This window comes from Dermacentor silvarum, chromosome 2 (assembly GCF_013339745.2).
Source record: "Dermacentor silvarum isolate Dsil-2018 chromosome 2, BIME_Dsil_1.4, whole genome shotgun sequence".
Taxonomy (NCBI): domain Eukaryota; kingdom Metazoa; phylum Arthropoda; class Arachnida; order Ixodida; family Ixodidae; genus Dermacentor; species Dermacentor silvarum.
Window position 1 is genome coordinate 6,034,167 of NC_051155.1, and position 576,716 is coordinate 6,610,882.

At 48.0% G+C, this 576,716-nt stretch overlaps 1 protein-coding gene and 2 long non-coding RNA genes across 4 annotated transcripts; all 3 read right to left on the minus strand.

Moving 5' to 3' along the window:
• Positions 1-13,788: 13,788 nt before the first annotated feature.
• LOC119441294 (ATP-binding cassette sub-family C member 4-like) lies at positions 13,789-464,299 on the minus strand. Of its 2 annotated transcripts, XM_037705919.2 has the most exons (27): positions 464,132-464,299; positions 367,722-367,832; positions 366,455-366,572; positions 343,045-343,263; positions 334,402-334,491; positions 308,395-308,558; positions 294,071-294,196; positions 284,186-284,435; positions 271,095-271,211; positions 270,930-271,019; positions 266,344-266,535; positions 265,555-265,649; positions 255,340-255,426; positions 221,647-221,743; positions 212,075-212,347; positions 159,529-159,728; positions 158,948-159,297; positions 150,537-150,616; positions 150,279-150,429; positions 149,353-149,583; positions 117,920-118,023; positions 113,965-114,162; positions 85,027-85,182; positions 56,172-56,261; positions 48,084-48,256; positions 37,561-37,666; positions 13,789-15,048 (listed from the first exon to the last, which is right to left on the minus strand). In XM_037705919.2, exons 1-27 carry the CDS (start codon positions 464,206-464,208, stop codon positions 14,728-14,730), a joined length of 4,266 nt encoding a protein of 1,421 aa, XP_037561847.1. In that variant the 5' UTR covers positions 464,209-464,299; the 3' UTR covers positions 13,789-14,727. The 2 variants fall into 2 exon arrangements, with proteins under 2 accessions (XP_037561847.1, XP_049517084.1); XM_049661127.1 differs by lacking the exons at positions 366,455-366,572; positions 367,722-367,832 and having other exon boundaries at positions 464,132-464,253.
• On the minus strand, positions 419,832-428,099 carry LOC125942880 (uncharacterized). Its single transcript, XR_007465395.1, has 4 exons — positions 427,447-428,099; positions 426,501-426,604; positions 422,565-422,783; positions 419,832-420,297 (listed from the first exon to the last, which is right to left on the minus strand). It is a non-coding gene; the product is annotated as an uncharacterized LOC125942880 (long non-coding RNA).
• Positions 464,300-496,172: 31,873 nt separating the features above from the next.
• Positions 496,173-499,887, minus strand: LOC125942881 (uncharacterized). The gene is made up of 3 exons (XR_007465396.1): positions 499,248-499,887; positions 498,116-498,253; positions 496,173-496,309 (listed from the first exon to the last, which is right to left on the minus strand). It is a non-coding gene; the product is annotated as an uncharacterized LOC125942881 (long non-coding RNA).
• Between the last annotated feature and the right edge of the window lie 76,829 nt (positions 499,888-576,716).

The window sequence follows — 576,716 nt, forward strand, 5'->3', positions numbered from 1 at the left end:
GTCCACACCGACGCAAGCAGCGTAGGACTCGGCGCCGTTCTTGTGCAGAGGACTGACGGACTAGAAAGGGTTGTAAGTTGCGCTAGCCGGTCGCTATCGAAGGCGGAAGCAAATTATTCCACAACAGAAAAGGAGTGCCTCGCCATCATCTGGGCTACATCAAAGTTTCGTCCCTACCTCTATGGCAGGCCCTTTAAAGTTGTGAGCGACCACCACGCCTTGTGTTGGCTAGCTAACTTGAAGGATCCTTCAGGTCGCCTCGCACGATGGAGTCTTAGACTTCAAGCATTCGACATCACCGTCGTTTACAAGTCCGGGCGAAAGCACTCTGACGCCGACTGCTTGTCTCGCGCCCCCTGTAGAACCGCCGCCACAAGACGTCCAGGTTGAGGACACTTTCTTGGGACCCAACAGTGCCGACGAATTCGCCGAACAACAGCGAGCCGACCCCGAACTAAGGAGCCTTGTAGACAACCTGGAAGGCAAGACCGTCATTGTCCCGAAGGTGTTCAGGTGAGGATTGGCGTCGTTTTTCTTGCAAAACGACATTCTCCTAAAGAAGAACTTCTCGTCCCTCCGAGCCAACTACCTCCTCGTGGTACCCTCAGCATTGCGTCCAGAGGTTCTGCAAGCTCTCCATGACGACCCAACGGCTGGACACCTCGGTTTTTCCCGCACGCTCGCGAGGGTACAATAAAAATACTACTGGCCTCGCCTCTCTGCCGACGTCGCCCATTACGTAAGGACATGCCGAGACTGTCAGCGACGCAAAACACCGCCGACAAGGCCAGCCGGACTTCTACAGCCGATCGAGCCACCTCGCCGACCGTTCCAGCAGATCGGGATGGACTTACTGGGGCCTTTTCCGACGTCGACGTCCGGGAATAAATGGATCGTCGTAGCTACGGACTACCTCACACGCTACGCCGAAACAAAAGCCTTGCCCAAAGGTAGTGCAGCCGAGGTAGCCCGATTCTTCATTGAGAACATCCTCCTGCGCCACGGTGCCCCAGAAGTCCTCATCACCGAAAGAGGTACGGCCTTCACGGCTGAACTAACTCAAGCCATCCTGCGCTACAGCCAGACGCCATCCCCGGACGACCGCCTACCACCCGCAGACGAATGGCCTCACCGAGCGCCTAAATAAGACCATCGCCGACATGCTGGCAATGTACGTCGACGTCGAACACAAGACGTGGGATGCCATCCTTCCGTACGTGACCTTCGCATACAACACGGCCATGCAAGAAACGACGCACATGGCGCCGTTCAACCTGGTCTACGGAAGGGAACCGGCAACGACGCTTGACGCCATGCTACCGGATGTCTCCGACGAAGAAAATCTCGACGTTGCCACCTATTTGCAGCGTGTCGAAGAAGGTCGACAGCTCGCCCGCCTGCGCATCAAGAACCAGCAGAGTACCGACAGCCGACACTACAATCTTCGACGACGCTACGTCGAGTACCAGCCCGGAGACCGTGTTTGGGTCTGGACTCCGATACGCCGACGAGGACTTTGCGAGAAACTGTTGCGTCGCTATTTCGGACCATATAAGATAATCCGACGTATTGGCGCACTGGACTTTGAGGTCGTGCCAGACGGCATTTCGCAATGACAGCGGCGCCGCGCACGACCTGAAGTCATCCACGTGGTGCGTCTTAAGCCTTTCTACGCCCGCTGACGAACTGAGGTTCTTTGTTGCTTTGTTATTTTTGTCCCTTTCTGTACGCGTGGTTTTGTTTTCGCTTTCGTGTTTGTAGCATCGGGACGATGCTTTTTAAGGGGAGGGTATTGACACGTATACATGTTTATCTTTCACCGGTGGCCGCTTTCCACCGGCTAACAAATGTTAAATGTTATTGCTCGGCGCAGGACGCGCCTGTATCGGAAGTTTCTAGAACGTTATCGATGCTTCTTTTCGTTGCCTGTTTTCACCGACGCTTATGTTATCTGATTGTGTGACCGACGCGAATTGTCTAGAACTTTCTGGAAGACACGCCGGCATCAGGGATTAATCTGGAACCTTTGATGACTCAGGTATAAAAGCCGACGCGTCTCGCCGCTGATCAGATTTGGACGACCGCCGACTGTGTTCGCCGCTTTCGTTGTGCTTCGAGTGTAGCTTGCTTTTGTGGGCACAGGTTCGCGCAATAAACAACCAGTTTCGTCATACACAGTTTTACTACTGTTTACTTCAGCGTCACTACTACGTGACAATATACAGCAGCATCGTGACTACGACAGTAGCCTTCATGCCCGTCGACGCGACGGTAAGCCTGAATGCTTTCTCCCGACAGAAACTCAACTATTTCTTCATCAAACTTGCCCCTGGACTAATCCAAGAAGTTCGCGTGAACCACTGAAAAAATGGCATAGTCGTTGACACAACAGATGGTAATATGGTGTGATGGAATACTTCGGCACGTATGTCTGTGTGCAGTCAGGCGGTAATGAACGTCATAGACGCACGAACGGATGCAAACAAATATTTATCTAACGTGATAGACTGAGACAACACAAGCACTAAACACAAATACAGAGGAAATTCTATAAAACACACGTCTACACTAATCCTACTCGCAGCGTTCGAGGAAAAAGCAGTACTCTCACATCTTCAGCTCGTCTGATGGTCCTCGTCGATCGGCGGTTAGATCGTCTGAGCTGTCGTGACGATTTCCGTTGAGGCAAGCCAAAGGCACGATTACCCTCGTGGGAGGCGAGCCAAGGAGGATGACAGCACGGGTCATCAGGTGGCAGGCGACAGCCCAACAGCTGCATACTGTGGCCAGAGCACTCGCACGGGTTCGGGCGGGTGCTTACACCCAAACCGCCAAACACGCACTGGCCCCTCGAGCACAGAGGCGGCCTCAAAGTAAAGGCCTCGGTTAGGCCTCGCCCCGGACACAGCCTGAGCTTCTCCAACAGCGGCTACGAACAGCAACAGCCAGCCTGCTCCAAACGCGCCACACCAGTCGCACTCCGCGTCTGCACCGACAGGCAGGCGCATTGTCCTCAGGGCCGCCTCAGGTACCGTGGAGGAGCTCCCGGAAGCGCACTGGTCCTTCGTCTTCCAAGTCACGAGCCCCCTTCCGTTCGGCACCGCCTCTCGTCTTCATTTTCTGTTTCTTTTTTACGCTGCCAAGCGCGCAAGCTGCCCCTGGCTCGCCTTCTTCTGCTTCTTCATTTCTTCATTCAATGTCTCGAGAGTTTCACAAACAGTCCACGCACATAAAACAACACTAATAAGGTCCCTGCTACAGATGGTGCAAACTCTGCTTGGTTTGTCTGAAATTGTGGTGTCCGCACACGGCCCTACAACCTCAGGGTGCGGATATTGCAGCTGGTGTTGTCTCTGATGTCGATTGGATCTCAAGACGATGTTTTTAAGATCATGATCGTTTGCACACCACCATGCAAAATATTAGCGTTGGTAGTTGGGCTCGCAAAGGTATGAAAATATTGTTTTTCTGGCGGAAAGCTGCCTAGTCATATAAGGCGGGACTATTGCGCTATCCTGTTCGCCCCTTCGTACGTGGGCCCTTACAATGCCATAAATGCCTTAAATTCGTCATGTTCAGGCTTTTGCACCCAAAGATCTTGGTGTGTGCCAAATGCGGTGGAATCACCATGTAGGTGCTTGTGAAAGTCAGACATATCAGTGCCCTAACTGTAAAGGGGGACATTTGGCAACGACGAAAGGATGTCCCTCATTGAAGACGTACAAAAGACCTAAAAGAGAAAGCCAAAAAGAAGGCCAGCAGGAGATGAAAGCACGCGTCTCCGTAGTGCTGGTCCAGTGACTGGAAATTGCCTCGACTAAGCAAAAACTGTGCTTTCAAGGAAGCCAAACCACAATGCATCGCAAGGGGGATGGACCTTCTACCTCTCGGAGTCATCGTGGCCAGCGCTGCCATCGAAATCGTCGGAACAAGTCACTACAAAGACTGCGACCACAGTGGAGAACATTGGAAACACAGTGAAACCGGTCTCAGCCAACAACCAGGCGCAACTTGTCAATCTTCTGAAGATGCTTGTCAACATCATCAGGTTCTATCGCCCGTCGTCAGACACCAGCAGCATCAGCAGCAGAGCAACTTTTGGAGGCCCTCGTTCCAGTCCTGGACGGCTTCACTAGACGTGTTACCGGAAACAATCTTATCAGTTTGTCGCAGCAGCCCTCGCCCCTTTGTGCTGCAATGGAATGCCAGATCGCTGCGACCACGGCACGCTGATCTAGTTCTCTTCGACTCGTCGCTATGAAGACTCCACCATATGTTATAGCGCTTCAGGAAACTAACGTAAGGAAAGACGAATATCGACTGCCAGGCTTCATGGTGTCCACAGTAAGTTCGGTGCGCGGAACCAACCTGGGCTCTTTCCAGCGTGTGGACGCGACGCATACGCGCAATGCTTCAAAAGCATTAGTGTACGTACGCGCTGACTTGGATTTCACGGTTCTTAACACCGATGACATCTGTGATGATGAGTTAGAGTGCGCAGGTGTTACCGTGAGCCTCAAGGGTGTGACTACGACGGTGGCAAGCATTTTACATCCGGCCTACACGTTTTCTTCAGATACCTCACTACTATGAGTGCTTAGTGTCTCGGTGTGGTGCGTCGTTTGTGTTATGCGGAGATTTAATGCTCACCATCCGCGATGGTGTAGCCGCCCCCAAGACAATCGTGGCGCAGAAATTAACTAGCTTATTATCAAGAATGATCTGCAATTACTGAGTGACGGTTCACCTACATTTATAGGTAGAGGAAAGGAGCATTCCACTATAGACCTTGTGATTTCAACGAGAGATGTGTGCTTAGCCTGGTCATGCGAAGCTGACCCGTGGGGCTCAGATCACCTGACCATTTGGTTAACACCAACACATACCGCGGGCCAGGAGACTACCGTCTATACAGTGACAAACTGGGATAAGTTTCGTCAGCTTATCTCAGAGGCACCATCTCAAGGCAGTCTGTTCAAACGGGCGAGTGAGTGTTTACGACAAGCTACAATACAACGACTACGAAGTATCGGCAAACCAAACCCCGATCTTAAGCTTTTGCGGCTCCGCGCATGTCGACGCCGCGCTTATAGGCGGGCACAGCGCTCTAAACGACACACCGACTGGACTCTGTATAACCGCATTGAGGCAGCCATACGGCGGCATGCAAAACAGCTTCGTCGCAAGAGCTGGGCCGCCTTATGTAGTTCGCTGCATACTGGAAGTGGTTTTGGAAATGTGTGGCGCATACTGAAGGCTCTCCGCACTCCCGAAATCTGCAAGAACCCTACGGCTGCTTTGTGCATAGCGACTGGCTATTCACCAAAACTTCTAGCGGAGGAATTTGCAGACCTTTTCGTCTCTTCTATGTTCAGTGACACCACAAATGGCGACCTTCCTTCTTTGACAAGTCAGAGTACATGACTGCTTTCTACAGTCCAGCCTGCCAGATGGACGAGGCAGACTTCACTCTTGAGGAGCTGCTACACGCGCTCAGCCTCTCCAAACGCCGCACTGCCCCAGGTGAAGACGGTGTGTCGTATCAAGCATTACGGAACATTGATAACAGTTTTCATGACCGTATACTGGACGAGTATAAGGAGGTATGGAGAACTGGTGTAATCCCTGCTGAGTGGAAATTGTCCATGGTAATACCAATTTTAAAGCCCGGGCGCCCTGCACGACACCTCAAGTCCTACCGGCCGATATCCCTAACATCAAATGTCATCAAGTTAATGGAGCGAATGGTCCTATTTCGTCTAGATGACAGGCTATAGAGACGCGGTTTTCGTCGCCGCCGTTCAGCTCTGGATAGCATTTCAGACCTTGTCTCTGCGCTTGAATGTGCTAAAGGAAGGAAGCGCACTGCCTACATGCTCTTCCTAGACGTACAGCAAGCTTTCGACTCGGTGCCGCATAAGGCGATTATTTTCGCTCTTGCAACCGCGGGAATTTCGGGTCGTCTGCTCCGCTTTGTGCAATTTCCTATCGGAGCGCCGGATGAAAGTGCGTGTCGGAGCAATAACGAGTGAATCCCGCACTGTTAAGTGCGGTGTTTATTATTTATTCATTTTATTTATTTATTTACAAATACTGCCGTCTCAATGTGAGACATTGCAGGGGTGGGTACATAAGTAGCCTAAATAGGCAAAATCAAACATTATATAGCATACAGTCAGTATAGCATGTTACATATGTGCATGGTCAGTACAAACAATATTGCGTGTAAAGAAAGGCATGTATTCAAAGCTACAAAAAATAAAGAGTACACCAGCAGGTCTTAGGACTAATGAGAGATGTGATAGATTTCTTTCGCGAATTGTGCGGGAGGTAACTGTCGAAGTGAGCCGTCAAGGCCATTCCAGAGCTCGAATGTTGACGGGAAAAATGAAAATTTAAAAGTGTTCAAGCGTGATTGAAATGTAACAAGGTTAAGGGGGTGAGTGCTTCGAGTTGCACGCGCAGGACACTTCACAAATGAAACCGGTGCCGCAATAACCAACGACCCGTCTCTGATTTTATGCAAAGTGATAAGACGCTCACACGGGCGTCTGTGTGCAAGTGTGTCAAGCGATAGGTTATGGGCATGTGAAAAAGGTGAAAAATGGTGCTCATATCTGTTATAAATATATCTTATCGCTTTGTTTTGCAGAGATTCCAATTTGTTAGCGTCACAATAAGAATACGGAGACCAGACAACGGACGCATACTCCAAAACTGGCCTGATCTGTGTCTTGTATGCAGTTAGTTTGCAATCCCTAGTAGCATGTTTTAATGTACGTTTTAAATATGCTAATTTGCGAAGTGCCTTCGAGTGGATGCAATCTATGTGTTTCTGCCATTTCATATTATGAGCAAAAGTTACCCCGAGATACTTGAATTCATCTACATGTGCAATTTTAGTCCCGCTGAAACCATAATTAAAGTGCAAAGGTGTTTTCTTATTAATGAAGGTCATCGAGACTGTCTTTGTTAGGTTAGGTGCTAGTTGCCAAGTATCGCTCCAAGCACAGAACTTAGAAAAAAACTTCATTTAATACTGACTGGTCATTTGCATTCGACACTTCGGAATACAATACACAATCGTCTCCGTATAACCGTAGGTTCACTGGCGAGTTTTTAGTGACCCTCACGGCGTCATTGATAAAGATTATAAATAAAAGCGGGCCTAACACAGATCCTTGGGGCACACCAGATGTAACTTCGATAGTATTGGACTTACTTTTAATAAAGGAAACGTACTGGCTTCTGTGATGAAAGTAATCAGCAATCCAAGTAATTAGTTGATCATTTTTAATAACCTCACGAAGCTTGAGAAGCAGGTTTCTATGACAGCAAGAGTCGAAAGCTTTAGCATAGTCTATAAATATAGCATACAGCTGGCCTCGGCTATTTAGCACCGTAGCAATATCATGCGAAACCTCAATAAGTTGTGTTATTGTCGAGAAACCGGGCCGAAAACCCTGTTGACACGCTGAGATAACGTTGTTCTCTGTTTAGTAACTAACAATGTGTTTGTGAATAATGTGTTCAAGTAACTTACAAGTAGTACATAACAAGGAAATTGACCTGTAGTTAGAAATGATTTGCTGTTTACCAGATTTAAAAACTGGGACCACGTTAGCCGTTTTCCAAATGCTTGGAACGGTAGATGTCAGAAGTGATTTCCTAAAGATAATTGCGAGGTAACGTGCGTTCCACTCAGAGTATCGCTTAAGAAAAGTGTTTGAAATATTGTCTGGACCACAGCTTTTAGTTGTGCTGATGTTGAGTAAAAGATTAAGAACACCTTCGAAAGTTATGGTATTATCGGGAAGCGCTGGGAGGGCAAGAGGGTTGAAAGGTGGATTAAGACCATCGTCGGTGACAAAAACGGACTCAAAGAAATTATTGAAAGCCTCTGAGATGCTGGAAGGCTTCGTACAGGGGATACAGTCGATAATAAATGACGAAGAACTAAAATCATTAGGATTGATGGTTTTCCAAAACCTCGAAGGATTATCTTTGAGAACAGTCGCTAGGGTCACGTTGTAGTAGAAGTGTTTCGCCTCGTACATTTTAGCCTTTAGTGTCGTCTTCAACGTACTTAGTAGACTGACAAAAGTATGGTCTTTGTGACGACGCTTACGAACTCGTTTTATTCTTCGCAACAGGTGAATGATTTCGCGATTGCACCATGGATGACGCCATTGCGTTTTATGCATTTCTTAGGAACATGACTAGAGATACAGCTTGGCAAAATACCATGAAACATGCTCACTAAAGAGTCACCATCGCACTCGTCACTGCAAAACAAAAAATTATCGTACGCAGAAGCAAGCGCATTTACAATGGATCCATTGTCGGCTTTGACGACGTTTGGTACGTATTTAAACACTGGCTTTCTGGCTTCGCACGTAACATTCACACTCACGTTCACTGCCTTGTGATCAGACAAGCCTTCAACAGTGTAGCAATGGTGTCCATTCTGTACAAGCTCATGGTTTACAAAAACAAGGTCTAAGATAGGATTCTCGCGTGTTGGGCAATCAACACGTTGGGTCAGATCAAATGACAAGGACATGTCGATAACCGACTCACAAAGCTGTTTATCGCGACCAGTTGGCTTGAGCGGTTGCCAGTCGATATGTGGGAGATTGAAGTCGTCTGTAACTACTAATTTCCCATTGTGTAGTCTATACTGTGCAATATAATTTCTGACAAGGCAAAAAATATCACCAGGGGCATCAGGGGGACGATAAATAGCACCCATTGCAACAACCAAGGATCCAACCTTTACCTTACACCAAACTGACTCGGTACCAGGAAGGTCAGGTAGTAGGAAGAAATCAATGCCTGTCTTAATAAAAATCGCTACGCCACCCCCTCGGCTACCGACTCTGTCCTTTCTTAACACAGCATAGCTTGGGGGCGAAACTTCACTGTCCGTTATTGCATCGTACAACCAAGTTTCATAACGCATATTAAAGTCGGATTATGGGATTCAATGAGACAATTAAAATCGACGCCCTTGTTGACCAGGCTTCGTGCATTTACATTCAAGACTGTTAGCTGCTTTTCAGGAGGCAGTCAGTCAGTGCGCCGAGAAGCTGGTGCTTTGAGAACACACTGTTTCACTTCGTCCCACTTGTAGCGAGCGTTATCAATGATCAGCGTATCGAAACACAGCTGAACTGATTTTGCGCTTATTCTTAAATCAGACGAGTTCTGCCATAGATTTCTGCGCAGCTGGCGGACACGCGCCGAGAAATCCTCATTAATAAATATATTAGTGTTCTTGAGTTTGTGTGAGTTTTTCAATATTTCAATTTTAGTCCTGTAATTGAGTAGCCTTATTATCACCCGTCGTCCTTTGTCCTGCCTACGAGAACCGAGTCTGTGGCAGCGCTCTATAACCATGTTAACCAGCGCTCTATTCCACAGGGCAGCGTTTTATCGCCGCTTCTGTTTAACACAGTACTCGCCGCGCTTCCAAGTCACTTGCCTCGAGACAGTGACTTGCCTGTGAGCATAGCTATCTATGCAGATGATATTGCTCTGTGGATAAGCGGCCCTTCGCACCTTGGCCCACGGCTTCGTGCAAGCTTGCAAAGAGCTCTGAACGCGGCTTCGGAGTACTTGGGTGAAGTTGGCCTGCAGATATCACCTGCTAAGTCGGCTGCAATAGCATACCACCCTAAACAACGCGCTCGTCGAACAATGAGCCGACTGTACCTTGATGAAACGCCGATAAGCTGGGTGCGACAACACCGTTATTTGGGCTTAATTGTGGATGATCGCATCTCTTGGTGTCCTGCCGTTAAATTCCTACGACACAAATTGCAATCCATCATTAAGTATGTGGCCGCCTTGACTGCTAGAGGTGCTGGCTGTGACCAAACAATGGCTCTGCAGGTGTACCAATCATCTGTACTCTCAGGCATGATGTATGCGTTACCATTCCTGAACATCCCACCTAGTTTGATGGACCAACTGTGATCATCGCGTTGCCCTTCGACTAATGCTGGGATTACCTCGTGAGGCGCAATCAGTTCTATTACTCACTGAAGCACATCATTTACCTCTGAAGCTACAAGCAGACCAGAGAGCTCTATATCATATTGAGCGTCTGCACCGCGCATCGAATGGTCAAATGCTCCTCGATCATCTGATTCACCGCCCGTTTCCTCGCATTGGAAAAATGGCGGCATTATTTATGAACCTTACTGACATTTCTGAACATGATGCTTCAGTTACGCCTTCGACTCCGCAAGATATCACGAGACACGTACTGCCCATTTACCTTATAATCCCTGACATACACAAAAAGTCTGATATGCCTGTTTCGGCCATATTCCAATTGGCTCCGTCGCACATGTTCGACAGATTTCTCGATTACCTTCAACTATTTACAGATGCATCTGTACACAGCGACGGTCAAGGCGCCTCTGCAGCCTTTTTCTGCCCTTCGACTCAAGTACGGCGTATATTCCATATAGTGATAGGAATAGACCATGTTTGAATTGCGCGGCCGAATCTGCGTGATTGTTCTGGTGCGCAATGGACGAGGAAGAAGAAGAACGGGGCCAGGCACTGAAGGGGCAGCAATGTCACCAGTCTGAGCTGCTTGGTCTGGGCTTACGTCCCGAACGAGCCGAGCAGTCCACCTGCCCCAGGCCGGTGTTCCTGGTTGAGCTGGGAGAGTGGTCCGGGCTGTCGCTGTACCTGGGCTGAGCCTATGCTTGGTCCGGGCTTTCGTTCCGAACGAGCCGAGCTGTCCATCTACCCTGGGCCGGTGTTCCTGGTTGAGCTGCAAAACAGGCCTGGCTGTTCGTGTGCCTGATCCGGCCTGCTCCACTGCTGTGTGGGCATATGACGCCGGCGTGTTCTGGTGCAGCCTTGGCGGGCTAACGTCCCGACCCAGCTGTCACGCGAGTGGCTCGTCGTGTGCCGGGCCTCCGCCCCGGCCTCCATCTTCTGCGCCAACCGCTGCTAGAGTCATCACTGCGACTCCTCGTGATGTGAGTGTGTGATACTGACACGCTATTAGACTTCAACCGAAAGTGACGCTTTATAAGCGACAGACAACTAGAAGTGCATTCTGTGTGTTATCGTGTACGTCGTCCTAGTCCCGTCTCCGTGTAATCAATGCCTCTCTGTGTTCATTGTGCCATCCTTGTGTGTTTGAGGCCTGGGCCCACAACATAACCAACACACATATACCCTGTCCAGCCTCGCCAACAAATGCGGAGCTAGCAGCAATTAATGTTGCGCTGAAATACGCGCAAGAGGAGTTAACCACACTGATGATTGTCATATTTATGGACTTCCGCGCTGCACTTAGCGGATTACAACGCAGACAGGTTGATTGCCCAATTGTGCGCAGCATTACTGCTTGTGCCAACAGAATTTTATCACGTGGGGTATCTCTCGTTGCTCAATGGATACCTTCGCACGTAGGGATCGCCGGAAATGAAGAGGCTGATCGGCTGGCTTCAACTTGCACTCATAATGAGTGTGCTTGCCCTGAAATTTTGTGCAAGCTTGATGACGCTCGTCTGCTGATTCGTCGCCACCTACTCAAGCAGCATCCAGACCAGCGCGTCGCAAATGGAGCGTTCCCGCAACGTGTTCGCGGTCGAGGCTTGCCTCGTCGCGCTAGAGCGCAACTACTCAAGCTAAGGGTTGGCTGTGTGAACGTGCGCGAACGTTTATACCGACAAGGACGTGTGACCAGTCCATCGTGTACGTCTTGCGGTGACTGCGAGACACTTCAGCACCTGATAATGGAGGGTCCCGCTTTCAGTGCGCAACGCATATCGCTAGTGAGGGATTATCATCTCCTTGGCCTGCGGTGTACGACACTAGACGAATATTTATACCCCAGTGGTTGTGCGTCTCAACGTGATCAAGCTCATCGCGTTCTCCTTACTTTTCTAGAAGCAACGAACTTAGGGGTGTGTTTGTAGCCCAACAACTATTTCTTTTATTCCACATTCTTTAGTGGCTTGACCTGCAGGGACGGGCCCTACTGTATGTTGTACTTTATTATTTGAGATTTGTCATCTCGCTCTTTGTTTCCTCTTTCCTCCCCTCCTTCCTATCTTTCATTTCTATATTTCTCTCCTCCTTTCTCAAGAGTATAGGCAGGCGTTGTGCCCCTTCTGGTGGCAGTTGCCAGCCTTGCTCCTCACTTTCTCTTTCCTGTGTATATGTTTACAAACCAAATATAAATAATAATATGCTTAAACTGTCCAAATCCCTTCAGCTTTCCCTAAAATGTTTCTCTATGTGATACTATAAACTGTATTCAGGGAAACAATTAACTCAAGACCAAGTTCCTAATGCATTTTGCAGAATACATGAACTTAATTTATGAGTTAACACTTCCCCGGCAGCATTATGCTGATGTGCATCATACGGGCTTGAAATAAATACATTGTGTAAAGGATGAAGTGCACGAGGCAGCGCGGTCAATATGCCCCTTGCACCATATATTAACGCGATAACGTTAAGGGCCCCGTGTCGCAGAAAATCGGGCGGCGGCGCCGACGTCAAGGTGGATGTCGGCATCCGTGGCGGACAAAATAATCCCCAACCACCCCGATCGCGCAGGCCCTCCACGTGGGGAACAAAAATTGAAATTCTCACAGTGAAATCCGTCAGAAAAATGGTAAAGTACGACTTAACCACAACCTACAGACATGGTGGCAGTGGATTGTAATTTGTAAGTACGAGAAAACATAATTATGTTGCGAGGAAACACAAGCACGATCCACTTTCCCGGACTTCTACCATACCAACAGCGGCGCGCTCGAGTAGTTTATTTGCGAAAATGCTATGCAGATGGCGATGACATCCTCGGCAGGTCAAATTGGGACTTGGCCTGCCTAATGCGTTTTGGACACGCGCGCGCGTCGGGGCAATCGCAAATAATTAGTAAAATAATAAAAAAGGTGCTAGGGCCTTCACATTTTAATATAAGGCCACTTATATTGCCCCTGGAAAAACGTATTTCCAGCAATGCATTTCTGTTTAAAAGTGAAGCCGACTTTAAGGGGATCGGTGTAAGCTTGGTCTTTGTAAGCTGACTTTCCCACGTTCTGTGTTGCAGTGAAGATTACTGAAAGAAAAATGCGATACGAACGGGGCCCCATAACGCTATCGCGTTCCACTCTTAAAGGCGAAGCTTAAGTGTCCTCCAATTTTTAAACTACAAAGGCAGTGAAGTTGTTCTCGCTTAAGGATCTTGCGTGGTGCACGAAGACGGCAGAATTGCCTTCTCTCTCTCCCTCCCTCTCTCTCTCTATATATATATATATATATATATATATATATATATATATATACATATAGTGTCAGAGGTAAATTTTTGTGTTCTGCAGGCCTTCTTTAATGCTTGGGACAAACTGTTATGTAGCACGTATTAAGCAGCAGAAAGATGGATTGGAAATTTTTCCTAATGACCTACTATTTTCTGATTGAATGTGTTTCTTTCGTTACAATGTTTTAAACGTTAAATAAATATGAAACTAATTATGTCTTTAGGTAAAATACCGAAAACATTGTCGGACTTGCTCCAACCGACGCCAAACAACAAACAACATTACGATGGTTTTGTCTAGTTACGTGGCACTCGCATATAGCCTCCAAGGTAGTTAAACACGTAATACCCCAAATACGAGTATATAAAAAGCCCGTTGTTCTTTTAATCGTGAGACGAGCAGCACGAATTGAGCAGCACATTGCTCTTGCAAGTTGTGCATTCAGAAGAGCGTAGAAGCTCCCGGCTGAATGAATAATCACAAGAAACGTTTATATTAGGCAGGTTTTATTTGGCGCATGCAATTGGCACTTCATAATTCCGGCGCAGTGTAGTGCTCAAAACCAGTCGTGCACATAAGAATATAGCATGTTTTTTTTCTTGTTTACTTGGTATACATTGCAAGTTGTACATAGACACCACATTAGCCTGCGGAAATATGCCATTCGCATACTAAATAGTCAAAAGGATTATTTTTCAATATCTTTCCAAAATATTTTATTCTCCTGGCCAATAAGCTTGACTGTCTTGAATTAGATCTAGAAACTCGGTTTTATGCGCAGCTTTATTGTGCATTGCAAGCGCATGGACACAGTGTGGATATTTTGCCTGGCTTGTCAAGGACCATATTCTTTAGGACAACGAATGCGCATGCATGTCATACATCATAGACAAGCATCGCGTATGACACATGTGACTTCAGCAACATCTGATTCTTCAAGATCGATCTGCGATGTTTTTGAACAGCGTGTGCAAAGGTAAATAATAGAGCAAAATATGTGTACCGGATAGTCACTTATAACTGCCATGGTTAACGTTGTGTCCCACGAATGTTTTTGAAAATTATAACACCTCTTCGGTGACGTTTAACAGGCAACATTCAGCCTTGGTTCTGCTAGCCTTCTTAACGAAATCACATTATTCTACCATATAAGAAACAACGACGGAGAATTATCTCTCATTAGGCGTCCCAATGTCTGCTTTATAGCCTTTTTAATCGAATATTTTCTTGAAGTCGGCTGACAAATTCCAGAATTGTGGCTCCGCGCCACCTCGGAGTGCGATTCACTATTCCCAGGGGTGGAGGGGATAGTGATCTTGTTGATATGTTGGCTTTTTATATGTTACATGGGTAGGCATTCCCGTAAAGTGCGCGTGGTATGCTCCACGTGCCACGTATTTGGTTGTACAGAGTGTTCGCTGGATCAGAGGCTCGTATAGCACTGGCCATCTTCCGTGTCCCCATCTTCTTCTTGAATGACTTCCGTTGTCCGGCCAGAAGTCACAACGTCCGGGCGCGAAGGCACAAACCACGGCGGCAATTCTTCTATGCATTCGATTTCAGGACCATGACCTTCATGATCTGAGGGTTGCCGCCTCTGCGCATGTGCTTGGCATGCCACCTTCCAGAGTTGGCGTGCCATCGAGGGGCCCGTGTGCTGAACCATGGTTGTAAATTGGCTGAACTCGTTTTTCATCAGTTCGTAAGGCTCATCGAACTCCATGATACGGCCTGCGTCAAGGACCTGGAAGATATGCGAATAAAAGTACATTGCGAGTAAGTAACATCAACCCTAAGATTCAACGCGCAATGTTCAACAACATCCACGGCACTGCAGAGGTGATTGAGCACCGCGGAATACAATCCACAGCTCTATATGACCGTCATAGATTATGAAAAGGCGTTCCACTTTCTAGCGGTACCAGCAGTACTAACATCGATGTACAAGTTTGTTTTGCATCTTGAGGCAAAAGGCACGACGCAAGAATTGTGCAAACTGTTTATGTATCGTCGTCTGTTAGCATGCTATGACCGAAGCTGCTCAAAATATTACGTCACATTTACTGGCCACCAGGCCAGATACACCTTTGGGTATATAGTACTTGCTGTTAGTTAAAGTACTGTTTTGTCATGGTTATCCGCGCGCTTGAAGGAAGACCGCTATTTAAGATTACTGTGCAGTAATAACATGCGGGATTTGTCTGTTCTCCACACTATGGAGAACATAATCGACCATGTTTCTGTTCCGCCTTTATAATATAGCCGCAAGGTAGACTAGTAGATATTGAATGCCAAAATGGCTGCCTACATACTCAAAGGCCTCGCGCACAACTCTTTACACTTACTTGTATTCAAGAGTTGTGCGACTGTCGAGGACATCATTAGGGAATGTTGTCAGTTCAAGGAAAGTCAGCATAATTTGTTCGTGTCCTGACCGCGCGAGAATCGGTACCAGCCGTCGAAGAATGACACTGTATTTAATGTGATGGCGTCGCAAATTTCAGACCCGACTCACCCTGTAACGTCTGGTGACCAGGCATCTCGCGTATATGAGGAGGCACTTAACGGTTGCCGGGCGTCGGCCACAGGACATACTAGACCTCGTGCCGACGTTCTCACCTTATTTTGCACCAACGGGTTTCAGCTGAACTCCTTCTACAGCCAATTTATTTGTTCCAAAATTTAGCCACCCTGTCAACGGGATGATTTTTAACAGCGAAGCTGTTAAAATCATCACGTTGACATCATCAGTTAAGGTTGGCAAAATTCCGATGTGCAACGATAAAACTGGTTGAGCGGGGAGAAGCGCGCCTCTCGCGAGAGAGGAGGCCAGACATTGAACTCATAGGTGCGCCGAGCACGTGTTCAGCAGATTCATGTGACCGCGCTAATGAAAGCGTGCGCGCGCCGGCGCCCAGGCATTTCTCTGCTCTACCGAGATATGGCTGGACCTAAGCGCCCCTTGACGCCGGAAGAAGAGGCTGCCCGACGAGAGAAGCGACTTCAAGCCACGTGGGAAAGGAATCGCCGTGTTCCTGCTGATCCAGCATACCTTGCCAACAAAGCCGCCTATATGCGACGTCGCTGAGCCGATCCGGAATACCCAGAACGCGAGAATCAAGCGAAGCGTCAACGCCCAGCCTTCTAGCCTTGCCCTGATTGCCCAACCTTGCTTAGAAAAAGCCAAGTTAAGCCACGTTAAGCCTACATCAACTAGTTGCTAAGGAACGTCGGCCAGCGCCGCTGTTTCCTCAGATTTGGCACCGCTAGTGTCAAGCTGGCCACGTTTTTTGTAGCCTAGCCAAGCCCGTTTCGCGCGGCACATCAAGAGCCGTGCTGCACATGCGCAAGGATCAGTGATGTCACACGGCTTGCGCACCGGAGCCGGCACCTCTCGCGCACTCCGCCGCCGCCGCGCGCGACTCACCGCCGCCGGTCTGCGCATTTCAGAGGAGTGACGTCGTAGCCGTGGTAGACGCACTGGCGCCGGCGCGCGCTCGGTGTGCAGTCGCCGTCGGACACTGCGCTCGAGCCGCTGCGCTTCTGACTGGCGTTTGCCAGTGTGGTATAGCCATGGAGAAGGAGAGCGCAAATGCTGCTCAACAGCGCAGAAGAACGGACAAGCTTGACTGATCGGATCCCGAAGTAGTTGCCTGGCAATTAGCGGTTGAGCGTAGGAGACAACCAGGAAAGCTAAGAATAATTAGCTGAACCTTTGCTGACGCTACGTATATCCTGGCATAGCCTAGCTAAGCCACTGCAATTTTTTATCTTATCCTTTATATTTAAATTAGTGTGTCCTGAGATTTAAAGCGGTTGCAGCTTTCCGAAGACGCCCCGAATGCGTACGCATTCTTTAGTGAGTACCACCACAAAATCTGTCACGCAAAATGTGTAATGCCTTGTATCTGCATATAAAAGCCTCATTTGCGAAATTAATAGATTTAATCGTTATTATAGTGTAAGTGTAGATGGCTAGTAGCTTTATAAGCGATCAGGAACAGTTGAAGAAAAAAAAACTGATCAGAGAAAATACCCATATGATCAGATTTATGCATACCCTTATTGTTACATAGGGTCACAAGAAAATGTATGGGGAAGCCTATAGTATGGCTAGGTCAACCGGTATTTGGAGTTGGGCCAACTTGAAATTTATTGGTAGGCCAACTTAAATTTGGGTGTGTGCCAACTCAAATTTTGGGGTGGGCCAACTTGCAGTTTCGGGGTGGGCCAAATTAAATTTGGGATGGGACAACCTAAATTTGAGGTTGGGCCAACTGAAGTTGTAGGATGGGCCAACTTGAAATTTGGGGGTGGGTCAACTGAAATTTGCAGGTATGCTTACGCATACTTAGACAACTCCAGCGGAGTTTCTGCATAGTTTTTGTCGGCCTCTGTGCATATTTTTTGGGGAGTTTTGATAGACCTTGTAACCATAGCATGCCCCCTAACCATGCTGCTCAAAAAGTCATTTTATTTTCCTGAGGCCTTCTGCAAGCTTCTGCTTCTTGCCGTTCATCAGCCTCCTGAATTCAGTATCAATTGCAATCCATTTTGACGACTACGATCCCACGGAAGTCCGCAATGATGCAACGGCCAATGGATTGAAGCCGTTTAGAGAAACTTTACCATAGCCGCTTTTGGCCCCTTCGAATAAAACTATTACATTAATGAGTGCGATTCTTATACATATAAATTCGCAATTTAAAAAATTGGCCGCATATCTGCTTGCTTCACTGCAAAGGACGTCGAAAGACGATAGTCTTCTGCCGCCCCTGATACGCAACACCCTCTCTTCTCCTCTTCCCACTCCTCACGCTCTTCCCCTCCCCTCTCAATCGTCCCATGATGGATGCAATGAAGGTTTTTCTGAATTCAATTCAAATTTCCCGCGTTCGCCCTGCTCTCGCTTCATCTGTTGGGACCTTTTATTACTCTTGGCTTAAAGCCGGCTACAGAGCCGCGGCTTCAGTCGGTTTGTTTTTAACGCGTTGCGTCTCTTCGACACCATTTCTAACGCATTGATTTTTCATTTACTAACGTAAAAACCAGTCCAATCTGCATTCTTAATAAAATGAACACTGCGGATCACGGTTATGTAAATATATTTTGCCTCAAATAGGCCTGAGGTTTCCTTTGGGCCGTTTAATGTTGACGTGTATCACCCCGTGCCACCAGTGCTAGTAGCTCGCTTGGTTTTGGCCGGGTGGTTGAAGCGGTTTTGGCCGGGCGGTTCAATCGAGTGACAGACAGACAAAGTGTTTCGCGTTTAGGAAGCCCAAGAAAGACTATCGTCTCTAAAAAGTGGTCTGTATTTGTAGGCGTACAGTCGCGTGTCGTCGTGGCGTCATCGCGTCCTTTCTTGGTATGTTATTTATTTGGATAACCTAAAGGCCCGGAAGGGCATTACATAGGGGGGGGGGGGGGTGAAACGAGTATAACGAAAATAGTTACAGTGCAGGTAAATATGGCAATTAAGAAGACACGAGAATGCAAGGCTAATTATAGCATGGTGAACAAAAACACAAAACAAAAAAGGTACAGTCGTAACACAGCCAGCTCAATATAAAAAAAGGAAAAGGAAAAAAATCATTTTTCAAAGTACAATCATGGCAACACTTCCCAAAACAATGAGAGCATCAGGTGGATAACTTTTATCCTTTAGTTTCTAATGAAAACGGCAACAGGCACCTCAAACAAAAAAGAAAGCTATTGTGAAATGCCTTGACGTTCGAAATAAGGAGTGAAGCGCTGACTGAAAAGATTCAGAATCGTTGATGGTGGCAATGCTAGATGGCAATGAATTCCATTGATCTATTGATGTTGCGAGAGGTGAATTCTAGTATTTTTCAGTATGAGCGAAAATTGGTTTTAAAAAATTTAATTATGGGGTTTTATGTGCCAAAGCCAAGATCTGATTATGAGGATTAAGAGATTAAGATGGTCAAAATTTCTGGAGTCGCCCACTACGGCGTGTAGTGGGGGACTCCGGAAATTTTCACCACCTGGGGTTCTTTAACGTGCACCTAAATCTAAGTACAGGGGTGTTTTCGCATTTCGCCCCTATCGAAATGTGGCCGCCGTGGCCGGGATTCCATCCCGCGACCTCGTGCTCAGCAGCCCAACACCATAGCCACTGAGCAACCTCGGCGGGTGAAAATTGGTTTTACTTTGTACGCGTGATCTAACCTTCTGGAGATTGCCGAAAACACAGCGCAAAAAAACACGGACACGAGAGAGCGACACGCACACAGCGCTGTGTGCGTGTCGCTCTCTCGTGTCCGTGTTTTTTTGCGCTGTGTTTTCGGCAATGAATCACCAACACGCCCAAGCTTCCACGCTAAATCACTTCTGGAGATGTGATGCACTGGAGAAATTTTCACGGCAAGGCAGAAGTATTAACAGAAACATGCTTCTTTTGTGCTGCCAAGGACCACGGGACCGAACGATGCACAATGACGTTAGCCTCGAAGACAAACACAGCATGCTCAGGAAAGATGGTCGATGCTTCAAGTGCACGACGAAGGGACATCTTGTACGCAACTGCCGTCGCAGGATCCAGTGTACCGCACGCAAGCGTCGTCATGCTTCCACGATATGCAACGCTGAGGTTAACGAAAGCTCGCCTTCTTCAGCACCAGAAAACACGCCGGATGTTGCCATGCACATTGCAACGAACGTCGCAACGCCTCAGATTGCTGACGAGATTCTCCTCCAGACGTTCCGCGCATGGCTGACGACTTTGACGTACTGTTGTTACGTCCGTGGAGTTTTAGACAACGGAAGCCAGAGAATTTTCCCGCGAGAAGACGTCTGCAAGAAGCTTAAGCTTACTTCGATTAGGGAGATAGATTTGGTCATCAACACGTTTGGACGATCTCTATCCCAATTAACACACTCGTTGTGCAAAGATCGTCAGTGTTACGCTTCGGAGCCGACACGAGAAACCGTTGGTCCAAGTTGAAGCCGTTGTCGTTCCGTTTATCTGCGATGAGATGATAGAAGCCCCGAAAGCGAACAAGTTTCTGCAAACCATCGTTGCAGATGGTAAACCATTGGCAGACACGGTTGTATTCCCAAGCGTCACCTGCGAGCCCGGAGTGAGCCTCCTGATCGGATCCGACCAACTATGAAAAATGATGCCCGATTCGACTGAGATCAGACGGGATCCTGACAACAAAACGTTAATCGCATCCAATACAAAAATCGGCCGGACTCTTCAAGGACCATCGTCTTCCAATGCCCAAGTCAGCATCAGACAAGCACGCATATCTGCGTTCTGCGAACAGACACCCGTGAGAATGAAGAACTTGTCTTACCGATACAGCGAGTTTGGGAGCTTGATGCCATTGGTCGTGTGGACAAGTCTCTATCCAGCACCATTACGCCCCCAGAAACGTGGCCAAAACAAGAAGCAAGCTGCGCGAACTAATCTGAACTGTTAGTTTGATGAAAGAACACCGTCGGATGAGTCTATTCTGGTGGTTCAGAGTAGTAGGCCTGAACATATTTCCGCTCAGGAGATATCAAAAGGCGAAGACACATGGCTCAGGACTCTACAAGCACAAAGCTTTGGAAATGGCATTGCTGCACTAACCACGAACAAAGCTCTCGACAAGACGTCGAACATACTAGACCTTCACCTGTTCATGAATACCAAGGGCATTATCAGGACCAAGACTCGCCTTGACAATGTAGCTGCTTCGGACAACGTAAAATGTCCTGTACTCCTACCCGAAGATCATCGCTGTACGCACTTCATCGTGGACAGTGAACATCGACGCCTTCTTCACAGTGGTGTCGGTGTTACGCTCACCGAGTTGCGTGAGAAGTTTAGGATAGTGCGCGGTCTCCAGTGCGTTAAAAAGGTGCTTGGCCAGTGCGGTGTCTGTGCGAGGTTTCGTCTTAAAGCGGCTTCAGCTCCTACAGCCCCGCTTCCGATCGACAGAGTCTCGAGGTCTCATCCATCTCAAGTCACGGGCGTCGACTTCGCTGGTCCAGTGTTTGTGAATAAAAACGGCTCTGTGAAAGCATTCATTATATAGTATTACAAATACAAATAGTATAGTACAAATAGTATAGTATAGTAGTATAATATAGTATAGTATAGTATTTACAAATACAAATAGTATTTACCTGTGCTGTAGTGCGAGCTGTTCACTTCAAACTTTCCAGTAACATGACTGTGAATTCCTTTTTTATTGGCCTAACAAAGTACCCATGATGTTTTAGAAATTAGGTCAAGTTGTTAAAATCTTTAGGGGGAGCGATGGGTACGTCAGAGCATGCAAAGTCCGACTAGCAAACGACACGGTGCTCACGAGACCGTTTCAACTTCTATGTCCTCTGGAACTGTGCAAGTGACATTGTTGGGCGCGGATGGTGTTGGAAATCGCGCTCGAGCACGAGGTCGCGGGATCGAATCCCGGCTACGGCGGCCGCATTTCGATGGGGGTGAAATGCGAAAACACCCGTGTACTCAGATTTAGGTGCACGTTACAGAACCACAGGTGGTCCAAATTTCCGGAGTCCCCCACTACGACGTGCCTCATAATCAGATCGTGGCTTTGGCACGTAAAACCCCATAATTAATTTTTTTTGGAAATCATGCTCGCGCGGCGCATCGAAGACGAAGAGAGATGGGAAGAATGCTGAAGTTAGGCTTGTCACCTTGTAGTTTGCCATGTTAGGACGGCTTAGCGCTCTGCGCCAATAAACCTCGCAGAAGTGTCTTTTCCCACAGGCCGCTCGGTTCTTGTAGTTTGCCGCATCGGTGTATCTGACTTCTCGTTTTTTTGGTCCTTCGACTTACGTAGAGCTTGTACTCTCGCTTGCCTCCTTTCTCTGTTGTATTCAGGGTGCATGTTTCTCGGGAGGCTGGTATTCTTCTTCAGGAGAAGAGGGACCGCTGTTTTTCTGGATTCATATCTCGACTGGTAACTTGAGATTAAGATAATTAAAATAATAATGAATTAAGATAATTCAGATTAAGATAAGGTTCACGGCTTGAGATTAAGATCATTTATTCATTTCTTTGTTAGGTCAACCGATGGTGCGCTCACACACGTGTCCCCCAATATAGCGATGTTCGCCGCTTCTGTTATCTCGCGTGTCAATTTCGTAGACCTCCTTGCCACTGCGTAGCACTGCTCGTACCGGGGCTTGCACCCAGCAACGCCTGCAGCGCCTTCTTCGTCGGTTCTTCCACTCGGTCCTTCTGTTCTGTGTTAGATGCAGAAATAGAGCACCAGCATGCCCAAACTTACGTTATTCACGCAATTCTTAGTATAGTTCTATACAGTTCCTCCACTGTCTTCTCAAAGACATTGGTTTTGTCTTTAAGCACTCATGCTTTTCTTATGTGAGGAGAGATAGCTCCCTTTCTTTTAAGGGACAGTAGATGTGGTATCGTCAGTTTCGGTTTCACAGTGTTTTATTACTAGTGCCACCTCGCGATAAACGTTGTATGACATTACGGTCACGCCTGTTGGCGCGGTGTGCCGCGCCGTATTCCCCTTCCTCTCTGCGTGAATAAAAAAAGTGTTTGCTTGGCCCCCAAGTAGGAAGTCGTTCTTCTGCGGCGCTTCGCGCCCCGACTGTCCGGCCTCGATCCGTAGGCCTCGCGTTTCGGCCACCCTGTCGAGGACCACACTACACTATGGTGGTTTTCAGCGAGACGGGAAGCCCTTCAATCACACGCTTGGACGAGAAGTGGGCTGTCGACTTGCTGGTCGGGAAGTTGCTTTTTTGGGAGCCTACGGGCGTTCAGGAGGCCAGGGTAGGTAGTTATGAAGTAGGTCCCCTAGGGGAACCTCAGACTAGCATCGCTGTCAATAACAGAAAAAGGCGGAAAAGGAGAAAGAAGAGAGCTCGCCATGCAATAGGCTACATAAACATGCAGAGCGGCAGAAGAGAGGAAACGTTGGTAGAGATTGAGGGCCAGTTAAATAGGAAAAAAAATAGGTGTGTATGCGGTTACGAAAGCGCCCCTTACAGACTTGGAAGAGCCATCAGTGGTTGAGAATTATTTTTGGAAAGGGTACACCAGAACTAAATCGAAAAGAAAAGGAGGGGGAAATGGAATGCTCATAGATCAGGAAGCCGAATGGGAAAGAGCAAATTCGAGGTGTCAAAATCACCGTTGGTTATCAGGCACAGTGAGTGGAAAGAAAATTTGACTGGGCGTAACGTATTTGTGGACCGGAAAAAATTGCAAAGAGAAGAATCAAGAGTTAGTGACATGCCTATAAGAGCTGTTATTAGGGGTTCCGGGAATTAAGGATGCCGAAATTATCCTGGTAGGTGACATGAATGCCCACATACATGCGATGGGCAGACCACGTGGGACGCTGGAAATAGGCAATGAACCTTTGATTACTGTCTGATGACCGAAGGAATTTATGATTAGTTGAGAGAAATGGTCATTGACGAGGAAGGTCATAGTAGCATAGGGTGTGACCATAAACACGGAAAATTTAAAATGGGATATGCAATTGGGGAACTAAGCAAGGAGTGAAGGAATCACCAGTTCGAACACTAAACAAATAACAGATATAGTCACAAAAGTCGAAAAAAGTTTGGCAAATGGCCAACTAAAGAGTGGGAATATAGTGAGCTTCACAGTGTAATGACGAGAGAAATAAGGAAAGAGAAGCAACATGCTTGTTGGAAAGGAAAAAGGAAGCTGGAAATCTGGTGGAACAGGGAGATACGGGAGGCGATCGATGAACGACAGAAAGCATCACAGGGGCAGAATGAGGCAAAAAAGAAAGCGCCATAGCCGCAGAATGAAGTAGAAGCAGAAGTGAGAAATATACCGGGAGAAAAACACCTATGATTGAAATACCGGTTCAAGCAAAGATAACAGGTGAAAGTGAATGTTGGTTATCAGCTATACGTGAGAAAAAGAATGTCGCACCTAGAATATTTTGGAACCACATAAACTTATTGGGCAGGAAGTCTGGAACAATACGATAAGATATCCTAGCCAAAGATGGAGACAAACTGGAAGGGGTTGCGGCATTAAATTGCATCTGAAAAATAACAGCCGAATCATTCCAAGGCAATGATGAGATGGTATTTGAGAAGAAAACAAAAAGCATGAACGAGAACCAGATGAAAACGGTGCTGAGAAACTTGAACTGGAAGAAGGCCGAAGAGAAAATTCATAAGCGCACAGCCACAGGGTGAGACAAGGTTCCCGTTAGGCTGATTAATGAACTAGGACCAGAAAGTAAGGAAGCTCTGTTGCAAGCAATAGAAAAATACCTTACAAGATAGACGAACACCAGACAGTTGGTGACAAAGTAGAACAAATTTAATTTATAATGGTAAGAGAGAACAATAGAATTCACTCATATCGACCGTTGACCATTACCCTCGGTAATATACAAGTTTGCAATGCAGGCGATTAAACTGAAACTGCAAGCATGCACAGAGAATAATAGCATATTGGGAGAACTTCAGAACGGCTTCACAATCGGTAGGGGTCTGGATGATAAGTTATCTGTCCTTACTCAGTGTATTGAGATATCCAGAGAAGAAAGGAGGCCGCTATACGTGGTTTTTTTAGGCACTACCGGAGCGTATCACAACGTAGACCGCAAAATCTTGTGCGATATTCTCGAAGGGGAAGGTATAGGCAACGACTGTATATACAACTTCTGAGGAACATTTCGCTAGAAAAATACCCTTTGTGTTGAATGGAAAGGGATGAGGAGTGATGAAAAGCTGATAACAAGGGACTGAGATAGGGGTGCCCTCTATCTCCGCTGCTGTTTATGATGACATGGTAAGGATGGAAAGGGCACCACAGGGAAGCAATATCGAGTTTATTCTCTCATACAAACGGGCGGGCGCAATTGTAGAACAGCAGCTTCCAGGTTTGTTTTATGCTGACGATATAGCGTTGCTTGCTAACAAGCAAGCCTTAAGGATTGAAATGTTCAAGTTCAAGTTTATTGCTTCAATAGTGGTACATATATGCAGTAGAAAAGATACATAAAGAGGTCCCCCAGTTAGAAACTGCAGCGGGACCTCTTGTTCTTAGTAACATAAGATTATATAAATAAAAAAGTTGTCGCAGTTTCACCTGAAAGGCGAAGCATCAATTGCGATAGCAAATTTGTAGAGAGCTATACGGAGTAATTATATTAGCTTTATCAGCTGTATAATCTTGGACATGCAGCAGCACCGGCAACACGCAGAACTGTTGTCGACGCCGTCGGCGTTTTGGCCGCGTTCGCACAAAATGCGTGCGGCGTTGGTGACTGTTGCCGGAGCCTCTGATATAAATAGGCACCTGGTGCCGCAGCTACACGTTGCCTCCCTTCCCTCCCCCTCCCCCCTACGGCCTTTCGTGCGTCAGAAGAAGGCGCGTTTGCTCTACATATATGGTGATTGTAAAGGAGGAAAGAGACGCCTACTTCTGCAGCCCTTAAGGGAGCACGGCACAGAACGCGCGTTTGTTCTCCGCCGTTCGTTCACTCCCCGTGAAAGCGCGCGTCCCTCGCGCCCTTTCACTCGCACATACAGCGTTCGGCGGCGCGCGGCGACTATTTTATCTCCATTGACGTCATACGGAACCTCACGGCGACGGCGACGCCGACGGCAGAAATCTGCTTTGGAGTGTCCATATAATTGCTATCGCAATAATAAAGGCATAATACAATGTCAGGAGAGTGTGCTTTTGAAAGTAGTGTCTGGCCTTTAAAAGCGGCTTTCTTTTTTATGAAGCTGACATGCAAATTAAATTTTAGAAAGGAGTCTAATTCAACACCTAAAAATGAGCACTCATTAGATGGTAATATTGGGTGAGAAGCTATGTACAGTGGTGGAGGTTAGGGCGAGGTTTATTGTGTGAACTGAAAACCATAAACTTCGTTTTCTGAGGGTTAATTAGCAATTTATTTTTTTGCACTAACTACTGATATTATTTAGTTCATCATTTAAACGCTCAATTAGCGTACAGATGTCGTTATGGGAAGCGTAAACAGTGGTGTCGTCCGCGTACAAAAGACATTCTGTAGAAGTTAGACAGTTTCGGAAATCATTAATGAAGATTAAAAATAAGAGGGGGCCGAGTATGGACCCCTGTGGAACGCCAGTGTTAATTATTTTTGTGTCAGAAAGTACTCCTGAAATGCAAACCTGTTGCTGTCTGTCGAGTAAATAACTGCGCAGTAGCTCTAAAGATGGACCTGTTATACCATATATGCGCTGAGTTTAGTAAAAAGAATGTTGTGATTAAGGGAATCGAATGCTTTCGAGTAATCGATAAAGACAGATCCTACGAATCTGCCCCCATCAATTTCCGCTTTGATCTTGTAAGTGAGGGTGATTAAAGCTAGGTTAGTAGAATATCCAGCACGAAAACCGAACTGTCTTGGTGATAATAGTTGGAACTTGTCCAAACAGTTAGATAGGCGCTGTGCTATTAGTTTTATTGCGATAGCAATTATATGGACACTTAAACCGGATTTCTGCCGTCGCCGTCGCCGTCGCCGTGAGGTTCCCTATAGATAAAATCTTCGCCGCGTGCCGTATGCCCGAGCGGAAGCGTGCGGGGACGCGCGCTATCACGGAGAGCGAACGCCCTCAATCTCCCACGCGCAAGCAAGGAATCGGGAAGCCAGCGCCGGAGAAAGCGGGGGGGGGGGGGGCGCACTTCGACTCTGCGAACAACCGCGCTCGTCGCTCGCTCGCACCGTCTCTTATCTCCACACGGCTCTTACCTTTATGCGCCGTGCATTCGTCGCTCAGTTTCCGTTGAAGCGATAGACCGCACGTACCTTCGCCGCTGCGGCGTATCCGCTTGCTGCCAGAGTTATGACGGGTCGTTGTCTGCAGTCATTCAGTGTGATCTATTCATGTTTGTTTGTGCGCGCTCACACCACGCTTGTTCATTCAGTTAGTAATAGTCGGGCCACATTTTCCAACGCACGCTACACATGCAATGCTGCCCGGATCGGCAGTGCAGCGCTACAGGTGTGTCCCTTCGCACGCGCTGCCCACGGGAAGCGCTTCTCATCAACACCACCGTTTCACACGCGCCTTCTCGTGGTCATCGAGTCTCTCTTCATGTCGGTCTACTTACGCCGCAGCACACCTGCTTACTTATCAGCTCATGTTTACTACAATTCATACTGCTACCAAAGCCGCTCACATTACTTCCTATGACATTGCTGTGTTGCTATCGCATTCATTGCTTCGCCCTTAGGGCGAAACTGTGACATTTTTTCTACTGCTTTACTGAAACACGGCAAGATGGATATAGGCCTGTAATTTGCTAGTAAGGTGACGTCTCCTTTTTTGTACACAGGAATTATTTCTATTCTTTTCAAGTCACTAGGGAAAACGGCAGTTTTAAAGATTAAATTGACAACGTGACTGAAAGCCTCACATATGATGTCAACAATTTCCTTGATATTGTCACGTAGTAGTGACGCTGAAGAAAACAGTCGTAAAACTGTGTACAACGAAACTGGTTGTTTATTGGGCGAACCTGTGCCCACAAAAGGAAGGTACACTCAAAGCACAACGATAGCGGCGAACACAGTCGGCGATCGTCGAAAATCTGATCAGCGGCGAAACGCGTCGGCTTTTATACCTGAGTCATCGAAGGTTCTAGATTAATCCCTGATGCCCGCGTGTCTTCCAGAAAGTTCTAGACAATTCGCGTCAGTCATGCAATCAGATAACATAAGCGTCGGTGAAAACAGGCAATGGAAAGAAGCATCGATAACGTTCTAGAAACTTCCGATACAGGCGCGGCCTGCGCCGAGCGATAACGTTTAACATTTGTTAGCCGGTGGAAAGCGGCCACCGGTGAAAGATAAACATGTATACGTGTCAATACCCTCCCCTTAAAAAGCATCGTCCCGATGCTACAAACAAATGTGAAAGCGAAAACAAAACCACGCGTAATAAAGAAAGAAAAAAAAATAAAGTAACAAAGTACCTAAGTTCGTCAGCGGGCGTAGAAAGGCTTAAGACGCACCACATGGATGACTTCGGGTCGTGCGCGGCGCCGCTGTGATTGCGAAATGCCGTCTGGCACGACCTCGTAGTCCAGTGCGCCAATACGTCGGATGATCTTATATGGTCCGAAATAGCGACGTAAGAGTTTTTCGCTAAGTCCTCGTCGGCGTATCGGAGTCCAGACCCAAACACGGTCTCCGGGCTGGTACTCGACGTAGCGTCGTCCAAGATTGTAGTGTCGGCTGTCGGTCCTCTGCTGGTTCTTGATGCGCAGGCGGGCGAGCTGTCGACCTTCTTCAGCACGCTGCAAATAGGTGGCAACGTCTAGATTTTCCTCATCGGTGACGTCCGGTAGCATGGCGTCAAGCGTCGTTGCCGGGTTCCTTCCGTAGACCAGGTTGAACGGCGCCATGTGCGTCGTTTCTTGCACGGCCGTGTTGTATGCGAAGGTCACGTACGGAAGGATGGCATCCCACGTCTTGTGTTTGACGTCGACGTACATTGCCAGCATGTCGGCGATGGTCTTATTTAGGCGCTCGGTGAGGCCATTCGTCTGCGGGTGGTAGGCGGTGGTCCGGCGATGGCTTGTCTGGCTGTATCGCAGGATGGCTTGAGTTAGTTCTGCCGTAAAGGCCGTGCCTCTGTCGGTGATGAGGACTTCTGGAGCACCGTGACGCAGGAGAATGTTCTCAACGAAGAATCGGGCTACCTCGGCGGCACTGCCTTTGGGCAAGGCTTTTGTTTCAGCGTAGCGGGTGAGGTAGTCCGTAGCTACGACGATCCATTATTCCCGGACGTCGACGTCGGAAAAGGCCCAAGTAAGTCCATCCCGATCTGCTGGAATGGTCGGCGAGGTGGTTCGATCGGCTGTAGAAGTCCGGCTGGCCTTGTCGGCGGTGTTTTGCGTCGCTGACAGTCTCGGCATGTCCTTACGTAATGGGCGACGTCGGCAGAGAGGCGAGGCCAGTAGTATTTTTCTTGTATCCTCGCGAGCGTGCGGGAAAAACCGAGGTGTCCAGCCGTTGGGTCGTCATGGAGAGCTTGCAGAACCTCTGGACGCAACGCTGAGGGCACCACAAGGAGGTAGTTGGCTCGGAGAGGCGAAAAGTTCTTCTTTAGGAGAATGTCGTTATGCAAGAAAAACGACGCCAATCCTCAGCCTGAACACCTTCGGCACAGTGACGGTCTTGCCTTCTAGGTAGTCTACAAGGCTCCTGAGTTCCGGGTCGGCTCGCTGTTGTTCAGCGAATTCGTCGGCACTGATGGGTCCCAAGAAAGTGTCGTCATCCTGGTCGTCCTGTGGCGGCGGTTCGACGGGGGCGCGAGACAAGCAGTCGGCGTCAGAGTGCTTTCGGCCGGACTTGTAGACGACGGTGATGTCGAATGCTTGAAGTCTCAGACTCCATCGTGCGAGGCGACCTGAAGGATCCTTCAAGTTAGCTAGCCAACACAAGGCGTGGTGGTCGCTTACAACTTTGAAGGGCCTGCCATAGAGGTAGGGGTGAAACTTTGATGTAGCCCAGATGATGGCGAGGCACTCCTTTTCTGTTGTGGAATAATTTGATTCCGCGTTCGATAGCGACCGGCTAGCGTAACTTACAACCCTTTCTATTCCGTCAGTCCTCTGCACAAGCACGGCGCCGAGTCCTACGCTGCTTGCGTCGGTGTGGACTTCGGTATCGGCGTTTTCGTCGAAATGCGCAAGAATGGGCGGCGATTGCAGGCGTCGCTTCAGTTCTTCAAATGCTTCGATTTGCGGCGTCTCCCACCTGAACTCGACGTCGGCCTTCGTGAGGTATGTCAGTGGCTCGGCGATGCGTGAAAAGTCCTTGACGAAGCGCCTGTAATAGGCGCACAGGCCAAGAAATCTACGCACTGCCTTCTTGTCGGCGGGCGGAGGAAAGTCAGTGATGGCCGCCGTTTTCTGTGGGTCAGGGCACACTCCAGACTTGTTGATGACATGGCCCAAAAACAATAGCTCCTCGTATGCGAAGCGGCACTTTTCTGGCTTCAACGTGAGTCCGGAGGTCTTGATAGCTTGAAGAACTGTTTCAAGGCGCCGGAGGTGTTCCTCGAAGCTTGAGGCAAACACAACAACGTCGTCCAAATAGATGAGGCAAGTCTGCCACTTCAAGCCTGCCAGTACTGTATCCATGACCCGTTGGAAAGTCGCAGGTGCCGAACAAAGACCAAAGGGCATGACCTTGAACTCGAACAGTCCGTCTGGTGTTATAAAGGCAGTCTTCTCCCGGTCTCTCTCGTCGACTTCGATTTGCCAGTAGCCGGCTTTGAGGTCCATCGACGAAAAATACTTTGCGTTGTAGAGTCGATCCAAGGCGTCGTCAATCCGTGGGAGAGGGTATACGTGCTTCTTCGTGATCTTGTTGAGGCGACGATAATCGACGCAGAAACGTAGGGTTCCATCCTTCTTCTTCACTAACACCACGGGGGACGCCCACGGACTCTTGGACGGCTGGACGATGTCGTCGCGTAGCATTTCGTCGACTTGTTGCCTTATGGCCTCGCGTTCGCGCGCCGAAACTCGGTACGGGCTCTGACGGAGTGGGCGGACATATTCGTCGGTTATGATGCGGTGCTTGGCGACCGGGGTTTGTCGAACTTTTGACGACGACGAGAAGCAGTCCTTGTATTGCAGGAGCAGAGCTTTTAGCTGCTCTTTCTTGTGCCAAGGAAGGTTCTGATTGACGTCGAAAGTTGGTTCGAGTACTACAGTCTTCGTTGCAGGTGCACTAGAATCCGTGAAGGCAAAAGCACTGCCGGCTTGTACTATTTCGTCGATGTAGGCGACCGTTGTGCCTTTGTTAATGTGCTTGTATTCGTCGCTGAAGTTCGTGAGCATCACTCTTGCTTTCCCTTCACGTAGCTTAGCTATGCCTCTAGCGACGCAAATTTCACGATCGAGCAGTAAGTGATGATCGCCCTCGATGACGCCCTCCATATCTGCAGGCACTTCGGCACCGACGAAAATCATTACACTGGAGCGAGGCGGAACGGTGACTTGTTCTTCTAGCACATTCAAGGCATGGTAACTGATGTCTGTATCCGGTGGTATCGCGTTGTGCGTTGAAAGCGTTATTGACTTGGACCTTAAATCGATGACTGCACCATGTTGGTTTAGAAAGTCCATGCCTAGGATGACGTCCCTGGAGCAGTGCTGCATGATTACGAAGCTCGCCGGGTAAGTGCGATTGTTAACCGTGACTCGCGCTGTGCAGATTCCAGCCGGCGTTATTAGGTGGCCTCCCGCTGTCCGGATATCAGGTCCTTGCCAGGCCATCCTCACCTTCTTCAACTTGGCGGCGAACGGGCCACTGAAGACGGAATAGTCAGCTCCAGTGTCGACGAGAGCGGTGACGCTATGACCATCGATTACCACGTCTAAGTCGGTAGACCGTCGTCTGGCGTTGCGGTTAAGTCGTGGCGTCGGATCACGGCTACGTCGCGTCGGTAGGTCTTCTTTCGGCGGCGAAGTGTTGTCGTCAAGGCTCTTGCTAGGCGGTGTGCTGGTACCTCGTTGTGATGATGCGTGAGTTGTCGTCGTCGGTGGCCGCGGAGGATCTTCGGTATTGCGTCGTACAGCAACCGCACCTCCATCGGTTGCTGCCTTTAGTTTCCCGGATAGGGGCTCACGGACCGGCCCCGCGCTGGGCCAGTGTATGGTCGGCGCTGCGGCGACAGGTAGCGTCCTGGTGACGGCGAGCGTGAGGGTCGTCGTGGTTGCCACTGGGCTCCGGCGAGGTAGTCAGCGATGTCGCGTGGTCGCTCGCCAAGCTGTGGACGTGGCGCGTTGACGGCGAACCCTCGTAGGCCCATCTCGCGGTATGGGCATCGGCGGTAGACATGGCCGACTTCCCCGCAGTGATAGCAGAGTGGGCGGTGGTAGGGTGCGCGCCAAATGTCCGTCTTCCGCTGGTAGCTGCGCTGGGCGACGGGCGGGCGTGCTGGCGGCGGTGGCGGTGGACGACGGAACTGCGGCGTTACGGGGCCCTGGCGCGAGCGCGGAGGGGGGCCTTGACGACGGGCGACGGCGGCGTAGGTCATCGCTTGCGGCTGTAGTTGAGGCGATGCCGGAACTTCTGGCACTTCCAGAGATCGCTGAACCTCTTCTTTAACTATGTCGGTGATTGAAGTCACCTGAGGCTGCGACCTTGGGAATAATTTCTGTAGTTCTTCGCGTACAACAGCTCTGATCGTCTCGTGCAGGTCGTCGGCGCCTAGAGCTTGAGCTTCGGCGTAGTTTGTCAGCGCACGGCGGTTGTATTGTCTGGCTCGCATTTCAAGCGTCTTCTCGATCGTTGTCGCCTCCGAAACAAATTCTGCCACAGTCTTGGGCGGGTTGCGCATGAATCCAGTGAATAGATGCTCTTTGACGCCCCGCATCAAGAACCTAACTTTCTTTTCTTCAGACATGTCGGGGTCGGCGTGGCGGAAGAGGCGAGTCATCTCCTCCGTGAAGATCGCGATGTTCTCGTTCGGCAATTGAACTCTGGTTTCCAGGAGAACTTCAGCCCTTTCTTTTCGTACGACACTCGTGAAGGTCCTCACGAAGTTCTCGCGAAATAGGTCCCAAGTCACCAGGGTGGTCTCCCTGTTCTCAAACCATGTCCGAGCAGCCTCATCCAACGAAAAATAGACATGGCGCAGCTTGTCATCGTCGCTCCATTTGTTGAATGTCGCGGTCCTCTCGTACGTCTCCAGCCATGTTTCAGGGTCTTCAGCTGATGATCCACGGAAGGTCGGTGGCTCCCGAGGTTGCTGCAGCAGGATGGGGGACGCTGGGGCTGCCATTGAGGTCGTTGACTTGGCCTTGATCGCTGTGGTCTTCTCGGGAAGAAGTCCGTATTCTGGCAAAAGACCTTGCTGCCTACGGCTAGCTCGCTGGTCCTTGGCGACGTTGGTCTCGTCCTCCGGTTTCGGGCTTGGGTCGCGGCTTTGCGGGGGCGTCCGCTGCATGGACACAAAAGCACCTCCACCAGATGTCACGTAGTAGTGACGCTGAAGAAAACAGTCGTAAAGCTGTGTACAACGAAACTGGTTGTTTATTGGGCGAACCTGTGCCCACAAAAGGAAGGTACACTCAAAGCACAACGATAGCGGCGAACACAGTCGGCGATCGTCGAAAATCTGATCAGCGGCGAAACGCGTCGGCTTTTATACCTGAGTCATCGAAGGTTCTAGATTAATCCCTGATGCCCGCGTGTCTTCCAGAAAGTTCTAGACAATTCGCGTCAGTCATGCAATCAGATAACATAAGCGTCGGTGAAAACAGGCAATGGAAAGAAGCATCGATAACGTTCTAGAAACTTCCGATACAGGCGCGGCCTGCGCCGAGCGATAACGTTTAACATTTGTTAGCCGGTGGAAAGCGGCCACCGGTGAAAGATAAACATGCATACGTGTCAATATGATACGAGCATATCGAATCTAAACTAGGACTACAATTTTTAAGATTCATAATTACTGCGCGAAATTCACTGGGTGTAGTTGGGAAGAGATAAAATGATTGTTGGGACAAGCGCGACATGTTAACGTCTTTACCGCCAGGGATATCAGGCACAGTAGCAAAAAAGTTGCCGAATGCGCATGCAATATCTTCAGGATTTGTAAGTATGCAGTCTTGTTCTTGAATTTTCGTTATTCTATTCCTTGTCGGATTCTCATTCAGAAACGCATTAAGTACCTGCCATTGCTTTCGGGAATCGTTCCCGGTTTGATTTATTACATTTTCATAGTAACTTTTCTTCGCTTTTATAAGTAGATATGTCAGTAAGGTGCAATACTTCTTGTACCGAAGCTTAAGAGATTGGTTAAATGGTCTATTTTTGCATTTACGATACAGATTTTCTTTCTTGCGCATGCTGTTCAACAATCCTGGTGTAAGCCAAGGGTTTGAAGGGGATGCAAAAAAAGCATAAAAAAATCGGGTGTTATAGTATTCAATAGAAACACTGAACAGACAGTGTCAATGCCTGGTCAGGAAATACCAGGAAATACAAGTACTTTGGTATATGGATAAAATAGGACACTAGGCATATGAAACACAGGAGAAATCAATAACAGCAAAGGGGAAGAGCAATGCGGCCATAATCAAACAAGGAGCGCTATGAGGATACAAGACGTATGACGTGCTCTGGGGTACGTGGAAAGGTGCAATGGTTTCAGGGCTTACATTTGTAAATGCTGTTGTTTCTTGAAGTCAGAGGTACAACCAGGACTCGATGGCAACCAATGGTCAGTGGGATGACTCACATTGGGCGCTCACGGGAAGACTACAAATGAAGCTGTGCAGCGAGATATTGGCTTGACAAGTATTGAGGTGAAGAAAGCTCAGAGCAAATTTGATTTTGAAGAATGACTGAGGAGTATGCAGGAGGGTAAATGGGTTGCGAGTGTGTTCAGATATTTTTACAGGAAGAAAATTGGCTCACAGTGGAGCAAAAGAACTAGGAAGCTTACGAACAAGTATGCGACCGGTGTAATAAGTAACATGGCAACAAAGAACGTCACACGGCGCGTAGTCAGAAAGGCTAAGGCAATCTCATGGGTGACAGCAAATAAACCTGGTGTGAGTAAACAGGTAAGAGGAAAAAAAATGGAGGAAAAAAAACAACTTATGATAAATCAAAGGGAAGCTCTTTATTTTTCGAGGCGATATCAGAATGCCTTAGAACTCGTAACTATAAAGCGAGGTAAAACAAGGAAGAACATGTGCGAAAGCTATAGGGCAACGATGGACCATATTTTATCAGAATGTGAAGATATCTGCCCAGTAGTCAGTTTATGCTCATCCACATTCTAAAATCACGCAAACCAGCATATGCGCAGTGGCAGGCGATCCTCCGTCGCTCAGAGCCTCGGTCTGGCTGGCCCTGATTCGACGAGCAAGAGCGGTGGCGGCAGCCATTGGTGCCCTGGGCTAAGGGCCCCAAGCACATTAATCATTTCACGTTATAATAAAGTTTATTATAGCGTAAGCTCATTCATGGGCTCATTCTCACAGCAGTTTCGGTTGGCGTTGTTGTCCGCTGCCGCGGAACCGCTATCGCCCGAAATGCGAAACAAAGTACCCGGTCTCTGCCGGGATCGAACCCAGGCCCGCTGCGTGGCAGTCGGATACTTTACCACTGAACCACGCAAGCGCTTGCTCTCAGCTTCAGAAAAAGGCCCTATAAACACGCCCTAGGCAGGCGCGCAGGCGCAGACGACCCGAGCCTCCACCAGTATGGTGGCGCCATCTAGTTAAGGCGCCTGCAAAAGCCGCGTGAACAGGCGCAGACGACGAGATGCGATTGAGACGAGGCGCGCAATAAACGCGATCCCAATGTGAGATGTGCGCCACGTATTCTCGGTACCTCTTCGGTAAACGTTATGGCGTCTCCATACAAGGTTCAAACCGCCGCTGAAGAAGCGAATCGCAGAGCTACGTGCGCGGCTACAACCAAGCGTCATCGGGCTCAGTAGACTGCTGTGCAGACAGCATTACAAACCGCCGCTCGCCGTCGACGCCGGGCGGACAGTTGAGATCGCTCACGTCAAAACGAGGCGAAGAGACTCTGCCGCGAAGACCCTGTTGTGCGTGGTGCCGAAATTGCTACTCTTAAGCCGCTCCATCAGCTTACGCTGTGACTGTGCTGCGTGTGCCGCGCAGGCCTGTGACTTTTGCTTCTTCTTCGAATTGCGCTACGTACAACCGTGAGCAAAAGTATACGGACCACAGGGTCGCCGAAAAACCTGAATTTCTTCGTAATTGACAAGCTTAAATTGCACTTGACGAGTGCACTGAAAAGTTTGCAATGCCAAGTTTGGACTGCAGTCCTCAATTTCAAGTTGCGTTCACAGGCAGAGGAAAAAATCGGTGTTATCCCGCAACCCCTGCTCCATACTTTTGTTCACGGGTGTACATATGTGCATGCTGCGTCTGAAACCATGATGCGTTCAAGGCGTCCGTCGTACTCGCTAGTAGCCAGCGCGATTCCGCTTAACAAAAGACTCGGCAAATTGTGTGTGTGTGTGTGTGTGTGTGTGTGTGTGTGTATGTGTTCGCGTGCGCCTGTGTGTATTCGTGTTCCTCCCCCCCCCCCCCCCTTCAACTCTTTACTTACGCACACAACTCTTCTCTGTATATAGATTCGAACTGCGGCATTAAAAAAATCGGTTTGGTCATATTTTCATCATGATCTGCTTCACGTTTGCTTTTTTTTATCAATTGTTTTTGTTAGCTTTCTCGTCTTGACTGGTTATCTTGTTTCTGAAAATTTATTTTGGATTTTGCTGTTCATTTGTTGTTTTTAATATCGCCTTGAAGATGAGATTTTCCCTGTCGGATGAATTTTTTTTGACAGTGTGTGCACACTTCCTGATAATGGTGGCAATATGATTGTCTGGTCGTTGCGTATCCGGGTGGCACGCGTTATTATGTTTCCTCTTTCATGCGCTTTGTTCACAGTTGTGCAAATCAACACCAAAACAAATAGCACTCACTAAAATATTTATTTTTTAAACGTGTCGCATACATGTTGAAACACTGCTGACTGGACATGTGTTGCCACTTTAATATTATTTCTAAAGTGCTTTTGTAAAACGAGTTGGAAGGCAGACTACTGCATGTTTGCTCGTGATACCAGCATGTCGTCATGTAGCGGGTTCACTTCTTTCATTGTTTCTGACACTGTTTAACATCAGGCATCAGTTTCAAATTGTCAGACGTCTTTCCGCGTGTGGAAGAGATGAAATAATTTACTTTTCTCATATCTTACATTTGTGTAGACAGTTCAAGCGTAGAGTACACATTCGGTAAGCTTCACTGAACTCACTGAAAAATTAAACGTTTGCGTTCTCTTCTGCAGCTGTTAACTTTTCCCGGCTCGGAAGATGCAAGAAATGTGGTTAAAGCTATGGACGGAATCAATTCTCGTTTGGAAGGGACTATTGCAGGCTTTCTGTCGTTTCATGAAATAAAGCTGTTAGTCTACGCTTTGCCCCATCCTTTTTTCTTTTCCTTTGCAACATGCGCAGCACGTTAATAACCGGCTGGATTTAGTCCGTAAGAAAGCATTGCTGCACCATGAATGTCTAGTGAGCCGGCGGTTGCGTTTAACGTGTTTGAAAGATGACGTCACTTTTGGAATAGACCGCAACCATAGTATTGGGGGCAAGCTGTGTACTTATAAATTCCATTATTCTTATAAGGAATAAAATAACGTTTACCTCTTTGCCATGCGTAAAATTCGCATAATTTAAGCGTTTCTTCACTTACAATGACACGATCTGAGTCCATGATCGTATGCAGCCTGTGGGCGATTGTGATCACTGTGCAGTTGGCGAAGTTCTCCCGAATAGTAGTCTGGATTAGGGCATCAGTCCTGCAAGACATGGCCAAATGTCTTAAAAATTGGTCAAGGCCAGCGATTGCACAAGCGTCTCCTCGCTGGCGTTAATGGGTGAATAAAAGGCATTCTTCTGGTGCGCAAAGAAATGAAATTAATCACCTAGGGGATCGGCCGGGTGTGCTTGTAGTGACATATTCTCTGTTGCTGAATACGCACACACAAAAAGCGGAAAATTTTCAGAAGCAGTAGATATATTCGAATCAACAGCAATCGCGCCAATGGGTGAAAAGATGTCATATATTGCGCGGCCATACTCATGAGTGGCACTAGCTTAAGTTCCACGGATGGATTTAGTGCGCAACTACCCTGAAAAGTGGACGGAGTCGACGCAGTAGCTCATTCGAGGAGCGACATGGGGACGTTGCCGGCTCGACTTCTGCTCCAGCAGGTTTCTTTTTTTTATTGCTATAGCAATTATACGGACACTCCAAAGCGGATTTCTGCCGTCGGCGTCTTTGTCACCGTCGCCGTCGCCGTGCGGTTCCGTATGACGTCAACGGCGATGAAATCCTCGCCGCGCTCCGGACACTGCATGTGCGAGTGAAAGGGCGCGAGGGACGCGCGCTTTCACGGGGAGCGAACACACGTCGGAGAGCAAACGCGCGTTCTGCGCCGTGCTCCCCGAAGGGCTGCAGAATTAAACGTCTCTTTCCTCCTTTACAATCACCATATATATAGAGAGCAAACGCGACTTCTTCCGTCGCGCGAAAGGCCGTGGGAGGACAGGAGGGAGATAGGGAGGGGAGGTGACGTTTAGCTGTGGCACCAAATGCGTATTTATATAAAAACGTTGCGAGGCGAGAAGGTGGGTAAGATTTCCGACGCTGCTCGACGAGCGTCCCATTCTGATCTCGTCGAAAACCTCCGAGCCGCCCCTAGAGGCACCGGCGACAGTCACCAAAGCGGCGCGCGTTCGGTGCGAACGCGGGCAAAACGTCGACGGTGTCGACAACAGTTCTGCGCGTTGCTTGTGCTGCTGCATGTCCAAGATTATACAGCTGATAAAACTACTATCCTTAGTCCGTATAGCTCTCTACTAAGTTGCTATCGCAATTGATGCTTCATCTTTCGGCTGAAACTGCGACAATTTCTTTTTTAATTTTTTTCTCAATAGAGGAGTCTCCCTCCTATTAGGATCATGAAGGTAATAAAAATTTTTACTTTTACTTGTAATGTTGTTTTAGAATACGGCGAAAAATTTTGTGGAAATTACGCACTGTAGTGAGTCAGGTTATGAGACGCATTTTGTGGGTAGGTCTCCATCCAACATCGTTTGGTTATCCGCAAAACTTTAGCTGATGGACATTCATGTTCGTGTAAGGCGAGCAATTGCATGTCTTCGACGCGAGTGTGTGCGTAAGACAGAAATAAAATGACGACAACGATGACAGTTTCCCAAAGTAGCAGAAAGACAAACTTTTTTTTTCTTTGCTCAGGCGAAGAAGCGCGACAACCTGTCCCGTTGTGACATCATCCAGTACAGTGTCAAACAGGTAGCGCCGCTAGTTGCTACGAAGGTATATAGGGAACGGTAACGATGACTATAATATTCGCGTTAAAAATTAATTAAAATATGGGGTTTTACGTGCCAAAAGCACGATCCGATTATGAGGCACGCCGTATAGTGAGGGACTCCGGAAGATTTAACCACCTGGGGTTCTTTATCGTGCACCTAAATCTAAGTACACGGGTGTTCTCGCATTTCGCCCCCATCGAAATGCGGCCGCCGTAGCCGGGATTCGATCCCACGACCTCGTGCTCAGCAGCCCATATTATTCGCGTGTTTCGATGCTGCGTTTGTGGCCTAATGGATACTGAAGAGCGCGCACGTGCTCGCACAATATAGTAGGATTTGCATAAGCACAGGAAAAGAATGCGTGCGATTGTAGTGCAGTATTTTTCTTTAATGTTCATCCAGAAACACTCTCGAAAAAAAAAAAAACGTTTTGAAAGAAAATACTTGTTTTAACGCATGGTTCAATCTGCACACAACGTGCGACAAAATGTATTGTTTTCTTTCCTCGTTGGATAAATATGAATTTCTGTTAATGTTACAAAGAATACTTCAAAAAAGTTGCAGTTTCGCCTGTAAGGGGAAGCATCGATTGCGATAGCAAATTAGTAGAGAGCTATACGAAGCAAGGATACTAGTTTAATGGGCCGTATAAAGTTGTAAACACTCGCTTTCTAACTAAATAGACAATCACGGTGACACATCTTGCTTGATGACCGCGGAAACTAGCTGTGAAAACCCCGAATTCAGAAAGCGCGCCAGCAGCAGCGGGCAAATTGACCTTCGTGCTGTCTCTCGTCCGCTTCAACGCGAACTAACGTCGAAAGCACAGCGCGTACGAAGCTACTGGCACTCGGCGCATGCACTTTGTCCCCATCGCAGATCGCTTTGAAGATGAGGCCCGCGTGGGCGCGCACTTCGCAGATCGCTTTCATGACATGGCGCCCGCGTGGTCGCGCTGTGAGCAGCAGCCGATGAAGCAGAACGCATCACCCCCCCCCCCCCCTTCTCCATCGCCTCGCCCCCGTGCCTCGCGCGCGAAAGACCGCGTGCTTCCGGCCTACCTTCCAACCGATATAGCGTGCGCTATATGTGTCGCGAATCCCTGCTCACCCTCGTACGCTTTCACTCGCACACACAGCGTAAGGCGCGCGGCGACGATTTTACCGTCGTTGGTCTTTATACGGAACCTCACGGCGACGCCGACGGCATAAATGCGCTTGGAGTGTCCATATATTGGCTATCGCAATAAATAAAAAATGTCACAGTTTCGACCTAAGGGCGAAGCAATGAATGCGATAGCAACACAGCAATGTCATACGAAGTAAGGTGAGCGGCTTTGGTAGCAATATGAATTGTAGTAAACATGAGCTGATTAAGTAAGCAGGTGTGCTGCGGCGTAAGTAGACCGACATGAAGAGAGACTCGATGACGACGAGAAGCCGCGTGTGAAACGGTGGTGTTGATGAGAAGCGCTTCCCGTGGGCAGCGCATGCGAAGGGACACACCTGTAGCGCTGCACTGCCGATCCCGGCAGCATTGCATGTGTAGCGTGCGTTGGAAAATGTGGCCCGACTATTACTAACTGAATGAACAAGCGTGGTTTGAGCGCGCACAAACAAACACGAATAGATCACACTGAATGACTGCAGACAACGACTGTCAAAACGCTGGCAGCAAGCATACGCCGCAGCGGGCGAAGGTACGTGCGGTCTATCGCTTCAACGGAAACTGAGCGGCGAATGCACGGCGCATAAAGGTCAGAGCCGTGTGGAGGTAAGAGACGGTGCTAGCGAGCGACGAGCGCGGTTGTTGGCAGAGTAGAAGTGCGCCCCCCCCCCCCCCCTGCTCCCTCCAGCGCTGGCTTATCGCTTCCTTGCTTGCGCGTGGGAGATTGAGTGCGTTCGCTCTCCGTGATAGCGCGCGTCCCCGCACGCTTCCGCTCGGGCATACGGCGCGCGGCGAAGATTTTATCTATAGGGAACCTCACGGCGACGGCGACGGCGACGGCAGAAATCCGGTTGAAGTGTCCATATAATTGCTATCGCAATAAAAGAATTCCCACTACATACTGACGGCATATATGTAGAGATCGCAAATGAATATGGGGTTCAGTTTAATAATTCTCGTAGGCCCGGCCTTTATAGCTTCTCGCGCTGTTGAATGGTCCGGTGCTATATTACTCTTGTCACGCATGACTTGCGTTGGTGCAATTCCGACAACGCATGAACTGCGAAAAATCAGGAACCTGAAGCTGCGAGAAACGCAAGAATGCGTTCACCGATGGTTGTCGATGAGTCACTTGTTAAACGTTTAAGTTGTTTCAGACGTTAGAACCCTTCAAAGCACCAAAAGAACTTTAATATAATTATGACAATACCACCTCGTAGATGTTATCGCGCTCTTAATACTTACTTGGTTTGTCAACACAAGTTTTGGGAATATGCGTATGTGCAAATTATACAATAACGAAAAATATAGTGACTGCAACGTAATGGTCAGAGAGTCGTGCTGTTTTGATTGATGACCGTGGTTCGATGCAACCAACGAATAAGTATTATGCTAAAGACGAAGTCTGTCTTATCCAGTTAACGCCAGTTCTCTGTACCTGGTATGTTTATAACCTCTTTCATGGGCCGATCCCGGAGATTGTGCAGCTTAATAATGTGGCCCATATCTGCAACTGAGTATGCGCCCCTGAGACCAGTGGTCGCCGCAATGTTAGGAATATATATATAATTAATTAAATCATAATCATCAGGTTTGTAAGTCCACTGCAGCACGAAGGCCTCTAGCAGCGATCTCTAATTACCCTTTCTTTGCGCTAGCTTATGTCAAGTTCCGCATGTGAGTCATGCCAGTTATGGCATGACTCTTGAATTTGTAGTCGATTCGGTCTCGAAATGCACTTTTAGCACACCCGTAATAATTAGACATCAAAATCTAATTGCTTTATATTTAACACGTTTTCTGAAGAACATCACTCACATTAACTGTACGCTTTCCCTTTGCGTCCAAAGTAGAACACCAGGTGGCGAAAATGAATTCAATTCTGTTGTTTTACGTGCAAAAACCACGATTTTATATGAGGCATGCCGCACTGGGGGACTCCGGATTAATTTTGACCACCAATGCAGGGGCGTTTTTGCATTTCGCCTGGATTTGATCCCGCGATGATCTGGTGCTTAGCCACGCAACGCCATAGCCGCTAAGCCGGCGGGTTGCAAGACGCGTTCCAATTGCACACATCAGGTTAGACAGGTTTTCTTGCTAGAACCAAATGACAGACAGCTGTCATTTGACACCGACCACGTCGCACAAGTGGTCGGTGTGGGCAGTGAAGCACCGCGTCCCTCACAAACATGCCTTGGCGCGTTAATGTTAAGAGCGCCAGCCGAGAAGCTTCTGTGAAACGCTAATCGCACTGAAGCAAGCAGGGCCGGCATACGCTCAATGACCGTTGCTGCAGAAACAGTGCGCTGCTACGCGCGCCCTACAGCTCAACGGTGGGGCCACGCAGATGTGGGGCTGATAGAACTGGGGGCCGAGGACGTCACCAAAATACTGCAGTTCAAAAGCAGACGCACACATCGTGTCCGGCGTGAGCATGTCGCGGTACGAGAAGGCAAGGCAACGCCGGCAAAACCCTGTACACTAGCCGACGCTGCTCGCGGTCACCGAGCCCTTTCTATGCATTTGTGTACGCGCACAGCACGCCACGCATGCTTACGGCCAGTATATGGTTAATGCAATTCATACTGCTAATTAAGCTACGAGCCTTACTTCGTGTAATATTCTAAAAAAGTGGCTATCGCATTCAACGCATCGCCCTTGTGGCGAAATTGGGATTTTTAAAGCTTTACATGTATAGGCGATATCGCATATGGCTGGGCTAAATCACCTGTGCACAGAAAACTATCATCATCAGCATTGCCTCGAGCGTCGTCGTCTTCTTCCGCAGCTGGCTCGTTGGCACCACCTCGGGTTGCGCTCCTGCCACTACTCCCGCGTTCGTCGTCTTCTTCGACAGCTGGCTGCATTGAGGCTCATCAATCCAGCGTATCCTTCCTTCTCAGCTGTGTCAAGGTGCCTTTGGGCAAACGTTGCCTTGTAGAGGCTTTTTGGTGCTCCTTCGAGTGTGCCTGCGCATCAAGAACTTCCTTTGCTAATTTCGGAACATGTGTATTATCTTTGTTCTCGGGTTCCGTGACTTTGAATGACGCAGATGTATTAGCGTGTGTCTCAGTCTTAGTTCTGGCAATTGCCTGGCGGCGTGTGAGTGACGGCTGCACAGCTTGTTTGCGACAAATGAGTAGTTCGCGTTTGTAGTGTGGGAAGCTGGGATCGCCCGTAACATGTTCACCTTGGCTATGTAGACAGCGTGGTTTCGTAGCGGTGCAGATTTCGCCTGCAGTGTGTGTTCCTCCGCATCTGCCACACCGGGGCTGCAACACTACAATTGCTAGTAGGTACAGCGTTTGAGCGCTAGCGCCACGCTGCGCCGGCTCGCGCGTACCGCGTTTCTAGGTGGTTTCTTTCGCCGAGGGCGCTCGAACGCAATCATATGGTTCGCATGAATGCAAGCGTCGGAAGCGTGGCTGTTGGGGTGTTGTGGAGCGCGTGTCGTTGGGGTGTTGCGCAGCGCAGCGTAGCAACACCCCCAAATAAAAGAATACTGCTCCAGTCAGGTAGACTGCTCCCTCCCTGATAGTGAGATTATATTTGGATCATCAAAACAGTGATGCGTTTATAATACCACCGATCCCAACAGCAGGCTAGTCACCACCAGCCCAGCGTTTTGACCGTCAACGCCGCCTCTAGAGTGTACTAGAATTCACTGTAGCCTCCTCCGTTCCAACGGCGGTGGCTATAAACATGTTACGCGCGAGCGGCGCAGCGTGGCGCCAGCGGTCAAACGCTGTACCTACTAGGAATTGGAAATACGCCACCGGGCTTCATGTGGTCAAATGTTCGCCTTCTGACCAACCCTTTGACAGTGCGAACACAAGATAGGCGTCGGGCGAAAAGGTTGGACTTGATGCGCAATATATACTCCATGCGTACGTGACGCGGGAGCTTATTTCCGGCAAACACCACGAGAACAGTCTGCGTTGTTTTACCAAGCCGGTAGGCATTCAAAATTTTTGGCTCGCCTTGCAGGGGGCGAATTGTAGCTCGAATGTCTTCGTCAGTACATTCGGTGCTTACGCCATATATGACGCCGTTGATCGCGTCTCTCGGTGGAGCGACGTAGGCTTGCAGTGGAACAGGGCCGAGCTTCTCTATCTTTAGAAATGGTTGAGTTGCTACATCTGCAGGAATATCCACTGCAATCAGGTTTGCGCGAAGCTGTTTGCGGATGGTGGCCGGCGTTTCACTACGGAGGCGTTCTTTGAGCCAGGCGTTTAGCACTGTGTCTAGAATCGACAAAATAGACGCTGCGGTCTTAGGTATGACTGTAATAGTGGTGGTGCCCTGCAAAACTTCATTCGGATAAAGGTTCGCTGTTCGTGTGGCTTTCTTGGCCAGCGCGGGGGTCCTTTAAGTGCGTGTTTGGCTGGTAATCTCAATTTCTTGATCCGAATATGAGCCGCATTGCAGAGCGTCCTCTGCAAAGCCACGCGTCCAGTGTCGATTGCGCACGTGCTTATCAGCGTCCCGCGGTCGCGGCCGGTTTCCTTGCCTCCGCGTTTGCTGTTCCATGTCCCAATTGGCAGGGTCATTGGAGTCATCAGCGGGAATAGAAAAAAGGGTTTTCTGCTTGCCTTTGCAGTTGAGTCATTTCGACACCGTCAGCCGTGAGTGGGGGCCACTGAGTCGTGGATGTTGGATCAGGGATCGTAGGCCCAACAGGGCTGCTACCTGCCGCATCGCTGGTGGTGATATCCAGAGTGCCTGGTCGATTCTCCATGCCCCCTTAGGGGCACAGATAGTCTCGTTAGCTGCCTCTAGACTTCCGGTGGCTGTTTTGGAGGTTCCTCTGGGTCCTGAGTCCCCGCCTTGTCATAAATTTCAAAAGAAACACGGAGCTGAATTGCGCTCATGCAAGTGATTGGCTTGGCTTGGCTTGGCTTCGCCCTTGTGGCGAAATGGGATTTTTAAAGCTTTACATGTATAGGGGATATCGCATATGGCTGGGCGAAATCACCTGTGCACAGAAAACTGTCATCATCAGCATTGCCTCGAGCGTCGTCGTCTTCTTCCGCAGCTGGCTCGTTGGCACCCCTCGAGTTGCGCTCCTGCCACTGCTCCGGCGTTCGTCGTCTTCTTCGACAGCTGGCTGCATTGCCGCTCATCAATCCAGCGTAGAATTTCACTTCTCTTCCGTCGTCGTAATGGGAGGCCGCGTTACGGGGGTATGAGCAATTGATTGTCTTACGTAACGGACAGATTTGATTTTCGAGCAATTTAATTTGGAAGAATCCTAAGCTGCAATGGCGGGTGATTGCTGCTAACCACGCCGCCGAGGAAAATCGAGACAGCGAACGCAAGCGACAACGGCGTACTGCAGGTATACCGTTAGTGACGTCGTTCTCTCCGTCGCTGCCGAACCTCATGATTGAGACGTACTTAAATGAACCCTCGGGACTAACCCAGTGATAAACACTGAGACCGCACGTTTCAGCTTCGCTGGTTAATTATCTTCACGGAGCGGAAGGGCCAACGCATTTTTAAAAATAAATAATTCAATAAAATTGTGCAACGTCCGGATTCTAACATGGGACATCTAGCACAGAAACCTGATACAGTAACCATAAGGTGATAGACGCCTTTCCCCATAACGACGCGCCATATAATCGGATCGTAGTTTTGATGCGTTAAATCGCAGAAATTATTTGAAATAAATTAGCACGTCATATAAATAAGGGCCGATCCCGAAGGCAGTGCAGTGAAGAATTTCAGTCCGATGCTGCTCCCCTCACGCGATAAAAGTGCAGTGTGCATTGACTCCGCGCCTATGTCACCCCCAACTCACTTAGGATTGACTTGAACTGGAGGTTGAACCACCTTCCTACATTTCTGCTTATGTTCACAATACCGGCTTGTTTACGAGGTGTGAAAGTTTTGCACAGGCGAGAAACTTTACATGGCACAGACAGGAACAGATACGTTATAACGAGATGTCAGTGTTGTGTACAACGATATGACGACACGAAATAGCTTCAAGCACTTCCCTTTATTAGGCCATTTTCCACCACTTCTGCATAAAGAAGAGCTAGTAAATTATACCGACAATCATTCTTACCAACAATTATCCTCAATGAAACGTCCCACTTATGGGATTTTGCCCTAGAAATTACATTAGGAGCGCATTGCTAGGAGCAAGATATTTTGTAAACCATACTTCTTGGCCAAAGATACGTACTTCCAAACTGAATACGTGACCTTCAGAGTGTAAGCACTGCCTTGCCACCTCCGTTTTTATTCGCACTACATTTGTCACGTCCAGCATTTACTACAGTAAACTTTCGGGCGTCCAATAGTGCCAGCTACAGCGTAACCCGTGATCCTCGTTTAAAGCAAAGCTTCTTTGCCTCACTGCCTGGCTCGGCGCGTCGGGGTAGCTCGAGGGCGTGGGTATCACATGGCACGAGGGCGCCAGAGCTGACGTCAGAAACTCGTTTGGAGTCTACTAAACCTTTACAGCGCGTCGCCACCATGACCTCTGGAGCTCTTTACCACAATGCCCTCTAGACTGCTGTAATTATGCGTGAGTTCCCCCCCGCTCCACACACAAAGAAAGTGAAGAACCTGCGGCGCTTACAGTGTTCAGAGAGAAATCCGCGAATGGGTCGAGCCACAGAAACGAGTGCCTTGCCGCTCGTGGCAGCTCGTATACATGGCCCGGGAGAGGGGAAAAACCGACGTCACAAAGCATGCTTCATTCGGGCTCTCTGAATACAGGAAAACGCTACAACTATACATCAGAACAGGTGCGGATAAATTCAAGAAATGTAAATTCAAGGACCGCTACGATACGTTTCTCCTATTACTGGAAAATAACCCCCAGCAAGTTTGCTAACGCGGACAACTAGAGCAGGGCGTGCCGAAAGCAAAAACCGCAGCGTCGAGATGACACTACGCAAGTGGCCGCACAGCTAATCAACACCCGCCGCTTAGTGTCTATGGCGTTGCTCGAGGTCGCGCGTTTCGACCGCGGCGGCTGCATTTGACGGGGCGAAATGCAAAAGCACTCGTGTGCTTAGATGCACGTTAAGGAGCCCCAGGTGGTCAAAACTAATCCGCAATCCTACACTACGGCGTTCCTCATATTCAGATTGTGGTTTTGGCCACCTAAAGGCCCCTAATTTATTAAAGTAGTACATTCTGCCACGATGCGATGTGAGGCATTTACAGTGCTTCTCCCAGGATTACCAATGTCGCACAGCTACACCTGAAACAAACACGTCTGTGTTCTGTGTACTACCTAGACAAGTAAGTGGTGCTCGCAAAGTAAAGTTCAACTCACCACTTCCATATTGCACTAAACTCCGAAGAACCCGATCATTCGCTGTCACATCACCGCCAATTGCCACCAATCGACGCAGACAGCACAGAAGGCTTCGATTAGACCAATTCCCACAGTTAGTGAGATCCGCATGATATTTTTTTTGTCTTCTTACTCCACGTTTCATATAAAGACAGAAGAACCCTCCCTTTGCTATCGACATCTTGTATAAGCCTACGCTGCTCACCATTTCGAAAGGGGCAGTGTAGCCCGGAAACTCTGGGTACATTAACTGCCTGTTTTGTTTACTGACTTTAATCCATTCATAATTACCACAACAGCCAGGTAGAAAAATATGGCTACCTGTCCGCACGACCGAACAGCTTCGCCTTTTTTGGTAGAACCTGGCAAGGCAAGAAAGGTCGTACCTAGGGTCCACGTTCGCCGTTGCCTCGTCCATGACGAGTATCTTGTTTTGTCGAAGTACGGCCCTTGCAAGACAAATTAGCTGGCGCTGACCCACGCTGAAGTTGCCGCCCCCTTCGGACACTTGCGCCGAGAGGCCACCGGGAAGGTCTTCAATGGAGGCCTTCAAGCGCACCTGCACAAACGTCCGTTGTGACCATTGTGACCGTTGCGAGCTGCAGGAATGTACCACATAGCTTTGCTATAGGTTATCTATTGCATTTAAAGGCGGAGAAAATCAACCCGAACGACGCAGGTCATCCGCATTTCGCAGAGACGTTAGTGAAATAATTGAATTTCTCAAAGTAAAATACGTCCGAAAAATCGTAGAGTACGACTTAACAACAACCTACAGACATGATAGCGTCGGATTGTAATTTGAATATATGAGAAAACATAATTCTGTTACGAGGAAACTCAAACACAAACCCCTTTTCCAGCATTTCTACCATTCTTACAGCGGCGTGCCCGGGTAGGTTACTTGCAGAAACACCATCCAGATGGCGCTCGCTTCCTCGGCAGCGTAAAATGACAGCGGCGAGCACAGGCGAAGGTGGAGAAAAAAGAAAGCTACAGTTGCCGGGAAGCCTGAAAAGCATTCAGGCATCTTTGAATGCTATCGCCTTCCACTCGAAAAGGCGAAGCTTAAGCGTCCTGCAAATTTTTGGAGACACATAAAGATCTCCTACATAAAGATCTCCTCATAAAGATTCAATAACTTTTCTTGTGCACTACTTATTTATTAATTGTTGAAGAGTCTGAACGCTTCCCTACATGTTTGATATTTGCTTTGCATATTTCATTGATTTTTTCAGTTGCTTCTTTTCTTAAAGTGGACACATTTATGTGCAGGGTTTATCAATTTTCTGGCCATGCCAGAATTGCTCAATGATACAAGTACAATCGGCGTCAAATGAAAGCCGAACAGAGGAGCGCGTGCCACAAGCATCAGAAACAGGATAGTGCGCGCCGTCCAGTGCGCCCCGCAAACAGGATAGTGCGCGCCGCAGACAGGCCCACACATCCGGTTTGGTAGCGCAGCGCCACCCCACTGAAGTGCGATTTTTTTTTTGCCTGCGTTCCCACTCGGATTTTTGAAAGGAAGAAGAAAAAAGAAAACAGAAGCGAAACCTGAGCTTCTGAGTGTTGCTGAATTTTCGCTTCTGTTTTCTTTTTTTTTCTTCCTTTCAAAAATCCGAGCGGGAACACGGGCAAAAAAAAAATCGCACTTCAGTGGGGTGGCGCTGTACTACCAAACCAGATGTGTGGGCCTGTCTGCGCTGATGACTGGACGGCGCGCACTATGCTGTTTCTAATGCTTGTGGCACGCGCTCCGCTGTTCGGCTTTCATTTGACGCCGATTGTACATTGATACTCAGTGCTCGCCATTGGGTGTATTTGTTTGTGTGTAAATTTAACTAATTAAATATATTGATGTACGTGCCCAATGAAGTTAGTAAATTTGCAGGCGCAAGTTGGAATAGGCTAGCGCAAGACAGGGGTATTGGAGATCGCAGGGAGAGGCCTTCGTCCTGCAGTGGACACAAATATAGGCTGATGATGACGTGCCAAAAACCACGATATGATTATTAGATCGTTGATTTTTAGATTACTGATTTTTAAAATTCTGCAGAGCTTAAAAATGATCACTCTGTACGTCGGACCGATGAGGGTACTTTACACGTGCATGGAATTCTGAGTGCACCTTTCCAGTCTGTCTTTCCCACGGCAGTCTGGGATCAAACGCGCAACACTCGTCTTTAGTAGCAGAACGTCACACTCACTGAACCACCAAACACCACGTAATAAAGTTACGTTTTGACTGCCATAAAAAGTTCAGGTTCATTATAAATAATATTGACACGTATACATGTTTATCTTCACCGGTGGCCGCTTCCACCGGCTAACAAATGTTAAACGTTTATCGCTCGGTGCAGGTCGCGCCATGCATCGGAAGCTTCTCGACGTTATCGATGCTTCTATCCGTCGTCTGTGGTCACCGACGCTCATGTAATCTGATTGTATGAGCGCGCGACTTTGCTTCGTCAGTGAGTAACTGGCCTTAATAATGCCGTTTGGAAGTAGCAACCCGACGAAGCGAGACGGTGCAAATACCAAGTGGGCAGCAAGCGATTGCGCTCGGCCTGATGGTAAAAAAAAAAAAAAAAAAAACAGCCTTTTGCCCTCGCCTTGTCGGTTGCGGCAACTTAAGGTGCAGGAGCATGCCATCACAACGAAGTTCTTGTACCTAGCACGTTTGATGCGTTTGTGCGTACAGCACTTTCGTCGCACAGGCCCGAGAATGGTGGTCGGAGCGCGCTAGAAAGAAAAAAAAAATATTCAAAAGCGCAACGCGTGCTTCCACGTGACACGGATTGGCCAATGGGGGAGCGGAGGCGGCTGGGGCGACAGGAGGTGGCGAGGACAAAACGCCGGGGTGAGCGCGGTGGCGGCAAGATCTAAGAATGACGCTACATTTTATATATTGTAAGCACATTTCACGTACTTCATCGTTCTCATTTGTATATAGCCATCATCATCCCTGTTTCTCTTCTTCTTCGTGTTTGAGCCTCGGCCGTGCCGGTGGAATAAACGGGTCTGCCAGTGCTGCCTGTCCTGGTCGTCTTCCGTCTTTCAAAGTGGTGGAGGCGCGTCAGATCCCGACGTCTTCCTGCGTTCCTGCCCTACCTGTAGCTACGTTCCGGTCGCCGCCTGCGCCCGGCCACCCCCACAGCTAGACCACCCCTGCGTCGGCCGCCGGCACTATCGCTACCCCTGACGCTCCTGCTCCTACGACATCGGCTGCACTGACATCGTGCACCATTACCACCCCTCATCGTGATCCACCAGGCTTTGCGGGTCGCCGCGGGGAAGACGTCGACGACTGGCTCGACAACTACAACCGCGTGAGTTCGGCCAATGGGTGGGACCGATCGACAGAAGTTGACTACCGTCGCGTTCTATCTGACCCACGTTGCGAAGACGTGGTATTTTAACCACGAAACTGACTTCACCGACTGGTCAGCGTTTACTACCAGCTTGCGGCAAATTTTCGCGTCTTCAGCTGGCCGTTCAGAAGTCGCCAAACAGAAGCTCGCTGCGCGTGTTCAACTTCCGCAAGAGTCATATACATCGTACATCGAAGATGTCCTGGCTCTATGCCGCCGCGCCAACGTTGGAATGACGGAAGCCGAACGCATTCGCCATATTCTTAAAGGCATTGGTTCCATCGCATTCAACGCCTTAGCTGTCCAAAATCCTACCTCGGTTCAGATATTACATCGACGTGCCAGCGCTTGGACGAGCTTCAGGCCCTCCGTCTTCACCGTGACAGCGACCTTCCATGCCACCTCATTCTGATTTACGTACTCTTATCCGCTCTATTATTCGCGAAGAACTTCAGGAGCAGACAGCGGCGATCCACTGTTGTTCCCGCCCCATCGCCGACGTTCGACTTGCGCAACCTTGTGAAGGAGGAGTTGCCAGCCATGACGACACCGACACGTCTGTTGCCCCAGCAGCGTTCCCGATGCCCACATACGCGGAAGTCGCTGCAATGCCACCTGCTACTGTCACTCCTGGGCCTCCTGACCTCACCTGCGGCCATTTGGCCTCTATGGGCGCCCGAGCACCTGCTGCACCTTCGTATACTCCGTGGCGTCCACCTCGTCCGGTCTGCTTTTTACTGCGGTATACGGGGCCACATATCGCGTTACTGCCGTCGCCGCCAGCTGGATGTAAGCCGAGGCTATGCCGATTTCGAGCGAGACGAGAACGCGCGACACGATGCTTACTACCCAGGCCCGTCCGCTTTACGCAGCGTCCGTTCTCCATCTCCTCCAGCGTCTCCACGTCCTGCCTCAGGGCTCCGTTCGGCTAGACGACGTTCTCCTTCTCCCTACCGCCGCTCTGCATCACCGCTTCGCCCCATCTCCCGCCTTGCTGACCAACACTCGGGAAAACTAAGGATTGCAGTTTTGGAGGGAAAACGGGCGTCCTGTCCGAACTTCGGAAAGACCTCCTTGTCGCCCGGCCAATATGCTATCTGTAACTCTCGAAGGTGTTCCTGTGCAAGCTCTCGTCGATACTGGTGCCGCTGTTTCCGTTCTGCGTAGTGATTTGTGCTCACGGCTCCGTAAAGTCAGAACGCCTTATCTTGGACCCGTTTACGCGGCGCTAATAACGTACCCATTCACCCCGACGGACAATGTACGGCTCGTGTTTTGATCGACGGCATTCGTCACCACATTGAGATGATTGTGCTACCCGCGTGCATCCATGAACTTATTCTCGGTTGGGACTTTCTGCATTCTGCCTCCGCTGTCATATCATGTAGGGAGAAAGTCGTCCACATCACAGATACCACGGATGCACCTATTTTGGAGTCGTCACCCTCCATCTTGAACTTGGCTGTCGCTGCAGATTACGTCCTGCACCCTGGTCACGAACACATTGTAGCTGTCACATCCGGCCAGCTAACCGATGGAGACGCACTGGTTACCCCCTCTTCACGCTGCACTTCACGAGGAATTCTAGTCGCCCCTTGTCTCGTCCGGTTTTCATGTGGCCGAGCTCTCCTGTACGCCTGCAACACAACCCCAGATCCTGTGCTGTTGCCCAAAGGGATGACCGTGGCAACCTTCACCGACCCGCCACTGATCTCTGTCGCAGCGCTTTTCCCCTTCTTCGTCACCAAGTACCAACCTCAGGTTTGGATTCTTCTCTTCTCGAGCCCTAATTGGTTCTGACCTAACCGCTGCCCAGTCGGTATGCGTTACTCGCCCTTTTGGCTAAGCACAAATCCTGCTTTGATAGCTGTGCCACCGCATTGGGCCAGACTTACGTAGCTGCACACCGCATCGAAACCGACGGTTCTGCAATTATACGCCGTCGCCCATATCGAGTTTCGCAGTCGGAACGGAAGATCATGAAGACCAAGTTGATGACATGCTAGCACGAAATATTATACGACCTTCATCCAGTTCCTGGGCGTCTCCTGTCGTTCTGGTGAAGAAAAAGGATGGTTCCGTTCGCTTTTGCGTTGATTATCGAGCGCTCAATAAGATTACACGCAAGGATGTGTATCCCATGCCTCGAATTGACGACGCCTTAGATACACTACAAGGAGCGGAATATTTTTCCAGCCTTGATCTGCGGTCGGGATATTGGCAAATTCCCATGAACGAGGCTGACAAAGAGAAAACCGCTTTCGCCACGCCGGACGGACTTTATGAATTTAATGTAATGCCATTTGGCCTGTGCAACGCTCCAGCCACGTTTGAGCGTATGATCGACACTGTTCTTCGTGGCCTTAAGTGGAAGACCTGCCTCTGTTATCTGGATGACATCGTTGTTTTTTCTTCAAGCTTCAGCCAACACCTACAGAGACTAGACGAAGTCCTCCAATGCCTTTCAGATGCTGGTCTCCAGATTAATCTAAAAGTGCACATTCGCCAGCAGAAGCATCAAAGTGCTGGGTCACGTCGTTTCAAAAGACGGCGTCCAACCTGACCCTGAGAAGATTGCTGCTGTGCTTCAATTCCCTTGCCCATCAAATCAAAAAACATTGTGCAGCTTTCTCGGCCTGGCGCTCTACTTTCGCCGTTTTATACGCAATTTTGCTACAATAGCAGCTCCTCTACATAAGCTCCTGGTCACCGGCGCCTCTTTCACATGGTCCGAAGACTGTGAGTCGGCATTTCAAGCCCTTAAGAAACATCTCACTTCCGGACCGGTGCTTCTTCGCCATTTTGAGAGGGCACCCACTATACTCCACACTGACGCAAGTGCGCAAGGCATCGGAGCAGTGCTCCTACAACGGGGTCCCGCGTCTAAAGAGCAGGTTGTGGCGTATGCTAGCCGGACCCTCTCGCCATCTGAACGGAACTACACGATCACAGAGCAGGAATGCCTGCTATTGTTTGGTCCATTCAGAAGTTTCGCCCGTATCTCTATGGTCGCCACTTCACCATCGTAACCGACCATCATGCTCTGTGTTGGCTGTCATCTATGAAGAACATGTCAGGACGCCTGGGACGCTGGATACTGCGCTTACAAGAATATGATTTCACGATAACGTACCGGTCTGGCAAATGTCATCATGATGCCGACGCACTGTCTCGATGCCCGCTTTCACCTTCTATCGATCGTGCGCACTCCCCGTCTCTACCACGTCACTCTGACGCTACGCCTGCCGCCCACCAGCTCACGCTAATGTCACTGGATCAAGCTCAGCTTTCTTCACGCTCCGATTTAGCTTCCCTTCAGCACGCAGACTCCTACTGTCGAACTCTCATTGATCGCCTTCGCGGCCTAACTAAACCACCCAACAGCCGCTTGCGACGCCAGCTTCAGCAATTTCGCCTTCAAGATGGGGTGCTTCATCGTTATATTTATCATCCTACGGGTAACAAGTGGGTCCCAGTCATACCTCGCTGCCTTCGTCTTCGAGTTTTAGAAGCATTTCATGATGACGTTGCCGCCGGCCACTTAGGCTTCCTCAAGACCTACGACCGCATCAAGACCCGCTGCTTCTGGCCTGGATTGTCCACAACGGTAGCCAAATACGTTGCCTCATGTGCGTTGTGTCAGCACCGCAAACGCTCCACATCCCCGCCTGCCGGTTTTCTTCAGCCTCTGCCATGTCCGACCGAACCTTTCGAGTGCGTTGGAATTGACTTATACGGTCCCTTGCCGTTGACGCCCTCCGGTCACCGCTGGATCGTCACAGCGGTAGACCACTTAACAAGATACGCCGAGACTGCGCCTCTTCGATCTGGTGCTGCTTCTGAGGTTGCTGACTTTTTCCTGCAATCCATAGTCTTGCGCCATGGTGCTCCTCGCGTTCTTTTGTCCGATCATGGCAAAGCCTTCATGTCCCACGTCCTCGAAGAAGTCTTGCGGCAGACTAATACGAGACATAAAACCATTTCTACATATCACCCGCAAACCAACGGCCTTACTGAACGCTTCCACCGAACGCTCTCTGACATGATTTCTATGTACTTACGTCCTGACCACACAAACTGGGACAACATCCTTCCCTGTGTTACATTCGCTTATAATACTGCGACACAACGAACTACCGGTTACAGCCCTTTCTTCCTGGTGTATGGACGATCTGCCTCCTCCGTCTTCGACTCCGAATTCTTTTTCTCTCCTGCTTCGCCTAACACCTCCCTCCCAGAAGAGTTTGCAGCTCGACTCGCGCATTGCCGTGAAATTGCTCGTCGCAACACCGCCGCTACCCAAGAAGAAAGAAAACGTCGCTGCGACAGTAAACGCCGCGACATCGCCTTCCATGGAGACCAAGTCCTCCTCTGGACGCCGGTTCGAACCCCTGGACTTTGCGAGAAATTCCTTCACCGGTACATTGGGCCCTACACAGTCCTACAACAAACTTCCGCAGTGAACTATCTCGTCACTCCGCTTCAATCCGTCGAGGACCGCCGTCGTCGTAGTGCAGAAATTGTTCACGTCTCCCGCATGAAGCCCTTTATTCCCCGTTCAGCCGATCTTTAGATTGCGGCCAGGTTGGCCGCTTCCACGAGGGGGGGAAATTAGTGTAAGCACATTTCACGTACTTCATCGTTCTCATTTGTATATAGCCATCATCATCCCTGTTTCTCTTCTTCTTCGTGTTTGAGCCTCGGCCGTGCCGGTGGAATAAACGGGTCTGCCAGTGCTGCCTGTCCTGGTCGTCTTCCGTCTTTCAATATAGGGGCTTTAGTCACACAGGGTCCCTCTCCCTACCTTGCGCTACACGCTGTCCCAACTCATTATGACTTAACCTGTATTTGTGTGGATACAACAACGGTTCCCTATTGAAAAATCCATATGCTCCATAACCGCCATATCCAATAATCCGATATGAAATATATACGATAATATACAAAAGATTGTTTTCCTTCCTGTAATTGGATATAGGACTTATGGGGAATACGGGGGTTTTTCAGTAGGGTTGCATCCCTTGGTTCGTTTTTCACCACCATATAGTGCATGATTAACATACACAGAGCAAAGCACAGCACTGAATGCCTGGGGCATATTACCTCTTCCAGGGCCTTCCAGAGCTGTTCGTCACCATGTTCGGAGAATGGATCCAAGTTCCGCCTTACTGGTCCCGTGAATAAAACCGGATCCTGCATAGGAACACCAGACACTGCAAAATGCACTTCACATATGACTCGAAGGCAAGAGCGATATTGAACGGCTCAAGAGAATGTAAGAAAATGTCAAGAACTTCAAAGATGCATACGATAACTGCAAAGTAGTATGTATGTATGTATGTATGTATGTATGTATGTATGTATGTATGTATGTATGTAGTATGTATGTATGTATGTATGTATGTATGTATGTATGTATGTATGTATGTATGTATGTATGTATGTATGTATGTATGTATGTATGTATGTATGTATGTATGTTTAATTAGCCACAGCGAAGTTTAAAAACACTAAGGTGCGGTTATCCTTGCTTTTATTGCCCAAGAGCTTCATTTGGTAGGCAACCCTTCTTCAATGTTTTCAAAAGCTGCTGCGATGCGCACTTTTACGCGTTCAAAGAAACTAAACAGAACCAGATGCCATTGAAAACGAGGAGGAGGAAAGAGAGACAAGGCAGGGATGTTTACGAGAAAGGCGTCTGGTTGGCTACCCTGCTCTGGGGGACGGGAAAGAGGGAGAGAAGGGAGAGAGGGAGGAACGACGCGATGAGCTTGCGCACTCACGTGGAGGGCCTGAGCAAGTTCACATAGGCCGGTCACCCTCAAGCAATACAAAAGTGCCCCTTCAGAGCTTTGTGGACCGACGAGCGATGGGGACGGTATTCAAGTAGCACCTGTACTGACACTGGTCGATCGTCCAGTCGTCACAATGCGATAGATAATGTTTGTATTGCCGACTGAAATCGATGACCATGACACAAAAAATGTTCGATCTTCTCTTCGCCGCCGCAGACGTCGCACGCAGCACTGTCGGTCATTCCAATCAAAGTAGTGTACGCCTTCGTGAAAGCTAGTTCCAACCACAGCCGGTATAGAAGCGATGCTTCATGTCGGTGAAACCCGGGTGGAGGTCGGAGTTGGAGCGAAGGGCGTGTAACCTGGCGCATCTTGTATTTGGGGTGTTTCACTATGTGAAAGAGAGCTTGCGTGCCAGGTGTCGAAGCTGCCTGCCAGCCTCTGTCCTGGAAAGTGGAATGGGAACGCTGTGTTGTTTTTGATGTGACTATCTGGCAGCTTTGCGTGATCATTTACACTGATCCTGCAATGACTAGGTAGCCACTGCAAAATAACCTTGTGGCCTTTCTTTTTGACGTCGTGGTGAAGTTTGACACCGTATGTTAGCTGTTCGTGAGCTCCACATCAGAGAACTGACTGCATACTCTGCAAAGCCGGTCTCGAGTTTGAAGACACGGCCCATGTACCAGGTTTCTCTGTGTCAATAAATTGAAGTGCACTACGCAGAGCCGTGAATTCTGCAGCCGTGTACGTCGTGAAATATGACGTCTTGAATGGCAGCGTTATTCCTCTCGTCAGTATGAACACAATCAATCCGTCAGTTTATATGTGCACGTGCCTACTACATCTCGTACAACAAGAGTAAGCTCAATTGTTTATGTGTAGACGGTGATATATCTGACTTTTTCTGAAGCCCTTAATTCCGAGGTGTACTTCAGGACGGTACAAACACCATGGAGGAGACACCGACCCGGCCACAGGCACGTACCCCGATGTAAACGAGGCACGACATGCACTGACAGTTGTCCTATATGACGTGTGGGGTCTTTCCACGGTGAGTGCGGCGAGTTGGTGCCGAGGGGTCCGGACAATGTGCCTCACATGTGCACGCATTGTCTCGACGCCGATGTGCGTCGTGATTGAAAAATATTGAGGAATGGCAATAGTTTGCCGTTTGCACTGCTGCGTACTCCAAGGTATATCCTAAGAGCTTGGACCTGAATGCTCTCAATTATGCTCAAATTAGTTTTGCAGGTGTTGGATATAACAGGTAGGCTGTACCGGAGGAACCCAACAAACAAAAGCATCTACAGCTGTAATGTGGATTGTGTGTACACCCCCCAGTTCTTTCCTGCAAGGAAATTGAACAGATGACAAATAGCGATCAGTCACTTTTTCACGTGGTTCATATGAGGAGTCCAGGACAGGTCTCTGCCAATCACAATCGCCGAGAACCTGTGACTTCTGCTGGACGATCTCACTTGTCCGTTGATTGATATGCCGTATGCAGATAACAGATTCCGGGTAAATGCCAAATCTGCGCACTTTTCCCATCACCTCCAGTCCTTGCTCACGAAGGAAGCATGATGTCGATGAGGCCGCCTTGTGAAGCCGAGCGCTAAGCTGAAGCCGTGTCACCCCCGACGTCCAGATACAGATGTCATCAGCGTAACTAGAGAGTCGAGCGGTGCTTGCTGGGTTCTCGGTTAGTCCAATAAGGGCTAGATTAAGAAACTCGCTGCTCGAATGACCCATTGAGCGGAATGCAGCTTCATAAACGTGAAACCTGGGGAGGTGTGAAGCATGCAGTGATGCACCGCAAATGGGCTCATATTGCCTTTGCCTTAAGCAATGGCTCATAAGCCCGTGAACGCGGCCTCCCCATTACGACGACAGAAGAAGTGAAATTCTACGCTGGAATGATGAGCGGCAACACAGCCAGGTGTGGAAGACGACGGCGACGACGAACGCGGGAGCAGTGGCACGAGCGCGTGCAGAGCGCGAGCACGAACCGCTTGCTTCAACACAGCCAGCTGTGGAAGACGATGACGATGACGACGACGAACGCGGGAGCAGTGGCACGAGCGCGTGCCGAGCGGGAGCACGAGCCGCTTGTTTACCGTGACTACGACGAAGATTACGACAGGAGACGCCAACAGCCCGAGCGCATAAGGTGGTTCGAGCGCGAGCACGATCCGCTTGCTTACCACGGCTACAATGACGACGACGATTACGACAGGAGACGCCGACAGACTGGACGCATAAGGTGCTTCGCACCTAAAAGAATTGGGCTTAGTACTCTGCCCTGAGGGACTCCGCGGCTACTGTCATATTGGGGTGTCCGGCCATCCTCGGTGAGCATGTATAATGATCGCATCTGTATCTGTATCTCTACGAATCAAGAGATATATCTTGATACCAAGTTTTATTACTTATAACGCGTGAAGGATGGTTTCATGGGTCACATTATCGTTAGCCCCCGTAGTGTCTAGAAATAAGGCAGCAAAAAGCGTTTACAGGCCTTTTGGAATTCGACGTACGTTACCAAGTCGACAACGTTGCCTATAGATGAACGGTCGCGGCTGAATCCTGTCAACGTGTCTGGGTAAATTTCATAGTGATCTATGTACCACTCCATATGTGTTAGAACCATTCATTCCATTAATTCCTCTACACAACTAGCAAGCGCGATTGGACGGTGTGACGCAATGTCTAAAGGCGACTTGCCAGCTTTCATGAGCGAAATCAGGCGACTTGACTTCCATTCCTGGAGAACCGTGCCACTCTGTCACGAGTCGTTGTGAAGGGACAGGAGTGCCTTTCGAGCTCGTTCACCACAGAGCGGCCAGATGGCATTACTAACCGTGTTCTGTGCTGTTAGTAATGCCATCTGACCCTGGCGCTGAGGAACGCCTGCATAAAGCAAGCGCAGTTCGTCCAGAGAAAAGGGGAACTCCATACGGGGATCACATGAGGATGGTGAGTGGTCGGGAGTCTGCGTTCCAGTGAAACGTGCTTCAGCGGCAATCCTCCTACAGAAGGATTCTTCGACATCAATCTCGGCTCATTGTAGGAAAAGAGCAAATGAAATAAATGGATTGCGCTGTCCAGGGGTTGCACGGAGGCCACGTAGAGACAAAGGCTTTCGGGGATCCAGGGACTCGTAGAAAGACAGCTATCGTCGTGAAGCCAGCTTATTCATAAGACGCTGTAATTTCTTCTATGAGCGTCTGGCCAATCACAAATTGTGATTGGATGTTGTGCGCCTATATCTTCGTTCCGCACGGCGGCGAATTGCGCGAAGTTTCTCTAGCTCGATCTCGAATTCTGTGCGTGCGGAGTTTTTCAAAATCGAATGTGTGGCAACCTGTAAGACACCTTGTATTGCGTCCCCTAGGCTGAATGGTATGTTATCTCGATAGCAGTCTTCCAGGATTGATTTAAATTTCAGCCATTCAATGCACTAGACGGCTCCGGAGAACTCGGAGCTAGTAAGCCCCTCAATCATGAGATTAAGTTGGGATGTGGTCACTTCCCCGCGTTTCCAAGTCCGATAACCATTGAACTCTTTGCTAAGGGAGCGCGAAAAAAAGCTAAGATCGAGGCAACTACAATACGCTGTTCCTCACACATTTCTGGGGCTTCCATCATTAAAGAAACAAAGTTTTCCTTCAGACGCACCTGTAGCAGCACATACGACGCGGCGTGCAGTGCTGCTGCCTGCGCCGTCCGCGTTTCCCCGCGTTCGCACCCGACGCGAGCGGCGTCCGTGACTGCAGCCGGTGCCTCTGGCGGCGGCTCGGAGATTTTATGAGCAGAACTGGACACTCGTCCAGCAGCGTCGGAAGACGCTGCCCCTTCTCGCCTCACGATTTTTCTATATAGATAAGTTCCTGTTGTAGATTTGTGCTGATTTGTGCTTAAGCAACTGCTTCACATGAAATACATGCATGCTACATCTACAATATTGGTGACCACGGACTTTGGAAACTTTGCGACTAGGTGCTGACTACGCTAAGAATGGAATCCACCGACGACTCCAGACAGATAGAATAAACATTTTATTACAAAAAGAAAAGGTAGTGAGAGTGTGGGAGAGACCCCTAGTCCGGGGTCCCTAGAACGATCTCAGCGACAGCACGGGCCCATTGAACTAGGGCCCGGCGGACCTCGGGAGGCCCGTCGCGGAGGGCATCCTCCCGCAGATCTTTGGTGCGGAAGGGGTGCGGGATGACTGGCAGGGGAGGGAATAATTTTGCGGTGCACTCCAACGTGACATGGAACGCCATGAGGGAGCTGCTACAGCCCAGGCAAGAGTCTGCGTAGCGGTCAGGGTAAAATTTATGTAGGGAGAGGAGGTTGGGAAATGTGTGTGTTTGGAGTTGGCGGAGTGCCACCTCTTCCTCTCTCGAGAACGACAGCGGTGGCGGACCCATGGTGTGTCTAGCTCGTGTATAGTATTTTAATACGTCTCTGTATGTGAGTGGGGAGCCGACCTGATCTGGACTCCGATCCTCGTCATGCCGGGCATCTCGGAGGGTAATTTCACGAGCGACCGCGTGTGCGCGGTCATTACCCGGCAGTGAGGCATGGCCAGTAGTCCAGAGCAAGTGGATGCGTTGTGACTCTAGACAAGCCTCTCCATCCCCGCAGCGTCCCAGGCAGTCTGGGATTTCTCGTTCCGCCTTCCGAAATTCTTGCCAGCCGTCTGGCTAGCGCTAGTGAACAGCCAGTTCGTGAGGGTCAGGATAACATCACAGACTTCAAGATTTCATCAGGTTGTGTCTGCGCTTCCTCCAAAGATTGCCGCAGAAATCCGGGACCTCATTCTTACTCCGTCCGAAACAAACTCTTATGACGTTTTATCGGCTGTTCTCCTCAATGGCGACCGCAAGTCGTCGCATATTTTGGGCCGTCTTCAGCAGCTCCTCGGTGATAAGGCTGCATCTTTCGATCAATACTTACTGCCAGAACTGTTATCGCAGCGCCTGCCTTCCATTGTCAGCATAGTGCTCGCCTCTGCAGCTGGTTTATCTCTGGCGAATCTCGCGCAGCTTGCCGACTCCGTGATGGACGTCGCCTCCCCACCCATTTCTTCGGTCGCGACGACGTCCGCAACAAATGAGGCCTCTCGTCTCTCGGCACCTGATCTGCAGACACTTTGCGCCGACTTTTGCAGCCTCATAAACCATCTATCCGCGCAGATTGCCACCCTAACTGCACGCTCTCGATCCCTGTCACGCCGCCGCTGCTCGTGACGCCAGTGTTCCTCATCTCGATCGCCGCGTACCTTCGGCGCAGCCGCCCGAAAGTGCGCGTTTCTATGCCATTTCTTGCGAAACTCTACGGCTCACCACTAGAAGCAGTGAGTGGTGACGGTCCAACAAGCATCAGGTGATTCTTCGTTTTCGACAAGGCGTCTGGGCTCCGTTTCCTAGTGAACACGGCAGCCGAAGTTAGCGTTGTTCCACCCTCGCCTGCATTTCCGAAGAATCGTCGATCTGCAGTTACCCTGCAAGCTGCCAACGAGAACAGCATCGTGACCTACGGTGAGCGCACCCTCACATTGAATTTTGGACTCCGGCGTCTGTTCCGATAGGTTTTCCTCGTGGCGGACGTGGCTTACTTGATTCTTGGTACAGACTTTGTTCATCGGTTTGAACTGCTTGTGGACATGGCCCACAAGCGTCTTGTCGATGCTACGACACACCTAACGGTGGAAGGTATAGCGTCCACAGCCAGCGTCCGCACTGTTACCAACAAGCCACCTTCATCGGTCTATGAGCAATTATTCGACGAATTTCCAAACTTGCTTCACCCATCCACTTTCATGCGTCCTGTCAAGCACTATGTCACCCACCATATTATCACCACCGGACCACCTGTCCTGAGTCGTTCACGACGCATCGCACCCGATCGACAGAAGATTGACAGCCGAATTTGACCATATGCTCGAGCTTGGCATTGTGCAACCGTCATCAAGTCCTAGGGCGTCTCCTCTGCACAACCAGTGACAACCGCGCCTTGAACAACGCTACTATTCCCTATCGCTACCCCCTGCCTAAGAAGTGGATTTCCCAGCACCACTTCATGGAACAACTATCTCATCAAAGATAGACCTCGTCAAGGCGTATCATCAGATACCTGTCGAACCCTCGGACATTTCCAAGACTGCTGCGATAACGTCATTTGGTCTCTTTAAATACGTGTGGATGCACTTTGGTTTCCGCAACGCCGCTCAAACTTTCCATCGTTTCGTGGACACAGTCACCCGAGGTTTTCCGTTCTGATTCGCCTACATTGATTACCTCCTCATCTTTAGCCGCGATGCAGAAGACCACCTTTCACACTTTTGACAGCTTTTCCAACGGCTTACGGGTACCACCTACTCGTCAGCAAAGCCAAGTGTACATTCGGCATGCCTAATCTTGACTTCCTTGGACACCACGTTTGTCGTCATGGCATCCGGCTGCTCCCTAACAAAGTGATAGTCATTCGCGACTTTCCTCAGCCCACTTCCGTACGTAAACTACGCGTGTTCCTGGGACTGAAAAATTTATAGCGGCGTTTCATCCCCCTGTGCTCACTTGATTCATCCACTTACTGATCTACTCGAGGGAACCAAGAACTCCTACTCCCATTACATGGTCTGAGAGTACGTCCAGCTCTTTCGAGCCTCTTAAGACACAGCTCATAGACGTCGTCCTTCTTGTTCACCCAATACCGGACGCTCCGCTCTGTCTCATGACGGACGCGTCAGACGGGGAAGTTGGAGCCACCTTAAAACAGTACGTCGACGGATTGTGGCAATCACTAGCGTTCTTTTCACGCAAGCTCTCCTCCACCGAAAGCAATTACAACATTTTCAACCGTGAATTCCTCAGTGCTTACATGGGTGTGCGTCACTTCCGGCATTTCCTCGAAACTCGAAGTTTCTGCATCGCCATGGACCACAAGCCGCTGACTTTTGCCATCAAATCTGCCAGCAGCAATTTTCACCCCATCGAAGTCGTCACCTCGCTTATATCGCGGAATTCACGACTGACATCCGGTACGTACAAGGATCTGCAAACGCTGCCACCGATGCGCTCTCTCGACTAGCGCTGTCCGTATCTTGCACCGCATCGCCAAAAACTGTCGATTTCAGCGTCCTCGCTTCAGCGCAAGCACAAGATGCAGCAATCGCTAAACTTCACCTGGACTCTGGAACGCTCAAGGTTCGTGAAGTTCCCCTTCCGTCCTCCACTGTTCCCATTCTCTGCGACGTGTCGACTGGCAACCCCACACCTCTGGTTCCCAGTGATTTCCGTCGCGCTGTTTTCGACTCTCTCCACAGCCTCTCCCATCCTAGCATCCGCGCTACGCAACACCTTATCACCCGGTGTTTTGTCTGGCCGAGCATTAACAAGGACATTCGTGGGTGGGCTCGCAATTGTCTTAAATGCCAGCAATCCAATGTCAATCGTGATACTTTATCTCCGTACGGTGCCTTCCCACCACCTTCGGAGCGTTTCGACAAGGTCTAGGACCTTGTCCTAGGACCATGGCCTTCTCTAGGACTATGGCCTCGACCATGGCCTCGACCATGATCGAGGCCATTCTAGGACCATGGCATCGATCAGATGGAAACACCTACCTCCTGACGTGCATTGACCGTTTTACTCGGTGGCCAGAGTCATTTCCTATTCCATACATCAAAAATGAAACCATCGCCAAAGCTTTCCTCGCGGGATGGGTGTCACGTTTCGGCGTTCCATCTCCCATCACCAACGACCGAGGTTGACAGTTCGAGTCTTCCCTTCTCAAAAAGCTAGGAACTCCGCAGATTCGCACCACAGCATACCACCCGATCGCAAGTGGCATCGTCGAACGTTTCCACGGGACACTGAAGGCATTCTTGAGGGCCCGATGCGGTCAGCTGGAGTTTCCCTGCCTCTTGTTTTGCTTAGCCTTAGGGCAATGTTAACGCAGGACATCAAGTGTATACCTGCTGATCTAGTCTATGCTTCGTCATTCCGCCTTCCCGGAGAACTGTTCGACCCTATATTCACTCCCCTGTGCGCTGACCCGTCCGAGTATGTGATGCTGTTGCGCTTCGCTCTGCGCAATCTTTGTGTCCCGCATCCTAGCCCACAACACCGTGATTTGCCCTACATCCCTCCTGACTTGGAGACGGCAACACATGTGCTTGTCCGTCGCGACGCAGTCCGCAAGCCTTTGCAGCGCCCTTACGATGACCTTTAATGCATCATCAAGCACAGTTACAAGTTCTACATGCTTGATTTGCCCGGGCGCCACGATACCGTGTCTATTGCCACCTAAAGCACGATCATTGAAGACCCACTGCCCCAAACAATTCCTGACCTAGCCTCCCTTTCCATCTCCGTCGCCGCTACTTCGTTGCTTCGCGACCCCTTCCATGGCTACAAACAACAAGCGCCGTTCCCTATCGCTCAGACTACCGACTTTCACCGGGCGTCTTCACTACCGGGGCCTATGTAGCAGCACCAACGAGGTAACGTGCAGAGCTGCTGCCGACGCCGTCCGCATTTCCCCATGTGCGCACCGAACGTGCGCGGGTCTGTCACTGCAGCCGGTGCCTCTGGTGGCGGCTCGGGGTTTCACAAGACAGCAGAACTGGACACTCTTCGAGCAGCGTCAGAGTTGCTGCCCCTTCTCGCATTAAAAACGTTTCTATATAAATAAGTTCCTGTTGTAGATTTGTGCTTACTTGTGCTTAAGCAACTGCTTCACGTGCAATACATGCAGGCTACATCTACAGACACCAATCTTCTTCCCCTCGAGTTAATCTCGGACTTACCCAGAGACAATGATGGCGTTGAAATCCCCAGGATCGCCACGGCTGTGGGATCGTGGCTGATCACTGTTCGCAGTTAGTCGCTTGATGGTGATAATTAGGCATCCAGAATTGTGAACGGACCTGCCTGTGTTTGACCTTTCACAGTCAACACACGTGCTGGTTTTCACTGTCAGGCGACACTGACTGATGAACATGTCAAGTTACGACGTATTGCCCATGGGTGGAGGACATAATGCACTCATACCCGGACATTATGATGGCAGATGACAGGTTTGGCTGACAAATGACATAATGGGAAATTGAGTCACGACTACAAACTCCGAAAGTCAGACATGGCGACTTAAGTCCTCTGGCGTTCCATTGAAAGACAGATACATTCTGCACCTCCTCTCGAAATGATGGCTTCTGGCGGCCATTGCTTTAGCCTAGAGCCGCAAGCACAGGTCCCAGGGTGTCCATCACCTGCAGCGCACTCTGCGTCGACAGGTTTTCGTGTTGCTGAGTAAACAGGCATAGCGTCCATCAGTGACCGCAACATTATTATCACCTGGCGATCATCAGTCGTCGTTGCATCAGCAGTTGGTGAGGGTGTCGATGACGGTGGTATTCGAAGTGTCTCCGTTGGAAGGTTGTGCACTTGGAAGTGCAGACCACTCTTCAGTATAATCGAGTCTTGCCACTTTTACAGCGTAAGCTGTTATGGACTCATTCCAATAGCCGTTTCAGTTCGCGATGAGCCGCCACCGGCGTTTAGCCGCCGTAACAGCTATCGCTGGAAATGCGAAAAAGGACGTGTTTCCCGCCAGGATCGAGCCCGCCCCGCTGTGTGGAGCCAGTACTCTACCACTGAGCCACGCAAGCGCTTGCTATCGCCAGCGAATGTCCCATAAGGCAAGCGCGCAGGGGCGACGACCCGAGCCTCCGCCAGTATGTGGCTCCATTAGGTAGGTGCCTGCAAACGCAGCAGGCGCAGACGACGATATGCGATTCAGACGAGGCGCGCATCAACGCGCTCCCGAGCTGCCGAGCTTCCACCAGTATGGTGGCGCCATCTAGTTAAGGTACCTGCAAACGCGGCGTGCCCTACATGTAAGTTGTAGTTGTAAGGCTTGATCGGGCTCAGCAGACTGCTGTGCAGAGAGCAATAAAAGCCGCAGCTCGCCGTCGACGCCGGGCGGACAGTTCAGATCGTTCTCGTCAAAACGAGGCGAACAGACCTGCCACGAAGACCCTGTTGTGCGTAATGCCTAATTGGAGCTACTCTTGAGCCACTCCACCAGCTTACGCTGTGACTATGCTGCGTGTGCCGTGCCGGCCTGTGACTATTTTAACCGTTAGGGCCCCGTGTCACAGACAATCCGGCGCCGGCGCCGGCGTCGGCGTGGATGTCGGCGTTCATGGCCAATAAAATCACCCCCAACCCCACCGACACGCAGGCCCTGCGCGTGGCGCAAGGTTTTGGTGAACAAAATTGAATTTCTCACAATACAATTCGTCAGAAAAATGGAAAGTACGACTTAACCACAACCTACAGACATGGGTGGCGTCGGATTGTAATTTAATGTACGAGAAAACAATTCTGTTACGAGAACTCAAACACAAACCCCTTTTCCAGCATATATAACAGCGGCACGCTCGGGTAGTTTATTTAGGAAAATGCAATCCAGATGGCGCTCGCATCCTCGGCAGTCAATTGGGACTTCGCCTGCCTAATGCGTTTTGGACACGCTCGCGCGTCGCGGAAATGGCCAACATTAAGAAAAATATAAAAAGATGCTAGGGCCTTCACATTTTAATACAAGACGACTTATATTGCCCATGGAAAAACGTCTTCCCAGCAATGCATTTCTGTTTAAGTGAAGTCGACTTGAAGGAGATTGGTGTAAGCTTGATCTTTGTAAGCTGGCTTTCCCACGTTCTGTGTTGCAGTGAAGCCCACTGAATGAAAATGCGATGCGAACAGGGCCCGATAACGCTATCGCGTTCCACTCTTAAAGGCGAAGCTTAGTGTCGTCCAATTTTTCCATTGGCTTTGGGTGTTATCTTTATTCGATTGCTCATTGTCATTTTTTGTGAGCAATGCTCATGACTATGACGCCTACCAGCATCCTTTAGTGTTTCCTTCATTTAGTACCCCCATCCGAACCCATTTCAGTAGTGTTTGAGTGTTAATCTTCTTTTGCTGTGCTGTTATCAATTTAGGCGGCTGTTTCATGACCTACATAACACCATATCATGAAATTTATGTCATGATCTATCATTTATGTTCGTCATACATTATCACCATACTATGCCAATTTTGGTAACTACCAAGTTAACGAAACGACCATGAGATCACCAGACCTAGGGGCTTTTTTATGACCTATATGAGACGCATGTCATGACATTTACGTCATGAGTCCTCAGGATTCCCTTTAGCATCGCCTAGGAGACCTTAAGGCAAAAGCCTTAGCCATGCTCATGACTATGAATTCACCATTGACCTTTAGCCTTTTCCTTCTCTTAGTACCACATCCGAACCAATTCCATTGGTTCTTGAGTGTTAACCTTATTTTCGCTGAGTTATTGTTATTTTTGCTGAGTCATGTTCCTGTCTATGGCTTCTACCACTATCCTTTAGTGTTTCCGTCCCTTAGTACCCACGTCCGAACCCTTTCAGTGGTTTCTGAGTTTTAATGGGTTTTTTTTCGCTGAGTCATTGTCATTTTTGCTGAGTCATGCTCATAATTATGTCTTCTACCACCATCCTTTAGTATTTCTTTCACTTAGTACCCACGTTCGAAGCAATTTCAGTCGTTTTTTGAGTGTTAATCTTTTTGCTGAGTCATTGTCATTTTGGCTGAGTCATGCTCAAGACTGTGAATTCTATCACCATCCTTTAGTGTTTCCTATTTCGTACCCACGTCCGAGCCATTTCAGTGGTTTTTGTGTGTTATATTTTATTGCTGATCCTTGTAATTTTTGCTTAGTTAAGCTCATGACTATGACTTCTGTCACCATCCTTTAGTGTTTCTTTCACTTTGTACCCACGTCAAAACCCATTTCAGTTTTCTTCTGCGTGTTAATATTTTTTTCGCCAAGTCATTGTCATTTTGCTGAGTCATGCTCATAAGTATTTCTTAAGTATTTCTTCTACCACCATCCTTTGTGTTTCCTTTACTTAGTACCCACGTCCGAAGCCATTTCAGTGGTTCTTGAGTGTTATCTTTTTTTTGCTGAATCATACTCAAGACTGACTTCTATCACCATCCTTTAGTTTTGCCTTCACTTATTACCCACGTCAGAACCCATTCCATTTGTTTTTCAGTGTTTATCTTTTTCTCTGAGTCATTGTCATTTTTGTTGAGTCATTCTCATGACTTTGACTTCTAGCATCATCCTTAGTGTTGCCTTCACTGAGTACCCACGTCTGTACCCATTTCAGTGTTTCTGGGTGTTAATGCTTTTTCGCTGGGCCATTGTCATTTTAGGCGGCTGTTTTATGACCTACATGACACGCATGTGATGTCATGACCTATCATTTATGTTCGTCACATACTGTTATACTATGCCAATTTTGGTACCAACCAAGTTAACGAAACGGCCATGAGAGCACCAATGCGTAAGCAGCTGTTTTATGACCTACATGCACACTTGTCATGATATTCATGTCATGACCTATCATGTATGTTCGTCATACACTCTTTTCATAGTATGCCAATTTTGGTAATTCCAAGTTACGATACGACCATGAGAGCACGAAGACGTAGGCGGCTAGATAGATAGATAGATAGATAGATAGATAGACAGATAGATAGATAGATAGATAGCAGTGGCGTAGCCAGAAATTTTGTTCGGGGGGGCTCAGGTTGCAGCGCGGCCTCCTCCTTATAGAAGTTGTCGAGGGATCAAATACATGAATAAACTGCATTGCCAATGCAATTGTATATTAGATGCTGCAAACGAATTATTGAACGCTACGCACTGTCAAGTAAAATATGTATTTTTTCATAAAAGAATATACTCGGATGTCCTAAAATTCTGCCAGAAATAACTGATATCAATGCGGCCGCGTTTTTTTTTTTTGTCTATTTAATAAGGAAAGAAAATATCACACGGACATTAGAACTATATGAGTTCGAAACCAGGAAAGCAGTGTATACAGCTGATATGAAGAACGTAAAGGCCATGAAATTAATAAGTTGAGACAATATTTTGATGAATCTTCGCCATTCAAGAACCTTGTTTATATTTTGAACATATGCAACGGCCAGAAAAACCTCATGACGCTGTCCCTCGTTGCAATAGATTGCGCAGGAGCAGCTGTTACCGGTCGTGTATTGTAATTACACCGAGATTAAACTCGCAACAGTGAGTACAAATAAAAAGTAGAGAGAGAGGAGAGAGAGAGAGTCATAAGGGAAAGGCAGGGAGGTTAACCATGCTGAGCCCGGTTGGCTACCCTGCACGGGAAGGGGGAGAAGGATGAAAGAGAAGGAATAGAGAAGTTCCAGTTCACACGTTGCACATTTAAAGTTAAGCGTTCATCGCTGAGTTTCGTCACAGGCGGTCATACAGGCATGCGCACTTCAAAAAACCAGCAGCGCCTTTGTAGCCCTGCACACAGCAGACGCACGAGGCCACGCGCCCAAGGTCTTTTCCTCCGTAAAGGCCTGTCGTCTAAGTGCCCCAAAGCCGTCCGAAGGGCAATCCTCTCATCTTCGTATCTGTAATCACATAAAAGTACAGTTCTGCAAAATATACATTAGAAATGCGAAGATAGAATGGAATATATAATGCGAAGATACAACTCGCTAAAGGGCAAAAAGAGTCGCTGGAAACAAAGTTCACTGCTTGTATACACAACACCTCGCAACAAGATTTAAATATACGTCTAAGTCTCCAATAAATCTACGTATTTAAGCAAACGTCACTGTATATTATGCGTCAAACAAGACAAATAACACGTGGCGGAGTCAGAGATAGTAAACTTTGCGCGCAGGAAGACAGATGATCTAGGCAAGAACAAAATATGATCGCAGAAATCGTGATATTTTCTCGGCCATGCAGCGGTCGCGACAGCACCATACAGGTATAATAATAGAGGAATAATGCAGAAACCAGTACGAAAATGTGTAATTTAACTGTCTGCACAGCGGCAACAATTATTCTGCACCCAAAATTAAAGGAGGGTTTGCTTCGTTTCAAAAAGAAATAAAGCAGGTAGCTAAAAGGAAAGAAAAGGACAAACGAAGCCACAGATGATGCGGCAAGTTACTACGCAATATCCGAGTGTGTTCTTGGCAAACGCCGCTTGGGCCGGGCTTTGAATGAGCAAGGTCGGTCAAATTGGTTATTGATGCCCTCGTAATTTTCGTATTCGCATGATAATTTTGATCATGATGCTAACTGCTAGATTAAAACGGCTAAAATTTCTGCGGTTTCAAAGCTAACGAACAGTCATACGTTTTCATAATTACGAGATTATGGACCTGAAGGAACAGAGCTTTTTACTTGCATTGATTTTTGCTGCTTCGCTATCTAAAGGACAAACTTCGCGGGGAAGTTGAGCGAAGCGGTCAATGACTTCGGACACGTTGATGCCGACGTCTCTGTGGGTGTATAGAAGCACCAGTCTAACCATGCGTTCCACAGACATTGTAGAGCGCAAGTAGTTTTTTAGTAAACTCTTGTTAAAAATATTCTCTCTGCGCTGGCAGTGGTCACTGGAAGGGTGACTAGAATCTGGAACAGTTTGTACACATTTACATAGAACCTGCAGTCGCAAAGGGAGAGGGCATGTATCCGGTGATAAAACCTAAACACACTCCTTCGATGTTGTTTTTATCCTTTTTTAGGTACTTTGCACAATCAGTAGGCTGTTCGATTCCGGCGATGTCCATCGTTTTGTCAGGACGTATGGAGAAGCAGCCATCTTTTGCAACTAGGCTTTCTTTGATAATTTCGCCACAAATTTGTATAATTTGGTTTTGTGCATCTGGGCTTAAATACGAGGCATTACTGGGGCAACTTTCCAAATGGTTCTTCAGATATGTATCTCCACAATCAGCTCGCATGCGAAGAAGCGCTCTGAAATACCTGTATTTTCAGCGGGGCCTATGCTTAAATCCATAGGACCACTGTCCCTGTGGCCAACGAGAGCCAGACCTTGTAGCCCGCAAAAAGAATTTCCTCATAATAGGTCATTTCCTTTCTCCTGTTTTCTCAAATTTTACTTTGTCTGCCCTGGTCCAGCTGATCGATCACATTGGGCACGCGTCCTGAAAATGTTTGGAGAAATTATCAGCTGCTAGCTCACAGTCACGGTAATATTTAGTATTTTCGTGCGTGTGGAAGATTGCGAGCGCGTGCTTTCATTTCTGGAACGGCTTGGACAAGAGGGCTCCAGTGCACGCATGTTGGTCCAAGTTTATAACAGCATTAACCCCATAAAGTTCCAGAATTGAAAATCTTTTAAAGCACGCCTTTGGAAATGTCAGTGCACCTTTCACGTCAAAAGTTTATGAGAACGTTACACCCATACAGTTTCGGAATTGAAATCCATGCGCTCTGCAGATTCCGCGGCCGCTGCGAGATGCCGCAAGGCGCCCGCTCGCTATCGAAAAGCCCTTGAAAGTTCGTGCTCGGATGGGGCTCCTTGCGTTACGTGACCCCAGGTACCACGAAATCCACCCCAGGTGCCATGAATCCAGCCCGAGTTCGCAATGTCGTGCCGAAATGTCTTTCGAGCGTGAAAAAGACATTGCAGACATAATGCAGAATGATTGAACATAGCTCGCCTACACGAACATGTCGCAGCCTATGACACTGTGACACCTGAACAATGGAACATTCCGCACTCAAGAACGAATTATGGTCAACAAATGCTTAGACATACACTTCCGACTTTACTCAATAACCTCGCCTTACGAGAAATAGACCTTCTGTCCTTATGCAGCCTGCACAACTACTTTCAGTCAAACTAATCCTTGTTGTTTAATGAGTTTGTTCATATACCATACTGTATGACTTTTCCCCCCTTTATTTGATTTAGTTTATGCTGCACTGAATATAGTGCTATGTTATGTTTTTCCCTATTTTTCTTCCTGTTTTGTATAATAAGACTTTCTTTGTGTAATCTATAATGCTCATGTATACATTCAATATTTCCTTGTTATGCAGGCTACTTGTTTTCCTAATTGTTAAAGTGTATTACTACCTGTCTCGTAACACATTTTATTTTTTTGTAAATTGACACCTTCGCATCTGTTTACTCACATGTGAGCGCCCGACGCCCTCTGTTGCCTTTGATGGGTTTTGGGCTGGTCAAGTTGCCAGCGTGCAACTTTTTATCCAGAACCCCACCATGTAATTCTTTTCATGGGAAATAAATTATTATTATATTATTATTATTATTTATTATTATTATTATTATTATTATTATTCCCGGCGTCGGTGGTAGTTTTGGTCGGCGGTGCATGCCAGCACGAAAAAATTTCGGGGGGGGCTGAAGCCCCATAAGCCCCCCCCTGGCTACGCGCCTGATAGATAGATACTGTCAAAGTGGCAAATGTTCGACAAGAAATGCTTCGCATTTAAAAGCTGCGCTAGGGCAGCTTGCAAGGTAAATATACCTGGTAGCGAAGCTTACATAGAAGCCCATACATAGAACCGCTATGTTCGAAACATGGCGGTTCATCGGCGGCTCATGGGGCTTAGTGGCATCTGTGTGAGGAGTGAACACTTACGGCGGAAGAAAAAATAATTTGACGTGAAATCCGTGAAAAATAGAAGTGACGTGATTTTGTTCTCAAAGGTGCGAAATTTTGTTTTCGGAGGCCTGCCATTAGAGCTGTATATTCAAATGCCCCGCCATTCGACTTGATGGGCGTTTCGAGCTTTGAACGCGGAAAGCGATGCAGGAACAGTTCAGCCGTACGGGTGTCGAAATCGCATCGCTGCACAGAACATACTTTCTTTGGAGACCGACGAACGCTTTGGGCGTAGAGCGCTCTTCCTTTCGTCGGATGCCAAGCGCGTCGGCCAGCGCTGTCCGACGAAAACAACTACAAGTATCTGGCGTTCGCAAGTCATTACTTTTGACTGAACAGGTTAAGAAACAGTGAAACCACCCACGTCACCAAATTCAGACAAACGTCGACAAGCAAAGCAACACAACATGTGAGGGGGGCGTATTGTAGCAGGTGAACTTTACGAGCACGCCTTTCTGCCCACTTCAAGAGCTGCACAAGGCAAACTGGTAGCGTAGCTTCCATAGCAGCCCACATGTCACGAAAATGGCGGCTCGTTGCAACCGTCACCATCTACGTATCGGGGGGACAACTTACAACAAGCAAAAATAAAAATTGACGTCACAACCGGAAATGGCTGTAACGTCAAGATCTTAGGCTTCTTGGCGCGAATGTTTGAATTTCTTTAGCGTCCGGTATTTCGACCGCTACGCAGTTATTATTATTATTATTATTATTATTATTATTATTACTTTGAGGCTGAGGCGAGCTTGCGACTCGCCTCAGCTGAAGCACCAGCGTGTCATTAAACTTTAGGAGTGGCGTATGTCTTAATGTCATTATAATTAGGCTGTTATTGACGGAACTTGATCCAGTAGATTCCTTAGGAAGGCGAGCGTACCCGCCGGGGTGGCTTAGTCAGATGTTGCGCTGCTGAGCACGAGGTAGCGGGATCGAATCCCGGCCGCGGCGGCCGCATTTCGATGGAGGCGAAATGCAAAAACGCCCGTGTGCTTGCGTTGTATTGGACGTTAAAGAAACCCAGGTGGTCAAAATTAATCCGCAGCCCTCCACTATGGCGTGCCTCATAATCAGAACTGGTTTTGGCACGTAAAACCCCAGAAAGAAGAAGAAGGAAGGTGAGCGAATAGGTTGGAAATAAACGGCAGTTCCACAGAGGTTACAAGAAAACTTGACTTTTATTCGTCTAGGATAATGCAACCAATATAACTGACCAAGCAAAACTTGTTTCAATGTATGGAAAGTAATATGGCCAGGACACAGTCGTAACTTATAGCAACATATGTGAAACCTTTTCACAATATAATTCGCAATTCCGTGCGACACCATGTATTCATATCCAACGGTTATCAGACCAGAAAAGACAACATTGCCCCACATTATCATATAGAAAACATTCGACTGACTAATTTTGCTTCCTGTGGGACACTCAGAGCCTGTGTTATGGAGAGGGAATGAACACTGCGCGACGTTTCTTCGCGGAGCGTTCCGCATTTATTGTCACGACAATACACAGCTCGTCCGATGCCGCAGCGTGAACTTGCACGATAACAAAAAACCTGCACTCGGACATTTCGCCAATAAATGCCGTGCGATAGGTCACGCAAAATTTGAAGTGAAGCTCCCGCCACACTTTCAACAAACAGGCAAGGAAATAAAAAAAAAAATGTGGATGCTCACTTGAACCGCCGCGTTCAAGTGAGCAACGCCATTCCCATGATATAATAAGTGGCTTCCACAGTCTTGCCAAGTCTTGCGCTAGAATCACTGGTTGGTAGGGGTCACCAAGAACGAACTAATAAATTTTGAAACAGAAAAAAAATTTACATTGCTTTGTTTCGTACAGCAAAAAAATTTCAAACGGAATATTTACTCGTATGACAGTATTCTGATTAAAAATTTGCGAACATTTTTTTTTCACATAGGTTTCCTAGCTTCAGTGGTTGTCCCCCCCCCCCCCCCCTTACCTAGTCGCGCTTCAATCGTGCACCACTAACTGATATATCTGGCGATAGGTTTTGGCACGATTTTCGCTCCAAGCTTCGCGACCTATTTAGATGGACCTTGAGCTGCATTCTATGCAACTTCGACGACATGCAAAATTTTCGAACACATAATCTATAAGCATGTAATTGGTTTTCTTGATGATCACTGCGTGCTGACGAACGCTCAGCACGGATTTCGGGGGGGCTTTTCCACAAGCACTCAGTTAGTAGAAACAATTCATGATTTTGCCAATACAATAAATAAACAAAAACAAACCGACGCTATATTCATGGATGTCAGTAAAGCATTCGACAAAGTAGCCCACAGCAAATTACTTCACAAATTGAGTTTTTACTTAGAAATGATAAACTATTAAAATGGATACGCAACCGCTCCCAATTTGTTAGGATAAACCAGACTTCCTCTGACACATTACCTGTTGTTTCTGGCGTTCCCCAGGGATCCGTGCTGGGTCCTCTTTTTTCTTGCTTTATATAAATGACATTGTGAATAATCTATCTGTCAAAATTAAACTATACGCGGATGATTGTATACTTTATGCCGAAATTGAATCCCCCCAAGATCAAATCAAGCTAAATAGTGATTTTGGCAAAATGGTTGCATGGTGCCATCGATGGCAAATGTCTATTAACTATGAAAAAACCGTCTTTATGAGAATAACACTAAAGAAAAAGCCATTTCTCTTCGACTATTTTGCCAACAACAGTTATATCTCCGAAGTATCTCACTATAAATATCTCGGTGTACACATATCTCACAATCTTTCCTGGTCAAAACATACTGACACTGTAATGGCTAATTGTCTTAGCAAATTGTTTACCCTAAGACGGTCGTTGAAATTTTCGATACCTGCTGTCCGCCTTCTGGCATATAATGCAATAGTTCGACCTACTTTAGAGTATGCAATAATCATCTGGGACCCTACACAAAAACAAATTGTAATGAAGAAGAGTAACCTGTGCCTCAGCAGCATCGCCACCGGCATGAGCTCGTGGTTGCTGTCCTTGGCCGAACGCTTGTGAGTGCTACCCGTTCGCCTGCATCCGTTGCCAATAAACCTCTTAGCAAGAGGTGGAGTCTGCTGGGTTTCGACCACCCTGGAACTTCGGAGTCGAAATCTACCCCCCATCATGCCCGAGGACGTAAGCGGGACTCCTCCAAATCCTCCAACGGCGCCGCCCAGCCTGGTTTGTGCCGGCGCCTTACGTCTGCGAGATCCCCCTATCTTCTCCGGCACAGATGAAAAAGACGTTGAAGATTGGCTCTCTTCATACGAGCGAGTGAGTGACCATAATCACTGGGACGATGCTACCAAGTTGATGCTCCTTGCTCCACCGAGGCTCCTTTGATGCTCCTGCGGCTTCTCCTCCTACGGACCTTAGTGCACTTTCTTGTGACCCCGCGGTTGATCAGGCTCTCCTCGACGCTTTCAACCGCTCCATCGACGATGAAACGTCATCTTCACAAAGAAGCCAGCTGCTCACTCTGCTGCAGAAGTTCCGCGCCTCTTTTGACAGCCCTGCTTCCGGTTTGGGTCGCACATCAACCGTTTTTCACCAGATAGATACCGGCAGTCATGCACCTCTACGGCAACGCCCTTATCGGGTTTCCGCCTCGGAGCGCCGTGTAATTGATGACCAGGTTGATGATATGCTCAAGCGCGGCGTTGTACAGCCTTCGAGCAGTCCCTGGGCGTCACCGGTCGTTCTTGTTAAGAAAAAGGATGGCTGTATTCGGTTCTGCGTCGATTACCGACGTCTGAACAAGATAACGCGCAAGTATGTTTACCCGTTACCGCGCATCGACGACGCCCTCGACTGTTTGCAGGGAGCGGAGTTCTTTTCTTCGCTGGGTTTACGTTCCGGATACTGCCAAGTCCCTATGGCACCATCTGATCGACATAAAACAGCATTTGTGACACCTGACGGATTATATGAATTTACCGTGATGCCTTTCGGCCTGTGTAACGCTCCAGCCACTTTTGAGAGGATGATGGATAATATTTTACGCGGCCTCAAATGGAACACATGTCTCTGCTACCTGGACGACGTCGTTGTCTTTTCCGCTGATTTCGATACACATCTCAGCCGTCTCAAGCACGTTCTCAAATGTCTCACTCACGCGGGACTTCAACTCAACTTTAAAAAAATGTCGTTTTGGTGCCCGAAAGCTCACCATTCTTGGCCATGTTGTCTCGCGAGACGGCATTCTTCCGGACCCAGCCAAGCTCCGCGCCGTCGCTGACTTTCCAAAACCGACGAAGTTAAAGGAGCTTCCAAGTTTCGTTGGTTTATGCTCGTATTTCCGACGTTTCATTCGAAATTTCGCATCCATAAGTGCACCCCTGACAGACCTTCTAAGCGGCGACAACGAACTTTCAGCTTGGTCACCCGTCTGCGATGACGCCTTCACGAAATTACGCCGCCTGCTAACCTCGCCACCTATCCTCCGTCACTTCGACTCTGCCGCCCCCACCGAGGTCCACACCGATGCCAGCGGCGTCGGACTCGGTGCCGTACTCGCGCAACGGAAGGCGGGGTTCGATGAATATGTCGTCGCCTACGCGAGCCGAACTCTGACAAAAGCCGAGGCTAATTACTCGGTTACAGAGAAAGAGTGTTTAGCCATTATTTGGGCCCTTGGGAAATTCCGCCCTTATTTGTATGGTCACACTTTCGACGTCATCACTGACCACCATGCCCTTTGTTGGCTGTCCACCCTCAAGGACCCACCTGGCCGACTGGCTCGCTGGGCCCTTAAGCTACAGGAGTACGACATCCGCGTTCTTTAGCGTTCTGGCTGCAAAACACGGACGCCGACGCCCTTTCTCGATCACCGGTCGCAGCTGACAACGCTTGCCTATCCGCCCTGGAGCCCGCACTTACATCACATGCACTGCACAACATGCCGTCGGAGCAGCCCAAGGATCCCTGGATAAGTGCTCTCATCACCATCCTTTCTGATCCATCCACCTCTTCATCTCGCGCTCTTCGCCGCTAGGCTACCCACTTCTGCATTCGCGATGGCCTTCTATATCGTCGTAATTACCTTTCTGACGGACGCAAGTGGCTTCTTGTGATACCCCGACATCTCCGTGACCTTATCTGCGACGCTTTCCACGCGGACCCGCAGTGCGCACATGCCGGCCTCTTCAAGACCTACGCTCGACTACGCCTCCGATTTTATTGGCGCGGCATGCATAACTACGTGCGAAAGTTCGTTCGCTCCTGTACTCAGTGCCAACGCCGTAAATTACCTCCCGGACAAGTCTACCCGTCACAACCCCTTCCTTGCCCTAGTCGTTCCTTTGATCGTGTTGGTATTGACATATACGGACCGCTACCATCCACTCCAGCAGGGAACCGCTGGATTATTGTTGCCGTGGATCACTTGACCCGTTATGCTGAAACCGCCGCTCTGCCGACTGCCACCGCCCGCGACGTTGCATTGTTTCTGTTACACCATTTCGTTCTGCGCCACGGTGCCCCTCGCGAACTTCTGAGTGCTTTGAAGGCACTACTCGACGAATGCCGAATCATTCACCGCACAAGTACAGCGTACCATCCGCAAACTAACGGCATGACAGAACGTTTCAACCGTACTCTTGGTGATATGCTATCAATGTACGTCGCCTCTGATCATTCAAATTGGGACCAAGTTCTCCCTTTCGTGACGTATGCGTACAATACTGCGGCCCAAGCAACTACTGAATTTTCCCCATACTTTCTCCTATATGGCCGAGAACCATCTAATACGTTCGATACAATTCTTTCATATCGACCTGATGCGTCCGAAAGTACTACGCTGTGTGAAGCTGCTCGACATGCTGAGGAATGCCGCCAGCTTGCCCGCTCTTTTTCCACCGAGGACCAGTGGCAGCAGCAATCCCGTCAACCTGCCGACTGTTCCGCACCAACATTTTCTCCTGGCTCTCTGGTCTGGCTTCGAGTACCCGCTCCCACACCCGGCCTCTCCGCAAAACTTGTCGCGAAATACCTCGGACCCTACCGCGTTCTGGAACAAACGTCATCCGTCAATTACATCGTGGAGCCCCTCAAGCACCTGCGCAATCGCGGCCGCGAACTTGTCCACGTCTGTCGCATTAAGCCGTACTACGACCCAATAGTAGTGTCTTTGCCTTAAGCCGCCAGGATGGCGCCTTTTTCGGCGGAGGGTGATTGTAATGAAGAAGAGTAACCTGTGCCTCAGCAGCATCGCCACCGGCATGAGCTCGTGGTTGCTGTCCTTGGGCGAAAGCTTGTGAGTGCTACCCGTTCACCTGCATCCGTTGCCAATAAACCTCTTAGCAAAATATTGAAAAATTAGAACGAATTTCAAAAGAAATCTGTTCGATTTATCTACAATTCTTACGGTCGAACTTCTATAACAGATCTCCTTAAACGTAGTGGCTTCTCTTCGATTACAGAACAAAATCGTGTTTCCCGATTAAAATTCTTTTTTCAGTTAGTGAATGGCCACTACCGTATTGATACCTCACACATTTTAACACCTGTAACTGGTTATGCTACCCGTGATAAACATTCCCAAGCAGTAGCCCCGTTAACGACGCATATCAACTGCTTCAAATACTCTTATTTTCCAAGAACAATAGTTGATTGGAATAAACTTCCTGACGAAGTCGTTACACTAATTTCTTTAGCCCTTTTCAGGCCCGCCTGCATTCTTGACTCTGTCGCACATAATTTACTTGCTTCTTTTTCTTGCATTCCGTCCTTTTATTTGCTTCTTTTTGCTTGCATTTTGTCCTTTTGTCATGTTCAATTCAAGCGTCGGCAAGCTTGCTTGTATATATGTTTGTATGACTGTACTTGTATGTTCCCACCCTGCAAAGATGTTGTAAGAGATCACAGTATCTATAAATAAAAAAAGTGATAGCGGCGTCAACGCCCGCCGCTATCGGTGGGCGCTGAAAAAAGGTATTTATTGGTAATAGTCCAGTAAAATAGAGTTTTTCTTTTCTCGCCAAGCGTATATTGTCGCGGTACAACGCCGAGAGAGGACAGGGAGACGTTCTTCAAGAACAGCAGGACAACCTGTTCAAGCAAAAGAGAGCAGAGACACGTCTTCTTCGTCGTCAGCCAAAATCCCACTAGACGGAGTCCGTTAATGCTCCCATCGTCGTTGTCGTCTTCCTAGAGCACACGCGTCATTTGTCCCTCCCTAGAAGAGCATCGTCCCGATGCTATACCAGAAATGCCACTTGCGGAAGTGAGGGCGCCTCGTACAGTTGGGTCTATCGGGGACGACCTCGTAGGTGACATCACTGAGTCGCCGCAATACTCGATGATGGAGTTGATGGAGCTACGGGTGCAACAACCCAATGAGCCGGTCACAATGTTCGCCGAAGACATGGCTCGTCTCTTTCGTAGAGCCGACCCGCACATGACCGAGGATAGGAAGTTACGCTACCTCATGCGAGGTGTAAAAGAGCAGTTGTTCGCGGGGGCTTGTGCGGAATCCACCAGTGCACCGTAGCTGATTTTATCAAGGAGGCTACGGCTATTGAGCGGGCCCTTCATTAACGATGCAGGCAGTACGATCGACTGTCCACCAGCATCGCAATCAATGCCGCCGCATTGCCTCCACAGTATCAGAGCTCCTTGCGTGAATGATAAGAGAGATCGTCAGAGAAGAAGTTCACCGGATCCTGACACCGACACTGGAGAGCCCCGTCGCGTCAATTGCCGAAGTGGTACGCGACAAAATCAGGCAGGCGTTACCGTTACCGGCCGCCGATCTTGCCAACCACCAGCGGCCCATGAGTTACGCCGCCACTGTCCGATGTTCCCCACCCGTTACAGCCACACCCCCGTACAACCAGCCTCCGAGAGCCGCTCCTTGGTCGCCGCCGCAAGAGGAGGCATCGCGGCGCGCACCCGTGATGCCGATGCAGTCCAACCGCCAGCCGTCATTCGCCGCGCCATGGACCACGCCGCAAAACAACCCTACGAGACGGCCACAATTTCGGAGATCCGACGCGTGGCGCACCGCCGATAACCGCCCTCTCTGTTTTAACTGTGGGGGTGCCGGCCATATTTCGCGCCATTGCTGGCATCGCGACACATCATTTCGACCTCTTCGTCCGTGGTCTGATGGTCGACGTGCAGATGGCGACTCCCTGCTACGCCGCGACGACGCTGCTTTTCAGGGACCTCCCATAGCGCACCCGAATGACGAATCCATGCCAAATGATTGAACTGATTTCGGCCATCGGTCGCGCTCTCCGACCCCTCCACGCCAGATGCCTGCTGGACGTACTTTTGCTAACCTTCAAGGCCGAAGGTCGCCCAGCCCCCGCCGGGGAAACTGAAGGCGGCGACCTCTGGGGGTGAGGTTGCAGGCCCGCCGCAAGACAATAAAAAGCCCCAAACTCGCCCGCTGCTGAACACCGAGAAGCCGATAACCACCGACCCCGAAGAAATTCTAAGCGCCGACCTTGATGTTTTCGTGGATGGGCAGCCAGTGACAGCATCAGTCGACACTGGTGCTGACTTCTCTATAATAAGTCAGGAACTCGCCCTACGCCTGAGGAAAGTAAAGACGCCATGGACGGGACCTCAAATAAGGACGGCAGGGGGCCAATTACTGATGCCTACTGGAAGATGTACTGCAAGAATTAGCATTGGAGATTCTTCTTTCGTGGCCGCTTTCATCGTTCTTCCTGCGTGCTGTAAAGATTTGATTCTTGGAATGGATTTACAAAGGGAATATGGCGCCGTAATTAACATTCCAGACCGCATGGTGACGTTTTCTAAGAGCCCTGGTTTAGTCCATTACTTATCGCCGCAACACAATGCTTTTCGTCTAACAGAAGATGACGTCGTAATCCCACCTCGGTCATGTATTCTTGTTTCGGTGGCCTGTGACGTACCGTTTCATTGCGAAGGAGTTTCCGACCAAATAACCATTTTGTTGCTTACTCACGGTATCTCGGTCGCACGAGGAATTGTAAATGTCACCGACGGGCGCACGAACCTATTGATAACATATTTTAGCACGGCTGTGGCTTATTTTGACGGTGTTGCGGATGTTCGCGACTGCTGTTCACTACTCGAAGGAGCGCCTACACGTCAGCACTGTTTTGCCGCCGCTCGAACGAGAACAGCTTTTTACGCTATTGGCCCAGTTCGTCGACTGCTTCAAGAGTCGCCTCTAACTAAGCACCGAATAATTACAGAGGATACGGCGCGACCCATTCACCAAAATCCCACTAGCGGAGTCCGTTAATGCTCCCATCGTCGTTGTCGTCTGCACACGCGTCAATATATAACTGATTAGGAATTTTATTTTCGTTGAATGAATCTAACTGCGTCTCGCTTTAATTTAAAAACGCTTTTCTTCCCCAATGTTTGTTCCCTCCAAACATAGTCGCGCTTCAATCACTGCTCCCATAAGCACCCTTGCTGATGTCGGTCACAATTCGTTCTGAACCACTTTTCGCCTGAAGCTTCGCGACCTATTTGGATCGACCTTGCAGCTTGCACTCCAGTACTCTTCGAAGTACTTTTCTACTTCCGTTTTTTTCCGGCACATTAACTTATTTCACCCTCTACAAAATGCCAGCAAGCCTTTGACATCTGGACTTCTGATATATTCGCGTTTATGTTTGTTGAAGATTGAAATTTTTCCTGGAAATTGTGTTCTAGTCTCATTAAATTATTGCAAGATCTTTTTAACCACATCATCAGTTAGTTTCACGTTCATACGAATAAAGACGCCATTTAGCCAGGAAGGTGACGTATTCATAGTAATGGCAAAATATTAGACAACTACACAAAATAAGGTTCGTAGTTTTATCGGCCGTCGAAATTGCAATAAGCATTCACTTACTAATTAAATTAACAAGCATGGTGTCATGCGCACACAGGTAAACATAAACAGATCTCACTCGATGACTCGGTGTTACATGATCAAAGGGGAGGAAGGATTGCCAGTCGCTTCAAAGCGTCTCGGAAACACGAGATTACGCGACATCCAAGACTAGGTGCGCGGAAACGCCGGCGCACATGGAGCAACCAGCTGCTCGTCCTCAAAGATGCATGTGCTTTTTATCAGATATGTGTGCGGGAGTTCTTTCTTGCTTATAGGTTTGTTGTTACTTTAGTTTCATGGCTGTGAATGTCATTGGCGTTTCGATTTGGCTTGTTTCACTGCTAGTTTATTACGTCACGATTGGTAGGGCGGAGATCTACGCTGTATTTACCATTTCTAGGCGATATATTTATATGTATGGACTGCCCTGTCCGCATACAAGCACGCATGCATAAGCGGGCATGTAAAGACTGTGATGCGCAATTATAATAAACTTACTCCTTCTTTCTCTCCTGCGTTCGCTGGTGCGCTGTTGCTTACGATTAATTACCAACTAGCCTGGTCACACTCCTTGCCTCGGAGAACGGCGCTCCGTAAGCAAACAGCAGCGCGGGCAGCCACGGCCGGGCTACAGAATGCGAGACGTCCATTCACCCGCCACCCCATGTAGCGCTTGCTTGTTCACATGACCTCCTGGCCTGCATCAAATCACCATCCTTTTCGGATCACCGTCGCACGCTTTTGCTCGCATCCGAGTCTCGCGGTGCGGGAAATACGATATGATCTATCGCACTTGGACTGTATACGGAGCATCACGGCTACAGCGACACTCGCCTGTCGTAATATATTTGTTATTGTAGTAAAAGAAACTGATGTTGGCAAGAGAAGAAGAGATCTCACCGGCTACTTGACAAGCCTCAGCAACCCTAAAGCTAATAATGTCAGCAATTCATAAAAGACATGCTACAGTGCACATAGCACTATGACGTAGGTTCCCGACTTATAATATTAAATGATACAGGTTTATTATTGTGATAACCAGAATCGATGATCAGATTAATAAATAGATTGCATTGCGTAGTTGTCACCACATAGGCACAATAGCAAAAAACAGCTTGAATTCATATATAGCAAAACTGCAATTATTATACACTGTAACAAGTGTAATAGGGGAGACTTAAATGCTGCATAATAAGATATTCTACGCACAATATAGTCATTGCTAAATGCACATAAAAAATAGCAGCGGAGGGTATACGGTAAACGCACACTCTATTTTATAATTCTTATCCTCAGGGAAGCGCACGACGTTGATCTTAATTGCTGGTAGAGTGTAGCATTGTAAAGTTTTGGTAAAACACTTTAGCACGATATTTTGAGCATCTGAAAGCCATGCTTTGTTCTGTACTGATGCAAAGAATCACGAATTGCGTCAATAGGCATGTAAATAGGAATGTAAACGTCATTCAGCGGCTGATGTGAGCTGAAATGGTAAATTGTCTATTTCAATTTTTCATACATGCGACGACCATCACGTAGAGTTTGAATGTCTGCCATCGTCATTTTTCGAATATTCGTTTTCGAGTATTAGGTTAGTGAGGCGCTCTTCTGCCGGCAAAATTTCAAATTCGGCTTCAGCCCACTCAGTTACAAAAGTTCTCTGAAACTCAAGCCGGGAAAGAGTCTCAGACTTGAAGCTTTGGTCTTGTCGGGAATCCCTCAGTGTATATCGCACATAAAAAGTCGATCACCTGGGGAATGATTGAGACCTTGCTGCGCAGGTCGTGCAGACCGATGAATCTGATGTCAACGCCATCAATGAGGATGGGGCCGTCTGGCTCCGTCATGCGGAACAGTGCGGCGATGATGGAGCTCTTGCCGGCACCCGTGCGGCCAACGACACCGACCTGCACGGCGAATAAACCCACATTGTGCAGCGACACCCGAGCAACCACGCAAGCGGCGCACGTTGCCTGCATGCACGTTGAAGCGCCGCTTCATTCCCAAGAACGTAGCTGGCAGCACTAAAGAAAGAACTGCACACACACACACACACACACACACACACACACACACACACACACACACACACACACACACACACACACACACACACACACACATATATATATATATATATATATATATATATATATATATATATATATGTGTGTGTGTGTGTGAAACGTACTTTTTAACGCGATAGCATTAAGGGCCCCGTGTCGTCGTTGTCGGGGAGCGACAATTTCCGTATTATTCATGTATATTTATATGCCACGCCTTGCTATATGACAGGCGGTATATGCGGATCATATTGCCACACTATTCTATCACTAAAGTTGCTCACACCTTGTATTACACTGTTGCCAAAGTTATGCTTATGAATTTTGAGAGTGACAGCCCACAAACAAATGTAACAAAACAAAACCGCGACAGCGCATGCCTTTTATGTTACATTCTTTTTGGCCCGGCTGCGCACTACATCCGGGATCAGCCCACGCAAAAAAAAAAAAAATAGCAACACAGCAATGTCATACGAAGTAAGGTGAGCGGCTTTGGTAGCAATATGAATTGTAGTAAACATGAGCTGATTAAGTAAGCAGGTGTGCTGCGGCGTAAGTAGACAAACAAGAAGAGAGACTCGATGACCACGAGAAGGCGCGTGTGAAACGGTGGTGTTGATGAGAAGCGCTTCCCGTGGGCAGCGCGTGCGAAGGGACACACCTGTAGCGCTGCACTGCCGACCCGGGCAGCATTGCATGTGTAGCGTGCGTTGGAAAATGTGGCCCGACTATTACTAACTGATTGAACAAGCGTGGTGTGAGCGCGCACAAACAAACATGAATAGATCACACTTAATGACTGCAGACAACGACTGTCAAAACGCTGGCAGCAAGCGCATACGGCGCAGCAACGGGCGAAGGTACGTGCGGTCTATCGCTCCAACGGAAACTGAGCGGCGAATGCACGGCGCATTAAGGTCAGAGCCGTGTGGAGATAAGAGACGGTGCTAGCGAGCGACGAGCGCGGTTGTTGGCAGAGTAGAAGTGCGCCCCCCCCCCCCCCCCCCTGCTCCCTCCAGCGCTGGCTTATCGCTTGCTTGCTTGCGCGTGGGAGATTGAGTGCGTTCGCTCTCCGTGATAGCGCGCGTCCCCGCACGCTTCCGCTCGGGCATACGGCGCGCGGCGAAGATTTTACCTATAGGGAACCTCACGGCGACGGCGACGGCCACGGGGACGGCGACGCCGACGGCAGAACTCCGGTTGAAGTGTCCATATAATTGCTATCGCAATAAAAAGATCGCCTTCGTGCCTAGCGTTCGCCGCTAGCGTTTCCCGGTAAACACTGCGATTACATAAGCTGCAGTTGCAGAGAAGCGTGAGAAACTGTCGGGGATATTTCAATGCTATCGCGTTCCACTCTTAAAGGCTAAGCTTAAGCTTGCTCCAGTTTTTTAAGGCGAAGCTTTATATGTCTAGGGAAAATCGTATGTGGCAAGGCGAAATCGCCTGTGTACGGAAAACTATAATCATCAGCATTGGCTCGAGCGTCGTCGTATTCTTACGCAGCTGGGCCGTTGGCGCCCCTCCGGTTGCGCTCGAGCTCGTGCTCGGCACGCGCTCGTCCCTCTGCTCCCGCGTTCGTCGTCATCGTCTTCTTCCACAGCTGGCTGCATTACCGCTCATCATTCTAGCGTAGAATTTCACTTCTCTTCTGTCGTCGTATTGGGTAAGTCGCGTTTGCGGGGATATGAGCCATTGCTTAAGGGGCTATGAGCCATTCATTGTCTTACGTAACGGACAGATTTAATTTTGAAGCAATTTAATTTCGAAGAATCGCAAGCGGCAATAGCGGGGGAGTGCTGCTAACCACGCCGCCGAGGAAAATCGTGACATCGAATGCAAGCGACAACGGCGGACTGCGGGCAGTCCGCAGTGATGACATTCTCTCCGTCGCAGCCAAATGTGTATGTAACCTCATAATTGAGAAATACTTTAACGAACCCTCAGGATTAATCTAGTGATAAACAGCGGGGCCGCACGTTTAATCTTCGCTGGTTAACCATCTTCACGGAGCGGAAGGGCCGATGAATTTTTTCGTTGGATCCGTTGTTTATTAAATTGAATAAAGCCCAGGCACACGTAGAAAAGCAAAGCCAAACTTTAATTAGAAGCTTCGGTCGGGTTCCGGCCTTCAACCCTTCATGAAGGACGGACCCCGGAAGAAACTTTATAATTAAATGTTTGTTTTTCTTTGGCTTGAGCCTGCACTTTTTTCTTCTTTCAGGGTTATTACGTGCCAAACGTGCCAAACCAGTTCTGATTATTAGCACGCCGTAGCGGAGAGTTCAGGACTAATTTTGATCACCTGGGGTTCTTTAACGTGAATTACAACGCAAGCACATGGCGTTTTTGCATTTCGCCTCCATCGAAATGCGGCCGCTGCGGCCGGGATTCGATCCCGCGATCTCGTGCTCCGCAGCGCAATGCCTTAGCTGACTGAGCCGCCGCGGCGGGGTGTACCAACTGTCATGCCACGTAGCTGGACAGAACCAAGATACACCCGTTTGGCGTCGGTTGGAGATACTCAGATTATTTTTTTGCATTCCGCCTAACTACATAATTAGTCCTAATTACTTAATAAATTTCTCAAATAATATCATTACATTAAAAGTGTCAATGAGAAAATTGTAATGCCAAATGAAAAACTCCCGATACAGCTTTCTGTCGCTCAATACGTGCTACACAAAGTGTTTTTCTGAGAGTGAAAAAAGCGGGCTTCTTTGACGCCCGTGAAAGCGCCTTTATGTAGCACGTATTGAGGAACAGTAAGCTATATCGCAGTTTTTAATTATCATCATCAGGCTATATTTATGTCCACTGCAGGACGAAGGTCTCTACCTGTGATCTCCAATTACCCCTGTCTTGCGATGCTGATTACAACTTGCGCCTGCAAATTTCCTGACTTCACCCCATCTAGTTTTCTGCCATCCTCGACTGCGCTTCCCTTCTCTTGGACATCCATCCTACGCATTACATGGCCTGCCCGGCTCCATTTTTTTTCTCTTAATGTCGATTAGAATATCGGCTATCCCCGTTTGCTCTCTGATCCACACCGCTCTCTTCCCGTCTCTTAACGTAAGGCCTCACATTTTAACACGAAAGTGTTTTATTCCGGGGTCCACCAAGACTTCACTGACGTATTTCCGTCACGGAAATACGTCATAGAACATAATACAAAGAAAGAAACCAGAAGAAAAAGTTCCACAAACATGCAAAATTTGGGAATCGAACCCACGACCTCTCGGTCCGCGACGATAGATCGCCGAGCGTTTAGCCCATTGCGCCACAAACGCATTCGCAGAGAGCTACACAGACGCGCCTTATATATCTAACACTCCTCCGTGTACCCGCGCTCTTGCTCGGGCGGTGCCGCCGCCTATGAGCAGAAAAGAGAAGTACTGCATTATGACACTAAAGCCCGGGATACATGGAGCGAACTTTCTCGACGAACTTCACGCGTCAAGTAACGACGCGGCGACACGACGCAGGATGTTTGCTGTGTTGCAATACATGCGGCGAACGCCGCCGCGCGTTGGCCGCCGTGTTGGCGGCGGTCCCGGCCGCCCGCTTCGAACTGAATTTGGCGTTGTCCTTGTAGAATTCACTTAGTTGGAAGCAAATGACTGCGTAAACGGCTTTCGCTTAGTCTCAGGCCGCTTCGACGACAGAGTATTATGGATAACCTTGAGTAGTTTTCGAGATCGCTTCTCGTTTCGAACGCGTCTAAGCCTAGCGAAAGAAATATCCGATGCCAACGCCATCTATCGGGGAAGTCGGGAGATAGGCATGACGACAGCATGTGGCCTCTGAGATAAGAAGATTTCTGTTGAAGGTTGTTGTAGAGAGCTTGCACTGCTTGTCTGTTTCCTCGCAGATCAGCGGATATGGGATGTACAAATACAACGCGATTCCTGAGAGATCATACTAGGAACTACTCAATCGGTGCAGAGACATGCAGACACGGCAACACCAACGCGATTGCAGACGACGCGAAAAGGCGCGCGCGCGCGAAACACCAGCATGCATTGCGACCGGAACTAGTGCCTCCTGATTGGCTGTCGTCCACCGCTGCGCGCTAGACGCTTCCGGCGGCGGCGTTCGCCCGACGAAAATGTTTGGACAGGCAGATCGGCTGCGGACGGCAAATTTCTTGACGCCGGCCGTCGGACGTTCGCCGCCCGACGAAGTTCTTCGCTCGGACGCCGGTTATTCGCTCCATGTATTCCGGCCTTAACGCGCACCGACAGTGAACGCTTCGGTGGTCTCAGTACTACGACACCTCGATGCCAGCATTCGAAGGGACGCTGGCATCAAGAAGCACTACCAACGCCACCTAGGTGGCGTTCACCGTACTCAGCACAGCGGAGCGTGGCCTCCGCAATTAGCTCTGAAAATGTTTCTGAAGTTGATCGCGGAGGCTGCAATTACGACGCGCTGTACGCGCTGATTTGACTCGGTGACGATTCAGTTACGTGCTTTGTCTTGCGCGTTGTATTAGTGTGTCAGTTACGTGCTTCGTCTTTCGCGTTGTGCTAGCGTGTGCAGCGTAGTGCAGCTTCCATATGCACGACGGTTGCTCATGGTCATCGACGTTGGTAGTCGTGATGGAGGAGACGTGCCACCAGGCGTCAGCGTGGGTGCATCAACGCCTAAGGGCGCTTTAGCCACAAAACACCAATAGACATTATATATCAATGTGCAATAAACATTACACTACTTCTGTGAAGACACGTTTCACTTTCGTGTTCTATACCGATTCCTATATAAGAGGGATCAACCACATTTTTTCATTCCATCCCTCTTTGTGCGGTCCTTAACTTGTTCTTGAGCTTTGTTAACCTCAAAGTTTCTGCCCCATATGTTAGCAGCGGTAGAATGCAAAGATTGTACACTTTGCTTTTCAACTACAGGGGAAGGGCTCGGAATTTTTTTTTTCGCTGTGGTAGTCTTCGTTTTTCACTGTCAGTTTTTCATATTGCTCGGCAATTTTCTCATTGACACTTTTCATTTATTTATAATATTTGAGAAGTTGCTTAATTAATTACGACATTTTATGATGTAATTCGGCGGAATGCAAAAAAAAATAATTCCAGTATCTCCAAGCGACGGCAAACAACGGTACCTTGGTTCTGTACAGCTGCGTGGCATTTGCATATCTTTAAATCTTGGTGCATGATAGTTGGGACACCCTGTACACGAACGAGAAAAGAAGGAAAACCGAGGGGATCGATTTTTCGTTGATCACGACCATACATATCCAATCGACAACGAAGTCAAGGAAAGCATCGGAGAAATTAGCTGTGGTTGAAACTGAATTATACAAAATAAAAATGGCAGCCAGTTCTACGAAGTGAAATCTGTCGAAACAGCGGAGCTGTGATCGCTCCGTTTCTGCGATTGTCGCGAATGTTTCTTTTTTAAGCGAAGCTTTATAGGCTCACAAGTGTCGGCGCTGGCACGTTAAATGTGGGCCGATCCTGGCGATAGTGCAGGAAGGGCCCAATCTCAGTGGGCTCGGGGACCTGTAACACCCCCTTGAACTACCCTTGTCACACGTGGGACCCAAAGCCCTTCCGTTGTCGAGAAAATGGGTTAAGCGAAGCTTGTCGTCTGATTCTAGCTTGAGGGCTTCCGAAGCCCAGGTGAAACGTCAGCGAAGAGCCGCGGATCCCGAATTTAAGGCAAACGAAGCGGGACACCTGCGACAGCGCCGTCTTGCCACAAGCTTCGCTTACCCACAGTTTCTCGACAGGGGAATGCCTCGGAATTTCTTTTTCGCTGTGGTAGTCTTGTTTTATACCGAAGGAACGTCCACATTTCCGCTGTTACGACAGATTGCGTCCCATCCTCCGCAACGCGCTAGGAACGCCGTCACCCGTGCAAGCCAACGCGTCCCATCCCCCTCAAAGCGCTAGGAACGCCGTCGCCCGTGGACGCTGACGCGTCTCAGCCCCCGCAAGTAGCACCGTTCAGGCAAGCTAAGCGGCCGCGCATGCCTAGCTTCGCCGTGGTCGCCTCCTCCTCGCAGCGCGCGCCCTCTCATTAGTCGACTCCTCCTCTGCTAGTCACGTGACCTGCCCTCTCAAGGTGCTGCTCTCATCCTCTCCTGGTCATGTGACCTCTCCGGCTCCACTCCTGCGTGGCGGCGGTCGTCATCGCCGGCGTGCGCTCAACTAAGAACAGCTCCACTGTTAATAAAGAAAATGGAAATGAAAGCGGACGAAATGATAACGTGTCGGCGGTGAGAGCCGAGCTCGTAACTTCCTCATTGCGCTTGCGTTGCACTACCAATTGTGCTATGGCGACGGCTATCAATGCGTCCACTAACTTGGGTATTTATGGAGGCAAAAGGCGTAGCGCATCAAAAACGGGACACGAGAGGAAGAACACAGACAACACACACGTTTGGCGCTAACTTTCAACAACAATTGGTTTTATTGCGGGATCACGCATGTATACCACTCTCTCGCCTGCAATAGAACTCGTGCTCCGAGCATCCTGTTTTTGATGCGCTACGCCTTTTGCCGCATCATGTTATACCAGTAAGCCTAACGTGCAACGTTGGGTATTTATGTTTACTAGATCTAGACCTGGGAGTGTTAACCAGCACCGCTCAAAGTCATGGTGCGCGGGTGAGGAACATCCTTTTTTTTTGCCCGATGGCGTCTCGTATTACGTGATTAAAAAGCCTCGATAAGTTCTCTTTTCGACCAGTCTCATTTCCCTTTTCTTTATTATTGTCTACATTTCAATGTCAACCACAACTAATTGCCCCGATGGTGTCCTTAGCTTCATTGCCGGTTGGCTTTATATGGTCATGATTATATATATATATATATATATATATATATATATACGGGAAACGGCTCCGCAGTAGCTCAATGGTGAGAGCATCGCACGCGTAATGCGAAGACGTGGGTTCATTCCCCACCTGCGGACAGTTGTTTTTTTGTCCGTGTTCATTTACATTTATTTATCATTTCTTTAGTTCAATTAGTAAGTACTAGTAATTTCCGTTATGTTGTCCTTGGTGTCATTGTTTGTTAGCTTCTTATATGATTAATAAAAATCGGGCCCCTCGGTTCCCTTTCTTCTCGTTCATATATATATATATATATATATATATATATATTGTAATGAAGCAGAGGCGCCTCTGTGTATGTGCCGACTGAAAAAAAAGACGAAGGACCGTGCTGTGATCGCGAGGGAACCCCGTGCTACGAACAGCCCTTGCAGTGCGTATACCTGTACCTAGCGTTCTTGCAACGTTATCGACGACAATAAAACTCGTCGCATTTAGTGGAGGTTGCTGCGATCCTTCGCCTCGTCCTGGAGCCCCGCACTCGAACCCTGCCAACACCAACACGATCACCCTGCACTATGCCTGATCCAGCCACTTCGTTGCCTGCACCACTGGCTGCCACTGTCGTCTGCGCCGGCGTCCCTCTTCATCGCGACCCACCCATTTTCAGTAGGACCGCCAAACACGACGTGGAAGACTGGCTCTCATCGTACGAACCTGTAAGTGCCCATAACAAATGGGACGACCAGTCTAAGCTGTCCCACGTGCCTTTCTACCTCGCCGACCTAGCCAAACTGTGGTTCTTCAACCACGAATCAGACTTTTCAATCTGGTCAGCATTTAAGACCTTTTTTTGCCGAAGTGTTTGATCGCCCCACTGTGCGTAAGCTACGCGCTGAACAGCATCTGCGCCAGCGCGCACAGCACCCGGGAGAGACATTACCCAGCTACATCGAGGATGTTCTCGATTTGTGCAAGCGGGTTAATCCCAGCATGTCAGAGGATGACAAGCTCAAGCGTATCCTCAAGGGCATCGAGGACGGCGCATTCCAGATGCTGCTGGCAAAAAGCCCAACGAGCGTATCCGTCCTTAGTAACCTATGCCAGAGCTTTGACGACCTGCGCCGCCAACGTTCCATCGCCCACCAGAACATTCAGCACGCCGATTCAGTCTGGAGCATCGCGGTTTCTACCGACCTTCTGCCCAACTCGACCCTATAGCAGCATATCAAAGATTTTATTCGTGAAGAGGTGGCCAGGCAGCTATCGCTGCTGCCTCACAGTGACGCACCTACGGCAGCTTTGACTACAACGCTACAGCAACCCATCCGGAATCAGATATGGGAAGCACTTCCTGCAGCTCCTACACCCCCCCCCCCCTACCCAATCCTATGAGTGTGCCGCTGTCCTATACCGACTTTACCAATAACCCTACGTCGCTGCCGCTCAGTTACGTAGGCGTGGTTGCACAGCCACCTCTGCCGACAGCTTCCTTTACATCGCCCATGTATCCGGCTTCATTTCCAGTTACCCGACCGTCACCACAATTTTTCGGTCCAACCGCAACGTGGCGCACTCAAGACAACCGGCCTATCTGCTTCGCCTGCGGCATTGCTGGCCATGTGGCGCGCTTCTGTCGCCGCCGCGCCCAAACAACGCATACCACCTTTGAAACGCCCACCTACGCACCACAATACGCCGCCGCGCCTCCATTTTCATCGAGACGTCTTGACACTGATCGCCGATCAGAAACTCGTCGTTCCCCTTCCCCTCGTCGGCGTTCGATTTCGCAGCTGCGTCGTCGAGCTCCCACTGAAGAGGGAAACTGACGGGTGCAGTTCCTGAGGCAAGAACTGCAAATACATCGACGTTCTCAAGACCATCCATCTTCGCCGCCAAATGTTATTACTGTTTTTGTAGAGGGAGTACCGGCAGTTGCGCTAGTCGATACCGGAGCCGCCGTTTCCGTCATTCACGAGGACCTTTGTCGCAAACTCCGAAAAGTGACTACAGCTCCCTTTGGCCTGGTGCTCGCCACTGCCAGCGCGCAGCGAATTTACCCTTCAGCTGTATGCACGGCCCTGTCGTCATCAACGAAGTTCTGTACATAATGAAGTGTTTCGTGCTACCATCGTGCTCTCACGACCTCGTCCTTGGTTGGGATTTCCTGTCACGTCTGCTGTCATTGACTGTTCTCGTGCAGAAGTGTCGCTTTTACCACTATGTGAATCACAGCTGACCGGCTCTCCTCACGTTGCCGATAAACTCATTGTTGATGCCGACACAACCATAGCCCCTGAGTCGTCGATGGCTGTTGTCCTATCATCTGCTGCCGACTCTGACGCCACTGTAGTGTTCACGCCGCCCGATGTGTTTGTTCAGCGCAAGGGCATCGTTCTTCCGTTTGCCGTGCTCACTATAACATCTGGGTCAACTGTGATGCTGGTGGTGGTGGTGGTGGTGTGAGCTTGCGTGGAGAGAACCTAGGATACTTTCAGGCGGTCGGCTACGTTGACGATCTCGATGTCCCTACCGACTCCCACCGTTGTTAAGTTGACGCTATCGCTTCTGTCTCAGACTCATCGTCTTCAGGGGGGCTTGACAATGCCATCGACCCTGCTCTTTCCCTATCTCATGGCCGCGAACTTCTCGCTCTCCTTCACAAGTTTCTTTCTTCTTTCGACTGCCATCAGACGTCATTGGGCCGTGCCAACGGTGTTTCTCACCAGGGGAGTAGCCAGAAACTTTTTTCGGGGGGGGGGGGGTTCACCGGCCCGACCGGGGGGGGGGGGGTGGGGGGGCAAGCTTCTGCTGTTTTCTACGTCACGTGATCTATAATAAATATGAGCTCTTTAAGCAGACTCTATACATGTATATCAAAGTCATGGGACCGCCCCCCCCCCCCCCCTCGCGTGTGCGTGTGCTTGTGAAGAAATTAAGTAAAAAGTAAAGTAAGCTCGGTAAATACAGTAAGTACGACAGGTACAGTCGGCGTTTGGAGCAACGGTCTCTCATCGCGCCACTGAATGGACCAGTCTTCGAAAACGCATCATTGAGACGACCTGTGCTTTCGTAGAAGACATCATTAATTGTTAATTTCCGTTAAGCGTAGATGGCGTCATCCTCGTCGGGGCGAAGTGCGCTTCACAAGTCAAGGACGGCTGCACGCGTGAAATTGCACGTGTGAACTTGACAGTATACTCGACTCGTTTGTTACGAAAAAATTTATAATGTAATTATTATAGGGGACATTAACATTAACATCATAAATATCAATGATAGTTCCTGTGTAAAGTACTCTAAGTGCTTCAGTGGACATGGTTTGGATTCTCTACTGGATTCTCCGACGCGATGTGCTCCTTCCGGTCGGAATACGCTTATTGACCACATACTCAGTAACGTCATGTCTGATCAAAAATCTGGTGTGGTGAATTTTAATCTGACGGACCATTATCCGGTTTTTCTCTTATTGAATACTCAAAATAAATGTAAAAATAAAATGGTTAATAAGTGTTCTTTTGATTCTGTGAAATTTGTGGATATGGTATCCCGCTCTGACTGGGGGCTGTTATCTGAAGAGTCATGTGTTACCAAAGCAATCATTAATTTGACTGAGAAACTAACATATATCATAAACTCATGTACGTCTGTATCCTCCATATCTCGTTGGTATTCTACCCCCAGAAACCCGTGGATCACTAGAGGCCTACTGCGCAGTATAAATAAAAAAGATAATCTTTACAAAAAAGCAAAACTCCAGCCACTTAACCTCGCCCTAAGGGCCCGTTTTAAATTGTATTCACAAACTCTCACCGTCTTACTGAAACAGGCTAAAAGAACCTACTACCAAATAAAGTGCTCGAAAATGGGAATGACTGCAGAAAGAATTGGAACGTAATAAAAGAATTTTTAAATCTAAATCAACAGGAGGCGCTTGTAAGAGAATTTACGGACGGCACGAGCACTATAACTAATCCTATAGCTGTCGCCAATTCTTTTAATGAATCATTTTTCAAGAGCCCTGCATCTGTTGTCACTAACTTGCCCAGGTTGTCTCGCTCGCCTCACTCTTTTTTCCTAAAACCCACTTCACCAGATGAAGTTCTTCGCACTATAATAAGTCTGAAGACCACAGGCTGTGGCCTAGATTCCATTTATCCATCTAAAATCAAACTTGTTGCTCGCGAGTTATCTTTTGTTCTTTCTGATATTATTAACACTGCATTTCGTACCAGCGTTTTTCCAACGAGTCTCAAACAAGGAAAAGTAACACCTGTATTTAAAAAGGGTGATCGACATGTTTTTTCTAATTATCGCCCTATTACCATCCTCCCATTTTTCAGCAAAGTAATTGAGAAGCTCATTGTTAATCGCCTAACAAACTACCTAACAAAATTTAGCCTTTTGACACCTAAGCAGTTTGGTTTTCGTGCTAACTTCTCAACCGAATTAGCGTTGATAAAACTAACTGACAGCTTAAAGCAGTTTATCGATAATGGGCTATGGGCAGGGGCGGTATTTGTTGATTTAACTAAAGCTTACGACACTATTAACCATCCGATTTTGTATGCTAAACTTGAATCCCTCGGAATTTGTGGGCCTGCTTTAGCCCTTTTGAAAAGCTACCTTACTAACAGAACCCAGGTTGTTAGTTACGGAAGTGTTTTATCAACTCCAATAACAACTAACCAGGGCGTTCCACAAGGATCAATTCTGGGTCCTCTACATCAATGACAATCTACATCAATGACTTACCATCATCACTTAATTCTTCTGACTGCATCCTCTATGCTGATGATACAACCATATTCATTAGTGATAAAGACATTAACAGTCTACTAAGAAAGTTAAACGCCGATGTCACGAATCTTGTTTCTTGGTGTACGGATAACTTGCTAAATGTAAACCCTGTTAAAACAAAGTTCATGTTATTTCACTCGTCCCAAAAAACGCTTACAATGACCCCTGAACTATACATCGACAACTACGTCATTCCTCCCTCTAATTGTATTACTTTTCTAGGTGTTACATTAGATTCTCAACTTAAATACAACATTCACATTAATTCTCTTATTAAAAAGATTGCTTTTGGCATCCGCGTGCTCATTCGAACACGACATTTTTTTCAACAACATATTCTAAAATCGCTTTACTATGCTTTCATTAACAGTCACCTTACTTACTGTATTTCATCATGGGGCAACACATACCCCACACACCTGACATCCCTCAATCACCTTCAGAACCGGGCAGTCCGAATAATTGCCCATAGTTCATTCACCGCATCAGCGCCACCCATTTCTCGCACTCTTGAAATTCTACCATTAACCTGCACATTTCAACTCAAACTAGGTCTTTTATTGTTTAGAAGTAGAAACTGTGACATTCCGACTGAGCTACTTCCCCCAACGCTACTTTACAATACAAATAACACACGGTTTTCTGAAAATAATAACCTCTTGCTTCCAAAAGTAAACACTAACTACGGTAAAATGACAGCCTTCTTTTCTGCAATTTCGTTTTGGAATTCTCTGCCGTCAAATATTAAATCAAGCCCTTCGCTACACTGTTTCCGTCGACTTCTAAAACAGTTTTTACTAACAACATACGTTAACTAAAACATATATGTGTATGTGTGTGAGTATGTATATATATATATATATATATGTGTGTGTGTGTGTGTGTGTGTGTGTATATGCGCATACATTATGGTTTATCAACTTTTTATTGTTTTTCTCGGTTTGTGTTCCTGTATCTGGCAATTGGCTGTATATACTGGAATATTATTGGCAATTGGCTGTATATACATTAAGTTTGTTGCTGTGTTGAATTGCGCACGGTTGATGTTATGTAATCATTATATTCCTATTCAATTATTCCTATGTTTGAAATTACATATGTATTTCAAAGTAGAATTGTTGTTGCTCTTTTCTGTGTAATCTTCAACTACCGGATGATTGATTAATTACTTCTATTTTGTTTATTTGCATTTTTCCATAATCGCAAGCCTTAGGTGATGTGATATTTTTTTTATTCATTTACTTTGGTTATATTGATTGGTATTCTCCCGCTATTTTTACCTTAGTTGCTAATCGTATGCTCTACATTTTTATGCATGTACTAACAGGAGGTCCCCCTGACAGTTTTTACTTTGGGACCTCCTTCTGTATTATTATTACTTTGTAACTGTTTTAATGTATAATAATAAAATGATTGATTGATTGATTGACCAGGCTATACCTACTCCCATAGCAATAGCTTGTTCGCTGCGTCTTTGCGCTAGAAAACTTAAATACGCGCAAAAACGCGTAAGGCTTTTCTTTATCGAAGCTTTCGTCACCTTGCTCCCTCATACGAGTGGGTTGCATTTCCTGCGGCAAGTGCATGGGCCGCTGTGTCTTCCGCTGTGTGCGAACGTGCAGCCGTCATTTGCCTTTACGTCAACAGATTCAGAATTGTACAGAATATTTCACCGCACAGCATAGATATGTACATAGGCATGTGTATCCATTTTAAGTAGTGCGTGCAACTCAATTCTGCTTCACTTACGCCGGTGTAAAGAAGCGGCCTTGTACTTCGCAGCATCTCGACTGATTGGTGTACTAGTGATGCAGGAATGAACTCCGGTCTTGTTCAGTGCATAGTTCACATAATCGATTTCTCAGGACGCGTGAACTCCGACGAGAACTGTCAGCGCCTGCAACAAGAGTTTACTTACGCTGTACTGCGCACAGCAGTAATTCATGCTTGTCGGCTGTCTGTTTCGTACATTCTGTTTCGAGTCGGTGTAATTTCACTGCTGTCATCAACCCCTTCGTGTGTACCAGGCGCGTAGCCAGGGGGGGGGCTTATGGGGCTTCAGCCCCCCCCGAAATTTTTTCGTGCTGGCATGCACCGCCGACCAAAACTACCACCGACGCCGGGAATAATAATAATAATAATAATAATAATAATAATAATAATAATAATAATAATAATAATAATAATAATAATAATAATAATAATAATAATAATAATTTATTTCCCATGAAAAGAATTACATGGTGGGGTTCTGGATAAAAAGTTGCACGCTGGCAACTTGACCAGCCCAAAAACCCATCAAAGGCAACAGAGGGCGTCGGGCGCTCACATGTGAGTAAACAGATGCGAAGGTGTCAATTTACAAAAAAATAAAAATGTGTATACGAGACAGGTAGTAATACACTTTAACAATTAGGAAAACAAGTAGCCTGCATTAACAAGGAAATATTGAATGTATACATGAGCATTATAGATTACACAAAGAAAGTCTTATTATACAAAAACAGGAAGAAAAATAGGGAAAAAACATAACATAGCACTATATTCAGTGCAGCATAAACTAAATCAAATAAAGGGGGGAAAAGTCATACAGTATGGTATATGAACAAACTCATTAAACAACAAGGATTAGTTTGACTGAAAGTAGTTGTGCAGGCTGCATAAGGACAGAAGGTCTATTTCTCGTAAGGCGAGGTTATTGAGTAAAGTCGGAAGTGTATGTCTAAGCATTTGTTGACCATAATTCGTTCTTGAGTGCGGAATGTTCCATTGTTCAGGTGTCACAGTGTCATAGGCTGCGACATGTTCGTGTAGGCGAGCTATGTTCAATCATTCTGCATTATGTCTGCAATGTCTTTTTCACGCTCGAAAGACATTTCGGCACGAACATTGCGAACTCGGGCTGGATTCATGGCACCTGGGGTGGATTTCGTGGTACCTGGGGTCACGTAACGCAAGGAGCCCCATCCGAGCACGAACTTTCAAGGGCTTTTCGATAGCGAGCGGGCGCCTTGCGGCATCTCGCAGCGGCCGCGGAATCTGCAGAGCGCATGGATTTCAATTCCGAAACTGTATGGGTGTAACGTTCTCATAAACTTTTGACGTGAAAGGTGCACTGACATTTCCAAAGGCGTGCTTTAAAAGATTTTCAATTCTGGAACTTTATGGGGTTAATGCTGTTATAAACTTGGACCAACATGCGTGCACTGGAGCCCTCTTGTCCAAGCCGTTCCAGAAATGAAAGCACGCGCTCGCAATCTTCCACACGCACGAAAATACTAAATATTACCGTGACTGTGAGCTAGCAGCTGATAATTTTCTCCAAACATTTTCAGGACGCGTGCCCAATGTGATCGATCAGCTGGACCAGGGCAGACAAAGTAAAATTTGAGAAAACAGGAGAAAGGAAATGACCTATTATTGAGGAAATTCTTTTTGCGGGCTACAAGGTCTGGCTCTCGTTGGCCACAGGGACAGTGGTCCTATGGATTTAAGCATAGGCCCCGCTGAAAATACAGGTATTTTCAGAGCGCTTCTTCGCATGCGAGCTGATTGTGGAGATACATATCTGAAGAACCATTTGGAAAGTTGCCCCAGTAATGCCTCGTATTTAAGCCCAGATGCACAAAACCAAATTATACAAATTTGTGGCGAAATTATCAAAGAAAGCCTAGTTGCAAAAGATGGCTGCTTCTCCATACGTCCTGACAAAACGATGGACATCGCCGGAATCGAACAGCCTACTGATTGTGCAAAGTACCTAAACAAGGATAAAAACAACATCGAAGGAGTGTGTTTAGGTTTTATCACCGGATACATGCCCTCTCCCTTTGCGACTGCAGGTTCTATGTAAATGTGTACAAACTGTTCCAGATTCTAGTCACCCTTCCAGTGACCACTGCCAGCGCAGAGAGAATATTTTTTAACAAGAGTTTACTAAAAAACTACTTGCGCTCTACAATGTCTGTGGAACGCATGGTTAGACTGGTGCTTCTATACACCCACAGAGACGTCGGCATCAACGTGTCCGAAGTCATTGACCGCTTCGCTCAACTTCCCCGCCGAGAAGTTTGTCCTTTAGATAGCGAAGCAGCAAAAATCAATGCAAGTAAAAAGCTCTGTTCCTTCAGGTCCATAATCTCGTAATTATGAAAACGTATGACTGTTCGTTAGCTTTGAAACCGCAGAAATTTTAGCCGTTTAATCTAGCAGTTAGCATCATGATCAAAATTATCATGCGAATACGAAAATTACGAGGGCATCAATAACCAATTTTGACCGACCTTGCTCATTCAAAGCCCGGCCCAAGCGGCGTTTGCCAAGAACACACTCGGATATTGCGTAGTAACTTGCCGCATCATCTGTGGCTTTCGTTTGTCCTTTTCTTTCCTTTTTAGCTACCTGCTTTTATTTCTTTTTTGAAACGAAGCAAAACCCTCCTTTAATTTTGGGTGCAGAATAATTGTTGCCGCTGTGCAGACAGTTAAATTACACATTTTCGTACTGGTTTCTGCATTATTCCTCTATTATTATACCTGTATGGTGCTGTCGCGACCGCTGCATGGCCCGAGAACATATCACGATTTCTGCGATCATATTTTTGTTCTTGCCTAGATCATCTGTCTTCCTGCGCGCAAAGTTTACTATCTCTGACTCCGCCACGTGTTTATTTGTCTTGTTTGACGCATAATATACAGTGACGTTTGCTTAAATACGTAGATTTATTGGAGACTTAGACGTATATTTAAATATCTTGTTGCGAGGTGTTGTGTATACAAGCAGTGAACTTTGTTTCCAGCGACTCTTTTTGCCCTTTAGCGAGTTGTATCTTCGCATTTATATATTCCATTCTATCTTCGCATTTCTAATGTATATTTTGCAGAACTGCTACTTTTATGTGACTTACACAGATACGAAGATGAGAGGATTGCCCTTCGGACGGCTTTGGGGCACTTAGACGACAGGCCTTTTACGGAGGAAAAGACCTTGGGCGCGTGGCCTCGTGCGTCTGCTGTGTGCAGGGCTACAAAGGCGCTGCTGTGTTTTTTGAAGTGCGCATGCCTGTATGACCGCCTGTGACGAAACTCAGCGATGAACGCTTAACTTTAAATGTGCAACGTGTGAACTGTGAACTTCTCTCTTCCTTCTCTTTCAATCCCTTCTCCCCCTTCCCCGTGCAGGGTAGCCAACCGGGCTCAGCATGGTTAACCTCCCTGCCTTTCCCTTATGACTTCTCTCTCTCTCTCTCTCTCTCCTACTTTTTATTTGTACTCACTGTTGCGAGTTTAATCTCGGTGTAATTACAATACACGACCGGTAACAGCTGCTCCTGCGCAATCTATTGCAACGAGGGACAGCGTCATTGAGGTTTTTTCCTGGCCGTTGCATATGTTCAAAAATATAAACAAGGTTCTTGAATGGCGAAGATTCATCAAAATATTTGTCCTCAACTTATTAATTTCATGGCCTTTACGTTCTTCATATCAGCTGTATACACTGCTTTCCTGGTTTCGAACTCATATAGTTCTAATGTCCGTGTGATATTTTCTTTCCTTATTAAATAGACACAAAAAAAAAAAACGCGGCCGCATTGATATCAGTTATTTCTGGCAGAATTTTTAGGACATCCGAGTATATTCTTTTATGAAAAAATACATATTTTACTTGACAGTGCGTAGCGTTCAATAATTCGTTTGCAGCATCTAATATACAATTGCATTGGCAATGCAGTTATTATTCATGTATTTGATCCCTCGACAACTTCTATAAGGAGGAGGCCGCGCTGCAACCTGAGCCCCCCCCGAACAAAATTTCTGGCTACGCCACTGGTGTGTACATTGCTGGTTTGGGATTCCACAACAAAACAGCAACTACCAGCCTTCCGTAATTGCTGGTTTAGGATTCAACAACACAACAGTAATTACCAGCCTTCCGTAGGGGTGCAATCGCAAACAAGAGACGTTTCTCGCGCAGACTAAGCCTACGTTCACACTTGTGAAGCGGCAAGCGGGCGGAAAGGCCAAAGCGGCCGGAAAATTTTTTCCGCGCCTGTCCAATTTGTTCCCATTTGTTTTGCTACCGCCGCGGCCGCCGCTGCCGTTTTCGTCCAGATCTATCTAGTCTGCGTACGTTTGTCGGTGTGGTGGCACTCATTATCGCCTTATTTCGAGCGGTATGTTCATTTATTGAGCCACGTACCGTCATCAAAAGTGATCATTTTACGCAACTTCGCGTTTCATCTGCGATCTTCGCTAAATTCCTCGTAGGCGTTCCGTAATTCTCTTCACACGGGCGCGGTAGCGCTGAGTCACAGGTTGGTGCCTAGGGGTAATAATATTTCTTTAATAGCTTTTATTTACAAGTTGTAATAACATTTCATCATTTCGTATTGACGGCGCCTCCAGGACACCAAAGGGACAACGGGAACACCACAGCTAAAACCCGGGCTGGCCCTTGTGTTGGGGCTGGCCAAAGCCTGCGCGTCCTACGTGAGACCTACGCTCTCAATCTGTAGTCACGACGAGAAAAGCACCCCGCGACTTCTGCAACATACCGTACACGTGCGAGAAGAATTATGGAGCGCCAGCGAGGATTCCGCCTAACTATTGTCTGCCATGGAAGTGGAAGAAGAAATGGCTTTTATACTTCTACCTACTTGTTTTCTAGAAATGGACAATGCATAAACGGAAGACGCGGACACCTCGGAAACGGCGGTGGTGGGTTCGGCTGGCTTTGCAAAAACGCGAGAAGTTGGGTCACGCCAAGGCTTCGTTGCCGCACCTCCGGTCGCGCGACGTTCAATACTATCGCGAGTATTGCTGACAGTACGTTTTAGTGCCACTATTGTCGTAGAGCAAGGGCTGGTTCTTGGTCGCATCGATCAGCATTACAGCCTACACTTTTGGTGCCATGTTCAATTTTACGACCGGTTGTTTACATGCTAGTGTAGCTTCCAGTGAAGCAGAACGACTTTCCGCCGCGCTTCCACTTCGCCATGGCAAAAAAATCGGCCCGAGACCGATTTGGCTCGCAGCCTGTTTTTCTGCCTGTCTTTCTGCCTAGGCGGGCGGATTTTTGCAAGATTTTGCCACTTCCGACAGCTTCGAGACCAAGTGTGAACGTAGCCTAAGATCCTGCGCGAGCGCGGCCTAACCGGCACCTGAAGGGAAGCGGCGTAAATGTATAGCAGAGATTTCGACCACCTAGGGTCTTTAACGTGAAATCTAAGTAAATGGGCCTCGAGCGTTTTCGCCATCATCTAAAATGCGGCTGCCGCATTTGTTGCTGCATTTGTTGCACATTTGTTGCTTCAGAATGCGGCCGCCACATTCTCGCCCAAAACTTCACAGAGTGTCAAAGCCTTGACAAACACTGTGACAGTTTTTTCCATATGCAGACATGATTCGCTGTAAATTACCAACCCAAACGGAAGCGCCCAGGAATGAAATTGTGATAGTAGCACCGGTTTCATGAATTATGTCGTCAGCGCGAAGCGACAAGAACAAAGGGTGGGTAAGGGGGGGGGGGGTGCGGAAAAAATTTTGGGGGGTGTTGGAACCCCCCCAACCCCCCCCCCCCTGGCTACGCCCCTGTTTCTCACACCATCGACACCGGTTCCCACTCCCCCTTGCGACAGCGCCCGTATCGTGTCTCGGCCAAAGAGCGCCGAGTCATCACGGAGAAAGTGGACGACATGCTCAAACGTGAATTCATCCGTCTTTCTCAAAGTCCTTAGTCTTCACCTGTCGTATTGCTAAGAAAAAAAGATGGCTCCATTCGCCTTTGTGTCCACTACAGACGCCTAAACAAGATAACAAGAAAATACGTGTATCCACTGCCTCGAATCGACGACGCTCTCGACTGCTTGCAAGGCGCAGAATACTTCACTTCCTTGATTCTGCGCTCCGGGTACTGGCCAGTTCCAATTGCCGAACCTGACCGTCCGAAAACCGCATTCTTTACACACGATGGCCTCTACGAGTTTAACGTCATGCCCTTCGGCTTGTGCAACGCGCCTGCTACGTTTGAGCGTATGATCGATACCATACTTCGAGGCCACAAATGGAAGACATGTCTATGTTACCTCGACGACATTGTCTTCTTCTCAACCGATTTTCCGAGACATCTCACTCACCTGCATGACATTCTGACCTGTCTCGCCTCTGCCGGCCTACAGCTCAACCTCAAAAAGTGCCGTTTTGCTGCAAGCAAGTTAACCATCTTGGGTCACGTAGTCTCAAAAGACGGCGTCCTCCCGGACCCAGACAAGCTCCGCGGCGTTGCAGACTTCCCAACGCCCACGTCTATCAAAACCCTTAGAATTTTTATTGGCTTATGTTCCTAATTTCGTCGCTTCGTACGCAACTTCGCATCCATCATGGCGCCCTTGACAAGTTTACTTTCCGCCAGTGACGGCATATCAGCGTGGTCGCTTGAATGTGATGCGGCATTTCAACAGTTGCGCCACTTGTTGACCTCACCACCAATTCTTCGCCACTACGACCCTGCTGCTCCTACGGAAGTTCACACTGACGCCAGCGGAGTTGGCCTGAGTGCGGTCTTAGCGCAACGGAAAGCTGGCTATGATGAATACGTCGTCGCTTATGCGAGCCGCACTCTAGAGAAAGCAGAATTAAATTACTCCGTGAAAGAAACGGAGTGCCTAGCGATCATCTGGGCACTAATCAAGTTTCGCTCATACCTTTACGGCCGTTCTTTCGCCGTAGTTACTGACCACCATGCACTTTGTTGGCTTTCTTCCTGGACAGACCCGTCGGGATGCTTAGGACATTGGGCGCTTCGCTTGCAAGAGTACGACATCCGCATCATGTACCGCTCCTGTCGCAAGCACTCCGACGCTGATGCGCTCTCCCGCTCCCCACTGACGCCTGACTTGGCGTCTTTGTCAGACTCCTCGTCCACCCTGCCACCGTTGACCATCACAGACATGCTCACAGAGCAGCGAAAGGACCCAACACTTGCAATGTTACTTGACTACCTTGCCGCTCCATCTGATGTCCCTTCGACACGAGCACTGCGTCGCCAAGCAATCCACTTTTCCGTGCGAGACAACATTCTATATCACCGCAACTATATGCCCGACGGTCGGAAATGGCTCCTTGCTATACCTCGTCATATGCGCTCTGACATATGCGCGTCTTTTCACGCTGATACCCTAAGCGCTCATGCCGGCGTCCTCAAAACTTACACAAGGTTGCGTCAGCGCTATTATTTGCGAGGCATGTACAACTTTGTGCAAAAGTACATTCAGGCTTGTACTACTTGCCAACAGGGCAAGACACCAACACACCGCTTCACAGGACCGTTGCAGCCGCTACCACGCCCGGCTCATCCGTGCGACCGCGTCGGCGTCGACCTCTACGGCCCGCTTCCATGCAGTGGGTGTGGAAATCGGTGGATTATTGTCGGCGTAGATCATCTTACTCGCTACGCTCAGACTTCAGCTCTGCCGGCAGCAACCGCCCGTGAAGTTTGGTTTTTTATTCTTCGCAATTTTGTTCTTCGCCACGGTGCTCTCCGCGTACTACTGAGTGATAGGGTCCGTGTCTTCTTGTCGGAGGGAGTCGAAGCCCTCCTCGCTGAGTGCAGGATCATTCACCGAAAATCGACCGCATACCATCCCCGAACGGTTCAATCGCACACTTGGCGACATGTTGCGGATGTATATTTCATCCGACCACTCCAACTGGGACACCGTACTCCCCTTACTCACGTTCGCCAACAACACCCCGACGCAAGCGACTACCGGCTTTTACCCTTTTTCATTGTGTATGGCCGTGAGCCTTCATGCCCTTTGGACACCATACTGCCGTACCAACCTGACGCCGCAGAGTACACTCCGCTTTCCGAAGTTGCCAAGTATGCTGAAGATTGCCGTCAGCTGGCACGTTCCCTCACTAGCGAGACTCGAGAACGTCAAAAAAATGTGGTTGATCCCTCTTATATAGGAATCGGTATAGAACACGAAAGTGAAACGTGTCTTCACAGAAGTAGTGTAATGTTTATTGCACATTGATATATAATGTCTATTGGTGTTTTGTGGCTAAAGCGCCCTTAGGCGTTGATGCACCCACGCTGACGCCTGGTGGCACGTCTCCTCCATCACGACTACCAACGTCGATGACCATGAGCAACCGTCGTGGATATGGAAGCTGCACTACGCTGCACACGCTAGCGCAACGCGAAAGACGAAGCACGTAACTGACACACTAATACAACGCGCAAGACAAAGCACGTAACTGAATCGTCACCGAGTCAAATCAGCGCGTACAGCGCGTCGTAATTGCAGCCTCCGCGATCAACTTCAGAAACATTTTCAGAGCTAATTGCGGAGGCCACGCTCCGCTGTGCTGAGTACGGTGAACGCCACCTAGGTGGCGTTGGTAGTGCTTCTTGATGCCAGCGTCCCTTCGAATGCTGGCATCGAGGCGTCGTAGTGCTGAGACCACCGAAGCGTTCACTGTCGGTGCACGTTAGTGTCATAATGCAGTACTTCTCTTTTCTGCTCGTAGGCGGCGGCACCGCCCCGAGCAAGAGCGCGGGTACACGGAGGAGTGTTAGATATATAAGGCGCGTCTGTGTAGCTCTCTGCAAATGCGTTTGTGGCGCAATGGGTTAAACGCTCGGCGATCTATCGTCGCGGACCGAGAGGTCGTGGGTTCGATTTCCAAATTTTGCGTGTTTGTGGAACTTTTTCTTCTGGTTTCTTTCTTTGTATTATGTTCTATGACGTATTTCCGTGACGGAAATACGTCAGTGAAGTCTTGGTGGACCCCGGCATAAAACACTTTCGTGTTAAAAATTTTAACAGAATGCATTTTAAATAACACTACAATAACAATACTAGCTATACAAAACAACGCAACACCAGCTATACAACATAGCATGAGACTGAATTTTACAAGATCAACATTTGCTAAGAAAACCAAACAGGATTTACATTATATACTCAGAACCATACACAAAGACAGAATAATCACGTCAGATACATTACAAGAGACCAAAGTTTCAGCTGAGTTCTTTCTTACTGAAATTACCGCCATTTTTGTGTCTGTTCAAAGTGAATGGCAGGTAATGTATTAACGACTGATACTTGTAGAGTGTTCTGAAGTATGGAATTGACCATATCTCAGGATTTCTTGTGTTCGCATTAATGCGACGACGCTCTAAGGAGGCTAATTGTTTTATGTAGTTCCAAGCTAATTCTGACATGGATAGCCTAATGGATGGTCAAAACGCCTATTTGAATATTTAACCTAATTATGCGAATTGACTTTTTAATTATTTAGCGGAACATCTTTCAAACTACGAATTATAGCCGCTTAGTTTGCAAGGCGCATCCACTTGGAACGAATTCTCAGGACTGAACTAGTTTCAAGATAATAATTTTCAAAGTGTCCGACGAAATGCATGGGCGTTCCAGTTAACTTTTTGAGGAAAACGCTGTTTTATGCATTGAAGCACAAAAGTAACTGGCCTTAGCACTAAAATAATGCCATAGTATCGACACTGATAATAGTGCGATCGCAAAAGCGGTAACACGGAAATGATTTGAGGAGTGGTCTTTGTATAATTTATTTTTCCTTACGCGGAAACAATGTTCGTTTTTGCGGAAAAGAAAAAAAAATTTCCGTAGCTTGCACTGGCGGCGCAATGCTAAAGAGACAGCGGAGATGATGGGCACCTAGCTAGTCCTGGCTTTTGGGATAGACTGAGCCCTACCAAGTCATCCAGCATTTCCCTGAATTTATTTATTATTACAGATTATCCATTAGCTATTGATTGGCTATCGATTGTCTATTACAAGATATTGGCCACGTACTTGGGATACGCTAAGCACTACCAAGTTATCTGAATTTATTGATTATTGATCCATTATTGATTAGCTCTTGATTGGCTGTTGATTGGTTATCGTAAGGTATTGGCCACGTATTTGGGCTAGGCTAAGCACTACCAAGTAATCCCCAGCATTTTCGGGAATTTATTGATTATTGATTGATTATCGACTAACTATTGATTGGCTATCAATTGCCTATCGATAGACAATTAGTCCCCACCATTCTTAGCTAGACACATCCAGGCTCAGCTTTGCTAGTTCACAGGTGTATGTGCCATTGCTCTTGGACCCTTTCTGCACTACTGCCAGGATCGGCCCACATTTTTGGATTCAGCGGACACATTAGGCCCGGCTGAAACAGCTCCGCTGTTAAAAATGAGAACTTCATCTGTTTTACAATTTTCTTTGATGAGATATAGTCATCTGATAAGATATGCAGTCAAGAGAGCGGTGTGGATCTGTGAACAAACTGGGATAACCGATATTCTAGTTGACATTAAGCGGAAAAAAATGGATCTGGGCAGGCTATGTAATGCGTAGGATGGATAACCGATGGACCATTAGAGCTACTGAATGGATACCAAGGGAAGGAACGCGCAGTCCAGGACGGCAGAAAACTAGGTGGGGTGATGAAGTTAGGAAATTCGCAGGCGCAAATTGGAATCAGCTAGCGCAAGAGAAGGTTAATTGGAGATCGCAGGGAGAGGCCTTCGTCCTGCAGTGGACATAAATATAGGCTGATGATGATGATGACAGTCATCTCGCACATGTCACTTCAGCTTGGCACAGAATGCATTGAACCATGCAATGCATAACGGTCGCGTGTGCTCGAAGGCCTACTTAGGCCCTTCAATGAGCGGGCCCGTGTCTGGCCCGGGCCCGTGGCTTCAAGCCCGAGTCCCGCCCGGGCCTGCGGCCTCAAGCCCGAGCCCGGCCCGGGCCCGGCCCGAGCCCGCCGACAAACGCTTCAGACAGCCCAGCCCGGCCCGCGGGCCGGGCCGGGCCCGGGCTTTCGGGCCGGCCCGGGCCCGTGCAGTGCTCTAGGAGAGATACAGAGACAGCACCCGTTCCGGGGTCGGCTGTTCTATGCTCTGCTTCGTCTGCGTCTTCCCCTCTTTCGGCCCCTAGCGCCCGCTGTCCGAGCACCCGAGCCCAAGTGCATGTCTTCATCTTTACACTATATATAGACATTAATTTTTTACAGCGACTACCAATGCGAAGCGGACAAGGAACTCGCGGTTAACACAGGCTTCCGAAAGCGAGAGTGAGGATGACGTGGCGTTGCCGCTATGCCTATCACCCGTCACGCAACACTAGGCGTGCTAGCGTGGCAAAAGATGTTCCCCTCGCCCGCTCTGATCCGTCGTGGCGCGCGTAACGTGGCGTAGTAGCCAATGGGAATTCAGGTGCTGTTTCGCTGCCACATACGCAACCTTTTTCGCTAAGTGAGCCATTTGATGCTTTCCCATCAAAACTTGAGCGGAGACGTCGGACTCACCGTTAGCCACAGCCTTGTGCGATACGTACCGTTGCACCGTCGCCAACGTCGAAAAAAAAAATCAGCAGCAGCAGCAACCTATTTTATGTCCACTGCAGGACGAAGGCCTCTCTCTGCGACTTCCAATTACCCCTGTCGTGCGCTAGCCGATTCCAACTTGCGTCTGCAAATTTCCCAACTTCATCACAGAACCTAGTTTTCTGCGGTCCTTGACTGCGCTTCCCTTCTCTATACTATACAGAAAATTCCAGAGAAACAGCTACCCACATCTGGGGCGATGGCATGCCATCTGGCCAACCAGACATGCCAATCAATGCCCCTGGTGTGGAGGGAGGCCATCTTTGCCCCATGTGACATGGGAGTGCCAATCACGGCCCCAAAATTCAACTTCACCCCAACTAGCACAAAATTCTTTTCGGGAGCCTTGAGCAGCAATCCTCGCCCGGACTGACCTAGAGACTCAATTGAGCCTCTTCGACGAGGCACGGCGCGTGGCGGAGGCCACTGGAGTCCTAGACTCAGGACCCACCCTCCGGCCCCCTTAACAATTTTACTAAATTTTACTTGAATAAAATTATTATTGCGATAGCAATTATATGGACACTCCAAAGCAGATTTCTGCCGTCGGCGTCGCCGTCGCCGTGAGGTTCCGTATGACGTCAATGGAGATGAAATCGTCGCCGCGCGCCGCCGAACGCTGTATGTGCGAGTGAAAGGGCACGAGGGACGCGCGCTTTCACGGGGAGTGAACGCACGGCGAACAAACGCGCGTTCTGTGCCGTGCTCCCTTAAGGGCTGCAGAAGTAGGCGTCTCTTTCCTCCTTTACAATCACCATATATGTAGAGCAAACGCGCCTTCTTCTGACGCACGAAAGGCCGTGGGGGGGGGGGGGGGGGGAAGGGAGGGGACTTTTAGCTGCGGCACCAAGTACCTATTTATATCAGAGGCTCCGGCAACAGTCACCAACGCCGCACGCATTTTGTGCGAACGTGGGCAAAACGCCGACGGCGTCGACAACAGTTCTGCGTGTTGCCGGTGCTGCTGCATGTACAAGTTTATACAGCTGATAAAGCTACTATCATTACTCCGTATAGCTCTCTACAAATTTGCTATCGCAATTGATGCTTCGCCTTTCAGGTGAAACTGCGACAACTTTTTTCTCTCTCTCTTAACTTGTTCTCGAGCTTCTTTGTTAACCTCCCAGTTTCTGCCCCATATGTTAGCACCGGTAGAATGCAATTGTACACTTTCCTTTTCAACGACAGTGGTAAGCTCCCTGTCAGTATTTGGCAATGGCTGCCTTATGCACTCTAACACAAATGTATTCTTCTGTAAATTTCCTTCTCATGATCAGGGTCCCCTGTGAGCAATTGACTTAGATATACGTACTCCTTTACAGAATCTAGAGGCCGACTGGCGATCCTGAAATTTTGTTCCCTTGCCAGGCTTTGTCTTTTGCATATTAATCTTCAACTACACTCTTACACTTTCTCGGTTAAGGTCCTCAATAATTTGTTTTAACTCATCCCTTTTTTTGCTGAACAGGACAATTTTATCTGCATACCGAAGGTTGCTGAGATATTCGCCGTTCATCCTCACTCCCAAGCGTTCCCAGCCGAAGAGCTTGAATACTTCTAAGCATGCAGTGAATTGCATTGGAGAGATTGTGTCTCCTTGCCTGACTCCTTTCTTGATAGGTAGTTTTCTACCTTTCTTGTGGAGAACCAATGTAGCCGTGGAATCTTTGTAGGTGTTTCCCAAGGTATTCACGTATGCCTCCTGTACTTCTTGATTACGCAATGCCTCTATCACCGCTGGTATCTCTACTGAATCAAATGCCTTTTCATAATCTATGAAAGCCATTATAGACAGGTTGATCGTACTCCGCAGATTTCTCTATTGCCTGATTGATGACATCGATATGATCCATCGTAGAATATCCCTTCCTGAAGCCAGCTTGTTCTCTTAGTTGGCTGAAGTCAAGTGTTGCCCTGATTCTATGGGAAATTACCTTGGTGAATATCTTATACAATACTGAAAGCAAGCTAATGGGCCTATCATTTTTCAATTCTCTAACATCTCCCCTTTTTATCACTTAGTATCATGTTGGCGTTCTTCCAGCTCTCTCGCACACTTCAAGTGGTAAGGCATTGCGAATAAGGGGCCGCAAGGTTTTCAAGCATAATATCTCCTCCATCTTTGATCAAATCGACTGTTATTCCATCTTCTCCAGCCGCTTTTCCCCGGGTAGTGTATTGCAAGGCCCTTCTAACTTCATCGGTAGTTATTGAAGTAGCCTCTGTATGCTGTTCGTCACTACTTCGAATTAAAGTAGCTTGGTTGCTCTGGAGCTGTACAGGTTAGTATAGAATTCAGCTGCTTTTACTACGTCATCGAAATTGCTGATGATATTACCCTGCTTATCTTTCAGTGCATCCATTTTGCCTTGTCCTATGCCGAGTTTTCTTCTCACTGATTTCATGCTGCATCCATGTTTTACTGCTTCCTCAATCTTTTCCACGTTATAATTTCGGATATCCCTTACTTTCTTCTTGTTGATTAGTTTTGACAGTTCAGCGAATTCAATCTGATTTCTTGAGTAAGACACTTTCATGCTTTGTCGTTTCTTTATTAGGTCCTTTGTTACTTGGGAGAGCTTAACTACTGGCTGCCTTAGTGCCTTACCTCCCACTTCAATTGTTGCTTCTGAGATCAGCATTGTTACGGTTTCATTAATTTCCTGTATGTTATCTTCATCTTTCTCTTCTAAAGCAGCGTATTTGTTTGCGAGCGCCAGCCTGAATTGGCCGGCTTGTACCCTTGCTGCATCTAGGTTGGCCTGTTTCTTCTTGACGATTTTTACTTTTTCTCTCTTCAAATTGAGAGGAATCTTAGACCTCACTGACCTATGGTCACTGCACTTTAACTTTCCTAACACTTCTATATCCTGCACTATGCTGGGATCGGCAGAGAGTATGAAGTCTATTTCATTTATTGTTTCTCCATTAGGGCTTTTTCAGGTCCACTTCCTGTTGCTGCTCTTCTTGAAGAAGATATTCATTATTCGGAGCCTATTCCTTTCCGCGAATTCTACCAACATCTCTCCTCTAGTATACCTAGAATCGATGCCGTAGTTGCCAATTGCTTGTTCACTTGCCTGCTTTTTCCTTACGTTTGCATTGAAGCCGCCTATGACTACAGTAAACTGAGTTTGCACCTTCCTAATCGCCAATTCAAAACCTTCATAAAACTGTTGTATTTTTTCATCATCATGCTGGAGGCTTCTACTGCTTTCATTTCATACGTCCTATTCAGCTTGGGCGCGACGACTGCTAGCCTCTCATTCATGTCGAAAAAAATTATTCAGCTCTAAATTTTAAATGCCACTACGTGACGCAGCACTTCAGAATGAAAAGTGGTGTGGAAGTACCATGTGTTGATAAACCTGTATGCTTGTGTTTAGGCAAACAAAAGGCGCCTTTGTCTGGGCGAACTAGTGCAAGAAACCATTTATCCACACAGGTGCAGTGACGGATGTGTCCGTGCGATCTGATCGACTTTGTTTGGTCTGAAAATGTGGCGGCAGATTCGTTCCGTTGTGACACTTAGCGAACAATGAAGCGTAGAAACGCGTCATTGATTATCTCGACTGCATTATTGAACCGTACCTTCTCCCTGGCCTTTATGTGACAGTGCAGGTCCTTAAGTACGGGAGTCTCGTCCTTCGAGTACGACAGGGACATGCCGTCAAGCGTTATGGCGCCATGCTCGGGCCACGTGGGCGGCGGTTTCCGGCCTGGCGAAGACTCCAGCTCCGCCTCGGGTTGCACGTTGCTGTACTCGAGCACGCGTTCCACCGAAGTCATCTGCGCCACAATGCCATGATGTGAGTGAGTTGTCCCGTCTCGTCAGTGTTCATAAAACAGCGCTAAATACGAGCACTAAAAGCAGCGCCCATCGAGCTGTTCTTTTGATCCTCCCCATCTCCGCATGTCGCCTTATTTATTATAGCGGCCCAAAGCCAGGCGTTGCTACAAAAAGCGCATCGTTAGCAGAAAATTCAGGATCGTGTGGCGATTCTATTTCGTTCTTCGACTGAATGCGATGTGCAAATGAAACTGATTGGGCAATACAAGTAGCTCGACGACTGTGCCATGTTTGCCAAGTATTTGACCAAGGTTCCTGTTTAACATTATTTTACTGCGTCAATAAATCAGTGCTATTGCCACTTATTCCGCCATAGAATTTTGTTGTGTTGACGGATTGAGAAATACAAGGTTTAAAGGGGCGCTGATCCACTTTTTATCGAATTGTAGAAATGGATTTGAAGTTGAAATAGGCTATTTCAGAAATAATTTGCCGTAAAACGTACTTCAACAACTTCGGCAGACGCGGATTTATTGGCAATCAAGCACACTCTTTGCGGTGCTCCCGCTCCTTCTTCCATGCCTTGCACTGCCAAGGCTACGGAGGAGCGGGCGTGCCCACAATGCCCCGCCTACTGAACATCACCGTGGCACGCAGTTCAAGTGTGATTTTGGATGTTAACATTGTCGCCACTACTTCCCATTTTGGCGCCTACGACGCGCCAAACGCGGTTGACCTCGGCGAGCCGCAGTGCGCTTGGCAAGTCGCGGCGACAGCGGTATCTACGCTACGCAGCAGACCGCAACTCTTGCGACAACTTTCTGTGGCAGCACGGCCAAGGAGCCGAAGCACGTAGCCTTGGCCGTGCTCCCACAGAAAGTTGTCACCAGGTATACACGCAACCATAGTGCGCATGCGCAGCCTTTACTTTGTGCACGAGAGGGCTTGAGTGCGCGTTCACGCTCATGCGGCCGTGTTACATGGTGCGAACATGCTTTGTGCTTCAACAGCTTGACCGCCGGATAGTAGCCACATCCAACTTGCGCATTTTGAAGCACTATCAATATGTCTACCAAGGCGTCTAAAGGTATGTTCAGACTGCAGTCGTAACGTTAGCAAAGCGTGCATCTGTCATAAAGACCGTATCGCGCGTTACAAGCGTTAAGATCGTTAACAATGCTGGTCGTTCACATTGGCAGTTGCATACGTTACGCATCCTAAGACCGGCCAATCAAAACGTGAGCTGGCCAGTTGCGTCTCAGTGGATTTCAACATGGCGCCTTTAAACAGACTACGCACACAACTACGCACACAAGCTACTACGCACACACGCAGCCACGTCCGTTGGGCGGTTGCTCTAACTGGGTAGGTGATGCTGGTAGTCGCGTCACCCGAAATTTAAGACCGAAACTGCGGCGCTTATTGGGCACGCCGTAACTGTCGTATCTGTATGAAACGTAAAAGTAGCGGGCCTTCCAACAATTACGCTCGCGCGCGTGACTACTGTTGCGCTCTTAACGCTTCATGCGATTGTAGTCTGAACCATTTAGTTGCGCTTCTTGCGTTTGCGCTTCCGTTTCTTGCAAAATATCTGCACATTACGCACGTAGTCTGAACGTACCTTAACCAGGCCGGTATTTTGTAGCGATGCCTTATGACTTATTCTATACTAGTCTTATCATCCACCGCTCACGGCCGGCTGATCCCGTTGATAACGCGAGCGGACCGTCGTTGTGACCACTGACAAAGCGCGATAAGCGCGAAAAGGCATTAGCACCGGAAAAGCATCGCTACAAAATACCGGCTCAGAGGCAGCCAGGAGTGATCGCGCGCTGGCAAGTCTGCATTGGGTCTGACCTTAGGTTTCGCGTGGTTCGAGGCTAGTTGAGCATTCAAAGCTAGTCGAAATTAGCGGGACCCGACGGCTACGACACTGATAAGCAGGGTGGCCAAAGTTTAATTCCTACGCGAGCGGCCACAGCCAAGCTTCAGCAGACTATATAGTCGGCTTCTTCCGGAAGTACGTATTTCTTATCAAAATTCGCAAGCAGATTTTCCCATATTTCAGCCTGTTTATTAAACTTGCTCAATAAATATACACAGTAACAGTAGGAAGAAGCGCATTGATCACAACACCATTTTTGATTGGTGTCAGCTAAAGCTGCTCCAAAGTACTACTACCGCTGTCAGTTAAGTAGCACGGGCCTGCTCTCCCCCTCATCTCTAACCGACGGAAGCGGAAGTGCCGCCATGATCTTACTGTCGGCCTTTCCGCCGCAGCCGCTTGATCGTGCGTGTTCTCTCGGCGAGCGCGGAAACAACATGGTAGGCCAGAACGGAAGAAAGCGGCAGAACCGGAAATAGGCGGCTCCTCAAAGGTACTTTAAAAAAAGCGTAAGCTGATGATGGAGGGGCGTTAGTGTCAGCTATTGGCCAATAGCAGCCGTGGTCCCTGGATGCTTTATTACGAAATAAACCGCCCAGAAAAGAGTGAGGAGCAGGAGAGAGATTATAGTTTATCGTTCAACTGCGCGTCCAGCCAGGCCGTACGCCGTTGTTGCGACGCCGAGGCCACCTTCAGGCGCCCCAGCGCCCTTTGCGAAAACGAAGCGCGCTGGGGCGCCTGAAGGTGGCCTTGGCGTCGCAACAACGGCGTACGGCCTGGCTGGACGCGCAGTTGAACGATAAACTATAATCTCTCTCCTGCTCCTCACTCTTTTCTTAACGGTTTATTCAGCAGGCTTCTCTTTAAAAGAGAGAGCGTTTAAGAGAAAGGTGACTTCGCGCTCCACTTCCGAGTTCCACGCGCCGCGTACGACTGCAAAACGTGGCTGAGATGTTCGCTGCAGCTTATGCTATCCACGTTTTTCACCAAGTGCAAGGAGTGGTTCAAAACCCGTTTACGAGCGCAAACAATTTCGGGCACTCAGTATGTGCAGGTGTATTCTTACGTGAACAAGCTGGTCACCATGAACTGTGGCGAAACAAACCAAACGTCGCGGCAGTGGCGTCAGGAAGATAAGACATGCATTCTTGCTAGCATCCTCCCCAGCAACTATATCTGCATCATTTTCAGGCACTCGTATTCTCTTGGAATTCTGGACGGCTGGTTCTTTTCAAAGCTTAAAAAATTGTAAGCTGCGCGCACATGTTACTAAACATCTGGGGCGCTCGGGTTTACTTTCACATGTAGGTTTGCCATAAAGTTTCCCACATATTTCTATACGTTGATTTAGGTGACGATTATATTTCTCCCAGGGCAACGGGCTAAATTCTGTGCCGTTCGCAAAATGCAGATGTAACTGTCCGGGCGTTTGCATACGCGAATTATTGCACAGGCCCTCATTACCTCATACACTTCGACCTGTCTATACATAACGTACATCATGCCTGTTGTTTTGAACAAATGAAAACTTTGTGCAAGTCGGTTTCAGCAATCTCCATTTAGCCTCTAATTAACCACTAAGCAAACACTTCGCTGCATGTCCCGCTAACGTTTCCCCATTCACTTTCTTTTTTTTTATATATAAAGCTTCGGAGTGAACCACTTTTTTTTCATGTAACTGTGAAAGCTGACATATGACGTATTTCAGAGCTTGTGGCCGCCCTAACAGCTTCGCGTAAGATGCGCGGCGCTGTTTGTTAGTGAGAAATTCTTTGCAAGATTCCGCTTGGTTGATTCAGCAGGCGACTTGCCATCTACAGTTGAATCATCAAATTTTGTCAGAAACAGCGCCATGCTGTCCACTGACTCACCTGACTTTCGATCTCTGCCGACTGTCGCACACCCCACTGGAACATTCCAGTGAGCATAAGAGCATTTGCGATGGCTAGACCGACACCACCACCCGACACTGAACCTGGGTTTGGGAAAACATTACAGTGAATAGCCAGTACTAAATCAAGCACATTCTCATAAGCCCCGTATTATTCGCAAGGCAAGAATACTGTATAGTAGAGCACTGCACGGGCCAATTTTTTCAGCCCGAGCCCGGCCCGGGCCCGTTTTTACGTTGGGCGGCCCGCCCGAGCCCGATCAAAACTTTTTTGGTGAGACCCGGGCCCGGCCCGGGCCCGGAAATAATCTACGTTACCCGCCCGGCCCGGCCCGCCACCCCTTTACTTTAGGCCCGAGCTCGGCCCGAGCCCGGCTCGAAACCGGCCCGCACCCGGCCCGAGACCGAAAAATACACGTTTTTCAGAGTTGAGACGCCCGAGAATAACTCGCTGCACGTCACATGCACACCACCAGAAAGCCCGAGCCCGGCCCGGGCCCACGTCAAAAAACCTGAGCCCGGCCCGGGTCAAAAAGCACATGCCGTGCCCGAGCCCGGCCCGAGCCCATGAAAAAACTGCTCTACCCGGCCCGGCCCGGCCCACGGGCCGGGCGGCGCCCGATCTTTCGGGTAAGCCCGAGCCCGTGCAGTGCTCTACTGTATAGTGACAACCGTAAAGAACACATATCACATATCGCTATGCTGCTCTCTTTTCGTTAGGCAGAAGTATGGCATCAATAGCACTAGTTGTGATTGCGCAAGTTTGTCAAGGCCCATATGTCGTACCATATGTCGTACAGAAGCGCACGGGCTGGTTGCTTCACGACTTTAGCAGGAGAGAAGCGCGCCAGAAAGGACGTGCAGAAGTGAAAAAGTCGCTGGCCAAATGTCTATTCTTCCAGGAAGCGATGTACAGCCGTTATGCCCAACAAGAAAAAGTATCATGCGGGAACTTCTGAAAATGATTGCCAATGTAAGCAAATAGCTTTGTGAATCTGCTGAATTATGTGAAAGTTGTTGGTGCGAATTTTGTTCCCGTCCCTCTGGGGTCATGGCGTCTGCACGTTCTTGCCGAGCACGGAGGAAAGAAACAAAATAGGAGAGGCCCTCACATCTCGTTCTTGAAGCTGGAAGTGCAGCCATGTTGGTGTGCCATCTCAGCTCGCCGCAGCAGACGGCGCGATCTTTGAACTTGCATTGCTACGAGCCGCCGGAAGTGTGCACTGCTGGCCCACCTCACAATAAAACCCACAAAAGTTCTGTAGCAGCTTTAGTGAAGGAGACGCACCCCTGCGTTTTTCCGTCGGCCGTTGAAGTAGACGACAAAGACCCGCGCCTTGATTACGTGAGTGTTTCTGTTGCTGGCGAAAACACTCGCAGACGCTAAACACAGCTTTCAAGCTCACGCACCCCCCTCCAAACTCAGCTTGTGTCGCGAACGGAATGTGCTTCGAGAAAGACCGAAAAATTTTTGGAGGCCGAGAGCTTCACGAGCGCTACTGCAACTAGGATGTTTGGGACACCAGGGGCGGTATTCGGTAAGAGTCTACCTAGTGGACTGTCCATTTCGGCGACCGTTGATTCGCTGCAGCTTGACGTGCAGGAAGGAGAGACTGGCTGGCACCTTCCTGCACGTCAAGCTGCAGCGAATCAACGGTCGCCGAAATGGACAGTCCACTAGGTAGACTTTTACAGAATACCGCCCCAGCGCTCCTTTGCGAATAACATCCGCCACCTTCTCTCTGAAACATCCGGGCTCACCGGGGCCGCTTTCCTTCCTCCATGTTTCCGAGACTCGCGTTGTTGAGGCAACACATGGAGGAAGGAAAAACGGCAGAGGCCCTAGCCAGTCCGCACGCTAGGAGAAACGTTGGAAGAAGTCACGTGGGACTTTTCGCTGTAACATCCCTGTTGTCGGGGCGCAATGGCGGTTCCGTCATAGTTGTGTGGGCTCATGTGCATGTACCAGGGTGCGTGCCTAGGGCTCGTACCCTGGTAAAGGCGCCATGTGTGCAGGTTTGCGTTTGTCTCCATGTTTCGTGCCGCCGTGTCAGCTCTCCCGGCTGTTCTTGCGGCCAGGTGGGACTCGAAGATTGGAAAAAGCGTGAAAAGAGTTCACATACAACGCTCTATATAGTCGGATACAACTTTAGAAGACAGCGGCATTTGCCCCTCAAAGGCGGATGGACACGAGCCGGCACCAATAGGCGCGCACTTCAGGTGACGTCATGAGCCGGACGGCCGGTGTCCCCGCCGACGGAGAACATGCCTAACATGGGCGCCCTCGCTTCGAACTGGGCCGAGTCGCGTCAGCTCTGTGCGTCTCCTTTCGTCAGAGTGAATTCGAATTGTTTGTGGTGGTCTGTCATGCCGGAAATATTATTGTGAGCTTACGATGCACAATTTGTGCCGCGTGCGTTTGTTCTGAGCCGTGAGCCGGCGAAGAAAGGTTGCAGCGAAGATCGGTGGCGCTGCGCTGCGCTTCGTGTGGAAACAAGATCCCGCGGCGGCATACCGCTGCAAACAAACATCGTACGTGTTTGTTCCGCGGTGTTTTGTTTTGCTCCTAAGTGAAGTTACGACGAGGAGAGCTCGCCAAACTCTTGTACCTACTGTGAGCGGCGGGTGTGTTTGTGTACTGTGCCCCTGCGTTTCTCGTCGGACGTGGTGAAATGATGGAGCAAAACCATTATCAGGATAAATGAGAAAAGCATGCGCGGATGAAACCAACCTGCGAGTTTCTCAACAGAAAACATTTGTGAAAGCAACCTCCAACGCAAAGATTCGTTGCTGTCAGCTCAGCGTGCAAACGACCGATCGTTGGCAGCAGTGTGATAAGATAGCCGAGCGTCTAGCGGCGTCGTTCGAGTGTTGTGTAGCACCGTCGATTGATTGCATTCCACCAATGCTAACAATCAGTGACTAACACGCGCTGCTTGAGCGAATGTCATTGGATTGTTAACGGTCAGGTGTTTGGAAGCAGTGTTTGTTTCCTTAATGTCAGCCTGAATGCTAATATAAAATTATGACTGATACACTGGTGCCGTTGCAAGGGAGCTTGGCATGAATTCGCGTCGCTGTGTGGCTTAGAACTCTTCGCTCACTGCACGCGCCAGCTGTAGAAAGCCTGCTGTGACACAATCGCGCATAAGATGTGCTGTCAGCGCTCGACTTGCTTTCCCACAACACAGCTTTGCACTTTGTCGTGATATATGTCGCTACTAAAAAATTCCTATGACAGTGAAGGCAACATAGCCAATGTGTACATTAAAAAAAGTACGACAAAGTAGGCACAGCTGCTTGTGAACTGACTCGTAATAGTTCTACTCGCGTCTGCGTTAAATGTGTGTGCGTGTTTTCTTGTGTGTTTGTGTATATTTGTTATTTTGCCCTTTTTTGTATTTTATATGTTAGTGTTTGCGCTCGCGTTTGTGTTCATGTGTGTGAATATGTGAGTTCTTCCGTGCGTGTATGTATTTGTTCCTATTTCTATCCTTTTATTTTTGCATTTGTTCTTGTAAGCATGCTGCAGTAACGACTTTCGACAATTCCATTAACTCGTCTCATTCAAAGCACCAAGTCCAGTGAATAGCAGGGCTGGCCTCTTCGATGTCATTAAAGCCATTCTCTCTTGTCTACCTTGCCTCCTCAGTTTGCCACCTTGCTTTGTTTTCTCCTACCATTCTGACCTTGCTTCTTGTGCTGTTGCTGCAACGTGATTAATCAACTTGCACCAAAGAAAGTTCTATCAGCTGTGACAACAGAAACATTGACAGATACAAAACGTTAAAAGCATCACGTGGCTTGCACAGTTACTTCGTCTCTTTCCCCTGTTAATGTGTTTATGCATCAGTGCATACGGTAGCTTACCAGAAGTGCACATGAAAAGGTGCCATACTGTGAAACAGCACCTTGCTATGTTGTGGCATACAGTCTTAATAAACAGGTGGTTTTGCTGCCCGTCACATGTAGTGGTACACATATATAACATTGTGCAGTGGGGTATCATTTCCTGTCATTAAGCTTTCATCATTACAAATGCAGTTTTCTAGTGAATGGAGTCCAGCAAAGCAGTGCTCTGAGAGCTTTTGCAATTTTCACCATTTATTACTTCCCCAATATCAATGTCTGAATCTGTCCGTCACTTAGCCTATGGCTTGTAATGAACAAAGTGACTCACTAAAACACGTTCAACTTTACTGAGCATTTTTCCGGTACATAAATATGACAAAAAATGCTAGCAAAGATATTCACGTTAAAATTGTGCTTGCATTCGCATTACTTGCTCGAGTCAGATTAATAAATTGAAAATTGGCTATGACAACACTTCAATTTTCAGTGCAGACTGCTAACGGAGCTATAAAGCGTGCTCCGACTAATTTCACTATGGGGCGCGTCAAACTCGACGGTGGCTGCGTGAATGAGCAGTTTGGGCCTCACTAAGCTAATGATGTTTTATATTACTTATGCGCGTATTTCCTTTTAAGGATATCGAAAGCTTCCTATATCTGTCGTGTGCGGCCATCCTGGTAATTTGACGCAAAGATACAACTTTTAAAGAGTTTGTGCGATCACGAAGTGATAAATTCCAACATCATCATCATCAGTCTATATTTATGTCCACTGCAGGACGAAGGCCTCTCCCTGTGATCTTCAATTGCCCCTGTCTTGCGCTACCTGATTCCGACATGCGCCTGCAAATTTCTTAACTTCATCACCCCACCTAGTTTTCTGCCGTCCTCGACTGCACTTCCCTTCTCTTGGTATCCATTCTGTAACTCTAATGGTCCACCGGTTATTCATCCTACGCATTACATGGCCTGTCCAGCTCCATTGTTCCCCCTAAATGTCAATGACAATATCGGCGATCCCCATTTGCTTTTTGATCCACACCGCTCTCTTCGTGTCTCTTAACGTTAGGCCGAACATTTTTCGTTCCATCACGCTTTGTACGGCCTTTAACTTGTTCTCGAGCTTCTTTGTTAACCTCCAAGTTTCTGCCCCGTATGTTAGCACCGACAGAATGGAATGATTGTACACTTTTCTTTTCAACGACAGTGGTGAGCTCCCAGTCTGTATTTGGCAATGCCAGCCGTATGCACTGCAATCCAATTTTATTCTTCTGTAAATTTCCTTCTCAGGATCAGAGTCCCCTGTGAGCAATTGACCTAGATAAACGTACTCCTTTACACACTCTAGAGGCTGACTGGCGATCCTGAAATTGTGTTCCCTTGCCAGGCTATTGAACATTATCTTTGTTTCCTGCATTAGCGCACCGACGGGGGTTGTTTTGGGGGTTGTAACCCCCCCCCCCCCCCCCCCCCCGAGGCCGAGTTAACCCGCAATTTTGTTTAACCCCTTTTCTTTCCTTGCGCCTTTGAGTACTGCAACTACGATGTAAGAAGCGCAATCGTCTGCACACTCGCTAACTTTATCAAAAATCGCATTTTTTAGAGGTAACAGGGTACAAATATTTGGGGCTACCAATGAGCTTTCCTGGACGAAACACATAGATACTGTTATTGCAAATTCTTTCCGTCAACTGTTGTTCTTGAGGCGTTCACTAAAATCATCTACGTGTAGTGTTCGTTTATTGGCGTACAATTCCTACATTCGTCCATTGTTGTAATGCGCCATAATTATTTGGGACCCATTCACTTTAACCAATATTAAAAAAAAACTGGAACGTGTACAGCATAAGGTAGTTAGGTTTGTTTTCAATTCATACGGCCGTGCGTCTGTTAGTGAGCTCGTAAGACGCAGTGGATTATCCCCGGTGACTGTGCACAACCGTATCTGCCGATTAAAGTTCCTCTTTCAACTTGTAAACGGCCATTATAACATTACCACTTCCAAGTTCCTTACTTACTCATCAGGCTTATAACACAAGACGAAGGCACGCTTTATCAATAACGCCCTTGAACGCACGGAATAACGTTTTCAAATATTCTTTTTTTCCTAGGACAATAACAGACTGGAATAATCTTAATTCTGAGATTGTCACGCAGAATTCCTTAGCAATGTTTGAAAAATGCTTGCAAACGTTATGAATTTATGTGAGTTATTTGCTTGTATATTCGCTTCTATGTTTTTTATGTATTCTTCACCAGTGTTTGAAAAATGCCTGCATAGTTTTCCCTGCAAAACTAAGGCTACGGCCAACTACGGCCTGCAAAACTATATGCCTGCAAAACTACGGCCTGCGCCGTAGTTTTTTCCGTCTGGCAACGTGGGACCGAGTCAGCTGAGCGGGCAGTACAAAAGTGCGCGCATTCTGACGCCACCCTGGGCCACGGCACCGCCACTGTGATCCTACGCTCACCGCTGATGTTTGTACAGGTCCTGTTGCTGATTTTCCTGGGCCGGCCATGGTTCGTTTCTTCGATGCGGCCGGTCCCGACGACACCCATGCGTGAATGGCTCAACGACACAAGCTCCCCCTGGCTCGGCGCATTTTCGTCAACGGACTGCGGCCTATCAATGCCGTTTTTGGCCAGTTCGCCTCTCCTCGATGCTCCGCCACTTCTGGACGCCGTACTTTTTTCCGTCTGGCAACGTGGGACCGAGTCAGCTGAGCGGGCAGTACAAAAGTGCGCGCATTCCGACGCCACCCTGGGCAACGGTACCGCCACTGTGATCCTACGCTCACCGCTGATGTTTGTACAGGTTAGCTACTATGATGCTTATTCTTATCGTGACGATGATGTTTGTCTTTTAGCGGTGTCGTGGCCACCTCATGTTTTGAAAAGTGCTCGCGCTTCTGTATTGTATCTGATGTGCCTGCTTGTTCTGGGAGGCGATGTCGAGCTCAACCCGGGACCCATGACCAAGGTTCAAGAGGAAAAGCTAGACCATGTGGCTGGCTCTATCTTGCGTGTTGAAGCTAGCAATTCAGTACTTCAAGGTGCTTCAAATTCACTTAGAGTTAAAGAATGATTTAGAAAAACTGACAAAGCGTGTCCTTGATCTAGAGCAGAAATTTGCTGCAGCCCCTAGTGCTCAGTCCATCGCGTGCAGTGACAACGGTCTCGTAGGTGTACAAGAAGAAATTGACGACCTGGAAAATCGCTCTAGGCGGTCTAACGTTCTCTTTTATGGCATAACAGTTTCGGCGAAGTCTGAAACTTGGGAAGAGTCAGAACGATTCGTAAATAATTTCTGTACCGAAAAACTTGGGCTTACCGTGACGTCAATTTCAAGAGCACATCGTGTGGGCTGCTTTTCGTTGGAGAAGAAGCGGCCTATCATAGCCAAATTCTTCAATGAGAAGGAAGTTGAACTAGTTCTGAGCCGCGGCTTTAAGTTGAAAAACACCAATTTGAGCATCTCGCGAGATTACTCGGAAACACTTCGCGAAAAGCGACGAAAGCTTCTCCAGTTCTCGCGAACTATGAAGAAAGACGGGGATCGAGTACGGCTTGTTTTCAACAAACTGCATTTGAACAATGACGTTTACGAGTGGAACACCAATGAAGGCCAGGCTGTTCTTGTTTCCCGGCGCAGGGATGAATGATGTTCCTCCTTCGTTTCCTTAGGCTCAGGTTCATCTACCAGCTTTCCCGTAAAATTGCATTGTCGCAGTGATAAAAAATTTCCATTTTTATACACCAACGCTAGAAGTGTTCTCGCTAATGCTATTGCACTCTTATCGCTCATCGATTCATTTCAGGATTCTTTAGTGGTACTTACGGAGACCTGGCTTAACGATACCATTCACGATAACAGCATCTTTACGAGTGAATCCACTTTCAAATTTTTTCGATGTGATAGACAACAGCGTAGAGGGGGGCGGTGTGCTCATCGCGATAAAGGAAGAATTCATTGCCGCACCCATCATTATCGATTCTTTTCTTGAATGTACTTGGATGTCCTTGTAGGGTACTGCATTTAGTGCGATCATTGGCGTTTTTTACCGTCCACCCCACATGTCTGGCGCGTTTTCTGATGAGTATCATCGGGTGCTGAGCGAGGTGTTCGCGCTGTTTCCGAGGTCGGTAATTATCATATTTGGTGATTTCAATTTTCCAAATATCAATTGGTCGTCACTCTCCGTATCGGCCACGGATGCGGCCGCACATTCTTTTCTGAGCACTTGTCTTGACTTTTCATTAACCCAACTTATTAGTCAGCCAACACGATCCACTGAAACTTCTGCCAGTATAGTAGACCTAGTTTTACCTACAATCCTGATATATTTTCTGACATAACTCATGAAGAAGGCATCGCAGATCATGATGTTATAACTGGATGCATTAACTTTTGCGTGAGCAAAAGAACAATTACCAAAAAGAAAATAAGATGTTACGGTAAAGCCAATTTCGACGCAATTAACAATGAATTAACCACACTTTCAGATCAATTTCTGCATGATTTTCATTCACGCTCCATTGAACAGAACTGGGCCCTCTTTAAAGCCAACCTCAGTTCTCTCATTGACACGTTCATTCCTATGTTAGCCATTTCCTGCAAAAACAGTTCTCCTTGGTTGACCAGCAAGCTTCGGCGGCTTAATAACAAAAAGAAGAGACTGTACAGGCAGGCAAAACTGACTGGTCTCGCGAGTGCCCCTGACAAACACAAAGCGTGCGAAAAGGCTTATAAGGCATTGCTAAAATCTACTCGCCATAACGTTTTTTCACATGATTTACCATCCATGCTAAAAAATAATACTCGTCGCTTTTGGCGTGTTGTGAATCCTGTAACTCGCGCTGACATCAGTCTTATTGATTCTCATGAAGTTCCTATCCCCGATTCAGATTGTGCTCAACTTCTTAATGATACGTTTGTAACAATTTTTACTCATGAAAACGTTAACTCATTGCCAACTTTAAAGGCATTAGTAGGAATCACAATGCGCGAGGTAGTCATCAGTGAGTCTGTGTTTTAGCTCTACTAAGCAATCTTAAAACGTCATCTAGCGCCGACCATCTAGGCTTCAATAATAAATTTTTAAAGAATACATTGCATAGTATTTGTCCTATGTTAACCGCTCTATTTTCTCAGTCACTATCAACTGGCGGTATTCCTAATGACTGGCGCATTGCTAAAATAATACCCATTTTCAAATCAGGTGATCGTGCTTGTCCGCTCAATTATCGTCCCATCTCCTTAACCAGTACTATTTCTAAATTACTTGAACATATAATACACACTCAAGTCATCAACTTCCTTGAAGACCATAACATTATTTTCAAGTATCAGCACGGTTTCCGCAAGGGCTACTCATGCGAAACACAACTAGCCGGATTTATGAACGACATACACGCACTGATAGACGCTGGGTTTCAAGTTGACGCAATATTTTTAGATTTTTCTAAGGCATTTGATCGTGTTCCACACCATAGGTTGTTACTTAAACTTTCACAGCTTAAGGGCCCATTCACACATGCGACAAGGCGAGGTCGCGCGACCAAGTTGGTCGCAAAGCGACCAGTCGCAAGTAGTCGCAAATGGTCGCTTTTCTCGAAATGCGACCGTTTCGGACCAGTCGCTCACTGCTCGATATTTTTGTCGTGCGACCGCAGTCGCAGAACATCTGAACCAATCAGATGCGAAGGAACAGGACGTCCGTATACGCTGACGCTTATTTTACGCGGCGATTACATTTCAAGCAGACGTGAACGGCATATCGTGATACATTTCGGTTTAGCGACTCGTCGGTCGCATTTGTAAGTGTGAACATCGTTCGTCTTGAGTAGTTTTCTGATCGCCAGTTGCAATTGGTCGCGCGACCTCGCCTAGTCACAAGTGTGAATGGGCCCTAACATTCACCCTACTATAATTGCATGGATCACCGATTTTCTCTCATCTAGAATTCAGTTTACATCAGTTAACAATTCTAACTCATCTTATGCTGATGTTACGTCTGGAGTTCCACAAAGCAGCGTACTTAGACCTTTACTCTTCATAATCTATGTGAATGATTTACCCAGTTGCGTGTTATCCAAAATCAGACTATTTGCAGATGATTGTGTACTTTATCGATGTGTAACAAGTAACACTGACAATCACTTACTACAAACTGACCTGGAGGCAATAAGTGCATGGTGTTATAATTGGTTCATGCCATTAAATATTTCAAAAACTAAACTCTTGTCTTTCACCAATAGGCCACGAATTCCAACCACCTACTCCCTTGATAACAACGCTATGGAACTCGCCACAACTTAACCTTGGCATCAATCTTCAGCCAAACGTATCATGGAATAATCGTATTAGTCTTACCCTTGCCTCTTCTAACCGTACTCTCGGACTTATTAAACATAACTTAAAAGAAGCCCCAATGCATGTTAAAAAACTAGCGTACACAACACTAATCCGTCCTAAATTAGAATACGCGTCTGCCATTTGGGATCCCGAACAAACTTATATTATCAGTAACATCGAAGCCTTGCAAAACCGTGCTGCGCGACTCATTTTTTTTTTCAGATTATTCACGTTACACCAGCGTCACCTCGTTAAAGAATAAGGCTGAGTTGGACACCTTAGCACTTCGCCGCAAAATTTCTTGCCTATCACTTTTCCATAAGCTTTGTCACCATCCATCACTTCATGATGATTTCTTTCAGTCACCACCAGTTATCTTTCGACGTCGTGGCCATCCATACAAAGTCAAACGCATTAACTGCCAGTCATCCCATTATGTATATTCATTCTTACCACGCACAATAACTGAGTGGAACGCCTTACCATCAGACATTGCCACGGAACATGACTTGACAAAGTTTCAAGATTTAATTCGCTCACGACTTGTCAACTAATCTTATTATTATTATCTTCGGACTTTTACGGTGTTTTCGATGTTTGTTGCTGTTTTGCTTTTCATTTCAGTTGCTTTATGTTCTCCTAATATGTATTAATGTTTTCTTTCAAATAATTGTGACTTATTTTTGTATATTACCTATGTTTCACTCTATTATTACTTTTGTTATATTGTTTTGTTTTTATTATGATGTATAATCTATGACCAGTGCCTGTGCGCCTGTGATACCCCCCCCCCCCCCCCCCCCGATGTAATACCCTCATAATAAGGGCCTTTGGGGGTATTTTGAATATTTGAAATATTTGATGAATTTTCCATGTGTTTACATGCTTGCATATGTCTATGTATACCCACCCTGCTATGATCTGATTTCAGATCGCAGTATCTATAAATAAATAAATAAAAAAATTTCCCGTGAAGAAATTGAAATGAGTGCTGTTTAGATGGTATTGGCAAACTAAACCCCCCCCCCCCCCTCCCCCTGGCAGAGATCCTGGGTGCGCTACTGGTTTCGTGCATATTATTCTTCAACCCCACCCTTATGGCGAATTCCATTGGGAGAAGAGGAGCAGGGCGCCGCGCAGTGCGGAGTCGGGTGACAGCGCAGTGAGAGCAGGGACACTCGACCCGCCACTGGAATACGGCGTGCATTCGGAGAGCAGGTGGGAGGGCGACGTGTGAGGAGAAACGTACCATGTGACTATAGCAATCGACGTCCGACCATTCTCTGCAGGAGAGCGGCAAAACACGCGTGATCGTCTTGTAATTTGTCGGGTGTAAGGCTGTCACCGTTTGCGGCCACGTACTGCATACTTTTGTGCAGCGCCGACGCATACCACAACGTTTCCGCCTGCGAAGATCACCTGAAACTGCAACTTGAATCTGAAGTTGAGCTCCAGCAGCTATCGCTGCTGTCAGGCCGAGCGTCTCAAGCACTTCAGCAAGGCGAAGACGCTTTGCTGCCGCTGTCCCCCGCGCATCCGACGAGAAGCACGGCGGACTAGAAATGCCAGGATCTGTCGCTAAATCGCTGCGAAGCTCGCTCGTATCACCGACGTCAAAAACAGCGGTGCCAAAGCACCAACTACGCTTAGCTGCCGCCATTGCCGCCGCGCGCGCCGGCTGAGCAAAATAAAAAGAAATAAGAAGGATATGACGGTTTAAGTCACGTGACTTCCTCCATACTCCGCTTTTCAGGCGAGAGCAGTCCGGACTGCTCCCGGTTGCTCTCGGCGCAGCGAAACTGCTCTTGTTCTACCACTGGATGACGGCTCTCCCACTCCTGTTCGACCACTGAAACACGTCGCCTCTGGAACGAGCACTTTCAGCGTGCTTTTGAGTGCTCCTGTTCTCCCAATGGAATTCGCCATTACACTTTCTCGGTTAACGTCCTGAATCATTTGCTGTAATTCGTCCCCATTGTTGCTGAATAGGACAATCCCAGGCAGCACATCACATGGGGCCAAGTAGGGCCGATGATGGTTTTCAGCCGGCACTGGCTGGGCCGCGAAGGCCCGCCGTTGCCTCCGTAATGCCAGTGCTGGCAAAGCCACTGTAACAGACATCCAGCGCTGGCCCTACCGTGCCGGTGAATGCCCGTTAATGGCTAGGCCGGCCGACGCAACTGGCTATCCCGGGCCTGTTTTGCCGTTAGAGTGCCCTCATTGGCTGTACATCTCCAAACATTGGTTAACAACGTCCGTTCAAAGCTATAGGCATAGCCACCTTGTTTAGCAGTTCTGATAGACCCGTAAATATCGGCCTGTCAAAAAGAACGGCATTTCAATATTACTTTTCACGCACCATTCGCTGGCCAATCCTGATTATATTGTTATACAGCACGCAATATTTATTTGAATTTTTAACCGCTCACTCCAACTACAACGAGATCACTCGGGTACTTTTTTTTGTTTCTTACTAAATTATTATCTATGTTCTGCATATTTTTTTTGTTTTATTACAAAGGCTGTTAACTTTCGCGTAATTTTATTTATTACGTTGAATCATTCAATCGTAGATTGTATACAAGTGACACAAGGGCACTCCATTATAACGCAGCAATGCGCGTTTGCCGTGTGCATCCTCGATAGGCACAATAACAAATTCAAGGGGGTGTATAATTAAAAAGCATGTGCGCTTACATGCGCGTCGTTTAAATAGTGTTGCGGGTAGTGAATTTCAAAATACTGCATAACTTTATGGTGCAATCATCTGTACCGCTTGCCAGTAATGCCCTTGCTAGCAGAACTTCTGTAGCGGCTGTAAATTTTATTGCTAGTACGATACAAGGCATTTTGGATTATTTTTCTGCATAGAGAGCATATCGAACCGTGTAGTAGTGTCTCCTGCGGCCCGCTTCATTATAATCTTAGGTGCCTTTCCCGGAAAGCTCTCGTGCGTGCTTTTTTTTTTTTTTTTTGATGCCAGATGATATTTTCAGACCAACTGGCACAGTAGGCGTAAATTTCTCCCCGCAGAAAGAACCGGGGGAAAAAATGAAGTGGCGCCATGTTGGAGAAGAGGTTCGTACTGGGCTATTGGAGCATATTTCCAAAAAAAAAAAAACACAGCGCACAGAAGGGACACGAATGTGAGACAAGCCCAACGCTAACTTAAAATGAAATGCTTATTTTGCACGACACCAAATATATCTACACTGAAGAGAAAGCGGAAGGCAGAGAACAGAGACAACGCCACAACAGATATACGGGGGTGGGAGGGGGGAAGTGAAGAGAAAGGTTTTGTCAGACGACCAAGACGACTACACAAGACGACTACACAAGGCGCTCTCCGTTGGAAGGGAACAGAAAATAAAGAAAAAAAACAGGAATGTTCGTGGCCCGCCGCGCCATTCCGAACCTTGACGAATGCCTGAAAGAGTTGAAGGTACCGACCTAGGACTGAGAACGAAGAACGAGGCTAAGATTAAGGAGAATACAGGAATATAGAATGAAAAAAAGAAGGACGCTACTTGATAAAAATGTAAGCTACTGAATAAAATTAATTTCTGATTAAAAAGTGGAACACGCATAAAGAAAAAAACTACTAATATATCTATATATATTTAAAGTAGGTGAACTCTTTTTGTGAGAGCAACACAGATTTGAATAAATTTTTTGCTGACGTTTGCATCTTATATCAGCTAATAACTAAACCTATCGTTGTTTTGACTTTGCAAGGAGGCATACATAAACTTCCTTATTCCTTATTAAATTCAGGCTCCCACTTGCACCCTCAACGACACACCTCTGGTAACTTCTTCCTCTTGTAGATAAATATCTTGGTATACACATCACACACAACATTTTTGGAATATGTATGTTGAGTTTTCAATTTACCAATGCCAACCGCATGTTTGGTTTCTTGCTCCAAAATTTTCTCCATGGGAAGCTTTTATCTTATAACTCTATGGTGGGGTCTCAGATCTTCGAGTACACCAGTTCTGTCTCACAACTCTCGAAAGTGACCAAAACCTTGCCGTCCTTGTTTTGTTACATACAATTACTCACGTGTAGCCAGTGCGTCTTCTACAAAATCATCGCTTGGTTTACCTTGTCACCGTATGCGATCTCGCTTGTGTTTGTTTATTACGATTTATTTTATTACTCCCGCTGCTTAAAGGACATATTTTTCTACCTCCCACCTACGTTTCTTCCCGCAGCGGCCACGTTTGAAGCTTTCTTGTTTATGAAAAGAAAAAAGAACTGCCCGCTTTTTTTTATGTAACGCCTTCGGGCTTTGACACTATACTAACATAATTAAGTAAATTAATATGGCGAACTTGAACGAGATCCTTGTACTTGCTTTTTGGGCTTCACTTATATGTTATGGGCCGCGTAATGTATTGTCGCGAGGTTTCTTAGATACGGCTGCCGCTGCTTTGTGTCTATTCATTTTTTTTCCGAAGGGGGAGGTTGTATTATTTAACTAGAAGCAAGAAATGCATGGGGCATGTTAGCAAGTGATGTGCGCCGGACTACCCCTTTGCGCACACGTTGTCTTGCTCTACCGTTCTCCTGGGATAAGCAGCGCAAAAAAATAATTTAAAAAAAACATTAATTGATCACTTTGAGTTGTTCTACAGGCCCATGCATTTGTCATGTTTTACATTTCAGCTATAATATATCATAAAATCAGCACAAGTGCTACTGCTCCTTCAGCCGCAGCAGCTTTTGGAAAAATAAATAAATAAATAAATAAATAAAAATAAATAAATAAATAAATAAATAAATAAATAAATAAAAGAATAAAAAACGTGCGCGTGTCGTTCTTCACTACTATCAAGCGAAGTGACGTCAAAACAGCAGGAATGCGTTTCACTCTCCCCACGTGTTCCCTGCGTCCCCTCGCTTTGCAGTGTCGAAGGTATGCACGGTCTATAATGCGCACAGCCGAGCCTGCGTTGCTAATCAGAACCGGATGGGCGCACAAAGAAGCGTGAATAATGCCCTGTCAAATTTGTTGCTCCCTGCGCGGACCTCGCCCGCTTCCAAAAAAAAACGTGGTGACTCTCGGAGGACGAGGGACCCGTACACATTCTGCTTCTGCCTGTGAGCTGTCGTAGCCCACATTTTGTGCACCATGTTTTGCTTGCGAAGCATGCATCAACTTGTCCAGCAACGTGTTCAGTACCAGCGGCTTGACCTTCGCCACTACAAGCTTGGTTCCACACTGCTATTGGGTGAAACATGAACAACTAGCCAAACGTTGAAAAACTGCATTTACTGCGAAATAAACTCAATTATCGCAAGGTAAGTACAATTGTCTTATTTATATTCTCAAGTATATTATTTCAACTAAGTGCATTGCCTAATACGTGTATTTTCTTTTTTTACAGAGATAATGTACGGCCACTTTTTACTACGTACGTAGACGGTGCTGCACCGCTTCAGCGTCAGCTGAAACGCACTGTCTGTTTGAAAACACGCAGCACGGCACATTTCGGCTAGTACACTCAAGAAGACCAAAGTTGGATTGTCGTAATTCCTTACTCAGGAAGTACATTCTGCGAGCTGACTGGTGTTCAGAACTTCCTGCAAGAGTGTAATCTGTTGTATTGCAGCTTGCTTAGGTGTTTATCATGAAACAATGCACCCTTTCTTTGCTACCTCTGTTCTAAAAGATTACGCATTGCCAAAGGCTAAGTACAGCTACCCACAAGCACTTACGAGAAGTCTTGTGATGAAGGTATAATTCATCATAATTGCCTAGTTAGAACAAAAATCGCATATTTAGATGCAGCGGCATTTCCTACCTAATTTTTGTGTATTTCTGCTTCTTTTTTTCAGCTTCAACAATTTGTTTGAATGGAGAAATCATATCTGTGGGAGATTGCCTTCAATATAATGAACGCCATCATGGACCATGCAGTTCAACTGCCGTACAGCTTGCATGGGAAGAAAACCGAGAGACTGTTTAACATGCGGCTATGCAGAGTGGGAACAGGTGATACCTATTTAATTTCTCAGTTTTGTACCTTTTGCTTATATTATGCACTGCTGACAGTGTTGGGATAATAAAGATATATGTATTGTATGCAGATGGTGCCTGAGAGACGCAGACATCGACATCAACCAAGCGCAAGACTTCATAAGAATGTGGCTGCCAGGCGCCGTCGACTATTGCAGAAGGCGGCGTTACGCCGAAGCGGCTCAACCCCCCCGTAGCGTCATAAATAAAGCTTTTGTAGGTGGCCCACAGGATTGGGGATACGAGCGACAATCTGTATCAACCTATTTTAAGACCAATAAAGAAATTGTGTATATTATTTGGTGATTTTATAGTAGATTATGGCATGTTGCATCGAGCTACCGTGCAATATTTGCGTAATTTAAAATAGTAGGAAATAATGGCATCGCCCACATACATCACAATATGTCAATATGGCCATGCCAGTGGGTAATGCGGGACAATAAATTGACTAAAAGCGGCATAGCCGGCTATTGACCAATACCGGCGCTGCCAGTAGGCAAGGTGGGACACTAGAATGGCAATGAACGGCAGAGCCGGCTATCTGCCTGTATTGGCGCTGCCACGCGATGGCCGAAATAGGCCCTTTAGTGGCATGGCCGAGCTGGGCCATTCTTGACGCGGGTAGGGCTGCCGGTTTCGGGCCTATATTTGTGCCGGTGTTTGCCGTGATATTGCCGTGCTGGGGCCAGCCTGGTTGTGCTGCCTGGGATGTCATCGACAAACCGAAGGTTGCTGAGATATTCGCCGTTGATCCTCACTCCTAAGCCTTCCCAGTCTAAGAGCTTGAATGCTTCTTTTAAGCATGCCGTGAATAGCATTGGAGAGATTGTGTCTCCTTACCTGACCCCTTTCTTGATAGATAACTTTCAACTTTTCTTGTGGAGAACCAAGGTAGCTGTGGAATCTTTGTAGATATTTGCCAAGATATTCACGTATGCTCCCTGTACTCCTTGAATACGCAATGCCTCTGACTGCTGGTAACTCTACTGAATCAAATGCCTTTTCATAAGCTATGAAAGCCACATAGAGAGGTTGATTGTACTCCGCAGATTTCTCGATTACCTGATTGATGACATGGATATGATCCATTGTAGAATATCCCTTCCTGAAGCCACCCTGTGCTCTTGGTTGGCTGAAGCGTTGCCCTGATTCTATTGGAATTTATCTTGGTGAATATTTTATACAATACTGAAAGCAAGCGAATGGGTCCATAATTCTTCAATTGTTTTCAATGTTCTATTCAATTCCAACACATGCGGGCTCATTCTTTTAAAAAATAACGAGGGAATCAACCGTATTACAGCAGTAGCCGTAGCTACGGTCCGGCGATCTGTTATTCCATGGAGCAAGTATGCTCCAGTGGTACATATGGTAAGCAGTGGCTTTTTCGTGGCACGCGGCCTACGAAAGGGCCACTCCGGCGTTTCTTTTTTTATTTAACGGATGTCAATGAAATTCGCTGGGTGTGTTCTTCTGCACACTTCCGCCGTGTCCTTAAAAAAGCAGGTTTGAGAGTTGCCAGATTTTTTACAAATGAATTTTGTTAATTTCATCAAACCAACTGCCTCGTCTGCTCCGCAGCTACTGTCCGTATTGTGTTATGCCGCAGTGGGTGGCATTCGCACGGCATGCTGGGAATGAATGGCAGGTGACAGTGTCGAGGCGCCGGCGATCATGAGCTAGCGTTTGACGTCAGAAGTTACTGTCGTGCTACCTTACGTTCTATGCGGACGGGAAAATGATGGGTGGGAAGCCCTCGCCAGCCGCGCACAAAGTTTGAGCCCATCTCGATCGCGTTCGGCGGACCTGAGCGATTGACCTGAACCTAATTAAGACATTGGGATGGAGAACACTGCTTTTGGGGTTGTAGAGCGGCTGAAAAAATTATTAGGTTGATTAAAATTGTCGAGCCAGGGCAGTCTAGAAGCAGAGATGACACGCAGAGAAAACGCGTTGCTGTCGTGCCCTATGTCCATCGCTTTTCCCACGGACTAAAGAGCGTTGCCAGCAGGTTTGGTGTTCACGTCGTTTTCAGCGCCCCTGACAAGCTGCAACGAATATGTCAAGCAGTGTCTAAAATTATTGATCAAACTAACAAGAATAAGTGTGTCTGTGCCTTAAAAGAAAATTCCAAGCTCGTAAAATGCAAAGTTGGTGTAGTATACATGTTGCCACTAACTTGCGGTAAAGTTTACATAGGCCAGACCGGCCGGTGTGTTAATACTCGCCTAAAAGAGCATCAAAATTCACTCGACAAAGACAACCACTTACACCTAGCCAACCATTGCAAACGCTGTCATTGTAAACCTGTCTATTCTGATACCATGATTTTGTTTACTTATACAGACAAACACGCGAAATAACCGAGGCCTTCCATATCAAAAAGCGTGCTGACATGTGTGTAAGTGAACCATCTATAACCCTAACTGACAAAGAATTTGCCTTTTTGAGCGCCACCTGATGTTGTTAAGATACGTAGAAGTTCTGTGTGTATATATATATATATATATATATATATATTTTTTTTTTTCAAGGTGTCTATTATTTTTATTTCTATTTCTATTCCGCATGCTCTTGCACATGCTCAATTTAGGCAGACTGGATATATATATATATATATATATATATATATATATATATATATATATATATATATGTATATGTGTGTGTGTGTGTGTGTGTGTGTGTTTGTGTGTGTGTGTGTGTGTGTGTGTAATTTTCCTCCAAAAATAAACTGAGTTGCGAATCAGCGCCTGTCTGTCACCTTCGCCTTATTGTCTTCGTTTCTTGTGTGTGCGCTGCAGTTTCAAGATGAATTTGGGGTTAAGTTTTTACCATACGGCCTTGAAATAACTTTTTCTTAATTTCGCTCAGTGCATGCACAACAAGCCAGAAGCGACGACACGGCGCACTATTAACACCGGCACGTTGTCGTGCTCGACAGAAGGCTGCCTGTCGCATTCGCTGGCACTTTCCTAAGTGCCACTACACGCATCGCGGAATTTTTACGTAGTGTTATGCCTAATAATTATTTAGCTTTTGAGGTGCACTGTTTGCCTCTGACCCCGTATGGGCAACACGCGGAGGCCCCTTCGATACAGCCGCGTTAACAATCACCTCGTTCAGCAGCCAACGGCGTCAATACGGGCATCGGAGGTACCGCGAGAAAGCTGATCTCACAGTTCATAGCACTGATGAACTGCGACAGCGCTCTGTGTGTATAGTGTCGGTTTCTAGGAATAAATTTTGTTGGAAGTGGCGCCGTGTGTGTGTCTCTCTCTTATATGCGTCGTCGTCTACGTGCCTCAGAATATGCTAAAACAACACGCCCAGTTTTCCATTCTAACTAAATGAAAGATCGCACGAGCAGTCTTAATATATGTATACTTTACGCACATGAATTGTGCGCATGAAAAGAGTACGAAGAATGATAAGTAGGCAACATAACGCGTACTATGGTTTCCCGCTCACTGTTTTCCAAAGTGTCCGGTCGCTGATACCAGCGCGACTCAGAGTGATGCGACAGTGCTTACATGCACAAAAGCTGCGTGTTTCGCTATGTTTTGACATTATTTGATGCCACTAATGCGTGGCTTGCATTATTAAGGCGAAGCTTCATATGGCTAGGCGAAACAAAAAAAGCATCTGTCAGTCGCCTTTCCACAGAAAACCATCAGTATTGGCTCGAGCGTTGTCGTCTTGGTCCGCAGCTGACTCATTGGCGCCCCTCAGGTTGTGCTCATGCTCGTGTTCGGCACACGCTCGTGCCACTGCTCCCACGTTCGTCTTCTTCCACAGCAGGCTACGCTGCCGCTCATCATTCCAGCGTAGAATTTCACTTCTCTTCAATATTGCCATGAAGGGCCTCTGGGAGCGACTCCCATGGTGCGCGGACGATATCACCGTGTGGTGCATGGGAGGGTCCGACGCAAGGGTAGAGAAGGCCCTTAAACAGGCACTAGACATCACGGAGAACTTTCTAGTCGGTTCGGGCCTGAGCCTGTCACCGGCTGAGTCTGAGTTATTGCTGTACAGAACCACTCGATAAGGGGGGGAGGAACCTCACTCCTTTGGAGCAGATTCTCATAGCTCTATACACACGGGATGGGCTGGTGATCCCCAGGGTAGACTCCATCAGGATCTTCGGACTCCAACTGGAGTCCAAGGGGGGCAACTCACAGACTATAGCCCACATCATCTCCAAGACGGAGAACATGCTTACGCTCCTACTCAGGGTCTCGAACCGCAGGGGGGGGGGGGGGGGGGGGCTGAGCTAGAGCAATCTCCTACGGCTCTACCATGCGTTTCTCATGAGCCACATTAATTACGTCGCTTCGGCGCTGCACTGGTCCAAAGGGGAAGAGGCAAAAATCGATGCACTAATGCGCAAAAGTATATAAAGCGAGTTCTAGGCTTGCCTATAACCACCAGCATCGAGAAGCTCATACAATTAGGCATGCATAACTCCCTCTAGGAGGTGATCGAGGCCCAGAATATGGCTCAGGTCATGCGTCTATCGTCCTCGCGGGCTGGTAGTCGCATACTGGAATCCATAGGCTGCGGTCTTACGCCGACTAATGAGCGTAAAGTGACTCTACCGTCCTCAATCAGAGGTACGTTTACGGTAGCTCCACTTCCAAGAAATGTCCACCCGCAATACAATGTAGGGCGCCCCATAGCTCGGGCCCATTCTTTATTGAAATCGGTTGCAGATAGTCGGAATCTCGCAGCCTTTGTCGATGCAGTCCAGTACGGGCGTTCCAATTGCTTCGCAGTTGTTTCGGTCGACCATACTGGCAAACTCCTATGTTCTGCCTCAGGTAGAAATGTTTCGGCAACGGTGGCTGAGCAAATGACCATCGCTGTAGAAATGAAGGACCCATAGCAGCCAAATATATTCACAGACTCGCGGTCCGCAGCTAGGGCTTTCGCCTCGGGCTTGATCTCGCGGGAGGCAGCGGCCATCCTCGGCATCGAGGGGGCTGCCGGGTTTCACACTATGAAATGGTTCCAGGCCCACATGGGGGCCAACGTACATTCTGATGTTCCCAACGCCAATGAATTTGCCCATGACCGTGCGCGAGGTTTCGCTCACCGCGGCGGTCCCGGCGGATTCGAAGGCGGGGACGCCGGGAGGTACAGGGACTCGCTCTTCACTTTCCACGAGATCTTGACTGATTATCATCTTTCTCGGAGGGCTTTTCCAATTCCCCATCCTAGACTCACTCGACCGCAATCGTCGGCCTTTAGGATGCTCCAAACGGGGTCTTTCCCTTCGAGGGGAAGGTTTAGTCCCTTCTCGCCCAAAATCGAACCGCAATGCCCGGACCGCGGAGAGGCGTATTGCTCATTAGCTCACATGCTCTGGCAATGTCCTGCGTTACGCGACAAAGAGTTCATCAAGGAAGCGGATTGGGAGGAAGCCCTTAAATGTGGCGACCTCTCGGTTCAACTTCGGATTGCCCAGAGGGACTGCGAGAGGGCGGAGGGACACGGTCTTCCGGTCCCTGCGTGGGAGCGGCCCGCGACTGCTACCGACTCCCCGTGAAAGGGGGTGTCCCAACGCAGTTCCTCAGGACCTGAACAAAAGTTCTCTGTCTGTCTGTCTGTCTGTCTGTCTGTCTGTCTGTCTGTCTGTCTGTCTGTCTGTCTGTCTGTCTGTCTGTCTGTCTGTCTGTCTGTCTGTCTGTCTGTCTGTCTTGTCTGTCTGTCTGTCTGTCTGTCTGTCGTCTGTCTGTCTGTCTGTCTGTCTGTCTGTCTGTCTGTCTGTCTGTCTGTCTGTCTGTCTGTCTGTCTGTCTGTCTGTCTGTCTGTCGTCTGTCTGTCTGTCTGTCTGTCTGTCTGTCTGTCTGTCTGTCTGTCTGTCTGTCTGTCTGTCTGTCTGTCTGTCTGTCTGTCTGTCTGTCTGTCTGTCTGTCTGTCTGTCTGTCTGTCTGTCTGTCTGTCTGTCTGTCTGTCTGTCTGTCTGTCTGTCTGTCTGTCTGTCGTCGTCTGTCTGTCTGTCTGTCTGTCTGTCTGTCTGTCTGTCTGTCTGTCTGTCTGTCTGTCTGTCTGTCTGTCTGTCTGTCTGTCTGTCTGTCTGTCTGTCTGTCTGTCTGTCTGTCTGTCTGTCTGTCTGTCTGTCTGTCTGTCTGTCTGTCTGTCTGTCTGTCTGTCTGTCTGTCTGTCTGTCTGTCTGTCTGTCTGTCTGTCTGTCTGTCTGTCTGTCTGTCTGTCTGTCTGTCTGTCTGTCTGTCTGTCTGTCTGTCTGTCTGTCTGTCTGTCTGTCTGTCTGTCTGTCTGTCTGTCTGTCTGTCTGTCTGTCTGTCTGTCTGTCTGTCTCTTCTGTCTGTCTGTCTGTCTGTCTCTTCTGTCGTCGTAATGGGGAGGCCGCGTTGACGGGGATATGAGCCATTGCTTAAGAAGGTATGAGCCATTCAGTGTCTTACGTAACGTACAGATTTAATCTGGAGGCAATTTAACTTCAAAGAATCGCAAGCGGCAATGGCGGGCGGATGCTGCTAACCCGCCGCCGTGCAAACTCGAGACATCGAACGCAAGCGACGACGGCGGACTGCGGGCACGCCGTTGTAACGTCATTCTCTCCGTCGCAGCCGAACGCGTGTGTAACCTCATTAGGAACACAAAGATGTAACCAATAACTGAGAAATACTTTAATGAACCGTCGGGACTAACACAGTCATAGACACCGGGGCCGCACGTTTCAGCTTCGCTAGTTAACCATCTGAACGGAGTGCTTGGGCGGAAATTTTTTTTTTACCGTGGAGCTGTTTAAGCCGGCCGTAATGTGTGCCGCTTGCCACTGCGTTGCCTAGCAACCACCTCGCGGAGCGGCGTGTGCTTCGCCTCCTCTCCGTGCCGTGCACATGTTGCCTTGACATGGGACGTTAAGGAGAGGGAAGGAGAAGATGCGCGCGTCGCGCGCTATGCTCGGGAGAGAGAAAGAGAAAATGAGAGCGAGCGAGAGAGCGAAACAAATTGTAGCAACACCAACAAGGCAACGCGCAGAGGTGCTGCCGACGCCATCCGCGTTTCTCCGTTTCCCGGCATTAGCGCCGAACGCTCGCGGTGTCCGTGACTGTAGCAGGCGCCTCTGGCGGCGGCTTTGCCGAGCGACCACTAGCTCCGCGCTACTGCGCATGCGCCGTGACGTCATCCCGGCGTTTCGTCTGCTGCGCGCCGCCCGTACTCTGTGCATACCTTCCGCCCGTGTGCTAGGACTGCAAGTGCTTCGCGAAGGGTTCCCCGATGCCACGGACCACGAGGAAATGCTTATACACTTCGTATAACTTAGCATCACTTCGCATAACTTAGCATCCCTTCGTATAGCCAGGAACAGCTAGGAACCGATCAGCGCCGCTGTGTCTTTAGCCTTGCGCCACTAGTGCAAGTGACCACGAATTTTTTCTAATTGTTTTTTTTTCTTTATTATCCCTGGTTTTCTTTTCGCTTTCGTGCTTGTTTGTGGCATAGAGACGATGCTTTTCAAAGGGGGGAGAGGGGGGGTAGTGACACGTGTACTTGTTTATCTTTCTAGGGTGAACCGTGACCGCGTTTCGCCGTCTAACAAATGTTATCGTGAGCACAGGACGCACGTGCATATATCGGAAGTTTATCGAATATTATCGATGGTTCTACGCGCTGTATGTTGTCACCAAGCCTTGTGTAATCTGATTCCATGCATGCGCGACCCGAAATGTGTAGTATTTTCTGGAAGACACGCGGGCACCAGCGATTACTCTGGAACCTTCCATGACTCTGCATGGTATAAAAGCCGACGCACGTGACCCGCTGATGAGATTTTCCACGACCGCCGACTTTATTGGCCGCTATCGTTGTTCTTTGAGCGTAGCCTATTTTTGTGGGAACAAGTTCGCCGAATAAAAAGCTAGTTGCGTTATTCGCAGTATTGGTGCTGTTTTCTTCACCGTCACTACTACGTGACATTATAATAGGTTTTGTTCGCGAAAGAAATAGCACTTGGTGTCCATCAAGGGCCAATTTGTGGTCCACTTTTTTATTATATATCCGCAAACGATATTGTAAACATGCCGCTTGCTCCAGGATTGGTTTTCTATGCTGAAAACACAAGAGTGTTTTTTTTCTCAGGTAAAAGCCTACGCGTGATGGAAGTTGCAATGTTAGATCAACCTTTAGCTTGGTTCGCAGCGAATCTTCTGCTGTTATTTCGTGTCTTTCCTTAGAATTTCTCCCTAGATTTAGGGTGAAATCTTTATGATCGCTGCCCAAGATACTTTTTTCATGTTTATTAAAAAAAATTATTCTGGGGTTTTACGTACCAAAACCACGATCTGATTATGGGGCACGCCGTAGTGGGGGACTCCGGCAATTCGGACCACCTGGGGTTTTTTAACGTGGACCTAAATCTAAGTACATGGGTGTTTTCGCATTTCGGCCCCATCGAAATGCGGCCGCCGTGGCCGGGATTCGATTCCGGCCGTCATTCGTCAAATCTATCGTCATTTGGTACAGTCGTTCATAGAATGTTTCTGAAAATGAGGGTAGTCGACACATGACTGCCTGATTCTGCATTGCCACGTTGCCTGTTCATAACACTTATTAATTTGAAAGCACTATTGAGCCTTTTCGCGGCGATCCTGTTCGCGCTGCCGTGTTTGATCACGTGGTGACGCGTCCATTGCTTGCCTTAACTGCCTCCGTTGCCTCCGAGTTTACAATAAATTAGTATGACGCCGGTGCGGCTTAGCAAACCTCTGTTTCAGGAGATATCGTAGATGGTGACTGGGTGGACGACACGAAGCTTTGACCAATGCGTCAGAGAACATGCAAAAGCGCTTTCGGAGCTAATTAAGCTACGTCCAAACGGCGCGAGCAGCGTGCTTGCTGTCGAAGCGCGACTAAATATGTATTCGGAGCTATCCAAACTTTCCGCTCATAAATTGAATCAGGATTAGCGTGTTTTACTCTTCGTTCTTTATTTGCCAAATATTTTGAAGCAGAGGCTTGTCACGTTTTTGACTCCGTAAATTAAGTTCCTCGGCGCGGCCACTATCTGATTATTTTCTGCATAACAGCTTGCGGGTGTGATCAGTTTCATTAGATTTGTTCTTGATGCGCACAAGGCTTGATACGTAGCTGTTCTGTACATTGTAATACCTTGTAACAAAGACATGTTATCGCTAGTAACTCGCTTACTCTTGTGGACCGTCACGAAACATTCAGCTTCGTCTATTCGTGCGCTATCGGTGTAGTACCGTCATTTATTGTGCATATATAGTGTGCATATATTAAAGTGTGCGCCGATTCACTTATTGCATCTTTGGTTAGCAGCGCGACGATGTACATGGAAACGAGAGAAGGGATAGGAAAGAGCGCTACTTACAACAATTTTATTGTTGTCAATTTTATTGTCAGTGCCCCTTGATTGTCACTGTGCGATAAAGAAGTGAAATATCTAACAACATGATTTGCATATTGTATGTTGGAAGCTGAGTCCCGAACACGTGCTACCCTTCTGTTCTTTCTATTGTGCCTTAGCATGGTATTTAAACCTTGGTTGTGTGCGCAATAAAGTTGTTAAGCGCTCTTCCCTTCTCTCGCTTCCATGTAGATCGTCGCGCTGCCAACCAAAGATGCCACTTTACCAAAACGCCCGTTCAGCCACCCTTGCACTTATTGTTAACACGTTGGCGAAAGAGTGGGCGTACGTTTCCGTGCCGGTTGGGGTAAACGTGTGTAGATACTGTGCGCGAAACCTACGATGACACGAAGAGGCACTACACCCTTTATCATTGTTCAACGAGTGGTACTCACTCTTTCCGACGTTCTAGGGATGAAGCCCTTTTTTTGAAGGTCAGCGATACAGCGCTGCCGGATGAGCGAAATTTTTTGTATCCTCGAGAATAGCCGGAAACACGTACGGAGAGTTGCAGCAGCGGTTCACGAACTTGGCCCCACATATTGGTTACATTCTTTAATATGCCACTCACTATTTTTGCAGTTGACTACTGCACACGTCTTCAATCCACATGATTCAATCCAGCGTGATTGAAGCCCAGTGCGTTAGCGAAAACTCAGTTGTATTTCCGACAGCTGATCACACAGAAGCAAGGTAGAAGTGGTGATGGTTTCGTATTCGTGCGCGGTCGCTGAGGTGACGTACGGCGCGCCGCCAAAAGCGCCACCTCGTCTCTCTAGAACAAACTGCTCCGCGAAAAGGGTCAATATGTCCCTTGAGGCAGAAAATCTGGCGTGATCAAGCGAAGGTTCTATATATATGGCCGACGGCGGAAAGATTAAAAACACGTCAAAAAATGCTCGGATTAACGTCAAATTTCTCAGGGAGGTGCCTGTAAGAAAATGTAATTAATGGCTTTGAAAACAAAATTTGCTAGGATTGGGTTTGGGTGGGAATCGATCCTGGGCCTCCGGAGTACGAGACTTGTACGCCAGGGCGGCTCCCTCGGTTCTGACTCACTAAAGGTGTGCCTAGTGCGTGCGTCATTGTACTCGTCCCTGCTGCTGCTTGACGTGCAGGAAGGAGACTGGCTGGCACCTTCTTGCACGTCAGGCAGCAGCCAATCAGCGACAGCTGAACTGGAAAGTCCACTAGGTAGACTCTTACAGAATACTGCTCCTGGTTACATCTTCGGTACACGTTATGGTGTCTCCTCGCAAGGTACGAACCGCTGCTGAAGAAGCGAATCGTAGAGCTACGTGCGCGGCTACCACCAAGCATCATCGGGCTCAGCAGACTGCTGTGCAGAGAGCATTAGAAGCCGCAGCTCGCCGTCGACGCCGGGCGGACAGTTCTGATCGTTCTCGTCAAAACGAGGCGAACAGACTGCCGCGAAGACCCTGGTGTGCGTGGTGCCGAAATTGGAGCTACTCTTGAGCCGCTCCACCAGCTTACGCTGTGAGTGTGCAGCGTGTGCCGCGCAGGCCTGGACTCATTTATCTCTGCTATCGCTACCTGTCCATAGGTAAGCCACGTCTTTATTCTTTCGCCATGTGCCACTAGTCCATAAATGTCTCGTTTATCCGTTGCCACTTCATAACTCGCCTAATTATACTGCGTTTCATACATCAGGTGCAACGCTGTGGAAGCTACGCACGAAGTACGTTCACCAAAATCCGCGCGTTCCGTCTATGCTTCGCTGCGCGCCAGCAGCGTTTGCTCGCGCGAGCTTGCACGTGAGGCTGCCGCAACGGGCTGCAAAAATAAAGAACAAAGAAAAGCAAATTGACATAAAACAACGTGTTAGCAACCGTATGAGTACACTGTTCGTTTGTTTCTAAGGGTAAATTAATTTTTCTGTTCAGAACTGAGCTTATATGAAGAACATTTTCATAAAAATCGGTCAATAAACACCGAACTATTTCTAAGGGGGAACGCAGCCACTGAAAAATGTATCTCTAGCCTCTACAGCGTTGCACCTGATGTAGCAAACGGAGTATAGCATGCCTACGCCAACCCACCCATAACGTTGTACCCGTCCTCTACAAAATTGCTACGTTCACTCGCGCGCTCTGGCGATCACATTATATAGCTTCGCAATAAAAGACTGTAGGACGCGCCGGAGTTACGGTAGCAAAATCACAGGGTACCTGTTGTCGCGCAACCTAATAGCGGAGAGGGTTCTTCGCCGAAAGCAACGCGGCTCTTTGAGCCGAGCGCAAGAGCTTTGTGACGCCTCAAGATGTTGTGTTCGGCGCTGAGGCTCTGTCGCGTTTTCCCACCTCAACGGGTGACGTGCGCGTTCGTCGCCCAAACCCGCTGTGCGTCTCTTGCCAATATGCGTCGTGCCAGATCACCGAATCTTCACCTAGGCGAACTCTCACAGTGCATTGCACGCAGAGGTTGTAAAAGTATCGTAGAGTAAAGCATCGGAGAAGAAGTGCAGCCGTCGTTGTTCCGCTGTCGTCACTTCTTGTCGCCATCATTCTTGCTTACGCGGTCACAACGTCATCGTTGTCGTCACAGTGTCATGCCGTCTACGAAAGCGCGTCAGCAATAATTTGCGCCGTCATTATTGAGGTCAGAAGTATACGTCAAAATAATATGTCATACTCTCATAAGTAATCCTAGTGTGAGGAAGCGCATGTGACCTCTGACGTCAGCACAAGCTATTGTCTTAGTTTCATGGTTTCGGAAACCGTTATATTTCTCTACGCTGTTTTCTTTCTTTGTTTTGCCGCAATTTTTCTAATTCCGTAGTGAGGTGGGAATGTTGTGCAGTGCAAGTGGCTCCAAGCCGCGTATGTATGGACGAATGGACTCGTCTTACTAACGAGTTGTCAATAGCGCTTGTCCTTCTTTGTTTCGTTTTTATCTTTCCCGCATTTTCGCGCTAACATACCCAACTTACCGGCAGCACTGCAATACGCTGGTGTACCTTTGAAGCTGGATTCACCCGATGGACTTAATTGCGTGTACGGGCATGACGTTACTGTAACTGAGCCAAGATTAATTGCGCCGCCAGCAGAGCTTGTATGCGGCGTGATTGGATAGTACTGAGCTACGACGTGCGCGGAATCGGTCCGTCGTGTGCTTGGATGGCGCTCTACACTATAAGCATTAATTGGAAGGAAACAAGAAGGAGCGCCTCTTACGCATAATTACACGGAAGTGGTACGTGTATTCGCTCTGTAGCAGCCGGTTTCTAAGCATGTCCCGACTCCCAAGTGAGCATGAATTAGGCCGCTGCTACAAAGGCCGGTGGACTCCATCTCACAAGCTGTTGTCAGCACTGCCGAAGGTACGAGGCAATATCCTTGCGCAGCGGTCGGAGGCTGATTATTGGCGACACTAGAGTGTTTCTTTTTTGCTCGCTACTTGATACGGTACCGCCATACGGGACATGCCTTTGCGCATGCATATCGCATACGGAAATTACTGTGGCAGTTACCGCCGGTAACCGTAATAGCCACCCTAACCGTGATCACGTATAGAAACATGGCAGCACCCATACAGCGCCGACCACCCGCTTCGATCCGAATTTGCGCTTTTTACTGTCTCTCCGCCCTGTCAGCAAGAAACAAGGGGGAGGGAGGGAAACAAGCGCGGGAGGGAGGCGGGGGGCGCAGCTTCTACTCTGCCAACAACTGCGCTCATACTTTGCCCGCGGCTGTGGCGGTCGCCCGCACCGTCTCTTATCTCCACACGGCTCTGACCTTTGTATGCGCTGTGCATTCGCCGCTCAGTTTCCGTTGAAGCGATAGACCGCACGAACCTTCGCCCGCTGCGGCGGCTGCGCTTCGCTGCCAGCGTTTTGACAGTCGTTGTCTGCGGTCATTCAGTGTGATCTATTCATATTTGCTTGTGCGCGCTGACACCACGCTTGTTAATTCAGTTAGTAAGCGAATGTGTTCAAGTTTATGCAGCCGATAAAACTACTATCCCTACTCCGAATAGCTCTCTACTAATTTCCTATCGCAACTGATGCTTCACCTTTCGGGCGAAACTACGACATTTTTTCGTAACCGCGAAAGTGGCGTTGTGTGCGCATGATTTTCTTTCATTTTATTGCTACCAGACTGAGCTGATCTGAGTGATTTTGTCTCAACGCAAAAGTGCATATGCACTTTTGTTTTTCTTCATGGGTAGAAAGACTAGATGCCACTGCTTGGAAGAGTAAACATTTCATTTCTAACCCCGTTGTCACTTCCTCACGTCCTGTCCAATACGCTGCTCCTCTTGTTAAAACAACAATATAATGCTCAGGCTGGTTCTGCCTTTCAAAGTGATATATGACTGACTGCGCCTAACTAGTTACAATGTTCTCTGAAAAAAAATGTCTATCAAAATTGTGCTATTGTGAGTTGTTTGGCTCATGTTATAGCGCAACCTAAATGAAGTCCACGGGACATGCCGCCTCTGAGAATATATAAACTTAAGGGGAGGCAGAGTAGGCAGCAACCTTGAAGCGCACTTCTCCCGATAATCGTGACACATCGCTCAATCAGTACAGGATCATCATTACCAACTTGAGCCTATTTTACGTCTCCTGCAGTACGAAGATCTATCTTAGAGATCTCCGTCTACATTCCTTTGACTTCGACATCTTGCACGATGAAAAAAGAATACCATTCGCAGCAATCACGCAACATACTTACAGGGTAGAATTTCCTCTGCATCAAGACAGCGGCAAGCATTGCTGAATTCATTGCGACAACGAAAGGGGTAATAGTCATTGTAATAAAGTTACCTAAAAGTAAAATAAAAGTGGCGCAATCAACGAACTGCAGCGAGCATGATGAAAAATAATTAAATAAAACAATTGTAGACTGACGTTTGAATAACACTTTAAAACATCAACGCCGACTACCTTGTAGTCATGACCGACTTAAATGTGGAAGTGAGGAAGAAATCACCGGCCAAGCACTCCGTACAAATGGTTAACCCGCGACACTGAAACGTGCGGCCCCGGTGTTTATGACTGGGTTAATCCCGACGGCTCATTAAAGTATTTCTGAATTATTCGTTACGTCTTTGTGTTTCTTAATGAGGTTACACACACATTCGGCTGCGAGGGAGAGAACGACGTCACTGACGGTATGGCCTGCAGTCTGCCGTTGTCGCTTGCGTTCGTAGTCTTGCGTTTGCTCGCAGGCGTGGTTAGCCCCATTTGCTCATTACCGCTTGCGATTCTTGGAAATTAAATTGCTTCAGAATTAAATCTGTCCGTTACGGTAAGACAATGAATGGCTCACACCCCCTTAAGCAATGGCTCATACCCCCGTAAACGCGGCCTCCCCATTACGACGACAGAAGAGGAATTCGACGCTGGAATGATGGGCGGCAACGCAGCCAGCTGTGGAAGAAGACGACGACGACGAACGCAGGATCAGTGGCACGAGCGCGTGCCAAGCACGAGCACGAGCGCAACCAGGGAGGCGCCAACGAGCCAGCTGCGCGGACGAAGACGACGACGCTCAAGCTGATGATGATAGTTTTCTGTACACAGGCGACGGACACACGCTTTTTATTTTCGCCTAGCCATATAAAGCTTCACTGTAAGAGCGGGCTCAACAGCAAACAAGATGTCTCCTGTGTCACATGACAAGAATGGTAGAACCTGAAACTAACAGAACCTTTAATGCATGTAGTGTTCCTTAGGCTGACGTGCGCTAAAACAAGAGCTTCTAACAACGCAATTCGAACAACAGAAAATATATGGTGGCGGGAGGCAACGTACCGTCCGATGACAAGGCCAGGGACATTGTGACGATGGTAATGTACGCGAAGCAGATGGAGTCCAACGTGATGCCGAACCACCGAGCCGTGCAAAGGAACATGTACCAAGCCGAGGTGTGATGGTCTTGCTTCAGGTCGAACATGCGCTCAAAGGTCCGCTGTGCGTTGAACGCTCGGATGGTGGTCAGGCCGTACAAGGAGGTGCTCAGGTGGGAGAACACAGGGCTGCGTGCTGCGATTGTGCACACAGAACAGGTCGCAGCAAGAGAATGGACAGCGCAAGAAATAACCGCTCGTGCACATTGTCCAGTTCCTGCGCTAGGTTGAAGCTAGAGCCCTGGAATGTGACGTCGCACCGCGCCATGCATAAACGCTCCTGCACTCTTGCGTAGGAGCTGCTCCTAATGGTGTTGGCGATTTCCAGGGCCATTGTATTCTGCCAGTGAATGCATACCCTTTAAGAATTAGTTGTGCCTTCTAATGATCACCCTCGGCGCACCCTATTTGCATGCTCCTTTTACGTTATATCTATCACTTGCGGCTTTCGTGCCATGAGGTGCGTATATTGGGAAACTAGAAATTCATTGGCGCGCTCTAGTGGAAGCCCGCCTTAGCCATAGAAAATGCTACACCCAGATTCATAATATGCAAATCTTAATTGGGTACGACAAAGTGTGGGATAGACTGCAGAAGTCAATCTTGCGCTCCTTGCTTTTCATTCTACACATAAACGACACCACAAACGTCTTGTTCACTCATCACAGTTTCAGGAATGCTGATGAGATTGATGTCTCTTTTTCTGGTGTACATTTGAAAGAGATCACATTGCTGCTTACATCACCTAAAGTGTACTTCGTGCATACTAATAAAGCCACCTACCTGTTGGTCGTTATCGGAGCTGCGATAAGGTTGAAGAAAGGTACTCACTCACTCCCTCCAGCCGCTTAACGTCTCTGGCTGTCCGCATGTAGAACCGGCGTAGGTAGAAGAAAAGCACGAATAGGATTAGAGTGGGGATGATAATCCAGGGGCTGATAACGGCCACCACCACCAGAACACCGACCAGGTTCAGGAATATCTGCGAACGTTCAGTGGCAGATGTGCCTCGGCTATCTAACAGTTCAAGAAAGCCGCCTTAATTATTCACCGCCAGTAACTGCGGGTGCCACGGAAACCAATACTTACAAAAGTGATGTCCAGGCCGGTCGGTGGAAGAAGGTCATCGATGGTACCCAAGTCCTTGGCAAAGCGATTTTGGATTCTACCTGCAATGCGCAATTTTTAGGTGAAATCATACTCGCAATACTTGCGACTTTTGTATAGCCGCAAATACTGAGCACCATGAGAACCAAACAATGAAAACCAGAACTTGCTTGGCCGTTCTTGAAAATATTTTACTCTCAGCACTCATACAACTTTTGAGCTTCCTTCACTGGATGGCGTGCTGCTCCTCACCGCGGTTTTTATATCCAGCCGTAGCGGCAGCATTTTGATGGGGTACGTGCAATGCAAAAACACTCACCTCTAAGGTTTGTGCTAATGTTGCTCTGGGACATTAGCTCCACGGTGGATCAACTGAACTCCTGAGGAGAAATGTTTTTTTTTTTAAATTTCGATGGAAAGAAGTTGTTGGCACATTGCGAAATGGGAGCCGGTGTGGCTTGCTTGGTGCGTTCTTCTCGTGCGAGTGCTCCTTCGCTGTCGCGGATGTCAGGGAAGGCCCTGGGGATATTTGACGTTAACTATATGCCGATATCAGTCATTTGGGCACAATGACGTAGTTCACGCCACAGTTTGCAAACATAAAATCACTGCTGACTGGGGTAGTATATGCACTACAGGCTTCGACCCGCCGTGGTTGCTCAGTGGCTATGGTGTTGTGCTGCTGAGCACGAGGTCGCGTGGATCGAATCCCGGCCACGGTGGCCGCATTTCGATGGGGGCGAAATGCGAAAACACCCGTGTACTTAGATTTAGGTGCATGTTAAAGAACCCCAGGCGGTCCAAATTTCTGGAGTCCCCCACTACGGCGTGCCTCATAATCAGAACTGGTTTTGGCACGTAAAACCCAATAATTTAATTTTAACTACAGGCTTCGCTGCTATCCCTCGTGACGCGCACCTAATGTAAAGTCAGTGGTCACGCGCTTTGTCGATCCTCTTGAGTTCGAGAGCGTGAGCACAGCAGTGTTTATGAGCAACTCGGCTGTCCCCTCATTCGTAAGCGGAACATTTGCGGCTCTATCTGATATAGCACTTCCGTTTGCAGTGCACCCTTGTCGGGCTTAAAGTCATTTATGTTTTATTGATGACAACGTAAAGCATATTCTAAGACCACGGAGCCGTTACATTCCTTGAGGAGCATTTTGCGATCTAAAGTAATTTATATATATAGGTAAGCTAAAGCAAACACAACGAGTCTTGATCTTAGTGTTGTTAGGTTTTGCCGAGCAGGGCAAAACCTAAAGCCGAGTCAGGAACACGACGCCTGCACGAGGAACAACGTTTTTAATACAGCATAACTACCGCCGGAAAATGCACATAATCCGCTCGGCGTGGATCCGCTATCCGTTTTAGCAGTCTTGCCTTCACGAAGGGAGAGGGACGCAGAAGCGCCTCACTGATAACAATCATGCGCGACGGCGCATTATCAAGCTGAACAGAATCGCCGGGTTTCGGCGCTTGGTGAACACAGACGCATGCGCGCGAGCGCAACAGTGCGAAAATAAGTAGCCCTTCCTGTTATGTCGCTTATATGTTATATTACTCGCGAAGATCGTAAACCTTCGGTTCTTGAATATTGTATGAAAACTGAACCAGCAGAAGCACATGCGCAGCGTCATAGATTTTATGTTATAATTTTGTATTTGCATTCGTGCAGTAGACGAAAGATGGACTATTTGAGGAAGCGCACATTGGAATCCATATGATGGGAAACGGTAACCTGGCCTTTTGGCGGCAGTTACCTAGTGCGCTGCAGACGCCAATGTTGCCAATGAAATCGAAGCGAAAAAAACACTGCATCACCTTACGCGCCATTTGCCCCATGATTGACCCCACGCACTAACTTTCAGCCAACACGTGCAAGCATGAACCACTCTTGTGCAGACAGTACAAAAGGTGGGCGACAACATAGCAACGGGGCAAAACGTGTGGTTTTAGACTTGTATTCAGAAAGAACCCATACGCGAGAATTATTCGCAAGGACAAATTCCAGCCAGTGCTGATACTGCCCACAATATTAGTGACAGCGGCTCATGAATGGAAAAGAGCACTTACGAACGAGAAGTTTCGTGAATTGGGCCCCTGTCATAGGAAAACCATTTGCGTCATTGAAACTGAGCTGTACAGTAACACCAGCAGTGACAGCGGCTATATTAACAGCTGTGTGAGGAAGAAGATCGACACGCTGAACAGCCCCGTTGCCATCGTGTGGCTCGTACAAAGTTCGCTCTCTGGCTACACCCTACCTGCTGGTGCTGCATTTGTCGCTGCTGCTCTACGACCCGAATAAACCCTCTTCACCATTGGTGGAGATGCTGGTTACAACAGGAAATCTGAAACTTCGCAACCGGACACTACAGTCCGTCTTCATTAGGCCGGAAGAAGTACTACCACAACCCGCTGCCCCGGTGACTACCTTGGTCTGCCCTGGCCCGTTACGCCAACGCGACCCACCCATCTTCAGCGGTACAGAAGATAATCACGTAGAAGAGTGGCTCGCTCACTACGACCGGGTGAGCACCCACAACCACTGGGACGACACCTAAAAACTGAATTACGTGTCGTTTTACCGAAACCACGAACGTGATCTCACGACGTGGGCGGCCTTCAAAGCTAGCGTAACGGAGGTATTCGGGCGCCCCGCCGTTCGCAAGCTTCGCGCCGAGCAACGTTTGCGTGGTCGTGCACAACAGAGCGAGAAGACATTTACCAGTTATATAGAAGATGTTGTTGACCTCCGTAACCACGTTGACGTCGCAATGGCTTATGCCGAGAAGATCAGGCATATCTTAAAAGGCACTGAACATGCCGCCTTCCAGATGCTGCTGGCGAAAAAATCCGGCAAATGTGCCCGAACTCATCAGTCTCTGCCAAAGCTTCGATGAACTACGCAAACAACGCGTAGCCACCAGCCAATCTCCTCCACAGGCCACTTCAATGTCGAGCTTGGCTGTTGCCTCGGCCAGTGGTACAGCATGCGCGACCTTAAGACCATTGGTGCACAGAAGACAACCATCCGATTTGTTTTTATTGTGGCCGTGCTCGACACGTGGCACGTCACTGTCCCCTACTTGCACCGAAAGTATCCAACAATGTGCGTCCATATGCGCCTCGTTTCCAACAACGTCGCAATTATTCGGACAGCTATGAATCACCTCCTGCCGCCGAGACCGCCTTCTCCGCTCGCCGTTCACCTTTTCCTCACCACCGCTCCCTTTCGCCCATGCACCGTCGGCGGAGCCCTCTACGCCAGCAAAACGAAATATCGCAGTTCATGATCCAAGAACTGCGGTGTCAGCAAAATGTACTTCCCCGAAAATCGTTACTGAAGTCGCAATAGAAGGAATATTGACGCTAGACCTTGTCGACACCGGCGCTGTGCACTTTCAGCGATAGATGCCCGTATTTACCGCAAAATTGGAAAAGTTTTGGATTATCCCTTCGGACGGCTAACGCGCAGCACGTCGAGCCATCCGGTGCGTGCACCGCTCGTGTCGTCCTTCAGGAGGCTCTCTATGTCATCGAATTCATCGTGCTGTCATCATGTTCTCAAGACGTCATATTAGGTTGCGACTTTCCCTTCACACATCATGCGATCATCGACTGCGCCCCCGCCGAAATTGAGCTGTTTCCGTTTTCTCCAGATATCATCAATGCCAAAAAGGACCCTTGTCGCAAAATCCCCGTTTCAGAAGACACCGTTATACCTGACTGGTCTTATGCTCTTGACAGTGTATCTTGTGACTGTATATACCAGCACAGTACTCGTCACGCCGTCTGAACTCTTATTTCGCCGCTGATCACTACCACTGCTGTTCGCTGTTCTCGAGTTCACCACTGACCTCTCTCTGATGTGTGTGTGTCAAAGCCAGCGGCAGAAGCAAAAATGTCACAGTTTCGCCCTAAGGGCGAAGCAATGAATGCGATAGCAACACAGCAATGTCATACGAAGTAAGGTGAGCGGCTTTGGTAGCAATATGAATTGTAGTAAACATGAGCTGATTAAGTAAGCAGGTGTGCTGCGGCGTAAGTAGACCGACATGAAGAGAGACTCGATGACGACGAGAAGGCACGTGTGAAACGGTGGTGTTGATGAGAAGCGCTTCCCGTGGGCAGCGCGTGCGAAGGGACACACCTGTAGCGCTGCACTGCCGATACGGGCAGCATTGCATGTGTAGCGTGCGTTGAAACATGTGGCCCGACTATTAATAACTGAATGAACAAGCGTGGTGTGAGCGCGCACAAACAAACACGAATAGATCACACTGAATGACTGCAGACAACGACTGTCAAAACGCTGGCAGCAAGCATACGCCGCAGCGGGCGAAGGTACGTGCGGTCTATCGCTTCAACGGAAACTGAGCGGCGAATGCACGGCGCATAAAGGTCAGAGCCGTGTGGAGATAAGAGACGATGCGGACGAGCGACGAGCGCGGTTGTTGGCAGAGTAGAAGTGCGCCTCCCCCCCACCCACCGCTCCCTCCGGCGCTGGCTTCCTGCTTCCTTGCTTGAGCGTGGGATATTGAGTGCGTTCGCTCTCCGTGATAGCGCGCGTCCCCGCACGCTTCCGCTCGGGCACACGGCGCGCGGTGAAGATTTTATCTATAGGGAACCTCACGGCGACGGCGACGCCGACGGCAGAAATCCGGTTGAAGTGCCCATATAATTGCTATCGCAATAAAACTTGACGCCGCCGTGAAAGCCTCGGGAGAGCAGAGCCGCAGGCTTCACCTTCAATCTTTGGCACAACGGACCATTCCGCTTACCTTGCGTCACTCGAGGCGTCGCCTCCTCACTCAATGCCACGTTCTTTTACGCCGTCTATTGCCACTGACCTTACGACGACGCCGTGAGCCGGACTTCTTCACTTGCTACAACATTTCTCTTCCTGTTTTGACTTTCAAGCAACGTCACTCGGCCGCACAGCGACTGTTTCGCACACTATCGACACTCGAAGCAACGCACCCATTCGGCAGCGTCCCTATATACCGAATATACCGAAAGAAGCATTATCGGTGACCAGGTGAACGATATGCTCAAACGTGGTCTCATCCAGCCTTCTACGACTGGTAATGTCCAGCCCTGGACATCAGCAGTCGTCCTAGTTAAGAAAAAAGGTGGCACCATACAATTTTGCGTTGATTATCGAAGGCTTAACAAGATTACTCGAAAGGATGTATCCCCGTTGCCACGTATAGACGACGCACTTGACTGTTTACAAGGTGCGGAGTTTTTTCCTCCATAGATCTCCGCTCTGGCTACTGGCAGGTGCCCTTGGCTGACGCAGACTGTTCAAGAACCGCGTTTGTAATACCAGACAGCTTGTACGAATTCACGGTAATGCCGTTCGGTATGTGCAACTCGCCCGCAACCTTTGAACGCATGATGGACGGCATCCTGCGCGGCCTGAAGTGGCATACTTGTCTCTGCTACCTCGATGACGTTGTCGTCTTTTCCCCAGATTTTCCGACCTATCTTCGCTGTTTACATCAAGTTTTGACCTGTCTCCGGAATGCTAGACCCCAGCTTAACTTAAAAAAGTGTCTATTTGCAGCTAGAAAACTGACTATACTTGGCCACGTTGTCTCCTAAGAAGGCATTCTTACCGACCCTGCTAAACTCCGTGCGTATCCGAATTCCCGAAGCCCACTAACTTGAAGGCACTAAGCCGCTTCATTGGACAATGCTCCTATTTTCGACGATTCGTTCGCCATTTCGCTACTGTGATCGCACCCCTAAACTAGCTTCTCCAAGGCGACAATGCACTTTCTACTTGGTCGGAAGCCTCTGATGATCTGTTTACGACTCTCCGCCGCCTACTTACGTCTCCGCCCAAGCGCACCTACTTCCTACCGACGCCAGTGGTGTCGTTCTTGGTGCTGTGATCGCACAACGTAAGAACACTAATGCCGAATACGTCGTCGCTTATGCCAGTCGTGCCCTTACATATCCTGAGGCCATTTACTCAGTAACAGAAAAAAAGTGCGTGGCCATCGTATGGGTGCTTCAAAAATTTCACCCATATCTCTGCGGTCAACCCTTTCATGTCGTGATAGATCATCACGCTCTTTGCTGGTTGTCTAACCTCAAAGACCCGTCCGGTCGCCTCGCTCGGTGGTCCCTTCGAATCCAGTAATATGATATCCGTGTCGTCGATCGCTCGGAACGCGGACACTGTGACGCCGATGCACTCTCGTGCTTCCCAGTTACTTCAGACGCCAGTATTTCTACCGACAGTAATGATATCTCCCCTCTTGACATTATGGACATAGCCTCCGAGGGACGAAAAGACCTATGGATCGTCATGATAATCAATATTTTGTCAAACCCTCCGGCAGCTTAGGCAACTCGAGCTTTACGCCGACAGGCCCAGCATTTCGCCATCCGCGACGGACTTTTATACCGCCGCAACTGCCACAATGACGGCCGCACATGGCGCTTAGTCGCGCCCCGCCACCTTCGAAACGATTTATGCTCCGCTTTTCCCTCCGACCCCCAGTGTGGTCCCGGCAGAGTATCGAAGACCTACACACCGCTTAGCCTACGATACTATTGGTGCGGGATGTACACCTTCATCTGCAAATACGTACGCTCCTGCATTGCCTGCCAGCAACGCGAATGTGTCTCACGTCTCTCCACCGCACCTCTCCAGCCACTTCCCTGCCCAGTCGGCATTGATTTATACGGGCCTCTACCAGCTACTGGCACTGGTAACCGATGGATTGTCGTCGCAGTAGAACATTTAACACGATATGCTGAAAAGGCCGCCTTACCTGCCGCATCAGCAAAAGACGTCGCCTCGTTTATTCTACAGAACTTTGTTCGCCGTGGCGCAGTTCATGAACTGCTGAGCGATCGGGGTCACGTATTCCTTTCGGACGTGCTGCAGTCACTCCGATTGGAAGTACAAATTATTTACCACACCCCTACCGCTTATCACCCACAGACGAATGGCTTAACAGAACGATTCAACAGAACTATTGGTGACATGTCATCAAGGTATGTGGCGTCAGACCACTCCAAGTGTGATCGTGTAGTTCCCTTCGTCACATACGCATATAACACTGCCTCCCAAGCCACTACGACGTTTTCACCATTCTTTCTGCTTTACGGCCGCCAGCAACCCGCCGAGGTGGCTCAGTCAGCTAAGGCGTTGCGCTGCTGAGCACGAGATCGCGGGATCGAATCCCGGCCGCGGCGGCCACGTTTCGATGGAGGGGAGATGCAAAAACGCCCGTGTGCTTGCGTTGTAGTGCACGTTAAAGAACCTCAGGTGGTCAAAATTAATCCGGAGCCCTCCACTATGACGTGCCTCATAATCAGAACTGGTATTGGCACGTAAAACCCCAGAAAGAAGAACGGCCGCCAGCCCTCCAGCACCATTGATACGGTTGTCCCGTACCGGCCGGACCTGTTGCTACGGTAGCTCAGCACACCAGGAAATGCCGACAACAGGCCCGTTCGTTGACGTCTGCTCAACAATGTCGCCAAAAACAGCGTCATGACCTCAAACCACCTCCTCACCCGTTCGCCTTCGACTGTCTCGTGTGGCTTTGGTTCCCGCCTGTTGCTGCTCCTGGCCTTTGGTCGAAGCTTCTTCCCAAGTACGACGGGCCCTACCGCGTGGTTGCGCAAACATTAACAGGTAATTACGTGGTTGAACCCTGGTCGCCATTTTCCGATCTCTGTCGTCGCGTTCGAGAGACTGCACACTGACCGGCTCAAGCCGTACTACAAGCCGCTGAACTCTCCCTAGGTCACCAGGATGGCTACTCTTCCATACCGGGGGTGATTGTGAGGAAGAAGATCGGCACGCTGAACAGCCCAGTTGCCATCATGTGGCTCGCTGGTGCTGCGTTTGTCGCTGCTGCTCTACGACCCTAATAAACCCCCTTTGCAGCTGCAACGTATTCATCAAAGTGGAATTGAAATTACGGAAAGCGGTACTCGTACGTCGATCCCTGAGATTTGCATACGTGACATTTGAATGGTGATTGCAAATAAGCAACTGTGATTACCTGTTCTGAGTGAGCCAGAGTAAGTACATCTGCACAAGCCTGTTAGGATGACGGAGCCTGTCCGAGTATCATTTTTGTGAGTCTGAGCCTGACTGCGTGAGGTTGATTAGGATTTAGGTGATGCTTTGTCTTGGCAAGCCCTAAGGCAGAAGCCTACATTACGAAACAACGTTGACCAAACGTTGCTGTGAAGTTAGTGACTGACACTAGACTTGTATGGTTAGCTCTCCCCTTAATAAATCACGGTATTTATGACTTGCTTCTGGTCACTGCATCTAGTTTTTCAGCATAGTAGTCATAATGCTTCACAATGTTATGCAGCACCGTGACGGAGTGGTGTGGCCAGCTAACTCACCGATTGGGTTTGTGTCGAAGAAAAGTATGGGCGCACGGATGATGCAACGGAACATGCGGTTGTGCAGGTTCACCGATGCCCGCATGCACATGACGAAGAAGGCCACCGTGCGGGCCATGGACGAGAGGATGAGGCCGCCGATGATGATAGCGTACACGACTACGTTGTACGTCACGGTGTCCAGGGAGGACCACCATTCTGCCCAGGCAGACAGCAGAGACGCCACTGGCTCCGTGCTGTTCAGCACGCTGACTGTTGTCGCCATTGCAGCAGTGCCGTTGTCAACCTCAAATGCTACCTCGGTTGCGTTTAGCAGGATGGCCCTAGCAGCACCCTCAGACTGGCTCGTCCTGCAAGGTGAGATGCATTTTCGTAATACAATGAACGGCGTTTACGAATCAAAGAACGAGGGAAAGCTGCTGAATTTGCGGTCGGCCACAGCGTAGTCTTTTGTACCCTGCGGCGTGAAACGCGGGCACTGTGTCACAAAAAAGTTAAAAAAAGAAATAAACAGAAGACGTCTTATAGCAGCACCGAAATATCCGCCAATATTAAGGAAGCCATGATGGCACTCTCCATACCAGTATGTAAGCCAGAAGTCGCTGCCGTTGAAGATGGCTTGCGCAAGTATGCTGCTAACGAAGAGTAGAGGCATCAGTAGCGGACCCGCCCCAGCACGCATGTAGCTCCAGTAGACGTGGCCCTTGACAGAGCCCGTGCTGCGAGCCTCTTCGGACTCCACGGGCTGCTTGAATTCACTGCCCTTGAGGTCTGACGTGCTCTGAAGCAGAATTATTGCCGAGTCATATGATTGCTGGTATCGGCGGCGGATGCTAGAGAAGCGTTTATGAAAAATTAATAAATAAAATACAACCCTTGTGCTGCGTCCGGCACGGTGCCTTTATTAGGTTTAATGCTGCGCTCCTCAACAGCTGTAGCAGCAAACGTTCATTGTGGTAACCCGTCACTTCAAGGGGATTGTCTTAAAAATTAATTGCAGCACAACACCTTGTTAATAGACTTCCCTGACATATCTTATAGGACGAAAGCTGGATTTATTTTAAAACCTACTCTGGTTTAGACGGCCACATAAATGGGTCTATAGGGACCGAGGTTAGGTCCACTGCAGCAATGTGTTAGTCAGCGAACGAACGACCTGAGAACCGTTGGGCCGATGGCAGGAGCCGAAGAAGCTCTTTCTTTTTATTATTCTTCCATTTTCTTCTCGCAGCTCGCAGCAAGAGGCACGAGACACACGAGCCGGAGTGCGCCATATATAAAAGGCGGCCGAGGGAGACGACGATGGCTGCTAGATGCCTATATAATTTCACTTCACGAGCGAGCAATGCTCTCACTGCCACCAACTTTGTCATTTGCAAAAAGCATCAATTCATGTTGCGGAACGTTGCACTGGGCAGCCATCGGACTGCAGATATTCGCCCCCGAAATTTGGTAGTGTGACGAGCCATGCCATATATGTTAATGAACTGGCATATACAATGCATGCACATGTGAACGTCACGTGAGAGACAAAGAAAGTGAATGCTAGGAGAGGAAAATATTAACTCAGCCTAGGGCCTATTCCACACGTCACTGCCATAATTTTATTCGGTATATGTTTTACGCTTCTATACCGCGATTTGTTTTTAGGCCCCTTTACAGCCACATTGCACCATATCATCGGAACTCACTGATCATGGCAAACATACCATTCATTGTCCTGACGCTCTTTGGCCAAATTTGGCCCTTGCGCCACAAAACACCAAATATAATCATCATCATAATCATCATCAACCTGGCGCCTATGAGAAGAAGCATTTAATACCTATCGAAAGTAATCACAGAACAAAAATGCAATCTCAGGAATGCGCGACGGAATAACTGACCTTAAAGAACCAACAACAGTGATTTTCTGTATAAAACAAAGTGTCACAAAAAAGTGGAGGACGCTTTTGCTTCGCCTTTAAGAGTAGAGCGCGATAGCGTTATCGGGACCCGTTCACATCGCATCGTTCGCATACGGCAAGTAGGCTTCATTCACTGCAACACTGAACGTGGGAAAGCCAGCTTACAAAGACCAAGCTTACACCGATCCCCTTAAAGTCGATTTCACTTTTAAACTGAAATGCATTGCTGGAAAGACGTTTTTCCAGGGGCAATATAAGTGGCATTAGATTAGAATGTGAAGGCCCTGGCACCCTTTTTTATTTTATTAATTGTTTGCTATTGCCCCGACGCGCGCAGGTGGGGTAGAAATGCTAGAAAAGGGGTTTGTGTTTGAGTTTCCTCGTAGCAGAATTAGGTTTTCTCGTACATTCAAATTAGAATCCGAAGCCGATTGGTAAACAAACCGACGGCAAATCCGACGCCGAATGGTAAAGTCGTACTTTACCATTTTCCAACGCATTTCCCTGCGAGAAATTCAATTTTTGATCACCAAAACCTTGCACCACGTGGAGGGCTTGCGCGGTCGATGTAGTTGGATGATTTTCTCCACCACCCGTGATCACACGCCGGTTGCCAACGCCAGAATTTCTGCCACACGGGGCCCTAAACGCTATCGCGTTAAAGCGTCGCAGGTTTACCCGAAAGGCGAACCATTAATTGCGTTAGCAAATTAATTGACAGCTACAAGAAATAACGTCAGTAACTATATCGGCCGTATATACCGCCATAAACATTCGCTTACTAATAAATTAACAATCAACAGTCCTACGCGCACAAGCAAACATGTATACATCTTACTCGATGACTGCGGACGCTCGCTGTCATCATTATGGCGTGATGAAGAGGCTGCGGCTAGCTAATTCCCCTTTGTGCTGTATCTCTCTTCAACGAGGACTTGGCAAGCCAGAGCACAGCGCACGGGAAGCCATAGGGCTTCTCGGGTCGCCTAGCATGGGCTTCCTACAACGTCTACACCATTAACAGCATGCACCGGAACAACTTGACGATTGTTGGATTAGATCAAAGCGAGAAAGACAGAAAAAAAGAAGTGCTGGCCTCTCGTAATCGAGAGTAGATGCAAGCATGAAACGGTTACCGGCAAAGCAGATTGGTTGGAGATGGTACTCGCGGCAATCTTAAAATGGTTATAGTGCACGTGCGCAAGGGCACACCCCACCGCACCACACCACACAACCATCCACGGCGCGCCGAACGGCCTAAAGCCCCTTGATAATTTGAAAGTAGCGACAATCTCCTCCCCGCGGCGCTTCCATCCTCAATAGGATTCTCCCTGTTTCCAAACAGCGTGACGTCACTGCGGGGACACCTCCCCTCTGCCGCGCCGCCGCAGCGGGCGCTCGTTGGCAAAAAGTGTTCGTGCGGCCTGTTCTCTCTGCATAAGAACGCTGTTTGTATATCAACTGCCGCGATCGGAAGTCCGGCATATTGCGATTTTTTCAAGTGACAGCATTTCCGAACTGTGCTTAGGAAGCATAATCATCCCCGTTTTACCGGTACGACAACTTAGCGTTGTTGCCGAGTGCATGGTTCCCGTAAGTCAGCGTGTGGTGATTTATTAAAAGTGCGCCTCTTCCGCAGATAAAACATCTACAAAAATGTATTACTCCTCGAAAACGAAAATTTTATCACAGATTGTGCACATTTTCGCGGTGAAAAAGTGCTACTTCTCTAAATTATTGGTCTTCGAACACAAATTTGCATTGCATTGTCGTGAATGCACTGATTTGCGCCCCATTTACACTGTACCAAACGATATACAAGATGAAGTTTGTCTACGACTACACGGCGGCTCAGTGGAGCCGTACCAAGTAGCAGCGCCTAAATGCAGATGAGGGAGAAATGCAGAAAAACTTATTAGCCTGCTTTAGGAACATGGTAACATACCCTAGTTGGACAACATTATTCCGGAGCCTTTCGTTACACTGTGTCGCATAAGCCGCTGTGTAGCTTAGGGATGTTAAACACCATAATTTAATTTTAATTATTAGTCTCGGTCATGTGAATGTACAAAGCAAAATCTTACATGAGTATATAATCCGTTGCGCGCTAACGTCGCTGTGTCTGCTGCACGCTTTGCTGCTCTCAACTTTACAAGACCCAAGTTTTGCATGTTTATGTGCATCATCACGGCATAAAGTCCATACCATCAAGGTGAATGCACCAATAACTAAAAAAAAGAAAGTTCAATTTTATTTAAGACACGTTAGATATGCGTTAAATCACAATAATTTCAGTGGCTTCTCTTTAGGGCATTCCCCGTGGTTAAATGCATACACGCAGCTTCGGCAGCGGTCAAAACATCGTAGAAGTTCGTTCGTAGCCATACCTCTCACTCAATATTTTTTTTTCTGCACACACCGCGAATGGTCCTGAAATACATATGCTCACTAATCATCGCGTCTCATTCAATCTCACCAGTTCAATAATTACATTTCCTGAAGTTCTGTCGGAGCCTGATCACTACGACTGGTTTTATTACACGCAACACGCGTCCACAGTCTCGCAAGCGAGATGTATTGCTTATCGCGTAGTACACCACACGGGCGCGCACACACACACATAATGTGGTCCGTTTCCCTACGCTAAGATGAGCCGATATCGTCGCTGTTGTCGTCGCACACTTTACCACAAAAATGTGGCACACTTCCTTGGAAAAGCCGATATTCTTCATTGCACAATCAATCACAGACCACCACTAAGTGGTTCATGTTCGCAAGTAAAAAAAGGCCAGCGTCGCCACATTTTCATGATGCAGTTTCATCACCAACACGCCGATGTTCTCATGCACAAATTAATGCTAATCTGGCTGGCAAGAGAATTGTGGAGGTTCACGTAAAAATAAAAAATAAATATAAGAAATAGAAATAAGCGTCCACGTGGCCCCCACCTACACCAACTAAAGCGCGACTGCACCACGCAGAAAGCCAGCGGCGGCTGTTTTTTGCCAACCAGTCACCGCACGTGCGCCGGTGACGTCACGCTGTGACGTCGCCGGTGCGGCGTGACGTACCCCAGGATATTCTCCTCGCGCGCGTTCTGCGCGCGCTGCGCACGGTATGCTTTTTCTCCTTGGCTCCCGCGGACGGGCCACAGCATTCGATTGAGGTGCACGATTTTGGGCCAGTTGCGCTTCCCAGTGGAGTAGAAAATTTTGAGAAATGGCGCTAACAGTATTGAGAATGCTGAAGGTAACGTTCATGGCTAGGTTGGCTTCTTCTTAAAGCCGTATGATTGGGGCATACCCAAAGGAGCTTTGAGGCGAGTTCTAGACTCCAGACATCTTTTCTGCCACATGATAAGACGCTTTATTTTGTGCATCTGATCTAGTATTGCTTGTGGAACATTCATGTCTTTGGCTTTTTAATGCGAAAGCATTATATGGCTTATGAGGCGGAAAATCGGGCGTTGTCTGCGTCGGCGTGACCACGATGGTCCAAAAAGTAAAGTGAGCCAATCGAGGCATTTGATGATGTCAATTAAGGCAAAGTTAATTAAGGCAGAGTGAGTTGAGGCAGACTGAATTATGGCGAAGTTAATTAACGCCGGGTTAATTAAGATGGAGTTCATTACGGCTCTCGAACCCACGACTTTTGGTGCTAATTAAGATGAAGTTAACTTGGGCACAGTTAATTAAGATAAAATTCATTAAGGCACTCGAAGCCATGACTTGGTGGGAGTCGAAGTCACGCCTTTGGTGTTAATTAAGGCGAAGTTAAATTAAGACGACTGAAAGAGCATATACATCGCGCGGTGGTCGCAATGCTTTCGCATTCATCCAGGTAGGGATAACTAAGTCCCCCTTAAGTGTTTAAGGCATTACATTTAATGTGCTTTCCTATAATGAATTAGGTAGTCGCGAGCGCATCGTCCGTCCATGTGTACGTCTTCTCAATGGAAAAGTAGCTTTTGAATATCAAAAGCTACTATAAACTGAATATCACGGTTTCGCAACTTCAGTGCGAGCAAGCGTGCGCGATCATGTGAACACCCCTGCACATTCCCTGTATCAGTGAGAAAACCAAATAATAATCGTCACCCACTCATGCGCGCATGGCAGCCCAATTCAAAGCAATTCAAGAACTGAAAAAACGCAATGTGGAGTAGCTAGCGCTCATCGCCTTAATCGATTTAATGGCCTTAATCGCCTTAATCGCTCATCGCATTAATTTTTTTTTCAGGGCCTGCATTCATTGTATCTATGTGCCTGACGCACACAACGAAGTAAGGTGGGAAGAAAGCTCCTCTACAAGCCGCCATTTCGATTTTCAGTAAAACAGTCAACGGATCCTAACAATCACGAAAAGTGCGATCGAGAGGCTGTACCTTCATACATAATTGTTCAGAGCGGAAAGCAGAACCTATAGTGCTGCATTTCCGACTGAGTGACAGTTGACCACGTGCGAAATGATGAGTCTCAGCAGAATATTCAGCATACTAAGGACCACCCCATTTTGATACAACGTACAAATTGTCGCAGCAAAAACGCTCGTGAACAGACCGGAAGAATAAAAAAAACAACGTAGCATTAGGGGATGCTTCCATACGAGCAATAAGAAAGGCGCCTTTCATCCCAAACAACACTGTTCTTTGCCGTCACGCTTTCCTTGTGGTATCATAAAAACTGCATAGCCGTCTTCAGGTTTCTTGCTGCATTTATATCCGCTACTGCACGGCAAAGCTCTAGCGCAAAACCCCAGGAAACACAGCGTGCAACGTTCTCTGCGCCGAGCCAAGGAGAAATATGGCGCCAACGAAAAAGAAAAACAAAGCAAAACGTAAGATCCTCGCGTTTCCAAGGGCAATGGCAGCGAGACCAATCGTCGTGCAGAAAAACGCGCGCAAAGCCGGTTCCCGCGGAGGGGACGCGCAAGGGGCGAGGAGGAGGTAAGGAGCTCGCGCAGCGGCGGTGGAGTTCAAAGAGTGGCGGTACATTAAAATTATCAAGGGACTTTATGCCGGCCTGGTCACGCAGCGTAGCGCCGTCTCGAAGGATGCGGCGCAAATGCCGCGCGGCCGAACTCGCGGACCGCTAGTGTTGAAATGAGCACAGGCAACCCTGTCTCAGGGCCAAGAGATGACAATCAAGTATGGTGCCCTGCATCTGCCTTTTCAACGTCGCTATTGGAAATGACAAATAAACTTGAGCGCACTAGAAGTTACAGCTTGAGTGACATTGTGAACAAACAACATGAAGAACTCTGATCCAACATTTTTTGTAACTTTTAGGCACTAACTAGCGTATTTAATGCCGTCCAGTACAAAGGTTTTTACTGCTTGCCAGGATGATCGTTTTGTTCTCGCAGCGATGCCCGAATGTTCTCGTTTGAGTGCCCGCATAACGGCTCTGGCTTTTGGCTCAAGGTCATTTGAGGGTCGCCGACAACGGGAGCTAAAAGCATTTTATGCTTAAAAAGTATTTGCTGATGACGATTATGGCGCATGACGAGACATGATGAGAGTCTGAGAGCAAAGCTGGAATGATGACGATGCGCTGACCACGATGGCATCACGATCTCGAGCACATACGCAATCACCCAAACTGGTAGGGCGGGCGTTGAAGGCGTGACGACGGCATGACGATAACGGGATGACGTTTATAAAACGAGATGGCGACGGCCTGACTGCGTGACGACGACGGTTAGTCGGATGTTGTAACGGCGACGATGCAACAAGTGCGATGACAGTATGAAAACGGATGCATGACAAAGACTACAGGTATAACGACGAGGCAATGGCATGGTAACGAGTGCATCAGAAATAGTGTATCACGATGATGGCGTGACGTCGAATGACCAAGCTGGAAAGGTGACGATGCACGAATGTATGGCAGCGAATGCATGGCGACTGTGTGATGAGGATGGCGTCACGACAAACGCATGACGAAAGTAGGATGACAACGCTGGAATGACTATGATAGAACGACGGCCTGACGACCACATACCTAGTGGCACAAGATCGTAGACAACTCGGGTCGGTGCTAGAGGCTACATTATCGATAGGCTGTGGTAGGCAAACAATGTTGATCACCTTATTAAACAAAAAAGTCGCAGTTTCGCCCGAAAGGCGAAGCATCGATTGCGATAGCAAATTGGTGGACAGCTATACAAAGTAAGGATAGTAGTTTTATTGGCCGTATAAACTTGTAAACATGTCATGCTAACTTGCTTGAATACTAAATTAGCAAGCATGGTGTCACGCCCGCACAAGCAAACATGAACGCACCTCACTCGGTGGCCGTGGAAACTGGCTGTCAAAACGCTGGAGTGAGTCAGCGCAGCAGCAGCAGCGATCGAAATGAGCTTCGTGCTGGCGCTCGCATCAGCGCGATCTTAGCCGCGAAAACACAGGGAGGGCGGACTCTGCCCTCGCCGGAGATGGCTTTCAAGATACAGCCGCGCGGGTGGGCGCGCGCTGCGCAGAGCGCGCTGCGAGCGCCAATTAGGTTGGTAATGTCAATGCACATTGCCAACATAAAACTAAGCTAAGCTCCAAGGGCTTTGGTAGATGAAAATGGCACTATACAACTATATAATAAAGAATCATGTAAAAAATGTAGTAGAATACAGAATAGAATTTTAAAGCGCAGCTACAAAAGCTTCGTTAGCAAGTATACTAACTACGGTAGCAGGCAGTCGATTCCACTCAGAAATCGTTTTGGGAAAAAAGGTGCTTTTGAAAAAATTTGTCCTACAACTATATTCCCTGACCTTGAGCTCATGATCTGTTCGTCTAGATATAAAATGCGGCTGAAAAATATACTTATTGTGGTCTATTCCAATTTGGGCATGAAATATATTGTGCAAAAACGATTCAAGCTTAAAGTTTTCCCTCGCTTTTCTAAAGGCTCCCATTGCAAAGTTGGTTTTGTAGCAGAAATACTGAGGTTTCTTGCGTAGTTACTGATTACATACCGTGCTCCTATATTCAGGACTCTCTCAAGTTTGTCTCAGTCGGTACGGGTGGGAGGGTCCCATATAGTGCATGCGGACTCTAAAATTGGTCTGACATAGCTTTTATACAGAAGATCGCGGGCCTGCTGGGGAAATAGGTTCGTGTTACGCCGTAAGAATCCTAACATTGCATCTCTTTGGTGTATCGAAATGGACGTGCCTTCGCCAACACACAGATGGTGTGAGAAATATCCCTAAGTACTTATACTCGGAAACAGTCGGCAATGGAGACCCGGATAGATTATAAACTTCCGCTGGCATATGCTTCTTCGTGAAATGCATGTGGACAAGTTTTTGTGCGTTTATTTACATGTGTGATACACCAGTTTTCTATTTTAGCTAAATCATTTTGTAAGATAACGGTATCAGCAACGCTTGTAATTTCCTTATACATTATTAGGTCAGCAGCAAACAATCTGACAGAATAAGCGATGGTGTCGGGAAGGTAATTTATTAATATTAAAAAAAAGCAGCTGGCCCAACACCGAGCCCTGAGGGACACCGGACGTTACGCTGGCCACACCAGATTCTGCAGCATGTGGTGGTAAACACCACATGCTGAGACCGCAAGGAAAAGTATTCCTGAATCTGTTCATTGATATTAAATCCGCGCAGTTTGCATACAAGCAATTTGTGATAAACTAGGTCGAATGCTTTTCTAAAATCTACAAATACCGAATAAACACACGAACACGCATCCAATGCACCCCAAACTTCATCAACAAATTCTGTTAATCGGGTCATACAGGAAAGTGCTTGTCTGAAATCATGCTGTGTTGGAGCAAGGAGGTTATGATTGGTTATGTGTGTCATTATGTTAATGCAGAAGACGTGATCTTATATTTTGCACATGCTACTTGATAGAGGTCATCATCTTGAGCCTATGTTCCTGTCCACTGCGGGACGAAGGCCCCTCTCTGCGATCTCCAATTGCTCGCTGATTCGAATTTCCACCTCCAAATTTCCTCATTTCATCACCCCACCTAGTTTTCTGCCGTCCTAAACTGAGTGGATAAGCGCCACGGATGAGGATCAAGCAAGCAAGCTGCTCTTTCTGTCTCGTGAGTTTTTGTGTTTTTTTGTGTAATCCGGGGAACATCGTTCTCCTGCGGGCGGCGATGGATCCCGACCCCGTTGTACGTACTCCTGACATGGCATTGCCTTCGACGTCGGCCTCACGGAAGCGGAACAGCCGAGATGATGACACCGCCAGTGACAGCATTGAACTGTATACGGCGAGTAGCGATGACAGCGAGGACGGCTTTGTCCGTATGGCGAAACCCAAGGCGAAGAGGAGAATCCTCGGTGGGTCTTCGCCGGGAAGTACGTCAACCGTGAAGGCCTCCTGTGGTCCGCCGCGCCACACTATCTTGTTTGTTCCCGTTGATCCTTCGGCCAACCTGAGGAGCATGAATAGGCAAGTCATCTCGGTACGTCTTGAAGCTCTCGTGCCGAATCAGATAATCGACATTCGAGTTAATCCCCGCAAGAATGTCCTGGCCATAGACGTCGAGCAACCGGCCGCTTTGCATACCTTGCAAACTGTTACGGAGCTTGGTGACATCAGAGTCCGTGCTTACATCCCGCAGGACAGAGGCATGACAACGGGCGTCATATATGATATCGACATCTCTATACCGAATACTGACCTTCCTGTCCTGGTCAAGCCAGCTGCTGACACTACGGACATACTGCAAGTAGCCGAATAGGCAACTCCCGTTGCGTCAAGGTGATCTTCCAAGGCGACTGCCTTCCTTCACATGTGAAGGTTGGTCATTTTCGCCATGTCGTTCGAGCATATATTCCGAGACCTCTTCAATGCCACAAGTGCTTGAGAATGGGCCACGTGAGTGGGGTATGTAACAACAAGCCAACTTGCCTGCGTTGCGCCGAACCCCACAGAGCAGAGTCTTGCAAAGCGACTACCCTGAAATGCAGAAACTGCAATGGAGATCATGATGCCTCATCAAACGACTGTCCACTAATCAAGGAGAAGAGAATCCTGAGGCAAATGGTGAAGGACGGCTCGTCACGAAAGGAAGCGATAACGACTGTTAAAAGACGACGTTCCCGTCGACGGTGCACTTCCAAGAAAGAAAAAAGTACTGTTTTGCCCCCAGAGCGCTCCTTCACACTACCACCACCGCCACAGTGCACTGCCAAGCACCCTACACCTACATGGTCAGACGAATACCGAAGCTCAGGAAAAATGTGAAGCTGCTTGGCCTGCTCTACCCCAGGCACACTTCTCAGAGGATCGACAGCATCGACTACCGCCGAGCGCTAATTCGGCAGCAGATAATCAAGCTGCCCAAGATGTCCAGGTCGTTGTTGTTCTGAGGTCCCTGGTGAGTGTTATCCGCTCCCTTCTGAATACCATGCAAACACCATCCGCTAAATGCGCACTGCAAGTCCTGGACTCCCTTGAACCAGTACTTGCGGGTCTACAGTAACAAGAAGGCTTGCCATCCACAACCACTGCGACCTTTCCGGGAACAAGTCAAGTGCGCTTCCATACTTCAATGGAATGCCAGAGGTCTGCAGTCACGGATGTCAGAATTTCGGCACTATGTTTTTGAGAACAAGTTCCTGATTATCATCATTTGTGAACCTCATTTTTCAAAATCAATTCGACTCTCGGGTTACGAGTCATTTGTTTCTTCATCATGCGTTGAACGAAGTCAAGTTGTGTATATTCGGAAGGAGCTCACATACGTTCAGCAAAAAGTGCAGCCTCACGACGACAATCATTACGTATGTCTCCGTGTCAAAAAGAAGAAGGTTTCATTCACACTAATAGGCGCCTATCTATCACCATCACGTTGATTTGATCGACAGAGACTGAATGACATATTCACAAAAACTCCAGGTCCTTGGATAATCATAGGTGACTTTAACGCCCATCATCCACATTGGGGAAGCTTCAGGACTAATCAACTAGGCACGATTCTAGTTGATCTCGCTGCCAAGCACGGACTGAGAGTTTTGAACGATGGCAGCCCGACTTATCTCCAAGGAGCGACTTACAGTAGCTGTTTGGACTTGACATTAGTGTCTCATAGTTTACATTCTAAAGTTCAATGGTTCACAGACATTAAAACTCATGGCAGCGACCATATGCCTACCTAAATTAATGTCAGAGGCTTTGACAGTTCTATTACGCCTATGCTGTCAAGACAGACTGACTGGCAAGCGTACCGACTTTCCATCGAGGACAAGTGCAGACATGAACATCCCGAGCCCCTTGAAGACATTATTATACAAGCGCTGCAGGCTTCTACGCGGACGTATACACCATCGACAAGACACACAGATTTCGACCAAGAACTGGAGAGGCTTCGTGCGATCCGCCGGCGGGCTGAGAGACGATATAGGCGTACTAAGTCCATTTATGACTTGAGGGAAGCCAGACGCATTCAGAAGGAAATTCAGCGTGGGATGAACAAACTTCAGGACCGACGATGGAAGAGCTTCTGCGATTCCTTGGATCCTCGCAAGCCGCTACACCGCGTGTGGAGAACTCTTCATGGTCTTCGATCACTTCCACAACAACGTCGTCCCTTCACAGCACTCGCTCTACATCAAAGTCGACCAGAGCTTGAAGTCGCTGGTGATTTTTGTGTAAAGGTTACTTTTGTGCAAAGGCTACATGACGTTCCTGTCGCGAGAGATCAAAGTATGGAAGTGCCTTTTGCTATGGAAGAATTGCAAGCGGCTTTGGCTATGTGCAGGCGGTCGTCATCACCCGGTCCCGATGGGGTGACCTACGCTTCCTTAAGACACTTGGGTTCAACAACGCAACGCTGTTTGCTGGACATCTTCAATAAATATTGGCATGACGGCATAGTCCCCGACGAGTGGAAGTGCAGCCGACTGGTGCCTCTACTGAAGCCTGGAAAGTCTCCGCTGGACCATACATCGTACCGACCGATTGCACTTGCGAGTTGCATCGGTAAGGTCATGGAGAGGACGTTGCTGACACGTCTGGAGTGGTACCTTGAATACTATAACATCTACCCTAATGCTATGGCTGGTTTTCGACGTGGACGGTCTTCAATAGACAGCGTCATTGATCTTGTTACCTCCGTGAAGCAAAAAAAGCTATGAAGCGTCTCTCTGTGGCACTCTTCTTAGACGTAAAAAGTGCCTACGACAACGTAACCCACGAAGTTATTCTCCAAGCTCTTGAGGCTGCAGAACTTGGAGGCCACGTTTTCAGATGGATTAGGAGCTATCTCTCAAGGAGATCGGTGTTTGTTCTTACAGAAGATCGCCCGACAAATACATATATTTCCAGTCGTGGTGTACCACAAGGCCGAGTGTTGAATCCGACTCTTTTCAACCTCGTTCTAGTGGGGCTTGCCGAAACGCTACCACAGACCGCTAAAGTCTCGCTTTACGCAGATGATATTTGCATCTGGGCGTCCGGCGTGAGAGGGCCACAAGTGCGCGCTAGAACCCAGAAAGCATCAACCCTGACAGTGGTATACCTTCGCCGACAAGGTCTGACAATATCTACGGAAAAATGTGCACTAGTGGCATTTACACGAAAACCGATGTATTTCTACCCGGTGCGCATCGAGGGCCACTCAATTGCATATAAGAAAACTCAAAGATTTTTAGGCGTTATTGTGGATCGAAACCTCACCTGGAGTCCCCATGTCTCCCACATGAAGAAAAAACTCATTTGTATTGAGAATATGTTTAAGTTCATAGCTGGAATATCGTGGGGACCATCCGTGCGCTCTATGTTACAGCTATACACGGCACTATTTCTCGGATTTCTTCCCTGCAGTCTTCCAGTCTTGTCGAACACATGCAAGACTAATCTCCTTGCACTACAGAGCGTACAAGCCCAAGCACTTCGGACATGTCTTGGCCTCCCGAGATGTTCTTCGACAGCTGCGACGATTGTCATTGCACAGGAGCACCCGATCACCGCCCATATCGTCGCAGAGACGCTAAGAGCGCACATTCGACACCTTTCACGACTACCATCCCACCATTTATCCGGTTTTCCAGCGCGACATCCACAGGCTACATACTGTAGTATTGTGACGAGGCAACACGAGTCGATACCTTCTGGCTTCAAGCCTGCAAAACGCCCAACATCGGCATTGTGGTGTCTCCGACAAATTCGCGTGTGCCTCTCAGTTCCTGGGATTGCTAAGAAATCAGACCTGTCACCCTTAGCCCTGAAGCAGTTGTCCCTGCTTTGCCTACATGAGTCTTATCTTGACCGAATATATATTGTCACGAAGACAATTAATACGAACTCGCCGAAAGATAACAGCCTTCTTTAATGATAGCCGACAATCAAGAGAACGCGCGCACACCTGCGCCCTTCGTCGTCTTCTCTGTGGCGATCTTGTGCCTGTAATGGGCAGCTAGCTGACTTGTGACGATCGGTGCCTGTAGTGGGAAGCTTACTTCGCGTCAATATTTACACGGACTGTTCCACCAATTCCAACAGCTCTACCGGAGCAGTGGTTGTTCCATCGGACGCCGTCTCTTTGCAATTTAAGTGCTCTCACAACACCACGTTGACTGCAGCAGAACTTGCGACTCTTCAAGGTGCAATCCATTACGAGCTCCAGCAACCAACAAATCGTTGGGCCATTTTCTGCGATTCTAAAGCAGCCCTACAAATTCTGCAGTTAGCCCTACGTCACGGGTTACACGAACTGCTAGTGTACGAAATAAGGCAAGCTCATCACCACGCGATCGAGAAAGCACACGACATCGTATTTCAGTGGTTGCCGAGCCACTGCGGAACTGTTGGCAACGACAGCGCCGATGAAGCTGCTCGCTCGGCTCATCAAAAACATCAGGGAGTGCCTATACCACTCTGAAGGACGGACGCTGCGCGGCAACTTCAATCACTTGCTCGCCACATTACACTTCTAAGATGGAATTCACCAGGTTTCAGCAACTCACGCTTGCATTCTCTCGACCCTAAATTGCGACTTCGCCTGCCACTTGGACTCTCCCGTAGCGAAGCAACTTTAGTGTGTCGCATGTGGTTGGGCGTCGCTTTTACAAATTCCTATTCAATCCTAATAGGAATGGCTAACAGTGCGGCATGCAATTCGTGCGGGTGCGATGAGACGCTAGAGCACCTTCTGCGTCATTGCCCAGCTTTTGACGCCCAACGACGTGATTCTTCAAGCTCAACTCAACATTTACATAGCAGAGTGCTGTCAGAGTAAAAGATTCTGGGACCATTGCACCCGCGCACTCCTCTCTCCCCGGCAACGAGGCGGCTCACAACGTAGCTCAAGGACTTACTCGCCGATCAAGTGAGCCCGCCCAGCCGGGAACGAGAGGAGACCGCATGGTCAGCTACAAAGAAATAACCGATTACTATCGGCTGGGAAGGGCCCGGTACCCACCAGCTCATCCCGCGCTAACCAGGAAACAGGCGGTGGCCTGGCGCCTCCTGCAAACAAACATGTATCCAAACCCGGTGGCCTGCAGCAGATTCTATCCAGGGCAATACAACGATCATTGCAAATTATGTAAAGGTAGGGCGGATCTGCCACATATTCTATGGGCATGCTCGAAGGCGGCTCCTTTCGAGGGCCGCAAAATTCAAAACCGGCAGCAGTGGGAGGACCCTGCTGCTCAGCTCAGACCAGCAAGACCAGGTCTGGGCCGTCCAGCTAGCCGAGGCAGCCGCTGAGACCCAGGGGATCTCGGCCGTCTGCTAGGCGGAGGGACGCTGCATCCGCTCTCGTGAATTGCTGGCACAATTAAAGCTCAATCTCTCTCTCTCTCTCTCTCTCTCTCTGGGACCATGGCCTACGCATTCTTGCATGTGAAAGGCCACAAAAGCTCTTCTTCACTTCTTGAAGGACACTGGACTGTGTGAACGCTTGTGACAGTGAACCCTCCTCTGCGACTGACTGTGTGAATCACTGACTCTTTATGATTATTTATATTGTGGCTCCTTATCTATTCTTCTCCCTTCCCTCTCCCCAAGCGTAGGGTAGCCAACCGGCCACGTCCTTGGTTAACCTCCCTACCTTTCCCTTCTCGTTTCTCTCTCTCTCTCTAAACTGCGCTTCCCTTCTCTTGGCACCCATTCTGTAACTCTAATGGTCCAGCGGTTATCTACCCTAAGCACGACAGGCCTGCCCAGCTACTCTACTAGAATATTCACTATGCCCGTTTGCTCTCTGATCTATACCGCTCTCTTCCTGTCTCTTAACGTTACGCCTAAGATTTCTCGTTACATCGCTCTTTGTGCGGCCCTTAGCTTGTTCTCGAGCTTCTTTATTAATCTCCAAGTTTCTGCCCCATATATCAGCACCGGTAGAATGCAATGATTGTGCACTTTTCTTTTCAACACCGGGGTAACCTCCCAGTCAGGATTTGATAATGCCTGCCCCATGCACTCCAATCCATTTTTCTTCTTCTGTAAATTTCTTTCTCCTGATCAGGGTGCCTGTGAGGAAGTGATCTAGATAAACGTACTCATTTACACACCCTAGAGGCTGACTGGCGATCGTGAATTCTTGTTCCCTTGCCAGGCTATTGAACATTATCTTTGTCTTCTGCATACTGATCCTCAACCCCCCTCTTATACTTTCGCGGTTAACGCCCTCAATCACTTGTTGTTGTCGTCTCCAGTGTTGCTGAACAGGACAATGTCATCTGCAAACCGAAGGTTGCTGAGATATTCGCCGTTGATCCCCACTCCTAAGCCTTCCCAATCTAATGGCTTGAAAACGTCTATGCATACAGTGGGGACCACATTGGGGAGATTTTGTCTCCTTGCCTGACCCCTTTCTTCATATGTAACTTTCTCTTTTCTTGTGGAGAACGTATGCCCCCTGTACACCTTGATTACGCAAAGCCTCTACGACTGCTAATATCTCTGCTGAATCAACGGCACTTTCAAAATCTATGAAAGCCATATAGAGAGGTTCATTGTTCTCCGCAGATTTCTCGATTACCGGATAGATGGCATGGATGTCATTCATCGTAGAAAAATTTAAGGACGCTTAAGCTTCGTCTTTAAGAGTGGAACGCGATAGCGTTATCAGGCCCCGTTCGCACCGCAAACACAGAACGCGGGTAAGCCAGCTTACAAAGACCAAGCTTACACCGATCCCCGTAAAGTCGGCTTCACTTTTAAACAGAAATGCATTGCTGGGAAGATGTTTTTCGAGGGGCAATATAAGTCGTCTTATATTAAAATGTAAATGCCCTAGCGCCTTTTCTTGTTATTTTATTAATTGTTTGCTAATGCCCCGACGCGAGCGCGTGTCCAAAACACATTAGGCAGGCAAAGTCCCAATTTGACATGCCGAGGATGCGAGCGCCAACCGGATAGCATTTTCGCAAGTAAATTACCCGAGCGCTCCGTGTTGGTGTGGTAGACATGATAGAGAAGGGGTTTGTGCTCGAGTTTCATCGTAACAGAATTATGTTGTCTCGTGCATTCAAATTACAATCCGACGCCACCATGCTGTACGATGTGGTTAAGTCGTACTTTACCGTTTTTCTGACAGATTTTTCGATGAGAAATTCAATTTTTGTTCACAAAAACCCAGCGCCACGAGGACGGCCTGCGCAATCACGGTGGTTGGGGATGGTTTTTTCCGCCACGGACGCCGACATCCATGCCGGCGCCGGCGCCGGATTTTCTGCGACACGACACCCTTAACGCTGTCGCGTTAATATCCCTTTTTGAAGCCAGCCTGTTCTCTTGGTTGGCTGAAGTCAAATGTTGCCCTGATTCTATTGGAAATTACCTTCGTGAATATTTTATACAATACTAAAAGCAAGCTAATGGGTCTATAATTCACCTCTTTAGTGTCTCCTTTCTCATGAATTAGTATAATGTTGGCATTCTTTCAGTTCTCCGGTACACTTGAAGTCGTGAGGCACTGCTTATAAACGGCCGCAATCTTTTCAAGCATGATGTCGCCTCCATCTTTGATTAAATCGACTGTTATTCCTCCTTCTCCAGCAGCTTTTTCCCTGGTCATGTCTTGCAAGGCTCTTCTAACTTGATCGCTAGTTACAGAAAGAGCCTCTGTATCCTGTTCACCACTTCTTCGAATGAAATTAGCTTGGCTGCTGTGGGAAATGTACAGGTCAGAATAGAGTTCTTCCGCTGCTTTTACTATGTCATCAAAATTGCTGATGATATTGACACGGATACATGTTTATCTTTCACCGGTGACCGCGTTCCACCGGCTAACAAGTGTTAAACGTTATCGCTCGGCGCAGGACGCGCCTGCATTGGAAGCTTCTCGAACGTTATCGATGCTTCTATCCTTCGTCTGTGGTCACCGACGCTCATGTAATCTGATTGTATGAGCGACGCGAATTGTATAGAACTTTCTGGAAGACACGCGGGCATCAGGGATTAATCTGGAACCTTCGATGACTCAGGTATAAAAGCCGACGCGTTTCGCCGCTGAGCAGATTTTCGACGATCGCCGACTGTGTTCGCCGCTATCCTTGTGCTTTGAGTGTACCTTGCTTTTGGTGGGCACAGGTTCGCCCAATAAACAACCAGTTTCGTCGTACACAGTTTTACGACTGTTTTCTTCAGCGTCACTACTACGTGACATCTGGTGGAGGTGCTATACTATTTCATACTATGCCAATTTTGTTTATCAAAATTGGCATAGTATGAAAATAGTGCATGACGAACATATATGGTAGGACATGACATGAATGTCATGATATGCGTGTCATGTAGGTCATGAAACAGCTGCCTAAAATGTCAATGACCCAGCGAAAAAGCATTAACACTCAAAAACCACTGAAATGGGTTCGGACGTAGGTATTAAGTGAAGAAAACATTCAAGGATGGTGGTAGAAGTTATAGTCATGAGCATGACTCAGCAGAAATGACAACTCGGCAAAAAAGATTAACACTCAAAAACAATGAAATGAGTTGTGATGTGGGTACTAAGTGAAGGAAATACTAAATGATGATGGTATAAGTCAGTCTTGAGCATGACTCAGCAAAAATGGCAATGACTCATCGAGAAAACATTATCACTAAAAAAACACTCAAATGCGTTCGGACGTGGGTACTAAGTGAAGAAAAAGAACAAATGTTGATGGTCGAAGTCATAGTCATGAGCACGCCTAAGGCTTTCTCCTTAAGGTCTCTTAGGCCTAGCTAGCTAAAGGGACTCCTGAGGAACTCATGACACAAATGTCATGACATGCGTGTCATGTAGGTCATGAAACAGCCGCCTACATCTTGATTCCCTCATGGTCGTTTCGTTAACTTGGTAGGCTCGCCGCACACTGATTCGCATAACATCGATACCCCCAGTGCGTGTGGTCTGCCGGCTTTTCGATCAAAAGATTCACAAGCCCTTCCCCTGTCGAGAAAATGTGGGTAAGGGAAGCTTGTCGACTGTGTATCTGACCTTCGTCAGGGTAAGCTAAACTTCACGACATGTCACGCTAATAAAACATAAGCGTTTATTAAAAGTATGCATCGAGGGAAGGAAACGTACAATCCAACGGAAAGTTGCACGAAAGGGAAACAAAATTAAAAGGAAAGGGAACGAAAAGTAGTAGGAAAGGGAAGGGAGTAGGTCAAGTGTATACACGATAACCTTTGCTTACCCCCATTTTCTTGACAGGGGAAGGGCTCGTGATTTTCTTTCTATTCTCTCTCTCTTTTTCTTTCTTTCTCCCTCTTTATTCCTCTCTCCCTCTTTCTTTCTCTCCTCTCTCTTCTGTCCCTGATATGTGCCATTGAGCTTGGACCCTTTCTGCACTATCGCCAGGATCGGCCAACTTTTCAGCGTGACCACCACCACCGCCGTCGAAACTTGTGAGACTATAAAGCTTCGCTTAAAAGCGAAGCAGTCACGCTGCACACTATTAAGACTAATATTCGTGGCACAAATAAACATAATGAGCGCCATATAATACGCTGTGGCGAAACACCACTGAAGGAAAAGATGTTTCAAGATAGACGCCTGCACGTTTTCGGAAGCTCTGGTTAGTCACTGTTCAAATTTCTCTTTTATCGCAGCCTGAATAATTCAGAACAGTTAAAAGGGTCTGTTTCATGTAACGGAAAAGTGACGTTTTATGAAAAACAGGTACTCAATACTCAAGGTTCTGTAATATAATGCGTAGGGTAGATAACCGGTGGACCACCAGAGTTACAGAATGGGTGTTAACGGGACACTAAAGAGAAACCGGAAGTTGGGCTTTAATGGTAGATTATCCTATCACAATCAAAGCCATACCATTCTTACGGCGAGCAGATGTTTAAGCCAGAAAATAGCGAAAAACTGAAGGATAGGTGCCGACGCCCCTTCGAATTTCCCGCACTACACGTTCATGACGTCGGAGATTACAAACGCAGGCCAGTCGCGATTGGTCGAGAGCGATTTATCGCTGTTAATAAAACGCAAAATGAAATACATCTTAAACGTACATAAACAGCATTTGCCAACTTTTTAAACCGTTTCAAGCGGGGAAGTACAAGTTTAGCGCAAAATTAAATAATAAAAAAATGTGGTTGATCCCTCTTATATAGGAATCGGTATAGAACACGAAAGTGAAACGTGTCTTCACAGAAGTAGTGTAATGTTTATTGCACATTGATATATAATGTCTATTGGTGTTTTGTGGCTAAAGCGCCCTTAGGCGTTGATGCACCCACGCTGACGCCTGGTGGCACGTCTCCTCCATCACGACTACCAACGTCGATGACCATGAGCAACCGTCGTGCATATGGAAGCTGCACTACGCTGCACACGCTAGCACAACGCGAAAGACGAAGCACGTAACTGACACACTAATACAACGCGCAAGACAAAGCACGTAACTGAATCGTCACCGAGTCAAATCAGCGCGTACAGCGCGTCGTAATTGCAGCCTCCGCGATCAACTTCAGAAACATTTTCAGAGCTAATTGCGGAGGCCACGCTCCGCTGTGCTGAGTACGGTGAACGCCACCTAGGTGGCGTTGGTAGTGCTTCTTGATGCCAGCGTCCCTTCGAATGCTGGCATCGAGGCGTCGTAGTACTGAGACCACCGAAGCGTTCACTGTCGGTGCGCGTTAAGGCCGGAATACATGGAGCGAATAACCGGCGTCCGAGCGAAGAACTTCGTCGGGCGGCGAACGTCCGACGGCCGGCGTCAAGAAATTTGCCGTCCGCAGCCGATCTGCCTGTCCAAACATTTTCGTCGGGCGAACGCCGCCGCCGGAAGCGTCTAGCGCGCAGCGGTGGACGACAGCCAATCAGGAGGCACTAGTTCCGGTCGCAATGCATGCTGGTGTTTCGCGCGCGCGCGCCTTTTCGCGTCGTCTGCAATCGCGTTGGTGTTGCCGTGTCTGCATGTCTCTGCACCGATTGAGTAGTTCCTAGTATGATCTCTCAGGAATCGCGTTGTATTTGTACATCCCATATCCGCTGATCTGCGAGGAAACAGACAAGCAGTGCAAGCTCTCTACAACAACCTTCAACAGAAATCTTCTGATCTCAGAGGCCACATGCTGTCGTCATGCCTATCTCCCGACTTCCCCGATAGATGGCGTTGGCATCGGATATTTCTTTCGCTAGGCTTAGACGCGTTCGAAACGAGAAGCGATCTCGAAAACTACTCAAGGTTATCCATAATACTCTGTCGTCGAAGCGGCCTGAGACTAAGCGAAAGCCGTTTACGCAGTCATTTGCTTCCAACTAAGTGAATTCTACAAGGACAACGCCAAATTCAGTTCGAAGCGGGCGGCCGGGACCGCCGCCAACACGGCGGCCAACGCGCGGCGGCGTTCGCCGCATGTATTGCAACACAGCAAACATCCTGCGTCGTGTCGCCGCGTCGTTACTTGACGCGTGAAGTTCGTCGAGAAAGTTCGCTCCATGTATCCCGGGCTTTAGTGTCATAATGCAGTACTTCTCTTTTCTGCTCATAGGCGGCGGCACCGCCCCGAGCAAGAGCGCGGGTACACGGAGGAGTGTTAGATATATAAGGCGCGTCTGTGTAGCTCTCTGCGAATGCGTTTGTGGCGCAATGGGTTAAACGCTCGGCGATCTATCGTCGCGGACCGAGAGGTCGTGGGTTCGATTCCCAAATTTTGCATGTTTGTGGAACTTTTTCTTCTGGTTTCTTTCTTTGTATTATGTTCTATGACGTATTTCCGTGACGGAAATACGTCAGTGAAGTCTTGGTGGACCCCGGAATAAAACACTTTCGTGTTAAAAAATGGCATGGCGATACATCCGGTCGTGATAGTTTCGAAGTTTCGTTTTTGGTCCATGCATCATCGCGCGTGCCTGTTCCGCTCTAGTGTTTGGTTGCGTGGCTCGAAAAACGTTTACTTCGCGGGAAACAGCCAGAAAATGCCTCGTGTGTGTAGTGTTGAGGGCTGTATAAATGACCCAAGGCGCTTGCTCAGGGGCAGCGGCAGTGTTGACCCGATTGTCTTCTTTCATGTGGTGTCGCGCGCAGAGCCCCGGCTCCCCGGCGTTCGCAATGGCACAGTGCTCTGCCGATGATAAAATGGCAAAAGAGCCAGAGAAACCGATAGTGTGCGTGTGCTCTCTGCATTTCTCGCCCTCGGATTATGTATATAATCCTGCCCTCGGAAAGTATCTTGGCGTGCCCCAGAGGCCAGTCCTTTCTCGAGCAGCTGTTCCCTCAATGCGGCCTTCAACCCCCCCTATTGGTGCCCCTGCAGCAGCAAACTGGCGGCTCGGTGAGTGCTGAATGCCATTAAATAAAGCCACGAAATAACCATACCGAGTACGTGCGCAACTTTCTACGCTTGTTCTGTCGGGAACATCGTCGCCTGGTGGACCGTACGGCTCGCCTTCCGTCGACGAAAACGAAGCTCTGCTTCCTGCCGGCGCGGCCGGCGGCTCACTGCCATCGCGCGCGGAAACACCTACCGCTCGAGCACGGAGGATCATTTCGCGCCCGTTTCACTGAATATCGCTAAAATGCAGTCCTGCTTCCCTGGCGAGTTCTTCGTTGCAAGGTTCAGCGGCAGCAACGGTATCCATCGCGGCGAACGCAAACGCAGCGGCCATGCAGCCATGATGCAGCCAGCGCCTCGGCCGTTTACGCAAGCGGTGACGTATCATGGTGCATTCTGATTCACTGAGAGCAATGAAATCTGTCACGACACTGCTTCAGCGCCAAATCTGGGGTGAGAGAAATTGAGGAAGAGATATTTGGTCTTTGTTTACGAATTTCTCCGATAATAACTCATATTTTTGCACCCAACAAAAACTGCATGCATTCCTGAAGGTCCCTCTTTTATTCCAGCTGAACTTCCCCGTTTCTCTTTATTGTCTCTTTAAGAGAAGGGAAGCGCAGTCGAGGACGACAGAAAAGTAGGTGGGGTGATGAAATTAGGAAATTTGCAGGTGAAAATTGGAATCAGCTAGCGCAAGACAGGGCAATTGGAGATCGCAGGGGGCCTAGGAGAGGCCTTCTTCCTGCAGCGGACATAAAAAAATCACATCTCTCCCTACGGGCAACAATGGTGGGATGCGAAAGCATCGCCGGGGTTGCCCACCGACTTCGGCTTCCCTGGCCCGAAGTTCGGGGTCCGCTTGCCAACGCTGACGTTCGGCTTCCCGAGCCTTCCTCTGCTCCGCGGCGGTGGCGCTGCCGCTGCAACTGGCGCCGACGTTGACGTTGTTCATGGCGTTTCGCACATCGTTGCACAGAGAGAGAATGGCGGAAGCACAGCGAACGCGCGCGCGCTTTATAGTGCGCCGCGACACTTGCGCCGCCTACCGGCGTACCCTTAGATGGAGAGGGAGAGAGAGAGTTATATGCAATGATTTGCTGCGCCGCACCTGTGGCAGAGAGGGGAGGAGAGCACACACCTGCGTAGGAGAGGAGAATGAGGGAGAGTTGCGCATGCGCAGTACGGGTGCGGCCGCCGCAGAACGGACACTGATCCGAGCATAAGATGCTCTCGCATCTAAAAAAAAAAATTGGCTGATGATGCGGTGCATCCACTGTTGGCGCTATGTGAAGCTATATCATAGCGTTACGCGGGATCTTCGTGACATAATGAATTGTATTGAACAACCCGGGTTAGACTCTATGGCACATTGCCAAATAATCGCTGTGGAATAAGTCATTGACAAGTCGGTCTATTGGAGTTAATAGCGTGGCTACTCCGTAAGAACTAACAAAAATTCATCACAGCGTATTCAGCGCACGAATAGACGAACCCCTTCACCGTGTCTTGAAGGGGTTCGTCAACTAGCTTAGACGGACATGATTAAAAGAGGTGCTGCTTTAACTCGAGGCAATCCAGAGGGCCCAAGAAAGGGCGGAACGTCGCGGTATTCCTGCCCCGACTTGGACGCGGCCAGCGGCCTCCGCGAGTCCCCGATAGGGGCCCCCGAGGAAACTCCTCGGGATCAAATAAAGTTCACTCTCTGTCTCTCTGCTTTCTTCGAGCATTTTTCAGCTTACATGGTGTCCAACTGCGTGTACAGACTCGGTTGGATATGGCGGGTTAAACTAGTCGGGATTACTGATATCACTGTGTGGCGATATACGCGACATTCCACGAGCATGCGCTATCCAACGGGTGTAGCCTTATCGAAGGATTAGTCATGTGACATTACGGACACTCCAACTAAGGCACTTTGGTCGACGGTTTATAAGAAAGCAACGGATTATACCTCAGGGGGGACTCTTCTTCGCGATACTGCAGAAAGTACACGTGTGCGTGGCGTTCGCCCCGCTGAGGCCAAGGATAGCCTGTAAGCTCTGCGTACGCGTTTGGCAGTCTTGCAGTGCGTCCTTTGCTCGTTTTCTGCTCCTACGTTTGTTCTCCGAGGCTGTGTAGGTAGTGTTAAGTTCAGTAAACCTTATTCTGTTTCTTGCGCCTCCCTTTCCTGTCCCTGAGGGACCACTCGCAATGCCTTCCAAGAAGCAACCCGCTTCAAACTGCATTCATGTTAAATAGTTGCCAACTGACTTTAGCCACTTGGCTCGATATAGTGCTCCCTTTCAGACATTTAGGTTTAGAGTGCTCCTTATTTACAACTTTCTCTCTTGCGTTTTCTTGCGATATCCATTATACGGACGCTCGAGTCGTGTTTGTGCCTTTGCCGTTAGTTTTGTCGTTGTTGTGTCGTCCGGCTATTGATGATTGTGTCGCCGGAAATGCCAAGTGCGTTTCGCTGCAAAAATGACGGAGCGCAGTAGACGCGCCATCTGCTCAATCGCTTTGGTGGTGGAGCCACGACGCCGGAGTTCTGCCTTCGGCTACTGACATTGTGCGGCCGCATACTGTGAACACACTATAGGGTTCCAAATGAGCTGTTCGGTGAATGCCCTGGTCTGAGCGGCACGGAGAGCAAGGACGAAATATCTATAATTTCACTAGCTGCCGACTAATGTTTCCACTGGTGAGGTGCGATGCCACTTCTTATCACACCAGCGTTGTGAGGCGCCTGGCAAGGCGCTATTCCTTCTGACCTGCAGCGTTGCATCGCGCGAACATGACCCACTCACGTGTAGCTAGAACCTCGTCCGATGGGTTCAAGCGCAATGCTTGCCAACACTGTCGGTGCTTGGCCCTTCTGGCGAAATTTTCACCCGATAGCATTGAGGGTCCCGTGTTGCCGAAAATCGGGCGTCCTTGTCCGTGAGCGAATGTTTTCGTATATATTTAGGTATGTGCCACGCTATTCCCTGCATGATTAGAAGAAATATTTGAGCTCTTAGATTGGGAAGGCTTAGGAGTGAGGATCAACGGCGAATATCTCAGCAACCTTCGGTTTGCATATGACATTGTCCTGTTCAGCAACACTAGGGATGAATTAGAACACATGATTGAAGACTTTAACCAAGAAAGTGTAACAGTGGGGTCGAAGATTAATATAGGGAAGACAAAGACCATGTTCAACAGCCTGGCAAGAGAACAGGCATTTAGGATCACCAGTGCAGCCTATAGAGTCTGTAAAGGAATACGGTTATCTAGGTCAATTATTCGCAGGGGACCCTGATCATGCGAAAGAAATTTACAGAAGAATAAAATTAGGTTGGAGTGCATACGGCAGGCATTGCCAAATCCTGATTGGGAGCTTACCACTGTAGTTGAAAAGAAAAGTGTACATTCATTGCATTATACTGGTGCTAACATATGGGGCAGAAAATTGGATGTTAACAAAGAAGCTTGAGAACAAGTTGAGGACCGCAACAAAGAGCGATGGAACAAAAAAAATTGTCGCAGTTTCACCCGAAAGGCGAAGCATCAATTGCGATAGCAAATTATTAGAGCTATACGGAGTAAGGATAGCAGTTTTATCAGCAGTATAAACTTGGACATGCAGCAGCACCAGCAACCCCCAGAACTGTTGTCGACGCCGTCGGCGTTTTTCCCGCGTTCGCACCGAACGCACGCAGCATTGGTGACTGTTGCCGGTGCCTCTGGGGGCGGCTCAGAGGTTTTCGACGACATCAGAATGGGACACTCGTCGAGCAGCGACGGAAATCTTACCCACCTTCTCGCCTCGCAACGTTTTTATATAAATACGCATTTGGTGCCGCACCTAAACGTCGCCTCCCCTCCCTCCCTCCCTCCCTCCCTCTCGCCCCCCCATGGCCTTTCGCGCGACGGAAAAAGTCGCGTTTGCTCTCTATATATGGTGATTGTAAATGAAGCAAAAGAGGCTTAATTCTGCAGCCCTTCAGGGAGCACGGCGCCGAACGCACGTTTGCTCTCCGACGTGCGTTCGCTCTCCGTGAAATCACGCGTCCCTCGCACCCTTTCTCTCGCCCATACTGTCACGTAGTAGTGACGCTGAAGTAAACAGTCGTAAAACTGTGTATGACGAAACTGATTCTTTACTGGGCGAACCTGTGCCCACAAAAACAAGCCACACTCAAAGCACAACGAAAGCGGCGAACACAGTCGGCGGTCGTCGAAAATCTGATCAGCGGCGAAACGCGTCGGCTTTTATACCTGAGTCATCGAAGGTCCCACATTAATCCCTGATGCCCGTGGGTTTTCCAGAAAGTTCTAGACAATTCGCGTCGGTCATAAAATCAGATAACATAAGCATCGGTGAAAACAGGCAACGGAAAGAAACATCGATAACGTTCTAGAAACTTCCGATACAGGCGCGTCCTGCGCCGAGCGATAACGTTTAACATTTGTTAGCCGGTGGAAAGCGGCCACCGGTGAAAGATAAACATGTATACGTGTCAATACCCTCCCCTTAAAAAGCATCGTCCCGATGCTACAAACACGAAAGCGAAAACAAAACCACGCGTACAGAAAGGGAGAAAAATAACAAAGCAACAAAGGACCTAAGTTTGTCAGCGGGCGTAGAAGAGCTTAAGACGCACCACGTGGATGACTTGAGGTCGTGCGCGGCGCCGCTGTGATTACGAAATACCGTCTGGCACGACCTCATATTCCAGTGCGCCAATACGTCGGATGATCTTATATGGTCCGAAATAGCGACGTAAGAGTTTCTCGCTAAGTCCTCGTCGGCGTATCGGAGTCCAGACCCAAACACGGTCTCCGGTCTGGTACTCGACGTAGCGTCGTCGAAGATTGTAGTGTCGGCTGTCGGTTCTCTGCTGGTTCTTGATGCGCAGGTGGGCGAGCTGTCGACCTTCTTCGGCACGCTGCAAATAGGTGGCAACGTCGAGATTTTCTTCGTCAGCGACGTCTGGTAGCATGGCGTCAAGTGTCGTTGCCGGGTTCCTTCCGTAGACCAGGTTGAACGGCGCCATGTGCGTCGTTTCTTGCAGGGCCGTGTTGTATGCGAAGGTCACGTACGGAAGGATGGCATCCCACGTCTTGTGTTCGACGTCGACGTACATTGCCAGCATGTCGGCGATGGTCTTATTTAGGCGCTCGGTGAGGCCATTCGTCTGCGGGTGGTAGGCGGTGGTGCGGCGATTGCTTGTCTGGCTGTACCGCAGGATGGCTTGAGTTAGTTCTGCCGTAAAGGCCGTGCCTCTGTCGGTGATGAGGACTTCTGGGGCACCGTGACGCAGGAGATGTTCTCAAAGAAGAATCGGCCTACCTCGGCGGCACTGCCTTTGGGCAAGGCTTTTGTTTCGGCGTAGCGGGTGAGGTAGTCCGTAGCGACGACGATCCATTTATTCCCGGACGTCGACGTCGGAAAAGGCCCCAGTAAGTCCACCCGATCTGCTAGAACGGTCGGCGAGGTGGCTCGATGGGCTGTAGAAGTCCGGCTGGCCTAGTCGGCGGTGTTTTGCGTCGCTGACAGTCTCGGCATGTCCTTACGTAATGGGCGACGTCGGCAGAGAGGCGAGGCCAGTAGTATTTTTCTTGTATCCTCGCGAGAGTGCGTGAAAAACCGAGATGTCCAGCCATTGGGTCGTCATGGAGAGCTTGCAGAACCTCTGGACGCAATGCTGAAGGTACCACGAGGAGGTAGTTGGCTCGGAGAGGCGAGAAGTTCTTCTTTAGGAGAACGTCATTTTGCAAGAAAAACGACGCCAATCCTCGCCTGAACACCTTCGGCACAATGACGGTCTTGCCTTCCAAGTAGTCTACAAGGCTCCTTAGTTCCAGGTCGGCTCGTTGTTGTTCGGCGAATTCGTCGGCACTGATGGGTCCCAAGAAAGTGTCGTCATCCTGGTCGTCTTGAGGCGGCGGTTCGACGGGGGCGCCACACAAACAATCGGCGTCAGAGTGCTTTCGCCCGGATTTGTAAACGACGGTGATGTCGAATGCTTGAAGTATCAGGCTCCAGCGTGCGAGGCGACCTGAAGGATCCTTCAAGTTAGCTAGCCAACACAAGGCGTGGTGGTCGCACACAACTTTCAAGGGCCTGCCATAGAGGTAGGGTCGAAACTTTGATGTAGCCCAGATGATGGCGAGGCACTCCTTTTCTGTTGTGGAATAATTTGCTTCCGCCTTCGATAGCGACCGGCTAGCTTAACTTACAACCCTTTCTAATCCGTCAGTCCTCTGCACAAGCACGGCGCCGCGTCCTACGCTGCTTGCGTCGGTGTGGACTTCGGTATCGGCGTTTTCGTCGAAATGCGCAAGTATTGGCGGCGATTGCAGGCGTCGCTTCAGTTCTTCGAATGCTTCGACTTGCGGCGTCTCCCACTTGAACTCGACGTCGGCCTTCGTGAGATACGTCAGTGGCTCAGCGATCCGTGAAAAATTCTTGACGAAGAGCCTGTACTAGGCGCACAGTCCAAGAAATCCACGCACTGCCTTCTTGTCAGCGGGCGGAGGAAAGTTGGAGATGGCCGCAGTTTTCTGAGGGTCGGGGCGCACTCCAGACTTGTTGATGACGTGGCCCAAAAACAAGAGCTCCTCATATGCGAAGCGGCACTTTTCTGGCTTTAACGTGAGTCCGGAGGTTTTGATTGCTTGAAGAACTGTTTCAAGGCGCCGCAGATGTTCTTCGAAGTTTGAAGCAAATACGACGACGTCGTCCAAATAGACCGAGGCAAGTCTGCCACTTCAAGCCTGCCAGTACTGTATCCATGACGCGTTGGAAAGTCGCAGGTGCCGAGCAAACACCAAACGGCATGACCTTGAACTCGGACAGTCCGTCTGGTGTTATAAAAGCAGTCTTCTCCCGGTCCCTCTCGTCGACTTCGATTTGCCAGTAGCCGGTTTTGAGGTCCATCGACGAAAAATACTTTGCGTTGTAGAGTCGATCCAAGGCGTCGTGAATCCGTGGGAGGGGGTTTACGTCCTTCTTCGTGATCTTGTTGAGGCGACGATAATCGACGCAGAAACGTAGGGTTCCATCCTTCTTCTTCACTAACACCACGGAGGACGCCCACGGACTCTTGGACGGCTGGATGATGTCGTCGCGTGGCATTTCGTCGACTTGTTGCCTTATGGCCTCGCGTTCGCGCGCCGAAACTCGGTACGGGCACTGATGGAGTGGGCGGACATATTCGTCGGTTATAATGTGGTGCTTGGCGACAGGGGTTTGTCGAACTTTTGACGACGACGAGAAGCAGTCCTTGTATTGCAGGAGCAGAGCTTTTAACTGTTCTTTCTTATGATTGGGAAGGTTCTGATTGACGTCGAAAGTTGGTTCAGGTACTACAGTCGTCGTTGAAGGCGCACTAGAATCCGTGAAGGCGAAAGTACTGCTGGCTTGTACTATTTCGTCGATGTAGGCGACCGTGGTGCCTTTGTTATTGTGCTTATATTCGTGGCTGAAGTTCGTGAGCATCACTCTTGCTTTCCCTTCGCGTAGTTCACCTATGCCTCTAGCGACCTAGCGACGCAAATTTCACGGTCGAGCAGTAAGTGATGATCGCCCTCGATGACGCCCTCCATATCTGCACCGACAGAAATCATTACGCTGGAGCGAGGCGGAACGGTGACTTGTTCTTCAAGCACATTCAAGGCATGGTAACTGATGCTTGTATCCGGCGGTATCGCTTTGTGTGTTGAAAGCGTTATCGACTTGGACCTTAAGTCGATGACTGCACCATGTTGGTTTAGAAAGTCCATGCCTAGGATGACGTCCCTGGAGCAGTGCTGCAGGATTACGAAGCTCGCCGGGTAAGTGCGGTTGTTTACCGTGACTCGCGCTGTGCAGATTCAAGCCGGCGTTATTGGGTGACCTCCCGCTGTCCGTATATCGGGTCCTTGCCAGGCCGTCTTCACCTTCTTTAACTTGGCGGCGAACGCGCCACTGAAAACGGAATAGTCGGCGCACAGTGTCGACGAGAGAGGTGACGTTATGACCATCGATGAGCAAGTCTAGATCGGTAGACCGGCGTCTGGCGTTGCGGTTAATTCGTGGCGTCGGATCACGGCTGCGTCGGCTTGCTCTGCTACTGCTACGTCGCGTCGGAAGGTCTTCGTTCGGCGGCGATGTGTTGTCAAGGCTGTTGCTAGGCGGCGTGCTGATATCTCGTCGTCGTGATTCGCGAATCGTCGTCGTCGGCGGCGGCGGAGGATCTTCGGTATTGCGTCGTACAGCAACCGCACCTCCATCAGTTGCTGCTTTTAGTTTCCCGGGTATGGGCTGGGAGATCGGCCCCGGGTTGGGCCGGCATACAGGCGGCGATGCGGCGAGATGTAGCGGCCTGGTGACGGCGAGCGTGAGGGTCGTCGTGGTTGCCACTGGGCTCCGGCAAGGTAGTCAGCGATGTCACGTGGTCGCTCGCCAAGCTGTGGGCGTGGCGCGTTGACGGCGAACCCTCGTAGGCCCATCTCGCGGTATGGGCATCGGCGGTAGACATGGCCGGCTTCCCCGCAGTGATAGCAGAGCGGGCGGTGGTCGGGGGCGCGCCAAATGTCCGTCTTCCTCTGGTAGCTGCGCTGGGCGACGGGCGGGCGTGCTTGCGGCGGCGGCGGTGGACGACGGAACTGCGGCGTTACGGGGCCCTGGCGCGAGCGTGGAGGGGGGCCTTGACGACGGGCGACGGCGGCGAAGGTCATCGCTTGCGGCTGTGGTTGAGGCGATGCCGGAACTTCTGGCACTTCCAGTGATCACTAAACCTCTTCTTTAACTATGTCAGCGATTGAAGTCACCTGAGGCTGCGATCTTGGGAATAATTTCTGTAGTTCTTCCCGTACAACCGCTCTGATCGTCTCGTGCAGGTCGTCGGCGCCTAGAGCTTGAGCTTCGGCGTAGTTTGTCAGCGCACGGCGGTTGTATTGCCTGGCTCGCATTTCAAGCGTCTTCTCGATCGTTGTCGCCTCCGAAACAAATTCTGCCACAGTCTTGGGCGGGTTGCGCATCAATCCGGTGAATAGATGCTCTTTGACGCCCCGCATCAAGAACCTAACTTTCTTTTCTTCAGACATGTCGGGGTCGGCGTGGCGAAAGAGGCGAGTCATCTCCTCCGTGAAGATCGCGATGCTCTCGTTGGGCAATTGAACTCTGGTTTCCAGGAGAACTTCAGCCCTTTATTTTCGTACCACACTCGTGAAGGTCCTCACGAAGTTCTCGCGAAATAGGTCCCAAGTCACCAGGGTGGTCTCTCTGTTCTCAAACCATGTCCGAGCAGCGTCATCAAATGAAAAATACACATGGCGCAGCTTGTCACCGTCGCTCCATTTGTTGAATGTCACGGTCCTCTCGTACGTCTCCAGCCATATTTCAGGGTCTTCAGCTGATGATCCACGGAAGGTCGGTGGCTCCCGAGGTTGCTGCAGCAGGATGGGGGACGCTGGGGCTGCCACTGGGGTCGTTGACTTGGTCTTGATCGCTGTGGTCTTCTCGGGAAGAAGTCCGTATTCTGGCAAAAGTCCTTGCTGCCTAGGGCTAGCTCGCTGGTCCTTGGCGACGTTGGTCTCGTCCTCCGGTTTCGGGCTTGGGTCGCGGCTTTGCGGGGGCGTCCGCTGCATGGACACAAAAGCACCTCCACCAGATGTCACGTAGTAGTGACGCTGAAGTAAACAGTCGTAAAACTGTGTATGACGAAACTGATTCTTTATTGGGCGAACCTGTGCCCACAAAAGCAAGCTACACTCAAAGCACAACGAAAGCGGCGAACACAGTCGCCGGTCGTCGAAAATCTGATCAGCGGCGAAACGCGTCGGCTTTTATACCTGAGTCATCGAAGGTTCCAGATTAATCCCTGATGCCCGTGGGTTTTCCAGAAAGTTCTTGACAATTCGCGTCGGTCATAAAATCAGATAACATAAGAGTCGGTGAAAACAGGCAACGGAAAGAAGCATCGATAACGTTCTAGAAACTTCCGATACAAGCGCGTCCTGCGCCGAGCGATAACGTTTAACATTTGTTAGCCGGTGGAAAGCGGCCACCGGTGAAAGATAAACATGTATACGTGTCAATACAGCGTCCGGAGCGCCGCGACGATTTCATCGCCGTTGACGTCATACGGAACCTCACGGCGACGGCGACGATGACGGCAGAAATCCGCTTTGGAGTGTCCATATAATTGCTATCGCAATAAAATCTTAGGCTTAATGTTGAGAGACAGGAAGAGAATGGTGTGGATCAGCGAGCAAATGGGCATAACGCATATTCTTGTTGGCATTAAGGAAAGAAATGGAGCTCGGCAGCTCATGTTATGCGTAGGGTAGATGACGGGTGGACTATTCGAGTTACAGAATAGATACCACGAGAAGGGAAGCGCAATGGAGGATGGTAGAAAACTAGGTGGAGTAATGAAGTAGAAAATTTGCAGGCGCAAGTTCGAATCAGCTAGCGCAAGACAGGAGCAATTGGATATTGCAGGGAGAGGCCTTCGTACTGCAGTTGACATAAAATATAGACTGCTGCTGATGACGATGATATGCCACACCTTGCTATATGACATGCAGTATATGGAGGGTTATATTGCCACACCTTTTTGTCACTAATATTGCTCATACCTTGTCGTACTTTCTTGACAAAGTTATTCCTCGGAAGAAGAAGAAGTTTCGGCAGAACATGCTCTTTTCACATGGGCTCCGCCTACTATCGACGTTTTAGCCGAAAACTAGTCAAGTGCACCTGCCTCCAGTACCCGATCGGGTTCCACTCGACAAACGCTTCATTTCAAGACCAAGTTCAAGTCCGTGAGTGAATTTTACGTCATCCCACGCGACTTTGAAATTTCGAAGTGGCGGAAGCCCTGTTAGGCCTCGACAGGCTTAGCGCGTGAGCGACCGCCTCACCACTTGTTAATAACAGGGTTGCTCCTGCCAAGTGTTTGGAGGTCCATATCAGAAGCTATGGACCTCCAAATAACTCCGCCGACTCTGAATAACAACGCGGACGAAAACGGGGACACAAGACTAATTTCCGAAGCGGGGACTAGCAAAAGTCAAGGGATCGCCGCCCACAACCAGGCGACGGACGGCTGGCAGTTAGTCCTATCGCGGCGGCAGCGAGAGGCTGCCAAACACAACGACAGGGAAAAGGTTTTAACAACAAAAATAAGATTAACGGACAACGATCAGCAGGCGGCGCGAAAGGAGACGGGCATTACGGCGAGACAGGCACCGGTCGTCGCAACATGCGCCCGACGAAGTGGAAGCCTCTACCACAATTACCGAGGAATGACATCAAGATAATACAGAAGCCCCACAAGGGACTAATGCTCAAGGAATATCTGAGAACAGAAATACCACAAGCGATTATTCGGTCTACCGGGACGATAATCACAGGAAACGGACCGAATGAACGAAAAATCGCAGGAGAGGATTTCATACTGCGAATTCGAGAGGCAACGAATATCATAATCGTCTCCACACCTTCACTGGAGGTGGCGGACGTCATTCGTCGAATCACATGCATGGAGCTGCGAGGCAAACAATACCCCTTCAACGTGTATGTAGCGGATCCAGACGATAGCTACAAAGGGGTAGTGATCGGATTCCCAGCACACACCTAATCAGCAGATCTCGAGCAACACCTGCGAGTCAGGACCCAAGGAGTCAGCATCGAAAGGGCCCGAATGCTAGGAAGCTCAAACCCCGCTCTCCTCACCTTCTCGGGAGGCACGCGCCCCAAATGCGTGTACTGCATGGGAGTAGAGAGGTGGTGTACGGAGTACAAGCCGACAATCCAAATGTGCCTAGAGTGCATGCAAGAGGGACACCGCTCAGATGTGTGTCCGAACCCCAAGAACATAAGCCGTGGCTGCGGACTCGAAAATCCGCCCCCACAAGGACACGAATGTGAAGTCCGCCATGTGCAGGGCGGCGGGGCACGAGACGCGTCGGTGCCCGAACAAACTGATTGCCGCCAAACGCGGGAAGACGACTCACCAGTCTCGATCGCGGGAGCGGTCGGGACAGAACACCAAGAAAGCACCGGGGCGCTGGTTCGAGTCGACGGAGGAGGAGGACCTCTACCGACACACGAAAGCAGAGCGAAGAGCAATACCCCCTCGAGGTACTTCAAGGGCTTCGCAGCGGTCGAATTCGCCACTGCCTAAAAAACAGCAGGTGAGCTGGGCGAGGGTCATTTCTCCCACTGCTCCAAAACAGAATACTGCTGAAAATGATCAACGTATTCTGAAATTGGAAAAGGAAAACGCGCGACTAAGAGAACAGCTCTCAGGAGAAGAACGCAAACGAAAATCACTTGAGAAACAAATGTCAGAGTTAGAGGCGCGCTTAAATAGCACAATACACCAGCTGGAAACGCCGCTTCAGCCTAAAGAAATAGCCAAAAGGAAGGCGGCGGCAGCTATAACCTCGGTCTCTGCGCAGTCTCCGACAACCCAAATCTCAAATATCGCACAGATAACGGCAACGCAGATCCGAACAATGATCGAGGAAAACCTTAAAATATTCATGCATGAAATGATGACGTTAGTTAACCAAAATCTAACGGAATTTCAGCAACTATGCACGAATGACTTCGAGAAACACAAGGTATTCGTGGCGGAACAGCTTAGGGCAGTCTCGAAGGCTGTTCCCACCAAAAACCGCGCAATTACAATAGGAGCGGGTTCGGCAAAAACTAAAATAAGCCACTGCGTAACAGAATCCGACGGTTCGAACACGGAAACGTCACGGGCTTAAAATAAGAGTGGGCAACATGACTAATCACGCTAAGAAATCCCAACGAATACAAAATTCAGAACAATTAGAGATATGGCAGTAGATATGCCGCTCCTTCTCCAGGAAAGCGGCTGTGCTCCACCAGTTTATTAAAAACTCCGAAATCGCTCCGGACGTGATATGTCTGCAGGAGGTCGGGGCCAAGCCGCCCAAACTGCAGGGATACTACACTCTGAGCGATCCTCAAAATTCGAAGGTCGCCACGCTGGTGAGCAAGTCGATAAACGCTCAATTATTAAGACTTCCGCAAACTGAGAGAGATACTAATTCCATAGTTATCAGTGTGATGCTGTCACGGAGCGGCATATTTTCGAATGGTTTGGACGCTGATTATCGACGCGCCGAATTACGAGCGTCAAACACGTGGGCTCCTGACTGTGCAGCGTATAATGCACTCGACATCGACACGCCGAATTACGAGCGTCAAACACGGGGGCTCCTGACTGTGCAGCGTATAATGCATTCGACATCGATACGCCGAATTACGGGCGTCAAAAGCGTCGTGGCCGCTCGGGCTGCCATCTCGATTCCAGACGCGTCACGCCGATTACGGACCCCGAAGTGTGCGCGTACGGCCACATGGTAGTGCCGGGCTCAACCTTGGCCCTTGACATTGGGAGAGAGGCTAATCTGCGGTTCTTCGTCCATAGTGATAGGTCGCGGCCAAGATTGTTGGGAGCTAAGAGAGCTGAATTCGGAGAATGCTACGTAGCGGCAGTTTCCCTACCTAGGGAACTAGGGAAAGGAGAGGCTATTTAGGCGCATGTTTTGGGCCCTGCTGATTAGTCTAGAAGCTGAACCTATGCGCTGCTGAGAAGCCGTTGGGGGGCTAGCGTCCAGTATCGCCTGGGCCGCCTGGCCACGTCGGAACTCCGAGGAACTTGTTGACGTACGAGACGTCAAACCAGCGTCTGCAACGAAGCTCACGGTAGTTCACCTCAAGTTAGCTCAACCTGCTTGAGAAAAGTCGTCAGATCTAGACTCCCGGGAACCCCAGCTCAGCAATTCGCATCCACCTCGACAAGATCGGACCGCCAGCCTTCTTCGGGAAAGCTTTGTGCACCGACTTCCACGGTTTATGGACTTGCTGCTGCTGCCCGGCAATGCGTATGACACCATTTGTTTTTTTTCTTTTGAACTTTGAATTCTTTTGAACTTTGCTTTAGTGAAATACTGTTAAGTGTATTCTTGTATATCTGATCCGCGCCATGTTTCATATGTATATGTTCTGTTAATTGCTCGTATTTATTGGTCTTCATCATTGTGTGATATTAAGTTCAGGTGTGTTAGTCTGTCTTGTGTTTTTTTTCTTATTATTTTATTGTATGAACTTGTGTATATTTATCAGCCGATAAATATCTTGTTTTTTTTTGTTTACTCCCGACTCTGACTCTCTTCACTGTGCTCGCTTGCGTACGGAACGACCAACCAGCTTGTCTACCCGTCGATTGACTTCGCGCCGACGACGAATCGGGGACAGCTGTGACAGATGCCAAATAAACGAAGTAAGGCACACACAATAATCACAAATCTGTACAGTCCTCCCAAAAGCAAAGGGAACGACCTACCCCGCATTCTCTCAGCAACGAAAGATTTAGCGGGCACCAGGGCTGTGATAGAGGGTGACTTCAATGCGCCCCACATACTATGGGGATACGCGAAAACGTCGCCCAAGGGGTTCCTACTCGAGCGCACCGTAACGGCCTTGGGCTTACGGGCAATCAATCAAATCGGCAAACCGACCCGCACGAATAACAGCGTCAGCAGAGACACGGCGCCCGACCGTGCCTTTACAATTAATGTCAGAGAGGCCCAATGGGTTTCCCTCGACGAAAATCTGGGATGCGATCCCGACATAATCCGAATAGCGCTCTCGACGCCCAACATACGCAGAACAATAGGAATCACTAGGTTAACCGACTGGCCTCGTTATAGAGCACTCCAGAGGGCGCTGGAGGAGTCGGATACCGCCCCAACCAACATCCGGGAATGGACTCAATTCCTTCAACGAGCACACGGGGACACCACCAAAGCCATTGAGCGCACAGCAGAGGTGCCGGTGATAGACCTGGTCAGCCTATGGGAAGAGAGGCGGAATTTGGCCAAGAGGTGGAAAAGACGACGTCTAAACAAACACCTGAGACAACGCATCGCTCTCTTGGCAGAGCAAGGCCACGCCAACGAGCTAGCTAAAAACGAGTGGGGGACGTTCTGTGGAACCCTATTAGGAACTCTGGGAACGACCAGTACGTGGCGAATATTACGGAGCATGCTGGACCCGATGAGCACACGTACTGAGAATAACAAGAAGTTCCAAATTATACATATTTAGAACAGCGCCAAAAACACGGACAAGAAAGAACACAGGACGAGCGCTGATCCTGTGTTATTGTCCGTGATTTTGGCGCTGTTTTAAATATGTATAATCAGTACCAACTAGCTCGCACCCAAACCCGTCTGAGACTCCAAATTATAGCAGACAACTTCGAGGGTACAGACCAAGATCTAGTCGATGCTCTTCAGAACAAGTACATAGGACAATCACCCACGATGGGATCGTCCTACGCGACGAGACAATACGCGGGGGAGGCCAACCCTAAATTAGACGAAGAACTAACGTACGCGGAAGTCTATGAGGCTGCACAATCCGCAGTTAAAAACTCGGCACCGGGCCCAGACTCGATCACCAATTCAATGATTCGAAACATGGATTCGGTAGCCCTAGCAAAAATAGCAAAGGTTTTTAATAGCGAGTGCTGGGCCAAGGGAGAGTTTCCCCAAGAGTGGAAATTGGCTAAAATAATCATGATCCCAAAATCAAAAAAGAATCCTTCGATCGATACACCCCGGCCGGTATCGCTCACGTCCTGCCTGGGTAAGCTCTATGAAAGGGTGATCCATAGCAGATTCCAGCGATACCTGGAAGAGCGGAGCTGGCTCCCGGACTCCATGATAGGATTTCGCACGGGTTTATATTGCCAGGATGCGTTCCTCCTACTTAGAGACGAAATTCTAACTAATATACCGTACGGCGACAAGAGATTAGTCCTAGCACTAGACCTCAAAGGGGCCTTCGACAACGTCTCTCACGCCGCAATATTGGAGGAACTCGAACTCGAGGGTTGTGGTGAGCGCACATACAATTACTTAAGAGCGTTTCTTTCCAACCGCGAGGAGAGCATTAGTATTGGCCAAATAACATCGGATTTATTTAAAATGCCTGCAACGGCCAGCCAAGGCAGCAACACTGTGCGAACAAAGAGAGCAACGCTGTGCGCAAGCGCTGCTATATATGCGTCCCCGTGTCATCAATAAACGCTTCTGCTTGTCGCGACCACTGTGTGCATTACGCTCGATACATGGTGTCAGAAGTGTAGCTCGCTCACGGGACCATGACCGACCTACGCCGTTCTGAGCCACTGCAAGTGGGCGACAACGCAGCGACGTCCTGGCAGACATTCAAGCAACGCATCGAGCTGTACCTGATAGCAACGGAGCCCACGAAGCCACGCAGTGAGGAGCAGAAAGCTGCAATTTTTTTGCATGTTGCGGGTCAAGAAGCTATTGACGTGTTTAATACTCGGAACCATCACCGGAGGAAGCTAATGACTACGACGCGTTGGTTAAAGCGTTTGAAAACTACTGCTTGCCTAAGTGTAATGAGACTTACGAACGCTATGTGTTCCACTCGCGTCGTCAGGCACACGGAGAGCCATTTGAACAGTTCTTTCGAGATCTGAAACTAAAAGCAAGAACGTGCAACTTCGGGGATTTGCGAAATTCTATGCTGCGGGACCAAATCGTGTATGACATTTGCAGCACTTCCCTGCGAGAAAAACTTCGAAAGAAAGACCTGATGCTGGTCACAGCAGTGGAATTCTGCAAAGCTGAGGAACTTGCCGAATCGCAAAATAGGGCGTGGATGGAGGAAAACAAGATTGAACCTGTTTCACGAACGCAAGCTAAACGCGGACGCCGAAAATGCCGGTACTGCAACTTGTCGCACGCGCCAAGGAAGTGTCCGGCGTTCGGCAAAACATGCAACAAGTGCACGAAGCCTAATCACTTCGCCGCCTGCTGTACAAGCAAGCGAGCAGCCGTTGATGACGTAGTCGAAGGAGCGGAGAGTGACAGTGACTTCGACGTTCTGGAGATCCACACGACGGAAAGTAAGCGTGGCCCCGAAAGTCGCGACTGGATTGTAACAACGAACATTGAGGGAACTGATGTGCAGCTGAAGGTCCATACGGGAGCGCAGGCTAACTTGTTACCGCGCTCGCTGTTCAAAAGGCTGGGAACTAAGCGGGGGGACGAAGACGAAGTGCCTTTCAGGCAGAACGCCGAGTCTTCGAGCTCTACTTCTTTTGTGAATTTTCTTGGACTTTGCCGGTGAACTGCTGTTTCCTGCTTAGTTGCGGTGGAGATAGACTCTCACGCGCGTCCGCCGGACTCAGTAGTGCCCGCGGCGGCTGCCTCCAGGAAGCGCAACGGCACCGAGAGCGACACTGACAGCGACGACACCATGCAGTACTATGTCAGCAGTGAAGAATCTGGTGACGACACCTTCGAGCTGGTGCGGAGCCGTAAAGCAAAGAGAAGGTTTGTCAGCACATCATCGAATTCGAGTGCGTCCACCATGAGGTCATCACGGATTACCGAGGTACTCACCATCCTTTTCACGCCAGTTCTCGCCACGGATAACCTGAGATGCCTCAACAGGCAAGCCGTGTCTACACATCTAGAGGCACTGGTCCCGAATGAAATCAAGGACATCAGAGTAAATACCCGTAAGAACGTCGTAGCGATCGACGTAGAACATGCGGCTGCGTTAGATTCCTTGCGCAAGGTCACGGAACTTGACGGGATTAAAGTCCACCCTCATATTCCGCTGGGAAAAGAAAGCAGTACTGGCGTAATTTATGATGTCGACTAAACCATTACCGACACCGATTTGTCGATCTTAATCAAGCCGGCTACCGAAAACACCGTCATCGCAAACGTTTTTCGTCTCGGCACGTCACGGTGTGTAAAGATCATATTTAAGGGCGAATCCCTACCAACACACGTAAAGGTGGGCCACTTCCGACACGCAGTTCGGCCTTTTGTACCAAAACCACTACAGTGCTGGAAGTGCATGAAGTTAGGCCATGTGAGTAGTGTGTGCAAAAACACTTCCGTGTGTTCTCGATGCACGGGGCCGCACACCACTGACACGTGCGAGGCCAGTGTGCTGAAGTGCACAAACTGCAGCGGCCCTCATGATGCATCCTCAAAGGAGTGCCCCTTAATTCGAAAGGAAATGGCAATTTTAAAGAAAATGGTTAGAGACCACTCGTCTCACCGAGAAGCGGCAGCATCTATTAAGCGACGAAGATCACGTCGCCGACGCCGCTCAAGAACCTCCAAAGCCTCTGTACCGCGCGAGCCACGTACATCACCACCCCCTCTCCCGCCCAGGCCAAACGCAGTCAGCTCTAAGGACAAAGGAGCTTCGAACAACACGTCAGCTGACGCTTGGCCTGCACTCCCGAGGCTACATGCACCTACGGAGCGGGAACAGACATCTACAGCAAGGGACACCTCGTCTGTTCCTGATAAATTGACAGACCAGGATCAACAAATTGTTGTTATGCTCAGCTCTCTGGTGAGTGCTCTTCGTGTTCTTCTGGACAAGCTGCAGACACCAACAGCTAGGAGTGCATTGCAAGTGCTGGATGCCATCAATCCGGTTCTCGCAAGCCTTCAGAAGTCCAGTGCTTGAAAACTTATATAGCGGAACCATGGCTCGTCGACAACAGCAGCGATCGTTCCGGGATGATGTCAGAAGCGCCTCCATATTCCAGTGGAATGCGAGAGGCCTGAGGTCACGTATTTCGGATTTCCGGCAGTTCGTGTTTGAAAACCGCTTTCCTGTACTGGTCATCTGTGAACCGAATTTATCAACTACCTTGAGACTATCAGGATATGAACCTTTCGTTTCAACCACTTGTGCCCGAAGTAGTAAGGTTCTGCTTTACATTCGCAAGGACCTTACGTATTTCGCCCAGCCCGTACCTCCACACGACGATAACCAATATGTCTGTGTTACTGTGAAAAAGAAGAGGCTGTCTTTTACACTTATTGGCGTCTACCTTTCCCCAACAAGTCAATTCGATAGCAAAAGACTAAAAGATCTTATGGCTGCGACTCACGGTCCTTGGATAATAACAGGAGACTTCAACGCTCACCACCAGATATGGGGAAGCTCCAGGATAAATTCAAGAGGCAGGTCACTCACATCCTTTGCATCAGGCCACAACCTGCGTCTTCTAAATGACGGAAGCCCGACATATCTGCGAGGAACAACGTACAGCAGCTGCCTAGATTTAACACTGGTATCACGTTGCCTAACTTCGAGAGTGCAGTGGTTCACTGATATCGAAACCCATGGAAGTGATCATATTCCGACCTATGTGAGAATCGATGGACTAGAAGCTACATTACCCAATATATCTCGCCAAATTGACTGGTCAGTCTTTGAAGATCTTGTGGAAGACGCATGCAAGAAACCAATCGCACGCAGGCTAGAAGATATCATTGCAGACGCAATGCACGATTGTACGCGTAGCTTCACACAATCATCAAAGCGTACAGAGTATGACATTGAATTGGAAAGACTTCGTGCACTACGTCGTCGAGCTGAAAGGAGGTACAGGCGCACGAAGTCAATTCTTGACCTCAGAGTAGCTCGGCGAATGCAAAAGAAGATACAGCGCCGGATGGATAAGCTAGAAGATCAAAGATGGAAATGCTTTTGTGAGTCACTGGACCCCCGAAAGCCACTGTCCCGTGTGTGGCGTACCCTAAGGGGTCTTCGCTCATGTCCCCAGCAACGACACCCATTTAACGCCCTTGCTCTCCATCAAAACCGCCGTGAGATAGACGTCGCAGAAGAGTTTTGTGCGAAAGTCGCCGGTGGAACAGTTCCACTCCCTGACATGGTTTTAGGCGACATTCCTGGTCCACGAGATACAAGTATGGACGCTCCTTTTTCTATGGAAGAGTTAGAGGCTGCTATGGCGCTATGTAGGTGTTCGTCTTCGCCAGGGCCCGACGGAATCACATATAATGCTATGCGCCACCTACGTCGAGAAGCGCGACGAGAACTGCTCAACCTTTTTAATACTTTCAACCTTTTCCTGCTAAAAGCAGGGAAGTCACCGCTAGAACTGTCATCATATCGGCCTATAGCACTCGCCAGCTGCGTCGGAAAACTCATGGAGCGCATGATCCTCATGCGTCTCGAATGGTATCTTGAACACCACAACATTTACCCTGACTCTATGGCGGGATTTCGACGAGGTCGTTCATCGATTGACAATGTCATCGATCTAGTGTCATCTGTCGAGCAGCAAAAGTCTTGGAAACGATTATCAGTAGCACTCTTTCTTGACGTGAAAGGCGCCTACGACAACGTTTCCCATCAAGCCATCCTAGACGCACTTTTGACATTGGAATTAGGAGGGCGAGTATTTCGATGGATCCAAAGCTACTTGACACAAAGGTCCTTGTTTGTACGCACAGAAGATGGTCCGACTACTGACCACTACACATGCCGTGGCGTTCCTCAAGGCGGTGTTCTAAGCCGTATTCTCTTTAACCTCACACTTCTTGGGCTGGCCGATTCCCTACCGGAAACAGTGAGTGTCTCCATCTACGCCGACGACATCTGCATCTGGGCATCAGCGGTGACTCGCCCGCAGGTTCGTGCAAGGTTGCAGAAGGCAGCAACACAGGCAACTGGCTATCTTTGCACACAAAGCCTAACCATCTCGACAGAAAAATGTGCGTTAGTCGCTTTTACGCGAAAAGCGATGTCTGGTTATCCAGTGTGCATCAATGGCCAGCGTATCTCCTACAAGAGAAATCATCGGTTTTTGGGTGTCTTTGTTGACCGAGACCTCTCCTGGAGCCCTCAGGTAGCCCACTTGAAGAAGAAGCTCACATCTATGGTTCACGTTTTCAAATTCATCGCCGGTAAAGCGTGGGGATCATCAGTGAGCTCTATGCTACAGTTGTACCGAGCACTTTTTATCGGCTTCCTACGCTATAGCTCTCCCGTGCTTGCTAAAACATGCAAATCAAATCTTCGAGCCCTTCAGAGCGTGCAAGCACAGGCATTACGTGTTTGCCTCGGCCTTCCGCGGAGCGCCTCAACAGCAGGAACAGTTATCACGGCTCAAGACCATCCGATCACAACTTACATGACCATCGACACGCTTAGGGTCCATATTCGCCGCGTTTCACGGATGCAATCAAGCTCTCTTGCCTCCCTGCCAGAACGACGACCACGGGCGTCATTCTCCAACGTGGTCAGCATTCATAGTGCCTCCCTACCATCGAAATTCACACTCTCGACACGTTCACCGTCAGCGTTGTGGTGTTTAAAACAACCTGAAGTGCGCCTTTACGTTCCAGGAATAAGAAAAAAGACGGACCTGCCCACTTTGGCCTTGAAGCAAGCAGTTCTCGATTGCTTGCACTCTTTCTACTCTGACCGAATCCACATATATACGGATGGCTCTTCCACTCAGACCAGCTCCACCGGCGCAGTGGTTATACCATCACGATCAATGAGCATCACATACAAGACCTCTCACGTGACATCATCGACCGCTTCGGAGCTTGTTGCCCTCCGAGGTGCCATTGATTATATTAACAACCAACCGGCTAATCGGTGGGTAATATTATGTGATTCAAAGGCGGCCCTACAATGTCTTTTGTCAGCTCTCCGTCGCGGGTCCTGCGAACAACTCGTCTCGGAGATACGAGAAATGCACCACCATACGATCGCAAAAGGACACGACGTCGTGTTTCAGTGGCTGCCGAGTCATTGCGGTATCACCGGCAACGACATCGCCGACGAAGCTGCTAGGAAAGCACACGAAGGAGCAAATATTGTTTCTGTACCTTTATCGTGGACTGACGCAGCCCAACACCTAAGCAAGCTGGCGCAAACTATGACATTGGAGAAGTGGCATACAACTGAATTCGCCCAACATTGGTTGCATTCTCTCGACCCATCTATGCAGCTGCGGCTGTTGCCTGGACTTCCTCGAAATGAGGAAACAATGCTGTGCCGCTTACGCTTGGGTGTTGCATTCACCAATGCTTACACGTGTTTGATTGGAATGGCTGATAGCGCCGAGTGTAATGCCTGCGGTGTCAATGAGACTATAGAACACCTACTATGCTACTGTCCATCTTTTCAAAACGAAAGACATGACCTCTGCAACGTTCTCAATAGGCTAGATAGAAGACCGTTCACTTTGAGCAAGATCTTGGGACCATGGCCTCGAATATCACAGCTGCAAAAGGCCACAAAAGCGCTGCTGCGATTTTTAAAAACTACAGGACTGAGTGACCGTCTATGACCCGGACTGATTGATAATCAGTGATAGAACAGAGATCTGTTGCTACGTCGGCGATATCAACAGTGGACTTTCTATTCTTCTCTTAATCTCTCTCTCCCCTTTTTCCTTCCCCCAGTGTAGGGTAGCCAACCGGGCTCAGTCCTTGTTAACCTCCCTGCCTTTCATTAAATCATTTTCTCTCTCTCTCTCTCGGAACTAAGCAGCAGCCGTACCCCACGAGGAGCATCCTGCGCCATTATGGGGGTGGCGAAATACCACACAGTGGAAAGGTTCGCCTCCCCGTGCAGTTAGACAAACGGCGTGTGCTACTTGACTTCTTCATAGTAAAGAAGCAAGCCATTCTGGGCCTCGGGGCAAGTGAGCAACTTGGTCTGGTCAACAGAGTGAACGCGGTGGACAGCAGCGAGGCATATGGAAGCCTAAAGCAGGCATTCCCAAGGTCATTCACCGGCATTGGCAGGACGCGGCGCGAGTACAAAATGGTGCTTCGAGAGGACGCTGTCCGTGTGGTACAGCCAACCCGGCGTGTACCTCAAGAAGCCGCTTAAGAAGAACTCGACCGGATGAATGCTGCGAACATCATCGAACATGATACTTAGTAGCGCAAAACTCGAAATAAAAGACAACAGTGAAAGACGAGAGGAAAGGAAAGACGAGCGCTACACTCACAACTGTTTATTTCGGAGCAAGGCTTGCTATATATACACAAACATACGCATGCGCAAACGCAAGAAACACACAAAGGGCGCCAGTCAGCCGAAGGCAGTGTAGTCACTTTATGATTCAGAAATGAGATTGTTAAGCATATAAAGTGTCACGGTCGTTTGACTAACGCAGGCTAGACCATTGATTTGGATGTGGTAGGCCTCTAACAGTTCACGAGCGGTTTTGTTCTTACTTTTGCCTAGGATCCTGACATTAAAAAACAGCGGTTCACAGTCGGGACAAGACCTGCAATGCGCAGACAAGTGCGCGGTGGTATCCTTCTTTAAAAGATTTGCGTGCTCTCTTATTCGGTCGTTGACGCAGCGCCCCGTTTGCCCAATGTAGCACTTGCCACAGCGGAGGGGAATGAAATAAACCACTCCAGTGGAACAATGCACGTAGCGCTGAACGTGCTGTACTGTGCACCCGTTATTAGCGCCACCCGTGATTCGAGGGCAGAGACGGGCCAGCTTGTTCGGGGTGGAAAAAACCACTGGTACTCCGTACCTGTTCGCCACCTTCTTAAGGTTGTGGCTAACCTTGTGAAGGTATGGCACCACTTGTGCCTTTTTTCGAGCGTTGCGCTCGACTTCATCGCCCACCTTAGGCTTTTTGGCGCCTTTCAGCTTCTGGAGCAAAGATTCCCCTACGGACGTCCCCTACGGACGTCCCTACGGATTCCCCTACGGTGTTGACGTCCGTAGGGGAATTTTTGCTCCAGAAGCTGAAAGGCACCAAAAAGCCTAAGGTGGGCGATGAAGTCGAGCGCAACGCTCGAAAAAAGGCACAAGTGGTGCCATACCTTCACAAGGTTAGCTACAACCTTAAGAAGGTGGCGAACAGGTACGGAGTACCAGTGGTTTTTTCCACCCCGAACAAGCTGGCCCGTCTCTGCCCTCGAATCACGGGTGGCGCTAATAACGGGTGCACAGTACAGCACGTTCAGCGCTACGTGCATTGTTCCACTGGAGTGGTTTATTTCATTTCCCTCCGCTGTGGCAAGTGCTACATTGGGCAAACGGGGCGCTGCGTCAACGACCGAATGAGAGAGCACGCAAATCTTTTAAAGGATACCACCGCGCACTTGTCTGCGCATTGCAGGTCTTGTCCCGACTGTGAACCGCTGTTTTTTAATGTCAGGATCCTAGGCAAAAGTAAGAACAAAACCGCTCGTGAACTGTTAGAGGCCTACCACATCCAAATCAATGGTCTAGCCTGCGTTAGTCAAACGACCGTGACACTTTATGATTCAGAAATGAGATTGTTAAGCATATAAAGTGACTACTCTGCCTTCGGCTGACTGGCGCCCTTTGTGTGTTTCATGCGTTTGCGCATCCGTATGTCTGTGTATATATAGCAAGCCTTGCTCCGAAATAAACAGTTGTGAGTGTAGCGCTCGTCTTTCCTTTCCTCTCGTCTTTCACTGTTGTCTTTTATTTCGAGTTTTGCGCTACTAAGTACCATGTTCAGTAAACACCAACTCGCCCAAGAAGAAGTTATGTTGATCATCATTGAGAAGGTGGAAGAACCGCCAGACTGGGTAAGTCCCCTGGTTATCGTGAGGAAGAAAAAATGGAGACTTAAGAGTATATATGGACCCGCGGGCAATTGATAGGGCGATAAAGAGAGAGAGAGCACTTTCAGTTGCCATGCCGGGAAGAAATCGAAGGGGATCTAGCGCATGCAAAGTATTTCAGCAGACTCGATGCCAACAGTGGTTTTCATCAAATTCCTCTCGACAAAAAGACATCAGAAATCTGCACATTCAGTTCGCCATTTGGCCGTTATCGGTATCTCAGACTGCCTTTCGGTATTGCATCTGCACCCGAAGTTTTCCTGTGTACAATGAGCCAGATATTTGACGACCTCCCGGGAACACGTGTGTACATTGACGATGTGCTAGTGTGGGGTTCTACACAAAAGGAGCATGATGAATGCCTGTACAAAGCGCTGGAAAGGGCACAGGCAGAGGGCCTAACTTTGAATGCAGAAAAGTGCATTTTTGGACGCACTGAAATAAGCTTCTTGGGTGATAAGATTAGTTACAAAGGTATTGAGCCCGATCCCGACATGATAAAGAGCGTTTTAAACCACCCTCCGCCAACGACCAAGAAAGACGTTCAACGTTTGCTTGGCACCGTGAACTATTTCGGGAAGTACTTGCCACTGTTGTCAGCCCATACTGAGGCCTTGCGCAGCCTGATTAGAAACGACACAGTTTTCGAATAGACGCATGTTCACAAGCTTGAGTGGGCGCAGGTCAAAATGATGCTGACGGAAGCACCCGTCCTGGCTATCTTTAATCCCGAGCATCCCACAAAACTGTCGACGGATGCGGCAGCATTTGCACTCGAGCCAAGATATGAAGTAACAGCGCGTAATGAACAATGACGAGAAAGGAACGAAGACTACAGGACAAGCGCTGACTGCCAACTGAATGTTTATTACAAGAAAACCAGCCTTATTATACATACTCAAAATACATGCGCACATCAAACACTCGCTAATCACAATGCCAATCTTTCTTTCAGGAAGTTTATTTCTTTCTCCGATAGTAGAAGAGAACGCGAACTGACACAATTGTCACCTTCGATGCTGATCCAAAAGGCCTCTAAAATTTCTCTTTCCTTCTTAGATTTTCCTTTTCCTATAAATTTCGTTTTATTAAACATCGGAGCGCATGCGTGTTTCGTACAATGGTCAGCTAAATGGTTACCATATCCGTTATTGCAGTGTTGACGAGCACGATTATTGAAACATTGTCCAGTTTGACCTATGTAAACTTTTCCACAATTCAAGGGAATCTGATACACTACATTACTTGTGCAATCGGACAAATATCGGGTTTTGTGATTGACAGTACAAGCGGGGGACCTGTATCTTGGTTTCATGCGTGCACAAATCGAAGACAGCTTGCTGGGGGCGTTGAAAAGCAAGTTGACATTATGATTATTTGAAACTTTCTTAAGATTGTGTGATAGCTTGTGCACGTACGGAACAACGTGCACTGGTCTCCTGTCTTGATTGTTTTCTTTTTTTGCCTAGTTCTGCTTTTGCTCTCTGCAGGATTGTCTCACACACAGATGTGACGACATGTTGGGGAAAGCCTGCATCTCTTAACCTTGCCAGCTGATTCATCAGGCTACGCTCACATTCGTGCACGCACGACTTATTTAATGCTGCCTTAATACACGTGGTGGCTATGCCCCTCTTAATCAGTTTTGTCTGTGCGCTGTCATATGGCAACAAGGTTTTCTTGGATCTAGGCTGATAGGTCCAGCATATATGCTTACTTGATGAAAAGTATAGGTTAATGTCAAGGAATTGAATTCTGTTATTCATCGCCAACTCGTGCGTGAACTTGAGTCCTCCCGAAGATTTGATGAAAATGTCTAGTATGTTATTAACTTCGTGCTGTGAAAGGGCGCAATCGCTGTTCTTCATAACAACTAGGTAATCGTCATTTGCACTCGGAGCAGTGCTTTTCCAACAACATGGAGGAGAATGACGCTCGGTAGGCTACGCGTCGCGGGCACTCACAGAAACCGAGCGAAGGTACGCCCAAATAGAAAAAGAGGCCCTGGACATAACATTCGGCTGTGAAAAGTTCAATGATTATGTCAATGGAAGACATATCGTTATCGAAACCGACCACAACCCATTATTGGCAATTTCAAAGAAGGAAATAGGCGACATGCCACCGCGTCTGCAACGACTATTTCTTCGACTGCTGAAGTACGAATTTGAGTTGCAGTATGTTCCAGGCAGCAAATTGGTTGTCGCTGACACCTTGTCATGAATCCCATCACGGGAACAACCAGAAAAAGGCACAACGGACGTTGAAGTTCATGCCGTGGGCGCCCTGACTGCCGTTGTCGGACCAGCCACCCTATCCCGCCTGCAGGCAGCAGCTGCCAGTGATGCAACGGCGCAAGACGTCCTCTCCAGGCTGCAGTCATCAATGCCTATAGAAGGTGAGCTAAGTCCTTCACACAAGAACTTTGTGTAGTCAATGGCGTATTCCTCAAGGGAACCAAAGTAGTCGTGCCTGCAAGCATGCGAACAGAGATGCTGCGACGAGTGCACCAAGGGCATCTCGGCTTAGGATCGAGGGCTCGCAAGTTGATGTATTGGCCAGGAATGTTAACAGATATTGCCCATTTCAACGACAGGTGTGACGTTTGCAAGAAGTTTGCTTATCGACAGCCTGACGAGCCCCTGTGCCAGCGCTGCATTCCAGAGATGCCATGGGCCAGAGTTGGTACAGATCTTTTTCGATACGCCGGAAAGTATTTTTTGGTTGTCTATTACGCCTGCTCTAACTTTCCAGAAGTTGAGCACCTGAAGGAGACCTCTGCAACAACTGTCATTCATAAACTACGTCAGATCTTTGCAAGGCATGGAATACCACTAGAAGTTTGCAGTGATGGCAAACCGCAGTTTGCGCCAAAAGAGTTTAAAGATTTTGCGGCTCGTTATGACTTTGTGCATACCATTTCAAGTCCACGTTTTTCCAGGTCCAATGGACTAGCCGAGAAGGGCGTCCAAGTGGTCAAGCGGCTTCTGGGCAAGACTGAGACCAAAAAAGAGGACTTGTATTTGGGCCTTCTCAACTACAGGGTGTGTCCTCTCGAAGATGGCCGTTAACCATCGGAACTGCTAATGGGTCTAAGAACGCTACTTCCAGATCTTTCAGCGTCATCCTCAGGTCTCGTTCAAAAACATGTTCAAGCAAGGATCGCAGGAAGACCACTAGCTCCACTACAGAAGGGAGACGTCGTCCGAATCCTCCGAAATGGTAGATGGGATATCAATAGCCCCGAGATCGTACACCGTTCTGACTGAGGATGGCCAGATTTTCCGTCGAAATAGACAGCACCTTCGCAAAACACCAGAAGCGTTCTATCGAACCATCCATTACCAGGCGGACGACTGCGACGACGCCCCTGATTCATCTCCGAGCGCAGTCACACAGCAGCGGCAAGAACCTCCGCAGGCCACACAGGACCGATCACCAGCAGGCACACCAGGCGTGCCCAACATTGCAGATTGACTGCGACGATCTACCAGACCGCGAAGATCCCCAGACCGCCTGGCCTACACGCACGAGTTCCAGCAGGCTGAAACAGCCTAGGAGTGTCGACTGCCACGCATCGTTGTTGAGTGCTTTCCGTGCTTTCAGTGCTATCTGTGTTTTCAGTGTTTTCGTTCTTCAAAGAAAGGAGGATGCAACGGCCAGCCAAGGCAGCAACACTGTGCGAACAAAGAGAGCAACGCTGTGCGCAAGCGCGGCTATATATGCGTTCCCGTGTCATCAATAAACGCTTCTTCTTGTCGTGAGCACTGTGTGCATTACACTCGATAAAATGCCTAGCAAAAGACCACCTCAAGGAGCGATAATATCTCCTCTGCTCTTCAACATGGCGATGTGTCGTCTCGCGCGCGATCTGAAACGGATACCTGACTTAGGTTACAAGCTCTACGTGGATGACATCACGCTGTGGACGAACAGAGGTTCACTAGGGGATAAAGAATATACGCTCCAAAGCACAGTATTAATTAGCGGTAGAGAAATTTTCTAGATGGAGCGGCCTGAAGTGGACGCCCGAAAAATCTGAGGTCATCCGGATACACGCGAAAGGCTGCAAATCCAGAAGATCGATTAACGTCGTAGTTGAGGGCCAATCAGTCCGAGAGGTATCCACGATACGAGTCCTAGGTTTGTGGCTGCAGAGCGACAGGAGAGCAGTACAGACGCTCAAAACCCTGAAATCCACTACCCCCAACATAGGTCAAATGATACGTCGCGTGACGTATCGAAAAGTGGGAATGCGAGAAGACGATACCCTAAGGCTCGTACAGGCCTTAGTGGTTAGTCAAATCACGTATGGCTTGCCCTACCAAATCTTGAACAGGGAAGAGGAGAGGCAGGCCAACACTTTAATTCGAACAGCTTTCAAGGCGGCTCCGTGCCTGCTTAAATGTACTTCCACGGAGCGCATGTTAGCTTTGGGAGTGCACAATATTTTCGACGAACTGAGGCAGGCCACTCTGATGCGACAGAGGGAACGCCTCAGCTTCACAAAAACTGGTAGAGCAATATTGGCTAGGCTCAATTTCCCAGCATATCCCATTTATCTCGCCGAACAGGCCGTACCTCTCCATCCTTCGGTGAGATCTAAAATTACAGTAGCCCCAATTCCCAAGAATATGCATCCTGAGTACAACAAAGAAAGGCGCAAAGCACGCGCACAACACATACAATCAACGTACTCTAATAACCATAGGTGCAACACGTACTACACGGACACAGTTCTGTATGCAGAGGCGACCGGACAGCGCTATCAAAGGAGGTACGCACTGGCAGTCGTGAACGTGATCTACCAGCAGCAAATAACCGCATCAGCCACGGCGGGATCCCCCACCTCGGCCGAAATATTAGCAGTGGCGATCGCACTCGCTCACGCGGAGCGAGTGCGCACGTTCGCAAAGGGACTCGGTCGTTGTCACGGACTCGCAGGAGATGTGTCGCATGTTTCTGAAGGGGCACGTGAGTGCGGCTAGCCTCCCGATAATTCCCAAATCCTTCAACCACCGTCATCGCCTACTCTGGTGCCCGGGCCACGCGGGGGTACTGGGTAACGAAAAGGCTAACGCGTTAGCTCAAGGGTTTACTGACCGAGCGACCGACGTCCTCTTCTAACCCCAACCACTTGCACTATCCCTCACAAAATTCCACCAATTTAAACGCCAAAGACATGCTTGCTCATCAGCGTAGAGTCCGCAGGAAATACCCGCCACAATATCTACCCGAAAATGGGTATTCCCCCATTTAATATTGCTAAACGCCACGTATCCCACTCGTTACAGGGCCAACTGTCCTTGGTGCGGTGGCATACCTATACCTTAATACATGTAGCCTGGGAGAGCGCTAAGCACCATCAGAGACCAAATACCAGTAACACAGTGGGAGGCACAGCTCGCCCGCTCCGTCCTGGCAAGACAAAAGTCTTTAATTAGCCAGGTCAGGCAGGCGGCAGAAGCCAGTGGGGCCCTGGACTGCGAGGCTCCGACCACCCCTCCTTAATATCTTTTCCATTCCAATAAATTTTCTATTAAAGTTTCTATTATTCCTCGGAATTTTGTGAATGACAGCCCACAAACAAATGTCACGAAACCAAACACTGACAGCGCATGCCTTTTATATTAAATCTTTCCCGACTAAATTATTAAAAGTGCGTAGCAATACCGGAATGCCTGAAAAAGATGTACTATTTTCTAATTTTTTTTGGCGCGGCTGCGCACAACCTCCGGGATCGGCCCACGCAAGAGGGCGCATTTATACCAGAAAGCTCGCCTTCGTGCACTGCGTTCGCCGCCAGCGTTTCCCGGTAAACATTACGCTTACATAAGCTGCAGTTGCCCTGAAGCGCGCGAAGCACTCGGGGATCTTTGAATGCTATCGCGTTCCACTCTTAAAAGCGAAGCTTAGGCGGCCTCCAAGTTTTTCACTCTTGTGTTTGTAGCGGTGCCATATTAAATAGCCTTGTTAAGCACAGGCTCATGGAGCTCAAAGGGTTACGTATATTTCAAACCTCCTTCGTTTGTTTCCTACCTGGTAAATGTCGGAGCGCGCATCATCGTACGATCCGGCCAGAGACAGGTTGGACTCGTAGAAGGCACCAGGCGAGGCGGCGTCTAGCGTCTCACTGCCCACGGGCGCGGTGTAGACCTCCTCGACCAGGGGGCTGCCGTCGAACGGATCGACGCCATGCGAGCTGCGGCGAGACTCGAGCACGGCGTCAGTCGCCTTCTCCTCGAGCAGCGAGACGAAATCGATGCCAGCGCTCTGCAGCTGCCGGTAACTGCCCAGACCGAGCATCTTGCCCTGCGCAAAAGCATGCTTACCGTTCTGTCCCGGACACACGCTGATGCCGGAGAGTCGTACACGTTTGTCCCGACAGCCAAACTCGCGATGCAGTTTCAGGTCCAGAAACGCGCCATTTGGTGAGTGTTATGCCGCTTACGCATCCGCTATCACATTTCGCGCACTTTCTGAACATGGCACCGCTGACAAGCTGCAGTTCTTGATCCACGACGACGAGATCGAGGAAGTCGACGTGCGGCCACAGAGTCAGCAGCAGCGGTTTACGCTTGCGATTCAAGACAGCGGGCAGCAGGAGGACAGCCTTATGATTGGAGCCGTGCACAATTATGTGGTGCACGAATTGTGAGGCAAAGAACTAGTCATCGAAGAACGACTATTTGGTTGCTTGCCAGTGCGTCAGACTGCACGGATAACGCGGTCTGAAACAGGAGTGCGAACGCGAAACCAAACAGCGCGCGCGACGCGCCAACTACGCCTTGAAATGGTGAAAGTGCAAGGAGGGCGGAAACACGTCATGTTTTAGGAAGCAGGCACGAGCTCCCGCCCATCATCACCCAGCCTGGAGCGCGTAGAATACCCTCCCTTTTCGCGCACCTGAAGTCGCTTCCAGCCGTTAAGTTTACTTAGAGCGCCTCTGGAGACTAGAGAACGCTCGAGCTCCTTAACTTAGCGCTCCCAACGTTTACAGATCAAGCAGCAGTTCAGGAACCGGAAACCGCGGAAGCCGAACTGGTGTGTGCGACGAGTCAGGGACCAGCGGCGCACACAAGGTTGGCGTTACTTAGCCAAAGTGGCGGTGGCGCGTGGATGCAGAGGCTTTAGATTCTTCCTATGGTATCCACCAAAAACAGCAGGCTTCACCCGTGGGTCATGCATATTTGGTTGTAACCGCAATAGTGGCCAGGCTACTGTTTCTAGGGGCAATGCTTCAAGTTACATAAAAATCCCCATTAAAGACGCGAGTGGTGCTGTTGCATTCCAGAATGCCGTAGGGATGACCGTAGGTGCTTTCTTATCGCTTCTCGAGTTTTACCTTCACGCCACCTTCAGCAATGTTAATGGCGATTCTTATGTACACAACGACAAGCCATTTGCATATGCTCATGTGTCACTCCCGTGCTTTGCAATGTGGTTTTCGCAAAAAGTGACCGTGCTTGCACGAATATTTTATCGGGGGGGGGGGGGGGGAGGTTCTGAAAGTTTTTAGGTACGTTAACGATTTTTAATTGGTTTAAGACATCAAATGACCGCCTCATATTACCCGTTATCGATGACATTTTAGCGATCTTTTGCCGTCCCGGGAAGGGTTTGCTTTTTACTCCCGACTTCCCTGTTCACAATTCCTTGCTGTTTTTAGATCCTAACATCACTTTGCCTAAGGGTCCTGTCTGTTGGCTTTAGTCGCCTCGGACCACTAAGGCATTGCTGCCATATGATTCGGTGCATTCAAAGACTGTTAAGAGGTCCATCGAAACACTGCCTTAATTGAACCCGCTTTCGTACGGTCGTGCTCTCACGCTATTCGAAGGAGATTTCAATTGCGATTGGATCGTTCGTCTTTGGCTGGGCTACCCCGCACGCTATTGTCGCCGTCTCAGAGTCGCTCCTTCAGAAATTCAAGTGCGACCAACCAAGCACATGGGTGCAGCAAGCGCCGAGTAAGACCAGTGGTCATACCCTATGTGCACCGAGTTGCCCACAACCTGAAGAAGCGGGCAAACCGGCACGGGGCGCCAATTGTTTTCTCTGCGCCACGCAGGCTCGCCCAGCTCTGCCAGCGCATACTGTCTGGTGGCAGCAATAGACGTGGCTGCGGTAATGAGCACGGCATGCCGTATATGAAATGCGCCACAGGAGTCGTTCATGAGATACCTCTTTCTTGTGGCTTGACTTATGTCGGCCAGAAGGGAAGGTCCGTTAACAAACGTGCGAGGGAACACGAACTATCTTTAACTGCAGTTCACATGATTGCGAGCCACGTCTGGATAAGGTGCGGATTCTGGGTAAAAGCAAGGACGCCACGGTACGTGAGTTGTTAGAGGCCTTTCATATTAAGGCACATGGGCCATCGATCATGTATCAGTGATACGTCAGTTTCTCTCTTGCAAGCGGAAAAAAAGGATTTTTAGATAATTGGTTGTGATGACGCGCCACGCGTATGATGTTTTTTTTTCTCTATGCTGAGCATGCTTGTGCTCGACGACAAGCGACTCAGAAACCAGTGCCGTAATAGCGACGTCGCTTCCGATTTACGTGTGTTTGTTGACGGTTACGAAGTGAATGCGTTAGTGGACACAGGTGCAGATTACTCGGTAATAAGTAGTGAGCTTACCAGGAAACTGAAGAAAGTGCTGACTCCTTGGAAAGGGCCACAAGTACGCACTGCGGGAGGACACCTCATCGACCCGACGGGCAAGTGCACGGCTAGAATAGGAATACGAGGCTTCACTTACGTCGTTAGCTTTATTGTGCTTCCCGAGTGCTCAAGGGACTTGATTATTGGTATGGACTTCTTGCAGGCTAACGGTGCCGTAATCGACTTGCGGGAATCACGTGTTTCCTTTTCAACGAGGCACGCTCTCGCAACATTTGACACTGAAGAAAAATTCGATGCCCTCTGCATTGCTGACGGCGACGTGATGATTCCTCCGATATCCAGCGTAGCTGTTGCAGTAAGGAGCAACGAGTTCAGTGACTACGAAGGGATTGCAGACAGCAACACCAGGCTCTTGCTCGAAAAAGGGATCTGCATGGCAAGAGGCCTTGTTCAGCTACGTGGCGGATATACCAATGTTTTCCTCACTAATTTTGGAAATGCGGTGCAACATGTCGCGAAGGGAACCGTTATTGCAAGCCTTAATAACTTCGTCGAAGTTACGGACCTAAGCATTCCCGAGATTGCACTATCGAATTCCCAAGATGTGGATTCTGTCCTTGCATCAATCGACATTGAACCAGGTCTACTGCCCGGACAGAAGGAGCAAATAGAGAACCTCATAAGAGAATTCGCCGAATGCTTTTCAACTTCATCCAAGGTCCGACGTACATCTATCGCCAAACATCGGATAATTGTCGATGAATCAGTGAGGCCTATTTGCCAGCATCCCTACCGAGTGTCGCCAAAAGAGAGAGAAGCCATCGGAAGTCAAGTTAAGGAAATGCTTAAAGACGACGTAATTCAGCCGTCGGCAAGTCCGTGGGCGTCGCCTGTGGTACTTGTAAAAAAAAAGGACCAGACCTTGCGCTTCTGCATCGATTACCGGAAGCTGAACGCCGTCACAAAGCGGGATGTTTACCCACTTCCAAGAATTGATGACACTCTAGATAGACTACGAGATGCAAAATTCTTTTCCTGCCTGGACCTCAAAAATGGGTACTGGCAGATAGAAGTGGACGAACGAAATCGCGAAAAGACCGCATTTGTGACGCCAGACGGACTATACGAGTTCAAAGTACTTCCGTTTGGTCTTTGTTCGGCACCCGCAACATTTCAGCGGATGATGGACACTGTGCTCACCGGTCTGAAATGGCAAACCTGTCTCGTTTATCTTGATGATGTCGTGGTTTTTTCCGCTACCTTCGAGCAGCATGTAGAACGACTGCGGGCTGTGATGAAAGCTATTAGATCAGCAGGTTTGACGATAAAACCGCAGAAATGCCATTTCGGCTTTCACGAGCTCCTTTTCCTTGGCCATATCGTCAGTTCAGAAGGCATTCGCCCAGACCCTGAGAAGACTGCGGCTGTTGAAAAATTTCCGAAACCAACCGACAAAAAGGCCGTTAGGCGATTCTTAGGACTCTGCGCCTACTACAGACGCTTCGTGAAAAATTTTTCAAGGATTGCCGAACCGCTAACGCGGCTAACAAAAGACGACATGCCTTTCGTCTGGTCAAGTGAACAGGAAGATGCCTTCAATGAACTACGAACGCGTCTTCAGAATCATCCAATTCTTGCGCATTTTGACCAGGAAGCCGAGACTGATATCCACACAGACGCAAGCAATTTAGGCCTCGGGGCCGTCCTCATTCAGTGGCAGAATGGAGAGGAACGAGTGATTGCGTATGCTAGTCGTACTCTTTCAAAGGCTGAGGTGAACTACTCAGCGACAGAAAAAGAATGCCTCGCGGTGATATGGGCCATTAGCAAGTTCAGACCGTACTTATATGGCAGACCATTTCGAGCTATCAGCGACCATCATTCGTTGTGCTGGCTGGCGAATCTTAAAGACCCATCTGGACGGCTTGCAAGATGGAGCCTGCGACTGCAGGAATACGATATAACCGTCGTATACAAGTCCGGTCACAAGCACAGTGATGCTGATTGCTTGTCGCGTGCACCGATTGAATCCACGAAATCTACACCTGCTGAAGATGACCAGGATTGCCCGTTCCTAGGAGCTGTGACATCATCGCAAATGGCGCAGCATCAGCACTCTGACGCGGAGTTACGTCTGCTCATTGGTCACCTAGAAGGACACACTGTCGACGTTCCACGAGCTTTTATCCGCAGCTTGTCGTCGTTCGTACTGAGAAATAACGTCCTGTACAAAAGAAATTTTGAACATAGTGCTGAGACATTTCTGCTCGTCGTACCTTCAAAGTTACGCCCAGAGATATTGGAAGCGTGCCACGATGACCCATCAGCAGGACACTTAGGAGTGAGCAGAACCTTCGCACGCATCCGTGCGAAGTATTACTGGCCAAAGTTGTTGAATTCTGTGCAACACTATGTGAGAACCTGCCGGGATTGCCAAAGACGTAAAATGCCACCATTAAAGCCAGCAGGTCTCCTACAACCCATACAGCCTCCGGAAACTCCATTTGCAAAAGTGGGAATGGATTTACTTGGCCCCTTTCCCACATCGTCGTCAGGAAAGCGGTGGATCGTGGTTGCAACTGACTACCTAACTCGATATGCCGAGACAGGGTCTCTTGTTGTGGGTACAGCCATTGAAGTAGCGGAATTTTTTGTCACGCACATTGTACTACGGCATGGCGCTCCTAAAGTTCTGATCACGGACCGAGGAACCATATTTACTGCGCATTTGACACAGTCCATTATGAAACTGACGCACACCAGTCACAGAAAAACCACCGCATATCATCCGCAAACAAATGGACTGACTGAACGACTCAACAGAACGCTGACCGATATGTTATCAATATACGTGGACATGGAGCACCGAACATGGGACAAGATCCTACCATACGCAACGTTCGCATATAATACCGCAGTGCAAGAGACGACTCGAATGACACCTTTCCAACTCGTTTTTGGCCGGACCGTCACCACACCCTTAGATGCAATGCTACCTGTAGATGAGACCTCGGAAAATGACCATGATATCAGCGACTTCACAGAAAGAGCTGAAAAGGCACGGCAGCTGGCGCGACACCGCATTCAGCAGCAACAGCAAACCGATGCGAATCGGTATAACTTGCGACGAAGAGACGTCCAGTACGCACCTGGAGACAGGGTATGGGTGTGGACTCCTGTACGGATGCGCGGCCTATCTGAAAAGCTTCTTCGTCGTTATTTTGGCCCCTACAGAATAATTCGCCGACTTAGCCACTTGAACTACGAAGTTCTTCCAGAAGGTCAAGTAACCTCTTCACGACGGCGGCATCGCACCGAAGTCGTTAATGTCGTCCGAATGAAACCCTACTACGACAGACAATAACAGACAATTGGCCAACAAGCTTTCCGAATGACAGCCTAGAAACCACCGCCTTCTTTATAAGCATCGGGACGATGCATTCTTGGAAGGGGGACAATGACACAAGGTGCCTTCAAATCTCGCGCGCCAGCCGTCTCCCGCGCCCGTCTATGTGTTGCTACGTACGAAAGATAGCAGCAGCGAAGCGGCCAACACGTGCGCACAAGGCACGTGCGATCGGAGCAAGAGATCATCAGGCGGGGCACGAAGAAGAAGAAGACGCGTGGAACGCTTGTGAGACGACCGTGTACGTTGGAGCGAGACTCTTGCTTAACTGTTTGTCGCGCACAAGTTCGCCCAACGTAAATCAATTAAAGCAACTTTAACCAACTGTGTGTTACAATATATATTTGTTGAAAAAAGAAATGCATGAACAGTCGAAAGTTTGGCGCTCCCCTTGACCTCTTTCATTTTTTGCGCTAAACGACCACATGCTCAACGATATGACATGAACCGACTAGCCACGCAACATGATTTATTAAACAAATGAATAATTGCATTATTTTTCATATAACTTGTGAAGCATACTGGTGATCTCACATTATAAATCGCTGACGTCCGCGTCAGTAGCGGGTGAATTGGTCGAAATACAATTAACGACCTGCTTTTATTATTTATTAAATCAGCGCTCCTCCGCATTAGCAAGGTATACGCCTAGTCCGCTTCTGTTGCTTCTGTTGGTAGACTGACGCAACGCCACCCTGAAACACGCATCTCACAATTTCGTCGGGCGATATTTAATTTAATTTTCTTAATGAACAAAGATCAACACGCCTTACAGGAAAAACTACGCATACAGCTGTGGGACGGTGCTTCAAACGCACCTTCTGCACACAAACTGTCCGGGGCTATTATTCTGGACGCTCCGAGTTCTGCCGTGTTGGCAACTTCTGCAATGGCGCCGTTCTGGACCGACCACAGAAGCTCTGTGGCTCAATCGCAAGTTATGTACACAATGGCGAATTAGACAGTCTTATGGAATTTGAGAACATCCCGAATAGCATCTAGGCTTCTTCGCCGCTGCCCCGTCAGTGTGCATAACGACGTGGAAATAGTAGCGACGACGTTCCTGGTGCACTAAGCTATTGGAGAAGCGATGTATGGTGTGGCGTGCAACTATGGATTACGGCACTAGTACGTTGTAGCCGCCACCTACGACATTCAGCACGCAACGAGACAGCGTGCTCGAAATAATTTCATACTTTGAAAACGAACAAACGAACGTGGTCAACGCGCAGGTGTAAGTCATTATTATTTTTTTTTTGCACCACGTTACTTGCTTGGTGTCTGGTGCAGGGCAAATTCACAGATGCGGAAGCACCACGAATGTGAACCTTGCACGCCCACCATTTTGCTGTAGAAAGGGGCCTATGTCTCATACATGAACGCAACCGTTGGCGTCCAATTCGGCTGTGCGAAGCGGTTCGTTCAACACCTACCACTAAATAAGGGTCCACCAGCCTGGCACCAGACTTTTGTACAACGAAGCTGTTAACCTACAGTTGGTCGGGATATTTCGTGTCGTGCGCACCCGAAAACGGCAGCTTCGTACGAGTTTCCGCGTAACAGAATTGTTTTCTCCTATATTCGAATTGCAATCCGATGTCTGTAGGTGGTGTGTAAGTCGTGCTTTACGAATCTTCTGACGCATTTTACTTTGAGGAATTCAATTAGTTCAATAAGGCGCTTGGCGGACGGCCTAGAAGAATGCATGCTGCACTTCCGCGCACGTGAGCGTGACGTACGCCGCTTGCGGTGCTTGTGTATAAAACGTCGTCTAACGTCACTAGGGTCTAACGTCCGCACCGGCTTCGTTGTGCATCCACTTTCACGGAGTGCAATGGAGGCGGAAGTTTTTGGTGTGTGCGCCTGGGAGAAGCCTCGCAAACCCGGCTACGCCCTCGGGGGGGGGGGGGGGGTGGATGCATAAATGCATCCACCGCCATTGAACGCCATTGAACGCATTGAACGCCATTGAATTAAGGGAACATAACTACACTACATCCAAAAATTATGTATCGGTTATTATAGTTAGTCATCGCCACCAATGTGACTGACCCTGTGTTTCAGCATAAGCGTCTGGACACCCTCAGACAAGCATCAGACATCGCCCCAACAAAGCCTGCCGCAAGAAACATAGGATGCGCTACGTGTCCTGCAACACTATGCTTGTTTATCAGATACCATTTCATGTAAACACTACTAGGGGCAAACGGGTGATGTCTGAACGACAGGCTTAGAGAGCACTACAATAACGTTAACAAATGAAGTGGTGGCTGGTTTGGTACGCAATGCAGCACGTGGTTGCTCGTCTGTGTTTCATAATTGCGTTGTGTACAGGAATGAAAACAAAATGGGCAGATTTACTCGAATGAGTAAATGAGCATGGCCAAAAATGTGGTGAGCACTACTTCGCTATTCTTATCGAGAAAGACCTGTCATAACTAGTTATTATTGTTATTATTATTTATTATTTCCAATACTGTTAGCCCTTGCGGGCTGTTGCAGGGGTGGGGAAAAATAATTTTCAACGAACACGAAACGCCAGTTCCGCAATAAATAAACAATGCATTCAACAAACAGATAAGTTAGGGCTCTAAGTTACGGCATGCTTGGTGCCTGTCTCGCGTAAATAAAGCCGTGAACCGGCTTCTAATAAACCATTGCTCAAAGCAACAATTGCACGCGTCGCCACTACTGTTCACTTTGTTCCATGTTTCAGCGCTAAACACTAGAAAAGATCCCTTGCGCTGCCACCAATAGTACGGGCTTCAGCAGACATAACAGACGACGCAGTCATTAGTCAGCACTGTTTATGCTTTAGCAGTTCTTCTAACATCAGTAAGCCCAGTGATATCTCCGCCAATGTCTGACAGTTCCTCAAAGAAAAATTCGTAAAGTAGCTTCGCTCATGAGGGTTCGTGTGCGGAACGTTATCGAGTTCAGTTTCTAGTGATGGAGTTTTCGGATCCATAGACTCTTAGCAGTTTATGCTACGTCTGAGATCTTCAAACTGCTTTGGTGACGTGCTCGGCAACCGCTAGACACTGAAACCCCAGGGATATCTCAAGATTCATGTAGAAGCCGAATACTGCACCAGGGAGGCCAATTTTCGTTATGGCGAGAGAGTGTTTTTGAACGTCGCTGGGTGTTCCAAATTTTTCTGCACGTGGACTAGTATAGGCCCATTGGTTCTAGACTATTTCCTTGCCTGTTTCAAGCGCCACATCAAGGCTGAAGATGTAGTGGCCTGGACTAGGATTCGAACTTGGGACATTAAATATATGAACCGAATGCTCTACCTCTACTGCACCGCAGTTAAAAGCTAATCAGAATGAATACGCAGTTGTATAGGCAAGCAGAAATGGAAAGATGCCTTAGTGTGGGTTTCTTTTGCACATAACAGTCCCTAACCATCTAGCCTAACAGCAGGATCTTGCAAACTATTTGTCTCGCCAAGGACGGGAGCAAAGCAATGATGCTCTTCTCAAACCAAACAATGCCACGTCCAAGGAAGCAGTATTCAATATGGCCAACTTACTGAACTATCGACTAAGCTGCTATGTTTGGAATCCGCACTACCTCTTTGAGGACGAGGATGTGGTTCGCAGACTTCAGAAACTGCAGCTGATGAGTGCAGAGTATCACGATCTTGTTCTTCAGGTATCCCCGGATGCAGCTGCAATAGATTGAACAATAGAAGTCACGTATTTCACCTGCATGCTGCAAACATATAAACATTAGTTCCGCTAATTAACCTTAATGTTGCTTCGAATAGCAGTTATGAGCTAACAATGGCGAATCATGTTCCTTCGTTTAATACTCTAACTCTTCATTACCGCGTACACGATATAAGATACACAATTTGCAGGATTTATTAGATCTGTATCCAGAACCTAGTCTGGGGTTTAATGGTATATTACATAAAAACGGGTAAAATGTACCGAGACACAAGGCTTTTCATTCGTAGATTGTTTAGCTATATTAAAAGGCATGTGAAGGCTTTCGCGCTTAATAAGGCAATTCGTGAAAGATTTTGCCAAAACCACCGAACGACTGGCGCTTCTCATGAAAACCGACGTAGGCTTCACCTGGCAAAGAAAGTAGGAAGAGTCCTTCAGAGAGTGCCTGAGCGGCGTACCTACAGTCACCACCAATCTTGGGGCACTTCGACGACGAAGTAGACACCACACAGGTGCAAGGACGCTGCCCTGGTGTGCCCTGATCCGGTGCTCATCCGGGTTTGCTGACAAGTAGCCGGCGGTTACTTTTCTTACCTTTATTGTTTCGTTCGTATCCCTTTGATAGAAAGTGGTGCTTATTGATAAGGTGATGTCTGTCTCATCTCCGGACCAGAGGGCTACCCTCTGGTCTGCTTCTATTCCCCCTCGGGATCTACCGGTGGAATTGTTTCTTCGCAGTGCAATCAGTAGCGTTCCTGTGGCTTTGGTGCCTAACAATGGAGGAATTATCCGTATGAAGAGCCCCAAGGCTATTCAATCAGAACTTCGAGCATTCTCATCTCGCTTTCAGCAAATTACCGAGGTCCGACAGTTTGGACGTGGGGGAATCCTTTGCTGTTCACCAGACCAGGCCTGTGTACAGGACCTGCTGAAATGCACTAACTTTGCCACGCAGCCGGTGAGCTCTTTCATCCCTCCTCATCTAGCTTGCGGCAAAGGCCTAGTCCGTGGTGTGGACATAAGCTTAACTCCACCAGAAATCCTAGAAATATTTTCTGCAGCAGGTGTAGTTTCCGTGTACCACTGTACCAGACTTGTAGACAGTAAGAGGGTCCCTACAGAAACAATCATAGCGACATTTCAAGGGATGGTTCACCCATCAGAGATAAAGGCATGGTCATTAATCTAAAGGGCTGAACCCTTAGCTCCACGACCACTACAATGTGTCAAGTGCTGGCGGTACGGACACCGCGCTGATGGCTGTCGTTCAAGTGCTCGATGCCGATTATGCGAAAAGGACATATTGCCAACGATTGCACGTCTCAGGAGCAGACATGCTGTTTATGCAATGCGAATCATGCTGCCGACTACCCCAACTGTCCTTCCAGATCGAAAGAAATCCAGGTGATCGAAATAATTGAGAGACGGTGGTGCTTTCGTCGAGAAGCTCTTCAAGAAGTTCCGAGCAGGGCCCAGGGTTATGCCGGTGTAACAGAGTATGATGCAAAAATTTCGCTTCATACCCTATCATCCGAATGTGAAATATTAATATTAGAAATAACTATTTCGGGTTGCGCCCCCCTCTCTATAATTAACGCCTACTTTCCCGCTGGAGTGCAAAACGTACGCCCACTTGATGTCGCAGTAACATACTGCAAAAAGAACACATTGTTTGCGGGTGACTTCAACTCACATCATGCGTCATGGGGCTTCCGCACGGACTCATCTAGAAAACGTTTATGGGATTGGACTAATGTTACAATTTCACATGTTGAAATGCTAAAGTTTCCACTTTTGTGCATTCGTAGTCACAATCTGTATCCTAGATTTTACATTTGCTAGCTCAGGCATTTCCATTTCTTCTTGGACTGTGGTTGATGCCGCCACTAGTAATGTATTCCCACCCCTTATGTAATACCCCTGTCAAGGGGTCTTTAAGGTATTAAAATGAAAAATGAAAAATGAAAATAATGACCACCACCCGATTGTCATTGATATGAACAACCCCCTCATTTCTTTAAATAAACATGCGCATACATTCGTGGACTATTCAAAATTTAAAAATAATTTACAGTGAAATTTTTATTCTAGGACAGATATGGAAAGAGATATTAAAGCGATGAGCCTTTGTACAATTTTGAAGGGTACTATTAAAAATCTGAATTTGTAGAATCATCAACAAAAGAGCGCACTGATTGTCCATAGTGGAATGGTGATTGCGCACGAGATTATCGACGCCGAGATGCTGCATGGAAGAAACTTATTTCCACTCAGTGCCCTACTAATTGGATGATGATGATGATGATGAAATAAACTTTAATTTTCGAGACGGTGTTCCCGAGCGTTTGAGCTGTGGATCACTCTAGGTGGGAGGGTCCCTCATTCCAGGAATCCTCTGGCCGTGATAGCATCCCGGGCTCTGGCGACAAGACGTCGTTGTTCGTCCAGGGCCGGGGTGGAGATCTTGGCCTCCCACGTCTCGGCGAGGAGGTTCACGTCTTCGGACGTTGTATGTTTGGTAACGGCATCTTCGGGGCGCCACGGGCACTCGAGTAGCAAATGAGCCAGAGTGTCTGGCACGGCGCAGATCGGGCAGTTGTAGGTGTGTAGTGTCGGGTGGATGCGATGCATGAGGATCCCATGGGTGTACGTATTGCTATGCAGTCTTCGGAATGCGGTACTTTCCTCTTTCGTCAGTTTTGGATTAGGTGGCGGGTACACCCTGCGTCCCAGTCGGTAGTGTTGGAGGATGGCGTTATACGTGGGGGGTATTGTCTCCGCTTTCGCTGCGTCACCAGGTGGTCGGGGGTCGCGCGAGGCGGCGAGAGAGGCCCGGTTGACGTGATTGCGGGCCGCGGCGTGTGCCGCTTCGTTTCCCTCGAGCCCCTCGTGCCCTGGTACCCACGTGACGCAGGTGTAAGGGAGCGGAGTGCTTCTTTTCTGAAGAATTTTGACAGCTTCCACCGATATTCGGCCTCTCGTGTAATTGCGTACTGCGGATTGGGAGTCCGTGAAGACTGCGACCGCGTTCGTGCTCGTGGTGGTGGCGAGGGCGATCGCCGCTTCTTCCGCTGTCTCCGAGTTCCGCACCCTGACTGTGGCGGATGCCAGTTCTTTGCCTCTCGAGTCAACCACACTCAGGGCGTTAGCGGTTTTTCCCGGGTATTTGGACGCATCTACGTAGCGAGCATCTGGATCGTGTTGGTGGCGTCTTCGGATGGCGTCGACTCGAGCGAGCCGGCGTCCCCGATGATGCTCGGGATGCATGTTGCGCGGTAGTTTGTCGATGCTCAAGAATTCTCTTTAAGCATGGCGGTATCTTGACCTTGCGGTCCGCGTCGGAGATGTAGCGTTCTCCGTAGCCAAGGCGCTCAAGGACCGATCTGCCCGTCGGCGTGAGCTTCAGCCTCTCGAGTTGGTTGATTTTCTGGGCTTCCACCAGCTCTTGCCAGGTGTTATGAGCACCCATTTTGAGAAGTCGGGTGGTAGATGCCACGGGTGGTAGACCCATGGCGAGCTTCGTAGCTTTGCGGATGATGACATTGAGCTTGTCGACTTCGCAATTCTTGAGAGCCAGGAACGGGGTTGCGTACGTTATTCTGCTGGTCAGTAGAGCTTGAACGACTCTCAGGGTGTCTTGCTCCTTGAGGCCACTGCGTCGATTGGCTACTCTCCTTACGAGGTGTGTGAGTTGGGAGATTGTGCGTTGGAGCCGTGGGAGCGTGGCGACTCCTGATCCATCTCGGTGCAGGTGCAAGCCTAGTACTCGAAGCGAGGCGACCTTCGGTATTTGGATCCCGTTGAGCGTGACGCATGGGTCTGGAGCTTCGCAGGTGGGAGGTCTACCCCTCGTGCGTGCCTTGAGTACGAGTAGCTCCGATTTCTCAGGTGCGCAGTGGAGGCGACAGCTATCAAGGTAGTGCTCGATAACATCAACCGCTTCTTGAAGGCAACGTTCTTGCTCTCCGGTGCTCGTTCCTCGCGTCCAGAGCGTGATGTCGTCCGCGTAGAAGGCGTGACGCAGGCCGGGGATGTTTTCGAGAAGCCGGGGGAGCTTGAGGAGTGCTACGTTGAATGGGGCGACACGACGGAGCCTTGCGGCGTTCCCCTGTTCGGCAGCTTGAATTCCTTACTGCGTAAGTTGGATATCCCCACCATGGCCGTCCGGCCGGTGAGGAAGTTACGGACATAGCCGTAGGTCTTTGAACCGCAGGCGGTCTCCGCGAGGTTTTGTAGTATCGCTTTGTGACTGACATTGTCAAATGCGCCCTTCACGTCGATGGCAAGGACGCACGACTTGGTATTCTTGCTTAGGTGGTCAATGAGGTCATCCTTTAGGAGAAGAAAGACGTCTTGCGTAGAAAGAAGCTGGCGGAAGCCGAACATGGTGTCTGGATAGTGCCTATTGTCTTCGAGGTGCGATGAGAGCCGGTCGTGGACCATATGCTCAAACAGCTTACCAACGCACGAAGTGAGAGAGATTGGTCTCAGGTTCTCGAGAGCTGTGGGCTTGTTGGGCTTCGGTATCATGAGCACTTCCGAGTGCTTCCACGCGGCCGGCAGCTCTCCTTTGTCCCAGCACTCGTTGTAATACCGGAGGAGAGCCGTCAAGGCCTGTTGGGGTAGCTGTCGTAGGTGCTTGTTCACTATCCTGTCCTTGCCTGGGCTCGTGTTTCTCGTGAGCTTGGAGATGGCTGCTTGGAGCTCTGCTGGTGTGAAGGGCCGGTCCAAGTCAGCGTTGGGTCTGCCTTCATATCCTTTGAGTGGCGGGGTTGTCGCTGGTTCGGAGGGACCGCGGTGCTTGTTGCATAGTCCGCGGAGTAGGTCTTCCTCCGAGCCGTCGTAGTTGTGTGCTAATCGACGGATGTGTTGCCGTTGCTGCGTCTTGGTGGGGCCTTCGTCGAGGAGAGCGCGCAGCAGGTGCCACGTTTTCTTGGTACTGAGCGTGTCCTGAAGCTTATCGCAGAAGGCGCGCCAGTTGTTTCTGGCTAACTGTTCAGCATATTCCTGCGACTCTTCTGTCAATAGGGCAATTCTTTTCCTGAGTTGCGTGTTGAGTTTCTGCCTCTTCCATCTCTTGAGTAGGGCCCTTCTGGCCTCCCAGAGGTGGAGTAGGTGGGTGTCTATGGCGGGGTGATCGTCATCCAGTTGGATGATTTTTGTGAACCGTTCGGCGGTATCCAGGATCTGTTTGAGCCAGGCGTCGATGTCCGATATGGTAGTTTGATGGTCGAGATCGGTTCTGAAGGCATTCCATTCCGTTATTCTTGCCCTGCCAGTCCTGGCCGGTCGACGTGCGTGCTCGATGTCGAGTTGAACGATGTGGTGGTCACTACCAAGAGTGTCTGGGAGACAGGTCCAGATCGCGTTCTTCACGTCCCGCGTAAAGGTAAGGTCGGGGTTGGTGTCTCTTGAGACGCTGTTTCCGACTCTCGTAGGCTGGAGCGCATCGTTCCACAACGTGAGGCCGTGTTGCTGAGCGGCGTCATGGACTCACGCGCCTTTCTTCGTGGTGGTGGCATAGCCCCAGGCCGTGTGCGGGGCGTTAAAGTCCCCTACGACTACGAGCCGGTGGCCTCTTGTGCGTTTTCGGAGTTCGCGGATGAAGTGATCGTAGTCCACGAGCTGGTCTCGCGGTGGGCCGTATACGTTAGCCACGTAGAGGCTTTGGTGCGACTTGCGGTCGGGTATGATTTCCACAATAGTGTTCTCAATCGTGGTGTCTTCTATCCTGTGTTCTTGGGCCGTAATTGTCTTCTTGAGAAGTATGGCGATTCTTGTGGTTAGGGTGAGGGTGTTGTATCCTGGAAGCCTAACTTTTTTGGTGTTGGTCTCTTGGAGGGCGATGATGTCTGGTTGATTTGTCTTTAGATATTCTTGTAGATTTGCTAAGCGGGGTCTGTAGGATCTACAGTTCCAGTGCCAGATGCGGAAAGTCGATTGCGAAATGGGAGTTTTGCAGTTAGAGTTTGCCATCCACAGGAGTCGCAGGTGCGTTAACGTGCTCCCGTTGAAGAGAGTTCGAGCGGGAAGGCGTCTTGCTGTGTGGCCGTCGTTTCTTCCTTCCGTGCCCTTCCTCAAGTTCCGCGTGGCTCATGTAATTGTTCTTGACATGGGCTATGAAGTTAGTAAGCTGGGATTTCATCTTGGGCTGTATGAGTGTCCATGGTGTGGCTGAGTATCGTGAACTTGTTGCCGATTTGGGTATAGATTGGCTGCAATTTCGCTTGTAAGATTGCTTCGAGCTTGGACTCAACTATCACTGTGATCTACTAATTGGAGTAATTATAAATATGCTGCTGTTACGTTTAAAGGAACAGTTTCCTTAGCGAAGGATAATTATGATGAAAAACGCTACAAATTTTTATCGAAGAGTGATAATAAAAAAGCACTATTTAGACTTCTTCGCTATCGTAAGGCCTTTCCCGTGCCCATAAATATTGACTCCGTTGTTCTCTCACCAAAAGATTTATTAGAATAATTAAATAAGATCGCAAAAGGCTTAGAAGAGCGTTTTACAACTCAGCTGCATGCAGGTAAACTTCGTAGGGGTTCTATCAGGGGATGACTTTATAGAGGTATCAATAGAAGAATTTCAACAGGTTATTCGGCTGCTCCCTGGCACAGCTCCGGGTCAAGTCGCATTACATCAGGCATGTTAAAAATACTGTTTGACCTCTCCAATATAGTTAATATTCCCTCATGAACGCATGGGGTCCTCCTGACTGGAAACTCGCAAAAATAATCCCCCTGCTCAAAAACCAAGGAGCGGAAATGGACCAAGATAATATATGACCAATCGCATTAACCTGGAATGTTATGAAATTTTTAACAGATTTTAACATTATTGAGCCCATGTCAGACTTGAATTATACCCGGATGCTCGATATGGTGCGCACATGTTGATTTAGAGGAACGCATTAAGCTTGCACGGCACAGGCGGCAGTACGCAGCTTTAGTGACCCTTGATTTAGATAAAGCGTACGATAGTGTACAACATGTCATACACTTTAACGTCTTAAATAGCATGGATTTCCCTCGATATATTATGAACTGGATATGTGAATTTTTAAAGGATAGAAAATTTTATTGTTCTCAGCGTGGTTTGGTGACACAAAAATATAGTCAAACAAGAGGAGTTCCCCTGGGCTCTGTCTTCTTTCCTATTTTGTTTAACATTTTACTAAGTTCAATCCCATTGTGCGATAGTGTACAAGTATATGTCTATGCAGACCATATAGCATTCTTTGCGTCTGCGATTGATATTCACTCATTACAGAGTAGTACCCTGCAGTCATACTTGGGAACACTTAAGCCTGGTTTGCGAATATTCGAATGTCGCTCAATGTTAACAAAAGCGCCTTGATTGTGTTTCCATTGAATGTACCAGATAATATCTCTCTCCAATATCACGAGGAAATTATTCCGCAAGTTGACTTTATCAAATACCTCGGTGTAATATGCGACACAAACCTGAGCTGGCAAAATCACATTGATGATGTTAAATCTAGGGTGACACGCGCTGTTGGCATGATAAGCAAACTTGGCCGACATCGCTCTGGGCTACGCAGAGACACTTTAATGATGATTTATCGCATGTACGTTCGTCCGATATTGGAATTTGGGTTCGTGCTATTCTCTGGTGGGCCAGCGTACAAAATTAACCCCCTAGTTCTTCTAGAGCGGGAGGCAATTCGGAATTGTCTCAGTTTGCCAAATTTTCTAGCTAACAATGTTTTATATCAAGAAGCACGACTGCCTACACTTCCCTGCAGATTCCGCATTCTAACAGTAAAAACACATGTAAACATTTATGCATCTTCTTTGAGACGATCACAATTTGTATTTATTAGAGAAAATGAGGGCGTTTTTCGATTAGCATTGGTGCCGCCTACTTCGACCTCAAGTTTTGTTTGTACAAGCTGAGCTCGATCCATTAAATGTTAATATACGTGAGATCGCTTGCCCAGACAAACGCTTGCCTAATATAATGATTGAATTTGACGATATATTTCCATCGAGTGCCAAACTCCTGCCCACTACATACTTAAACGGCATGTTACAAGATCATTTAACGCAACTAGGAATAGATCATGTGATCGCGACTGACGCGTCAATGAATGAAGAGACAGCGGTTGTGGGTATTTTTTCCGAATCACTATCCTGGTCTTATGCAATACGCCTTCCGGACTTCACACCAATATTTTTGGCTGAACTAGCAGCGATTATCTTAGCTCTGCGGAAACTTCCTTCAAAATACTCAACAGTGGTTATAGTGACTGATTCACTGTCAGTATGCACATCGTTCATTTCATCTGCAGACACTACTGTCTGCAGATGAAATTGTTAACCCCTCCTAACTTAAGTCTGGTATGATTGGTATGGGTTACAGGCCATCGTGGCATATTCTTAAATGAAATGGCTGACACACTTGCGCGGATATCTCTTGATGGACCAGTTATGTCTGTCATGCCTAGTTCGGCTTATGTCACTGCGGCTAGGTTTAGAAAATTTTCCCTATTACAAGATTCTACGAAACTGAAAATCCCAACGTCATAATTTAATCATTTGTCCTCTTCGTGGGACAATAAATGGTGCCCCACGCGTAAATTAGAAATCCCCATAACAACGCTGCCGAATCCCACCATTCAATTTTTACCTATACAGGTCCTCTGTGTCGTACCTGCTAGGAACCCGAAAACACTTTCTATTATCATGCCGTCGCTTTAGGAATCGGAGGCAGAAATTGGAATTCCGGAAATTGGGTATTTATCTAACTACTCAAAATATCCTTTCCTTCGGGGCTTTTTCATTGGGTTTTAGCCACAGGAACATCTGCGTGACCCTCTGTGACTCTATTTGTGACACAAAAAGACTACCTTGTTAATTCTGGAAATAAATACTTGCATAACTCATTCCGATTATTGTACTTTGTACAGTGATATAACTTGTCAGAATGATCAGATTGTCCTCGAAAGGAATTCAAATAACGTATTGAAGTGGTGCAATGAATGGCGTACGTTTATTAACGCTGATAATTCTTCGTATTATTCGTAAAAAGAAACACTAACTTTTTTGTCAGCTCTGCGTGACACGAACAGCGACAAATACTTCGGTGTTACTTTGACTTCCACATTGTCGTGGAACGTGCACATTAATGATATTTGTTCTGCTTTCCACAAACTCTGTTTCCTAAGACACAAGCCGAAAAATTTCCCTCCTAATGTCAAATTACTGTGTTATTTTTGATTTATTAGACCAAAATTAGAGTATGCATGGAATCCTTACACTAAGTCAAATATTGCGCGTCTTGAAAAAATGCAAAAAAGGCAGTCAGGTTTATATTTCATAAATTCGCAAGACTGGACTCTCCCTCTAAAATTATGGCAGAAAATTCCATACCCACTCTTGAATCACGCCGAAAGCAGCTGAGGCTTGAATTCCTTTCCCTCGTTCTCAACAACAGGCTTGAAATGCAACCATCAACTTACATAACGCCTCCAATAACACGGCACACAAGACAGCATCATCCGGTCTCACCAACACCCTATTATGCTCGAACTGATACGTTTAAATTTTCTTTTTTCCCCAGAACAATATCAGACTGGAACGACAGTTTCCAGACAAAGTGTGAGTAAATATTGTATAATTTTGTACTTGCTTGTTCCTAATTTGTTCTCTTTTTTGTATCTATTCTGTTGCCCCTCCGCTTGGACCGAAAGGTCTGCAGTATGTACTAAATAAATAAAGTAAATAAATAAGAAATCGCTAATTGTTGTTTCAAAATTATTCTAATACCACCAAAATTTTTGCTTTTTATATACAATTACAATTAGTTTAATTCTGTCTCTGCGCTGTAAACCTCTTTCCAAATTATCATAAACGCTATACTTCGCCCTGATTTCGTCTAGTTTGTTTTTTCTTCTGCCCTTTAACCGCCGGCTTCTTGGCCAATCCCCCGTAGTGGGTAAGCGCCAAGGATGAGGATCACGCAAGCAAGCACAGCGAGGCACGGAGCACAGAAGGCTCTGACAAGTAAACGCGTGTGCAAAGCACTCGTTCTCCAAAGCATATATGAATTATTCAGCCACAGAAAAAAAATTCCTTGAAAACAACTGGACTAAAATAAAGTTCTGCCCGTTCTTTTCTGCCCGTATTCAGATATGATCCAGCGTAAAATGGCGGATACCAACCTTAGGCTGTGTGAAATGACATGCATGAAATCCTTTTAGCTCCCGTTGTCGGCGACCTTCAAGTGACCTTGAGCTAAAAGCCAGAGCCGTTACCCGGGCACGCAGAACATGCCGGCAAGTTGCGAGAACAAAACGAGATCACCCCGGCTACCAGTCAAAACTGAACAAAATGCGTTCTCTGGCTTCCAACCCTTTGTACAGGGCCGCATTACATACGCTAGTTACTCTCCAAACAAGTCCAAAAAAATATGGCTTCCGAGTTCCTCTTAATGTTTCCTCACAATATCACTCACGCTGTAACTTCTAGTACACTGAAGTTTTATTTGTCATTTCCAATAGCGACGTTCCAAAGGCAGATACAGGAGACCTAAGGCCGCACATTTGCAGCCGACCACTTTGATGCGACAAGGAAAAGTGGCGGCAGACGCTGAGCGCGTTGGACTGTAGCTAGAAAAAAATCACCTGCCCTTCCCCTGTCGAGAAAATGGGGGTAAGCGAAGCTTGCCGTGTGTGTATCTGCTTTCGTGATGATTTTCTTTCTTTCTCTCTCTCTCTCTCTCTGACTTTCTTTCTTTCTTTCTCTTTCCTTGTATCTCTCTCTCTCTTTCTTTCTGTCTCTCTCTCTTTCTTTTTTGTCCTTGGTATGTGCCATTGAGCTAGGACCCTTTCTGCACTATCGCCAGGATCGGCCCACTTTTCAGCGTGACACCGCCGCCGCCGCCACCACCGCCGACACTTGTGAGCCTATAAAGTTTCGCTTAAAAACGCGGTTGAAGGCGGCGGCATCACAGGCAGCAAAAGACGCCATATAGTAGCCATATTAGAGCCCTGCACGTGCTCAGTCCTACCCGAAAACCCGGGCCCAACTCGGCCCGTGGGCCGGGCCGCGTCAAGTAGCCTTCACGGTGGGCCCGGGCCTGAAGCTCCGGTCGGGCCTGAGTTTGAGGTCGCGGGCTCGGGTCGGACCAGGCTTGTTCTTGCGTGGGTGCATGCACTTTGCCGCGAGCGTTTCCGTGCTTACACTTCGCGTCGTGGACAAAAAAAAAAAAAAAAAAAGCACAATTCTTTCATCGTCCACGAACGCCTGCCGCTTCAATTTTACTTCTATTTCACTATGATTCACTTCACGAATTGAAAATGCGTTGGCACAACTGCCCGGAACTCTTTAATTTGAATGCTATGTTTCGCCGGTTTCTCCATGCTATAACCAAGAAATGAGTTCAATTAGCAATGTGACGAAATCTTAGTGCTCATTTGTACTATCCCAACGAAGTGCGCGGTAGCTAAAACGTCCTTGAGACGCGGCCATATTACTCAGGTCACAAATACAGGAGCCCCAACAAAGCCCTCGCATTGGTACACCTCTTGGTATACTGAACACTGCGCTGCGCCGTCCATGCACTTTCTTCCATTCGCCTTGCCTCCTCACGGCGTCTTTTCACCATCTCCATCTGCCTGGCTCTGGAACGATGGTTGCCATTGCAACTGCCGTCGCGTAATTTCTTTATGCGTTTCAAGTTTTCTCTCGGGATGCGGCAGAGGCTTCGCTTTACAGAAATTATGTGGACAAAGAAAGCGATTGTCCATACCGCCATTGGCACCTAATATAAGCTCACTTTTAGCTGCTATGACTGTTTAGTGCGCCGTCTCCACAAGACAGCCTGGTATTGCGTAGAAGCTCGCGGAAGTATTCGCTGCTGTATTGAATGATACAACTATCCGGCGCTGAGGGCGACAAAGGCTGACCGTGTCCGTGTGAGGCAGAAGCGCATCACTCCGGCTTGCATAGGCGAATCCCAGCATCAGCTGACCCTAAGATGGCTCGAGCGCAGCCAGAGAAATTCTAAAGACACATTTTTGATATGAGGATAACAGGTGCCCCATACAAATGGGGCACCTGTTATACAAATAATAATTTGCAGATTTTTTTATTATATAGATAACAAACATATATATTTTGAATTCCTTTTTAAAAATAATCAACTTGATATTTTGGTAATCGTAACAGCAATCGTAACAGCACCTGGTAATTTTACATGTATGCAGCGGACAATGGTTGAAGGAGTACATTGCTTGTGGGAAACTGAAGCTTGTGTCAAAGCACTCCCAAAAGAGTAACGTTTGGAAGAAGCTCCTTTGGGTTGTTGACTACAACACTCTATCTCCAGCAGGACGTGTGTAATGCAAAGAGTGCAAGGCCTTTCTAAGCTTTGACACCAGTAAGACCGGAACGTCTCACCTGCACAGGCACAAGTGTAAATTAACGGGGAGATCTGCTTGCGTCAGATGGTGCGCTAAAGATATGAGGCCCTGCGATGTCATGTGAGATGATGGATTTTGTAGCGATAGCTACATTACGCCAGCTTTTCGCCTCTTCGCCGTCGCCGCACTTTGAGCCGTGGCCGCACTGTGACGTCACACCACGGCCCTTGATTCTCCAGCAACTAGGCTCGTCGCAGTCGCCGCGCGGCCACTGCTCATGCTGTTGGTTAGGCGCTCGCCGCGCCCTCTGTGTGACGTCACACCACGGGCCTCTATTCCCCCCCGGCGACTCGGCTCATCGCTAAAGTCCCTAAAAAAAATAAAGTAGCGCCAACCGCACCCCTTCGCCTCTGCCTCCTCTCTCAGTAGCTGCAGCAGCGCCCCTACAGCGCCCAGGAGGAAACTACGGACACGAAAGCGAAAGCGGCGCGCGGCCGCGCTCGGGCAGCCGCTCGGCGAACGGTACGCCGGTGTCGTCTGTGGAACGCGCGCTCGTTTCGCGGCTCTTCGGGTCGGCATCGCGTGCCAAAATAAACAACGCAGTGGACAGACAAAATGGCGCCTTCACTACCTTCAGAAGAGCTAGTGCGTCATGCTTGCAGATTCTTAGCGCCGCCGAGTTTACACGGCGATAGTGGCGCTGCCATCGAGAGCGTCAGCGCCGAGCGCGTCGGCTGTCGCATCGAGTGGCTCTCGCATCGAGTATTGCTTGCTTGAGGTGATGTTTTTTGCAGTGCAAGCGTTTTTATTATTTCACTGGTCTACAAAGCATGATACTTGCCGTATTTCTCTCTCGAACACTCTTTCAATGAATCGCTTTAGACCGCAGCGCTCTAGTCCGTTTAGCGGAAAGATTTGAACAAGCCCATCTTTTCGGCCAACAGCCATGCCACTCCTCAACTGGCTCCATTTACAATCTGCAAGACACGCGGGAGAGGAGGAGCCTGCATGGGCGACACGAATGGCGCTACTTTATTTTTTTAGGGACTTTACTCATCGCGGTCGCCGCGCGCCACCACTCCTACAGGCGCGCGTCCGCCGTTGCCTGGCAACCACCACAGCTGGCGCGCTCGCCGCGCTCTCTGTGACGTCACAGCACGGGCCTCAATTCTCCGGCAACTCGCCTCGTTAGAGTGACCTACAATATGTTAGGTCACTCTCTCCTCGTCGCGGTCGCCGCGCGGCCACCGCTCCTGCCGTTGGGCACTCGCTGCGCCCTCTGTATGACGTCACACCCCGCGCTCGGCAGCTTGAATAACCGGAAGTATAGATGGGGAGAGCTCGCGTCGCCGCAGACATAGTTGAGCCCGTACAAGCGAAGCCTAAGCGCAGCCGGGGGTCTGTAGCTATCGCTACTCGACTAGGTTTAACCAGAGCTAAACCACAGCCAATTTTTTGAAGTTTGCCCATGAGCTTGTCGCTGCCGGTGCGCAGTACTGAACCATATCCGCCGAAGAATCCCTGGCGCACCCCATGAAGGTGTCCCGCAAGGCAGCTGAAGTGGCCGGTGATTTATGAGAAAAGCTGAGGCCAGTGGTCAACGCAGCGATTCGGGAAGGCCGTTAAGGACTGACGATTATAAGAAAACAGCGTACATCACAGCTACTGCTCACTACGTGAACGACGACGGGGAACTAAAAAGTTTTCTATTATTTACGATTGATTTTCCCCCCGAGCAAACGTGTTCAGCGCACTTCGACCATACAGGAGCATCAGCTGTGCCGCACACGTCCTCAACACCATCCTCCGCCACATCCTTGAATGCTTTCTTGAATGAGCATCTACCACACGTGCGTGGGCAGTTGCAAAATGTGAAGACGGCCGTCACCTTCCTGAAGCAGAGCAGGCTTGGTAGCCAGCTCCCCCCGGTTTAAATCCCAAAGTGAGTACCAGGTGGAATTCTAAAATAACCACGCTGAATTCTGTGTACACGCAGTACGAGGAGGCAGAAGTCCTCGTAGGTTCCAGAGAAAGCTCGCTAATGGAGTAAGTTAGGAAAAGTACTATAAAGGAGGTAATTGACGTTTGGCACCGTGTAAAGAAGCAACTTACATGCTCGAGGAAGAGAGGCAATCTGCCCTACACCACTCGTTCTGCTCTGTCAAGCAAAGCTCCAACAAACATTTCACGGTCATGCCAGCTGACGCATGGAGAATTGCACCAGAGGAAACTGGAGCTGTGTGAACTCCAAAAGACAATCTGCTATTAAAGTGGGGACACGTTCTACAAATCATTTTGTGTGATACAAAATCTGCTCCAAAATGCCCTTGACGATCCCACTACTGTATTTGCAGAAAAATAGTACAGTATGCCGCAGCAGAATAAAGCCTCCTCGTACTTCTATATCTGATCATCTTTTTCCACCATGACGACGTTTTGTCAAATAAATTACTGAAGGGTAAAGTACCTGTTAGCGAAGCATGCGCCAACAAGACACCGGTTGTTGCTATTTCAACCACCTTGCTCTCGACGGCCTCCATTCGGGCCTCCGTGGGCCTGGTTTCCAAACGGGCCGGGCTGGGTCGTGTAGGTGAAATTTTTTGTCGGGCTCGGGCCGGGCCCGGGTCTCCCTTTGAGTCACCGGGCGGGGCTCGGGCGGGCAAACTTTTACAATCAGCGGGCCCGGGCCGAGCCCGGGCCAGTAATAACGGCCCGTGCAGTGAAGCCATATCATGCTTACATCTACTCTTGATTACGGGAGAGCCAGCAGTTCTTTCGTTTTCTTTTTTCTTTTTTTTCTTTGTTTTTTTTTTAGGGCGAAGCTTTCTTTGCCTCTTCTCCCAGCTCTCCGGGTGCTGCTGCTGCTGCTGCTGTGAACTTGCTCACTCACGCCCCTGGGTCTCTCGCAACACCCCCCAGATGGCGCTCGCCTCGGCGCATCCCGGAGCGCGCCGCCGCGGCAGCGCTTCACAGTTTGTGTGTGTGGCACGTTCTGCGCTTGCTTTCCTATGCGACAAAATGCAGGTGCTGGGCTGTGGAGGTCGCGTGCTCGGCTGGGATAGCGTAAACACTACAATCGTCCATACCCTGAGAAGAGAGCTTGTAGGCGGCGTCTCAACAGCGTGCTGACCACGTATGCAGAACGAACACTTAAACACGCGCCAGCAAAATGGCTCCAAAGCGTGCACTCAGCGTCACAGGCCCAAAAGAAGCGTCTTCGCTACGCAGCGAAACGTGGTGCAGACGGCGAATGTCTGCCGACTCGAAGACGTGAGGCAAGGCAACGACGCGTGGCGGCCATGAAAGCGTCGTGAGCACTACGACCACAAGCGAGACGCGGAGCATGCAACGCGTGGCGGCCATGGAATACGAGGAGAGCGGCGAGCATCGTGACCAGACGCGACAATCAGAAGAATAATTATCGGCAATCAAAGCAAACAGCGTACAAAGCTCGGCGAATATAAATTACGGCGAAGTTAACCAGAACGCAATTAAGGCATATGAATTAAGTAAATAAGACACAATTAAGGCGAAGCTAAGCAGCGTACAGTTAATTAAGATAGTTAATTAAGGCACTCGAACCTACGACCTTTGGGGTTACTTAGGGCGAACGATAATTAAGATAGAGTTAAATAAGACACTCGTAAAAGAGTGCTTTAAAAGAAAACAAGTAAAAGCAAGTAACAACGTATTCGAATGTGAATGTCAAGTAATTTAATGAATGTCACTTGAGCGCGCAGGCTTTCGCCTTCGTCCTCTTTAGCGTATGCTAAAGTGACTGTCCACATTTATGATGGAGATTCAGTGAAGACTGGGCAGATAGTAGAGCAACATACTGTCTGCGTAATATTCATGGAGAAGCACCATTGACCGGCAATTGTTGTCCCATGGCGACCCACCCATGTACCTGAATATTTGCATACGGCGATCTTGCTGCATCACTTCTTTACCTATCATGAGTACTCCACCCAGATACCTTTGAGCTCTCACATATGCATGTGTGCGCCCACCGACCACCCCTGGGTATCGATCTGATCCGTGAGCCTACGTGTAAAGGCTGTTGCAACACTTTTCTCTTCGGACAGGTCAAGGTATCTGGGTCTCAAACAAGCCGATATTTTAGCGAGTGATTTCTGGAAACGCTGCTCGGTGGTATCGCGCGAACATGACGTACCTCAAATAGAGATGTCCACATACAATGTGACACAGACACCATATGACAGGACTCTCTTCAGGGGCATAAGAGTGATATTAACTAATAGCGGCTCAAACAGCGTAATAGGAAGTTCGGCCTCTCGGTGTGCGCATAAATAGCTGTGCTATACATAAATAATCTGCGATATATTTGCCTAGAGCCCAAGGAATTGCCCGAAGTAGGGCCTTGATCGCCACCAATATCGTAGGAATCAGAAAATCTGGGATGCCCTATACGTGAAGGAGTGCTGCCTATAAGCTTGTTATTGACGTAGAAATATAAGTGTGAAATGGATTAATGCATAGTTATGTGCACAGTCTTCGTTTTTCCCGAATAATATGCAAGCTTTTCGTGATGCTACATAATTTGCAGTGAAAAACAAATGTTTATGCATCGCTCATTAGCTAGTCCAATTGGGTTTTATAAACGCCATATCATACTGCGGCCCACAAGGTGTATACAGTGACGGTGGTCGGTAGTAGCTTGATAAGCTGGTTGTAAGATTATTTTTATTATATATTCTACAGGCTCTAAAGGGGTTTGTTTTCCAGGTTTTTCGCTATGCGAAAGCGCAGTATTGGTAAATGCATGTTTTACGTAAAACGTTGGAGAAATTAAACTCAACTAGCCTTTTATACGGCTGACGCATTGTTGTCATATGAACGCACACTATTTCCTCAGAGTCTTAAAGAACGCGCAGAGAAAATACAAGCTCGCCTGCACGCCCAAGCGTGCTGCCAAGCTTCTCCGAGCAAAGCTTATAATCCACCTAGCGATCTAACTTACGGACCTTCCCAGAATATAAACCTCACGCCATAATGCATAAACGCACGGCATCGTTCCTACTCAATCGGGCGAATAACGTTAGGTTTTACCAAAATGACAACCATTTGAACCAGTTGGCACGACATCACGAAGGCGAGTTTAACACTTGAAGACAATAAACAGAACTAAGTCTGTCATCATGTATTATTGGAATGAAAATAAAAGAAAGAAATGTAGTGATCATATAGTAGCGACGGTTTCATTTTTTTCGCATAATAGTCATAAAAATAACTTTGAAAGTATTTTAAAATAAGAAGCAACGTCATAGGGCTGGAAATTGTCACCTTCATGTCTCCTGTCTTCAGTTCAGCTGGTTAAACGCGACTTGAACAGCTTTTACATTTTGTTTGATAGAAGTTATCCCTGCAATGCATAGGTGGCGACCATCGCAACAAGGCGCCAATTTCCAGAAATACGGGCTTCTACTGAGACTTCACTGCCAGTATACAAAGTGTACCTTGCCTTGCAGCGCATTGATCTAGCAGCAGTAAGTACGACGTTGGCGAACGCGGACTGCGGCGCGTTCTTTCTTTCTACCTGCATTCGCATTTACGCGCATGCACTTTCTGAGAGACTTAAAAAATGAGCAAAAATATGCAGCAGAACAATCTGACGATGTCTGTTAACGGTGATGCGATTCGCATTATAGCCCTGTACCGACACGCCATATTCCTGAAGACACGTTTCTTTAGGATCTGTAGAGGTCGTACTGAGGCACCCGCAGCGTCGGATATATGCGACATACACTGTCTCGGTGTCGGACCACTTTCCTATGAAAGTCCTTTCCCAAGGTCCGCCATGACTATGAGCAACGCGGCATGACAACGATTGCGGGACGTCGATGGAATGACGGAGAAGGAATGACATAGATTTACCGACGATGGCGATATGACGACGGCGGCATTACCACGAATCTGAAATAATAACCATGGTATAACAACGACGGCATGAGGATCGACGACCAGTGGATAAAAACGATGGCCTGACTGTATCGCGAAAGCTGTCTGAGGAACGACGGCACGACAATGACAGCATGACAAAGAATGCATGACGACGATTGCATGAGGACGGTGCCATAATCACGATTGAAAGACGATATCATTATTACGCTGAATGGTGAAGAAGACGTCGATGAAATGACGGAGAAGGAATGACATAGATTTACCGACGATGGCGATATGACGACGGCGGCATTACCCCGAATCTGAAAACATTACCATGGTATAACAACGACGGCATGAGGATCGACGACCAGTGGATAACAACGATGGCCTGACTGTATCGCGAAAGCTGTCTGAGGAACGACGGCACGACGATGACAGCATGACAAAGAATGCATGACGACGATTGCATGAGGACGGTGCCATAATCACGATTGAAAGACGATATCATTATTACGCTGAATGGTGAAGAAGACGTCGATGAAATGACGGAGAAGGAATGACATAGATTTACCGACGATGGCGATATGACGACGGCGGCATTACCCCGAATCTGAAAACATTACCATGGTATAACAACGACGGCATGAGGATCGACGACCAGTGGATAACAACGATGGCCTGACTGTATCGCGAAAGCTGTCTGAGGAACGACGGCACGACGATGACAGCATGACAAAGAATGCATGACGACGATTGCATGAGGACGGTGCCATAATCACGATTGAAAGACGATATCATTATTACGCTGAATGGTGAAGAAGACGTCGATGAAATGACGGAGAAGGAATGACATAGATTTACCGACGATGGCGATATGACGACGGCGGCATTACCCCGAATCTGAAAACATTACCATGGTATAACAACGACGGCATGAGGATCGACGACCAGTGGATAAAAACGATGGCCTGACTGTATCGCGAAAGCTGTCTGAGGAACGACGGCACGACGATGACAGCATGACAAAGAATGCATGACGACGATTGCATGAGGACGGTGCCATAATCACGATTGAAAGACGATATCATTATTACGCTGAATGGTGAAGAAGACGTCGATGAAATGACGGAGAAGGAATGACATAGATTTACCGACGATGGCGATATGACGACGGCGGCATTACCCCGAATCTGAAAACATTACCATGGTATAACAACGACGGCATGAGGATCGACGACCAGTGGATAAAAACGATGGCCTGACTGTATCGCGAAAGCTGTCTGAGGAACGACGGCACGACGATGACAGCATGACAAAGAATGCATGACGACGATTGCATGAGGACGGTGCCATAATCACGATTGAAAGACGATATCATTATTACGCTGAATGGTGAAGAAGACGTCGATGAAATGACGGAGAAGGAATGACATAGATTTACCGACGATGGCGATATGACGACGGCGGCATTACCCCGAATCTGAAAACATTACCATGGTATAACAACGACGGCATGAGGATCGACGACCAGTGGATAACAACGATGGCCTGACTGTATCGCGAAAGCTGTCTGAGGAACGACGGCACGACGATGACAGCATGACAAAGAATGCATGACGACGATTGCATGAGGACGGTGCCATAATCACGATTGAAAGACGATATCATTATTACGCTGAATGGTGAAGAAGACGTCGATGAAATGACGGAGAAGGAATGACATAGATTTACCGACGATGGCGATATGACGACGGCGGCATTACCCCGAATCTGAAAACATTACCATGGTATAACAACGACGGCATGAGGATCGACGACCAGTGGATAAAAACGATGGCCTGACTGTATCGCGAAAGCTGTCTGAGGAACGACGGCACGACGATGACAGCATGACAAAGAATGCATGACGACGATTGCATGAGGACGGTGCCATAATCACGATTGAAAGACGATATCATTATTACGCTGAATGGTGAAGAAGACGTCGATGAAATGACGGAGAAGGAATGACATAGATTTACCGACGATGGCGATATGACGACGGCGGCATTACCCCGAATCTGAAAACATTACCATGGTATAACAACGACGGCATGAGGATCGACGACCAGTGGATAAAAACGATGGCCTGACTGTATCGCGAAAGCTGTCTGAGGAACGACGGCACGACGATGACAGCATGACAAAGAATGCATGACGACGATTGCATGAGGACGGTGCCATAATCACGATTGAAAGACGATATCATTATTACGCTGAATGGTGAAGAAGACGTCGATGAAATGACGGAGAAGGAATGACATAGATTTACCGACGATGGCGATATGACGACGGCGGCATTACCCCGAATCTGAAAACATTACCATGGTATAACAACGACGGCATGAGGATCGACGACCAGTGGATAAAAACGATGGCCTGACTGTATCGCGAAAGCTGTCTGAGGAACGACGGCACGACGATGACAGCATGACAAAGAATGCATGACGACGATTGCATGAGGACGGTGCCATAATCACGATTGAAAGACGATATCATTATTACGCTGAATGGTGAAGAAGACGTCGATGAAATGACGGAGAAGGAATGACATAGATTTACCGACGATGGCGATATGACGACGGCGGCATTACCACGAATCTGAAATACATACCATGGTATAACAACGACGGCATGAGGATCGACGACCAGTGGATAACAACGATGGCCTGACTGTATCGCGAAAGCTGTCTGAGGAACGACGGCACGACGATGACAGCATGACAAAGAATGCATGACGACGATTGCATGAGGACGGTGCCATAATCACGATTGAAAGACGATATCATTATTACGCTGAATGGTGAAGAAGACGTCGATGAAATGACGGAGAAGGAATGACATAGATTTACCGACGATGGCGATATGACGACGGCGGCATTACCCCGAATCTGAAAACATTACCATGGTATAACAACGACGGCATGAGGATCGACGACCAGTGGATAAAAACGATGGCCTGACTGTATCGCGAAAGCTGTCTGAGGAACGACGGCACGACGATGACAGCATGACAAAGAATGCATGACGACGATTGCATGAGGACGGTGCCATAATCACGATTGAAAGACGATATCATTATTACGCTGAATGGTGAAGAAGACGTCGATGAAATGACGGAGAAGGAATGACATAGATTTACCGACGATGGCGATATGACGACGGCGGCATTACCACGAATCTGAAATAATAACCATGGTATAACAACGACGGCATGAGGATCGACGACCAGTGGATAAAAACGATGGCCTGACTGTATCGCGAAAGCTGTCTGAGGAACGACGGCACGACGATGACAGCATGACAAAGAATGCATGACGACGATTGCATGAGGACGGTGCCATAATCACGATTGAAAGACGATATCATTATTACGCTGAATGGTGAAGAAGACGTCGATGAAATGACGGAGAAGGAATGACATAGATTTACCGACGATGGCGATATGACGACGGCGGCATTACCACGAATCTGAAAACATTACCATGGTATAACAACGACGGCATGAGGATCGACGACCAGTGGATAAAAACGATGGCCTGACTGTATCGCGAAAGCTGTCTGAGGAACGACGGCACGACGATGACAGCATGACAAAGAATGCATGACGACGATTGCATGAGGACGGTGCCATAATCACGATTGAAAGACGATATCATTATTACGCTGAATGGTGAAGAAGACGTCGATGAAATGACGGAGAAGGAATGACATAGATTTACCGACGATGGCGATATGACGACGGCGGCATTACCCCGAATCTGAAAACATTACCATGGTATAACAACGACGGCATGAGGATCGACGACCAGTGGATAAAAACGATGGCCTGACTGTATCGCGAAAGCTGTCTGAGGAACGACGGCACGACGATGACAGCATGACAAAGAATGCATGACGACGATTGCATGAGGACGGTGCCATAATCACGATTGAAAGACGATATCATTATTACGCTGAATGGTGAAGAAGACGTCGATGAAATGACGGAGAAGGAATGACATAGATTTACCGACGATGGCGATATGACGACGGCGGCATTACCACGAATCTGAAATAATAACCATGGTATAACAACGACGGCATGAGGATCGACGACCAGTGGATAACAACGATGGCCTGACTGTATCGCGAAAGCTGTCTGAGGAACGACGGCACGACGATGACAGCATGACAAAGAATGCATGACGACGATTGCATGAGGACGGTGCCATAATCACGATTGAAAGACGATATCATTATTACGCTGAATGGTGAAGAAGACGTCGATGAAATGACGGAGAAGGAATGACATAGATTTACCGACGATGGCGATATGACGACGGCGGCATTACCACGAATCTGAAAACATTACCATGGTATAACAACGACGGCATGAGGATCGACGACCAGTGGATAAAAACGATGGCCTGACTGTATCGCGAAAGCTGTCTGAGGAACGACGGCACGACGATGACAGCATGACAAAGAATGCATGACGACGATTGCATGAGGACGGTGCCATAATCACGATTGAAAGACGATATCATTATTACGCTGAATGGTGAAGAAGACGTCGATGAAATGACGGAGAAGGAATGACATAGATTTACCGACGATGGCGATATGACGACGGCGGCATTACCACGAATCTGAAATAATAACCATGGTATAACAACGACGGCATGAGGATCGACGACCAGTGGATAAAAACGATGGCCTGACTGTATCGCGAAAGCTGTCTGAGGAACGACGGCACGACGATGACAGCATGACAAAGAATGCATGACGACGATTGCATGAGGACGGTGCCATAATCACGATTGAAAGACGATATCATTATTACGCTGAATGGTGAAGAAGACGTCGATGAAATGACGGAGAAGGAATGACATAGATTTACCGACGATGGCGATATGACGACGGCGGCATTACCCCGAATCTGAAAACATTACCATGGTATAACAACGACGGCATGAGGATCGACGACCAGTGGATAAAAACGATGGCCTGACTGTATCGCGAAAGCTGTCTGAGGAACGACGGCACGACGATGACAGCATGACAAAGAATGCATGACGACGATTGCATGAGGACGGTGCCATAATCACGATTGAAAGACGATATCATTATTACGCTGAATGGTGAAGAAGACGTCGATGAAATGACGGAGAAGGAATGACATAGATTTACCGACGATGGCGATATGACGACGGCGGCATTACCACGAATCTGAAATAATAACCATGGTATAACAACGACGGCATGAGGATCGACGACCAGTGGATAAAAACGATGGCCTGACTGTATCGCGAAAGCTGTCTGAGGAACGACGGCACGACGATGACAGCATGACAAAGAATGCATGACGACGATTGCATGAGGACGGTGCCATAATCACGATTGAAAGACGATATCATTATTACGCTGAATGGTGAAGAAGACGTCGATGAAATGACGGAGAAGGAATGACATAGATTTACCGACGATGGCGATATGACGACGGCGGCATTACCACGAATCTGAAATAATAACCATGGTATAACAACGACGGCATGAGGATCGACGACCAGTGGATAACAACGATGGCCTGACTGTATCGCGAAAGCTGTCTGAGGAACGACGGCACGACGATGACAGCATGACAAAGAATGCATGACGACGATTGCATGAAGACGGTGCCATAATCACGATTGAAAGACGATATCATTATTACGCTGAATGGTGAAGAAGACGTCGATGAAATGACGGAGAAGGAATGACATAGATTTACCGACGATGGCGATATGACGACGGCGGCATTACCACGAATCTGAAATAATAACCATGGTATAACAACGACGGCATGAGGATCGACGACCAGTGGATAAAAACGATGGCCTGACTGTATCGCGAAAGCTGTCTGAGGAACGACGGCACGACGATGACAGCATGACAAAGAATGCATGACGACGATTGCATGAGGACGGTGCCATAATCACGATTGAAAGACGATATCATTATTACGCTGAATGGTGAAGAAGACGTCGATGAAATGACGGAGAAGGAATGACATAGATTTACCGACGATGGCGATATGACGACGGCGGCATTACCACGAATCTGAAATAATAACCATGGTATAACAACGACGGCATGAGGATCGACGACCAGTGGATAAAAACGATGGCCTGACTGTATCGCGAAAGCTGTCTGAGGAACGACGGCACGACGATGACAGCATGACAAAGAATGCATGACGACGATTGCATGAAGGACGGTGCCATAATCACGATTGAAAGACGATATCATTATTACGCTGAATGGTGAAGAAGACGTCGATGAAATGACGGAGAAGGAATGACATAGATTTACCGACGATGGCGATATGACGACGGCGGCATTACCACGAATCTGAAATAATAACCATGGTATAACAACGACGGCATGAGGATCGACGACCAGTGGATAAAAACGATGGCCTGACTGTATCGCGAAAGCTGTCTGAGGAACGACGGCACGACGATGACAGCATGACAAAGAATGCATGACGACGATTGCATGAGGACGGTGCCATAATCACGATTGAAAGACGATATCATTATTACGCTGAATGGTGAAGAAGACGTCGATGAAATGACGGAGAAGGAATGACATAGATTTACCGACGATGGCGATATGACGACGGCGGCATTACCACGAATCTGAAATAATAACCATGGTATAACAACGACGGCATGAGGATCGACGACCAGTGGATAAAAACGATGGCCTGACTGTATCGCGAAAGCTGTCTGAGGAACGACGGCACGACGATGACAGCATGACAAAGAATGCATGACGACGATTGCATGAGGACGGTGCCATAATCACGATTGAAAGACGATATCATTATTACGCTGAATGGTGAAGAAGACGTCGATGAAATGACGGAGAAGGAATGACATAGATTTACCGACGATGGCGATATGACGACGGCGGCATTACCACGAATCTGAAATAATAACCATGGTATAACAACGACGGCATGAGGATCGACGACCAGTGGATAAAAACGATGGCCTGACTGTATCGCGAAAGCTGTCTGAGGAACGACGGCACGACGATGACAGCATGACAAAGAATGCATGACGACGATTGCATGAAGACGGTGCCATAATCACGATTGAAAGACGATATCATTATTACGCTGAATGGTGAAGAAGACGTCGATGAAATGACGGAGAAGGAATGACATAGATTTACCGACGATGGCGATATGACGACGGCGGCATTACCACGAATCTGAAATAATAACCATGGTATAACAACGACGGCATGAGGATCGACGACCAGTGGATAAAAACGATGGCCTGACTGTATCGCGAAAGCTGTCTGAGGAACGACGGCACGACGATGACAGCATGACAAAGAATGCATGACGACGATTGCATGAAGACGGTGCCATAATCACGATTGAAAGACGATATCATTATTACGCTGAATGGTGAAGAAGACGTCGATGAAATGACGGAGAAGGAATGACATAGATTTACCGACGATGGCGATATGACGACGGCGGCATTACCACGAATCTGAAATAATAACCATGGTATAACAACGACGGCATGAGGATCGACGACCAGTGGATAAAAACGATGGCCTGACTGTATCGCGAAAGCTGTCTGAGGAACGACGGCACGACGATGACAGCATGACAAAGAATGCATGACGACGATTGCATGAGGACGGTGCCATAATCACGATTGAAAGACGATATCATTATTACGCTGAATGGTGAAGAAGACGTCGATGAAATGACGGAGAAGGAATGACATAGATTTACCGACGATGGCGATATGACGACGGCGGCATTACCACGAATCTGAAATAATAACCATGGTATAACAACGACGGCATGAGGATCGACGACCAGTGGATAAAAACGATGGCCTGACTGTATCGCGAAAGCTGTCTGAGGAACGACGGCACGACGATGACAGCATGACAAAGAATGCATGACGACGATTGCATGAGGACGGTGCCATAATCACGATTGAAAGACGATATCATTATTACGCTGAATGGTGAAGAAGACGTCGATGAAATGACGGAGAAGGAATGACATAGATTTACCGACGATGGCGATATGACGACGGCGGCATTACCACGAATCTGAAATAATAACCATGGTATAACAACGACGGCATGAGGATCGACGACCAGTGGATAAAAACGATGGCCTGACTGTATCGCGAAAGCTGTCTGAGGAACGACGGCACGACGATGACAGCATGACAAAGAATGCATGACGACGATTGCATGAGGACGGTGCCATAATCACGATTGAAAGACGATATCATTATTACGCTGAATGGTGAAGAAGACGTCGATGAAATGACGGAGAAGGAATGACATAGATTTACCGACGATGGCGATATGACGACGGCGGCATTACCACGAATCTGAAATAATAACCATGGTATAACAACGACGGCATGAGGATCGACGACCAGTGGATAAAAACGATGGCCTGACTGTATCGCGAAAGCTGTCTGAGGAACGACGGCACGACGATGACAGCATGACAAAGAATGCATGACGACGATTGCATGAGGACGGTGCCATAATCACGATTGAAAGACGATATCATTATTACGCTGAATGGTGAAGAAGACGTCGATGAAATGACGGAGAAGGAATGACATAGATTTACCGACGATGGCGATATGACGACGGCGGCATTACCACGAATCTGAAATAATAACCATGGTATAACAACGACGGCATGAGGATCGACGACCAGTGGATAAAAACGATGGCCTGACTGTATCGCGAAAGCTGTCTGAGGAACGACGGCACGACGATGACAGCATGACAAAGAATGCATGACGACGATTGCATGAGGACGGTGCCATAATCACGATTGAAAGACGATATCATTATTACGCTGAATGGTGAAGAAGACGTCGATGAAATGACGGAGAAGGAATGACATAGATTTACCGACGATGGCGATATGACGACGGCGGCATTACCACGAATCTGAAATAATAACCATGGTATAACAACGACGGCATGAGGATCGACGACCAGTGGATAAAACGATGGCCTGACTGTATCGCGAAAGCTGTCTGAGGAACGACGGCACGACGATGACAGCATGACAAAGAATGCATGACGACGATTGCATGAGGACGGTGCCATAATCACGATTGAAAGACGATATCATTATTACGCTGAATGGTGAAGAAGACGTCGATGAAATGACGGAGAAGGAATGACATAGATTTACCGACGATGGCGATATGACGACGGCGGCATTACCCCGAATCTGAAAACATACCATGGTATAACAACGACGGCATGAGGATCGACGACCAGTGGATAAAAACGATGGCCTGACTGTATCGCGAAAGCTGTCTGAGGAACGACGGCACGACGATGACAGCATGACAAAGAATGCATGACGACGATTGCATGAAGACGGTGCCATAATCACGATTGAAAGACGATATCATTATTACGCTGAATGGTGAAGAAGACGTCGATGAAATGACGGAGAAGGAATGACATAGATTTACCGACGATGGCGATATGACGACGGCGGCATTACCACGAATCTGAAATAATAACCATGGTATAACAACGACGGCATGAGGATCGACGACCAGTGGATAAAAACGATGGCCTGACTGTATCGCGAAAGCTGTCTGAGGAACGACGGCACGACGATGACAGCATGACAAAGAATGCATGACGACGATTGCATGAGGACGGTGCCATAATCACGATTGAAAGACGATATCATTATTACGCTGAATGGTGAAGAAGACGTCGATGAAATGACGGAGAAGGAATGACATAGATTTACCGACGATGGCGATATGACGACGGCGGCATTACCACGAATCTGAAATAATAACCATGGTATAACAACGACGGCATGAGGATCGACGACCAGTGGATAAAAACGATGGCCTGACTGTATCGCGAAAGCTGTCTGAGGAACGACGGCACGACGATGACAGCATGGCAAAGAATGCATGACGACGATTGCATGAGGACGGTGCCATAATCACGATTGAAAGACGATATTATTATTACGCTGAATGGTGAAGAAGACGTCGATGAAATGACGGAGAAGGAATGACATAGATTTACCGACGATGGCGATATGACGACGGCGGCATTACCACGAATCTGAAATAATAACCATGGTATAACAACGACGGCATGAGGATCGACGACCAGTGCATAAAAACGATGGCCTGACTGTATCGCGAAAGCTGTCTGAGGAACGACGGCACGACGATGACAGCATGACAAAGAATGCATGACGACGATTGCATGAGGACGGTGCCATAATCACGATTGAAAGACGATATCATTATTACGCTGAATGGTGAAGAAGACGTCGATGAAATGACGGAGAAGGAATGACATAGATTTACCGACGATGGCGATATGACGACGGCGGCATTACCACGAATCTGAAATAATAACCATGGTATAACAACGACGGCATGAGGATCGACGACCAGTGGATAAAAACGATGGCCTGACTGTATCGCGAAAGCTGTCTGAGGAACGACGGCACGACGATGACAGCATGACAAAGAATGCATGACGACGATTGCATGAGGACGGTGCCATAATCACGATTGAAAGGCGACATCATTATTACGCTGAATGGTGAAGAAGACGTCGATGAAATGACGGAGAAGGAATGACATAGATTTACCGACGATGGCGATATGACGACGGCGGCATTACCACGAATCTGAAATAATAACCATGGTATAACAACGACGGCACGCCGATGACAGCATGACAAAGAATGCATGACGACGATTGCATGAGCGCGGTGCCATAATCACGATTGAAAGACAATACCATTATTACGCTGAATGGTGAAGAAGACGTCGATGAAATGACGGAGAAGGAATGACATAGATTTACCGACGATGGCGATATGACGACGGCGGCATTACCCCGAATCTGAAAACATTACCATGGTATAACAACGACGGCATGAGGATCGACGACCAGTGGATAAAAACGATGGCCTGACTGTATCGCGAAAGCTGTCTGAGGAACGACGGCACGACGATGACAGCATGACAAAGAATGCATGACGACGATTGCATGAGGACGGTGCCATAATCACGATTGAAAGACGATATCATTATTACGCTGAATGGTGAAGAAGACGTCGATGAAATGACGGAGAAGGAATGACATAGATTTACCGACGATGGCGATATGACGACGGCGGCATTACCACGAATCTGAATTAATAACCATGGTATAACAACGACGGCATGAGGATCGACGACCAGTGGATAACAACGATGGCCTGACTGTATCGCGAAAGCTGTCTGAGGAACGACGGCACGACGATGACAGCATGACAAAGAATGCATGACGACGATTGCATGAGGACGGTGCCATAATCACGATTGAAAGGCGACATCATTATTACGCTGAATGGTGAAGAAGACGTCGATGGAATGACGGAGAAGGAATGACATAGATTTACCGACGATGGCGATATGACGACGGTGGCATTACCACGAATCTGAAATAATAACCATGGTATAACAACGACGGCATGAGGATCGACGACCAGTGGATAACAACGATGGCCTGAGTGTATCGCGAAAGCTGTCTGAGGAACGACGGCACGACGATGACAGCATGACAAAGAATGCATGACGACGATTGCATGAGGACGGTGCCATAATCACGATTGAAAGGCGACATCATTATTACGCTGAATGGTGAAGAAGACGTCGATGAAATGACGGAGAAGGAATGACATAGATTTACCGACGATGGCGATATGACGACGGCGGCATTACCACGAATCTGAAATAATAACCATGGTATAACAACGACGGCATGAGGATCGACGACCAGTGGATAAAAACGATGGCCTGATTGTATCGCGAAAGCTGTCTGAGGAACGACGGCACGACGATGACAGCATGACAAAGAATGCATGACGACGATTGCATGAGGACGGTGCCATAATCACGATTGAAAGGCGACATCATTATTACGCTGAATGGTGAAGAAGACGTCGATGGAATGACGGAGAAGGAATGACATAGATTTACCGACGATGGCGATATGACGACGGCGGCATTACCACGAATCTGAAATAATAACCATGGTATAACAACGACGGCATGAGGATCGACTACCAGTGGATAACAACGATGGCCTGACTGTATCGCGAAAGCTGTCTGAGGAACGACGGCACGACGATGACAGCATGACAAAGAATGCATGACGACGATTGCATGAGGACGGTGCCATAATCACGACTGAAAGGCGACATCATTATTACGCTGAATGGTCAAGAAGACGTCGATGGAATGATGCAGAACGAATGACATAGATTTACCGACGATGGTGATATGACGACGGCGGCATTACCACGAATCTGAAATAATAACCATGGTATAACAACGACGGCATGAGGATCGACGACCAGTGGATAACAACGATGGCCTGACTGTATCGCGAAAGCTGTCTGAGAAACGACGGCACGACGATGACAGCATCACAAAGAATACATGACGACGATTGCATGAGGACGGTGCCATAATCACGATTGAAATACGATATCATTATTACGCTGAATGGCGTCGATGGAATGACAAAGGTGGCATGACGAAGGCGGTTTGAGAACAAATGAATGTAGACGACATTGCGAAGGCGATGGCATGACAATGGTATAAGGACAATGGAATTACAACGATGACGTGACGACGGCTGTATGACAACGAGCGTGTGGCGGCGATGGCGTGACGACGACGGCACGACGAGAGTCCGATGACTGCTGTCACGATGCCACGACCGCAAAATGTCTACGAAGATAGATAGATAGATAGATAGATAGATAGATAGATAGATAGATAGATAGATAGATAGATAGATAGATAGATAGTCGACCCATCTAAAAGTACGTCCACACTAGCGACAAAAACGCGCGCGACACGCCGCGCGCGGCGAGCGGTGCTGTCCCGCGCGGCAAGATTCACGAAAAGCGGCAGCAACGCGCGGCAAACGCGCGAATGGGTGCGAGACACATTTTTTCGCGGCAGCCGCAAAACGATCACCAATAAGAAAACGAGCCGCGCTGTTGTAGCGCCACCTGTCGCATAAGCAAAGAATCATAATCTATGGGCTCAGAGATTGAACAGTGACACGAACGCCGTAAAATCTCAGAGGCCATTTCCAGTCAAGGGGGCTGTTTTTGTTCAAGCCTTCCCACACCGCCACCGAGACGTCGACGAAGAATTCGCCTCTCAATGGAGGCGTTTTAGAAACCGTTCGCGGATATGCGTGCCTCTATGACAAATCGAACTTCGATTTTAAGGACAAGGAGCTGCGTGCCAACCGCTGGCACATGCGGGAAAGTAGAGTGTGCGCCTGGCTCTCAGTGTACCGCCATATAGGGCGCACCCAAAGATTTCTCGTCCGTTTTCTGGCACGTCGACATCGCACAAGTAAAGAACAAATAAGTATTATAGTGTTCACAGTCACCAGTACCTCCTCGTCCGTATCCGACATGGCTGAGCGTGGCCGGCAGTGGCGCAAAGAAACACAGACACTTCCAATGGAACACGAAATCGGCAGAACGGAGAGCGCGTTGTCACGAGAAGTATCGAATGGAACGAGAAAACGCGGCACTCCACGAGCTGTTGCCGCGTGCCGCAAAACGCGAGTGTGGACTTGCCCGCGCGAGTCTGCCGCGCAGGCGCTTGCCGCGTGCGGCGTGTCGCGCGCGTTTTTGTCGCTAGTGTGGACGTACCTTAACGATGACTGTAACGCATTACCGTCGACAGTCATGCTTAGCATTACCGTCACAACTTAATGTCACCGTCGAAACGAGTGATGCATGAGGCGTGTATTGCAGCGGGACTCCTCTTTCGCACTTACCTAAGAACACTCGGAGCCACCTAGCGCCGCCACCGCGAAGCCTGAGGTGGCATCTTAAATGCAGGGCGCATAGTTACATGCGAACGCTGAGAAACGGGTAATGCGTCTTCCGTCTCTGATGATTTAATGGCATCCCCTTTGAAACGGGGCGGTAACAAACAGTCACCCAGCCTGCTTGATTTAATCAGGTATGCTACACAAGAGTTTCATCTGGCATTTTTGTATACACCTCCTGAATCTTTTTTTTCCCTTCAAAATCTACCTGATACCGCTAAGAGTTTCGGTCGCAACAATATCTTTCCTGTTTTTTTTTCACCAATACTCTAAACGTATCTTGTTTATCTCCACTGCTGATCGGTTGACGCTTCCGTCCACTTCAAACCTTCAAAGGTGTACGTTACCTACGGTTCTCACTGGGTGAATCCCTTCGCATTCCATTAGGATGGGCTGAGTGACCTCAGGATTTTCGCTGCAGCATACACATCCCTCACCTAGTTTCAAACATTTGCTCCGGTATGTTTTGGTCCTTAGGAAACCGGCTCGAGCCTCAAATAACAACGCCCTTTGCCTTATTATACAGATTTTCCCATTTAATCTTTTTCTTCGCATTCTTTTGTATCTCCATGGTTGTTTCCATTCTTTGCATCCAATTCACTGTCTTTCTGGTCACTTGTCACGCTGCGCCATCCAGTGGCGTTGTCGAGAAATGCGCGCCTGGCCTTCGAGACGAGGAGCGTGGCGCTCTGGTGTCTACGAACGCTGGGAGTCATTTCCTCGTTTGCCTCACACGCATACCGAGTAACCGGTGAGACGTTCGTTGAGGAGTGGCACATACCCAGTGCATTCATGGCAAAGCTCGCTAAAAAGCGTTCGTGGAAGGCGTCCTTTGAAAGGCGGCACCTACCCAGTGCATTTGTGGCACAGCCTGCAGAGACTGCTGCCTTTGAGGAACTCTGTGAGGTTGCTTCTATTCCGCTGAGCGTCGGAGAAATTTGAGGGACTTTTTCCGTCATTGTAGAACGGCACATTCCGAGTTGCGCATGTGTAGTTACACAAGTTTTCGTCAAATACTTTCATTAAGGACCGGCACGCACCTACTGGCACATACCCAGAGACGCAAGTTGGCATCACAGAGGTTCACTTGAGAACGGGTGGCAGTGCTCCACGTGGGCGTCAAAGAATTTCTTCGAACAGCATCTACACACAAACACACACACACACACACACACACACACACACACACACACACACACACACACACACGCACACACACGCACACACACAGACAGACAGACAGATCGATAGATTAAAAGCAAGAACATCGCTCACAGTAGTGGTAAGCGACAAGAAGTGATGGCACTCACACTTCGAAGAGATGCTTTGCGACGGCAGTGTCCACGGCACTCAAAGGATCATCCAGCAGATAGATGTCCGCGTCGTAGTAGAGTGCCCTAGAGAATGAAAATGGGTATTAACTGACAGCTAACGATATAGTACCGACTCTGTAATGCCACACCATTTTGAGCAGAAGCCGCCTTATCTTTCACCAGCCCGTCTTTTTTACCGCGACATCCACCTATAGTAATATTTGGGCTGAATCTTATTTCCTTTCAATTATTCACCAGCCGAAAGCAAAATCATCGTACTTTCACGGAGAAGCAGGGCGTTCCCTGGCGATAAATATGACCACCTGACATCAACGAAAGAAGTAAATGTACAAACATAAGTAAACTACGAGAGAGTGCAGTGGTAGCGCTGAAGTGTGCTATCTTCATTTTTAAATGAACCACACGACACGAACAGAGAGAATGTAGCAGTATACAGATGCGCAATTGCACGACAATGTTATGCAGCTTCTACGCAATATTATTGCTTGCTGAACATCTGCTCGTCAATAGCACACGCTCATGCATGCGAAGAAACACCTACCGACGATTTTGGCGGACCATGTCCTGCAGGCAAGCTTCTCGCTGCTTTCGTTGCTATTTTTCTCGCCTACTATATACTACTTCCTTGCTCTCACTATCATCATCATCAGCCTATATTTACGTCCACTGCAGGACGAAGGCATGCGATCTCCAATTACCCCTGTCTTGCGCTAGCTGATTCCAACTTGCGCCTGCAAATTCCCTAACTTCATCACCCCACCTAGTTTTCTGCCGTCCTCGACTGCGCTTCCCTCGTATCCCTTCTGTAACTCTAATGGTCCACCGGTTGTCCACCCTACCCATTACATGGCCTGTCCAGTTCCATTTTTTTTTCTTAATGTCAATTAGAATATCGAATATCCCCGTTTGCTCGGCGACCCACGCCGCTGTATTCCTGTCTCTTAATGTTAAGCCTAACATTTTTCTTTCCATCTCTCTTTGTGCGGCCCTTAACTTGTTCTCGAGCCTCTTTGTTAACCTCCAAGTTTCTGTCCCATATGTTAGCACCGGTAGAATGCAATGATTGTACACTTTTCTTTTCAACGACAGTGGTAAGCTCCGAGTCAGGATTTGCTAATGCCTGCCGTATGCACTCCAGTCCAATTTTATTCTTCTATAAATTGCTTTCTCATGATCAGGGTCCCCTGTGAGTAATTGACCTAGAGAAACGTACTCCTTTACAGACTCTAGAGGCGAACTGGCGATCATGAATTATTGTTCCCTTGCCAGGCTATTTAACATAATGTTTATCTTCTGCATATTATTCTTCAACCCCAGTCTAACATTTTCTTGGTTAAGGTCCTCAATGATTAGCTGTAATTCGTCTCCATTGTTGCTGAATAGGACAATGTCATCTGCAAACCTAAGGTTGCTGAGATATTCGCCGTTGATCCTCACTCCTAAGCCTTCCCAGTTTAAGAGCTTCAATACTTCTAAACAGGCAGTGAATAGCAATGAAGAGATTGTGTCTCCTTGCCTGACCCCTTTCTTGATAGGTAACTTTCTACTTTTCTTGTGGAGAGCCACGGTAGCTGTGGAATCTTTGTAGATATTTGCCATATTTACGTATGCCTCCTGTGCTCCTTGATTACGCAATGTATCTATGACTTCTGGTATCTCTACTAAATCAAATGCCCTTTCATAATCTAAGAAAGCCATATAGAGAGGTTGATGCTTTTCCGCAGATTTCTCGATTACCTGATTGATGACATGGATATGATCCATCGTAGAATGACCCTTCCTGAAGCCAGCCTGTTCTCTTGGTTGGCTGAAGTCAAGTGTTGTCCCGATTCTATTGGAAGTTACCTTGATGAATATTTTATACAATACTGAAAGCAAGCAAATGGGTCTATAATTTTTCAATTCTTTAACGGCTTCCTTCTTATGGATTAGTATAACATTGGTATTCTTCTGGTACACTTGAATTCATGAGGATTTCGTATAAAGGCCGGCAAGTTTTTCAATCATATCTCCTCCATCTTTGGTCAAATCGACTGTTATTTCATCTTCTCCAGCAGCTTTTCCTCTGGTCATGTCTTGCAAGGCCATTCTAACTTCATCGCTAGTTATAGAAGGAGGCTCTGTATCCTGTTCATCACTACTTCGAATGAAAGTAGCTTGGCTGCTCTGGGGATGTACAGGTCAGTATAGAATTCTTCCGCTGCTTTTACTACGTCATCGAAATTGCTGATGATATTACCCCGCTTATCTTTCAGTGCACACATTTTGCCTTGTCCTATGCCGAGTTTTCTTCTCACTGGTTTCATGCTGCATCCATATTTTACTGCTTCCTCGGTCTTTTCCACCGTAGAATTTCGGATATCCCTTACGTGTTGATCAGTTTCGACAGTTCAGCGAATTCAATCTGATCTCTCGAGTTTGACACTTTCATGCTTTGCCGTTTTTTGATTAGGTCCTTTGTTACTTGGGAGAGCTTACCTACTGGTTGCCTTGGTGCCTTACCTGCCACTTCAATTGCTGCTTCTGAGATTAGCCTAGTTACGGGTTCATTCATTACCTCTATATTGTCTTCATCTTCCTGTTCTAAATCTGCATATTTGTTTGCGAGCACCAGCCTGAATTCGTCTGCTTTTACCCTTACTGCGTCTCGGTTGGCCTGTTTCTTCTTCACTAATTTTATTCTTTCTCTCTTCAAATTGAGTGAAATCCTAGTCCTGACTAATCTATGGTCACTGCACTTTACCCTCCTTAACACTTCTACATCCTGCACTATACTGGGATCGGCCGAGAGTATGAAGTCTATTTCATTCCTTGTTTCTCCATTAGGGCTTTTCCAGGTCCACTTCCTGTTGCTGCGCTTCCTGAAGAAGGTATTCATTATTCGAAGCCTATTCCTTTCCGCGAATTCTACCAACATCTCTCCTCTAGTGTTCCTAGAACCGATGCCGTAGTTGCCAATTGCTTGCTCACCAACCTTCTTTTTCCCAACTTTTGCATTGAAGTCGCCCATGACTACAGTATACTGAGTTTGCGCCTTTCTCATTGCTAGTTCAACATCTTCATAAAACTGTTCTATTTCTTCATCATCGTGACTAGAGGGGGCATAGGCTTGTACTACCTTCATTTTGTACCTCCTATTCAGCTTTATTACGACGATTGCTACCCTTTCATTAATGCTGTAGAATTCATCAATGTTGCCCGCTACGTTGTTATGCACTAGAAATCCTACCCCGGATTCTTTCTTATCTGGAAGACCTCTGTAGCAGAGGACGTGGCCGTTAGTCAGCACTGTGCAAGCCTCACCAGTTCTTCTAACCTCACTAAGGCCAATAATATCCCAGGAAATGCCTGATAATTCTTCAAATAGTCCTGCTAAGCTAGCCTCACTCGAGAGGGTGCGCGTGTTGAAAGTTGCCAGGTTCAGTTTCCATTGGCGGCCTGAATTGGTCTGCTTTTACCCTTACTGCCTCTAGGTTGGCCTGTTTCCTCTTGACTAATTCCACTCTCTCTCTCTTCAAATTGAGAGACATCCTAGACCTCACTAACCTATGGTCACTGCACTTAACCTTACCTAACACTTCTACATCCTGCACTATGCTTGGATCGGCAGAGAGTATGAAATCTATTTCATTCCTTGTTTCTCCATTAGGGCTTTTCCAGGTCCACTTCCTGTTGCTGTGCTTCCTGAAGAAGGTATTCATTATTCGGAGCCTATTCCTTTCCGCGAATTCTACTAACATCTCTCCTCTTGCATTCCTAGAATCGATGCCGTAGTTGCCAATTGCTTGCTCACCAACCTGCTTTTTTCCCACTTTTGCATTGAAGTCGCCCATGACTAAAGTATACTGAGTTTGCACCTTTCTCAATGCGAGTTCAACATCTTCATAAAACTGTTCTATTTCTTCATCATCGTGGCTGGAGGTTGGGACGTAGGCTTGTACTACCTTCATTCTATACCGCCTATTCAGATTTATTACGACGACTGCTACCCTCTCATTAGTGCTGTAGAATTCATTAATGTTGCCCGCTATGTCTTTATGGACTAGAAATCCTACACCGAATTCTGTCTTATCTGGAAGACCTCTGTAGCAGAGGACGTGGCCGTTAGTCAGCACTGCATAAGCTCTCACTATAACTCTGCAGTATTCACCGAGAATCGCGTAGCACCAATACAAAATACAGGAATTGTGGAATGTGTGTTGATAACAAGGATAACTTCAAATTTGCTGAAGGCGATCGTTTGAGACCCGACAATAGAGCAGCGGACAGGACCACAATGTGAAGGCGGCGTACCATGGCACTGGGCTAAGAAATGAACGGTAATATTGATATTGGTCGAAAGAAGTACATACAACGCTGTCAAAGCAAGGTCAGTGGAAGAGAAAAGCAACTCGTCTTAAACAGCGCCGATTTAGTGAGAGTATACTCATCAGTCTTCCAGGTGAAGTTTACTTAAGAATGACAGGCACGTTTACAATGGAGTAAATGTTTTTTCTGGGCTATTGTTATATCTCGCCAGTTACGTTGTTGGCTGCGCCATCTACGTAACTACGCCATCTACGTAAGCCCTTTATTGGCTCTCTCTCTGGAAGAGGGGTGCAAACCAATAAACTTACAATTAGGTTTAAAAAAAAACAGGAAATGATCTTCAGATGACATTCTAGTTTTGTAGGCATCTCGCTTAGGCACCGTCCAGCGTTACCACCGTAGTGTTTTATGTATGTATGTATGTATGTATGTATGTATATCTATATATATATATATATATATATATATATATATATATATATATATATTGTGAGCCGTCGACCGATTGATGCCTTTATTTCCGAGCAGCCGCCCGAAGCAGAGACGAAGCACCGCGCGAGACAAAAGATGATGATGAGTCGTATGTACAGATGACGACGACCATATGCCCAACATGCGCTCACACTAAGTCCCCCCCCCCCCCCCTTCAGAAAAGCGGTCAGCAAGACCGCAAGCTAGAAAGGGTAGGTACGGCGAATGAAGGCTTTCAGGCGAGATACGTGAACGATTTCCGTCGTGCGGCGGCGGCGGTCAGTAGCTGAGCTGACAGGAGTGACGCGGTAGTTAACGGCCGAAGTTCTTTGCAAAACGGTGTAGGGGGCGAGATAAATGTGGAGAAACTTTTCACAGAGGCCCGGTGCGCGAACAGGTGTCCACAAAAGAACTTTGTCGCCTGGGCGGAACGAAGCAACGCAACGCGTCGCATCATAGCAAATTTTCCTTTTGTCCTGAATGGTAGCGGTGTTGGCGCGGGCAATTTCACGGCAGCGGGCGATGCGAGCAGCAAATTCTTCAGGAAGAGACGCGCATGGAGCAGCAGGTACTGAAAGGAGTGTAGTGTCCAAGACGAAAGACGGCGCACGATCGTGCACAAGGAAGAAGGGGCTGTAATTGGTTGTACGTTGCACGGCAGTATTATACGCAAACGTCACGAAAGGTAGGATGGTGTCCCAGTTGGTGTGATCGGGTCGAACATACATTGACATCATGTCGGACAAAGTTCGATGAAAACGCTCTGTAAGACCATTTGTTTGCGGATGGTACGCTGATGTGGTCTTATGGGTGGTGTCAGAGGCCTGGAGGACTTCACGAAGGACGTGCGATAGCAACGTCTTGCCACGGTCACTCAGGAGGACACGAGCTGCGCCGTGGCGCAAAACGATACCGTGCACGAAAAACTCGGCGACTTCGGAGGCAGTACCAGAGCGAAGAGCCGCTGTCTCAGCGTACCGCGTTAGATGATCCACTGCGGTAACGATCCAGCGTTGACCAGCGGGCGTGAGTGGGAGGGGTCCGTACAAGTCTATGCCCACAATTTCGAAGGGGGTGGACGGGCATGGTAGAGGCTGAGAGGACCGGCTGGAAGAGATGTCGAGCGCTTTCTGTGTTGGCATGACGCGCAGGAGCCAACATATTTGGTGACTGAGGTGGAAAGGCCCGGCCAGAAACAACGCGTTTTGATGCGGTCTTAGGTCTTATGAAAGCCCAAGTGGCCAGCCGTCGCGTCGTCGTGAAATGCTTCCAATACTTCGAGTCAAAGTGAGCGAGTTATTACTGGCACCCACGGTTACCGGAAAGGATGGTAGATTGATCAAAATAACGCTCCCCCTTGAGGTTTAAAATGTGAAAGTTGTCGTCTTAAGCGACTGTTGGGGGGTCGTGCCAAGCCAGTAAGTCGGTCGATCAGCGTACGGCAGTATGGGTCAGTACGTTGCAGTGAGAGGAGGTCAGTAGACGGGAGAAAGTCAACTGAGGCAACTGACTGTCCCGGGCTACTGGGCGTGTGCTGAGACGTGTGGCTAGATGGTGACGTACAGACCGAAGGTGAAGCATGGCCGTTTGGGGATGGCGGGAAGCGCGACAAAGCATCGGCATCTTGATGTTGTTTGCCGGACCTATACGTGACAGTGAAGACATATTCCTGCAAGCGCAGTACCCAACGGCTGAGGCGTCCAGACAAGTTTTTCAGGGACGACAACCAACAAAGAGCATGATGGTCGGTCACAACTGTGAAATGGCGGCCGTAGAGATAGGGTCGAAATTTTTGTATTGATAACACGATGGCGAGGCCTTCCTGTTCTGTAATCGTGTAGTTGCGCTCAGAAAGAGAAAGAGCACGACTTGCAAAAGCCACGACTTGCTCTTCAGACTTCTGATTCCGCTGCAGCAGGACAGCGCCAATTCCATGCCCGCTGGCATCAGTGTGTAGAATAGTAGGGGCGGTTGCATCGAAATGACGGAGCGCGGGCCCTGGCGTGAGAAGTCGTTTGAGGGTCTGGAAGGCGGCTTCACAGTCGTCCGACCGCACAAAGGACGTGCTCGAAGTAAGATGTTTATGTAGAGGAGCAGCGATGGTGGCGAAGTCACGAACAAAGCGGCGGAAGTGGGACGCCAGTCCTAGAAAGCTGCGGAGTTCTTTAAGTGTGGTTGGTGGCGGAAATTGCAGCACTGCAGCGATTTTATCGGGATCAGGCTGGATGCCATGCTTACTGACGACGTGGCCCAATACTTTATTGCTTCGGCTTGCAAAGCGACACTTTTTAGTATTGAGTTGGAGACCAGCCTTTGCTAAACACGTGAGAACTTGGTCTAGAGGTTGTAGGTGCTGGGAGAAACTCGACGAAAAGATGACAATGTCGTCCAAGTAACAAAAACAGGTCTTCCATTTTAAGCCACAGAGTACTGTATCTATCATGCGTTCAAACGTAGCTGGTGCATTGCACAGTCCAAAAGGCATCACGTTAAATTCGAAAAGTCGATCAGGTGTAGCAAACGCAGTCTTTTCTTTATCTGGCTCATGCATTGGAATCTGCCAATATCCGGAGCGCAAGTCAAGGCTTGAGAAGCACTCGGCACCTTGTAAGGTATCCAAAGCATCGCCGATACGAGGCATTGGATAAACATCCTTACGGGTAATTTTGTTTAGCGCCCTATAATCGATGCAAAGGCGCACAGAACCATCCTTTTTTTTAACAAGCACAACAGGAGAAGACCAAGGGCTTGCTGAAGGCCTTATGATGTTGCGTGTCAGCATGTCGTTCACTTGTTCTTCTATAACTTTCCGCTCCGAAGGTGACACACGGTACGGGCGACGGCGAATGATGCGAGAGCCGTCTGTTTCAATGCGATGAGTAGTTACAGCTGTCTGACCCAGGCCTGCGAAGAAACGTCAAAACAAGGTTCATGCTTCATTAAAATGGCGAGGAGTGCATTGGTCTGGGCCAGATTGAGATCTGCACTCAAGGTGGCCTTAATAGCACTAGTGTGGCCTGCTGCGGGCGTACAATGCGCGGAAGACGTGGCAGGCGAAACACTGACGACACATACCGGCGCAGCGTCGGCGAGCTTGGCGACAGTAGACCCTTTCGGCAGTAGTAGTGGCTCAGGAGTCGTATTAAAGGCTGTGAGGCTGGCATAGCCACTCGAGAACCGGACCAAGCAAGAAGCGATCGCGAGTCCTCGATAAATGCAGTGCTGAGAAGGTACAACCAATGCGTCTCCGTCGACAATGTCTGATGACTCAACGGTAAGAATACGTTCTGCGTCCGGTGGGACAACAAAATCCGCTGCTGCAATGACGTTGGGACACAGGGAATCGAAAACGGGATAAGTTTCTGTGTCGCTGATGTGAATCCTTGGGTCGCTGCACGAAATTAATACAGAAGCAGCGGACAGGAAGTTCCATCCTAATACCATCTGATGAGCGCACGTCGAAAGCACCGCAAGTTGCACATGATGACGAATACCGTCTATCAGAACGCGAGCTGTGCACTGTCCGGTAGAAAGATGGGAACGTCATTGGCACCACACAGGACCGGACCGACATACGGCGTTTGCACTTTTCGCAGACGGAAGCACAGTTCACGATGTATAACAGAAATAGCGGCTCCAGTATCTACAAGGGCGTCGACAGAAACACCCTCCACACAAACGGAGAGCAAGTTGGCGGGGCGAGCAGGAGGAATGAGGACAGTCTGACACGAAGCAGTTTCTCCTCCAAAAACTGCAGCCTCTAGTTTTCCAAACGGGTGTCCACAACATGGGAAGCAGCACGCAAGGGCGATGAGGAACGGCGGTAAGGTGAAGGAGAGCGACGCCGGGGCGAGCGGGATGCTCGAGCCATATCCTGGGAAGGTGAAGGAGAGCGACCAGAAGAGGTTGTGTACAGTCCGGGAACGTAGGAATCCAACCCTGGTGTCCTGTCTCACTCAAAGGTGGCGTAGCCTCGCCTTTCACCTGGGTGACGCCCGGGAACGTAGGAGTCAAACCTAGGAGCGCTGTCCCGCTCAAAGGTAGCATAGCCCCGCCTTTCATCCTGCTGACACCGACGGCAGTACCGAGAAATGTGGCCGCGAATACCGCAGTAGGAACAAACCGGGCGCGACGACCGCCACGGAGAGTAGTACGGCTGTGCAGGAGTATTCGCTGCCAGGGAAGCTAGGGGGTCGCGGTAACCTTCGGCAGGTGGAGACTGAACGGACGAAGGAGGCCGGGAGGCAATTTCGGCATAACTTAGACGACATGGTCCAGTAGACTTGTCCATTTGGGCGTTTGTCATCGACGCCAGTTCGTCCTTGATGATGTCACGCAGTCCATAAGGAGCGGGGCGAATGGTCGCAAGCGTCGCAGGTCCCGAAAGATGTCCGTGAAGTCCCTGATGAGCGTGCGTATCAGGGCTCGCAACTCAGCATCACCGTTGAGACGAGGGTCGCAAGAGGCGCGTAGCAGGCGAATAGACTGGAGCGTGTCTAGACGTTGGCATGCTGTGATAATATCACCAACGCAGTTTGGGCTCTGCATGACGAGAGAATTAAAGGCGACTGTGTTGATGCCCTTCAGTATGTGGCGAACGCGGTCAGCTTCCGCCATGTCACTCTGTGCGCGGCGGCAGAGAGCGAGGACGTCCTCAATGTAGGATGTATAGGACTCGTCCTGGTCTCGTACGCGCGTTGCCAGCCTCTGTTTCGCGATTTCGGAGCGTCCAGACGACATGCCGAATATCTGGCGAAATTGCTGGGTGAATGATGGCCAATCCGAAAAGTCACTTTCGTGGCTAAAAAGCCACGTCTTCGCAACTTCGGTTAGGTAAAAAGAGACATACCGCAACTTGTGCGTGTGGTCCCAATGGTTGACGTCACTGGCTCTGTTGTAGTGATCGAGCCAATCTTCCACGTCATCGCCGCGGAGGCCTGCAAAGACGGGAGGATCGCGGTGTTTGGTGTTCACCGTCCAGGTAGGCCCAGCTGGCTGAGCAGTGGTGGTAGCAGCAATGGTGGGTGGGTTGGTTTCTGCCATCACCGTGGTAGGCGAGAGCAAACGACGACCGGACCGGAGCTCCAGGGGAATCGGGAAAGTAAGAGGACGTGGGAATCGGAAGCACACTCCACCACTTGTGAGACATGGACCGATGCGATGCCTTTATTTCCGAGCAGCCACCCGAAGCAGAGACGAAGCACCGTGCGAGTCAAAAGATGACGATGATTCGTATGTACAGATGACGACGACGATATGCCCAAAATGCGCTCACAATATATATATATATATATATATATATATATATATATATATATATATATAGCGACTTCCATTGTCATAAAGGAGTGGCGCCTATGCGCTAATGCACGAATTATTGCGAACAGTTTCCGACATGCGGAAGACAATTACCTGGCAAGGTTGACCCTGGCTTTCTGGCCTCCACTAAGAGAGACCCCTCTGTCGCCCACAAGGGTCCGATCCCCATAGGGCAGCAATGTTAGGTCCTGTAAACAATGCACGAGGCGTGAGACATGCGGACAACACCACTGGCACAGCGCTTCGTTGCTTTCTCCTGCCGACCTAGCCTTGCCCCTTTTCACAATGTTCTGCGCCGGTAAGCTACGCAGCCTCGCACTTAATACTGACAAAGCTTAGTCAAGACGCAATGAAGACTTACTGCATCCACAAGCACCTCCTTTTATAGTTATCTAGATGCTTATACCACTTGCGCGATATCACTTATTCGTGACAGTGTCCCCTACTCGTTACGGGGTAACGCTTCCTTCCAAAACAAAGAGGTCACAAGTAGATGGAGTCTTGAGGCGATCAAAAGTGGCGAACAAGGAAAGCCTATCAGTGAACGCGTCGATAGGGAAGCTTGTCTTGGGTCTCACAAAATTAAGTATCCATTCAAAACGGTGGCTCCTAGTTGAGGTTTCCCTTGCTTGTTCGCTGTTGCTCAAATGTTTTTAACGCTAATTTGCATCGCCAGTGCACTTCTTAATAAAGTGCCGTGGAGGTGAGGAGGAATCTACCGTTGAAGGCATTTAATTGCTACCTGGTCATCAGTGTTATTCCTCCTGTAGTATGGCTGGCACTGGAAAAAAGGCTTTCTACCACACGATTTCAAACACCAGCCTATATAAACAGGAACAGGAACGCGCCCACACAAGAAGGTGCAACGCACATGCATCGTACCCTTTCCATGGCGGCGGCGTATATGACTTTCCGGTAACGTTCCCGATCGTAGGCGCTGTCGAAGACCACGTTGTTCCTAAGGCTGCCCGTGAACATCCATGGCTCTTGCGAAGCGTAAGCTATGCGGCCAAGCGCTTTGGCACTGCCCGCTGACAGCCGCAGCTCGCCCAAGATGGTCATCAGCAGCGAGGTCTGCGTTCCAAGACAAGGCAACACAATTCTGCCGAGTAAGTACACACAAATGGTGCTTCTAGGAGAAGAATCCTGATAATAGTAGTGAGGCGTGAAGATTGCTACTTCACCTCGTTTTACGGCTTTGATAACAAAACTTTCTTGTGTTTATACGTAGCACTTCTAAAATTACAATAGCACAAGCTCGCCCGGCTTTTTCCACGAGCGCGTGAAAGGCCGGACCCGTGTCGCAGAAAATCCGGCCTCGGAGTCGGCGTAAGCGCAGGCGTCCGTGGCGGAGAAAATCACCCTTGATCACCCCGACCACGCCGGCCCTCCCCATGGCGCAGAGGCGTTAGTGAACTAATTGAATTTCTCAAAGTAAATTAAGTCAGAAATATCGTAAAGTACGACTTAACCACAACCTACAGGCATGATAGTGCCGGATTGTAATTTGAAGATACGACAGAACATAGTGCTGTTATGCGGAAACTCGAACACAAGCCCCCTTTTCCAGCATTTCTACCACTCGTACAGCAGGGCGGCACGGTTCTCCCCTTGCAAATATACCATCCAGATGGCGCTCGCCTCCTCGGCATCCACATGCGGAGGCAAAGTCGAGCGAAGTTGGAAAAAAAAGAAAGCTGCGGTTGCCGGGAAGCCTGACATGCATTCGGGCCGGGATCTTTGAATGCTATCGCGTTTCACTCTAAAAGGCGAAGCTTAAGCATCCTCCAAATTTTTGTTACCCTACTTAGCACAACATCTCCAAGCAGCTAAAGCGAAAGTTTGGCAATGTTTCATTATTGTTAGCGAAAATGACTTTTTTTTTCGAAAAACATTTTTTTTCACGGAGTGCTGATGTTTTGTTGCCGTCTGTGCGGAAAGAGAATGAGCTGCAATGTCCATGGTGTAATCTCGCTTTTGTGCTTGTCGAATTGTTCGCGTCGCGATTTCGACATGTCTACAGCTACCCGAGAGGTTTGCTCAATGTGTTAAAAAAAGTCTATAGAAAGCGTGTATTTTAAGGCGTTTCTGTTTTTAAACTTCCTCAGAGCATTCGCAACGGAAGTGACGTTCAATGAACACATGTTGCAGGCACTTCTGCAAGAGTTGTCTCAGTTTCCCTAGCAGACGGTGTTGTAGAACTTTTACAGAACGGCAACGGCCCCTTTATTGCTTGAAGGCGGGTGAGCGTCCATTCAACTTTGCCTCCTGAATAATTCTACAGGCTGACCTGACTACGTACAAACTTAAGCAATAACGCGAAATTTGACATACATTTTCTTTTACGTTCTTTTTTCTTAAGAGACAACGCAAAATAAAGAAAATAGTTCATCATAAATCTAAGACGAAAATATACCACATGAAAGAATGTAACCTCAGAACATGTTATTGAAAAAAGAATTGGCCGCATATCTGCTTGCTTCGCTGCAAATGGCATCGAAAGACGATAGTCTTCTGCCGCCCCTGATACGTAATACCCTCTCTTCTCCCCCTCCCTCCCCTTACGCTCTTCCCCTTCCCTCTCACTCTTCCCATGATGGATGCAATGAAGGTTTTGCTGAATTCAATTCAAATTTCCCGAGTTCACCCTGCTTTCGCGCACCTGTTGGAACCTTTATTACTGTTGGCTTAAAGCCGGCTACAGAGCCACGGCTTCAGTCGGCTTGTCTTTAACGCGTAGCGTCTCTTAGACACCATTTCTAACGCGTTGATGTTTTTCATTTGCAGCGTTTCATTTTTTTTATTTATTTCTGTCTCTCTCTTTCTCTCTATCTGTGTTTCTCTTTCTTTAGATGTCTCTCTTTCTCGCTCTCAGTTTCTCTTTCTCTCGTCCATAGCAAGTTCTGTTACAATCGTTAATACAACACCATCATATGGTTCCCATAAATGCATATTCTACAAGCGTGGGTCTATAGCCTAGTGGTTATGACGCTCGCCTTCGGACCGTGGCTATTCGGGTTCGAGTCCCATCTCGCCAAGAAAGCTTATTTTATTTATTACTCTAGCTCTATGTCTGTCTTTCTTTCTTTCTCTCTGCACCCCCTTCTCCTCATGCTTGGTTTTGGCCGGGCGGTTGAATCGACTGACAGACAGACAGTTTTGCGCGTTTATGTAGCCCAAGAAAACCTATCGTCTTTAAAAATCGGTGCAGAGCAGCGCTGCCTGATTTCCTGAATGTACGCATTGAAAGCCCTCTCGAAGGAAAGCTTCTCTGCAACGGCACACGTTGTTAATGCGTTACGTTAATTCGCGAGGTGAACGTGTTAGGTAAACACGGTGTTGTATATTCATCCAGATTGACGCCAAAAAAAATGTCTTCCCAAATGTCCTGAAAGTTTCCGTAGGCCACTTACTTTATACTTTCTACAGCCAAAATGTGCTCGTCAAAGGATCGAAATACGAACTCATTTAGGGTGGGAGTCACTGAAACACGCCACAGCTAAAGCGGCAGCACGGCCCAGCAAAGCGTTTTCGGTAAATTGAGGCTCCACCAACGCTTCCTAGAGGCTTATTCTAGATTCGTATTTATTGACTTGGTCATCGACGTATGGTCAGACTTACGGCTGGCACTCAAGACTTGCATGCACTGTGCCCCTGAATACAACCAACCCAAAGTGACAGAGTCATTAAAATCCACGATCGGTACGAGTACTTTAATTAGTTCTTCTCTAAAGCATACCTACACGTGTAAACGTGAGGTCTAGGCAACATTCCACACATCTGCGCTACTTTTCATGGCTTTCTATATTTAAATCTGGCATCTGTAATAGCCACTGAGGTTGCACACGACCATCGATGATGTGTGCTAGCTGCCAGAGGTAATGTTTCACAGCTGCCGCTGCTGCAGGGGTTAGTTGCCTAGACCTTAGGTATATGTAAATATTCTATATACGAGTCGCTGGATCACTGCGATACGCAAAATAGCTTGCATAGGTTTGCGCAACGAGCAATGTACTCAGCATGTGCACTCACTACATCAGTTCCGAGTTGTGGATGCTGCGGCTGTGAGTTCTGACGGTGACGGGTGTTTGCAGCACCAATATGATGTAGGAAACATGAAATCTTATTATTTTTATTGCGGTGTGCTATCCACAGCCCTGTATCTATAATAAAATTTAGCTGCATCGTGTATTAGGCTGTATCTATTACACTACACATATATTTACCAATTTTAGAAGCTACGCTAAAAGTACCAAATGAGTACCTTCTGTCACGGTTATAACCAGAGGGACACAAGGGTTTCAGTAATTTTGCGTAAACGTCTCTTCTACGGCTATCTGATCACCGAAATATCTAGCTCATATCGTTATCAACATCATCATCAGCCTATATTTTATGTCCACTGCAGGACGAAGGCCTCTCCCTGCGATCTCCAATTACCCCTGTCTTGCGCTAGCTGATTTCAACTTGCGCCTGCAAATTCCCTAAGTTCATTCCTCCGCCTAGTTATCTGCCGTCCTCGACTCTTAGTACCCATTCTGTAACTCTAATTGTCCACCGGTTATCCAACCATTACATGGCCTGCCCAGCAGCATTTTTTTCTCTTAATCGCAATTAGAATATCGGCTATCCCCGTTTGCTCTCTGATCCACACCACTCTTTTCCCGTCTCTTAAAGTTAGGCCTAACATTGTTCGTTACATCGCTCTTTCTGCAGTCCTTAACTTGTTCTCGAGCTTCTTTGTTAACCTCCAAGTTTCTGCCCCATATGTTAGCACCGGTAGAATGCAATGATTGTACACTTTTTTTTTTCATCGACAGTGGTAAGCTCCCAGTCAGTATTTGGCAGTGCCTGCTGTAAGCACTAGCTCCAACCGAATTTTATTCTTCTGTAAATTTCCTTCTCATGATCAAGGTGCCCTGTGAGTAATTCACCTAAATAAAGGCACTCCTTTACAGGCTCTAGAGGCTGACTGGCGATCCCGAAATCTTGTTTCCTTACCAGGCTATTTAACATTATATATTTGTCTTCTGCATAATAATAATCTTCAAGCCCACTCTCACACTTTCTCAGTTAAGGTCCTCATTCATTTTCGTCCCTATTGTTGCTGAACAGGACAATGTCATCTGCAAACCGAACGTTGCTGAGACATTCGCCGTTGATCCTCACTCCTAAGTCTTCCCACTGTGAGAGCTTGAATATTTCTTCTAAGCATGCCGTGCGGAGATTGTGTCTCCTTGCCTGACCCCTTTCTTGATAGGTATCTTTACTTTTCTGGTGGAGAACCAATGTGGCTGTGGAATCTTTGTAGATACTTCCCAAGATATTCACGTATGCCTTGATTACGCTCATATATAGTCATAACTTGAGGTTGTCTCGAATATCGCAGAGACAGGTGTGTTCGGTGGCTCTGCCCCTCGGTCAGACGGGGAAGTGGAGACCGAGCGTCTCTCTACTGTCGTGCTCACCTTGCCGCAGCCCACTGGGCCAATGACGACCAGCAGCTCACCGGGCTTCACAGTGGCTGTAATATTCTGCAGGGTTGGTTCAGAAGACTCCTGCAGTGCCCGGAAAACAAAGGCAATTCTAGCGGTGCACTACAGAATGCCGCCCATTCGCGTATGTGGACGAACCTTTGTCCAGGACGCCGTAGCATTCTGCAGCTCCACGCGGCAGTTATGAATCTTGGGGCGTAGCTTGGAGCCGTTCAATGCACCGGTCTGTTCTTGCTCTTCTAACAGAAGAAACTTCTGCGGAAGTGTTTGGAATAGAGCACATTTTCACATTGAGGGAGAATGATAAGCACATACAGGGATTGAGAAATATAGATTTATTTTTGCTGTTCCCCGAATGTAAGGTTATTAACATTTGTTGATGGTTAGTAACGACACTAAGTGACGTTTATGATAAGTTAAGATATGGTTGTGCTTCAGTTGAGGGATATTTTTGCAGCGAAGCTGTTAAGGGCTCACTCTTCGATGGTTGCGTCCGGCAATAAAAAAAAAACTCTCATTGGCCGTATGCTGTATGTGCGAGTGAAAGCGCGCGCGCGCGAGGGACGCGTGCTTTCACGGGGAGCGAATGCACGGCGGAGAGCAAACGCGAATTCCCTGTGGTAGGGGAGCTGTGGGCGAGGAGGGCATCGAGGCACCCTAAACTGTGCGTGTGCGTGCCCGCTCTCCCATTGCGGACGCTGCGCCGTGCTCTCTATTCTGCAGCAGAAATAAGCGTCATTTTCTTCAATAAAATCACTACTACTACTCTCCCACTGCGGCGCATTGGCGCAGTCCTGCCGGCCTCTGCCGCCTGTGCCGCTGACTCTCTCTGGGCTCTCGCCCGCCTCTCCCCTAACAGTGTCGCCAACTGCGTTTAGCCGTTCCGTCACGTAGCCAGCGTTTCGACAGCGGTTTTGTGCGGTCACACAAACAACGCGCACAACTGTTGTCGAAGATAGCGCCAACCTTTCCCTTTCCCTCAAGAACCACTTATCATCATCATCGGCGACGTTTTGCCCGCGTTCGCACCGTACGCGCGCGGCGTTGGTTGCATGTTTATGAAGAACGTGCCAACCTTTGCCCTACACCCTATGGTGGTGCGCCGTATAGCGACCCATGGTCCCTGTGGTCACTAAATAAATGAAAACCACCGAATCTTAATACCTCTCATTCGTTAATAGTTCAAATAACCAATTACACCATCACATCTTAATAGTCATAATTGGAAATGCATAATTCCCACCATAGTACAGCTTCGCTACACTTCCATCTCCACCCCAATGGAAGGGCTGACAGTTTCTTTTTTTTATAGTTTCTTGATACGAACCACAAACCACAAATTACGGCTGGCTTAAAAAAACATTGTAGACTTATCTCATTTAAGCTTGCGGCTCGGCTAACCGAAGGCGAGATACTTCAAGCATTGGCTCCCTAACTTCTTGAAAACAAACCCGGATAGAAGAAGAAGTAGTTTATTGATGTGAAAAAGTAGAGAGGTCGGCCGGAATATGGAGCATCTGGCCTGCTACTCTACGTAAGGGAAGGGGAGGAGGGGAAGAAAGAGGGTCACAATGGGGGATGATAATGGGAGGAAGTAGGTGAAAGGACACATTGCACAGATGATTATCACAAGCGTGAGTCCAGGCCCGTGTCGCCTAAGAAGCGTGAAAAAGCACGCATTGCCTCTGTTGTCTGACAACTCTGTGGCCCTGCGCCTAGCAAGAGGTCCTCCGACAGTGGTCTATTATATAAATGCCTCAAGGTGGCTGCCAGTGTGAGTCTTTCGCGTGCATACTCAGGGCACACCACGGATAGATTCTAGCGGCACTTGAGCGACACTCACAAAACACCGAAATATCCGTGAACAGCCATATTGTTAATGATACAACCAAAATTGCAAACCAGTTCAGTCACTATTTTCACTCGGTACTCACTCAGGGACATCATACTGACACGAATAATCGTTCTCTTCCTACCATATCTGCCGATTTCATAACTGCCAAAGGTGTCCTTTCTCTGTTACTTAATTTTAAGACTAAATCTTCTGATGGTCCAGATGGCATACCAAACGCATTCCGGCAACGTTACGCCGAATTTATTGCACCCATCTTTTTCATCTTTCGTTTCATGATTCAATTCTTCCCGTTGATAGGCGTACGGCGCGCGTTATTCCGGTATTCAAGAAAGGTGATCGCCTGAATGTTGAAAACTGCTGGCCTATATCATTAACTTCCGGCCCCTGCAAACTTCCAGAGCACATCATTACGCATTACAATAAAGAAAATTAAATAATGGGGTTTTACGTGCCAAAACCACGATCTGATCATGAGGCACGCCGTAGTTTGGGACTCCGGAAATTTCGACCACCTAGAGTTCTTTAACGTGCACCTAAATACACGGGTGTTTTTGCATTTCGCCCCCATCTAAATGCGACCGCCGTGGCCATTACGCATTATATGATGTCCTTTCAAGAAGAAAGCAATATTTGACTCCCTTCCAGCATTGCTTTAGGAAAGGCCTCTCGACTACCAGCCAACTTGTCACCACTATTCATGACTTCGCAATAGCACTTGATAAGGGCGACCACATAGACGCTATCATCTTATATTTTAGAAAAGCCTTCGGCTGTGTCTGCCACGGTAAACTACTCATGACACTTTCTAACATTGGCCTACCCATTAACTGAATTAATTGGATTCGATCTTACCTCATCAACCGGAAACAGTTAGTACAGGTCGAGAGCTGCAGCTCTGACGTTCTACCTGTAACCTCAGGAGTTCCCATTGATGACGATAAGAAACAAGGCAGGTCCCTGGCCCTGCCTTGTTTCTTATCGTCATCAATGACATGATTTCATCAGTTCACACCTCCGCCAAAAATTTAAAACTTTGTGCAGACGAGTACATCTTTTATAAGCCAATTAAAACTGAATAGTGCCAAAAATGCTTGCAGAACAACCTGACTTTTCTTTCCGATTGGTGCAACACCTGATCGATGGAGTTAAACATTGACAAATCCGTCTTTATGCGAATCGCAAACAGAATTAGCCCTTTTACAACTAGGTATACCTTAAATAATAATCCCCTGATCGAAGTCAGTAAATTTAAATACTTGGGGGTCAAGATTACAAATATAACCCGCCGTGTTTGCTCAGTGGTTGCTCAGTGTTGGGCTGCTGAGCACGAGGTCGCGGGATCGAACCCCGGGCGAAATGCGAAAACACCCGTGTATTTAGGTGCGCGTTAAAGAACCCCAGGTGGTCCAAATTTCCGGAGTCCCCCACTACGGTGTGCCTCATAATCAGAACTGGTTTTGGCACGTAAAACCTCATACTTTAATTTAATTTACCAGATTACAAATCGACTATCATGGGGTAGCCATATTGACGATGTTTGTTCCTCGCATTCTAGAAAACTAGGATTTCTTTGACATAAACTAAAAAAACGCGGTATCTCAGATCAAACTTCTTGCATATAATACTTTCATTCGACCCTGTCTAGAGTATGCACGCGTGGCCTGGGACCCGTATATTAAAAAGGATGTTTATAAACTAGAAATGATCCAAAGGAGAGCAGTAAGATTAATGTATAACGTCTATCACACTCTTGATTATCCTGCATCACTGACGGTTACTAACAACATTCCACTCTTCAAACAGCGCAGAGCTATCGCCAGGCTCAAGTTTCTTTTCCTACTCCGAAATCAGCACTGAATAAATAAAAAATAATATCAATCCGTACCTTTCTCCCTCTTCGTCCCGGCAGACCAGACATTGTCTCAATCATGATCGAACACCATACTTTGCACGTACTATCCTTTTCAAAAACTCGTTTTTTTTTTCGCGAACCATTAGCGAACGGAATGCTCTGCCTTCAAATGTTTTTCCAGAACCTGCATCTTTTCGTGTAAACTACATTGTTGGTATTACCATACTACATAATGACAACTCACTATCTAAGTTGTGCTTGTGTGCATAAAACTGTTTATTGTGTTTAAACTGATTGTGTATAAACAGTTGATGCGTTTGTTTTACCCATGTGTACATAACACCGTTGATACAGAGTTGTGCAATTTTTTTCTACACATGTATATTTAATCATCTTTGTTAGCGTGTGCTTGTCTTTCAGTAACCATGTTTATTATAACATGTTGCATAACTTGCTCTTTTCTTTCATTATGTTCCCTTTTTTTGCCCCTCCTGCTTGGTCTTTGGGCAGCAATATGTGCTAAATATATATATATATATATATATATATATATATATATATATATATATATATATATTGTCACAGGAACTTGTGTTGCGGAGTAAAAGTTCCTTTTGTGAGCAAAAATAACGTATTTCCACATATCGTACATAACCTTTAACTTTTAAGCAACGCAGCCAAGAATGCACCTGGGCATAGCTTTCAGCGTCATTTGCCTGGAATTCTTGTGCAAGAGCCTTCCTCGCGCTTGCAGTTTTACGCGCTTGTTTGGTTACCGTGAGCGCGTTTTGACCGATTTCGTATTTAACGCTTGATGCGAGTACCATCTTGAAATAGCGCGCAGCGGGACGGCACAACAGAAAGGAAGACGAACGCTGGCGCCAGTGTTCGTCTTCCTTTCTGTTGTGCCGTCCCGTTGCGCGCTATTTCAAGATGGTTCTCGTGTCAAAATACCAACTAGCCCAACATTCAACTCTTTTAAAACATTTGATGTGTACCATGAACTTAGGTGTTCCACCTCTAATACCGAAACTTTAAATTTCATGGACTGGCTTTTATATCGTAGAGCAACATGAGAAATAAGAACCATCTTTAAATGCAGCGCAACGGGCAGCACAACAGAGAGGAAGAGAAGTCGTGTGAAACGCTCCTCAAAAAAATGAAGCGCCGTTCTTGCAAGAATGCCGCGGAAACCGTGCTGGGCTCTCAGAAGCCGGAAGTTGTTCCGCACATGCACAAGGTCACACATTGCCTGAAAAAAGTGGCTACTCGGTTTAACGTGCCGATGGTTTTTTTCAGCCCCCAAAAAGCTTGAGCCGTCGCATCACTTGTACAGACAAAAATGTGGGCTGTAAAAAGAACCATGAAAAGCGTCCTGTTAAGTCTGCCAACAATGTCGTGTACGAGATCCCCCTATCCTGCGGTAAACTATACATAGGCCAGACGGGGCAATGCATCAATGACTGACTCAGGGAGCACGCAAGAAATCTAGCTAATAAAGAGAAAACGCATCTCGCTGACCATTGTAGTAGCTGTCCCACTTGCAAAACCCCTTTTCCATAGCGTGAAAATCGCCAGAGCAAGCAGAAAACCGCTCGTGAAACGGTAGAGACTTTCTTTATCAGGAAAGCAGGTCAAGAGTGTGTAAGCGATACATCGATTACACTATACAATGCAGAAATGAAATTCCTTTCGCGCCTGGTGTAATCACTTCCTATTTTTTGATGGTTTCCATATAGGTTGTAACGGTGCGCCTGCGCAGCTTGTGGACATATATACCTGTGGGTCTGGCTTCAATAAATCATTTTTTTAGTTAGCGCCTGTGTTCGTCTTCCTCTCTGTTGTGCTGTCCCGTTGCGCTGCATTTCAAGATGGTTCTTATGTGAAAATACCAACTAGCCCAAAATTCAACTCTTTTAAAAGATTAGAAACTACCGATACAGCTTTCTGTTGCCCAATACGTGCACATAAAATTGATTTTCCGAACGTGAAAGAAGCCCGAGAATACACGCAAAACTGCTGCACGACTGGTCGCTCGAGGCACTTTGCGTGTATTCGCGGGCATTATACACGCTCGGAAAAATACTTTTATGTAGTACTTATTGGGCAACAGAAAGCTGTATCGGTAGTTTCTCATGTTGCTCTACGATTTTCTCATTGAAACTTTTCACGGAAGTGTAATAATTGTGAAGTTGATTGATTAATTAGTTATACGGAATGCAAAAAAAAACGTCTGAGTATCTCCAAGCGACGCGAAACATGATTACGTTGGTTCTGTCCAGCTACGCAGCATTTGCATTTATTTAAAGTTTGGTCCCAGTTAACTAAAACAGCCTGTATTTGTTGACAGAAGAGAGTCATTGTTATGCGCACCCAATTTCTTGTGAAAACCTCTCGGGCACAAACGGCCTGGTGCAAAACAATGGTTTTGCCGTCGAGATGGCATTTTCGTCCCGCAAAAAATTAAATTAAATTATGGGGTTTTACGGGCAAAAACCACGATCTGATTATGAGGACGCCGTAGTGGGGGACTCCGCAATAATTTCGACCACCTGGGGTTCTTTAACGTGCACCTAAATCCAAGTACACGGGTGCGTTCGCATTTCGCCCCCATCGAAATGCGGCCGCCGTGGCCGGGATTAGATCCTGCGACCTTGTGCTCAGCAGTCCTACACCATAGCCACCGAGCAACCACGGCGGGTCTTTGGTCGCGCAAGACAGTCACTGGCTGGCAGGCCACATAACTGTCCGCACAAAAACCTTCAGCAGATGGAGGTTTCAGCGCATGACGGTTTCTCGAAGGAAACAAAACTCCGCAAACTCCAAAGGCAACTGCCGACTGCGGAGAGAGCCCCATGCTCTCTACGTTGAAGGCGGCAGTGGCGCCATGTCGCGGAGGCGCGCCGAAGCACAATCCACCGACATAGCCGGCGTCATCTCAATGCATGGCGCCGGTCAACGAGTGAGCCCACTACCCATTCTAGCTCACTTTAGCCGAGCTAGAGTGACCTAGAATATGGGAGAGTGTCCAAAGCGCCGGCTCCGGCGAGCGCCTTTTTCTGTGAACTGCCGCGCCGCGCCGCTGCTGCTACGGACTCGTTAAAACCCCTATATATAGACCTTTTCACAAACCGACGTTTGAGCAGCGCCATTGGCCGACACGAGCGACGTCTAGCGTCGCCGCCATTTTGGACTGTGCGCCTTGCGAGAGCTGGCCGGCCGCAATTCGGTTGTGTGATCTTCGCCGCGCATTATTTCGATTGTTTTCTTCCGCTTCGCTTGTCTTGAGCCACTTGACTTGTAACATGTTTCACGTGCTCGCGTGAGCGCTCAGTGTAGTGTGCCATGGCAACAGCAAGCCCAGCCAGTGGATGTGGTGTTTCTTCGTCGGTAGCGGCGGCAGCGGCCAGCCGCGTCTGCTTCGTCGAGACCTGGCGTGCTAATCAGCGGTATATTTCATTGTTATTGCTGGGCACATGTGACCGTATCGTCGATTGAATCTGATCACCATTACGTTTCACGATTGAGGGTTGCCTCATTTAGTGAAAGCAGGCGCGCACGTAGCTGTCGGGCAATGCTTATAAACCAGGCGCCGGCAGCCCGACGACGCGTGTCAGTGGTTGGTAGATATGCGGTGGTTACTCCATACGCTTCCGACGCAACTGAACAGCTCAATCATGCAAAATTTATTGGATCTGGTGCGGTGCAGGGTGTTTATAACCAAATGTCAAAGCATAAAGCGTGGCGATCGAGCAGCGCGGTACCTGCAGCGAACCAACGCGCGGCAGTGATCACAGATGCCAGCGCGACTGATACAGCCCAGGTGCTAGATTTTTATTTATTTATTTATTTATTTATTTATTTATTTATTTATTTATTTATTTATTTATTTATTTATTTATTTATTTATTTATACATACTGTCAATCCCAATAGGGATTATAACAGGACTTGTTATAAAGATATATTTGTTTACATATATTTTACGTTTGTTTACCTGGGATGGCTTTTCTTTCGAATGTCTGAATTTGGAACAAGGTTCGCTCACGGTGAACCTTAACGTAGATCGTGCGCGAAGTTTGTATTGAAGATATCGCGTACGGCAAGAATTGTTCGTGTGCGCTAACTCTGAAGCGAAATAAGCCAATAATATTGCAGCGTTAGTGCCATCTCTGCTCTTTCTCTTGTTTCCCTTACACCGTCTCACTGTGCTATGTTCCTAATAAAGTAATGTCGAGTCTTAGCAATTGTCGAATAAATACATATGCATATGACTGTAAACCACTACTGACCGTGAGTGAAAAGCGCTTAGTGGTCAGCGAATCAGTCTCTGCACGCGCGTAAGTATTTCACTTGATCGACTGTGCGATTTTTTTTGCGTTACTGTTATTCTTGCAAGCATAATGCTCTTGTCCGCGTACCCATGCGAATACCGTTTTTTTACGTTCTTACTTGCGCGGGCTCATTTAGCGCATTTCTACGCCACGCACATTTAGCGCATTACGGTTCCCGAACTCTAACACTGGCGCTAGGCCGCACTGATGAGGTTGACACGTTCGTTTTTGCATTCTCTTGCTGCCCAAGCACATAGACAACGCTCAAAGATGGGTGAGCTCGATGCAGCACCACACTGTTGAAGTTAATTACCTTTATGGGCAGGGCGGCGTAGGGTGCGTTTGAACGCAGAGACAATGTTTTGGTGGGCACAGGGTCTGCATACATCTTCCATAGGACACGATTTTTCCAGATCGTTGCGAAGTGTATTTATTACCGACTAGTTCTCTCGCAGAGTGCTCCAATTTGTCTTATACCGGTCTCACACGGCCACTTTTGATAGCGATCGAGACCGATCTGGATCGGAATGTTCGACCGCGATTGGCTCCCTTCCGCAGATTGAGCAAAGAATCCAATCGCGACCAAGAAATTCGACCCATATTGGGCTAGATCACGATCAAAAGTGCACCGTGTGACGCCCGTATTAGGCACTGGAATGAAGTCGTGTTTGAAAGAATGACAAATGTAGCCTCTGTCAGTACATACGAGAAGATATTGCATCGAAGAGCTGACAATTCTCGCAACCTGTTGGGAAATGTGCCGAAAAGAGTTTACCAAAATGCGTTATTTTACTGATATGTGCATTGGTTCACATTAGACTGAAATGCCAAGTCCTCAGGTGATGCAGGAAACCGGCGAAGCGTGAACATACCACATCGCGGCAGTGGTCTCGCGGAGTGTTGTGTTGTGGACACACTTAGTCCCTAAAATCGTTATTTTCCGCTGGTTGTTTGTGCACCCATAAACTGCACAGTGCTGGCCTGTAGCCTTTTGATGAGTATATATGCCATTATTTACGAGCGTAAGCCATTCGTGACAAAAATAAACGAAAACATCGAAGGAAAGCTACCACTCCGCAATGCAAGCGCAAGGCAAGCTCACAGTCCAGACCGAACAGGCAACACTGACACATACTCTCCACGCCAGACCGTCGGGAGCGCCCTCGTGAAAACGTCTATAAAAAGTAGCGACACTCTCCTCCTCCGCCTTCCCTCCTCCTCGTTTCTCCTCTCCTTCGCGCTCCTTTTTCCACCGTTGCGCCGCCTACACCGCTTGAAACACGTGCACTTGTTTATCTTTCACCGCTGATCAGATTCGACGATCGCCGACTGTGTTCGTTGCTATCGTCGTGCTCCTCGCCAGTCGGTAGACGCTTCTCGGGCGAAAATGGCGATGGAGCGTGATCGTAAACAAACGCAGCCAGCGCCCGGGGGCTCGACGGTCCACGTGATGCCATTAGGCCAATACCGACGCGGCGTCGGCCTCGGACAGGGTGTGCGAGGAGGCGGCGGCATTCTTCAAAGCGTGACGCTGCTTTTTATATATAGGGGTTTTAGGACCCGTGGGCTTTTCGCGCTCGCGAAGCGCGCGGGAAGCGAGGGTCGTCTGCTACGCGCTGTAGTTTTTTGCGTTCAATTTCCACGCAAAGCACTTAAAGTCTATTTAACTTGAACAGAGTGGTGCTGCACGGAGATTACCCATCTTTGAGCGTTTCTTTGTGCTTGGGCAGTAAGATAATGCAAAAACTAACGTATCAAACGCATCAGCGCGGCCTAGCTCCGGTGCTAGAGTTCGGGAACGGTATTACGGTAACTGCGCGTGCGTAGAAATGCGCTAAATGAGCCCGCGCAAGGAAAGAACGTAAATAAAGAAACGTTATTCGCATGGGTACGCGGGCAATAGCACCTTGCTTGCAAGAATAAGAGTAACGAAAACAGTAAATTACTCGCGCAGTCAAGTGAAAAACTTACGTGCGTGCAGTGACCGCTTCGCTCACCATTACGTGCTTTTCGCTCACGGTCAGTATAGTGGTTTACACCTATATGCTTATGTATTTATTCGAATATTTTTTAGCCACGACAATATTTTATTATGAACATAGCAGAGTGAGAAGGTGTAAGGGAAGCAAGAGAAAGAGCAAAGACGGCCCTAACGCCGCAATATTGTTGGCTTATTTCGGTTCAGAGATTGCGTACACGAACAATTCTTGCTGTACGCTATCTCTTCAATACGAATTTCGCGCATGATGTACCTTAAGGTTCACCGTGAGCGAAGCTTTTTTCAAGTTCAGACATTCGAAAGAAAAGCCATTCGATGCAGCCAATATAGCTAAACAAATATATTTTTTCTACATTGAAATGAATAGATAGCTACTACTGGCCTAGCCATTTACTAACTTCTTATGTAAATGTTATTACTGGAATAGCCTTGTTTTAATAATCCGTGAATCCTCTCTGAAATTACCAACATGTAACTTCTCATTATACCATACTTATTGCGTAACGTGTGATTTTTTACGTAAACTAACAAGCATTCATGGCGCGTGACGATGTTTGTGCTTGCAATTATATTGAGGGGAAAATCGTCTTGAAAACTACTGTCCGATGCACTACAAATTTCACAATGGATCTACATATCCCTAAAATAGTTACCTTCAATAACAGCAAAAAATGAAAAGTTTTCTATTGATTTGTTGCCTCTTTCATTACGTAACTACAAGTACGTAGTTATTGATCCGTAAGTATATTTGCTGTGTACGAACTAGCGAGCATACGCAATAAATATTCCTAAACTTACTTTCATGTTAAAATTCACTTAGTGTTTGCGCTCTTGCAACACAAGAAGGCGAAAGATGAGTTGCACATACGTAATCCGTTATGTTCGTTTTCTGACGCGTCGCTTGCTCGTAATTATGAAATGAGGCATATGTATATAATGTTGCACTTGTAGCATTTCATTTATTTTGGTTTGTCTTGTTTTTTTTACCGCGTATATTTCTCGCGTACCCTTTACCTATACACGCCGTGCTATAGCTTAGTGGCTTTGGTAGGTTGTACTGCTAAGCTCGAGGACGGGGGTTCGATTCCCGGCCACGGGGGCTTACATTTCGATGGAGGCAAAATGCACAAAACAACCGTGTACGTAGATTTAGGTGCACGTTAAAGAACCCCAGGTGGTCGAAATTAACGAAGCCTTCCACTGCGGCGTCTCTCATAGCCATATTGTGATTTTTGGGTGTAAACCCCAGAAATTATGATTACTATTATTACCCTTTACTTGTGCTCTCCATTCTTCATGATATATGGGTAAGTTCGACACGTTGAGATGGAGATTGGCATTCAACACGTTTTTATATATCGTGACACCCACAGCATCAGAGGGATTTCTGGCCGTCGTCATATGACCACACGTCGTATTGTTATCGTTAATCGTGACGTGAGTGCAAGTATGTGATGTTACTATTGCCATGACCCATCAGCCATCTTAGTCACACATTTGTGCCTTTCCACACTATACTTTGGTATACCAAGTGAACGAGCCGCGAGAGTTACGCGGTTTGTATTTATTTTTGGTACCGCGGCATCGGCCAACAGACACATTCCGCTTCCCAAGAGCGCAGTTAAGGATTTCGCCTTAATAAAGAAACACCAGAGCGCTGGATGCAGTCTTGTAATGCAAATCGAATGCATGAAATAAAAGAAAGGAAACTGTTATAAGGTGCAAAAGCGTTAGCATGAGTTAGCCATATCTGCTACGTTCTCTCGGTTATTATCGCGGTCTCCAGCTTATTTTCTTCTGCAGCACGTTCACGTTGCTCCTTCCACGCATAACTAAATGAAGTAAGCGCGTGGAATGCGTTACTCAAACAGCCGCGTAAGCGCGGACCAAGCGAGCTAGAAGGAAATATACAAAATACCCGTATTCACAGCCGGCAAACGCATTCTCTGTGTGGTGAGTCACTGCGGTATTATCTTGCGGTGACGTGGTACTTAATATATCCCAACTTATCGCGATGTTGGCTAATAGCAACCAAAATATCAGGCTCGTAGCAGACGCCCGCCGCCTTGTCGCGGCTTCCGCAGCGGAGAAAGCCCACGGGTCTGGTACATGTGCGCTTCGTGGCGTAGTGGCTAGCGCCGCGCGTTCGGAAGCGAGGGGTCCCTGGTTCGATTCCGCGCTACGGACACAACTTTCGGAATTTCTTTTTTTCATAAAAGTAGACGTGGCTACCTACTACGACGACGACGACTACTACTACTACATACTACAGAGGAGGGACAGACCCACACCCTAAGGAGCTTCGCCGCTAAAAGGTCCTCGCTCCTCCCATGCATTCGCGCGGCGCTTTGGACACTCTCCCATATTCTAGGTCACTCTAGCCGAGCTAACTCGAGATATCGAACGCACGCGACAACGGCGAGCCGAGGAGATTGCGTTGCGGGCAGAGCAGCGTCAACGTGGCAATGGCGGGAACGCGTTCGCTAACGACGTCCCTAACGGCGCTGCCAATGGCGCGCGCGCTTGTGTGCGACGTAGAGAACGGTGCAGCCAATGGAGACATTTATCAAAACATGGACGAACTGTTTTTCGTTTCGCCTAGCCATATACAGCTTGCGCTGTAAAACTAAAACAGTAAGAAAGGCGTCCATAATGACCAACTGAGGGAGGTAAAGAAAACAATGATGGCTTCGCTAATACTTCATGGTAAAAGACATCATCAATCTTATCCTAAAATAATACCATGACGGCTTGGCCGCACGGCGAGTTTTTTTTTTTAGTATTCAATTCTTGCGTTGTTGTTGTTGTTTTTTTGCGATAAGGTTGAGTCGCGTGTTGAGCGTATGAAAGGGATGAGATGACAAGCAGAGCGCATTGTTTTATGCTCTGGTTCTTTCTTTTCGAGAGACAACGACACTTTTTAGTTGTTGATAATTTTTTTACTGTTACCTGATGGCTGAACGCTCGAGTAGAGAAAGCGTCAGTGTTTTCATTTCTTCGTTTTTTTAGGTATATCTAGGCTAGGAAGAGCCTAAATGCTTAATTTCGATTGTGACTTGTTTTTGTACGTGTGTTTGTGCCTGTTTGTGTGTTTTAGAAAAAAAATTCAGTTCCGTGTTAGCCGTAACTGAAATTCCGGCTAATTTAGATTAGATTCAGATTACGAGCCAAAAGCGACAGGGTCCATCACCTGCAACCTCTTGACCGATATGAGCGTCTCGGCGCCTTGTCCAACTCCGAAGGGGAAGTAGAGAGTCATGGCGAGCCGCAGGCTGTTGAACAACGACATGCTGACGAACACGCATTCCGAGGTGAGTGTGTTTCCGAGAAGCGCGAACGTGACGAAGCACAGGAACAGCACCAGCTTGGATGACATGAAGAACATCCCCATGTTCACGGCACGAAGCACCGACGTCTGCTGGATCTTGCGCACTTCGCGTCTACACCGAAGCAAAAGGGGGGAGGGGGGAGGGGGGGGGGAAGACGCATGTTTGATCCCACAAGTGGCGAGGCCTACGCTCTCGACATGCTTAATCGAATAGGGTGATGTGTGGCAACGCAGTCTGCGGCCGAAAAGGGCTAGAAAATGGCATGGCACATGACAAGTGAGCCCTGCGGCTGCAGTCAAGTATCCATCTCCACGTAATGTTTAGATGTGTTTCCAGATTCTTGAGATCTCTCTTAGAATGCACAGGCTACGATGAGCAAACGCTGGCAGTCTCACTGGCATGCCCTTCTATAGCTGTGGCTTCTCCACAGCAGCGTAGAAATTTAAACCAGTTCATGCAGCTTATCTGGAAGTTCCGGCTGCACATAAGGCACCGACACGGACAGTTGCTCCCTTGCACTATACCGGGTGTTTCAGCGAACACTTTCAAAAATATTTAAAGGTTGCCTGTGGCACATAGCACAATTCTTGATCATGAGCTGGTCTACTCGAAGAGGCGGACATTGCTTGCACAAAAATTGAGATGCATAATTGACTAAATAACAAAAATTCCCTAATTACGTTTTAAATAATAACCATATGGCCCATATTGTCAATTACAAATTGTAGCCGTGGAGTTCACAAGGCGGATTCACTTGGAACGAATTCTCAGGATGACACCAGTTTCGAGGTATTAATTTCCGAACTTTGCGGAGAAATGCATTGGCGTTCCAGTTATTTTTGGTGCTTTATTGCATAAAACAACGTTTTGTTAAGAAAGTAACTGGGACGTCAATGCATTTCCCCTTCCCCTTGTGAGCATCCGTGGACTGGAAAACGGTGCATCTGCACTCTTGGCAATGTATAGCCAACTGGGGCAAAGATGCGGCTTTCAGGAACAGTCATGTTCCCGAATGCCTATCTTTATTATACCCTGCTGTTTAATTCAAAACGCTGCTAGGAGCTCTCATTCACGGAGTGCCCTAAGGCATCACTGAATTCAAATTTTGACGTAGTGATCGAGCATACACCAAAGACTACGGACTTCATTACCAAAAGGCACAGAGGTTATGCACTGTCCTTTTAAGAGTAGGTTATGCAGAGCTTGTGTTCAGCGTCTTAATTTCTTGGCAGGCATAGCCACTGTTCAGGCCCAACGACTGCGCTGCAATGGTTTATCACGTTTGCAAATTGATTAAAAAAGATCTACAATGTACTAATTGCAATGGCGCACTCCACCAGGCAAGCATATAGAGTTAATAGACAGTTTTAGTTTAACGTTAGCGTAACAGCGGGTTTAAGGGAAATAGCGTTACCGTTCCGCAAACGAACTTTGCAGAAAGAGAGTTTTAGTATAGCGTGATAGCGTAGTTTACGTGCGGGACGCTATTCCATTACGCTTTGAATTTCGCATACATAGGGCACCTTACTCTACGTGTGTGTGCGTCCGGAAAGTGCGAGAGGCAGCGCAATGGAAGCCAGGAGCGCATTGTATTTTTACTTGCCATGTCCGCCGATCTGCAGCGAAACAGACAAGCAGTACAAGCTGTCTACCATAGCCTCCGAAATGTTCTCATCTCAGAGGTCATATGCCGTCGTCGAGCCTATCTCCCAACTTTACCGACAGGTGGCGCTCGCATCTCGGAGAAAATTTCTCTCGTTAAGCTTACGCGCGTTCGAAACGAGAAGCTACGGTGTCTAGAAGGGGGAGGTGAGAGTAGAGTGTACTAGAATATGGTCGAGTGGGACGAGCGGCTGGGGCGGCGCATGCTTTGCAGTGAGGCGCCCGACGTGGAAAAATACTGTGGCGGCGCAGCGATCGAACTGGATTGGGCCACATCAAGGTCGCGCCGTTGGAAAGTGCTGGCGATACTGCTCGGCAGGGTCATTCGCACTACTTCGCGCGCTGGTATTTGCGTTAAGACCTCTCAAATGGTGTTCATAATCGAATATGACATGTATATATGTCTTAAGAATAAATGCCTTTCTTTCTCTTCATTTTATTTTTTAATGCCGCTCGGTGATGCGCGTGCATTGCGGCCGCAGTGTCGGCTTTCATTCTACTATGTTATTGTACGGTTCCCTTTGGAGAACAAATATTTTTATCGTTCTTCAAGCAGCATGTATCTCTCGTGTGTATTGTTCCGCATATAGTTTTCCATCAGTAGGTCTTGCGAAACGCAAACGGAGAAACATATGTAACCTTCCTGCTTGCCGCTTCAAACAAGTAAAGCATATCTGCCCCATCCGGTACCTTGTACTCAGATTTCTTTCTTCTTTTGGGTTTTTTTACGTGCCAAAACCAGTTCTGATTATAAGGTACGCCGTAGTGGAGGGCTCCGGATTAATTTTGACCACCTGGGGTTCATTAACGTCCACTACAACGCAAGCACACGTGCTTCTTGCATTTCGCCTCCACCGAAATGCGGCCGCCGCGGCCGGGATTCGATTCCGCGACCTCGTCCTCAGCAGCGCAACGCCTTAGCTAACTGAGCCCCCGCGGCTGGTACTCAGATTTACGGGAAGCATTGTTATTGAAAAAAAAACTGCAGCGCAACATTCTATTCAAGTTTCCGCCTTACTCGCGTAACAGAATGCGGAGTAATTGGTACGGGGTCCTTTATCGCGGTCGGTGTCATTCTGGAAATTCATTTCAAGTGGATGCGTTTTGCAACCTCACCGGCTACAATTCGTAAATTGCAATATGTGTCGTAAAGTAATTAACTAAGAAGCTCATTAATCAATTTTGTTAATAAGTTGAATAGGTGTTTCGATTTCTCGTGCTACTAATGTCCGCCTCTTCGAATAACCCAGCTCATCAATGAGAATTGTGCTAACTGCCACAGGAGATTTTTTAAAAATCCCTAAACCTTAATTTCGAACACCCGGTATAGTGGATACGGCGTTGCGCTGCTAAACGCGGAATTCAATGTAAACAAATAGAAAACACTGGTGTATTTCTATTTAGGTTAAAGAACCCCAGGTGGGGAAATATAAACCGGGTGCCTCATACTCATATCCTGGTTTTGCCACATAAAACCCACAAATTTGTTTGAACTGAAAAATAAAAAGACAGGTGGCTGCGTTCTTCGTCTTTTTTCTAGGAGTGTAAACAAAATAAATTATTCTCGGGTCTGATTTCCGAGAAAAACATGTTACGCTTATCCTATATTTCATACATAAATGTAATGCCATTCCCAAATGTCTGTCCGCTCAACTAAGCAGGTTGTATATTATAAACGGCTGCTTTCAGTTATTCAACGCACTATCATAACGACAATAAGGAAGCAATTAGAGAAACGGCATACCTCACATGCACAACAACAACAACAACCTCACATGCACGTACAGATATGTGTAGATCTGCTGCGTTCGTTCAAGAAGATAAGTGTGGTACCACATGGGGCACCCAGTTTTAATGGGTTGCAAAGATGGTGAGACTGTAAAAAAAAAGTTTTCCTTGCCTGAATCAAGTTAGCAAATTTATAGGCTGCCCCAGAACGGGGCATTTATATTGAATGACAGCTTATTACACTTATTAGCAGGGCTTATTAGCAGCTTATTAGCCGGACTTATTAACACCCCTGCGTTAATTCTCTCAGGAACTGCGCCTCTGCGCAACAGCGACAACTCTCCGGCAGCACAATCATTCGGAATAACAGTCCGCACTTGCATCGGTAACTCACCTTTGAGACTGCAATAGTGCTGTTATGCGTTACATTCGTACGGAAACGACTGTTCGGCGTCGTACAGCATATCAATAACACTTGCATATATATATATATATATATATATATATATATATATATATATATAGTTTTAATTGCCTGCTATGAATATTATTTCTGCGACTGAGAGTTTTATGTGCAGTATTCACTAATACGTGTGTTTCGTATGCAAACGTGCACGGTCGGGAGTTCTCACTGTACCATTTGTCCCATTCTCAATGTAACCTTTGATTTAATTACGTAGAAATACATCGGTCATTATTCGCGCCACGCAGCTAAGAAACCTGGTTTATTTCACTTTAATATTGTTTTCTTCGATCATTGTTCCTGATCAATATCCACCGACAAGAAGCGCGCGTAAAATGACACACTATCAGTAATAAAATTTTCCTACGTAGCTTCATGTTGCAGAGATGCCAGTTGAATTTAGAAGACAGTGTTAAAAACAATGGTTCACTTGGCTAAAACTACCTTTGGTACCCGCCGTCAAGAGTCATGGGCGCACCAAAGCAAGTAAAACAAATAAGAAAATGTCACAGTTTCGCCCTAAGGGCGAAGCAATGAATGCGATAGCAACACAGCAATGTCATACGAAGTAAGGTGAGCGGCTTTGGTAGCAATATGAATTGTAGTAAACATGAGCTGATTAAGTAAGCAGGTGTGCTGCGGCGTAAGTAGACCGACATGAAGAGAGACTCGATGACCACGAGAAGGCGCGTGTGAAACGGTGGTGTTGATGAGAAGCGCTTCCCGTGGGCAGCGCGCGTGCGAAGGGACACACCTGTAGCGCTGCACTGCCAATCCGGGCAGCATTACACGTGTAGCGTGCGTTGGAAAATGTGGCCCGACTATTACTAACTGAATGAACAAGCGTGGTGTGAGCGCGCACAAACAAACATGAATAGACACACTGAATGACTGCAGACAACGTCTGTCAAAACGCTGGCAGCAAGCCCATACGCTGCAGCGGGCGAAGGTACGTGCGGTCTATCGCTTCAACAGAAACTGAGCCGCGAATGCACAGTGCATAAAGGTCAGAGCCGTGTGGAGATAAGAGACGGTGCGGCGAGCGACGAGCGAGGTTGTTGGCAGAGTAGAAATGCGCCCCCCCCCCCCCCCGCTCCCTCCGGCGCTGGCTTCCCGCTTCCTTGCTTGCGCGTGGGAGAGATAAAAGACGGTGCGGTCGAGCGACGAGCGCGGTTGTTGGCAGAGTAGAAGTGCCCCCCCCCCCCCCGCTCCCTCCGGCGCTGGCTTCCCGCTTCGTTGCTTGCGCGTGGGAGATTGAGTGCGCTCGCTCTCCGTGATAGCGCGCCTCCCGCACGCTTCCGCTCGGGCATACGGCGCGCGGTGAAGATTTTATCTATACGGAATCTCACGGCGACGGCGACAACGACGGCGACGGCTACGACGACGGCGACGCCGACGGCAGAAATCCGGTTGAAGTGTCCATATAATTGCTATCGCAATAAAAAATGCACTACACAGACGTTTTGCGAGAAAAACTGGGCGCCGCCAGCATCCACGTAACGAACGCGCGCTCGCTAGCAGACGACGCGCTTAACAACGACGGCAAAACTGAAGACGACGCGTTGTATAATCCATGCCTCAAATATATATGTTTAGCAAGATGGTGTAAACATAAATTTGCAGTTGAAATAAAGCACTATTTTAAGAGCGTACTATGCGCAATCGGCCTCGGCGCCCGCAGCGAAAGTACGTTGAATATGCCGCGGAGCGCGGCTCCGCCCCAATCCAGTTCGCTCGCAGCGCCCTCGCATAATTTTTCCACACGCGGCGCCTCAGCGGGAGAGCGTAGTTCGGCCCACTCGACCATTATCTAGTACACTCTAGGTGAGAGCAACGGCGGCGGCGGAGTGTTGCAAGCATTCATGACAGCAGCGGCGGCGCTGCAGTCGACAGCAAGATCGCTCCCCGGGCGCGGAAGCACGGCGGTTGGTGCCGCGGGTTTCGAAGCGGGCGTTTCTGTTCGCAATTAGCGGTCGCATATTTGACATAACTAGCGTTAAGCTAATGCATACCGTGCCGTGTTAGTAGAGGAGACAAAAATGTCACAGTTTCGCCCTAAGGGCGAAGCAATGAATGCGATAGCAACACAGCAATGTGACACGAAGTAAGGTGAGCGGCTTTGGTAGCAATATGTATTGTAGTAAACATGAGCTGATTAAGTAAGCAGGTGTGCTGCGGCGTAAGTAGACCGACATGAAGAAAGACTCGGTGACCACGAGAAGGCGCGTGTGAAACGGTGGTGTTGATGAAAAGCGCTTCCCGTGGGCAGCGCGTGCGAAGGGACACACCTGTAGCGCTGCACTGCCGATCCGCGCAGCATTGCATCTGTAGCGTGCGTTGGAAAATGTGGCCCGACTATTACTAACTGAATGAACAAGCGTGGTGTGAGCGCGCACAAGCAAACATAAACAGATCACACTGAATGACCGCAGACAACGACTGTCAAAATGCTGGCAGCAAGCGCATATACGTCGCAGCGGGCGAAGGTACGTGCGGTCTATCGCTTCAACGGAAACTGAGCGGCGAATGCACAGCGCATAGAAAAGGTCAGAGCAGTGTGGAGATAAGAGACAGTGCGGCCGGCGAGAGTAGAAATGGGCCCCCCGCTCCCTCCGGCGCTGCCGTCCCGCTTCCTTGCTTGCGCGTGGGAGATTGAGTGGGAAGTTCCCCTTGCGCCCGGTTGTGAGATAGGCCTTTGGTGCCGGAGCGCAGCGTCGCCCCGCCTCCCTCCCTCCCTCCCATATCCCCAAGCGCGACGGTCGCGTTTGCTTCCCGCCGTGCGTTCGCTCTCCGTGATAGCGCGCGTCCCCCGCACGCTACCGCTCGGGCGTATACGGCGCGCGGCGATGATGTTATCTATACGGAACCTCACCGACGGCGACGACGACGGCGACGCCGACGGCAGAAATCCAGTTTAAATGTCCATATAATTCCTATCGCAATAATAAATGAATAGCAGCTATCCTCTGATGTGCGGTTAAGTGTTAAAATGCATTAGATTCGGGCACTTCACGGCCGGCACACATATTTTTCGCTCGTCTCGGTCGCACGCGTTCTACGTGCTTTCCCGAATCGTCGGGAGGGAAAAAAATAATGATTTCAGCTAATGCGAAGAAGATTATGCTAGTGGTGTGGGTAAAAAAAGCTGCACCGATTTCAAGGCTCGCAGTGAAGGCTCCTTAGGTCATATTACTGCGACGCACTGCCTCCTGCTCGTCAAATTGGTTAATACCGATATATGATGCTTTAGAAATCATTCCCCATAGGAGTTAGGTAAACAAACTTATTTAGTCGCTGATGAACTAGAACCGCGGGGTCATGAAGAATACTCAAAAGGATGACATACAGGGCCGGTATTTTGTAGCGATGACTTTAAAGTAATAATGCCTTTTCGCGCTTATCGCGCTTTGTCAGTGGTCAGAGCGACGGGCCGCTCGCGTTATCAACGGGATCAGCCGGCCGTGAACGGTGGATGATAAGACTATTCCAAAATAAGTCATAAGACATCGCTACAAAATCGCGGCCCAGTACTTGATTATATGATCCATTATACAGAGGGTATCTCCACTATGATGCAACAAGATTTTAAAATATGCAAATGCCCCGTAGCTGTACAGAACCAAAGCAATGTTGTTTGCCGTCGCTTGTAGATACTCAGATTATTTTTGCATTCCGCCTAATTACATAATTAGTCTTCATTAATTAATCAACTTCTCAAATATTATAATTAGAGGAAAAAAGTCAATGTGAAAATTGTAGAGCAACTTGAAAAACTACCGATACAGCTTTCTGTAGCTTAATACGTGCTACATAAAAGTGTTTTTCCAAGCGTGAAAGAAGCCCGCGCGAATACGCGCAAAATTGCCGCGCGACTGGCCGCTCGAGGCACTTTGCTTGTATTCGTTGGCTTCTTTCACGCTCGGAAAAACACTTTTATGTAGCACGTATTGAGCAAAAGAAAGTTGTATCGGTAGTTTATTAAGTTGTTCTACAATTTTCACATTGACACTTTTCATCTAATTGTAATATTCGAGAAGTTGATTAATTAATGAAGACTAATTATGTAATTAGGCGGAATGCAAAAATAATCTGAGTATCTACAAGCGACGGCAAACAACATTGCCTTGGTTCTGCACAGCTACGGGGCATTTGCATAATTTAAAATCTTGTTGCATGATAGTTGGGACACCCTGTAGATGATTCAACTGGGGTTCGAAGTGCAGCTCGCAATCTTCCAAGTCCTGTCTAAGGCCTTGTATGCACGGGGCCTGGGCCGCTGCCACGCTTTAAGTGCTTCATCGTCATCAGGCACCGAGAAAAGGGCTGTTTTCTTATTTTTTTCTGCTTTTCTAGCAGAAACATAGCCTGTTGTGCAGCCCGGCGCAAAACAGTGCGTGGCAACGGCATGGCAACGTGTAAAACTATTGTCACCACAAGCAGGTACAACTGCACAGCGTGAATACAAACAGAAATGAGCCGTGGAGCTAAAAGAACCGAACAGAACCATGCAAACCGAGCGCACTCGCTAGCTCCGGTAGCAGCCTAACTACAGCGGATGCATCTTATACCCCTGTCAAGCGGGCAAGTTAAGTGCACTTACGGGGAGTGCACTTCGGGACCTTGAGTGACACTTTAGGCTACGCGGTGCTAAACGGGAAAACGGAGTGCACTCGCCGTAAAGAAACATGGCGACAGACACGAGCGCGTTTTTTGAATATGTAGATAAAAAAGAAAAAAAAAACTTCTAGAAAGTGTGTTTTACGTGGTATTATAAATAAAAACAAACTTAATCTATTTTTTCTCAACAAAAACGTCATTTATTTTACTATGAGGTGTTGCAAAGTCAATGCCGGCCAAGACGAATACCTAGCCAATCCAGAACAACATGGCGGCGTGCGACGAAGCTGCGTATACGATAATTTTGTTCATTATTGTGCTGTTTCGCTTCTCGCTAAACACAAATTATTTTGTGTTTAGCTGTTCAACAACTAAAACGAACTTCTGTGTCCTTTTTTTATGCATTGCATTCTGTACCATTCAAACCGCTGGCGGCGAGGCTACGCACTCGATCAGCAAAGTGCGTTTCGTGAACGCACTCCGACCGGAGTGCACTCTTCTGTGAGTGACACTCCGCTTGCGCCGTTTAGATTTGGCAAAGTGCACTTAAGCCGAGTGACACTCTCCGTAAGTGCACTTAACTTTCCCGCTTGACAGGGGTATTAGTGTCGAGGCGCGCGCCACCACTCGGCATCATGAATCACTGCAACACGCGCCGCGCTCTCCGACGGCTGCGTTGCTCCCACCTCCCCCTTCTAGCCACCGTAGAGAAGCGATCTCGAAAATTCTTCAAGATTAGCCATAACACTCTCTCGGCAAAGCGGCATGAGTCTAAGCAAAAGCCGTTCACGCAGTCATTTGCTACGAACGAAGTGAATTCTACAAAAACAACGCCAAATTCAGTTCGAAACGGGTGACCGGGAACGCTGCCATGTTTTACGTAAACTACGTAAACCACGCTAACACGGTAACATTAACTTTGAGAAATAGCGTGCGCACGTAAACGGTATGGGTCGTTTAGCGTTCTGCGTATGCGCATTTCGATCCCGCTATTCCGGTAACCGCGCTAAACTAAAACTGTCTAATTTCTAGGCCATTTTGTGCTATGTTCTTAGTTGTCAAAACTGTTTCCCAGACGTGTGTTGCCTGCGTTCTATGTTTTACATAGAAATAGTGGAGAACATGCAGCGTATCACGTATGAAGGCTACAAAACGTTTGAATAGTTGTCAATATTTAACCGGTAACTGAAACCACAAGTGCTTACAAGATATTCTACTTTTGCATTTAAGCATCTGATTTGACGAGTTCTGCTATTTAGTGTATAGCAATACTCACTTGCGCATGTTGTTCACTAGATTGGCGAAGGGCGTCTCCCAAGTGTACATCTTGATGACACGCATTCCCGCAACGAACTCGTTGACCAATCGGATGCGCTCGTCGGTCAGAGCCGCTGTCTTGGCCCTGCACCCACCGGACCGGCCATGGAATTATTACGCTGCTAACCATTTGGCAAATCTGTAGGTGAAGTATGGCGGCTGCTGCCATAGCACATTCTCGAAACAATGTACAAGCGCAACACACGGCACCACACTCATAAAATTATTGAGCGGAAATCAATTCCTCAGACACTGAAATCATTTTCTGCTACAGTATTGCAGGCTCTTCCAACAGACCTCGCCACCTTTGCATAAATAACTTCTTAGCGATGCACACAACTTTTTACTTTTCCTTTGTTCAGTGCCAGGTGAGGCGTTCAAAATCAGACGCCCCGACGAAACCACGCTGTGACTCTGTACGCAGCGCAAAGCACAGGCGTTGCGCGATAGTTTAGCGCATCCGGCTCCCGAGTGGACAACCGCCGTTAGGCTTAACCCGATCGACGAGGAGACATCTTCGGAACTTGAACTTCATCAAACGCAGGATTCAAGGAGCAAACGTCGAATACTTTATAACTAAGGCCGAGAACCTGCCAAGCACCGTTTGACTCTCTATCTACGCCGACGACATCTGTATCTGGACGTCGGAGGTGACACGTCTTCAGCTTCGCGCTCGGCTTCAGAAGGTGGCCTCATCGTCATCATGATACCTCCGTAAACATGGACTGGAGTTGACGTGTAAAAGTGCGCTGTGGTGGCATTCACCCGGAAGCCAATGCCTGCATAAGGCATATCAATCAACGGACAAGTGATATCGTCGAGCAGAAGTCACAGGTTCTTGGTGGTTGTGATTGACAGAGACCTGTCCTGGACTCCTCACGTGAACCAAGTAAAAGCGCCTAATTGCTATTTGTTATCTGTTCAAGTTCCTTGCAGGAAAGAACTGGGGGGTTTCCACGCATTCCATGTTACAGCTGCACAGTGTGTTTGTTGGTTTTCTCCGGTACAGCCTACCTGTCACATCCAACACCTGCAAAACTAATTTGCGTACAATTCATAGAATTCAGGCGCAAGCTCTTAGGATATGCCTTGGAGTACCACGCAGTGCGTCAACGGCCGAAACTATTGACATTGCTCAAAATTTTTCAACCACGACGCACATCGCTATCGAGATGCATGGACATGTCAGGCACATTGCCCGGACCCCTTGCCACCACCTCACCACACTCACCGTGGAAAGACCCCGCATGTCATACGGCAGCAGTCCTAGGCACAAGCCGAACCATTTATTCTGTGTTTTGCAGTTTCACCGGGCAGCTTGATACACAGCACATCATCATACACGTGCCCTTGCCATCGACCGCCCGAAATGAAGCAAGCAGAATCTACGAATACACCAGAGGGCCACTGATTCCAGGACCGCGTTATACCGAGACCACGTGGCCATCTGCACATATAGGGCCTGCCATCTTACCGGGGATCGCATACGGCAGCAGTGGCAGCGTCCTAGGCACAAACTAAACCATGTCTTCTGTTTTTTGCAGGTTAGTGGTGCAGTCATCGCAGTGCAAAATACTAATTGTAATCTTGGATAGTTGCCACTGCTGCCCGATCTTGAGTGTATGTTGTCTTTGTGTTACGACTAGCGTGTAATATGAACAAGGAAGCTGAAGGATGCTCCATGATTTTCAAGATGAAATGAGAAATGAGTGGAAACAAATGAAAGAAGCGTTAGAGCGAAGCATTCGATCCGAAGAGAGAAACTTGCGCACTGAAGTTGATGAAATGAAGAAGAGCATGGATCTGCTTAGGAAGAGCCTTCATGATACAAACGAAAAATTGGTGGCAACGGTAAGTGAAAATAATGAGCTGAAGAAAAAAAAACGAACTACTACAACAGAAAGTTTCTACGTTGGAGACTAACTTGGCGGATTGCCAAGTTAGTCTCCAACGTAAAGGAATAGTCCAGAATAATAGTCCAATTAAAGGAATAGTCCAGAAACCAAATGAAATTGTTGTTGAAGTGCTAAAGAAAATTGGTGAAGTGGTTGGCGAGCTAATCGGCAAGATGCACACGGGAACATTGATGTTTGCCACAGAATTCACACAAAACAGGAAAATCAGAAAAATCAGAAAAATATAATAGTTCAGTTTCAAGGCCGTGACAAACGAGACAATGTGCTTCAGAAGTCACGCAAGAAAAGCCTAAGAAACGCATCCCTCGGCGTGCCCACTGAATCTCCTCTGTTTGTAAATGAACACCTTTGTCCCGTAGTGAAGAAAATGTTAGGAATGGCAATAGCACGCAAATGTGAACACTGCTAGAAATTTGTCTGGACGAAGAATGGCATTATTCATGCACACCGCACAGAGACTACACCTGTTGTTCGCATCAGGCGTGAAAGCGACTTGAGCAAAATCACAAGCGTCTAATAAACAGAAACTTTGACACATTTGTACCTAAAATAGACATGGCGTCTTCAGGCTGTGTGATTCCTGAAGAAATCATTACTACGCACAAAATTAGCAGCGAAGCAAAGCTACTAAAACTCATGCATCTAAATGCAAGGTCACTGTTGAACAAAAAGGATAAAGTCAATGTGCTAATCGGATCATGTAATCTAAAATTTTACGTATTGATGTTTACCGAAACTTGGTACAATGATGACTCATAACATTATGTACTTCAAGGATACGAGCATTGCTTCGTGAACCGCAGGGGAAGCAGAGGTGGCGGCGTTGCAATTCTAACTTCTCTAGCAGGGTATGATACTCTTAGATAATATAGCATAGCTACAGAAAATTAGGAACTTTTATGCATAAAGAAAGAAAAGACAGTATTCTCTGTTTTATATCGACCCCCTAATGTCAGCCACTCTGCTTTCTTTAAGTTTTTAGATGACCTTCTCTCATACGTAAATGAAAGCACCTATCTGCTTACGCTACGCGGGGACACAAACATTGACATGATGACTAATTCAGCACCTACTGCGCAGTTTGTATCTATCCTAGAGTTCCATGACTTCTGCAGCATCATCAGATCACCGACACATGTAACCGTCAATACATCATCATTACTAGACACCTTTATAATAAACTCGACTATCGACAGCACGAAATCTGCAGTCACAATTAAGCTGTGATATCAGCCGATATATATTTTTTTTTCTAGAACGTAAAAGCACCGTTAAAAGTGCGTGCTCTGGAAAGACAACGTACTGCAAGATATCGGCTCAAACACTAGATAAATTACGAGATGCCATGCGCGAAATAGACTCGAGCGATATTTTTGCCTTTGAATATGCCAATGATTCGTATAAGTTTATGAGCAAACTCAGAACGTCATTTCCGATTGAAAACTATCGAAGTCGAAAAAAGTCACGCAATCCGTGGATTTCGAAAGAACTCGTAAGGCAAATCAACAAAAAAATAAGCTTTATCAATCTTTTATCGAGTCCAAGGACTTATCAAAGTGGAAAGAATATAGATAGTTTAGGAATAAATTGAACAAAAAAAGAAAAGGTGCAAAATGACTACTACAGTCGTAGATTTAACAATAACTGTATGCGCAGAAGTGCCCTAGTATGGGGAAAAAATAAACGACACACTAAATCGTAAGCCACTCGATACACGAACAGATGCGTTCAACATTGATGGCACTTTTATAGGTGGTACAAAACTTGCGAACAACATTAACAATTTCTTTGTCAGAGCAGGATGCGTAGATCACGACATTCAAGATACAATACATGTAGCTTCATTGAGAGAATTTTTATGCCTAAAGCCTACTAGCATCCCTGTGGTGATTGCAGCATTTCCATCCTTGAAAAAGAGCCACAGCTGAGACGTGGATAATTTATAAATTAGGCCAATTAAGTACGTCATAGACCTACTTGCACCTGCAATAATGCAAATTTTTAACATTTCCCAGTCAACTGGAGTGTTCCCGCGCAATATGCAGATAGCGAGAGCCAGTAGCGCTCCCAGGATCTCTGCCAGGGGGGGTTGAATTTTTGTGAGGGGGGGGGAGCAAGCACCTTGCATAATATGCAATTGCCTTGCCTTAGCCAGAGGAATCCCACAGCAAATAAAATACCTAATAATAATAATAATAGTAATAATAATAATAATAATAATAATGACACTAAGGATAATGACGATGTTTATTTAGTCAGGGTTTTACTCAAAGTCTGGAAAGAGCTTGATAGGGCCAAGAAGCCAGTCTGCAGAGCAGTGCACGTGGTCATCTGTTGAAGCTCTTAGCGAAACGGTTGTGGCAGCAGTGAGTGGTGGCAGTGTCTGAGGAGGTCACTTATGACTGATGGAGTGGGCGAACTCAGGAATGTCAGTAATAGCGTGTATATAGAGTGTGTGACGGCGATAGCGTGCCTGATAAGCAGACTGCTGTTAGTGCGCATGTGCTCACAAGTGCTTATAATGTCGTGCTATGTGCTATGTGCGCTAACCGCTGATTCCTGATGTAACCATGAGCCCGTAAGCTTCAGGCAATACACACCGTTTTTCCCGTTGGAACCCTTGCCTGTTCAGTCCCTGGCAGAGACACTATAATAGAGCACCAAACTCGGCCTCAGGATGAGGGGGGGGGGGTTAGAACCCCCGAAAACCTCCCCCCCCCCCGTCGGTGCGCCACTGGAGAGAGCAATAGTTATTCACAAAGAAGGCGACAAGAATAATATTGCCAATTATCGACCAGTTTCTATACTTCCTGTGCTATCGAAAAGCCTAAAAAAAACTGTTAACTTTCGTATTCATAATTGTTCGCGAGAACATTGCTTGTTAACTGACTGTCAAGACAGGTTTAAGAAAAACGCGGTCTACCGAAACTGCTGTAAGTATATAGAATGACCTTATTCTAGAGAACATTGAAAAAAACTGTCAGCCCTTCCACTGGGGTGGAGATGGAAGTGCAGCGAAGCTGTACTATGGTGGGAATTATGTATTTCCAATTATGACTATTATGATGTGATGGTGTAATTGGTTATTTTAACTATTAAAGAATGAGAAGTATATAAGATCCGGTGGTTTTCATTTATGTAGTGACCACAGGGACCATGGCCTTATGGTCGCTATACGGCGTACCGCCATAGTGTGTACGGAAAAGGTTGGTATGTTCTTCATAAACACGCAACCAACGCCGCGCGCGTACGGTGCGAACGCGGGCAAAACGTCGCCGCCGTCGACAACAGTTCTGAGCGTTCTTTGCGTGACCGCACACAACCGCTGTCAAAACGCTGGCGTGAGCAAGCGCGCCAGCAGCAGCGAGCGACGGTTCATGCGGTCTATCGCTTCAACTGAAACTGAGCGGCGAAAGCACAGTGCAAACAAAGGTAGGAGACGTGTTGCAGATCGCTTTCAAGATATGGTGGGCGCGACCGCCCGGTGCCGCGCAAAGTACAAGTTGCTCGCAGAGCAGAAGCAGCAACCCCTCCCTCCCGCGCTGCCCTCCCGCTGTCCTCCTCTCGCGTGGGAGATTGAGTCGCCAGTTCCCCTTGCGCCCGGTCGCAAGATACGCATTTGGTGCCGCAGCTAAACGCAGACTGCGTATGCTGTATGTGCCAGTGATAACGCATTTTGTTAACGCAAAACAAAATGCGTTATTTTTCGTGCTCCGGGAAGTTCTACTATATCTCCGATAATATTGTTTTGGGTCCGTATAAAATCGAATCCCGGCCGCGGCGGCCGCATTGCGATGGAGGCGAAATGCAAAAACGCCCGTGTGCTTGCGTTGTAGTGCACGTTAAAAAACCCCAGGTGGTCAAAATTAATCCGGAGCTCTCCACTACGGCGTGCCTCACAATCAGAATTGGTTTTGGCACGTAAAACCCCAGAAAGAAGAAGAAAGAAGCAGAAAATCAACATTACGTCATCTATAAAAACCCTAGGCAAAATATTCACAGCGCAGATCTGCTGGAATATCACGTTATTCCTGTTTGCTCAAAGATGCGAAAAGTTGTTGGCGTACTAAATCGTAACTTTATTATAAATTCTTCGCATTTTTTGTATCTTGTACAGCGCCTAGATTTAGGTCAAGCTACGTTGTACCTTGGCCAGTGCTGCTCACTGCCGAATTGTAACAGAGGGGACCGGGCTTAGTCATGCTGCCGTTAAGCACCTTTTCCCCGCCAATCCCTTTTTCTTTTTGAGGCGAATTAAATTATTATTCGATTTGAATTGGATTAAAACCATATACTAAGACGTCTCTGTTGTCACGACGTTTATTCGGCCCGAGTACTCGGGAGCGAACCAGCAAAGGCACACACCCGATGATGATGATCACACATAAATGAAGATGAGGATCGAGCAACGTAGAATGATGATGATAATATACAGATGAAGAAGACGTGCGTAATAAACGCCCACACTAATTACCCCCCACGTGGAAGCGGCCATCCTGGCCCCAGGTCAAGGTGAACAAGAACGCCGCGTGAAGGGCTTCATGCGGGAGACATGAACGACCTCGGTGCTGCGACAACGGCAGTCTGTTGCGGCGATAACAGGAGTCACGCGATAATTGACGGGCGATGTCTGCTCCAGGACTATGTAGGGCCCGATGAATCGCGGCTGGAACTTGTCGCTCAAACCAGGCGTGCGAAGGGGCGTCAATAGAAGTATTTCCTAACCAGGTCGGAAAGACACAACGCGATGGAAGGTGTCGTAAATGATCTTCCGGTCTTGTTGTCTGGCTGCTGTGTTTACGCGAGCACGCTGGCGGCACTGGGCGAGTCGTGAAACAAATTCTTCACTAGACGATGCAGATGAGTTGACAGGAGAATTGAAGAAAGAAACGTCTAGAAGGGAAGTAGGCGACCATCCGTAAACTAGGTAAAAGGGCGAGTAGCCGGTGGTACGGTGAACGGCCGTGTTGTAGGCGAAAGTGACGAGTGGTAGAAGCTTATCCCAATTCTTGTGATCAGGCTGAATATATACGGCGATCATGTCGGCAAGCGTGCGATGAAATCGCTCTGTCAAACCGTTAGTTTGTGGATGGTAACTCGACGTTGTTTTGTGGGTGGTACCAGAGGCACGCAGGACTTCATTTAAAAGTTGCGAGAGAAAGACCTTTCCACGGTCGCTTAGCAGTACCCGAGGAGCACCATGGCGCAGAATTATAGCTTGAAGGACGAAGTCGGCAACCTTCGAAGCTGAGCCAGTGATCCTGTTCCTGTTTTATTAAACAAATTAATTCAAAAAAGAATAAAAATTGAAGAACGTGGCGCACGTGCTATTAGGGAAGCACTTTTATCATGAAATCAACGCAATATTATTTATCACTAATAAAACTTTCAGCATATATTGTAATTTGTCTTCATGTATTGTACTGTGTAATTTAAGCGTAAAGGAATCTATGTATCTATATTTTCAGTTCGTGATGAATCTATGTGTATTACAAGTTGTAAAATATTAACCCTTTCTTGCTATGAATGAATTTTTGTTCGTCTGTCCTCAAGGCTTTCCATGTATCAGGGAGGCTCGGGTTCCCCTCAAGTGACTAATGTCACTTTTATCCCGAGCCTGCCCTCATCCTTGAGATGAAAATAAACTGATTTGATTTGATTTGATTTGATCACTGATGTTGTCTCATCGTAGCGCGTCACGTGGTCGACGGCGGTCACTATCCACCGATTACCAGCTACAGTAACAGGAAAGGGCCCGCAAAGGTCGATGCCAACAACCTGAAATGGTGCGCTGGGACACGGAATAGGCAGTAATTCGCCGGCAGGAGCAGAGGTTGGGAGTTTGTGATGCTGACATGGAGAACAGGAACCGACGTATCTCCTCACACTAGTAGAAAGGCCAGGCCAATAGTAACGGCTTCGAATGCGATCGTAGGTCTTGTGGAAACCGAGATGGCCAGCAGTCATGTCATCGTGGAATGCTTCGAGGACATGGGCTCGAAGAGAGCGCGCTAGAACGGGCACCCAGCGTTGACCGTCAAGGTGGTAAATGCGCCGATACAGCACGACATTGTCCAGCTTGAATTGTGCGAGTTGGCGTCGAAGCCGCACGCTAGGTGAGCGAGAAGCCCCAGAGAGGTGGTCTATCATACGCCGACAATATGGGATGCAAATGTTTGATCGTCGTCTTATCTACGAGAACAAGGCCTCAGTGTGTCTACAGAAAAGTGCGCATTGGTTGGCTTTACGCGCAAACAAATGTCCCCGTATCCAGTTTCAATCAACGGTCAAGCTGTGTCCTATGTTAAGACGCATCGCTTTCTGGGTGTCATCATCGACCGTAACCTCTCATCGATCGTAACCTCATCATCGACCGTAACCTACCTGAAGAAGACGTTATTTGCTATTGCAGGTATTTAAATTTCTCTGCGGCAAAAACTGGGGTGCACCAGTCCATGTACAGTACAGTCCGTGTACAGTCCCATGAACAGTACCCTGTACAGCTGCACCTGCAGCTGTACAGGGTACTGTTCCTGGGACTCCTTCGTTACAGTCTGCCAGTTTTGTCAAATACATGCAAGACGACCATTCGCGCTCTTGAGAGCATACAAGGCCAAGCCCTACGGCTGCCTCGGTGCACCTCAACAACAGCAACAATAGCCATCGCGAAAGGCCATACGATTCAGACACACGTAGCTGCCGACTCCCTCAGAGCGCACATTCGTCATCTGTCAAGGATCCCCGACCATCACTTAGCTTCCCTGCCAGCGGAGAGACCCCAAGCGACCTTTTCCAAAGTGATTAGCGCCCATCAAGAGTGTGTACCGTGATCGTCTACACCGGCGTCGAAGCCTTCATCTCCCCTGTGGTGCCTGCGACAGCCTCGAGTGAATTTTTCTATTCCCGGAATCACCAAGAAGGTCAATCATCCATCGCTGGCTCTGAAGCAACTGACGCTCCTATTAATGCACCAGACATATCATGACTACATACATATATATACCGACGGCTCGACCTCACCTACCAGCTTAACTGCCGCATTCGTCGTTCCAGCCAAGCAAGTTGCAGTTAAATTCAAATTGTCACATATGACTACATCTACGTCGGCAGAACTTGCAGCCCTCCATGCAGCTGTGACCTACGTCACCGAAGAGCCGGCACAGAAATGGGTCATATTCTGTGACTCTAAGGCAGCCCTTCACAGTATCAAGTCAGTCTTACATCACAGAACTTACGAGCAGATGATATCCGACACCAGGGAAGTACATCACCATGCTCTGGAAACAGGGCACAGCATAGTCTTCCAGTGGATTCCTGCTCACTGTGGCATCATCGGCAACGACATTGCTGACAGGGCTGCCCGATCTGCCCACGAAGACACCCAGACGCGTACAATACCTTTGGCGAGGACGGACACTGCCAGGGAACTTCGTCTGCTTGCACGCCAAACGTCACAAGCTTTATGGAGTTCAAGTGCCTTCAATTGCCGATTATATAAGTTGGACCCCTTACTACGGCTACAACTGCCATCTAGCCTTTCCCGCGGCGAAGCAACCTTGCTGTGCCGGTTGTGGCTGGGAGTGGCGTTCACGAACGCTTACTCACATCGTATGGGAATGCCCGAGAGCCCGATGTGCGACTCCTGTATGTGCGAGGAAACCATCGAGCACCTATTGTGTACCTGTCCTCGCTACGACGTACAACGCCTCTCTCTCAGGACAACTTTAAACCGGCTGGACTCGAGACCGTTCTCTGAGTCAAAGATACTCGGACTGTGGCTACACCCGTCACTAGCACAAAAAGCGTTGCGTGCATTAGTACTGTATTTGAAGTGCACCGGTTTGAGAGACCGCCTATAGTGTCCCTGTACATCGTCCCACGTGTACTCAGTGCTCATTTTCTCCCTATTTTACTCTATCTCCCCTTTCCCTTACCCCTAGTGCAGGGTAGCAAACCAAATGTTCTTCTGGTTGACCTCCCTGCCTTCCCTCTCCCTGCTCTCTCTCTCTCTCTCTCTCTTGATCTTCGTCCTGAGAAAGGTGGTCTATCGAGGTAAGAGAGGAAACCGGCGTAGAAGTGACATCCGAAGAGTTGCTTTGCGACGCAGTTGCCGAGGTGTCGAGTGGGTGCGCAGGAAGCGGGCAACGAGAAAGAGCGTCAGTGTCTTTGTGTTTTTTTGCCTGACTTATGAATAATGTCAGTCATATTCTTGCAGGCGGAGAATCCAGCGACCCAGGCGTCCAGTCAAGTTCTTGAGAGTGGAGAGCCAGCATAATGCGTGGTGGTCCGTAACGATTGTAAAATGATGCCCGTGCAAATAGGGACGAAACTTCTGTACGGAGCAAACAACAGCCAAGCACTCCTGCTCAGTTATCGTATAGTTATCCTCGGCATCGGTGAGTACACGGCTGGCGTATGCGACTCTCTTGCGCGAAGAGTTGTCGCGTTGGAGAAGAATGGCACCGATGCCATGGCCGCTAGCGTCTGTGTACAAGAGAGTCGGTGCAGTCTCATCAAAATGGCAAAGCACAGGTTCAGACGGGAGGTCCCCCTTCAGCATGTCAAAGGCAGCTTCACATTCTTGAGACTAGAGAAAGGGTACACTGGAAGCAAGTAGCTTGTGTAGCGGCGCAGCGATGGAGGCAGAGTTCCGTATAAAGTGACGGAAATAAGAAGCGAGGCCAAGGAAGCTTCGCAAGTCTTTAGGCCTTTCTGCGCCAGGGAAGCGAAGGACCGCAGCAATCTTGTTAGGGTCAGGACGTATGCCCTCCTTGCTCACGACATGCCCCAGGACCTTAATAGATCTGCTGGCGAAACGGCATTTCTTCTTGTTGAGCTGAAGACCAGAGTCGGCAAGGCTCGTCAGAACTTCATCTAAGCGTTGCAGGTGCTGAGGAAATGTTGATGAAAAGACGACAATGTCATCCAGGTAGTAGAGGCAAGTTTTCCATTTCAGGGCACGCAGCACGGTGTCAATCATGCGTTCAAAAGTCGCAGGTGCATTGCATAGCCCGAAAGGCATCACGTTGGATTCATAAAGTCCATCAGGGGTAGCAAACGCTGTTTTTTTATCGTCTTCGTGTATTGGGATTTGCCAATAGCCGGAGCGCAGATCGAGGCTTGAAAAGTATTCTGCACCTTGTAGTGAATCAAGGGCGTCGTCAATGCGAGGCATAGGGTATACGTCCTTTCGAGTGATCTTATTGAGGGCCCGGTAATCGACGCAAAAGCGCACGGAACCGTCTTTTTTTCGAACCAAAACAACCGGAGATCACCAAGGGCTAGCTGAGGGCCGGATGACCTTCTGTTGTAGCATGTCCGCGACATTTTCTTCTATGATTTTCCGCTCGGCTAGGGACACGCGGTACGGGCGTCGGCGCACTATGGACGCGTCGCCTGACTGAATGCGATGCGCTGAAGCTGTGGTTTGGCCCAGAGTCGACGAATGGACATCAAAAGAATTTGCGTGTTTGTTCAACAAAGCAAGCAGCTGCTGCGTCTGTGAAGGTGGCAAGTCACTGCTGATGGCTCCAGTAAGGGTGGAGGAAGAAGCAGTAGCACAAGTAGAAGGGTTCGTGGAAGACGCAGTTGCAAGGGGCACGACGCATACAAGCCCTGGGTCGGCCGCGCAAGCCACTGTGGTGTTTTGGGGAAGGAGAATTTTCTCCGATGTCGCGTTCGTGGCGGTGACAAGCGCCAAGCCATTGGAAAATCAAACTACACCTGGTGCAAAAGCGATGCCTTTATGAAGACAACGGGAAGAGGGCAAGACCAAGACGTCACCATGGTCGATATCGGTCGACATAATGGTAATAATTCTCTGTCGGCCGGGAGGCACTTCGGCATCTTCCGCAGCGATCAGGCGCAACGGCGTGTACGTGTCTTCCCCAAGTAAGTATTCGGTGCCCGTAAGATGCACGACGCGTTGACCACAACAAATAGCCGAGGAAGAAGAAGACAGAAAATCCCACCCTAAAATAAGTTGATGAGCGCACGGGGACAGCACAGCTAATTGTATATGGTGCCGAATATCATCAATCACGACACGGGCAGTAGAAAGAGCGGAAGGTCGAACAGTGTCCCCTTGGGCTGCAACTAGCGTCGGTCCATTGTATGGCGTCGTGACTTTCCTGAGAAGGGAACATAAATCTGCGTGAATAACAGAAATTGTCGCGCCTGTGTCCACCAAAGCATCGACGGGCACTCCTTGGACAAACACCGCGAGCATATTGGACGGGCGCGCTGGAGGAATTTCAGTCCTGGTGTCGTATGCAGTTTGTCCTCCAAAAACTGCATCGCTTAGTTTTCCGGACGAATGTTCGAGTTGAGGGAAACGGGCCGTAGTGGAGACGTGGAGCGGCGGAACGGCGAAGGGGAGCGGCGTCTGGCTGAACGGCAAGTGCTGCGGACTTCAGGGGATGCGGGCGGAGATGCAGAGCTGAGCGGAGGTGAAGAGAAACGCCGGCTTTGGGCTGAGGCTCCACTGGAAAAGTTGCGTTCTGAGATGTCGTATCCCCAACGCTCGTCCTGCTGGCGCTTGCGGCCGAAACGTGAAATATGGCCGCGATAGCCGCAGTAATAGCACGTGGGACGTGACGGACGCCATGGCGGATAGTACAGAGTACAGGATAGTACAGCTAGGTGCTCCGGGAGTCAGGGCAGTTAAATGGGCCGATGAAAGCTCGAGCGGCATCGACGAGATGTTTACAGGAGGCGCGGCAGCAACCGACGCGTACGTGGGTAGCGGCACCGTGGAGTTGGAGTTGCCTGGAGGCGTGGCAGCAACTGCCGCGTACGTTGGTAGGGGACGAGGGACGGAGGGTTGCACGCGCGTGAAGCAGGTCAAAGACGCCAGTTCATCCCTGATGATGTCACGCAAGGCCGTGCTAGAAGGCCCACTGGGGCACCCCGATGGTGACGACAAGCCCATAGATTGTAATTCTTCGCGTATCATAGCTGGTATCATGACACGCAGATGTGGGTCCGCCGTAGAAGAATAGTCGCCAACGGCCGGCTGAAGGCGAACAGACTCAAGTTCGTCCAGGCGCTGACACGTTGTGACGATGTCAGTGATTGTAGCGGGGTTCTTAATGGCAAGGGCGTTGAAGGCGACTGATCTAATGCCTTTCAGAACGTGGCGCACTTTGTCTGACTCTGATATAGATGAACTCACACGGCGGCAAAGCGCAAGAACATCCTCGATATACGATGTGTAGGACTCGCCTGGCTGCTGTTGGCGAGTATCGAGGGTTTTCTTTGCGATGGTAGAACGAACAGCCGGTGTACCAAATACTTGGCCGAGCTCCTGCTTGAAGGCAGCCCAGTCAGTAAAGTCTATCTCGTGGTTGAAGAACCATGTCTTCGCCACACCCGTCAGGTAGAAGGAGACGTGGCGGAGCTTGTTGGGGTCGTCCCAATGGTTGGCGGAACTTACTCGCTCGTAGTCATCCAGCCAGTCCTCCACATCTTCCCCACGAATACCAGCGAAGAGATGGGGGTCACGCTGGTGGCTGCTTAAGATGTAAAGGGTGGCTGGTGGTGTCAGAACGTTAGCGGTAGAAGTGGAGGGTGGTGCCTCCTGAGACATGCTAGCGGACAGTGGGCGCAAGCGGCGGCCTGAACGTAGCTCCAGGGGGGTAGACTGAGCGGGCAGAGGACTGAGGATCGAAGGAGCTACTTCCACCACTTAAGACGTCTCTGTTGGCACCACGTTTATTCGGCCCGAGCACTCGGGAGCGAACCAGCAAAGGCACACACCCGATGATGATGATCACACATAACTGAAGATGAGGATCGAGCAACGTAGAATGATGAAGATAATATACAAATGAAGAAGACGTGCGTAATAAACGCCCACAATAAACGTAGTAATATGAATATAATGAGGCATGCAGGTTGTACACAGCATGGGTTTTGTTTCAGTGCACCGTTCTTCAAAACTAAAAAAAAGCTTCGCTTACTGCCCGATTTTTGCACTCGCGATACATTGCAGCGCCACTCAGAAGAAAAACATTTACGTTCCAGGTATATTTGGCTCAGGATAACTAGGCCAGTGGTGCTTCGTTGTTCACGAAAGACTATCGAGTACCTGAAGCAAGGCATGTCTGGTGGCATATAGTACACAGTTGTTGTTTACCTGCTTTGGTGACGTGAAATAAACAATTTAAATCAAAATTTTCTACTTGTTGGACATTTCACTTTTTCGAGAACTTAGATAAATATGCACACTTTATCCAAAATGCACAAAAAGCACAATAAATGTTGTCTCGTCACGAATGCTTCATGCTGCTATTTACTGACAACTAAGAAACGGTGCTCCGTCAAGCCGCCATTCAGTTGTAGGAATGAGAGGCTCAGCGTGTCGCACCTGAGCCTGGAGAAGGCCCTTCCCAGGCATCCTTGGAAGGGTATGTAGAGCAGGACAAACGAGATGCCCGCGATGCAGCTGATGCCCAGATGCTGCCACAACACCCACGTTATGATGGCTGTCTGCAAGGGGCCCGCCACCAGGTACGGCACGAACAGCACCGACTGCGAACAAGAGGCAACCAGACTGAACACGGAACGCCGTATGCAACAGCAGTTAGGCGCCATTAGGTGCCCTCAGAAGTTAGGCAGGAAGGCGCCTAAACAAGCAGCTCAAGAAAGCACGGAAAGTACTCAAGCGCATTTTATGCGTTTCATTTTCTGGTGCACTCCAATTCCTGTAAACGTTTGCCGATCTTCTGTGTACGCCCAAAATACTACTGCGGCTGAATGAATGGAAATTTTTTGTACGCAAAAGCTTCTGAGATATGAATCAGTTTACACTCGGTGGTATCATCGCGCAGTGAATAAGAATACCTGACAGTGCGCTGCTTCTTTTGCCTGTTTTCCGTATTCTTTGTTTTATTCTTAATCTTCTATCTTATATTTCCATCATTAAAGCCCTGTCGACGAACCCCGCTACATTATTAGTTTTAATAAAGTGTTCCTCTCTCTCACAAGATTGCGCTCTATTATGATGGTTGGATATGCTGGTAAAGTCAAAAGCACACAGATACTACGAACTCTTTATATGTATTTTATTAAAGTGTTGCATTGGACTGCTAAAATGATTTGGGCAATGGTGTCTTGAGCTACAGCAAGTAAAACTGCTCAGGCTTTCGAGAGCCACCAGAAAGTCTCAAAATGCACCAATGAGCATCATAACGTCAAATCTGAATTAATCGACATTTTCCTGAAAAATGTGGACCCAGGACATTAATTAGTGTGGCAGCATATTACAGCGTAAGCTGTTATGGGCTCATTCCAATAGCCGTTTCGGGTCGCGATGATGCCGTCGCCGGCGGCGTCAGCCGCGTAACCGCTATCGCAGCAAACGCGAAAAAAGTACCCGCGCCCGCTGCGTGGGAGCCGGATACTCTACCACTGAGCCGTGCAAGCTTTTTTTTTTCTTTATTGCTGAGCCACGCAAGCGCTTGCTATCGTGGCGCGGAAATACACTATAAGGCAAACGCAAACGCAGGGGGAGGCGACTCGAGCCTCCGCCAGTATGGTGGCGCCATCTAGGTAAGATGCCTACAAACGCAGCGTCCGCAGGCGCAGACGACGATATGCGATTCAGTCAAGGCGCGCAATCAAGGCGCTCTCGAGCTGCCGAGCCTCCGCCCGTATGGTGGCGCCATCTAGTTAAGGTGCCTGCAAACGCGGCACGCCCGACATGTAAGTTGCAGTTGTAAGGCTTGATCGGGCTCAGCAGACTGCTGTGTAGAGAGCATTACAAGCCGCAGCTCGCCGTCGAGGATGGACAGTTCAGATCGTTTTTGTCAAAACGAGACGAACAGACTGCCGCGAAGACCCTGTTGTGCGTGGTGCTCAAATTGGAGCTACTCTTCAGCCGCTCCACCAGCTTACGCTGAGACTATGCTGCGTGTGCCGCGCAGGCCTGTGACTTTTTTAACAGCGGAACTGTTTAAGCCAGCCGTGAGTTGTGCCACGAGCCGCCAAACTTCGTCGAGCTATGATGTCACTGCGTTGCCTAGCAACCCCATACAAGCTGTGCGATAGCTTAGCAACACTCCGCGCCTAGACACTGCTTAACAGCGGAGCTGTTTAAGACGGCCGTAATTTGTGCTGCGAGCCGCTAAACCTCGCCGAGATATGAAGTCACTGCGTTGCCTAGCAACCCCATACCAGCTGTGCGATAGCTTAGCAACACTCCGCGCCTAGACACTGCTTAACAGCGGAGCTGTTTAAGACGGCCGTAATTTGTGCTGCGAGCCGCAAAACCTCGCCGAGATATGAAGTCACTGCGTTGCCTAGCAACCCCATACCAGCTGTGCGATAGCTTAGCAACACTCCGCGCCTAGACACTGCTTAACAGCGGAGCTGTTTAAGACGGCCGTAATTTGTGCTGCGAGCCGCAAAACCTCGCCGAGATATGAAGTCACTGCGTTGCCTAGCAACCCCATACCAGCTGTGCGATAGCTTAGCAACACTCCGCGCCTAGACACTGCTTAACAGCGGAGCTGTTTAAGACGGCCGTAATTTGTGCTGCGAGCCGCAAAACCTCGCCGAGATATGAAGTCACTGCGTTGCCTAGCAACCCCATACCAGCTGTGCGATAGCTTAGCAACACTCCGCGCCTAGACACTGCTTAACAGCGGAGCTGTTTAAGACGGCCGTAATTTGTGCTGCGAGCCGCAAAACCTCGCCGAGATATGAAGTCACTGCGTTGCCTAGCAACCCCATACCAGCTGTGCGATAGCTTAGCAACACTCCGCGCCTAGACACTGCTTAACAGCGGAGCTGTTTAAGACGGCCGTAATTTGTGCTGCGAGCCGCAAAACCTCGCCGAGATATGAAGTCACTGCGTTGCCTAGCAACCCCATACAAGCTGTGCGATAGCTTCGCAAGACTCCGCGCCTAGACACTGCGCGCAGCGCGTCTGCTCTGCTTGCCATAAATGTTCAGTGTAGCAGGTGTGAAGGCAGGGTTGCTACTGTGCGGGCGGTAGTAGCAGCCATGGGGAGACCGAGGAAGAACCGCACTTCCGAGGAAGATGCCGCTTTCTGGGAATCACGCCGCTTGGCCAAACAAGAACAAGATTGCCGGCGTCGAGCTGATCCTGCACAGAGAGCCGAGGAAGCCTTAGCCAAGCGACGGCGCAGAGTCGAAGCTGCGCCTCGCTTCTCCTAGCTCCGACAACGCTCCTCCGCCGCCGCGCCTGCGATGACGTCACTGCGCGTTGCATAGCGCCGCTTGGAACACCGACACCGCGTTCCAATGCCGACGCCGCGTTCCAGCAGACCCGCTGCGTCAATGCGGTCGCCTAGCAATCACCCAGCTTCGCCCAGCCATGTCATTGTTTCTCGCCGCAATTCTTGTTTTGCTTAGTCATGACAACACTTTGCGAAGCTTGGTAATGATGTCACATTGATTATAAAGATCATGTCGCCGCGATGGCGACACACCCAACTCTCGTAGACGTCGCACTGAGTAAATGTAATATGGGACGGCCGAAGAAGTGCAAGACTCCCGAAGAAGCCGCTCAGCTAGAAGCTCGTCGTGCAGCCAGCCGGGAACAAATGCGGCGATTGCGTGCTAATCCGCAGTATCGCGCCGAACCCGCTGCTGCTAAACACGCCAAGGCTAGTAAAACCTGGAATAAACTAGGTCGATCACCAGCTCCGCTGTTTATTCCAGCCTTGCACCACTAGTGCAAGCTGCCCACTTTTCTTCCTGTAATGATATTTATTAAATTATTAGGGGCGAAGCTCCTTACGCCGTGGGTCAGTCTCTCCTCCGTCGTAGCCACCTCGTCTAGTTCGTGAAGTCATCACTAGATGGCGTTGGTGGCGCTCGCTCCATAGAGACACATGGTAAAGGCTAGTGTGACGGGATATCACTAGATGGCGCTAGCGCAGCATAATTGCTGCGCTAGCGCAGCCAAAAAGTTGGGATTACAAGAAGAAGAGGTGCTCCTTAGATGGAATACATACCGAGAAAAGAAAAGGGTTGCGAGTGAGCTCGTGCAAGAGAAAATTAAATGCGCAAGTGAACGTTGGGTGCATAACATTCACAAAAGAGACAAAGGCGCCCCAAAAAGATTCTGGAACCATATAAAAGCACTCGGAGCTCCAACTAGAAACTCGCAAACGGCTATAAGGGATGAAGACGGTAACATCTATGAAGGCGATGATGCGCTGCGGTACATCACAGACGTTATCAGGCATAACTTCGGTACGAGAAAAAGCGTAGTTCAGACAACAGATCCAGCAACAACAGAGAGGCCTGAGAGATCAAAATTCAGCATAGAAAGCTTTTATTGGAAAAAGGCAGCAGAAAATGTCCCTAACAACACGGCAGCAGGACCCGATGAAATCCCAATACAGCTAATCAAAAACCTCGGTCCAAAAAGCAAGGCACTGCTGACTAATGCCATAGAGCAAGTGATTAGAACAAAGAATATTCCCGTTGGATGGCGTGAAAGCAAGATGAATCTTATCTACAAAGGCAAAGGAGATAAGGATAAGACGAGCTCGTACAGGCCAGTTACAGTAACGTCGGTGATATATAGAATGGCAATGCAAGCCATAAAATTAGAACTGTCGAAGTGGGTGGAGGAAAACGGTGTATTGGGGGAACTACAGAATGGGTTCAGGCCAGGCAGACGCTTAGAAGACAATATGTTTGTACTAACTCAGTGCATAGAGATTTCAGTAGCTCAGAAAAGACCTTTATGGATAGCATTTCTAGATATTAAAGGAGCTTATGACAACGTAGACAGGGAATTGTTGTGGGATATTCTTCAATACGAAGGCATAGATGACGATTTCGTGGAGCTGCTGAGGGAGATATATCGAGACAACCAAGTACAAGTGGCATGGGAAGGCCGAAAAGGAAATGAAATGGTGGGAATTCACCAAGGATTGAAGCAAGGATGCCCTCTGTCACCATTGTTGTTCACGCTTTACGTCAAGGGCATAGAAAGACGACTGGAAAACAGCGAATTAGGTTTTGATTTATCCTACATGCGTAATGGACAAATGGTGCAACAGAAGATCCCTGGACTGATGTACGCAGACGACATTGTGCTACTAGCGGACAATAAAAAAGATTTACAGATACTTGCGAATATCTGTGGGAACGCAGCGACAAATCTAGGCCTTAAGTTTAGCACAGAGAAATCAGGGATTATGATCTTTAATGAGCACACGAGTAACTTCGTGGTGTCAATTCAACAGCAAGTAATACCCATAGTGAAGCAATATAAGTACCTCGGCGTACACATAAACGAAGGAAAGAATTACTCAAGCAACCACCAAGATAATCTGAAAATAAAGGGGAAGCGGAATGCAGCATTAATGAAACACAGAGCACTGTGGGGCCACAATAAGTATGAGGTGGTGCGTGGAATCTGGAAAGGAGTAATGGTGCCAGCGCTAACATTCGCAAATGCCATTATATGCTTAAAATCGGATATATTGGCGGGTTTGGAAGTTAACCAAAGATCAGTAGGCCGGTTGGCTTTGGGAGCACACGGTAATACGACAAATGAGGCAGTGCATGGAGACATGGGTTGGGCCTCTTTTGAAGTCAGAGAAGCACAAAGCAAAATTAGTTTTGAAGAAAGGCTCAGGAACATGGATGAAAATAAATGGGCGGCTAAAGTGCACAAGTATCTCTACATGAAAAGCGTGGACACAGAATGGAGGAAGAGGTCAAGGAAGTTGGCAACCAAGTACAGGATAATCGAAACTGTAAATAGACAACCAGGGGTCATCAGAAAGAAAGTGAGAGAAATAGAGACCGTGAATTGGATGCAAAGAATGGAAACGAAAAGGACAATGGAGATTTACAAGAATGAGAAGAAAGAAATTAGAAGGGAAAATCTGTACGATAACACAAAGGGCAGTGCCTTGCTATTTGAGGCTCGAGCCGGTTGCCTAAGGACGAAAACATATCGGAACAAATATTCGGAATTAGATGAGACATGTGTATGCTGCAGTAGAGATCCAGAGACCACTCAGCACATCCTAATGGAATGCGACGGGATCCACCCAGCGAGAACCGTAGGTAACGTGCAACTCCCAGAAGCGCTTGGGTTTAAAGTGGAGGGAAACATAAACAGATCAGCCGTAGAGATCAGCAAGAGACGATTGGAGTACTGGTGGAAAAAAAGTAGGGAAAAGATGGATGCGACCTGATCTCTTAAAATCATAGGCAGCGGTACAAGGTAAATTTTTGAAAAAGAAAAATAATGATAGGTATACAAAAATGCAAGATAAAGAACATGTATAGTATACCTGATTAAATCAAGCAGGCTAGGTGACTATTTGTCGCCGCCCCGTTTCAAAGGGGATGCCAATAAATCATCATCATCATCATGAAGCATTAAAATACGATATGGCGCTGCGGCGCTCGCTCCATTCAGATGTATGGGAGCGCATAGTGTGATGAGCGATCATTAGAGCATTGGATGGAGGCTATCGTTCGAGATGTTTCGATGCAGTGCGATGGGAGACCGCTGGGGTGAGAGCTATAAAATGCGCTCGCTCTTGGCGCGCTTCCTCTTTCGCTCGGAGTCGCTGCGCCATATGGAAGACAAGGCGGCGGAGCGGAGGGCACGGAAAGCGGCTGCAGCGCGCGCTCGCAGACAGAACCCGGAGGTGAGAGCCCCCGAAGCCGAAGCTGCACGGAGGCGCCGAGAAACGGAGCCCGACGTTCGAGCCCGCGAAACAGAAGGTGCACGGCGACGCCGAGAAGCGGATCCAGAAACTGTGAGAGCCCGAGAAGCGGCGAGGAAACGCGCGTACAGGCGGGTGGGTCCCGAGGCTGCGCGAGCGCGGGAAGCTGCTGCCAAGCGCCTCAAGCGAGCTCTGCCCGAAGGCGCAGACGCGCGTTTCAAGCGCTACTTTCTAGACAACAGTTTCGGCCACAGCTGCAATGTCTGCGACAGATTGTGGTTTGCCAACAACCTCGTCACGGTATCGGCCATCCCTCATCTAAGAAAATGAATAAAAGTTCTTATATAACCTCACACACTGGTTCTCACGTCTTTCATGATGATGTAATGGGCGAATTTTCACGGAAGAGTCATGAACCTCCAGAGCTTCGCCCACTCATCATCATTCACCCCGTGGATATGCTGTGATTTTTATTTCTTTTCTGAGCCAAGAATAAGAATGTACTTTACATGTAAATGATAACATTCACAATGAAAGCAATAAGAAGTATTCTCTGAATTACAGCAATCGTAGATCCTTTGAGAAATAGGTGAGAGCGGTTTCCTACTATCAAGGCACAGGAAAAACATGACCACAATAATTTACAGTGCTTAAACATTTTTGTACTTTTAGTGTGGCTATTAAAAGAACTCATGACTGTAATTGCGTGCTGGTAATTTTCTCGCGCATTTCCCTACAGATATGACTGTAGGTAATATAGTCTCTGCTCCATGCACTATGTGTAGTTTCAAAAACGTTTTGCCTCATAAGAACACACAACACCAACACAGGTCACCAGGTGATTGCACTAACTAGATATATGAAATTTGTGAGAAGTTCTCCGTAATCGGAAATCTACAAGTCGAACTCTTTGAGGGTTGTAAACAATTACAATTTTCAAAATGGGTTAGCGCCCCAGAAATTAGGCGCGGTAGAGACGTGGGCGAGCCAAGATTGCACCAAAGAACATCTGACAAGCCGGGCCGCTAGCTGTTTAGCCTAATTAAACAAAACCTTTCCTTCGGTATGCAAGGCTCTTTTAAATATTGCATATGCTAGAAATTCAACAAAACAGTTTGCCTCGACACAAATATGCCAGCCCTTTGTATAAACCGTCTTGAAGAAGACACTGTTTACAAAAAAATTATTTAATTACTCTCCGCATCAATAACCGATGAAGGAGTCATACAGGGGGAAAAAGGAAAAATGCCCAGAAGGTGAATATGCATGCCACAAGTCTCCCCCGCTAAATACATGACAAGTGCGCCCCATTGAGAAAGCGGCACAAAAAGGATGCAAGAATAGCTGTCCGCATTAAGTGCAAGTACACGCAAACCAAGCTTACCGCCGAAGTAAGCGTTTGTACATTCCTAATAGGGATGAAGCGTAGTGCAACACCAATACATGGACACAAGTAGGAACGGCACAAACACAGTGGTTTGTGTCCAGATCTTGTGCCCATGTCCTGCGCTACACTACATTCAGAACCAACACACCAACATGGCCACCCTGTTTGTACATTCACAGGGGACTTCTATAAAGGCGACCGCCGTGTGCTGCAATTAGGCGATGCCGTTTTCGGCCGCCATTGTGAGGTACAGGCAGGCTCTAACAGTTGGAGTTACTGTATATGACTTTCTTTGAGAACAGGCAGAGCAACACTTCGAAGGTTGCAATACCCCGTGGCGACAACCAACAATCAAGAAGTACTCCGCAAGTCCCTACACGAGCAAATAATGGTGGCGCCTGTTCCACGTAACATGCACCCGGAATATCACTTGGGCAGGAGAAAAGCACGAGCGATAACAATAGAAAGGAGATACGGCACTCTCTCCACTGCTCGCTGGACAGATGCGGCCATGTACCCGAATGGAGAGGGCATGGTAATCAGCTTGGATGGACACAGACAGCAAGAAATGGTATCCGCCTCCGTTCGTACGCAGAACGTCGCCGCAGCCGAAGAGGCCGCTATTGCCCTCGCCATCTCGGCATCGAGACAAAACGAAGAACTATATATTCTTACAGACTGTCAATCAGCATGTCGAGCCTACGCGAACGGCCATCTACATAAAATCGCATGCGATATTCTACATCGCATCAACGAAATACCCTGCACCACGATAATTTGGACACCGGGACATGAAGGCGTCAGCGGAAACCATCGTGCACACACGATAGCCCGAGGTCACTGCAACCGGGCACTGCAAGAGACGCCAGAAGACCCAAGTCCAGACACGCTAGAATCTTACTACGATATACTGCAGCACTACCGCCTTTCGAGAAGAACGATGCCGCCACCCCACCCATTTCTCACCAGAGCTGAAGCCACGACCTGGAGGCAACTCCAGACCAACACCTATCCTCATCTCACGCTCCTTCACGCGATGTACCCCACCCTTTATCAGCCCCTTTGTCCTTTTTGTACAGAGCGAGCTACCCTCTACCACACCACATGGGCATGCCAAAATATCCCCAATAACTCCCCAAATCGAAACGCAACGCACGAGCAGTGGGAGATGGTGCTGACCAGCTCGGCACTGGAGGATCAGCGAAAGCTTAAAGCCAAAGCCGAAAGTGCTGCCACCGCCGCTGGGGCCCTGGACTGAAGGCTCCACCCACCACGGAGATCGACGCTTCTCCGTGCCTCATCAAAATAAAGTTTTGTCTCTCTCTTATTGTTACGCCTATCATTTTTCGTTCCAGCGCACTTCGCGAGGTCCTTCACTTGTTCGTTCTCAAGTTTCTTGGTTAACCTCCAAGTTTCTGCGCCCTTAGTTAGTACCAGCAGAATGCAATGATTGCCGACTTTTCTTTTCAGCGACAGTGGTAAGCTCCCGTCAGGATTTGGTTATGCCTGCCGTATGCTCTCCAACCCCATGTTTATTTTTCTGTTTTTCTGTAAATTTCATTCGCATTATCAGAGTCCCTTGTGCGCAGTTGACCCAGATAAACGCACTCCTGTACAGACTCTAGAGGCTGACTGGCGATCACAAATGATTGTTTACTTGCCAGGCTGTTGAACATCCCTTTTGTCTTCCGCATACTAATCTTATTCCACTGCAATTAATAAACAGACTTAACAGAGAGAGAGAAAAACATTTATTTAGACCATCGAGTTGATCTTGAGGACGAATACCGTTAAGAATTTTGCGCGTGCAAGAGACTCGTTTCGTAGCGGCCAGGGCGCTGTCACTTGTAGCCAGCAGGAGTTGCCTTGCTTGCTGCGTCGCACCAATATATAGCGACTGCGTATCGTCTGAACACCATTCGATGCGTCGTGTTATTATTCTTGTTGGCCACACAATTCGTGGCGCATGTCCACAATGCTGGTCCTAGAAATGGGTACATTGTTCCAGGTTATAAATGCCCGATGCGTGCCCGATGCGTCTCCGAGGCACAAAATGCCTGATCACGTACACTTCGTGTGGCGTGTTGTTAGAGCGGGTATGCTGTTTTAGCGCGCAGTTCGTAGGTGGCCGTTCCTGTGGCCAGCGTAGGCGGCGTCACCGAGCGAACGAGCACAGCGAAAGATGAAAGCGAACGCGTGCCGCAGCGGGCGATGAAAGACGCGAGGAGGAAAGCGGTGGGAGGGTGCATTGGAACCATGAGGGGGAAAGCGGAGGAGGGTATGGCGAAATCGTGAGAAGAAAAGCGTAGTGCGACCACGATGGCTATGAGATGGCGTCAGAGTAGCGCGATGTCGTCCGGGAGGTCTGTCGGCGGCTGCTGTGAATCGCGTCCACGTATCCCTTACGCGCTATCTCTCGCGATCTCCCGATTAGCGAGCCAGTTAACCACACTTCGCTCCGTCTGCAACGTGCCGCACGAGACAGATTGTCCGCGCCAGCGAATATATGGCGAGATGAAAACGCGTATAGCTGAAATTTCGCATTAGGGAGTCTCGTAATCGTCGCTGAACTTTGTGTCATCTAACAGGTTTTCGTTATTTTAGCCGATTGCAGGTTGCCCAAATGCGCATTGTAGCCGCTGCGCATGACAATTTGCATGAGTTGTGCGTTGTACCCCTTTTTACTCATCATGGCAATGAGTACTGCTGACACGATTTTCGATTAAAATGGAAAATGCGACATTCACCCAATAGTAGCAATTGCTACAAAAGAAACCCATACCGGCTCTTCGAAGGAAAAACGTCGCAGTTGAAGAATTCGTCCTGGTCCGGGACTGGAACCCGGGACCACCGCCTTTCCGGTCCAGCCGCTTATATATGATATATTCATAGTTCTGTTTACGTTTTCCCTTCACCTTTATCGAAACTTGCGTGGCACACGTTTGATAGATGTATAGCTATATCATGCCTGTTTTGGCTTTCTGAAAATAGTTTTGTGAAATATAGCTTTCTGAAATATAGAATTACAAAAAACGTAATCCGTTCAACACATTGCCCTCAAGCAACTTACCCTGTTTCACATTTATGAAGAGTACGGAGGTACTGTGCCCCTATATACCAATGGGTCTGTCACACCATATGCCTCCAATTCAGGCTTCGTCATCCAACATATTGACACGTCACTTTTTTATCTTTCTTCGGTGACCACTTTCACCGGCTAACAAACGTTATCGTGCAGCGCAAGATGCACCTACATGATTTAGAACTTACGTGAACATTATCGTTGATTCCTTGCGTTATGGTTTTATGTTTGTGTTTTGGTTCGCCAGGGAACCTTGTACAATCAGGTTGCGTGCGCGTCACCAATTGCATAGTAGTTTCTGGAAACCACGCGGGAACCAGCAATTGCACTGGAACCTTCGAGGAGCCGACACGCTTGACCAGGTTTCGACGATCGCCGACCGCGTTCGCCGCTATCGCTGTGCTCTGAGTGCAACTTGCTTTTGCGGGGACAAGTAAAAAGTAGTTTCGTCATTCACTGTTTTGCTGCTGTATTATTTACCGTAACTACCACGTGACATCGTAACTACCATCGCTCGGCTGTTTCAAATAGACCATGGGTCAAGTGCCGCAGAACTTGCGGCAATCCGGGAGGCACTTCCCCATGCATGGACGATATTCTGCGATTCAAAGCCAGTTCTTCAAACAATTGACTGCGTCCTGAGACGGGGCCCGTATTATTCAGTAGCTCTAGAAATTACAGAGCATCTCGTCCATGCAAATGGCCGCAATATCACCTTTCAATCGATACCTGCACACTGTGGCCTGATCGGGAATGAAGAGGAAGACGCTAAAGCGAAAGCTGCTTTAAATAATACTTTCGAAGTGCGCAGTGAGTTCTAACTAACAGACGCAAACACCCTGCTTCGTTGCGTAATACGCAACTGTACGTTGGAGCACAGGAACCAACCAGATCAACGACACAGGCGAGTGCATAAGTGGTACCCAAAAATGAAACCCCCCCCCCCCCCTTGATCCCATATTTTGTATTTGTTCCGCGTGCGCTCAAGAACGACAGAATCTTGAATCGCAAACATTGATAAGAGGCCGCTACCAGACGAGTTTCTTTTGGGTCCTTCGCCTAATGAAAACAGTGCAGCCTTGATTACAAGTGCCGCTCTAGCCTTTCTACAAGCCACTGGGCTAGACGCATGGCTTTAGAGATGCCACAGTGCTGTGGACTTGAATAACGCACCTCCATCCCATATCACCATTTTTCAGCCATTTCCTCTCTGTTTAGAGTATCAGGCCTGAGCAAGCCATAGCTGACGCCAACCTCTCCGCTTTTCCGTAAATAATTTTTAAGCGAAGCTTTATAGGCACGAAAGTGTCGGCGGCGGTGTCACGCTGAAAAGTGGGCCGATCCTGGCGATTGCGCAGAAAAATCCCAAGCTCTATGGCACATATCAGAATCAGCTTATTCAATACAAAAACGGGGATAATTACATGATAAGTATATACAGAAGGAGGTACCGTAGTTAGAAACTGAAATGGTACCTCCTATGCATGATCACAAGAATTATTAATACAAACAAACAATGGCAACATGTAAAGTTTACGATAATACAGGTTTTTAAAAGACAAGGCATAAATGAAAAAAAATGCAGCAGTTTAATACCAGGGACAAAAAAAGAGAGAGAAAGGGAAGGAAAGAGAGAGTGAGAAAGAGAGAAAGAAATAAGGAAAGAGGGAAAAAAAGGTAGAGAGAAAGAAAGAAAGAGAGAAGGAAATAAGGTGAGAGAGAAAGGTAGATAGAGAAAGAAAGAGAGAAAGAAAGTCACCACGAAGGTCAGAGAAAAAGAAACAGAAAGAAAGAGGAGGGAGGGCGAGCAAGAAAGAAATAGAGAGAGAGAAGGAAAGATAGATAGAGAGAAAGAGACAGAGAAAGAAAGAAAGTGACCACGAAGGTCAGGGAAAGAAAGGAAGAGAAAGAGAGAACGAAAGAAAGAGAGAAATAAAGAGATAAAGAGAGAGGGAGAGAAAGAAAGAGACAGAAAAAGGAAATAGAGAGAAAGAAAAATAGATAGAGAGAGAGTAAGAAAGAGAGAGAGAAAGAAAGAAAATCACCATGAAGATCAGATACACACACGACAAGCTTCGCTTACCCCTATTTTCTCGACATGGGAAGGGCTGGTGATTTTTTCTCTCTCTCTCTCTCTGCACCCATTATGTTTACGTGTTCCTGCTTCATCCGTGTTTTTTCGCGCTCCCCTGTCTATATTTAAAAAATGAGCCAACCAGCCCAAACCAAAGCTTTATTGCAACATATTGCCGCAAGTCTGCTCCTAAGTATGTCTTCTACGACGGTAGCCAGCGAGCCACTCTGTCAGAAGAGGGTCTGCTACGTCTCGCGCGCAACGTATGCCGCTCATGCACGCGCACGAGACGGTGGCGCGGACCATCACTGGGAGAAAAGGAAGAAGTGCGTTCGGCGCAGAGACGCTCGTGTGGAACGTTCTTGTAAACTCTTCGTCTACATAGTATGACAAGGAAGTCTAGCACGGCTGTGGACGACACGAAGGACGCCGACAGGAAGACACAACAGCGTAGGCTTAGCCAGGCGCAACAGGAAGAGCGTCGAGCCCGAGCCCCACTTCAGTAGCGCTGGCGATCCCGCTGCGGAGCTCTACACGACGCACTTCTTCTTCCTTACATCTTCCCCCCGCGCTGAAGACGGAGCCGCAGAGGCGGCCTAAGGCGTCGTGACGACGATGGGCTCGTGATACGGCTTGAGCCGATCGACGTGGACAGTTTCGCGGCCTCGGCGACGTAGGTCCGTAGGGGGCGTCAGAGGTTCGATGACGTAGTTCACCAGAGAAGTTTGCTGCAGAACCCGGTAGGGTCCGTGGTATCGGGATACAAACTTGGAGGAGACACCTGCTGTCGAAGTAGGAGGCACCCACAACCAAACGAGAGCGTCAGGCGAAAACTGGGTGTGGGGGCGCCCGTCGTCATGACGAAATGTCTGTAGCGCTTGTTCTTGCGTTGTAAGGGAGCGAGCTAGTTGCCGACATTCTTCTGCATACCGGGCGGCTTCGGAAACCGGTGTACCCTCTGATAAGTCGGGACGGTAAGGAAGAATAGAGTCAATGGGAAATGACGGTTCTCGGCCATATAGAAGAAAGAACGGAGAAAAGCCCGTCGTTGCCTGAGGTGCCGTATTGTAGGCGTACGTGACATAAGGAAGGATGAGGTCCCAGTTGGCGTGGTTGGAGGCGACATACATCGAAAGCATGTCGCCAAGAGTTCGGTTAAAGCGTTCTGTCAATCCATTTGTTTGCGGGTGATATGCGGTGGTACAGCGATGAATAATGCGGCATTCAGTGAGAAGTTCTTGAAGGACATCGGCGAGAAAGACGCTGCCTCGATAGCTCAGTAATTCGCGGGGAGCGCCGTGACGTAGAACGAAGCGTTGAAGCAGGAAGGAGGCAACGTCACGAGCCGTCGCGGCTGGTAGAGCGGCCGTTTCGGCATACCTCGTAAGGTGGTCTATAGTTACAATGACCCAGCGATTGCCAGCAGCTGTGTATGGCAGAGGCCCGTATAGGTCTATTCCAACCCGGTCAAAGGGTCGTGAAGGGCACGGCAAAGGTTGCATTGGTCCAGAAGAGCGGCAAGAATCAGGCTTGCGGCGTTGACAATCTGTGCAAGAGCGAATGTACTTTTGCACAAATGTGCCTATGACGTAGTCTGGTGTAGGTCTTGAAGAGACCAGCGTGTGCACACTGAGGGTCGGCGTGGAAAGCGGCGCATACATCAGTGCGGAGCTGCCGGGGTATTACAAGCAGCCATTTGCGGCCGTCGGAACTGTAGTTACGGCGATAGACGATGCCGTCGCGGATGGCGAAGTGCGAAGCTTGCCGGCGTAGCGCTCGGGATGGTGGGCGTTCAGGTGAATCAGAGATGTAAGCTATCAAAGATGAAATCCAGGAGTCCTTGCGCTGCTCCAAAGCCATGTCGACAGAAGCGAATGGGGGAAGTGGGTCGTCTAGGACGGAGACACTGGCAATGTCGGTGTGGACAGGCGAGCGCGAAAGAGCATCGGCATCGGCGTTCTTCTTGCCTGAGCGGTAGACAACCCGGATGTCGTACTCTTAGAGCCTCAGCGCCCACCGGGCTAGGCGGCCGCAGGGATCCTTGAGGGACGACAGCCAGCAAAGTGCGTGGTGATCGGTGACAACATCGAAGGACCAGCCGTACAGGTATGGACGAAATTTTGTAATGGCCCAGATGATCGCTAGACATTCTTTTTCAGTGACTGAATAATTCGCTTCAGCTTTCGTAAGAGTGCGGCTCGCGTAAGCAACAACATATTCTTGGTAGCCGGGCTTTCGCTGGGCGAGCACAGCGCCAAGACCAACGCCGCTAGCATCCGTATGGATTTCCGTGGGAGCAGTTGGATCGAAATGGCGCAGTATCGCTGGTGTTGTAAGCAGGTGACGTAGCGTCGCAAAGGCCTCGTCGCAAGCCGGGGACCACGCGGAAAGATTGGGGTCTCCCTTAAGTAGCTCTGTCAGCGGTGCCATAATCGAAGCGAAATTTCGAATGAAGCGGAGGAAGTACGAGCAGAGGCCAATGAAACTACGCAAGTCTTTTAGAGACGTTGGCCTTGGGAAGTCTTTAACAGCATGGAGCTTTGCGGCATCGGGGAGAACGCCGTCCTTCGACACGACATGTCCGAGAATTGTCAGCTTGCGTGCCATAAAGTGACATTTTTTCAGGTTGAGTTGGAGGCCAGCGTCACTGAGACAGCGTAAAACCTGCTGCAAGCGATCAAGGTGAGTAGGAAAATCTGGAGCAAACACTACTACATCATCCAAATAACACAAGCACGTGTTCCATTTGAGGCCTCGAAGAATCGTGTCCATCATCCGCTCAAAAGTCGCGGGCGCGTTGCAAAGGCCGAATGGCATCACACGAAATTCGTATAAGCCATCTGGTGTGATGAAAGCTGTTTTAGGCTTATCGTCTACAGCCATAGGCACCTGCCAATAACCAGAGCGTAGATCGAGGGTGGAAAAGAACTCTGCACCTTGTAAGCAGTCTAAGGCGTCATCGATCCGTGGCAATGGATAAACATCCTTTCGGGTTATTTTGTTTAGGCGACGGTAGTCCACGCAAAAGCGGATCGAGCCATCCTTCTTTTTAACTAATACAACTGGCGATGCCCATGGACTGTCGGATGGTTCAATGACACCACGTTTGAGCATTTCACCTACTTGCTCATCAATGACGCGTCGTTCTGTCGAAGATACGCGGTGTGGTCGCTGCCGTAGCGGTGAGTGAGCACCGGTGTCAATCCAGTGGCATACAGGCGTCGTCCGACCCAGAGAAGTGCTATGGCTGTCGAAAGCAGGGCGAAATTTGCCGAGGAGACGGAGCAGGTCATGGCGCTGCTTGGGGTTTAAGGCGTTGTCGATGACGTGGCTGAAAGCGTCTTCATGCGATGTGGCAGGTACGGGACTACCGGAGAGGGTGTTGACCTCGGAAGATCCATTAGGACGTTCCAACGCGGTAATGGTGTCGTAAGGCTCCACAGTGCCGAGAGATTCACCGCGAAGCAATGTAATCGCAAATAGGAAGTGGTTGTAGACAGGAAGGTGAGTCGCACCTGCTTGAAGGCCAAGCAGCGCGGTTGGGAGCGGTGAGATGTGGCGACGAACGAAAGCAGCGGAAGGTGTGAAGAGTACGGTAAACTCGGAGGCAATGGAACAGGATACAGGTGCCAGAACGGATGCGTGCGGAGGTATCTGGATGTCGTCAGTGAGGGATAACTTGGTGCTGGAAAGCGAAACGTCGTCAGATATGGCATTGGCAAGCGAAGAGAAGGCGACTTCTGCACGGGAGCAATCAATGACAGCTTGGTGACGAGAGAGAAAATCCCAACCTAAAATAATATCGTGGGAACAGTGGGGAAGAACGACGAACTCGACGATGTAGAGCACTCCTTGAATTTCAAGTCTGGCGGTGCACGCAGTCACCGGCTGGACGTGCTGTGCTGTGGCCGTGCGGAGTAATGAACCGAAGAAAGGCGTCGTGACTTTTCGTATTGAGCGGCATAGTTTTTCGGCAATCACAGATATGGCGTCACCTGTATCAATGAGGGCAAGCACAGAGACACCTTCAACAGCGACATCAATGACGTTGGGCGGCGAAAGAAGAGGGCTTGAGCGTTGCGACGATGGCGCAGTTCTTGCCTCGGGAACTGCGCCACTTAGTTTTCCGTGTCAGCGCTAGAGGGACGTCGACGCATCGGCGAGAGCGAGCGACGACGAGGTGAAGGAGAACGGCGGTCAGAAACTGGGCGAAGGCTAGGGCGGGGAAGAGGTAAATCGCGGTCTGGAGCGTAAGACAACGGATGGTCGTACGCTGCTGTGCGTGGGTCGTCACATGGATGAATTGGACGGCGGCGACACAGGCGTGCAACGTGTCCGGGAATACCACACGAATAGCAGATTGGCCGATTGTCCGCTGTGCGCCAGGGATTAACTGCTCGATGGACCGGAGGTCGTGGTGGCGTGGAGGTAAAAACACGGCTAGGCATCGGAGGCGGAGCTCGGAACGTCGGTGGGCGTGGTCGTGCGACGGCGTCGGCGTAACTCAGTGGGGCGGTGAGTTGAGGCGCCCGCTCCAGAGGAAGGACCTCGGACACTTGTTCTTCTATAACGTGTCGTAGGGTCGGACTAAGGGACGAACTGGACTCCGGCGGGTTGGAGATAAGGGAGAGCTGGCGAGCAACTTCTTCCCGGACCTTGATCTGCGAGAGGAGGTTGGAATCGTGAAAAGGAGAGGTCAATCCGGACAGCGATTCCTGATGGGGAACAGGACGGCGGGTGAGGAGGCGTTGACGGTGGAGCTCGTCATAGCTTTGGCAGAGTTCAATGACTTGGGCAACAGTAGAGGGGCTCTTTGAAATCAGCATCTGAAAGGCGTCCTCGTCGATACCCTTCAGTATATGCTTGATTTTATTGCCCTCAGTCATGGAAGCATCGACGCGTTTGCAGAGATTGAGGACATCTTCGATGTAGCCTGCTGAGAGCGCGACTGCAGACGCTGTTCGGCACGAAGCTTTTGAACAGCAGGGCGGCCGAAGACCTCGCTGAACTTTGTCTTGAACACAGTCCAGCGTGGGACTTCGCTTTCGTGGTTGCGAAACCACAAGTGGGCAATTCCGGTGAGGTAAAAAGGACGGTGGTCAATTTCGTGGTGCCATCCCATTTGTTGTTAAGACTGACGCGTTCGTATGATGATAGCCAGTCATCAACGTCGTGGTCATCAGCACCGCTAAAGATGGGAGCATCCCGCAGACGGAGTGTGCCGGGGCATACGGAGGACTGGGGAGCAGGTGGTGGTAAGCTCGTGGCGCTTGCGGAGGTCATGATGGCAGGGAGGATCCGGCTGCGCAATTCCAGGATGACAGGAGACCCAGCAAACCTCCACCAATTATGACAAGGAAGTCTAGCACGGCTGTGGACGACACGAAGGACGCCGACAGGAAGACACAACAGCGTAGGCTTAGCCAGGCGCACCAGGAACAGCGTCGAGCCCGAGCCCCACTTCAGTAGCGCTGGCGATCCCGCTGCGGAGCTCTACACGACGCACTTCTTCCTTACAATAGCTAGTTTCAGGGCACAGGTTCGCCCTTAATAAACCAGTTATTGCAATTTACTCCTCGCAATAACGTTACATTCTAGTGGAGGTGCTGGGTATGATTGGGAGTCCCCTGGGTGCCAGAGTCCGCAGTCCCGATCCTCAGCGATAGGAATCTGGAGAGCTGACTCCAGTTCACCAGCGCGCCAGCCGCCGACATCGGGGAGACCTGCCTGAATTCGGACCACTTCCCGCTGCTAAGGCAACACAGGCGGTGTCTTCCGCTGACGCCACAACGATGACCAGCCAAGCGACATAACCCGCGGTCGTCGTGTACCCGCCGCGCATGCCCGAGCTGTTCCTCTACGACCCGTACGAAGACGTAGAGGATTATTTGGAGCACTTCGAGAGGGTCGCAGATGTCAACGGCTGGGACCCGGCACCGAAACGTCGCCACGTGCACTTCGCGTTGGGGGATTCAACGAAAACATAGTATAAAAATCACGAAGCGGTGTTAACGTCGTGGGAAGAGTTTCGACGACATCTGGGCTTGCTGCGTTTGCAAGCACCGATCGTCAAGAGAAGGCTGAGAATGCTCTACAAGCTAGGAACCAACGCACCAACGAGAGTGTCGGCATGTACATCGAGGGCAGGTCCCGTCTGTTCAAACGTGCCCATGCAAACATGTCCGAGGAGAAGAAAGTGCGCCATCCTGTGCGTGGCGTGAAGGAGGAGCTATTTCTTCTTCTTCTTCTTCTTCTTCTTCTTTGTGGGGTTTAACGTGCCAAAACCAGTTCTGATTATGAGGCACGCCGTAGTGGAGGGCTCCGGATTAATTTTGACCACCTGGGGTTCTTTAACGTGCACTACAACGCAAGCACACGAGCGTTTTTGCATTTCGCCTCCATCGAAATGCGGCCGCCGCGGCCGGGATTCGATCCCGCGATCTCGTGCTCAGCAGCGCAACGCCTTAGCTGACTGAGCCCCCGCGGCGGGTGCAAGGAGCTATTTGCAGGGTTGGTTCGCAACCTGCCAGATACTGTTGCGGAGTTTCGCACCGAGGCGATAACGATAAAGAAGGCCCTGCAGCAGCCCGCCCGCCACTAAAACCATTCGGGATGAAGGGATGAAGTTAGGCACGCCATGTTAGAACCGCAACCGGAGGTGCAGCCTGTTTCACTCGGGCAACCACTGCAGGAACACCAGGTACTTACATACGCTGACGCTATGCGTCAGCCTGCCGTGCAGACTGCATCATTCGCAGCCCTCAGTTCCCGCCCACCGGCTCCGCGCAGTGCACCTTCCCAGGGAGAGTACAGACCACGGAAAAGCGACCTGTGGCGCACATCCGACAGGACGCCGCTCTGCTTCCATTGCGGAGAGGCTGGACACATGTACCCATATCGGCGAGTCGGCCTTCGTGGATTTGCTGTCAATGCGTCTTGCCCCCGCAATGGTGAAAGGCCCATAGATATTGAAGATTACTTGTTGAGAAGTCAACTTGCAGCTGCTAGTTACCAACACCAGCCACGGTCACCAGCGCCCGCCCGCTACCTATCACCAAGCCCACGACCCTTTCCACGTTCACCAAGCCGTCATCCAGTAAGCCCGCGCCCAGAAAACTAAAGTCAGCTATCTGGGGAGGCAAGGCCACTGACGTTCGACAAAGCGAAGATGCTCCATCGTTGTCACGCCACAGTAGCGACAAGCAGAAAGCGACGACTACGATAAGTACGCAGAACATTTCTTCAGACTTGTTGCCGTGGATGGGCGAGAATCGAATGCTTCAGTCGACACGGGTGCGCGTCCTAAGCTACCCACTCGCAAATCAGCTGAAGAAAGTTTTGACGCCGTGGAACGGACCGCACATATGTACGGCTGGGGGTCACCTCATTAATCTTCTAGGAATATGCACCGCAAGAGTTCTGATTCGAGGTGCAACATGCGTTACGGAATTCATAGTACTTCCGACTGTTCGAGAGACGTTATACTCGGTATGGAATTTGCTGCACGCAAACGGCGCTATAATTGACCTGCAGAATTCTAGCGTTTCATTCTCGACGAAGCTGGCCATTGACATGGAGGAGCCTGAGGAACCGGACTACACTGCCTTGCGAGTTCTCGACGCAGACGTAACTGTACCACCACGATGCAGTGTACTGGTTCGCGTAAGAAATGAAGCATTCGCTGACTTGGAGGGTATAGCGGACGGCAATGTCGAGCTATTGCTGAATAAAGGTATTTTTATTGCTAGGGGCATTATTTGCTTACGCGATAGGCTTGCCGATGTATTGCAGACAAACTTCGTAAATGAACTTCAGCATGTCGCGAAGAACACTGCCATCCCCTTCCTGCAAAGCTTTACTGCAGTGACAAGCTTCCGTACCCTGGAGTCGGAGCCACCTCTTGCGAAAACCAGGCAAACTGCAGCAGCAGTTGCAATCAGCCCACATCTATCGCCAGCCGAGGCGAAAAGACCTCATAGGTGCTTTTGCAGAGTGTTTATCTACTTCCTCAAGAGTACGGCGAACGCAGATGGTTAACACCGTATAATAACAGACGAAGCAACCAGACCTGTATACCAACAACCAAACAGAGTATCGCTGAAACAACGGGAGATCATAAAGGATCAGGTGCAAGAGATGCTTTAGGACGATGTCAGTTGGCCGTCCAACAGCCCATGGGCGTCGCCGGTAGTTCTTGTGAGGAAAAAGGACAACACAATGAGATTCTGTGTTGATTACCGGGAACTGAACAGCGTGACCGAGCGTGATGGTACCCCTTGCCACGTATCGATGACACGTTGGACCGGCTGCGTCATGCACAGTATTTTTCTTCATTGGATTTAAAAAGCGCATATTGGCAAATTGAAGTGGACGAAAGAGATCGTGAAAAAACAGCTTGCGTAACTCCGGACGGACTTTATGAATTTAAAGCACTCCCATTCGGCCTCTGTTGCGTGCCAGCGACCTTCCAGCGCATCATGGCAGTGTCCTGTCGGCTCTCAAATGGCAGTCATGCCTAGTCTACTTGGATGACGTTGTGGTATTCTCTTCAACGTTCGAGTAGCACGTGGAGAGGCTACGCTTAGTGCTTCAGGCTATCCGGTCGGCCGGCTTGACAATTAAACAGGGAAGTGCCAGTTTAGATTTTAAGAGCTTCGTTTCTTGGGTCATGTCATCAGCGCTCAAGGTATTGGGCCGGACCCCGAGAAGACTGCAGCCGTCGCAGGATTTCCCAAGCCACGAGATAAGAAGTGCGTCGATTTTTGGGGTTATGCGCTTACTAAAGGCGATTTGTAGAAATTTTCTCGGAAATTTCCGAACAAGACTCACGAAAGAACACGTACCCTTCGTGTGGCACACCAAACAAGACACTGCTTTCAATGAATTAAACAAGCGTTTGCAATCCCCGCAAATCCTCGCCCACTTCGACGAGACCGCAGACACAGAAGTCCACACAGATGCAAGCAATCTGGGTCATGGCGCAGTTTTAGTTCAGTGGCAGAATGGAGAAGAGAAGTGGCGTATTTCCGACAATATTTCTGACTCCCTTTTGCTCCCAAAACGTCCACTCGTTTGCTGTTCTTTGTTCTTAATTTCGCCACTTTGTGACACTTGGCAGATATACAACAGTCTCTGGCCTACATTTTAAGAAAGGCCTTCTTCTTTTACTTCCTTGGCGAGGTGGGGAGGGGGGGGGGGGGCGCTGAATAAGCAGCCATCTACTGACTGCGACTACTTGCTTCCCATCGTCAGCTGGATCACTTTCACGAATTTAGACCGCGGAAGTCCATACCGACGCCAGTGGCCATGTCATGGGCGCTGTTCTGGCCCAACGTCAGCGTGGACGGCATCGTTATCAGCGTTATCGTGCATGCTCATTTCTTGCAATGAAAAAAAACGACTCTACCTTAAATAGAGTGTCTCGCTAGCATTGGGTTTGTCGCCTTGTCCCTACGACAGACCCTTCAACGTCACGACGCTGTGCCTTCTGTAAAAGTCATACTTTTATTGCGATAGCAATTATATGGACACTTCAACCGGATTTCTGCCGTCGGCGTCGCCGTCGCCGTCGCCGTCGCCGTGAGGTTCCGTATAGATAAAATCTTCGCCGCGCGCCGTATGCCCCAGAGGGAGCGTGCGGGGACGCGCGCTATCACGGCGAGCGAACGCACTCAATCTCCCACGCGCAAGCAAGGAAGCGGAAAGCCAGCGCCGGAGGGAGCAGGGGAGGTGGGGGGGGGAGCACTTCTCTGCCAACAACCGCGCTCGTCGCTCGTCCGCACAGTCTCTTATCTCTCCCACGCGCAAGCAAGGAAGCGGGAAGCCAGCGCCGGAAGGAGCGGGGGGGGGGGGGGGGGGCGCACTTCTACGCTGCCAACAACCGCGCTCGTCGTTCGTTCGACCGCACCGTCTCTTATCTCCACTTGGCTCTGACCTTTATTCGCCGCTCAGTTTCCGTTGAAGCGATAGACCGCACGTACCTTCGCCCGCTGCTGCGGCGTATATATCCGCTCGCTGCCAGCGTTTTGACGGTCGTTGTCTGCAGTCATTCAGTGTGATCTATTCATGTTTGTTTGTGCGCGCTCACACCACGCTTCTTCAATCAGTTAGTAATAGTCGGGCCACATTTTCCAACGCACGCTACACATGCAATGCTGCCCGGGTCGGCAGTGCAGCGCTACAGGTGTGTCCCTTCGCACGTGCTGCCCACGGGAAGCGCTTCTCAACACCACCGTTTCACACACGCCTTCTCGTGGTCATCGAGTCTCTCTTCATGTCGGTCTACTTACGCCGCAGCACACCTGCTTACTTCATCAGCTCATGTTTACTACAATTCATATTGCTACCAAAGCCGCTCACCTTACTTCGTATGACATTGCTGTGTTGCTATCGCATTCATCGCTTCGCCCTTAGGGCGAAACTGTGACATTTTTTGCTTTGTCCGTCAAAGTTAGTTGTCCGTCAAAGATCCCACGGGTCGCTATTAGCTTGAAGAATACTCGTACACTATCGTTTTAGACCTCTGGCCGCTTTTATCTGGATGTCGACTGCCTGCCTTGCTACCCGGCAGATACCCCGAATCTGTCCAGGGCAGCACCAGCCATTCAGTTCTTGCCATCTCGCAACTCTGACATTCGTGATGAACAACGCCGTCACGTGGCTCTAGGCAAAATCAGCGACCATATATATTCGCAGGCTCCTGACGCCTCTCGGCGCTTTTTTGTAGTCCGAGATAACAACTTATAGTTGCTGAAAATTGTCTCCTCGTCATCCCTACACGCATCCCTCTGGTTGTCCTGCACAAGCTTCAGGATGCGGCAATGGCAAGACACCTTGCCGTCCCACCCACATCCCACGGTCGATTCTATTGGTTTGGCATGCACCACTCAGTTATTCGTTACGTGGGCTCGCACGACTATTATCACCGCCGTAAATAGAAATGACCCAACCACCTGGACGCCATCTTCATGCTTTCGACTTCTCATATAAATGTCACTTGATCGCGTCGGCCTTCATTACTTTGCCTGTTTGGCTTGTTATCTCGCAGAAAAACAAATGCGTTGCCACCGCGACCGACTATGTGACGCGATTTGCAATCCATGTGCTTCCCACCACCTGTGCCACCGATGTCGCAGACTTGCTCGCCAACTCCTTACCGACAGCGGTAGACTCTTCCTTTTGAAGGTGATTGTCGATATTCTAAAGTCTTGCACGAAGCGTAGGACTCTGCCTTCGACGTGCCATCAACACAAAAGTGACTTGGCGGAACACCTGAAACGAAAGGCTACCGACATACTGGCAGTGAATTGTTGCGTCAAGCAACAGGATTGCGACGCTGTATTGCCTTTTCAAGTATAATTCAAGTTTCAATTCAAGTTTCAATTCAATTCAATTTACATGCATTAGATCGCCGACTCTCGGCCTTCTTTTCTGTCGAAACCCTTCACTGCACGGTGGCGTCTTCCGCGAGCCGCCCCTGTCGGCCTGAATACGCTCAACATGCTATCCCGCCCGCCACGACCATGCAGGTCAAAAAAATTAGTGTAGCTTGCACTGGAGGCGCAATGCTAAAGAGACAGCGGAGCTGATGGGTACCTAGCTAGTCCTGGCTTTTGGGCTAGGCTAAGCACGACCAAGTCATCTCCAGCATTTTCCGGAATTTATTGATTATTGAACGATTATCGATTAGCTATTAATTGGCTATCTGTTGGCTATCGCAAGGTATTCTCCACGTAATTGGGCTAGGCTAAGCACTACAAAGTCATCCCCAGCATTTTTCGGAATTTATTAACTATTGATCGATTATCGATTAGCTATTGATTGGCCATCGATTGGCTATCGATGACTAACTAAGCTTAAGTAGTCCCAACCATACAGGCAGTGAATTGTTGCGCCAAGCAACAGGATTGCGACGCTGTATTGCCTTTTCAAGTATAATGCAAGTTTCAATTCAAGTTTCAATTCAATTCAATTTACATGCATTAGATCGCCGACTCTCGGCCTTCTTTTCTGTCGGAACCCTTCACTGCACGGTGGCGACTTCCGCGAGCCGCCCCTGTCGGCCTGAATACGCTCAGCATGCTGAGCCTGGCTAGACTTAGCCAGGCTCAGCTTCCCTAGTTGACAAGGGTATGTGCCATTGCGCTTGGACCCTTTCTGCACGACCATTTCTGCACGGTTGGCCGCCAGGATCGGCCAACAATTTCTGTTCGCATGTTACGGACTGACGCTTGGCCTAAACAGTTCTGCTGTTAGTAACCTGCTCACCATTCTCCGAGTCGCAGCTCCACCAGCAGTTTCCCCAAGATAGACACCACAGGACCGGCCACCTACTCTGTCCATAGATGGATGGTCCTCCTGTGTCTCCAGCAGCTATGTCGGTCTTTCCGGAAAGCTTCTATCCCAGTGCACTCCCCCATTTTATGTGTGCCGAGAAGTGATTGGCGCCGCGCATGAAAGTGCTCCTTTGATGCCTCGTTCCCATCTGCTCAACCCCTCGCAGGCATCCAGCACGTTGTCCACCTAAACCTCTACGGTGTTCCAGACACCTTTTAACACGCTGACACTGTGTGCTGTCCTTCTCACATGCAGCTTTCGCTCGGCGGCACCGACTTGGTGCTTCCGCCACCGAAAAGAAATATGAGCCTGGCGGAGTACTCACCCTGCAGAAAAAGCTACTGTAGGGTATCCGGGGAGAAAATAGTGGTGCGCCATCTTTGTTGTTGTTGCCCTCCGTGTACGTAGTGTAAATACAACACTTGGAATTGTTATCCGTAGAAACATCTAGCCGGGCACGATCGACGACACAGGACGCATGGAGGACGTGTGTCATCATTCACATTTGCCATTCACCATTTGCTTTTCGTTTCTTCTGCCTGTTCGCTCTACATGTGGTCAGACTTTAGCCTGGAATATTTATTTCTTTTGAATTTCGTTCGAAAAAATACTAGCGGGGCGTTTTGTATCATTGTTCCCCCGTGAGCTCTTTCCTTCGGTGGTTCGTGCCGAGATATATAACCCCTCGTCGTTCTCACGTGAATTTTGCTTACTACGTGCTGCAGACTGCTAGCACTCCTGAGAGTTACGTATTTAAGGTTGCTTCTGCCTTGACAGAAAATTAAAATACCGCATTCATTTACAGAAAAAATATTACTCCTTACCTGATCAAACCTGTTCACGTCGTTAGAAAGCAGGTTGACCATTTGTCCGACGGCTGTCTTTGACAGTGCTGCCTGGCTCAAGCGTAGCGCCTGCAATAAAAATGTGCTTTTACCATATACATCCCTCTCGCCCAGCTACTCTCTCGGGTCTACTAAATACGTATATTGTAGCATTTTCGCGGACAGTACTCGTAAACGCGTCAGTACCTCTACATGGGCAGGTAGACTGAAGAGGGCGCCAGCAAAGGTTATAGGCTGTTGTCATAACAGTCGTCTGAAATGCATTACCATTCGCTGCCAAGACCTCCTCACCATTTACTCTGTCTGTCAACAGCAGAAACAGCTTCAACATTTGCCATGCGCTATTTATCTTGACGAAGTTACGAAATTTGCAGGCGCAAGTTGGAATCAGCTAGCGCGAGACAGGGGTGATTAGAGACCGCAGGGAGAGGCCTTCGTCCTGCAGTGGACATAAATATAGGCTGATGATGATGATGATTTATCGGATGTTTATTGACTTGACTTCCTTCATTGCTTCAGCACACAATATATTTCGGCAAAGGTCCAGTCGAAGACTATTGTCTTTGATCCATCTCCGCTGATTAAGGCCTATCTATGCATTCGGTCTGCCAGCTGAATCAACCGTTCGTTGGTAGCATGTATGGGGACACTATTGTAGCTACGCGCTAGAACCCACTCATGCGCTAATGTTTTTTAAATCTCGCGCGCTAACCTTCCAGCCCAAAAAAGGGGAACCACACCAACCACAGAAAAAATATAATTTTAATATTCCACAAAAAAACAATCCAACTTCTCCATTTGAAGATCTAAAGACACAGTAAAAGTACTTTACTTTGTTCAAAGGAGAGTAAACTGTACTAATTTGGTGGCATTTTTGTAGCGCACACGTGGATTTTCGAAGCTCTGGCTACACTACTAGAAGAGAAACTTGGGCGAGTTGGTGGGAATTCATGTTTGGGAAAATAACAGCGCGGGATAGGCAAGGACACAGGCAAAGAAGAACACGTACGACAATGGCGCTGACTCACAACTATATTAATTTCAAGGAAAATTCCCATTTAAAAACCCTGGCCGACAGGGCAACTAAAAAGCGATTGCACATGCGCGGCAGTAGCCGTTCGGGTGACGTGTCGAAGCACACAAGGCATAAACCATAGCGTCATCAAAACAAATAAGAACAAATAGAAGACTATGACTGTCAAACTCAAGCTACCGTGATACACTTACTTGCAAAAATCTTAACTCTTTATTACTAAGAGCGACAGACGGCTTACTAACACATCTTCCCCTTCTCTATCGATATGAAAGGCTTCCATAAGTTCCCTAGTAGTTTGATATTTATGCCAGAACAAACAATCAGTATTTTTTTCTATCGGTCGGCACCCACACTCTCTACAATGAACCTGCAAGTGCAAACCTCCCGTACTTTTTAATGATGACAAGTGCTCCTTTATTCTGATGTTCACACATTGGCCGGTCTGCCCTACATATACCTTTCCGCATAACAGTGGTAACCTGTACACAACAGCAGATCTGCATCGAACGTATCTATTAAGTTCTCGGAACAAAAACTGCAGTCCCTACCATGGCCCGACAATTTGTTATGCAAGCGGGAACTCATGGTGACCAGTTTGTTGGGGGCGGACCACACGCTCGCCATACCTACTAGCCACGTTCTTCGAGCAATGCGGAAACTTGTGCAAATATGACACCACCACCGGTCCTTTTTCATAACGCGCGGGATCTTTAGATTTTTTTTTGCCTTATCAGCCCTCTTTACCTACTTCATCAGTTTTTGACAGGCCCTCAAGATTTCCCTATCCGGGTAACCCGCGTTCTGTATTTTGGCTGCAGAATACTGAATACAGAATTCTGGCTACAGGTTAGCTAAAACCCCCTGTATCTGCATAAAACCCGCCGGGGTGGCTCAGTCAGTTAAGGCGTTGCGCTGCTGAGCACGAGATCGCGGGATCGAATCCCGGCCGCGCCGGCCGCATTTCGATGGAGGCGAAATGCAAAGAAAAAAAAAACGCTCGTTAAAGAACCCCAGGTGGTCAAAATTATTTCGGAGCCCTCCACTACGGCGTGCCTCATAATCAGAACTGGTTTTGACACGTAAAACCCCAGAAAGAAGAAGTATCTGCATAAAAGCTGTATTCTATAGCTCTCTTGTGCTGAAAGGTAAACTTTCTAATATTAACAATTAAGGTGCGTTGACGATTCCGGGTTCCACATGATGAGCAGGGTAAACAAATTAGGCTACACAATTCTTTTATCAACACCTCAGTGGAATGACTATTGCTTCCCAGACGCAGCATGGTACTTTCAATATAGAGGGTGTTTTACTTTAATGCTAACAGAGTTTTAAAGATTGCGTGTGGCATTTAGCAAAAATGTTATTGAGCAGGAATACTCGAAGAATTATACATTACTTACACTACAAATCACAATGCATAATTGACTAGTTAACAACAGTGAGTAACAGTGGCGTAACTAGATCGTCTGGCACCCGGGGTCCATAGATATTCTGTCACCCCTCTTCCCGGGTGTATTCAGGAAGGCGAGGGTATCGGAAATTTCTGTGGAGGGGGGGGGGTGATGTTTTAGCACCAGCACAGCCGCCTTGGATGCCGCGCATGTCGTTATACGCCGCCACACCGAGTCTGAGGACGATCCCGAGAATCCCGTTCGCGTCTGACGACGCGGCCGCACCTGTGAACTTCGCACCGTCGCGCTCGCGGCACCCTCCGCCGTAAACGCGAGCGCCGGGCGCGCTCGCTCAGCGCCCACAGGGGGATCTTCTTTTGCTGCTGTGTTTGTTCGTCTTCGCAGCAGAAGAGGGACCCAAGAGCCACATCGCCAGACTGTATGTTTAGCGACGCCCGCTCCGAGCAAGAGCGCAGCGCATACGAAACGTTCCGCTAAGGCAAGTAGTTTAGCGACCACTTAGCGAATAAAAATTTTTAGCCCGCATATTCGTGCACTTATTACGTAGGATATCGATAAAGCTGCAGCCGACAATTCTACGGTACTACACACCTGCTACATCGTGTACATGAGCTCGGGCTGCTGGTTACCGGAGCAATCATTACCATTTACGCCCAGTCAAGCCGGCGGAAACAGGGGCGTCTTCAGACATATATGACTACCCCCCCCCCTCCATCTAGAACCTGGCACCCAGTGCCCACGACCCCCTGTTACTACGCCACTGGTTAGCAATCAACTATTCAACTTTGGCGCACATATAACACACGAATTGAAGCCAGTGATTTCTCAAGAAACATCCACTTGGAACGAGTCTCGAAACTGGCACCAGTGTTGAGATAAGCGCAGTCAAACTTGATGTAAAAATGCACAGTTGTTCCACTTACGTTTCTAACAAAACGCCTTTTTATACATTAAAGCTCAAAAGTTACTGGAACACCAATGCATTTTTTCGCAAACTTATTCTGAACGCATTTCTCGAAACTGGTGTCATCCTCCGAATTTGTTCCAAATAGATGCGTTTAAACGCCACCGGCTACAACGTATTCATTCAAATATATTGCGTACAGTAATTAGTTTAAAAGGCAATTAGGGAAAAAACTAATAATTCGTTAAATATTCACTTCCATTTCTGTGTAAATAATGTATGCCGCAGCGAGTAACTTATGTCAAGAAGTAGAATTGTGCTATATGTAACAGGTGATTGTTTTTTTAATATTATTTTAACGACAAAATAAGACATCCTGCATGTAGCTGTGAAGATATTCAGGGAATTTTTATACGTTATATAAGTTCATCACTCTCTCTCTCTTATGCTTTCCTGTGGCCTTCTTTCAGTACCACTAGCCTCAGAAAGAACGACGTGGCTTCAATCCTTAACGCAATTCAACAGGGTATTGGGGAATTGAAATTATTATGAATTATGAGAAACAGACGACGATTATAGGCACAGTGAGCCCCTGACCTCTATTTTCGTTCGGGAAATTTAGCAATCTGGGCTTTCTTGCCTGCGTGGTTCACGGGTCGCATGATGCCCTGTCCAATATGCCTCGGGAGGATGTCGCCGGAGAGCCTATCCCCCATTTCCTTGGCTTCGCTGTTAGTTTGGCCACTTCCTTGGGACACACAATTAAGGGCCTCTAGATGTTCTTCCCATGTTTCGACGGTGGCAGAGTGGCATGAAAACGCGGCGATTTCCTCAGTCTCGGCCACCCATGTAAACATTCCAATACTCTTTGGTGAAGTCAAATTTAATTTAACAGTGACTTCCGGTAAGCTTGCCAAACATCATTTCTGCTCGAGAGCTAGCCTCGCTGTCGCGGATGACCACTTGACGCATTTGACACGTAAGACCCCGTAATAAAATGTAATATGTTATTGGCACATGCAAGCTGGTATCAGCTTGCGCAAGACAGGGTAATTGGAGACCACAGGGAGAGGCCTTCGTCCTGCAGTGGACATAAATACAGGCTGATGATTATGATGATGGTATTGTCAGTTGGATTCCTGTCATTTCTTATACTGTGTTGGTATTATGCAATGGATAAAAATATCCAGTGATTTCGGTTACCAGTTTCCTTTCGCTCTATATGGCTTCAGCTAAAGCTTGTTGGTGTGACATCGTTCTGTTTACTTCGCCATACTTTTGACACATAGGACAATGTAAATAAAACGGTCATTGTGCACTTATTTGTCCATTTCATTTACATTGTCCGTTGTGTGAGAAGTACGGCGCATTAAACAGAACGATTATTCTCGCTCGCCGATGTTTCCCGGCCAAGTCACCGCAACAAGCGTCTTTGTTGGTTTTGACAGACCCCGTATGACAGATCCCGTGACAGACCACACTGCAAGATGGGAATAAATTATGGTTATTTACTTATCACTACATTTTCAGGCATGGAGTGTTGCCTGACACCGGCAAAGAAAAAAATACATATTGCCGAGAGCTAGTGGAGCTATACTAGTTCAGGTGCAACCAAACTAGGCAGGCCCACTAAGCTTCATCAAAGTCATTCCCTCAATAGAACAGGAATTGGCCTCCCTGGTGCAGTATTCGGCCACTACCTCCCTCATGACTCCGACAATTAACCCATGGCCCTCAGTTCCCAGTGGCTGCGGAGCACCTGACCAAGGCGGCGGTCAGACCTGCTACGCGGCAGAGGGTGCTAAGAATCTCTGGTTCAAGGCAGGCCGCCAATGGAAACTGAACCTGGCAACGTTCAACACGCGCACCCTCTCGAGTGAGGCTAGCTTAGCAGGACTATTTGAAGAATTATCAGGCATTTCCTGGGATATTATTGGCCTTAGTGAGGTTAGAAGAACTGGTGAGGCTTACACAGTACTGACTAACGGCCACGTCCTCTGCTACAGAGGTCTTCCAGATAAGAAAGAATGCGGGGTAGGATTTCTAGTGCATAACAACGTAGCGGGCAACATTGATGAATTCTACAGCATTAATGAAAGGGTAGCAGTCGTCGTAATAAAGCTGAATAGGAGGTACAAAATGAAGGTAGTACAAGCCTATGCCCCAACCTCTAGTCACGATGATGAAGAAATAGAACAGTTTTATGAAGATGTTGAACTAGCAATGAGAAAGGTGCAAACTCAGTATACTTTAGTAATGGGCGACTTCAATGCAAAAGTGGGGAAAAAGCAGGTTGGTGAGCAAGCCATTGGCAACTACGGCATCGATTCTAGGAATGCAAGAGGAGAGATGTTAGTAGAATTCGCGGAAAGGAATAGGCTCCGAATAATGAATACCTTCTTCAGGAAGCGCAGCAACAGGAAGTGGACCTGGAAAAGCCCTAATGGAGAAACAAGGAATGAAATAGATTTCATACTCTCTGCCGATCCAAGCATAGTGCAGGATGTAGAAGTGTTAGGTAAGGTTAAGTGCAGTGACCATAGGTTAGTGAGGTCTAGGATTTCCATCAATTTGAAGAGAGACAGAGTGAAATTAGTCAAGAGGAAACAGGCCAACCTAGAGGCAGTAAGGGTAAAAGCAGACCAATTCAGGCTGGTGCTCGCAAACAAATATGCAGCTTTAGAACAGGAAGATGAAGATAACATAGAGCTAATGAATGAAACCGTAACTAGGCTGATCTCAGAAGCAGCAATTGAAGTGGGAGGTAAGGCACCAAAGCAACCTGTAGGGAAGCTCTCCCAAGAAACAAAGGACCTAATAAAGAAACGACAAAACATGAAAGTGTCCAACTCAAGAGACCAGATAGAATTCGCTGAACTGTCAAAACTGATCAACAAGAAGAAAGTAAGGGATATTCGAAATTATAACATGGGAAAAATTGAGGAAGCCGTAAAATATGGACGCAGCATGAAATCAGTAAGAAGAAAACTAGGCATAGGACAAGGCAAGATGTATGCACTGAAAGATAAGCATGGTAATATCATCAGCAATTTCGATGACATAGTAAAAGCAGCAGAAGAATTCTATACTGATCTGTACAGTAGCCAAAGCAGCCAAGCTACTTCCATTCGAAATAGTGATGAACCGGATACAGAAGCTCCTTCTATAACTAGCGATGAAGTTAGAAGGGCCTTGAAAGACATGACCAAGAGAAAAGCGCCTGGAGAAGATGGAATAACAGTAGATTTAATCAAAGATGGAGGAGATATCATGCTTGAAAAGCTTGCGGCCCTTTATACGCAATGCCTCACAACTTCAAGTGTACCAGAGAGCTGGAAGAACGCCAACATTATACTTATCCATAAGAAGGGAGACGTTAAAGAATTGAAGAATTACAGACCCATTAGCTTGCTTTCAGTATTGTATGAAATATTCACCAAGATAATTTCCAATAGAATCAGGACAACACTTGACTTCAGTCAACCAAGAGAACAGGCTGGCTTCAGGAAGGGATATTCTACGATGGACCATATCCATGCCATCAATCAGGTAATCGAGAAATCTGCGGAGTACAATCAACCTCTCTATATGGCTTTCATAGATTATGAAAAGGCATTCGATTCAGTACAGATATCAGCAGTCATAGAGGCATTGCGTAATCAAGGAGTGGAGGAGGCATACGTGAATATCTTGGCAAATATCTACAAGGATTCCACAGCTACCTTGGTTCTCCACAAGAAAAGTAGAAAGATACCTATCAAGAAAGGGGTCAGGCAAGGAGACACAATCTCTCCAATGCTATTCGCTGCATGCCTAGAAGTATTCAAGCTCTTAGACTGGGAAGGATTAGGAGTGAGGATCGATGGCGAATATCTCAGCAACCTTCGGTTTGCAGATGACATTGTCCTATTGAGCAACAATGGAGAGGAATTACAACAAATGATTGAGGACCTTCATCGAGAAAGTGCAAGAATTGGGTTGAAGATGAATATGCAGAAGACCAAGATAATGTTCAATAGCCTGGCAAGGGATACAAGAATTCAGGATCGCCAGTCAGCCTCTAGAGTCTGTAAAGGAATATGTTTATCTAGGTCAATTACTCACAGGGGACCCTGATCATGAGAAAGAAATTTACAGAAGAATAAAATTGGGTTGGAGTGCATACGGCAGGCATTGCCAAATCCTGACTGGGAGCTTACCGCTGTCGTTGAAAAGAAAAGTGTACAATCATTGCATTCTACCGGTGTTAACATACGGGGCAGAAACTTGGAGGTTAACAAAGAAGCTCGAGAACAAGTTAAGGACCGCACAAAGAGCAATGGAACGAAAAATCTTAGGAGTAACGTTAAGAGACAGGAAGAGAGCGGTGTGGATCAGAGAACAAACGGGGGTAGACGATATTCTAGTTGACATTAAGCGGAAGAAATGGAGCTGGGCAGGCCATGTAATGCGTAGGATGGATAACCGGTGGACCATTAGGGTTACAGAATGGATACCAAGAGAAGGGAAGCGCAGTCGAGGACGGCAGAAAGTCAGGTGGGATGATGAGGTTAGGAAATTCGCAGGCGCAAGTTGGAATACGCTAGCGCAAGACAGGGGTAATTGAAGATCGCAGGGAGAGGCCTTCGTCCTGCAGTGGACATAAATATAGGCTGATGATGATGATGATGATGATGATGATGATGATTTACTTTAAAAACCAGAAACCACAAGGAACACAAAACATTCACCAACGATTACGATACTCCCTAATGCGAAATTTGAGCTCAGCTCTATGCATATTTTCATTTCACGATATACTGGCTGGCGCGGACAATCTCTCTCGTGCGGCACGTTGCAGACGGAGCCAAGTGTGGCACGAATGCCTCGCTAATCGGGAGATCGCGAGAAGAAGCGTGTCGGTGACGCGTGGGCGCGATTCACAGCAGCCGCCGCAGACAGACATCCGCTCATGCAGCGCTTTGTTCCCATACAGACGACGCGCGCTACTCTGGCGCCATCTTGTAGCCATCGTCCCCGCAAGGCGCCTCATGCGCTTTTCTTCTCACGCTTTCGCCATACCCTCTCATGGTTCCTCCCCCTCGCGCTCTCTTCGCTTCTTTCATCCTCCGCTGCGCTTGGCATTCGCTCTCATCTATCGCTGTGCTCGTTCGCTCGGTTACGCCGCCGACGATCGCCACAGGAACGGGCGCCTAAGAGCTGCGCTCTGAAAGCACTACAGGTCCGGACGAGAGCACGCACAAACATGCGAGATAGAAGCTTGGACAGACCTTTCTGTAAACGAGGCTGCAGCAAGCGATGCGAATACGCATGCCCATTCGCTGCATGTTGAAGAAGTACGGGTGGTGCGTGAAGATGTGCATTCCTCCCAGGATGGAGACCCCAGCCGCTGATAAGTAGAACTCGGTCTTGCTGATTGACTCTGGGGCGGCGAAGTAGCGCACCACCCATCCCAGCATCACTGGTTGCATCACATTCTTGAAGCATTCCTGCGAGGAGGAGGAGGGCAGAGATGAAACTATAGAACGAAAATGACTCCCTCAAAACAATCCGTCCCGCATGTCCATTTTTCACTTCATTGACCTAGAATAGTCAGAGGAATTAAACCTGCTCGCCGCTTTCTTAAACACGTTCATGACGAAGCGCCAGAAAAGCACTGATAAAGTGTTTTTTCTTTCAGTATTGTAACAGGACTTTGGTGCCGCTTGATACTGGAAAGCTCTTCCAATAATGGTGAATTCAAAATAAATGGGACTTGGTCTCACGCATGTGCCAGCGTTGACCCTCTCAACAGCACATAGCGCGAAATTCCGCAATATCAATTTACTGCAGCCTGTGTTGCTATCCGCCTCCTCGCTACTCAAGTAGCAGCGAGTTTGCTCAGTGACCTCCGGGCTGACATAAATGTGACCGCGAAGGTAAGCGTCGGTGTTATCGAAGCTGTTCTCATAGCGGCAATGAACTTCTCAACAATTTCCAGTCAAGAATGTGAAGATAATCTGAAGCGCTTCCCATCTCGGTTTACATCGGATGCCCGCCCTCTACTTTAGACGTGGCCGTGTACAAAAACAGTCCGCGAAAGTCTACTTAGTGGTGTGAAGCAGGGAAGTGGCTCACGAGCAACGCATTGCACAGGCCACCGCTTTGGCCGCCATGGCACGGGCCTCCATGCATATCTGTAATTTAATTTCGGCATGGCAGCCCAGGCAATCAGAAATAAATAACTCGGATGTGTTACATAGATTTGGAGACTATAAAGCGTATAAAAAATGCTGCTATGCCCGTATACAGCTTTTGTAATAATGATTATTTAATCAGGTGACGCTACATTTATCGCAGTCTAGCATTTTACCTCTCTCCTTGATCTTTTCTTTCTTCATTGAAATCTCTAGCTCTATATCGTACCTGTGTATGTAAAAACTACGGTTATATCGATCTCTTCGCTACTTTTTTTCTACCAATTCTATAAACGTACCTTAGGCCCGAGCCCGGCCCGAGCCCGACTCGAAACCGGCCCGAACCCGACCCGAGACCGAGAAAGACCCCCAAGTGGCATCAAAGAGAACAAAATAAAGAAGATAATGAAAGGAATTTATTCTTAAGGCGTAAATACATGTCATATGCAATTATGAACACCACTTTAGCGGTCTGAACGCAAATACCAGCGCGCAAAGTAGTACGAATGACCCTGCCGGGCAGTATCACCAGCAGTTTCCAACGGCGCGACTTTGATGCGGCCCAATCGACTCCCATCGCCACCCGCCGCGGTGGCTCAGTCAGCTTAGGCGTTGCGCTGTTGAACACGAGATCGCGGGATCCCGGCCGCGGCGGCCGCATTTCAACGGAGGCGAAATGCACAAACGCCCGCGTGCTTGCATTGGAGTGCACGTTAAAGAACGCCAGGTGGCCAAATTACTCCGTAGCCCTCCACTACGGCGTGCCTCATAATCAGAACTCGTTTTGGCATGTGAAAGATGAAGATGACTTCTATCGCCACGCCGCCACAGTATTTTATCACGTCGGACGCCTCACTGCAAAGCATGCGCCGCCCCAGCCGCTTGCCCCACTCAACCACTATAGCCGAAGCGACGCCACGACCGGTCGTGAGCGCAGCGCATGGATGGAGTAAATGGAGACAGACAGCTCCTCCATGGTGCAGCGTAATGCGCTGCTGCTAGGCGACCGGTTGAGAACATGCGTGCAATCATGCATGGTCGCAGTGCCATATTTCAGCCGCGTGACGAATTCTCTTATCTTACCAATCATCGTTTTACCAATTCGCCTTTGACGAATCAGCAAGTCGCGAACGCGCTTGCACCGCGCTGAAAGCATTAATTACATAAATTTAGGGAAGGAATACAATGGCATTCTTTGGTTTGAGGGGACTTCGGTCTTTCTGGACTTTTACATTCTGTTGAAACAGCACAGAATACGTCGGAAGAAGAAAAGGGAAGTACACAGGAGTAGCACTGCTAGCTGCAGCTGCGCCGGGGCAAGAGGTTTTTCAGAGTCGAGACGCGTGAGGATAACTCGCTGCACGTTACATGCACACCACCAGAAAGTCCGAGCACGGCACCGGCTCGCGTCGATATACCCGAGTCCTGCCCGGTTCCGGTTCAAAAAGCCCATGCCGTGCCCGAGCCCGGCCCGAGACCGTGAAAAAACTGCCCTACCCGGCCCGACCCGGCCCACGGGCCGGGCCGGGCCCGAGCTTTCGGGTAAGCCCGAGCCCGTGCAGTGCTCTACCTTGCTTATCTCGACTGATGACCAGTTATAGCTTCCATTCTTTTTAAATATCAGCGCTTCTGGAAGGTGGGCATTTCATACGGGTCGTACTGGTGAATGCATTGGCGTAACATTACCATGTGCGGAGTCATTTCCCGACTTTGCCGTAGCCTCATATTTGGTCGGTTATTTATTTTTGTCCTCATAAGCCACCAAGGGCCTCTGCTACCAAGGCACTGCCCGTTGTGTTATCGTACAGAACTCCCCACCTGATTTGTTTCTTGCAGTTTTTGCAAACCCCATCGTCCTTTTTGTTTCCATCCTTTGTATTCAATTTACCGTCTCTGTTTCTTTCATTTTCTTTTTGGTGATTTTTGGTTCTCTGTTTACTTTCAGTTACCCTGTACTTGGTTGATAACTTTGTTCACCTCTTCCTCCATTCCGTTTCAACGCTTTTGACGTACAAATATATGTGCACTTGAAAATAATTTTTATCTGCGCTTATCTGACTTCCAAGGAGGCCCAACCCATGCCACCTTGCACTGCCTTGTTTGTGGTTTTAGCGCTGGTCCCCGACGCCCATCGGCCCACCGTTCTCGCAGGTACAGGGTGCCTCGATGCGCGCGCTCCCGCTAAGCGTGGTGCCGCCATTTGAAAGGGACGCTGCCATTCTTTTGCCCATTCCTCTCTACGGCGCCAACGGCGAGCGCGGAGAATTGTTTTGTGTGCGCAATCCATTCGCACTATACGCCTGGTGCATGCATTATCCAAGCAGCCAGCACTATTGGCGTGAAGCGTTGTGTAAGAGAAACCTATAATTTGGGTCATTTGCTGTGGTTTGAAGCCGACAGAGGTTAAGCTTGTAACTGCGTTACTTCCTGTAAGCCAGAATGTCCAATCTCGTATGATGCGCCTGCTCCCCTATATCATGTAGACAGAAAGCATCGGTGTTTCCCGTGCAGATATCCCGTCTCCTGGAGCGCACCATCAGTAGCAGCAGATGCGGAACGACCGAACATATATATACACACAAGATGGAAGAGGCGAACATTTGAAGAAGGCAACACAACATGACCTATTCTGCTCGGCGGTCACCGTGTTTTCAGCAGACTATCTCGCCTTACATTCCTGAACTTTTGCCCCTTCGAAAGATAGACGCTATGCATGACTTTAAATAATCAGTAAGATTCGGATTACAGTGCTCATCTTAAATTACAGGCTTATAATTTCGTCTAACGCACAACTTACTGCTAACACTGATTTATTTTCCTAGTGTTAGCGACCACTGCTGCCCTGAATTTACTGCAAACGTGGGCATTTAACCCCGAAATACTGTTACAAAGAGAATAAGAAGCTACAAAAAAGGTGGCTATGCATCAGTAAATAAGGAACTTGAACAGTTTATCGATAATTATATGTCTGGCTTTTTTGACAGATCAGTCGAGCAGAATTGAAGCCTTTTTAGAGTGTAAGTCGATTCTTTGATCGACCAGGCATGTGACACTACAAGTTTATAAAAAAAATCATCAGCCATTCCACTCTGCGAGTGTGGATGATCAGCGACGCCGTTTAGCACACGACACAGAGGTGACACGGAGTTTTGAACAAAGATACGAACACATTTATTGTCTTGACCAGTTGTCGCCGTAACGACACGTACGCACACACATTCTCGTATCACCTCTGTTAAATTGATTCAATTATATTCGCGTATAGTCCGGAGCAACGAGGAGAAGAGCGACGGCAGGAACAGAGAATGCAATCGTCGCCGCGGGCGGCCACCGATGAAGATCGTGCACAAAACGGCAAGCGCATGCGCGACGTCGTAGGCGCATATTGCTCCTCGGGAGTCCGGATTATACACGGCCTCCCTATTACGACGACAGACGAGAAGTGACATTAAAAATGGAGAGCGGCAACTTGTCTTTCTGGTTTTTCGTGTACATTCGCGTGGACCACCGCCCCGATTAGCGGGAAGAAACTAGGCACACGTGTTGTTTCGATGGCACCGTCAGCACGGGAGAGTGGAAGGAAAGGAAGCTATAGTCGAGTACAACAAAGGCAGGACCGGCCCCGCCCATATGACCGAAGCGTGGCAGCCGATCGCCTCCGCGACTATAGTCCAGCTGACGCGACTCGGCCCAGTTCGAAGCGCGGGCTGCCATGTTCTCCGTCGGTAGGGTCGCCGGCGGTCCGGCTCATGACGTCAGTCTAGAGTGCGCCCCCATTGGTGGAAACTCGTGTGCATCCGCCTTTGGGGGGCAAATGCCGCTGCCTTCTAAAGTTGTACCCGACCATAGACACGGAAGCGCTTGGAACGCCGACAAAGAGAGGGCGATGCGTACGTAGACATGGCCAACGCGCGTCGCCCTTTTGGGCTAACAGAACATTTTGGGCAAACATTAAGCAGTCAGTTAATTTTAACACCATGGTAGAATAATTCTTTCTTTCTGATCTAAACTGACTAGGCCTTAACAAAAATTACAGCGATGTCAGCAACTTCATACAGCTTTACTGTTATATTTTCTTGTTGCTTCTATATATGTATGTGTATATGGGTGTATAGTAATGCGAGTGGAAATTCGTATGTATCCATGCTCTTACTCGACATACTGTGCATCAAATGTATGTATAGCAAATCAGTGTAAATTCTTGCTACGCTGATTGAATAATATTTATGTGTTAGTCTTTCTGCAGACAGCTAAAGCGGTGTAATGCTTAACCATTTCTTGAAGCGTAGCATATGTGTTCAATGAAGTCATCTGTAACAGTTTGATGTATTGCCGGAATGCATGTGTGCGGGCTGCCGTGGGAGGGAGGCCGTGGGTCTTGTCTCGGATGCGCGCTGGCTCACTGGCGTTGGCGGGCTCCCGTCGTGGGCCACACTTAGCAGTTTGGACGGCCTTTCTGCTTTTCGGTGCTCATAGCTGTGTCGTTGGCATACGGGGGCTGGCACGCGCCAGAGCCGAGAGGGGCCGTGGCCTTTTCACTCCTGCGATGGTCTGCACCATTGTTTTTTTTTTGGTTGCATTTCTTTGTTTTCTTTTTCTATATTTTTCACAGATTCGTGACATCTAATTCAAAACAAAAAGTTATTGTTCCCGTGTCTGAATCCTTTATTTTTCTTTATATAACTGCATGAATCCATAACAAGCCTGTGACTAAGGATGCAGACGCTAGCGGATACCAGTCTTTTATGTTGATCTAAATAAAGGTATTATTATTATTATTATTATTATTATTATTATTATTATTATTATTATTATTATTATTATTATTATTATTATTATTATTATTCTGTGACATCGGGCTTGGACCCTATCTGCACTATCACCAGCATCGGCCCGCATTATTTCACAGACAGAACAAAAATTCACGGAACCCTAGACATAAACAGCTGGCTGTAAAAAGCAGCGAGCGCCGTGGTTCTAAAATGGCTTCTCAATAACATAGCTAACATGGCTTCTAAGTAAGAAAAAGCCGGCAGATCCCACGCCCTGTGGGAATCGATGTTATGCGAAGCAGTGGGCGTTTAACAAAACGACCATGAGAGCACCAAGACATCGGCGGCTAGATAGGTAGATAGATAGATAGATAGATAGATAGATAGATAGATAGATAGATAGATAGATAGATAGATAGATAGATAGATAGATAGATAGATAGATAGATAGATAGATAGATAGATAGATAGATAGATAGATAGATAGATAGATAGATAGATACTTTCAAAGCAGCAAATGTTCGCCAAGATTTCCATTTAAAAAAGATTGGCTGCATATCTGCTTGCTTCGCTGCAAATGACGTGGAAAGACGATAGTCTTCTGCCACCCCTGATATGTAACACCCTCTCTTCTCTCGCCTCCCACCCCTCACGCTCTTCCCTTCCCCTCTCATTCCTCCCATGATGGATGCAATGGAGGTTTTGCTGAATTCAATTCAAATTTCCCGCGTTCGCCCTGTTCTCGCAGCATCTGTTGGAACCTTTTATTACTGTTGGCTTAAAGCAGGCTACAGAGCCGCGGCTTCAATCGGCTTGTTTTGAACGTGTAGCGTCTCTTCGACACCATTTCTAACGCGTTGATTTTTTCATTGGCAGCGTTTCATTTCTTTCTGTCTCTCTCTTTTTCTCTGTGTTTCTCTTTCTTTCTCTCCATCTTTCTTTAAATGTCTCTTTCTCTTTCTCTCTCATTTGTTTCTTTCTCTCGCCCATAGCAAGTTTTGTTACAATCGTTGGTACAACGCAATCATATGGTTCCCATAAATGCATGTTTACTAATATCCATGTGGCTCGTAGCATACTTGAAACGTGTGACGCAGATTTTAAGAAAGTCGCTATTTTACAAATTGATTTAGAAAAGGCATTTGACAGAGTATGTCACGATCTCCTGTTTTCAATTCTTGATTATGTAGGTGTTGGATTATTGATAACAAAGGGAGTTAAAATGGAATATAATTGTACAACTAACCTCATTATCAACCATGAGCTAACTGAAAGGATTGAAGTGCGTTCCTCTGTGCATCAGGGGTGCCCCCTGTCACCTCTTTTGTTCGCGATATATCTAGAGGCTCTATGTAAAAAAAAGTATTGACAGTCCGGAGGTGCGTGGTTTCCGCCTAGAAGGGTGTGAAGTGCGTTTATTAGCTTACGCTGATGATGTCGTTATTTTCTGCACTGACAAGGAGAGTGTTCGAACTTCTATGAAAATTATGCGTGAGTTTCGTGACATGACAGGTAGTAATTATGAACCTGAATAAGTGTGTCGGTTTGTGGCATGGCCAGTGGCAGACAACGCCACGTGTTTTTGAAGGTATGCAGTGGACGCTCACACCTGGGATTTACCTTGGTGTACCGTTAGGCACTCATCGAGACACCAAAGATTTGTGGAATGGAAAGGTGCAGGTATTGAAAGCTCAAACTGACAAGTGGGCCAGGCGTGACCTCTCAATATTTGCACGTGCAGCAATTTGCAGCATCTTCCTAGTGAGCAAGCTGTGGTATCTCATGCAAGTCCTGAGCTGTTCCCGATTCAATTTTAAGAAATTTCATAGAGCATTCGCTGTGTTTGTGTGGCAGTCAGAATATGAAAGAACAAGCAGAAACAACTTGTTTCGCAAGTTGGGTCAGGGAGGCTTGTCATTACCAAACTTATTCTTAAAGCAACTGGTTTCTAGATTCTTGTTCTTGCGAGACACGACAAATCCTTTCTTGCGAACGGTTATTCAAGTCCGATTGAGCAATGCTTTACCTAACTTTGTTGTCTCGATGAGGGAAGGTGGGTGTTACGCAACGAGTAAATTTCTCCGTGAAGTGGTCGTGGCATTTATATTTTTAAAGCACAACTTTTCTACTGAATATTTGGCTACTGTAACACGTAAGCGTATAAGCGCTCATTTAATAGACATTATGTTCCCAGAACCATTGTATCGATTATTGTACCGTGAAGGCCAAGGGAAAGATGTGCTAAGACGTGTGAAACGAATGATGGTTCCAGGTGGAGTGAAAACGTTCTTTTTTAAACTACATACTAATACCTTGCCTGTAAAAACATGGCTAGAAGAAAAGGGGGAGTATTTACCATGGGGTACTAACTGCTTACGTTGCAAGAAACCAGAATTTATAGAACACGTGTTTCTAGATTGTTGGAGTGCGGTATTTTTCTGGAACATTATGCAAAGAACTATTAAAAAAGAATTACCGTTAACACCCCATGGTATTCGATACTTAACTACAGGGCAAGAAAGTGTACCTTATGACACGTTTTTTCTCCTCGGCCTTCACAGCATCTGGAGAAACCGCATGGCTGAAGGAATTGTGACATTAATCCGAGAACAGTAAACTCTTACTTTACTGAAAATGTGAGTAAACTTCGTGAAATGTTTAAGAAATTAGGTTAGGACGATGAACTATTGATTTTGGCGGATGCTCTTGTCAAAATGAAAGTTTCATAATCTCAACCGCAAGTTAAACATCAGCGGTGGGAAAGTGAATATTGTCAGCTGATGCAGTAGATTGTATTATTGTGTTTGCTGAATGTCCGGAAATAAAGAAGAAAAAAGTGGGTGTATAGCTTAGTGGTTATGATGGTCTCCTTCGGATCGTGGACCTCGCCAAGAAAGTTTATTTTATTAATTTATTTATTACTGTCGCTCTCTCTCTCTCTCTCTGCACCTCCTCTCCTCATGCTTGGTTTTGGCCGGGTGGTTGAATCGAGTGACAAAGTTTTTGCGTTTGTGTAGCCCATTTAAAATGTGGTTGATCCCTCTTATATAGGAATCGGTATAGAACACGAAAGTGAAACGTGTCTTCACAGAAGTAGTGTAATGTTTATTGCACATTGATATATAATGTCTATTGGTGTTTTGTGGCTAAAGCGCCCTTAGGCGTTGATGCACCCACGCTGACGCCTGGTGGCACGTCTCCTCCATCACGACTACCAACGTCGATGACCATGAGCAACCGTCGTGCATATGGAAGCTGCACTACGCTGCACACGCTAGCACAACGCGAAAGACGAAGCACGTAACTGACACACTAATACAACGCGCAAGACAAAGCACGTAACTGAATCGTCACCGAGTCAAATCAGCGCGTACAGCGCGTCGTAATTGCAGCCTCCGCGATCAACTTCAGAAACATTTTCAGAGCTAATTGCGGAGGCCACGCTCCGCTGTGCTGAGTACGGTGAACGCCACTACCAACGCCACCCAACGCCACCTAGGTGGCGTTGGTAGTGCTTCTTGATGCCAGCGTCCCTTCGAATGCTGGCATCGAGGCGTCGTAGTTGCTGAGACCACCGAAGCGTTCACTGTCGGTGCGCGTTAGTGTCATAATGCAGTACTTCTCTTTTCTGCTCGTAGGCGGCGGCACCGCCCCGAGCAAGAGCGCGGGTACACGGAGGAGTGTTAGATATATAAGGCGCGTCTGTGTAGCTCTCTGCAAATGCGTTTGTGGCGCAATGGGTTAAACGCTCGGCGATCTATCGTCGCCGACCGAGAGGTCGTGGGTTCGATTTCCAAATTTTGCATGTTTGTGGAACTTTTTCTTCTGGTTTCTTTCTTTGTATTATGTTCTATGACGTATTTCCGTGACGGAAATACGTCAGTGAAGTCTTGGTGGACCCCGGAATAAAACACTTTCGTGTTAAAAAATACTGACTCTCCCGTAAACGACAGTAGATGTAAGCATGAAATGGCTACCATATATGGCGACTTTTGCTACCTGTGGTGCCACCGCCTTTAACCACCTTTCTTCTTCCAACAGTGGAGCGCGCTCAGCGTCTGTCGCTACTTCTTGTCGCGGACCGCTCACGACTCACGGACCGCTCTCGCACAAAAGATGACAATCAGGTGTATGGTGCCCTGTATCCGCCTTTTGAACGTCGCTCTTGGAAATGACAAATAAAACTTCAGCGTACTAGACGTTAGCGCTCGAGGGATATTGTGAACAAACATTAGAAAGAAATCAAAAGCAAAATTTTTGTAATTTGTTTGGGAAGTAACTAGCGTATGTAATGCGGTCCTGTACAAATGGTTGGGCGCCAGAGACCACATTTCCTTAACTTTTGACTGGTCGTCCGGATGATCTCGTTTTGTTCTTGCAACGATGGCCGGTTGTTATCGTTTGAGTCCTCGGATAGATTTCCTTCGGTTGAGTGCCCAGATAACGGCTCTAGCTTTTGGCTCAAGGTCACTTGAAGGTCACCGAATACGGGAGCTAAAAACATTTTATGCTTTAAAAATGGGAGGGCACTTAAGCTTCGCCTTCAAGAGTGGAACGCGATAGCATTATCGAGCCCCGTTCGCATCGCATTTTTCTTTATGAGTAGGCTTCACTGCAACACACAATGTGGGAAGGCCAGCTTACAAAGACCAAGCTTACACCGATCCCCATAAAGTCGGCTTCATTTTAAACACAAATCTATTGCTGGGAAGACATTTTTACAGGGGCAATATAAGCCGTCTTATATAAAATGTCAAGGCCCTGGGACCTTTTTTATTATTTTATTAATTATTTGCTGTTGCCCCGAGGTACGCGCGTGTCCCAGTTTGACCTGCCGTAGGGAGCCTACATGCAACGCCGCTTTAGGGTGGTGACAGCCTTTGTAAGGGTACTTGCCACCGCCAGCTAAATTGGCGGGTTAAATCTGGGGCACAAAATGGTGAAAGACCAGCCGACAGACCAGATTTCCCGCAACCCTTGGTGACGTGAAATTACCTTATTTTAATAAACTTTGGCCTCAGCAGCCAGAGACAAATGGCGCGTCTGAGCGCCGTACACGGCACGTCTACGTTTTAGTTAAACAGACTAGTAAGGACAGTCTTTATTACAGCACACTTCGAAAAGCGCCCTTTATATATTATGTATTATGGAAGGCAACGACAATGCTTAATGCAGTTCACATTCTTGGCGTGAGATAATGCTACCATGAGCACGCCATCATGCCTTATAACTTGTTGCTTTATATCTGTCGCACGGCGTGCAATAGAAAAGCAAGTTTGATGTATTAAAATAAAAGAAAAATGCAACTAGTATATTAAAGATGTATGCAGGCTTCTTGTGCGCATTCGCGCCAAACTAAATTAAATTGAATAGATGGCGTGCCAACACGAGTACATCAGAGCGCGACAAAAAGGCAGAAAGAATGGGGACCAAAATTGCTACCCACCAAATTTGGCAATAAATAGCGGCCAAAATGTTGGTGTTGTCACCACCCTAAAACAGCGCTTCAGTGAAGGCTCCACAGCGCTTCAATGTAGGCTCCCTAACCTGCCGAGGAGGCGAGTGCCATCGGGATGGTGTTTCTGCAAGTAATCTACCCGGGCGCGCCGCTGTTGTATGGTAGAAATGCTGGAAAAGCGGTTTGTGTTTGAGTTTCCTCGTAACAGAATTATGTTTTCTCGTATATTGAAATTACAACCCAACGCTATCATGTCGGTAGGTCATGGTTAAGTCGTACTTTACGGCTTTTCTGACGGATTTTACTTTGAGAAATTAAATTAGTTCCCTAACAAATCTGCGCCACGCGGAGGGCCTGCGCGATCAGGGTGGCTCCGGATTATTTTCTCAGCCGCGGGTGCCGGCGCCGAAACAGACTCCGACGCCGACGCTGGATTTTCTGCGACACGGGGCCCTTAACGCTATCGAGTTAAAAATCGTGAACAAACACTGCCCACTCTGTGAAGGTGGATGACCAGCGAAGCTGTTTAGCGCACGACACAGAGGTACGTGACACAGAATTTTGAATCGGTGGTCATCGTGACGATAGGTACGCACAGCTGGACACGTATCACCTCTATTACTGAATGCTTCCATCACGTAAGACGGACGCATTTAATATGACTCATACTCCCTTAAGCAATGGCTCATACCACGGTAAATAAAAAAATGTGGGCAGCTTGCGCTAGTGGTGCAAGGCTGGAGTAAACAAGTGGAGCTGGTGAATGTCCTAGCTTCTTCCAGGTTTTACCAGGCTTGGTTAAGTTTTGCTAGGAAATGCTAAGTTCTGCTAGGCACAGATTCTCGCTTGCCCGCGCGACGCGCTTCAAGATGAGCGGCTTCTTCTTCGGGTGTCCGGATCTTCTTTGGTAGTCCCATGTCAAGGCTACATGTACTGGCCACAGAGTCAACGAGAGTTCTGCCGCCGTTGCGGCGGTGCGAGTTTTATCTCCCCGGTGACGTCACGGCCAAGCTGCGTTTACACACTTTCCGGGGCGTGGCTATTCGAAACCTGCCGAGCCGCCGCCAGAGGTGCCGGCTGCAGTCACGGATACCGCGAGCGTTCGGCGTGAACGAGGGGGAACGCGGACGGCGTCGGCAGCAGCTCTGCGCGTTGCCTCGTTGGTGCTGCTACAATTAGGGGCGAAGCTCCTTAGGGTGTGGGTCTGTCCCTCCTCTGTAGTATGTAGTAGTAGTAGTAGTAGTAGTAGTAGTAGTCGTCGTCGTAGTAGGTAGCCACGTCTACTTTTATGAAAAAAGTTGTCGCAGTTTCACCTGAAAGGCGAAGCATCAATTGCGATAGCAAATTTGTAGAGAGCTATACGGAGTAATGATATTAGCTTTATCAGCTGTATAAACTTGGACATGCAGCAGCACCGGCAACACGCAGAACTATTGTCGACGCCGTCGGCGTTTTGCTCGCGTTCGCTCAAAATGCGTGCGGCGTTGGTGACTGTTGCCGGAGCCTCTGATATAAATAGGCACTTGGTGCCGCAGCTAAACGTCGCCTCCCTTCCCTCCCCTTCCCCCCCTCCCCCTCCCCCACGGCCTCTCGCGCTTCGGAAGAAGGCGCGTTTGCTCTACATATATGGTGATTGTAAAGGAGGAAAGAGACGCTTACTTCTGCAGCCCTTAAGCGAGCACGGCGCAGAACGCGCGTTTGTTATCGGCCGTGCGTTCACTCCCCGTGAAAGCGCGCGCCCCTCGCGCCCTTTCACTCGCACATACAGCGTTCGGCGCGCGGCGACGATTTCATCTCCATTGACGTCATACTGACCCTCACGGCGACGGCGACGGCTACGGCGACGGCTACGGCGACGGCGACGCCGACGGCAGAAATCTGCTTTTGAGTGTCCATATAATTGCTATCGCAATAAAAAAAAATTCCGAAAGTGCGGAATCGAACCAGGGACCCCTCGCTTCCAAACGCGCCACGAAGCGCACATGGACACACGCACCACCGATGACAATAAATACCCAACATTAACGAAAGACCGCGCGTTTCTAACGCGTTTGTGCTAGCGCGTTACGGCCCGTGTAAGAAGCTGGTGTAAGACGCTGTGGCCTCTCCGCCTTACCCCCGTATTCATCAACGCTCCTCGACTTGAACTTGACTTGCCACCGCCTTGGGCAGCGCGTTTCGTTATACTCTCTCAGCAGTCATGTGATGGCGTCGGCAAACGCGGTGCACGTTCCGGCATATGTAAACGGCTGCGTAAGACGCTGTGGCCTCTCCCCCTTACTAGAGAGTACTGCACGTTTCTAACGCGTTTGTGCTAGCGTCCCCTTAAGCGGGAGATGGTGCAATTATAATGAAGGGCGCTGTTATAAAATAGGAATGACGTCACATATGGCGCGTGTCATTGGTGGAAGTCAATCGTTCGATTTAGTGCGGCGAGACTGGGCGAATTACACGGAAGATTCACGGTTTACCGATGATTCCCTCCGGAGCTTCGCCCACTCATCATCATTCACCCCGTGGATATGCGGTGTTATTTCTCTCTCTCTCGCTCTCATTTTCTTTCTCTCTCCCGAGCATAGCGCGTGCCGAGCGCAAGCTCTCCTTCCGTCTCCTTATAACGCCCCATGTCAAGGCAACATGTGCACGGCACGGACAGGAGGCGAAGCACACGCCGCTCCGCGAGGTGGTTGTTAGGCAACGCGCGGTGACGTCATCGCCAGGCACAGTTTTTTGTTCGCACTCCGCGGCCTAACCAAGAGCTTAAACAGCTCCGCTGTTAAAAGTTGCAGTTTCGCCCGAAAGGCAAATCATCTATTGCGATACCAAATTAGTTGACAGCTATGCAAACTAAGGATAGTAGTTTTGTCGACCGTATAAAGTTGTAAACATAGGCACACTAACTAAATTAAGAAGCATGGTGTCACGCGCACACAAACAAACATGAACGCATCTCACTCGATGACCGCGGAAACTGTCAAAACGCTGGAGTTATTCAGCGCCGCAGCAATCGAATTGAACTTCATGACTGCGCTTGCATCAACGCGATCTTACCAGCGAAAACACAGGGAGGGCGGACTCTACCCCCGCCGCAGATGCCTTTCAAGATACAGCCGCCCGGGCGGAAGCGCGCGGCGTAGTATCGCGGCCTCCCTACTGTCCCCCCTGAGCCTTCTAGCCCGACGGGACCGCGCGGCCGCAATAAAACGAGACCCCTGCACTTCTCTGCCCTCCCTCCGGAGCGTTGTGCGCGACTGGAAACCTGCGCGTTTCCTTCCGGCTTTTGCGTGCGCGAGCCGCAATTGCCGGCTCACCGTAGCACGCTTTCACTGGCACATACACCGTACCGCACACGGCGACGATTTTATCACTCGTGGACATTATATGAAACCTCACGGCGACGACGACGGCAGAAATGCGCTTGGAGTGTCCATATAGTGGCTATCGCAATAAAAAAAAAACATTCAACGCGACTCCTCGTTGGTCGACGTGGCGGAACAGGCTGCTATAGCTCTCGCATTACTTGACACAACACGCACTACAGTGTACACGGATTCCCGAGCGGCAATTAGAGCGTTCGCATCGGGATTGATAGCCAAACAGGCAGCCAGGATTATCAACGGCAGACCTCCCTCAGACACTATTCATCACATAGTCTGGTTCCCAGCACACATGGGACCAGACGTATTACCGGGTTACCTGAACCCCAATGAGATAGCCCACGACCGTGCGCGAGGTTTCATATGCCGCGACGGGACAGTGTCTCGGGTAAGTTCGGGAGAGCTCTTCCACAGTGATCCTCTAGTTACTTTTCACGAAATCACCACACATTACAGAGGGGATAGGCTCTCCCCATCATAAGCTCAACAGATCACAATCTAGCACGCTCCGCATGCTCCAGACGGCGTCCTGCCCCTTTAGGGGCTTTCTGAACAAGCTTCACTTCGACATTGATCCATTCTGCCCAGATTGTGGCACTGAATTTTGCTCATTAGATCACATGCTCTGATAGTGCCCTGTGTTACAAGATTTTAACCAAGAAGAAGACTGGACGAAGGCCATCACAGATCCCAGACAAGACGTCCAACTGCTGGCTGTCCAGAGGGCCCGTGAACGAGCGGAGAGGCACGGCCTCTCTGTTCCGACATGGGACCAGCCAACGGCTAGCAGGCCCCCCTGCCTAGCTCCTCAGGACCTAAATGAAGTGTTAACTACTACTACGCGACTCCCCCATTACGCCGACAGAAATTCTACGCCGCAATGATGAGCGGCAACGGAGGAACTGTAGAAGACGACGACGAACGCGGTTGCACCGAGGGGCGCCAACCAGCCAGCTGTGGAAGACTCTCAAAAAGTGCACGGAACCCTAGCCATAAACGCTGTAAAAACCACCTCTTCCGTTGTGCAAGGCTCGGCAGCGGAGTTTCTGGTTGGCACACGTATCGCGAAGCTCTATGCATATCACTCTACAATAAAAAAATCCACGAGCGACTATCTGAACATTGCGCTTCCCTCGCTGTTGTCTACTAACCGTTTTGGAAAACCGTTAAACCAATGCGGTTCCGTTCTTAACGACGTTCTTTCGCGATGTCTTTTTCCGATTCCTGCGCAGTCTCGGTGCCGCAGCTATGCGACAGCGGGTTTTTTCCAATAGATTTACTCGTGATTGAATTTGATGGAACTTAATCTTGAGACTAGGCGGTCGTCTGCCTGCGGCACTAATAAGATAAACGCGAAATTTCTGTAGAGCACTCAAGTGTAATCTTCCATAATTTTGTCGAACCTTTTCATGCAGTATCTCCAATGCCACCTGACTAAAAGGTGAGGAAGCTGATTCCCGTCCCTAAATACGGAAAGCAACACTCTGGTCTAAACTAGCCACCAATTTCTATAACAAGTATCCCCTGCGAGATGCTCCAGCATGTAATATATTTTAACCCTATTACATTGCTTGAGGGAGTGACTTTGATGAAGCTTAGTGGGCCTTCCTAGTTTGGTTGCACCTGAACTAGTATAGCCCCACTAGCTCTCGGCGTTATATATTTTTTTTTCTTGCCGGTGTCAGGCACCACTCCATGCCTGAAAAATGTGGTGGACTGGAGTAGGATTCGAACTTACGACCTTCAGATTTGAAGCGGGGTATTCTACCTCTGCTCCACGCCACCTGTACAGTGCCCAAAACAGCCAAGCTACTTTCATTCAAAATAGTGATGAACTGGATACAGAGGCTCCTTCTATAACTAGCGCTGAAGTTAGAAGGGCCTTGAAAGACATGACCAGGGGAAAAGCTGCTGGAGAAGATAGAATAACAGTACATTTAATCAAAGATGGAGGAAATATCATGCTTGAAAAGCTTGCGGCCCTTTATACGCAATGCCTCACAACTTCATGTGTACCAAAGAGCTGGAAGAACGCCAACATTATACTAATCCATAAGAAGGGAGACGTTAAAGAACTGAAGAATTATAGACCCATTAGCTTGCTTTCAGTATTGTATAAAATATTCACCAAGATAATTTCCAATAGAATCAAGGCAACACTTGACTTCAGCCAACCAAGAAAACAGGCTGGCTTCAGGAAGGGATATTCTACGATGGATCATATCCATGTCATAAATCAGGTAATCGAGAAATCTGCGGAGTACAATCAACCTCTCTACATGGCTTTCATAGATTATGAAAAGGCATTTGATTCAGTAGAGATACCAGCAGTCATAGAGGCATTGCGTAATCAAGGAGTACAGGAGGCATACGTGAATATCTTAGCAAACATCTACAAGGATTCCACAGCTACCTTGGTTCTCCACAAGAAAAGTAGAAAGTTACCTATCAAGAAAGGGGTCAGGCAAGGAGACACAATCTCTCCAATGCTATTCACTGCATGCTTAGAAGAAGTATTCAGGCTCTTAGACTGGGAAGGCTTAGGAGTGAGGATCAACGGCGAATATCTCAGCAACCTTCGGTTTGCAGATGACATTGTCCTATTCAGCAACAATGGAGACGAATTACAACAAATGATTGAGGACCTTAATCGAGAAAGTGTAAGAATTGGAAGATGAATATGCAGAAGACAAAGATAATGTTCAATAGCCTGGCAAGGGAACAAGAATTCAGGATCGCCAGTCAGCCTCTATATAGTCTGTAAAGGAGTACGTTTATCTAGGTCAATTACTCACAGAGGACCCAGATCACGAGAAAGAAATTTACAGAAGAATAAAATTGGGTTGGAGTGCATACGGCAGGCATTACCAAATCCTGACTGGGAGTTTACCACTGTCGTGGAAAACAAAAGTGTACAATCATTGCATTCTACCGGTGCTAACATATGGTGCAGAAACTTGGAGGTTTGCAAAGAAGCTCGAGAACAAGTTAAGGACCGCACAAAGAGCGATGGAACGAAAAATCTTAGGACTAACGTTAAGAGACAGGAAGAGAGCGGTGTGGATCAGAGAACAAACGGGGATAGCCGATATTCTAGTTGACATTAAGCGGAAGAAATGGAGCTGGGCAGACCATGTAATGCGTAGGATGGATAACCGGTGGACCATTAGGGTTACAGAATGGATACCAAGAGAAGGGAAGCGCAGTCGAGGTCGGCAGAAAACCAGATGGGATGATGAAGTTGGGAAATTTGCAGGCGCAAGTTGGAATACGCTAGCTCAAGACAGGGGTAATTGGAGATCGCAGGGAGAGGCCTTCGTCCTGCAGTGGACATAAAATATATAGGCTGGTGATGGTGATGATGTTGTTGGAGACGTTCGGTGCAAGTAGGCGACAGTGACGTGCCACGTGTCCAGCACGGTCACAATAAAACAAATCAGACGGTTGTCGTCCGTGTGCCAATGGTCTTGAGGTCGTGTACGCTGTACCACTGGTCGCGCGGGAGGGGATGCAGGCGGGCGCAAAGGCGGGCGAAGTGGACCGTAGGTCTGCAGTCCAGGTCTCGCAGTGACTTCGGCGTACTTCAGGGGAGCGGCAGTCGGGATGTGGTCGGCTACCTGCTCCTTGATGACATATTGCAGAGCGGGCGCCAATGGAGAACTCGACGGGCCGTGTGTAAGCGGCATCAGCGAAAGCTGACGGGCAACTTCTTCACGGATGATCTGTGCTAACAGCGAAGTGTTATCCGGGGCACCCGCCAAGCTCGACATTGAAGTGGCCTGTGGAAGAGATTGGCGGGTGGCTACGCGTTGTTTGCGTAGTTCATCGAAGCTTTGGCAGAGACTAACGAGTTCTGACACTGTTGTCGGGTTTTTTGCCAGCAGCATCTGGACGGCGTCGTCTTCAATGCCCTTTAAGATGTGCCTGATCTTCTCGGCATCAGCCATTGCGGCGTCAACGCGGTTACAGAAGTCGACAACATCTTCTATGTAACTGATAAATGTTATGTGTAATGTAACTGTAATGTGTTCTATGTAACTGGTAAACCGCAGGCCTTCGGTTCACTTGGAACCCTGTTTGTGTATACGGTGGCTGAGCTTATGGCAATGGTGTGACAAGTGCATTGGATCTGTCATCTTTCATTTTTTTCGCTGACTTGTTAAACGTATGCTGTTGTGACAGGTTATACGTATACCGACCAGAATTTCTACGGATGCACTTGTATTTTCATAATGTGAAGGTATGCAATGAGGAACATCACACGACATCGTCTGCTTGGCGCGTGCACAGTTGTGATGCTCCCGATCGTTTGCCTTTTCTTGCAGCCACAACCTACGGCTAGCGTCGTAAGTAAACAGCGCGTAAAAACGAAACTCGAAAGCTCACTGACAACGATGGGCGATTAATCGGCCAGCAATTCAGAAAGTCATGCAACTGCTGCATTTCCTGCAGGCTAGTAAGCATGCCCTGTTAAGTGTTGATAGTGACATCCGCTTCGCTTTTTTTTTACTGAATAGTATACGAATAACGCTGATTGTTGAACATCGGAAGATCATTCTAACGTTAAGGATGCTTTACAACATCACGCGCTATAAGGTTACAAGACTGCGAAATCACGTTACCCGACGAAACTCTTGAACGTCATTAGTGCAACTTGATGAGCCAGCTACTCGAACAAACTACGGAGAATTTGCATTCGTTTATGGGCCTCATGCGCTCTGGTTTCTAGCTGCACATGTGACGCCATAGACAGAAAGCGGCTGAGAAAAGCGTATGTTCGCGGCCCGCAGTCACGCAGTCGACGCCGAAAAGGCACTTCTCTGGGCTGTTGCGGCTACTGTTGTCGCCAAGGAAACACGAAAAAACCACGCCCCCAAAGGAAGAAGTCCCATTATCGTGTCAATATTGTAGATTGCTGGATAAGAGCTGTCCGGCTCGCGCATTTCCATGATAAGCGCCAGTGCTGTAAACATCCCTATCATTTTTGGAGTCGATAGCAACATCAATTATTTCGTCGAAACTTCCTGGCTGCTTCGTTAACCTTCATTTTTTTGCAGTCTTCAACAGCATCTACGCGTTTGAGAAATTATACACGGCACCGGTCACATTTAGAGCGTCACACTGCAGGTTATTGCCCCTATATAGGAAGAAGGAACAGAAAAGATGCTATACCCTTTTGTGCGTTTGTTTTGCTAGCACTTAGAACACGGTGTTTTCACCATTACCACGCTGCCGGCGAACAAACATAGTTGTCGTACGCGATACACTTTGAAATAAAATGCAAGCAACGTCATTTCAACACACACAAAAAAAATCCTAGATGCTTTCTCATTTTTCTAAATTGACTTCAACTAACGTTTTCAGATACAGTAATTCCAAATAGAGCGCAAATAGGCTTTAGCGTGGAAGCTTGGGCGTGTTGGTGATTCATTGGCAAAAACACAGCGCAAAAAAGACACGGACACGAGAGAGCGACACGCACACAGCGCTGACTTGCAACAGTGTGTTCATGAGGACATAAGGGAAGAAATATATATGGCACTGCCATGCGCAACATGTGAATAATAAGCAAAACACTGCAGCATAATTTCGATTGATGATAATGATAGCCACGTGCTAACAATGCATACTGGCTGTTTGTCATTCAAATGTTGTTAAGATATGCGATTTCCCGAGATGAAAGTGCAATAGAAGGTGAACTGATGCACGAGCTATCAAATTTCCTTATGAAATCTGCCTCAATGATTTAGCGTGTCAGCTGCGAATTATGCCTAGCCAGCACTTCGCTTTTGTCAAAATATGGCTTACACCCGTGATCACGGCAATGAATGCCCAGATGACCCTGTATCGTGTTGTACACGTTATTATGGTGCTCCCTGAGACGATCGTTTATGCACCTGCCGGTCTGTCCCACGTACTTTTACCCCACAATACATTCAAAAAAGTGGAATTTACATAGGTTCATGTCTTGCGCCTGTCCTCAGTGATATTTACCTTGCAAAAAAAGACCGCACCATTCAGACTTGTCTTGATATGTCCTTAGTCGCTAAAGTCTGCAGATATGTAGATGATTTTTTAGTTCTTATCGAATGTCCAGAGGAGGTGTTTGAGCAGGCTGCAGGGAAAGTGTTAGATGTATTCAGGCAAAACCTGCATCCGTTAGAGCTGACGCATGAGCTACCTGAAAATAACTCGCTAAGGTTTTTGGACGTCAAGCTGTGCTTGTCCAGTAGACACTTGTGCTGGTCCTTTGAACCGAGGAGCGGGAAACCGCTTCTCTCTTTCAAGTCAGCACATTCGAAATTAGTTAAAAGAGGAATCATTAATGTGTGCCTGGTCAATGCCCTCAGAAGGTCATGTCAGCATTCAATGCAAATAAGTTTTGATGCGCAGGTTGACCGCTTGCTATCTGCCGGATACACGAAGGCTTTAATATCAGCAGTCGCGGAAAAACTTTGTAAGCAAATCAAGCTGGGTGAAAACAATCGTGCCCCACGTCCGCCAGTAGAAAAGAAAAAGCTTGCAGTACTTCCGTATATACATGAAGTATCCCACAAACGGAAGGGAGTAGGGCAACGCGCTGGTGTAGCGGTGGTTTTTTCCGCTCCGGAAAAACTATCGAAACTTTGTAGGTTTGGTTCGCAAACCAGGCGTGGGCGTTGTACTGTGAAACACAGGAATCGGTTAGTGTCCTGCACCACTGGCGTGGTGTACATGATTCCTCTCTCCCGTGGAAAAAAGTACGTGGGACAGACCGGCAGGTGCATAAACGATCGTCTCAGAGAGCACCATAATAACGTGTACAACACGATACAGGGTCATCTGGGCATTCATTGCCGTGATCACGGGTGTAAGCCATAATTTGACAAAAGCGAAGTGCTGGCTAGGCATAATTCGCAGCTGACACGCGAAATCATTGAGGCAGATTTCATAAGGAAATTTGATAGCTCGTGCGTCAGTTCACCTTCTATTGCACTTTCATCTCGGGAAATCGCATATCTTAACAACATTTGAATGACAAACAGCCAGTATGCATTGTTAGCACGTGGCTATCATTATCATCAATCGAAATTATGCTGCAGTGTTTTGCTAATTATTCACATGTTGCGCATGGCAGTGCCATATATATTTCTTCCCTCATGTCTTCATGAACAAACTGTTGCAAGTCAGCGCTGTGTGCGTGTCGCTCTCTCGTGTCCGTGTCCTTTTTGCGCTGTGTTTTTGCCAGCAAATAGGCTACACCAAATGTTTATCGACTCATGTCGCCCCGCCTTACTGCGTCTCGTGCAGTTTCAAAACATATGTCGGAGAGATGAAATGCAATATCTGTTATAGGTTTTACGAGTTACGAACCAAACCCGCCCAAGCGCGTTCAGTGTGAAGCGTTAACTAGGCTATAAAAGCGTAGCAGGACAATATTAGTGGAACCGAAATAGCCACTGCCAGCTTGCGCCCTTTAGTCTGCAGGGATATCCGTACAGCGCATTTTAGCCCTGCTCGAATCTGCGCAGAAACGGCAACAGTAAGACAATTATGCTCAAAAATGTTGCTGACGGTTCCCCGAAGTACCTGCTGTAGCTGCCGTTCGCGCGCCTCCAACAAGGGTACGCGCGTGGCGCCCAGAATGTTGACAACTCGCCCGGCAGGCGAGTTGGCAGGTAGAGGTGACGCCCCTGTACCGGCGTATGTACAAGGCTCCGGTGCCGATAAACTATTGAAATTTCAAGCGAAGCTTGTATTGCCTCACAAGTGTCAGCGGCGGTGGTGGTGGTGGTGGTGTCACGCTAAATAGTAGGCCGATCCTGGTGATAGTGCAGAAGGGGTCCTATCTCAATGGCACATACCCCTGTGGGCTCGGGAACCTGTAACGCGCCCTTGAACTACCCTTGTCACACGTGGGACCCAAAGAGGCAAAATCACCAGCGCTATGTCCAATATAGCGGTTAATCACATGTGTTCATCGTGGTCACTTCAGTGTTCTGGCGCTTAAGTAGGAGCACACCTTCCTGCGCCATTTGTTTGGGGTAACTGACCTCTTGGAGGTGCAACGCATGCGCAACGTAACTTAGAACATGATTTAGAAATTACGCGAACGTTATCGTTGATTCTTTGTGTTTTATGTTATGGCTGTCCTCGGGGAACCTAATGTAATCAGGTTGCAAACGAATTCTGCAGTAGTTTCTGGAAACCACGCGGACACCACTGGAACCTTCGATGAGTGATAAAAGCCAACACGCTTGGCCCGCTGATGAGATTTCGACGATCGCCGACCGTGTTCGCCGCTATCGCTGTTCTTAGAATGTAACTTGATTTTGTGGGCACAAGTTCGCCCAAAAAAAGTTAGTTTCTGACGAACAGCACCGTCACGCAGCTCTAAGCAATATCATCGACCATGTGAATTCTCAGGCCCCTGATGCCTTTTGCGGCCTTTTTGTATTCCGAGGTAACACCTTAAAATTTTTTTCCTCGTCATCCCGACACGCATCCTGCACAAGCTTCATGGCAAGACACCTTCCCGTTCCACTCACATCCCGCGGCCGATTCTGTTGGTTTGGCATGCTTCTGTTGTTTGGTTTGGCATGATTCTGTTGTTTGGCTCAGTTAATCGTTACGTGGGCTCGTCCAGGGTCATTCGTTAAGTAGGCGCCCGTCCTGTTATTCGTGCGCTTCAGCCCTAGTTTAATATGCGTGGAAAAGCTTGCTTGAATTATCGGTGAGACTGCATGAGCAGCAGGCGGCAGTCATGGTCAGCAAGTGGGGTTCGCGAGGAGAGCTTCGTTTTAAAATACTGCAATTGCTCATTTGTACACGTGAACAGAAATTTATTGCAATTCTATTCGATTCGGACTCTCTTCGACTGTGATCGGAACAATTGAAACTATAGGTGGCCTGCTTACCTCTACCAGTATGAGTAGGGATACCATGACGTATGTAAATCCAAAGGCCCTGAAGATGGCGTTGAGCAGATTGGGCCGCTTGCCTTGTTTCATCCGCCTGATCTCCTTGTCCCATTCTCTGCGGACAAAATAATGGAACTAGGGAACAGCGCGACAGACGAGGCCGCAGAAGAGGCACACAACATCAGCGATATGTGTAGTTGTGTGCTGCTCCTGCGTGCTCGTCTTTCGCGCTGTTCCGTAGTTCAAGATGTTGAACCAACTAGCCTAGTATCCATAACGTCAACAAGTTTGGGTCATTACATTGTACGTTGTGAAATGTGCTTTATTCAAAGCACAATGAATAATCAGGAACGAATAAGCAGCTTTTTTCCCATACACAGCATTCGAATCCCTCGGAGAGTGCGAGTGATTGCTGTATAATTGAAGAAAAAAAACAGCGCAAGAGAGACGAGGTTGAAAAGAAGACAGGTATAACAAATCAAGGTGTATCAGTCCCCCCATCAAGCTCCTGCTGCTTCAGATCGCTGTTTAGCCGCTACAGTCTGGCCCCCTGAGTGATGTACAGGCTGATGTAGCCGCTACGTAAGTTCACACGATTTATGCCTATGCTGTGTCCACGGGGATGAAACTGATCGTACTCTTTCTCAAAGTATATTTCCCTGCGCACTGTTGACGATTTGTGAAGTCCCAAAACTATTCAAAAAATATCCGTGTTTACAAATAATGACTATTTGATTCGAGTTCGAAATCGATTAGGGCACTAGTCGTTTCGTTATTCGAGTGGTTTCATATTCACACACCCCTACAACATAGTTCATCTTGTTGGTCATCTCGTAATGTCAAGTGCAGGGGCTTCGCAGCTTATCTCAAATATCTGCTACCACAAGTTGAATAAAGCAATGTCACAACATGTGGCAGAAGTGGAAAGGCGCAATCTATGCGCGATGTAGCTGCGGTGGGTTTTGATGAAAGCAGTGCGGCGTGTATTCTAGCACCTCTTGCAGCGCCTGGTGAATTGGACACATCCGCAAGTGCAACAGTGCGTGCGATTTCCAAGTGTGGCTGCAATTTTCGTTAAGAGTACAGAGCGGAACTGCGCTTGCATTCAAACTTCAGGGACGCTACAATAATTGTTTCGCGCGATTCGTTTTTTTTTTCATACACCGTTCTCTTCGGGGTGATAATGTTAGAGGGGCGGCTCTGGACGAAGCAGAAAAATGAACAGCCACGTAATATAATCAAGAGAATATGGATAAGAACTCACGCCTGGAGTCGATCGGCTTTTCTCTCGGAGCGCTCCCACTTTGGACAAGCGTAGAGGTCCTCAACTTGCAGGGTGCGTCGGTAGCCCTTGCGGAAGAGCGGAGTCACCCAGCTGCGCAGATAGCAATCGGTCATCCCGTGAGTCGGTCATCCCACGAGTGGTAATTGCATTGCTAAATCTAAGAGAGACAAAAAACTCAGACGCAGAGGCGTGGCTGTGTTCACATCTGCCTCTCTGTCTGCATTTTTCGTGCTCTTAGCTTTGACAGCACAATCCAGTGTCGCGAGTTTGCCCGCGGCGTCGGCATTTTGATGAAGGCCGACTCCCAAGGCGCCTGCGCACCGAGCACTCCGTGCACATATGTGTCACACACCCCGTGAACGAGGCGCCAACGCCGGACCAAATTCCAAAGCCGACTAATCAGCTTCCGAAAATAACCCAACGACAGCAAGGACAATTACTATGGGGCCCTCTGGAGCGCCAGCGAACGCCGGTTGTGGTCCAAGGACCGAGTCAGAGCCCAGAGATCTCAAAGCACAACAAAATATATTCTAAAAACAAGGCAGTTACATACACACATACACACTTCGGTTAGGGACAACACAATGCAATTCAGATTGGTGATAACAAATTCTTGAAAATTGTAGCGAAGAGAGACGCTAGTGGGTCCGGCTCTAGTGGGCCCAGACGCTAGTGGGTCCAGCGCTTTTGCTCGCGACGACGCTCGTGCTTGAAAGCTGTGCCTCGTTTGACTGTCGACGCTGCGCTGCTCCGATCTCTAATAAACCCTTTACAATTGGTAGAGCGTGCTGCGCCTTCAAAACCTGCACCCTGGAACTTCGATCCCGCACCGTACCTTCGACCATGCCTGAAGAAGCCTCCCAACAAGTGCCTCCCCCTGCACCGGCACCATGCTCTGGTGTGCCTCGCCACAGCGACTCTGCTGTCTTCACAGGCGCGGATGACACCGACGTTGAGGATTGGCTAACGACCTACGAGCGGGTAAGCGCCCACAATAAATGGAACGAAGCCGCTAGGCTCAGCAACGTGCTCTTCTACCTCGCGGGTGTGGCCAGCTTATGGTACAACAACCATGAAACGGATTTTCCGACGTGGTCCGACTTCAAGACGTCTTTTGTGGATGTTTTTGGTCGCCCTGCTGTTCGTAAGCTGCGCGCCGAACAGCGTTTGCGGGAACGAGCTCAGCAAATCGGTGAATCCTTCACAAGCTACATCGAAGACATCCTGGACTTATGCAGGAAAGTCAACGCGACCATGTCGGAGTCAGATAATATCAGGAATGTTATGAAAGGCATAGAAGACGATGCCTTCAATATGCTGCTTGCCAAAAATCCTCGCACGGTGGCAGAGATAATTACACTGTGCCAAAGTTACGAGGAGCTACACATGCAGCGGTCATTGACCCGTCGTCCTACATCGCGCGACGAACACCTCGCTGGCTTGGCGACCATTCCTGATCCGTCAGCGTTGATGGCGGAAATGAAGGCGTTCGTGCGCGAGGAAATCGCACGCCAGCTCTCCTTGATGTCCTTTGCAAAAGCGCAACCTGTACAAGAGCCCACGTCGAGTTTCGAGCCCCCGCTCCGCCGCGTCGTTGCGCACGAACTCAACGAGGTTTTGCCTGAGCGCCACCATCATGTTCCTGCGGCCGCACCTCTCCGCTACGCTGAAGTCGTCGCCAGGCCCCAACAGATCCCTCCGGCTGCACCACTCAGCTACGCGGAAGTCGTCGCCAGGCCCCACCCCTCCTTTCCTCAAGGTGGGCCTCTCACTTACGCCGACGTCTTGGCTCTGCCCCGACCACAGCCCGCCATGCCACCATATCACCAGCCGCCCCGCACAGCGCGTCCTCCTACATGGACGGCGCCCACCACAGTGAATCGGTGGCGTACGTCTGACAACCGGCCTATCTGTTTTGCGTGCGGCTACGCAGGCCACGTCGCTCGCTACTGTAATCGCGTACAGTCGCCCAGCGCTACAACATATGCGCCAAGTCGTATGGTCGGTTCTCCCCGCCCATATTACGACGACCCTTCGGCATCGTCACCTACGTTCCGCCAAACCCCCAATACCCGCCGCTCACCTTCTCCACGCCGACGCTCGCTATCACCGATGCGGCCTCGTCCCGCAGCTCGGGAAGAGGAAAACTAATCGTCGCAGTCCACGAGGCAAGGGCTGCGACGCCGGCGAAACGCGAAAGTCCTCAGGATAGCCCGACGAATGTGATAGACGTGTTTGTTGATGGTGTTCACACATCTGCACTTGTGGACACCGGCGCCGCCGTATCAGTTATGGACGCAAAACTTTGTCGCTTGATTCGGAAAGTTACGATGCCCGTTACTGGACTGTCTCTCCGCACAGCCGGCGCACAGCGTATTCACCCGTTAGCGGCATGCACAGCTCGTGTTGTTATTGAGGACGTTGTATACGCCATCGAATTTATTGTAATTTCGTCATGCTCCCATGACGTTATCGTCGGCTGGGATTTTCTCTCCCGCCACAATGCCGTCATTCATTGCTCACGGGCCGAACTCGAACTGTCGCCACTCTCAGATTTGACGCTCGCCGACAATGCTTCACTTCCGAACAAACTACTCGTCAGACACGACACCACCGTTCCTCCCAACTCGTCAGTGGTTGTCTCTATGTACTGCAGCAGCGTCTCCGACGCCGTCGCACTACTTTCTCCGTCTGGCCGCTTTTTCACTCGAAAAGGTCTACTGCTACCTTTTGCGACGGTGAACATCACACAGGGCTCTACTGTTATATTTATTTGTAACCCGTTCCCGTACCCTGTGTTGCTACTCCAAGGAGAATGTCTGGGCAGTGTCGAAGCTATCGCAGACGTACAAATTACGGGCGTTCCCGAAGACCCATACTGTGCCCGGCACAGTACGCTCGGCTCGATTTCTACGTCTGGCCCATTGCCTATCGATGTGTTCGAGTCTTCTATTGCCGATGACCTTGAACCGGGCCAGCGATCACAGCTGCTCTGCATCTTACAAGAATTTCGTGCTTCTTTCGACATTGGGCAACCTTCCCTGGGCCGGACGTCAACTGTTACGCACCACATCGATACTGGCTCCCAATCACCATTGCGGCAACGCCCATATCGTGTATCGGCTACTGAACGTCGCGTGATTAATGAACAAGTGGCCGATATGCTCCGCCGCGATGTGATCCGACCTTCCCACAGTCCATGGGCATCTCCCGTCGTCCTTGTTATGAAGAAAGACGGTTCTGTACGGTGCAGTGGGGACTATCGGCGCCTCAACAAGATCACTCGTAAGGACGTTTACCCGCTTCCGCGAATCGACGACGCTATTGACAGCCTACAAGGAGCAGAATTTTTTTCATCTCTCGATCTGCGCTCAGGGTATTGGCAAGTACCTATGGCAGATGACGATCGACCGAAGACAGCTATTGTCACGCCCGACGGCTTATACGAATTTAACGTCATGCCGTTTGGACTTTGCAATGCGCCAGCAACTTTTGAGCGCATGATGGATACCGTTCTGCGCGGCTTGAAATGGCACACGTGCTTGCGCTACCTTGATGACGTCGTTGTTTTTGCTCCGGACCTCTCCACGCATCTTCAACGCCTCCGGCGTGTCTTGACGTGTTTGCGAAACGTTGGCCTACAACTAAATTTAAAGAAGTGCCGATTTGCAGCGCGGCAGCTGACGATACTGGGTTACGTCGTTTCCAAGGATGGAATTCTCCCCGATCCAGCCAAGCTTCGTGCCGTCGCCGAATTCCCTAAACCTACGTCCATCAAAGAACTGCGAAGTTTCGTAGGTTTGTCTTCCTACTTCCGACGCTTCATTCGCAATTTCACCGCCATCATATCACCTCTGACGAAACTCCTTGGAAGCAACGGACCCCTTCATTCGTGGTCGTCAGAGTGCGAGGAAGCGTTCGCAAATCTCCGTCGTTTGCTGACGACTCCCCCAATTTTGCGCCACTACGACCCGACGGCCCCTACAGAGGTACACAGAGATGCCAGCGGTGTTGGCTTCGGCGCTGTCCTTGCGCAGCGCAAACCTGGCTTTCCTGAATATGTCGTGGCCTATGCCAGTCGCACCCTTACGAAAGCCGAGACCAATTACACTGTCACGGAAAAAGAGTGTCTGGCGATCATCTGGGCTCTTACTAAGTTCCGACCTTATTTGTATGGCCGCCCATTTGATGTCGTCACGGACCACCACGCACTATGTTGGCTGTCATCATTGAAGGATCCTTCAGATCGTCTTGCCCGCTGGGCACTTCGCCTGCAGGACTACGATATCCTCATGCTGTACCGCAACGGACGCCAACATTCTGACGCCGACGCCCTATCACGTTCTCCCTTGCCTGACGACAATACCTGCTGCTCACTATCCCAGCTCGCTGTTTCTTCAATCAACCTTGAGACTATCGCTTCCGAGCAGCGCAAGGACCCGTGGATTGCTTCGATTATAGACTTGCTTGCTGACCCATCACCACAGTCAACCACTCGTACGTTGCGTCGTCAGGCTCGTCATTTCGCGGTTCGCGACAACCTGCTTCACCGACGCAGTTATACCGTAGACGGCCGCCAGTGGTTGTTAGTAGTTCCTCGCAGTATGCGCTCCGAAATCTGCGCATCCTTTCACGCCGATCCACAGTGCGCACACTCGGGAGTTTTCAAAACCTACCAGCGCCTTCGACAGCGCTACTACTGGCGAGGAATGTACAAGTACGTTCAACAGTTCGTTCGCTCCTGCCCCGACTGCCAGCGCCGGAAATCTTCACCCCAGCTCTCGCCGGCTGCTCTGCAGCCTCTACCCTGCCCTACCCGGCCGTTCGGGCGCGTTGGAATTTATTTGTATGGGCCACTTCCCTTAACGTCGGCTGGTAACCGCTGGGCCATTGTGGCAGTAGATCACCTCACACGATACGCCGAAACCGCCGCTCTTCCTGCAGCTACAGCGCGCGATGTTGCCTCATTCCTGCTTCGCCGATTCATCTTACGGCATGGTCCACCTGAGGAATTGCTCAGTGATCGCGGACGTGTCTTCCTGTCGGAAGTGGTTGAAGCCATTCTTAAAGAGTGCCACGTTATTCATCGCACAACTACGGCGTACCACCCCCAAACCAATGGCCTCACAGAACGCTTCAATCGCACGCTCGGCGACATGCTTTCCATGTACGTCGCCTCCGACCACACGAACTGGGACGCCATTCTGCCCTTCGTCACCTACGCGTACAACACCGCTACTCAGAGCACCACTGGCTTTTCGCCCTTTTTCTTACTATACGGTCGGCACCCGTCGCACATTATTGACACAATTTTACCTTACCGGCCGGATGCATCCGAGGGCTCGCCTATTTCTGCCACAGCAAGGCATGCCGAAGAATGCCGTGACCTCGCACGTGCGTTTACTTCCAACGACCAAGAGCGCCAGAAGAGCACTCGCGGCAACTCCACTTCCGCGGGCACCTTGCTTCCTGGCGCGCTTGTGTGGCTCTCTGTCCCGTTCACCGCCCCTGGCCTCTCATCGAAACTACTCCCGAAGTATGAAGGCCCTTACCGCATCGTCGAACGCGCATCTCCCGTGAATTTAGTCATCGAACCAGTTGAACCGTCTTCGCACCAGCGCCGTCGTGGACGAGACATTGTCCACGTCGACCGCCTCAAGCCATACTACGATCCTGTCATCCTGACCAGCTGTTAGGTCGCCAGACGGCTCCCTTATCACCCCCGGGGTAATTGTAGCGAAGAGAGACGCTAGTGGGTCTAGCTCTAGTGGGCCCAGACGCTAGTGGGTCTAGCGCTTTTGCTCGCAATGGCGCTCATGCTTGAAAGCTGTGCCTCGTTTGACTGTCGACGCTGCGCTGCTCCGATCTCTAATAAACCCTTTACAAAATAATTAATAACAAGCGAATCAATAGGAACAGAAAGTGTCTACTCGTCTTCACCCGTGCTGGTCTTGAGCTGGACGATCTCAGCGTAGCTCGAAGCAAATCTCGAAGAAGGAAATTCTTCCGGAAATGCAGACGCTCGATGAACTCGTCAGTTAGCGTGCCGGGGAATCCCCTTCTTCCGCAGACGGTCAGTCTTCACGTCACATCCCTTCACCGGCGCGGTCTGATCCCCCTTCTGATTTCCGCACGGCGTTTTTATTGTCTTCGCCGGTGCTTCTCGAACCTTCCGACGGAGTCATGATCCCGTAGCATGAGTGGGCACGGCGGACCATCGACGGGCATGTGGCTTAAACCGTTCTGCTACCTCGTGCAGGTGCTTGCTCATGGCCTGGCCGGATCAACGATACCACAACTGTGGCAGCCTGACCTGTCTTCAAGAAATGCAATCGACCATCCCTATCTGCCAAACTTCGCCACGTGCACTTGGACTACAACTGCGACACCGATGCCACGTCACTGCTTTCATGACGCCATTCCTTCGCTGTTTTGGGGCGCGTCACTTGAGGCGCCACCTATTCGTCACGTGACGTCGACGCATCAGTTTATAAGAGAACAGGGGTGCTATGCAGGATGCGCCGAGTTTGGCGAAACTCGGGATCTTCGCGAGCTTTGGCGACGCCCCAAGATGAAAGAACTAATGGTAACAAGACCAAGTTTGTCCGCCGGCATGCCTCCAGTTTCATTGGTTTATCTAGATTCACTCAGGGTGGCTATCATCCCTTGGGCGTTGCCATATGGGCGGCCGACAAACTGGGGCTCACGTGATCATACGGCCGGTGCGTGGTCGTGCCTTCTTTCACTTGTTTGTCGTTCCACCGAGTGCATTACAGGCACAAGCAAGTTATAAGATAAATGCATGCATTTAGTACAATAATATTAGTCACATTACCGTGGGTTGTAAGCATTTTAAGGTTTAGAAGATGTACACTGAATGTGTATTAGACTAATTTGTAGTTTAATACGTTTCGCGTTATGCCACGAGGGGACGTCTGCCCTCCTTTTTTTCTTCTGGATTGGATTGGCATGGCTCGCTACGTGCTTGCGCTAGCATTTCCGAGGACAGATTGGTGTGCGCTTGGTTTTCGCACTGGGCTTTCGGCAGATCTCTCGTTGCTCCTTCTCTTTTCCCTTGATTGGATACTACTGAATCTCGGCCACCGGAATGGACATCACAGCCATGGAAGAGGCCGGTATAGCCTTAGCCATGCGTAATCCAAGAGCCACCTTTGTTCTCACGGATTCCCAGGCGGCGTATCGCAATTTCGCAAGAGGTCAAGTCGGCCACATCGCACACTCAATACTGCAACAGGCTGCGGCCAATCGCCAAGAGGGTCAGTGGAAACAGCTGTTGTGGGTACCAGGGCACGCGTGAGTTCGAGGCAATGAGATTGCTCATGCCTCCGCCCGAGAACTTCTACACCGGGGCTCCGCCGATTCCTCCACAGCACAACTTCTCGCTGACCAGGACTATCCTCAGCCCCTTCTTTCATATTCTGAGATCCTACAACACCTCCGGCTGAGTAGACGCACTTTACCCCCGCCTGATCCCAAATTAGATAAGGCAACGCAGGTAGCATGGAGACGCTTACAAACATTGTCCTTTCCAAATCCTTATGTATTATCAAAGATAGATTCCATGAAATACAATCCGCAATGCAAATTCTGTACCCAGACGGCCACGTTATATACCACATGGTCTGGGCGTGCCAACAGAATCCGCAAATATCGGCCAAACATAATCCGACGACAGTCGAGTGGGAGGCGACCCTGTCCAGCTCGGACCCAGAACAGCAACAAGCCCTGGTCAACCGAGCCCGGACGGCGGCAAAAGCCAATGGTTTTCCGGACTAGGAGGTCTGACCACAAAACGGCTATTAATTTTCAATAATAAATGTTTTATTCTTTCTCTCTCCCTTGATTGGATTGGTGCGGCTCGCTACGTGCTTGCGCTCCGATTTGCGAGCAGAGATTGGTGTGCGCCTGGTTTTCACTCTTGGCTTTTAACAAATCGCTCGTTGCTCGCGCTAAAGAAAGGCTGCGAGTAGGGTGCCTTGATGCGCGTGCGCGCATCGAGGCACTTCAGCTGCCCCAGCTGCGAGACGAAGTGAGCGTCGGCAAGCGCATAAGTGGTTCGCCGCACGCTTACCGTGTAAGCACTCAGGATTGCCGGAAAGCACTCATACAAGGGTCAGAAAACTACGCTTTATTCTCTTTTACTTTGCGATACACCTTCATACTGGCAAGCGTCGAGCGATCGCTCTGGTATAAGCTGGTGGTATAAACCTTAACCGCATGCAATGTAACTCGACCTCTGATATTGTTTCGCAACCGGGTGTAGTGTCGATGTTGCTAAACCAGGTTTATTTTTTCTAAATATAGACTAAGCGACTCTCTTACTAGCCTAATGAATCAACATATATCCAAACGCTACAGCTACGTAGGAAAATACAAAGACTGAAATTTCTTTTTTTTTTTTTTTTGCTTAAAAACAACTGTCTGTCCCTCCACCCACGGGCTTATGTTCAACCACTTAGAGCGCGTCGAACACGGCATCGTCACGCCGATTCTAACACCCGAACTAACCTCTTGTAAGTTTTCCTTCTTCCCGCGCAGTGTAACAGATTGGAACAGCCTACCATTATCACAATTGATAAGTACCGATTCTATTGAACGCATGTGTCTTTAATGTTGACAGTATTGCTATGTCGGCAAGCCTTGTTACTGTTTTCTTTTTCTTTACACGTGAATTTTGTATGATACATCCCACCATCTTCCTTATTCTATTATTTTCAGTATTTTGCAATGGTCGCTCGTTCATCAACATCTGGTACTTGTCGATTTTTTTTTCCCCTCTCGCGAGCATGGTTACAAGGGCTCATATATGGGTATTGCTTTTATTCCTGGTGCCTTAAGCTCTGTGTGATACTGATCTAATGTTTTTGACGTTGTATTCCTTCAGTGTATCTTCTATGAATCTTATTTGGTCGTCGCTTTCATTTTTTTCTTCCGATCATTGCATATGTTGCATTGTGTTTGTTTTTCTTTTTCATATATATATATATATATATATATATATATATATATATATATATCAGTGATGTAAAGAATAACAGGAGCCGGCACAGAAGTAGTTCAAAAAATAGAAGCACGTAGGAAAAACATAACAGGACTTTACTACTCTTATGTTTTTCCTCCGTGCTTCTATTCTTTGAACTACTTTATATATATATATATATATATATAGACGTGTATATGTAAATATTTATGTATTCTGCCCCACCTGCTTGGGGGGGCCCCCATTTGGGTCTGCAGTATCTTTTACACTTCTCTCGCGTTTTCGTTCGCGGCCGTCGGAGCGTCGCGTCGCGGAGGGTGGTGACTCATCCGTAGGCGCAAGTCGGGTTGTCGTCCTCCCTCCCTCTCTCTCTCTGCTCGCCTGGTGAGAGGGTGTGTCGGCGCCACGGTGTAAGAATAAGGAGAGGTGCTGACACTCTCCCCCCAACGCGCGCGAAAGCGCCGCTCGCTCGCGTCCAGATTATGTTCGGCTTGTTTGCAGCTGCTTCGGCGCCGTCGTAGAGGGCGCTGCGGTATGCGGTCCCAGCCTGGGCGGCAAGGCGCGTGCTGCCGCTGCTTCGTCTTCCTGCTTGCATGTGCGGTTGCGCTGTTTTGAAGGCACGATTTTTGTTCGCGTTCGTTTCATGAGCTTGTGCTTGGGTATTGTCGCCACGGGCCCTCGACGAAGGTGGCAGCGGCCTTCTGAGGGGCGTTTGAAATGGCTAGAAAGTGCTTCGTTCCGAACTGCAATTCTGGATACCTGACTTGTGCGGATCGTGTGCCTTTATTCAAAGCGCCGTCCGACAACGGTCGTCTAGAGCAGTGGCGCCTTGCAAATCTGAGGGCAGACCGAACTCTAACGCCTACCGACCATGTCTGCACCAGCCATTTTTAGAGGATACGATATCGATGGCATATTGTCACGACGTCGAAAGCTCGAGGGACAAACGAAACGCACTTGTCGGCAGAGGCAGTAACAAGAACGGACGGTTTTAAAATACCGCGCGCTAGTCACTGCTTCTTCTTCTTGCTATGTTTTTCATAAGTGCCGATGTGTCTTATGTCGTCGTCATCGTCGCGCTAGACACGTGACAATATTACGCGGAGCGCTCGATAAAAGGATTACCACCTTATTTCCAAACTGTCCGAAGAACCTCACACGGTCAAATAAACCTCGAAAGCCGCTGCGGAAGAGAGAACCTCATGTGTGCCGCAGTAGTTCGTGCTAATTTTGCTGCATGTACAAGATATATACTGGGTAGTTTACTATCATGCACCAAGATTTGAAAATATGTTAATGTCATGTAGCTGGACAGAACCAAGGTAATTTTGTCTGCCGTCGCTTGGAGATATTCAGATAACTTTTTTATTCCGCTTAATTACATAATTATTTTCTTAATTGATTAATCAACTTTTTTAGTGCTATAATTGGATAAAAAGTGTGAACGAGAGAATTGTACGGCAGCGTGGAAAACTCCCAATATAACTTTCTGTTGCTCAATACGTGATACATAAAAGTGTTTTCCGAGCGTGAACGAAGCCCGCGAATACAGCAATATTGCCGTGCGACTGGCCGCTCGAGGCACTTTGCGTGTATTCGTGAGCTTCTTTCATGCTCGGAAAAACACTTCTACGTAGCGCCTATTGAGCAATAGAAAGCTGTATTGGGAGTCTTTCATGTTGCTCTACAATTTTCTCATTGACACTTTTAATCTAATTATAATAGTTGAGAAGTTGATCAATAAATAAAACTAATTATCTAATTAGGCGGAATGTAAAAAAAATGTCACAGTTTCGCCCTAAGGGCGAAGCAATGAATGCGATAGCAACACAGCAATGTCATACGAAGTAAGGTGAGCGGCTTTGGTAGCAACAACACGCAGAACTGTTGTCGACGCCATCGGCGTTTTGCCCGCGTTCGCTCAAAATGCGTGCGGCGTTGGTGACTGTTGCCGGAGCCTCTGATATAAATAGGCACTTGGTGCCGCAGCTAAACGTCGCCTCCCTTCCCTCCCCCTCCTCCACGGCCTTCTCGCGCGTCTGAAGAAGGCGCGTTTGCTCTACATATATGGTGATTGTAAAGGAGAACAACAACACGCAGAACTGTTGTCGACGCCATCGGCGTTTTGCCCGCGTTCGCTCAAAATGCGTGCGGCGTTGGTGACTGTTGCCGGAGCCTCTGATATAAATAGGCACTTGGTGCCGCAGCTAAACGTCGCCTCCCTTCCCTCCCCCTCCCCCACTGCCTCTCGCGCGTCTGAAGAAGGCGCGTTTGCTCTACATATATGGTGATTGTAAAGGAGAAAAGAGACGCCTACTTCTGCAGCCCTTAAGCGAGCACGGCGCAGAACGCGCGTTTGTTCTCCGCCGCGCGTTCACTCCCCGTGAAAGACGCGCCCCTCGCGCCCTTTCACTCGCACATACAGCGTTCGGCGCGCGGCGACGATTTTGGCGCTGAGCCGTGCTCCCTCAAGGGCTGCAGAAGATAGCGCCAACCTTTCCCTTTCCCTCAAGAACCACTTACCACCGATTTCATCTCCAAATGACGTCATACGGAACCTCACGGCGACGGCGACGGCGACAGCGACGGCGACGGCGACGCCGACGGCAGAAATCTGCTTTTGAGTGTCCATATAATTGCTATCGCAATAAAATGACTGAGTATCTCCAAGGTACGGCAACAACATTACTATGGTTCTGTCCAGCTAGGTGACATTTGCATATTTTGAAATATTTGTGCACCCTGTAAAATACTGCTGTTTTCTGTGCAGATGTGTGCCTGATTTTCAAATTTGTTCCATCCTGGCTACTGAATTTTTTTTTACAATGCGCGTGCGGTGTATATTACACGCTTGCATGTTTTTATACAACATTTTTCCATTGCGGGAGTGTATGAGACCGCAAGCTTCTGGGATGGTTATCACCTATTAAAATTATCGAGCTGCTTCATGCACAAGTTTTTTCGTATTGTGTCTATGCAAAAAAAAGGGTCTATGGGATTATTGTGTGGTGGGTGTAAGTGTATTTGTGGACAGGCTGTAGCATGCATTGTCAAACACGCTTACATTGGCACATTCTCATATGCAATTTCAGAAAAAGAAAGTCACCTCTTTTTTTAGATCTTGCAAGAGCCACTCAGTCCTGAATGGACGAAAGCCCAATGAATAATATACACGGTCTATGTTAAGTGGAATTGGAATAAAAAAGGCATTTGCCCAGGTTTTCATCAGTAAACTGTGGTAGTGATGCTCTAATTCAAGATGGACGCCTGCCTTCGTCCCGCCTAATGAATTCCCATTTGAAAGAGTAGCTGATGTGCATTCTCATCTTAAGTTCTAGCCATGAACAGCCACTTTGCTCTAGTGCATTGCATATATCGCAAGCTTGCGCCGTTTCATTTCTTAATTTATATCGCGGCCACATTGAATTCGCGCAACGATGATTGAACGGTTTTCTGAGTGTGAATGGAAGCAGCGATAAGCATGAAATACATTTTCTGGTGCAGTCACTATTTTCTTCTGATCGAGGGTAGCACGTGGGCAAACACTTTCATTTTTTATGCTTGAATGAACGGCTAGACCGGACGAAACGAATTGTGCGCGCGAGGGTAACTTCAGTGGGCTTTGAGTGCTGTCCGATTGATCCGTGTTCACGTCATCCACGCCCTGCACAAGGAACCTTCATGTTAGCGAAGCCTGGCAGACTTATCACTTTAATGTGAAATAACGATTTTTTTTTTCGCGCTTTGAGATTTACTCACTCCACTATGAACGAAAATTTAGCGGAGGCAGGGGAATGCCAAGCCGCCGGCGCCGCTAAGCTGGGACCGCTGGCCGCGGCGCCATCTATCTGCTCGCAGCAGAGGTACTCGGTGCGCCCGCGCGCGGCCGAACATAATCTGGACGCTCGCTCGCGCGCAGTGTCAGCACCTAAATATTCTTCCACCGTGGTCGGCGCGCGCGCTCGCTCTCTCTCGTTACCGTAGCCTTCCCGAATCTTGTCGAAGCTTCTAGACTCCGTTAATCGCGTCGGCTGTCTGTGGCGTATGCGCTCTCTACCTCTGTCGAAGCTGCCTAGGGCCGGCTTGCTTCTTCACTGGCTTGAGCGATACGCGGCGCGCGCCTTGATTTAGCGCACTTTTGTAACAATATGAAAATCAGTTGGTGAAGTTTGTTCCGGAGCACTCCATTATGCCGTCTCTCAACGGATCGCTGTCGCTCTGGGGCCTCATGCTCGATCAGTAATACGCTGTGTCGAGTCAAGATGAAAACAACTTGTTTCCAACTGGCAATATATTTGGCCATGATGTCACTTTCAATATGACCACAAAACTTGCTACCTTCGTACCCACACTAACTACTCCGTGTGTCTGCCCTGCCAGTCACGAGTTATCACTAGGACTACAAAACACGGCGGAAACATTGTATGACAGGCGTAGGCGGAAAGGGGAGGGGAGGAGGCTGGGGCCTGACCAGCTTTCCGAACCCCACCCATGTATGCACACACATACACACACGCATACACATACACACACACACATATATATATATATATATATATATATATATATATATATATATATATATATAACCATTAATAACAGTTACACTGGAAACTTCCTGTGACCTCGAAAGATTGTTCACTGAAGTGGCGGGCTTATATGAGTATTTGCAAGACCTCAGAGTAGGAGACAATTCAGTTTTACAGCCTGAGTCCCCTCGCACGGCCAAGAGACTGGCTTCTCTTGGTTGAGCCATGCGACAATCGGATTCAGTTAAACACGTTAGGGAAATACGTGTTTTGTGCGTGTTAAGTCGCCCAATTACACATCTATGAAGAAAGCAATGTAACGCCTTGTAAATATTTTACTGCAAGATATACAATCAAGAATACTTTTCCTGGCGAAAGGTTTTTTAGAAGATAAGACATTACATATAAAAACAATAAACGATATATAACAATTTCTGAACACAACTTATGACTAGAATTATTAGCATAAGTGTAATGTGATTCCATAACGCCATAGTTTCATTACATGTCAAAGCATGCCTTATGCCACTGGTTCGTTTATTTTCCGGAGGCAGAACAAAGGATTAGAGAGTGAAAATTATCAGGTGCCCAAACAATTAAACCTTCACACCGTTCGTCTGAGGGTGGTAGGCAGTACACGTCCAATGTACAATATTGCACTGGTGGAGAAGTGCTTGAATTACATCGGAAAGAAATACGAGCCCACGGTCAATGAGGAGTTCACGAGGACGACCGTGCCGCAGCACAAAACAATTGAGGATGAAAGAGGCGACGTCATGTGCTGTCGCCGTGGGGAGAGCAGCGGTTTCGGCGTATCGTGTAAGGTGGTCGACAGCAACGATAGCCCATCCGTTTCCCGCTGTGGTCAAAGGTAAAGGTCCATATAGGTCAATTCCAACGGGGTCGAATGGGCCGTCTGGGCACGGAAGGGGCTGTAATGAACCTGCGGCAGGATGCGGTGGTTTTTTTTCGTCGCTGACACTCGTGGCAGCCGCGAATGAACTTGCGGACAAAGCGAAACATTCCGCGCCAGTAGTAGCTTTTGCGTAAGCGTTCATAGGTCTTGAAGACACCGCCGTGAGCACACTGAGGGTCGGAGTGAAAGGACGCGCAGATTGTAGAGCGCAGCGTTCGGGGCATCACTAGGAGCCACCTCCTACCATCTGGCGAGTAGTTCCGCCGGTACAAGAGGCCATCACGAATGCTGAAGTGCGAAGCTTGGCGTCGCAATGTTCGAGTGGGCGAAAGGGTGGGTGCCTCGGATAAAACGTCAAGAAGTGAAGCGATCCATGGATCGTGGCGCTGTGCAGAGGACACGGTGGCGACGTCAAGAGCTGACAGTGGGTGGTCTATAGTGGATATAGACGCAGTTTCGGTGGATAGTGGTGACCGCGACAGTGTATCAGCATCGGCGTGCTTGCGTCCGGAGCCATATATAACGCGGATATCAAACTCTTGAAGTCGAAGAGCCCAGCGGGCAAGGCGACCTGACGGATCCTTCAGCGAAGACAACCAACATAATGCATGATGATCCGTAACTACATCAAACGTGCGGCCATATAAGTATGGACGGAACTTGACAAGCGCCCAGACTATTGCCAAGCATTCTTTCTCGGTGACGCTATAGTTTGACTCAGCCTTGGTGAGCGTTCTGCTGGCGTATGCGACGACATACTCTGCGAACCCAGGTTTTCGTTGTGCGAGAACAGCACCCAGGCCGACACCGCTGGCGTCTGTGTGAACCTCAGTTGCGGCCTTAGGATCGTAGTGGCGCAGTATAGGTGGCGACGTCAGGAGACGGCGAACGGTGGAGAAGGCTTGGTCACACTCAGAAGACCACGACGAGAGACTGGTGGCGCTGCTTAAAAGTTGGGTCAAAGGCGCAATTATAGAGGCGAAGTTGCGCACAAACCGGCGAATGTAGGAGCATAACCCTACGAAGCTTCTTAACTGCTTTAGAGTCGTCGGTTTAGGAAAGTCGGTGACGGCACGTAGTTTAGCCGGGTCCGGAAGTACACCGTCCTTTGATACGACGTGACCGAGAATTGTAAGTTTTCGCGCAGCAAAACGGCCCCTCTTGAGATTGACTTGGAGCTGAGCGTTCTCCAGACAAGTCAGGACATGGTTGAGGCGTTCGAGATGGGTTGCGAAATCTGGCGCAAAGACAACAATGTCGTCGAGGTAACAGAGACATATGTGCCACTTCAAACCCCGCAGAACCGAGTCCATCATGCGCTCGAAGGTGGCAGGCGCATTGCAAAGGCCGAAGGGCATGACATTAAATTCATATAGGCCGTAAATCGTGACGAAGGCTGTCTTTTAACGGTCGGCCTCTGCTAAAGGCACCTAACAATACCCGTAACGCAAATCTAACGATGAAAAAAAAAACTCGGCACCTTGTAAGCAATCAAGGGATGTCATTCTCTTCATTATAATATTAACAAATAAATAAGACAGCGATATCTCAAAAGCGCGAAAGGACTTGTAGCACCCACCGACGCTGCTAAGCGGGAACGCTAAGGTCAGCGCTCTCGGCCGGCGCCTTGCCTTGGGGCCGGCTGCGACTGACGAGAAAAAAAAAAATGTCACAGTTTCGCCCTAAGGGCGAAGCAATGAATGCGATAGCAACACAGCAATGTCATACGAAGTAAGGTGAGCGGCTTTGGTAGCAACAACACGCAGAACTGTTGTCGACGCCATCGGCGTTTTGCCCGCGTTAGCTCAAAATGCGTGCGGCGTTGGTGACTGTTGCTGGAGCCTCTGATATAAATAGGCACTTGGTGCCGCAGCTAAACGTCGCCTCCCTTCCCTCCCCCTCCCCCACGGCCTCTCGCGCGTCCGAAGAAGGCGCGTTTGCTCTACATATATGGTGATTGTAAAGGAGAAAAGAGACGCCTACTTCTGCAGCCCTTAAGCGAGCACGGCGCAGAACGCGCGTTTGTTCTCCGCCGTGCGTTCACTCCCCGTGAAAGACGCGCCCCTCGCGCCCTTTCACTCGCACATACAGCGTTCGGCGCGCGGCGACGATTTCATCTCCAAATGACGTCATACGGAACCTCACGGCGACGGCGACGGCGACGGCGACGGCGACGCCGACGGCAGAAATCTGCTTTTGAGTGTCCATATAATTGCTATCGCAATAATAAAGTTGGGCGGCGCGTGCCAGCGGCGCAAGCACGGCACGCGCTAGTCCGTTCTGAAAGCCTGCTGAGCTGGTCCTCTTGTTCTGGCGCTCCGCTGCGACCCCTCGGTTCCCGACAGACTCGATAGCAAATATAGGAACAGCGTGGATTGTGTTATTGAGCGGCAAATGCAGCATATGACGAATAAAAATTAATAAGGACAATGCACAGGTAGACTAGGGAGTTTTACAAATAGCGCAACCACGCGTCTTTTCTTACCCAAATGCCCTCACTCTGCTTGCGCTGTTATGTACCCCATTTTCGATCCTTTGTATAACTTTTTCCGTTGTTTTCTAAGCCAGGTGGTTTGCTTTGACTTGTAAGTTGGTGCCTTTCTCTCTCCTATTAAAGACATCAGTTCGTTGTCTGATGGAATTATTTCACCATCATTGAAGAAGTGTTCGTTCGGGCACTTGATCTGGAAATGAAGTTGTCGGCAATCTAATTGAAATTGATATGGCGGGAGAGTTCTTTGTGGGCGTGCAAAATTGCCAGATGATTCAAACGGACTTGTCCAGTCGTCAACCGCAAGTACATTTTCAGTCGCCGAAGGCAAGAAAAGACCTCTTGGATGTGGTCGACGATACCGGTATGGCCAACGCAATTTTTCTGGCTTGGCCATTTTCGGCAAAAAGTTTCGCAGGTGTTCGCCCTTGCCCCCCGTAAACATGTGCACGACGTCCCCAAATGTGTGCAGTGATGCCGACCTTTTCTGGCTTAAAATATCAATCAGCATATCTCTGTGCAAAATCAGGCGTCCTGGTTCAAGGTCGTCACCATAGAACTATGTTATATATGCTTCGTCTTCCTTCTCTATGGCAAGCTGCTCAATGCGGGACTTATGCTGCCACATATCAGGTGGATACCTGTTGTTTAACGAAGACAGCACTGTCTCAAGTACTTCATAGAGCCTCTGGCGGTACATGTCACTCGCTGATGGAAACACGTGAGCTGAGGAACCTTCTTCATAGCGGCGTGGATTCTTCTTTCACCTAGGGGCTAGAACACATGAGTCTTCAACTTCTACTTTTCCTGCCTCTGCCATACATACGCGGGTCACGCGCTTTATTTTGGAGTTAATCTGCGGTGAGTTCAAGCTTGGGGCCATCCGAGATGGCTGGTCTCTTCGCATGCCCTGTCTCCCCGTGTGCCTAGTGTTATGTTTTCGCTGGTGCTTATACGGTGGAAAATGCGCTTCCTTTTCAGCGTCAGACGGGTGCTGGCGAAGTACCGATAAGCGAGGTGCCCACTATTGGTTTTGTCGTTGGTACTCATGCTGTGTTTGTAGCCGGTGCACATTGCAACGTCCGCAGCCGCAGTAGAAGCGAGCTCGACGCCTGTTTTCTACTTCTCCTTTTATTGCGACAGCAATTGTATCGACACTCCAGGCAAATTTTCGCTGTCGTCGTCGCTGTTATATTCCGTATAAAGTCTAAAAGTCATATGAGCGAGCGACCCATACACTGCGGGTGCGAGAAAAATCCCGTAACACTGAGCCGTGACACTTGATGGACATTATCTTCCTACGCGCTCAATATTACTCACTAAATAAAATAACAAACATAGTGCAATGCACGGACCATGTAAACCTGTAAATATCCCACTGGATGACCACGAGCAGTCGCTATCACAACGCTGGCATTATGCCAGCGTTGCCAGCTATCTATTATGCCAACTAACTCACAATTAACGCTGGCATTATGCCAGCGTTGCGAGTTAGTTGGAGGTCACGTGCTCAAATGCGCGCATGGGGAGGAGAGCACGCGTCTTCTTATCTAGCCCTGCCGCAGCTACAAATTACTGTGTGCTGTTGACGCTTACGCGGCCCGCGTGCCGTAACCAGTTGTTGGTAATCATTGGGGGGTGCAATGATCAAGGGCGAGCTGGGATGGCTGCTAACTTCATGCGCGCTGTCTTCCTTCTTAGGCTGTTTTTCCGCGCCCCAAGTGTTGCAGAACGCATGACCTACGTTAAGAGACGGGGGTAATTGGAGATCGCTGACAGAGGCCGCCCTGTAGTGGACATGAAATATGCAGATGATGATGATAAATCTAATTTTTGGAGTGGCGGTGAATTGCATGGCTGAACGAACCGTTAGCCCCCTCTGCCGGCGTTAATCTTAATGCCAGCGTTGTGATAGCGACTGCTCGTGGTCATCCAGTGGGATATTTACAGGTTTACATGGTCTGTGCGTTGCACATTGTTTGTTATTTTATTTAGTGAGTAAATGTTACTACAATTCATATAGGCGATATAACCAACGTACAGACTCGTGTGAGGGCCGCACTTTTTGCCACAGTTTTAATGAGCCTTACAAGGGACTGGGCCATTTTATCTCATTTTTTCCCACTACGAGTATGAAATCCGCTGTAAACCTCCGCGATCGCCTCCTCTCGCCATCTATAGTCGTGTACAGCTTTAGCAGGCAGCGGCATTTGCCCCTCAAAGGCTGATGCACACGAGAATCCACCGATGGGCGTGCACTCTTGACTGACGTCATGAGCCGGACGGCCGGTGATCCCGCCGACGGAGGACATGGCAGCCCGCGCTTCGAGCTGGGCCGAGTCGCGTCAGCGGGACTATTTCTTTAGTCGCGGTGGCAATAGGCTGCTGCGCTGCAGTGGTGAGGGGGGGGGCTCCTGTCTTCTCCAGTTGTAACCGACTGCTTTTTTTTTACGGTTGCGACGCGCGAAAGTACACTGCGCGGGAAAATTCGCTGTGGAGCGCAATTGCTTTTCGGTTGGATTAAAAATAAAAGATTTGAGTTCGAGTTGTGGGTGCGGCTCTTACACGGATTTATACGGGAAGAATCTTTTTCGTGTAATTGTCTTATTCTTCGCTATCACTAATACTGCTTTGCCTTTCCGGCAAAACTGCAGCCTCTTTTTTTTTCCGAGTACTAGTAGAAGCTCTGCTGCGCATGACTGCTATTGATTCTGATCTCGAATGAATCCGGCTTGGCCTCATTTCGGTTACTAAGTTAATTATATATATTTATGGCCTCTGCATGCACGTTGCGATGTTTCCATCCCCAATAAATGTTGTAAATTATTATAAGTTATTTTCATGAGTAGCTAGCATTACCTACTGGAAAGAGAAGCAATGCTGAGACATATATCATTCACGTGCATTTCTCACACCGTTGATAAAACACCCGTGTACTTAGATTTAGGTGCACGTTAAAGAACCCCAGGTGGTCCAAATTTCCGGAGTCCCCCACTACGGCGTGCCTCATAATCAGATCGTGGATTTGGCACGTAAAACCCCATAATTTTTTAAAAGACTCTGCCGAAGGGGTCACTGAAGTCTGCAGGTCTTCTTTAGTCAAAAAAGCGGGCAAAGCAATTTGTAGCGAGTTGAACATACAGCAACATATTCATTCTCTAAACATAGGCTATCCATATCACTAGAAATAATTGTTAGTTCGCTACCTCTTTCTTTTTAAAACTATTATAAACTTTGTCCCGGAGCCCCCCCCCCCCCGTAGTAGTCGGCGCCTATGATGACAGGCTGTGAGGATGAAGCAAGAATATTTAAATGACGTCGAATTAGTCCTGACAATTAAGAAACAATATATGAGTGTGGATTATTATATTTTTTGAAATATATGAGGCTGTTGTTGATGATGCGGTATATCCCGGAAAAAAAGGACATATCTGTTACAAGTTCATGCGCTGCTTATAATTGTGTTTAAGGCTTGAATTTCATGTCATAATATGCATGACATATAGTCACGTACGAGTTTGTGCCGCTGTGGACAAAATGACTTTGGGAGGTGAACGGGAGGTTGAAATGCCTCGGAGATCGGTAGATGGTGTTACCCTGGCCGCCTTGTAACTGTATATATTGTAAATACTGCTAAGAGGTTTATTAGCAACGGATGCAGGCGAACGGGTAGCAGTCACAAGCGTTCGGCCAAGGACAGCAACCACGAGCTCATGCCGGTGGCGATGCTGCTGAGGCACAGGTTACTCTTCTTCATTACAATCGCCCTCCGCCGAAAAAGGCGCCATCCTGGCGGCTTAAGGCGAAGACACTACTAGTGGGTCGTAGTACGGCTTAATGCGACAGACGTGGACAAGTTCGCGGCCGCGATTGCGCAGGTCTGTCGGTGGCTTGAGGGGCTCCACGAGGTAATTGACGGATGACGTTTGTTCCAGAACGCGGTAGGGTACGAGGTATTTCGCGACAAGTTTTGCAGAGTGGCCGGGTGTGGTAGCGGGTACCCGAAGCCAGACCAGAGAGCCAGGGGAAAATGTAGGTGCAGAACGGTCGGCTGGTTGACGGGATTGCTGCTGCCACTGGTCCTCGGTGGAAAAAGAGCGGGCAAGCTGGCGGCATTCCTCAGCATGTCGAGCCGCTTCAGACAGCGGAGTACTTTCGGACGCATCAGGTTTATATGAAAGAATTGTATCGAATGTATTAGATGGTTCTCGGCCATATAGGAGAAAGTACGGGGAAAATCCAGTGGTTGCTTGGGCCGCAGTATTGTACGCATACGTGACGAAAGAAAGAACTTGGTCCCAATTTGAATGATCAGAGGCGACGTACATTGATAGCATATCACCAAGAGTACGGTTGAAGCGTTCTCTCATGCCGTTAGTTTGCGGATGGTACGCTGTACTTGTGCGGTGAATGATTCGGCATTCGTCGAGTAGTGCCTTCAAAGCATCGGCAAGAAAGGCTCGGCCTCTATCGCTCAGAAGTTCGCGAGGGGCACCGTGGCGCAGAACGAAATGGTGTAACAGAAACGATGCAACGTCGCGGGCGGTGGCAGTCGGCAGAGCGGCGGTTTCAGCATAACGGGTCAAGTGATCCACGGCAACAATAATCCAGCGGTTCCCTGCTGGAGTGGATGGTAGCGGTCCGTATATGTCAATACCAACACGATCAAAGGGACGACTAGGGCAGGGAAGGGGTTGTGACGGGTAGACTTGTCCGGGAGGTAATTTTCGGCGTTGGCACTGAGTACAGGAGCGAACGAACTTTCGCACGTAGTTATACATGCCGCGCCAATAAAATCGGAGGCGTAGTCGAGCGTAGGTCTTGAAGAGGCCGGCATGCGCGCACTGTGGGTCGGCGTGGAAAGCGTCGCAGATAAGGTCACGGAGATGTCGGGGTATCACAAGAAGCCACTTGCGTCCGTCATAAAGGTAATTACGACGATAAAGAAGGCCATCGCGAATGCAGAAGTGGGTAGCCTGGCGGCGAAGAGCACGAGATGGTTGAAGAGGTGGATGGATCAGAAAGGATGGAGATTAGAGCACTGATCCAGGGATCCTTGCGCTGCTCCGACGGCATGTTGTGCAGTGCATGTGATGCAAGTGCGGGCTCAAGGGCGGATAGGCAAGCGTTGTCAGCTGCGACCGGTGAGCGAGAAAGGGCGTCAGCGTCCGTGTGTTTGCGGCCAGAACGGTAAAGAACGCGGATGTCGTACTCCTGTAGCTTAAGGGCCCAGCGAGCAAGTCGGCCAGATGGGTCCTTGAGGGTGGACAGCCAACAAAGGGCGTGGTGGTCAGTGATGACGTCGAAAGTGTGACCATACAAATAAGGGCGGAATTTCCCAAGGGCCCAAATAATGGCTAAACACTCTTTCTCTGTAACCGAGTAATTAGCCTCGGCTTTTGTCAGAGTTCGGCTCGCGTAGGCGACGACATATTCATCGAACCCTGCCTTCCGTTGCGCGAGTACGGCACCGAGTCCTACGCCGCTGGCATCGGTGTGGACCTCGGTGGGGGCGGCAGGGTCGAAGTGGTGGAGGATAGGTGGCGAGGTTAGCAGGCGGCGTAATTTCGTGAAGGCGTCATCGCAGGCGGGCGACCAAGCTGAAAGTTCGTTGTCGCCGCTTAGAAGGTCTGTCAGGGGTGCAATTATGGATGCGAAATTTCGAATGAAACGTCGGAAATACGAGCATAAACCAACGAAACTTCGAAGCTCCTTTAACTTCTTCGGTTTCGGAAAGTCAGCGACGGCGCGGAGCTTGGCTGGGTCCGGAAGAATGCCGTCTCGCGAGACAACATGGCCAAGAATGGTGAGCTTTCGGGCACCAAAACGACATTTTTTTTAAGTTGAGTTGAAGTCCCGCGTCAGTGAGACATTTCAGAACGTGCTCGAGACGGCTGAGATGTGCATGGAAATCAGCGGAAAAGACAACGACGTCGTCCAGGTAGCAGAGGCATGTGTTCCATTTGAGGCCGCGTAAAATATTGTCCATCATCCTCTCAAAAGTGGCTGGAGCGTTACACAGGCCGAAAGGCATCACGGTAAATTCATATAATCCGTCAGGTGTCACAAATTTTGTTTTATGCTGATCAGATGGTGCCATAGGGACTTGCCAGTATCCGGAACGTAAATCCAGCGAAGAAAAGAACTCCGCGCCCTGCAAACAGTCGAGGGCGTCGTCGATGCGCGGTAACGGGTAAACGTCCTTGCGCGTTATCTTGTTCAGACGTCGGTAGTCGACGCAGAACCGTATAGAGCCATCCTTTTTCTTAACAAGAACGACCGGTGACGCCCAGGGACTGTTCGAAGGCTGTACAACCCCGCGCTTGAGCATGTCATCAACCTGGTCATCAATTACACGGCGCTCCGAGGCGGATACCCGATAAGGGCGTTGCCGTAGAGGTGCATGACTGCCGGTATCTATCTGGTGAAAAACGGTTGATGTGCGACCCAAACCGGAAGCAGGGTTGTCAAAAGAGGCGCGGAACTTCTGAAGGAGAGCGAGCAGCTGGCTTCGTTGTGAAGATGACGTTTCATCGTCGATGGAGCGGTTGAAAGCGTCGCGCAGGGACTGATCAACCGCAGGGTCACAAGAAAGTGCGCTAAGGTCAGTAGGAGTAGAAGCCGCAGGAGCGTCAAAGATGCAAAAGGTGTCGACCGGCTGAACAAGGCCTAGGCATTCGCCATGAAATAAAGGTAAAGGGCACGCCGTGGGATTGTCGACGAGCATCTTCGTGGCGCCACTGCGAAGAGTAACGAGAGCAAAGGGCAGCGGAGAGCATTTGCGGCGAAGGAACACTTTAGAGGGCGTAAAGAGAACAGTGCCCTCAGAAATAGCGGCGCACGACACAGGGACAAGCAGGGAAGAGCACGGAGGAACGGCATTGTCTTCGGACACAGTTTATCACTAGAAGGGTGGTCGTCGATTGTCTACAATACATAAATTTTGTACCCGTAACGTTTTCGTGTACGTGCGGGGTAATCTCGCCACAAGCTGAACCTAGATATTCGCAGCGGGCATCACATCGGTTCCGCTGTTATGGCTGCTAACGCTGCCCCCGCTCTCACTGAGCCAGGAATTCGGGACATTTTGCTCAGTTTCTTTTTCAGCCACCACATGGCGTATCGACCTTAAAGAATTCGAAATTCCCGCTGTGACGTATGCCATGACGGACAACTGACAAAAACAAAATAAAAAGAAGCACACCCTAAGGCTGTCGCTTCACCTCGGCACTTGGAAACGAGTATGCGTATATATCAGCGTTATCTCGAAGACGGCCAGCTATTTGCTCTACTGACAACGAATCGACGGTTTTGCTAGACACCTGGCCAGAAAGCTCGTCCGCATTCCCGAGAGATGTCTGGCAGATAGCGATTACCGCGAAGCTTCCGTTGAATATATTTTTTTTTCTTGAGCGAACTTTTTATTTGTGCACCACTGTGGCCACGGTCTTGCGTATACGTCAGGGTTCTGTTTCATGGGTTTCCTATAGAACTGGCGTGATCCATTGTTTAAAAGGAAGCTTTAGCTCGGGCCTATCTTCGATGCCGGATACTCAAATACATGTAAAACGCAGGAATGTTTTTATGAGAAAACCGCTGACCCAATTTGAATGAAATTTGTTGCATTTAAAAGTAAAAGTTAAATTGCAGAGACTGCAGCAAATAGAATTTTCGTTTAGATAGTGTAGTGTTTTACAAGTATTGCAGGATGTTGGTAAACTTGGAAAAAAAATAGAAGCATGAAGTTTACAAATCAGCAACTCACCCATGAAAAACAAATATGGCATTTCTATAAACTGCACCCGTTGGAGCATCAAAAGCGAACAATTTTTTTGCTATACCTTAAAACTTACGTGAATTTGTTATAATGTTTGGAAGGGTTTTGCAAATGCAAGATTCACAACTTAGTGGTGTCTTTCAGGTTGGTGTATGATATATGATTGCTGTCCGCTTTGGATGTATTATCAGGTGCAGTTTACAGAATTACGATATCGTTTTTAGTTGCTGGGGTACAGAGTTTTCGTTTTTTCGAAAAAGAAAACGTCAAGTTTTCTTTTTCGAAATGTTGCAATTCTTTGAAGTTTCACGTAAAAAAGTAGACAGCCTAAGTAAAATAACCCTTTCTAAAATTTAACGCTCTAACTTTTTTTTCTAAATTCAACATAGCTCATCAGATTTGGTGAAGTGGTTGCTCTGAGAAACGATTGCCGATTTCCCATGTATTTCGATAGGAGCCCCAAGCTAAATGTTAATCACCCTTAAGTTCAAGCTTGAATAATAGACTTGTTGGTAAGATATGTTTGTAAGCGTGTTATCGTGGCCTAATGAGCTAGAGCACGGCGTACTGTGCTGAACGGCAGAGGAAATGTTTGTAAAGGTATGTTCAGACTGCGGTCGTAACGTTAGCAAAGCGCGCATCTGTCATAAAGACCGTATCGCGCGTTACAAGCGTTAAGATTGTTAACAATGCTGGTCGTTCACATTGTCAGTTGCATACGTTACGCATCTTAACTCCGGCCAATCAAAACGTGAGCTGGCCAGTTGCGTCTCAGTGGATTTCAACATGGCGCCTGTAAACAGACTACGCACACAGCTACGCACACTACTGGAACTACGCACACACGCTACTACGCACACACACAGCCATGTCCGTTGGGCCGTTGCTCTAACTGGTTTTGCCGGTAGTCGCGTCACCGGAAATTTAAAACTGAAACTGCGGCGCTTACTGGCCACGCCGTAACTGTCGTATCTGTGTGAAACGTAAAAGTAGCGGGTCTTCCAACAATTACGCTCGCGTGCGTGACGACTGTTGCGCTCTTAACGCTTCATACGATTATAGTCTAAACAATTGAGTTGCGCTTTTAGCGTTTGCGTTTCCGTTTCTTGCGAAATATCTGCACCTTACGTACATAGTCTGAACGTACCTTAAAGCGGCTTGGGAAAGAAGAGGAGAAAAGAAAGGGAGAAGACAGGGATGTTATTCATAAGCGTGTCTGGTTGGCTAAGAATTATTAAATGCTTTGGTCGTCATACCACCTTACGTTCCATCAGCATAATTTCTATTTCATTCCGCTATTACTGTGCTATCGTCAATCAATCGAGATAAGGCCACCCTCGTCATGGCATTGTACTTGCGTCGCAATTATTTATCGCCATCACTTCAGAATCATCTCATCGTCGTCATGCCGTCGTCCTCATAAGCCTTCGTCATTCTATCGACATCATTCCTCCTTCGTAATTTCATCGTCGTCACTGCATGCACCGTCGGCCTGCCGTCCATGTCCTACCGTCGTGAGATAACCTTGGCGAGCGATGGTCATAACAAAGCGGGCCAATCAGGGAGTCAATGTGTATGTCGCATATAGCCGAATCACTTGAAACATCAGGAAAACCACTACAGATTATAAATAAAGGTGTCTTAGTTAACAAGGTGTGTCGCTTCTTGTTTGCTACATTGTGTGAATGTCCATCGCATTAACTTCGATAGTCATCTTAACATGGGTTCTGCCGGAATTCTGTCGTCTTCGCGACACTAAGAAATTCTGGTCCACGTTGTTCCCAGCTTATTAGCGGCTCGAATTCCTAGAGGTGATCGTGCTCAGGCATGTGACGGACGACCCGAAGTTTGGTGGAGGTAGCGGTGTGATTTCGACAGCGGTGCCGCTTATCAATAAGGGGCAGCGCATTGGGATGGGTGGGAATAGCGGCGAAAGCAAACTTCAAGAGTTGCTAGACATCACATAGTCGAATCAAACTTACAAATAGTTAGAAAAATATATGCATTGTAATCGCACTAAAGAAATTGGAAACTATTGGATTGGTCCCAGGTATCCAAGCTATCCCTAACGGGAGTCAATGAGATGAGTTTCGGTACAGCTCGTTACATTTTTCTAGAGCGGAAGACGTGCCTAGAGGCAGAGTAGGCTGCAATATTTTGTTGCTGCACAAAAATACGTAGATTTCCGGCGCGATCATTTTAATGGAAAACAAAAATTAAATAAGTTTTCAAGAAGTTCTTAGAGTACTTAGATAAAATTGTAGCGAATAAATTCTGAAAAGTTCACTTACAACTTTTTTGTGTGTTGAGGCATAGGGCAACTCGCTACTGGTTTCCATTATTTTTGTTCGTTATATTTTCAATCCAGTTGAATATTCAGCCGTAGTTCATTGCGCAATTAGCCCAACTAATTAAATTGAGACTGTCAAGTGTCCATTGTTCTTAGATAAATGCTTTAAGTCTTATGCGGATGCTGCAAAATTTCTCCACATTTGTGAGAGGGATGTGAAAAACAAAACAGAAGTGCAGAAAATTGTATTGTCTCCGTAAATTCTCATTTTGAAGGCTATTTTCATTCGTTAAGTGGCTCAACCCTCGTGTTCGCAGCTTTGTATATGTTTTGTTTTAGCACTAGGTGCGTTGTCTGCGAATTGACGTGAATAAACGCGCAAGTCTTATTTTAATCTGACAGAAAAAAAAAACTACGTTGCCTACATTGTACATGCACTGTACGGAAACAGAAGTAGGCAGAGTCTGAATTTGCAAATATTTCGAACCAAGGATGCCTAAATTTCCGACTGAAGAACTGACATCATTATAATCAAGCCAAATAAAGCAATAAAAATGGCATGTTCCGTGTGAAAATATGATGATCGTTAGCCTTGCGGGTCAGAAATTTCATGTTTATTGAAAAAAAGCTTCTAGTGGCCGTGTATTCTGGTATTCCTGAAATCCAGTAGACCAGCGTATTTAAATTTACATTCGCGCCAAAATTATTGACTCGAGTTCCATCACTGTACATCTGAATGACTATATGAGATTCAAAAGTGAGATGAAATGGCTGCCCGCGGCGTGTACGGTAGTGTTCACCTATGCCTTCGCTATAATATGTTGCTGCACATTTTAAAGCCCGAGCAGGATGATCAACTCATGTGCTTTTCTATAACTTCATCACTAAATGCAAGCAGGAGTTCTGTCACTCCCGGTGGTTGTTACCAGCCTGATCCCTCCCTATTTTCCTAACTGTCCATTTTATGGTTTGTTTTCATACCAAATATTCACAGAATAATCTGTGCGTATTCGGCTACCAATGCAATGTTTATTTGTCTCACGGTTAATATATATATATATATATATATATATATATAGAGAGAGAGAGAGAGAGAGAGAGAGAAAGAGAGACCAAGAAGGGATGCAGGGCAAAAACCTGCTGTGATGCAGCTTGGAGACCGCCCGGTGGCCGTTGATCACATGACATATCTTCACAATAATCGAGAACTCGACCAGCTTCGTATAGGCAAAAGGGCTAATGCGTCGAACAGAACCGGGCCGGCAAACACATGGTACTTTCGGGTTCGGGCCAGGCCCGGACCTGAAAAACCGGCCCGTGCGAAAATATGATCAGATAGTCAGATAGTAGCTACTTCAGATAGTGTGATGAGCAGATTCCCATATGATTATGAAATATTAAGTAAAACAGCTTGAGGCGTAACCTGCTGCTTTGTTGAGACAAAAGGATCCAGTCAAGTTCTTTTCCCCTCTTACACTTAGAAAGCGGTTGTATCTCCCCAAGACGAACAGTGTCGCGACAGATGGGATTTCTTATTTTATTTATTTATTTACAAACACCTCACAGCCTCCACATAGGAGTATTATGTGAGGAGGACTATAGAATAAATTTTTAGCAAGAACGCACAAACAAAAGGAATTCAATAACCACGTGTTATACAATACAAAAATGTGAGAGATAACATAGGTGTAACACTAATAATAAGCCACTTAGTATGTATTATGCATATTTGAACTGGCCAACATGCTGTCATTGTATAATGTATAAACATGATTGCAAGATATCACATATGGTTAACAAACACAGTCATACATGGTTAGTATTTTATTTCTAAATGCCGCGTGATCATGAATACACACTACATCATCAAGGAGGTCATGCCATTGAATAATGGCACGTGCTAGTGCAGATGCTTTAAAGGCTTGGGTGCGGCCAAAAAGACGAACAAGCCTGCGAGATATGCGATGAGGTTTTGATAGTGGCAAGGTATTTACGGGCGCGCTGTAGATTACTTTATGGCATAGAATCGCTATCGTCCTGCGCAGGGATGGTAATGATAACCAAGCCTTCATGTTAGTCACACTGGAGTAGCGGTTATATTCACGGGTGATGAAACGTGCAGCGCGGTTTTGCACAGATTCTAGTAAGTCGATTAGATATGGTTAGTGAGGTGATCCAGATAGAGGATGCATATTCGAGTTGTGGACGAACAAATGTCTGATCTGCTAGTTTTCGTGTTATATATGGCGCCGCATGAAGAATACGTTTCAGGTATCCGAGTTTGCTCGATGCTGTAGCGGTAATTTTTTCAATGTGTGTTGCCCAGGATAGTTTAGAAGTGAAGTTAATGCCAAGGTACTTGTAGTGGCCCATTGCCAATAAAGGTTTATTGTTAAGAGAGTATGTGTAGGTCGAGTTTGACTGTTTTCGGCTGAAAGTCATTAGTTTGCATTTCTCAGCGTTAACCGTCATCTGCCACTTCGAGCACCAGAATGAGATTGTGTCAAGAACCTATTGTAGTACCAGATGATCTGCTCGAGTTATAATTTCACGGTATATTATGCAATCGTCGGCAAACAAACGAATGTTTGATATATTATATGGAAGGTCATTAATGTAGATAAGAAATAATAAAGGACCCAGGACGCTTCCCTGTGCATAATTATGAAAAAAATAAATCTTTGGACTTTATGTGCGAAAACCACGATGTGATTATGAGGCACGCCGTAGTGGGGGACTCCGGATTAATTTAGGCCACCTGGGGTTCTTTAACGTGCACCCAATGATGTGTAAGCAGCACAGCTGTTGTCTCGACGCCTTTATTCGGTCGAGCCACGCGCTGAACGAAGACGACGCGCACAGTGATGATGATTATGTACAGGTGAAGAAGATGAAGGATGAATATTGTGCTCACACTAATTACCCCCTCGCGCGGAAGCGGCCAACCTGGCCGCTGGTTATAGCAGTGCGGCACGCCGTTGGAATGGCTTTAGGCGCGAAACGTGGACAACTTATGTGCCACGGTAGCGGCCACCGGAAGGCGTGACAGCGGGAGTGACGCGGTCGTTCACTAGCGAAGTTTCCTCTACAACAGTGTAGGGCCCTATAAACCGTGACTGAAACTGTTCACACAGGCCAGGAACTCGAGTGGGTGTCCACAATAACACTTCATCGCCGGGGCTGAACAGAACGACGCGGTGAAATGCATCGTAGCGAGTCTTCCTATCCTGTTGACTTGCTTCGGTGTTGATGCGGGCGCGATGGCAACACGCAGCAAGGCGAGATATTAACTGCTCAGACACTGACGCCGACGAGCTCTCGGGGACATCAAAAAAAGAGACGTCGAGGAGAGAGGTCGGTTGACGCCCGTAAACTGGAAAGAATGGTGAGTAGCCAGTAGTGCGCTGTGCAGCGGTATTGTAGGCAAAAGTCACGAATGGCAGAATGGTATCCTAGTCGGTGTGGTCAGCGTTGATGTACATGGATATCATGTCAGAGAGAGTTCGATGAAAGCGCTCTGTGAGGCCATTAGTATGAGGATGGTAGCTGGTAGTCGTCTTATGGATGGTGTTACATGTGCGGAGGACTTCCTCGAGTAGCTTCGACAGAAACGCCTTGCCACGGTCACTCAGAAGGACGCGTGGCGTTCCATGTCGTAGAAAGATAGCTTCCAAGAAGAAAGTCGCAATCTCCTCCGCGGATCCTGTAGGTAGCGCAGCTGTTTCGGCGCACCTGGTCAAGTGGTCAACTGCAGTGACGACCCATCTCTTGCCGCTAGCTGATAATGGCAGCGGTCCGTAAAGGTCAATCCCGATGACTGCGAATGGAGCGTAAGGACAGGGAAGGGGTTGCTTGCAGCTGTCCAGCCGGAGGTGAAGTGGGTCGTTTGCGACGCTGGCAGAGCAAGCAAGAAGCGACGTATTTCGCTACGCAGGTGGCAAGTCCAGGCCAGGAAAAACGACTGAGGATGCGTTAATAGGTCTTGTGAAAGCCGAGATCTCCAGCCGTGGGATCATCACGAAATGTCTTCAATATCTGTTCCCTGGGTGATCGAGGAGCGACAGGAACCCAACGCTGTCCTTCGGGGTGGAAGACATACCGATAGAGGATTGAGTTTGGACACTTGAAGTTCTGCAACTGGCGACGCGCTCGCGCGTTAGGAGGACGAGATGAGCCGTGAAGGCGTTCCATAATTGAGACACGCGCTGAACGAAGACGACGCGCACAGTGATGATCATTATGTACAGGTGAAGAAGATGAAGGATGAATATTGTAAAAGAGTTGAATGTTGGGCTAGTTAATATGCGAAGTCGAATTTGTCGAAAACTCGAAGCAAAGGCAAGTGTATGACGTAATAGTTCAGCGGAAATCCGCTAGGTGGAGATAAGTAATTAAAGGAAAACTGAGACATCCACCCAAATGTAGCAATTTGCTACAATGGAAACCAAACCGGGTTCCTCGAAAGAAAGCCTCGCAGTTGAAGAAAAATTCGTCCTGGTCCGGGACTCGAACCCGGGACCACCGCCTTTCCGGGGCAGCCGCTCTACCATCTGAGCTAACCAGGCGGCTACCAGATGGCAGGGCGAAGTCGAATTTGTCGACAACTCGAAGCAAAGGCAAGTGTATGACGTAATAGTTCAGCGGAAATCCGCTAGGTGGAGATAAGTAATTAAAGGTAAACTGAGACATCCACCCAAATGTAGCAATTTGCTACAATGGAAACCCAACCAGGTTCCTCAAAAGAAAGCCTCGCAGTTCAACAAAAATTCGTCCTGGTCCGGGACTCGAACCCGGGACCACCGCCTTTCCGGGGCAGCCGCTCTACCATCTGAGCTAACCAGGCGGCTACCAGATGGCAGGGCGAAGTCGAATTTGTCGACAACTCGAAGCAAAGGCAAGTGTATGACGTAATAGTTCAGCGGAAATCCGCTAGGTGGAGATAAGTAATTAAAGGAGGCTTCACTCTCACGAGTGAAGCCGACGGGAGCGGACGTGTCGAGTCGAGGTGCCATTTCAGCGCAGCAGGAGCAGCGTGCCAAAGAGATAAGTTTTGTTATTTTATATTTCACTTTTTGGTTTTTTTTAGGAGGGTTAGCTTAGCCAAGCAATCTTTATAAATTATTTTAAGGCTTTCTCACTTTCTTGGTCTTCTCGCTAAGATAAAAGTAGGTAAAGAAATTTTTTTTTATTTTTTTTTCCCACATCTACGCCTTGTTAGTACGAGATGATGGTTGGTACTAGGGGGAACCCACGCGTGCGTTGTTCTGAGTGCGAGCGTTCCTACGCGCTGGAAGAAACGCGGTTTAAGTCAGCACGCGAAGCGAATGGTGCAGATTTTATCTGTAGGATGTGTGTGCTAGGGTCGCGGCTAGACCGCCTAGAGCGAGACAAGGATAAGTTAGCTAAGCGGGTTGGAAAGCTAGAAAAGGAACTTGAAATCGAGCAGAAGCAGAGGAAGGAGGCAGAAGAAAAGCTAGCTAACGCAGAAATCCAGCTGAGCGCCACCATTCTGCAAAGCAATGATGAACGCATCGAGGCGAGCACCGCGAACCGAGCTGGCTCCCATGCGAGTGCAGAGACAGCCGAACCCGCCACGCCGGGAAGCAGTGGCGGAAACGTCAGTGATAATCACGAAGGGGATACCACTGACGCGGCCGGGGAAGAAAACAAAGCCAAGGGCAAGGATAAGAAAGGAGGGGAGGGCATTGTGACTTCGGGGGCAGCTTTCGGCGGTGAGGGGGAAGGAAAGCGTCGAGCTGTCTTTGTTGGGGATTCCAACATGCGTAAAGTAGAACCGGCGATAGCAGAGAGGGTAGGGGCAGACGAACGAGTCCAGGTTAGCGCGCTTCCCGGAAAGCCGATTAGAGAGGTGATAGCGAAGGTCAAGGAACGCATGTGGGACACAATGGAGGAGAGACACCTAGTGGTGATAATGGGCGGAGTGATTGACGTACTGAACGGACGAGGAGCAGGAATCACAAAGCAAATAGCCAAAGGGGTCACCGACCTGCGGAATGTTTCAAAAGAAGTACAAATCGCGGTGTGCACGGTGCCAGAGGTTGAAAGGCAGGGTTATAAAATTGAAAGGGCAGTTCTTGCAGTAAACAGGGAAATTTGGACTCTAGCTAAAGCAATGAATTTTACGGTCATTGACATCAACCGAGAAGTGCACCGAGCAGGCCGCGAAGGCGCTTTTGTGCGTGACGGGATACATTTTAGTGAAAGCGTAGCAACACCGGTCGGAAGTCGATTCGCGGCACGAGCTGTAGCTTTTTTAGGCGGGCCCCAGGCAATCAGGAAGCAGGATTGAGTATTGAACATAGCGAAACACCAGTAAAGGGCAGAATTAGGCGACCAGGAGTCAGGAAAAGACGCAGAAAGGATAAGAATAGAGAAGGTAAAATTTGCTACATTAACATGCAGGGTGGTCGTAAGCAGGAAAAATGGCTGGAAATTCAAACGCAACTGAATGATGAAGCGATTAGCGTGTACGCCTTGACCGAAACGCATCTACGAGATTTGGAGCAGCCGCCTGTTATTGACAACTTTGTATGGGAAGGGTGCAACAGAATGACCGGGTCAAGGAAAGGCGGAGGCGTAGGCGTACTAATTAGGCGAGGTCTGAAGTGGCGAAGGGTAAACGAGACATGTAAAGAGCATTTATGGATTAGTGGTACATGGCAAGGTAAAAAGACGTGGCTGGGAGTAGCTTACCTATGGACAGGTAGTGATAGCAGGGAAAAAAATAAGGAATTGGTCGATTGCATTAGAAGCGATATTAATGAGTTCAGTAACTCGGGCCAGGTGATATTAGTGGGAGATATGAACGCGCACATAGACGATTTAGACGGATATACTGATTACAACGGCTCTCTAGTGCTGGATTTGTGTGATGAACAGAACCTTATAGTAGTTAACAGGGAGAATAAGTGTCATGGACAGGTAACGTGGCAATGCGGAAACAGGCAGTCATGTATCGACTACGCCTTAGTCTCAGAAATGGTCTACGAACAACTAGACCAAATGACAATAGACGAAACTGGGAAAAATAGCCTGGGAAGCGATCATAGACGTTTAGCATTAAAGTTTGGGCGAGATACCAGCGCAGAACATGAACCAATAGCCTCAGAGTTTTTAAAAATGAATGACGAGCAAATAACAGAGATCGCAAACAACATAGAGAAGAAAATTGAGGCTTTTCCTACAGCAGTCTGGGAATATAAGGAACTGGTGGAGGTTATGCAGCATGAAATAAGGCGGACAAGGCAATACAATTGTTGGATTGGAAAGAGGAAACCACGTAAGTGGTGGAACAAGGAAATTAAACAAGCTATAGAAGAGCGTAAAGAGGCATCTAGGGCTCATCGAGAAGCCAAAAAGTTGGGATTACAAGAAGAAGAGGTGCTCCTTAGATGGAATACATACAGAGAAAAGAAAAGGGTTGCGAGTGAGCTCGTGCAAGAGAAAATTAAATGCGCAAGTGAACGTTGGGTGCATAACATTCACAAAAGAGACAAAGGCGCCCCAAAAAGATTCTGGAACCATATAAAAGCACTCGGAGCTCCAACTAGAAACTCGCAAACGGCTATAAGGGATGAAGACGGTAACATCTATGAAGGCGATGATGCGCTGCAGTACATCACAGACGTTATAAGGCATAACTTCGGTACGAGAAAAAGTGTAGTTCAGACAACAGATCCAGCAACAACAGAGAGGCTTGAGAGATCAAAATTCAGCATAGAGAGCTTCTATTGGAAAAAGGCAGCAGAAAATGTCCCTAACAACACGGCAGCAGGACCCGATGAAATCCCAATACAGCTAATCAAAAACCTCGGTCCAAAAAGCAAGGCACTGCTGACTAATGCCATAGAGGAAGTGATTAGAACAAAGAATATTCCCGTTGGATGGCGTGAAAGCAAGATGAATCTCATCTACAAAGGCAAAGGAGATAAGGATAAGACGAGCTCGTACAGGCCAGTTACAGTAACGTCGGTGATATATAGAATGGCAATGCAAGCCATAAAATTAGAACTGTCGAAGTGGGTGGAGGAAAACGGTGTATTGGGGGAACTACAGAATGGGTTCAGGCCAGGCAGACGCTTAGAAGACAATATGTTTGTACTAACTCAGTGCATAGAGATTTCAGTAGCTCAGAAAAGACCTTTATGGGTAGCATTTCTAGATATTAAAGGAGCTTATGACAACGTAGACAGGGAATTGTTGTGGGATATTCTTCAATACGAAGGCATAGATGACGATTTCGTGGAGCTGCTGAGGGAGATATATCGAGACAACCAAGTACAAGTGGCATGGGAAGGCCGAAAAGGAAATGAAATGATGGGAATTCACCAAGGATTGAAGCAAGGATGCCCTCTGTCACCATTGTTGTTCACGCTTTACGTCAAGGGCATAGAAAGACGACTGGAAAACAGCGAATTAGGTTTTGATTTATCCTACATGCGTAATGGACAAATGGTGCAACAGAAGGTCCCTGGATTGATGTACGCAGACGACATTGTGCTACTAGCGGACAATAAAAAAGATTTACAGATACTTGCGAATATCTGTGGGAACGCAGCGACAAATCTAGGCCTTAAGTTCAGCACAGAGAAATCAGGGATTATGATCTTTAATGAACACACGAGTAACTTCGTGGTGTCAATTCAACAGCAAGTAATGCCCATAGTGAAGCAATATAAGTACCTCGGCGTACACATAAACGAAGGAAAGAATTACTCAAGCAACCACCAAGAAAATCTGAAAATAAAGGGGAAGCGGAATGCAGCATTAATGAAACACAGAGCACTGTGGGGCCACAATAAGTATGAGGTGGTGCGTGGAATCTGGAAAGGAGTAATGGTGCCAGCGCTAACATTCGCAAATGCCATTATATGCTTAAAATCGGATATATTGGCGGGTTTGGAAGTTAACCAAAGATCAGTAGGCCGGTTGGCTTTGGGAGCACACGGTAATACGACAAATGAGGCAGTGCATGGAGACATGGGTTGGGCCACTTTTGAAGTCAGAGAAGCACAAAGCAAAATTAGTTTTGAAGAAAGGCTCAGGAACATGGATGAAAATAAATGGGCGGCTAAAGTGCACAAATATCTCTACATGAAAAGCGTGGACACAGAATGGAGGAAGAGGTCAAAGAAGTTGGGAACCAAGTACAGGATAATCGAAACTGTAAATAGACAACCAGGGGTCATCAGAAAGAAAGTGAGAGAAATAGAGACCGTGAATTGGATGCAAAGAATGGAAACGAAAAGGACAATGGAGATTTACAAGAATGAGAAGAAAGAAATTAGAAGGGAAAATCTGTACGATAACACAAAGGGCAGTGCCTTGCTATTTGAGGCTCGAGCCGGTTGCCTAAGGACGAAAACATATCGGAACAAATATTCGGAACTAGATGAGACATGTGTATGCTGCAGTAAAGATCCAGAGACCACTCAGCACATCCTAATGGAATGCGACGGGATCCACCCAGCGAGAACCGTAGGTAACGTGCAACTCCCAGAAGCGCTTGGGTTTAAAGTGGAAGGAAACATAAACAGATCAGCCGTAGAGATCAGCAAGAGACGATTAGAGTACTGGTGGAAAAAAAGCAGGGAAAAGATGGATACGACCTGATCTCTTAAAATCATAGGCAGCGGTACAAGCTAAATTTTTGAAAAAGGTATACAAAAATGCTAGATAAAGAACATGTGTAGTATAACTGATTAAATCAAGCAGGCTAGGTGACTATTTGTCGCCACCCCGTTTCAAAGGGGATGCCAATAAATCATCATCATCATCATCATCAGGGCACGGCACCTGGCCAGCGGACAGCATGGCTCACCCGCTTCTGCTGTTTGTGCAGATTGGTCCTCAGTGCACTGATTGTTCCTACCGAAGTGACAACAGATTTTTGGTTATCCTGCCGTGCCCTCGCAGGTTTTGTTGCGTTCTTATTGACTGTTGGCCCATGATGTTGCTATTGGTGTCAGTAGACATAAATAGACATGATCATTATGTACAGGTGAAGAAGATGAAGGATGAATATTGTAAAAGAGTTGAATGTTGGGCTAGTTGGTATTTTGACATAAGAACGATGCGCCGATGATTGTAACGATGATTGTAACGATGCGCCTGCGCAGCTTGCGGACATATATACCTGTGGGTCTGACTTCAATAAATCAGTTGTTAGTTAGCGCTTATGCTCGTCTTCCTCTCTGTTGTGCCGTCCCGTTGCGCTGCATTTCAAGATGGATCTTATGTGATGAATATTGTGCTCACAGAAACATTAATATGCACATCAGAAAAGGGATCCCACACAGGGCATGCCTACTTCAAAATTGGTAAAACTTCTTTGATACGCTGATTCTTTTACGTTAATACGTACATGTTTTAAACTTTGTTGCAAGAAGTGAAGGGCACGCCCTGCATTTATACCTACGGTATTAACATGTTATGACCAAGAACCACCCTCTGACAGCATAAGACCTAAATATTGCACTGAATAATAATACTTTTTATTTTTTGGCCACCTAACAAATCGTTACATCTGATTTTGCTATATTTTTCTAGTGAAGCTAATGTGTACATAGTTATTTATGTTTATGGGCATGCTATTCTCTAATTTCACTCTTTCTCTCTCAATCTGAAGAGAGAAAGAGTGAAATTAGTGAAGAGGAAACAGGCCAATCTAGACGCAGTAAGGGCGAAAGCAGACCAATTCAGGCTGGTGCTCGCAAACAAATATGCAGCTTTAGAACAGGAAGATGAAGATAACATAGAGGTAATGAATGAAACCGTAACTAGGCTGATCTCAGAAGCAGCAATTGAAGTGGGAGGTAAGGCACCAAAGCAACCTGTAGGGAAGCTCCCCCAAGAAACAAAGGACCTAATAAAGAAACGACAAAACATGAAAGTATCCAACTCAAGAGATCAGATAGAATTCGCTGAACTGTCAAAACTGATAAACAAGAAGAAAGTAAGGGATATTCGAAATTATACCATGGGAAAAATTGAGGAAGCCGTAAAATATGGACGCAGCATGAAATCAGTAAGAAGAAAACTAGGCATAGGACAATGCAAGATGTATGCACTGAAAGACAAGCATGGTAATATCATCAGCAATTTAGATCACATAGTGAAAGCAGCGGAAGAATTATATACTGACCTGTACAGTTCCCAAAACAGCCAAGCTACTTTCATTCGAAATAGTGATGAACCGGATACAGAAGCTCCTTCTATAACTAGCGATAAAGTTAGAAGGGCCTTGAAAGACATGACCAGGGGAAAAGCGCCTGGAGAAGATGGAGTAACAGTAGATTCAATCAAAGATGGAGGAGATATCATACTTGAAAAGCTTGCGGCCCTCTATACGCAATGCCTCACAACTTCAAGTGTACCAGAGAGCTGGAAGAACGCCAACATTATACTTATCCATAAGAAGGGAGACGTTAAAGAATTGAAGAATTACAGACCCATTAGCTTGCTTTCAGTATTGTATAAAATATTCACCAAGATAATTTCTAATAGAATCAGGGCAACACTTGACTTCAGCCAACCAAGAGAACAGGCTGGCTTCAGGAAGGGATATTCTACGATGGACCATATCCATGTCATCAATCAGGTAATCGAGAAATCTGCGGAGTACAATCAACCTCTCTATATGGCTTTCATAGATTATGAAAAGGCATTCCATTCAGTAGAGATACCAGCAGTCATAGAGGCATTGCGTAATCAAGGAGTACAGGAGGCATACGTGAATATCTTAGCAAATATCTACAAGGATTCCACAGCTACCTTGGTTCTCCACAAGAAAAGTAGAAAGTTACCTATCAAGAAAGGGGTCAGGCAAGGAGACACAATCTCTCCAATGCTATTCACTGCATGCTTAGAAGAAGTATTCAAGCTCTTAGACTGGGAAGGATTAGGAGTGAGGATCGACGGCGAATATCTCAGCAACCTTCGGTTTGCAGATGACATTGTCCTAATGAGCAACAATGGAGGCGAATTACAACAAATGATTGAGGACCTTAATCGAGAAAGTGTAAGAATTGGGTTGAAGATGAATATGCAAAAGACAAAGATAATGTTCAATAGCCTAGCAAGGGAACAAGAATTCAGGATCGCCAGTTAGCCTCTAGAGTCTGTAAAGGAGTACGTTTATGTAGGTCAGTTACTCACAGGGGACCCTGATCATGAGAAAGAAATTTACAGAAGAATAAAATTGGGTTGGAGTGCATACGGCAGGAATTACCAAATTCTGACTTGGAGCTTACCACTGTCATTGAAAAGAAAAGTGTACAATCATTGCATTGTACCGGTGCTAACGTATGGGGCAGAAACTTGGAGGTTAACAAAGAAGCTCGAGAACAAGTTAAGGACCGCACAAACAGCGACGGAACGAAAAATCTTGGGGCTAACGTTAAGAGACAAGAAGAGAGCGGTGTGGATCAGAGAACAAACGGGGATAGCCGATATTCTAGTTGACATTAAGCGGAAGAAATGGAGCTGGGCAGGCCATGTAATGCGTAGGACGGATAACCGGTGGACCATTAGGGTTACAGAATGGATACCAAGAGAAGGGAAACGCAGTCGAGGACGGCAGAAAGTCAGGTGGGATGATGAAGTTAGGAAATTCGCAGGCGCAAGTTGGAATACGCTAGCACAAGACAGGAGTAATTGGAGATCGCAGGGAGAGGCCTTCGTCTTGCAGTGGACATAAATATAGGCTGATGATGATGATGATGATGATTAGTGAGAAACAATTATTATGCGCGCTTCAACTCGGCAGCCAATAAAAACACTGCCTCATTACAGGCCCTTAAAGGAAAACTGAGACATCCACCCAAATGTAGCAATTTGCTACAATGGAAACCCAACCGGGTTCCTCGAAAGAAAGCCTCGCAGTTGAATAAAAATTCGTCCTGGTCCGGGACTCGAACCCGGGACCACCGCCTTTCCGGGGCAGCCGCTCTACCATCTGAGCTAACCAGGCGGCTACCAGATGGCAGGGCGAAGTCGAATTTGTCGACAACTCGAAGCAAAGGCAAGTGTATGACGTAATAGTTCAGCGGAAATCCGCTAGGTGGAGATAAGTAATTAAAGGTAAACTGAGACATCCACCCAAATGTAGCAATTTGCTACAATGGAAACCCAACCAGGTTCCTCGAAAGAAAGCCTCGCAGTTGAAGAAAAATTCGTCCTGGTCCGGGACTCGAACCCGGGACCACCGCCTTTCCGGGGCAGCCGCTCTACCATCTGAGCTAACCAGGCGGCTACCAGATGGCAGGGCGAAGTCGAATTTGTCGACAACTCGAAGCAAAGGCAAGTGTATGACGTAATAGTTCAGCGGAAATCCGCTAGGTGGAGATAAGTAATTAAAGGAGGGCACGGCACCTGGCCAGCGGACAGCATGGCTCACCCGCTTCTGCTGTTTGTGCAGGTTGGTCCTCAGTGCACTGATTGTTCCTACCGAAGTGACAACAGATTTTTGGTTATCCTGCCGTGCCCTCGCAGGTTTTGTTGCGTTCTTATTGACTGTTGGTCCATGATGTTGCTATTGGTGTCAGTAGACATAAAAGAAAATCCCGGGCCTAAATCAGTTGAGTTGTTGCAAACAATTATTGAGAATCAGGCGGCCACTGATGGTCGACTATCCTCAATAAGCGAGAACGTCGTGCAGTTAAACGCAATAACAGATCGACTGACTGAATTTATTGTCATGATACAGGAAATGAACAAGAAAATTGGGCATCTTGAGGCTACAGTTCGGCAGCAGGCTGAAAAATTGATCGAGTATGAAAACCGCAGCCGACGTAACAATTTGTTGGTTTTTGGAATCTCGGAGGAAAGCGGTGACTCAGAGGGGAACTTGAGGGCAGCTGTCGTTGATGAACTGTTTCATCAAAAACTAGGGTTTCAAGTTAAAACTGTAGAAAGAATTCATCGCATTGGCAAAAAAAATAGTGAACGACCGAGAACAGTTATTATGAAATTTTATGATACCAGAGAAAAGCAGCAGGTATTGAAGAACTGCAAAAAACTTAAAGGAAAATCAGTCAGTATCAGCAATGATTATGCAAAGGAAACAGTAGATGTGCGACGGAAGTTGTGGGCGAGCGCTTCTGCCGAAAGGGCGAAGGGCGCGAAGGTATTTTTGATTGACGACATGCTCAAGGTAAACGATAAGCTATGGGACCATAAAAACAACGCGCGTCTCCTTCTACACCACCGAGATAAGAACAAGCACCGCGCACAAAGGACCGATGACAGGCGTGATGATTCTGGTCCCTCAGGCAGTCCCAGCGATTCTCCGGGTACTTCAACCATTTCATAGCTCCGAATCTTGTCGCTGAATGCGCGTAGTGTTGTTAATAAAGTAACCGAGTTGGAATATGTGTTGCTGACGGAGAACCCTCATGTGCTAGTGGTAAGCGAGACATGGCTGAATAGCAATGTACCTAGTCACTGTATAGTGCCACCAAACTACCTAATGTTTAGATGGGATAGAGACACTCGTGGTGGAGGCGTTGCGATTATTGTTAAACAGCACATTGATGTTCTAATGATCGAATGTTCTATCCCTGAGACAGTATGGTGCAAAATTACTTACGCGAACACTGTATATCTTCTTGGCGCAGTATATAGGCCACCTGCCACTGCACCCGAGTTTTTGGATAAGCTGAACGATTTTCTATGCAATCATTTGGATCGTAACACCAGACTAATAATGACCGGGGACTTTAATCTACCTAATATTAACTGGGACAGTTTACTACCTGGGCACGTAGAAATTTCTAGTAGCGAAAAGCTGCTTCAAATAATGATCTCGCACAATCTAAAGCAAATCGTGAAAGAAAACACGAGGGTAACGCCTGAATCTCGGTCATTGTTGGACTTGGTGTTTCTTTCGAATAAAATAGGTGTCTACAGTGTCTGTGGAAGATGGTCTATCAGATCATAAGATGGTTCTTGTGCGCATAGTGACTAGCGCAAGCACTCGTCCCCAGCCGTCTATACCTGTGCAAGTTAAGGACTATAGTCGGGCAGATGACACATCTATTCTCGATTTTTTAGAATTGTCATTTGACCAGTTCAAATTTGTCTGCGATTGTGAATCAGTTGACGAACTATAGCAGCGCCTCAAGGAAATCATAAGACATTGCGTTGATAGTTTCATCCCCACTCGATTAAAAAATATAAAACGACGGAACCCTTGGATTAATCGACATATAATTCATATTAAGCGCAAAATGAAGCGCTTACGCAAAAGGCAAGGTATTTCTAATGAGGTGTCAAAATTGCGGAGGGCATTGAAAACGGCTCTGAAGGAATCGAAAGAGCGGTTCTTTAACCAAACACTCAATACCTTTATGAAAACATCACCTCAAAAATTTTGGCTTTATCTAAATGACAAAAAAGAACAAATAAACAAGATCCAGGTTAATAATGAAACAGTGACGCAAGAAGCAAAAATTGCGAGTCATATTAATAATTTCTTCCAGTCAGTTTTTTCAGCGCCTAGCACCAATTGCGAAGACGCCTGTCTGCCTTCTTCCTATTCATGTGGGATGGAAGATCTTGTCGTCACTCAAGCAGGCGTGTTTAACCAACTACTACTTTTAGATCCCAAGAAAGCTAGCGGGCCGGATGGAATACCAACCCAATTTCTAAAGCGATACGCGGAATGGGTGTCATTTTTCCTAAATATAATCTTTGTGAAGTCATTGCAAACTCACTCGTTGCCAGAAGACTGGCGTTGCGCAGTCATAACTCCTGTTTTTAAAAGCGGTAACCGATTGCTAATAAACAACTACCGCCCAGTTTCCCTGACTAGCGTCTGTTGTAAAGTATTAGAGCATATCATAAGTAAGCATATTCTCGTTTTTCTTGAAAATAACGACTTTTTCTTATCACCACCAACACGGTTTCCGAAAGGGACTGTCTACAGTAACCCAGCTCATAGAAACTATTCATGATTTTACTTCAGCTATAGACGCCCAAAAGCAAATTGACGTCATCTGCGTAGACTTTGCGAAAGCCTTCGACAAAGTTTCACACAATAAATTACTCTTCAAGTTACATAAGGCAGGAATAGATGATAATATTTTAAAATGGATTGAAGCCTACCTACATAATCGCAGGCAGGTTGTACGTGTGGACGAGTGCTTGTCCTCCCCGTTAGAAGTGCTTTCTGGTGTCCCACAGGGGTCCGTTTTGGCCCCGTTGCTGTTCTTGGTTTATATTAATGACATTACAGAGATTGTCGAGTTTCCTGTGGAATTGAAGTTTTTTTCTGACGATTGTTTAATTTATTCTACAGTAACACACATTGACGACCAAATTAGAATAAACCGGGTCCTTCATTCCCTTCACATTTGGTGTGAAAAATGGGACATGGAAATCAATTACAACAAATCGACTTTTACACATGTTACTAACAAAAAAGTGTGGTGCCATTCTTTTATAACATCGCAAGTAACAAACTAAGAAATGTAGATACATTCAAGTATTTAGGAGTCACAATTTCACATAATTTAGACTGGCGTAAACATATCGATAACCTGTGCTCGACGGCTTCGCAAAAACTGTATTCACTGAAGAAAAAGCTGGAACATGCAAGGAAGGATGCCAAATTAATGGCTTATAAAACTCTCATACGTCCATCTTTAGAATACGCTTGTGTTGTCTGGAGCCCCCACCAAAAAGTCTTAATAGACAAATTAGAAAGAATTCAGAGAATGGCTGCTCGTTTTATTGCTTCAAGATACCGAAGGACGGACTCGGTAACAACAATTCTGCGTTCGTGTGGGCTCGAGTTGCTGGAAACCCGAAGGAAAAAAGCCAGACTTAAGATTTTTTTCAGATACTTCAACGGCTATTGAAGATAAAAATGGAAAAATACGCCCACTTCTCAGCAAATCGTAGCGAGAGAATTAACCACAGCAGAGCCGTCAAGCCTTATAACACACATATTGATGTTTTTCGTTATTCTTTTTTTCCGGGTGTAATTGAAATGTGGAATGCCTTACCTGATGCTGTTGTAGATCAGACAGATGTGCACAAATTTGAATGCTCGATTGATATTTTGTATCGTAGGCACCCAACCTGATGCCAGGAAATGTTAAATTTGCTTGTTCTACTATTTTCCCTCCCTGTAACAACCCTCAAGCGAGGGTTAACAGTATCAATAAAGAAGAAAGAAAAAGAAAACTGAGAGATCCACCAAAATGTAGCAATTTGCTACAATGGAAACCCAACCGGGTTCCTCGAAAGAAAGCCTCGCAGTTGAAGAAAAATTCGTCCTGGTCCGGGACTCGAACCCGGGACCACCGCCTTTCCGGGGCAGCGAGGCTATATATATATATATATATATCGCCGAGAGCTAGTGGGGCTATACTAGTTCAGGTGCAACCAAACTAGGAAGGCCCACTAAGCTTCATCAAAGTCACTCTCTCACCAGAACAGGAATTGGCCTCCCTGGTGCAGTATTCGGCCACTACCTCCCTCATGACTCCGACAATTAACCCATGGCCCTCAGTCCGCAGCGGCTGCGGAGCACCTGACCAAGGCGGCGGTCAGACCTGCTACGCGGCAGAGGGTGCTAAGAATCTCTGGGTCAAGGCAGGCCGCCAATGGAAACTGAACCTGGCAACTTTCAACACGCGCACCCTCTCGAGTGAGGCTAGCTTAGCAGGACTATTTGAAGAATTATCAGGCATTTCCTGGGATATTATTGGCCTTAGTGAGGTTAGAAGAACTAGTGAGGCTTGCACAGTGCTGACTAACGGCCACGTCCTCTGCTACAGAGGTCTTCCAGATAAGAAAGAATCCGGGGTAGGATTTCTAGTGCATAACAACATAGCAGGCAACATTGATGAATTCTACAGCATTAATGAGAGGGTAGCAGTCGTCGTAATAAAGCTGAGTCGGAGGTACAAAATGAAGGTAGTACAAGCCTACGCCCCAACCTGTAGTCACGATGATGAACAAATAGAACAGTTTTATGAAGATGTTGAACTCGCATTGAGAAAGGTGCAAACTCAGTATACTTTAGTCATGGGCGACTTCAATGCAAAAGTGGGAAAAAAGCAGGTTGGTGAGCAAGCAATTGGCAACTACGGCATCGATTCTAGGAATGCAAGAGGAGAGATGTTAGTAGAATTCGCGGAAAGGAATAGGCTCCGAATAATGAATACCTTCTTCAGGAAGCACAGCAACAGGAAGTGGACCTGGAAAAGCCCTAATGGAGAAACAAGGAATGAAATAGATTTCATACTCTCTGCCGATCTAAGCATAGTGCAGGATGTAGAAGTGTTAGGTAAGGTTAAGTGCAGTGACCATAGGTTAGTGAGGTCTAGGATGTCTCTCAATTTGAAGAAAGAGAGAGTGGAATTAGTCAAGAGGAAACAGGCCAACCTAGAGGCAGTAAGGGTAAAAGCAGACCAATTCAGGCTGGTGCTTGCAAACAAATATGCAGCTTTAGAAAAGGAAGAAAAAGACAACATAGAGGTAATGAATGAAACCGTAACTAAGTTGATCTCAGAAGAAGCAATTGAAGTGGGAGGTAGGGCACCAAGGCAACCAATAGGTAAGCTCTCCCAAGAAGCAAAGGACCTAATAAAGAAACGACAGAAGATGAAAATGTCCAACTCAAGAGATCAGATAGAATTCGCTGAACTGTCAAAACTAATGAACAAGAAAAAAGTAAGGGATAATCGAAATTATAACGTGGGAAAGATTGAGGAAGCCGTAAAATATGGACGCAGCATTAAATCAGTAAGAAGAAAGCTTGGCATAGGACAAGGCAAGATGTATGCACTGAAAGATAAGCATGGTAATATCATCAGCAATTTCGATGACATAGTAAAAGCAGCGGAAGAATTCTATACTGACCTGTACAGTGCCCAAAACAGCCAAGCTACTTTCATTCAAAATAGTGATGAACCGGATACAGAGGCTCCTTCTATAACTAGCGCTGAAGTTAGAAGGGCCTTGAAAGACATGACCAGGGGAAAAGCTGCTGGAGAAGATGGAATAACAGTAGATTTAATCAAATATGGAGGAGATATCATGCTTGAAAAGCTTGCGGTCCTTTATGCGCAATGCCTCACAACTTCATGTGTACCAGAGAGCTGGAAGAACGCCAACGTTATACTAATCCATTAGAAGGGAGACGTAAAAGAACTGAAGAATTATAGACCCATTAGCTTGCTTTCGGTATTGTATAAAATATTCACCAAGATAATTCCCAATAGAATCAGGGCAACACTTGACTTCAGCCAACCAAGAGAACAGGCTGGCTTCAGGAAGGGATATTCTACGATGGATCATATCCATGTCATAAATCAGGTAATCGAGAAATCTGGGGAGTACAATCAACCTCTCTACATGGCTTTCATAGATTATGAAAAGGCATTTGATTCAGTAGAGATACCAGCAGTCATAGAGGCATTGCGTAATCAAGGAGTACAGGAGGCATACGTGAATATCTTAGCAAACATCTACAAGGATTCCACAGCTACCTTGGTTCTCCACAAGAAAAGTAGAAAGTTACCTATCAAGAAAGGGGTCAGGCAAGGAGACACAATCTCTCCAATGCTATTCACTGCATGCTTAGAAGTATTCTAGCTCTTAGACTGGGAAGGCTTAGGAGTGAGAATCAACGGCGAATATCTCAGCAACCTTCGGTTTGCAGTTGACATTCTCCTATTGAGCAACAATGGAGACGAATTACAACAAATGATTGAGGACCTTAATCGAGAAAGTGTAAGAGTTGGGTTGAAGATGAATATGCAGAAGACAAAGATAATGTTCAATAGCCTGGCAAGGGAACAAGAATTCAGGATCACCAGTCAGCCTCTTGAGTCTGTAAAGGAGTACGTTTATCTAGGTCAATTACTCACAGGAGACCCTGATCATGAGAAAGAAATTTACAGAAGAATAAAATTGGGTTGGAGTGCATACGGCAGGCATTACCAAATTCTGACTGGGAGCTTACCACTGTCATTGAAAAGAAAAGTGTACAATCATTGCATTCTACCGGTGCTAACGTATGGGGCAGAAACTTGGAGGTTAACAAAGAAGCTCGAGAACAAGTTAAGGACCGCACAAAGAGCGACGGAACGAAAAATCTTGAGGCTAACGTTAAGAGACAGGAAGAGAGCGGTGTGGATCAGAGAACAAACGGGGATAGCCGATATTCTAGTTGACATTAAGCGGAAGAAATGGAGCTGGGCAGGCCATGTAATGCGTAGGACGGATAACCGGTGGACCATTAGGGTTACAGAATGGATACCAAGAGAAGGGAAGCGCAGTCGAGGTCGGCAGAAAACCAGATGGGATGATGAAGTTAGGAAATTTGCAGGCGCAAGTTGGAATACGCTAGCTCAAGACAGGGGTAATTGGAGATCGCAGGGAGAGGCCTTCGTCCTGCAGTGGACATAAAATATAGGCTGATGATGATGATGAGTTTACATTTATAGTATGTTCGACTAGTACGTGGCAGTCAAGGGTCATCCAAAATACATCGAATGTATTTGTGATTTGGACATCTCTTGCGCATTCAAAGCTTTCGCACATTGATCGTACATTGTGCGTTGTGAGTAGATGCACGCACTATGCGTAGAAATACAAGCAAGTTGTCTCTAATGCCTAACAATGGGAAGCTAAGAGAGCAAAAGTCGCGCTGTTGCCTGTTACAGCCCTGCAGCGGGGCATTTACTTTGTTTTTTGACACCATCATCACTGTGCATGTTCTAGATCCTACGAGAGGGACAATGTGCACCTTAATTGCGAAATATTCATCCGTTCATTCTGAAAAGATTCAACTGTAGTATTAAAGCCCAGAATTTCAGTTATGACCGCATTTATTTTGCAATTTAGCACGACCTTTGCACACACTGCTGGAGGTCTAGTAACGTTGCTGCCGGACACCGCGCGCAAAAGCCAATACTTTTGGCATTTTTTCGCTAGGCTTTCGGTCTCGGTTACGTCTTTTTTTTTGTCATACAAAGATGCTTTATTTTTCAGTTATATCTATTAGTACACTGTTGAAAATACGTAACATTTAACTTGCTGGTGTGTTACGACAGTTTATAAAGAAAAAAATGAAGCTTGAACTCGCAAATAGCTTTGATAGCCACTGATATCAATTGAGCAACACGCGGCTCGATGCAAGTGCGGAGCAATGTTCCGCGCGCGAGCAGCGTGTGCTTTATTAGTGTCTTTTCGACTTTTGTGCGGTTGACCATGGCCAAAGTACGTATATACTAGGCAGAACTGTACAGTCAGCTGTGCTTCTGACTGCTATCTGTGGTACGTTTGTTCGCCTTGCGGAGCGCTTACGGGAATGTTCTGGAGCTGTGCTTCTGACAGCTATTTGTGGTACGTTTGTTCGCCTTGCGGAGCGCTTACGGGAATGTTCTGCAGGCAATGTTTTGATGGTTAATTTTCGCACATGTTTGTATCACTTGGTTTTTTGGCGTTCCTCTTCAAGTGTCAGGGATATTTCTCATTTGCAATGCCTATCCCTAACTCTCTGGCAGCATTATGTTATTGGCACGTTTGTGATGTGAGAAGCTGCCTGACCAAGTTGCTTATCAAGATGAACATTCCATCTCGGAGATCTGCTTGCGTGGAATTTCTTTTACCAGGTATTTTTAAATATAGCTAGAAAGTACTGGCTTTCTATCGTGAATCCGGTGGCCCCAGAAGCAGGTTCTGGCAAGCAGGCCATGCACTTTTGGTCATTAATTAGTATGTGATATTACCTTCTACTAATCAGTTGTATTCTTTTTCATTATAATTGTGGCACTGTGCCTACTAGTCATTTTCTGAGTGTTAACACCCTTTTCTCGTTACTTTTGTTTTAGTGAAGTTTAATTTTCAAGAATCCGGTTTTATTATTTTTAGATCCATGTTTAACCTATATGTATACAGCTAGAACTTGTAATGAATATTTTCATACTTGTGCCTGGTGGGGGCTGACCATTTTTGTAATTAAGCTTTATGAGTTGTATAAATAAAAAATAACATTGGTATGACATTGTGAGTTTCACTGGTGTGCTTTACCTAGTGCTTACTGAACTCAATATTTTTCAATTATCCATTACAGGATTTGTAATGATGCATAATGATCAAAATGCAAATTTACGATTTTGTTAGCACAGTTTTCGCATTTTGATGAGCGCTAGAACTATATTTAAAATTGGCAGTCACTTTAGCGAACACTGAAGAGGATGAAGGCAGAAGCCTGCGCACTCACAAAGCATTAATTAAATTATTTGTCATTCTCATTCGCAAGCGTTGTTACTTCCTATTGTTTTCTCCTACCAAAGTTGTGGGCTCGAGTGCCTTAATTACCTGTGCCTTAATTAACTTCGTCATAATTAACACCAATGGTTGCGGGCTCTACTCCCACCAAAGGTAGAGGGCTTGAGTGCCTTAATTAATTGTATCTTAATTAACATTGCCTTAATTAACACCAAACGTCGTGGGTTCGACTTCCACCAAAGGCTGAGGGTTCGAGTGCCTTAATTAACTCTGACCTAATTAACTCTGCCTTAATTAACTGTGCCTTAATTAAGTTGCCTTAAGTAAGTTCGCCATAATTAACACCCAAGGTAGTGGGTTCGACTCTACCTTCACCATGTCAATTGGAATCCAACTTGGAGATAACTTGGGGATGTGGCCGGTTCGCCCATAGTGGTTTCGACTCCCAACAAAGGTTAGAGTGCCTCAATTAACTCTATCTTAATGAACTGTGCCTTGATTCGCTTCGACCTAATTAACATCAAAGGTCGAGGCTTCAATCCCCAATTTTTTTGCTGTAACGCTGGACAACGGATTTTTCGACCATTGAGCCATCTAAGGATTTCACCTTAATAAGTGTTGCAATTTATATTTTCACATTCACACGTTAACAAAACATTTCAAGCAAAGTCACCAGCTACATACCGACAATGGGGGTAACTGTGCCAATGGTGTGCCTCAGCAGATGTACCATCGAGGACAAATTAAATGCGAACAGCGGAGCGTGTGGCCGAAGCATAACTAAACTTGGTATACGCTGCATGTCGTCGGCCAGTCGTTGTGCACGTGCGTGGGGATGTCGTTCTCGAGGAAGAGTGCAGCGCTGCTCGCCCTATTGCGATAAACGTCGCCCGTATTTTGTCGGAAAGTTGTTTTCTCATCTCTCCGCGGCAGTGCCATACCCACCTGGGAGTACACTGTTATGGTGGCCAGCACCATCGCTACATCTGTAGTGTGATATAGCTGGCACGCACCCACCTTGCTAACGTGCGTTGCTTTGCTTTTGTTACCACCATCAAAGCTGCCAGTGTCTAATCGTAATTTGAATAGCACGAAAAATGTATTGCATTGGATGCGCAACAACAGTGCTAGCCACCTTAACAGTAATCGCAGATAGGAATGGCACTGCAATGGCGGGGTGAGAATACAAACTACAGGTGACGTAATACGCACTAGGACGAGCAGCCCCGCACTCCGCATCGAAACCACATGCATGTGTACAATCATCGCTGGCCGACGCCGCACACTGTGCTTTTATTACGATGTGGCCACACACTCTGCTGTTCGCATTTCATTTGTATTCGATTGTACATCTGCTGTGGCACTTGCAGGTATGCAGCTCATTATAGCGTCAACAGGAAAGATCCACTAGATGTTCTATGGACCTCCTGCGTTCCCAAAAAGAACATCTATTAGAGGTTACTTATGCCCAGCTGCGACATCCTTTCAACGTTACAGCAACGTAATCTGGATGGGACTTAGATTATCCCCCAAGTAACGCAAAATGTTGCCATAACATTCTCTGAATGTGCACAAATGTCGGCGTATAACGTTGCCTACATGCTGCTAATGTCCTCTTTTTTGATCGCCAGACAACGTTGGGTCGTAACGTTGTGGCAGCGTTGAGCAACACATTCACGACGTTAACATAACGTTAACAGAACTTTCTGGCAACGTAATGTGGATGTTGCCTTTTGTCACTTGAGCTTTCAGGCAACGTTCGTATGTGACGTTGAAGCAACACTCAACTGACGTAGAATATTTGTAGACAAGCATAACAGCAGTGCTGTCAGCATGACATGGCTGACAGCACCGAAAACCCTTAAATTTATATTTGCTTGACAGATAATTTACTCTAGTAGTTTTCATGTTGCATATGCATGAAAATGTGAAACAAGAATTAGTGAAAAACAGCGTTTATTACGTATATATCTTGTGTAGCTTACCAAGATATCTGTGTACCTTACCTTGTGGTAAGATACACTATATACGTAAAATAATGCTGTTTTCACCAGTTCTTGTTTACGACATGAAAACTACTAGAATGCATTATCTGTCAAACAAATATAAATTTAAGGGTTTGCGGTGCTGTCAGCCGTGTAATGCTGACAGTGCTGCTGTACGGGCAGCTCATCTGTCTTGCACTATATATAGTACCAACGCGCCCTAAGCCAGAATGTTTAAAGTGTTTCACATGGTGGTTTGCCCGAGTTGTCTTGCTGTTGTCCATAGCACAGCATATAAATGCTAACTGCAAGTAAAAGTGCACAGTGCAAAGCTGCGAAGTGGTTCATAAGAACAACTTTTCATTTTGGCTATAACAGCAAGAGAAGCAGCATGCACGTCCAATGTGCAGAGGTTCTCGTATAAAGGTTCTCACAGCAGGAAAGTAAATATATTCCACAAATGTTCATTTTCTTTAAACATATCATTTAAGCTTAGACCACAGAAAAAATCAGTCTTTGCTTCCGACTTACTGCTCTAAAAATCATGTTTTCGGTAGCTGCATGTGCTTTCAAGAAATTGCATAATAGCCAACATCAGCTGCTAAGAACAAACGCTAGTATGTAGGAATTGTTTGTGCAGGAGGAATATGTGGTGGTTGAATATGCACCCATGAATATGCATTGGTCCACCTTAAATAATAGTGAATGCCATAGACAAACCTGGTTATAATGTTAAACCATGCATTTATTTACCATCTGCTTACATCATCCTGGCAAACAAATGACACTTATATAACAGTAACTTAATTAAAAACTGATAACACTGATAACACACTTAAATGTATTTTCTATTAAACATCAAGGTCTTCGATCGCATATTAAGACTCTACTAACAGCTACAACTACAACACAATATATTTTGCTTTCCCATGTAGGTCAGACTTCCAAATTTTTTGCTTTTTGTCGAGTTCCCTTATTTCAATGGCAGAACACAATTTATACTTCTTAATAAAAGCACAAATACTGTCCTCCTTCACTTTGTAATGTACAACACAACACAGTAACATACCAACAACACAACAAAGTAACACAACACAGTAACTTGCAGACATGGCAGCAAGTGTGAAGTAGTCAACACAGCCCAAGGCGTAGAGTAACAGAAAGTCATCCAAGCACTGACAGCCAGCCATCACTTTTGCAGAGGATGGCCAGCAGCACAAGTGATGCACACATGCCTCCCTCGGTAGCTTCACTTGCATCCAGACCTCACTAGTTTCCAAGCCAATAATGCGGTAACCTGCAGAGACATCAATTACATCAAACTATAAAGTGCCATCTGAAGCACTGAAGTAAGCCATGTTTACTGTGAAAACAGGCTATAAAAATGCTTACAAACAACTTAAGCTTCGCATAACTGTGAAACAAACAATAGTGACTTTACACAGGAGAATAATGCAAAACATCAAAAAGCAAATTTCAGTAAAACCTAACCATTATAGCTATAAATTCGGACACAAGAGCAAGGAAAGCACAAAAAAACAATGCCCACAACTTCCTTTATTGCGCTAAGCAGTTAAGACGTTAGTATCAATATATTCCTTTCACATAAAGCTTCCTTGCAATGCCACGGCTGCTTGTTACATACAGTTCAGTCTTTGAAGAAAACAAAAATTAACAAATGATGTGAATGCTCTACCACGGTACCAAAAACACATTTCATTCGTGATGAAAGAAAGTTCCAATGAGTGATAAAATTGACTTGTTGCTACAACATATTGGTCAATTGCAGCACAGATATTGACGACAGAAAAGACGAGACAATAGACGTGTGCTGACTTCCAACAAAAAGATTTATTTTCAGCGACCCATGTTTATAGCCGTCACTCATCACATTGCACACGCGCAATTCACACCCTTAGGAAGGTCAACTCTGTCTGATAAGTGTACAGATGCTGACACACACAGAGCCAAGTCGCGCAATCTTTTCAGCTTCAATAATTTCATGTGTTAGTTGATCACCGCTACTGCTGACAACAGTACACCGAGCAAACAATGGTTCACAGGCACATGAACTGCAACAACATGCAAGCCAACTGTCATGCACGTTTTTCTTGACATTGTAGAGTTTTTCTCTCAGCTGGTCATTGATACAGCGTCCTGTTTGGCCTATGTACTGATTACCACAAGAAAGAGGGGTACAGTAATTCATGTTGATAACATAGGTGACGAACGGATTTTTGTGCTTTTTGTTACACTTGTGTGCTGCGCTGAAACATTTCCTTTGATTACACAACTTTATAAGCTTCTGAGGTGCAAAGAAGACAACTTTAACTTTGGAACGATCTGCAGTTTTCACGATATTGTGAGAGAGCTTATGAATGTATGGTATGACAGCCACTTTAAGTCTGTCAGATGGAGTGATCACATGGCAACCTCTCGGTGCATGTGCTTTTCAGAGTAGAGGTTAAGTGGTCACTGCATCTGACAGACATAAAACTGGCCGTCATACCCTACATTCATAAGCTCTCACAATATCAAGAAAATTGCATATCATTCTAAAGTTGTGTAATCAAAGGCAATGTCACAGCACGCCACACATATGCAACAAAACACCAAATTCCGTTTGTCACCTGTGTTAGCAACGTGGTTTTTTGTATCCCCCTTGTGGTAAACAGAATATAGGTCAAATGGGACACTGTATCAATCACCGGCTGAGAGAACACTTATACAATGTCAAGAAAAATGTGCGTGACAGTAGGCTTGAATGTCATTGCAGTTCGTGTGACTGTGAACCGTCGTTTGCTCAGTGTACTGTTTCCAGCAGAAGCAGTGATCAACACGTAAAATAACTGAGGCTGAATTGATTTCGCGACTTGGCTCTGTGTGTATCAGCACACACTCTGTACACTTGTCAGGCAGAATTTACTTTCTTCCTAAGGGTGCGAATTGCGCATGTGCAATGCAGTGACTGACGGCTATAAACGTGGGCCAGCAAAAATAAAGCTTTTTGTTAAAGAGTTGCCGCATGTCTCTCGTCTTGACTCTTCTGTTGTTGCCTACATCTGCACTGCAATTCAGTGTCTGAACGACCGGCTACGACTACGCTACAGGTGTTGCATATCGGGAGAAGGGTTGAATATTGCTCTACACCGCAAAAGTTGTCGTTGCTATCCGCGGATGACGAATACGGAAGTTCTGGCCATGGAAAAACCAAATTAGAACGCGAGCTTTTGGAAGCGGTGTTAATAGAAAATTCTGGACCTGATAAGTAGGTTAGCGCCACTTCAGGCACTTTTAAACAAAGAAATGCAACTCATGAGTAGCCACAAATAAGCTGGTTTGTTAATTCTGCTTTTGTTTCTTCTTGAGCTACCTAAACACGAAAAACTTTGTCACTCGATTGAACCGCTCGGCCAAAACCAAGCATGAGAAGATGATTTTTTCTCCTCAGGGGCACCACATTTCGAAAGATATGCATCAAATGCATCTGAAAAGTTAATCATTTCGGTGCAATACATTGTTACAAACATTACAAAAACTTGAAAAAATGTGAATGATACTTACTACCCACAGCTTCCAATTTATCGGGGCTCAATGTCGGCTTCTCAACAGCACTGCCGTCCTTCAAGCACCGACAAGGAGCCCCTGTGACGCTCCTACGCCGAGCGCCAGGGCTCCCCACATCAGTTATGCCAGTTCTTTGCAGAACAGGGAATCCCGGCGATGGCACTGGAGCAGGCCCCAGTTATCGTTGCCAATGTATACAACATTTCCTAGGTGTACCTGCAATAAAAGATGGCAGAGACACATTAAGACTGCTTACGTGCGGGAACGTGAAAGCACCTTTAGTCAACCAAATGGCTGCAATGTGACGTGCACAGTGTGACACGCACTAGGCACACCTTAAGTCAGCCAGAACCAAAGAGCTGCCGTGGCGTAAGGGAAGCGTGCTCCTTTCACACTCAAGGTTCTATTGCTACCCAGTCTGCACAACTTTCTTATTAAAGCAATTTGCTTTGTTTACATGAACCTACCTAAATTTGACATTACTCCAAGCGTTTTGATGTGCTTTTATTGCTTGTGCAATAGGCCATCGGTTTTATGTCAATAAGTGCTGGTAGCAAAAAGAAATATGTCTAACCGTGCAATAAATGTAACCGGAAATGGCAGGTATGTCCAGTGGCATTAGTGTGGGGGCTGCAAACAAAATTATATAGCTTACCCTGTTTTAAATTTATTTTAAAGAGCAGTTTCAGTGAGCCCAAGTAGAGTCAGCTTTTTGCAGTGCAGAAACAGGTACAGTTTGTGCCAGCCAACCAGATGAAGAGCTGTCCGAGTAACTGTCTCTAATCACCCTCTCAGCAATTAGTGATAGCCAAAGTAGAGCTTGTATCTCTACAACTGACACATGTCCCATTTTCTTAATGTGGTATTCGTCACTGATTTCGATGGTCAAGTGGTTGCCATAGATGAACAATCGAAATTTGGAGTGCAGCACCAGTCGTGTCAGTGCATCGTCAAGTGGCACGAACATATTTCTCCCTTGAGTGAATTATGGTGCTCTCCTGGGCACACGTTGAGGCACCAGCCAGTCTGCCCCATGTACATTTGACTGAATATATACATGATCAAAGGAACAGACTATGCTACCCCTGACAAACACAAGACAAATTGGGTTGCATCTTTAACTCAGCAAGCCTCAATTCTCATGTGGACTGCTATGCACGCACATTTCCAGCGAAAAATAAAGTAGGCAGGATATGCACGACAGTTCACAAGTGAATTCAGAAAGGCGAGCAGGCAAGGGAGGTTTGCTTTGTTAAAGATACCACCAAATTTTTCTAGTGTGTATGAGAGGCAGCTCACTGTATTTCTTTCACACCTGGTCAAATAAATGTATACAGAGCAGACTGGCCAGTAACTAAATGTGCCAAATAAATTCCCATATTTCACTCAAGAGACCAGCTTGCTCGTCCAGTTTTGCCGTGCATTGCCGCGATAGGACTTCAGGCTGGATTAAGATCATCTGTTTTCACCTACGGTGAAAAATTGACACGACAGATCAGTGAGGCATACCACATAAACAAGACATGCGAGCCAGACCCCATGATCAATTCATGAAATAAAAGGCATCCTTTCTAGATGACAAGTGATTGAAGTTAGTCTGCGCATATTTACTTTCCTTTTTACACAAATACCATTTATTGTGATTTTATGCCTTTATATTACAACTTACGCCTTCACTCTGAACGAAATTGTGCACAACATAAGCACACATCCAGTGTTGCTACTTTTAATCCTTCCATCAAAATAAATGGTCAGTTAGCCGCAGTCATGTTGTATGGTATCCTTTTCCTCCCCATGTAAATTCTATCCTGAAAAGTTACGTGAACTGACCGGCAAACTCATACGTACACTACAAATTTCACCTAGCAAACACGGCTGGTTCTTAGAAAATGCACAAATACGGTGATAGGTATCTGTTGGCATACTGTAGCAATAGTAAGTGCCAGTTAGCTTCGACACTAGACAGTGAGTATAGCACATGCAACTAATAGCGTACGCCTATACGCTATAGTACAGCGTACACTAAACAGCACACATTTATTACAGTTTTAGTTAGCCTGCGAGATCTTCCGATCTCAGAGGTCATATGCCATCGTCGCACCTATCTCTCGACTTCACTGACAGGTGGCGCTGATATATGTCGGTTTCCCTCGTTAGGCTTCGTGTCGTTCGAAACGAGAAGCGATCTCGAAAACTCCACAAGGTTAACCATATTACACTGTTGTCAAAGCGGCCTGACGGTAAGCGAAAGCTATTTACACAGTCATTTGCTACGAACGAAGCGAATTCTGCAAAAGCCAAGCCAAATTCAATTCGAAGTGGGCAGCAGGGACCACCGCCATGTTTAACGTAAACCACGCACAGACGGTAATGCTAAATCTGAGAAATAGCATGCATACGCTATCGGTCGGATAGCGTTCTGCACATGCGCGGTGATGACCCGCTATTTTATATCATACGCAATGACATAGCGTACGCTAAACTAAAACTGTCTACTGCTGCAATACTTCAGCTGTCAGGCATCTACAGTGCTTAAGACACCACAGAAGTGTAAGTGCACAACAAAAACAAGCGGCGCATCAACCATAAATTTGACTTGAGAGTAGTGACAACATAGGCTGTTTCGTGTAGCTAAAACACTAGCCAATATGTAGAAAGTATATGCACAAGTATACATACCTATAGATATTTGCCTACCTAACTTAAAACTATAAGAGTTTACAGTGCATATGATGCTTGTTCTAGACACTGGTATTTTTGACAAAAATACTCTTAGAATTAGATATAATGCTTTTTCAATTCATCCAGCCAGTAAATGAAGTCGTACACATATCATTATAATTTGGACTTGCAGGTTGAACATATTCTGACCTGAGCAGCGCCAAGCAGAATGAATAGACCGAATACCCACTGTGCTGACCAAATACACAGGATGAAACAGAAAATATGGAAAGGGACCCCAAAGTATTAGAAATACTTCTTGACAGCTGTAGAATTAGGGCTTTTTGGTTGATTGTCACTATTAAAATTACACTAAAGCCAATAAGACTGTTCTGTATGGTGTAGTTCAAATCAAATTCATTTGACGAGCAACATTGCAATAACCAGCAAACATGGCAAGAGCAAGCAGACATGTGTGAAATAGTGTGATTTTTTAATAATAGAGCATCAATACAATGAACTACCTACCAGTTAGCTATGTGTTCTATGCTGTATTGACTTGAAAAAAAGAGAAAAATAATGTAACTGGACATAGACTTGCAACTGCTACAATGCCTACTTGCATGAATGGGGATAGCTTGCCAAGAATATTAAAAAATGGGAGAGAAAAAAGCAAGCTTACTAGAAAACACTTCAGAACTGTAGTAACTGCAGCACAGTGAATACTGGCCTTAATGTATCATTTTAAGAAGTTTGAGCTCATCAAATGTGTATTTTCCAGTGGCAGTTATTCTAGGAACAAGACAGAAATAATCGTGAATTTGAATGTTAAACAATGGTAAGCACACCGTGTGCTTACACCTATGACATATTTGGCCCATTACACTTTGAATTCTTATATGCGCAGAAGCTGCACAAGAGTGTAGTGTAAACACCAAAAATTCGGAAATAAAATCCTACAGCATAGGAAACAGTTTCAAAACAAGAAAACCAAAATGAAAAGCGATAAATAGTGTGTACTAAGCAAAATTAAAATGTAACTTGCAGCCAAGCGATTGATGCAAGAAAAAATACTTAACATCAGGACATGTTAGGTCTACTTTTATATAGAACACAATAAGGTGTGCATAACAGCTATGAACACAAATAAACAGCAAGTTGCATAAACATTTGGCCTATTTAGTAAGCTGTGTTGACTAATGTCGATTAACTTATCCACAAATGATACCAAGATGCCATTTTTTGGAACACGTACACTACATACATACATACCTGACCCGACCATCCAGATTACACGTTGCACTACGGCAGGCATGGCCAAGGGGTCTGGTGGCTCCTCCGTTATGTGGGCACTGTTATGGGTCACAGCCTCGCCACTATAAAATAAGTTCTGTGTTAACTTATAGCAGTGGCACACAGCTTTATAAAGCTGTCAAATTGTCTAGACATGCATGGAGCATCTAAATATAGTCACAAAAAGAATGTTTGCATTATTGCAGGGTGGCAACAGAGCACAAAGTAGAAGTCACTGATGAATGTCTTGATAATGGGGACCCTTTGATCACAGTAAAATTATGGACACGCAGCAGCACATAGCAAAGAAATGTTTGTTTACAAAACAATTCATTTTTTTTTCATGACTCAGTTTAACTTTCCCCTGTCATGTTTAGTTACGTATAAGGTATGTCAAAACATCTTGTCTTAAAAAGTAAGTTGGACTAGTAGCAAGCTGTGATTGCTTAATTTTTTTTCTCTAAAACTGTCGTAAACCGAAAACTTCGTAAGCAGATATTATTTACAACGTCGAGGCAAGGAAACATGGCAAGGAAACAAGTTTCCTTGGACAAGTAGATATGAAACAAGTTTCCTTGCCATGTAAGCAAGGAAACATCATTGCAATAAGAATCGGTGAAGAGGCAAATGAGTCGTTATTATGCAACTTCAGCAGAAAAGCGGGAGCTCACGCGCCGCACGCACATGATGAACACGATTATTTTCGAACGTTATATTTCTCATCGGAAGAAAACGCTTATCAAGATTTTCAATTTCGCATCGAAGCAATAAACTTGCGTAACTAAGTGCTGACAACCAGCGTTCAGCAAGCATCAGCACAGGTATTACTGTTGTCGCGGGACTTCTATTTCATACGCTCGCGCACGCTATGCACACACGAGAAGCTCACACAACACGCGTGTAGTTAGCCAGCATGATTACTTACCTTTTGAATGGTACGACGCGGTCGCGAAGCGCTCTCCAAGTTGCCGGTGCTGCGTCGACGATGTTACTCCCCGCATACATGCCGCTGCGTAGTGGACGAGCTGAGGCGCGCTAACACACATTATTTCTTTGCGACGTCCACCCAACTTTCAAGAACGAGAACAAAGAGGCCGCACTCCACGGCATAAAATCGTTGGGCCACATTTGCCTGGCGCGCCACGCATACGGCGAGCTTGCAGCATGACACAAGGTATCTTCAGGCACTTCTGTGCACGCTAACTGCGACCTACTTCATAACAGCAAACACAAAAACACACGATCAAGCAAACGCGACGCTCGTAGCACCCCGCACATACGACCGCCATCACAGAACACGGAGGAAAAACAATAGCGCCACCTGCATACTTGTGAGAATGTTGTGGCCTCTGTGATGACAAAAATATTAACCAGTACACTCGCATACTAAAATTTTGTGCCGGGTTACACACAACTACGTATAGATGTTGCGAGACAAAATAACCGTAGAACAATCTATATTTTACACTATAGTTTAGCGTAGAAGGAAGTTTTAAAAAGTATTTTACCTTTGAATTGCTTCCGCCGTCTGCAGCCAGCATAAGCATGGCCTTCGAGATCAGCATACGTTATCCTTATCAAGCCGTCGCTGTGGCCTGATTTGAACGGTTTGGGCTGTCTCGAAGCTGACTCGAAGCCAATCCATGACGTTTAGGGATGCTGCCTACTTTTCCTACGCCGTCACTTAGTTTCAGATAACTTTCTGATGTCGTCAACATGAATTGTAGCCTCAGGAATTGTTGACACGATATCGTAGGTACAGATGTGCAGTGTTCGATGTTTCCGTGCGCGTTGTGACTGTTTCAGGCGGAAAGGATCAAATCCACGAGGGTTGATAGCTCGTGTGGCGCAGGTTACAGCCGTATCGTCCGCATTTCCTTTCTTGTCGGTGTGTTGAATGTGCGCGGGTTTTGCTCCTGTCGTCCGTACCTTCTGTGTTTATCGTGCGGCTCGCGAAGATTCCTCCTAAAAAAAACATGTCTGCAGCGTGCATGTGTCCTGTGTGGTGTGTGAAACAAATGTTCGCTGGTGTACGATGTGTTGGCAGCCCTATTGGTGGCTTATAGTCCTTTGCTCTAGTGCCGTTTCTATGATGTAAACCATACGTGAACTGAAAAAAAATGCACTGTTTTTCATATGGACAAGTAGATATGATCTGTGTGTATCCACTGTGCAGTGTACACGTGTTCGTCATTTTTATGCAGCTCGTATCATAGGGCTTGGGCTAATTCATGATGGCCCTTGCTTAATGTTTCCACTTTTAGGGGCATGTGGCGTGCAAGCAGTCACAAAGTCTTGTGCATTTGGTGTGGAAGAAGGGAATACTTTTATGCGTCACTTTGTCTACTATAGGTGAACCGTTGCAACAATTAGCATTTTTTTCCATGTGAATGCTTCTGCCATTTGATATAATTTATAGCAGATCTTATCTGTGGAGAAGCATAATAAACATAATTTAACATGGTGTTCCTTAGAAGATATTAATTACTGCATAACCACTATACATCTCCATACCTCACTGTATGATAAAGATGAATGTTCAGTTGAAAATGAAAATATCTTATAGTTGCATGAACGTATACATGCGAAATGCTACAATAGCCTGGCATCACATTAATGTCAATATTGGTGACATCCGGCAACGTTCTGGGAACGTGCTGTTTTGTAACGTTGCTACATTGATACCATTTACACGTTAAATTGATGTTTACATGCAACGTTGACACAACGTGGGTGTCAGGACGTTGCTTCGACATTTATTTATGACATCACTTGAACGTACAGCTGGCAACGTACATTCAACGTTGAGGTTGGCTGTTTAACGTTGCCTGACATTTGTTACAATCAGGCAACGTTTACGCTACGTTCTGTGTTACTTGGGCCACGGTACGTATTTGTAATGTTGTTTGGAGAAATATAGATATCTATAGGATGTATGCAATGCCTCAAACATGATGTTCTATGGACATCTATGGTACATTAATGGTTCACTGGGTTAGCGCTAATCTCACCTGGTATATCGACATTAGTAGCAATGCGGATCGAACGTTGGGTTATTTGCTCCGCTACATTTATAATATGCCACCATCCTCTCTCAGGTTACTACTATAAAAAACACTTATAGGAACAAAATTTGAGTATGCATCCAATGTGTGAAATTCCATTATGTTGATTACCTCATTACAACTCAATATTACTCTACCCGTTTTATATGTTCAACTTATAATCGAAAAATTGGGAGGACGCTTAAGCTTCGCTTTTAAGAGTGGAACGCGAAAGCATTCAAAGATCCCTGACTGCTACTCATGGTTCCCGATGACTGCAGCTTATGCAACCGTAATGGTTACTGGCAAACACTGGCGGCAAACGCAATGCACATAAGCGAGCTTTCTGGTGGAAACGTGGCCTCTTGCGTGTTCCGATCCCGGAGATAGTGCACAACCGCGCCAAAGAAATTACAGCATTTTCAGGTTTCCGTATTTGCTTCGCACTTTTAATATTTTAGGCTGAGAAGATTTAACATAAACGGCATGCGCTGTGGGTGTTTCGTTTCATGACATTTGTTTGTGAATTGTCATTCTCAAAATTCTGAGGAATAGCTTTGCCAAGAATGCAAGACAACGTATGAGCAACATTAATGATAGAATGGTGTGGAATACCTAAACGTGGTTTGGAATGATTTTCTCGGCCGCGGGCGCCAATGCCGACGCCGACGCCGGATTTTCTGTTACACGGGGCCCTAAACGCTATCGCGTTAATAGCTACTCTAACCTCAAATAAAATTCAACTTGAATTTGTAACCCCTAAACTGATAGTCAAACCCAGATATATCGATTCTGAAGGGAATCACTAAAAATTTTATATATAGGTAATTCGATATATAAAATAATAGGCCCTGAGCCAAACGGTGGCTTACCGATTGGTGCGTCCGAGAGCTGCTGCGTGCAGTAACTACTGCACGCAACTCGGGGTAAAAAAATGCAAGCATACTTTATTTACCCGCAAACAAATTCCTGGATCACTTTCAACTTCATTGCAAAGTCCAAGCTGGCTCTTTTCTTTACACTTGCAGAGGCCATCACTTGCGGAAAATGAACTCGTGAACTAGGCACTCGACCCACGCGAAGACGCCTCTAAAATCGGATAGAAGAAATGTTGACGTTCGCGGTAGCATGCGGGCTAGCCGAACAGCTCGACGGGGCTCAACTGACTGCACATTCTCTTTTCCCAGGTGCCAGAATACCTCAAAGTGCACAAAGAAGTTCACTATGAGGGCTTCTGCGTGGCGCCGCGTTCGATATATCGAATGTGCTGGTGAACGGGCGTTCTATGTATGCGTGCACCTGCCCAATACATCTGCATGGTATTTTCAAGTGGATTTTACAGCTGTTCGATATACAGAATAATTCGTTATAAGTTGGTTAGTTGGTATGATATATCCGGGTCCGACTACATTCCCGTCACAACATATATCGTCTCATATTGATCAACTGTACAAAATACGTATCAGATTTAGTCACATTAACTTGCTTTAAGCTCCTTCTGGCCTCGCACAGCCCTTGAATGGAATCGCCTCTCCAAAGAAATCCTAGAGAGTACTAATAAACGCAAGTTTCATGCAACATCAACTAGCGTATAAGTTGTGTAGTCTGAATTTGTTAATTACTTACTATATTCCTTTTTAATTATTTGTAATATCAGGTAATATGGTATAATTGTAAAGCTGCCTTCCTGGTGCGCACTGAAGCTTTTTCTGCTTACCACCAGCTAAAATTATATGATTAAAAAGTTACTTTTTAATCATTGCATCATTTGTTTAGCCTTCTCAACCCACTTCCTTCCGTAATGCCTTCGAACGCTGACGGCCAAATAAATACATTAATAAACTGCAAAAAGTATTTCTTCAATGAGGGTCGGTCATCTCCGGCAATGTTTCATCACCATTATCAGCCTATTTTTATGTCCATGGCAGGACGAAGGCCTCTCCCACCTAACTCCAAAGACCCTTGTCCGGCGATCTATAAAATATGTGCATTATTTAAAGCTATACATATTTTAACACTACATAGCTAAACTCAGTTTTTCCTTGTGAAATAACTAATCAGTTGTCGCTCTTAGCCACTTATTTTGCCTGTACATGAAGTCTCTCGTCTTCTTTACTCAAATGACAACCTAACGAGCTCTTGAAACTTTTACAGCTAAGTTAAATAAGTTGCTATGTATTTTGGACTCGCGCGCTAAAAAGAAAGTGCATTGTTTTATAAATGCAGTGGGTGAAATTGCTGCGAAAAGATAAAGCCGTGCAATACATTTGAGCTTTTCTTTACGTGCCTATAGTCAGGAAGTTTATGCAAACAAATGATTGTATATTATTACGTTCTCAAATGCCTACGGCATTTCCCCTACATGTGGAGAAGCCTGTTTGACTTTTAAATAATTCACAATTCGACTTGGTGATGTTTCGACCACATATTTGATAGAGAGAAATGTGCATGACCAATAGGAACACAAGTTGGAGGACAAAAGTATTATGACATTTTGCTAAATAAACTGTGTTTACCATCTGAATAGCATATTTATACCCTGGAACAGATAATAAATTGAAATGAATCACATGCATCAAAGTTTGCATTGCGAGTATTATGAAGTACAGTTGCAGTTTTGTTTCTTGCAATTTATGATATATGACAGCTGATGTGATGACTTCAATTTCCTGTTTTACGTTTAGGCTACTGACACTGTACAAACTATATTTTTTATCATAACACAGAATACAGGCAGCAGAGTGCGGCTCATCAACACATCGGGATAATGAGGTGTAATTTGTGGATACATTTATCGCTATGGATCCTTTCTCGCAAATATGTGTCTTGGTTCAGAGCGGGTGTCCTGAAAGTGGACTGGTTGTCCGCGCTTTCCGTGCAGCTACCGAATTGACTGCGAAAGCCTTTCCCTGATGAAAGGTTTAAGCCTTTCGATGCTATGCGCCTGAAATATACACTAAGAACGTGCGCGTCCGAAACCAGAAAGGTCGCTAGCATCATGCCAAGGTCGGGATTACCCTTCTGCGGGTTAGTCGCGTCCTTGAGAAAAAAAAAGAAAAACCGGGGATTGACAAGTCATTTTTAACGACGGGTTGTCGTTCTTATCGTTATCACAAATGACGACATGTGCCAACGTACCGCGCGTTGTCGGGAAGCTGTGATGGTTCATTCTTTAGAAAGGGTATTTATTTTTGTTCCGCAGCGTAACTTACGCCATCGGGGCAGATATAAAAATATAAGCGTCATGAGTCAGGTGGTGGTACCTAGGTGAAATGAACGCCAGAAAAAGAGGGACTTGTACAGTCACTTTCTTTTGGAAGCGCTGATAACGTTGCAATATAAACCACAATAGAACTTCGTACGTATGTTTCCCAATAACAGAAGGCTAATCACTCCTGATATTATTAAAGTTATAACTTGTTATCAGAGACACTCTCAGATGACTTTAAAGGGACACTAAAGAGAAACCGGAAGTGGAGCTTAAATGGTAGATTATCCTTTCACGATCACAGCCATACCATTCTTACTGCAAACAGATATTTAATAAGCGAGAAAATAGCGAAAAACTGGAGGATAGGGGGTGACGCCCCTTCGAAATTCCCCCACTACACGTTCGTGACGTCGGAGATTACAAATGCAGGCCGGTCGCGATTGGTCGAGAGCGATTTATCACTGTTAATAAACAAAATGAAATACACCTTAAACATACATAAACAGCATTTGCCAACTTTTTAAACCGTTTCAAGCGAGGAAGTACAAGTTTAGCACAAAATTAAATAAATAAGAAAAAATGGCATTGCGCTACATGCGGTCGTGATAGTTTCGTAGTTTCGTTTTTGCTACATGCAGGGTCGCGCGCGCCTATTGCGCTCTACAGTGTTTGGTTGCGTGTTGCGTGGCTCGAAAAACGTTAACTTCGCGGGAAAGAGCCAGAAAATGCCTGGTGTGCGTAGTGTTGAGGGCTGTATTAATGGCCCAAGGCGCTTGCTCAGGGGCAGCGGCACTGTTGACTCGATTGTGTCCTTTCATGTGGTGTCGCGCGGAGAGCCCCGACTCCCCGGCGTTCGCAATGGCTCAGTGCTCTGCCGATGATAAAACGGCAAAAGAGCCAGAGAAACTAATGGTGTGCTCTCTGCAGTTCTCGCCCTCGGAATATGTGTATAATCTTGCCCTCGGAAAGTAACTTGGCGTACCCCAGAGGCCAGTCCTTTCTCGAGCAGATGTTCCCTCAATGCGGCCTTCATCAAACCCCCTACCGTGCCCCTGCAGCAGCAAAGTAGCGGCTCGGTGAGTGCTGAATGCCATTAAATAAAGCCACGAAATAACCATACCGAGTACGTGTGCAACTTTCTACGCTTGTACTGTCGGGAACATCGTCGCCTGGCGGACCGGACGCTTCGCCTTCCGTCGACGAAAACGAAGCTCTGCTTGGGCGCGGCCGGCGGCTCACCGCCATCGCACGCGGAAACACCTACCGCTCGAGCACGAAGGATCATTTCGCGCTCCGTTTCACTGAATATCGCTGAAATGCAGTCCTGATTCCCTGGCGAGCTCTTCGTTGCAAGGTTGAGCGGCATCAACGGTATCCATCGCGGCGAACGCAAACGCAGCGACCTTGCATGCACCCATGATGCATCCAGGGCCTCGGCCGTTTACGCAAGCGGTGACGTATCATGGCGCATTCTGATTCTCTGAGAGCAATGAAATCTGTGACGACACTGCTTCAGCGCCAAATGTGGGGTGAGAGAAATTGAGGAAGAGATATTTGGTCTTTGTTTACGAATTTCTCCGCTAATAACTCATATTTTTGCACCCAACAAAAACTGCATGCATTCCTGAAGGTCCCCCTTTTATTCCAGCTGAACTTCCTGTTTCTCTTTAGTGTCCCTTTAATATATGTACAATAAAGGGCTCTGTCATTTCCACCGTGACTTAACGTAGGTACGTTGGCGTACTTCATATAATAATGCCAGTCAGCCTACTCACATATACTGCATTACTAATCACATCTACCATGGCCTCGGCTACATCCCAAGAAGCAGTTGCCTGCCTCTTCTCATTGCTAAAGACTCGGTAGGCGTAAGACAGGCCAAATTCGAATAGGAATGCGCAGTATGGAATTAGTATGGAACCTTCAGCGATATAGAACGTATTCATTACACTCGAGTCAGTCCAGAATCAGACAGTAACATTCATTTACTTTGACTGTTCATTCATCATCAGTGTTAACAAACAAAAAGCATGCTGAGCGTCTATTGCTAGGTTTGCGTCGTGAAGTCGCCTGACCTTGTACAAGTTCTACAATTTTACGCTCCAATATTCCATTATCAAGACCTCGGCGCTTGTCATCACTTATAAGCCAAAAAGCAGCATCTCCTTCAGAACGTATAGTCAGCTTCAAAAGCTTTCGGAGGGCGGAATCTGAAAAAATATTTACATTTTTACGCCTTCGGCACACATCGTGGTATTCGGATTTACAGCGCATACTGGTCTAGAGTAAACAAAAATTTTGCATAGTATTTCTGGCTGCGGGCCAGCTGCGTTGAAAATGAACTTATTCGCAGAACCTCGGCCGCGTAAACTTTTGACGGTGACTGTGCCATTGAACACCTGTATTTTCGTCATTCCGCACGCACTTTTTTAACAGCGAAGTTGTTTAAGCCAGCCGTGATTTGTGGCTCGTATTAAGACTCTATGAAGAAATAAATTAATAAACTTTCTTGCCGAGGCGGGATTCAAACCCACGTACCGCCGGTCCCAAGGCGAGCGTTCTAACCACTAGGCCATGAATATGGGATGTGTTGGCTGGTGCTTGCACCTTTTTTGCAGATAGTATTTTTCTCGCATATACATGATGCAATAAATACCATGTAAGAAAAAAAAACACTAGGGTATACAGCCACGATTGCAGAGCATGCATTTATGCGAACCATATGATTTCGTTCGAGCGTCGTCGTCTTCGGCACGCTTGTGCTTTGCGAGGTGCAAAACTTTTGCGCGCTATGAGAGAGAAAGAGAGAGAGACGCATACACGGAGCGGGTCTGCTGGAACGCGTTGTCGGTATTGCAACGCGGTGTCGGTGTAGCAAGCTGCGCTATGCAACGCGCAGTGACGTCCGTAAGTAGAGACGCGCGAAAAGAAATTATCATCATCATGAGTAATAAGATGAAAAGTTCGCGCGAACTTCCGGAAAATGCTGGGCTACGATTGCCCAGATTCGCTGTTTCAAGCATTGCGCGGTCGAGTGCAAGGATAAGCGTTTTTTTTCTTCTTATTAATGAATGGCCTTCAAGCCAACTTCATGCAGTACTTACACCTCGTAAGTTTTCGGGACAGCCATCTCGGACATGATGTATTGTCACGTAGTAGTGACGGTAAAGAAAACAGTCGTAAAACTGTGTATGACGAAACTGGTTGTTTATTGGGCGAACCTGTGCCCACAAAAGCAAGCTACACTCAAAGCACAACGATAGCGGCGAACACAGTCGGCGATCGTCGAAAATCTGATCAGCGGCAAAACGCGTCGGCTTTTATACCTGAGTCATCGAAGGTTCCAGAATAATCCCTGGTACGCGCGTGTCTTCCAGAAAGTTCTAGACAATTCGCGTCGCTCATACAATCAGATAACATAAGCGTCGGTGAAAACAGGCAACGGAAAGAAGCATCGATAACGTTCTAGAAACTTTCGATACAGGCGCGTCCTGCGCCGAGCGATAACGTTTAACATTTGTTAGCCGGTGGAAAGCAACCAACTCGGTACGGGCTCTGACGGAGTGGGCGGACATTTTCGTCGGTTATGATGCGGTGCTTGGCGACAGGGGTTTGTCGAACTTTTGACGACGGCGAGAAGCAGTCCTTGTATTGCAGGAGCAGAGCTTTTAGTTGTTCTTTCTTATGCCTGGGAAGGTTCTGATTGACGTCGAAAGTTGGCTCAGGTACTATAGTCGTCATTGCAGGTGCACTGGAATCCGTGAAGGCGAAAACACTGCTGGCTTGTACTATTTCGTCGATGTAGGCGACCGTGGTGCCTTTGTTAATGTGCTTGTATTCGGAGCTGAAGTTCGTGAGCATCACCCTTGCTTTCCCTGCACGTATCTCAGCTATGCCTCTAGCGACGCAAATTTCACGGTCGAGCAGTAAGTGATGATCGCCCTCGATGACGCCCTCCATGTCTGCAGGCACTTCGGTACCGACGGAAATCATTACGCTGGAGCGAGGCGGAACGGTGACTTGTTCTTCAAGCACATTCAAGGCATGGTAACTTATGCTTGTATCCGGTGGTATCGCGTTGTGCGTTGAAAGCGTTATCGACTTGGACCTTAAGTCGATGACTGCACCGTGTTGATTTAGAAAGTCCGTGCCTAGGATGACATGCCTGGAGCAGTGCTGCAGGATTACGAAGCTCGCCGGGTAAGTGCGGTTGTTTACCGTGACTCGTGCTGTGCAGATTCCAGTCGGCGCTATTAGGTGGCCTCCCGCTGTCCGGATATCGGGTCCTTGCCAGGCTGTTTTCACCTTCTTCAACTTGGCGGCGAACGGGCCACTGAAGACGGAATAGTCGGCTCCAGTGTCGACGAGAGCGGTGACGTTATGACCATCGATTAGCACGTCTAATTCGGTAGACCGTCGTCTGGCGTTGCGGTTAAGGCGTGGCGTCGGATCACGGCTGCGTCGGCTTGCTCCGCTGCTGCTACGTCGCGTCGGCAGGTCTTCTTTCGGCGGCGAAGTGTTGTCGTCAAGGCTCTTGCCAGGCGGCGTGCTGATATCTCGTCGTGATGATTCGCGAATATTCTTCGATGGCGGCGGAGGATCTTCGGCATTGCGTCGTACAGCAACCGCACCTCCATCGGTTGCTGCTTTTAGTTTCCCGGATAGGGGCTCACGGACCGGCCCCTGGCTGGGCCAGTGTATGGTCGGCGCTGCGGTGACAAGTAGCGTCCTGGTGACGGCCAGCGTGAGGGTCGTCGTGGTTGCCACTGGGCTCCGGCGAGGTAGTCGGCGATGTCACGTGGACGCTCGCCAAGCTGTGGACGTGGCGCGTTGACGGCGAACCCTCGTAGGTCCATCTCGCGGTATGGGCATCGGCGGTAGACATGACCAGCTTCCCCGCAGTGATAGCAGAGCGGGCGGTGGTAGGGGGCGCGCCAAATGTCCGTCTTTCTCGGGTAGCTGCGCTGGACGACGGACGGGCGTGCTGGCAGCGGCGGTGGTGGACGTCGGAACTGCGGCGTTACGGGGCCCTGGCGCGAGCGCGGAGGGGGGCCTTGACGACGGGCGACGGCGGCGTAGGTCAGCGCTTCCGGCTGGGGTTGCGGCGATTGCGGCTGCACATCGGGAACTCCAAATGAGCGTTGAACTTCCTCTTTAACGATGTCGGCGATAGATGCCACTTGAAGCTGCGACTTGGGGAAGAACTTCTGCAGTTCCTCGCGAACGACCGCTCTGATGGTCTCACGCAGGTCGTTGCTGCCAAGTGTTTGAACGTCGATGTTGTTGGCGGCCAGCGTTCGGCGGTTGTATTGCCTTGTCCGCATGTCGAGCGTCTTCTCAATGGTTGTGGCCTCGGAAATAAATTCAGCAACAGTCTTTGGCGGGTTGCGTATCAATCCCGCGAAGAGCTTTTGCTTGACACCCCTCATCAAGAAGCGAACTTTTTTCTTTTCTGGCATGTCGGGGTCGGCGTGCTTGAACAGGCGAGTCATCTCCTCCGTGAAAATCGTGATGTTCTCGTTGGGCAGCTGTACCCGGGCTTCTAGGAGAACTTCGGCCCTTTCCTTGCGCACAACGCTTGTAAAGGTCTGCAGGAAGCCATGGCGGAACAGGTCCCATGTTGTCAAGGTTGACTCCCGATTCTCGAACCACGTCCTGGCAGCATCTTCCAATGAAGAGAAGACGTGGCGCAGCTTCTCGTCGCTGTTCCAGTTGTTAAATACAGCGACCCTTTCATACGTCTCCAGCCAGCTTTCCGGATCCTCAAATGTTGATCCGCGGAACGTCGGTGGCTCCCGGGGGTGCTGTAACACGATCGGTGTAGGCGGCACTGAGGCTGTCATGGTTGATGCGGTCGTCGTGGCCGTGCACTTCCTGGTCTTCTTGGGAAGAAGTCCGTACTCAGGGAGAAGTCCTTGCTGCCTACGGCTTGCTCGATGGTCCTTGGCGACGTTGGCGTTGTCCTCCGGTTTGGGGCTTGGATCGCGGCTTTGCGGGGGCGTTCGCTGCATGAACGCACTAGCACCTCCACCAGATGTCACGCAGTAGTGACGGTAAACAGTCGTAAAACTGTGTATGACAAAACTGGTTGTTTATTGGGCGAACCTGTGCCCACAAAAGCAAGCTACACTCAAAGCACAACGATAGCGGCGAACACAGTCGGTGATCGTCGAAAATCTGATCAGCGGCAAAACGCGTCGGCTTTTATACCTGAGTATCGAAGGTTCCAGAATAATCCCTGGTACGCGCGTGTCTTCCAGAAAGTTCTAGACAATTCGCGTCGCTCATACAATCAGATAACATAAGCGTCGGTGAAAACAGGCAACGGAAAGAAGCATCGATAACGTTCTAGAAACTTCCGATACAGGCGCGTCCTGCGCCGAGCGATAACGTTTAACATTTGTTAGCCGGTGGAAAGCGGCCATCGGCGAAAGATAAACATGTATACGTGTCAGTATTAAATATACCAACAGCTATCATATAGTACGTTAGGCGTTCTGGCGCAAGGCTGATTGCCCGTCTGCTTCTCTTCATTACAATATATATATATTGATGCGTGCTCTATGTAGACATTTAGACTACGATGACTGTTTGCTCATTGCCCAAATAATTGCCAAACATTCCTTTTCCGTTACAGAATAGTTCGACTCTGCCTTTGATAGGGTACGGCTGGCATAAGCAACGACATACTCGTCATAGCCGTCTTTGCGTTGGGCGAGGATGGCACCAAGACCGACACCGCTAGCGTCCGTGTGAATTTCAGTAGGCGCATTGGGATCGAAGTGGCGCAGTACTGGAGGGGACGTAAGGAGCCGGCGGAGCGTCGTAAATGACTCGTCGCAATCGGGATTCCATGCCGAGAGGTCAGCGCTGCTGGCAAGTAGCTGAGTCAAGGGGGCGATAATAGAGACGAAATTACAGATGAAACGCCGAAAATAAGAGCACAAGCCGATGAAGCTACGGAGCTCTTTAAGAGTGGCTGATTTGGGAAACTCGGCAGCGGCTCGCACTTGTTTTTCGTGACTTATTTCTTTCTTCAGTAATTGAGATTTCCTTGTTATCACTTAGCCGATTGTGCAGAGCAAATTTTTGTCCATTTCTTTAGACTACGATGACGATATGTGCTTTAACGTGCTCCGTGTAGTGGGACAGGGGGAACTCGAAGACGAAGAAGACGTCTGTTGTTCTGGTGGTCTTTTTCAACAGGCTGTTCCGCTGCCGTCTTGCTCCGCCGTTGTTGTCTCTTGTTCGCGTTGAACCGCGACATTGGTGGAAGTGCTGGGTTCACAACCCTGCCTGATGCTCCGGACTCCTCCTGGGAGCCGTTCATCCAGCCCATCTCCAATTACAACTCATGTGCATCGCTTCAGTCGGCGGTTGCTAGGCCTTGCCCCCGAGCTCGTCCGAGCCCTGTCTACCTCTGCCAATGGCAACCGCCAGCCTGCCACAAGTTCCACGAGTTCCACAAGACAGTTCTACTCACAGTCCGTCCCAGGTAACCCTTCTGCAACCACTGATTCCCGATCACTTTCTTAGTGGCGCACATGAAGATGTTGAAGACTGGCTTGACCAGTACGAACGTGTTGCCAAGGTCAAGTGGTGGACTGATCAACAAAAGCTCTCCCACGCGTATTTCGCCCTTGGCGGTAGTGCTCGCACGTGGTTTGAAAACCGCGAAGCCAGTTTCGCTACATGGAATGATTTCCAACATCAGCTAATTGAAACATTTGCGAGTGTCGATCGACGGGACCATGCCCAGCAACTAATTGAGCTGCGCTTTCAGAAAGCCAACGAAACTGTAGCGATGTTTGCCGAGGACATGGCCCGCCTGTGTCGTAGAGCTGACCCTCACATGCCTGAGGAAAAGAAATTATGCTACCTTATGCGTAGCATAAAAGAACTGTTCGCCGGACTTGTGCGCAATCCACCGAGTACGGTGGCGGATTTTATAAATGAAGCCACTGGTATTGAACGCGCACTCCGTCTAAGATGCAGGCAGTACGGTCGCTTGCCCACCAGCACTCCTATCAACGCCGCCGCAATGAACGTTAGCAATCAGAACTCCCTTCGTGATCTAATTAGGGAGATTCTTCGCGAAGAACTTCAGAAGCTCGGGATACCGGCAATGGGCACACCCATGGCGTCACTCGCTGAAGTCGTACGTGAGAAAATTAGGCAAGCGTTCCCCGCAGGCGATCCTGGTTAGGAGCAGCGTCGCCTAAGTTATGCCGACGCTGTCCGACGTCAACCAGCTGTTATGCCCATGCGGTCGCAACATCAGCCGCCGAGAGCCAAACCTTGGTCATCACGACCAGAGGAACGTTTCAGACACCCACCCGTTGTGCCGATCCCGTCCTACCGCCAGCCGTCATCCGCTGCGTTTTGGTCACCGTCGCAAGACGAGGCTTCGAGGCGCCCGCAAATTCGATAAACGGACGCATGGCGCACGGTTGATAGGCGCCCCCTCTGTTATCACTGCGGAGGCATCGGTCATATTTCCCGCCATTGCTGGTACCGCGACGCCTCATTTCGACGTCTTCAGTCCTGAATGGTCTGACGGTCGACGCACCAGTGACGACTACATGCCACGCCACGACGACGCTGCTTTTCAAGGTCCTCCGGTGGCGCGCACTCTGAACGATGACTCTCTGCCTAACCACCAGACCGATTTTGGCCGACGGTCACGCTCTCCGTCCCCTGCTCATTCATCTTCACTGAATGGACGTGCCTTTGCTAACCTCCGGGGAAGGAGGTCGCCCAGCCCACGCCGAGGAAACTAACGGCGGCGACCTCTCGGGGTAAGGTTGCGGGCCGGCAACAAGACGATGAAAAACCCCCAATAATCCCGCCGCAAGACTCCGTGAAACCGACACACTCTGATACCGACGAAATTGTGAGCGCAGATCTTATTGTTTCCGTTGACGGACAGCAAGTGCGAGCGCTAGTCGACACTGGTGCCGATTATTCGATAATGAGTGAAAGCTTAGCCGTTCACCTTAAGAAAGTGAAAACGCCCTGGATGGGACCCCACATAAGGACTGCGGGTGACCAACTGCTCACACCTGCTGGAAGCTGTACGGCGAGAATCACCATATGAGGTTCTTCCTTCGTGGCAACTTTCGTCATTCTTCCAACTTGCTGTAAAGATTTAATCATAGGCATGGATTTTCTACGGGAATACGGCGCCATAATCAACATCCCGGATCGCTTGATTACGTTTCACAAGAGCCCTGATTTAATTCCCTGCTTAACGCCGCAACGCAACTCCTTTCGTCTAACCGAGAACGACGTGGTCGCCCCACCTCGGTCATGTATCCTTGCTTCGGTGGCATGTGACGTACCGTTTGATTGTGAAGGAGTTGCAGACCAAGTAATCCCCTTGTTATTTACTCACGGTGTCTCCGTTGCACGAGGCATCTTAAATATCACAGATGGGCGCACGAACCTGTTGTTAACAAATTTTAGCACCGAGCGACGGCACCTACCAAAGGGCACGGCTGTGGCTTATTTTGACGATGTCGCTGATGTTCGTGGGTGCTTTTCAGTACTAGAAGAAGCGCATGCGCCAAAACCAGCACCTGTGCTTGACGTAAACGCTACTTTACCGCAGCACGAGCGAGAACGACTTCTTGCACTACTGGCCGAGTTCCGCGACTGCTTTGCGACGACGACAAGAGTCGGTCGGACGCCCCTAACCAAGCACCGCATAATCACAGTGGACGAAGTGAGACCGATTCACCAAAACCCTTATCGTGTGGCCCCAGAAGAACGTGAAGCGATACAGCAGCAGGTAAACCAAATGCTTGAAGACGATGTGGTTCAGCCTTCCAAGAGCCCGTGGGCAACACCTGTAGTTTTGGTAAAGAAGGACGGCAGCCGGCGTTTTTGTGTGGATTATCGAAAGCTAAATCAGGTTACAAAAAAAGACGTGTATCCGCTTCCCCGCATTGACGATTCACTTGATAGGCTTCAAAACGCTCGTTATTTCTCTTCCATGGACTTAAAGAGCGGGTATTGGCAAATTGAAGTAGACCCGAGAGACCGTGAGAAAACCGCTTTTGTCACGCCAGATGTACTATACGAATTTAAGGTCTTGCCTTTCGGCTTGTGCTCTGCACCTGCTACTTTTCAGCCGCTTATGGATACCGTGCTTTCGGGGATGAAGTGGAAAACCTGCTTATTCTATCTCGACGATGTCATAGTGTTTTCCGCAACGTTTGAAGAGCACCTTGAACGGCTTGAAGCGGTTCTGCAGTCTATACGGTCCGCCGGCCTCACTTATAAAGCCGGAGAAATGCCACTTTTGCTTTGCGGAGCTAGAGTTTCTTGGCCATGTCGTCAGTCACGCGGGAGTCCGCCCGGATCCTAAAAAAATTGCCGCTGTCGCACACTTTCCTGTTCCTTCTGATAAAAAGGCTGTCAGACGCTTTCAGGGCCTCTGCGCCTATAATCGACGGTTTATTGCAGACTTTGCTCGCATTGCGTCGCCGTTAACTCGCCTCGCGAGAGATGACGTTGCGTTTGTATGGGGCGACGAACAGCAAGATGCATTTAACGATTTGCGGAACCGTTTACAAACGCCCCCTGTGCCGGCCCACTTTCACGAGACAGCTCCGACGATGCTTCACACTGATGCCAGCAATGTTGGTCCCGGAGCTGTTCTTGTGCAGTACCAGGAGGACACAGAAAGAGTGATCGCCTATGCAAGCAGAACGCTCTCACGCGCAGAAGCAAATTACTCTAAAACCGAGAAAGTATGCCTCGCCGTGGTATGGGCGGTTACAAAATTTCGCCCTTATTTGTATGGTCGCCACTTCAAAGTTATCAGCGACCATCATTCACTCTGCTGGCTCACAGATCTGAAAGATCCTTCCGGGCGATTAGCACGTTGGAGCCTGAGACTGCAAGAGTTTGATATGACGGTCGTGCACAAGTCGGGGAAACGGCATACCGACGCTGACTGCCTGTCTCGGTCACCCGTAGAATCAGCTCCTTCGACCGATGAAGAGGAAACAGCATTCCTCGGTCTTCTTGACACGTCGACCATTGCACAACAACAACGTGACGACTCTGCGTTGCTTGGCCTGATTAATTTCTTGCACGGACGAACTCAGACAGCACCTAAAGCTTTCGCAAGAGGATTATCATCGTTTTGCTTAAGGAACAAAGTTCTATACAAAATTAACTTTTCATCGAGCGGATCAAGCTATTTGCTCGTCGTTCCTACTGCTCTTCGTAGGGAAGTACTGGAAGCATGCCACAACGAGGTCACTTCTGGGAATCTAGGATATACGCGAACACTGAACAGAGTGCGACAAAGATATTATTGGCCAGGACTGCCCGCTGCCGTGAAACATCACGTTCGGACCTGCCTAGATTGTCAGCGGCGCAAGTCACCTCCAACGAAACCAGCCGGTTTGCTACAACCCGTTCAAGTACCGCAAACGCCATTTGACCAGATCGGAATGGACCTCTTGGGTCCACTTCCTACCTCTACTACTGGTAACCGCTGGGTTATTGTAGCAACTGACAATCTTACTCGCTACGCCGCAACAAAAGCTATCCAGAGAGGCACGACAGCAGAGGTGGCCCGATTTTTCATAGAGAATGCTGTGCTGAGGCATGGCGCACCAACCATCGTCATAGCAGACCGAGGCACCGCATTCACAGCCGCGCTTTTAGATCACGTCCTGATGCTCAGTGGCACAACTCATCGAAAGACAACAGCCTACCATCCACAAACAAACGGACTAACAGAGCGCCTGAACAAAATACTCGAAGACATGCTTTCCATGTACGTGAATATAGAGCACAACGATTGGGACGACAGTCTGCCTTATATCACGTTTGCTTATAACACGGCTAAACAAGAAACTACACGGATGACTCCATTCAGCCTTGTCCACGGACACGAAGTAAGGACGATGCTCGACGCCATGCTGCCACACGAACCTGACGACATTGACACGGCCATGCCGATGCGTTTACGCAACGTGCAGAAGAAGCCATGCAGCTCGCACGCGTGCGAATACACCTGCAGCAAGAATACGATGCAGGTCGCTATAATGCCCGTCATAGGCCTGTAACTTACGACACCGGTGACAGAGTATGGGTCTGGACGCCTATACGAAAATGGGGACTATCCGAGAAGCTGCTGAGGCGATATTTCGGACCCTATAAAGTGCTCCGTCGGCTAAGTGACGTCACATACGAGGTCGTTCCAGATAGCCCTTACTGCACAAGGCGCCGCCAGCAACGTTCTGAACTTGTGCACGTAGTGCGCATGAAGCCCTACGTCAGCGAGTGACTGTACGAGGGAGTTTCGTTTTCACCAAGCGAACTTATTGTTGAGCATCGGGGCGATGCTCTTGTCGAGGGAGAGCAAATGACGCGTGCTCTATGTAGACATTTAGACTACGATGACGATATGTGCGTTAACGTGCTCCATGTAGTGGGACAGGGGGAACTCGAAGACTAAGAAGATGACTGTTGTTCTGGTGGTCTTTGTCAACAGGCTGTTCCGCTGCCGTCTTGCTCCGCCGTTGTTGTCTCTTGTTCGCGTTGAACCGCGACAATATATATATATATATATATATATATATATATATATATATATGACTATTATTCAGCCCTAAAAATATTGTTCGTGTGTTACAATCACAAGAATACGTGTATACATGAGTAACGTATATATAAAATGTATACATGTAGACATATATTCGTTGAATCATCAAAACCGTCTGTCTATATCAGGGAAGTCGTAGACTGCACCAAGCGAAGAAGAATTAAGCAGCAGCTCTTGCCGCCTATGAATACCGCTTAAAACGCTTCCAGCAGCGAGAGAGCATTATTATAAGAGAAGAGCTCGGAAGTCATGCTTCTAAGGGAAGTGCGTAAATATGCAAGCGTGCCATGTTCAGGTGATCAATGCGTAGCTGCATTGTGGGAAGCAGGTAACCCATGTACATGTTTTCGTCTCTTTGGACATTGGTTCCCGCCAGCAATAGGTGCTGAAAGCTGCGCCGCCTGCTGTAGCTTGTTTTCTAAAAAGGTGTAAATTGTTACTGAAAAAAATAATAATTTAATTACAGAGAGCATTGTCGAGTAAAAATGTAATCAATAAATTACAAAATTACCAACAACTTTATTGATTACAAGTAATCAGTTACACGTAATTTGTTACGTAGAGTCTGGATTAGATGCATCACACACCACAAGGAACGTCTATCAAATAAGCCTTTCTCTATCACGAAAATAAAAGCACATTGCAGCAACCAAAACATCTGCCAGCTACGGTACGTATATCTAATACTGTTTTTTGTTTTGTGTGCCTGTGTATACAATATATGAACCTCCACGATGCAGCAGTGGGAGGCCACACTGCTCAGCTCCAACCCAGAGGAGCAGGCCTGGGTCACGGAGCGGGCAGAGGCAGCCGCCAGGGAGCAGGGACTCCAGGCCGACTAACCTCCGTCGCCTCCCGCATCTGAAGAAACCACGAGCCTCTGGTTTCAAATAAATGTTCTGTCCTCCTCCTCCATCGAACCACTCGTATTCCAGCATTGCTTTATAGCGGGCAGTTTTTCTGAACAGTTAAAAGTCTAGAGGAGCACCCCACGTTTGCGTCATGTCTTTGTTTACGGCAGCCATGTCGCTTGGGATAGCGATATGACTGTGTAAAAGCGTTATGTCTGTCACCCTTGAAGAGCGACCTGCCCATCTAGCCCATTTAACCCCTTAAGAGATCTTGACGCCACAGCCCATCATGCGCTATCATTTTTTTTTTTTTTTTTGAGAAGCGCAGCTCGTCATGAGTGTTTCACCACTTTCTGAATGGCTTGTTGCGTGCAGTGGATTGCAAGAAGTGTTTTTTCTCTTTAACAACGTAAGGGGTGGTAGGCATTCTATTGTCATCGAATTTATTGAGTCTTTGTCGTTAATATATCACAGTTTAAGGACAGCATTTGGTACATGCCAGGGTCGCCATTCTTTTGATGACACTCTAAATTAAAGCAAAGTCCTGCGCTGCGCAGTGTACCACGCTGCGTCTGTGTCCAGTGTTTCTCGGCGAAGCTGTGAAAAAACGTTGCAGCTTTTACTACACTCATTAAAGATGTTCTGTTTCTTACTCAGAAGTTCGAAAGTGGGTTGCCTATAAACAAGTAGTGCACCAGGTTGGGCTAGTTGGTTGAAGTTCATATTGGAAAGATTTTAACTGCGCTAAAAACAGGGACAAAGGAGGACGAAAAGACATCAAAAAGCGCAGTTAAAATCTTTCCAATATATAAGCAAGTGTTCTTAATTTGCAGCTAGATTTTCCACTCCAAAGCTGTCCGTAATCAGTGAGCAGGCCAAGTCCAACCTGAAGACACTGACCTGCCAATTTGGAACCAGTTTAGATAAAGCGCTCCGGCATCGCTTCGTCTGCGGACTCCTCCGGGAAGAGGTCCAGCGAGTACTTTTTACCCAAGGCGACAAGCTGACGTTTCCGAAAGCAGTCGACAGTGCCTTGGCTGCGGAAGCAGCCCGGAAAAACGCCGCCGAGACTCAAGCCGTCGAATCGGTGGGCACGCAGCTGCATCTAGTGGAAGCAGGGGCACTTTATCTGCTCAAGGTTCAAGCGACGGCCGGTAAGACGCTGCAGACTTGTTTCCGCTAAGGGTCCCCTAACCACACTGATTCACTGTGCCTGCATATCAAGGATGCTTGCTATAAGTGCGCACGGCCGTTGTAGCGGTAAGAGCACGTTTCGTGACAAGCAAAAGATAACACGAACACGGAGTATGAGAACACTTGTGAAGCAGCACTCGACTACTGGCATTTCAGATCGAGTTGTTTTGGAAAGTCGCAAGGCCAATTTTTGTGTTCTGATAAAAATTGAACTCGACACAGGAGCTCTCGTGTCAATCATGCCCACAAGCAGTTTTTCCAGCAGTTTTATTCGGCCAGCTGCATACCGACGGAAGTCGTACTGCGTGCGCGCCTATACCGGAGAAAACGTCCGACCACGGCGTCGCAGTCGTCAAGGTGCAGCACAGTGGCCAAATTACCGCTCTACCTCACAGACCAATCAGGAACACCCCTGCTTGGACGAGAGTCATTCCAGACATACTGCCCACAGTATGTCTGGAATGGGTCATGATTTGGAGCCTAAACCATCTCCCAATGTCAGAGTAGGATTTTTCTCCTCGAAAGAAAGGAAGGCTTGATGCGTTACTGGCTAAGTACAATCTACTCTTATTGCGATATCAATTATATAGAGACTCCAGTCGCACTTCCGTCGCCGTGAGGTCCCGTATGAACTCCACGGGCGATAAAAGGGTCGCCGCGCGCCGTATGCTCATGTGCGAGTGAAAGCGTGCGAGGAAGCTGAAGTTGAAGGGTGAGCCGGCGATCGCGGCTCAATCTCGCGCACGTAAGGGCGGGAAGCGGAAAGGAAGCGCGCCGTCTTCCAGTCGCGCGCAACGCTCCGGAGGTAGGGCGCATTTTACTCCGCGCCGCCCGAGCGACCGCGCGGTGACTTTACAATTACTAGTGGGTACAGCGGGGGCGTGGCACTGCGGGCCACGTGACTTCCGCTTAACGCGTGTTGTCATGGCAATCGTGGAGCTCCTAGGTGCCTAGGGACATAATCGCTTAGGGACTTTTGACTTTTCAGGCACTGGTCTGCGGGGCCGCGCGTCGGTTACTGAGCGTGGTTCTCTTATCTCCGGGACCGGGCGCAGCGACCTTGCCGAGAGTAGCTCCTACGTGCGTAGGGAGCGAATCGTTTAGGGCGCGTTGAATGTCTGGCAGTGTGTGGGCCACGCCGGCCGCACTTTATTATTGTAGCATTTGTTCTAGTGGCGGAAATCCTTGTCGTAGTGGTGGTGTGGCATGACGGCTTTTGATCTCGGTGAACTGTAGTGGTGTAAACAAGCGGATACTGCTCGCGTTTGTACCCCAGTGCCGCGGCGGTCGTCGGGGTGTTCCGGAGCGCAGCGTAGCAACACCCCAAATAAAATACTGCTCCAGTCAGGTAGACTGCTCCCTCCCTGATAGTGAGATTATATTTGGATCATCAAAACAGTGATGCGTTCATTCAGGAATACCATCTTTTTTCTCTCTGGCGCGAGGACAAGCGGGTGCGAGAGAGAAACGATGGTATTCCTGAATGAACGCATCACTGTTTTGATGATCCAAATATAATCTCACTATTAGGGACGGAGCAGTCTACCTGACAGGAGTAATATTTCTTTTTATTTGGGATATAGCTACGCTGCGCTCCGCAACACCCCAACGACCCCCGCTGCGCGTCAGCGCCCGGCATCGCCGCTTCCGCCGCGGCACCGGGGTACAAACGCGAGCAGTAGCCGCTTGTTTACACCACCACAGTTCACCGAGATCAAAAGCCGTCATGCCACACCACTACTGCAAGGATTTCCGCCACTACAACAAACGCTACAATAATAAAGCACGGCCGGCGTGAGCCAGACACCGCCACACAGTCAACGCGCCCTAAACGATTGGCTCCCTACGCACGTAGGAGGTGCGCTCGGCAAGGTCGCTGCGCCCGGTCCCGGAGATAAGAGAGCCACGCTCAGCGGACACCAGTGCCTCAAAAGTCCCTAAGCGATTATGTTCCTAGGCATCTAGGAGCTCCGCGATTGCCATGACAACACGTGTTAAGCGGAAGTCTCCGCTATACCTACTAGCAATTGTAAAGTCGCGACCACGCGCGCCCGCCCGCCGGGCCGCAAGGCTCCGGAGGGAGGGGGGGACGCGTACTACGCCGCGCGCTCCCGCCCGGGCGGCTGTATCTTGAAAGCCGCCTGCGGCAGGGGCAGAGTCCTTCCTCCCGCAGCTGTGTTTTCGCGGCTTAGTTCGCGTTGACGCGAGCGGCGGGACGATGGTAAATTCGCTCGCTGCCGGTGCCGTGCTTACTCACTACAGCGTTTTGGCAGCGAGTTTCCGCGGTCATCGACTGAGATGCGGTCATGTTTGCTTGTGCGCCCCTGACACCATGATTGTTGAATTTCTCAAAGTCCGTCAGGATAATGGTAAAGTACGACATAACCACAACCTACAGACATGGTGGCGTCGGACCGTTATTTGAATGTACGAGAAAAGATAATTCTGTTACGAAGAAACTCAAACACAAATCCCTTTTGCCAGCATTTCTACCATACAATCAGCGGCGCCCTCGGGTATGCTAATTGCAAAAATCTTATCCTGATGGCGCTCGCATCCTCGGCAGGTCAAACTGGGACTTGACCTGCCTAATGCGTTTTGGACACGTGCGCGCGTCGGGGCAATAGCAAACCATTAATAAAATAACACAAAAAGATCCTAGGGCCTTCACATTTTATTATAAGGCGACTTATATTGCCCCTGGAAAAACGTCCTCCCAGCAATACATTTCTGTTTAAAAGAGAAGCCGACTTTAAGGTGATCGGCGTAAGCTCGGTCTTTGTAAGCTGGCTTTACCACGTGCTGTGCTGCAGTGAAACCGACTGAAAGAAAAAACACAAACACTCCGTAGAGATGGTTAACCAGCGAAGCTGAAACGTGCGGCCCCGGTGTTTAGCAGTGGGTTAATCCCGACGTTGTATTGAAGCGTTTCTCAATTATTGGTTACATATTTGTCTTTCTAGTGGAACGCAAGCGCCAATGGCAGGCGGATGCTGCTAACCACGACGCCGAGCTAACTCGACATATCGAACGCATGGGACAACGGCGAGCCGAGGAGGCTGCGTTGCGGGCAGAGCAGGAACGACGCAGAGAACGTCACTATATAATGGCGCTGCCAATGGCGCGCGCGCTTGGGTGCGACGTAGAGAACGACGTAATTGACGGCGCAGCCAATGGAGACGTTTATCGAAACATCTGACGAAACGTTTTTCGTTTCGGCTAGCCATATACAGCTTTCGCTGTAAAATGCGATGCCAATGGGTCCCGATAACGCTATCGCGTTCCACTCTTAAAGGCAAAGCTTAAGCGTCCTCTAATTTTCTGGAAAATACCCGGCGTTGACATTATTCTGAAAGGTGCAACCTGCAAACAATCCTTTCTGCGTGTTCAGGGTCAAGTACTTTTTCGACTCCTCCGACATGAGTAGTTGATGGTACGCCCATTTCAAACATATCTTTGTAAAACGCACACCACGAGCTAGTTCTGCCAATTGACATATCATTTATCTTAGGCACCGGATATTCGACTGGTTTATAACGGGTATTATAACCACCACGGAGACGTGTGCTGCCATCTTTCTTTATCACAAGCACGGCAGGTGTTGCATACTCCGCTGTAGTGACAGCGATCAGGATCGCTAGTTCAACGAGTTTTGCTATCTCAAATCAAATCAAATCAAATCAGTTTATTTCAGCATCAGATGAGACAGTACAACAGTCACAACAGTGATACTGTGGGGTGAAAGCAAAAAGCCATCAAGGCTTGACAAGGGCTTTCACACCATTTAGCACATAGCAAACAGCAGCAAGAAATCATAAGTACTTATAACACAGTGGTAAACATGTCTGAGTATTTTATCGCTTTTGTTCTGAAATGCACAAAAAAAGAGGTTTGTAGAAAAAGAAATGGTATCATTGATTTTTAGTGGAAAACCTGTTTAGTGTTTGTGGCAGTAAATATTTCATCATTTGGCGACCATAGTTTGTACGTGTGTAAGGGATTCTCCAATCATCAGAGGCTCGCGTGCTATACGGGCAGGTGCATGGTGTTAAATGCGCTAAGTCTACGAGAAAAGAATCATGGTTTCTTTTGCAAGTACGATATCTCGTAAGTAAATTCGAATTGTAAATGTCAGGCATTGGTAGTAAATTAAGGGCTTCAAATATGGGTTTAGAGTGTGCATCGCGTGGAGCACCTGTAATTATGCGTACAGCTTTTTTCTGTAGCCTATATATTCTGCCTAAGTTCTTTTCCGTTGTGGTGCCCCATACCAGATAGCAATAAGTTAGTGTAGATACGAATAGAGAATTATATAGTAGAAGTTTGATCCTTTGCGGCAAGATAAAGCGAAGACGTGATAGTACACCTACGACACGAGAAAGTTTAGAGTGAACAAGATCAGCGTGATTGTTCCATAACATATTTTCGTGAAAAACCACTCCCAGGGTTTTCACTATAGGTTCAATTTTAATTGTTTCCGGGCCAATCGTTAGTGTCAAATCGCAGTTTATGGGCTTGTTTTTGGGACGAAAGAGCACTGATTTTGTTTTAGAAGTGTTTATAATTAACGAATTCCTTATACTCCATGCGTTCAGTGATTGCAAGACATCGTTTGCTTTGTGCACAAGTTTATGCAAATCGCAGTCCCTGAAAACAAGCTTGTATCATCTGCATAAATAATGAACGTTGTACTATTATCTATGTTCACCAAATCATTTACATAAATATTGAAAAGTAGCGGACCCAGAATACTACCTTGGGGGACGCCATTTGACAACTCTTTAAAATTAGACGCGTAGCCATTTATTTCAACTTTTTGCTGTCGGTATTTCAAATATGATTTTATTGCGATAGCAATTATATGGACACTCAAAAGCAGATTTCTGCCGTCGGCGTCGCCGTCGCCGTCGCCGTGAGGTTCCGTATGACGTCATTTGGAGAATAAATCGTCGCCGCGCGCCGAACGCTGTATGTGCGAGTGAAAGGGCGCGAGGGGCGCGTCTTTCACGGGGAGTGAACGCACGGCGGAGAACAAACGCGCGTTCTGCGCCGTGCTCGCTTAAGGGCTGCAGAAGTAGGCGTCTCTTTTCTCCTTTACAATCACCATATATGTAGAGCAAACGCGCCTTCTTCAGACGCGTGAAAGGCCGTGGGGGAGGGGGAGGGAAGGGAGGCGACGTTTAGCTGCGGCACCAAGTGCCTATTTATATCAGAGGCTCCAGCAACAGTCACCAACGCCGCACGCATTTTGAGCTAACGCGGGCAAAACGCCGATGGCGTCGACAACAGTTCTGCGTGTTGTTGCTACCAAAGCCGCTCACCTTACTTCGTATGACATTGCTGTGTTGCTCTCGCATTCATTGCTTCGCCCTTAGGGCGAAACTGTGACATTTTTATGACATTTAAGAAGTTACCCCGGAAACCATAGTGGTCTAGTTTTTTAATTAGTGTAATGTGATTAATTCTATCGAAGGCTTTTGAAAAGTCAACGAATATTCCAAGTGTATATGTTTCCTTTTCGAATGCATCTAGTATGATTTCTTTTTGCGTTAGTAGAGCAGTTTCGGTTGAACGCTGCTTTGTGAAACCAAACTGGAAAGGCGTCATAATGTGGTGCTTGGTTAAGAATGAAACTATCCGTTCATGTATTAGTTTTTCAATTACTTTAGAAAAAACTGGCAGAATAGAAATGGGTCTATAGTTTGATATACTATTTTTGTCTCCACCCTTGAAAATAATAGAAACTTTGGCTATCTGAAGACGCCTAGGAAAAGTGCCTAATGTAAACATTAAATTAATGATATATTCTAAGACAGAGGATACACTATGAATAACATGTTTAATTGGCCAATTTCCAGGCCGTCAGCGTCACAACACCTGCTGTTCTTTAGGGACATGAAATGAGCCGTAACCTCCTCTGTAGTTACCGGAAACAGAAATGCACTTTCTCTTATTTGCGTGCCCATGTACCGGGCGAAATTTTTGTCATGTGAGCTATCTCCAATGCAGGTAAAGAATTTGTTAAAGGCTTCGGAAAGGTCATACCCAGTGAGGATCTGGTTGTCCACGGTAAGTTTAATCGGGTATGTGTTGCTGTCGGAGCTTGGATTAAGCAACATATTTAACTTTTTCCAGACGGCTTCAGATGTTTTGTTTTTTTTTCAGGGTCAAAGAGGTTACTGAAATAATCAAGTTTGCTTTTTCTTAAGAGAGAATTTGTAATATTTCTGTGTTTTCTAAATGTCTCAAAGTCTCAAAGTCTTCCTTGTCCCTAGATTTCAAAAAGCGCTCGTAAAGTGCATTTTTTAATTTTATAGCTTTAAGGCACTCTGAAGTAATCCAAGGTTTCCTTGCCTTGCGTGGCCGCTTTTTTGTTTTGACTGGAAAGCACTTGTTATAGGTTTCTATGAAAGTTTCAATAAAAACATTATACGCTGTGTCTGCATCGGTTTCACGGAAAACGGCGTCCCATTTTATCCTGGATATACATGCAGTGAACATATCAATAGTGCTTGGGCATATGTGCCGGAATTTTGGAGGTGGTGGCTTTGCATCCTTTAATTTAAGTTTCCTTTGGCTTAAAATTGCGTATACAGGTAGATGGTCACTAATATGTGTTTTAAGGACACCAGCACAAATAGGCGCACTTATGTTATTTGTTATAATGACGTCAATAAGCGTGGAGGATTGAGCATGGAATCGAGTAGGCTCTTTTATAACATTTGTAAATGCGTTAGATTCCAAGATATCTGAAAGTTCAAGACACTGGGGGCTGGAAGTTAGCATGTCAATATTTAGATCTCCACCGATAGTAAGGTGGTAATCATTTTCATTGGCCCACGACAGGAGGGTGTCCAAAAACATAAGGAAGGTAGACACGTTGCATTTAGGAGGGCGGTATATCACAGAAAAAATTTCCGAACTACATTTCACCGTCAACACCTCGTAATCGTCAGTAATCATAGAAAAAGGCTCAACTATTTCACACGGAAACAGATCATTTACTAAATGCATAACCCCGCCACCCATCTTATCACCCCGGTTCAAGAAATAAGTAGCATAACTAGGTATGCGAAGAACTTCAGACTCGTGGCGATACCAGGTTTCGGTAACCATGATGACGTCAAAAGAGAATTTAAACGATTCGAGCAGTATTGTTATCTCGTCTGCCTTGTTTCTGGCTGATTGTGCATTTATATGAAGGAAGGACATGTGGCGTTCCTTTCCGGACAGCGATAGACTCAACTCGCATGGCGTTAGAAATGGGCAGCCATATTGATTTTTTTTAGATGGAACTCAAGAAACGAGTTTAGACGATCTTTTCTAGATCGCTTTCACTTGTTATCTGAAGCACTCGCGACTTCTCATCCTTTCGCGCAAAAATTTTGCCGCCCTTCGACCAGGCAAATCTCCATTCGACTTCCTTCCTGCGCGCAACAGTTTGTCCAAGTAGCTTTTTTAACTGCGGGCATTGGTGCTCATTTACATAGAGGAAAGTATTTCCTGGGCAACCAATATTGGCTGTCGTTAAACGCGTCTTCTTCGCCTTCTCTAATACTGCGTCACGCTTTGACCGGCTGTTGAATTGTACAACAATATGTGGGCAAGAGCCATCTTTTGTAGTCACTCGATGGCAAACTTCAATGTCATCTTCCCTCACGGACTCGCCGACAGCTTCACCAATCTTCTGAACGACCTTGGTCAACTGTTCACCTTCCACAACAGGAACGTTTTTTTCCTCAATATTTCGGTTTCGCGAATACTGCTCTAGGGCGGTAGTTCTACGTTCATTGTTTAGAACCAGCTTCTTTAGTTGATAGCATTCAGCTTTGAGAACGTCATTCTGAGCCTTTAGCTCACCATTTTCTTTTGCAAGCTGCGAGCACTGGAGCGACATTTCTTCGAACTTCTTATTAAAAAAGTCAAGACTTGATTTCATGTCACGTATTTCCTTGCGCAGCTCTCTCTCGAGGGCAGTGCGCATATCACGAAATTCTTGTTTCAGCTCTTTGAAATGTTTTTCCATTTCGGCTGGCGACATGACCAAACACCTCGGCAGCAGCAGCAGAAAGCAACAAAAAATGTGGTTGATCCCTCTTATATAGGAATCGGTATAGAACACGAAAGTGAAACGTGTCTTCACAGAAGTAGTGTAATGTTTATTGCACATTGATATATAATGTCTATTGGTGTTTTGTGGCTAAAGCGCCCTTAGGCGTTGATGCACCCACGCTGACGCCTGGTGGCACGTCTCCTCCATCACGACTACCAACGTCGATGACCATGAGCAACCGTCGTGCATATGGAAGCTGCACTACGCTGCACACGCTAGCACAACGCGAAAGACGAAGCACGTAACTGACACACTAATACAACGCGCAAGACAAAGCACGTAACTGAATCGTCACCGAGTCAAATCAGCGCGTACAGCGCGTCGTAATTGCAGCCTCCGCGATCAACTTCAGAAACATTTTCAGAGCTAATTGCGGAGGCCACGCTCCGCTGTGCTGAGTACGGTGAACGCCACCTAGGTGGCGTTGGTAGTGCTTCTTGATGGCAGCGTCCCTTCGAATGCTGGCATCGAGGCGTCGTAGTGCTGAGACCACCGAAGCGTTCACTGTCGGTGCGCGTTAGTGTCATAATGCAGTACTTCTCTTTTCTGCTCGTAGGCGGCGGCACCGCCCCGAGCAAGAGCGCGGGTACACGGAGGAGTGTTAGATATATAAGGCGCGTCTGTGTAGCTCTCTGCAAATGCGTTTGTGGCGCAATGGGTTAAACGCTCGGCGATCTATCGTCGCGGACCGAGAGGTCGTGGGTTCGATTTCCAAATTTTGCATGTTTGTGGAACTTTTTCTTCTGGTTTCTTTCTTTGTATTATGTTCGTGTACATTGTAAGAACGTCATTCCGTATTTCCGTATGACGTATTTCCGTGACGGAAATACGTCAGTGAAGTCTTGGTGGACCCCGACATAAAACACTTTCGTGTTAAAAACGCTGAGGAAAGAAACAGTAACAGCACTGACCTGAAAGACAGTGCTGACAGTACAGACGCCTGCAATTGGAAGGGCACATTTGTTGCTTTTAGGAATCTAGGCTGCTTATCCGGCTTGAAAACAAGCTCGGCTCATTCATTCGTGATTGCGCCTAGCTCGTGTTAAAAAAAGAAAGTCGCAGTTTCACCCAAAAGGCGAAGCATTGGTTGAGATAGCAAACTAGTGAACAGCTATACAAACTAAGGATAGTAGTTTTATCGGTCGTATAAAGTTAGAAACCTAGGCATACTATTTGGAAGGCAACACCGACGTTGTCCCTAGGGCATTTAGGCGATGATTGTCATCGTTTTCGCTGCAAAACGTCGTCTTCATAAAGAACGTTTCACCAGTTTGCGCCAAACAACTGCTGTTCCCTGAGCACTGCGTCCGGAGGTACTGCAAGCGCTACATGAACATCCGACCGCTGGGCACCTCGGATTCTCAAGGAAGCTATCGAGGTTACAAGAAAGATATTACTAGCCGCGCCTGACCGCCAACGTCACCCGTTACGTCAAGACATGTCGAGACTGCCAACGACGCAGGACACCACCGACAAGGCCGGCGGAATTACTACAGCCGATCGAGCCTTCTCGCCAACCCTTTCAGCAGAGCGGGATGAACTTGTTCGGACCTTTTACGACGTCAACATCTGTAAATAAGTGGATCGGTAGCTAAAGACTACCTTACCCGCTACGCCGGAACAAAAGCTCTGCCTAAAGGTAGTGCGGCCAAAGTTAAATTCCTCACCGAGAATGGAGCCAATGCAGACGTTTATCGACGTGAGGACTTCTGCGACATGGTGCCGCAGACATCACCGACAGCGGAGCGTCCTTCACTGCAGAGCACACCCAAGCCATTTTGCAATGCAGCCAGACAAGCTACAAATGGACAACTGCCTGCCACCGGAAGACGGATGGTGCTACGGAGCGGCTGAACAGGACCCTCGCCGACATGCTTGCAATTTGTGTAACAGCGCGAAAAATAACAAGGAAGGGACGACGATAGAGACAGTGAAAAGAGCGCTGGCTTCCAACTGTTTATTCTACTGAGGATGCTAGCCATATGTACACATACTAAGTTAAGCAGGAAAGGAAAAGCAAGGAAATAAGGAAAGAAACAACAGTCAGCCTGAATGGCACAAGGTGATACCAACATGGACACAATCACCAACCATCTAAACACCGTAGTTCTTCCTTGGTCAGTGTTAGTGACGGCACACCTCTCTCTCGCACGAGCAATCTTAACCACCTCTCTCTGACGCACTGGTCTTTGTGTCGAGATACAATCCCGCTTTTTTCAACTTAGGCATGCATGACTTGGTACGGCGACATGTAGTCTTATCACCACATTTACGGCAGCGTAAGCCAAGCTGGCCCTGATTACCGTCACTTACATTCTTGCTGTTTTCTCTTAGTCTGGTGTTTATGCACCTGCCAGTCTGTCCAGTGTATTCGCGTCCGCAAGCCAACGGCACGCGATATACGACACCCTATTCACAAGAGACAAAGCGATCCTGGTGTTGAATCTCGCATGATTTATTCTCTTTGATATTGCACGGGTTTGTTTTCTTGCAAAGGATTGAAAGTTTTAGCGGAGCTGAAAACACGACATCAACGCCTACGCGTTTTCCAATCTTCTTTAGATTGTGGGAAGTTTGGTGGATGTACGGAATAACAGCTACTTTCTTGTGCACGTCCGAACCTGCCACATCTTTTTTCTCAGATTGCCGAACTGCTCGCATTTTTTGCAACAAGCCCTGGGCCACGGAGACCACGAGGGTTTCCGGGTGTGTTGAGCAGGCCATTGACAGGTTAGGTGCTGGTTTCATTTCAAAACAGTTGTGGAGTATCCGTTAGTGGTCTTTTGGAATTGCTTGAGGTGTATCTCAGATCTACCTTTGCCACTTAATTGGGACAAAGGTAAGGATGCCCCACTGCATCATCCCTCTTCTTCACTACATCAGCAATTTCGCTGACATAGTAAAAGCAGCGGAAGAATTCTATACTGACCTGTATAGTTCCCAGAGCAGCCAAGCTACTTTCATTCGAAGTTGTGATGAACAGGATACAGAGGATCCTTCTGTAACTAGCGATGAAGTTAGAAGAGCTTTACAAGACATGACCAGGGGAAAAGTTGCTGGAGAAGATAGAATAACAGTCGATTTAATCAAAGGTGGAGGAGATACCATGCTTGAAAAACTTGCAGAGCTTTATGCGCAATGCCTCATGACTTCACGTGTACCAGAAAGCTGGAAGAACGCCAACGTTATACTCATCCATAAGAAGGGAGACGCTAAGGAATTGAAGAATTCTAGACCCATTAGCTTGCTTTCAGTATTGTATAAAATATTCACCAAGATAATTTCCGCTAGAATCAGGGCAACATTTGACTTCCCTCAACCAAGAGAACAGGATGGTTCATAAAAGGATATTCTACGATAGATCATATCCATGTCATCAATCAGGTAATCGAGAAATCTGCGGAGTACAATCAACCTCTCTATATGGCTTTCATAGATGAGGAAAAGGCATTTGATTCAGTAGCAATACCAGCAGTCAGAGGCATTGCGTAATCAAGGAGTACAGGAGGCATACGTGAATATCCTGGCAAATATCTACAAGGATTCCACAGCTACCTTGGTTCTCCACAAGAAAAGTAGAAAGTTACCTATCAAGAAAGGGGTCAGGCAAGGAGACACAATCTCTCCTATGCTATTCACTGCATGCTTAGATGAAGTATTCAAGCTCTTAGACTGGAAACACTTAGGAGTGAGGATCAACGGCGAATATCTCGGCAACCTTCGGTTTGCAGGTGACATTGTCCTATTCAACAACAATGGGGACGAATTACAACAAATGTTTGAGGACCTTAACCGAGAAAGTCCAAGAGTGGGGTTGAAGTTCAATATGCAAAAGGCCAAGATACTGTTCAATAGCCTGGCAAGGGAACAAGAATTCAGGATCGCCAGTCAGCCTCTAGAGTCTGTAAAGTGGTACGTTTATCTAGGTCAATTACTCACAGGGGACCCTGATCATGAGAAGGAAATTTACAGAAAAATAAAACTGGGTAGTACGGCAGGCATTACCAAATCCTGACTGGGAGCTTACCACTGTCGTTGAAAAAAAAGTGTACAATCATTGCATTCTACCGGTGCTAACATATGGGGCAGAAACTTGTAGCTTAACAGAGTAGCTCGAGAACAACTTAAGGACCGCACAAAGAGCGATGGAACGAAAAATGTTAGGCCTAACGTTAAGAGACAGGAAGAGAGCGGTGTGGATCAGAGAACAAACGGGGATAGCCGATATTCTAGTTGACATTAAGAGGACAAAATGGAGCTGGGCAGGCCATGTAATGCGTAGGATGGATAACCGGTGGATCAATAAAGTTACAGAATGGATACCAAGAGAAGGGAAGCGCAGTCGAGGACGGCAGAAAACTAGGTGGGTTGATGAAGTTAGGAAATTTGCAGGCGCAAGTTGGAATCAGCTAGCGCAAGACAGGGGTAATTGGAGATTGCAGGGAGAGGCCTTCGTCATTCAGTGGACATAAACATAGGCTGATGATGATGATGATGATGATGATGATGATGATGATGACGCCGACGAGGACTGAGCGAGAAACTTGTGTGACGCTATTGTCACGTAGTAGTGACGGTAGAGAAAACAGTCGCAAAACTGTGTATGACGAAACTGGCTGTTTATTGGGCGAACCTGTGCCCACAAAAGCAAGCTACACTCAAAGCACAACGATAGCGGCGAACACAGTCGGCGATCGTCGAAAATCTGATCAGCGGCGAAGCGCGTCGGCTTTTATACCTGAGTCATCGAAGGTTCCAGATTAATCCCTGATGCCCGCGTGTCTTCGAGAAAGTTCTAGACAATTCGCGTCGGTCATACAATTAGATAACATAGGCGTCGGTGAAAACAGGCAACGGAAAGAAGCATCGATAACGTTCTAGAAACTTCCTATACAGGCGCGTCCTACGCCGAGCGATAACGTTTAACATTTGTTAGCCGGTGGAAAGCGGCCACCGGTGAAAGATAAACATGTATACGTGTCACTATTACGGACCCGACAGGATTATCCGACGTATTCGCGCACTGGACTATGAGGGCATGCCAGTCGGCATTTCGCAATCACAGCGGCGCCGCTCACGGCCTGAAATAGTTCAAGTTGTGCGCCTTAAGCCCTTCTACCAGCGCTAACTAACTCTGGGACTTCGATTCTCTGTTTGTTATTACAGCCTTTGCTATTACAGCCTTTGTTATTACCTTCCCGCTCACAAACGCACCAATGCGTGAGAACGCTTCAGCGCCTCTTTCTCGGCTACTAAAAACGACTACTATTGGCAAACGTCCTTGAACACGAGGGCGCTAGATAAACCTTAAGCTTTAGTTCCGATTTCTGATATTTGAGCCGCAGAGACGCTGTGGATCCATCGTGAGAAAGCGCTGCATCAAGGGCCGAGAATCCAACGGACTGACGACATCGCCAAAGGAAGCTTCAGGTGGAGGGAACGACACTGCGACTCCGCTATTTGGGCAGAGTATCGCCAACCACGTGCCACACCTCTCGGTTCATTGTTCCTGCAGCAGGATCGAAAGTTGGGCGAGTTGGTACGGTAACATAATTTTAACGCAGCGAGAAAGTACGAGTACGTACACGAGATGCACAGGACGAGCGCTGTAGTCTCAACTGAAGATTTTAGTAAAAGCATCATGAGCCATTCCACTTAGTGAAGGTGGAGGACCTTGGAAGCTGTTTGCCACAAGACACAGACGTGACATAGAATTTTGAACATAGGTATGAACACATTCATTGTCTTCATCGGTGGTCACCATGACGAAACAGAACATGACGTGCTCATGTTCGTAGGCGAAGAGCAACGCGCCTACGAAGAGCAACGGCGGGAACGGCAACGAAAATGTCAGCGGCGGTGGCGGGCGGCAAACACCACCGATGAAGATCGTGCACAAAACGCCAAACGCATGTGGCAAATGGGACAAGACAACGACCGTCGCGGCGCGGAGAACGCCTAGCAAAGACGCAAGCACATTCGCGTGGACGAGCCCCGAGGAGAGCAAAAGGAAAAGAAACTAGGCACGCAAGCGCTTGGAACGACGCCAAAGAGAAGGCGGTGCGAGCGTAGACCTGAGTTTTTGTTGATGCATATCCACGGAACCCTGGCCACCTTTGCTGTAAAAGGTCATACATAGGCGATTGCAACCCGTGTATAATCCAAAGGATATACTTAAATAAAACCTTCAGTTGATAGTCAGCGCTCGTCTTGTGTGCCTTCGCGTTGCCGCAAAATTACAATCCCATGGCGCTTACCCACCTCAGCTTCTATACGATTGCACAGTTCAGGAATCATATAGCCCTAAACGTCTAAAAGCTTGCTATCTTCTTACTTCCGTGTTTAAAATATACATATTTGTGCCATTAGCTAGTAAAATGCAACAGGATTGGTTGTTCCTCCGTGAGCCTTGTGGTAGCTTCATTTTCAGGTGTTGGTCTAGGCGCCTGTGCGCCAAGAAATATTGTCAAACCCAAATCGCGGCGGACGGAGCTGGGGGCCACGGAGACGCCGACTGTGATATCGAGGAGTTTCCGGCCTCGTACCGAGAGGTTCTTGCACACTACAGGAAAGAACGTATGACATATCCACAAGCCCACGGGCGGCTGGACAGGTCCCAGGCAGTCGACCTGAGGCGGTTGCAGACGGGCACTTTCACCAACCCCTATCACCTGCACCGCTGTGGCCCGCGCTGCACCCGTCGCCCGGCTGCCCGTGGTGCGAGCACGAACGGGCTGATATGGCCCATATACTTTGGGAATGTCAACGCCCTGAAGAAGGACCAAGAGGAAGGGGGAAGATAACAGCAGGACCCTCTGAAGCGGGGCGCCTCGCTGAGAGATGGCAAGCCGCCCTCCTCAGCGAGGCACCCGAGGACCAGGAGTGGGCCGTCCAGCGGGCCAGGGCCATTGCCGAGGATCTCGAAAGATTTCTCTCCGGCGATGGACCCCTGGCAGCCTAGCCCCGGGCACCAACAGCCTTAACCGCTGGACAAATAAAGTTTATTCCTATCCTATCCATTCGCCTGGTGCACTTACTGCATTGCTTAATGTTGGAATGACATGAATGACTATCATGTTTCATAATGCAGACGCGGCTGCACTAAGCGGACTTACTCCAACAGTTAATAACTGCGGTGCCAGTGACACGAGGGAAGTGTTAGAAAACTCCTTGCAACATGGGACAACTTTGTTATACGAGCTTATTCAAAATAGGAAGAGTACACATGATATATCGCACAAAACATCTGGAGCTCAAGGCTAGTTGGGATCCATGCTAGTTAGTATTCACATCACAACGGCAAATACGGCGAACTATAAATTAATCCCATGGACAGTCGTCATAAATATGAAAGGGCATACAACTTTTTTTTTCCAAACGCCCTTAGATGCTAAACTCAAATGCCCTCCATAAAAGTGTTCACTGATACTAAACGTACAACAGGAAACTTTATTGTTATGTATCAAGTTCCTAGATTTGAACCCAAGTTATTGTCGTTTCAAAAAAATTCGCTGTTCCCTATCATATTGAAGACGACTGTACATAAAAACGCATTTATAAAAAAAAGGCAGGGTGCTTCTACTAATAGCTACTAGAAACCTACAAAAAGGAATTTGTACTTAGTAATTAGCACTGGAAACGACAAAAACAAACAAATGTCCCAACAAAATGAATACCCTAAACAGATAATGCTAATGAATGAAAATGCTATTTCAGTGATAATGAAAACATTTTGGCTTATTTGTGTCACAGTAATAACGGCATTTGTAAAGAATAAAACATTTGTGTTATTTTTTACAGATCGATGCAGTGTGAGACTTCCAATGAAGATGTTAATCTAGTGTGACATCGAACCTACCCGCTCAAGTCGAAAGCTTAAAGACAGAGGAATTCTGTAATTCTTTGACAATGTGAGTAGGGAATTTTCACAATTATTGATAGGCAGGGAAGTTCTTTGTAGTTGTGCACGAAATACAGCGAGGGTGAGAAAGAAAAAAAGAAGCAATTCCCCGCAGTGGGCAGGCAGGGTGCGGCATCTCGAATTTCCCTTCGAGCTTTACCTTTAACTCACGATTCATCTTTCGCGCCTCACGTAATCAATACCATATTAAAGAAATGTCCTTACGAAAATGATTTACTTAGCGCTTCGAGCAAACTATATCTGTACCTGTGCGTCACGGGGCGGGCAAAAGTACGACATTTTTCTAATAGCTCATCAACTACCTGTTCGGTACTTGCTCGATCATTCAAATAGATATTCACCCACAATCTAGCTCACTGAAATGGTACTAGAAGTTGTTCGCACGAAAATGCAGGCTTCGTTATCTGACCAACAACTAGAAGAGTAAGTATGGGTGAAACGCGCTTGGGCAGGTGTTAATGATGCGCTCGATGAAGCCATTGAATGGTGCCGTGTTTCGAGCCGCGGGCGGCAGTGTAGTGCCGCTATGCACAACGGATGCCTCGCTCGGCTCTCGCAAACGGCAGGGAAAGTTGTGTCTTGTCGACCCCGGCGGCGCGGCCGGTTCGGAAAGACTCGCGCCGAGGGTGCGCCTAAAAAAAGGACTCCCACCTGAAAAGGAGCCTGGAAACGCAGCTGGCCGTCTCCACTGGGTTGGCAGGCTGCCGAATCTCGAGCTCCCGCTCCATAGCCGCCGGTTGTCCCGCCGGGGGCACGCGAAAAGCCGGCCGTCGCTGAACCCTCGGCAGCAGAGAAGTGACACCGCAAGCATGCGACGCGCAGTTCGCCGCCGCAGAAAAGCGTCTCGCCTCGTGATTGCACCAATTACGATTGCGAGCCCGGGGTGCGTCAACTGTGAGGAAACTTTTACGGGGCCGTTTACTTTCTCTGCTATCTCGACCTTTTATGACTGGCAGTCGTTACACGGGTTTACGCCGACTTTTGACGATGCGCTTTTCATAAGCGCAGCAAAAAGACGTTCGTTCGGGCGGGAACTCTCCACTCCGAGCGGACGCTGGCTTCGTAGGGTGCCATCTCTCGCACCACTTTGTAAATCCCCCAGCATTGCGTTTTATGTTTTATATATATAAATACTAGCACGGGATATACTATACTATACACATACTAGCACATGCAAAGAAATAGAGGGGTGCGAAAACCGAAATGCCCGAATCGAGTACGAATGTATTTCAAACATCGAATCGAATGCCGAATATTTTCGCATTTCTAAACAAATTGAAATAGAAATATCAAGTCTGTTTGTTCGAATAGACCGCGCCTAGAGCACAGTGTCGCAGTGAACACTTTATTTTTTCTTTTTTCATTTATATGCATCATTGCGCATGTTTTTATCAATGTGAAGCGAAGTTTCAGTGGAGCAGTTTATACAGATAACGGCGATGCGTACAGTCGTGTTTACTTTCATCGTATACAGCTTGCAACAATACACAACGTTTATCTTGATCCATCACGAAGGTTGTAACTTTAATATCATGCAATGTTTCTGTTTACGCGCTACATCGCACAATAGCTATACCCAAATGAAAACACGCAAATCAGGCGGATGCACTGTGTGAGACGCAACTCTGTCACGGAGACGATGTGTGTTGAGGGAATATGCCGAAGGCCGGTGCATTCACAGAGGAGCACTGAGGGGTTCTGTACTTGTGCCGCAGTGGCACATATGAGTGTTGGAAGATTAGCCAACAGTGGACACATACTGAATCAGCGAAGTTCAAAGAACCTGTTAAATATAATGCGCCATCTCATGAACAGATCGGCGTGATACCTGTGAGCAGAAATTACTTGTAGAACTTTTTTGGTTTTGTTTTGCTCAAACCAAACGTATGCCACTTTGTCGGTCAGCGCGCACGAGGGTAATAAAGCCCGTTCGCTAGTGCTAGCATTCGGCACACTGGTAATCTTCGTTATATATATATATATATATATATATATATATATATATATATATATATATGTGTGTGTGTGTGTGTGTGTGTGTGTGTGTGTGTGTGTGTGTGTGTGTGTGTGTGTGTGTGTGTGTGTGTGTGTGTGTGTGTACACATTGTAAGCACATTTAACGTACTTCATCGTTCTCATTTGTACATAGCCGTCATCATCCCTGTTTGTCTTCTTCTTCGTGTTTGAGCCTGAGCCATCCGAATAAACGGGTCTGCCAGTGCTGCCTGTCCTGGCCGTCTTCCGTCTTTTCAAGTGGTGGAAGCGCGTCAAATCCCGACGTCCTCCTGCGTTCCCGCCCTACCTGGAGCTACGTTCCAATCGCCGCCGGCGCCTGGCCACCCCTACAGCTATGGCCACCCCTGCGTCGGCCGCTGGCACTTTCGCTACCCCTAACGCTCCCACACCCACGACATCGGCTGCACTGACATCGTGCACCATTACCAGCCCTCAACGTGATCCACGAGTCTTTGCGGGACTCCGCGGGGATGACGTCGACGACTGGCTCGACAATTACAACCGCGTGAGTTCAGCCAATGGGTGGACCGACACACAGAAGTTGACTAATGTCGCGTTCTATCTGACCCACGTTGCGAAGACGTGGTATTTTAACCACGAAACTGACTTCGCCGACTGGTCAGCGTTTACTACCAGCTTGCGGCGAATCTTCGCGTCTTCATCTGGCCGTTCAGAAGTCACCAAACAGCTCGCTGCGCGTGTTCAACTTCCACAAGAATCATATACATCGTACATCGAAGATGTCCTGGCTCTATGCCGCCGCGCCAACATTGCAATGACGGAAGCCGAACGCATTCGCCACATTCTTAAAGGCCTTGGTTCCATCGCATTCAACGCCTTAGCTGTTCAAAATCCTACCTCGGTTCAAGATATTACATCGACGTGCCAGCGCTTGGACGAGCTTCAGGCCCTCCGTCTTCACCATGACAGCGACCTTCCAATGCCACCTCATTCTGATTTACGTGCTCTTATCCCCACTATTATTCGCGAAGAACTTCAGGAGCAGCAACAGAGGCGATCCACTGTTGTTTCCGCCCCATCCCCAACGTTCGAACTGCGCAACCTTGTGAAGCAGGAGTTGGCAGCCATGATGACACCGACAACGTCTGTTGCCCCAGCAGCGTTCCCGATGCCCACATACGCTGACGTCGCTGCAATACCACCTGCCACTGTCCCTTCTGGGCCTCCTGACCTCACCTGCGGCCATTTGGCCTCTATGGGCGCCCGAGCACCTGCTGCACCTTCGTATCCTCAGTGGCGTCCACCTCGTCCGGTCTGCTTTTACTGCGGGCGGTATACGGGGCCACATATCGCGTTACTGCCGTCGCCGCCAGCTGGATGCAAGCCAAGCCTATGCCGATTTCGAGCGAGACGAGATCCGACGACACGACGCTTACTACCCAGGTCCGTCCGCTTTCACGCAGCGTCGTTCTCCATCTCCTCCAGCGTCTCCACATCTGCCTCAGGGCTCCCGTTCGGCCAGACGACGTTCTCCTTCGCACTACCGCCGCTCTGCATCACCGCTTCATCCAATCAGCCGCCTTGCTGGCCAACACTCGGAAAACTAAGGATTGCAGTTTTTGGAGGGGAAACTGCGTCCTGTCGAACATCGAAAATACCTCCTTCGCGCCCGGCCAATATGCTATCTGTTACTCTCGAAGGTGTTCCTGTGCAAGCTCTCGTCGATACTGGTGCCACTGTTTCCGTTCTGCGTAGTGATTTGTGCTCACGGCTCCGTAAAGTCAGAACGCCTTATCTTGGACCGGTTTTAAACGGCGCTAATGACGTACTTATTTACCCCGACGGACAATGTACGGCTCGTGTTTCGATCGACAGCATTCGTCATCCCATTGAGATGATTGTGCTACCCGCGTCCATCCGTGAACTTATTCTCGGCTGGGACTTCCTGCATTCTGCCTCCGCTGTTATATCATGTAGGGAGAACGTCGTCCACATCACAGATACCACGGATGCACCTATTTTGGAGTCGTCACCCGCCATCTTGAGCTTGACTGTCGCTGCAGACTACGTCCTGCACCCTGGTCACGAACACGTTGTAGCTGTCACATCCAGCCAGGTAACCGATGGAGACGCACTGTTTACCCCATCTTCACGCTGCACTTCACGAGGAATTCTAGTCGCCCCTTGTCTCGTTCGGTTTTCATGTGGCCAAGCTCTTCTGTTCGCCTGCAACACAACCCCAGATCCTGTGCTGTTGCCCAAAGGGATGACCGTGGCAACCTTCACTGACCCGCCACGAAACTCTGTCGCAGCGCTTTCCCCTTCTTTGTCACCAGTACCAACCTCAGGTTTGGATTCTTCTTCCCTCCGAGCCCTAATTGGTTCTGACCTAACCGCTGCCCAGTCGGCTGCGTTACTCGCCCTTTTGGCTAAGCACAAATCCTGCTTTGACAGCTGTGCCACCGCACTGGGCCAGACTTCTGTGGCTGCACACCGCATCGAAACCGACGGTTCTGCAATTATAGGCCGTCGCCCATATCGTGTTTCGCAGTCGGAACGGAAGGTCCTTCAAGAACAAGTTGATGACATGCTAGCACGAAATATTGTACGACCTTCATCCAGTTTCTGGGCGTCTCCTGTCGTTCTGGTGAAGAACCAGGATGGTTCTGTTCGCTTTTGCGTTGATTATCGAGCGCTCAATGAGATACACGCAAGGATGTGTATCCCATGCCTCGAATTGACGACGCCTTAGATACACTACAAGGAGCGGAATATTTTTCCAGCCTTGATCTGCGATCAGGATATTGGCAGATTCCCATGAACGAGGCTGACAAAGAGAAAACCGGTTTCGCCACGCCGGACGGACTTTATGAATTTAATGTAATGCCATTTGGCCTGTGCAACGCTCCAGCCACGTTTGAGCGTATGATCGACACTGTTCTTCATGGCCTAAAATGGAAGACCTGCCTCTGTTATCTGGATGACATCGTTGTTTTTTCTTCCAGCTTCAGCCAACCCCTGCAGAGATTAGACGAAGTCCTCTAATGCCTTTCAAATGCTGGCCTCCAGATTAATACTAAAAAGTGCACATTCGCCAGCAGAAGCATCAAAGTGCTGGGTCACGTCGTTTCAAAAGACGGCATCCAACCAGACCCTGAGAAGATTGCTGCTGTGCTTCAATTTCCTTGCCCATCGAAACAAAAAACATTGCGCAGCTTTCTCGGCCTGGCGTCTTACGTTCGCCAGTTTTGCTACAATAGCAGCTCCTCTACATAAGCTGCTGGTCACCGGCGCCTCTTTCACATGGTCCGAAGACTGTGAGTCGGCATTTTAAGCCCTTAACAAACATCTCATTTCCGGACCGGTGCTTCGCCATTTTGATGAGAGGGCGCCCACTATAATCCACACTGACGCAAGTGCACAAGGCATCGGAGCAGTGCTCCTGCAACGGGGTCCCGCGTCTAAAGAGCAGGTTGTGGCGTATGCCAGCCGGACCCTCTCGCCATCTGAACGGAACTACACGATCACAGAGCAGGAATGCCTGGCTATTGTTTGGTCCATTCAGAAGTTTCGCCTGTATCTCTACGGTCACCACTTCACCATCGTCACCGACCATCATGCTCTGTGTTGGCTGTCATCGATGAAGAACATGTCAGGACACCTGGGACGCTGGATACTGCGCTTACAAGAACATGATTTCACGATAACGTACCGGTCTGGCAAATGTCATCATGATGAAGACGCCCTGTCTCGATGCCCGCTTTCGCGTTCTATCGATCGGGCGCACTCCCCGCCTCGACCACGTCACTCTGACGCAACGCCTGCCTCCTACCAGCTCACGCTAATGTCACTGGATCAAGCTCAGCTTTCCTCACACTCCGATTTACCTGCCCTTCAGTATACGGACCCCTACTGTCGAACTCTTTGATCCCCTTCGTGGCCTATCTAAACCACCCAACAGCCGCTTGCGACGCCAGCTTCGACAATTTCGCCTTCAAGATGGGGTGCTTCATCGTTATATTTATCATCCCACGGGTAACATAGTGGGTCCCAGTCATACCTCGCTGCCTTCGTCTTCGAGTTTTAGAAGCATTTCATGATGACTTTGCCGCCGGCCACTTAGGCTTCCACAAGACCTACGATCACATCTAGACCTGCTGCTCCTGGCCTGGATTGTCCACAACGGTAGCCAAATACGTTGCCTCGTGTGCGTTGTGTCAGCACCGTAAACGCTCCACATCCCCTCCTACCGGTTTTCTTCAGCCTCGGCCATGTCCGACCGAACCTTTCGAGTTCGTTGGAATTGACTTATATGGTCCCTTGCCGTTGACGCCCTCCGGTCACCGCTGGATCGTCACTGCGGTAGACCACTTAACAAGATACGCCGAGACTGCGCCTCTTCAATCTGGTGCTGCTTCTGAGGTTGCTGACTTTTTTTTTGCGCCATGGTGCCCCTCGCGTTCTTTTGTCCGATCGTGTCAAAGCCTTCATGTCCCACGTCCTCGAGGAAGTCTTGCGGGAGACTAATACGAAGCATAAAACCACTGCTACATATCATCGGTACTAACATATGGTAACACCGGTGATATGGTAACATATGGTATCACCGGTGCTACCGGTGCTAACATATGGGGCAGAAACTTGGAGGTTAACAATGAAGCTCCAGAACAAGTTAAGGACCGCAGAAAGAGCGATGGAACGAAAAATCTTAGGACTAACGTTAAGAGACAGGAAGAGAGCTGTGTGTATCAGAGAACAAACGGGGATAGCCGATATTCTAGTTGACATTAAGCGCAAGAAATGGAGCTGGGCAGGCCATGTAATGCGTAGGATGGATAACCGGTGGACCATTATGGTTACAGAATGGATACCAAGAGAAGATAAGCGCAGTCAAGGTCGGCAGAAAACCAGATGGGTTGATGAAGTTAGGAAATTTGCAGGCGCAAGTTGGAAAACGCTAGCGCAAGACAGCGGTAATTGGAGATCGCAGGGAGAGGCCTTCGTCCTGCAGTGGACATAAAATATAGGCTGATGATGATGATGATGATGATGATGATGATGATGATGACATATCACCCACAAACCAACGGCCTTACTGAACGCTTCCACCGAACGCTCTCTGACATGATTTCGATGTACTTACGTCCTGACCACACAAACTGGAACAACATCCTTCCTTTTGTTACATTCGCTTATAACACTGCGACACAACGAACTACCGGTTACAGCCCTTTCTTCCTCGTGTATGGACGATCTGCCTCCTCCGTCTTCGACACCGAATTCTTTTTTCTCTCCTGCTTCGCCTAACACCTCCCTCCCAGAAGAGTTTGCAGCTCGAGTCGCGCATTGCCGTGAAATTGCTCGTCGCAACACCGCCGCTACCCAAGAAGAAAGAAACGTCGCTGCGACAGTAAACGCCGCGACATCGCCTCTCCATCCTGGAGACCAAGTCCTCCTATGGACGCCAGTTCGAACCACTGGGCTTTGCGAGAAATTCCTTCACCGGTACATTGGGCCCTACACAGTCCTATAACAATCTAGTCACTCCGCTTCACTCTGTCGCGGACCGCTGTCGTCGTAGTGCAGAAATTGTTCGTCGCCCGCATGAAGCACTTTATTCCCCGTTCAGCCGATCTTTAGAGTGCGGCCAGGTTGGCCGCTTCTTCGAAGGGGGGTAAATTAGTGTAAGCACATTTACCGTACTTCATCGTTCTCATTTGTACATAGCCATCATCATCCCTGTTTGTCTTCTTCGTGTTTGAGCCTGGGCCGCGCCTGCGGAATGAACGGGTCTGCCGGTGCTGCCTGTCCTGGTCGTCTTCCGTCTTTCAATATATATATATATATATATATATATATATACAGGATGTTCCACATCATCCGCCTAGGCTTGTGAGTGGTGGCGCTCGCTAACGCACCCAGGGTTAGTTCTGGTTGTAAAACATAAATACCCCAGAAAGCCGATGGGAAAACGGCTCCGCGGTAGCTCAATGGTAAGAGCATCGCACGCGTTATGCGAAGACGTGGTATTGTTCCCCATCTGCGGACAGTTCTTTTTCCTGTATTTTCATTTCCATTTTTTATCATTTCTTTAATTCAATTAGTAAGTACAAGTAATTTCGCCTATGTTGTGCTTGGTGTCTTTGTTTGTTGGCTTCTTATACGGTTAATAAAAATCGGGCCCCTCGGTTCCCTTTATTCTCGTTTATTATATAACGAGGGTCTCGAATCCGGCAACATTGATGCCTTCAGGTAGCATACGTGGGTTTATTGACCAGTTGGCATCACCCAAAAAGATCACGTACGCGTCACGCCTGCGGCAGAAAGGATGTTCCACATTCGCCGCCAAGGTTTGTGAGTGGTGGCGCTGGCTAACACTCCCGGAGTTAGTTCTAGTAGTAGTAAAAACATAACTACCCCAGAAAGTTGATGGGAAAATGGCGCCGCGATAGCTCAATGGTAAGAGCATCGCACGCGTAATTCGAACACGTGGGTTCGTTCCCCACCTGCGGTAAGTTGTTTTTTTCTTGTACACATTATTTTCGATTATTATATAATCTATTTAGTGCACTTAGTAAGTACAAGTAATTTCCCCTATGTTGTCCTCGGTGTCCTTGTTTGTTGGATTCTTATAAATACATAATAATAAATATATAACATTCAAAAAAGCAATAAGACGAACGTTCTGGCATATCATTTTACTGACGTTTCGGCCTGAGTGAACACAAGTGTAGTCGCGTTACAGTTATACATAGAGAGACTATAGACACTTATTGCTTTGTCCCACACGACATGCGCATAATCAAGCCCTAGTAAAAAAAACGCGAAACCAGTACAAGGTGAAAAAAATGTAAAAAATGACCGGGCAGTTCTAAAAATCAAAGCACATCTGAATAATCACTTCATGTACTCACATAATCATGCGGTGCTAAAATAGTACCAGCTGCGCACGAGTATATAAAATGAACGCGAGTGCGGTCTTCCGGCCTGCGGCAGAAAGCATGACTTAAATATGCACCGGCGGACAGATTTACCAATGCATACGTGCACAAAAACCAGTATATCATGCATTCACAAAAACCAAAGCTTCATATTGTTTCAATTCTGCAATAGTCACGCCCGTAGCATCAGTCAACATGTGACGCGTGCAGAGCATGCCATAGCCGTAGCTGCCAGCCACCGGGCATAAATACAAACTCGCAATACAGGAAAACCTCGTACAAACAGCCACCGTGAGCACATGCACAAGAATATATATATATATATATATATATAGGAAAATCAGAAGCACAACATCGCGGTTATCTTAGGTTTATTATCTTAGGTTTATAAACCTAAGATAACCGCGAAGTTGTGCTTCTGATTTTCCTAAATACGCTTGGCCCATTGAAAAATCCAGTTACTATATATATATATATATATATATATATATATATATATATATATATATAACTGGTCAATTTGAATTCGTGATGTAGGTTTGTTTTCGTTAATACCACAAGAAAGAGCGTTGAACATGTATATTAGGTAAGATTCGCAGACTAAACGATCGTGGTGGGAAGGAAAACCAATATAGCCATTCTATTGCCGTCGAAAGAGTGTCTAGTCGTGCACAGGTGCTCTGTGCTCTCACAGCGGAAGGTGTGGGGGATGCTTTGCGTGAGATCGATGATTATTAAATCGGATTCTAAACGGCGTTTCTGTTTGACCAATATACTGTAGCCGGCACGTACACACTCAAGCAGATAAATGGCGTTCGACGTGCCACAGTTGAAGCTACCTTTAATACGGAGCGCGAAGTTTGAAGCCCAGCTTTTCGCGGTTATCGTGGTTAGCATATGTGGGGATACTTTACTTTAGTAAACGTTATCAAATGGCGAATGTTTTTAACGCGACAGCGTTAAGCGCCCCGTGTCGCAGAAAATCCGGTGTCGGCGCCGGCGTCCGTGGCGGAGAAAATCATCCCGAACTACCCCGACCATGCAGGCCCTCCACGAGGCGCAAGGGGTTAGTGAACAAAAATTGAATTTCTCACAGTAAAATCCACCAGAAAAATGGTCATGTACGACTTCACCACAACCTACAGACATGGTAGCGTCGGATTGTAATTTGAATGAACGAGAAAACAATTCTGTTACGGAGGAAACTCAAGTACAAACCCCTTTTCTAGCATTTCAACCATGCCAACAGCGGCGCACTCGGGTAGTCTACTTGAGAAAATCCTAACCAGATGGCGCTCGCATCCTTGGCAGGTTAAGGAGCCTACATAAAGGCGCCAGTGCTTGCATGTAGGCTCCCTATGGCAGGTCAAATTGGGACTTAGCCTGCCTAATGCGTTTTGGACACGCGCGCATCTGGGCAACAGCAAACAATTAATAAAATAATAAAAAAGGTCCTAGGGCCTTGACATTTTGATAGAATACGGTTTATATTGTCCCTGGAAAAACGTCTTCCCATCGATGCATTCCTGTTTTAAAATGAAGCCGACTTTTAGGGGATCGGTTAAGCTTGGTCTTTGCGAGCTGGCTTTCCCGCGTTCTGTGTTGCAGTGAAGCCTACTCACAAAAATGCGATGTAAGTGGGGCCCGATAACGCTATCGCGTTTCACTCCTAAAGGTGAAGCGTAAGCGTCCTCCAATTCTTTTTTTTTTTTTTGAGAGTCGATACACTACTCATGGTGGGAACATTATTCTGTCTTTCACTTTGACGTAGAATGTTTGATTCGTTTGCGAATGGCGGAAACATTCGGAATTGACGCTGAGGGCGTAAAAATCAGGTTAGTAGCAGGAATGGTCGCCGCCGGCTCTGACTTCACGAGAATATCTTCCCTTTTCAAGATATTATTGGCTCGTTTTATTGCGTCATCAATAATTTCCTTAAGGTACCGGCGGTGGTGGTGGTGATGTTGAAGCAGGTGGGGTTAGCCTGGTATACATCGCCGGCAACTCTTCCGCCTGATCCTCCTTCAAGTTGAGATCAGGGGTGTGTCACCAGGTGTCGATGAGCCCCGTGTCTCGCAGGAAGGCTATCAGCAGTCGTTGCGCTCTCTTCCTGATTGCCGCGGGCCCCCTCCGGGGAAAACGACATCTTCAAAGGTTTTGTGCGTAATACCGCTCTTTTGGAGGCTGTCGACCATCGCTTTTCTTTCTGTGTCGAACTGCGGGCATAGCCAAATTAAATGTTCAATGTCACCAATGTCACCACGGAAAGCACATAGTGGGGAAGCACGAAGCCCAGTCTTGAATAACCAAGCTGGGGTGTACGCGGAGTCGGTCCTGATGCGGTATAAGAGCGTCGCTTCTTCGCGGGTAAATCCATGAGTCACCCAGGCTTCGTGTGGATTCTTGTGGATTTCCCTAAAGTGAAGGTGGATTAGAGTTCCCTTAGAGTTCTGAAAAGCTTTTGGAGCTTTCACTTTTGGGACACATGTCAGTGCTAGGCGTGCAAGGGCGTCAGCTAGCTTTCTCGTTTCCATCAATTCCTGCGTATGATGGTGTCCACTGAAACCTTATGTTAAAACCTTTGCTCGTTAGGTCGTTAGGTACTGGTGGTCCACTTTAGTTCTGCACAGTTAGCATCAAAATCTTTTTGTTCAGAGCATATACGTCTGAAACGGTGTGCCTGGCTATACGGGATCGCGGTTTATTTGTTTATTTATTTATTTATTTATTTATTTATTTATTTATTTATTTATTTATTTAGTATACATTCCGACATTCGCTCAGAGAGCATTACAGTGGGGGGGGGGGATAATACAAATGCAAAACAGTGGTAATTAAGGTTACATAACAAAAAGAACACGGTGACAAATAATACAGTACAGGCAGCATAACTATCTCCAAAACAAAAAAAGAAAAAAGAAAGAAAAGGACTATATGTACATATATACACATATACACATACATGTGCACATATAAATATATAAACACACATACGCACATATGCACTCCCATAAATATATATAGTAGGCGAGCAACCGCAAAAAAAAAACATCAAAACACACGAACTGATCACATGTCAAGCAGTTCACCGTAAAAGGCTGAATTTGATGTTTTAGAAACGATGTCCTCAGGCAGAGCATTCCATTCATTGATGGTTTTGGGGAAAAAAGAATATTTTAACAAGTTCGTTCTTGACTTCATTGGCCTTACTTTTAATGTGTTTTCACGCGATGGGATATGTAATGTGAGTTAAGCATGTATTTTGATTTATTATTGCCAGTATTGTTGAAAAAGATCTTATGCAAAAACTTGAGACGCAAGCAACGCCTGCGTTCGGCTAGCGTCGAAACCTCTAGACGTATTTTCATTTTTGTGACGCTACTAGATCTGCGATAGTTCTCAGTGATAAAGCATGCCGCTGGGTTTTGTACGCGCTCTAGGATGTATTTAAGGTTGTCCTGATAAGGGTCCCATATCGTGCACGCATACTCAAGAATAGGCCTCACGTATGTCGTGTATAATAACTTCTTAGTTGCCAGAGGACAGGGGTGAAAATTTCGAGCCAAGAACATTAGTGTGTTATTTCCTTTTGCGGCAATCTCATCAATGTGATCCTGCCAAGTAAGATCGCTTGAGAAGTGAACGCCGAGGTACTTGGCCCCTGTCACGCTCGGAATGGTTGAATTGTTCACTCTGTAAGAATGGGAAACGTCAGTTTTTTTCCTAGAAAAGCACACGTAGTTGCTTTTTTTTATTTAGGGTCATGCACCAAGTAGCACACCAGTTCGAAATTTTATTAAGGTCCTGTTGAAGAATTTTGATGTCACTTGGATTGTTTATCGAGCGGTAAACAACGCACTCATCTGCGTACAATCGCAGGTTCGACTGGATGTTGTTAGCAATATCGTTATTAAAAATAAGAAATAATAACGGGCCCAGAACAGACCCTTGCGGTACTGCGGACGTGACTGGAACAGCTGATGAGCAACGTCCATTTACCACTGTTATCAGTCTGCGATTTACGAAGTAGTTTTTTAACCAGTTCATTAGGTCAGCGGGAATTTTTAAATGCTGAAGTTTGTGTATCATACAATCATGTCGTACCCGATCAAATGCTTTTTTGAAATCTAAAAACAAGCAGTCAACACTAGTACCTTGATCTAATGCAGTTGTTATGTCACAAGAAAATTCCGTTAACTGTGTGTCACAAGAAAATCCGGCGCGAAAATCGTGCTGTTCTGCATAAAAAAAGTTTTGCCAATTCAGGTGCCTTATCAGGTTACTGTATACGATGTGTTCCATAATTTTTGAAGCGCCACATAGGAGAGAAATTGGGCGGTATTGTTCCAAGTTATTTTTTGGTTCTTTCTTATGAACAGGAACCACATGAGCAATTTTCCATTCGTCCGGCATGATTCCTTCAGATAGTGACGCATATACATTGTGAGAAGAAGATTACTAATAGAGCTAGCACATTCTTTCAGCACGCGATTGGGTATGCCGTCAGGACCTGCCGCTTTGTTTGTGTCTAGGCTGGTAAGGATTTGAAAAATACCATGAATTGATAAAGTGATACCGGGCATTTCCTGAAGAACTGAGGCGCATGCCGGTAACGTAATATTGTTCATTGCGGAATTAGCAGAAAAGGCGGACCTGAAATAGTCGTTGAAAGCAGTGGTTATCAATTCATCATTTGTTATCATGCCATTGTCAGACGTGATGCATTGTATACCAATTTTCTCTTTCCTGTATTTTTTTTTGGCAAGCTTCCATATGATTTTGTCATTGTTTCGAATCTTTGCATCTAAAGTACTGAAAAAATGACGCTTCGCGTCACTTATTTTCGCTTTACAAGTTTTCTGGACAGAAAATAATTTTTCAGAAGGAACTGGCATTTTGCTTTTTCTGAGGTTCTGAAAAAGACGGCGTGTTCTTCTAAGGAGTTGACGGATTTCGGGGGTGATCCATGGTTTATCTTTCCGACGTTTGGCAGTTAGAAATGTTGATGGTATGTGTTCCGAAATTAGTGCAAGTATTTTATCTTTCAGTACGCTCCAAGCAGTGTTAACATCTTTTACTGCGCAAACCTCTGTGAAAGCTGGAAGAAAATTAGTTAATTCACTGTTCATTGACTGGTAGTTTCCCTGATCGTAAAAGTATATCAGTTTTGGAGTAAGCCGAGCTCTATTTTGGTGTGGATAAGAAACGCTGGTTAAAACGACAGCGTGGTCGCTGATACCGGGAACCCAGATAGGCGGAGACACCAGATCAGCTTCATCTGTGAAGAGGAGATCGAGGGTGTTGGATGACAGAGCAGTGACTCTGGTTGGAGACTCGACGCACTGAGTAAGGTTGAAGCTACTTGTGAGGTCCAACAAGGCAGAATGTAACGATGAGTTTGATAAGTTGGTCGGCCAGCCGCGGCCCCAGGACACGTCTGGTAGGTTGAAGTCACCCCCCAGTAGAACTACGTCATAGACTGACGCCAATGCTTCAGACAGGCTAGATATAGCTGCACTGTCATTTCCTGGGGGCCTGTAGAACGAGGCTATTGTAATTGTCCTACCAGTTTGTGAAGCAACTTTACACATAACAAGCTCGCAGTCTATGTTGCAAAGATCGATCGGCCAGCTTTGCAAGTTATCTGAAACAAGTATGAATACGCCCCCTCCGTATCTGTTCCTGTCCGAGCGATAAACTGTGTAGCCTATTGGGAACACTTCAGTATTTGAAACTGTGTCATCCAGCCAGGATTCAGTACCAATGATAATGTCCGGACAATACAGTGAAATTATGAGCGCGAACTCATCTGCTTTATTTTTTATACTGCGGCAGTTGATGATTATAAGCTGCAAACTTTGTTTGACATGCGCAGAACGGTCAGCTTCGAGGGTTTGCTATGAATTACACTGTACCACCTCTTTTGCCTCGTTATCAAAGACGTAGGTGCTGTTTCCAATATTCAAACGGTTAAACCGAAGCTTAAAGGGGTGCGTTTGCTTTTTGTCGAATGAAATTAGATGCCTTCTTTCTAAGCGAACCTGCGCGGAGTAGTCTTCACTCATAGCGTAGCTTGTTTCTTTAAGCTTCCGGCCTTGAAGTAAGACCTTCTGTTTAGTTTTGTAGGACGAAAAAGCAACTAAAGTTGGTCGGTGGCTTTAGCGCGCTGTATCGCCCTATCCTGTGAGCGCGTTCAATGTCACTGTGACTGATGCTGACACCGAGCAGATCCTTACACAAACAGATAACATTTTTTTCTGCCTCATCCCAGGTTTCCCTTTCAGTATCCGTAATGCCATAAAAAACAAGGTCGCATCGCCTAGATCGGTTTTCTAAGTCGTCGGTTTTTTCTGACAAAGTTTGAACTTGTTTCCTCAGAGATTCAACAGTGTACTGAAGGTCCATGACAGCTGTCTGTGTGCCTCTGAAGGACTCAATCCTTCTTCTACTTTGGATAGCTTTGTTGCCAAACAATCTAGCTTCTGCGTGAATTCGACTTGATTTGACTGGACAACTGAAACCTCATTCAGAAGTTTTTGCTGGTTTTCTTGAATTACAGGAATGATATCGACAGCTTTCATCAGCCTTGCAACCTGAGCCTCTGTCAGAGGTTCAGAATTCAGCTCGACGTCTCCGGACAAAAGTACATGCAGATGCACTACAAAGCTCGTAATGCAAAACCACGTGAAAGGTAAACTTCCAATAAAGCGAATAGCAAGAAACAAGGGCCACGGTGTCGACAGAAAACGGCGCTTCTTAGGTTTAGGAGTAGCATGATCAGGGGGGTGAATCTTCCTATACCATCCATTGGTTATTTTATAGCAGACGATCAGTCGACGCTAGCACCAAGGCGCACTTCAGTAAGGCCCTAGCGGATGGATGACGGTACTACGGTGGCGAAAAAAAGAAAGAAAAGCGGCGCGATATTTATTTACCCTCCCCCTTTCGCTATAGCACTTTTTTTTCTTCCTTTTTTATGATAACGTTGTTCCGCTCTTTTCTCCTTTCCCTCTTGACTTTCCTATTCCTCCTCGCAAGCCTCGCCTCATCCTCCCCTCATGCCACGCGCAATGCTCTTTTTTTTTTATTATTTCTTTAGCTGTCCGCGGCACTTTTTTTTTTTTTTGTCACGGCCGTTATCAGACGCACCGCCGGACCGAAGCGCGCGCTCCGCGCTCCTCTCCTGTCCGGCCGTGCCATTCGTGCTGCGTGCTTGTGCGCAGTGGATTCTTTTTGCGTTTTCATGCACGCAGTCACGTTCATTATTAGTATCAAGCAAGCATGTGCCCAAATTATATTTAAAAGATAATTGCACTTACAACACAACAGTTCTTTGGACTCACTTAATTGTGTTCGTTTGCGAAAACCAGAATTGGAGCAGACAGTGCAAGACACTATAGAATGCAACAAAACGAGGATGGTGTTCCATGTTCGCACATGTAAAAAACATTTATTGTAATTGATCTAATGGCCAATGCGCAGAATAGCTTCTCACGGCCTGCTTCTCGCTCGGTCCATAAAATCCACCTCCGTGAAGAGCACCGAGCATATTCTGCGGTTGTTGACCTTGTCTCTGGGCAAATCCATTAGGTCCATCCTTCCAGCGTAGGTTAAAAACGCTTCAGTCCTGAAGAACAGTGAAGATGATAAATTATAACATCGCAGTTGGAACATACAAAACAGAACTCGTTTCGCATCACGGCAGAGTTCTAGTTGTGATATGTCAACCTTAATTCCCAGAAACGCATTTTTAAACGATCGCGACCAATTACATAGAAATAAGTGCAAAGCGCACACCTACACACGTGTTGCTTGCGATACGCACAGGTGGTGCTATATTTATCAGGAGCTTTATGTTCGCTGCTTGTTGGCATAACGATTTACTGCATCGTTGCGGTGTTTTCAAATCAACCAACTTATGGTGTTGGGCTGCTGAGCACGAGGTCACGGGCTCGAATCCCGGCCACGGCGGCCACATTTCGATGGGGGCGAAATGCGAAAACACCCGTGTACTTAGATTTAGGTGCACGTTAAAGAACCCCAGGTGGTCCAAATTTCCGGAGTCCCCCACTACGGCGTGCCTCATAATCAGATCGTGGTTTTGGCACGTAAAACCCCATAATTTAATTTAAATCAGCCAACTGCTGCCTCACCATCGGACAGCCATGTACGACTGCGCACAATTACTATCACAAATAAAAACCGGGAAGTAAACAGCACGGTGCTCACCTGTTGTCTTTAGGGATGCGGTAGAATTTCACGTCGCATGACTCACTTCGTCTGTGTTCGTACACCACGGAACCACACACGAACAGCGACAGCTGCGAGACATGGCGGAAAAAAAGCCGAAAAACGTGCAACGATAGGCTACCACGCGGACCACACTGCCAGCACGGAAGGCGAAAAACTGACCGTATAATGCCTGAAAAAAAGTTCTGCCTTTTTGGCCGTTATCAGCACGGCCGAGGACGAGCGCGGGCCACGCCGCCGATAGTTGAAGGCGAGAGAGAAACGACAAAGTTGAGAGAGGGTTGACAAGAAAAAAAAAAGGAAAAGCGATTTTGGTTCCGCATCCATCTCATGGATGGCGCTGCAATTCGCGTGGACAAAAAACCAGCGGAGTTTCCAGGGCCTGGCATGATATGCAACACCAACCTGCAGAAAGACGGCACGTAAGCGCATGGTAGTGCTCTCGTCGACACCGGTCGCCGTTGTGATGGCGTGAGGCTGCCGCTTTAGTACTTGATGGTCTGTTGGCGACGCCCACTGTCCGCTGACGTTTTCTATGACAGCCGACATGGTCGAAAGATCCAGCGATGCTCCCGCCATTTCCACCGGGCATCGGTAGGCGTGGTCAGGTTGCGGTGATAGCGCCGACATGAGTACCCCAGCTGCCGCGATCTGCAGAAAGACGGCACGTAAGCGCATGGTAGTGCTCTCGTCGACACCGAACCCCGGTGTCGACAACCGCGGCGATTGGAACTCGTGGAACTGACGCCAGTGCACCAATGGACCAGCCGTCGTCTTCGAGGGGATTCACCAGAATTCGGACCTCTTCTATTCGCGGCAAGGGAGCCAACCGACCGCGCTACCATGGCCAGCCAGCTTACACCGGCACAGCTCATCGTGAGTCAACCTATCGCACCACAGGCCTTCCACGGCGACTCGTTCGAAGACGCCGAGGACGGGTTGGACAATTTCGAGAGAGTGGCAAGGTCTAACGAATGGAGTGAAGAACGCAAGCTGCGCCATGTGTATTATGGCGAATTCCATTGGGAGAACAGGAGCAGGGCGCCGCGCAGTGCGGAGTCGGGCGACAGCGCAGTGAGAGCAGGCACACTAGACCCGCCACTGGAATACGGCGAGCATTCGGAGAGCAGGTGGGAGGGGGACGTGTGAGGAAAATGTACCATGTGACTAAAGGAATCGACGTCCCACCATTCTCTGCAGGAGAGCGGCAAAACACGCGTGATCGTCTTGTAATCTGTCGGGCGTAACCATGTCACCGTTTGCGGCCACGTACTACATACTTTTGTGCAGCGCCGACGCATCCCACAAAATGTCCGCCTGCGAAGATCATCTGAAACTGCAACTTGAATCTGAAGTTGAGCTCCAGCAGCTTTCGCTGCTGTCACCGTCGAGCGTCTCAAGCACTTCAGCAAGGCGACGACGCTTTGCTGCCGCTGTCCCCAGCGCATCCAACGAGAAGCAAGGCGGACTAGAAATGCCAGGATCTGTCGCTAAATCGCTGCGAAGCTCGCTCGTATCACCGACGTCAAAAACAGCGGTACCAAAACTATAGTGCCTAAAATATACAGTATCTTCTAAGCAGTATACCAAAACACCAACTACGCTTGCCTGCCGCCATTACCGCCGCGCGCGCCGGCTAAAGCAAAATAAAAAGAAATTAGGAGGATATGACGGTTTAAGTCACGTGACTTCCCCCATACTCCGCTTTTCAAGCGAGAGCAGTCCGGACTGCTTCCGGCTAGGGTTGCCAGATTGGGCTATTAATAGCCAAATTGGGCTACTTTTTACGCGGCTTGGCGTCGAAAATTCCGACTTGGCTACATGGCTATATTTGGGCTATTTTTGTATTAAGGATTTCCGGGTCCCGGGGACCACGTCAGCATTGACAAAATTGGGGACGCCGGTTTATGAAAACCCAGAGCTCATTGCTGCTAAAACGTTATGTAGGCAAGGCTGTGTTTTTAGGCAATGTCGGCGCTGAGTGGATGGCGTAAGTCATCGCTGCACACGTCTTTCCAGGCTAAGCTCTCTTTCTGTTTTGGTTTCGGCGCCATCTGCTGCCGCTTCACGCGTGGTTCAGTAAGAAAACCGTTGTCAAAACTAGGCATGGGCAAGTGGGCGAATTACAGCCGTGCATATAAGAAGGAATGGGAGAAGGAACCCTCTTTCAAAGGTAAATTTTACTTTGTGCGCATATTTGGTTTTAAAAGCGTCTGGTGGTGCGTTGTTTCGGAATGGAGTAAAAAACTCGGCAAATTTATTACTCTATTACAAAATGTCTGAAATTCATTTCGCATTCGAAGGCAACTATTGCATCTGCGAAGCATATAAAACCATTCAAAATTTAAAATATTGCAATTGAGAATGAGGGTGTTTTAAGGTAGGGTCAATGTCTTGCGTGAGGCTCCCACATGATCACGAACTCCGGCACAGGCACGAGCGCACTGTCGCACTTCGTACTTGCGGTGGATGCACTTTGTACTCGCTCGTCGTCTGCCGTTATCTCAAGATCGGTAGCCACGGCACGGTGCGCGTGGAGGACCACTGCCGTTCCGTTCCCTCTTGCCCTTCTATAGTCTTTGGAAACACACAGATATTGCCGGCCCACCGGCTTTATTAAAGAAAGGATAACTGAATGCGCTATAGGATATTATTGCGATAGCAATTATATGGACACTTCTACCGGATTTCTGCCGTCGCCGTCGCCGTGAGGTTCCCTATAGATAAAATCTTCGCCGCGCGCCGTATGCCCGAGCGGAAGCGTGCGGGGACGCGCGCTATCACGGAGAGCGAACGCACTCAATCACCCACGCGCAAGCAAGGAAGCGGGAAGCCAGCGCCGGAGGGAGCGCGCGGGGGGGGGGGGGGGGGGCACTTCTACGCTGTCAACGACCGCGCTCGTCGCTCGTCCGCACCGTCTCTTATTTCCACACGGCTCTGACCTTTATGCGCCGTGCATTCGCCGCTCAGTTTCCGTTGAAGCGATAGACCGCACGTACCTTCGCCCGTTGCGGCGTATGGGCTCGCTGCCAGCGTTTTCACAGTCGTTGTCTGCAGTCATTCAGTGTGATCTATTCATGTTTGTTTGTGCGCGCTCACACCACGCTTGTTCATTCAGTTAGTAATAGTCGGGCCACATTTTCCAACGCACGCTACACATGCAATGCTGCCCGGATCGGCAGTGCAGCAACACAGGTGTGTCCCTTCGCACTCGCTGCCCACAGGAAGCGCTTCTCATCAACCCCACCGTTTCATACGCGCCTTCTCGTGGTCATCGAGTCTCTCAAGTCGGTCTACTTACGCCGCAGCACACCTGCTTACTTAATCAGCTCATGTTTACTACAATTTATATTGCTACCAAAGCCGCTCACCTTACTTCGTATGACATTGCTGTGTTGCTATCGCATTCATTGCTTCGCCGTTAGGGCGAAACTGTGACATTTTTTATTGCGTTCCCTTTTTGCAGAAGCAAGAACGCACGTGCGCCATTTTCAGTTAGTGTGACGTAGTGACGGTAACGGAAGGTGCGCCAGGCTGGTCGAACCGAGTGTGTTCGCGAAGAACGGGTTATCAGAGTACGCGGGCTCGTTTCCTTTACTGTTGTCTGCCCCGGCGGGCTGACCACCCGTAAAATGAGTATTTTTGGAACGTGAGAATGCTTTTACCAGTGATTCTTTCAAAAGTGGTTGTCTCTGACAAAATAACAGGTAACTAAGCAAGAGGTATTTGCTTTGATTGCGATAGCAATTATATGGGCACTCCAAGCGCATTTCTACCGTGGTCGTCGCTGCAGTGAGGTTGCGTCTAAAGTTCAAACACGGTAACATCGTCGCCGCGCTCGTATGTGTTCCCTAGTGGAATTACATTTCTTTGTTTTTGCAATTCACACTGAAGGTAAGGTACACAGCCCCTCTCGGAAATATTGCAACACGCGCATTCGTGCCTGCATTCACAGAAACTTACGCTTCAGATTGCACGAAATTGGCTAGGGACTCCCTGCTTAAAAATTGCGCAGTTCAACGCTTCGATACTAATACCATCTGGGTTATTGCCAGCGCCGTAATCCAGGTGGCAATTGAAACTGTAAACTTTAATTCTCCTCTTCTTCTATGGGTCAGCAGGTCGTTTCGTTTTTGCACTAATGCAGTCACAAATGTCCCTTCTTCGCACGAAGAAAATGCGAGAAGGTTTCAAGTTTTCTCCAGAGTCCAGTGTGCCTCTAAGCGGCAGCATTTGCTAACTCAGCGTCAAGCTGCTTTCGAGAAAAAAAAATGTCACAGTTTCGCCCTAAGGGCGAAGCAATGAATGCGATAGCAACACAGCAATGTCATACGAAGTAAGGTGAGCGGCTTTGGTAGCAATATGAATTGTAGTAAACATGAGCTGATTAAGTAAGCAGGTGTGCTGCGGCGTAAGTAGACCGACATGAAGAGAGACTCGATGACCACGAGAAGGCGCGTGTGAAACGGTGGTGTTGATGACAAGCGCTTCCCGTGGGCAGCGCGCGTGCGAACGGACACACCTGTAGCGCTGCACTGCCGATCCGGGCAGCATTACATGTGTAGCGTGCGTTGGAAAATGTGACCCGACTATTACTAATTGAATGAACAAGCGTGGTGTGAGCGCGCACAAACAAACATGAATAGATCACACTGAATGACTGCAGACAACGACTGTGAAAACGCTGGCAGCAAGCGCAAATATACGCCGCAGCAGCGGGCGAAGGTACGTGCGGTCTATCGCTTCAACAGAAACTGAGCGGCGAACGCACAGTGCATAAAGGTCAGAGCCGTGTGGAGATAAAGAGACGGTGCGGCGAGCGACGAGCGCGGTTGTTGGCAGAGGAAAAGTTCGCCCCCCCCCCCCCCCCCCGCTCCCTCCGGCACTGGCTCCCGCTTCCTTGCTTGCGCGTGGGAGAGATAAGAGACCGTGCGGTCGAGCGACGAGCGCGGTTGTTGGCACAGTAGAAGTGCCCCCCCCCCCCGCTCCCTCCGGCGCTGGCTTCCCGCTTCGTTGCTTGCGCGTGGGAGGTTGAGTGCGTTCGCTCTCCGTGATAGCGCGCGTCCCAGCACGCTTCCGCTCGGGCATACGGCGCGCGGTGAAGATTTTATCTATACGGAACCTCACGGCGACGGCGACGGCGAAGGCGACGCCGACAGCAGAAATCCGGTTGAAGTGTCCATATAATTGCTATCGCAATAAAATACAAAATTGGGAAAGAGAGAGAGCGGGATAGAAATAACATGATTATTTTATTAATCAAGCATAGGAAAGGCATCACTATTCTAAAATGCATTGAGCTCGGGCCGCCTCTTGGGCATTCGATCGCGACCAGCCGAAGCTGATCCTAGAGGCTGGAGCTGGCAGTATTTTGCCCGACACTTATAGAAAAATGCCTCGAGTAAAGCGAGGCGTGAACTAAAGTTAGCTCAGAAGGTGACTCAGTAAATACTGATAGCGTCATGATTCAATCGGAAACGAAATCCTTCGGCTCGTTGTAACAATAAGTGGTGTCCAAATCCACGTCTGAGTGGCAGCTCTCACTACAATTCTTTACGCAGATCTTGAGGCCACTGTTGTGCTGGTTGCGTGAGGCGGAAGTAATTTTGGAGCCGGAAATACGCGGTGAACCATCTGCACCATCTATAAGACACCTGCAGAACATCATCAAACTTTTGGCTATGTTTTTGGCTACTTTTGGGTCACAAAAAATTTGGGTCTGGCTATCTTTGGGCTACATTTTGGGATCATTTGGCTATTTCTTGTTGGGGCCATCTGGCAACACTACCTTTCGGCGCAGCGAAACTGCTCTTGTTCTACGACTGGATGACGGCTCTCTCACTCCTGTTCGATCACCGAAACACGTCGCTTCTGGAACGAGCACTTTCAGCGTGCTTTTGAGTGCTCCTGTTCTCCCAATGGAATTCGTCATTAGATGCGAAGCATCTTATGCTCGGGGCTATGTCCCTCCCTGAATCCGCCGTGCGACGTCCACACCCGCACTGCGCATGCGCATACTCCTCCCCTCCTCTCCTTGTCTCATCTCCTCTCCTCTCGGCATTCCTCCTCTCCGACGCTCCTCTCCTCTCCGGATTGCGCAACGATTGGCAACACCTGCGGCTCCGCGCGCGATAATGCGAAGCAGTTTAGGTTAGAGGCGCGACGGTAGGCGCCCCAGAGGTACCGGCAACAGTCACCAACGCCGCGCGCGTTCGGAGCGAACGCGGGCAAAACGCTGACGGCGTCGACAACAGTTCGGCGCGTTGCTGGTGCTGCTGCATGTCCAAGTTTATACAGCTGATAAAACTACCTTGAGTCGACCCCATGGCTGCTTCGCATACTACTCAGGGTTCCCCTACGGGAACATGGTTTAATTTTTTTGCTTTAGAAGACTCTGCGCGAACGTGGTTCGAAAACCACGAGGCTTCTCTGTCGTCTTGGGAAGAGTTACGGCAGCAGCTGCTGGCTACGTATGGTAGCAACGATCGCAGGGAGAAGGCAGAAGCTGCTCTTCGGGCACGGAATCAGCGCACGAATGAAAGCGTAGCCATGTACAGGGTCGTCCACTCTTAGTACGAACACGGCGCCGCGTATCCATGCTCCGCGGAGCGCCAGCGCACAAGGCGCGGCCGCGCATCGAAGCTAAACGGCGCAGGCGCACAGGGGCTTTGAGGTGGGGCTTCGTGTCGTCTGCTAAAGTGCGCGAGCGCGCTGTGCTTCAGCAGACACAGACGGAACAAATACAGCTCGCTCGCGCGCTTTAGCAGACGACACGAAACCCGCCTCCAAGCCCCTGTGCGCCTGCGCCGCTTAGCTTCGATGCGCGGCCGCGCCATGTGCGCTGGCGCTCCGCGGAGCGCGGCCACGCGGCGCCGTGTTCGTACTAAGAGTGGACGACCCTGTACATAGACATGCCCCGCCTTTTCAAGCGCGCTGACCCCAACATGAGTGAAAGTAAAAAGGTGAGCTATCTCATGCATGGGGTGAAGCAAGAGCTTTTCGCGGGTCTCGTTCGCACTCCGCTACGCACCGTTGCGCAGTTTCGATCGGAAGCAACAACGATTGAAATGCCGCTTCAGCAGCGATCCCGGCAATACAACCGCGATTTTAGCTGCGCGTCCGCAGATGTCTTTTCTGCGTGCACTGACAATAATCTGCACACACTGCGGGAACTCGTCAGGTCTGTAGTCACGGAAGAGCTACGCAAGATGCAGTCTCACGAAGTTCCACCGGAACCGTCTGTCGTCGATATCGTCAGAAGCGAAGTCAGGCAAGCCATACGGGAACCACAGTGTGAGCCAGCACCGGCACGACCGACGCCAACGTACTCCGAGATGCTCAGGCGACCCGCCGTACACAGTGCACCCATCTTTCAAAGTGCACCCATCTTTCAAAGTGCACCGATCGTTCACAGTGCATCCATCGTTCACAGTGCGCCCATCACGAGGCCGATTAACTACGTGCCAATAGCGCACAATACGCCCCGTATGGCTGAGACAAGGCCCAGGAAAAGTGACGTGTGGCGCGTCACGCCGACCGTAGGCCGTGTTTTCACTGCGGAGAGGCTGGTCATCTGTGCCAATTTTGCCCATACCGTCAAGCCGGTCTTAGAGGATTTCCTATGAATGCACCATGCCACCGAAATGGCGAAAGACCATCTGACATCGAAGAGTACTTATGTACGCGGCAGAGTTTTAGCGCACCTCGCCATCACCAACCTAGGTCGCCATACCCTATGCGTTACCGATCGTCAAGCCCGCGTGCCTCTTCAAGCACGACTAGGCATCGTTCGCCTAGCCCAAAGCCGGAAAACTGAAGCGAGCGACTTGTGGAGGTGGGGCCGCTAACAATCCACACAATAACAATAACAAGATCCTCCACCGCGGTACCAGGGTGACATCGACGATTGGTTCCAGGTAAAGAAGTGCAGCAATCATAAAATAGCTTCGGACTTGCCCTTGCTTATTGATGGGTACGAGCTCAATGCGTTAGTTGACACCGGGGCGGATTATTCGGTGATAAGTTATGAACTGGCGAAGAAGCTAAAAAGGTTTTGACGGAGTGCAAGGGACCTCAGATACGCACAGCAGGTGCTCACCTTATTATGCCCCTCGGCAGGTGCGCCGCAAGAGCTCGGATACGAGGATTTACATACGTTGGTGAATTCGTAGTACTTTCAAAATGCTCGAGGCATGTTACACTTGGTATAGATTTCCTGAAGACTAACGGCGCCATTATCAACTTACAGAAGTCAAGCGTATCATTCTCGTCCGAACCGGGAAGAATCAGGGAACCATATATCACTCCACTGCGAGTCGTCGATGACGATGTAGCTGTACCGCCACGCAGCAGTGTAATAGTTCTCTTCAAAAGTGGCACCTTCAACGAGTGCGAAGGTATGGATGACGGTCCAGTGACTGTAACACGAAACTTTTCTCGAACAGGAGCGTGTGTGTGGCACGAGGACTCGTTCACCTCCGTAGGGGGTGCGCAGATATCCTACTCACGAATTTTGGGAACGAGTTTCAGCACATCGCGAAGGGAACAACTATCGCCTTCTTACATTAGTTTTCTGAGCCGACAGAATTAGGCAGCCTAGAGCTAGCATCCGCGGCTGTGCCAACGACCCGCGACGTCAGCGAAGTAATTGTCATCAATCCGAACCTTTCAGTGCTTCAAAAGCAACAGTTACACAGCCTGATACAGTATTTTGCTGAATGTTTATCAAGTTCTTCGAAAGTACGGCGCACGACCATTACAAAGCACAGAATTATAACAGAGGAGACAACGAGACCGGTATGCTAACATCCGTATCGAGTCTCGCCGAAGGAAAGAGAGATTATCAAGAACCAAGTACGCGAAATGCTCGAAGACGATGTCATTCAGCCTTCCAACAGTCCGTGGGCATCTCCCGTAGTGCTTGCTAAGAAAAAAAAGACAACACACTGCGGTTCTGTGTAGACTACCGTAAATTGAACAGTGTGACTAAGCGGGATGTATACCCCCTCCCACGCGTCGATGGCACGTTATATCGGCTACGGTGTGCAAAATGTTTCTCCTCCCTCGATCTGAAAAGCAGATATTGGAAAATTGAAGTGGATGAGCGAGACCGCGAGAAGACAGCATTTGTCACCCTGGATGGACTATATGAATTTAAAGCTCTCCCATTTGTCTCTGTTCTGAGACGGCAACGTTTCAGCGCATGATGGATACTGTACTTTCCGGCCTAGTATACCTAGACGATGTCGTCATCTTTTCCGCAACGTTCGAGCAGCATATATAGCGACTGTGCTTACTGTTGGAGGCAATCCATTCGGAAAACCTAACAATTAAACCAGAGAAGTGTCAGTTCGCATTTGAATAACTTCGATTCCTTGGACATGTCATCAGCGCTCAAGGTGTTCGACCAGATCCCGAAAAAACAGCGGCCGTCGCAATGTTCTCGACGCCGGTGGACAAAAAGTCAGTACGACGCTTTTTGGGTCTATGTTCTTACTATAGACGATCCGTCAATAACTTTTCAAAAATATCAGAGCTGCTAACAAAACTTACAAGAGATGATGTACCCTTTGTGTGGCAAAGCGAGCAATAGAGCGCGTTTAATGAGTTGAGAAAACGCCTGCAAGCGCCCCTAATCCTTGGTCATTTTGACGAAACAGCTGAGACAGCAATACATACGGATGCCAGTAATGTCGGTCTTGGTGCCATCCTGGTCCAGTGGCAAAATGGCGAAGAAAAGGTTACAGCATACGCTAGCCGGACCTAATCGAAAGCAGAGACCAACTATTCAGCAACCCAAAAAGAATGTACCGCCGTGATCTGGGCCATAAGTAAATTTCGTCCATACATGTATGGCAGACCATACAAAGCAGTCAGCGATCACCATTCCCTTTGCTGGCTGGCGAACCTCAAGGATCCATCTGGAAAACTAGCAAGATGGAGCATCCGATTACAAGAGTATGACATTACGGTGGTATGCAGATCTGGAAGAAAGCACAACGATGCCGACTGTTTGTCGCGCGCACCAGTAGACGCAGCACCATCAGAGGAAGAGGACTTTCAGCACCTAATCATTGTCGAAGCAACTCAAATCGCGGAACGTCAACGCGCTGACGAAGAATTACTACCACTCATTAAGCACCTTGAAGGATTCAGCATCCAAGTACCACGTATTTTTTCCAGAGGCCTGTTATCGTTCTGCCTCAGAGGAAATGTCCTATACAAGAGAAACTTTAAGCCAAACCGCGAAAAGTTTTTGCTTGTAGTCCCTGCAACTATGCTTCAAGAAATTCTACAAGCATGTCACGATGAACCTACATCTGAATATTTGGGCGTTAGTCAAGCGTTCACTAGGATTAGTTTGAATTATTATTGTCCCAAATTGTTAACTTCAGTGCAGCAATATCTTAAGACTTACTGCGAGTGTCAAAGGCGGAAATCGCCGTCTGTGAAACCGGCAGGCCATAACAGTCTATAGATCCACCGCAAGCTCCATTTCAACAAGTTAAAATGGACCTTCTTGGACCCTTGCCTACATCTTGGGAAAAAGTGGATCGTGGTGGCTACAGACTACTTAACCAGGTACGCTGAAACTGACTCCCTATACCGAGGAACGGCCGCTGAAGTTGCCAAGTTCTTCATGAACAACATAGTCCCCCGGCATGGCGCTCCAACCGTCGTCATTACTGATCGTGGAACAGCCTTCACAGCGGAACTTATGCAATGCTTGATGAGGATGACCCATACTGACCATACGAAAACTACTGCCTATTATCCTCAAAGAAATGGTCTAACTGAACGCCTGAACAGAACCCTCACTGACATGCTCTCTATGTATGTAGATGTTGAGCATCAGATGTGGGATGAAATTTAGCTCTACGTCACCTTTGCCTATAACACGGCCGTACGAGAGACAACGAGAGTTACACCATTCCAGCTTGTATACGGTCGTGCAGTTACCGCAACATTGGACGCTATGCTGCCGATAGATGATTACGATTACCCTCCGGAGTTAGATGACTTCTTACAAAGAGCCGAGGAAGCCCGCCAATTGTCAAGATATAGGGTGTGTTCCAATACTCGCCTTAGACGGCTAAATAGACAGCTAAGTGGACGGCGGCTATCTTAAGTCTGGTTCCAATTCTCACGAAGATGTCAAAGTAGACAGCATCGAAGTCAAGAGCGATGCAGGCTACTTTCCTGTCTAAACAAGATGGCGACTGAGCATGGCGCTTAGAAACTCGATGGGAAAGTTGTCTGCGCACACAAAAACGTAGACACGCTTTTCTATACCCTTAATGTAAGTCACATCATGTTTTTCATAGGTTTGCAGGCGAAAATACTTAAAATACAGAACTAATGTGTGCTTTTCTCAACTTTTTTTTGTCGCCGCGAGGTGGCGTCACGTCGCAGAAGCGTCTTCCAGACGGCTCGAAACGCGTTCCATTACTTGTCCTCGAAGCTGTCTTGGCTGTCTTCGTAGACGTCAAAGCAGACTGTCTACGATTATGGAAAGAATTCGAAGACAACCATATAAAACGTCGCCAACAACAGATCGATGCAAGGCACTACAACCGGCGACATCGCGAAACGCGATATGAACCTGGTGACAAAGTTTGGGTATGGACCCCAATACGACGTTGTGGGCTCCCTGAAAAACTTCTTTCTCGATATTTTGGGCCCTATGAAGTAGTTCGCCACCTTAGTGACCTAACTTATGAAGTAAAGTCTGCTGGACACGAGCGTTCAAGGCAACGCAACCCCACGGAGCGCATACATGTTGTGCGCATGAAACCTTATTATGACAGATAGATTGAAGGAGCAACCAGCAAGACGACCATGATACAAGTTAGTTTATCTACAACACGTACATATTATGTCGCTTTCTTGCGCATCGGGTCGATGCGCACTAGGAGGGGGGATAGTGCCACGTAGCCTGCATTCACGGACCACGTAGATCGCTTTGAACGCCAACAGCGTCCATCACGACATTCGGGGTGCACCTGTCTACCAGCCTGCGGGCGCACGAGCTCCAACCGAGAAGCTGCCCCACCAATGGAAAACGACAGCGTGTGGTTTCATCGAGGGTGGTCGCAAGCGGCGTTCGAAAACAGTGGCACGCGACAGAGAGCGTTTTTCGGAGACTTTCGCTGCGCAGGCAACAGAGTGATCCTCGTTAGCTCTGGGTACAAGTTCGCCCCTTAATAAATAGTTTATTTTTGTAAACCTGTGTTGACTGAAGTATAAAGGTTTAGGGTGCAGTTTTCAAAAAATTCACTTTCCAGTATGCCCATAAAAATATTGGCATAATTCGGCCCAAACCATGTTCCCATAGAAGTGCCACTGACCTGTACATAATGGCTGCCATTAAATTAGAAATTATTTAATTTCAGAATGAGCTTTAATAGGGTGCCCAGTGTGAGAACGCTAATGGGCTTATCAATGGCGGATTGTCCATAGGCAAGGGACAGACAGACAGACAAAGAACTTTATTTGTGGTCCTGAGGAACCGCTTTAGGGTACCTCCCTTTTCAGGGAGTCCCCGTAGCCGTCGCGGGCCGCACCCACGTCGGGGTCGGAAGATCGTGGTCCTCCGCCCTGTCGCAGGCCCTCTGGACAAGGGATAAAGCGCGAATGCCGTCTTGATGTGGGATATTTGTAAAAAGGACCCGACATCCATCGTCACAAGCAGTGAACCAGAGGGAATGCGTAGGTCTACTATTTCGCTTAAGAAAGGGTTAGCGCGGTGGCTCAGTCAGCTAAGGCGTTGCGCTGCTGAGCACGAGGTCGCGGGATCGAATCCCGGCCGCGGCGGCCGCATTTCGATGGAGGCGAAATGCAAAAACGCCCGTAGCTTGCGTTGTAGTGCACGTTAAAGAACCCCAGGTAGTCAAAATTGATCCGGAGCCCTCCACTACGGCGTGCCTCATAATCAGAACTGGTTTTGGCACGTAAAACTCCAGAAAGAAAGAAAGAAGAAGGCTTAGTGTCTTTTCAGTTAGAGGTGAAGGTTGGGGGAATTGGTTTGATTAGCCGGTCTACATACCGAGAAAGGTTCTCGGTAACAGTCTGTATGCCTGAAAGAATTGCACGTCCTGGATTGTGAATTTTCGGTAATAGATAAAAGCGGCCTGCTACTGGACTGAGTGACATGGGAGACGGGAACTTGTTTTCGTCTATCAATTCTTGTTGAAGAAGCTCCGACAGCGTTTCTCCAACCTTGACCTTGAAGTCACTGGCTGGATCATTGGCAAGAGCTTGATAAAACACACTCTTAGATAACTGTCTATTGGCTGCATTGATATAGTCCTCCTTTATCGGCTGGTTTGATAACTTTTGTTAATGTTATACATTCGGGTCTGACGCGAAACTCTTGTATGCATATATATATATATATATATATATATATATATATATCCACTCATACATCGATCAAGCCAGCAGACAACAGCAGCGATATTAACTTGCATTATTCGACACGTGCGTGTAGGGCCGATAAGTGTTTTCAATTATCTAGTGCACCATGACAATGACAGTAATGCAACAAGAGAACAGCACGTTGCCATATGAAGGTATACAGAGTGCACTTTGTGTTCGTTGAAGAAAGGAAGTCTGTTACAGCACCACACAATGCTTTAATTGGATGTCAACATGGTGAGACTGGCCAAATATCAACTTACTTTGCACAATTTTAGAAAAAGATTTCGTATATAGACTACCTAAATGCGAAGCACTCGTATTAAATGACTGGAAGCTGTTTAGCATAACTTATTTCCTCCCAGAGCCGGAACTGCCGTGCCTCTGCGCAGGCTCTCCTGCCTCATTTGCATCCTTCTCTCTCCCTCGAGCTCTATAAGCGACTTTATATACGACCAGAAACGAATATTGGACAATTCTGAACAGTGAATCCTAGGCTCCAATACAAATCCAATAGCAATGACTATTCGAGTCGCGTTCTCATTTTAGAATATTTGCACTTATACCTGCAATTTTTTATGGATCGTACCTACTATTGAAAAATCCTTCAGTTATGAGTTATTAGTAGTAATAGATAATCATTATTTTACACCCAAATACAGGCATAAACAATCGTTTTTTTTTTCAATCACGCATAATGACTAGTAGCTTAGGTGACCGTCAGCTCGGTACACATATCTAGCAAGAGCGATCGAGTCAATGACCTAATCTTGGATCATTCACACAAATTTTCCAATCGCACCTAAAATGGTTAAGTAATCGATATAAGCGCTAGGTAATCACTTATTATCCTATTCGGTGTCTGCAAAACACACGCAATGCCGGGATTAGTTTCACCACTATGATATAATTGGCAATCGCTTATGTGCACCAACATCGTATCTACCCCGAACTGTACCCAGATGACTTGTGTAAATTATGTAGGACAGAACACGCCACCTTAGAACACATTCTATGGGATTGCGCACATGTGCAGTCTGTTTCACACTTAGGGGAAATCTCGGAGCGCATTGCATCGCGATGCGGCGAGCGCTGGAGATCTTGAACCGCGTCGACAGCTCGACGCAAGATAATGCGCCTTGAGCATCTGCGCCTGCGTGAGCTGCTTCCGGCGCCTGACTCCAGCGCTCGCCGCATCGCGATGCAATGCGCTCCGAGATTTGCCCTAAGTGTGAAACAGACTGTACAAGATAAAAATGCACTCTCCTGAGAACAGCTTGTGGCGCTGTGGAAAGCCGCGCTGATGAGCTCAGATCTGCAAGACCAACTATGGGCCATCCAGCGAGCTCGAGAGGCGGCTGGGAGTCTCTCTACCGCTCCTGGCGCGGCCTAGGCCTCAATCAGCTGTTTTCAATAAAGTGGTTTCACTCACTCGCTTATGACGGATATATCTGCGTTCTATACTATCATATGCTAAGCCCCTATAACTTAAAAGTATCCTAACCTGTTTCTATTTCATTTCCACCACTAGCCTCCCGCGATTAGTGATTTTTTTAGCAGCGACGCTGTTCTAGCTAACCGTAAAAAAATGTCACAGTTTCGCCCTAAGGGCGAAGCAATGAATGCGATAGCAACACAGCAATGTCATACGAAGTAAGGTGAGCGGCTTCCCAGCTAGCACAAAAGCGATAGAAAACTGCTTCCATACCGATTCGCCAAGACTAAATGAACGTCTGAAAGACGCACTAAAAAATCCGTGCAGTCCGTTTAGAAGGTGATAAACGGTCGTATATCGTTGCTAATGTCCGGCGGATATGACTATTGCAAGAAGTTCTAGAATCCTGCTTAAAGTAGTTTTGAAAAATCCTGTCTTGAAATGGGATTTTGTAAGACCATTAGAAGCATTTAAAAAATAGAGATTGAATCCTGCTACAATCAGGATTTTGACATCCGTTTTTTTTCACCCTCCCCTCTAGCGCCCCCCTCGTCTCCCTTTCCTTCCCTCTCCCCATGCCCCTGCGGCGTTTCGCCGGCCGGCGGCATGCAGGTTTGCGCTTGTGCAATACACGAAACACATACAGCAATAACATTTTTTATTGCAAAAAGTAAACACGACTAGACAAACTAGCAATCAACATTAAATATGAGTGCCTCCGGGTAACGTCCATTACAGGTATCGACCTTGATAAACCTGGTTTCGAACAGGCTGCTGGGCTGTAGCTCCTTAATTCAGCAGGTCTTCTTACTGCAAAAACATTAGGCATGTGTAAAACGTATATTAATTGAAGCACACTTTTCTTAGTGAACATATAGTTTTTCAATGCATTGGCAATAAGCACTGCAATATATCTTGGCAATGGGCAGCACTACAATATATTGGTCCAAGCACACAGTTTTCGAGCATTCCACCTTTATTAACATGGTTCTAACATTAACCGATCACAAGTGAAATTCCCTTCTGTTGCCTTGAAGACAACTTTACATCTAACTGAAGGTGTTGCATGTACAATCGCCAACCAGTGTAAGTGTCGGCTATTTTGCTAGCTTTCAGGAGGCTGTTGTCTTGACTAGTTGGCGACTCGTAGATGACAGCAGCCTCCTAAACACGTGCGAAGTAGGTGCCAATTAGCATTCAAAGAAAGGAATAGATAATGCATTTCTGATAATGTTGTACGAGAAAAGAGGTAAGTGTGGCTCTGCAAAGGCACAGCTTCAGTGTGACAGCATTGTTACACCACCGCAATTTTATTTGCCACAGATGACATAGCCAACTCAGAAATGGCGCAGGCTTGAGCATATACCTAAACACCAGTCTATCAAACACATCGCATACTTCAAATTTGAGCAAATATATTGCGATTCCTTAAAAAATAAAAGACAGCAGACGAGCGCAACCTTAAGTAACAGCGACTATTTGCAGAACGGCTGCTTCAAGCATATACAGTAAGAACTTCAGTTGCTGTAATTAAACCATTAAAATGTTGCACGCCTATGACTTGCCTGTTTGAAAACCTCCACACAATAACATTGCCAAGCACTTGTAAAGAATTTTTTTTACAAAAACAGTGAGTCATCCACACACAAGGTGGGAACATAAGCCGTAATTTTCCACCCAGTTTCACTAACTTTGACCTTGGTGACATAATTATAGTTACGCAATGGGTTAAAGGTTAAGCTCGTGCAGTTTATATATCAATTATGATCTAGAGTGCTTGCATATGCAATTTATTGCTTACACCGAAATGAGCCCACACACTAAAACCCACACATGGCGCGCGGCGACGATTTCATCGCCGTTGCACTTTATACGGATTATCACGGCGACGACGACGGCGGCAAAAATGCGCTTGGAGTGCCCATATAATTTCTATCGCAATAAAAGAAAAAGAACCGCGGCGTAAATTTCTCTCTCTTAAATGGCATGGTCGCCGTTACGTCGTCGCGCCGTAACACGCGTGTTCGAGTCGATGTCTCAACGCTGCGGCTGCGACGCAGAGGAGCTACGACGGAGGCCCAGTCCCGCCAACGAAACTGCTCACAACCGGCCAACGCTCGCTTCAACGACAGGAAAACAAAGGGAGAGGGTTAAGCTGGCGCCGGGCCGGCGGCGGGCGCGCACGGAGACAGTCGAAGGTGGGGGAGCTACGAGGGAGTTGAGAGGGAGAGTGAGGGGAGCCACCGAAGCGACGGGGTCACCTCTGCTCAGCCAAATCCGCTTCCCTGACGCCCTCCTCCCTCACCTTTGACGTGTCCGCGCGCGCCCGGCGACGCCGTGCTGGCGCCGCCCGCTCCCTACAGCATCGTTTTCTGCGAGCGTTGCTCGACGTGGGCAGTCTCGTGGCCCCTACTCGCCATCTGCTTGCGCGCCGTGATATCTAACGACTCCATTCGTACGTCGTGCTGTGGTGCACGAATACTTCAGAAATAAGTCTTTCCTTTAATTAGAACAAACTTTCGGGCTCCTTCGAGTTCGAATTATCGAGATACGACTGTGTATATGTATCACGCTGAAAATTTAATTCGTACGACTTTAATATGAAATAACAGTTACCTGGGTTCTTGGAGTTCAGGAGTTTCGTGGTGGCCCTTTGGGCGGCGGCGTTTTCGTCTGCCCATTTGGCACCTGTAGAGGGTACATGATCGGTGTCTTCACCCTCACGCGCCTTCTCTCTTGCACGTAGGTATGTGCCTGCATAGTAAGTTACAAAAAAACTCTTTATTGTTATGCTGATAAACTCGGAGTATCTATGTTTATAATGTAACAGCAGTGCCTATTACAACTGTATATTGGAATTTTTCTTTTTTTAACAGAATTTTTTAACAGAAAAAGAAAACGCCAGTGCGACCTCAAAATTTATTTGTTGCATGAGTGAAGCCAAAAAATGTTAGGTATCCTAAAAAAAGATGCTGTAAATAGCTACACTGTCGGATTATGTTACAAAAAACAAGGCAACAGTGCACTACATGCAGGGTGTTTCATTTAACTTTAGCCAAACATTAAAAATATGCAAGTGCCACGTACCAGGACAGAACCAAGGTAATGTTGGAGATACTCAGATTATTTTTTGCATTCCGCCTAGTTAGATAATTAGTTCTAATTAATTAATTAACTTCTCAATTACTATAGTTAGATCAAAAGTGTCAATGAGAAGATTGTAAAGCAACATGAGAAACCCCTGATACCGCTTTCTGTTTCTCAATATGAGCTACATAAAGTGTTTTTACAAGTGTGAAAGGTGCCTGCCAATACACGCAAACTGCCTCGAGCGGCCAGTCGTTCGGCAGTTTTGCGTGTATTCGCGGGCACCTTTCACGCTCGGAAAAACACACGAGTGATCTCGCACAAGAGCGTTGACGGAAGAATGCTGTGGCTACGCGAAGATCGTAGCACGTCTAATCATTCTGCGCCAAACGGGAATGCCATCGTCTTCCTAACGATCAATGGTCAACGAAACGTCGCAGAGGTAATTTTAGACAGCTTTGGCAAACCTGAATACGCATACAATAAAAGAAACGTACGCAGACGTAAACATGCCTCTTAAACAATATTAGAGATTGCAGTTAAAATCAAGGCGCTTTCATAGAAAAACTTCATTACCGCCTAAAACTTCCACCTAAAACTCCCGCCTGAAAACCGTAAATAATTAAACACGACAGGTGTCAAAGTGGCCGTGACTACTTACGTGAGCAAAGAAGATGTGGAAGGCAGTCTGGCGCTCCGCAGTTCATGAACGAATACGCGTCAGGAACTTAACGGCTGGTCCTGACAAAAATAACGGTCAATGTAACGGCGGGTTCAAAAGTTACGCAATCTGGAGGGAAGCTGCGCGGAGAGCGCAGTCCGCTTGGCTGCTCAGACTGCGTCGGCGCAAGCGATGACGCCGATGAGCCGTCGCGCCACTCCTCGCTTTGTCAGGTAGCCGCTATGACACGTCACGGCGCTGCATCCTCTTGCGACACACGCTGCTGCAATGCAGAAAAATACTCAGTGTGGCTTCGTACTCGGTACCTGAAGCACAGAAATGCTAGCTAATTTAACTAAGAAAATACAAAATGCGGCTGCTACCATAATGCTAGCGCCACCTTACAAAGATAATTTGAAATAACAAAAGTCGAACTTTTTAATGCCTCATTCTTGGCACTTTGCGGTAGGTAGGTAGGTTCCTAACTCGCTTTATAATACAAACAAGTGATGTGCAACCTATAATGGAATCGAACTTCTGCCGTGGGTCACAGCAGCCGGTTCTCTAGCAACTAGACTACGGTGTCTTTTTCTTCCTTTCGGTCAAAGTAAAACAGGTTAACCAAACAGACAAAACGAAAACTGCGACAAACAATATCAAAACATTTTACAGTTTGAACCGTCAGTCCAACTTGGCTGACATTGTCATTTAACATTCTCTGAGCGTTGTCAAGGGACAGCCACTCACAGCCCTCGACAGCCACTCAGGAACACAGCAATCATGCGTTCTAAATTTTCCTTGACAGAAAAATGGCAATATTCGCCAGGAGGGACAGATCGCGTTGAAGTGTATCGAGGACTGTTCAACAATGTCCTCGCGTCGATGACAAAATCAACGTCGAAAGTGGTGCTTAGTTTCCGGAGAAGTTCAGAAACTGGGACAAGCGGAATTCGGTGACTTGTAACCCATCATAGCCATCCTTGAAATTCCACAGATTTACGTGGACAAAGACTTGCCTGATTTTCTGCAGATGATGATGCATAGTCCGAAGAACCTCCATTTTCGATGCCCGCGCTCATAGGAGGGTCGTTTTGTGGAACAAAATATTATCTAAAAATGTCTTGCGTGTGTGCTTCTGCATTTTCTCCTTTCAAGGCAAGGTCACTTTCGTGAAAACTGTCCTCGGATTGAGCATCCTCATGTGGCGAGGATACTTCACTAGAAGCATGGTTACTACTTTCATTAACCTACCATGATACTTATTGGACGGTACTCGTGGCAACAGGACTGGCAGATATCGGTTCGTCATTAACTCTACGCCTCTTCTGACGGTCTGAAAGGTCAGCGTAACTTTTCTTCTTTATTGTGGACTTCATTATGAGCATAAAGAGCAAGCAGCTGCCCCTTCAGTGCTCACTCACCACAATGCAAACACCCGCGCCAGGGTTGATTGCACTCTCTTCTAACAGGGCGAAGCAAAAACAAAAACCAATGTCCGTTTTTCCCGCCAAAAAGCGGAAGAAAACAACAACAAAAAAATCAATAATTGTAGGCCGCTAGAACAAGCGATTTTAAACGTCTTCTAAAATCCGCCTTATAGCAAGATTTTTCCATCCCAATTGAATCCTTCTCGATGTTGACTTCTTCAATTTAGATTTTTGACGGTCAAGGCGAAATATCTATGAATAAGAATGATTATATCTCTTTTGTGCTAGCTGGGTTTGGTAGCAATATGAATTGTAGTAAACATGAGCTGATTAAGTAAGCAGGTGTGCTGCGACGTAAGTAGACCGACATGAAGAGAGACTCGATGACCACGAGAAGGCGCGTATGAAACGGTGGGGTTGATGAGAAGCGCTTCCTGTGGGCAGCGAGTGCGAAGGGACACACCTGTGTTGCTGCACTGCCGATCCGGGCAGCATTGCATGTGTAGCGTGCTTTGGAAAATGTGGCCCGGCTATTGCTAACTGAATGAACAAGCGTGGTGTGAGCGCGCACAAACAAACATGAATAGATCACACTGAATGACTGCAGACAACGACTGTAAAAACGCTGGCAGCGAGCCCATACGCCGCAACGGGTGAAGGTATACGTGCGGACTATCGCTTCAACGGAAACTGAGCGGCGAATGCACGGCGCATAAAGGTCAGAGCCGTGTGGAGATAAGATACGGTGCGGACGAGCGACGAGCGCGGTCGTTGGCAGCGTAGAAGTGCCCCCCCCCCCCCCCCCGCGCTCCCTCCGGCGCTGGCTTCCCGCAACCTTGCTTGCGCGTGGGTGATTGAGTGCGTTCGCTCTCCGTGGTAGCGCGCGTCCCCGCACGCTTCCGCTCGGGCATACGGCGCGCGGCGAAGATTTTATCTATAGGGAACCTCACGGCGACGGGGACGACGACGGCGACGGCAGAAATCCGGTAGAAGTGTCCTTATGATTGCTATCGCAATAAAAGTGGCGTCTGCTGTCGCAAAACCTCGCCGAGCTATACTATGAACCACGGTGTAAAAAGGAAGGTGATCGGACGGCGGCGCGAGGCGCGGCCACTTAGTGTGACTCTACGCACGCCGCTGCCGCTAGGGGCAGCACCAGTGGCGTAGCCAGAAATTTTTTTCGGGGGGGGCTCAAGTTGCAACGCGGCCTCCTCCTTATAAAAGTTGTCGAGGCATCAAATACATCAATAATAACTGCATTGCCATTGCCAATGCCATTGTATATTCGGTGCTGAAAACGAGTTATTTAACGCTACGCACAGTCAAGACAAGTAAATTATGTGTTTGTTTCGTAAAAGAATAGCTTCCTATGTCCCGAAAATTGTGGCAGTAATAGCTGATATCAGTGCTTCCGCGTTTTTTTTTTTTTTTTGTTTCTGGTTTATCGAATAAGCAAAGAAAATATCACGTGAACTTTAGAACTATATCAGTTCGAAACCAGCAAAGCAGTGCATGCAGCTGGTATGAAAAACGTAAAGGCCATAAAATGAACAAGTTGACAAATATTTTGATGAATCTTTGTCATTTAACAACCTCGTTTACATTTTTGTACATATGCAACGGTCAGGGAAAAACCTCTATGACGCTGTCCTTCGTTGCAACTGATTGCGCAGCAGCAGGTGTTACCGCACGTATATTGTAATTGCACCGAAATTATAGTTGCAACAACGAGTACATATAAAAAGCAGAAGTTCCGCAAAATATACATTAGAAATGCGAAGATAGAATGGAATATACAAATGGCAAGAAAGTGTCGCGTGAAACCAAGTTCACTGCTTGTATACACAAAACCTCGCAACAAGATATTTAAATATACGTATAAGTCTGCAATAAATCTACGTATCTAAGGAAACGTCATTGTATATAATGCGTCAAACAAGACAAATAAACATGTTGCGCAGTCACAGACAGTAAACTTCACGCATAGGAGTATAAAGACAGACGATCCCAACCTTTAATAATCAAATTCTGATTCTGATTCTGATCCAGACAAGAACAAAACTATGATCTCAGAAATTGTGATATGCATTTGGGCCATGCTGCGATCGCGACAGCACCATGTGGCTAGAATAAGAGAAAAAGAATGCAGAAATCAATATGAAAATGCGTATTTTAACTGCCTGCACAGCGGCAACAATTATTCTGCACCCCAAGTCAAAGAAGGCTATTGCTTCGTTTAAAAAAAGAAGTAAATCCATGTAGCTAAAAAGGAAAGAAAAGGACAAACGAAAGCCACAGATGATGCGGCAAGTTGATTTACCCAACATCCGAGTGCGTTTTTGGGAAACGCCGCGTGTGCTGGGCTTTCAATGAGCAAGGTTTGTCAAAATTGGTTATTGATGTCCCCGTAATTTTTGTATTCCCAGGATAATTTTGATTATCATGCTAACTGTTACAACAAACGGTGAAAATTTCTGTGGTTTTAAAAGCTAATGAACAGTCATACGTTTTCATAATTACGAGCTTATATAGGAACGTGAAGGAACACATATTTTTACAGGCATTGATTTTTGCTGCTTCGCTATCTAAACGATAAACTTTACTCGGCGGGGAGGTTTAGTAAAGCGTTCAGTAACTTCCGACACGTTGACGGCGACGTCTCTGTCGGCGTATAGAAGCGCCAGCATAACCATGCGTTCCTAATTGTAAAGCGCAAGTGGTTTTTTTAGTAATCTCATGTTTGAAAATCTCTCTGCGCTGGCAGTGGCACTGGAAGGGCGACTAGAATATGCAGCAGTTTGTACTAGAGCACTGCACGGGCCGATTTTTTCAGCCCGGACCCGGCCCGGGCCCGTTTTTACGTTGGGCTGCCCGCCCGAGCCCGAACAAAACTTTCATGGCGAGACCCGGGCCCGGCCCGGACCCGGAAATAATCTACGTTACCCGCCCGGCCCGGCCCGCCACCCCTTTACCTCAGGCCCGAACCCGGCCCGATACCGAAAAATACATGTTTGTCAGTGTTCAGACGCCCGAGAATAACTCGCTGCACGTTACATGCACACCACGAGAAAGCCCGGCCCGGGCCCGGGTCAAAAAGCACACGCCGTGCCCGAGCCCGGCCCGAGCCCGTGAAAAAACTGCTCTACCCGGCCCGGCCCGTGGGCCGGGCCGGGCCGGGCCCGGGCTTTCGGGTAAGCCCGAGCCCGTGCAGTGCTCTAGTTTGTACACATGTACATATAACCTGCAGTCTCCATGAGAGAGGGCATCTATTCCTGTGCTGAAACCTAAAAACACTTCGATATCGTTTCCTCAGCACCACGCTCGACAAGGTAGACAGCCGTCCTCTTACGGAAGCCACAATTCTTAGTCCCTGGTCCCAGCCGACGTCGGAACGAACTGCTTTAAAAGCGCTATTACGCTTTTTAAAAGAAACAGGACTTAGTGAAAAACTATAGACTGTGCGGACTGATACGTTTCTTTTAGTTTTCTTTTAATCTTCTTTTGTTTTCTAATATTTTCTGCCCTTACCCCATCCCCCTGTGCAGAGTAGCCAATCGGACACTTAACCTGATTAACCTCTTTGCCTTTCACCTCTTATTTTCCTTCCTTTCTTCATTCGATATCGTTGACATCCTTGTTTACGTACCTTGCACAAACAGTAAGCTGTTCGATTCCAGCAATATCCGTCGTTTCGTCAGCAAGTACGGAGAAGCAGCCTGCAGCGTTCACTTTTGCATCTAGGCTTTCTTTGGTAATTTCACCACAAATTTCTATAATTTGGATTGGTACATCTGGTTTAAATACGAGGCATTACTGGGGCAACTTTCCAAATGGTTCTTCAGATGTGTACCTCCACAATCAGCTTGCATGCGAAGAAGCGTTCTGGAAATACCAGTAATTTCAGCGGGGGCTTTACTTAAATCCATAGGACCAGTGTCCCTATCGCCACGGAGAGCAAGACCTTGCCGCCCGCAAAAAAGAACTGTCTCAAATTAAATAGGCCGTTGAGTTTCTTCTGTTTTCTCTTATTTTACTTTGCCCGCCCTGGTCCAGCTTATCGATCACATTGGACGCGCTTTCTGAAAATGTTTGGAGAAAATTATCAGATGCCAGCTGACAGTCGCGGTGATATTTAATATTTTCCTGTGCGTGGAAGATGCTTCCATTTCCACGTGCTTCCATTTCTGGAACGGCTTAGACACGCGCGTTCGAGTGCGTTCATGTTGGCCCAAGATTATAAAAACACTAAACCCAGAAAGTTCCAGAATTAAAAATCAGAAGCACGCCTTTGGAAATGTCAGTGCACTTTCGCGTCAAAAGTGTATGAGAACTTTATACTCATGAAGTTTCGGAATTGAAATCCATGCGCTCCGTAGATTCCGGTGCCGCTGCGAGATGCCGCGACGCGCCCGCTCGCTATCGAAAATCCCTTGAAACTTTGTGCTCGGCTGGGGCTCCTTACGTTATGTGGCTCTAGTTGCATGGGCGTTTGCACGAAATCCAGCCCGAGTTCGCAATTTTCGCGCCGAAATGTCCTTTCGAGTGTCAAAAAGACATTGTAGACAAAATCCACAATAATTTCCGGCGCCGGTGGTTGTTTTGGTCGGCGGTGCATGACAGCACGAAAAAATTTCGGGGGGGGCTGAAGCCCCATCAGCCCCCCCCCCTGGCTACGCGCCTGGGCAGCACATATTCTGGGGGCCACTTTTTGTTCGCTTTGCTGGCACTTTTATGCGCACGCGCGGCAGAAGTGCATTATTTCGATGAATATATGTCGTTCGCTTGCTTAAAACGACTCTACTTGGTTGGAGGAACGTCTCTTTATATTTCTGCCGACATTCCGATTGACTCCGACGCGGCGAGCAGCGGTAAGCGCAGCGCGCCGTCTGCTCGAGTTGCGAAGTCACGCGAAGTCATAAAACCACAAACACTTGCCATCTCAATATGACATGTGCATGCTGATTATTAAGCACTGACTCACCACGCACTTAAAGATGAATTATTATTCCGAACAAAACTGGAACTTTTTCTGGAACTGCCGGAGGTTGGGGAGAGGGGGCATTCCGAAATGAATAGAAGATGGCTGGCCGCCGATTGCTATGGCACTTGCTGCTCGGAGACGTAGGCGAAAACGCTTACCCTGGGTGTAATAAAAATTAATTCCGAAACGAAACAACAAGCTACATTTAGAGCAGATTCTAAGTCAAACACCCCGCACTTATTTAGCCTATGCCCAGGCGATACGAAGTTAAGTAAAACGGTGTTTGCTCATCGCTTTCTGCTCTTTCATGGTTTCACGCTTGACTGCAGCAAATACAAACTCCTCGATTGAACATACATTGCTGTAGCCACAAGTCATCTCGCAGCGCTATAGCCAAATGTAAAGGAAAAGCGGGTCGTAGAGCAGATGTGCTCTTTCACAGCAGCTGACATCTTTCGGGCGCTGAACGACATAGATGGGATGGAGAGCCAACGATATGTTGCTACGGCTTTAGAAATCGGAGTGGGTGCTTACCTCAAAACGTATTCGAACCACTTTTGCGCTGAAATTTTATAAAACAAATTTCCTTTCAGTAGCCCGTATGTGGTAATTTATTAAGGGCTTCTGTCCAAAATGAAGCTGTTGTTGTTGTTAAAGCTCTAAAAAAATTATGCAGGTACCATCGAAGACGATTACCTAAGTAGGCTAAGGGATTTCGAATCCCGCTTAATGGTCCATAGATCACAGAAATGCAATGGATGCACTAGTAACAAGACTCTGAAGACATCCTGCTTAATGCTTTATTTATTTTTTTCATGATACAGCTTGAACTAGGTCTGACTGGAACATATGCTCTGGCGGTGTTACGCGACGGCGACGGTGTCACGTCGTCCAAATGGGAGGCTGCCCTAAGCAGCCCTGATCTTGAAGCACAGCTATGGGCTGTCCATCGGGCCCGCGACGCAGCAGAGAGGCTCGGCCTTTCTGTACCGACGTGGGAGCGGCTCACTACGTGCTGACGCGCGTTCCGAGGGACCGTAATAAAGTTTTATCATACCATCGTACAGCTTGAATTTGTGGTCTAATGTTATTTTGTCGCACATTTTCACTCAGTCATTTCACTCAGTACTTCCACACGACTGGTGCGTGGGAAAGGTGATTCCAGTTCGCAAATCAGGTAACACACACTTACCCAGCAATTACAGGCCTATCTCACTAACAAGCATTTCATGTAAAATTCTCGAGCATATTGTAACGGTATTTCGAGGAGCAAAATACAAAAGAATTACACCATCTTCCCGTAGAGGAACCCTGAGTAGTATGCGAAGCAGCCATGGGGTCGACTCAAATTTCCATTACGCGAGCACTCGTTGCATCAGTAGCAGCTTCTCGGCGGCCTTGACGTTTCCTTTCGGCTTCGCGAGCCCGAAGTTCGGGATCGGCCGGTCGCAGCGGCCGTTTCGTGGCAGCGGCTCAAGCCCTCTTCTCAACACCGGATATCCACGAAGTGAATGATGATGAGTGGGTGAAGCACCGGGGGATCATTCGGGCAAAACGCCGGAAGCGTTCTCCGGAAGCCGGAGCTTGGCGTACATGCGCAGTAGGGGTGTGGACGCCGAACGGCGGAGGGAGGGAGGGAGTGACATAGCCCCGAGCATAAGCTGCTTCGCATCTAATAACTGGTTTATTAAGGGCGACTACAGGGAAGCAAGACAGGCCGTTGGATCCTGGACCGCATCAGGCACAGAGTGTCTCCAACGCACAACGATCCTGCCACCGTTCCCCCCAACATCAGGAAGAGGTTCATCATCAAGCCACTGCCAAAGAACATGCTGGCAGGTCATCACGACGGCAGACGAAAAGCGAGAGCTCAAGCCCTGCACAAAACCCACGGGTCCAACTCCGAAGCAGCATACGTTGACGCTGCTCAATATTCCTTGCCACATAACACGTAGGCAATTAGCGTAATTAGCCTCCCCAAGATAATCAACAACAATAACAACAGCCAATTTACTCCCCGAGAACACCAATACGGACGGCCTGTTCTGTGCGTGCCCTCAACTCGGCGGAGGCAGAAGAGGCGGCCATTGCCCTCGCTGCAGCAGCCGGATTTACAACTATAATCAGCGACTCAAAGACCGCCATATCCAACTTTGCACGTGGAATCGTGGCCCCAGCCACACTACGACTACTGCATCCCATACTCTCCCATAAACAACAAGATAGTGAAGAAGAACCCACCCCAATTGAATTGATATGGGTCCCGGCTCACGCAGGGAACCCGGGGAACGAGGCGGCCCACCAGCGTGCTCGAGGATTCGTCAGCCGAGCGGTGGGTCCCGTCTCTGACCCAGGGGACCTGGTCAGCGAGCCACTGACCACATACTACGAAATTGCCCAATACTACCGCCTCGCAAGACGGACAAAACCCCCACCTCATCCCAAGCTCACCAAGGGACAAGAAGTCACCTGGCGCCGACTCCAAACGCACTCCTTTCCCAGCCCACAAATATACGCACACTTTCACCCTGACTTGACAGACCCACACTGCTCATTATGTGGGTCCATAGCCTCCTTAAATCATATGCTCTGGGACTGCAGAGAAGATCTCCCCCTACCAGATCTCCTGGCCGCTCCCTCGCCTGAAGCGTGGAAAGCGATACTCATGAACCCGAACCTGGATGTTCAACTTCGGGCCATCAAAAGAGCCGAGGAGGTGGCTGTAAGGCACCACCTGGTAGCCACCCCTCACTAAGCAAATTAACAAAATAAAGTTGTTTCCTCCTCCTTAAGGGCAAACCTGTGCCCTGAAACTATGTACACGAAGAGTTTACAAGAACGTTGTTGTTGTTGTCGTTGTTGTTGACCTGAGAGGTTGTGGCGCATACCCACAGTGGGGGATTGGCCATGAATCGGGTGGTTATATTTGGTGCATAAATACAAGGGAAAGAACGTTCCACACGAGCGTCTCTGCGCCGAACGCACTTCTTCCTCTTCTCCAGTGATGGTCACTGCCTCGTGCGCGTACACGAGCGGCATACGTTGCGCCACCCCACGAAACCAAGCAGGCGCGCGAGACGTAGCAGACGCTCTTCTGACAGAGTGTCTCGCTGGCTACCGTCGTAGAAAACATGCTTAGGAGCAAACTTGCGGCAATATAATATATTCACATTTGGCTGAGTTTTATTGCGATAGCAATTATATGGACACTGCAAAGCGGATTTCTGCCGTCGGCGTCGTCATCGTCGTTGCCGTCGCCGTGAGGTTCCGTATGACGTCAACGGCGATGAAATCGTCGCCGCGCCCCGAACGCTGTATGTGGGAGTGAAAAGGCGCGAGGGACGCGCGCTTTCACGGGGAGCGAACGCACGTCGGCGAGCAAACGCGCGTTCTGCGCCATGTTCCCTGAAGGGCTGAAGAATTAAGCGTCTCTTTCCTCCTTTACAATCACCATATATAGAGAGCAAACGCGGCTTCTTCCGTCGGGCGAAAGGCTGTGGGGGGACGGGAGGGAGGGAGGGGAGGCGACGTTTATGGTGCATCCAGACGAAGGACCGAATCCGGATTTGCAGGGCTGGACGGCGCGTCACGTGACCTCACATCAGCAATTTGCCTCGTCCGCGCCTCGTCCGGGAGCCGCGCGGACGGATAACGCCAAGCGGTTTCTCACATCCGGATTGGCGGGGTAAAGCCACAGCTTTAACTTATAAACACGCAGTGTCTGGCAACCAGTACACTTCTCTCTTGCTCGAGGACAGCCGCATTGCAGTCAGCATCAGTACTTTGTTTGCTGGCGCCTGGTTTCAATGCTTCATAGCTCCTGGTTTCGTTCACTTCTATGAACAATGAATTTGTGCGATGATGCCGCCTTTTATTTCAACCACATCGTGGAAGGGTTTCCCACTTTGTGGGACCTCAGCCGTGCAGATTATGCGGACACCGTCACAATCAGGGATTAGTGACTCTCCTGCAAAGAAAAAAAATCTCAGTGAACTACTCGCTAGCAGACTACAAAAAAGTAGGACGTGTACAAATAGATCTGATATATGATTGTTTCAGAGTAGTAAATGAATAGAGTATCAGCGAAAACCAATCACACTCAGTGGTGTAGTTAAGTGTAAGCAGATCAATATTATCTCATGCATGTTTATGCAGAAAGTCGGTGCCGACAGCACGGGCATACAAAACTTGTGCGCACTCGTGATACCACTTCCACGTGAACCCTCTGGATCTGCATTGAATATTTCAGGCGCGATTGAGCTTGTACACTACCACACGAACGCAGTTAAAGACACTTGCGTAGCGGCCTTCGATCAGCACCAAGCTCAGTTTTCAACCGATATACATTTACCACGCGATCTCTGTAATAACTTGGAAACGTGTGATACTTACCTGAAGCAAGGTGCCGCAGTGTGACCTGCGGCACGGTGTAAGAGTATATTTCTTACACCGTGGTTTCCGCTGATACAGAACGGCGCATAACGGTATCCTCCCTTCGTATGCAGGGCCCCACGGGCGACAGCAGTTGCAGAAACTGCTCTCTGCTTACACGAAGCAGCCTCCGGTATTCGTCGAGGTCAGTCTTCAGGAGCTCTTCGTAGAGCAGGTTTTGGACCCCCAATCATTTCCTTCCCATCCAGTCTTTCCGCCAACAACGCCGTTTTCGTGGAAACAAATTAAAGACCTCGTATTCGTCGAGGTCAGTCTTCAGGAGCTCTTCGTAGAGCAGGTTTTGGACCCCCAATCATTTCCTTCCCATCCGGTCTTTCCGCCAACAACGCCGTTTTCGTGGAAACAAATTAAAGACCTCGTCAATCTCGAACAGAACAACAGCCATCGCGGCCAAACTAGCCAAACGCCGCTTTTTGCTGGCCTCCATTTTGTAGGAAGAAACTCTCAAACTAGTCTGCAGCTAGCCAGCGCAGAGGCTGCGGCCGAGAGTAATCCGGCTCGGTTTACGCTGTCGTCTGCTAGGGCTTCGTCCGCCGTGTGGATGCGCCTGCAGCCGGACGGTCCGTGGCATAGTCGTCCGCGCCCGCTAAAAATCCGGATTCGGTCCTTCGTCTGGATGCACCATTAGCTGCGGCACCAAATGCGTATTTATATAAAAACGTTGCGAGGCGAAAAGGTGGTTAAGATTTCCAACGCTGCTCGACGAGTGTCCCATTCTGATCTCGTCGAAAACCTCCGAGCCGCCCCCAGAGGCACCGGCAACAGTCACCAACGCCGCGCGCGTTCGGTGCGAACGCGGGCAAAACGCCGACGGTGTCGACAACAGTTCTGCGCGTTGCTGGTGCTGCTGCATGTGCAAGTTTATACAGCTGATAAAATTACTATCCTTGCTCCGTATGTCTCTGTTATCGCAATTTGTTAGCCGCTCTGTTAATTTGTTATCGCAATTGACGCTTCGCCTTTCGGGTGAAACTGCGATATTTTTAGAATCAAACTCCTTTTTCAACCCCTGTCAATACCCGCCGCGGTGGCTCAGTCAGCTAAGGCGTTGCGTTGCTGAGCACGAGGTCGCGGGATCGAATCCCGGCCCCGGCGGCCGCATTTCGATGGAGACGGAATGCAAATACGCCCGTGTGCTTGCGTTGTAGTGCACGTTAAAGAACCCCAGGTGGTCGAAATTAATCCGGAGCCCTCCACTACGGCGTGCCTCATAATCAGAACTGGTTTTGGCACGTAAAACCCCAAAAAAGAAGAAAAAGAACCAATGTCAACATGGTTTCGGTAAGTTCTTTTCCTATGAAACACAGCTCTTATCATTTACTAACGATCTTTTTTGCAATTTCTGATCTAGGTACCGACATTGACTGCGTATTTCTTGATTTTGCCAAAGCCTTTGACTCTGTGACCCATAATTTACATCTGCTTAAGCTGACTGAACCTAACTTAGACAAAAAAAAAATTACTCGAGTGGATACAAAATTTTCTTTCTAACCGGACGCAGTTCGTAAACGCTAATAACTGTAGTTCTCGGTTTTCTAGTGTACCAGCAGGTGTTCCTCAAGGGTCAGTCCTGGGTTCACTTCTATTTCTAATCTATATTAACGATCTTCCAAACTGCGTTCTTTCTTCTTCCACAAAGCATTTCGCGGATAACTGTGTTCTTTACCGTAAAATTACTAATCCTCCCGATTCCAAAGAGCTGCAGGACGACCTTAACCGCGTAACTGAGTGGTGTTCTAATAAGTGCATGCAACTAAATTCAAATAAATGCAAGGCCATGCGAATATCTCGTAACACTGCCACGCACACGTACTGTATTAATGGTGCACCTGTGACGTCAGTTACCTCTTACAAGTATCTCGGCCTTCACATATCAAATAACCTTTCTTGGCACTCGCATATTGACAATGTTACTAATAACGCTCACCACATGCTTGGTTACTTGCGCCGTAATTTCAGCTCCACCCCTTCTTCCCTGAAGCTAACTCTTCACAAAATTTTAGTTCGCTCCAAGTTGGAGTATGCTTCAGCCATTTGCGATCCGACTCAGCCTTCATTAGTTTCTACTCTAGAAAGTATAGAAAGCGGTGACACTTTGTCTTATCTAATTATTCTCGCTATGCAAGTATGTCTTCAATGAAACGAACTCTTAACCTACTTGATATACCGTCACGCCGCACATGTTCCCGTCTCTCCCTTTTTCGCGAAGTTTTAGGGGCGAAGCTCCTTAAAGCGGCACCCGTTCGTCCCTCGTCGTAGTAGTAGTGTGTAACCAGTCTGAGAAAAATGAGAAAAAAAATTCCGAAGTTGTGTCCGTAGCGCGGAATCGAACCAGGGACCCCTCGCTTCCGAGCGCGCGGCGTTAGCCCACTACGCCACGAAGCACACATAAGCCGCGTTTACATGAACGCGACAACTGGCGCATCGCATCGCATCACATTAATTTTCTAGTGCATCGCATCCATGTAAACGGGGATAATGCGCTAGGAAAGCGCGTCGCATTAATGCGTCAGGCAGGGGTGGATTGAGACGCGTAAGTCGACTTTCGCAATGCATGTAAACGCGATTACAGCGCATTAGGAATTATAGGAAATACAATTTGCTGTGGATCTGCTGGGCGCTCGCCGAGCTGCTTCGTGGCGTGACGCCGGAAGCGTCTGCAAGCGCTGCTTTGCGTTCAATGTGCGTGTGCCGCCACCAGCGCACCAGGGGTGATGCGCTACATGTAAACGCTAGCGCATCGCATTACACGTGATGCGCTTGGAAATGTGATGCGCTACTGTCGCATTCATGTAAACGCTGCTATAGACACAAGCACCACGATGGCAATAAATACCCAACATTAACGAAAGGCCGCGTTCCTAGCGCGTTTCTAACGCGTTTGTGCTAGCACGTTACGGCCCGTGTAAGAAGCTGGTGTAAGACGCTGTGGCCTCTCCGCCTTACCTTCAACGCGTTTCGAACGCGCTGCCCAAGGCGGTGGCAAGTCAAGTTCAAGTCGAGGAGCGTTTATGAATACGGGGGGTATACTCTCTCAGCAGTCATGTGATGGCGTCGGCAAACGCGGTGCACGTTCCGGCATGTGTAAATGTCTGCGTAAGACGCTGTGGCCGCTCCCCCTTACTAGAGAGTACTGCACGTCTCTAACGCGTTTGTGCTAGCGTCCCCTTAAGCGGGAGATCCGATGATTCCCTCCGGAGCTTCGCCCACTCATCATCATTCACCCCGTGGATATGCTGTGATTTTTTTCATTTGAACCCCCTTTTAAAAGAAACCCTTCTTGCCACTCCGTCTTATATTTCGGCCCGCACTGACCACAGCGTTAAAGTCGGGGTGCCATTGTGCCGTACAAACCGACTTCAAGACCGCTGTTCAAAATGCCTTTTGTTAATATTTTTGTTTGTACTTTTACTGCATTACTTTTGTTTTCGACTCCACTCCTTTCTGTAACACCTTCTGGCCTTGAAAGTACGTGAAATAAATCACATCAATAAATGTTTTGACACCCTACTACAGTGTACCCTATATACAGGGTGTCGCAACTATCATGCACCAAGATTTAAAAATATGCAAATGCCACGTAGCTGAATAAATTCCACGTAGCTTGGAAATACTCAGATTATTTTGTGCAAATATAAAATAACCTACAGAACTGTAACACACTATGCCTGTTATGTGATGATGTCGCACTCCACTCAGTGCAATTATAAGTTTAAATTCGCATCTATTAAGGCACCAAGATGAGTAATAACTCATTCAAGCAATGGTATTGTGTTTGTTTTCCCCAGAAAATGTCGACAACCAATTTTTCTGATTAGGGGACTTAGTGCAGTAAGTTATCGGGATATCTGAACCGTTGAGGCTCGGAAAGTTGTAACTTCCAGAATTCTTTACGAGCGCGATAACCAATAAGAAGAAACCAGTGGGATGTCTGCTAACAAAAATTAACAGTATTTATATTGTGGTAGGCTTGTGCTAACAGTAACTCCATAAAAGAGACGACCGCGTCCCTGGTCTGACGTCGACCACCCCCCCCCCCCCCCCTAAAGGGAGCGGCTCGTTCCACCACTGCACAAGGTTGACATTTCCCACTTCCCAAACTCCACTTAAGATTCGCAGAAACACTCTACTGCACTTCCCTCGGCATTCCTCTTAAAGTTTCGATGAACTCACGTGATGAACTTACGACGAGTAAAGGCAAAGCTTTCTGTAAAGCACTTCATGCTGTCATTTACTGACTGTTCATCTGGAGCCACAGCCGATCTCACACACCACGCCAGAAAAGTCATTAGCAAAGTGCTTCTTGGAGTAATTGTTAGCGCCGCAGTCGAAGAATGCTGCTCACGTTTCGCTTCTCTGCGCTGAGCGCTAAACTTTCTTATCTTGGCCCAGTCTTTCCGCACCTATCTGGGCAATATAACCTGGTTCGACGTTGTCCAGCCTTTTCGACACGCACACGACGTCGCTCTGCCAACTATTCTTTGCTGAGGATCTGTTGTCGTGGCATCTTTAGCGCCTCGTTGCTCGCCGCCGCGATTGTCGAGGAGCGGCCACCAGCTAAGTCAAAGGAAGCGGGCCAATCAGAGGCGCCACTCTCCTCACCCATGTCTCTCCTTCGTGACACCGGCGTGACGTCACGCGGCTCGGACCAAATGCAGACGCCGACGCAGCCGCAGGCTACCTACTTTCGCTCCGCTGGCTCGGCCCAACACCACACATAAGGTTTCAAAGGCTGTCTGCGACGCTACGCGGTCACCAACCGGAGGCGCCCGAAAGAGCGTGCGTCTCTCCCTGGACGTCACGCTTGTGGACGCGAGCACATTAATGTGTTTTAGTTTGGCGTTTTACAGCGAAAGCTGTATAGACGAGGCAACCTAAAGTTTGCCCGCGCAGCACCAGTGCCGAATACTCCCCTGGCGGAAGGATGGAAGTGTCGAAGGTCGTCTCCGGGCTAGAGCGCGCCCGTGTTCTCTACGGCGCGAGCGATCGTGCACGTTCTTTTCGCGACGGCGCGCGCGACCTCATCAACCCGGAAAAGTGGCACACAATACTGCGGTGTTGTTCATTGCCACAACAGCCTCAAAAGGTCGAAAGCCGCCCGTGAAGTCCTGCAGAATTCCGAGGAGGTGGTACGAGGACAGACGATAAGCGTGGCTAACTGCATGCAGTGCGCCGAGTAAAGCAAGTCACGTACTTTCGCATTCACGTGCAATATCACGATCGCTCGATAAAAACGCAATAGTAATATGCCTGTATTTAGCGCATGGCCGTTTGTTTAGACGTGTCGCGTAGTTGAATCGTACAGTGACATCCGCCGTTTCGATGGGGACGAAATGCAAGAATACACTTGTTACCGTTTACTTTGATTGTTAAAGAACCGGTTGTCAAAGTTATTCTTGAGACCCTCCATTACAGTGTGCCCCATAATGATATCGTGGCTTTGGCGCGTAAAACCCCCAAATTTAATTGATTGTACTGTTCGTTCACTCGCGATCGGCAAGGGCGAGCGCAAGACAATTATATCCCTTTTCCAAATGCTGCAACCTAAATTGCTGGTTGTGCAGGCGACAAAAGGGTCCGCAAGCTTTTAATGCAAGCTGCGGTCATCGCGTGCGTCGGTAAGCGGCAGATCGGAAAGCAGCTGCCCGAGACGTGCGCGTTACGTTTGTTGCTTGGTCATGCTTTCTAGGTTTACAATATCCAAGCATGCTTTAAAGTAATTGCCACCTTGTACATTCTTCCTGCTTCACTCTTCCTGCCAAGAATCTTGGTTTCGTGTAGTAGCCGGCCATCGGTGTGGCAGGGCATTCGCCCGACGAAAAACTAGATTCGCTTTGATGAGGCATGTATCGCTAATTCTCGCGTTCCTGCTATGGTCCCAAGGTAATCGCCGGTTACCATGATCTGGGTTCATTTCGCGGAGCAGTTTGAACGAGCGATTCCTCATGAGCAGTGAAAAGATACCTTGCTCACTAATGCAATGAGTTGCCATGACTCTAACATCTGCATTGAATGACGCAAGATATACAATTAATATTTGTACAGCATGATATAAGGCATTATGCGCATATATACTACTTATATCGTTAATTAATTTTATTGGCTTATTGCTGCCTAATGCATGTGGTCTTTCTGTGCTGACAGTGCGGATTCCACTCCCTGGGAGCCAAAATGAGAGTAGCGTGTGGTGGTGGTAGAAACTTTTATTGCCATTGATGGTGGGGGCGAAGCCCCCTACATGGCACTTGGGTGCTTCTTTACTGTGAGGACGCACCCTTACAAAGCGAAGGAGGGCCCTTGGAGCGCAATCCTTCTCATAGCACTGGTGATGATCCGGCACTGGTCTTGAGGGGAAGTGCAGGTCAAAAGAGTCTCCCAGTAAGACTCCGCCACGGTCTGTGGTGGGGGATGAGGGAAGGTGGGGCATGTGAGGAGGGCGTGTAAGAAGTCTACTGGTTTACCGCAAAGTTTGCATGAGGAGGGGAATTGGTCTGGGTATCGTGCATGTAGCAGTATGGGGTATGGGGCAGTCTGAGTTTGTAGTCGTCGCCAGTGTGCGGCCTGCGCTATTGTGAGGGATGGGGCTGGGGGTGTGTATTCCCTTCGTTCGTCTCGGCATACGAAAGGATATCACTGAAAGAAAGCAGGCGCTCCCCGGCCCGTAGAGGGGGCTCGACTCCTCCTACCCGGAATGTGAGACCTCGGGTTAGGGAATGAGCCTCCTCATTGCCAGCGAGGCCGGCATGTGCCGGCGTCCAGATTAGGGTTATGAGGCGCCGGGGCTGCCAGAAGCGATGCGGGATATGTAGCCGTTGGCATAGTTGAGAATGGCAGATTTGGAGTCAGTGTTAATTTTGGTGGCAGATGTAGAGATGAGAGCAAGCGCGATGGCTGCCTCTTCTGCCTCTGTGGTGGAATTGGTGATTTATTTATTTATTTTATTTTAGTTAGAAAATACTGCAGGCCTTATAGGGGCCCTAACAGGAGGGGTAGAAGTACAGGAAAGAAAAAAAAACAACAAGGAAATGCAAGAGTACGTGAGTAGCGAAACAAAATAACAAGAATTAATTAGAATGGAATGAATGCAGGAAAATAAAAAATAACAATTTCAGAAACACTGCACCAAAACAAGATAAACAAGAAGCAAACAACATTTTTCAACTGTCGCATGTTCAGTTGTCGACACATTCAATGCTTTCAGGGTTTATAAGAAGCGATATGGGCAAGTTATTCCATTCGGTTATAGTGCGAGGAAACAAGGAATATTTAAAGATGTTGGTCCTGTAAAATACGGAGTTAATGACTTAGCATGCCGGTGCCTTGTAAATCGTCCTGCTAGCGGTTGTATATATCGTTGCGGGTTATTCTGAAGCTGATTAGCTGATTATTCTGAAGCAGATAGATGAACTTAATCCTTTGAATTTTCCTTCGCAATTTTAGTGTTTGTATATTATTCATTTGCATTAAATTTGAGGGAGAGTCAGTTGGATGGTATTTAGAAAATATGAAGCGTACAGCTTTTCGTTGAATTTTTTCTAATACATCGATGTTGCGTTTCGTGTACGGGTCCCAAACAATTGCCGCATATTCTAGTGTAGGCCTTATAATACAGTTGTAAGCCAACAGCTTGGTTTCCAGAGGTGCCATTTTTAATTTATGCCTGAGCAGACCAAGTTTTCTTAAAGCTGAAGCACATGTGCAATGCTTGTTGCAGGAAAGATCATGCGTTATGATAACCCCCAGGTACCTATATTCATCGACTTCGGATAAGGGTTGAGATGCAAGATCATAAGTAAAGGGTAAAGGGTGCTTTTTTTTTAGTAATTCTCATAGAAACTGTTTTATTAGTGTTGAGGTCCATGTTTCACTGCTGGCACCAGTAATGAATGCGCTGAAGGGTAGAATTTAAGAGGACTTGGTCTTCGTGGCATTTAATTTCATTATATAAAACACAGTCATCAGCAAACAATCTTAATTGAACGGGGTGAGCGATTAGTTCTACAATATCATTAATATATATTAAAAATAACAAGGGGCCAAGCACGCTGCCTTGAGGAACACCGGAAGTAACTGGTGCTTCATCTGAAGGGCAGTCGCTTATGCTGACGAATTGTGTGCGCTTAGTTAAGTATGCAGAGATCCAGCTAATTTAGTATGGCGGTAGTTTTATGATTTCGAGCTTTTCAATTAGTTTATGGTGACAAACAAGATCAAATGCTTTTCTGTAATCCAGGAATATAACATCAATCTGACCAGGTTTATCAAGAATGCTAGCAAAGCTGTGGATGACTGAGGCCAACTGGGTGACGGTGGAAAACCCCTTCCTAAAGCCATGCTGTACCGGTGTGAGGATGCTGTTGTCATTTAAGAATTCTTTTATCTGGTTAGCTATAATATGTTCCAATAGTTTGCAGCAAGATGAAGTAAGGGAGATCGGTCCATAGTTCGTTATTAATGTCGCTTCGCCATTCTTAAGCACCGGTACAACCCGAGTGGTTCGCCAATCTTTGGGAAGGGTGGCGGAAGATAAAGATACACTAAAAATGCGCACTAGAAAACGTGCAATCATCTCTGCATAGCAGCGCAAAAAGGCATTTGGGATGTTATCCGGTCCTGGTGATGATTTCGTTTTTAAATTTAGCAGCATAGAAACCACACCCGGCGTCTATATAACAGCAGGGTCAACATAACAAGGGGTACGGCTGAAGGGTACATGGTTCGAGACACTTGAAAATACGCTGTGAAAAAATTGATTAAAATGTTCCGCTATACATCGCTTCTCAGTAACAGTTACGCCGTTGTGCACAATGGAATCAATGGGTTTCTTTGTGCTAGCAGGATGGTTCCAGAATTTTTCTGGTGCACTGCGCATAAAGCCTGGCAGGGTATATTGAAAATACCGTTGCTTAGCCTCGGATACCGCCTGATTCAAGGCTTCTTGAGGGTTCTGGATTTCAGTGCAAAGGGCATGCCATCGCTTTAGTCTTTTTAGTTTTCGTTTAAGTTGCAGTACATTTCGTGTAATCCACGGATTACGTTTGGACTTCTTTTTAACTTTGTTTGGAATAAAATTATCGATACAGATATGGCACATTTCTTTGAACTTATTCCACAGCACCATGACGTCATTCCCGTCAAATTCGCTCAGGCAGTGATCTAAGTAGTCCAAAACACTTTCATCTCTGGCACGGTAAAAGTCCTTCACAATCACTGTTTTATCTAGGGCAGTATCACAACGTTCCATGGGACATGAAAAGTAGACAAGTTCATGATCTGAAATACCTTTTTCTACAGAGGTGACAACATTTTCAATAGAGTGACTAATAAAAATAAGATCAAGCATCCTCTGTTCGGTGGAGTCGAGTTGGCATACAGAGATGCATCGAAGAGGGCAGGTGGTTAGTTTCACTATCTCCTTGTAAGCGCGTCGGCTGTGTCACAATTTGTTGCAAGTTATTAGTTAGCATAATATCAATCAAGTAATCGACATTCTGATCGTAACTGTAAGCAGCATAATCCCAGTTAACACCAGGCAGATTGAAGTCACCAACGAGAAGTATTTGATCCTGAGAAAAAGCCGACATATGCTCATAAATGTTATTTAGGAACTGGGTAGGTGACTGAGGTGCGCGATAAACAGCGAATAATAAAAAGGATCGCCCCCAACAGCCAAGGTTTATGCCGATACTTTCGTGATTTTCAATCTGCCGAAGTAGAAAAGCAGGTATGCTATGTTTGACTAGTACAGCTACACCACCTCCTCTGGAAGGCCTGTCACGCCGAAATACTTGATAAGAAGGTGGGAAAACGCTTGTGCTATCAATGTCATCGCGCAGCCAAGTCTCAGTAATCACAACATGTGGATCGTAACTTAAAAGGGTAGCCTCAAGCTGGGCACTTTTGATGATGATTGAGCTGGAGGTTAGAAGCTTTGCCTGATTATCAGCTACCGCCAGGGCCATACGGGAGCCTGACGTATATTCTGCTGCATCCACGTAGACCACCTCATGGTCCTCGCTGTACTGTTCGTGGAGGGCCAGAGCCCTTGCTATTCTGCGGTTCCCATCTCGCTCAGGGTGCATGATGTTCTTGGGGATCGGAGGTATGTTGAGGTTAGAGCGGAGGATAGAAGAAAGGGGGACCCCCTCGGTAGGGTGTGTAATTGCGGTTAGGCTTAATTGCGATAATAGAGCGCGGCCAGCGGCAGAGTTAGATAGACGGCATATTTGTGCCGTAAAGGTGGCTTCTGTGAGTTCCTCAAAGGTGTTGCGGACACCGAGATTGAGGAATCGGTCGTTGGATGTGCTGGGGGGTAGGCGTAGAGCCATTTTCGTGCCATAGGAGCGAGTTTACCCGGTCTCTCTCCTTCTGTCGGAGGGGTAGGTATGGAAGGGCATATGTGGTGCGGCTTATGATGTACGCCTGGGTAAGGCGAAGTGCGTTTCGCTCACGTAGGCCAGCCCGGCGGTTCGCTATGCGGCGAATAAGTCGGGTGGTCTGTTGAGCGTGTGTTTTTGGAGAGTCTTTATGACTTCTCCGTGCGCGCCGTGGGAGTGTAGAACTAGTCCTAGCACGTGGATTTTGGATACTAGCGGGATAGGATGGGTACCTAGCGTAACGGACATGGAATGAATGACTGAATCGTGTTGCTTGGGGCGGTAGAGAAAGAGCTCTGATTTGGAAGGTGAGCAGGTCAGGCCGCGCTCCTGTACATATGTGTCGATGGTATTTAGTGCCAATTTATTTATTTATTTATTTATTTATTTATTTATTTATTTATTTATTTATTTATTTATTTATTTATTTATTTGACAATACTGCCAGCTGCTTTTTGGCAGCCAAAGCAGGAGTGGTACATAGAAAATAAAAAGAGACACTGTACAAGCAAAGAAAATGTCGAAATAAAATTCGAACACAGCAAGATCATACACAGTGCAACACAGATCATACTTGTACGCTACTGCGCAGAACAATATCTGCGAAACTAAAGACACGATTTAAATAAAAATTCGGTACGAAAGGAATTGTGTGCTTCGCTCACATCTGAGAAATAGCTGATAAGAAAGAGTCGACAGTACGCTTGTTCGTTACCTCTTGTGGAAGCCTGTTCCAGTCTCTTATCGTTCTAGGAAAAAATGAAAATTGATCAGCGACAGTTCTAGCCTGTGGTACAATAAGGGTAAGTTCGTGCTTTCTGCGGGTACTTCTACACGTGTTAGACTGTAAGTATTTGTCAAAATTCATTTTAGTTTGGCCGTTGACTATCGTGTAAAGCATCTTCAGACGGTGTAACTTACGGCGTTCCTCCAGTGTTGGAAGACCAGCCCTTGAACGGAGATCGGATAGTGACACCTGTCTTCCGTTGGCATTAAAAATGAACCTAAGTGCTCTTTTTTGTACTTTTTCTAGCTTATCTGTATCAGTCTTAGTGTGCGGGTCCGAAACGAGATCACCATATTCACGTAGTGGACGCACCAGTGAAGTATAACCAACTAGTTTTGTTTTGCTCGTACAGTGCTTCAGACGTTGCCGAAGTAACCATAGTCTTTTTGAGGCTGACAAAACCATGTTTTGAATGTGCGCACTCCATCTTAAATCGCGAGATATTTCAATCCCCAGATAATTAAACGTATCGACAAGCGTAATGCCAACGTCGTTAATTTTGTATGCGTGCGATAGTGGACTCTTCTTTTTTGTTACGGCCATTTGGGAGCACTTAGGGATATTTAGGCTCATTTTCCAGGTCTGGCACCAGTTAGAAATTGATGTTAGAGAATTGCTTAAGAGTAATTGGTCATCTTTAGTTTGAATGGCATGATAAACAACGCAGTCATCCGCGAAAAATCGACATTGTACGGCAGTGTCAAACGAGAGATCATTCAGATATACAAGAAAAAGTAATGGTCCAAGGACGGACCCTTGAGGAACGCCTGAAAGGACTGGAGCCATTGATGATTTAGAGTCACCTATTTGAACATATTGTTGGCGTTGCGTTAGGTAAGAGTCCAGCCACTGGAGAATACGCTCGTTTCTAAAGAGACGCTTTAGTTTTAATATCATTTTGGAATGCGACACGCGGTCAAAGGCTTTTTCAAAGTCTAGAAAGATTATGTCGACCTGGCCACTGTTATCAAGAACTGCAAACAAATCATAAGTAATGTGAAGTAACTGTGTCACTGTTGAAAGGCCTCGCCTGAATCCGTGCGGACTGTTCAAGAAAAATTGTAGATGTTGATCTATTTCGGTGTCACTGCCGCGGTTTGCGCAGACAGTGATGTCGTCGGCGTAAAGACTGAAATGGATGTCGGAGATTTGAGCCAGTTGTTGGGGTATGTGAAGAAGTGCTATGTTGAATAGAATAGGGGAGAGGACGGCTCCCTGGGGCGTACCTCGTGCTTCCAGTGTTATGCCTGGGAGGCGGTGGTCGCCGAAGTGTAGCTGTGCGGTGGCTGAGGAAGTCTCGGATGTAGTTGTACATCCTGGTGCCCACTGCCAGGGTTGTAAGGTTCTGTAGGATAGCTGAGTGTCTAACGTTATCGAATGCCTTCGTGAGATCCACACCTAGGATAGCTTTGGTGTCGTAGGTTTGGTAATCTAAAATGTGTTGTTTTAGCTGTAGGAAGACGTCCCTGTGTGGAAAGCCCAGGACAAAATCCAAACATACAGGTGGGCATGAGATTGTTGCCTTCTAAGTATTTGCAGAGCCTGGTCTGGAGTACATGCTCCATGAGTTTGCCGACAGAAGAAGTGAGGGAGATCCGTCTGAGGTTAGAGGTAAGCAGAGGTTTCCCAGGTTTCGGTAAGAACACGACTTTGGCCTCTTTCCATTGCGGTGGGAGGGTGCCCTTTTGCCAGCACCCGTTGAACTATTCGGTAGGGGCGGCAATGGATTGGGCGTCTAGATTCCGGAGTGCCTTGTTATGTACCCCGTCTGGGCTGGGGGCTGAGGACGTGCAAGTCTCTGGAGTTCAGCCTAAACATCTGCTCCTGTAATGGGTTGGTCAAGGAGGTCGTTAGCGGGGCCTGCATAGTCAGGTTATGTTACAGGAGGGTATGTGGGGAAGTGCTGATTTCGAAGTTCTTGGAATTCCGGTGGAAGTGTATCGGAAGTATGTATGAGTTTGGTGAGGTTGTGTCTTTATGTGGTCTTAGATTGAGTGGAGTCTATTAAGTGTTTAAAGAGGTTCCAGGTCTGAGGTAGACTCATATTGCCATCTAGCTTGTTGCAGAGTGATTCCCAGTTTTGTCGTGAAAGATTCGCCGCGTGCGTCTCTATCTCTTTATTGAGACGGGCGAGGCGGCGTCTAAGTGTTCGGTTCCAGCGCTGCCTTTGCCAGCGTCGTTCTAGGCCTCCTTTAGCTTCCCATAAATGCAGGAGGCGGGAAGAAGAAGAAGAAATAAACTTTATTATAACGTGAAAGGATTAATTTGGTTGGGGCCCTTAGTCCAGGGCCCCAATGGCTGCCGCCACCGCTCTTGCTCGTCGTATCAGGGCCAGCCAGGCCTGAGGCTCGGAGTGACGGAGGATCGCCTCCCACTGCGCATATGTTGGTTGGCAGGAGGCGGGAGTCAACTGTGTCGCTTGGGCAGTCCTCGCGTAGGGGACGAGTTACGGATCGCACATCATTTTTTAATTGTTTGGACCAGTCGCTGATGTCTGTGATAGAGACGACAGTGCGGACTGCTCTACATGATCGGAAAGAGTCCCACTTCGTGAAAGTGGAGCCTCTGGAGGTCTGCGGGGTAGTTGAACAGTTAAGAGAATTTCGATGATGCTATGATCAGTACCTAGATTCTCTTGTGTGTTGCACCATGTGGCGTGAGGGAAGCGATGTGCGTATGTCAGGTCTGGTGTAGTGTCTTTACAGACACTGTTTCCCCTGCGTGTAGGAGAGGTAGGATCGGTAAGTAGGGAGAGACCGGTCTGTTGCGCTGCTAACCACACCCGACATCCTTTCGGTGTGTCGTGCCTGTAACTCCATGCCATATGCTGGGTGTTAAAGTTTCCTACGACGAGTAAGGGGCACTTGTTTGCTATGCGCTTCGCAAGTGTAAAAAGGCGTTTGAAGTTGCTTTGTAGGCATTTAGGGTGGCTATATACATTTAGGACGAAGAGACTATTCGCTCGAGCGTGTTGTGGCACAAGCTTAATTAGAAGGTGATCAATGTCTTGAATCGCTAGGGAATGGGATATGGTGGTGATTGAGCGGCTAACTAGAAACGCTACCCGAGTGGGCGGGGGGGGGGGCAGAATAGGAGTATAGCCTGGGAGGGTGAGTGGGTTGGAGGGCTCCTGCAGGGCAAGGATGTCGGGTCCCGTAGCGCAGGACAGCAGTTGGTGGACCACATGACCCTTCTGGCCAAAGCCCCGGCAGTTCCACTGCCAGAGTGTAAGATTACGGTTTGGAGCTGTCATCATGGGAGTCGATTGGGGGGTTGGGAGTCGCGATAACGGGGGGGGGGGGGGGGGGGGGGAGTCGTGAGCTGTGGTATGGATAGGGTTGTCCTGTCCTTCAGCTGCTTTAGGCTTCTTACGTCTACTTGGAGTGGAGTCCCGCTTTGGGAGGCGGGTTGCGTAAGAATTGAGCCGGGACTCAAGATCGCTATAGCGGTCAGAAAATCCTTGGGTTAGCACGTCGAATCGGTGATTAAGAGCAGCGTTCTCTTGTGTTATGTGGATAACCGCGTGTTTGAGGGTTGCACATTCCTGGTTGATGTGAGTGATAGCGTCCTGCAATTTTGCTTCAAAGCGAGCAGCAAAGGACTCAAGCAGGGTTGGTATGTCGTCTAGTGAGATGGGGGTGGAGGGAGGGGGCGTTGTGCACGTAGTTGAATTTGTAGAGGGTTCCATGTCAGCCTCCATTGCTAGCGAATCAGGAGAGGAAGTAGGGTTGGAGTGGCTGGGCAAGGTATGGTCGGTGGGTGGATTAAGGGGAGGAGGTTGAGGTGCGGTTGGAGCGGGGGTAGGTGAAATGGGAGATCCAGTGGCAACAGCACTTATCTGGGCTTCCAGTTTGGCGATACATTGCCGAAGAACGGAGGCTTCTGCTCGGTCTGCTGTAGCTTCTGCTCTGGCCGCCGCTGCCTCCTCCTGTGATTTCGCCAGGGCGTGTTGTAAACTGGGATTCACTGTCATGGGTATCGTGTGCTTGTGAGAAGAGAAGGGCGTGTCCCAGGCTTGTTTCAATGGCTCTGTCCAGGCTTGCTTGTGTTGGTTGGGCTGGGTGGGTCCGGATGACAATTGGGGAAAACTGTCCCTGGGTGGGACCGATTCGTGCTGCTGCGTTTCTGGGTGGCTTAACTCTTTCCGTGGCTGGTGAAGGTGTCGTCCTTTTCACGATCCCGTGCGGGCAAGATGAGGGCCCTCACACAGAATGCACTTGGGAGTACAAGGAGGGTCTTTTTGCGAATGCTGTGTTCCACAGCGGGGGCAAAGATTGGTCTTGGGGCTTGGGCATACATCGTGACGGTGACCCGGCTGTTTTCAATTGATGCAGGCATCAAGACTGCCGCGGTATAAGGTGCAGCGGTGGATGGCTTCCATGTACTTGATGGAGTGCGGGACTGCGTTTGCGTCGAAGGTGGTTAGGATTGAGTGCGTCTTTCCCATGCGTCGGGCTGCTAGTATGGTGTACTCTGTATTTCTTCTGACCAAGTCTGGGTAGAGTTGCTTTGGGGTCTCGTCGTCATAGGCGTTTGTGATGACTCCTCTAGTAGCCCCCGGTGGGGATGCCACGTAAGCCACGCAATGGAGGTTTGGTCTCCAATTGCGAGGGAGGTTAGCGTCCTGAGAGTCTCGGCTGTTCGGAAGTGTGTTGTTGCCATGGTGAAAGTATTGTTGATCGGGTGGTTGCGCAGGCAGAAGTCGTCCGGTAGAGTGATTCGGAGCTGAGTCTGCACTGCCTTCCTGAGTCGAGGTGTTGGGACGTCTAGAAGTCGTAGTTCACCTCGCGGGCTAACGACTACTCGAATAGCGTTGGATGGGAGCATGGTGGCAGCTGCTTGCTACGCTGCACTGTGAGGCACGTCTCCTTAGTCGCAGGTGGTAGGCGGGCCGGCGTCTTGCCGCTGCGGTTGGCGGCTGCTGCGTCGTGCGCCGCGTTCCTGGCGTTCGGGTTAGCTGCCTCGGAGGTAGCGTTGCCGGAGTTGTGAGGTGGTTTCGGCGAACTGGCTGGTCGGGAGGCGTAGGCCTTACACAGCACTGATGTCCAATCGTCTGACTGGAGCTCTTGTGCGGTTACGGTGTGGCCTTCAACCGTTACTTCCATCATAACGGCTGGCGTTGCGGGCAATGTCGGCGGAGAGGCAAAGTCCGGGTGAGGCTTAACTGGGCAGCTGAGCGTCTCGGTCCAATAATCGTTCTCAGCACAAAAAAGGTCGGATTTCGCCCGCAATGGGCGGTTTCCCTGTCTTCCTTAGGCACTTCCTTGGCTTCTCGAGCAGATTAGTGGCCGTAGAAGAAATTGGGTAGGAGCAGCACATACCGTTTGCCGGAGCCGACGTTGCAGGCATCCGCTCGCGTTGGCCCCTACGCGGCGTCTCCGAGTAGCGTGTGTGCGCGCCCAGCGACCAACGAAACCAACCGCAATCGTCACCGTCTCCGTACAAGCATGTATGACCATCGCTTTATGACTGCATCATAGAGAAATAAAAGTGACTAAATTATTCAACTCGGTGTGTACTTTTAACTCAATGTCGTTTACAATCTTGTCGGACACCTCCGACACGCACTTGGATTTCACTGTCACATCACCACCCACAATTTGTTCAACGCCATACACGTGTGGTAGCAGACGCTCCCCTTTCAGATGCGAAGCATCTTATGGTCGGACTATGTCACTCCCTCCCTCCCTCCGCCGTGCGGCGTCCACACCCCTACTGCGCATGCGCATTTACCTCCCCCTCCTCTCCTTGTCTCATCTCTCGGCATTCCTCCTCTCTCCAATGCTCCTCTCCTCTCCGGATCGCGCAACGAATGGCAACACCTGCAGCTCCGCGCGCGATAATGCGAAGCAGCTTAGGTTAGAGGCGCGACGGTAGGCGCCCCAGAGGCACCGGCAACAGTCACCAACGCCGCGCGCGTTCGGTGCGAACGCGGGCAAAACGCCGACGGCGTCGACAACAGTTCTGCGCGTTGCTGGTGCTGCTGCATGTCCAAGTTTATAGAGCTGATAAAACTACCTTGAGTCGACCCCATGGCTGCTTCGCATACTACTCAGGGTTCCCCTACGGGAAGATGGTGTAATTTGTTTATCCAGCGGCCGTGGCACGAGCAGCGAAGCAAAGCGCGGGCGAAACAACGTAAACAAAGCGGAGACTGCGCCACGGCGCTACTTGACATTTCCACATTGGGGCGCTGTCAGAAGGCGAAGGCGCAGTAGCGCCTTCTGGCGATCTTTTTCTCGTCTTATAGGCGAAACCACGGCCGGGCTTGACTGGCGCGCGCGCTCGAAGCCAAAGGCGGGAAAAACAGGGGAGAATGCCATACAAGTGCTCCCATCTGTCGGGCGGCTGGCGAAGTGGACGTGGAAGTCTCGGAGGTACCTCACAGCATACCCACTAGCTACAATTCGTAGATTACAATATGTGCTGCAAAGTAGTGAAAACGTTTATTAGCGTAAATTATTCAAAAAAGCATTTTGATTTCTCGTAAGGTAATGGCCGCCTTATCGAGTAATTTTGATCAAAGTTTAGAATTGTGCTGTCTGCCAGAGGCAATCTAAAAAAATTTTGGTGGAGCTAAAAAGACCACGAATATCGCAACACATAATCCACTCTGGAACAATAATGCGGCCTGACTTGTAAACTATATTTCCGCATGTCTATGGCACAAGAGGAATAAGAAATGACCTCTTCTGCGTTGCAAATAATTTGTCTTGCGATAACAAAGGCCCATCGTTATGTGGATCACAGGAAACCTCACTCACATGCATCGTTCTGTTTACCAGCGCTTCAGCTTGCTGATAGAACGCTGCAAGTGTCTGATTTTGCTCAATGTTTGACGCTACGTGCGAGTAGGTACACATACCTCAATTTATTTAATTATCCAGGTACCTGACAGGTTCCCACTGGAACATTAAATGAACAAGCCTCTGAAGGCGGGCGCCTCGCTGAAAGATGGCAAGCCGCCCTCCTCAGCGAGGCACCCGAGGACCAGGAGTGGGCCGTCCAGCGGGCCAGGGCTATTGCCGAGGACCTCGGCAGATTTTTCTCCGGCGATGAACCCCTGGCAGCCTGGCCCCGGGCACCAACAGCCATAACCGTTGGACATATAAAGTTTATTTCTATCCTATCCTCTACCATTTCCGCTACCGTATCCACCAGCTACCAGTTGGTTTACTTGCATTGCCTAAACCACGCCACGCGTGCAACTGGCACAGCTTAGCGAGCAGCGCCAACCAGACTTGTGCCCGAGACCGTCACAGCAACGGTATGCAGCGATATACAGGGTGCACGTTCATTTTTATTTCAAGTTTACGAAATTTTTAGAAATCGTCTGTGGCAGATAGCATAATTGTTATCATTTATCTGGGTTATTCAATGAGGCGGAGATTAGCAGCACGAGAAATCGAAACATTTAATTACTGATTACTTTACGACACATATTGCAATTTACGAATTGAATAGTAGCCGGTGAGCTTGTCAGGCGTATCCACTTGGAATGAGTTTCCAGAATGACACCAGTTTGGAGATATGCGCCATCAAACTCGCCGTAAAAATGTTGTTCCACTGTTATTCCACTTACTTTTTTACCAAAATGCTGTTTTATACACTAGAGCGCAAAAGTAACTGGAACGCCCATGCATTTTGTCCCACACTTTGGAAATATCTCGAAATTGGTGTCATCCTGGAAATTCATTTCAAGTGGATGCGTCTTGCAAGCTCACAGGCTACATACAATTCGTAAATTGCAATATGTGTCGTAAAGAAATTAACTAAGAAGTTCATTCCTCGATTTTTGTTTTAGTTGAATATGTGTTTCGATTTCTCGTGCTACTGATGTCCGCCTCTTCGAATAACCCAGCTCAACGATAAAAATTATGCTACCTGCCACAGGCGATTTTCAAAAAATCCGTAAAACATCAAAATGAGCACCCTGTATAGCGCTATGTTAAACGTTTGTAACAACCCTAAGAGAGAGAGAGAGAGAGACAGAAGAAAGGGGAAAGGCAGGGAGGTTAACCAGATGGGAGGATCCGGTTTGCTACCCTGCGCTGGGGAGAGAGGGGAGGGGGAGGTGAAGTGACAGGAAAGTAGAGATAGAGAAAGAAAGGAGCACAGATACACAATCACAATCGGTCACAGGTGGCACAGCACAGTAGCACTTGCAGCACTATAAACATCTGTCCGGGCTACAGCCGCTTGTCCAAGTCTGTTGCCCTTAAAAACTGCAACAGTGCCCTCGTCGCCCTCCGCTGCGATGGCTTGTGATGGCGGCATTCTAAAATAAGTTCCTCTGTGAGAGGTCTTTGGTCGAAACGCGCTATCGCGTGTACGAGCGATCGTCTCTGTAAATTGTAGCGAGAACAGTCACAAAGAAGGTGCTGAAGAGTCTCCTCGCTACCACAGTCATCACACGAGGCGTCGTCGGCCCATCCGATTCTGAACGCAAAAGACTTAGTAAAGGCCACTCCTAGCCATATTCGAAAAAGTAGGGTAGCTTCTCGACGGCAGAGTCCAGCTGGGATGCAAGGCCGTAGCGAGGAGTCTAAGTTGTGTAGCCGGTTGCTTTGAAAACTTCCTGCATTCCACAGGGAGAACGTGATATCACGGGTGAGCATTCGAATTTTTCGAGCGGCATCTGTCCTTGATAATGGTATTGGTTCCTCTTTGTCGCCTTGAAGAGCCGACAGAGCAGCGTTATCGGCGTGTTCGTTTCCTATGACGCCGCAGTGACTTGGAAGCCACTGAAATGTCAACTGGTGTCCTTTTTCAGTCAAGGTATGGATTAGTTCTCTAATCTCGAATACCAGTTGTTCGTGTGGTCCACGTCGCAGTGCTGATAGAAAAGATTGCAGTGCTGCCTTCGAGTCACTGAATATTGACCAGCTTCGAGGTTCTTCTTGGCTGACGAGACAAAGTGCAGCGCGAAGAGCTGCAAGTTCCGCAGCCGTCGATGTCGTTGGGGGACACGTCTTGAAACTGATGGTGGTGGCTTTCGCTGGGAATACCACGGCTCCAAAGGTGCACTGGAGAGTTGCCGATCCGTCAGTATAAATATGTACGTGGTCGGCGTACCTTTCGTGCAAAAAAGCAGAGTGAGTTGTTTAAGAGCAGGTGATGACAGCTCAGATTTCTTTCTGATTCCTGGTACGGTGAGGTGCACTGCAGGTCGATCCAAACACCATGGAGGAATCGATGGCTTAGTTGAGGGGGAGAAGCCTGATGGAAGGCGAGTGTAATACTCCGAAATCATAGTGCAAAATGATGATGCGGCCTTTCCGACGATAGTGTTGCCAGATGATGGGAACGGGCCCGGGCAAAGTGCCTAATGTGCACTCTCAACACTTCCACCACAATGTGCGTTTGCATGGGTTGGTCCCGGGCGATTGCAATAGTCGCCGCTGTTGATGTGCATTTCGGCAAACTAAGACAAACCCTTAGAGCCCGAGCTTGAATAGCCTGTAGATTACGAAGGTTTGTCTGGCAAGTGTTGGTCAGTACGGGCAAACTGTATCTCAAGAAGCCCAGAAAAAGAGCCCTGTACAATTCCAACATTGCATGTACTGACATTCCCCAAGTCTTTCCGCCCAGAAACTTGAAAACCTGGGAGATTGCTGTCAAACGCTGTTTCAAGTAGGTCACGTGCGGGCTCCATGAGAGATCTCTATCAATGATTATGCCAAGAAATCTGTGAGTCTTCTCATAAGGAATTATCTGGCCATTTATAGAGATGGCGTAGGGTGTCATTGGTTTGCGGGTGAATGCCACCAGTGCACATTTGTCTTACGAGATTTCAAGACCTTGGTTGCGGAGGTATATAGCTGTCAGTGTAGCAGCTTTTTGAAGTCTTGCACGTATCTGAGGGCGTCTCACACCTGAAGTCCATATACATATGTCGTCTGCGTACATTGATATATCTTGATCGCTGCTGGCAGATGTTCAACGAGACCAATGAGTGTGAGGTTGAATGAGTTGGGGCTTAGTACTCCGCCTTGAGGGACGCCTCGGTAGGTGTAGTGTCGTACGGTTTGACCATCGCCGGTACAAAGAACGATCTCATAAAAAGGTAATGAGAAATCCATTTGAAAAACTCGACCACCTAAGCCAACCGTATCAAGAGCATCGAGGATAGCCTCGTGAGATACGTTATCGTATGCCCCCATGACATCCAAGAACAAAGCTGCAGATAATCTTTTGCATGACTTTTGATGTTGGACATACGTAGCGAGATCAACAACACTATCTATTGATGAGCGATCTGGACGAAAACCAGCCATGCAATTTGGGAACATGTTGTAGTGTTCCAGGTACCACTCCAAGCGGGCAAGGATCATCTTTTCCATTCTGTTTCCCACAACGCTGGCCAGCGCTATTGGGCGGTATGAGGTGAGTTGAAGTGGGGACTTGCCTTGCTTCAGGAGAGGAACCAAGCGGCTTGTCTTCCATTCTTCGGGAACCGTGCCATTTTGCCAGGATACGTTGTAGAGATCTAACAGTTCTCTACGTGCGCATTCACTCAGGTTTTTTAAGGCGCGGTAGGATATTCCATCTGGTCCCGGGGATGAAGAACGCCTGCATAGAGCAAGAGCCACTTCAAGCTCTTCTATTATGAAAGGAAGATCCATGCGGCAGTCACGCGAAACGGGGATGTCACTGGGGGCTGGAGAGCCTAGACCGGTTGCTTGGCCAATGATCCTTGCATAAAATTCTTCTGCAACATCAACCTCCAGCCGCCTCTGGAAGAGCGCCAGTGCTTTGAACGGGAAGCGTTGTTCAGGGAGGGAAGCAGACCACGTACGGTTCTCCAGATGTGGGAAAGTGGCTTCCGGATGTCTAGTGATTAGCAAAACATGTTCTAACGTCGTGACGCCAATCTATCCATGCGACGTTGACTTTTCTTTTGGAGTCGTCTGGCTGTCCTGAGGTCATCGATGGATTTTGTACGCCGATATCGCCGCTCCGCACGACGACGGAGTGCACGAAGCCGCTCCAACTCTATATCCAAATCCGTGTGCTTCGACGAAACCGTGACCATGCGTGTGGCGTCTCGCATTGCACACTTGATTGTTTCCTCTAATCCAGAGGACAAGCCATCTCGACAAGCATCTTCCATGGCAGAGGTAAATCTAGTCCAGTCAAATAATCGAATGGTGTTCCGTGGGAAGGACCGGGACATCCCTTTGATGATAAGGTACGTGGGAATGTGATCACTCCCGTGTGTCTCAATATCCAAAAACCATTTAACACATCTTGTAAAAGAGCTCGAGACGAAAGCTAGGTCAAGACAGCTGCCATAATTCACGCCTCGTTAAACGTTGGGCTGCCGCCATTCAGGAGTGAAAGGCCGTGGTTGCAGGCGAAGTTTGCTAGTCTTTGTCCTCTTACATTTGTCCTTGTGCTTCCCCATGCCATATTGTGCGCAAAATCTCCGATGATGACATATGGAACAGGACACACCGACAAGATGTTCGTTAATCTTTTCGAATCAAAATTACTTGAAGGCGATATATAGACGCCTACAAGTGTAAACATGACTTTGCTCTTTTTGATTGTTATGCAAACATATTGATTGCCATCGTGAGGCGGAATCGGCTGGCGAACATAGGTAAGCTCTCGACGAATAAAAACGATGACTTTGCTACATGCACCATTTGTTGTGGACATAACAGCTTCGTATCCCGATAATCTGACTGGTTTTGACACGTTAGGCTCACATATGACAATGATTGGGAACAAATTAGTATATATATACTGACGAAAGTCTGTAAGGCGTGACTTTAGTCCTCTTGCGTTCCACTGGATGACTGACGCTTCCTTGACTTCTTCTCGAAAGGCTGGGTGATAGTTGGCCATGTCTCTATTCGAGAGATTCAAGCACTGGGCTTAAGGCATCCAGTACTTTCAGTGCACTTCGAGCAGACGCGGTTCCAATGTTCTAGAAGATCACTCGAATGGCATCTATGAGGGGACGCAGCATTGAAATAACTTGACTATCTCCTTTGGACATGTCATCAGCTGCAGGAGTAGGCTCCCGAGCGGGCTTGACAGTCTGTGGTTCTTTGGGAAGTTGCTGGCTCGGAAGCGCAGGCCATTCTTCTTGAGAAAGGTTCCTTTCAGCTGACTTTCGTGTGCTTTTCAGCCCCTTTGTGGCCTGACTAGAGACTGTGGGCGCTACAATGGACTGGCCACTCTCCTTTTGTTTCTCTGCCTTTTTTGAGGAGGTTCGGTGACGCCGACGCCGACGCCGGACCGTTTCAGCAGCCTCCCTGTGGGACGAATTGTCCCGAACCATTTGCTTGAGAACTGCGACCTCTTTCTTGATGCAAGGGCATCAAGACGAGGTCGCAGCATGACAAATTACAGTTGCTGCACTTTAGGACAGTAGCCCGGCAAGTGTCCTCCGCGTGAGGCTCAGCACAACGGGGACACAGTAACGAGTTTGGACAGACCCCCTTGACATGTCCAAGCCTAAAGCACTGATGGCATTGATTGATTGCTTTATTTGCTTCGTCACAGTACAGTGTAACAGGAGGCGGAATGAAAAGCCGTTCAAATGACGGCTTGAGGGATCCTCCGCCCCCTTTGTGAAAGAATGGCAGCAGCTGAAGGACATCACAATATCATACACTTTTTTTAAACTGTCACATTGTTTTACGTAAAGATCATGTCATAAAGGAAAACTGAAAACGTGGTTTATACATAGCTTATACAACAAAGAAACCTGCTGCAGTCTTCTGCACTTAGATAAACTGCTACATAGTTTATACAACAAAAAGAGCCGCTGATTCTGCGACACTTAAATGAGACACATCTATACCTTTGCTAATGTAATCATTTAGAATTCGCGGAAGAGTACATCGAAGCATTGAAGAGGCTTTTGTACGAATTGCCGAACAGGGTGTCGGAAGTTTCCGACTAGGACGTGCGATGGTATGCAATCTTCTTTGAAAATCAGTTTGACGCAGCGCGAAGTTCCAAGGCGGCTCACATGCGTGATGACAACACCCTCACATGCTGGTTTGACGAGGACGGGCAATTCCGCGTTGGGAATGGCGACATCGATGTCACAGATTACACCTGCTGTAGATGCATCGTCCATCGGGATATAGGAACGCACTTTGATGCGTCCAAGCTCCGAGATTTGCTGCAGTTTTCCGAGCGCATTCCCGTTGTAAACATCGATTGCAATGACATTTTTTCGCGTATTTATCCGAATGTCCTTAATTTCATTCGGCATGACCCCTTTCAAGAAAACAGATAGTTCTTGCCTGTTCAGCAATCGGAGGTGCTTGAGGGTTCCTCGGGCACGAACACGATGGCGTGAGGCCAGCGTTCAGGACTTGACTTTAGAGTCACCATGCTCGCTTACGTTGATGCATTTGCGTTGACAGTCCTCCTTTTGGCCCTCTTTCTGCGGACAGAGATGAAGCTATCATTCGATGAGTCATCACCCGACACGGAGTATAGCTCATTGTCCTCGGTGTCGCTGAGCATGCTTCTTCTCTTCCTCGTGAAGGACGGCCGTGATGACCTCTGGCCAGGAGGGCCTCTGGAAGGCTCCGCGTCCATGGCCACAGGACGGCGAGCCGAGGCACCAGGAAATTCCGGAGATTTCGCCAGAAACCAGAGAACACAGAGAGAAGCGAAGTGTCTTCTTAGTAACAACTCTAAATTTTCAATTTGCCTTCCCTTCCAGAGAAGAGCGTTGGAGGAATTCGCTACGGGAGAGTAACATTTCACCGGCGATCCCGTGAAGCTGTGATGAAAAAAAAATGTCGCAGTTGGCGAAGCATCAATTGCGATAGCAAATTAGCAGAGAGCTATTCGGAGTAGGGATAGTAGTTTTATCGGTTGCATAAAGTTCGACACATTCACTTACTAACTGAATTAACAAGCGTGGTGTCAGCGCGCACAGGCACACATGAATAGTTCACACTCGATGACTGTCAAAACGCTGGCAGCAAGCGCAGCTGCCGCAGCGAGCGAAGGTTCGTGCGGTCTATCGCTTCAAATGAAACTGAGCGGCCGAATGCACAGCGCATACAAAGGTCAGAGCCGTGTGGAGATCGCTTGCAAGATACAGCGCTCGCGACAACACCGACAGGCCGTACCGGCGCAAACAAAGAATCAAACGCAAAGCGCAAAGTACAGTCGAGTGCAAAATTTTAGAGACCACGGGATCGGCGACTTAACTGCATCGCTGCGCCTTCTGACGGCTGCGCGCCTAAGTTCGAGAGCGCGTACTGCGCACGCGCGTCCTTTTGTACCTGCCAGCCTGCTCGTTCGGTCGCTTCAACCGGACAGGCACCGGAGCGCGGGCGAAAGCGCAAGGTGCCACTTCTGCAGTCGCCGTGGAATCGCCCGAGTGATGATATCGTCATATCCTGACGAAAACACTTCATTTGTACTGATGATGATGATTTATTGGCATCCCCTTTGAAACGGGGCGGCGACAAATAGTCACCTAGCCTGCTTGATTTAATCAGGTATACTATACGTGTTCTTTATCTAGCATTTTTGTATACCTCTCATTATTTTTCTTTTTCAAAAATTTCCCTTGTACCGCTGCCTATGATTTTAAGAGATCAGGTCGTATCCATCTTTTCCCTGCTTTTTTTCCACCAGTGCTCTAATCGCCTCTTGCTGATCTGTTTATGTTTCCTTCCACTTTGAAACCAAGCGCTTCTGGGAGTTGCACGTTACCTACGGTTCTCGCTGGGTGGATCCCGTCGCATTCCATTAGGATGTGCTGAGTGGTCTCTGGATCTTTACTGCAGCATACACATGTCTCATCTAATTCCGAATATTTGTTCCGATATGTTTTCGTCCTTAGGCAACCGGCTCGAGCCTCAAATAGCAAGGCACTGCCCTTTGTGTTATCGTACAGATTTTCCCTTCTAATTTCTTTCTTCTCATTCTTGTAAATCTCCATTGTCCTTTTCGTTTCCATTCTTTGCATCCAATTCACGGTCTCTATTTCTCTCACTTTCTTTCTGATGACCCCTGGTTGTCTATTTACAGTTTCGATTATCCTGTACTTGGTTGCCAACTTCCTTGACCTCTTCCTCCATTCTGTGTCCACGCTTTTCATGTAGAGATACTTGTGCAATTTAGCCGCCCATTTATTTTCATCCAAGTTCCTGAGCCTTTCTTCAAAAGTATATTTTGCTCTGTGCTTCTCTGACTTCAAAAGAGGCCCAACCCATGTCACCCTGCACTGCCTCATTTGTGGTATTACCGTGGGCTCCCAAAGCCAACCGGCCAATATATCCGATTTTAAGCATATAATGGCATTTGCGAGTGTTAGCGCTGGCACCATTACTCCTTTCCAGATTCCACGCCTCATACTTATTGTGGCTCCATAGTGCTTTGTGTTTCATTATTGCTGCATTCCGCTTCCCCTTTATTTTCAGATTATCTTGGTGGTTGCTTGAGTAATTCTTTCCTTCGTTTATGTGTACGCCGAGGTACTAATACTGCCTCACTATGGGTATTACTTGCTCTTGAATTGACACCACGAAGTTAATCGTGTGTTGATTAAAGATCATAATTCCTGATTTCTCTGTGCTAAACTTAATTCCTAGATTTGTCGCTGCATTCCCACAGATATTCGCAAGTATCTGTAAATCTTTTTTATTGTCCGCTAGTAGCACAATGTCGTCTGCGTACATCAGTCCAGGGACCTTCTGTTGCACCATTAGTCTATTATGCATGTAGGATAAATCAAAACCTTTTCGCTGTTTTCCAGTCGTCTTTCTATGCCCTTGACGTAAAGCGTGAACAACAATGGTGACAGAGGGCATCCTTGCTTCAATCCTGGATGAATTCCCACCATTTCATTTCCTTTTCGGCCTTCCCAAGCCACTTGTACTTGGTTGCCGCTATATATCTCCCTCAGCAGCTCCACGAAATCGTCACCTATGCCTTCGTATTGAAGAATATCCCACAACAATTCCCTGTCTACGTTGTCATAAGCTCCTTTAATATCTAGAAATGCTGTCCATAAAGGTTTTTTCTGAGCTACTGAAATCTCTATGCACTGAGTTAGTACAAACATATTGTATTCTAAGCGTCTGCCTGGCCTGAACCCATTCTGTAGTTCCCCCAATACACCGTTTTCCTCCACCCACTTCGACAGTTATAATTTTATGGCTTGCATTGCGATTCTATATATCACCGACGTTACTGTTACTGGCCTGTACGAGCTCGTCTTATCCTTATCTCCTTTGCCTTTGTAGATGAGATTCATCTTGCTTTCACGCCATCCAACGGGAATTTTCTTTGTTCTAATCACTTGCTCTATGGCATTAGTCAGCAGTGCCTTGCTTTTTGGACCGAGGTTTTTGATTAGCTGTATTGGGATTTTATTGGGTCCTGCTGCCGTATTGTTAGGGACATTTTCTGCTGCCTTTTTCCAATAAAAGCTTTCTATGCTAAATTTTGATCTCTCAGGCCTCTCTGCTGTTGCTGGATCTGTTGTCTGAACTACGCTTTTTCTCGTGCCGAAGTTATCCCTAATAACGTCTGTGATGTACCGCAGCGCACCGTCTCCTTCGTAGATGTTACCGTCTTCATCCCTTATAGCCGTTTGCGAGTTTCTAGTTGGAGCTCCGAGTGCTTTTATATGGCCCCAGAATCTTTTTGGGGCGCCTTTGTCTCTTTTGTGAATGTTATGCACCCAACGTTCACTTGCGCATGTAATTTTCTCTTGCACGAGCTCACTCGCAACCCTTTTCTTTTCTCGGTATGTATTCCATCTAAGGAGCACCTCTTCTTCTTCTAATCCCAACTTTTTGGCTTCTCGATGAACCCTAGATGCCTCTTTACGCTCTTCTATAGCTTGCTTAATTTCCTTGTTCCACCACGTACGTGGTTTCCTCTTTCCAATCCAACAATTGTTTTGCCGTGTGCGCCTTATTTCATGCTGCATAACCTCCACTAGTTCCTTATATTCCCAGACTGCTGTAGGAAAAGCCTCAATTTTCTTCTCTATGTTGTTTGCGATCTCTGTTATTTGCTCGTCATTCATTTTTAAAAACTCTGAGGCTATTGGTTCATGTTCTGCGCTGGTATCTCGCCCAAACTTTAATGCTAAACGTCTATGATCGCTTCCCAGGCTATTTTTTCCATTTTCGTCTATTATCATTTGGTCTAGTTGTGCGTAGACCATTCTGAGACTAAAGCGTAGTCCATATATGACTGCCTGTTTCCGCATTGCCACGTTACCTGTCTATGACAGTTATTCTCCCTGTTAACTACTATAAGGTTCTGTTCATCACACAGATCCAGCACTAGAGAGCCGTTGTAATCAGTATATCCGTCTAAATCGTCCATGTGCGCGTTCATATCTCCCACTAATATCACCTGGCCCGATTTACTGAACTCATTAATATCGCTTCTAATGCAATCAACCAATTCCTTATTTTTTTCTCTGCTATCACTACCTGTCCATAGGTAAGCTACTCCCAGCCACGTCTTTTTACCTTGCCATGTGCCACTAATCCATAAATGCTCTTTACATGTCTCGTTTACCCTTTGCCACTTCAGATCTCGCCTAATTAGTACGCCTACGCCTCCGCCTTTCCTTGACCCGGTCATTCTGTTGCACCCTTCCCAGACAAAATTGTCAATAACAGGCGGCTGCTCCAAATCTCTTAGATGCGTTTCGGTCAAGGCGTACACGCTAATCACTTCATCATTCAGCTGCGTTTGAATTTCAAGCCTTTCTTCCCGCTTGCAACCAACCTGCATGTTAATGCAGCAAATTTTACCTTCTGTATTCTTATCCTTTCTGTGTCTTTTCCTGACTCCTGGTCGTCTAATTCTGCCCTTTACTGGTATTTCGCTACGTTCAATGCTTAATCCTGCTTCCTGATTGCCTGGGGCCCGCCTTAAAAAGCTACAGCTCGCGCTGCGAATCGACGTCCGACCAGTGTTGCTACCCTTTCGCTAAAATGTATCCCGTCACGCACAAAAGCGCCTTCGCGGCCTGCTTGGTGCACTTCTCGGTTGATGTCAATGACCGTAAAATTCATTGCTTTAGCTAGAGTCCCAATTTCCCTGTTTACTGCAAGAACTGCCCTTTCAACCTCAGGCACCGTGCACACCGCGATTTGCACTTCCTTTGAAACATTCCGCAGGTCGGTGACCTCTTTGGCTATTTGCTTTGTGATCCCTGCTCTTCGTCCGTGCAGTACGTCAATCACTCCGCCCATTATCACCACTAGGTGTCTCTCCTCCATTGTGTCCCGGTCATTCTGTTGCACCCTTCCCAGACAAAATTGTCAATAACAGGCGGCTGCTCCAAATCTCTTAGATGCGTTTCGGTCAAGGCGTACACGCTAATCACTTCATCATTCAGCTGCGTTCAGCAGCGTTCAGAACTGCGTTCAGCTGCATTCAGCAGACAACAGATCCAGCAACAACAGAGAGGCCTGAGAGATCAAAATTCAGCATAGAAAGCTTTTATTGGAAAAAGGCAGCAGAAAATGTCCCTAACAACACGGCAGCAGGACCCGATGAAATCCCAATACAGCTAATCAAAAACCTCGGTCCAAAAAGCAAGGCACTGCTGACTAATGCCATAGAGCAAGTGATTAGAACAAAGAATATTCCCGTTGGATGGCGTGAAAGCAAGATGAATCTTATCTACAAAGGCAAAGGAGATAAGGAAAAGACGAGCTCGTACAGGCCAGTTACAGTAACGTCGGTGATATATAGAATGGCAATGCAAGTCATAAAATTAGAACTGTCGAAGTGGGTGGAGGAAAACGGTGTATTGGGGGAACTACAGAATGGGTTCAGGCCAGGCAGACGCTTAGAAGACAATATGTTTGTACTAACTCAGTGCATAGAGATTTCAATAGCTCAGAAAAGACCTTTATGGATAGCATTTCTAGATATTAAAGGAGCTTATGACAACGTAGACAGGGAATTGTTGTGGGATATTCTTCAATACGAAGGCATAGATGACGATTTCGTGGAGCTGCTGAGGGAGATATATCGAGACAACCAAGTACAAGTGGCATGGGAAGGCCGAAAAGGAAATGAAATGGTGGGAATTCACCAAGGATTGAAGCAAGGATGCCCTCTGTCACCATTGTTGTTCACGCTTTACGTCAAGGGCATAGAAAGACGACTGGAAAACAGCGAATTAGGTTTTGATTTATCCTACATGCGTAATGGACAAATGGTGCAACAGAAGATCCCTGGACTGATGTACGCAGACGACATTGTGCTACTAGCGGACAATAAAAAAGATTTACAGATACTTGCGAATATCTGTGGGAACGCAGCGACAAATCTAGGCCTTAAGTTTAGCACAGAGAAATCAGGGATTATGATCTTTAATGAGCACACGAGTAACTTCGTGGTGTCAATTCAACAGCAAGTAATACCCATAGTGAAGCAATATAAGTACCTCGGCGTACACATAAACGAAGGAAAGAATTACTCAAGCAACCACCAAGATAATCTGAAAATAAAGGGGAAGCGGAATGCAGCATTAATGAAACACAGAGCACTGTGGGGCCACAATAAGTATGAGGTGGTGCGTGGAATCTGGAAAGGAGTAATGGTGCCAGCGCTAACATTCGCAAATGCCATTATATGCTTAAAATCGGATATATTGGCGGGTTTGGAAGTTAACCAAAGATCAGTAGGCCGGTTGGCTTTGGGAGCACACGGTAATACGACAAATGAGGCAGTGCATGGAGACATGGGTTGGGCCTCTTTTGAAGTCAGAGAAGCACAAAGCAAAATTAGTTTTGAAGAAAGGCTCAGGAACATGGATGAAAATAAATGGGCGGCTAAAGTGCACAAGTATCTCTACATGAAAAGCGTGGACACAGAATGGAGGAAGAGGTCAAGGAAGTTGGCAACCAAGTACAGGATAATCGAAACTGTAAATAGACAACCAGGGGTCATCAGAAAGAAAGTGAGAGAAATAGAGACCGTGAATTGGATGCAAAGAATGGAAACGAAAAGGACAATGGAGATTTACAAGAATGAGAAGAAAGAAATTAGAAGGGAAAATCTGTACGATAACACAAAGGGCAGTGCCTTGCTATTTGAGGCTCGAGCCGGTTGCCTAAGGACGAAAACATATCGGAACAAATATTCGGAATTAGATGAGACATGTGTATGCTGCAGTAAAGATCCAGAGACCACTCAGCACATCCTAATGGAATGCGACGGGATCCACCCAGCGAGAACCGTAGGTAACGTGCAACTCCCAGAAGCGCTTGGGTTTAAAGTGGAAGGAAACATAAACAGATCAGCCGTAGAGATCAGCAAGAGACGATTAGAGTACTGGTGGAAAAAAAGTAGGGAAAAGATGGATGCGACCTGATCTCTTAAAATCATAGGCAGCGGTACAAGGTAAATTTTTGAAAAAGAAAAATAATGATAGGTATACAAAAATGCAAGATAAAGAACATGTATAGTATACCTGATTAAATCAAGCAGGCTAGGTGACTATTTGTCGCCGCCCCGTTTCAAAGGGGATGCCAATAAATCATCATCATCATCATCATCATCATCACACGCGTTCCTTGGCCTTCGCTATCACCTCTCTAATCGGATTTCCCGGAAGCGCGCTAACCTGGACTCGTTCGCCTGCACCTACCCTCTCTGTTATCGCCGGTTCTACTTTACGCATGTTGGAATCCCCAACAAACACTACTCGACGCTTTTCTTCCCCCTCACCGCCGAAAGCTGCCCCCGAGGTCACAATGCCCTCCTCTCCTGTCTTATCCTTGCCTTTGGCTTTGTTCTCTTCCGCGGCTGCGTCAGTGGTATCCCCCTCGTGACTATCACTGACGGTTCTGCCACTGCCTCCCGGCGTGGCGGGTTCGGCTGTCTCTGCACTCACATCGGAGCCAGCTGCATCTCTACGTTAACTAGCTTTTCTTCTACCTCCTTCCTCTGCTTCTGCTCGCTTCTAAGTTCCTTTTCTAGCTTTCCAACCCGCTTAGCTAACTTATCTTTCTCTTGCTCTAGACGGTCTAGCCGCGACCCTAGCACACACATCCTACAGATAAAATCTGCACCGTTCGCTTCGCGTGCAGATTTAAACCGTGTTTCTTCCAACGCGTAAGAACGCTCGCACTCAGAACAACGCATGCGTGGGTTTCCCCGAGTACCAACCATCATCTCGTACTAACAAGGCGTAGATGTGACAAAAAAATTACCTACTTTTGCCTAAGCGAGAAGACCAATAAAGTGAAAAAGCATGAAAATAATTTATAAAGATTGCTTGGCTAGGCTAACCCTCCTAAAAAAACAAAGAGGAAATATAAAATAAGAAAACTTACCTGTTTGGCACACTGCTCCTGCTGCGCTGAAACGGCACCTCAACTCGACACGTCCGCTCCCGTCGGCTTCACTCGACTGGCAGCGCTGGGAGCGCGCCACCCTTAGAGTCACTGGAAAAATTTTTTCCAGTGACTCTAGCCACCCTCTGTGCATTGCGCCTACACGTTCCGCGGAGCGGAACACATGCTTTGCGTCACTTTTTCTGAAATCGAATTATGTGATAAGGTCAGGGAGCAGCGATGTCTTTTGCGCTCCAAGATTGCACGGCGAAAGCAGAACAACGTTACTAGACTAGCTTCAGTTGTAAAACTCTGCGGCGTTACGCAGAACCGCCACCCGCCCGCGCCTTCATGGCGCTGCCGTCGAACCCAGCTTCACTTCCCCACTAGCCGGCTACGCGAACTGGCCGGACGAAACACGTTGGTGTATTCTGTGGTTGTTTGTTGACGGCGGATTTCAGGAAGCGTGTCATCCGCGAAACTGTACCCTTCGCCGCGTTTGTTAAGGATATTAGCAGACGGTGCCGACGTGCTGCGTTCCTGACTGCAACAAGCGGATCTCGAGCAATGCGACACTTCGCTCGGCGTTGAACAGTGCGATTCCTCGTGCCGACCGGAAACTCACTGCGAAATCCATGGTGTGTGATTTACACTTTCATGAGCAGGACATCTTTAAGTGTTTGTGCATATTGTCAATGGACAGACGGTTGAGGAGCCACGAGACAAGTGGACGCTTGCCGAGGGTGCGGTGGCGAAAGTGTTCCCGAACCTTCCGTCATATCTGTCGAACCAACCGGGGGAAAAAAGCAAACGAAGAGAGATGTTTGGTGACCTGTTCTGGGCCATGCTAGAAGAGCTGTCAGAGAATACGCAGAGCCGTGTTGGGTGCCCCTTGCGCTTGCAGGAACTGAGTGCACGCATCATGAATTTTTTTAACAGCGGAGCTGTTTAAGCTTTTTGCTTCCCCGCGTAGTGTTCGCAAAAACTCGCCTAGCGATGCCGTCACTGCGCACAGCTGCGCCTCGCATCGCCTTGCGATAGCCAATGAATAGCTAATCGATCAATAAACAACCAATTCAGGAAAATGCTGGGGATGACTAAGTCCTAGGTAGTACTTAGTCTAGCCCAAATACGTAGCCAATACCCTGCGATATCCAATCAATAGGGTAATCGATAATCGATCAATAATCAATAAATTCCGGAAAAGCATAACCCGTAAGGCCAGGACCAGCTAGGTGCCGATCAGCTCCGCTGTTTCTTTAGCCTTGCGCCACTTGTGCAAGCTACGCTAATTTTTATTTAGTCACGCGCATGCACACACGCATACCTTGCCGGAACCTTGCATAAAAAATGCATTCTTAGGCAAAGTTCCTGGAGCAGCAGTGGTGATCCAGTCTGGAAGTAAACGCAGCGAGGAAACGTGTCAAGCTGCTGTGGGTGGAGTTGGTTTCCACGTAGGCCCAAATCATTTGCCTAGATTATGTCCCTTCTGATAGTTTAAGTCATAGCTACGTATATATATATATATATATATATATATATATATATATATATATATATAGGGGCATACAGTTGTTTTTTACTTTGTTTTCTTTCATAAAGCATTGAGTGGTTTACAAGAAAGTTGTGCTGTTATTTTTGTGGATAACAAATTTGGTCTCGCTAGCTGGCGTATAACTGCTCCAGACCAAAGTGTTAAGCAAGTAAACGCAGCGAGAAAACGTGCCAAGCTGCTCTATGGGAAAAGTAAGCTGCGTGAAAAGTTTAGGCGGCAGGAAGAAACAAACGACACAGCTTCTGCGCTTCGTCGTATGCGTTTCTTCCCATCGTGCAGTTTACGCTTCTTTCAGTATGAACCAACTAGCCCGATATATCTTATTGCTGCAGGTGGATACCGCTTTCGCATGGTATCACTAATTCGGACTATAGGGAGAACTCTGCCAGCAAGCGTGAAACACGCGCAAGCTGCAAGTCTGCACGAGCTCAAGGCTGCGTCGAAGCGTCTGCAGTGGAGCGCGATCGAACGGCGCCGCCATCTGGCCGCTGCCCAAGGAGTGGCGGCGGTAAGCGCACGGGCGGAGCAACTGAAGCTAGTCTAGTAACGTTGACTGCAGAAGTGGTACCTTGCGCTCTCTCCCGCGTTCCGGTACGCGCGCGGTTGAAGCGACCGAACGAGCAGGCTGGCAGATAAAAAAAAAAAAAGTTGTCGCAGTTTCACCTGAAAGGTGAAGCATCAATTGCGATAGCAAATTTGTAGAGAGCTATACGGAGTAATGATATTAGCTTTATCAGTTGTATAAACTTGGACATGCAGCAGCACCGGCAACGCGCAGAACTGTTGTCGACGCCGTCGGCGTTTTCATCGCGTTCGCTCAAAATGCGTGCGGCGTTGGTGACTGTTGCCGGAGCCTCTGATATAAATAGGCACTTGGTGCCGCAGCTAAACGTCGCCTCCCTCCCCTACCCCCCCCCCCCCCCTCCGCCACGGCCTCTCGCGTGTCGGAAGAAGGCGCGTTTGCTCTACATATATGGTGATTGTAAAGGAGGAAAGAGACGCCTACTTCTGTAGCCCTTAAGGGAGCACGGCGCAGAACGCGCGTTTGTTCTCCGCCGTGCGTTCACTCCCCGTGAAAGCGCGCGCCCCTCGCACCCTTTCACTCGCACATACAGCGTTCGGCGGCGCGCGGCGACGATTTCATCTCCATTGACGTCATACGGAACTTCACGGCGACGCCGACGGCAGAAATCTGTTTTTGAGTGTCCGTATAATTGCTATCGCAATAAAAAGGACGCATGTGCGCAGTATAGGCGCTCTCGAACTTGGGCGCCCAGCTGTCAGAAGGCGCAGCGATGCAGTTTAGTCACAGCTCCCGTGTTCTCTAGAATTTTGCTCCTTTCGCGTGGGAGATGGCGTCGCCAGTTCCCCTTGCGCCCGGTTGCAAGATACGCATTTGGAGCCGCAGCAAGGCGTCGCCCCCCCCCCCCCCCTCCCTCCCATACCACCACGGCGTTTCGCGCCACGGAAGTCACGTTTGCTTTCCGCCGTGGGTTCGCTCTCCGTGATAGCGCGCGTCCCACGCGCGCTTTCGCTCGCAGATACGACGCGCGGCGACGATTTTATCGCCCTTGGACTTTATACGGAACCTCACGGCGACGACAGAAATCTGCTTGAAGTGTCCATATAATTACTATCGCAATAATAAACGGTAAACAAGAAACAAAACAGCAATTCACAACAGCGTGGAAACGCTAGATGGCCTGGCGATATTTCTTTAACCAGAGAAACCAACACGGACACAAGATATGGGGCGTGCTGTAGGTGCGCAAATCCCGTCTGCGTTGGCCGCATTGCAATGGGGGCGAAATGCAAGAATGCCCGTGTGCTGTGCATTGGGCTCATGTTATAGAGCCACAGGTGGTCAAAATTAATTCGAAGTCTCCTACTAAGGCGTACCTCGTAATCATATCGCGGTCCTGGCACGTAAAACACAAGATTTAAATTAATTTTAATTACGAGTTCGCCTAAAGTTTCGTTTTCAGCCCGCGAGATTTAGCATATTCAGATTCATGACTTGACTTGCGGTACGAAAGACAATGCGAATTAACTTAGGCCATCCACAATTAGTGGGTCAAATGGATGGCGCGAAAGAAATTTATGCGCATGGCGGCGTGTTCCCGAGTCTGCATCCATGAGTAGGCAACCACAAAGATCGCAATATTTTAGTAGCACCAACTAGCAATCAACAGATTCGAAGCGTGAGTGACTGTAGCTCGACCGAATGCGCAGTACACAGTTACATCACCAAACGCAAATGAAAAGAATAAAACAAGTGTGTCACACACAAGCTGTAGAACACGAGTTGAAACGAAACACGTTGCCGGAACAGCAAGCGCGAGAACGAAGGGGATTAACATTCGAGGCGGGAATGTTTTTGAACGGCGCCAAGTATTCAATAAGTAAACATGCAAAACAAATTATTTTGGCTACGCAAGTTTGCCTGATCGCTTTCGTGATCGCCAACAATGCGCGAATGGTGGGCATTGTTGCCCACCATTCGGCAGGAAGAGCAAGCGGCGTAGTTCTATATCGCCAAACGATCGACGCTAGCTGAAGCCCTGAAGTTTCGGCATGCGTACAGCAACCACTGTACCGCCATTAGTAATTAACTCGCCGTAACGTTTAAAAATTAAATTATGGGTTTTTACGTGCCAAAACCATGATCTGGTTATGAGGCACGCCATAGTGGGGGATTCCGGATTAATTTCGACTACCTGGGATTCTTACGTGCGCCTAAATCTAAGTACACGGGTGTTTTCGCATTTTGCCTCCGTCGAATCTCCTTAATGACCCTGTACAGGGACACTAACTGTCCCGAACGCATTCACCGGACCATGGATGACTGCAATATAGAGAGAGAAATACGTTTATTCAGTCATAAAAAAATAGAAAATTGTACTTGTATGAAAAGGCAACCCCAGTGGTTTTTCCGGCGAGGTGCCTAGATTAAGTTAATGGTTTCGCTTCTTATAAGGTAGGTGAGCAAGCTGTCATATATAGCTTTGCGGTGTTGAGGGGTCCCTCTAGGAAGGATCCAGTCATTGAGAGTGGCGACTGAGCTCTGCAGCCCAGCAAGGCAGATTCTTCGCAGTGATGACAGGCCAGGACATGTCCATAGCAAGTGGTGGGCTGTGGCTGGCGCACCCGTGGTGCAAGTTCCGCAGGTGGGGCCAAGCGACTTGTCGATGTATTGGGCTTTGAACGCAGGCGTGACTGCCGTGCCGGTGCGTAGACGGCGGAGTGCCACGCGTTCCCGGCGTGGAAGCCCAGGAGGGAGGGGGTCATGGCCTTCGGGCAGAAGCGCTTGTAGAGCAAGCTTTCTATGCTGTCGGAGCTGCAGGTGAGCATCGACAGCGTCGACATCTTCTGCCGATCGAGCTGTGACGGAAACGGGGCAAGGAGAATAGGGGGTGGGTAAATATGCTCCCCGCGCGAGCGCGTCCGCTCGCTCATTCCCTCCTGCGCCCATATGACTCGGTGTCCAATAAATGTGCAGCTCAGTTCCCTTGTGCCGCAGAAGTGTTGCTTCTTCGTGGATGGCGGTTGCCAGTGGGTGTGCGTCAATCTTGTTAAGTTCACGTATGGCGTCTTGCGAATCGGTGTAAATGTGTAGAGGGCGGTGATGCTTGAGGCGGCCATATCTGGCTGCCTGAGCAACCTCTAGAATCGCTTGTAGTTCTGCACCGGTCGTACTTAATTGTGTGCTATGAGTAGTTGTTGCTGTGTTGCTGCCGTCGCTGTTCGTCCAGGCAGTACTGACGTGATTATGTGAAACAGCAGCATCTGTGTAAATGCATGGAGCTGTACTATCGTTGAGGATGGCTCTGCGGTGATGGTAACGCCTCCGACTTATTTCATTTACTCCCACGTTGCTTGGAAGGGGGTGAACAATGGCGGACATCACGGGCAGCCACGGCGCCGAAGGTGTCGGGAGAAGAGGAGCTTGTGGCTTCCGACCGACCTGGGCGAGTATTCTTCGGCCTGAAGACGTAGCGGCTAGCCTCAGCACCTGGGCACATCTTGCGTCCTCCCTTAGTTCTTCAAGTGTGTTAATTTGTGCCTCTGAGTAAAGCACATGGGTTGGGGTATGCTTCGGCAAACCATACGCTATACGTATACTTTGACGATGAGCTGCTTCGAGGCGACGACGCATCGTTACCGTGGTTCGTGTGTAAGGGAAGCCGTACAGAATTCTCGATGTGATGAGATTTTTCGTCATTATAACCAGGGTGTCTTCTCTGAGGCCCCACTTACGACTTGTGAGTCTTCGGAGGAGCCCTTGTGTTGCTCGGCAGCGGCTCAGTGTCTGCTGAAGCCACGCCGTGTGGTTTCCTGTGTCCGATATAGTGAGTCCAAGAATTCTGAGGTCCTGTACTTTTTCGATCGGGCTTCCTTGTATTTGCGGCACATTCATTAAGGCTACTGCTTCTTCCCTCATCTTCTTTGGACCAAGCACAATATACTGTGATTTTGACGGGGAAGGAGAGAGTCTGAGTGCCGAAAGATGACACTGTATTGCATCTAGAGCTGCTTGGATGGCATCTTGCTGCTCACCAAGTGACCCTCCCGTGGTCCATACTGTGATGTCGTCGGCGTATATTGAGTGATGCAACCTGTCTATCTTTGCGAGGTGATACGGGAGACGGTGCATGGCTATATTAAACAGCACAGGGGACAAAACTGAGCCTTGCGGAAGGCCATGTGTGATGTAATGAAGCGGCGAGAATCGATCTCCTATCTTGACTCGAAGAGTGCGGTTTGTCAATAGTGACATGATGTATGTCACTATGCGACCTTCTAGTCCTACTGCGTGCATTTCTTGCAACATAGCATCTACTCCTACGTTGTCAAACGCCTTATGTATATCAACAGTGGCTAGTATTCGAGGGCCTTGCAAGCGCTCAGAGGTTAGATCTTCATGTATCATAAGGAGGCTGTCTTGCGCCGACAAGCGAGCACGGAAGCCTGTTTGTGTGTGATGGAGCTTTCGTTCAACTTCGAGGAACCAGTGAAGTCTTTCGGCCACCATTTTTTCCATGACTTTGCCCAAATGTGATGTTAAGGAAATAGGGCGAAGGTTCGTTGCTATCGTAGCTGGCTTGCCTGGTTTGGGGATAGGAATGACCAGGGAATCCTTCCACCCTTCCGGTACAATTCCGGTTTCCCATACTTCATTAATAAGGTCGAGGAGGTCTGACATTCCTTCATCTGGGAGATTGCGGAGAGTCGTATATGTCAAACCATCAGGTCCAGGTGAACTTCTGCAATTCACTTTCATGAGTGCGTACCGTAGTTCGGCAATAGTGAATGGATGATCAAGCATATGCGTTGCATCGGTATTCAGCTGGCCCTCCATAGTTGATCCGTTGACTGTTGCAGTTTGAACGGCGAGAGGGAAAAACTGGGTAACGAGTTGAGTGGCGAAATCTTGCTCTGATAGTCCCTGTTTGAGGGCAATGCTGCGCGCGGGCTGTTTTGCTTGGGCGGGTTGATCAAGCATAGATGCCAGGTGCCATAAACGAGAAGGATTAGTACGATGGTTTAGTTCACTGCATGTACGATGCCATCGCGAACGGCGTAGCTCCTTCGCGTACCTTCGGGCTGCAGCCTTTGCACGATTATGAATGATGCGAAATGCAACATTTTTTGGGTGACGTTTGGCTTGCTGTTGTGCCCTAAGCCTCGAAGCTATGAGGTTCAGCATGTGCAAGTCCGGAGCAGGATCTTTCCAACGCGTGCGCGTCGCCTTTGTAGCCCTCTGCTTTGCTATTTTTAGTCTGTCCAGGAAGGAACCCGTGCCATCCACGTACAACTTGCGGAAACGGTCCCAGTTTGTCGTGTAAGTCGTTCTAGTCTTTGCGCAGGTTCGACTGATATTCTCTATGCTAAGTAGAATCGGATGATGGTCAGACCCGTCTCTATTTTCTTGTCGTTGCCAACGTAAGCGCAAGTCTTGCGACATCCACGTCAAATCTGGCGTGCTGTCTTGCTGGCCTGCATGTAGCGCTGCTCTCGTGTAGACTCCAAGGACATTGGCGATGTTGAAGTCGCTTTTCTCCATAGCATCTATAAGTGCTCGGCCGCGCGGTGTGTCTATTCGGTAGCCCCACTGGGTATGTGGCGCGTTGAAATCGCCAGCTATAATGATATGTCTAGTAGGACATCTCTGCTTTAGACTCGACACCCAACTCATGTCGTCTCCGGGCTGACAACCAGGTCGTATATAAACTGAAGCAACTGTAAGTCGGAAATTTTCTAATGTCATAGCAACTAGAACGATCTCGCGGTGGGGTGTGCACAAATCTTGAGTGTCGATCTGAACTTGCGGAAGGCGTTTGTCGACGAACACGCCAGCTAAGCCTCTAGCGGTGAGGTCTGAGCCCATGTGGCGGCCCTTCAGCTTGCGTGGTATACAAGGTTGGAGGTATTTGTTGTAGCCAGTCAACTGCAGTGTTGGTGGGGCGTCCATTTCTTGAAGGAGGATCACTGGAATTCGGTTACGTTGTAGACGTAAGGAGAGTTCTGCATGTGCGAGAGTGAAGTTCCGACAGTTCCACTGCAACAAATGCGTTGGGTGATGGATTATATCATAGGGCTGATTCATTTTTGAGCTTGTACTATGATTACCGAGAAGCCGCTAACCCTGGTTCACCTCCTGTTCTTCGAGTCTCGCTACAGTAGACATGCGAGGTTGTGTCTGTCTCTCTAGTGCAAGAATACGAGCTGCCAGTTGGCCCATCGTTTGCTGCATAGTCATGATAGCGCTCTGCATCCGCTCCAGCAGTACTTCGAACCGCCGCCATTGAATATCGAATGAGTCGCGTAATCCAGCTTCGCGTTGTTGCTTAGCTTCGCTAACATCTCTCACTAGCTGTGATAAGCTGGCAGTGGGCAAATTATTGTGCAGACCCGTGTTTTGCAGCTCTTTCATACGGTTCTCTTGGACGAAAGTTTTCTTTATCTGTGGTGAATTAGTCGTGCCCTGGCATTTGACCTCGGTATCTTTCCTTCTCAGCTGTGTCAAGGTGCCTTTGGGCAAAGGTTGCCTTGTAGAGGCGTTTTGGCACACTTTCGAGTGTGCCTGCGCATCAAGAACTTCCTTTGGTAATTTCTGAACGTCTGTATTATCTTTTTTCTTGGGTTCCGCGACTTCGAATGACGTAGATTTGTTAGCGTGTGTCTCAGTCTTAGTTCTGGCAATTGCCTGGCGGCGTGTGAGTGACGGCTGCACAGCTTGTTTGCGACAAATGAGTAGTTCGCGTTTGTAGTGTGGGCAGCTGGGATCGCCCGTAACATGTTCACCTTGGCAATGTAGACAGCGTGGTTTCGTAGCGGTGCAGATTTCGCCTGCAGTGTGTGTTCCTCCGCATCTGCCACATCGTGCTTCATGTGGGCAAATGTTCGCCTTGTGACCAATCCTTTGACAGTGCGAACACAAGATAGGTGTCGGGCGAAAAGGTTGGACTTGATGCGCAATATACTCCATGCGTACGTGACGCGGGAGCTTATTTCCGGCAAACACCACGAGAACAGTCTGCTTTGTTTTACCAAGTCGGTAGGCATTCAAAATTTTTGGCCCACCTTGCAGGGGGCGAATTGTAGCTCGAATGTCTTCGTCAGTAAATTCTGTGCTTACGCCATATATGACGCCTTTGATCGCGTCTCTCGGAGGAGTGACGTAGGCTTGCACTGGAACAGGGCCGAGTTTCTCTATCTTTAGAAATGGTTGCGTTTCTACATCTGCAGGAATATCCACGGCAATGACGTTTGCGCGAAGCTGTTTGCGGATGGTGGCCGGCGTTTCACTACGGAGGCGTTCTTTGAGCCAGGCGTTTAGCACTGTGTCTGGAATCGACAAAATAGACGCTGCGGTCTTAGGTCTAACTATTATAGTGGTGGTGTCCTGCAAAACTTCATTCGGATAAAGGTTCGCTGTTTCTGTGGCTTTCTTGGCCTGCGCAGGGTCCTTTTCAGTGCGCGTTTGGCTGGTAATCTCAATTTCTTGATCCGAATCTGAGCCGCATTGCAGAGCGTCCTCTGCAAAGCCACGCTTCCAGTGCCGATCGCGCACGTGCTTATCAGCGTCCCGCGGTCGCGGCCGTTTTCCTTGCCTCCGCGTTTGCTGTTCCATGTCCCAATCGGCAGGGTCGTTGGAGTCATCAGCGAGAATAGAAAAAGGGTTTTCTGCTTGCCTTTGCAGTTGAGTCATTTCGACAGCGTCAGCCCAGGAACGCGGCGTGAGCGGGGGCCACTGAGTCGTCAATGTTGGGTCAGGGATTGTAGGCCCAACATGGCTGCTACCTGCCGCATCGCTGGTGGTGATATCCAGAGCGCCTGGTCGATTATCCATGCCCCCTTGGGGGCACAGATAGTCTCGTTAGCTGCCTCTAGACTTCCGGTGGCTGTTTTGGAGGTTCCTCTGGGTCCTGAGTCCCTGCCTCGTCGTAAATTTCAAAAGAAACACGGAGCTGAATTGCGCTCATGCAAGTTGATTGGCTTGGCTTGGCTTGGCAATATAAATAGGAATTAGATTTGTCTGTGTAGCACTATATCTCGCACGCTTGTCAGGATCACGGAGAAAAGCACGAAAACGTGAGAAATAGTCATTCACAATGTGAAAAAAGCAAGTAGTATTTTATCAGTGAAATTACATGTGTAATGAGATTTAATTAAGTATTTATCAGTCCAGTCTAGCCGCAGCTAGCAGCAGAGCGAACAGTCCGAGCTCTGTGGTGGTGATGATGATGATGATCCTTTATTATGGCTCGCAACCACTGAGGGGCATAGGCCAAGAAACGAGCGGCAGTAGGTAGCTAAAGAAAATTCTTTTTGAAAATGAGAAACGCAAAGTAAAAGAAAGCAATAACAAAAACAAAGAATTTGGAATAACTAGACTAGTGTGCTAACGAGCTGTCAGACTAACTGAAGGGTGAGTTTTGACTGAAGTTACAATCAAGGTCAGAATAAATACAATGTTACTAACGAATTTGGAGAAACAAATTTCAGTGAAATGATACTGATCTGATAGGCAGAATAAAGATACAATAATTATTAAGGTAATCGTCTTGTTTTCGTTAAAAATTCAAACTGCGCAACAAACGTCTCTGTGACAATAGCCGAGGGTGGAGGCCCCAAATGATAATAATACTGGTGTACTTAATCTTAATCCAATTTTGCAGAGTGGAGCTTCGAGTAATACCTTTCTCTGGTTTGAATAACGTCAGTATAAACACGGAACGGGTCGTCGTCGTCATCTTCGGGCCCCTGCCGAAAACACGAGGGGCGTCTGCTTCATTACATTGGCCCCGGGTGTGAAACGGAGCCATCCTGGCGACTCAGGGAGCAGACAAGATGAGGGGGTCATAATATGGCTTCAGGCGGCTAACATGCACTGTCTCGCGACCCCGACAACGAAGGTCCGGCGATGGTGTGACGGGCTCAACGACATAGTTCACAGGTGACGAGGCTTCCATGATCCGGTACGGACCGTAGTATCGCGCAAGTAGTTTAGAAGAAAGACCAGGAGTGTGAGGCGGTATCCACAGCCAAACAAGGGAACCGGCAGGGAAGGTAGGCGTGGCCTGATGACTGTCACGTCTTCTGACGCCCTTGATCCTCGCTGGTCAGCGAACGAGCCAGCTGGCGGCAATCTTGGGTGCACCGGGCGAGTTCTGAAATTGTAGTGCACTCAGTGGCGTCGGGTTGGTAGGGCATCCAGGGGACACGGAGGCTCACGTCCGTACAGAAGAAAAAATAGGTGAAAGACCGGTGGTCGCTTGTGTCGCGCTGTTATAGGCGAACGGTCGGACGAGACGTACATCCTCAACATGCCGCCGAGTGTTCGGTTGAAGCGCTCCGTGAGACCGTTCGTTTGGGGGTGATACGCGGACGATTTCCGGTGAATGATCTGGCACTCGCGAAGGAGGGATTCTATCACTTCTGACAAGAAGACACGACCCCCATCGCTGAGTAGCTCTCTAGGACCACCGTGGCGAACGACGAAGTTGCGAAGAATGAACATCGCAACGTCGCGGCGGGGAAAGCCGCGGTCTCGGCGTAGCGCGTCAGGTGATCAACGCCAACAATAATCCAGCGGTTTCCACATCCGCAGTATGCATGGAGGAAGGAAAAAACTGAGGAGGGACCCTGACGTCACGCTTTGTGAAGCCAAGTGACGCCGGAAGTCGCGCGGCTTTACTCCGTCATCATGTCGGGCCATATTATCCGCCCCTAGACGGATTTGTTGTGAAAACAGTCGCACCCCATAACTACCCTTGCTGATGTCGGTGACAATTGGTTCTGAACCGCTTTCGCCCGAAGCTTCGCCATCTGTGTGGATCGACCTTGCCCTAACCGCGAGCGATTCAAAGGGCCGTGCTCATGCTCGCAAGCGTTCGCTCGCCGGTGTTCATGGTTCTCTTCCCAAGTTCTATCGGGTCTATATAGCGTGTGCACCGCTCGTGGCTCTTTTGGTTACGTTCAAGCCTTGACCAGCGCCTGCAGATACGGTGCAGTTCCTTACGGTACGTATACGTTTACCTGCTACAACTTGCACGCCACTTTTGTTTTGGGGGGCCCGTGCATCTTTTGTGTGTCCAGGGCAGATATATTTTGAATAGTGTTATGAAGATTTTGTGCAATTACAAATTAATGCGCGTAATTACACGTAAAATAAACATGAGGCTGCAACTTAACAGACTGCTTAGCATCTTTTGAAGCGTGAAGCAGGTCATGAATTGTAATTTTCTTACATTCTTGTCACCCATATATCGTTGTCAAGGTTTGTATGCTGTTATAAATTTGTTTTTTATCTTGCTGTAGGGCACATGTTGGAACAGAACAATAAAGACTTCAACGGTGGCTAAGAAGCCATATTTTTTGAACAATTGTGTGCTCACCTATCAAACGTTAGGTAAACATATAGAATAATGCTAGGCTTGGCTGTTTTGTTGACTCTCTTTTTAATTCCTATGCAGCAATTTTACTCTCACAGAACCACAAGGCCTGCTGGTTTCCATTGTTTTTGTCTAGATATGGTAAGTCGCATGGTTGCAAGCCAGAGCCTGAATGTATGCTTATTCGGTCACTTTGTTTATGTGCGTGCACAATCTCTGCATTGTTTCCATACTTTTGGTATTTGACCATTTGTGTATGCTGCTACAAATTTGTGTATCTTGCTGTATGGCATATGTTCCGCAAACAGGTGAACAGGGGCCAAACGGTGTTTCTTTCGCACAGTTTCATGCATACCTAATTAATCTTAAGGTAAACCTGTAGGACCATGCAAGGCTTGACTGTTATGTTAAGTGCCTTCTTTTGATTTCTATGCACCTCTTTTGTGTACTGTTATTTCTTATTTGGCTGCCTGGCTGCCATTTCTGTTAGTCATGGTAAGCTAATTGGTAAGCTAGTAATGGTAAGCTCAACTAATTGTATTGCTGTTAAAAATGCATGCTGTTTACTGACAACTGTGGTGTTGACATATGGTTTACATGCTTTTTGTTCCGGGGATCTTTTTCTCCTCAGGAGAGCACACTAATAATAATTTACACCCAATTATCTAGCTTCTAGCACATATCACTGATTGAAGCATAAGAGTGCACTAGTTTTTTCTCTGAAGTGAGTGTACAGCTGTATTTTACATATATATATATATATATATATATATATATATATATATATATATTGTAATGGGGTTCGTAATATAATAACGAAATGGCGCAGTACGGAAGGCGAAGTGAGCAAACGCCGCATGGTTTCAAACGCATCGTCGCAAGCTGTGGTCCAAGTAGAAAGTCGTGTGTCGCCGCGAAGCAGCTGAGTCAACGGAGCAATGATGGAAGCGAAATTCCGGATAAAACGACGAAAGTAGGAGCAGAGCCCGATAAAGCTCCGAAGTACTTTCAGGGACGTGGGTTTCGGGAACTCGGCCACGGCATGAAGTTTCGAAGGATCAGGGAGTATGCCATCTTTCGATACGACGTGTCCGAGTATAGCAAGTTGCTGGGCTCCAAAGCGACATTTCTTCAAGTTGAGTTGGAGGCCTGCCTCGGTGATGCACTGCAGGACTTGTTCGAGACGGTACAGATGTGTGGGAAAATCTGGAGAAAAGACGACGACATCATCAAGGTAACATAGGCATGTCTTCCATTTGAGCCCACGAAGCAGATTGTCCATCATTCGTTCGAATGTAGCAGGGGCATTGCAAAGCCCAAACGGCATAACATTAAATTCATATAGGCCATCTGGGGTCACGAAGGCTGTCTTCGGGCGATCGGCAGGATCCATAGGCACTTGCCAATAGCCTGAGCGTAAATCGAGCGAAGAAAAATACTCCGCGCCTTGCAAACAATCCAGAGCATCGTCGATGCGCGGTAAAGGGTAGACGTCTTTGCAAGTTATCTTATTAAGACGGCGGTAGTCAACGCAAAATCGAATTGAGCCATCTTTTTTCTTAACCAGGACTACAGGCGACGCCCAGGGACTGTTAGAAGGTTGAACCACTCCACGCTCAAGCATTTCGCTTACTTGGTTTTCAATAACATGGCGCTCCGCGGGTGATACACGATAAGGCCTCTGTCGCAGTGGTGCGTGGGTGCCGGTGTCGATCTCGTGACGTACAGTCGATGTGCGGCCTAATGGGGCGTGTTGACAGTCGAACGTAGATTGGTATTTCCGTAGAAGGCTGAGAAGCTGCGAACGCTGCGTAGGGCTCAAGAGGGCATCCACTGAACTATGGAAGACGTCGTGCCTCGGCTGGGAACAATGCAAGCTATAAGTCAACGAGTTCACGTCTGAACAGGTGTCGTCAAGAGGCGCGTCAAAGATGGTAACCGAGTCGGCAGACTGAAGACGTCCAAGGCACTCGCCACGACGTAAGAAGAGGGGCGTGGCCTTAGCGTTGGAAACGAGCAGTCTCGTGCAGCCACCACTGACAGTTAGGACAGCGAAGGGAAGGGAACATTGTCGGCGAACAAAAAGGTCCGATGGGACAAACAGGGCAGTAGTGTCAGTGGCGAAAGTAGAGCAGGCATGCGCAATCACCGAAGAGTGCGGAGGGATCGTAGTGTCTTCTGTAACGACCAGTTTGTCGCCGAGATCGTCAAGGTCATGTGAGCGGGTGTCGGGAAGCGGAGAAAATTCAATTTCGGCGCGAGAACAATTAATGACTGCCTGGTGATCGGAAAGGAAGTCCCACACCAAGATGACGTCGTATGAACAGGATGAGAGGACGACGAACTCGACTGTATACGTGTATCCTTGAATGACGATGCGGGCGGTACATGCGGCAACAGGGGTAATGCACTGGGAACTTGCAGTCCGGAGTGACAGCGCAGATAAGGGCGTCATTACTTTTCGAAGCTTGCGGCAAAGTTCTTCCGTAACTACTGAAACGGCGGCGCCTGTGTCGACTAATGCCAGTGTGACGACTCCTTCAACAGATACTTCGATTACGTTTGGCGGAAGAGAGCGAGGCCTTGTGTGGTTCGACTGGAACGCAGTTCTCGCCTCTTGAACTGCGGTAGCTAGTTTTCCTGCTCCGATGGGGCCGGACGCCGCCGCATGGGGGAAAGTGAGCGGCGACGAGGGGATGGCGAGCGACGATCACGGGCAGAAGGAATGACGTTGCGCGTAGACGGCAAGTGCGAATCACGTGGCGGTGAGAAGGACGAAGCTGGCGAAACGTAGGAGGAGACAGGTTGGTCAGGACCTTGAAGCCATAAGCGACGGCGACAGAGCCGTGCCACGTGACCAGAGATACCACAGAAGAAGCACACGGGGCGATTGTCGGGTGTACGCCAGGGTCCCGTGCTAGCTGGTGATCTGGTGGTGTACACTGGAGGGATTGGGCGTGGCGGTGCAGCAAACGGTGGCGCTGAAAAAGTCGATGGGGGTGGCCGTGCTGCAACCTCGGCGTAGCTGAGAGGTACAGACAATGGTGGCGCTGCACGAGGAGACTGTATGGCTTCGGACACTTGTTCTTGGAGCATTTGACGCAACGGAGGAGCCAAGGACGGCGTAGGTCCGGGGACGGCGGTGAGTAGGGATAGCTGGCGGGCGACTTCGGAGCGTATAAAGTCCTTGATTTCGCCGAGCAGATAGTCGTTGTTAGTGACAGCGGCTAAACTTGCAACGGAAGCATCGGGAACAGAAGAACGTCGAGTGAGCAGACGTTGCCGCCTGAGTTCGTCGTAACTCCGACAAAGCTCAGCGACCTCGACCACGGTCCGCGGGCTTTTCGAGAGGAGCATTTGGAATGCGTCGTCTTCGATTCCCTTCATCACGTGACGGATCTTGTCAGACTCAGTCATCGATGGATCGACGCGCTTACAAAGGTCTACAACATCTTCTATGTACTTGGTGAAGTTCTTACCGGGTTGCTGGGAACGGCTGCGCAAGCGCTCTTCGGCACGGAGCTTCCGCACCGCAGGGCGACCGAACACCTGCGTAATGCGCGCTTTGAAATCTGACCAGGTGCGAAGGTCGGATTCGTGGTTGTGGTACCACACGCTGGCGACACCCGTGGGAAAGAAGTTGGCGTAGCTGAGCTTCGTAGCATCGTCCCATTTATTGGGGGCACTCACCCGCTCGTAGATCGAGAGCCAATCTTCGACGTCGTATTCGTCGGAGCCGCTGAAGATGGGGGGATCGCGTTGACGCACAGAGCCAGGACAAATCAATGTTGGCGGTGCCGGAGGTGTTGTTTGGCTGGCGTCGTCAGGCATGATGGCCGGCAGCGTCCGATTGCGTAGTTCCAGGGTTGGGGAAGTAGAACCCAGCACAGCTCCACCAAATATGTAATGGGGTTTATTGACTACTCAGAAACGCGACCGTCTCAGTTGAGCGTCGGACACCAAGAGCGCGAGCCCGTCTTCGTCGGCGGGCCGATGGTGATAGTGCGTCCACAGGGCGCGCCAGTCACACAGGGCGCCAGTCTTCTTCGCTACAATATATATATATATATATATATATATATATATATATATATATCAAACAATAGCTATTCTGCATATTTTAAACAGGTATATAATAAAGTTGCACACTCACTTCAGAGAAACAGCTAGTGCATTCTTGTGCTTTCAATATATGCCATGTTGAGAGGAAGCATCACTTCTATATCGAATATGAGTAGGATCTGCTCGTACACCAGCATGGTTATTTAAGACGGGGTGTATCGATTTTCCAAACTGTAGTACGTGCGGCGAGACATGAGACATTGAACACTTTCTGTGGTCGTGCCCAAGGTACTGAGATGAAAGGGACATTCTTCTGGAGAATCTGCAAAAAAGGGACCTTCCGCAGGCATGCCTTCGACCTTCGTGTTCCTAGAAGGATCAGTTATAGCACTCAAAGAAGCTTATTGTCTTCTTATTGCATTCTTAAAGTGTCCCTGAAACATTTCTTGAAATGGTAAGAAAATGTTGACGATCTGTCGTAGCAGTTGTTGTGAACATCTGAGCCAAATATTACTGCACTGCATGCAGCAGTGAATTCACAATCTCGTGTCAAACACAATGAAAAATTGCTTGCGCTCGCTTCCACAGTGTAGTCACATTGAAAGCAGCTGGCCTACCAAGCTATTGGCTGGTTTCGTAATCACGAGAGCATTCTCAGTAATACACAATTCCTAATTTTGGGTTAATGCAATAGAAAAAGGGCAAAAATCATTTCATATTTGCACTGGACATAGCTGCATCAGCTGCGTGTGGCCTTTAAGATGGCAGCGGCGTGCTGCATTGCGTAGTATACCGGGGCTTTGCTCTCTTGGCTTCTCTGTGTAGCTTCCAGCACGCTAGCAGGCAGGAAAATAGTCTTGCATGGGTGTGGTAGCTTCACTTATAGTTGGAGGATTGGAAAACTTTTTGCGGCATGAGGTTCGTGAGACGACGTCCTTTAATAGTGAGGCCATTCTATGACTGGTTAAGTGTTTCAGGGATTCTTTCGGAAGAGAATGGTTTTATTGGCATGTGGTACAATACTGCAGTGATACTGTAAGAGACACTCGGAAGGAGCAGTTGCCGGCCTTGATTGCCAGGCAAAGCCCGCTTGTTGCTAAAACCCACCAACACCACTACCTAAATAAAAGTAACGTACTCTTGTAAGAGATTTGTTTGCAAACCATCTAACTGCTAATGACCTACTGCAAGTCGTGTGTGAATTAAACCATTTGCCAGTTTAATTTCACTATACAGTAGCTTTTTCATATCAAATCTGCAACATAATTCTGAACGTCATCGTACAGCATAAGATTGAGAGAAAGTATTGCTTAAATTTATAAATTGAATGTGACCGAGGTAAAACAACGACACATATTTTGCTCTTTGAAATACCGAATTGCACATCTTTATTGTAAATGAAGTGTGGCTTACTCACTTTTTTTCTTCACTGTTGTATTGCAGAGCAAGGGACCTGGATTGCTGTGGTTACAGCAGCTACGTCTTATTTTATGTGGTGCACCTTTTCTACTGTATTTAAAATTTCTTTAAAGTCATTCTGCATGTCCTTTAATTTATTAGTCAATAAAGCCACTTTCTCACAAGGGCAGGTTGTAATTTTTTTCTACATGTTGTTATGCATATTCGCTTTGGATGTGTATTGCACATTTGATATATGTTAAAAAATTTCATGCAAGCTATTATAATGTAATTTTTCAGTTCTATATAGTAACATATGTACTATGAAGCTCGCATACGGATGCATGGTATGTTGAAGAAGTGGGCATTAATTTTGCTTACCACGTCACTGTAGGATGACAATCTAAGTTCTGCTTTAAAGACAGCTATAAAAGCTTGCATATAGTTTCTGAGGCCATTATAGTTATGGCTGTTTCCGAAGCCATAATTACAGAATTCTGGGAACGTCTAATACAATTCTTGAAGTTCTTAAATTCTTGAAGTCGAGATGTTTATTAGCCAACTTTTAGCCTAACGTTAGCAGGGCTTACTGAAGTACCTGTAGACGTCGACGGCTAAAAAATGTCTTGACCAGAACAGCTATTAGACTTTTGAATTATCCGTTCAAGACATATTTTAGACATCAAACAGCTGCTTGTGTGTTTCGTGGGTACTGGCCGCTATTGATATGCTCTCCGAGCAACGCAAAGACCCATCGCTTGCCCTGCTGCTCGACTATCCTGACACTCCATTGGTCGTTCCTTCAACGCGGACGCTACGCCGTCCAACAGCCCACTTCACCGTGCGAGACAACTCCCTCTACCGCCACAACTATATGCGTGACGGTCGTAAATGGCTTCTGGCTATCCCTCATCATATGCGCTCCAATATCTGCGCGTATCTCCATGCCGACCCCCAAAGCGCCCATGCCGGCGTCCTAAAGACCTTCACAAGGCTGCGTCAACGATATTATTGGCGTGGAATGTATCGGTTTGTCCAGCAGTATGTTCGATCGTGCACCTCCTGCCAACAAAGCAAAACTCCACTGCGCCCTACTGGCCCACTACAGCCGCTACCGTGTCCTGCTCGACCGTTCAACCGCGTGAGCATCGACATCTATGGCCCTGTCACAGACCCCGTAAACGAGGCGCAGACGCCGGACCAAATTCTAAAGCCGATTTATCAGCTTCCGAAAATAATCCCACGAAAGCAAGGACAATTAAGAATGAGCCCTCTGGTGCACCAGCGAACGCCGGTTGCTGTCCAAAGACCGAGTCAGAGCCCAGAGTTGTCAAAACACAACAAAATATATTCTTCGCGAAATATATATATTCGCGATTGGTCCAGAGCGATTTATCGCTGTTAATAAAACGCAAAATGAAATACACCTTAACCGTACATAAACAGCATTTGCCAACTTTTTAAACCGTTTCAAGAAAGGCAGTACAAGTTTAGCACAAAATTAAATAAATAAGAAAAAATGGCATGGCGATACATCCGGTCGTGATAGTTTCGTAGTTTCGTTTTTAGTCAATGCATCGTCGCGCGCGCCTGTTCCGCTCTACGGTGTTTGGTTGCGTGTTGCGTGGCTCGAAAAACGTTGACTTCGCGGGAAACAGCCAGAAAATGCTCGTGTGTGTAGTGTTGAGGGCTGTATAAATGGCCCAATGCGCTTGCTCAGGGGCAGCGGCAGTGTTGACTCGATTGTGTCCTTTCATGTGGCGTCGCGCGGTGAGCCCCGGCTCCTCGGCGTTCGCAATGGCTCACTGATCTGCCGATGATAAAACGGCAGAAGAGCCAGAGAAACCGATGGTGTGCTCTCTGCATTTCTCGCCCTCGGATTATGTCTATAATCCTGTCCTCGGAAAGTATCTTGGCGTGCCCAGAGGCAGTCCTTTCTCGAGCAGCTGTTCCCTCAATGCGGCCTTCATCGAACCCCCTACCGGTGCCCCTGCAGCAGCAAACTGGCGGCTCGGTAAGTGCTGAATGTCATTAAATAGAGCCACGAAATAACCATACCGAGTACGTGCGCAACTTTCTACGCTTGTTCTGTCGGGAACATCGTCGCCTGGCGGGCCGGACGCTTCGCCTTCCGTCGACGAAAACGAAGCTCTGCTTTCCGCCGGTGCGGCCGGCGGCTCACCGCCATCGCACGCGGAAACACCTACCGCTCGAGCACATTTCGCGCTCCGTTTCACTGAATATCGCTGAAATGCAGTCCTGCTTCCCTGGCGAGCTCTTCGTTGCAAGGTTCAGCGGCAGCATCGGTATCCATCGCGGCGAACGCAAACGCAGCGACCATGCATGCAGCCATGATGCATCCAGTGCCTCGGCCGTTTACGCAAGCGGTGACGTATCATGGCGCATTCTGATTCGCTGAGAGCAATGAAATCTGTGACGACAGTGCTTCAGCGCCAAATCTGGGGTGAGAGAAATTGAGGAAGAGATATTTGGTCTTTGTTTACGAATTTCTCCGCTAATAACTCATATTTTTGCACCCAACAAAAACTGCATGCATTCCTGAAGGTCCCTCTTTTATTCCAGCTGAACTTCCTGTTTCTCTTTAGTGTCCCTTTAAAGACCCCAGGTAGTCAAAATTAACCCGGGGTCTCCACCTACGGTCTGCTTCATAGTTTAGGCACGTACAACCCTTGGATTTATTTTTGACTTTTTCTGTTTTCTCAGGTCTTGTATGTATGCTGACGTCAATCTAGGGCTATTTTTTGTGTTTGGTTCATGTTTTTGTCTTCGTGAAATACGTATAGACGCTACGATTCGACATACAGCACAACGTCACATGTGTGGCTAAAACATGTATATTTTATGCATATATGTGGATAAGGATCCGCACAGATATCTTCCAGACGTTCTTACAAAACATTTCCTAGCCATCTTAGCAAGATAATAACTTAAATCAGCTTAACAAGACGCCTGGCGTCTTTCCCAGGACATCCTAAAGACGTACATTGAAAGACGTTTTGTAGCCGTCTTGAATAGTTGTAGATGTTCTAGTCCATTCTGGCTGGTCCAAGACGGCTACAAAACGTCTTGTGTTCAGTGGGCGTGTGTCCATATAATTGCTATCGCAATAAAAGAAAGCTTCCTGGCACCATCATTTATTAATTTTGTTCGTGTGTTGTGAAGTGGATTAACAAAAGCTGGCCGATTTCTCAGTCAGCCAAAACTCAAGACAAGTAAAAGTCGAACGTTTTAATTTTATTCACACATTTCGCACTGGAAAAAGACTGACCTCCACGCAGTGCGAAAGTGTCAATCTACAGATGCAATTTTCATTGACAACGGAAATTTGTACATAATGAGCGAACATAGATTGCAGAATATCCAAACCAATGTGAAAATTATTAACCATCCCGGCTACGTATTTCTTTTCTTTATTTAACCTTGGCTGTGCATGTCGACAAAGAGTGAACAAAATATTTAGAACGACAGAAAGCTGAGCCAGTTGGTAAGGATTCATAATGCAAAAAGGTAAGGCGTGCAGACACGGACACAGTAGAACTTCTCTTGTGTCCGTGTCTGCACGCCTTACCTTTTTGCATTATGAATCCTTACCAACTAGCTCAGCTTTCTGTCGTTCTGAGTTTCATTTCTAGTAGAGCTCCAAGTCGGGCTAGTTGGTTGACATGCATGGTATATTTTAACTGCGCAAACCCACACGGACAAGGACGAGGGTACAAGACGTGCGCACGTATTGTCTGCCTCGTTCTTGTCCGTGTGGGTTAGCGCAGTTAAAATATACCATTCATTTCTAGTCCTTTGAGCCAGTTTCCTTGTTCTCCTACTTATCTGCACAATCCTGCTTCTTTCGCTTCCTTAATTGCGATATGTATCTTCCGCGCTAGAATTATGTCGTGGTTCACTCGTAATCGTGTCGTGTCTCCCATTACAAGTTCAAATGATGTGCGGCTTCCTTCAACCATCACCTGGACATGCCAGGAGGATTTGTGCTATTCTTTCCGCTGAATCATGGCGCCAAGTTAAGTTTCACCGGGAGTGTTTAAAGGTCTGTTGCGCTGCCCCGGAAGACGTTCGCCATTGGAACCGCCATTACGCCGATTGGAACAGGTTAGCCAAGCAACACGCAGACTTCTTGTCGAGAATGAAATTTCCAGAGCTTCAACAAAGTAAGAGGAAACCCTTTTCTAATAATTCACCGTCGAATAACGTACTGGTTCTCGGAGACGCCATCGTAAGCGATACCCATTCCATAACCCTAGCTTTAGGTCCTAAGCACTGTTTTAAGCCTAACGTAAAGCCCGTTGACGTTTTAAGCATACCGCGCTGCGTAACCAGACTTGTCCCGGAAGAAGAACGCTCACGCTGTATTTCAGAGTGTATTGTAAGCATTAAACAATCTAATATTCCTATTAAGACGTCTGACCCTGTCTGACCGTTGGTTAATTACTTTGTGGAGCGTAAACTTAGACCAGTAATATCAGTCAAGGAAGGTTATTTCATAATTATGTCAGATGGCATGTTTTCATTTAAAGCGATATCAGCTATAGAAAAGAATTTTCAGCCAGTAAAACTCAAGCCTTCGGCAGTGAAGCAACGTGCGGTCGACCTCCTGTCTAGACATAATCTAGATAGGATTGTCTTTAACGTCCAGAAAGCAAAATTGCTCACCTTAGAACTGTTTTTCTCTGCGAAGACCCATAAGCAAGAGATTCCTTTTCGTGCTATAGTGTCAGAGAAAGGGACATGGCAGGTCTGTGTGGCTAGTTACCTGCAGAACTGCTTAGCTTCACTAGTTTTTTTCAGACCCCTTTCGCTTGTGTAATTCTCAGGCATTAGTTAAGTTTTTGACAGAGAAAAATCCCGGTGATTGTACGGCTTTCAGTACGGCTTGACGGGTTGTTAAATTCTTTGAATTAGTGCATTAAAGAAGAAGTGCAAGAGTCGGTTTTTATAGACATATGCGGCGTTTCCACGGGTGCTTTTATAGAAATTATTTCAATGTACTTAAAGGCGACGCTGGTTGGATGGAGATATAGCGTGTTTCTGCAGAAATCAGGAATTTGCATTGGTTCAAAGGTTGCCCCTATTCTTAGTGATATTTACCTGAGCAAGATTGACAGCTGCTTAGAGAAGGCCTTGGGCGATTGTGCTATTAAGGTATTTCGTTACGCTGATGATTACCTGATTTTCTGCAATAGGGACGAATTTTATTCCGCTACTACCTCCGTAAGTGAGCAATTTAAACTTAATGAAGGAGGATTAAAGTTTACCAAGGAATTTCCTCATACAGTTTCTAGACATTTCCTTGGTCTTCAAACAAATGAAGTGTGTTGGCAGTACTCCCCTAGATCTTCGCAGCCATTGTTAAACTTTCAATCCAAGCATTCCAAAGTAGTAAAAAAAAGGAATTGCCATGTCGTGCCTTAAGTCTTCTCTCACGAGATCGTGCATGCACAAAATAAGCGCCAGTTTTAATGCACAGGTCCGGCACCTATTATAAACAGGTTATGCTAGGGTAGCAGTGGCCACAGCAGCTGAACGCCTAAAGAAGTCGCCAGGCAGCACACCAGCAATGGTCCAAGCATGGTCCAATTCTCGCAGAAATTGGTACCAGTCTTTAACCAATGCTGGCATATTGGCAAAGTGCAACCCAGTCCAAGGCTGGCCCTGACTTGAAACCAAGATAGGCCGAATATTTTGCCAATGCAGCAGCCATTGTTTTGCTAGCGTAGTACCAGCGATGAGCCATTTCGTTGCCATTATTAATGCCAGCTTTCGGCCACTCCCCCTTGCATGACGAATCTCGTAAATATGCTGGCTCTAGACATTGCAGCCACTACCGCGAGCGTTTTGCTAGTGGCATTTTTTAGAGCAATTGTCCCCATACTGGCTATATCAATTGACGCTAGGAAAACGCGATAAAAGTATATTAGGTCAAGAATCAGAAGTGCTCTACACATGCAAATAATCGTAAAAGAATACTGAAAGACAATTTTATAACTGTTTATTTACAAATAAACAGCCATTTTCCGTCGACCTAAATGGGTGACGCTAGGTTGTGTTAAAACAGTTTATTTGCAAACAAGTGCCAAATAGCCATCTCTCGTGAAGCTAGGTGGATGACGGTGGATTAGGCAAGGCCCTGAGGATAGGAATTAGGCAAGGTGCCGTGGACGGCGGGCTGGCCAGGGCTTTCAGGGCTTTCAGGGCAGGGAGCTGACGTGGGTAGGCTTGTTGGTCGGCGCTCGGAAGACGGCGGGCTGGTCAGGCCCCTGAGGACCGCGATAATGCAGTGGTTTCATTGCATTTGCTGCCGCCTCCCACAACGACTTCCCCATTATTTGGAGCAGATGCTTGCGCTGGAAAATAAAAACAAATATTATCAAGGGGATGACGGAATGACAAATGTATGTGGCAATGTTTTCTTGTTGGCAAATCACCATACTGCAAGAATAGAATTGAAGCTAAGCATTTCGACACAATTACCTGTCTGGTTAGGACAATAATTAGGACTTTGAGAGTGACTCCAACCAAATAAGATAATTTATTATCCCGATGTTTCGGGGTCCATTCGGCTTCTTCAGGGGGTATTCTTCGGAGCTGGCAGTGTGTAGCTTTACAAAAAACTATCCTTTGTAAAAAAAGGAGGGGGGGGGGGGTGCGGACGGTGGGGAGACACTTGACAGGGCACCTTGACAGACGGGTGGGGTGGCGATGGCGTTGCTGGCGGGGATGACTGATGCGTGGGGCGCTTGACCCCCGGGAATGCCGTAGAAGGGGGGGGGGGGGGGACTGAAGTTTGAGCAGAGAGTTCGAAGGAGTTAATAATTTTGTGGCAAAAAATTGAGGCAACATTATTTAATATTCCAACATATATGGTATCTTTCGCATAATATGTTACGAGAAAAGATTTACAACAAACAAAATACTCAGGATCCGTCCGTCTTGTTTACACCCCACACATAGTCTACGTAGCACTTCAAAATTAAAGTGCAACAAAACTTATTACAGCGTAAAATTCCTAGTTTAAAATAGTGTAGATACAATGCGGCCTTCGTGCAAAATTTTACATGCGAAATTTGACAAGTTGCGTAAGGAAGCACTAGAGAAAATAGGAATTTATTGCACGGAAAGAAAAAAAAAATACTGCCGCGTTCGCTTGCGGGAAATGACACTTACCGAGAACACTGAGAACAAGCCCAGTTCCTTGGATTGACTAGCAGGATCAGGCAGCAGCCGCAGCATGATAAAATCAAAGTCCTGGAATTTGGGTGAAATTTACAAACAGGGATTAACACATGTTCTACGCTGGGCACTGTTCAAAGGCTGTTAATAAAATAAGTTAGGCAATTACAGGCACTCTACCTTAGTGAGGGCTGTTTCAGTAGAATATATATCGCGTGATAATGCTTGGGTTGGCAGCAGTTTATAGCATTCATCGTAATACAGTATAAAAGAATTATCAATCCAGCTCACAGCGTTTCTGTTCAGTAAACGTTGATTGATATACACTATAAATGTATCATCGCCTAAATTCACGTGGGCAAAAAAATAAATAAAACAAGATAGCACATTTAAATTATTATTTTGGCTCTGCGCTCACTTACTGCGATAGCAGCATTTTGTAGCAGTGAAGACCACCATTTTACTTTCAATTGTCAGCTTTTTTTCTGAAATAATTGCGTTCCCCCACTACGGGGAGCTCGACAACGGTCTAGCAGTTATATGAAAATGTATTCGTATAAATAAATGGCATTGGAAAATATATAATCACATGTGAAATGTAATCATTACACATAAATAGCCGTTTTAAATTTTTAGTTAACCTAAATTTATAATCCATACACCACTGCCCCAAGATTATAGCAGGCAAACGCAACATAACATTGTAATCGCCATGACACACCGTGCTCCAGGCCGTCCCAAATCGACAAATCGATGCAGTGCAGAGCAACGTGAATGGAAAAAAATTGCAACGTTAAGGAAGCAACAAAGCTATAATAAATGGTAAAACTTCAACAGTAATATGCACCCGAATCGAAAGCGCCAAGAAAAAGCGCTTAGGTAGCCGGACATAATTTTTAAGGCAACATGTAGTATCCTGAAATTTACTTCATTGAAACAATCTCGTTTGTAAAACACAGAACTCAATGCGCCATTTCCTAATTTACTCCATCTAGCACCTTAGAAAATTAGCAACATGCGCAAAATAAATGCACTCACCGCTGTACGATCCACGTTCCTGCGTTTCCGAGTTGATCCCAAATCGAAGACTGTTGCCGCCAGCGCCGACTTTTTTTTTTTTTTCTTGTTTCATTAGTTGTAATACTCGCAAAACTCCGCGGCAACTTTGCTGCATATTTTAAGATGTAAGCTTTGCAGTAGGAAAGACGACCGCAAACGAGCATTTTTTCATGATACCAGCGCGCTGACAAGTACGGGCAATGGATGGATGGATGGATGGATGAGGCTGAACCCTTTAAATCGGGCGGTGGCATACGCCACCTAGCCATGGCTATTAACATAATTTGTACTTTGTGGTGGGTGAAATTTCACCCCTGCCTTAATTTTATCCACCAATCAGATAACCTCTGTTTGGTTATTTCTACCCGCTTAAAGTCTATTTTGCCTTCACTGTCCCTAAACCCCAATGCTTTGAAAAAATCAGCCCCGTTGCCTTGCACTGTAGGGTTAAGCCCCTTACAGAAAAGTATGAGGTGTTCAGCCGTTTCCTCTTCTTCTCCACACGCACAGCACAACGTGTCTATACCTTGGTACTTGACTCGGTACATCTTAGTCCGTAATACTCCCGTCCTGGCTTCAAACAACAAAGAGCTTCCCCTAGAATTATCGTAGATATTTTCTTTGGTAATTTCTTGCTTGAAAGTTCGGTATGTGCCCAGTGCTGATTTCGTCTGCATCCCTGTTTTCCACAGACCCCTCTCTGTTTCCTTAACCTTTTTCTTAACCGCTGTTTCCTGGTTTGCACCCCTCCTGCAGTCCAAATATTTGATTGACAGTTTTCTGGTCAGCTTCCTCCATTTTGTATCAACATTCATCATGTACAAATAACTGAAAACTCTCCTTGCCCACCGCTTTTCTGCCATCTCTCTCAATCGCTCCTCAAATTCTATCTTGCTGCTGGCTTCCCTGCACTCGAATGACGTCCATCCCATGTCACCCTGTACCCCCTGATTTGGTGTATTTCCGTGTGCTCCCAGAGCCAGTCTACCTACCCCTCGCTGCTTAACTTCCAACCTTGCTCGAACCTCTGATCTCATGCACAGGACCGCATTGCCGAAAGTCAAACTAGGGACCATCACCCCTTTCCAAATCCCTCTCACCACTTCGTACCTATTGTAATTCCACAGTGCCCTATTTTTCATCACAGCTGCATTTCTGCTACCTTTAGCCGTCACATATTTTTCATGTTCTGTTAGGTACTCAGCCCCATTGTTTATCCACACTCCAAGATATTTGTACTTATCCACCACCTCCAGCGTAACCTCCTGTATCCTATGCTCGCTGCCCTGATTATCATTAAAAGTCATGACTGCCGATTTTTCTTTACTAAACTTCAAACCTAAGCTATCTCCCTCTTTACCACAGATGTCCATTAATCTCTGCAAGTCTTCCTTGCTGTCAGCCATAAGTACAATGTCATCTGCATACATCAGTCCTGGTAATGACTGTTTAATCCATTCTCCCTGCTTGAAATAGGAAAGGTTGAAGCCAAGTCCGCTCCTCTCTAATTTTTTCTCTAATCCTTGTAAATACAGCATGAACAACAGAGGTGACAGAGGGCACCCCTGCCTAAGCCCCTGCTGTATCTCTATAGGCCCAGATACCTTGTTTTCCCATTTTATAAGCACCCTGTTACTTTTATAGATATCTTTTAAAAGATTTCTTACTCCATCTTCCACCTCTAGAGTGCCCAGTATGTCCCACAAATCCTTTTGGATTACACTGTCATAGGCTCCCTTGATATCCAGAAAGGCAAGCCATAGGGGCCTGTGTTCCTTTTCTGCTATTTCAATACACTGTGTCAATGAGAACAGATTATCTTCTAACCTTCTTTGTTTCCGGAACCCATTTTGTAGTTCCCCCAGCACCTCCTCGCTCTCCACCCATGCCTGCAGTCTGTCCTTTATAATCTGCATCACCACCCTGTAAACCACTGACGTCACTGTTATGGGACGGTAGTTGTTTATGTCGGCTTTGTCCCCCTTTCCCTTATATATCATGCTCATCCTGCTCAGTCTCCACCCGTCGGGGGCTTTACCGTCCATTATCATTTTGCTCACTGCCTCTCTTAATGCTTTCTTAGATTTTGGGCCCAATGTCTTTATCAACATAATTGGGATGCCATCAGGACCTGTCGACGTGCTACTAGGAACCCTCTTCTCTGCCCTTTCCCACTCGCTTTGTGCCAGTGGAGCCACTGCACTGACTAGTCCATCCTCACCTGATTGAGCACATGCTATGTTTCGTTCTTTAAATTTTTCTGTCATCATTGTTCTTATATGTTCCATTGCCTCATCTCCCTCTAGTCGAACACCTTGAGCTGTAACTATAAACCTCTGCTCTAGGCTAGTCTTATTACTCAAGGAGTTGAGATGTTGCCAAAATTTCTTCGCTGCTTTTCTATCCTTTTTGTTTACTTCTGACAACCATTGGCTCCCCTTTCTTCTGATCTTCTCATTGATCAAATTGGATGCTTCCCTTCTACAGCTTAAGAAGTTGTTCCATTTTCTGCCTACATCAGCTTCTGGTTCACCCCTCTGCTTTGAATATCTGTGTTCCCTGGATGCTTCCTGGCGTTTCTCTATGGCCTTCTTAACCTCCTCATCCCACCAGCTCTTGGGTTTACGTCTTCTGTTCCCTTTTGTCCTGACTCGTACCTTAGTAAGCTCTAGCTCAAATAGTCCTGTTAAATTTGCATATGTCCATTCTGTTTTTGTATCCTCTGAAATTACTTCCTCAATTTGCTGGGTTGCTATTTCAAGCTGCTTTTCCGAGTAAAATATCCCACCTGGTTGTTCATCTTGCCTCCTACCTACTTTCATTTCCCTTCTAAAACTCACCTTAATACGTTTGTGATCACTACCTAGACTTCTGGAGCCATATTCATCTATGCTCATTACATTTAGCCTATCGTGCATCCTATGTGACATTAGTGCATAATCTATCGTCGACTGCAGGCTCCCTACCTCCCATGTTATGTGCCCTTCACACTTCTCAGTACTGTTGCATACAACTAAGTCATGCATTTCACACATATCCAGCATCATGTTGCCTGTTGAGTCTGTGTACCCGTCCATGTCTTCTATGTGTGCGTTCATATCTCCTAGTATAATAATCTCGCACCCTTCTCCTAGCTCATTAATGTCACTTGATATGCATTCCAGCATTTTTTTGTTTTCCTCTTTGGCATTTGCTCCTGTCCACAGGTATACAAAGCCAAGGAGTGTCTGCTCTCCTGCAACTTTCCCTTTTAGCCATAAATGCTCCTTGCATTCCTGTTTGACCCTTTGCCAGTTCATACTTTTATGAATAAATGCACCAATTCCACCCCCTTTTCTGCTGCCCTCTGTTCTATTGCAATATTCCCATGCATAGTCAGGGTTACAGGGAGGTTGCTCCATGTCCCTAAGATGTGTCTCCACAAACCCGTATACCATCAGCTTTTCTTGCCTTAGTTGCTCGTCTATCTCCTCCCACTTCAGCCTATTCCTGCCACCTTGCATGTTAATGTAACCTATGTCAGAATGACCTTGCCCCTGGTGCTTACGTCTATTTCTTCTACCGATTCTACGTTTCTTGAATCTTGGAGCCTCTCTGGGTCCGTCTTCGTCTACACTGGTGGTCTTAGGGCTCTGGGTCCCCCCAAAAAAGCCGTAGCTTGGCGCCCTATCCTACTACCTACGCTCCCGCCCGTGGCACCACTGTAGTGAATGCCATCCTGTGCAAAAGGCTGGGAGCCAGACTCGTACACTTCCCGGTTTACCTCCATTACACCGTACCCAAGTGGTCTGCTCAGACCCCTAATGACCCGGTTAGCCTCACGCACCCTCCATTCCATCGCGCTAGCCTGGCCCCGGACATGTGGGATTGTGCATATGGTCACATGCACTTTCACAGAGGTTTCTCTGAGTTTACGCAACCCAACCTCTAACTGTCCGTTTAGGTTCTGGCTCCTTCCCTTCAGCACATCGTTGAGACCAGCATGGATAACGACCAGATGTTCATGCTCGAGGTTGTCCGATACCACCTTCTGAGCTTCTGCCATTGCGTCAACCATGCACTTCCCTGACTGGGCCTCCACCCTCACCCGCCCGTCTGCCTTCACTGTTGTAAGGACGCCCTCCTTAACCCTAGCTACGTTGGAGTCCCCCACCACTAGGACCCTTCGCTCTACACGTTTGCCTCCCGCCTGCGATTGTCGTCCTCCAGTTCGCGCTAGCTGGTTCTCCACCCGCCCTGCGCCACTGACACGTGACGATGTGCTCCCTGCCGTTCGTCCCTTCCCACCCGAAGCCTGCCGCACTACCTCGCTGTAGAGTTGTGGAACCGCCGTGTTGCCGCCGGCTCTCGCCTGCTGTTCAACGGCCCCTAGGCGTCCCTCCCTGCTCTCATGGCATGCCTCTGCCTGAGTCTCCGCGCTGTCCCCGCCGCCCGCCTGAGCTGACCCGGGATTACGCGCCGCCTGTACCATTAGCGCCTCCACCCGCTCTTCCAGCACGGCCCGCTTTTCCCGTTCTTCTTGTAGCTCGCCAGCTATTCGCTTTACCAGGACGGCCTCGGCCCCCTCCCTGTTAAGCAACTCGCCGATCCGAGTTTCGAGCTCAATTCGCCGCTCTCGCTCCACCTTCAGCTGCCCTTTGAGCTCTTCCACACTGGCTGCCCATTCCCCTTCCATCCGCCGCACAGCTCCCTTAAATCCTTCACACGACCTGCACGCGAAGCTAGCCTCCTCAGCGTCGGCTAAACTGGCGAAGTGCGTCTCGTCCAAATAACACCAACGTTTGCACTCCTCGCACTGCACCAGCTCGTCATCACCCCTGTCCTTCCTAGCCTGCCGCGCCATTGTCCACCCGTCCACCTAACGAGAAAGCCCAATAAAATACCTGATCAAGGCCCCACGGTAAGCCGTACGGCAAACTCGCTATCCGGCTACCTCCGCTAGCTTCCCTAACGCGGTTTAAAACTGCCGCTTTACACTGCTTTCACCATGCAACACGTGCGCCACAACCCGCTTCCAAAAAAAAAATTTAACAAATTGAACTATTCGCTACCTACTAACGTCCTACCAAACTAGCCAAGAAACTAAAAAAGCATGAAAAACAATATATATAGATAGCTCGGGTACCCTAACACTTCTCGTGGCGTGACTGCGTGACTGCTTGCAAGTCTGCAAGCAGTCACGCCACCCGTCAGTATGCTAGCTATGCATAGAAGGAAAGGGTACGAGGGTAGGGTGAATGAAGAAAGCGGCGTAAATGCCACACTCTCCCCCTCAGGACGTAGACACACCGCGAACTTCGGGCGGCAGCGACGGAGGGAGACAAGGGGGACAATAGTGCCCCCCCCCCCCCCCCCCCCCGCAGTCCGCCGTGCCTGCACGTGCTGCCGATTCTACTTAGCAGCATGTAGCTACCCGAGTGCTTCCTTCATAGCGCTGACCAGGTGTGTGAGGGAGAAAAGGGGGGTTGGCAAGGTTGAAGAACGAAAAAGTAAATAGAAAAAAAAGCGAAGGAAACATTATGCACCAAAGACAGGCAAGGACGAGATGGGTATTAACACGGAGAAGCGCTAACTTAAAACAATTTTTTCTTTCACTCCGAGGCGTCCATATAAGGAGTTTACCACGCATGCGCAATGAAGCGATAAAGAAACAGATTGAAATGTGAGCATGATTAATGTCACTGCAACATGCCACGAAAGTACCTTTCCTAGCTGCTAAACAAATAAATAGAAGTTTCACTAACACATGCATTCCATCTCCCCCCCTGAGGCAATTTAAAACTACATCAGCTCTCTGGCAGCGCAATTCTTGATTCTGCCCAGAATCTTGATCTTTCAAACCCACGGAGCGCGCATGCGAAACGTACAATGCGCCGGCAAATGCGCAAGACGTACCGTTATTTCCCTATTTTAGGGAGGCGCATTTCGGTAAAGTGGAGTGCAAGAAGGCCTGTGTACCATGCATTGGGTGCATGAAAAAAAAAAAAAAAAACAGGTGGTTAGGATAGTCCCCCACTACGACGTGTCTCGATCGTAATCATACTTTGAATTAGGCGCCTACAACCCCAGATATTACGTTTGTCTTGACGTTTTTAAACGTATGTTAAGCTTACCAAGTCGTACAAAAAATACATTTAAAATTTTGGGAACAAAAAACTTGCACACTACAAGCCCTATGTTGTTCCAAGAAAGCCAACTTAGTAGCCCATGTTGGCACATCCGCAGGAATGTCGGTCCAATAATTCCAGCCTCAATGAACGGCAGAGCTAATATTGTTTACTGCATGTGCAAAGAGGGCCAGTGTTGGATCCCTAAAAGAATGGTCCAGCCCATATTCGATCCACGCTGTTAATCTTAGGCCATGATTCGGCCAGGAATCAGAACGGCACAGCCCATATTGGAACCACGCTGTTAACCTTAGGCCATCATTCGGCCAGGAAGTGCCAATCGGTATCGAACGTTGGTCCGAGCTGACGTATATATATATATATATATATATATATATATATATATATATCGATTTCGCGGGGGACGGGAGTGATCACAGAAAGCAGTAATAGCAAGAAAAGAGTAGTAGCTATTCCTTAGATTCATTCAGCATCGCACAGGCTTAAGAAAGTTGCCAGTATATATATATATATATATATATATATATATATATATATATATATATATATCGATTTCGCGGGGGACGGAAGTGATTACAGAAAGCAGTAATAGCAAGAAAAGAGTAGTAGCTATTCCTTAGATTCATTCAGCATCGCACAGGCTTAAGAAAGTTGCCAGTAGATATGCGGTTAATGTTGTTTTCACTGCTCAAAATAAGCAAGGTAAGATATGCGCTGCGGTGCAGAGAAAAAAATGAGCAGGTGAAAGGCAAATAAAGAACAGATATTTGTGCAGTGAAGCACATCAAGAACAACAATTTTTATGAATGTAGTATGGGTGTGGTATATAAAGTTCCCTTTAGCTATGGCCATTTTCTACGTAGGGCAAACATGGCGTTGTATCAATCAGAGGTTAATGGAACATAAAAGGTTGTTAACCGGTGGATCGCCTTCTAATCTTTCCTTGCATTGTCAAGACTGCCAAGATTGTAACTGCACGCCTGAGTTAGATGAATACGCGATATTGCACAGGCATAAGAATGAAGATACGTGTCTTATGGTCGAGGCTTGGCATATCAATAATGGTGGAAATGCGTGCGTGAGTCAGCCTTCGACTACCTTACATAACGAAGAGATCAAATGCCTTAACAGTTATCTCTCACGTAGACCGGCACGTGTACCCGATTGACACGTGGTGCTACCATTCCAAAGCATACGCAGATGAGTTTTGTGTCTTCTTTCTTTTTTCGCCTCAGTGCTATCTTCAGTTGATAGTCGGCGTTTGTGTTGTCCACTTCTCTTGTGTCCGTGTCTGCACGCCTTACCTTTTTGCATTACGAACAAAATGTGTATCCCAAAAAACATGCCACTCAAGCCCTTCATAACAAATCTTTCACCGGCAGCAGATGGGCTGCTGTCATGATGAATGAGTCGAGAGACACTTATCTTATGTCAGTCCACTCAGGTTTGCATAGAACTGGCTTACCCATGGAAAATGAATACGTGCTCAGAAAATAGAGTCAATAACTGGAAATCCCGGTGTTAGAACACCATACAGACACACAAGACATACGATGCCGCGATTTAGCCATCTTCGTCTATTGCTTTGTTTGCCTGGTTTCCTGCGTCTTCCGTTCCTTACACGCCTTATCAAGCTTACCTGTCTTATCTCTCCCATCTTCATACTTGACACGACAACCGAAGCAGGTGAGCGAGCGCGATCCGACCTGTGATATCGCGGATCGAGTGGCAACGGTGAGCGGAGGCAAGCTCGACGGACACACGAACACATCCACATCCCGCACTTCACCCGATTTAAAATTGACAAAAACAGAAACAAATAACTTAGG

Coding starts and splice junctions, on each gene's coding strand:
- LOC119441294 (XM_037705919.2), bottom strand. CDS start 464,208: ATGGAGCGGGAGCTCGAGATTCGGCAGCCTGCCAACCCAGTGGAGACG. Junction 265,650..266,343: donor ACGCCGCCGCCATGGAAAGG/GTACGATGCATG, acceptor CATTGTTTACAG/GACCTAACATTGCTGCCCTA. Junction 212,348..221,646: donor ACATCCTCGTCCTCAAAGAG/GTAGTGCGGATT, acceptor GCTTTTGCGCAG/GGCAAGATGCTCGGTCTGGG.